Source organism: Rhinatrema bivittatum, chromosome 3, assembly GCF_901001135.1.
Source record: "Rhinatrema bivittatum chromosome 3, aRhiBiv1.1, whole genome shotgun sequence".
Classification (NCBI taxonomy): Eukaryota; Metazoa; Chordata; class Amphibia; order Gymnophiona; family Rhinatrematidae; genus Rhinatrema; species Rhinatrema bivittatum.
Window position 1 is genome coordinate 410,306,678 of NC_042617.1, and position 429,034 is coordinate 410,735,711.

The 429,034-nt window shown below is 44.8% G+C and overlaps 1 protein-coding gene across 1 annotated transcript; it reads right to left on the minus strand.

Moving 5' to 3' along the window:
- Positions 1-691: 691 nt before the first annotated feature.
- On the minus strand, positions 692-347,805 carry ZNF451 (zinc finger protein 451). The gene is given in 16 exon segments (XM_029595684.1): positions 692-973; positions 43,337-43,420; positions 65,178-65,267; positions 93,847-94,033; positions 160,331-160,461; positions 178,531-178,692; positions 192,378-193,470; positions 193,472-194,075; positions 214,260-214,407; positions 230,159-230,312; positions 253,900-254,026; positions 258,772-258,919; positions 304,010-304,121; positions 323,645-323,770; positions 335,441-335,521; positions 347,418-347,805. Coding segments are annotated over 16 exon segments (3,336 nt in total). The 5' UTR covers positions 347,460-347,805; the 3' UTR covers positions 692-926.
- Positions 347,806-429,034: the final 81,229 nt, after the last annotated feature.

Sequence of the window (429,034 nt, forward strand, 5' to 3'; positions counted from 1 at the left end):
CAAAGTGAAAAAGACATTGTACACTGTGTTCTTTGAGTGTGTATAAGAACTTTGATGCCTATATGGAGTAGTTGAATGCTCCATTTATATCGTTGTCTTACATTTTGTCCTGCTTAAGTTTGTATAAGATCTCGTCTGCCTTCATTTTGTATTGGAATGTATTATTTACATATGATGGAGTATATGGAAATATTACTTAAAAGTATTTTATGAGGGGTGGGTGTATGAATGTGGGATGTGTGCGCAGTGTTGGGTATTTAAATAATATTGATGTTTTGTACTGCTGCATAATAAAGAAATATTGGCTCTCATTCACATTGTATAGATACAGACACAGATATACATATACTTATTCAGCGTCCATCCCAGATACTAATGAAAATATTTCAGGCTTTTAGACAATCGATATATGACATTGGCTAGGCATCACAGATTAGTGAAAGCTTAAGTTAATAAAAATGTAAGTTTTAAAGTTACAACAAATAACAGATGGATGTATCTAGTCTACCCATTTCAAATGCTAACTGATCTCTGGCTTTACTTATTTCCCCAGCACTAAGGATCCTTTGTGCTTCTCCTATGCTTTCCTGAATTCTGTTATGGTTTTTCCATTACTATACTCATTGGGAGTCTTTTCCATGTATTCACTCCCCTTTTTCTGAAGAAATGGTCAGTCAATTGTGAATAGTAGTGCTTTCAAATATCTTTTATTTTATCACATTTGTACTGTGCTATAACAAATATTCCAAAACGTAATAAAAAGTTGACACTTAAAAGAAAAGACTATATTTAGACGACAAAACAAAAAAGTACATGAATAAAGCAGCATTTCTAAAGCAAATTTTGTCAGAGTTGAAAGGAAGTCAATTGTCTGCCATTATTAGCAGCTTTGATCCCATTCCAATAAAATGAAGACATTCTCCATTCTATATTTCTTTAAGGCTTCTTCTGATGGCTTCTTGTAACTCTGCATCTGTGTAATCAAATTACAATAAAATCAAGAATTATTTTGTAGAAGTATTTCTGGTGACAGAACATAGATACACTTAGGTTCACACTTCATTAATGCTATCCTCTGACATGAAGTAATGGAAAATAAAATCAGCATGAGCAAAGTTAAGAAAGAATTATATTTCCCTGTACGTACCAGGATCAGTCCAGGACACCTGGGTTGTGACTCCGCACCAGTAGATGGAGACAGACTAAAACTTGTGGGCGGAGCCATATATGCCCCTGTGCCAGTCACAGCCCCTCAGTCTTACTCTGTCTCCAGTAGATGGTGCAGGTCCGGTCACAGCTCCTCCCTGCCCTGATTCTGGTACTCCGTCAGGGTTGGTTTTCTTTTCTTTTCTTTTTGGGTTAGGCCAGGTTAGGCTTTCGGTTCTTTTAATTGGAATTTTTGCCAAATTGTCACTGACGTCCGTCTGCCCTGCCTCCCAGGGGGGTTGAGAGGTCCTGAGGGGACTACCCCCCCCGGTTGAGGCCGCTGCTAGGGTCGAGGACCCGGCTTTGCTAAGTGGCAGCGTCAGGGGTGACACCGGGGAGCCCGGTTCACTCACCCCTGCTGGACTAGGGCTCCAGGACCGCGGACAGCGACAGGCCTTGTTTTTGTAAAAAAAAAAAAAAAGTTTTTGTCTGTTTTTGTTCCGGCTCTCTGTTCCTTGCGTCGCCGCTGACAGGGGGGAGGCCGTTCGCGCGAATTTTATTACTTTTATTACTTTTTGATTTTCTGTTGCGGCCCTCTTCGCGCCATTTCGCCGGCATGCCTCGTGGCTCCACTTGCCGAGCCTATGGCTCGGCGCGCGCGCGTCTCTCTCGCGACGGTCTATGCGCTTCCTGCATCCCGGGCGATGAAGGGTCGTCCGGGGCGTCTCGGGGGGCTCGTGTGCGGCCCGCGCGACCACCGCCGAGGGGGGGGGGGGGGGCGCGTTGGAGAAGCCCCAGGATTTGTTCCCGCTCAGCGCGGGAGTGGCGGCCATTTTAGCCACGGGCCGCGAAATGGCACGGGAAGCGGCAGGGCCTGCAGCCTTGCCTCCTGCGCTGTCTCCTCAGCGGGGCCCGGCGGGGGGGAGTCCCTCGGGGGACCCGGGGTCCCCGGGGAGCCCAGCTGAGGCTGATTCGGTTTCCAGCTCGTTTTCGGAGGACTTTGCGCTTTTGCTGCGCAAAGTCCTGAAATGTAGGAAACGTAAGGGCAAGCGCGGCCGGAGGGAGTCCCGCAGGGCTCCACCGCCGAAGAAGTCCAACAGTGGGCCCCCGAGTGCTTCCATGGGGAAACGTCCTCCGCGTGGCGTCCCACAGGAGGCGGACCCGGATTCCTCCACGGGGGCGGACACTGATGCCTCTGAGGAGCCACAAAAAGGGGCCGATGACGTGGCAGGGGACGGATCCGCTCCAGCTGCAGCAGGAAAGGCATCACAGGCAGCGGAGGGCGACGATCCCAAGGTGGTCCGGCTATTCCGTAGGGAAGAATTGCTACCTCTAATTCCAGCCATTCTCCAGGAACTGGGAATAGACCCCCTCCAGCGGTGGTTCGTCAGGAAGCGAACATGGATCCGGTCCTGTTAGGCCTCACGGGTCCGGCAGTTGCTTTTCCGTTCCATTTTTCTTCAACGGACATCATGTTCCGGGAATGGGACACTCCGGAGTTAGGTTTGAAGGTCAGCAAGGCCATGGACAAGCTTTACCCGCTCCCGGAGGATGCGCTGGACCTTCTCAAGCTCCCCAAGGTGGATTCAGCGGTTTCGGCGGTAACGAAGAGATCTACTATTCCAGTTACGGGAGCGACAGCCCTTCGGGACCTTCAGGACAGGAAGCTGGAAGTACAGCTCAAGAAGATTTTTGAGGTTTCAGCGCTAGGAATTCGGGCCGCCATGTGTACAAATTTCGCTTTGAGAGCTAGCTTGCGCTGGGCTCAGGTCCTCCAAGCCAATGCGGATCTTTCGGCAGACGAGGCAGCGCAAGCGGATAAGTTGGAAGCGGCAATAGCATATGGCGCAGATGCACTCCACGATCTGCTGCGCACTTCGTCTAGATCCCTGGTGGCGGCTGTCTCGGCGCGCCGCCTCCTGTGGCTCCGCAACTGGGCGGCGGATGGCTCTTCTAAGGCTCACCTCGGGGCGCTGCCATTCAAGGGTAAGTTACTGTTTGGCAAGGAATTAGATGATTTAATGGCTTCCCTGGGGGAAAATAGGGCTTTCAGGTTGCCCGAAGATAGATCCAGGTCGCGGTCTTCCTTTGCAGCCAGGTCCCGCTTTCGTGGGCCCAGGAAGTCGCGCCCTCAAAGGTCGTCGGGGCAATCGTACAGGTCTTCCTCCTCCCGTACCCCACAGTGGCGGCAGCAGCAGCAGTCTTTTCACCAGCAGTCCTTTCGTGGGAGGCGCTTTGGTAGACCAGGGGGTGCCCTGGCCATAATGGCGCCCAAATCTTCACAATGAAAGGGGGTCGGCCCTTCTCCCGCCGCAGCCTCAGCACGCCGCTCCCAACGTCGGGGCGCGGTTGCTGTCGTTTTACGAGAGATGGGCCGGAATAACGTCGGACCAGTGGGTCCTCACCGTGATAAGACACGGCTACGCGTTAGATTTTGCTCGCACTCCAGTGGACAAGTTCCTTGTGTCACCCTGCAAGGCTCCCGAGAAGAAGGCGGCGGTGCTAGACACCATCCGCCGCTTAGAGGACTTGGGAGCTATCTCCCCCGTTCCGGTCAGCCAACACGGCAAAGGCCGTTACTCCATTTACTTCATCGTACCAAAGAAGGACGGCACGTCCCGACCAATTCTGGATCTCAAAGGGGTGAACCGATGCCTTCGCGTTCCTCGCTTCAAAATGGAGACGATCCGGTCCGTCATCGCCGCGGTCCGGCCAGGCGAGTTCCTGGCCTCCCTGGACCTCACGGAGGCGTATCTTCACATAGGCATTCAGCCGTCGTTCCAATGCTTCCTCAGATTCTGCATCCTGGGACGGCATTACCAGTTTCGGGCGCTCCCGTTTGGGCTCGCAACGGCCCCTCGTACATTCACGAAGGTGATGGTCGTGGTGGTGGCGCAACTGCGCCGAGAAGGTCTCCTGGTCCATCCTTACCTGGACGATTGGTTGATTCGGGCGAAGTCCGAGGATCAGTGTCGGATGGCGGTGGCCAGGGTCCTCCATCTGTTGCAGTCCCTGGGATGGGTGGTCAACTTCAGCAAGAGTCATCTGACACCCACGCAGACCTTGGAATATCTGGGAGCTCTTTTCGACACGAAGCAGGGCAAGGTGTTTCTGTCGCTCGAGCGGAGGGGCAAACTGCAAACTCAGGTGCAACGCTTGTTGTCTCTTCGCCAGCCGCGGGTCTGCGACTACCTTACGGTCCTAGGGTCAATGGCTTCCACGCTGGCGCTGGTTCCCTGGGCGTTCGCTCATCTGTGACCCTTACAGTCATCCTTGCTTTCCCGCTGGAAGCCGGTCTCAGAGGACTTCCATTTACCGCTTCCTCTAGCGGGACACGCGAGGTCCAGCCTGCGGTGGTGGCTGGACCCCGGTCATCTGTCTGCCGGAGTCTCTCTCCTGGTACCCAGTTGGACAGTGGTGACCACGGATGCCAGCCTCTCTGGTTGGGGAGCGGTCTGCCTAGGGAGATCAGTTCAAGGCCTATGGTCAGTGTCGCAAGCCCAGTGGTCTATCAATCGCCTAGAGACCAGAGCGGTCCGTCTGGCCCTGCAGGCTTTTCTACCGTTGCTGCGGGGAAAGGCAGTCCGAGTGTTGTCGGACAATGCGACCACCGTGGCATACATCAACCGTCAGGGGGGGACACGGAGCCCCCAGGTGGCGGAAGAAGCTCAGCGCTTGATGGCCTGGTCGGAAATACATCTCAGCAACCTCGCAGCGTCTCACATTGCGGGAGTCGACAACGTGCAGGCGGACTATCTCAGCCGTCATCATCTGGATCCCGGAGAGTGGGAGCTGGGGGACGAAGCGTTTCTTCTCATTTGCGAAACGTGGGGTGTGCCCCACATGGATCTGATGGCCACGTGGCACAACGCGAAGGCCCCGCGATTTTACAGTCGACGTCGAGAGCGGGGGGCAGAAGGCGTCGATGCGTTGGTGCTTCCCTGGCCGACGGATGTGCTGCTCTACGTGTTTCCCCCGTGGCCGATGATCGGCAAGATTCTACGGCGCATAGAGTTGCATCCGGCCAACGTGATCTTGGTGGCACCGGAGTGGCCTCACCGGCCGTGGTTCGCAGACCTCGTACAACTGGCAGTAGCAGCACCCCTTCGGTTCCAGGAATGGCGGCCCTGCTCCATCAGGGCCCCGTCTGTTTGGAGGATGCGGATCACTTCTGTCTCGCGGCATGGCTTTTGAGAGGAATCGACTGAAGAGAAAAGGTTATTCAGATGCGGTGGTGGCCACGCTACTGCGTTCCAGGAAGCAGTCGACGTCTTTGGCCTACATCCGTGTCTGGGTGGTCTTTGAGAACTGGTGCGTGCAACGTGGGGTGGACCCCACTTCGGCTTCCGTCTCTGATGTTCTGGCGTTCCTCCAGGCGGGTCTGGCCAAAGGTCTGGCGTGCAGTTCCCTACGGGTCCAAGTGGCGGCGCTTGGGTGTTTGCGAGGTAAGGTCCGTGGTACGTCTCTGGCGCTTCACCCGGATATTGCTCGTTTCCTTCGGGGTGCTAAGCACCTTCGCCCCCCGTTACGTCTTCCTTGTCCGGCTTGGAACCTCAATTGGGTTCTCTCCGCTCTATGCACGGCGCCGTTTGAGCCCTTGAAACGCGCAACTCTTAAGGATCTCACTTTAAAAACGGCGTTCTTGGTGGCGATTGCCTCGGCACGGCGTGTTTCCGAGTTACAGGCCCTGTCCTGTAGGGAACCTTTCTTGCGTATCTCCGATTCGGGGGTTTCCTTACGGACGGTTCCTTCCTTCCTTCCGAAAGTGGTCTCGTCGTTTCACGTGAATCAATCGGTGGAGTTGCCCGCTTTTGCGTGCGGAGAGTCCTCGGTTCCAGAAGAGAGGGAGTTACGGAAGCTTGACGTGCGGAGATCCCTTCTCTGATATCTGGAGGTCACTAATCCGTTTCGGGTCACTGATCATCTGTTTGTCCTGTTCTCTGGACCAAAGAAAGGAGCTGCAGCGTCCCGCACAACGATCGCTCGTTGGCTCAAGGAGGCCATTGGTTCGGCGTACTTGGTGCGGGGAAAACCTCTTCCCGTGGGGCTGTGGGCTCACTCGACTCGATCTCAAGCAGCGTCTTGGGCGGAAGCTTCGCAGGTGTCGCCTCAAGAGATTTGTAGGGCGGCCACCTGGAAGTCGTTGCATACTTTTATCCGGCATTACCGGTTGGATGTCCGGGCTACCGATTCCGGGGGTTTTGGAGAGAGGGTACTCCGAGCAGGACTCTCTGCTTCCCACCCTCAGTAGGTTGCTCTGGTACATCCCAGGTGTCCTGGACTGATCCTGGTACGTACAGGGAAAGGAAAATTAGTTTCTTACCTGATAATTTTCGTTCCTGTAGTACCATGGATCAGTCCAGGATCCCGCCCGCAGTGCTGCGCTGAAGTAATGGAGAGTCCGCGCTGTGTTTTGATTTGCTCTGTTCCGCTTGTTCGCTCTCTCGGTTGGAGAGTCCGTTTCCAGAAGGGGTGTTTCTTTCCCCGTTAGTTTAGCGGTATCTAGTTTTGGTTACTTCTCTAGTTGTGTTCTACTTTGACATTCCGTAAGACTGAGGGGCTGTGACTGGCACAGGGGCATATATGGCTCCGCCCACAAGTTTTAGTCTGTCTCCATCTACTGGTGCGGAGTCACAACCCAGGTGTCCTGGACTGATCCATGGTACTACAGGAACGAAAATTATCAGGTAAGAAACTAATTTTCCTTTTGTGGTTTATGCTACCAAGGCAGCCTATGAAAATGCGGAAAATAATTACAAGATTAATAGAGCAGAATAGCTCTGGACTAGCTGTCTTGCAATAACATAACTACCAGGGGATGGCTAGGCAGAACCTATTTAGTTGAAGAGAATGTAATAAAATGCTTTAATTAATGCAAAAGAAACCCCACTTATATGAATAAAAACACATGATTATGTGGTGGGTTGACTGAAATACAGGAAGTCCTCAGACTTAAGACACTATTGGTCCTGAAAACCACCGTCTTAAATCGAAGTCTATTGTCCCATAAGAACAATGTTAAAAATGGGAAATTGGTTCCAGCAGCAGGGCCTAATACTCTATTTTCACTGACATAACCCAGACTTTGGTAACATGGTACACACTTTTTTTTTTGTCTGAAAAGGAAAGTGCCAAGTCATGCCTACAGGACATTACACTGACACTGTTTTGAGGAGAAGTTGTTCCTCGTACTCTTTCTACTGGCCTCACGATCATCAAGACATTAATGTGAGCCTGTGGGGAAATATGCAGGCATCAAAATCAAAACATGGGTATAAGTTGGATACTAAGTGTTAATTTAGAAATGTAATTAGGAATTGCTGTAACTCATAATGTATTAAGATGAGGACTTCCTGTACTGCTCTTGTAAGAGGGATGTGCAACTCCGGTTCTGGAGACCACAAACCATTCTCATTTTCAAGATAAATGCAATATACTTAGGGCCAGATTTTTAAAAAGTACGCAAGCGGGTACTTTTGTTCGCGCACCTGGCGCAAACAAAAGTACGCCGGATTTTAATAGATCCGCGCATATCCGCGCGTATCTTTTAAAATCCGGGGTCGGCACGTGCAAGGCTGCGCAAAATCGGCAGCCTGCGTGCGCCAAGCCACGCAGCCTGCCTCCATTCCCTCCGAGGCCGCTCCGAAATCGGAGCGGCCTCGGAGGGAACTTTCTTTCCGGCGCCCCCCCCACCTTCCCCCTAACTAACTCACCCCCCGGCCCTAAACTAATTCCCCCACCCTTTATTTAAAAAGTTACGCGCGGGCCGGCTGCCGGCGCACCATGTTCCAGTCCGGGGGCTGATCCAGATGCTGCAGCCACCCCCCCAGGAACGCCCCCCGATGACGCGCAGGCTGCGACGCCCCCCCAGGAAAGCCTTGTCAAATATTAATTTAATGTTGTTTAATTTTAAATAACTAATATGGCGACACATATTTGCAAGCTGTCAAAATTTGATATATCAGTTCAGATCGCAAAATTAAGTCATATGAGTTTTATTTTAGTATTGCTACCAATGCACAAAATTTCTTTTGATGTGTACTTTAAATAATTCAGTTATGGTGGATCTTACCGAGTGTAATGCATTTTGTTACTCCACAAATAATAGCAGAAAGTTTTTTCAATATATTTTTTTGTAATATGCTTTTGAAATGTAAGCTGTGTTCTTAATTAATGCTGTGTTCTTAATTAATTGCAATATATGTTCCATTTATTTTACTGTGTGTATGAAATTTCATAAGAGTGTATTTAATTATAGTAATATGTATAATAATATTCTATATGAATGATTGGCTGGTTACTGTATTGGTTAATTTGTGTTGTTTTATCAAATACTACATGAAATCTTTTTTAAGTATATGTAATTAATTATATTTTCGTTAGATATATTTATGTTGCCCATTTTTCATAGTTATAAAGTTAGTTTCTTTCGCTCACTTCATTTTTTCATTTGTTTCATTTATTTCATACAATCATTTCATTTTTCTCATGTATGCTCATATTATTTTCATGCACTTTTTCATTTTTTCAATTTTTTTGTGTACATTCATATATTTTGTTATCACATTATTCACAGACTCTAAGACATTTGAAGTGTTATATAAGAATACGACTGTATTTAGAGAAAATCTGCATACAGGTACAAACCTATCTTTTATTTATACTGCTTCAATTGTTACTTGTTCTGCAATATCCTCTGTGGTTACCTCTCAAATTATTTACATAATTAAAATGATTGGTATGTATGTTTAATTATATGTTATATTTGTTGTTCTAGCCCCTGAGGCAGCCCCAAGCGGGTGAAACTCGGCCTGAGTCGGGCGTTTGTATCAATTTGTCTCCACTCAAATAAAGAACCAGTTTGGACTTTTCCTGGTGTCTAACCCATTTTCTGTTGCCCACACGGCTTTCTTAGACAACCTACCCTCTTGTTTCATCAGTCCTTCACGATCATCAAGACATTAATGTGAGCCTGTGGGGAAATATGCAGGCATCAAAATCAAAACATGGGTATAAGTTGGATACTAAGTGTTAATTTAGAAATGCAATTATGAATTGCTGTAACTCATAATGCATTAAGATGAGGACTTCCTGTACTGCTCTTGTAAGAGGGATGTGCAACTCTGGTTCTGGAGACCACAAACCATTCTCATTTTCAAGATAAATGCAATATACTTAGGGCCAGATTTTTAAAAAGTACGCAAGCGGGTACTTTTGTTCGCACACCCGGCGCAAACAAAAGTACGCCGGATTTTAATAGATCCGCGCATATCCGCGCGTATCTTTTAAAATCCGGGGTCGGCACGTGCAAGGCTGCGCAAAATCGGCAGCCTGCGTGCGCCGAGCCACGCAGCTTGCCTCCATTCCCTCCGAGGCTGCTCCGAAATCGGAGCGGCCTCGGAGGGAACTTTCTTTCCGGCGCCCCCCACCTTCCCCTAACTAACCCGCCCCCAACTAATTCCCCCACCTTTATTTAAAAAGTTACGCGCGGGCCGGCTGCCGGCGCACCATGTTCCGGTCCGGGGGCTGGTCCAGATGCTGCAGCCACCCCCCGATGACGCGCCGGCTGCGACGCCCCCCCAGGAAAGCCTGGGACTTACACGCATCCCGGGGCTTGCGCCTGCTGCCGAGCCTATGCAACATAGGCTCGGCGCTCGCAGGGGATGGAAGGGGCAACTTTTCGGGGGTTACACGCGTACCCCTTTGAAAATCTGCCCCTTATTGTTTATAGACAAATATATGCATATATATAACAAATACTTTTTGTGAAAACTATATCTACTGCTACTTAGCATTTCTAGTTTGCTACTTGGATATCCATATTCAGCCACTGGCCAGCTAACAGGCAGGCCGATACAGTACGGTGCGCTTGGCCGAGTGCACCGTTTAGCATTTGATTGGCCGAGCGTTTGACACGTGTCTATTACTCCTTATACAGTAAGGGGTTTAGTGTGTCGAAAACGTACAGCCAAACCCCCCCAAAAAACTAATAGCGCTCATCACAAGCAAATGCATGTTGAGGAGGCTATTAGTTAGTCCCTGGGATACTGAAAGTAAAATGTGTGGCTAAGCCGCACATTTTATGCTCAGAAATTAACGCCTGCTCTTGAAAAGTGTACAGAAAAGCAGAAAATACTGCTTTTCTGTACAACATCCAACTTAATATCCTAGCCATATTAAGTCAGAGAAACCAAAACTTAAAAAAAAAGTAAAAAAAAAATCTGCCTGCCGGTCAGCGGTTAGCAAAACGGACGCTCAATTTTACCGTCGTCCATTTTCCTAACTCATGGCTTTCAGTGAGTTTGGAAACCGGCACCGGTAAAATAAAGCACCAGTTGTCTGACCCGCTGACAGCCACCTCTCCACTAATAAGGAGGCGCTAGGGACACGCTAGTGCCTTCTTATTAGTGCACCACCTCCTGCATTTCTTTCTGTATCGGCCTGAGGTTCATTATTTTGTGATACCGGCCGCATTGCGGCAGTATTATTCTAATCAGGAGAAGGGGAGGGGTGTGTGGGTGGAGTTACCACCTGGCAGCGCTGAGGGCAATAATGTTTTTCACATTATCGCCGGCAGCTATGGGGGGGCAATAGTGTGCAGTGCAGCTGCACTGCAGTGGGTGAAACTGCATTGCCATGATGCATCCAACTGCCCACTATCGCCACCCCGCCCCTTTTTTTTATTCACACCTCATCATTCTGCTATAAATATAAATCCACCGTGCAGACCCATTGTTTCGGCTAATGGTTCTATCCTGGAACCATTAGCCAAATTTGTTGATTTATTTCTCCAACCAGCTGTCCCGGAAGGCTAAATCTTATATACAAGACACCTCAGATATGTTGAAGAAGCTCACATGTCTAGGTCAAGTACCTAAAGAGGCTTTTTTCAGTCAGCCTTGATATTGAGGCATTGTATACCAATGTACCCCAAAAGGAAGCCTTAGACTTGGTTAAGGATATTTTTTCACAAAGAGATAGACCACAGCATATACCTTCTTCTGAATTTGGCAGCACATAGGGGCAGATTTTCAAAGGTTTACGCGCGTACCCCCCGAAAACCTGCCCCAAGTTCCTCTGCGCGCCGCCGAGCCTATGTTGAATAGGCTCGGCGGCGTGCGCAAGCCCTGGGACTTTCCTGGGGGCGTGTCGGAGGGCGTGTCGTGGCAACGCGTCATCCGGGGCAGGGCCGCGGGCGTGGCCCCCCATAGTGGCCTCAGAGGGAACGGCGCGAGCAGGCTGCCGATTTTGTACAGCCTTCCGAGCGCCGACCCCGGATTTTAAAAGATACGCGCGGCTATGCCGTATCTATTAAAATCCGGCGTACTCTTGTTTGCGCCGGTCGTGCGAGCGTACTTTTTAAAAATCTGCCCTTTACTGAATTGATTTTGTTTAATAATTTTTCTCCTTTGAACAAGCATATTATTTGCAGGTACATGGAGTAGCAATGGGGTCTCCAGCAGCCCCAGACGTGGCTAATCTCTTTGTAACAAAGTTTGAGGAAAATGTGGTTTATAAATCAAATTTCTTTGAACATGTAGTACAGTGGTCACGTTATATTGATGATGTCTTCTTTATATGGACTGACACAGAAGAACAACTGCAGTCGTTTCACACATAGATCCAATCCATATCTTCGATTCACGTTGACATACCATCAGGAGCACTTATTTCTTGATATCAAAATCAGCAAAAATATACAAGGTATACAAACCACCCTCTACAGGAAGACTGCGGACAGAAACAATTTTTTGTGCTTTGAGAGCCATCATCCTCGCCGTTTTAAAGGATTGCCTGTGGGTCAATTTTTTCGAATTTGCAGGATTTGCACAGATAAAAAAGAGTTTTATGAACAAGCATCATTGTTAAGGGAACTTTTTCGGGAAAGAGGCTACCCTAATGATATCATTCATCGTGCATATAGAAGAGCAATGTTTTCAGACCAAGAACAATTACTACAATACAGAGATAAACCCCCAGTACAAAATTTAATTTGTGTTTTGCAGCACACTGAATTGACCCAACAAATAAGAAAAGTGATTCTCAAAAACTGGCATGTTTTAAGTCCACATTCCATTTTTCAGGATCCACCTATGTTTGCTTATAAAACGGGTACAAACATTAAACAACATGTGGTTAGAGCAGCTCCTTCAGTAAAGTCATCTCACACTGTACAAGGACAAATCCAATGTGGCAAATGTACCTTTTGTGCACAGGCACACATAGGTACGGAATGGCAGGATCCATTCCGTGGCATAAAAGTAATCAGCAAACATGATGTCTACTGTAACACAGATCATGTGATTTACGCCCTTCAATGTCCTCGTCCAAAAATATACATTGGATGTACAAAGCGTAAAATCCACATACGCCTTACAGAACACAGAAGTCGTATTAACAATAAAGATTTAAAAGCACCAACAGTACAACATTGTATTAATGAAAAATACAGTTTGAGGATTTTAAATGGATAATCATAGAACATGTTCCTCCTTCTTGGTGAGGAGGTGACAGGATATTTATTTTGAACTTTAAAGAGAATCAATGGATCTATCGCCTTCATTCCATCGAACCAACTGGTCTTAATGACAAAATTGAGTGGTATGACAGATAGGGTTTCCCTGTGGCTGTGTTTAATTTCAAGATGGCTTCCATGGCATGAGTCATATACCCTTAATAGGTACATTACATCACTTCCGGCTGCCAATCTCTTCAGCTGGGGGAATCTCCTTTAAAAATGGTGGTCAGACAGCGGCCGCTTGTCAGTGACAGGTACGCCATCTTTGTTATAGCAGGTAGACCAGTGCACCGCGTATGTAAGTAAAGGAAATCTTTTACATATTTGACTTTTTAAGAATCTGCAAAAGTTTTCATATATATTTCCTGAACGGTTCATGCTTGCAGCATTAAGAAGATGCTTAGACCCAGCAGTCAAGTGACTGCAGTACTAGAATTCAGTAAGTTCTCTTTCCACTGTCAGTACTGTCATAAATAAGTAATGACAGCTTTTAAAGGGCATTCTTTTATTTTATTGCACATTACAGATTAGCCCATTACAGTCGATACATATAGATGCCGAGTTTCCCTGAAGAAGGAGTAGGCACTCCGAAACATTGCAGTGTCGGACAGACAACGGATTATAAGAGAAGTTATAGTATCATGGACTGTTTTTCAGATAAGTGCATTTGATAGCTTTGATACAAAGAATCTGTGAATCCTATATATAGTGACCGGTGACCAATGATTATAAAGCCCTAGTGCTATTCAGGGCTTATTTTGCAAGAAGCAGGAAAAGCCATAATAATTCTACAGCACTATATGATGGTCACTGTATAAAGAAAAGTCCCTTTTGATAGCAAGATTTTTCAATTCTAGTGATTCAAAACTTTTTTCATGCTATTTATGGGTATTATTTAATAAATATAGCAGAATGATGAATATAGGGGAAAGTTAGCCAGATAAACTTATTGGCTAACTTTGCAGGGATATTCCACAGTACGAGTTTGCTGCCAAATATTTGCTATCAAAGTTATTCAGATAAGTTTATCTGGCTAACTTTAGACAGGCTCTTCAGCTGTCCTAAATTTATCCAGATAAAGCTCAAAATTAGTATTTATCTCACTAACTTAGCCAGATAGCTGACTCTGCCCCAGAATGCCCCCATCCTTCCTCTTAATTAGCTGGATAACATTTAGTGTGGCAGGATTTTCAAATCCTGCAATTTGTCCAGCTAAGTCTGAACTTAGCCTGTCAAATGATTCTGAATATTGACCTCTAGATGTTTGTTTGCAGCAGTTGAATCTTGTACACTGCAGAATGTCACCCCCCCCCCAAAAAAAAAAAACCTTCCCATGAAAAAAACCCATTCTAAAAAAACTATACCACCCTCCCCTTGAACTTTTTTACCACTAACTCCCACCCTACCCCCTCCAATCACTCCCACTTATCCAATGGTATATTCTGGCTCCCCCCCCCATTCCACAGACTATACCTCGTAACAGGTAATGAACTCCCCCAGAAATCTGACCAAAGTCTGGAGGCCATTACCTCGGGCCAGAAACAAATCTTAATCTACTAAGCTAAACTCCCCCCTCCTTACGCGCTCCAAAAGATCTACCCCCCCGGGCATGCTCAATGTAAAAAAGAGGTTTTCCTTTCTCAAAAAAGCACTAGCAAAGAATTGGATATGCCTCAATTGAAGAATATGGCTAGGTAAACTGCATCCTGAAAAGAAAGAACAGTTATCCATATTTTCGCAGACTAAAAAATGACAATCAGGTTTAACCCTGAAGTAAAGTCACCAAATCCTCATGACAGTCTCTTTTGAGAAGGTGGAGCAGTCAGCGTTTCTGTGCAGTTTGTGACCTCCTTTGCCCATTCATTGCCATTTAGTGGTTTCCTCACGCAGCACAGGGCTGGATGACGGAACCAAATACCGGCCGCTCTCAAATAACTTCCGCCTCTGCATGAGTTTTAACCCTTGATGCGACTCCTTCAATGGCAAAGGATAGTCTAAAGGGGAATAACCACAAATACTTGATTTCTTCTTTGTGCAGAATAGCTGTAATCTCACGTATTCCAGGCTTTTTTTTAAGTGTGCTGTATATATATAGCGATAGGGTGACCATTCCACATCCACACTGGCTGTTTCCGGGTAAGATCGTAATTGCACTCCTTTAGCCAGTATGCGTGGAAACATGCAATATCATCTCTGGATTTATTTAACACCCAGGGGCTGCGTGCCCGGTGTGCCAGTTCCAGCTGTATGGTAGGCTCAGCTTCTTCACCGTCCTGAGACTGCAGAAACAACTCTGCAGATGCTGACAGTAAGGGCTTTACAGTCCTAATCTTTTAAGGTCTCTGGTACCCCCTGAAAGCGCATGTTACATCTTCTGGTGCGGTTTTCTAAGTTCTCCAATTTATCTTTCTAAAACAACTACAATTTTCCATCTAGCTGTGCTATAGACTCAGCCTGGGCATCTACTCTGGGCATCAGCTGCAGTAATTCTTGCTTATATTGTGGCATATCTGCATGGAGGTCACAAAACCAACCTCTGAATTCCTCCTGTGTAGGCAGTTCGCTTCCCACCTGTAAATTTCCATCAGGCATGCTGTCACCGCTTTGCTCCAGTGTATCACAGCCATTTTGAATTTCTTCCTCTGCTGGTTCGCTGTGCCCTTCGCTGTTTATTTCAGAGAGAACTCCCCAGCAAGAAATTTTTGAAGGTAGGAGGATGCACTCATAAATGGGCTACCACTCCAGTATGTGCTATGATGCCACTAAATCATCTTATTCCTTCAACCAACCAGTTTATATTTTTATTTTTTTGTATTTTCCCTTAATATTAATGTTGCTCAGTGAAACAGTAATAATGATTTTAAATGAACAGCATGTTTGTACAGAAAAGTCCCGACATGAGATGCGTTTAGATTTAAATCTTCATTAGGGGTAAGTAATTCATCACAAAGCTGCTCTTCAAAACTTCTGGTTGGAAAATACAGTGAGACAGACTGACCGATATAACACATGCCTTTTATTTATATATATATATTTTTTTCTGAAATCTTAGCCTTCAAATAAATTTGATTCATTTAGACTGCATCAAATGATCTGCCTGTATCTTACATGTAATGGTATGTGTCCCTGCAGCAGGATCAGACAAAGTGATGCCACTGACATCATGAGCAAGCAACCAATGACAACTTGAATTCCTAGCACAGCTGGCATGGTCAACTTTGGCTTTCTTCACCTCTCTGAGCTACATATATAGCCAGCACTAAAGAAAAGAAAGATTAGAAATACTTTGCATTGTTTTATTAAAAATGCAATTCTATTTCCATGTTTCAGAGGAGGGAAAATACAAGCAAGAGCAGCAACCTAACTGGAGGCAGGAAGCCCAGTAAAGTTTCCTAAATGGAATACAGACTGATTTGGTCTTGTAACAGGAATCTCGGACTACAAGAGGCAATATTCCCCTATCTATTACTACTCCCTATCTCCAGTTCTTAGCTTCTCACCAAAAAGCTCAAAACTATTCCTCTTTCCACTGGACAGAGATAGGAAGGGTTGCAGAAGATGAGGAAGAACAGGATGCTGTGAATGATGGATCTTCAATTATGTTAACTGGTAAGAAAGAAGACTGCGAAAGGATTTGCTGGAATAAACAAGCATTCTGCCAACACAGGTTACCTTCCACATACATCTGAATATGGTCAACAATGGAACATTCTGATGCAGAATGGATGCAGTTATAAAGACTCTAATTACCTCATATTTATCTCCTCATTCCTTTACACAGAGTCTCTCGTCAATGCCAATAATAAAATAATAATAAGAAAATATTAAACACTGAAATATTCTCTTGGATTTTTTGTTTTAATGAGAATGTAAACTTTGCTGATTGATGGGATACATTTCTTATGATAGAGGGGTGATCTGTGCATACTGTATATTTTTTAATTAGGAACTTACTTGAAGTGGTCCATTGAGTTTTCATTAACCTTAGGGTCAAGAAAGAGAAACAGAGAAACAGTATGAACTGGAAATACTCCTTTTGCCCATCTCCTATAAAGCAGATATCAGGAAAAATGTTGGATAAAGCTACTGCAGAAAGAATAAGGATTACTTTCTGGGATCAAATATGGAAGTTACATTTTAAACAGAAAAGCTGCCATGCGCTTGAGAGATCTTGGTATTGTACAAGAGGGAATGAACCCTGAAAGAACTCTGCTTGGTTTTCTCCAACTATAGCCAATTCTTTATTATTTTACAGGAGTACAAAAGACAGGGTAGTCATGTCCTTTTAAATCAGAGAAAGTTCATAAATGTTCCATAAAATGTTAGCGCCCTTTTCTATTTCTAAAGACTTCCAAAAATTAATCAGCCATGTCTCAGGATTAAATCTAATAATCAGAGTTCTATCTATAAACCAAACTTGGTAACTGAAGAAAGGAGGTGAATACTTTCAAAGCCACACTTTTCAGTTTGCTCAAAGGTGTTTTCGGTTAAGTTAAACATTCCACATTTGCCACAGCGAAACTGCAGCTGCCTGAGATACAGCTAAAGGAAGCCTGTAAAGCTCGTTATCTGGATCAAATAAAAGCTTTAAAACCTCATTTGGCAATAGGTCACAAAGTAATCAACTTGAATTAATGCTTACATTCTTAGAGGTATCTTCACATTTTTAGATAGTATTTTTTTGGGAACTTGCCAGGTTCTTATGGCCTGGATTGGCCACTGTTGGAAACAGGATGCTGGGCTTGATGGACCCTTGGTCTGACCCAGTATGGGTCAGACCAAAGTAGTTTTTACAGTAATATTAAACACTGAAATGAAATAATTTAAAAGGGGAACATATCAAAAATATAGAATGACACTTCTCAGGTTTTAGAAGCATGAGGTAGGGGCATGTCCAAGATAGTGGAGGACAAGCAGGCAGTGTAGTACTCAAGCTCGAAGATCTTGCATAGATGGTCCTGTAACTACCCTGCGGTTGTGGTGCTGTGTCATCATGCTCACGTTGGCAGACTGGACCAGTCCTTGGAGCCCACACTGGCTTGGAGAGGAGAATGAGCAGTGGAGACTTCAGGCAATGAGGTTTCTCTTGGCCTGGAGATGCAAGAATTCCTTGCCATTCCGGTCTCAGATAGGAGCTCCATCAGGGACCTAGCAGTGGCACTGACTCAATGTCAGACACCGTGAGTCTGCAGGGGAGGAAAGCTGCTGGAGCTGCTGAGGTTTTGCAAGCTGTGCCGGAACTCAGCTGGGGTGACTGTCAAGTCAGGAAGGAGTCCCCGGAAGGTTCACAAGGTGATTCCCCTGGGAAACGAAACCAGGAGCTGGATGTGATGTCTTCACCATTGATAAGACTCCAAACAGTAATTCTTGAAAGTCTATGGGAGGTGATTTTGAAGATGGAAAATCCTCAACTGGCCAGATACATGCTTTTTCCTTACAATTTTAGGAAATTCCTGGTAAAATTAAAGAAATGGAATCTGAATTGAAATATCATAATTGTCATTTGGAAACTATTGAGACTAAAGTTGGGAAAACAAGAAGTAGAGTACTCTTTTGTTACTTTTGTTATTACTGCATAATAAAAGTTGGAATGTTTAGAGAATATGATTAGGAATCGGACATTATATTTCCTGAACTTTCCCAAGAAAGCTACTTCTTTATTATTGTTAAAACATTACTTTCTAGAAATTCTGAAGATTCCAGAAAATGCTTGTCCTTTTGCTTCTAAGGCTAATTATTATTTCCATGTTTAAGCGAGAAGGTTCTGGGAATTCTCAACTTTCTTTTGATTTTTCAGATCTTTCTAAAATCTTGGAGCAGGAAAAAAAAAAGAGGCGGCTGAGTTTTCAATTCTTACTGTAAAATTTGTACTGGAGCCAGACAAAGAATGGATCCTAAAATTATTCTTTTCCTATAAAGATACTTTATTCTCAATTTTAAAAGTTGTATATTTTCTGATGTAGCATGAACTATTCAGAGGAAGAGGAAAACGTTTTTGCTGAAGGAGTGGACCCATTCCCATAAAGGGGTGGGGAGGCCCCAAGCAGGGTGAGGCTCTGCCTCCAGAGGTGTTGGAGGCTGGGGATGAACTGGCGACCACAATATAAGTGCAGGCAGACTCACTCACCAGCCTCTTCTTTCGGTGGCTTTTGAGCTTACCCCATAGCTCCATATTTCTGTTTCCCTACTTCCCCCTCGCTGAGGGACAGCTGTCATGGCTTTTGAAGCTATGATTTTTACTCCTCTTATGGAGCTCTTGTTATGTTTTGGATTTCTGTGGCCTGAGAGATGGGGGGATATGCAGTGTCCCCTTTTCCCACCACATGTGGGCAGGGGCACTAGGCAAAGTAAATAAAAAAATATATATTGTCAGCTTCAATTGCCTCTATGGTTCAAAGGCCGCAATAAGGGTGTTCTTTTGGTGTGGCACCGTCAGCATACCATCGGCAGGGTCCTGTGGACAGAATGGAGGCCCTCAATAAGGGCAGCCATGTGAGGAGCAGCGCTCTTTTTGGCTCCAAAGTTTGCCCCTCCACACATTTTGCATGAGCACACCACTGCTTTGGAGGCCTGCTGCCTCTTCAAAGCATGCAGGCCCTCCAGCGGAGTGCGGAAGCAGATGGGTATGAGTCACAACCCTCTCGAACACTGCAGCTGTAGCTTTGTGGTTCATTTCCTCTTTCCTTCAGCATTTATTCCTGTGGATGAACTCAGGTATAGTTAGTTTGCATTCCTGGTTTAGGCTAGTTCAGGTGAGCAAGCTTTAGAGGATTCTGTTAAACCAACACAAATATGGGTCATCTTCTCTCGGGTCTTCCATCAAACATTCCAATTTCTCTGCGTTTAATATTGCTGTAATATCTTCCTGCAGTTCCTGTGCTTATTTCATCATTAACTCATTCCTGCAGGCTATTTCATGTTTGGTCAGTTCACAATCAGTCTCGTCTCTAGTGCAGGTAGGCAAGCTTTAGAGGAACCCTGAAAAGCAACACAGTAATAATGTAGACGCATCACCATCTCTCAGGTCTTCTACCATGCATTTCATCTCATTGAGTTTGCTATACGGCCTTAATATCTTCCCTCTGTTCCCACTGCCCTTACAACCTATGCACTATATAATAGTAATTATAATTATTATTGCAGGACACTGGAAAAAATGCTCTTTTTTCGGCAGTCCTATTCTGGCATACCACAGTATTGCAACTGTTGAACTTTGCGGGCACAAACTTTTGTAATTCATTACTGTTAGGTGTACCTGCATCTACCCTTCGGTCTCTCAAGCTCCTACAAAATGCTGAAGCCTGGCTTTTCAGGTAAAAAAAAGTTTGATCATATTATCTCAACTTTTGATCTCAACTCTCCCACTCTGTAGACCCCCTGTTCATTGTAACTTTATCTTCCTAGTTAATTGGTTACCCCTTGTTTCAATGTAAACCGGTACAATAAGACACTAGACTTGAGCATCAGTATATCAAAATAATTTTAAATAAAATAAATAAATCCAAGTTCTCGCCAGCCTGCATGGGACTCCGATTCATGCTTGGATTCAATACAAAATCTTGATGTTGATATAATAAAGTAATCAACACCACAATTATGCCATGGATAGGTTCAACCCAGCAGACCTATACTCCATTTAGCATATTAAGACTGCAGAACGAGGGTTTCCTTGAGATCCCAGTGATGAGATATGCACACACTGGGAAAATTATGGCACTATGTACCATACATAAACTAATACATGATGAAAAAGTGGACTGGCTAAACACTGCACTACGGATACACATCCCACACAGGAACCTTCGTTCAGCAAACGAAGCTCTCTTAACCATTCCCTCAGTCAAGACAGCACGACTAACCCAGGTAAGAGAAAGGGCATTATCTTTAGCAGGACCCACACTCTGGAACACAATGCCTATAGAGACCAGATTACAGAGAGACCCCAAAAGATTCAAGAGAAGTCTAAAGACATGGCTTTTTAAACAAGCCTTTTATAAAGAGACCGGAGAATAGAAAATATACTGGAATAAACAGAAGAGCACCGGCACACAGCACTATTCTCAAAAATGTGCATTACAATATTTTATCAAATTTAGCACACAAAGAACGTAATAATAAAACACAGGAAATGAGATTTTTTACCTGTAAAGTACCTTCCAGGTAACCTGGCCAGAACCTACATCACTGAACATTTATGCGTATTTTGATGATTTAATGTAACCAAAACTTAATGGCACCTGTTAGAATGTATTATAGTACGCTTACTCCAACATTACTTATGTGCCTACATGTAAACTGTTGCGATGGTATATATCTTAGCAACGGTATAGAAAAGACTTTAAATAAATAAATAAATAAATAAATAAATAAATAAATAAATAAATAAAAAAAAATTAGAGACAGGGCTTTCTCAGTGGCTGGCCCTGTGTTGTGAAATACCCTACCGGAAAAATTGAGAATGCTAACAGATGTAAAAATGTTTAAGAAAGTCTTGAAAACCTGGTTGTACACACAAGAATTTGCAGCTGACAATGCAGCTCAACAATGAACTATGATATTGAGTTTGAACTGATAATCTACCAACTTTTTAGTTATGTTTTTATGTTATCTTATTTTATATCTCCTCTTATATCTCCTCTTCATGCTCTCCTGATGTACCCTCCTTTTTAACCCCTCCCTGCTCTCTCACTTGATTCATTAAGTTCATTGAAAATGTTCTCCTCACTATTCTGTTATTCAACTACTAAGAAAAAATGTTTACTGTTCACAATACTCTACTGTTCCCAACTACCATGTTAACTCCATTTGATTGTATGCTAATTGCATATTTTGTATGCTAATTGCATATTTTGTAAACCGTTATGATGGCTCTACCGAATAACGGTATATAAAACTCTACAAATAAATATTGCTATTGTCTGTACATACAGATAGATTCTGAGTATGTATGCTGTTTCTGTACCCTGCTGTAATTTATTAAATAGTAGTATAGGAGCTTTCTTTAGATACATTTTATCATGATCATTTCCAACTTGCGTAGCTGACGAGAGTTTGCCTCTGATACATGCAATAGGCCAGGCTGTCTGGGTTAATTGGATTCTTCTGTTCTATTGGTCAAAGGTGGGGTTGGTTTACAAAAACATGCTCTTGCTTTTTCTCCCCAATAAGGTGATCTTACATTTGGTTATGCAATGCTGACTGGGTACTTTCTTTCTGAAACACAAGGCTAGTTTCCCTATAGCATTTTTCTGCTCATTCTCTGTATTGCCTTGATTTCACCAGATATCTCAGAGTTGTAAGTCCTGGGTACAGCTCTAGCCCATGCAGAACAGTGTCATTCCGCTAAAGAAATTTGCACCATTTAAGGGAATAGCCTCATTTGAACACTCTAGAGAAGTTTCCTTGGGGAAGAGAGGGACAGTGGCCCAGATCTGGACTTTGGCTAGATTGGGACTATGTTTTGTTAGGCTTCATTCAGTATGGATTACCAAGTGTGAGGTACAGGCCTGTTACTTGACAGTCAGATACAGTACAATTACAGCAATATACATTACCAGATTTAAGATGTTATGTTATGTTATTTTTATTTATATGCCGTTTATGTAAAAAACAACAACCCTAAACAGTTAACAAGATACATACGAAAATTGTGACATACAATTAAAATTGAAATTTAAGATAATAAAATTAAAATTTGGATTCAGTGGTCACTAATAATCTCTGTTTAGATATTAATATTGGGGCATAAATTTGCTGAGAGGGTTCATTTAAAGCAAAGGACAAAAACTTCTAGAAAGAATCCTGATCTAACCAGCTTCGGGGCTGCTTGACTCACAGAGCCAGTAGGAGTCAATCAATCAGATCCTTGTGGGCTGTGCTCTGCCAGGAGACAGGAAGGACTAATGCTTCTTGTGTCCAGCTAAGTAAAAGTTTAACTTAGTAAACCAATCAGGGGAGGGTCTTTTCAAACTCAAATTGCAGATACAGAGTCCTGAGTACAACTTTGACCAAGGGTTAACTGTTTAATTGGCAACAAGATAAATTTAGTAAATCGGTATTTCCTTAGGTGTTACCCATCAAATATATTTACCAAAATGAGGACTATCCAATGTAACTATTGTGGAGCTTTATTCTGAGGGAAATCATCTGGAAACTTAGGGCTTGCCCCATTTACTCAGAACTCTCTTCCTTGAAAAAGGAGCTGGCTGAGGTTAAAGCTGAATTAGCTGCAATAAAGAAAGTTTCACCCATATTACTCCATTTAGCAGACTCAAAAAAAGAGGAGGAGGGCTACTCCTTGCAGCCAAAAAAGGGCTAGGCCTGACCCTGCAGGTTACCAACAGCCTAGCCAACATCGAATTTGCTCTATTCAACTCAAAACATCTGGCAATCGGATTAATTTACGCCCCCCCAGGATTACTGGAGGCAGACCCATCCCCTATCATTGAACTAGCCGCAAAACACCTCAATACCGGAAAACCAGCCATTCTGATGGGAGACTTCAACCTTCATGTGGATGTCCAACCTCGCTCTACCAACTGCGAAACACTACTCTCCTCGCTCAGCCATATGGGTTTTAGACAAATTGTTAACGAGCCCACCCACAAAGCAGGTCATACGTTAGACCTTATCTTCATAAACGAAGGAATAGCGCCCCACACCAACCCAACCTGCCTACCGGTACCGTGGACAGACCACAGAATCATCTCTTCTGTGCTAGAGATCAAGGAGCACCCTCCACAAACAACACACTCAATCTCAGTATCCGTCAGGAAACCTTGCACCGGAGAACTCCTCAGCTCACATCTTTCCAAGGAACTAGTTCATCTGGACCTATCGGACGCCAACACTGCTACGTCATCATGGATCAACATCACCAACAAGGTTGCAGATCAAGTGTGCCCCATGAAGAAAAAAATTCTTAATCCGGACAAAGACAACAGGAAACCTTGGTTCACCCCTGAGCTGAAGTCGCGCAAACAGGAGCTCAGAGGCAAGGAACACAAATGGCGGAAAAACCCATCTACAACAACTCTCCTAACCTATAAATCTTACCTAAACTCATACAGAAACGACATCAACAAAACCAAGAAAGAATTCTTCTCCAAAAAGATCCACCACTTCATCTTCGACTCTTGTTCTCTTATGTATCAGCCCTCACTAAACCAGCTATGCCCATCATACCAGACGAATAAGCTTTCAACAAAGCCAACGAACTGGCGGACTTCTTTGACAAAAAAATCACCACACTCGTCGCCCCCCTCAAGGGGCCCTCTCTGCATCCGAATTACTCATTCACCTCCAGTTCTCAACCATCGCACCCAACCCCCCAACAACATAACGCAACCACAGCGGCTCTCGATACCTTCGAGCCAACGTCCACCTTAGAAATAGAGAACATCCTTAAGAAGATAAAACCATCGTCCCATCCTTTAGATCACATTCCTTCCAATCTGCTGAGCTCCATCCCTAATATCATTGCTAAACCTGTTGCAGACATCATAAACTGCTCTCTCTCTCAAGGCCAAGTCCCTAACCAACTCAAGCTGGCAATGCTCAAGCCTCTCCTCAAAAAACCCAACCTTCCCACCGTAGACCCAGCCAATTTCAGACCCATAGTTAACCTACCAATGATTGCCAAAATCATGGAGAAAATTGTAAACAGACAACTTTCAGAATTCTTAGACGAAAACAACATCCTCACCACAAACCAATTCGGTTTCCGTAAGACCAGGAACACCGAATCGCTATTAGCCTCACTATCAGACACAATTCTCCTTAATCTGGAAAAAGGTCAACCGTGCCTTCTCGCACTTCTGGATCTCTCATCAGCGTTTGATACCATGAATCACTCGTGCCTCCTCCAGCGTCTAGCCGACATTGGCATCACAGGATCAGCGTTTGATTGGTTCAAATCGTTTCTTGAAAACAGGTTTTACAAGGTCAAGATAAATAACAAAGAGTCTCACCCTACTGAATCCAAGATGGGGGTACCTCAAGGATCATCCCTTTCACCCACACTTTTCAATATCTATCTTCTCCCACTCTGTCACCTACTAACCAACCTCAAGCTAAGACATTTCCTATATGCGGATGACATACAAATACTCATCCCTATAGCGGAATCTCTCCACAAAACTTTGTCTTATTGGAACAACTGCCTCTCAGCAATCAACAACCTACTCGCCAGCCTCAACCTGGTACTAAACACCAACAAAACTGAAATCCTCCTTATAGCTCCAGAAAATTACGTCCCGCTCATCCCTCCAACTGCTAGCCAATGTCCTATCACCTCAATTGACCTCACTTCTTCACAAGTAAGAGACCTGGGTGTGCTACTAGACAACAGACTCAGTCTCAGCAAGTTCGTAAACACCACCACAAAAGAATGCGTCTTTAAATTGCAAGTATTAAAAAAATTAAAACCACTCCTACTCTACAGAGACTTCCGCCTGGTACTACTCGCCATCATCCTCCCGAAACTGGATTACTGCAACTCACTCCTTCTGGGCCTTCCCGCCAGCACCATCAAACCACTTCAGATGGTCCTGAATGCTACGGCCAGAATTCTCACAAACACCAACAAAAGGGATCATATCACCCCCATCCTCCAGCACCTTAATTGGCTGCCGATTAAATACAGGATTCACTTTAAAACCCTTATGATGATACACAAGGCCCTACACAACATCTCTCCTCTCAACCTAACTTTTCAACTCCAGCAGCACATCACCAAGAGACCGACTAGAAGTGTATACAAGAACATGCTACTCACCCAGCTGGCAAAAACCTCCCTGAGGAAACGCGCACTTTCCACGGCGGGTCCTCCACTCTGGAATTCGCTCCCTCCGGACCTTCGCCTAGAACCTTGCCATATTGCATTCAAAAAGAAGCTAAAGACTTGGTTTTTCGCCCAAGCATTCCCGGAGAACTAAGACCCGAAGAATACAATGTCATTATGGACATTGATCCCCTATCTCCTTCTGTACATAGATTTCTGATTAGTCCTATATTGCAGTTCAATTAGACATGATTGTTCTCTGTAAGTTCCTTTAAGTTCCTGTTTGTTATTTGTTTCAATGTAAACTGCCCACGAGGCAATAGTTTTATTTCCCTGTAAACCGGTGTGATATGTATATTATACAGGAACATCGGTATATAAAAATGAAAAATTAAAAAAAAATAAATTACATTATTCAGGAATTCCCCATTACCACAGAAAAACCAAAAGTCAAGGAAAAAGGAATTTACAGTGGGCTCAGGTAGGATAAGACCTGTGAACTCACAGACACCCATTTTTGACAGCTGTGCAGCCCACAAGTCTACCCCCCCCCACTCAAACAGGGCATTAAGGATCTCAAAAAACAACGGGATTACAGTGGCCTCTGGTAGAATTAGACCTGTGATGCAGAGACACACGCTGTATCAAGTGACACAAGTACAAAACGCCTTCTCTGTACTAAATACTGAAGAAGATTTTGAGAAAGAGATTGAATTGTTATCTGAAAAGAAAGAAGAAACCCAATGCATACAGAAATTCCATAATACAATCAGTAACCAAAGGAAAAAGCTCATTGTGCTGGGTGACTCAGTCATCAGAGGCACTATTTTGGGAACTCTTCTAAGAGGGAAACACTACAGTTAAATGCCTCGCAGGATCATCGGCCGGCAGAAATGCTATTCAGATAGTCAAAATGATCAAAGAAGAAAGCAAAGATTCTAAAGCTGATATTATCATCCATCTGGGAACCAACGACCTTGCTAGTAACAGCATCCAAGCGGTACAGAGAGATTTCCAGTCTCTAGCAATGCAGATTAGTCACATGGCGACAACAATTACCTTTTCAGAAGTGTTACCTGTTCATGGAAAGGGGAAGGAAAGGCTAAGCCGTATTGATAACTTCAATGTATGGCTCAAATCCTGGTGTAAAGAAAAATGTTTTGGATATGGCCTTTGTCAAAGATGGCGTACATCTGTCTGTGGAGGGAAAAAGGATCCTAAGAGACAAATTCAAATCTTATGTCATAAGGCATTTAAACTAGTTGACGGGGGTGACGGTAGGATATTAGAATGTCACACCCAAATACAAATGCAATGAAAAAGGGCAAAGTGGATAACAAAAGTCAGCTAAATAAGTCACAAAGAGAGTCCAAGAAAAGCATTAACCTGTACCAGAATAGCTGGAAAGCTATGAGCACCAATGCTCGTAGTTTGGGCAATAAAATCCCAGACCTGCAAGCCCTAATGATGGAGGCGGACTTGGACATTGTTGCTGTCATGGAGACATGGTTCACGGATTCACATGATTGGGATACTATCATACCGGGATATAACTTATTAAGGAAGGACAGAGAGAAAAGAAAAGAGGGAGGAGTGGCTCTTTATGTCAAAAACAGTATCCAAGCATCCGAGCTGCAAGGAAGATGGGGCAAAGAAGAAGTTTTATGGGCCGTCCTAAAAAAAGATGGGGCATCCGTTTTTATTGGCGTGGTTTACAGGCCTCCAAATCAAATGGCAGTACGAGACAGAGATCTGGTTGAAGACATCCAAAAGATGGGTAAGAAGGGAGAAGTAGTGATTGTTGGAGATTTTAATCTGCCGGATGTAAACTGGAGAATCCCTTCTGCAGAATCTAACAGCAATAGAGAGATAATGGATGCCCTGCAAGGGGCTCTGTTCAAACAAATGGTAATGGAGCCTACGAGGGAGGAAGCTATACTAGATTTAATGCTAATAGAGATAATGTATCTAATGTCCGGGTGGGTGCCCACCTCAGCACCAGCGATCAAACGGTATGGTTTCATATCACTAATACGATACAGAGAAGTCACACAAAGACCCGGGTTTTGAGTTTCAAAAACACAGACTTTGTTGAAATGGGGAAATACCTGGAGGAAGAACTAGAAGGCTGGGAGAAAACGAGAGATGTGGAACAACGTGGGCCAAACTAAAAGGAGCAATTACTGAAGCGACTAATATATATGTTAGAAAAGTAAAGAAAAGCAAGAAAAGAATGAAACCTATCTGGTTCACAAAGGAGGTGACTGATAAAATAAAAGATAAAAGAACAGCATTTAAGAAATATAAAAGATCCAAAAGGGAAGATCACAAGGAAGAATATCTGGTAAAACTGAGGGAGACAAAAAGAAATCAAGAAAGCCAAAAGTCTAGCAGAAGAAAGGATTGCCAAAGAGGTAAAGCGAGGTGACAAAACATTTTTCAGATACATCAGTGAAAGGAGAAAAGCCCAAAGTAGTATAGTGAAATTGAAAGGTGAAAAGGATCAATGGGTGGAAACCGATGAAGAAATGGCAGAAATATTAAATATTTCAGTTCACTAAAGAAGACCCCGGAGAAGGACCGTCACTAGTTAAGAAAATGGAGGGGAATGGAATGGATGAAACTCCGTTTACGGAAGAGAAAATTTATGGGAAGAGCTAGGAAAACTGAAAGTGGACAAAGCCATGGGGTCTGAGGAGGTTCATCCCAGGATACTGAGGGAGCGCAGAGATGTGCTGGCAGCTCCGCTGCGTGACCTGTTCAATAGATCCCTGGAAACGGGAGTGGTGCCGAGTGACTGGAGAAGAGCGTCGGTGGTCCCTCTTCACAAGAGTGGGAACAGAGAGGAGGCTGGAAACTACAGGCCGGTTAGCCTCACCTCGGTGGTGGGAAAAGTATTGGAGTCGCTGCTGAAGGAAAGAATAGTGAACTATCTACAAGCAGCAGAATTGCTGGACCAGAGGCAGCATGGTTTTATCAAGGGAAGGTCCTGTCAGATGAATCTAATTGACCTTTTTGATTGGGTGACTAAGGAATGGATCGAGGAAGAGCGTTCGATGTCATCTACTTGGATTTTAGCAAAGCTTTTGATACGGTCCGCACAGGAGGCTTGTGAATAAAATGAGAAGCTTGGGAGTAAGTGCCAAGGTGGTGGCCTGGATAGCAAACTGGTTGAAGGACAGAAGACAATGTGTGATGGTAAATGGAACTTACTCGGAAGAAAGAGCGGTGATGTGGAGAGTGCCGCAAGGGTTGGTGTTGGGACCGGTCCTGTTCAATATCTATGTGAGCGACATCGCGGACGGGATAGAAGGTAAGGTTTGTCTATTTGCGGATGATACTAAGATCTGCAACAGAGTGGACACCCCGGAAGGAGTGGAGAGAATGAGACGAGATTTAAGGAAGCTGGAAGAGTGGTCGAAGATATGGCAACTGAGATTCAATGCCAAGAAGTGCAGAGTCATGCATATGGGGTGTGGAAATCATAAAGAAATGTATTCGATGGGGGGGGGGGGTGAGAAGGGCTGATGTGCACGGAGCAGGAGAGAGACCTTGGGGTGATAGTGTCTAATGATCTGAAGTCGGCGAAACAATCTGACAAGGGGATAGCTAATGCCAGAAGAGACAGGAATATTGGGTAAGAAAAGGGAAGTGATTATCCCCTTGTACAGATCCCTGGTGAGGCCTCACCTAGAGTACTGTACTCAGTTCTGGAGACTGTATCTCCGAAGGGACAGAGATAGGATGGAGGCGGTCCAGAGAAGGATAACCAAAAAGGTGGGATGGTCTTCATCGAATGCCTTATGAGAGACTGAAGAATCTAAATATGTATACCCTGGAGGAAAGGAGGAACAGGGTGATATGATACAGACTTTCAGATACCTCAAAAATTTTAATGATCCAAAGTCAATGACAAACCTTTTCCGTTGGAAAAATATCAGCAGAACCAGGGGTCACAATTTAAAACTCCAGGGAGGAAGTCTCAGAATCAATGTCAGGAAGTATTTCTTCATGGAGAGGGTGGTGGATGCCTGGAATGCCCTTCCGGAGGAAGTGGTGAAGACTAAAACTGTGAAGGATTTCAAAGGGGCGTGGGATAAACAATGCGGATCCATAAAGTCTAGAGGATGTGAATGAAGTGAAGAGGCATGGGGGTGGCTTGCGGGAATGACGGCTACTACCTGGTGATTAATACCCTTATTCAACAAACATACACACAGTTAATGCGACTCCAACATTGCTCTATGCTTCAACGGCAAGAGGACATGTGGAAAAAGGATTTGCCATTCACAAATAAGTGGGGGAGTAGCTTGCTTGTTGTGGCGGTTACTACCCCAAACCAAATAAGCCTGATAGTCCACTTTCAATGCATATCCAGTGTAGCTCTCTGCTTCAATGGCAGGGGGGAATAAAGACAAGAGGATTTACATCCAGACAACAACCAACAAGGACTGAATTGCATTGTCTGATTAAACAAATAAGCGTGGGAGCAGCTTGCTTGTTGCGGCAGTTACTACCCCAAATCAATTAAGCCTGAAAATCACAAGCAGACTGTGATACATTGCAGGAGGACCTTGCAAGACTTGAAGATTGGGCATCCAAATGGCAGATGAAATTTAATGTGGACAAGTGCAAGGTGTTGCATATAGGGAAAAATAACAGTTGCTGTAGTTATTCGATGTTAGGTTCCATATTAGGAGCTACCACCCAGGAAAAAGATCTAGGCAACGTCAGCTCAGTGTGCTGCAGCAGTCAAAAAAGCAAATAGAATGTTAGGAATTATTAGGAAGGGAATGGTTAATAAAACAGAAAATGTCATAATGCCTCTATATCGCTCCATGGTGAGACCACACCTTGAATACTGTGTACAATTCTGGTCGCCGCATCTCAAAAAAGATATAGTTGCGATGGAGAAGGTACAGAGAAGGGCAACCAAAATGATAAAGGGGATGGAACAGCTTCCCTATGAGGAAAGGCTGAAGAGGTTAGGGCTGTTCAGCTTGGAGAAGAGACGGCTGAGGGGGGATATGATAGAGGTCTTTAAGATCATGAGAGGTCTTGAACGAGTAGATGTGACTCGGTTATTTTCACTTTCGAATAATAGAAGGACTAGGGGGCATTCCATGAAGTTAGCAAGTAGCAAATTTAAGACTAATCGGAGAAAATTCTTTTTCACTCAACGCACAATAAAGCTCTGGAATTTGTTGCCAGAGGATGTGGTTAGTGCAATTAGTGTAGCTGGGTTCAAAAAAGGTTTGGATAAGTTCTTGGAGGAGAAGTCCATTAATGGCTATTAATCAATTTTACTTAGGGAATAGCCACTGCTATTAATTGCATCAGTAGCATGGGACCTTCTTAGTGTTTGGGTAATTGCCAGGTTCTTGTGGCCTGGTTTTGGCCTCTGTTGGAAACAGGATGCTGGGCTTGATGGACCCTTGGTCTGACCCAGCATGGCAATTTCTTATGTTCTTACTTCACTTTGAAAACATATCCAGCGCAGGGAGTAGCTTGCTTGTTGTGGCGGTTACTACCCCAAATCAATTAAGCCTGATACTTCACTTTGAATACATATCCAGTGCAGCTCACTGCTTTAACGGCAGGAGGGAAGGAAGAATAGAGGATTTTTATTCAGACAACAACTAACAAGGACTGAATTGCACAGGCTGGGTAAACAAATAAGGTGGGAGTAGCTTGCTTATTGTGGCTAACCAATTAAACTTGATACTTCACTTTAATGCAGATCCAGCACTGCTCTCTATATCAATGATGGGGGTGGAATGAAATTAGAACCATAAAGTTACCAATAGGGCCCTGAACTCAGCGGTCAGAGTAATAGATAAGTATGAGAAAAATAAGTGTGAAAGCTTGCTGGGCAGACTGGATGGGCCGTTTGGTCTTCTTCTGCCGTCATTTCTGTTTCTATGTATGTTTCTATGTTTCTATAAAATCATATTAAAAACAAAATTAAAACCAGAAAAAGATAAGATCAAAATATGGAAGATTAGAATAAGTATAGGCCTTAGTAAAAAGGAAAGTTTTAAATTGCTTTTTAAAGAATTTTTGACATTAAATCAACCGTAAATCATCAGATAGGCAGTTCCAATATTCAACTGCAGCAACAGAAAAAGCATGTTTGCGGGATTCCATTAGTTGAACCTACCGGAAGGATGGAGCTTCAAATAGAAATTATTGTGAGGATCGTAGGGCTCTTGTAGGACAGTAAGGTTTTAACACAGAAGAAATCCACAGAATCGATAGACAATTGCGTAAATTATGTATCAGACTAGCAATTTTATAGCTAATCCTAGATCGAATAGGGAGATAGTGAAGGTTGGCCAATGCAGAGGATATATTTTCATGAATGGAAAGTTCTGATATAAGGCAAGCTGCTGCATTTTTCAATAGGTGTAATGGCTTAATCACAGACAACGGCAGGCCTAGATATAAACTATTACAATAATCTAAATTAGGCATGGTCAACAATGGACCTCAATCTAAAAATCACCTGGGAGAAGCAGAGGTTTGAGAGGACATAGCAGTCTGAGCTTATAGAAGCCAGATTTTACAACATCTTTAATTTGGGGGATGAAAGACAAGGAAGAACCGATAATAATACCCAGATTCCAAGCCTGAAGATTAACTTTCATTGACTCTCCATGAATTAAAATAGATGATTGCCTTGGAATGGCATTTTAAGGCTGAAGAAATATAAATTCAATCTTAGACAAGTTAAGAGCCAATTTGTTTTCACTAAGCCAAATTTTAATCAATGCCATGCAGGACGACACTCTTTTTTCTGTTTCACTCCAGGAATTTTCAATGGGTAACAGGAATTGAATGTCAACCGCATAGATCCAAAAGTCAACACAAAGATCAGCTAAGTGATTACAAATTGGAGCAAGATAAATGTTAAAGAGTAGGGCAGATAAAGCAGATCCTTGAGGAACTCCTGATTTCATGGCATACCAATCTGATCTTTTCTCGTTGCACTGAGCGCTTTTGCTGATCAAGAAAGTAAATTGTTAGTTGGTCCCCCTTCAGATTCTATGTGGGCAGCACAGCCTATTTGATAACCCCTGGCAGTGCTGAGCAATTTCTTGCCTCTCCCTCCACATAAGGAACAGCTCACATGAAACATTGAAGAGGTAGCAGTGGGAATTATTGGATGAGGTCCTGATAGGTTTGTGGTAGCATACAATAGGCATTACCAAATGACAGATATTGGCAATGATATGTATGTAGCAATATGCAGTATTGTTTTATAGTTTAGTCAGTCACAAAATAAAAATTAGATCAACATAATATAATGGCAACAAATTTCCCCAAGAGTAGGGGGTGTGTAGGGTAGGGAACAACACATGGCAGAGTATGTATTCAGAGAAAGAGCTCTGCCTGACTTTGATGGCTTTAGGTCAGTTTATTTCATCTCACGCCTTCTTTTTTTCCCCATTTATGAATAGACTTGGTTTTGAAACAACAAGTATCAAGGAATGTAAGGAACATCAAATTAACTTATATACCAATGATACTACTTCTGAACATAGGCCCAAATAGGTTTGCATCTTTACTGAGTATTGCATAACCTTTGTCTCCCCCCCCCCCCCCAAGCACCCCATTGGATTATCCCACTAATATAATATAATTTTTGTACCATTTTGTAGGACATTCAATTTGGAATTTAACAGTACCTACACATTACTTAAATGTATTATTTAAGGCCAGAAAGTACAATAACAAAAAAGCATCAGATTGACTGTATTAAGTGTATTACATTTCTTGAGGCGCATGATGCTGGAGTAACCTTTATTACAAAAAAGTGGACTGATGAAAATTAGGTCGAAGCAAAAACTGGGTTCAGAGGTCATGCGGCAAGATTGCCAATGAGGGTTTTTTTTCACAGAATTTGGTGTTAGTCAACCGCTAAAACTGTCTCAAGAAAGCCAACAAATTATTGAAAATTCCAGCAACAAGCAGAAAAAAAGCTGTTACCTTGCTCATTTTAAAGCTGAGCACAACAACTATTAATTACATTGTTAATTCCGTTTTGAATGCCGATTAAAATGGTATATTGCATGTTTCTATCAAATTTCTGGTTGCCGCTGCAATGGCGTAGACATAGGTTATGCAACACCTGGTACACAGCATGGCTGAGTTTGGGATATGATATGGTTGCGGCTAGGTTGGTAGGGGAGCCCTTGACAAGTGAGGTTTTGTTGCCATGGACTGTGATGGGCTTAAGCACATCCCAAGGACGCAAAGTAAGTATTGTGTCTAAAGCTGGTTGAATAGGGTCTGCCAAGAAACCATTTCTCCTGCACCTACATTGCATGAGTGAGTGACAGAAGAGATGAGTTGTCTGTTGAGTTTGCAGCTTTGACAGCTAGGACTTGCCCAACCACTACACAATAAATTATGTTGCATATTCATATGTGACTGGGACGTTGCTGCACTGCAGAGAATTTTGCTTGGTAACGAAAGATAAAGTTTTAGGATAACTTGAGGGGCAAGGCTTTGATGGCACTATGTCTCAGAGAGTGGTATGTGTAAAAAAGGTTGGCTTCTATGGCTAACTCTGTGGCAGGATGATGCTTATTGAATGTTACTGAAATGTTTGCAAACAAATTCAACAGCATAGGCTTGGTCATCCTATAGGTGTATGAGAAGCTAGATAGCATATTTGTATTCAGTGATTAATTAGTTTTATGCAATTTAATAAAAATATCTTCTTTCTCAAATAACTGTGGGATATAGATTATTTGCACAGATCCAGTAGAAAAATGGGAGGTGAGGGTGGGATACTGCTGTGGAGATACTACAGGGTGCTAGATAAATTTATCAAGCCCATCACAGCTATCATCAGGTTTAATCCAATTATACAATTTTATCACTGATTTTTTTTTAAAGCAGCCTATCAACCACGCCGATTCTTCGTGTGGGTACGCAGCATTAAAATATAACACTACAAAACCTCAGAAAGAGAAAATAGCTTTGAGCATTTTTGCCTTTAAAATTCCAGACTTAGCATGCTACAGAAGAGCATCCAGTTCTTTACCGGTGTTGCTCTAGCACCCTGTAGTATCTCCACAGCAGTTTCTTGACCAGCCCAGCAAAAGGGACCAGAGGGCAGCTAGTAAGCTACTTCAGAAGCAGGTCAGCAAATCTCAGAGACATGACCTTTGGTCTAAATGTTATTTTCTGGTTTCTGCATGTGTCGAGTATCATATTTGAGAACTATGCACCAAATCGCCCTGACCAAACCTCCCTTCGGGGCCGATGCTATAAAAGACATGCAGAGAAACTGCGTTCATTAGGAGTGCATGCGGTTTAAACGTGCGTGCAATTTTTCTCCGGCACCACGGATGCAATATTTTAATTAATCTGAAATAAAAAGCACGCGAAAAAGGTGCACGTAGTTTGAAACGAAGCATCCGTAGCACCATCGTTCTTATTGCATCGGACGTTCAATATTGCATCGCGCGTGCAATCAGTCTGCGTCTATGAAAAAAAGGTTTGACAACTGTAATACAATTGCTGAAGTACAAAAAAAGATATTTTAAGTAGAAAAACATATTTGAAATCGGTTTTGCTCCCCCACTGTGACTGTGACATCAGCAAGCGGGTCATAATCCTATCTGCAAGCACGTCATAATCCTATCAGCAGCAGGGTATATAAATCGCTGCCATGAGGCAAACTTTCCTTTTGTGCCGAGTTCGATTGTACCTGTACTGGCTACAGACTGGTGGTAATTGGTTCCTTGAATTCACGTGATTTCAGCTTTATTTAATCTCTTCATTTCCCAAAGGTAAGAACTGGTTGCTTTCTACTTAAATAAACATTTATTATATATATATATTTTTTATTTTTTTTTTTTGTGACATATAGCAAATGTACATCCTTGAATACAACGTTTGATAGAGCTTGTCAAAGATCAACGTCCAAAAATGGGGCATTGCAAAATCAATTATAATGGGCCGGCGATGCAAGGATATTGAAAAAGCAGATAGGAAATTTTAAGTGTCCTGGGCCTATCTAACTTTTTTCAATGTCTTTCCATTACTGTTTCTGGAAACCGCTCATTTAAATTTTTTTTTCATTTTTCTTGGCGCATAGTAACGGTTTTTATCGACGTCTGATTCCTGTGTGCCAGGCTCACCCAGTAATTGAACATCCATAAAACTGCGTTCTTCCAATCGACGGCTCATGCTTGAACATTTATAATACTTGACCGGGGGCTGGGATGCAGGGACGTTCCAATTTTGGAAATGATTTATAAATAGTGGGCGGCTGCCCCCCAGCACCAACATCCTTATCCACTTTTCGACTTGCATTCCGGGCCCCTGGAAATCGATATTGTGACGTGGTTAATTAAGAACGTCTGTTAACAAGCTTCTTAAAGGACACTCAATCCTTGTACGCCAGTGATTCATTTTTTGGTGCCATTAAAGCCCACCTTTTTTTCTTCTTCTAGGAGAGCAATCTGGGAGGCCTTTCTCTCTCTGTCCATGCTCTCTGGAAGGCCTGTGTTTCTTTGTCCTTCCTATTGTCTGTTTTCCTATCTGTCCATGCTCTCTCAGAGGCCTTTCTCTCTCTGTAGTCTTTTTTCCTATCTGTCCTGTTTTCTCATGTGTCACTGCTGTTCTTGAAATCGCCAATAACTGGTGTACAATACTTTTGTTTCCTGTCTCTGTTTCGGCAGCAAGTGAAATGAAGAACAATGGTCGAAATGCTGGTGGTCAACTGGATGACAGCTGAATGGAAGAAAATGAATCTTGCATCTGGATGAAAGACAAGGAACTGTGCAAGAAGAGCAGGTAGGCCCCAGTGATGTCCAACCTCCACAGAATCGTGAATGTAATGTGCGCTTCTCTGATACGGAGAAGGAGCAGCTCTGCCAGAGCGTCTGCGAGAACTACAAGGCGCTCTTCAAATCAAAGTGTTTGCAATCTACCAGAAAGTAAATCTGGGAGCGGATTGCATGAGAGGTCAGTCTCCAGGGGGGTCAAGACTAGGGATGTCAAGCACATTCAGCACCGCTAGCGTGACACCTGCAGGGAGGTGAATGAGAAATCTGGAAAAATTGCAGCATCATGAAAACGGATGGGTGGTGGATCTGCTTGAACTCTGAGACTGACTCCTCTGGAGGAGCTGATCCTCTCAACACTGCACCCAGAGACGATGGATGGAGTGACTGCACTCAATGGATGACTCAGGGCGACCAGAAGGTACAATTTTCGAAATGACTAGCAAGTTTGCATTGTTTTTTTTCTTTGTCTGTGCTTGGGTGACCAACATAACTAATTATTGACTGTTTTATCCATTCCTGCAGCTGCAGTGGCAAACAACGGGAGCACTCACAATATGGATGAGGGTGTGGAAGGAGATTCAGACTCTCCTTCCACGCCCTGAATTCATGTTCCCTGACATAACAGATGAGAACCCTTCCACTGAGAGCGAACTGGTCGAGGAGTCGCAGCCTGTGGAACATTGGACACTCATCCTGCAGGAGAACACCCCTCAAACACAGCTGATGGAGACTACAGGGCTCCAGTAGAGCAGCAGGAGGAAGTGGTTGGCATGCCCATCATCTGCCTGGATGAACTTGCCAACAACATGGTGACCAACCTGATTGAACGGCAGCAAGGTCACAACATTGCTGTTGTGGAGGGGTGGACCGGATTCCAATCAGTCCTCCAGCAGATGCAGCGGGAGAATGCCGAATTCCAGAACATCACCACCACATTGGTGGGCCGACTGGTTGTGGCTGAGGAGGCCTTAATCAAAGCCTTCACATCATCGAGCCCACAGAGACAGTTAAATATACATTTTGTTTTTGCAATAAAATAATACCGTGTTTTTTTAAAGGCTGCGATGTTTCATTTTTCCAGTGTTTTCAAGTTGTCTATTTTATACCTTCCTATGCTTTATTCAACTATGATTGTTTCCCCAAATGTGGGAAGCCTGCTAATAAAAACACAGGAGATAATGGCACAACCTCAGATTTTCTTCTCTTTTCTTACCTCTTCCCGTAACCCCTAGACATCACCACCTAGACACCCCTACCCCTTGCCTGGTATCTTCATCTACCCTTTCCCCAGTTCCCACCTGACTGTTGCAATACCCTTATCATCCTCTCCCCTAACGTCTTCCCACTCTATCACATATTTGCCCTTGCACATTACAGGGACAGCACTGGAGGCCGGTACTGGAGAGCCAATAGGACAAGCATCAAATTTCTAAATCTTAATTATTATTAATATATAAAAAATAAAACTATTTACAATGTGTATATATATATATATATATATACACACAAATATACAGGATGGGGGTTGGGATCGGGGGGGGACGAGAAGAGTCACTGGTGGGGCAGCGGGGGCCGGGACAGGATCATCAGTGATCCAGCTCCTGCTATGGTTGACAGAAGCTTGATCATCTGCTGCTAGCCTTGTACCTGCTCTGCCAAACTGGCCCCCATATACACCAGGAGCCCTTGTTTTGTGTCCATCCTGCAGTCCAGCCGACTGAGCAGTGCGAGCACAGCAGACGTGCCTCGATTGAAGGCAGTCTTCCTTCCTCACCAGGCACATCTTCAGATGCTGCCTCTTGCTCCTGCCGATCGTAGGCCATAGATGGAGCATCAATGGAGGGCTCCTCATCATCAATGGCGACTACCTCCTCATCCCTCCGGGACACAGGGCAGGAAATGGGCAGGTGGGTGGGGTCTTGGGCCATGGTGGTGTTGAGGATGGAGGTGTTGGGGGCAAGGGCCAAGCATCTGGTGGTGTTGGGGGTGTTGGCCAAACATCTGGTGGTATTTGGGGTGGCGGTGACGGGTGAGGTTCATCTACTTCTTCCATCTCTTCTTCCACCTCCTCCTCCTCTGAGCTCAAAGTGTCTGAAATAGGAAATAGCAAAAAGTGTTGGGGAAAAGGAAGATGGAAGGATGGATGGATGGAAGGTGGTGTTCAAGATGCATTGATTTTACACAACAGATATAAACCTTATTATTTCTACTCACAATAATAATTGTTTTGACAGAAAGAGAAGTCAATGGACAAGAGAGCGCATCAATTGCCATTTTATCAATTTAGGGGGTAGAATAATCGTCTGTAATTCCTAATATACTCACCATCCAGCTGCCCACATCTGGTGCGGAGGACCAGGAGCCACTGCTTCTCCTCCCATCGCAGACGCCTGGCCTGCTTTTTCAACGCCTCCACCTGGCAGCAGGAATTGAAAATGCAAACATTACTATATACAGTAAATAATGCAGGGCCTAAACCTCCCACCCAATCTACAATTCAAGCTATAATTCAAGGCCTCACCTATACTTGCCTCTCTTGTTGGGTATGGATTAAAATGCAAACATTACTATATAGAGAAAATGATGCAGAGCCTGCAACTCTCACCCATTCTACAATTCAAGGTCTCACCCATACTCGCCTCTCTTGTTGGGTAGGAATTAAAATGCAAACATTGGAGAGGGACCAAGATGGCGGCGAGAGCAGTCGCTCTGTAAGACGCTCTCAACAATTTTGTTTCCTCGATTAAGATGCCAGCGAAAAGAAAGGGCAAAATGCGGGTTTTTCCCACTGACCCACCTTTGTCCGAGGTACAGAAGCAAATTACTGAATACACTGCTCCATTGATGGTGAAAACGGGAGACGTTGTCCCTGCTGCGGCGTTTGAAGAGGGAGCTTCAGCGCTGCCTGGGGAGGTCAGTCTCAGTCCCCCGGATTGCCGACCTCCACCGGCGCCTGGGCAACAGGCGGTTCTCCCGCAGCAGGCGCTTTTGGATGACATCATCCACTCGACGGAGGGAAGACGCCGAGATGGTGCCGAAGCAGCAAGCTCCAGACTCTCCTCGAGTCTGCTGGAAACAGCAGCTATGCCGGGTTCGGAAGATCGTGAGCCGTCTGTGTCTCCAATATACCCGGGTGAGGAGATTAAGAGACTGTCGGAGATCACAACGGGGAGAATTCCAGAGCCATTGAGGGAACAGGGAAGGGGTAAGGAGTTTGTTATCCCCCCTAAACCCCCTACAGTAACTCTGGATTTATTGTGGGAACTAATGGCTAACATTGGGCAATTTGTTAAAGAAGCGGATGCCAGATATAATAAAATGGATATTGAAATGCAAAACCTGAAACTAAGACGGAGGATCAAATGAAAGATTATGGAAACAGGCTGAAAGAGGTGGAGAAAAAAACTTTACAAACTCAAATGGTCGATGTTAAAATGATAAAAGATCTGGGCTACCAGTCAAAAAGATTGGAGGCATTGGAGAACTTTAACAGACATTTGAATTTACGATTCTTAAATTTTCCTTCTGCTCTGGGAGAAGAAACCCATAGCACATTAAAAAAAATTTTCCTGGAAAATCTGAAATTTGAAGAATCAAAATTGCCCATCATTAATAAAGCCTATTTCCTGACGAAGATTGAAAGGAAAATTGCAGGAAACCAATTGGCAATTCTTGAGAATCTTACTCAATTTATTGAAAGCTCTGCGGTAGAGATATTGGGCAGGGGTACTTTATTAGTATCATTTGTCACAGAAAAGGATGTTAGCAATGTAATGAAGGCATTCTTTCTGCATACATCTGAAAATTTCTATGGCCAACAGGTTAAGATTTTCCCAGACTTTGCCAGACCCACCCAATTAAGGAGACAGGAATTTATAAAGTTAAGGCCACAGGTAGTAGCCCTTGGCTACACTTTCTTACTAAGATATCCATGCAGATGTCTTATTAAGGGCAAAGGTGAAAATTTTGCATTTACTGTTATTGAACAACTTAAGTCATTCCTAAATGCAAGAACAGTGTCTATAGCCCCTCAATAAATAATAATCGGCAATCAGTAAAGAAAAGAAACCATTAATATCGTTAGGCCAGTTTCATGATGTAATGTTTTCTTGTTTTTCTCCCATTTGATTTCTGGTCTCTCTTACTTATGTTTCTTAAAGAGGACATAAAGCGGTTGAGTTGCTTTGAGTGTGATTTTCTTTTTTAAGTTAAATAACTTTATGTATGCTATGTCACTCTGTAAATTTATTTACCTGAAAAGTATAAATTCTGTATACTTCTTGAAAAACTTAATAAATTGCAAATTAAAAAAAAATAAAAAAATGCAAACATTACTGAATAGAGAAAATGATGCAGGGCCCACAACTCCCACCCATTCTACAATTCAAGCTACAATTCAAGGCCTCACCCATACTCACCTCTCTTGGATAGGACGCTTGGCCATTAAATGTCGCCCTGAGCGCCAGCCAGGCAGCATCTGCTCTTTCTTGGTTCCGCTGGTGCCCAGGGCGAAAGAAGAGGTGCTTCTCATCCTCTACTATCGGGCAGGCTAGCAGCAGCACATCCCCATCAGAAAAATTAGGCCTCATGGCATGCTGACATTTTGACAGCATGCCTCATGGCATGCTGTCAAAATGGACGTTTTGGGTATGGCCGTGGGGGATAGACGTAAGACATGCGCACAAGAAACCACATGCAATGAAGAAAAAAGGACATCCAAGCCTTTAAGGAACACCCCAGACTAAAGCGTCTATTCATGAGGCCCCTCATGGACGTCAACTACGGCGACCCTTAAAAGGGTCGTTTTGGGGGGCATCCGAAGGGCATGTTCATGCGGCCCCTCATGGACATCGATGACTATGGCGTCCCTTAAAGGCCCCAAATTTGGGCTTCAAAACAATCTGAGATCAGTGGCCCAAGTTCGGCCCATTCAAGGGATGCTTTGGACGTACGTCAGTAAGGATATTAAGGAACCACATTAAACCACAGAAACACTCTGTAGAAACATTATTTATTAACTCATAATCATAAAACAAAGATTACATTAGAAAATCTTGGAACATCCTTCAGTGCCTCTCAGAATCCAATTACAACTCCTGAAATGGAAAACACAAAAAAATGGATTTAGATTATTGGAAATATCTTAGACAGTGGAGAGGGGTTATTTGTAAGACCTCTATGAACCTACATGAGAAAACTCCTCAATGACCCTTCAGTGAACCTCCGAGCCTTGCACGGTGTTGTCTGCTTCTGCAGCTGGTTGTACAGGTGGGATCTGGGGGCAAGTTTTCGGGACCTCCACTTCCAGCCCAAAGCGAGGTTATGTAGTATGCAGCAGGCCATAATAATGCAAGCGACTTTTTCGGGACTGTACTGGAGGGCACCACCTGACCGGTCCAAGCACCTGAATCGTCCTTTCAGCACACCAAATGTTTGCTTGATGACAGACCTAGTGCTGGTATGTGCCTCATTGTACCGTCTTTCTGCCGCAGTGCGCGGGGCCAGCATCACCTATGACACTGACAAAACACCAGGAAAACTTATATACACAATAGTACCAAAATACTTTAGGATAAAGCAATTAACTTGTACTTGTGCATTCCTCCTTGCCACCTGGTTCTCTATCAAGACTATGGTTACCTACTGTTACTTACAGAGCAACCAGCCATCACCATATTTCCCTTCGGGAAAATCGGTTCCAAGCGAGGAACGAGCAAGGATGTAGGAATCGTGGCAGCTCTCTGGAAACCTCGAGCCTACATTCAGGATCTGTTGACAGGCATCACATACCACCTTGCACATTCATCGAATGGAATGACTTCCGACTGTGGAATACACTCTCCTGTTCCGAGCTGGGGGTAAGTGAGATGTGGTTGCAGTCTATTGCTCCCAATACATTGGGCATCCCAGCTAAGTCAAAGAATCCATGCTGGATCTCCTGCAGTTGCACTAGGTCCACCGGGAAATAAATATCCTGCCGCATACGTTTTATCATAGCCCTCCAGACTCGTCCAAAGTGCCGCAAGACTGAGGACTGATTCATCCCGCAAACCAGTCCGACTATATTCTGGAAACTTCCTGTCACAAAAAAATGCAAGGCACACAGAAGTTTTGCCAGACCCGGGACCGCATGGTTGCGAGAGGCGATGGGATCTATATCATTGCTCAGGTCCTGGTATAGGGTCTCAATTGCTCTAGAGCTGAGACGGTATCTTCGCACCACTTCAGACTCAGGTAATCCTAGGAGAGTTGTGCGTGGCCGAATAACACGCTGCCTGCAGGGTCTACGGATGGCTCTGGGCTGCATCTGGAAACATAAGGAACATAAGACATGCCATACTGGGTCAGACCAAGGGTCCATCAGGTGTTTTTCCAATAGTTAGACCAACTACGTCCTCAGCTTATCACAGCTGTGTGGCTGAAGGGAATCAAAAGAACACATTGCAAACAGACCCAGAACTAAAGGGCTATAGGATTATTTAAAGACAGCAAATTAATGAATGTTCAACTGTAATAAGTCGATGTCACCGACGTCCAACCCCTGGGTATCTTAATGGCCCAAAAACTGGACCTGAATTAGACAGCTTTCAATAAAAATTTGAAAGGAATAGAGTCATTTCCTAACCTGTCTCTGCTCTGCGTAGTCTGCATGGTCCTCCATTCTTCTGTTGTTGGCAGGATTATTTGCTATTGCCCACATAGTTGCCCTAATTCTTGTTCGCAGACACAATAAAAAGGTCAACATGACAAGGAAATAAACAGTATCCATTAGAGAAACAAAAAAGCAGGAAACCCTCAGGAACCACCAGCTACCAGCACAATACCAGGCACAAAATTTTGAACGCTAAAACAATCGCTAAAGACGCACAAAATTTTGGCACGCGTTACTGCATCGGGTTCTAATACCTAATTGGTGCATTTAAATAAGATTTGCATCCCATTGACGCTATTCCCTACTCGCAGATTTTGCACATGCATAAAAAGGGATATTGCATACGTGTTCCCTCTGCGCTCGCCGTTGCGCTAAGCCAAACGCCCCATATTGCATTAGCCCCTTTATTTTTTGAAAAGAAAATTAAAAAGCACCTTCATTTTGCTGATTTTCTTCTATTTCCATTTTGTTTTCTTGTATACTCCTGTCTATTGTCATAATAAGATCCTCGTCATCATCTGTAACCCATGAGAAAAAGAAAAATACAGAGATTAATTTACATGTATCATACAGGCGTTTATATAACTGGCTTTTCACATTTCATGTGTTTATAGTGATTCCACAATTTATGCTGGATTCCTGGCTGTGAACAGAGCCCAAGGCAATAGACAGCACCACCTGAGTATCAGGGTTGACTGTGTTTGTACCCGTTGCTTTGGAGGTTTCAGGTGGTGGACCTGTAACGGAGCTGCAGAGGCTGCTGGCTCTCCAGGAAGTCCTAGCATTTTTACCCTCTATACTGTGGAGACCTAGATACACCTCTGCAGCAGTCCAATTGGACCAGCACTGAGTGTGCCCCAAACTGACACCAATATATAAGGCATGCTCAGAAGGCACACAGTGCTGATCCAACCAACCTTCTTGACATACACTCTGTGGAAGAACTATCAGTATGGCCTCTAACCCTGACCCTGTTTCCAATGTTCCTGCCTAGTAATCTTGTTTCCAATATTTCTGTTCTTCCATCTAGCTCCTGTGCTCATTTCATTGCTCCACCATCCTGATAAGCGGACACTGTGTAGGAAGCACAGGAATTAAAACAGAGAAATGGTTCAGCTTTGAACAATTAAATGCTAATGCTGGGGCCCATATCATGTCCATAGAATTGCAAGTGTAGCAATCAGCCCCAAAACAAAGAAAAGAGCCAGAACAAGTTCATAGTCTAATCTACAACCAGAGAAGGCATTTCCCAGCAGTTAATGCCGTAATGGGAGGAGCAAACAATCGGGGTTTTAACACTGAGAAATACCTGTTCCTGGAAGTTATAATTGCTTTTGTAATGCCACAAGTTGCAGCCAGTTTTATGTTGATCCCCTTTTAAACCTTTTTGGGGGGATATTTTTGAGGATTTGAATTCAGATTTTATTGTTGAATTATGTTTTGATTGTTATTCTGTCTTTGGGTTCATGTAATTATATCTATATTTATTGTATAAACTGCCTTATAGCTTTTATGGCAGATAGACAAATTTGAAAAATAAATGTGAAATTAAATTAAAATCATAATTTACTGGTGCCAAGTTAATGGTCCAACAGCAGCGCTGTGTGCTGCAATGTCAGACATCCAATTTCAATTCCTGACTCAGCTCCTGCTCCTTAGGCCACCTGGTGATAAGAATACTGCATATATAGTATTCATAGACCCTGGACGAGAGAAATCATGGCTAGTGCTCAACACCACCACCTACCAGTTGGGATAAAGCACACTTATACTGTGTTCCAGAAGGAATCAGTCCATGTCTCTTAGCCAAGGACCACTGACGTTGACAGCCAGATGGAAAGAGGACACAAAGAGGATAAAAATTCCTACAGCCTGTGAATGGAGGTTCACAATAGCCCAACAAGAATTAAGAAACATTTAAAAAGAGAATCTTTCAAAAAGAAAAACACATTTTTATATTAAAGTGGTCCTACTATGCTAAAATCATCTACAATGGCAAATCTCAGGATGATTCTTTCAGGAATGGACATCAGATGACTGTCTAATATGTTCATTTCCTTAAAAAAATAAAATCAATCATCCTAATTTCTAACATTTTTAATGCTGAACAGCGAGGAAAACAAAGATGATCGGTGTCAAAGGGATTCTTTATTAGAACTGTGCCCGACTCTGGCCGAGTTTCGCTCACGTATGAGCTGCCTCAGGGGCTACTGTACAAATGGGTTCCTTTTGGGTCAATCAACTTCAATGTGACAACATCGCAAACTGCTGAAAATGATTTGTGTAATGCCTTCACTTTTAGTAACATTTTTAATGTGCAGTTGCTGATATATACAAGGAAAGCCATTTCTAATCAATATACAGAGCTGATTATGCACAGCGATTAAAAGCTGATAATAGCAGATTTCCCATTATGTAAGAGTTATTTTTTGTTGCTGTCTTAGTATTATTGTCACAAAATAATGAATATTTTATGTTCCCAGCCTTGGAACTGTGAAAAAGTGGGAATTTTTTTTAAAATAAAATAAATATTGTCAGGTGTTAACTACATTTAAAGCCAAAAGTCACTTGAAAACTAGCCAAAAATCAGCTGAAATTCAAAACTAGCGTACAATTAGTCAAAATTTTTTAAAATGACCCAAAAAAAATTTACTAGCCCTTGCTTTGAGTTCCTATAAAGCATTACCCATAATTGTGTATTAGTTTTAATTTATATATTTTTTCCACATTAAAATAGAAAACAAATATAAATCAGGCAACATTGCAACACTAACTCCCACCTGCAAAAAATACACACAAAGCCTATATAGAAGATCTGTCCCTAACATATTAATAGCCAAACTCAAAAAAGCAACAATCCTACCTCAGACAAAGGCAGCACTGTAAACATTACACTAAGCCTTAGAACAGCATTTCCCAATTGGAGTGCCCTGGCTGAAGCCACAAAATTTTCTAACAGCTGCTAGCCAGGGCCCAATAAGAAGAGATGGAAGTGCCACAGCAGTTTTCTTTTTTTTTTCCTGCTCCAACTCCTGGCCTGAAGGATGTCCTCCATTCTCCTCCCTCCTTCCTCATATCAAAAGGCCATGTGTGATTTTTTTCAACGGAATGTGTGGAGGTAGAAGTAGCATGAAGCCTGGGTCTAAGAGGCCCTGGAGGTCCAAAATGTGCTCCAACCATTGTGCTACAAGCCGCCACAGTGGAGATACTTTATCGCATAACCACCAAGTATGGAAAAAGGTGCCAACTTGACCACAGCCTCTCCAACATTGATCGCTGATATGAGGGTATCGTTTGTGTAAAGTACTTGGGGTGAGGTACCAGCGAGTAATAAGCTTATAACAATTCTCCTGCAGTGTGGCAGAAACTGAGCATTTGCGTGTGTGAGCGTATATTTGGGTCCAAGAGTCAGGACTAATAGTATAACCCAGGTCCGTTTCCCATTTCAGCATATAAGGAAAAATTTGAGTAGCCAGCCCCCGAAGTAAATTATACAATTTTGAGATCATCCCTCTATGTTTGTCTACATGCTCACAAAAATGTTCAAAAAGGGTTTTGCCTAACGCCAAGTCCTTAGATATGGTAGGAGTCCTCATAAAGTGAAGAATCTGGCTACCCGCTAAAAAGTCTTGCCAAGAAAGATTATACCTAGATTGTAGGTCTGCCCAGGACATAAGGGTGCCCCCACTGAGTAAGTTCTCCATCTTAACAATGCCTTGTCTATGCCAGTTCTGAAAGGCTCTATTACTTTGTCCTGCAGGGAAGAGGGAGTTATAATAGAGGCGAGTGGAGTAAAAGTACGTCCTGTTGCCTACAAGACGCACTTTCCATTTGTTCCAAATTTTAATAGTGGTACCCAAGGCCATAGGTAATGCCCGAAAAGGCGGCCAAGTATCACGAGGTTGCCAGAAAAGTGCTTTAAGTGGGTATCCACCTATTAGGAATTCTTCAAACTTAACCCATTGCTTTACATATGTCTTCCTATAGATATCCATAATGGCAACGAGTTGCGCAGCTATATAATATTGCTCTATATTGGGAACGCCTAAGCCGCCCCTTAACCCATGGTTGGTGTAATATCCGGCTGGCCACCCTTGGGGGGCGTCTCCTCCAAATGAAATCAAATAAAATCTTTTGCCAGGATCTTAAAATGGCGCTACTTATAAAAATAGGTAGTGTATTAAACAGATACAAGAATTTAGGTAGAATATTCATCTTTACAATTGCTACTCGTCCTAGCCAAGAGAAAAAGTCTCTATCCCATTTTTGTAAATCAGTTTTCACTCTGTCCACTAAGGGTTTGTAATTAAGGTGGAACAGTTGTTGAATGTCAGGGCCAATTTGGACCCCGAGATATTTAAGGGATTTTTGTGCAATCTTGAATGGGTATGTCTGTTTTATAGTCGAGATGATAGCGGGATCTGCCAACACATTTAGGAGTTCAGTTTTATCTAAGTTAATTTTGAAACCTGATACTGCGCTAAAAGCTGTGATCTCGTCCACAACACCATGTAAGGAATCTAGAGGGTTGGTAAGTGTCAAGAGTATGTCATCTGCAAATAAGGACATTTTCAAACTGTTATTGTCAACAGTAACACCCTCAATTTGTTTAGAGGCTCGGATGCGTGTGGTAAACGGTTCCAGGAAGAGGGCAAACAGTAAAGGCGACAAGGGTCACCCCTGCCTCGTACCCCTCTGCACAGGAAAGAGATCGCCATAACGCCCGTTGACTTTTATCCTGGCCCCTGGGTTGTGGTATAAACATTTTATCCAGCCTAAAAATCTCTCCCCAAAACGCATTTTAGTTAAGGTAGCAAATAAAAAATCCCAATGTACAAGATCAAAAGCCTTTTCGGCGTCAACGGCTAGTAGAATTAAGGGCGTTTATTCATGTTTAGCCCACCATAAAATGTCAATCACTTTGCGTACATTATCTGCAGCTGTCCTTTGAGGTATAAAACCCACCTGATCTTTATGTACTAACTGCGCAAGAATGTTGAGATTACTACATGATAATCTCCTTTTCCTTAGTGTAGACAGATGGACTCAGTACAAATGGGATAGTATCCGCGTGCTAGCAGTTGGAGACGGATCTGACGTCAGCACAGGGTATATAGCCCCACAGGAAGCATAGCTATTCAGTAATCTTCCTTGCAAAAGCTGTTATAGATGTGTGTACTGACGCTCAGTGAAAAAGTGAAAACAGGATTCCCCTTACCGATTGATAGTAGCTGGAGACCGCCAGCAGTCCGAACCGAAGGCGTTGACACCTGGTATAGTGTACTCTCGTATAGCAAGAGATGACATGGCTTACCTTGCATCGGGGAAACCCATGTACGCAGGCAGCTGGGCGGGATGCTGAGTCCATCTGTCTACACTAAGGAAAAGGAGATTATCAGGTAGTAATCTCAACATTTCCTGGCGTGTAGCCAGAAGGACTCAGTACAAATGGGATGTACCAAAGCTTTACTCCCCACCTGGGCGGGAGGCTTCCTGAGGACCATGTAATACCGCCCTGGCAAATGCGGAGTCCTCCCTGGCCTGGACATCCAGACGGTAGAATCTGGAAAAGGTATGGAGGGAGGACCATGTCGCCGCTCTACATATTTCTGCAGGCGAAAGCATCCTGGATTCCGCCCAGGATGCCGCTTGAGCTCTGGTAGAATGAGCCTTGACTTGTAGAGGCGGAGACTTCCCAGCCTCTATGTAAGCTGCTCGGATAACTTCTTTAATCCAGCGGGCGATGGTGGGCTGAGAGGCCGCTTCACCTTGTCTCTTACCGCTGTGCAAGACGAACAGATGGTCCGTCTTTCGTACCTCTTGTGTCACTTCTAGATATCTGGGCAGCAATCTGCCAATGTCGAGATGGCGTAATAAACGCCCTTCTTCAGATTTCTTCAAACCCGCCATGGTAGGCAAGGAAATGGGTTGGTTAAGATGAAACTGCGAAACCACCTTAGGTAGAAAGGAGGGAACCATACGGAGATGGATAGCCTCCGGAGTGATTCTGAGAAAGGGATCACGGCAGGACAGTGCTTGTAGCTCTGAAACACGGCGTGCTGAACAGATAGCCAGCAAGAACGCCAGCTTCAATGTTAGTGACTGGAGAGATAGACCCCGAAGGGGTCGGAAGGCGGATCCCGCGAGGAAATCCAATACGAGGTTGAGGTTCCATAAGGGCACAGGCCACTTCAGTGGCGGCCGAATATGCTTGACTCCTTGCAGGAAGCGAGCCACATCTGGGTGCCTGGCAATGGTCTTGCCATCCCTCCTGGGACCATAGCACGACAGTGCAGCCACCTGAACCTTAATGGAGCTGAGGGAGAGACCCTTCTGAAGTCCCTCTTGCAGGAAATCCAACACCATAGGGATTGTAGGCGTATGTGGATTGGTGCCATGAGTGTCGCACCATGCTTCAAATACTCTCCAGATCTGGATGTACGTGAGGGATGTGGAAAACTTGCGAGCTCGGAGGAGGGTATCAATCACGGGCTCCGAGTAACCCCTTTTCTTCAACCTAGCCCTTTCAAGGGCCATACCGTAAGAGAGAATTGAGCTGGATCCTCGTGAAGAATGGGACCTTGACGTAGAAGGTCCCGGAGAGGAGGCAGGGGAAGAGGCTCCCCTGCCAGTAGTCTTCTCAGGTCCGCGTACCAGGGTCTTCTTGGCCAGTCTGGCACCACTAGAAGAACTAGGCCCCGGTGTCTCTGAATCCTGCGGATGATAGCGCCTAGCAGAGGCCACGGAGGAAAGGCGTACAGTAGAGTCCCTGGAGGCCATGGCTGAACCAGGGCATCGAGTCCGTGTGAGAACGGGTCGCGCTTGCAGCTGAAGTATCTGGGTACTTGAGCATTGGATTTGTCCGCCAGTAAATCCATGACCGGAACCCCCCAATGATCCACAATCATCTGGAAGGCTGTGGGTGACAGCTGCCACTCTCCCGGATCTAGGCTTTCTCTGCTGAGGAAGTCTGCTGTGGTATTGTCCTTCCCGGCAATGTGGACGGCGGAGATGTCGTGAAGAGTCGCCTCTGCCCAAGTCATCAGTGGGGCGATCTCCAGAGATACCTGTCGACTTCTGGTTCCGCCCTGACGATTGATGTAGGCCACCGTGGTGGCGTTGTCGGACATCACTCTGACGGCTCTATTCTTCAGTCTGTGAGCAAATCGAAGGCATGCCAATCGAACTGCCCGGGCCTCGAGACGGTTGATGTTCCACGTGGACTCCTCTCTGTTCCACCGCCCTTGCGCGGTGAGATCTTCGCAGTGAGCTCCCCAGCCGCTCAGGCTGGCATCCGTGGTGAGCAAGGTCCACGTAGGTGAGGACATCTTTGACCCCCTGTTCATGTGGTTGGACTGCAACCACCACCGCAACTGGATCCGCACCCTGGCTGATAGAGGAAGGCGCGTGGAATAGGGCCGAAGCCGGGGGCTCCAGCGAGAGAGCAGGGAATGTTGTAGAGGTCTCATATGGGCCCTTGCCCAAGGTACCACTTCCAGGGTGGATGCCATGAGACCAAGAACCTGCAGATAATCCCAGGCCATGGGCCGACTGGCTCCCATCAGATACTGGATACGCTGCCGGAGTTTCAACTGTCTCTTGGTAGTGAGACTGACCGTGTCTGCCCAGGTGTCGAACTGTACTCCCAGGTATTCCAGTGACTGGGAAGGCTATAGGCAGCTCTTGCTGAGGTTGATTACCCAGCCCAAGCTTTCCAGAAGGGCGATCACTCTGTCGGTTGTCCGAAGGCTCTCCTCTCGAGATAAGAAAAGAGAAAAATTAAAGTAGTCTTGGAAAGCACGCTCAACTAGCGTGCAGGCACTCCAAACTGCTTTGGAGACGGAAATTACTGAATAGCTACGCTTCCTGTGGGGCTATATACCCCATGCTGACGTCAGATCCGTCTCCAACTGCTAGCATGCGGATACTATCCCATTTGTACTGAGTCCATCTGGCTACACGCCAGGAAATTACATTTAAACGGTTAGCTAAAACCTTAGCAAACAATTTAAGATCAATGTTCAATAAAGAGATAGGGCGGTAGGAGCCGCATTGAGTAGGATCCCTTCCCAGCTTCGCTATGACAGTGATTCCGGAGACATTAGAATGAAGGGGGAGATGATCATTGTCCGATAGACTATTGAAGAAATCCACTAATGGTTCCAGTAATTGCGCTTGACATTGTTTATAATAGACTCCCGTGAAGCCATCGAGACCCGGTGATTTCCCACTTTTCAAGTCCTTAATAGCAGTCTGAACTTCTATCATGGTGATCGGGGCGTCTAAATAGGATTGTTGATCATCCGACATAACTGGTAACGTGAGAGGTAAAAGGTAGTTTTGAATGTCCCCCTGTGTGATGTTGGTAGCTTTGCTGTACAGCGTAGAATAAAATTTCATAAAACAGCTTCTGATATCATTGCTGGTGGTCTGTATGTTTCCTTGTCTGTCCTTAATTTTTGCGATGTTATTCAATAGCTGGCGTTGCTTGAGCTTTCTAGCTAAGACCCGTCCCGCCTTATTGTTGCCCTCAAAGTGTTGCTGCTTTAGTCTGTCCAGATCATTTGCGATTTGTGTAGAATCGATGATATGTAATTCGGAACGAGCTGCCTGAATTTGTTTAAGGATCGAAAGAGCCTTAGATCTAGCATGTTGACATGTCAAGGAGGAGATCAATTGAAGTAGGTCCGAGCGTCTTCTTTCTCGTTGTTTCTTTAACGCCGCAGCCAGGGAGATAAGGCGCCCTCAAATAACCAGTTTGGAACATTCCCAGATGGAGCTGGCCTTCGTTACCGAACCTTGGTTGAGGGCAAAATAGTCTCGTAGAGCCTCCTGTATGGTATGTAGGTGATCTTCCCTGAGGCGCCAGAAATGTAGACCGGAGTCAGAATCAGTAACATCTAATATAACCCAGACCGGTGCGTGGTCAGACCACGTAATTGTACCTATGTCTGCTTCGACCACCAAATTTTGCACATGTTTGTCAATTAGCAAGTAGTCCAATCTAGAGTACATATGGTGGGGGTTGGAGTAGAATGTGTACGTCCGTTCAGTAGGATGGCGTTGCCTCCAGATGTCAACAAGACTCCAAGTGTGCATCAATTGGGATAGGTGAGAAGAGGCTTTCCATCCCACCGACGATTGCCTGTTAGAGGTATCCAATCTCGGGTTGCGTACTAGGTTATGATCTCCTCCCCAGATGATATGTCCTTCAGCAAAAGTCATCAGTTTCTCGTGTACAGACTTTAAGAAAAGGTCTTGTCCCACGTTTGGTGCATAGATATTGACAATGGTTAGAGTTGTTTTATCACATATTATTTTTAAAAACTGAAAACGTCCCAAGTGATCGGCAAGATGGTCTTTTAAGGTAAAAGTCACTTTGTTGGATATCAGGATACCCACTCCGGCATACTTGGAGTTTAGAGTGCTAGCTGCAAGAAATACGGTCGAAAAGTTGGGAAATCGTAAAAGGTTTTCATGCCGTTTACGAATATGGATTTCCTGAATAAGAGCGATGTCGACATGATGGGTGAGCAGATCTCGGGCTAAGTATTGCCGCTTTGGAGATGAGTTGAGCCCCTTAACGTTTAGGGACCATACCTTCATAGCCATGACTCAACTGATAGTATTCTCCCGAGTATCCTCAATTAGCAGTAAGGGATTAAATATCCCCAAAAAGGTTTCACATATTGATCTGAGTTCCTCAAATAGTGGCCCATGGATTAAATTCCCCCCTCCCAGCCCAATCCCAGATCTCTTATATCCTCCCACCAGGATACCTCCCATCTCAGGGGTCTTAGCCACCTTCGGGGAAGCCGCCTTCCCTGCGACTTGCAAGTACAAAAGAAAAATATAGGCAAAGCCTCAGGTTGCAAAAAAGTCTAATAAACACCCAGCAACTGATCAGCACTCAGTGCATGTGGAATATAGTCTTAGAGAATAGCTACCTCATTAGTCAGTGTACTGGTGGTGCTTGTGAGGATCTAGTAGAGCCTCTTTGGCGTTCCAGCCATTTAGAATTACCAGCTCGCTGCCATCTTGGTATAGTAGGTAGTCTGCTGATTTTGGATTGTGAAGGAGCTGCCGTTATCGGTAGAGACAGATTAGCTTTGCCAAAGGCTGCAGACGCCTCTTCCATATCCCTAACCCTGTATGTGGCACCATCAACCGTAAATAATAAACTAAATGGAAACGTCCATCGATAGCGGATATTTTTGTCCTGCAGTACAGTAGTAGCCGGACGCAGGTCAAACCTTTTGAGCATAGTCGAGGCTGCCAAATCGTTAAAGATATTCAATTTATGATTTTCCCATATCTACTCTTTTTCTTTCCTGGAGGCAGTATAGATAAGAGTTTTTTCTTGAAAAGTCTGAAGGCACGTTAATATATCCCTGGGTTTTTCAGTGTTGCGGGGCCCCTGTACCCGATGAGCCCGTTTTATATGAAAAACTTCTGCTCTCGGTGCCGGCTCTATCTCTCCTCCATCCTCGATCAGTAGTATAGCGTTAAATATTGTCGTAACTACATCCGTACAGTTAATGTATTCGGGGAGCTCGGGGACTCCTCTGATGCGAATGTTATTGCGGCGGGATCTGTTTCTAAATCCTCTACTTTTTCATGTAAGGACTTAAGATTGGCCTGAACTTGCTTCGAGTCGTCCGCCATTTTATGTAAATCCTCCTCGTGCTGTTCAACGCGGATCTAAATCATCAACGCGGTGCCCCACTGCCGCTAACTCCTCTCTTACCTCGGATATAGAGGTCAGCAAATCTTGCTTGTGCTGTTTGAGGTCGCGTCTGAGGTCTATAAACCACTCTCTGAGTTCCGTACGGGTAGTAAGCTCAGAAAGTGACTCAGGGGCGGCGTGTTCAGAATCGAGCTCCGAGGTCTCGTTTGGGGCCTGCTCCGCTGTCGTGTCCGCTGAGTTATCAAGCGATTTAATATAAGAAAATTGTGTAAGGTCCGGATTTTTGCGCTTCGACGTCATCTCTTCTATTCAGGGCGGAAGCCTAGGGTGTTATTAGCTGATAAATTGGGAAATTTCGTGCTTTTCGGGCTTTGTAAAAGAAACGCCGCAGGGAGCTATCGCTTCAGGCAGCCATTCCCGTCTGTGACGTCAGCGCGCCCCCCACTGCAGGTGCATTTTAAAGGGTACTTTGCTGCTGCCCCAAAATTTTGCTGCCTGTGGCAATTGCCTCACTCTACTTAATGAAAAGAACTGCCCCTGAGCGGGAAGATGAGGGAAAGGAAGGTGATAATGCCAAGGAGTAGAAGGGGAGGGAAGGTGATGATGTCAGGGAGGTGGAGAAATAGATAAGGATATTACCAGGGGGATAGAGGGAGAGGTAAGGGAGGAAAAGACGATGATGCCATGGGGTGGAGAGTGAGGGAAGAAAAAGAAGGTGATAACGCTAGAGGATGGGGGGACAAGTGAGGAATGATGATGCCACTTGGAAGGAGAGAAAGGAAGGAAGGGTGATGATGCCAGGGGTGTGGAGGGAGAGGGAAGGGTAGAGGTGATAATGATGTTGCCGGGCAGGTGTAAGTAGGAAGGAACAGAAGGTGATGATACCGGGGGGGGGGGGGGAGGAAGAGAAAGACGTGAAAGTGATTGTGAGCCATGATTAAGTGAACCACAAGTTACATGTGTGGCGACACAAAAAAGATTAGGGACCACTGCTCTTGAATACCAATACATCTCCTATTGGAAAAACAAAACACGTTTGACTGCTACAGATCCTGACAAACTACACACTAGCAGAATACCTCACTTCAGTCATACATACAGAACATGGACAGATCCTTATCAAATACTGAATAAGTGACCACAAATTTGAAACATACCAATGAAAAGGTATGAGCTAGATTTATTTATTTATTTAACAACTTTTAATATACCGACGTTCGAATGGCACATCACGCCGGTTTACAAGTAACTCAAATAAAGGAGGAATTACAATTAACAGGGAGCAGGGGATGGTAGCAGGCCAGAAAGAGGAGAGGGGTAAGGGAGACAGGAGAAGAGAGGGAAAAAATAGGTAGCATGAAATAGAGAATAAAAAACAACCGTCGAAATAGAAGGAACTTATTTACAGAAGGATCTATTTACAATAGTTGCAACTAAAATAAGATTGTTTACCTCAGTTTAACTGAACAATTTTGTAATATTGCAGTACGATAAAATGAAAGGGCGGTCGGGGGATGGCAATGAAATATTGCCTTAGGATAAGGGGGAGGGCGGGCGGGGGGGGGGAGTAGACTAGGAGAGGGGGACTGGGTGGGTGCGTCTAGGTTTGGTTGGTTTCAGGATAGGCCTTTCTGAAAAGCCAAGTTTTGATACCTTTTTTGAAGGTGGCCAGGCAGGGTTCAAGGCGGAGAAAGGTGGGAAGGGAGTTCCAGAGTGTAGGGCCCGCTATGGTAAAGGCCCTTTCTCTCGTGGAGGAGAGATGAGCAATTTTAAGGGAGGGAGTATGTAGGGTACCTGCGAGGGAGGATCTGGTTGGACGGTTGGTTATACGGAAGAGAGGCGAGTCCTTGAGCCAGGGATTGGTTTTGTAGAGCAGATTGTAAAGGATGGTAAGAGTTTTATACTGTATACGAAAGGAGATGGGTAACCAGTGGAGGTCCTTAAGTATGGGGGTGATGTGGTCTCTTTTTCGGGTGTTAGTTAAGATTCTCGCCATGGCGTTCTGTAGGATTTGTAGGGGTTTGATGGTCGACTCTGGGAGGCCAAGGAGGAGGGAATTGCAGTAGTCCACTTTGGAGAGGATAGTGGTCTGCAGGACTAGTCGGAAATCTTGTGTGTGGAGCAGTGGTTTAAGCTTTTTCAGGATGTGGAGTTTGTAAAAGCCCCCCTTTAGAAGGGATTTAATATGAGCTTTGAAATCGAGGCGCTGGTCTAGTTCAATACCAAGGTCTCTAACAGTCGGTGATGAAGCGGGGGGAAAGGATATGTTATTGGGGGGTGAGAGTTCAGGTTGATTAGATATAATGAGTATCTCAGTTTTAGAAGCATTAAGGGCAAGGTGGAGGTTGGATAGTAGTGAGTTGATGGATGTAAGATATGAGTCCCAGAGTTGGAGGGTTTCTTTTAGTGTATTTTGGATGGGGATGAGGATTTGAACGTCGTCGGCATATAGGAAAAAGTTCAATCCTAGGTCGGAGAGCAGGTGGCACAGGGGCAGTATATAAATATTGAAGAGGGTAGAAGAGAGTGAGGACCCCTGGGGAACTCCTTGTGTGAGAGAAATGTGAGAAGATTCAGCTTTGTCAATTTTTACTATGTATTCTCTGTGGGAGAGGTATGAGGAGAACCAAGATAATGCAGTGCCTGCGATACCTATTTCTGCTAGGAGGGAAAGTAGGATTTGATGATTGACCGTGTCGAAGGCAGCTGAGATATCAAGGATGGCGAGGAGCAAAGATGTCCCTTGGCCCATACCTGAGGATGGTGTTGGTGATTGCTAGCAGGAGATTTTCAGTGTTACGCTCCTTACGGAATCCAAATTGGGATGGATGTAAGATGTGGTGGTCCTCGAGGAAGTCAGATACTTGAGAATTGACTACCTTCTCGAGTACTTTGGCAATGAGAGGCAGGTTGGAAATAGGCCGATAGTTTGCTGGGTCAGAGGGGTTGAGGGATCTAAAATAATAGATCTAAAATAATAGATCTAAAATAAGCAAACATACAGACAAAACTGCAATGGAAACTCAGAGCCAAACTCTGCATGCCCTACACGACCAGAGAAATAGAAGGCGAAATGCATCTCTTCCTATAATGAACAAAATACCGCCCCTAAAAGTGACATATTCCCATCATTAAACCAAAATTAAAATGCTCGTCTATCTTTCTTGTCTGGACATTTTATTTTTCTAATCGCGTTGGTCCCAGTCTAACTTTTCAATTTTCCAGTGTGTCCTCATTTCATGGCTTCTCTCTTCTCCTGTCTTCATTTCCTCCCCGTCTCCAACACTGGCCTTTCCCAATCTCTCTTCTCTATTTCTCTTTTCACTGCCATTTTATCAACCACTCACAGCTAGATTTCACCCATCCTTCTCCCCCTTTTCATATCCCGCTTACCTACCAACCCATCAATTTTCCATCTCCCATTTCCCCAGACCCTCCTTCCCTCAACCTGTTTCCCCCTTTTTCTGCCAGGACTGCATTTTCAAAGTCAACTCCCCTCCCAATAAACCCCATCTTGTCCCCAGTCTTCTTCTCAACCTCCCACCAGTCTTCTCACCCTGCTCCCACTAGACCAGTGATTTCCCCTGTTCTCAGGTTTGCTCGCTTGTCCTTGTTTGGGTAATAGGATCCCTCTCTGTGGTGATGGAACAGAAAGAAGTCAGATAGCAGGGACCAGGGATCCTGTGCTGTGAAAGTTCTTCTACTTTCACAGCACAGGATCAGTGGGCAGAGAGACAAAAATATGAAATATAAAGACATTAAAATTAAGAAAAATACTAACAAATCAAAATAAAGAGCAAGAATAAATTCATATCAGCTTTACAATTGTAAATAATTAAATAAAACTTAAAATCAGCCACCACTTCTTGTGCTGGTTTGTATACCTTGCAGTTGCTCCTCCTTTCCTACGCCCTCCCTTACTCCTCACTGATTCACCCCCCCCTCCCAATCCCTGACAATCTGATCTGTCTCTTCCCCCCATCCCATCCCCCCATATGACCTGGTTCCTCCCACCCCTTTCTTCCTCCCAGTATGATCTGATCCTGTTTTCTTTATTCATCCCATGCAGCCCAATCCTCCAGAGCTGACCAGCAGGAGAATAGCACTATCTCCGCATCTCCTTCGGCAGTAACTGTGGTCTCCTTGGATCCATTTCCTCCAGCACATGTTAGAGACAGATAGAAATCCTGGGAAGGAAGGAAGGAGCTGTGCCAACAGCGTCAGCAGAGCCATGCTTAGCCACTTACAGCAGTAGCGGGGGCCAGCAGTACTGAGCTCTGAGGGACCACAGGAGGAATCAGAACCAGCAGAGCTCTTCACTTTGTTCAACCACCACACAAACACTGTCTCTATCTTCCTTCGCTCATGCAGGCCATTGACGCCGCTCTGTCTTCTCCTTTCTTTGCCTAAAGAGGCTAACAAGATCATGCTAGCATTTTTGTCCATACAAAAAACAAAATCCTGCAGCTGATTTAACCCCCCCCCCAAAAAAAACCCCACAAAACAACACACAACTACATCTTAAAAGCAGCTTCATTTGGCAGAAAAAGCATAGACTTGGCAAAACTGCAGAGCTGTTAGAGAGTCTAAGGCATTCACTTTACATAAGAACATAAAAACATGCCATACTGGGTCAGACCAAGGATCCATCAAGCCTAGCATCCTGTTTCCAACAGTGGCCAATCCAGGCCATAAGAACCTGGCAGGTACCCAAAAACTAAGTTTATTTCATGTTATCATTGCTAGTAATATAGCAGTGGCTATTTTCTAAGTCAACTTAATTAATAGCAGATAATGGACTTCTCCTCCAAGAACTTATCCAATCCTTTTTTAAACACAGCTATACTAATTGAACTAACCACATCCTCTGGCAACAAATTCCAGAGTTTAATTGTGCGTTGAGTGAAGAAGAACTTTCTCCGATTAGTTTTAAATGTGCCACACGCTAACTTCATGGAGTGCCCCCTAGTCTTCCTATTATCCGAAAGAGTAAATAGCCGATTCACATCTACCCGTTCTAGACCTCTCATGATTTTAAACATCTCTATCATATCCCCCTTCAGCCGTCTCTTCTCCAAGCTGAAAAGTCCTAACCTCTTTAGTCTTTCCTCATAGGGGAGCTGTTCCATTCCCCTTATCATTTTGGTAGCCCTTCTCTGTACCTTCTCCATCGCAATTATATCTTTTTTGAGATGCGGCAACCAGAATTGTACACAGTATTCAAGGTGCGGTCTCACCATGGAGCGATACAGAGGCATTATGGTATTTTCTGTTTTATTCACCATGCCCTTTCTAATAATTCCCAACATTCTGTTTGCTTTTTTGACTGCTGCAGCACACTGAACCGACGATTTCAATGTGTTATCCACTATGACGCCTAGATCTCTTTCTTGGGTTGTAGCACCTAATATGGAACCCAACATTGTGTAATTAGAGCATGGGTTATTTTTCCCTATATGCATCACCTTGCACTTATCCATATTAAATTTCATCTGCCATTTGGATGCCCAATTTTCCAGTCTCACAAGGTCTTCCTGCAATGTATCACAATCTGCTTGTGATTTAACTACTCTGAACAATTTTGTGTCATCTGCAAATTTGATTATCTCACTCGTCGTATTTCTTTCCAGATCATTTATAAATATATTGAAAAGTAAGGGTCCCAATACAGATCCCTGAGGCACTCCACTGGCCACTCCCTTCCACTGAGAAAATTGTCCATTTAATCCTACTCTCTGTTTCCTGTCTTTTAGCCAGTTTGCAATCCACAAAAGGACATCGCCACCTATTCCATGACTTTTTACTTTTCCTAGAAGCCTCTCATGAGGAACTTTGTCAAACGCCTTCTGAAAATCCAAGTATACTACATCTACCAGTTCACATTTATCCACATGTTTATTAACTCCTTCAAAAAAGTGAAGCAGATTTGTGAGGCAAGACTTGCCTTGGGTAAAACCATGCTGACTTTGTTCCATTAAACCATGTCTTTCTATATGTTCTGTGATTTTGATGTTTAGAACACTTTCCACTATTTTTCCTGGCACTGAAGTCAGGCTAACCGGTCTGTAGTTTCCCGGATCGCCCCTGGAGCCCTTTTTAAATATTGGGGTTACATTTGCTATCCTCCAGTCTTCAGGTACAATGGATGATTTTAATGATAGGTTACAAATTTTTACTAATAAGTCTGAAATTTCATTTTTTATTTCCTTCAGAACTCTGGGGTGTATACCATCCGGTCCAGGTGATTTACTACTCTTCAGTTTGTCAATCAGGTCTACCACATCTTCTAGGTTCACCATGATTTGATTCAGTCCATCTGAATCATTACCCATGAAACCTTCTCCATTACGGGTTCCTCCCCAACATCCTCTTCAGTAAACACCGAAGCAAAGAAATCATTTAATCTTTCCGCGATGGCCTTATCTTCTCTAAGTGCCCTTTTAACCCCTCGATCATCTAACGGTCCAACTGACACCCTCACAGGCTTTCTGCTGAACATTCTGCTTACATCCCAGGTCAATTATGCCATAGAAGGGCCCAGAGAAATAAAAGAAAAACTTGGGCAACCAATTATAAAAAAGGGTTCCCATATTAGCATCTCAGACCATTGCTCCATGCGATATATGTACATGGATAGTAACACAAAGGTCTAATTCATTTTATAAAATAGGGGAGAAAAAAAAATCCCTGTGTGGTTTTAAATGACTTCTGGCACCTGATCCCAAGCCTGCTTCTGACTGTACATCTAGCTCAGAATCAAAACCCTCCACATGCATCCCAGCACCCTAAATGCTAGGATTCTTTACCTTTCTTTTACATCCATTTTTTTCTTAAATACCATCCACTTACTTTATATTTGGTCAGTTTCCTGTGAGCTTCCAGCTAAGTCAGAGCCAGCTTCTACTGGACTTATAATGTTATGAGCCTTCAGATGCAACTACGTGGGATTTTTTCCCCATTTCATCTTCTTTTCCAATCCACTCGGCTAAATCACTATAGTGATAATCCCGGACCAGGAGCTATTAATCAGGACTCTGTCCAGAGCCCTGCAATCCTGGGTCCTAAGTCTGACCACTAGGCCATCACATCTGTACAATGACTGAGACTCGCTTCCCTCAGGGATTGTAACTGTTGCCTCTGCATCATTCCCAGGTACAGTCTGGAAACAGAAGACCTGAGCTGGGAATTGAACCCAGGTCCTCTATACGGCAGTGCGCAACACTGCCATTAAGCTGGTCCTTTCTTTACATTTTGTATCAAAGGTGAGTAAGATGTATCTCAAAATGAGAACAAAAGAGATGGCACTCCAACTTGGAAGGAACTACAGGATTTATAGGATCCTTCACTTTCAGCCCAAAACTGATCTTCAGCCTTATTTTATGTGAATTGAAAAGCTGGGGATGCAGTATTTCAAGATCTTCCTTCCCTCACTGTTGGAAGGCAGTGCAAGCTGAAGAGTCTGCTGCATTTAAGTCCCACCCTCTCTCCCCCCCAACCAACCAAAATGCCTCAAATCTCTTCCCGGTGGCTAAGTCTTCCTACAGGAGCCAAGAGGAGCCACGCAAGCTCAGTTCAGTGTGACTTCATCGCTGTGCATCAGGGATCTAACTCACACACAAAGTTTTGACCTAAGTGGTTGCTTTCCCAGCGTACGGAGATGAGGTCACATTAAAACTGAGCCTGCATGACTCCTTTTGGCTTATGTAAGAAAGCACGGAAGCTGTCAGAAGGGTCGGGCTGCTGTGAAGCTGAAACACTGGCCAGAGTGCAGCTCCACTGTCACACACCCAAACACATATAAGCGGCAGCCCAAAGCAAGGTTAAAAGCCAGGCCTCCCTTCCAGAAGAACTTCCTGGCAGGGTCCCTGCAGAGGCACTGTAGAGCATGGGAGCCACAACATGAACATGCTGCCAAAAATGGGAGGAAGAAGAGCCTGAGCCACCACAGCCAGTAAGGATGAATGCTGTTTTGGGGGGGAAAGATTCTTGGGGAGAAGGGGATTTTTGGAAGAAGGTGCAGGAGATTAGGGAAAGGGAGGAGGAAATGCTGGGGAGAGGGGGAAAGGTATCACTTAAAGAATCATTTGAGAGGGAAGTCACATAAGGTGGGTTTGGACAGTGGAAGGAAGACCCAAGTATGATCTGTCCTGGCTCCTGTCCACCAAAATAAACTCCAATATGCACCCAGAAAACCTATGAGTAATTCTTTTCCACTGAATTTCTCCCATTTTTATTCTTGTCATAATTAACCCTAATAAATTCCCAGGAAAAATAATAAAACTCAAAAATGAAGGTCCCTAAAGATTTAGATCATCAAACTGGAGACAAGTTGGGATTATAACAAACACCAGTTTTCTTTTAAAGTTGAGAGCCACTCTTGGATAATTTGCAGCACTATGCTTCAGACTGAAGAAGTATTTTGGTAAGGAGTTTCTGGGAGTACTCCCAGTGTTAGGTAGGACACAATTGCCTTTACTATGTCCTGTTCTCAAGCAGGTAATTTAAGATTCATCTTGCCTTCACTGTTTACCTTAATGCCAATGAACAAAAATGTTTCAGTGGAGATTAAAAAAAAACAAAACAAAGCTGTATTTCAACCTCAGGAAAGTCAATTGGGCTGGAAAAAACCCCTAAGGGGCCAATTTACTATGCTGCAGCAAAATCAGATGTTAACACATATTAAAAACAAATTTTATCATAAGTGTTTTCTGCTGCAAAACACTGCATTAAACCCAGTGTTTAGTGGCAAAAAGCTGATGTGTTATTGCCATTGGTAACTGAAGACTCAATGTAGGCTGCAATACCCCATCCCTTCACCCGAGTGAGAGGAAAAGGACCTCTGATCAGTTGAAGGTATGGTCCCTTCTTGGCTGAACCAATGCACCCTGGTCTCAAGACTCCATGGCCCAAAGGAAACCTCACCAGTGCTCCTCTCTTCCCACTGGAAAAACACTCCCGCCTACCCCCATCTGATGGTGTGCAATAAATAACAGGGTAGGAGAGTGCCCCCAGAGGCAAATGCAAAAAATTAGCTACACTTCAGGGAAATATAAAGTTTTTGGAAGGTGGGGGTACAAGGGGCTTAATGTAGATCACAATGCTTAACTTGATTTGCATTAACCTATTTTAATATTGGGTGACTTACATCCATTTGCATGCAATTCAGCTCATAGAGAGGTAACTTTCAAACTGGCGCATGGGTGCGCATTAGCCCATGCGCAGATACACGGCCATTTTATAACTTGCACACACATATGCGTGCATGTTATAAAATAGCCTGGTTGCGCAAAAATGTGTGCCCGATATTAAGTGGGCATGCAAATCCCGATTCTACCGTGTAAGTCAGGGTATTTTATAACAGAAGCATGTCCATGCCATTGTCAGTTTCACCTGTTCATTCACCAGTTCCCTTGTTAAGAGCTAGAACCTCCAAACCCCCTTGGTTTGATAGACTGCACCCCCCCCCCCCCAAGTTACCCCAGATCCTTTAAACCCGGCAGAAAGCAGAGCTGCTTACCTGTAATAGGTGTTCTCAAAGGATAGCAGGATGTTAGTCTTCACACACATGGGTGACATCATCAGATGGAGCCTGGCATGGAAAACTTTTGTCAAAGTTTCTAGAAACTTTGACTGGCACACTGAGCATGCCACTAACCACGGGAGAGGGGTGTCCCTGTTCAGTCTAATAACAGAGTTCGTGAAAAAAGAAAATAAACTGAGAGAAACTGAACTCTGCAGAGTGGCGAGCAGGATTCGTGAAGACTTACATCCTGCTGTCCTTGGAGAACACCTTTTACAGGTAAGCAACACTGCTTTCTCAAAGGAACAAGCAGGATGGTAGTCCTCACACATGGGTGACTAAGTAGCTCCAGGCTGCTCCCAACAAGTGCAGCATAGAACAGGTGCCAAAATGCACAACAACTAGAGCTGCAAGAACAAGGGTTGCAGGCCTGCACCCACAGCTGGGGCCTATGGAGGAAGAGTTGGGATCTTATGGCTGAAAGAGATTTTGGAGGACTAACTGTCCGAACCGACTTTCTCGCCAGCCATCCTTATCCAGACAATAAATGCGAGGCGAACGTGTGGAGAGAACTCTAAGTCGCCGCTCTGCAAATCTCATGAATAGGAACTACACACAAGTGAGCCACCGAGACCAACATGGCTCGCATGGAGTGAGCCTTGACATGGCCTTCAAGTCTTAAACCCGCTTGAGCATAGCAGAAGGAAATACAGTCCATAAGCCAATGGGACAAGGTCTGTTTGGATATCGCGACTCCCAATCTGTTTTTGTCAAAGCAGACAAAAAGTTGAGTGGATAGGCCCAGAGCCTGTACAGTCATCAGATCAACATCCAAGCCGTGAAAGCAAGGGCTTGGAGGTTGGGTGGTGGAGCCTGCCCTGGTCCTGAGAGATTAGGTCTCGAACAGTCCCCAACCGAATCGGGGGGCATGAGGCCAGCTCCCGAAGGGTCGGAAACCAGACCTGATGGGGCCAAAAGGGGAAGATCAGGATCATGGTGCCCTGGAGCGTTTCTGAGATGAGTGGAAGAGGAGGATAAGATATGAGTCCTGTGCCCCATTGAATCGAAAAGGCATCCATCGATCTGCTGTTCCTCCGGCCTAGGGAGCAGAAGCAGTCCACCTTTCTGTTCTCCAAGGAAGCAAAGATGTCTATGTCCAGGTTCCCCCACGAGTGAAAGATCCAGTTCTCTACTTCTCAACTGAAGGACCACTCGTGAGGTTGGAAGGCATGGCTCAAGGAGTCTGCCAGGGCATTGTCCACTCCTGGGAGGTACGCAGCCCTGAGGAGGATGCCATTCTTGATGGCTCACGACCAGATGTGGACTGCCTCCTGATAGAGGGCAAAGGACCTGTTCCCCCTTGATTGTTAAGATACCACATAACTACCTAATTGTCGGTATGAACAAGGTCAGCCTTGTTCAGGAGCTCTTCCCTGAATACCTGCAGGGTGTACACATTCGCTCGCAACTCCAGGAAGTTGATTTGGAACTGTGATGTGACTTCCAGTCACATCACAACAAGGTTTGGTTATTCTTGCAAAGAACGAATGCATTGCTGACAGGATCCAAAATCAACAAGACTGATGCCTGCTGTTTCTAAGGGCGAATGAATCCTGCCACTCAACAATTAAATTAAACATACTCTATTACCAGTGTTGAAGGTAGCCATGAAGAAGTTGAAATGAAATGCATGCCAGAATGTCAGAGCGTTCTGCCAAGCAAGGCTGTTACAATTACAATAAATTTTCAATAATATTTGCACTTTTTTGTTTTGTTCTCTCTATTGCTATTTAAGTGTGTACTCCAAGTGGATATAGCACCTCCCATTCAAACCAAACGCCCATGACAAAACCAATATGTTTCTCAGGAATTGTTGGAGTATATTTTTTGAATGACTGTTCACTTATGTAAACCACATTATGCTATCCTCTGTTTATATGTATCACAAAAATGTGAACAAAACATATAAGCAGATGATGGCTGCCTATTTTCCTTCCAGCTGCAGTATTACAGACCTCACTTTATAACTTGTGATATTCTTGCTTCCTCATTAATCCTATGTGCTTACCCCAAACCTTCTTGAATTCAAATACTGTTACAGCCTCAAATGCCTCCATCACCTCCATTGGGCAGCTGTCTCCTATATTCATCACCCTTCCTGTGAAAAAATATTTTCGTACATTACTCCTGAAACTACCCCTATTTAAGCCTCGTACCATAACCCTTTATTCTAAAACTTTTACACTAAGAAAATGCTTATTTCTTATGCTTAATATATATGTGAGGTAATTTATTTTATTTATTTGTTGAGTTTTATATACCGTCATTCGGTGAAGCCATCACAACGGTTTACAAGATTCAAAAGGTAGTATCTTAACATATGCTAATTAAGGGTATAACAGGATACATATTATATTCTAAGATGAGCGGATAAGGGGAAATGGAAAGGGAAAAGATTAGGGGGGGATGGAAGGTGGGTGGAGATGCTGTGGGGGGTGAAAGGAAAGAGTGGGGAAAAGGAGGGTTACAGGGGTGGGGAAATTAGTTAAACAGAAAGTTATTCATCTTTAAAGTCCGACAAAAAAATCATATTTGATTGAGTCGGGTTTGCTTGGTGCTGGTCTATTTCTTGTTTTTGCGTGGTTTCGGTTGGTAATTCTGTTGGGTGTTTGGATGTTTGATACTTGATTGTCAATGTAGACTTTGTAAAACAGCCATGTTTTTGGATCCTTTTTGAATGTTTTGAGGTTAGGTTGGGTTCTCAAGTCTTCTGGGAGGGAGTTCCATATTTTAGGGCAGGCGATGAAAAATGCTCTCTCTCTGGTTGCTGTCAAGTGAGCATCTCTGATTTGGGGGGGGGGGGGGGGAGACTGTTAAAAGGCCTGTGTTGTTTAAACGTAAGTTTCTTTGGGGATTCTGGGGAGTTATGTTTAATCCAGTTTGACCTTGATGTTCATTGTGTAGTAATTTGTGTATGATGGTCATGGATTTGTCTTCAATTCGGGATTTGATTGGAAGCCAGTGTAGTGAAATCAGTATTGGTGTTATGTGATCATTCCTCTTTGTTCCAGTCAGAATTCTGGCTGCTGAGTTTTTCAGAATCTGGAGAGGTTTGATGTTGGAGTATGGTAGTCCGATCAGTATGGAGTTGCAGTAGTTGATAGTTGAGAACATGAGTAGCTGTAGTACAGTTCTGAAGTCATAAGGGTTAAGAAATGGTTTCAGATGTCTTAGGGTTAGTAGTTTGAGATATCCTTCTTTGATTTTGTTTGATATATGGTTCTTGTAGGAAAGATCTTTGTCAATAATTATAATAATTGTTATATTATTATAATAATTATTATAATTGAAAGTTTTACATACCTTTGCCCCTCTATTAGGGTATACATACATATCGGTCCGCAAGTCTTTTCTCATAGGTCTTATATTGTCCTCCATCGGACTCTCAACCCTGTCTATATCCTTTTGATGATATGGCCTTCAGGATTGGAGAAAACACTTCAGATGAGGTCTCAACAATGATATGTACAGAAATATCCCCTCTTTTTTCTGCTGCTCATGCCTCTTCCTATCCACCCTAGCATTCCTGTCACCTCTGTGTTGTCAAACCCAATAGCATAACTAACACTGTACCAAGACACAGCTACGCTGGATCCTATTTTGGGATTTATTTGTGGTTACCTGTCCTACATAATCCCTTCTTTTGCTCTCCATTTTATCTAGAATTCTTGATAAACCATGTGCATGCGTTTAAGAGAGTACATATCAAGAATATTAAAAACAAAATAAATACTACTAGTTTTCCTGCCGCCCTAGCAGCACTCTGCAAAACAGATGCTGTATCAAATGTAAATTAACTACTGAAGCCTATTGGGCAGTCATATTGTAGATACATAATTTTATATATGTTAGAAATAGTAACATTCCTTGTTATAGACTTGTAGATCAGCTTGGATTCTGGGTGGTTTTAACCACCTTTCTAGATGGAATCTGAATTTCTGATACTCTTTTCAGCTTGGATCTCCCTTATTTTCAGACTGATGTAATACTGATGCGCTAAAAACATGCGTCCAATCTGGACGCATTTTTTATTATTTTTTTTAACACATGCAAAATTACCTCTCCTGGGCACTCGATGCAATAGGCAAATGAGCCGCTGCACGAAAAAGGATGCGCTAGGGATAAATTGTGCTGCTCTAGTGCGTCCATGGCATCGGACGCCCAGGAGAAGTGGCTGTGCACGGGTTAGGAAAATCGACACTCATCAACTGAACAACTGTTTTCCTAACCTTAACACCAGCAAATTTTTTTTTTTCACATTGCTGCTTTCTGTGGTTCTTCCGACTTAATATCGGGGCACCTCAAGACTGAACGTTAGCTCCGGTACTGGCGTTAACTTTTTAGGGTAAAAATGTGCACATCAGGCACACATTTATTTTTTACATTTAGGGGTACTGGCTAATAACCTCATCAATATGGCATTTTCATGTGATGAGCACTATTAGCTAAGTTGTGGTTTGGACGTGCGTTTTGGATGCACGAATCCCTTTACTGCATAAGGGAATATGGACACGCGTCCAACTGTGGGTTAACCTATGCGCTAGCCTGAGCGCACAGTATTGCATCGGCCTGTTTAAGAGGGAGATCCAAACTGAAAGTCCTATTTATGTAAGGACTATGTAGCAGATGAAAAGAGATTTCTCAAGTACTTTATTTTTGTGTTCTCTTTGTATTTTGTTGGTTTAATATAGTCTTCTCTCATGTATAAAAATAAAATCTTTCAATAAAATTATTTTAAAAAAAGCATATATTTTACACACATATATGTGTGTATGTGAAATTTAAAGCAATTAATTTATAACAAAATAATGTGGAAGTCAATGTATTTGTTATAAAGATGGTTTCTTGTACCAATTAGTGTCACAAAAAAAATAATCCCCCTTACCCTAAGGCATTTAATAAATACAGCAACAACTTGTAACAACTATGCAAAACAGGCCAAACTTTGCTCAAACAACTGTATCGGGTCTTGGTGGGGGAAATGTTACTCTTTATATTCTACACTTAAGAGTTTTCTATGCAAATGAAAAACTTAATAAAACAAAAGTAATAAGACCATGAGAGTTAAGATTACATTAGGCATTTAGTGTTTGCCTTAACTGATAAAGCCTGTTTATGATGTTCCACTTTACTTTTCTGACAATCTAGTTGTACAAAGTTTAGAGTGGTTTTCCTGGGAATTACAAGTTACTGCTGTAACAATTATGGTGTCTGATTTTCTATGGGGATAAAACTGCAGTTTTGTTCCAAAGTTCTCAACTACTGAATAGAGCAGGGGTGGCCAACTCTAGTCCTCAAGAGCCTCAAAGAGAACTTGTTTTCAGGATATCTGCAATGAATATCCATGACAGATTTGCATGCAGTGCCTCCACTGTATACAAATCCATCTCATGCAAATTCATTGTGCATATCCTGAAAACCAGGCCTGTTTGTGGCTCCTGAGGACTGGAGTTGGCCACTCCCAAGATAGAGCAAAGCCAATTTTCAGTTTAAATTACTGTCTACGTCTCACTAGCTGTGTGAAGATCTTGCTGCTGTTCGCAATTGCCACTTTAAAACATCCAAAAACTGACTGCCTTCCTAAGTCTCTTCCAAGGTTTCATATTTGATGGTGTTAAGCAACAACCACCAAACAAGAAACATGCTGTTTTGTATTTAACAAGGGAACCAAAGGAAAATAGGGCAGAGGCCAAATGGCTTATAAGTATTTATGTTGCAACCTGCATTACTAATTTAGAATCCTGGCCTCAATCTTCCCCTGGGTGGGGAGGGAATAAAACACTCAGCATGTGATGAAGGGTTTATAGTCACAAATATATTAAGTTACTCCAACAGATAAGTACCAACTGCAATCCATTTTTGACCTTTATTTCTATGTATCCCAGTGGACAAACATGGCAACCACTCTACTTTCTGAAGTAAAAGATAGAATGTGATGGCAGATAAGGCCCATTTAATATGCCCTATTTACTTTCTGGTTTGATATCATAGACCCACGTTATCTCTAGTTTTCTCCGTTTTTGCAAATTGGGATCTTTTGTGCTTTCTTGAATTCTATTATTGTTGTTCTCCACTACCTCTACCGGGCGGTTGTTCCATGAAGTTTTTTGGGGTTTTTTTTTTTTTACTCAGCTGTTTCTTCCTCTCCTTTGGACTTCCAGCTCAACTGGAACCAGAGTGGGAATCTGGCACCAAAAGACTTCATTTGCAACTTGGATTTTCCCCATTTTATATGTCTGTGCCCAACTTAATTAGTCTAGTTATTGCAATGACAGTCCTTGGCCAGGGGCCATGCACCATGCATTATTTACCAAGGCTCCTTCCAGAACCCTGAAATTATGGACTCTAAAACGGACAACTAGGTGTTGCCATTACATAACAATTGACACTCACAGCTTTCAGGACTTGCAAATGCTGCCTCCACAGCATTCACAGTCACAGCTGGTCCAAGAAACAGAAGACCTGTGCCAAGTATCAAAGCCAGATCCTGTATTGCCACTGAGCTCTCCCCAAAAAATATTTTCTGATGCAGCTCCTGAGTCTCCCTTGGAGCCTCATACCATGCATGACCTTGTATTCTAGAATGCCCTTTCTATTGGAAAAAAAAAAGTTTGCATCTTAAGAATTTATACTCAAGGGTTTTTTTCTGCAGCATCTCCAGCCCCACCAGACCAGGAAGCAAAATCCAAGCCTGAGAATCAAACCTGAGTCTATACAGCAGTGGCTTGACCACCACTGCATAAAGTTAATCTCTGGAGGAGTTTGAACATCTCCATCATAAATCCTTGTCTCTCCTCTTTTTCTAAGACATACATATTTAGGTCCTTAAGTTCCAGGCCCTGCACCATTTTGGTGACCCTTTTTTGGGATGCCTCTACACTATCCTTTCAGAAGTATGGTCTCCAGAATTGGAGACAATATTCCAGATGACCTGTTCAAATGCTTTATCACCTCATTTCTCTCTATGCACCCCAATATTCCTCTGACTCTGGCCTTGTTGCACTGTTTCATCATCTTGAGATCATCAGATATGAGCAACCAGAGGACACTCTCCTGCTTGCATAGAAACATGATGGTAGAAAGACCATATGAACTATTTAGTCTGCCCATCCATATACAACTGCTCAGTTCTACAATCCCAACCATTTCCTCAGAGATCCCTTGTGCTTGTCCCATTCTTTCTTGAATTCATGCATTCATTTGCATGCATAAAATTAACTAAGGCATGCAGAGCAGTTAGTTACTAGTCAATCTAATGGAAATACAATAACGTAGCTGGTGTAAAACAAAACCAGCTGTGTTATTGTATTGCATTTGAAGGTGTAGGTTTTTTTTCTCCAGGGACCTTGGAATGCTAATGTGCATCCTGAGGTACACGGGATGCCACTTAAAGGGCCTGTTGACCCCAAAATAACTACCCTTTCTCCATGAAGAAATCCCCCTAGGGGTCTGGTAACAACCCTATCCCTCTCCACCGTCTTTGGAGGCTGCATGGGCCCAAAAAGTAAAAAAAAGAAAAAAAAACTTAAGAACATGTCATACTGGGTCAGACCAAGGGTTCATCAAGCCCAGCATCCTGTTTCCAACAGTGGCCAATCCAGGCCATAAGAACCTGGCAAGTACCCAAAAACTAAGTCTATTCCATGTTACCATTGCTAGTAATAGCAGTGGCTATTTTCTAAGTCAACTTAATTAATAGCAGGTAATGGACTTCTCCTCCAAGAACTTATCCAATCCTTTTTTAAACCCAGCTACACTAACTGCACTAACCACATCTTCTGGCAACAAATTCCAGAGTTTAATTGTGCGCTGAGTGAAAAAGAACTTGCTTGGTGACAGCCGCCCCCCCCCCCCCCCCCCCCCCCCCCCCCTTAACCTCTCCCATTAGATGCAAAATTACCCCTTACCTCCCTGGTATCATGACACTCCAGTTGCTACCCCCAACAAAAGCCATAATCTCTGGGGTCTAGTGGACTCCCCTCATCCCTCATTCCCAAGAAAAAAAAGCCCTGTCTAGGGGGCCCCGGATCCTGCCCCTCAAAGATGCGTTGGTGGGCTAGAGGGGGCCCGGAACTCTCCTAGCTCCAATTGACACCATTTTCCAAAATGATGCTGACCGGCCATTGCCCTTCTCTAATTATGGGGCAACGGTTGGTTAGCACCATATTGGAAAATGGTGTTGACCAGGCTCTGCCGTTTCATGGAGATATGTTATCATCAGATGTTTTTCCACGTTAAACATAGCTGCAAAACTGCTGCAGGGAGGGGTGAAATACTGTATCATGGGAACACCCTCCTCCCCCACGATATTTCACCTCCTGCGATAAAATATCATGGTCTGATAAATTACCCCTTTAGATTGCTCCTCATTTTGGATGCTCCTTTAGGATTGTCCACTCTGTTGCAGATCTTAATGATATCTGCAAAAAGATAAACATATCCTATTATCTCCTCTGCAATCTTACTAACGAAGCTACTGAATGTCAGGACAGATCCCTAAGGCATTCCACTCGGCACCCCTCTTTCCTCAGCATGACCACCCATTTACTACTATCTTCTACTGTCTATCATGCGGCCAGTTTCAAATCCACCTTGTGGCCCATTCAGAAACTGCTCAGTTTATGAGCTTCCTATGTGCAGGACAGTGTCAAAAGCTCTGCTGAAATCCAAGTATACCACATCCAATGCACCCTGCTGATCTAGTTTTCAAGTGACTGAATCAAAGAAATTGATCAGATTTGTTTGATAATTTCCTGCCACCCACTGGATTCAAGACACCTTTCTATCCCTTTCCTTTAGCAAAGTTTCCATTAATTTTCCCACCAAGATTAGAATAATTGACCTGTTGATTCCAACTTCTTATTACTTTTCTCTGGGGATAAGCAGGACAAATACATCCACACAAATGGGCGATATCATCAGATGGCACCAACAGAGATGTTCTCTTCTAGCAAAGAAAAATGAAGACTATCTAAGCACATGCAGGGATTCTACATAGCCCATGAGCCCCCTCAGTCTTTTTTGTCTGCTGAAGTAAACGGAAGTATTGCTCTCCCTCTCTTCAGCTGCCAACAGGTTTGTTTTATTTTTAGCATTTTTAATTTTAGTGAGCTTTCACCTTGTTTATATTTTGTGTTCTCCTTTCAATTGTCTCTTTATTCTTTTTGAGCCTTCAAAAAATTATTCTAGATTTTCTTGAATCTTTCCGTATGTCAGACAAAGGATCTCACTCAGGTAAAATGCCTTTCAAATTATGTTCTCATTGTCATCATAAGATGTCTAGCCAGGACCTCCATGACTTGTCTGATGTTTGGGGACTTCACTTGATATATCTGCCTGCTCAGCAAGTGGAAGACTGTTCCCATGAACTCAAATTAATAGAGCTCAAGGTTAAATATTTTTCTTCCCCATCAGATAAGGAGAAAGGGATTTCCTCATATAGACCAGAACTTAACTTGAAAAGGTCATACTCAGATTGCTGAGTTCCTGCGCAGAGCAAAAGGCATCCAGGGAAAATTTTCCATCAGTGACATCGTCTTCCAAAAGACACCAGAACTGAAGTCTTCAAAGCTGAAAACCACAGGGATCAGATTGGAGCTGAAAACATAGGCACCGTCTGCACCATCAACCTCAGTGCTGATATCATCTGCACCAATCCATCACTTTGGAGCCATAAATCATTCCAGTCAATTTTATTCTACAATACACCGTTCAGCCTCTACTGAACATCATATCCCTTTGTTCAGAGATTGTCGATGGATTTTGTTCATTCTTACATTCCTACAACTCCACAACAGTGTAAGAAACTGATTTAGAAAAGTTTGTAATGAAACTGCAAACAACTCTCCATAACACCTCTTTAGTGACCTCCACTATTAGTATATAACCCATTTAGTGGTTCATCATCAAAAGAAAGGGAGCCTTCTAAGAATCCATTATTAGTTATCTCAGATTCCGATGACACTGCCCTCTTATGGATCTCGCTCTTTTATCTACTGCAAACTCCACAGATTTTCTATCTGATCCATCTCCAGAAATAAAGAAGAGTGTAACACCACTGGATAGCATGACATATCCTTTTATTCAAAAGATGGCTACTGCCATTCTTTTAATTTAGAAGACAAACAAAGCTGTCACTGAAGAATTTCCTAGATTTTTTAAGTTCATTCAGCCTCCAAAGCTGTGTATGGCCATTCAAATACATAAAAAGCTTCAGATCTCCAACTTAAGATCTGGCAGAAATCCTTAAACTTGCCCCAGCAAACAAAAAAAAAAAAGGGGGGGGGGAGAGACTTCAGGTATAAAGTCCAACAGTGTCCAGGACACAAGAGGGATCAGCTTTCTCATGATTCTGTGGTTGTGCAAGCAGCTCTAAAAAGAGTAAAGAAGTCTAACTTTGCCTGCTCCATGGAAAAAATGCCAAGCAATTAAACATGGCGAGCAGAAAAGTCTTTCAATCAGCAATGCTTCAAGCAAGAATATCTGTGCACTAATTTAAAATGGTGAATATTTATACAACACATTTCACTTTATCAAGCAAACTACAATCTCTCTAAGTCCAAAGTTGATACTGATTTCCATTTCAATGCTATCAAAAAACGTGCAGCATGCAACAGCTGTTGTATCAACAGTCTCTGGAACTAGTCAAGTGACTGGTTTCCCTACAATCCCAAAAGATACAACCCTGGTGTTAAAGAAAAGGAACATTTTACAATTTGTTCAGTTATTCACTCCACCCTCATCCAGAAGGCATGAATATGGGGGCACCCCCACATACATGCATATAGGAGCCCTCCTGCCCACACCCACGCCAACATAAGGGAGAAGCTGTATTCGAAAATTTACAGAAGAGCATGGGGTATCTAACTGCACATAAGTCTTACCATTATTTCAGCTCTTTTCTCACATAAAAAGGACCTATGTGCTTTATGCCAGATTGTCCTCCACATCTTCAGTTCCAACTGGAACCCCAAGTCCTCGGCCCATATCCTTTCCACCTTCAGAGTAGGATCTCAGTCTAGATAAGTCTGCGTGATTGCCCTATACAATACTGAGCATACTTTTCGCTTAGTAAAATCCTTTGCAAAGGCTAATTCTACTGGTGTAGGACCAGTCCATCGCCAACCCTCTCCCTGCATTTTCCTCAATACTTCAACTCAAATGATCATAGTATGACTGGGATTGATCTGAAATCTCAAATTCACTTTGGAGTTCTTAAAAAGATTTAACTCTGCTCTCTTCATACAGATCATTCAAACAGCACAACTCTACCTCCCACCATTGTTTTGCCCCATGACTATATGTGTGGAACGACAGTGACGGGTTTTTCCAGAGAGGAGAGAAAGCCAATGGACCCACATCACTGATGCCCAGCCCTCTGCATAACGCCCTCCAGGATTTGATTGTACAGGCTATAGCAGGGCAGTTCCGTCAAGTCTTCCCACCCCCAATGACAACGATGTTGACATAATTAATGAAATAAGGTCTACCGCCTCAGCTAAGTTTCCCTTGATGGCAAACCACTGAGAAGAACTATTCCTATACAGCTAGTAAAAAATTCCACTTAAATGAACAGCCCAAAAATATGCCCATAAGTCTGGGAATGCCATACCCCACCATTCCTTAAGTCTGCACAGTGCATGCAACCTTACCCTCACAAGTTTTCCCTCCCATAAAAATTCTAATAGCATACTGTTTACTGCCACAAAAAAACTTTTCAGAAGAAAACAGGGTAAATGCTAGAACAGGTAAAACAAACGAGAGTGATTCACTGCTCTCTTGATTATCAAATGTTGGTACCTAATCAAACCAAATCAAACTACCTCAACACCTTTCCAAGTCGAGTAACTGAACTGAACTTTTCAACCTTTTTACTTAGGTATACACTGCTCCTAGCTTATTTCTAGCTTCTGGCTACTTTTTTTTTTTAAATACAAACACTCAGTTCTGCTTACTAGTTGCCTTACAGACTTTTAAAAATAAACACACTAACTACTGCTTACTAGCTGCCTTACTGACTGACCATTTAAAAAAATACAGTCTAACTTGTTTATTCGCTGCCTTACTGACTATTAAAAGCACAGACACACAAACACACTAAATAATATTCCCAAATTATTAACTTTGCCCCAATATGTTTGAAAAAGACAATGTCCCAGCAAAAACTTACTGCTTCCTTTCAGCCACCAGCAAGGTGATCCTCTCTTCTCAGTGCTCCCACTGGAATGTTTTAATATTAAGGTGGGGATGTAGTAGAGATGGATCCCTCGGGACCCAAATCCTCAAATATTTAAATTGGTTGGTGGCCCAGCTCAAAGGGAATTCTCTCTGCTAGGAAGTCCCAAATAGCCGTAGCCTCAAATTTGGTAAAATTAATTCTTAAACCTGCGAACTCTCCAAAAATTCTAAATAATCTAAGATGTGATAAAGACAGATGTGGGTTACCCAAAAACAGTTGCATGTTATCTGCAAACAGGCGTATAGAAAATTCAGATGACTCCTACTTGAAACCTCTAATTATTAGAGATGTCTTAATTTTAAATGCAAAAGGCTCCACTGTCACTAAGTACAATAAAGGGGAAAGGGGACAATCCTGCCTAGTGCCACAGTATAAAGGAAAGGGTTGCGAAAGCGTACCATTTACCCTAAGTTTAGCCTATGGTGCAGCATACAATAATTGAATCCAATTTAGAAAGGACCCCATAATTCCAAATTGTCCCAGTACTCAAAACATATAGTGCCATTGCACTTTATAAAACGCTTTTTCAACATCAAGGCTCACTACCATTCCATCTCGATTTTCAGGACATGCACCATATATATGCTGTCGAATATTACAGACTCCATATCGTCCTTTGACAAAGCCAGTCTGATCTTTAACAATTAGGAAAGATAAGACTACACGTATCGCTTTGCCAAAATGGATGCCAAAATCTTTATACCAACATTAATTAAAGAGATTGATCTATAAGAGCCAGGAGAAACAGACTCCTTCCCAGGTTTAAAAATATAGTAATAAGAGAATGATTAGCACGAAAGGAAAAATCCCCCCTTTCCAAGCAAGAAACATACATATCCAATAAAGGTTTGGAAACAGAGGAGATATTTAAAAATTCTGAGCCTAGCCCATCCAATCCCAGAGAATTAGCTAATTTCAAAGACTTGATAGTGTCTTGTTTCCAGAAGAGTAAGAGAGTCAATTCAATCTCTGGAGTTGTTCAGTAGACAGAGTTGGCAAAGAAAGGCCCTCAAAAAAGGCTATTCATGCCTTTTCTGAACTAGGACAAGCCAAATATAAATTCTTGTAAAACTCCAATAGGGTATCTATTAGCTGTGTAGTGGATATGACAATGTTGCCATTTGCATTCCTTAGGGCACACATAAATTGATTAGATTGAGCACCATGTAACATGCTAACAGCTTGCTAGGTTTATTCCCATGCCTGAATAATTTACTTCAAAACCAATATTATTTCCAAATAGCTCTCTGATGCAATATAAGAACATAAGAACATAAGAAATTGCCATGCTGGGTCAGACCAAGGGTCCAACAAGCTCAGCATCCTGTTTCCAACACAGGCCAAACCAGGCCACAAGAACCTGGCAATTACCCAAACACTAAGAAGATCCCATGCTACTGATGCAATTAATAGCAGCGGCTATTCCCTAAGTAAACTTGATTAATAGCCGTTAATGGACTTCTCCTCCAAGAACATATCCAAACCTTTTTTGAACCCAGCTACAATAACTGCACTAACCACATCCTCTGGCAACAAATTCCAGAGCTTTATTGTGCATTGAGTGAAAAAGAATTTTCTCTGATCAGTCTCAAATGTGGTATATATCTGGTTTAATGTTCACCAGACATCCACCAATTGAGACTTTATCCCCAAATTATAAGAGTCTATATGTGCTGCCTTAAGTGTGGTAAGCTCCTTTGTCAAGCATAACATTTCAGCATCAGAGGCTTTACAACTTCTTGCTTCATAGGCAATGATTTCTCCCCTCATTATTGCCTTGCCAACTTCCCATAAGAGACCCGGAGAAATATTAGGTTTAGATATCAAAAATAATCCAATCGGGAGTAACAAATATGAACATCTGAGAAGAACAAAAAAATCTCGCTCCCAGGGTGTAACATTTGCCAGATATCTAGGAGATGTAATTCCCATACCAGGAAAGGAATCCCAATCGTATGTGGAAATTGCCTAATCAGATAGGAGGCTTGGTATCAATAAGATGATCAGCAACAATATTGAAATTCCCCCCAGCAAGATCATATGCTCAGGAAATTGACAACATCAAAGCCAACCCAGTAAAGAAAGAATGGTTATAAACATTAGGAACTTTTATATTACACAGTACCAACTTCTTGTGAAAAAGAGGCCCACTAACCAAAATGAACCTTCTTTCTGGATCCACAATTTGCTGTTCCATCTGAAAGGAAATATCTTTATGAATAAAAAGGGCTAATCCCCTCTATTATCTATTAAAAAATGAAAAATAAACTTGTCTCACCCATTGTAATTTAAGCTTATGTTCAAAAGCAGTCAAATGAGCCTCCTGCAAAAATATCAATGTGTGCTTTAGCCTTATAGAAAAAAAGTTAATAACTTTTTCCTCTTAATGGGGGAATGTATGCCATCAACATGAAAGAGGTAAAAACGTAGTATCACCCTTTAGAGAGAGAAAAAAAATTTGCAAAAAATAAAATACAATATCTTAATTTGCCCAGTCATCTCCCAGCATAGATGTTCCAGCAAACACTGATGGATCCAAGGAGGAAACGCCCCACCTACAACAGCATTCAAGATACCAGCAACAAATGTCATTGTAAGATTTTATAAAAAAGTATACACACCCAATTCATGCCACAAACTCAGACACAAGACAGACAAACAAACAAACAAACAAAAAGAGAAAGCCCATAGCTCCAAGGTACCACATCTTCATTATCAACATCTGCAGTGAAGATACGCCCTAGAGCAGTATTGTCCAACCTTTTGGTTTGGGAGGCCACATGAACAATTGTTGAACAGCTCACGGGCTGGACTAACAATATCGCTATTATTAAAAACACCAAATTACAACTTGAGAAAGTTTTTAGACCAGTCTAGTCCAACAGTCTACTCTAAAATTTAGATTCTAAAAAGTTAACCAAAGTCTTTCATGTCATAAGGACGCATCTTCATAACCTAATCACATTCAGTGGGAAATCTGACACTGCTTTTGTTTACACAAGTAGTCTATGTCAGCTCCAACTGTAGAGCTTGCAATGCACAATGATGCTGTTAAAAGTTCATCTGTAAGCAGAGACCGTGACTTTGTTTTTGCGTTTTTCATTCTTGAAAACAACTGTTTGCAGCAGTAGGTGCTACCAAACAAAGCAATGAACTTCTTGGCATCTTGTGACAGATCGGGGAACATGTGCGGTGAAACATAAGAACAGTAGAATCTCAGAAGATTATGTTCAGTAAAAGCTCTCTTCAAGTCATTGTCATTCTTAATGTCAATGAGTTCCATCTGGTATTTATCAGAACAGTCTTTCGGATCAATATGAAATGGATTACTTACTAGCTTCATGATGTCAGTATGTTTTCTGAAATCCTCAAACCTTTGTTTGAAGTCATCAATCAGTATGACAACTAATTCTGAGTACTTCTCATGTTGCACTGTGTCCGTAGGTCTCGTGGAAAGGACTGTCAAGTGTACAACATTCTTTAGAATCAACTGTGAATGAATAAGCTCCAATTTCTCAATGAATATAACGACATGTTCGTACAATTTATGCGCCAGCTGATTTTTTCCTTGAAGTTTCACATTCAAGTCTGCCATATAATTGGTAATATCAACCAGAAACGCCAAGTCACTCACCCATGAATTATCACCTAGGAAACTTATATCCTTCCCTTTGTTGGCCATGAATGTCTTTATTTCATCACATAAACTCCAGAATCTGGATAGCGTACCTGACCTGCTGAGCCATTGAACTTGGCTGAAGTAAATCACATCATTATGATCTGAGCCCACTTCCTCCAGAAAAGATTTAAACTCCCTGTGATTCAGACCTCTGGATCGTATGAAGTTGACACTTGATACCTTTTTTCCATCACATTCTTCATTTCCAGTTTGATGGCGCACAAGTTTTCCTGGTGAATGATGCAGTGGTGTATGACGACTTCCTGTGGCACTGATTTCTCCAACAAGGTCGCAAATCTGTTCCGCTTCCTGCCATGGCTGGCGCTCCATCTGTTATGCCAATCAGCTTGTTCTCACACAGATTGAACTTCTCCATTACTGCTTGACTTCATCAAAGATCTCCTTCCTTGTGGTCGTGTCCTTCATAGGACAGATATCAAGCAGTTCCTCGATGACAGAAAATGTTTCTGTAACTTCTCTTACAAATATTGCCAGTTGAGCTGTGTCACTTATGTCTGTGCTCTCATCAACTGCTAAGCTGTAAAACTCGCAAGCATCAAGTCTCTTGATCAAAGTCTCTTGAATGTTTGTCGCTAGGTCATCAACTCTTCTAGCAACAGTCTGATGAGAAAGGTTGACATTTTTCACCACAGACTTATCTGGGCAAACCACATCCGTAAACAGTTCCAAGCATTCCTTAACCAAATTCCCATCTGCAAACGTTTTTCCTCTCTTGGCTATGGTTTCTTCTATTAAAATGTTGTCCTTTGTTGCTGCTTTGGAACTCTGATTGGCTACTTAAAGACTGTTGGCCGACGATATTTTGTTTCAACAAGTTGATGCAATCAGTTCATGGTAGACCAACGAGGCTATCAAATTTACTTGCATGCTTTGTAGTGAAATGGCGCTTTATGTTGTACTCCTTTTGAACAGCAATTGTTTTTTTGGCAAATCAAGCACAAAACTTTACCTACATGTTCCACCACGAAAGAATCATCCATCCACAAACTTTTGAATACGCAGTTTTCAACATCAGCTTTGTTTTTACTCATCCTACTTCCACTCGCAGATGCCACCAATTTTGCTGTCAATATTTATAACGGGTGTCTATAAAAGCTGGAATGGATCAAAACAGACTCTCTCCCTCTGCCCCCCTTCTCAGGCAACTTCTCTGTGCCCCTCCTTATGCAACTCCTCTAGTTTCTCCTGTCTCTCTCACTGCCCCCCTCCCTCTAGCTTCTCTCTCTCTCTCCTTCCTCCATAAAGCAGCTTGTGTGTGTGCACGCCTCTCCCTCCTCAGGTTTCTTCTCTCTCTCTCCTCCAGCTTTTTTTCCCTTTTGCAGCAGTTTCTCTGTCTCTCTCACTGTTCATCTGATCTTGTGGCATCTGATTCTCTCAAGCAGTTTCTGCTCTCTCTCTGTCCCCCTCCTTATGTAGCTGCTGCATGTGTGTCTCTCTCTCCTCAGGTAGCTTCTCTCTGTGTACCCCTCCCTCCAGCTTCTCTTTCCCTTTTGCAGCAGTTTCTCTCTCTCTCTCACTATTCACCTGATCATGCACTTTATTTTTTCTGAATCCCTCCTCAAGCAGCTTCTGCTCTCTCTATGTTCTCCACCTTATGCTGCTGCTTCTTGTGTGTGGTGTGTGTGTCCTCCTCAGGTCCAACACATCCCTCCCCCTCAGGATCAGCACATCTACAGCTCTCCCACACATCTCCCCCTCAGGTCCAGCACATCTACAGCTTGCTCACACATACACACTGTCCTCTCCCTTTGTACTTCCCACCCTCAGATCCCCGATTCTACCACCTCACCTCCTGCCTACTAGGTCCCAAGTCGATCGACACCGGCAGCACGGCAGCAAAGGCGATTAAAGGTTTCCTTCGCCTTCCTCTGCCAGCGTCGGGGCCTTTTCTACTACACAGCATTCTGCTCACGTGACAACAGGAAGTTGCATCAGAGGGGCGGAACACAGTGTAGCAGAAAGGCCCTGGTGCTGGGGGAGGAAGGCAAAGGAAACCTTTAATTGCCTTTGCCAGAGTTCAACCCAGGTCCTGGCGGGTGGGAGGTGAGGGGGTAGTGTGGGACATGGGAGGATGAGATGTTGCCTGAGTGGTCCGTCCCCCCCTGCTGCAGCACGTGACTCAGAATGCACGGGCTTGTTTTTCTGGAAACTTTTTTTTTTTTTTTTTTAAATCAGAGGGTCCCCCCCCATCAAAAGGCAGCTACAACCCCAAATGTGAATTCTGCGATCCCATTTGGGGTCGCAACCCACCATTAGGGAACTGCTACTTTAACGGCTGCTAGATATGGAAGGGAATTTTCCCTCGCACCCAAACCTCTTCCCAATAGTCCCTGCACCCTCTCTCGCACCCTATCCGCGGACTGGATAGAAAGGCTTGGTGGGCTACATTCTGGTCCGAGGCCATACATTGGACAACCCTGCCCTAGAGGGTCTACCATAGTATAAGAATAGAAAAAGAAATAAAACTGACCAGCATTCCTGTTATTGGTTAATGAGTATATATAAAAGGGGAAAAATTTAAATAAACAAGAAATAGGAGTACAGTTATGTAACCCCCCCCAACCAAAATTCAACCTTCTGGACTCAGTATATTTTGACATAGGCAGATGATCAAACGAGTGAACAGATACAGTACACAGCCAAAGCTAAAGTACCAACAATATCAGTGTCACTCATGCAAAACATCAAACACACTGCGCTCCATTCAATGTAGGAAAAATTGCAAAAAATCAGAGTGCGTCATTGGCCTCACAGTCCAGAGCAATGTCCAAAAGAAAGAAAAATATACAAGAGTTTCAAATAAAAAAAAATAATCCTAGTATCTACTATACTAGCTATACCAACTCCAAAAAAGACATCCAAAAAGAAAAAACATAAAAATAAAAATATAGGCCGAATATGCATTGTTCAGAAAAAAAATCAATAAAATCTAAAGCATAATCCAAGTAGAGATTTACTTGAATGGAAGGCCCATCATTAAAATTAAGGTCAAGCAGCCATATTTCCAGCATGATGCAGAAGTCTAAACTAAGAGCTTACAGCCCCCATAGAGAATACGTTCAAAAAGAAAAACACCAGCAAAGGCAGAGTGCCCGATATATTACTTGAAACGAACAGTTATTTCTCAAAAAGTAATAGAGAAATCTGTCAAGAAAACGGTAGTGCAACCGAAACAGCTGGCAAACTCGACATCACAAGTACTTACCGGATAGCAAACATACTATAGATTCTTGCTGAGTAAAATCATAAAGAGTCCAAGTAACGCTGTGCTTGTTCTTTAGTGTGAAGCACAATATTTTTGCCATCCGCAAACACCCAAATTTCACATCTTTACGATATAAGGCCGTGCAGATGGGTGTCATTTTGTGACATTCTTCCTAGACTTTCGCTGAGAAATCACCAAAGAGTACAACTTCACTCCATCTCATTCCAAAGAATTATTGCGCTTTCTGTAGGCTTTCATGATTTTAACCTAATCAACGTAGTTCAAAATATGTAAAATGACAGGCCTGGGCCTCGAATCCTCCTCTCTGCACACCCCTATGTTCTACCACAACATGCTCCGTTTCAAGGGAGAGCCCCAAGGCCTCAGGTAGCCATATTTGAAAGCACTGTAGAAGATCCTGTTCTTTCATAGTTTCTGAGAGTCCGATACTGTGAATATTATTCTTTCATGCTCGATTTTCTTGATCTTCAGTTCCTTCTTGTAAAGCCATATTCTCCTTTTTAAAATCAGCCAGCTGCGTAGTTAGGTGATCTGCTACGTCATGAGCTGTTATTCAGTTATCAAACCGCTCCTATTCCATTATGATTTTAGATCTGTCCTCCAAGCCATTCTGTTTTCCAAAATCGACTACTGTAATTCCATCTTACAAGGACTCCCGGCCTCTACTGTAAAACCCCTCCAGTTACTCCAAAATGCAACGGCAAGAATTTTGACAAATACCAATCGGAGAGCGCATATCTCTCCCATTCTAAAAGATCTTCACTGGCTTCCAGTACACTTCAGGATTCTTCATAAATCACTTACAATTATCCACAAATATATTCACCATCAGACCCCCCCCTTGATCTGCTACACCCCCTCAAACTGCACTCGACGGCTAGACCTTTAAGGGATGCCTACAAGGGATCCTTACATGTACCTCCTATTAAAGTTGTACAACACTCAAACATCAGAGACCGGACATTCTCCATCACAGGTCCCTCCATCTGGAACGCCATGCCTCCGGACCTCAGGCAGGAATCTTGTCTACTAACTTTTAAAAAGAAACTAAAGACATGGCTGTTCTGCCGAGCCTTCCCCGCCACTAGTCCAACAGCCTGACTTAGTATTGTTCCAGCAATCATGTAAATAAACAAGCGCTAAATCATGCATATAAATTATTCTAAGGACGGCTCCTTGCCTCCCTCATATACTCCCGTGTATTTTATACTCTATCTTCATTCCCCTTCTTACTTCCTACTCCAAGTTAACACATCCTTGTTATAATGTAACTTTATACTCCTTCAAACTGTCTCCTGTTATTGGTTGGTTATAGTTACTGCTTGTTCGATGTAAACCGAGTTGATTTGATTTGTATCAAGAAAGTCGGTATATAAAAGCCTTTAATAAATAATAAATAAATAAATAAATAATCTTTATAGCTTGACCACTCATTCTGTCACTTCCATTGCCGACTGTAGTTTATTTAATCGATCGGACAAGGCAGCAGTAACATTTTTAGATAGATCTCGAACAATATCTTTCAAGTCTGCCAGCGATTGTTCCGGGGCAGTCACCATCTTTATTTCAGCTTGTACTGTTTTTTTGGCTTCTTTCCCTTTATCCTTATTAGTACAGGAGGCTTGTGTCAACATTTCAAAGTTTCCGGAGTATAATACAGCTACTTATGCTGAAGCTGTAATATAAATCACCCCATTCAAGTCAAGAAAAAACACAATAGATGCAGGAAAGAGGCAGACCCTCCGTGATTGCCTTCACTCAGTTAGATGGCATAACCAGAAGTGAAAAAAAAAATTTTTAAGACCCTTATCTGAGGAATGGGTACATCATGTGACCCCCTGCACTGTATGTTTGAGATCTTCCCACATATTTTCAATAACATTCAGGTCTAGGGATTGTGAAGGGCATTCCAAAATCTTCATCTTCCTTTCCTGTAAGGACTTTGTGTTACTGTACGAGTAATCTTTGGGCTTGCCAGAGTACAATGTAGTCTGAACTCCTGTTTTTTTTCCACGGAATCAGCTTTATTTACAATATAACAGACAGGCAGGCAGAAAAGTTCTGCTTGTCTCAGCAGTGCTAAATCAAAAGGTTACAGCAATAGGTCAGTCTTTTAGTAGGAACTGCTTTCTCCTCGCCCCCAGGGCCTGTCCACTCTTCCCTGTGTCTAAGCCTTTATTTTTTTCCCCAGGAGAAACGCCCTGCAACCAGGATTCCCTTGTGGGCTGTCTTAAGGTAGTCTATACTCACTTACAAAAAAACAATACAAAAATAATTTATACTAAACAAATATACACAGAACACCTCTCATTCACACCACAATCGCACTTTAAGAGTGTCCTTTATACAACTGGACTAAAACAGCTTTCTTGTATATCAATATCACTGGAGTCACACAAAAAATGAATTAAATCATTAAAGATATCAATGTGCAGCTTACAATATTACACATTGATATCTTTAATGATTTAATTCATTTTTTGTATGATTCCAGTGATATTGTTATACAAGAAAGTTGTTTTAGTCAGCTGTGTAAAGGACTCTTAAGGTGTGAATGTGGTGTGAATAAGTGGTGTTCTGTGTATATTTGTTTTGGATAAATAAAGTATTTTTGTATTGTTTTTTTGTGAGTATAGACTCTCATTCAATTCATTGATGATTTGTTCATTATTTGAGAGTCATGTGTAATTTCACCCATATTAGTTTACCTGTCTTTAAGGGAGACAAGGCTAAATGCCTGGTCCCGGTCTTTTAGGGAGTCATAATATACACTCCTTTACAGACTTCATGATTCATTTAGAGGTATATTTTGGATCATTGTCTTGCTGAAATATTCAACTTCTTTTCAGCTTCAGTTTCTTCACTGATCGTGGGACATTAGTTTCAAGGATATGTCAATATTCAGTTGAATCCATTCTTCATTTTCCCACACAATATTTCCTGTGCTACAGGCTGCCATACAAACAAAGCATAATAGATCTACCCCCCATGCTTAATGGTTGGTAAAGCATTCTTTTCTTCAAATGCTTCACCCTTTTTCTTTCTTCAAAGTACCTTGCGTGGTTGTGTCTGAACAGTTCAATTTTAGTTTCATCAGTTCAAAGCAATATTTTCCAAAAATATTCAGGCTTATCAAGGTTTTGTTTTGCATAATTTATAATTTATATAATTTATAATGAAGGTGTAGAAAACGCTCTGACAACTCTCCCATGCAGATCACTATTGTGTAAGCAATGCTGTACTGTGGACAACTACTCCAGTGCCAGCTAAAGTTTTCAGGAGGTCATTTGCAGGAATCTGTGGTTTCTGTTTTGCCAATCTGACCACTTTTCAGCAATTCTATCAGATTTTTCTTGGTCTTCCAGATCCTGCCCTGCTCTAAACATGTAACTTCCATTTCTCAATGTTTTTGACAGTTGAAATTGCTAGCTGGAATTATTTCGAGAACTTGTTATAGGCTTCCCCTCCTTTGTAAGAGTGAAATGTATTCATTTTCAAATGCTCAGGCAGCTGCTTAGTGGAGCCCATGGTTGTTGAAAATAGACAGAACAATCACAATCAGAGTATTTGTTAAACTGAGGAACTGAAGGTCTAAAGAAGTCAATCAACATTTTGGGCCTTATTAACTTTTTGAAAAAAAATAATGAACTGAAAAGATGTTCAAATATTTGCATATGCCATATTCACTCTTTTAAAATTATTTTCAATCCATTACAATCAGAAAATAAATAGTAATTTTGCATTAAACATTGTAGAAAGATGTGTAACTTGGTGCCATGTAGAGGTTGTGTCAAAGGAAAATTGGTTCTTACCTGATAATTTTCGTTCCTGTAGTACCATGGATCAGTCCAAACTTCTGGGTTTTGCCTCCCCTCCAGCAGATGGAGACAGAGAAATTTTGATGGACTCTGCCATAAATACCAGGATGCCACCTACAGTCCGACAGTATTGCTCAGTCACAAAGCAGAATGGTACGAAACCAAACTAACTATATACAGTAACCTAACAACTTAAACTGGTTCACTAATCCCCAAGTGGGAACAGAACCCATGAGACACGATAAACAAAAATCTGCCGATTAAAACTAAGAACAGCTGAATGAGCGGACTCTCGATTACCTGCGCGCTCCAAATGGGCGGGACTCTGGACTGATCCGTGGTACTACAGGAATGAAAATTATCAGGTAAGAGTCAATTTTCCTTTCCCTGTACGTACTCGGATCAATCCAGACTCTTGGGATGTACCAGAGATCTCTTACCTGGGCTAGGATCCGGAGAGACCCGCTCTCAGCACACCTGCTCCAAATCCTCCCGCACCTGGGTCCTGGACATCCAGGTGGTAGTGTCTGGTGAACATATGTAACGATTTCCAGGTAATCGCTCGACAAAATCTCCTGTGGCGAAATATGGTGACATTCCGCCCACGATGCAGCCTGAGCCAGAGTAGAATGCGCTCGAAGCCCTTGAGGCAAGGACCTGTTTTTCAGAAAGTAAGCCGAATTGATAGCCTTCTTCAACCGTTGGGCGATAGTGGTCTTGGATGCCAAATTACCTCGTTTAGGACCACCCCAGAGCACAAAGATGATCCGACACCCGAAAACCATTGGTAACCTCAAGATAACGCAGCACCGCTCTAGGGACATCCAGTTTCCGTAAATCTCGAGCAAGAGGATCAGAAAGGTCCAAATCTGAAAATGAAGGAAGCTCCACCGATTGATTCAAATGAAAGGAGGAGACTACCTTCAGAAGGAAGGAAGGAACTATCCGCAAGGATATCCCCAAATCCGAAATCCTCAGGAATGGCTCTCTGCACGACACAGCCTGAAGTTCAGAAACTCGCTGAGCAGAGGAGATTGCCACCAAGAACACCACTTTCAACGTGAGATCCTTCAATGTTTCTCTCTTCAACTGTTCAAACGGTGCAGAACACAAGGCCGAAAGCACTAAATTTAGATTCCAAGATGGGCAAGGATGGCACATCGGAGGCCTAGATGCTTTGCTCCATGAAGGAAACGACACACATCCGGGTGCGTTGCTAATGGGACTCCCTGAACGGCACTGCGTAAACAACCAAGTGCTGCGACCTGTACCCTCAAGGAACTACACGACAGTCCCTTCGCCAAACCAGCTTAAAGAAAGCCCAAAATGTCTGGCACGGACGCTCGAGTAGGCAGAATCCCCCTGTCTACACATCACATCTCAAACACCTTCCATACACGAACATAAGACAGGGACGTGGAAGACTTACGCGATTGCAACAACGTAGAGACTACCGCATCTGAATAACCTTTGCTCTTCAACCGCTGCCTCTCAAAAGCTATGCCGCTAGACAAAAGTGATCGACCTGGTCGAAACATACAGGTCCTTGATGGTTCTTGGGAGATCCGGGAACCACAGAGGACCTTGCACCGTGAGATTGACTAGATCCACAAACCATGGGCGCCGTGGCCACTCGGGAGCCACTAGGATCACTTCGGACAGGTGAAGCTCTATTCTCTGGAGCATCTTTCCGATTAGGGGCCGAGGTGGGAAGACATACAGTAACACATTTGTCGGCCATGGAAGCGCCAGAGTGTCTACACCTTCTGCCCCCGGTTCCCTGTGGCGAGCAAAGAAGCACGGGGCCTTGGAGTTCCGGAATGTTGCCATTAGATCCATGCAGGGTTTGCCCCATCTGTCACAAAGGAGTTGAAAGGCTTCCCCGGCCAGCTCTCACTCACCGGGATCGAGACGATGTCGGCTGAGAAAGTCCGCATGAACGTTGTTGACCCCTGCAATGTGGGATGCTGCAATATTGACCAGGTATTGCTCCGCCCAGCTGATCAGCAGTCGAGCTTCCAACGAAACCGGCTGACTCTTGGTTCCGCCCTGGCAATTGATGTAGACCACCGTGGTCGCATTGTCAGAAAGAACCGGACTGATTTCCCCTTGACAAGTGGGAGAAAGGCCCGCAACGCCAGGCGAACTGCCCTGGTTTCCAGGCGGTTGATGGACCATTGGGACTCCTCCTGGGACCACTGCCCCTGCACCGACTGTTCCAGACAAACCGCTCCCCATCCGGAGAGGCTGGTGTCCGTAGTCATGACCATCCATTCCGGGACAATCAAAGGAACCCCCCCCCTGCTCAGGTTGTCTGAAAGCAGCCACCAGTCCAAACTGGCTCGTGCTGTGTCCGGTAAAGGTAACCGCAGGTGGAATTGCTCTGAAACCGGACTCCAACGAGAAAGCAAAGCTGATTGCAAGGGCCGCTTGTGGGCGAAGGCCCAAGGATCAAGCTCCAGGGTCGAGGCCATAGACCCCAGAACCTGCAAGTAATCCCAGACCGTTGGCGGACTTTTCGACAAAAATGTTCTCACCTGTCCCTGCAATTTGACAATGCGGTCCGACGTGAGAAAAACTCTGCCTATATGAGTGTCGAACAAAACTCCCAAAAATTCCAGGGACTGGGAGGGAACCAGGTGGCTCTAGGATAGGTTGACAACCCACCCGAGGGCATGCAGTAGCTGAAGTACCCTGTTGATCGCCTCCTGGCAAAGGACTTCTGACTTCGCCCGAATCAGCCAATCGTCCAGATATGGATGCACCAATAATCCTTCCCTGCACAGTTGTGCAGCTACTACCACCATGATCTTTGTAAACATTCTGGGAGCGGTGGCCAGACCAAAAGGCAAAGCCTGAAATTGTTAATGTTGCCCCAGAACGGAGAACCACAGAAACGTCTGGTGATCGGCCCTGATCCCGATGTGCAGATACGCCTCTGTCAGATCCAGGGATGCTAGAAATTCCCCCTTGCCGCATGGAAGCAATCACCGATTGTAATGTCTCCATGCGAAAACGGGGAATCTGGAGACATCTATTGACCATCTTTAAATTGATAATGGGCCGGAAGGATCCCTCCTTTTTGGGAACCATAAAGTAAATGGAGTAGCGACCTTGCTGCAGTTCCGCTGGAGGAACGGGAATAATTGCCCCGAGATCTAGAGGGCACTGAAGAGTCTCCCTGACCGCCCTGCGCTTGGTGGCATACCCGCAGGGAGAGACTAGAAACTGATTGTGGGGCCACTGTGCAAAATCTAAAGCATAACCGTTTCTTATCACTGAAAGGACCCATTCCTGACGTGAGCCTGACCCATTCCTCGTAAAATAGAGACAGCCTGCCTCTGACCACCGGCACCGAGGAGCGGGCCAGCCACCCATCATTGTGAAGGCATGCCCCCCAGAGCGGTCTGGGTATTACCGGGTCTACCAAAACGCCGCCCTCGAAAGGACTGAGACCAAGACTGCTGATGGTTAGAGTTTTGGTGAAAGGATGAAGCAGGCGGCCGGGATGTCCGAGGTTTTTGGACCCCACGGAACTGAGATCTGGATCCAAAGGACCCTCTAGACTTCAGTCTGTCCTCAGGCAAACGGTGTACCTTATTCTCACCGAGGAACTGAATCAGGTCCTCCAGCTCCTTGCCAAAAAGCAGTTTGCCCTTACAGGGCAGAGATCCCAACTGAGACTTGGAGGAAATGTCTGCCGCCCAGTTTCGCAACCATAGCAGACGACGAGCCGACAGTGGAAACCATGGACCTGGCTGAAGTGCGGAGTAAGTCATGGAAAGCATCAACACTATAGGCAATGACTGACTCCAGACGCCCCGCCTGGAGGGCTTCTTCCTCCGACAATGCCTCGTTGGCTAGTAACTGCTGAACCCAGCGAAGACCTGCCCGCAAGGCAAAATTGCTACATATAGCCACGCGGACCCCCAAGTGCTGAGACTTCGAAAATTTTCTTGAGCTGAATTTCCAGCTTTCGATCCTGCAAGTCCTTAAGGACCGTTGCCCCCGTAACCGGAATGGTGGTCCTTTTCGTGACCGCCGAAACTGCTGAATCCACTTTGGGAAGTCTGAGAAGGTCCAAGGCCGCCTCCGATAGAGGATACCGCTTATCCATAGCTTTGGCTACCTTCAGCCCTAAATCGAGGCATCCCACTCTCGAAAGAGTAAATCAGACGCTGAAAAATGAAAAGGAAAGGAGGAAGGCAGCCCCCTTAAACCCAACACAATAGGATCCGTGGTCCCCAGCCGAGACTCTGCGTGAGGGGTCTCAATCCCCAGTTCTTGTAATATGACTGGGATGAGAGGGCCCAACTCATCTCGACGAAAAAGCCTAACGACTTTAGGATCGTCATCCATTCCATGAGCTCCGCGCAGACCCCCTAGCGCGGGGTCCGCCTCACCCTTCAAAGTCCCTCAGAGGTTGGGAAGGTAACTGCGGATCCTCCTGATCCTCAGACTCCGAGGAAGTAGACGAGACCTCCTGAGGGGCCTCGAACCGCAGAGGTCTCTGCCCCTGTGGGCGCCCCGTCTCCTCCACCTGCTTTGCCTTCTTGTGCGGTCTGGGCGTAGGTTCCGAAGATTCCGTGGCCTCTCTTCCCCTCTTTTTGGCTGACCGTCTGGCTTTAAAAGCTTTGTGCATCAGGAGCACAAAGTCAGAATTAAATGACGAATCAGAGGAAGAATCCTCAGCCTAACCTGCTGGGACCTCCCCTGGGGGGATAAATGCGGCGGGGGATTCCCTTCCCCCACCGCTGCAAATGCTGCTGCGCTCGCCGACGCGAGCAAAGCCAAGATGGCGCCCATTCCCACGCTCAGCGGAAATGGGCCAAACTTCGGGGCCGGTAGGGTCCCAAACACGCCGGAGATAGTCTGGACCCACATGACGACCCTTGGTAGGGTCGCGGAGGCTCCCTCTCCTCCGGAGAGGCAAGAGGTACAGAGGCAGTCAGAAGAAATCCGAGTGCGCGCGGCACTGCACGTCTTACACACAGCCCTCCGTGGCATGACTGGAAATCCAACCCCCAACTTTCCTGCAGCACCACCGGAAAAAAACGGCACGCCGAAATAGCGCAAAGGAAGCCCGAGGAGAACAGATGGAAAGGAGAGCCCACAAGTGACCACAAGACCAAAAAAAAACTTTTTTTTTTTTTTTTTTTTACACTTGCCGCAGAACCTTCGGGTCCCAATCCTACTGGGGAGAGTGAGCCGGGCTCCCCGGTATCACCCCCAGTATAGTGAGTGGCTGGAAATAGGGTCCTCAACCCTGTACATCAGTGGCCTCGAAAACCAGAGGGGATGGTCCCCTCAGGACCTGACAACTCTCTGGGAGGTGGAAGACTGTCTCCTGCTCTGAATTTTTTTTTTTTTTTAAACACTGAAATTTAAATACGCCAAAAAAAAAAAAAAAAAAGAACTATGCTAGCACTAAATCTAATGCCAACCCTAAATCACTTCACAGACTGCAGGTTTTGCATCCGCCATCTGCTGGAGACAGAGTAATACTGACGGACTATAGGTGGCATCCTGGTATTTATGGCAGAGTCCATGAAAATTTCTGTCTCCATCTGCTGGAGGGGAGGCAAAACCCAGGAGTCTGGACTGATCCGGGTACGTACAGGGAACGTCTGTTCAGTAAAAGATTCATTGAAACATATAATTTGACCAGAGCTGCCTAAACTTTTGTATACAACTATAACCTGAAGAGATTCACCTTGTTTACTATCCTCTCTCTAGTAACACTTTAGCTGTCCTGAGATCTCAAAACATTTAGAAAGCGTTTAAAAACCTGGCTTTTTAAACAAGACTATCACAAAGAGAATGGAAAATAGAGAATAGAGAATAGAAAATAGAAGGGAGCAGGAGGTAGAACACCCGCGCACAACACTTAACTCGATATGTGCGCTTTTATTATTTTATCACACTGTTAAAATAAGAAATAGTTAACTTATAAACTAAACCTGTAATCTAGAATGAAACCTGTACGAAAGGACATGATTTATCACTTCAACAAATAATATTGATCACAAAATTATGTTACTGAATCCTTATGGCACCTATGTAGAATGTATATTCCAATACATTAACCAACCTTAATTTATGAGCCTTCCTGTAAACCGTTGTGATGGTATTTAACTTAACTACAGTATAAAAAAGATTTTAAATAAATAAACATTCTCTGTTTCTCTGAACTTTTCCAGATATTCTTCCCTGTGCTCCACTTTGAGGTTTTATACCTTTTGACTGCAAATCTTTTTGGCCTTACTTTTTTAGTCACTTGTTTTGAAAGCTATACTAATCTCGTCTTCTTAGTTTTATTTACTTTCATAACAAAGATTTGTTGCCCTTACTACAGCTAATTTTTGTTTAGCCCTCTATTCTATTTCATAATGAATTTTCCACTTTATCAAAGATTCAAGGTAGTCCTTGAAGCTTTGGTAAGGTGGAAAATTACCAAAGTGGAATTTTACCATAGTTGTTACCCTTGAAGTCCAGGACTCTGGACTTGAAGGTGCTCCCTTTCTGTCTTTGCTTATAAATGAATACACACCATCTAATGATCACTTGAGCTTAAGTGACCAGCTACCAGGTCATTAGAAACATTTGTTCATTTGTAAGTACCAGCCCCAGAATCACCTCCTAACTAGTTGGTTCTGTCACCACTGACCTGAAGCATGCTCACTGAATGGAATCCAGGATCTCTACTTCTGACACTATAGGTGGGATGTCCCAGTCAACACCTGGCAGATTAAAATTTCCTCCTTCATGCAGAATTATACATGTCTCACTAGCCTATGCTATTATACATGTCTTTTGCCTATGCTTGAGCTCTATAGATCAAGCTGGTGTAGACAAAGTGTTATTTCCCATTTCCAAGATAATCCATAGTATCATCTTATTTTCTCATTATTCCCTGCATTTTAATTGCTTTAATATATTACTTAAATGTCTCCTTCTCCCCTTTTTCTGCCTATTCTGACCTTCCTGTATAGATGATAGGCCAGTAATACTGTTTCCTAGTCATGAGACTCATTGAAACACGAATCTAACAGCAACTGCCTCTGCCATTAAAATTTGGCAAGTCAGGAATTTTATTACATAAACTCTGCACATTTGTATTTATAGTCTTCCCGTTATTTCTCCATTCTTTTGTAGAACCTCATACCACCCCCCCATATGTTATCTCTTTTTACATGTAGTCTCATGAGGTGCACACTTTTGTGTGTTTCCTCATAACAGTTCAATTCAATTAGCTTCCAACTGCCACTCGCCTCATCTAGATTAAATTCCTGTTGATGTATAAGAATTGTTCACCTAGGATTATAGTAAATGCCATCAGATAAAGACCCAAATAGTTCATCCAGTCTGCTCAGGAAGTTGCTTGGGTGGTAACTTGTGCTCTGTGCAGGTTCACCCTCAACCTGTGCCTTCTGTTAAGGGAAGTAACTGCCAATCTGTGCAGGTTAGCCCATTCAGAAATGGTTCCCTTCAAAGGCAACTGTAGGCCATCTATACAGTACAATCTTTTATTCCTCTGTGTATTAAGATCCCCAAGTTCATTTTTTTTAAACACTAAAGACATACCCATGAACCAGAGAGACCACATTTACTAGGGTAGAGATTTATTTGCTGCACACAGCGCTGCCATTTCTCTTCTGTTTTCTGAATTCTGCCCACTGTCTCACACCTGCATACCTTTGGTTGTATCTGCTATGCTGTTCAGTAACGCACACATCATCTCTTCTTCAATGTTATGAGGGTTTAAGATATGCGCTGGCCGCTGCGTTTTCTTAAATTGACTCTCCAGCTCCAAAAAGCCCTTGTCTCCCGAAAGGATGGTGAAAGGAATTTGTTTCGGCAGCTGCTCATCCATGCGACCTGCCTACACAAGAAAAAACCAAAAGTATATTAGAAAAGGGAAAACTAGTAAAATTTCAACCCTAAATAATGTACTTAAAATAGTCAAACATGTATCAAATATAGGGTTGTATACTAGAACAACTTTCAGTCGATTTAAATTTCCTGAACAGAGAATATATGGGCACAATGCTGCTTTCAAGGGTTGATTCACCCCTCATCTTTTTGATTGTTATAGGGCAAACATCTCTGGATATTCAGTTTAGCCAAATAACAACTGGCTATTCATGAAATATGGGGGTGATTAAAAAATATTCAGCACAATTTAAACAAAAAAACAAAGCAAACAGAATTTGTAGCATGGAGAAGGCATTACTTAGTGCCTTGAGCTCTGCTTCCAGACGAGCTCATAAAAGATTAATCATTCACACACACATGCCATTTTTATTCAAAATTGCCTCCTAAAATTTTCAAACCTCAGTCCTAAATATAGGACTGCAGCTGTGCACCTCTCATTTTAGTTTATGAAAGCTGTTTTCTTTTCATGGGGAAAATTGGAAACCTAGCTGAAATGAGCCATAGTACATTAGATTATTGCATATGATGAGAAGGAAAGGGGAAACAATTTATTTTATCCAAAACTTACTTGTGTTTCTCTTACGGCAAGACAGACTTTTTAAATGTTCATTAAACACAAACACATCGTACAAGCTAATAAAACAAATGACACATGCCATGTAGCCCTTGCTTTGGGGTTTTAGCTGAAATGTGCAGGGGGGGGGTCACACTCAGTAGTGGGTCTAAATCCTCATACAATCTAAGACTACCAGCCCCAGGGTGGAGAAGGGGAAGCTGAACCTCCAGGCCCCAAGGCACAAGAGTGGAAAACTCTTCTCTAGGTGTGTTTACTAAGATGTAGGTGTAGATTAAAATAGCTAGACACACTGGCTGGGTGCTTACAGAAGGGCTTTCAATTTAATCATTTGGCACTATACTCATTTAGTTCTTGTGATATCCATTTCCATAAATACATTCCAACACTATTCCTCTTCTTCTCTATGCCTGTATCCCTCAGACTGGGTCCTGAGATGGGCTTACCCTCCAGGGCCTGGAAGGTGGGCAGAGGGGTCCTAGCCATAGGGTAACCCTTTCCCCAATAGTACTTGAGATCCAGGGGCATAATAGTCCACTTCCAACTTACACATTCCTCTTATTCTCTTAGGGTGGAGATTCTGCTGGGGGTCTACAGATACTCCTCAGCTCTTATTCCATATTTTCCTCTCCAACTGGCCAGCAAAGAGGTAGGGCAAAAAATCTTCCTCCCAAAACCAGGGAAAAACAAAAATCTCTCACAAAAATACCTCCCAAAAAGGAATCTTCCTGTTGTGAGTCATCACTGAGCCACCAGCCACAGCTTGTGAGATGGTCCTAGAGGGTCTTCTCTAGGGATGTGAATCGTTTTAGGACGATTAAAATTATCGTCCGATAATTTTAATATCGTCTTAAACCGTTATGGAACACAATACAATACAGATTCTAACGATTTATCGTTATAAATCGTTAGAATCGTGAGCCGGCACACTAAAACCCCCTAAAACCCACCCCCGACCCTTTAAATTAAATCCCCCACCCTCCCGAACCCCCCCCAAATAACTTAAATAACCTGCGGGTCCAGCGGCGGTCCGGAACGGCAGCGGTCCGGAACGGGCTCCTGCTCCTGCATCTTGTCGTCTTCGGCCGGCGCCATTTTCCAAAATGGCGCCGAAAAATGGCGGCGGCCATAGACGAAAAAGATTGGACGGCAGGAGGTCCTTCCGGACCCCCGCTGGACTTTTGGCAAGTCTCGTGGGGGTCAGGAGGCCCCCCACAAGCTGGCCAAAAGTTCCTGGAGGTCCAGCGGGGGTCAGGGAGCGATTTCCCGCCGCGAATCGTTTTCGTACGGAAAATGGCGCCGGCAGGAGATCGACTGCAGGAGGTCGTTCAGCGAGGCGCCGGAACCCTCGCTGAACGACCTCCTGCAGTCGATCTCCTGCCGGCGCCATTTTCCGTACGAAAACGATTCGCGGCGGGAAATCGCTCCCTGACCCCCGCTGGACCTCCAGGAACTTTTGGCCAGCTTGTGGGGGGCCTCCTGACCCCCACGAGACTTGCCAAAAGTCCAGCGGGGGTCCGGAAGGACCTCCTGCCGTCCAATCTTTTTCGTCTATGGCCGCCGCCATTTTTCGGCGCCATTTTGGAAAATGGCGCCGGCCGAAGACGACAAGATGCAGGAGCAGGAGCCCGTTCCGGACCGCTGCCGTTCCGGACCGCCGCTGGACCCGCAGGTTATTTAAGTTATTTGGGGGTGGGGGATTTAATTTAAAGGGTCGGGGGTGGGTTTTAGGGGGTTTTAATGTGCCGGTTTTTCGATTTTTCGATTTTTTAACGATTTTCACGATTTTTCACGATATTTTACCCCCCCAAACGGCAACAATACGATTCCCTCCCCCTCCCAGCCGAAATCGATCGTTAAGACGATCGAGGACACGATTCACATCCCTAGTCTTCTCTACTCCTAGCCCTGCCAGGGAAAGGCTCTCCCAAAAGTTCTCTCTCAGCCAGGAACTAGGTATCTCATAGGTAACTCCAACAGTCTAAAAAATCACTGGGAGAAAGCTCAAAGCTGGAGACAATCCAACTAGACAGATGGTGTACTGGAAGGGAGTAAGTCTCACACCTATCCAGGGAATATAAACTGTGAATCCTGGTACTGGAAAAAGGCAAACAGAAACCCAGTCAGCACTTTCTCTCTTCTAAAATGCAAATTAAAACTGCCACACTGCTTTCCCATTTTTATACAAGATACGTGTCCAATCCAGCAGCCTCATTGGAAATGCTATTAGGATTGGTATGCTCCACACCTGTGTCTTAACTTAGGGCCATCTAGTGGAGATCCCAGGGGTCTCTACAGTCATATTAGAACTACAAACAACAAAGTCAATCAACAAACCGGATTTCATGCCACATATCTGAGTGTTAATTTGAAAATTAGGACCACGATAAGTTACTGTCTATCTTTGTTTGGCCTGGGTGCAGCTGCCAGAAAATCACAGTGAAACATGGGCCTAAGAAAAGACACACTGGAGCCAGGCAATTAGATGCTCTCCTGCTTTAATCCAGAAGGAAGGCAGCATTGTAACAGTAATCAGACTGTCTTGGCACACAGGTAACAGTCCTGGAGATTGATTTGAGCAGAGCCTATTTGCAAATTAAGATGCGGCAGCACTTGCTGACAATGTTCCAGAAAGTTTTCTAAGACAAAACAGCAGCTGGTGGAGCAGTGAATACTTAATGAACTGCTGAGTACATAGTTGTGCCTGCTACAAGCTGAATCAACAAAAAACTTGCCCTAAAGCAATTTGGGTACTTGCATAGAGAGCAGCCAAAGTTTCCACCTGATTACTTACATATTGGAGAAATTACTCACTTGATAATTTTGTTTTCCTTAGTATAGACAGATGGACTCAGGACCAGTGGATTATGCTCCCCTGCCAGCAGATGGAGACGGAGCAAGCTGACGTCACAGTATATATACTCTTGCAGTGACCCCAGCCTGCCAGTATTCTCTTCAAAAGAAACTTTGAACCGACTGGTAAAAAACTTGATTAAAAACAGTCAACCATAACCGTACTCAACTAACAATAAACACTGAACTCAAGTAAGAACATAGATACCCCAAGCTAGGAACTGGATGAACACTTACCAGTTATCCCTTGGGATCCGTATCTCCACAAGAGGACTACTGATACAATCAGTTGGCAGCCAAGGGCTGGAAGCTGAGTCCATCTGTCTACACTAAGGAAAACGAAATTATCAAATAAGTAATTTCTCCATTTCCTAGGAACAGTGGGATGTACCAAAGCTATTCCCGAACAGGGTGGGAGGCTGCCCGCTGTCCAGTCAACACCGCACATACAATGGCTGCGTCCTTATGAGCCTGCACATCTAGATGATAAAACCTGGAAAAGGTGTATAAGGAGGACCACGTCACAGCTCGGAAAAAGTCGACAGGAGACAACAACCTAACCTCCACCCATGACACTGCCTGAGCTCTAGTGGAATGAGCCCTAACCTGAGTAGGCAATGGATTTTCAGCATCCACATATGCAGCCGTGCCCATCTCCTTATGCCAGCGAGCTATCGTAGCCTGCGAAGCTGGTTCGCCCTGCTTTCTTCCATCATAAGGTCAAACAGACGATCCGATTTTCGGAAAGGTTCAGAAACCTCCAGATGTCTCTTGACATCCAAGGAATGCAGGAGGCGATGCTCCTCTGTGTCCCTGATGTTAACCAGGAACAACAAAGTAACGGGCTGATTCAAATGGAACTCTGAGACCGCCTTAGGCAAGAAGGAGAGAACAGTACACAACTGCAACACCCCTGGAGCCACCAGAAGGAATGACTCCTGGCAAGACAGGACCTGCAACTCGGAAATGTGACATGCAGAACTCATAGCCACCAGGAGCACTGTCTTCAGGATCAATAAGGAAAGGCTAAGCAATGGTCGAAATGTGGGGCCCACTAAAAAATCCAGGTTAAGACTCTACAAAGAACCGGCAACCACAAGGGAGGTTAAAAGGTGCTTCACTCCCTTCATGAAAAGGGCCACATCAGGATGGGACGATAGGGAGACTACTTACCGTGCCTCAGAAACATGTAAGAGTAGCAACCTGAACCTTCAAGGAATTAAGGGTCAATCCCTTATTCAACCCATCCTGCAAAAAATCCAGAATAAGCAGGATCTTACCCTAACTAGGAAGAATATTGCACTCCTCACACCAGGCCTCAAACACTCTCCAAATCCGCACATATGCTAGTGAGAAGTATGCCTGAACAGAAAACCAACATGGAGAAGGAAATCCCCAGAAGCCTCTGCTTTTCTTTAGCCTGCCTAGGCTGAATGGACTCTGAGTGACTTTCTGAGCATGACTTACAGAATGTCCCTGGATATCTGTAGAGGCAGGCAAGCTGGCACCAGACAGGTGATGCCTATTCATAGGGTCACAAAGAAGAAACCACGGGGGAGCTTCAGGCACTATTCTTTTTTTTTGTAATTTAGTTTTTATTAAGTTTTCACCAACCAGGTAACAAAGACAATAGATCATATGGAATGACACATAACAACATGAACCATGGTCAGAAAATTCAAGAAACTGCCCTCTTCCCCAACCCTCCCTAATGGTGGAGTATCAGCGGAACACAAGAATGTCAAGAGAGTCCATAAAGTCTAAAAAAGGCCAGAATGGGGTTTGTGATGAGATTGGAAAGTACAGCATTCCAACAATCCCTCAATACACCTCCGCTGCATTGCGTCTGGAGAACTGTCCATGAGTGGGAACCCTCCTGTAGGTCACACCGCCTCCACACTCTCCTCCAGACCGGAAGAAGTCTCACCGGGATTCATAGTCTATAAAGGGTTGCCAAGTCTTAAGATAAGACGCCAGTTTGTTATGTTTAGTAGCAGTCAATGAGGCCATCTGCTGGTATTTATGTAATAAGTCCACAATAGTTTGAAGTCTCGGAGTCTGTGGTGATTTCCAATGTAAGGCAATCTGACTGCGTGTGGCAATAAACATTTGCATACAAAATCTTTGCGTCGGTTTGTCAATGGTGTTAGGGAAAATGTGTAACAAAGCAGTTTCAACAGTAGCCAATAAGTTAATCCCCAACACCGTAGACAGCCATGAAAAAACCGCCTGCCATAACGGAGTGAGAATAGGGCAACCCCACCAAATATGCAGGAATGTTCCCCTATTCCCACAAGCTCTCCAACATAAATCAGACACAGATGGGGAAAAGCGATGGAGGCAAACTGGGGTAAGGTACCACCTATAGATAATTTTGTAACAGTTTTCCTGCATTCGAGCAGAGATAGAGCACCTCCTGGCGTTATTAAATACTTCTTCCCAAGCATGTTTCCCCAATTGCCTTCCCAGGTCAGCCTCCCAATTAGCTATAAAAGAGCGGCGCTCTGGCAATGGTGGGAATAGCAACAGATAAAGTTTAGATATTGTTCCCTTGAGCTTGTTGCTGTACCGACAGTAAGTCTCCAGGAGAGTCCGCACAACCCGCAGGGTCCCATTCCTCTGCAAACCTCGAATGTAATGAGTAACTTGGGCATGCGCTAAGAAATCATGATGATCAAGGTGGTACACCTCGAAAAACTGGTCCCTGGGGGAGATTACACCTTGTGAAAATAGATGCCCAATTGTGGTGATCCCATTCTCCTGCCAGTGGTTGAACCGTAAAGATTGGAAACCACTCGGGAAGTGGATATTATGCATCAAAGAGGATTGATAAAAAAAAAAACTTAGAATCCCCAAGAAGGCCTCTACGGCTATGGGACCAAATGGTGATAGTTACTTGCAACGCCCGAGGTATAACTTTAATGGGCCTCCAAGTGTGTCGGGGTTGCCATGGCATCGCAGATAAAGCCATCGGGCCCACCATTGCTTGCTCCACTTGTACCCATTGTTTCGGAGTGGCCTGACGATGGAAATCAATAATCGCCCTTAATTGAGCGGCATAGTAATATCTCGCAAGAATGGGGACCCCCAGACCCCCTTGTGATTTTGGAAGGTATAACACCTGTCTTGCCAATCGCGGCGGCCTCCGTCGCCAGATAAAATCAAAGATTTTTTTCTGCCAGTTACGGAGTATGGGAGATGGGATATACACCGGCAGAGACGTGAAGAGGTAAAGCAGCTTGGGCAGTATGGACATTTTAACGATTGCGAGCCTGCCCAGCCAGGAAAAACTTCCCTTATTCCACCTGCTCATATCAAATGTGATTTTGCGAACCAGCGGGGTATAGTTCAGGGCATATAGGTCGGGTAAGTTGGGAGTAATCTGGACCCCCAGGTATTTAATGGAGGATTTAGCCCATCTAAAGGGGAATCTGTCCCGTAGCATCTGCACATTAGGGGGATCAAGATTAATATTCAACAGCTCTGATTTGTCAACATTCACCTTTAGGCCTGAAACCCTGCTAAAGGCCGCAAGTTCCTGCATCACACCCTGTAGGGACCTTTCTGGGTCAGTTAGCGTCAGTAAAACGTCATTAGCGAATAGTGAAAGGGTGTATTGAGACGAGCCTAGCTGTACCCCCTGAATATCCGGGGATGCCCGGATTTTGGTGGTCAGGGGCTCCATATACAGGGCAAACAATAGCGGGGACAGCGGGCACCCCTGTCTAGTGCCTCTGCCAATGTTGAACGCCATACCATAGCCATTGTTAACCTTAACCTTAGCCTGAGGCTGGTTGTACAGCTTTTGAATCCACTTAATGTAGGAGGGGCCAAATGAGAATTTTTGTAATGTGTGGAATAGAAATGGCCAGTGCACGAGATCAAATGCTTTTTCAGCATCTAATGAGAGTAACACTGCCAGGATGCGCTCTCTCCGCACCCACCACACAAGGTCAATGACCTTACGTTTATTGTCGGCCGCTATGCGCTGAGGAACAAATCCTACTTGGTCCGTATGCACCAAGCCCGGTAGAAATTGGTTGAGGCGGACTGCCAAAATTTGGGCAAGGATTTTTAAGTCTACGTTAATAAGTGATATAGGGCGATATGAGCTGCACAACAGGGGATCCCGCCCAGGCTTAGCCAAAATAGTGACCCCTGCAGTGTTAGAGTGTGGTTAAATATGTCCCTCATCTCTAAGACTGTTAAAATATTCGGTCAGAGGTCCCACTAAAGTACCAGCACATTTTTTATAGTATGCCCCTGAGAATCCGTCTAGACCGGGCGATTTTCCTAACTTGAGCGACTTAATCACTAAAGCCACTTCTCCCTCAGTAATAGGGGCGTCTAATGCTTGGCTCTGTTCCAAAGTCAGGACCGGTAGTGTCACACTGCTCAGGTAGTCTACAATGTCCGAGTTAAGTATAGAGGACTGGGCCGCGTACAGAGAGCTGTAAAATTCCGAAAAAGTCTTCCGGAGTTCAGTGGAGGAGGTCAGAACGTCCCCCGACTCGTTTTTAATTTTAGAGATGTTATTCTGGACCATTCTAGAGCGCAATTGCCGGGCCAAAAGGCGGCCCGCTTTATCACCCCCTTCATAATATACTTGCTTTGTAAGTTCTAGGGCATGTAGGATATTAGAATTGTTAAGTTGGGCTAGTTTATCCTTCAATGCCAGCAGTTTTCGATAGCATCGTGAGGATTGGGTTCTCATGTGTTCCCTCGTCAGCACCGTAATCTGTGACTGCAAATCCTGCCTGGCCTGGGCTCTGATTCTTTTACAGGCCGCCGCTCTGGAAATCAATAAACCCCTAGCTACAGCCTTAGAGCATTCCCACATAGTACCCGCTCTGAGAGATATTTGACCGTTAATTTGAAAATATTCCTGAAGAGACGTGTTAAGGTCTTTAGCAAAGTTAGCATCCTGCAGTACGGATTCATTTAATTTCCAATATCTGTCCCCAGTATCACCACTTCCCATAGTGACTGTGAGCCGGATAGTGGCATGGTCGGACCATGTGATAGCCTCAAGATCCACTGCGCGGACCTGATTGCTCAGCCCCCTGTCCACTAGGAAGTAGTCTAAGCGAGAATAGCTCTGGTGTGGTGCCGAGAAATAGGTGTACACACGGGACTTGGGATTACGGTTCCGCCAGACATCCACCAACTACCAGTCGTCTATAATCCCCCTTAAACATTTTCTATCGGATGCTTTGACGGGTAAAGAAGTCGCGGAACTATCCAGCTCCTGACAAAGTAAGATTAAAATCCCCGCCTTTAATAATAGCGCCTTCAGCATGGGTAAGCAGAAGCTCCTGTATGGTCTGCCAGAATGCACCCTGGTCTTTATTTGGGGCATAAATATTTAATAACGTGTAGACCACAGTGCCCATACGCATTTTTAAAAGCACATACCTCCCTCCGGGATCTACCGTATGAAGTAAATGTTCAAACACCATATGTGCGGAAATCAATATGCCGGTGCCAGTATATTTTGCATGGGGGCTGCAGGATGCCAAATAAGCATGAGGGTAATCCCTGAACGACACTAAATGGTCATGTCGCCTTTTTAAAGGAATTTAAACCCTTTACATTCAGTGAGATTATGTTAACCATAAGAGCCAAAGATCAAAAGGAATTCCCCACTGAGAAGCCCATCCAGAACTATGTATAGCCATGAAAAAATCCTCCCGAGACATTTGGAAATGAGACGTGAACCCCCACAATCTGATTGTTCTCCCTAAGGCGAAGAATTCCACCCCAAATTGCATACTCTGCTGTTGCTGATACCCAACCCCCACCCCCCTACCTCTTTGATTCGCGAAACCAAGGCAAATCTAATGTGGGATACGCATAGGAAACAGCGCCTGTAGTCCCCCCACCCCCAGACCTCCCCTAGAAACATAACATGAGCCACTTGAGACTAACTCAATGAGTGTAACACTGGAAGCACTCACATAATACAGAGAAACCTGAAACAGTAATGCACGTGTAAAATACATTCTCACTAGCAATCATAGCGTGGGAACTCAAAAATCACTAACCAGCCCGTTCACGCTATTGCTTTGCAACAAGAAGAAACAGATAATGAAAAATAGGGAAAGTCAGCCCTTCTCAGCCGGGAGGTCCCCCTTCCAGGACTGCTGCCGCCGCAGTCGTCCACGTCCCGGTCGCTGCCACCGTGGGGTTGGATCCGCCGGACGAGCGCGCTGCAAAGGTGTGGCATGCTGAAATGGTACTTCCAGACCTGCCTTTTGGAAGCTCTCGACTGCTTCATCCAGGGACCTGATACGATAGGTGATGCCCCGACGTTGAAAAATAAGGGCAAAGGGGAATCCCCACCGGTAGCGAATCTCCTCGTTGCGCAGCGCCAGAGCCACCTCCCGAAGCTTGAATCTTTCTTGCAGAGTAACAGGGGCTAGATCGTTGTAGATAGATATAGAATGACCCTGCCAAGTCCACTGTTGTTTGGCTCGTGCTCTTTGGAGAACTTCCTCCTTGACCCGGAACTTATGAAATTTTATTATGTCCCGCGGCTGATTGTCCCGTCGCGGGCCCAGGGCTCTATGGGCCCGATCCAAATCTACCTCTCAAGCTTCATTTTGATCGCCAGTATTGGAGGGCCCCTGTGCTAACATGAATTTACAGATGGCCTCCGCGGTTTGCATACAGTCCTGATACTGCTCAATTTCCGGGACTCCCCGCAGGCGGAGGTTCGCCCTCCTCGAGCGATTTTCGAGATCTTCAAGTTTATCTTGAACTAGCTCCAATTCATTGGAAATCTCCTTGTTTTGTGTAGTGAGAATCTCAATGGCTAAGCTATGTGTGTCAGCCCGCAGATCGATATCGTCCACTCTATGTCCTAACGGGTTTAGGTCTTCCCTCATGTCGGCCATTGACACTAGCAGCTCAGCTTTGTGAGCCTTAAGATCGGCGCACAGCTCCACGAACCAAGTTCGCATCTCGGTCCGAGTAGGGAAGTCCAAATTAGATACTGCAGATTCAGGCGCAGCAGATCGTGTCGCGCTACTCTCTGCGTCCATGTTTTCGACGGTTTCGCCGTCCTCGTGCGAGTTCGCGGCCTGTGCCTCTTCGGTGTCCAACAGCTCCCCCGCACATTTGGAGAACGAGAACTGCTTTAAGTCGACAGTACGCTTACGCGCTGCCATCCTGAGGTATTCTCCTGCACGAAAAACCCTGCTAATCGTCAGAATGGAAGGGAGAGCTGCGTGATAAAGCCTCTTGTAATTTTTAGGGAGCGGAGCTCGCGGTTCAGGCGGCCATCTTACAGCGCTGCCCTCTAGCGCCCCTCCAGGCACTATTCTTAGGAGTTTGTAATCAACACAGCTACAGACGTGTTGATTGTCTTGACCAGTAAGATTTTAACAGAACAAAGAAAGCCATGGTAAATGAACTACAAGTCCTGGGTAAACTAATCAGGGGTAGTTAGGGATGATGTTATCATGCAGTTGACATTACAACTTATGCAAATGATCCTTTGGGCAGTCACGCAAATCTCTGGAACCTTCTCCAGTATTGAATGTTATGTATAAAAGAAGGGTCACTTCCTGTATACAGTGAGATGTTGGTCAGTTTGTCAGACAAAGGGCATCCAGTACCCAGCATCTCCCGAGAATACTTATACTGATTAATAAAAAATAAATTATACTTTCTACTGAGTCTAAGTGTTCTTGTGTCCCTGGCCATAAGCATAGAGTGCGATTTACTTTACACTAGAGAAATGGAGAACTTCCTAGCACAGAGTAAGAAAGCAATCGCTACAGAAGAATATCAATACTTCAATAGGCGAGCCCTCTCAAGGGCCAAACCGTAAGCAGAAGCAAGCCAGATCCTTGTGAAGAACCGGAAACAGATCCATGCGTGGCAGAAGACAAAGGGCGTCCTCCACCAGGAGTCTCCGCAAATCCACATACCGTGGACGCCTGGGCCAGTCCGGAGCCACCAGGAGTACTACCCCCCCTGTGGATTTCGATTCTGCAAATGACCCTTCAGCAAGGGCCAAGGAAGAAAGGCATAAAGCAACTCGTCTTTCGGCCAGACCTGTACGAGAGCATTGATGCCCAGGGTCCACAGATCTCTCCCATGTCTGAAGAATTGAGGAACCTTAGCACTGTGAGAAGTTGCAAACAGGTCTAGGGTCGGAAGGCCCCAGTGATCCACTATCAGCTGAAATGCTTCAGTGGACAACACCCATTCTCCGAAGTCCAGACTCTCCCTGCTGAGAAAGGCTGCTCATATGTTGTCTTTTCCTGCGAAGTGAGAGGTCGAGATCATCTGAAGATGTCCTTCCACGCATTCCATAAGTTGGTCTACTTCCTGCAACACTTGCCAGTTCCTGGTTCCTCCCCGGCGACTGATGTAGCCCACCGTCGTTATGTTGTCCGACATCACATGGACTGCTCAACCCAGTAGTCTGTGGCTGAACTGCAAGCATGCCAACCTGCCCACCTGGACTTCCAGGCGACTGATGTTCCAGATGGTTTCTTCGGCTGTCCAACATCCCTGGGCCCTCAGTTCCTGACAGTGAGCTCCCCAACCATGGAGACTCGCATCTTTCGTGAGCACCAACCAGTTCAGGGAGGACAAGGAAATTTCCTTTTGCAGATGAGCCTCCTGCAACCACCATTGGAGGCGAGAGCAGATTTCCATTGGCAAGTGGAGCCAAACCAAATAGTCCTGAGACTGTGGGTTCCAACGAGACAGCAGTGAGTGCTGAAAAGGACGCATATGCACCCTCGCCCAAGATACCACTTCCAGGGTTGATGCCATCAAACCAAGAACCTGTAGATAGCGCCATACTGTCGAGCGGATAGTGCTCACCAACTGATGCACCTAAGACATCAACTTTTGGATCCATGTGTCTGGTAGAAAAACCTTGCCCACCCTCGTGTCAAAGTGAACTCCTAGATATTCCAATGACTGAGCAGGCCAGAGACTGCTCTTAGCTGCTTCAGCACCCAACTAAGCTCCTGCAGCAAGGAAATCACTTTGTTGGTCACCAGTCTGCTCTCTGCCAAAGACCTGGCCCGAATCAGCCAGTCGTCCAAGTATGGGTGTACCAAGATCCCATACTTTCTCAAGCCACTGCCACGACCACCATGACCTTGGAAAATGTTCTGAGGGCGGTGGCCAGACCAAAGGACAGTGCCTTAAACTGATAATGGTGACGCAGCACTACAAAGCGTTGAAAATTTTGCTGCTCCAAACGGATGGGAATATGAAGGTAAGCCTTGGACAGATCCTGGGAGGTTAGAAACTCCGATTGTATGGCCATTATCACAGATTGTAAGGTTTCCATGTGAAAATGAGTCACCCCTAGATGACGGTTGACACTCGAGGTCCAGGATAGGACGAAAGGCAACTTCCTCCTTGGGTACAACAAAATAAAAGGAATAGTGCCCTGTATTTTCCTGAGAAATAGGCACAGGAACTACAACCCTCAGCCAGAGAAGCCACAGAAGTGTAGACTCCACTACCTGCTTCTTCTGCGGGAAGTGGCAAGGAGACACCATGAACACATCCCGAGGAATGCTGTGAAACACCAGCACATATCCTTCCCATATCATTTCCAGGGCCCATTGATCCAAAGTGATCTTGACTCACCTCTGATAAAAAAAAAAAAGAGATAGGCATCCCCCTATCTCCTCCTCCTGAAGGTGGGTTGACAAACCTTCATTGGGAAGCTCGGGACGGTCCACCATCCGAGCCTGCTCCTCTCTTGGACTGTCGGGGACGAAAGGACTGAGACCTACCAAAGTCTGAGTGCCCTGAGAGGTTGAGTTTCTGTAGAGACGAAAATGTTTGGAACAACTGAGATGACCCCTCATAGAAAAAGGGAGCTGCAATTGCTTCTTATCCTCCGGTAATTGGGGAACTGGAGATTTTCCCGACTTACTGGTCAGCTTTTCCAACTCGCTCCCAAACAAGAGTAAGCCTTTAAAGGGCACTTCTGTAAGATTAGCATTGGAGGCTGCGTCAGCTGACCAATTCTGCAACCACAGCTGACATCTGGCCGCCACTACCGAAACCACTCCTCTGGTAGAGGTACGGACAAAAATCACAGCCTAAGTCTGCCAAAAAGGCAGCATGGGTTCCATAACTGCTCTGGAATTTACCCTGGAATTATCCACCTCCTGAGAGAGCAGCAGACAAGTATGTGCCACTAAAGTGCAACAGGAAGCAATCTGCAAGATCATTGCCACTGCCTCAAATGCCTGCTTAAGGATAGATTCAATCCATCTATCATGCACATCCTTCAAAGCCGCTCCTTCCTCCATGGGGATAGTCGACCATTTAGATACAGCGCAGACAAATGCATCCACTTTGGGAAAATGCAAATGCTCTCTCACAGCTGGATTCATCCAGTGCTTAACACCCTTTGAAATTTGCCTCCGGGTATCCCATTCAAGATCAATCAATTCTTGAATGGCTTCCATAACAGGAAAAAACCAAGAGACTTTACCCAAGGAGACCAAAATGGGATTTTTCTTTGGCTTTGACAAAATCTGTCCCAGGCCTCCCAGCATCTTCAGTGTCTGGGAAGTCAGGGCAGGTAGTTCATCTCTATGAAAGAACAGTAAGATGGTTTGATACGGTTCCAAACCAGGATGAATGTCACCATCTTCCAAGGAATCAGGATCCGCCATCATCCGTGCCACCGAGGTCCCCACCAGGGATACCCATGGCAAACCGAGGCATGTTGCGGCATTTAACCAAGGGAGTGGAAGAGGGAGGGGCCATCGGCTGAGGGGCCGACCTGACTGGAGTGGGCAAAGTGGAGGAATGCTTCTGAACAAAGGCTTGTAAACCTTAAAAAAAAAACAAAAACAAACAAACAAAAAAACCTCCACCCAAGAAAAAGCAGTCGGATTCAGACCAAGCCAAGAAGGTACTAAAGTGGGCCCAACTGAATTGCCATTTCCTGTGAAGGAGTCAGTCAAGGAAATACCAAGATCTGGTGCACCTCCAGGCAAAACCGTAACCAGAACATCATCAGATCTGAGAAAGACAACTCTCCCTGAGCAACCAAACAGCTCTTACACGTCAGGCTGAGAAACCCAAATATGACAGGCAACACAAAGAGAAAGGCGCTTATGCTTCTTGTTTATTGGTGCCATGAGCGGCGATAACTTTCACACATAAAAAATTTGTGCGCACAAATTATAGGCTCCCCAGCAATAAGTGCGACAAAGCACACGCACAACTAGTGTGCCCCGCTGGAGCGTATCAATACAGAACACCTTGAAACTGTGGGAAATCTAAACTCTCTTAAGCAACTTTTGACTCAAATGTCTTTGGTCCTTAATGATTCTAAAACAGAAATTCTGATCATAAGCAATAAAAACACAGAAAAAATCACTTATGCTATTTCTTCATGTCTTCCTTCCTACAGAATAAATTATGAAGCCAGAAATTTAGGCTATATTCTAGATTGCGAGCTTAATCTTAGAGCCTTTATAAGAGCCACAGTTAAAGATGGCCTCTATAAACTTCAAATATTGAAGAAATTGAAACCCCTACTTCACATGAATGATTTTAAGTCGGTACTGCAGGCTTTAATATTGTCAAAACTTGACTACTGTAATGCGCTCCTTTTAGGATTGCCAGCAATAGCCATCCACCCATTGCAACTTCTGCAAAATGCAGCGGCTCGCCTTCTTACCAACTTAAGGAAATTCGATCACATTACCCCTGTTCTGGCGGAGTTACATTGGCTATCTATCCATGCCCGAATCCATTATAAGTGTTTAGCATTAGTTCAAAAAACTGTTCATGGAGAAAATACTGATTGGTTAAATGCATCCTTAAGAATACATACACCTGCATGTAATCTAAGATCTTCTGGCAAGGCACTTCTTTCTATACCCTCACCAAAATCCGCCCATCTGAATTCAGTCAGGGAAAGAGCTCTGTCACTAGCCGGACCAACACTCTGGAACTCACTTCCACTAGATATCAGTCAAGAAACAACTATACATTCTTTCAAAAAAATGTTAAAAACATGGTTATTTGAGCAGGCCTACTCTTCAACTGGTTAATCCTTTGTTTTGCTGACTCTCCCTCTATTTAATTGTTTTTTTTAGTTTTATTAGAAGGTTAGTATTTTAGTTACTGGCCCAATGCGGGTTTTATAAAAAATGTTTGTATTTTATTATTTTGTAATCTTATTTAATTAGGTAATTTTAGTTAATATAACATTTTTATTGGGCTTTCTATTCTATTTTATGTTGTTTTAAGTTCTTTTACATCTTAAAAGATTTATTTACTGCTAGTTTTATTTTTAATTTTAATTTTATAGTTAAGTTTTATTTGTTGTATTTGGACCAGGATTAACACCTGGCCCTATTATATTGTGAACCGATATAAAGTGATAAACAATTGTTCGGTATATAAAAATGTTAAATAAATAAATAAATAAAATACTACACACAGTTTATCTAACTGATATTCCCATTTATATCTTGTATTACACTCAAAGGCCTATGTTTTGCCTATTACAAGGCTTCATCAAGGGAATATTATATATATTTTTTGCTTTTCTTTTTTTTAGCCTGTTCTTATGTTTTTAATATTAACTTTAGCTCTATTTTTAATAGTTGATTTTAAGTGATATTGTATTCTTCTATTTTCTTTTTTATCATGTTCTTAAAATGTGATTAATGTAAACCGTAGAGATGGAACTTGTTTCTGTGTAACGGTATATAAGAGCTGTACAAATAAATAAATAAATAAAATATATTTATAGCAATTGTATTGTGGGAAATAAATATAAATAAGGATATTTATATATACACATTCAATTTTGCCATCTAGTACTGTTTAAGAATTTCATATTCTTAAATAAGGGAAAAAATATATATAAATATATATATTGTACATAAAGTGGCACTTTTAACTAAGAGATATTTATATATATATATATATATATATATATATATATATACACACACATACACACACACAATTATATTCTCTCTAATAGCTCCTTTATTTAATTTTCATATCAAGTATCACAAATTCAAACTGTCATAAAATGACACATCTCATCTCTACCTCTCTAAAATCAACATTCATTCATACTCATCCACACCATTCTCACTTTGTGCAAAATTTTCAAAGATAGAAATTACATATTTGCTTTAAATATTATAATGATAAAAACTAATGTAATATTATACAACTTGATATAACTCAACTTTATATTTGCAAATCTCAGTAAAAATACATGGTACCACTATTTCTATTTAACAGCTCTAGATGTTCACAATGGGGTAGATCTTAAAAAAATACGCGCGCGCGTACTTTTGTTCGCGCAACCGTCGCAAACAAAAGTACGCCAGATTTTAAAAGATACGCGCGTTGCCGCGCATATCTTTTAAAATCCAGGGTCGGCGTGCGCAAGGCTGTGCAAAATCGGCAGCCTGCGCGCGCCGAGCCACGCAGCCTGCCTCCGTTCCCTCCAAGGCCGCTCCGAAATCGGAGCGGCCTCGGAGGGAACTTTCCTTCCACATCCCCCCACCTTCCCCTATCTAACCCACCCCCCAGCCCTACCTAAATCCCCCCCCCTACCTTTGTTGTACAAGTTACGCCTGCTTGAAGCAGGCGTAACTTGTGCGCGCCGCCTCGTCATCCCCCGGCACTGCGGCTTGTGCCGGGGGACTCGGGACCGCCCTCCCGGCCCGCCCCCGAAGCCTTGCCATGCCTCGGACCGCCCCCTGACCCAGGGCACCCCCCCAGGACACGCCCCCTCTCACCCCTTTTATGAAACCCCGGGACTTACGCGCACAGGGCATTTAAAATCCGCCCCAATATACATAGCACTGGTGTTTTCATTGTGCTATGTATATTGTGAACATCTAGAGCTGTTAAATAGAAATATTGGTACCATGTATTTTTACTGAAATTTGCAAATATAAAGTTGAGTTATATCAAGTTGTATAATATTACATTAGTGTTTATCATTATAATATTTAAAGCAAATATCATGTAATTTCTATCTTTGAAAATTTTGCACAAAGTGAGAATGGTGTGGATGAGTATGAATGAATGTTGATTTTAGAGAGGTAGAGATGAGATATGTGTCATTTTATGACAGTCTGAATTTGTGATATTTGTTGATATGAAAATTAAAGGAGATATTAGAGAGAATATAATTGTGCTTTTACTCCACTCTGAAATGAGTGTTTGTGGTTGTTAATATTTAATAGGCACAAGAAGAGAAAGTAGTATTGCCTAATATTAGGATTGCTATATATATACATACATATGTATATAAAGGTTTAACCTATTAGATTACATCTATCGATATAAATGGGCTGAACCACAAATGTCATATATACTGTATGCAACCCTTCTTTCACCAGAGTCACTTTTGTAGGCTGCAGAGGTGATTAGCTACCCTGCTGCAGCCCAGGGAGCAGTCACGTTCCTCCAGGGATCACCGGATGGGGACCACAGAATTCTCTGGGAGGCCCAAGGAAAGACTTACCAAGTTCTAACAAAGTCCACACCTGAGTTTGGTTCCAAATAGAAGTTTATTATAAATCTAAAACAAGCAGACAAACTTTAGGCAAAAATCTTCAATTATATAACAAGATACAGTCCAAAAAGAAACACTCAGCAATCCTCATTCTTCAAATCAGCTTCTTTGAGAATGAGATCTAACAAATCAACAATCAGCCCCAAGGCCTTAAGGGCAGCATGTTCCAAAAGTCATTCTTTTCCTGGAGCTTCCCTAGCAGGTATTTACACTCTTTTTCTCTCATGGTTTCCTCCCTCTGGTTGGCTTGTAGGAATCTTTATCCAACTATTTGATTTAAGCTACTACTTCTCTTTAATTCCTCTTATGCCTCAGGGGTCTTCAGACTCTTAAGACTTCCAAGACTCACTCTCTCTAAGATGCCTGTGTAAGCATCTTAAATAGATTCTACTCAAACTCATCCCCTTTTGTGAGAATGAACCTCTTATCATCACAACCCTATCTACCTCAATCCATCACTCAAACCTCAGATGACATTAACCAAATCCCCCTTCACCCCTCTGAAACAGAAAGGATGCTTGCAGATTGCAAGAGCTCTGTAAACAGATCTCAATGACCTCTGGATGAATCTAGAGAGCAGGAACCCTCTCTACTAAAGAAAATTTAGTGACCCTTGGTAGGATTACATATAATATAGAACCTTTATTTATCCTTTAACATCCATGTTCCTCTATAAAGAATAATCATACTTAGTTGCTGCCAGTTTGATGTTAAAGAGAATTAATGCTGCCCAGATGCTAACAGAGGATGTATAAAATAGCAATGGTTGAGTGGAGCATGTATTCAGTTTAAGATGATCAGTAACAGTTTATAGTAGGAAAAACCACAAGGAAGATCCCCTGAAGCCTCTTTAGGTGAAACAAGTGCCTTTATAGGGACCTACCTGAGTTGGACCAGTGTTTGGTTTTGTGTTCCGTGGATATTTTTTGAAAGATCGTGGCAGTGTGCATTTCAATATCAAGTTTATGTTGTCAAAGTTTCAAGTTGTCAAACAGGAGTCAGCATGTTATATCATGTCATATTTAAGGACTGTTAACGGCTGTGGGCCCGGCTGGGCTGGTGAATCCCCACAGGGGCAGGCCAGGTCTTCAGGATAGATGCAGACAGGACTAAAGATCTTCGGTCTATACCAGCTACCTCCCCCGCAGGTTGAGCCCTTAGGTTCTGGTGGCCGGCAGGACTTAAGACTGGCTGAAGAAGAAGTAAAGGCAGTGCAGGACTGGAGACTTGAGACAAGGCGAGACTGGAATCAGGCAGGCATGGGACTGGAATCTGGAGCCAGGCACAAGTAAGCATGGAACTCTGAAACAGACTGGGACAGACAGACCAGGACAAGGACAGGACAAAACAGAACAGAACAAGGAACACAAAAGCCCGAAGGCAACAGACTAGAAAGCAGGTCACAAAACAAGGCAAAGCAGAAGGCCAGAGAAGGCCAAGGACAAGGAAGAAGGCCTCAGAAGGCCAAAGCGTAGTCCAATGCAAGACAGGGCCAAGCAGAGAGCTAGTGAGACTCAATGACAAGGCAGTAAGCAAGGCCAGAAGCAGGGTTAAAGAGGCAGAGTCCTTGCTGAGTCATGGGATCACGAAGGCTGTGACTGGAGTGAAAGCAGGAGCCCTCGGGTGGTTGGGAGGCTGCATAACAGGCAGGATCACAAGGACTTTATCATGAATAATGAAAATTTGTGGATTATTACAACAAACCGATATTTTAAGGATTTTATTGTGCGTGAACAGTGGTACAATTGTATAACTATACATGTTTTGTTAGGTAGATGAGTGTTAGGCATATGATTATTCTTTATAGATTAACTTGGATGTTAAAGGATAAAGATTCTATATTATATAGAAGACATTTGTGGTTCAACCCAGCTTTATATATCTATCTAGCTATATATATATATATATATATGCGCACAAAAGAGAAGTTTTTCCCATTAACATCCTTTCCATGAATCCTGCTAGACCAGTCCATACAAGTGGATTTTATCCCCTACCAGCAGATGGTGACAGAGCACATAATTTTTCTGTGACACGACCACCACTATTTAGAGGTAGTGCAGCAAGGAGAAATCTAGACTTACTCTGACAAAGCACTGTAAAAAAACAAACAAACCAAAAAACCCTAATAAAAAACAAAAAACTACAAGAAGCCCAGAGAATAAAATCTTCCAGCATGGAAATGGAGAAATCCTCCTATCTCGAACAAAAGTCCAAGAAACTGTAACAAAGGAAAGAAACAATAAAAGGACAGAAAGTTAACACTGCAGGCTGAAAGAAGCCTCATTCCACTGTAAAACATTTATACAATAGTGTGGGAAATATGCGCTTGCCAGCAAGCCATTTCAGGGTTTAAACACTAACTTCCCTTCTCCCTGACATTTGCCTGAATAAAAGCATCACTTGTGCTTAAGTCTCTGCCTGGGAAAGGATACCTGTTGGCCCTGAATTCCTGGGGGAGGGGCTGGTTGTTCCCTAGTCAGAGGCAGGACAAAGTCAGGAGGTATAGATTTCAGCAGCCAATGAAATGATCCGTGCACACCCCCTGAGCCAAAGCCAATAGTGTAAGGACTCGTCTGTTGCTATGGGAAAGTAGCCAATCATGTAATGACACATCATCTGCCTTTGTATGAATGTACAATAAAAGAGAGTGCTACACTGTGCTCAAGTCCTTTTGCTGCCTGCCATGAGAGCTGCCTCAAGTGTGTTCTTTGCCTCCACACGCTACACAATAGAAGGCCATTGATGCATATGTCTGTGAAGGTGAAGATCCTATTCCCTGGGAGGGCACTGAACTGGTGTACTAGGACTTATGGAAAGGAAATTACCAGGTAAACATTTCTCCTTCCATTTCATTCTGCTACACCAGTCTAGGCCAATCTAAGCCAGTCCATATAAGTGGCAACTACGAAAGCCCAACTACTTAAGAAGGAAGAAAAGGAGGGCTATAAGAACCCAATTCCATAAGCTGTGTACTCCTTAGTCAAGACATCCAAACGATAATGCTTTGAAAACAAATGCAAACATGACCAAGCCGTTACCTTGCAAATGCCTGCTGGAGCGTCTACAACCGCTTCTGCCAAAGAAAATTGCCCCCAAGTAGAATAAGCATGAATAACTCCTGGGCCAATCCACCCTTGAGTAGATAGGCTGATATAATGGTGTCCTTAATCCATCAAGCCAGAGTTGCACTGGAGGCTGATTCCCCTTAATGCAGCCCTCCAAAAACAAAAAAAAAAGCTGTCTTGTGGAAAAAAATTTGGCTACTTCATGATACCTGATGACCATCTGACATACATCCAGGAACCACAAAGACCTGTTAATGATTTGGCTCTCCTTCTTAGAAAAGATGGGCAGAAAGAAGGAAGAGGAAGAAAGGACACTGTATTCAATGAGATAACCAGAAAAGGGTCCCTGCATAAAACAGCCTGCAACTCAGAACTGCAGCAACCTGAACAGATGGCTATCAGAAATACTGAGTTCAAGGATAGATCCTTGAGCAACGCTCATTTCACATGCTCAAAAGGAGGCAAGACCAAGGCCGATAGAACGGCCCAAGATCCTACTGCAGAACCAAACGTCTAAACAGAGGTCCTAACCTGTTAATCCCCCAAAGATGCAGGAAAACATCCATATGGGCCACTACTGAAACACCATGAAGCTTGCCCTGTAGCAAGATATCACTGCCATCTGAACCTTATGGGAATTCTCAAGGTCAAACCCTTCCAGAGATGCAAGGAATATCAGCACACCATAGGGAAACTTGCCAATCAGGGCAGAATGATTTAAAACAAATACACCAAACCCAACTATAAGCCCCTGAAGTAGAGGCCTTACGAGCCTTAAGAAGGGTAGAAATAACAGAAGCAGAGTAACTCTTCTTCTTCAATCGTATCCTCTCAAGAGCCAAGCCATAAGAGAGAATGGAGGTGGATCTTCCTTGAGAATCGGACTTTGTATCAAGTAGCCAGCAGATGTTGGGGACCACTGACCTGAAGCCTCATCAGATCTGCATACCACAATCTGCAAGGCCAATCCAGGGTTTTCAGAATCACCTGATTTCTATCTTGATTCTATGAAAAATTCAGCCAATCAACAGCCAAAGGAGGGGACGATAAAGAAACTCCCCCTTCAGCCAAATCTGAACTAGATCTATACCTTCTGCTCTGAGCTCTGTGACGGCTGAAGAATCAAGGAACCCTGGCATTCCTACAAGATGCCATGGGATCCATGCAATGCATGCCCCATCTGAGAACTAACAATAGAAAATCAATATTACCCACGGGTGCAGCTGAAAAACAGAACACTTCAAATCATAAATATTCAGCTGGAAAAGAGCTCGATAGATATATCTTGCAACCATCATAAATAGCCTCAATATATTTGTGGCTTATTGATAAAGCCTATGATACTTAAGGTTAGTATAATCATAGGTTGCAGATATATTTGTTTATGCACCAACCGGTGCGATAGGGCTGAGGCACAGTCACTGTACGATTTGAGTAACTAGTGTGTGCACTTGTCACTTATCTTGAATGCCACGTAGAGAGAGCTGGCTTGCACAGTCCTGAAGTTTACCTCCGACACTATATTGTTTCGGAGTCTTATACTCCTTCCTCAGGGATCTCCAGGTGAAAACAAGCCATCTACATGAATCTGCGTGGAAGACAATGCACCAAAATGCTTTGCCATCTAATTCCCATTCTCTGGGATCCAGAAGATTGTCCAGAAGATATTGTCCTGCCCTGCAGTGCAAGCCACTGACAATAGCTGCAGGATTTCTTCTGCCCAAGGAAAAGGAGATTCATCTCCTCCGACACTTCCAGGCTCCTGGTGCCGCCTTGTCTATTCATATATGTAACTGCTGTTGCATTGTCAGAAAGCACACAGACTATTTTTCCCCTGGGGACGGGAAGGAAATTACTCAGGGCCATCCTTATTACTCTGGTTTCCAGTCTGTTGATGGACCAGGTCGCTTCCTCCAGTGACCAATGCCCCTGGATCACCTGGTCCAGAAAGTTAGCTCTCCAACCAGAGAGATTTGCATCTGTTGTCACCAGAATCCAGGAGGGAATTTCTAGGCTAATGCCCCACAACAAGTTCTGATGAACAGGCTACAAGAGAAGACTGTCCCTTACTTGGAGGGATAAGGGAAGACTAATTTTGTAATCCTGAGTCTGAGGCAACTAGTGAGATAGATGAGTGGATTGAAAGGGGACTCCTATGAGCCTTGGCCCATGTGACTAAACCCAGAGATGCAGCCATAAACCAAAGAAGTTGCAGATAATCCCAAGCTCTGAGAGCTGCCAAGGAGATAATTCTCCTGAGCTGAATGATTAGTTTGACCATTCTGTCTGTAGTTAAACAGACCTGTCCCAAACATGTGTCGACGTGCACCCTCATGTATTCCAGGGATAGGGAAGGAACAAGCTTGCTCTTTGAATAACTGATCACTCAGCCCAAGCTTTCTAAAACCTGGATCACTATTTTGGAATCGCGAACTCCTTCCTGGTAAGATTTGGCTCTGATTAATCAATCGTCTAGAGAAGGATAAACCATGATACCTACTTGCTTTAAAAATGTCACCACTACAACCATGACTTTGGTGAACGTGTGCAGTGCTGTAGCCAACCCGAAAGGAAGCACATTGAACTGAAAAGATTCTCGTAGGATGCAAAACCGGAGATACTTTTGATCTTCCCTCCTGATGAGGCTATGAATATAAGCTTCTGACAGGTCTAGAGAGGACAGATATTCTCTTTTCTGCACTGCCATAAGCACCGATCAAAGAGACTCCATCCTAAAATGAGAGATTTGGAGGGAGCTGTTCATTCCCTTGAGATCAAGTATCGGCCTGTAGGACCCATCCTTTTTGGGAACTACAAAACATATTGAATAATGGCAGAGGCCTTGCTTGGACAAAGTAACTGGCACAATGGTCTGGAACAAAAATCTGCTTATGGTTTCTTTGGGAGTTGAAGAACAGGGAAAAACCAGAAAGGTTTCGGGAATAGGAGCAGTGAACTTTAAGAGGTAACCGTGGATGACATCTAACAACCACTGGTGCAAAGTTATTAGAGTCCACTCCTGGTAAAACCCCTTCAGGCGTCTGCAAACCAGGAGAACCAAAGAGTGGACTAACTGCAATTTAATAGATCCTGATGAGACAGGCACACCCAACCTAGCCTTTCAGAAGCCACAAAAGAACTGACCTTTTCCTTGTACCCTTAGAGAACTCCAATAGGAGTAAGACCTCATTGTTTACCCAGTCTCCCTCAACTGCCTGAATTGATCATGGCCCCTGACAGGCCCATAAAAGAACCAGAAGCTCTAGCCTTCATGGAGTCTTTGTAGCTTGGGATCTCCTGGATTCTTCACTAGTTGCTACAGATCCTCCCCAAAGAAGAGCCTACCCTTGAAAATGAGCTTGCTCAGATGAAACTTGGACCAAGAATCTACTGCCCAGTTGCAAATCCAGATAAGCCATCTGGTCGCCAAAGCAGACATCGCCATCTAGATGAAATTCAGAGAAGATTTTACACTGCATCCACCAGAAAGACAGCAGCCGATTCCATCCTAGCCGCTTCTTCATTTTCTGGGAGTTGCTGGTTCCAACTTAGAAGTGCCTGGACTATGAAACCACTATAAATAGATATCTGAACTGCAAATGCCCTGGAAGTAAAAAGATGTTTAAAGGAAGCTCAATTTTCCTATTCTGATGATTCTTAAGGGAGGTATTTCCTTCCACTGGTATCGTAGTTTGCCTAATAACTACAGCAACCAGAGCATCTACTCACAGAACTTAAAGCAAACGCTAGAGCGCTTCAAGGGAAAAGGGATACAACCTCAAGATATTTTTAGCCCCAGGATTTAATTTCTGAGGGATCGGCCTTGCTTTTTAGTAGTTGCAGTGATATGACTTTGTAATTTAGATTCTTGATTGTAATTTGTTTTTAAATTTTAGTTTTATGTTTTCATTTTAATGCTTTTTATATTGGTTTTTAACTAATGAATGTTTACTTCTGTTAACCGCCGTGATTGTATTTTTCCCGTCGATAGCAGGGCTGAATTAGCCATGCTGTCATGGGATCTGTCAATCAGGCCCGGGAGGCGGAGCTTGTCAAAGCAGAGAACAGAGCTTTGCTTTCTGCGGCTGCGCGTATGTTCCCGCGCAGGAAAGTAACGGACTCTCCTCAGTCTGTTTTTTCCGCGAGCGGGAACGCACGCGGAGCTGTTATTCTCCTCAGTTTTTAAAAAACAGAAATAAAATGTCTAAACCCGGGTTTAAACCCTGTGGCTGTGGAAAACGGATGTCGGTAACGGATGGACATGATCGCTGTTATCAATGTCTCGGGCCGCATCACCATACAGAAAAATGTGAGTTTTGTTCAAAAATGTCACCACGAGCATTAAAACAGAGGGCCTATAGGCTTCAGGAACTTTTTGCCTCCCGCGATCCGTCAGAGGCTCATTCTTCGCCTGGCCCGTTCACTTCATCGGCTCCGTCAAAGAAGAAATCTTTGCCGTTTAAACCTAAGTCCTCCACTATAGGAGGTAAGAGGAAAGCAAAAAATCAAAGGCCAGTGGGTCCTACTAAATCCCCAGTGCCTGTAGAGCCGCAACGTACCTCATCAGAGGAGGATTCCTCCGCGCCGAAGACTTCTGTGCCTATGGCGCCAAATGCGCATATACCGGCGCCAAAGTCAGAGTCTGCGCACAACTTAGCGATTCCGGTGCGCACGGCGCAGAGAAAACTACCGCGCCGACTAAATATGCGCACGGCGCCAGAAACACCTGTACGCACGGCGCCGAAGACATTTGAGCGCATGGCGCCGGAAACACTTACGCGCATGACGCCGGAAAATCCTGTACGCTTGGAATCAAAGAAACATGCGCATAAAACTACAACCGCGCACAGACATGCAAGTGCGCATGAGTCTACAGTCGCGCATACGCGCATACCTGCGCATACCTCTACATCTGCGCGTAAACACATATCCGCGCATAAATCTAATTCAGCGCATACATCAAGATCTGGGCGTAGAGACCACAATTACTCGCCTCAAAAATTAAAGAGGAAGTTGAAGCGAAAACGATACCCTTCACACACCTCTTCTTCCGAGACGGAAGTCACAGATACGGAGTCTGCATCTGAGGACTATCATAAGTACTCACATCACTCCCATTCTAAAAGATTAAAAAAGAGGAGTGCGACATGTGAAGAATAGGCTGAGCAGACAACCAAGAATTCCCAGACACCTCTGCTGTACTTTGGCTTGTCAAGAGGTGAATGAACTTTGAGTGCTTTTCTGAGCATGACTTGCAGAAAATCTCTGAGACAGATTTGCTGGCTACAACAGGAAAAAGGCTTATTTTAATGGCCACATTTACTTCACAATGCAGAGAAACTGAGTCCTGGATGCAAGCTTTTATCTTGCAGATGCATGGTGTCAATGAACAGAAACCAATTTGAAAAGAAAATCCTGTGAGGTGACAGTTTTGAATGAATCCTGGTGCCAACCTACAGAATTCAAGTTCAGCTTCTATTCAAAACCCAGACTGCGAGTTGTTTACATAAACAAAGAAGAATAAAAGAAGAACAGAAGAGAATACATTGCATCAAAGCCAGAGTGATACAGGAACTTGTATCATGGGAGGATGGGGTCAGGAAAGACTAGTAAATGAATGATTTTTACAACTGAATGGAGTATGACCTCACAAGCATTTCCTATACAGGATAGATTGTCATGACAACAGAATCATGTGTTTGTGGGCGGATACACCTTTCTGGAAGCTTCGGGAATGTTGTATTTTGATTATATAAGTCAGGGCATGGCAGAGATTCACTGAGATGCTACTTATTACAGATAGAGGGCATATTGCATCTCACAAGAACACTTGTCTTTGCCTCTTCTTTAAAAAGCCAAATAAACTAAATTTTAAAACCTCTTGCTGAATCGCAGTGTTCTTGTGCCCTAAGCTTTAAGTCCAGAAAAAATTAGACACATGGGACATGAGTCCTTCGACTTCTAAATCATCTCATAAAGTTCCGTCTACTACCGGCTCATTAAGAAAACCGGTACAAATTCTCTCCTCTAACACTTCTTCAGATTCAGAAGTTCTCAAAAATGCTCCAGACGAAAAGACACGGAGAGATAGAGAGGTTCCTACAACGTCACCTCCAACAATTATTCCAAAACAACAAGACAATCGTATGATAATGCCCTCTCATACAAGAGAAGCATTTTTTCAATTGTCGCAGTCTCTAGAAGGATTCTACGAGACGCTTCAATCATCTTTTAAAATATATAATACTTCTGAGGACAATGCTATAAAACATAAAGCACAGTCTAATGAAGAGCAGTCGGCGGAACCACCAACATCTCCCAGGACAAACCAACCAACTTCACCTACTCATCTACAGGATACATATTTTGATTCTCCTTCAATACAAACATCCCCATCATCATCGGTGGGATGTCTGTCAGACACACAGGACCAAATACAGGAGCCACATTCGCCTCCTGAAGACCTTACATACCCAAAATTCATAGAAAAAATGGGTACAATTCTACACCTAGAGGTACAAAAAGAAGCAGACCCTAGAGCGGAAACTCTCGGACTTCTAAAGATATTTGATACTCAGGTGGAACCAACATCTCTTCCACCTCAAGAAATTCTACATTCTGTATTACAAAAGTCCTGGGAAACGCCTTATACAACTGCAGCTGTTTCTAAGAAAACAGACATGAAATTTCGTATGAAGAAAGCATCACTATACACTCTACCACAATTGCCTCACGCATCAGTCGTAGTAGAGTCGGCGTTGCAAAGATTCAAGAAAACAAAACTACACACTACTTTCCCCCCAGGGAAAGACAACAAATATTTGGATGAATTTGGTAGGAAAATATACCATAATTCAATGTTAACGGCAAGAATTATGCAACATCAGTTCTATATGGTGCAATATCTGTATGAGTGTATGCAAGCTATGAAAGGTATACATTCCTCAGTAGCGGAACAAATACCTCAACCTCTTCATGATATGGAAGAATGTTCTCGACATCTATTGAGATCAATCTATGAAGCACATGAAACGTCATCCAGAGCGTCTGCAGCAGCTATTGCAGCCCGCAGACTAGCATGGTTACGTTCAAGTTCCATAAGAGATGACTTGCATGTGAAACTAACGAACCTCCCATGCACGGGAGATAACTTGTTCGGAGAAAAGTTCCAGGACGCAGTAAGTAAATTAAAAGAGGAAGCTCTAGCAGTACAATCTCTAACATCAAATCCCATTTACTCGACTACCCGTCGTTATGTGGGGTCTACCCGTAGACAATCATATGGCAGAAGGCCCTATAGATCTTATCAATCTTTTCGTACGCAGCCATACCCTGCCTACCAACGTCCTGCTCCACAAAATAATACCTCAAATCAACGAAGAGGTAAACCACGCAACCAAAGGCAACAGGCACAACAGCCGACTACTGCTGTAAAGCCAACCTCATCTTTTTAGTGATTCAGCCGCCACCACAACATCAAGCTCCTCCAGGCAGAATTTGTGCTTGCCTGAAAGCCTGGGAAATAATAACATCAGATCAATGGGTTCTGGAAATAGTACGTCAAGGCTACCAACTCCAATTTGTAACAAAACCCATCTTGCCTCATCTTTCCACACTCAAGATTTACAATTCCCATCCACAACTGGGGGAGGAAATTGCTTTACTTCGCAAACAACAAGCAATTCGACAAATCCACCCACACCCCAAACTAGCAGCATTTTATTCCCCGTACTTCCTCATACCCAAGAAGTCTGGAGGCCTTCGCCCCATACTAGACCTAAGGGAGTTGAACAAATTTCTCACCAAGGAGAAATTCAAAATGGTATCGTTGAAGTCAATTCTTCCTCTCATTCAAACCAACGATTGGATGTGCTCCATCGATCTGAAGGATGCTTACACGCACATTCCAATCCATCCATCCTCGTGGCGTTACCTGTGCTTTCGCTACAGACATCAACACTACCAGTACAAAGTTCTTCCCTTTGGACTATCGGCTGCACCCAGAGTTTTCACCAAATGCATGATAGTGGTGGTGGCTCATCTCAGGAAACAAGGTATAACCATCTTTCCATACCTGGACGATTGGCTAATAATAGCCTCAACTCCGAATATCTTACAAGATCACCTCAATCGTGTGATACTTTGCTTACAACAACTAGGGTTGGTGATAAATTTTCAGAAATCACATCTACAACCAACACAGCAGTTACAGTTCATAGGCGCATGCCTGGACACTACGTGCAACAGGGCATACCTCCCAGACGACAGAATATCACATTTCCGTCAACTTCTGCACAACTTGAAACATACTCAGAGGCCGTCAGCAAGACAAGTCCTGGTAATTTTGGGCCACATGGCAGCGGCGAATTTCATGGTGCCCAACACCAGGCTACACATGAGACGCCTACAATGGGGTCTGAAACGACAGTGGAAACAGCATTCACAACCATTGACGCAAAAAGTATTGCTGACTGCAGAAATGAAAAAAGATATAGCATGGTGGCTCCTAGACTCCACCATGTCCAAGGGAGCACTGTTCAGCCCCCCTCCTCACAATGCAGTCCTAACCACAGATGCATCTCGCAAGGGATGGGGTGCACACCTCGAGACTTACGAAACCCAAGGGTTATGGACACTCTCAGAACAGAATCTACAAATAAATCTACTGGAACTCAGAGCGATTCGCAATGCATTGCGAGTCTTCCAAGACCACCTGAAGGGACGCAGGGTCATGATCTACACAGACAACCAAGTAGCGATGTTTTACATCAACAAACAAGGAGGGTCCAGTTCATGGCCCCTCTGCAAAGAGACCCTGACAATCTTCGAACATGCTCACAAAAATTGCATACACCTACAAGCAACTTACCTACCAGGAGTTGCAAACACAAGAGCGGACAGGCTAAGCCGCATCTTTCATCCCCACGAATGGACACTCAACTCAGAAGTAGTCCAGGACATATTTCTACAGTGGGGGACACCTTCCATAGATCTCTTTGCAACAGAGATCAATTCTCAAGTTTCCCAATTCTGCTCGATAAGGCCAAGCCAATTCAGGATTGCTCAAGATGCCTTCCTCATTCCGTGGACGACAGGCCTTCTGTATGCCTTTCCTCCCATACCTCTCATAACAAGAACAATTCAGAAGTGCATAGCGGACAAAGCTCAACTGATACTCATAGCCCCAGCATGGCCGAGGCAACCATGGTACAGTTTCCTACTTCGACTATCCATCAAGGATCCAATTCTATTACCGAATCGTCAAGATCTTCTCAGCCAAGATCAAGGAACACTTCTACACCCGCTACACTCATCTCTACACTTAACAGCTTGGAGATTGAGAGGCTCCTCCTGACAGAACAAGGAGTTTCCACTTCAGCACAATTCATCTTGTTACAATCAAGAAAATTCTCAACCAGGAAAAATTATAGCTATAAATGGAAACACTACTCTACCTGGTGCACTTCCAAAGGTGTACCGCCATTGGACTGCTCCCCGGAATTGCTCATTGATTATCTTCATTCTCTATATGTAATTGGACTAGCAACATCATCCATCAGAGTTCATCTCAGCGCCATAGGCGCCTATCATAGACCAATCAATGACATTCCTATATCCAATCACCCATTATTGACTCGTTTCATAAAGGGGTTAACACACATTCGTCCTCCGGTATCCAAACCTCCAGTCCCTTGGAACCTCAACATAGTTCTGGAACAGCTCATGCTTTCTCCATTTGAACCTATGGACTCAGTACACATGAAATACCTCACTTGGAAGGTGGTATTCCTGGTTGCAGTAACATCAGCACGAAGAGTTAGTGAGTTACAAGCTTTGGTCCACTATCCTCCATACTTACAATTTCATCAACAAAAGGTAGTTCTACGAACTCACCCATCCTTCCTACCAAAGGTAGTTACCCCATTCCATCTCAATCAGTCAATGGAATTACCAATATTTTTCCCTAAACCTCATGCAAACGATAGGGAAAAGCTACTGCACACATTGGATTGTAAAAGAGCTTTAACACACTACAAAGAAAGGACGAACTCGGACTCCCGTGTTTCTCAACTCTTTGTTTCCTACGACCCGAAGGCTCCTGGACAGCCAGTAGCCAAACGCACCATCTCCAGTTGGATAGCGCAATGCATCAAATTCTGCTATGACAAGCAGAATTTACATTTACAATCTACTCCTAAAGCTCACCAAGTCAGAGCAGTAGCAACATCCTTAGCACACCTGAAGAATGTGCAACCCATTGACATTTGTAAGGCAGCTACATGGTCATCACTGCATACCTTCACATCTCATTACTGCCTTGACCAGCAAGCAACCACGGATGCGAAGATAGGGCAAGCAATACTGCACTCTCTATCCTCCTGTCCACAGTGACTGCCACACTGTCAATGATCACGTCCAACCACATGTCATATATGACGTGATCGGGAGCTTTGGACTCCCATGACAGCATGGCTAATTCAGCCCTGCTATCGACGGGAAAAAGCAAGTTTGCTTACCGTAAACGATGTTTCCGTAGATAGCAGGATGAATTAGCCATGCTGACCCACCCTCCTCCCTGGCAGTCACCTAGTCTTCGACTACACTACAGCTTAATTACAGACTGAGGAGAGTCCGTTACTTTCCTGCGCGGGAACATACGCGCAGCCGCAGAGAGCAAAGCTCTGTTCTCTGCTTTGACAAGCTCCGCCTCCCGGGCCTGATTGACAGATCCCATGACAGCATGGCTAATTCATCCTGCTATCTACGGAAACATCGTTTACGGTAAGCAAACTTGCTTTTATAGAATGCTGGTATACAAATAAATAAATAAACAGAATGCAGATCCGTCGCTTATTTTCTGATTTAAGATGCAGAATAGTATGGGTGTTCTGCTTCAGCCTCTCCCCTTCAGGAACCCTACAGAGGGAAAGAGGTAAGCCAGAAACAGACAGACACTGCCATTCTGCTCCTTAATCCAGCCCCTTCCCTCCTATTGTTCTCTCTACCCTCCTCTTTTACACATAACAGGAGGGGCTATGTGATCCTGAGATATACCCAAGGAGATAGTGTAGGGTTGTCAGTACAAATCAGTTCTAGCTCCCCCAGAGAAAGAGCAAAGTTAGTTGTGTAAATCAGTTCCAACGCCCTGCAAAATCAGAGTAGACACAATGGTAGTATAGATTATTTCTACTCCCCACCCCCATCAGAGAAAGCAGAACAAAGAGTTTTGGAGCTGCTAATCCTGAGATAGCAGGGGCCACATGGCCTTGATTTTTGAGCAATTTCCTGGCACAATAAAGGACTCCATGAGGGATGGTAGCAAACATTGAAGACACTTCTGCTGCTACATGTGGCCTTGGCAGCTCCCCCCCACCGGTCATATCTGGTCCTGGTCATGCTCCATCTTCCCTTCTCAGTCCCCACTCCACAGTTCCACTTTCTTTTTGTCTATAAATTAAGCCCTGCTTAGCCCCCGTGAGACTGGTCTCCGGAGAATCCTATTCTGCCAGGACCATATCCTCCACTCCTGAGTACAGAGGAAAGGCTCTGGTTGATTTTCAGACACTTTTGATAATAGGTTCCCAAATAGGAGTATTCTCCACTGTGGGGTGGCTCCATCCTAAGGCAGGGAACCACCTGATCAATCACATCTGCGATTTCATCTCCCTTAAACAGCCTAATCACAGAATCAACCAGTCAGTCAGAAGGCAGCTCGCCTTCCTCTAAGGACACACAACTAACAGACAGAATCCAGCTGCACCTCAGCATCCTCTGGGGCTCCTCCCAGTCCAAGGGAGAGGACTCTGCAGATCCTCTCAGATGTCTTACAGGAAGTAAAACCCCAGAAGGAGAAGTGCTCACACCTGTAGGAATCCAGTGCTTATCTTCAAGGCTGCTGAATAGCACAGGCAGCCTGATGGAGAAACTGGAAAAACTCCCTCCTTAAAATCCTGGGCCTAACCCTGGGGAGCCCTAGAAAGAGAATTCTTCATGGGAATTAAGATTGGGGGCTGTTCAAATTGAGGCCAAGGCTGCTGCAAATCTCCCATGGGAAAAGATGACAAAATGACATGCCCAAAGTCTCCTCCAACCCAGGGCCTAGCTGAGAATTAGCCGTGGGAGCCTTTACCAATGCTGGAGCATTCCTCCGGGACCTTACCCGCTTGCTCACAGGAAGAACAGAGCAAATCCATGGTGGTAGCAGGCTGCCCACACTCAGCCCTCTCCATGCTAAGCGATCATCAGATGTGATCCAACTCCAACCCCCCTCCCCTGCATATGATTTACTCAATCTCCTCCTGTCCAGAACTAGCCTCAGACATGCAGTGCCGAGCCTCCAAATCCTGCCTTCTGGATCTCTCACGTTTATTATTTTATCCTTTTATTTGGGGGGAGGGAGGGGGTCTCTGGGCAGGCACGGGAGGGGTGTGTGAGGAGGGAGAATTCTCTCTCACTGGCTGGAAGCAGAAGCACAGCTACTTGCCAGTCTCTTTATAGAGTTTTTGGTTTTTTTTAAATTAAGGGTGCACCAGTATCCTAGCCCTCAATCTGTGACAATGCCTTCCAAAATCCTCCTGCACCATCTGCTGGAGTCAGAGAATATTGGATTTCTTTGTGCTCTACCACCTCTAAATAACAGCGATGATGTTACAGAACAATTTGGTATGCTCTGCCTCCATCTGCTGGTAGGGGGAAAAACCCAAGGCCTGGACTGGTGTAGCAGGATGAAATTGAAGGTATAGGACTGTCTCATGGAACATGAATAGAATTAACAATCCTATGAAATAAACACAAATTTTGACACAGTTAAAATTATTTGATAATACATATGTTGCTTTCCAGGAAATGCATTTAATATTCCTAGAACATTAATTGAGGTGTCAGTGGGTGATGCAGGTGTATAAGCAGCTCTTTTACAGGGAAGAAAAGAGGTTTTGCAACATTAATTAGGCATGGTGTGATTTCCTTTCAATCTCAGCAAATATATATTTATAAATGTTTTTGGGTTTTTTTTAATGGATTCAGATGGAAAGTGGGTAGCCATTTTGGGACATTGTTTGAGAAAATTATATGGACCAACTTGGATTATGTAATCTCTCTGAGAAACCTGATTAGGATGCCCAAAAATATTAGCTGCAAGAACATTATCATCAAAGGGGACATTAACCTAATGCTGAACCCTTTTGTTGACAAATATTGTCAGGTTACAGTGACACATCATATTTCAAAGGGTAATACAAGAGGAAATGACCATGTTAAGTTTGAATGATATATTTATTTTATTTATTTATTTAATGTTTCTTATATACCGATGTCCGTTTGCACATCGCATCGGTTCACAGTAAAACATGAAATTTATGGGCGAAGCCCTTACAAAGAACAGATAAATAGAGTTAACTTTAGGGCGTAGCCCTTAACAAAAACCAGGGAAGCAATACACTGGAGGGGGGTATTGATTTACATACTATAACCTATATATATATATATATATATATATATATATATATATATATAAATAACTATAAACATAAAATTATAACAGTTCAAAGTACCAAAATCAGAGGCATATCGTAATCCATATTCAGGCCGAGTTCACAATTGTGGATTGGGGTTATCCATTTCAGAAGAAGTTTATGTGATGGGGGGTGACGTAGGGTAGGCTTGCTGGAAGAGCCAGGTCTTTAGTTTTTTTTTGAAAGTGGGTGTATATGTCTCCAAGCGGATGTCATGAGGCAAGGAGTTCCAAATAGTGGGACCGACTAGAGAGAAGGCTCTGCTTATGGTGGAGGAGAGTTTGAAAGCTTTAATGGGTTGGGAACGTAGAGTTCCTTGTAGAGCTGTGCGGGTGGGTCTGTTGGAGGTGCGAGGGATGAGTGGAGGGTTGATCCAATTTAGGTTGGAGTGTAGCAGACTTTTGTGGATGATGGAGAGTGCTTTATAAAGAATTCGGGAGTGTATAGGGAGCCAGTGGAAAGAGATGAGTATGGGAGTGATATGGTCCTTTTTTTTGGAATTTGATAGTATACGAGCGGCAGCATTTTGTAAAAGTTGTAAAGGCTTGGTGTGTGAAGCGGGGATGCCAAGGAGAAGTGCGTTACAATAGTCTATTTTGGATAGAATAATAGCCTGAAGTACAGTGCGGAAATCCATGAAATGGAGAAGAGGTCTGAGTTTTTTTATCGTTTGAAGCTTGTAATAACATTCCTTAATGATAGAGTTAATGAATGATTTAAAAGTCAGGTGATTATCTATAAGTACACCTAAATTGCGAACCTGTGTGGGGAAAGAGGAGGATGAATGTGTAGGTGGAATGTCTGGAAGAGGTTGCTTGTTAGATATGATTAAAAGTTCAGTTTTTTTGGGATTTAAAGCTAGGTGCATGTCATTAAGAAGTTGGGTGATGGAGGAAAGGCAGGATTCCCATTTATGTAGGGCAGTTTGGAGGGAGTCGGAAAATGGGAAAATGATTTGCACATCGTCAGCATAAATGAAATGCTTGATGTGCAGGTTGGTCAGCAGGGTGGTGAGAGGAAGCATGTATATATTGAAGAGGGTAGAAGAGAGGGAGGAGCCTTGGGGAACACCCTGGGGCAGACTAATAGGGTCGGATTCATTATTATCCACAAAGACAGTGAAGAAGCGATTTTGGAGATATGATTGTATCCAGGAGAGGGCATTGCCGGAGATCCCAATACTCCTGAGGATGTTGAGGAGGACATCGTGGTTGACTGTGTCGAACGCAGCCGAGATGTCAAGCATGGCAATCAGATAAGAGGAACCTGAGTCAGTGCCTCTGATGAGAGTATCATGAAGGGAGAGCAGTAAGGTTTCAGTACTGAGATGTTTCCTGAAACCATGTTGGGTGGGTGGGAGGATATTGTTTAGTTCAAGGTGCTCAGAAAGACGAGAGTTGACTAGTTTCTCAAGAATTTTAGCTAGGAAGGGGAGGTTAGAGACAGGTCTATAGTTAGACAAGGTGGCAGGGTCGAGATTGGGTTTTTTGAGTAGTGGTTTCACTACTGCTTGTTTTAGGAAATTTGGGACTGTGCCATGTTCTAGGGAGCAGTTCAGGATATTCGATAGAGGTTTGGCAATCACTTTGGGTATTGAAAGCAGAAGTTTCGAAGGAATAGTTTCAGAGGGATGCGATGAGGGTTTCATCCTTTTAAGGATGTTTTCTACTTCAAGGGAGGAGGAAGTGTCGAATGAGGAGAGGGAGACTGAAGCGCTAAGAGTTGGTAGGCAGATATTTAAGTTATTATTAGAGAATTGAGTTGTGATGGCGGAGACTTTATTTTTAAAGAATTGGGCTAATTCATTGCAGCGATTTTTTGAAGAGTTAGAAGTTTGTTGTGTGTGGGAGGGAGAAGTGAGTTCAGCTACCATAGAGAAAAGGGCCTTGGGATTGTGTTGCAAGCCATGTATTTTTTTGGCGTAGTATTCACGTTTGGTGTGCATGATGGAATTTCTATATTCATGCATGCGTTGGTAGTAGATTGTTTTATTAGAGGGGGATTGTTGTTTGCGCCAGGATCTTTCAGCAGCTCTGAGTTGTGTTTTAAGATTTCTGAGGTACGGATTGTACCAGGGTTTTCTATTTCTGTGGTTCGGGTTTACAGTTTTTGTTATTTGTGGGCAATGTTCATTGGCAATGGAGAGAGTAATGTTGACCCATGTGGAGAAAGCGTTTTCTGGGGAAGAGAGGTCAATTTTTTTTTCTAAGTCAGCGCATGCTTGTGAGATGGTATCAGTGGTGCAGTATTTACGAAATTTAAAAGATAATGGCTGTCGTGGCAAGGTGGGAGAACCTTGAGGAAGAATAAGTTTAGTCTGGATCAAGTAATGATCTGACCAGGGAACTGCTGTGCAAGAGGGTGGATTGCTGATGTTGATGGGGGAGTTAATAAAAATCAGATCAAGTGTGTGGCCAGCTTTGTGTGTGGGGGAGTTCACAATTTGATGGAAACCCATAGCTTCAAGGGATGATAGGAAAGCTTCGCAGGCCGGGGATTGTGGGGAGGTATCAACGTGTAAATTAAAGTCACCTAGGAGAATCGTAGGTATATCAAGGGATAGTGAGTTTGCAATAAATTCAATGAGTGGGGATGAGTCTTTCTCTAGAAGCCCTGGGGGGGTATAAATGAGACAGAGCTGGAGTGATTTTGATTTGAAAAATCCAATTTCGTATTGAATTGGAAGATCGCATTTTTGGGCCAATAGTTGTAAGTCCTTTTTAACAGCTAAAAGGATGCCGCCTCCTCTCTTCTTTTTCCTAGGGATTGAGAACACATCATAAGAATCTAAGGGTAATTGGTTGATGAGTGGTGTGTCATGCTGTTTGAACCAGGTTTCAGTGACAGCGCATATTTCTGGTTTTGAATCAGTTAGAAAGTCATGTAGTATATGAGTTTTCTTTTGTAGTGATTGTGCGTTGAAAAGGATAATGGAGATAATATATGGAGATTGTACCACTTGACAGAAGGAATATACTTTTTTTCAGGAAGGCATATATCTTTTTCAAACATGTTTAAGGTATCTGATTCTGTTCTGGGGAGTGTAGAAGGAATTAAAAATTGAAGTGGGAGTGAGGAGGAACATCAGATTATACTCAGTCTATGTAATGTTCACATCTTCCAACCCCTACCACCAGAAGATTGTGCCTGAATACCAGCCTATTACAAATATTAAGTGTGAATTATGCAGTGATTCATACTCTGGATAATTATTTTAAAGAAAATGATACAAAACACTAATATACAGACCATTTGGAAAGCAGGTAAGGCTTCACGGGGCATTAATATCTAAAGCTTTAGCTATATTGAAAAAGATAAAAGGGATACTTAAAACTTGAAAAACAAAATAAAGTAAACATGAAATATGAACTCAATATAAATTTATAAAGAATGTGTGCTGTGTTAACTATATGGGTAATTTTAAACTCAAAGGGTCAGATTTTAAAAGCCCCGTGCGCGTAAATCCAGCTGGATTTATGCGTGCCGAGCCTATTTTGCATAGGCCCAGTGACACGCGCAAGCCCCGGGACGCACGTATGTCCCGTGGCTTTGAAAAAGGGGCGGGAAGGGGGCGAGGGGACGTGGTGCCTGTCCAGGGGCGGGACCAAGGCCTCCGGCTCAGCAGCCATGCCAGGGGATCGCGCGTCGGCAGCTGGCCAGCGTGCGCAAGCTATGCCTGCCAGAGGCAGGCGTAAAAAACAAAATAAAGGTGGGGGGGATTTATGTAGGGTTGGGGGGGGCAGGTTAGATAGGGGAAGGGAGGGGAAGGTGGGGGGGAGCGGAAGGAAAGTTCCCTCAGAGGCCTTGGAGGAAACGAGGAAAGCCATCAGGGCTCCCCTAGGGCTCGGCGCGCGCAAGGTTGCGTCGGGTTGCGCGCACAAATCTATGCCCACACGTAGCTTTTAATATCTGCCCCAAAATATCTTAAGAGAAGTTGAACTTATTGTGACAAAAAAAACCCAAAAACAACTGCATGAACAAACAGGCTTGCAATTTTATAACTTCAAGCACACGATTCAGTCTTCTAAAACAAAGGCGGTATATGGATTTAGTTGGAGCGTTGAGTCTCTTTGTTTAGTTCCTGGCATTAATATTTTATGCTTGCAAAGACATCTCAGATAAGGCTGTATCCAGCAAGGAACTTTAAGGGAGCAAAGAATTCTGATGCAACATGGATTACTTTAATATGTTTATTTATTTATAAGCTTTTCCTACACCACCTATACAAACTGTAGCAGATCTAAATGGTTTACAAAAATAAAACATACACAGTCATTAAAAACATTAAAATACATTATTCTAAACAGATTGAAGTGAGAAAAATGAGAGACTGCATAGGAGAAATAGGTGAAGTTTTATGTCTAGGCGTCAGGAAAAGCTATTGAAAATAGGAAGGTTTTAATGATAAGTTTTGGTGAACTGTGTTAACTTGTGACACCAAGCATATTGCAATATCTCCTAAAGAAGTGTAAACCCTTAGGGTAATCTCTTGCGGTTCTAGACATTTTTTTAAAAAATTTGTTAGTGCTTTTTTTTCCAGGAGGAGGCGGGACCGGACTTGGACTTTAAATTACAGCACTGCTGGCTACAGCCCCGAGTCAGGAGGAGAGTCGCAGCGTTTTCATATTGCCTGAAGCGAATCCCGGGGGTAAGCGGTGGCTTGCCCCGATGGTTTTTACAACTTTTTGCTAGTATTTCCTGTCTAAGGGGGGCGTTTCCAGGAGGAGGCGGGACCCGGACTTGGACTTTAAATTACAGCACTGCTGCGGCGCGCAGCAGAGCCGGCATGCTGCTAAAGCAGCGTGCTTAAGGGGCGCGCGACTAAGCAGGGCTTTGCCGGGCTTCGCTGGGCCTTCGCTGGGATTTAAATTTCTTTTGTATTATATTTATTAAGTATTTTTTCTTTCTCTCGACCCCTTAGAAGTGATAATGTGGAGATTACTTACCTGATAATCTCGTTTTCCTTAGTGTATGCAGATGGACTCAAAACAAGTGGGTATAGTGTGCTCGTGCTAGCAGTTGGAGACGGATCTGACGTCAGCACGGGTACATATACCCCCACAGGAAGTGCAGCAACTCAGTAATCTTCCTTGCAAAAGCTTTATGGATATATGTGTGTGTGACTGACCGATCGATTAAATGAACAGGATTACCCTGACCGATTGATAGTAGCTGGAGACTGCCAGTGTTCTCAACCGGAAGGCGTCGACACCCGGCAGGGTGGATGCCCTATATAAGAAAGCATGGCTTACCGTGAATCCTCATGTATATCGGCAGCCGGGCGGGATGCTGAGTCCATCTGCATACACTAAGGAAAACGAGATTATCAGGTAAGTAATCTCTACATTTCCTTGCGTGTAGCAGATGGACTCAAAACAAGTGGGATGTACAAAAGCTACTCCCGGACTGGGCGGGAGGCTGCTCGAGGTCCGTTCAGGACTGCCCTAGCGAATGCCGTGTCCTCCCTGGCCTGGACGTCCAGACAGTAGAATCTGGAGAAGGTATGGAGGGAGGACCATGTCGCTGCTTTACATATCTCTGCCGGCGACAACATCCTAGTTTCTGCCCAGGAGGCCGCTTGCGCTCTGGTAGAATGAGCCTTGACCCGTAGAGGTGGTGGTTTTCCCGCTTCTACGTAGGCCGCCTTGATAACTTCTTTGATCCAGCAGGCGATGGTTGACCGTGAGGCTGCTTCCCCTTGCTTCTTCCCGCTATGAAGGACGAACAGGTGGTCCGTCTTTCTTAGCGCTTCTGACATTTCCAGGTATCTGGACAGCAGCCTGCCGATGTCAAGATGGCGCAGTATTCGACCTTCTTCCGATTTCTTCAAACCTTCCGTGGTTGGCAAGGAAATGGTTTGGTTGAGGTGGAAGTGTGAGACTACCTTGGGTAAGAAGGAAGGAACCGTGCGAAAATGGATAGCCTCTGGAGTGATCCTGAGGAACGGATCACGGCAGGACAGTGCTTGTAGCTCTGAGATGCGGTGTGCTGAGCATACGGCCAGCAGGAACACCATCTTCAAGGTTAACAATCGGAGGACAGGCCTCGAAGGGGTCTGAAGGCGGGTCCCGCTAGAAATTCCAAAACTAGGTTGAGGTTCCACAGGGGCACTGGCCACTTCAGTGGCAGGCGAATGTGTTTGACTCCTTTCAGGAAACGTGAAACGTCTGGGTGTGTGGCAATGCTGCGGCCTTCACTCCTGGGACCGTAGCAGGATAGCGCTGCCACCTGAACCTTGATGGAATTGAGGGACAGGCCCTTCTGAAGTCCCTCTTGCAGGAAATCCAAAATGATAGGGATCTTAGCGGCATGTGGATTGGTGCTGTGAGTGTCGCACCAGGCTTCAAATACTCTCCAGATCCTGATATAAGTTAGTGATGTGGAGAACTTGCGTGCTCGGAGGAGTGTATCTATTACCGGCCCCAAGTATCCTCTTTTCTTCAGTCTAGCCCTCTCAATGGCCAGACCGTAAGAGAGAATTGAGCTGGATCCTCGTGGAGGATGGGACCTTGCCTCAGCAGGTCCCTGTGTGGAGGCAGGGGTAATGGATTCCCTGCCAGTAGTCTTCTCATGTCTGCGTACCAGGGTCTTCTTGGCCAGTCCGGGGCCACTAGAAGAACTAGGCCTCTGTGCCGCTGAATCTTGTGAATAATGTCGCCCAGCAGGGGCCATGGAGGAAAGGCATATAGCAGGATCCCCTGAGGCCATGGCTGTACCAGGGCATCGATCCCCTGGGAGAGAGGATCCCGACTGCGGCTGAAATATCTGGGTACTCGAGTGTTGGACCTGTCCGCTAGTAGGCCATGCCCGGGGTCCCCCACTGATCCCCAATAATCTGAAAAGCTGTGGGCGACAGCTGCCATTCCCCCAGGTTTAGACTTTCTCTGCTGAGGAAGTCCGCCGTGGTGTTGTCCTTCCCGGCGATGTGGACAGCGGAGATGTCCTGGAGATTTGCTTCCGCCCAAGACATCAGGGGGGCTATTTCTAGGGATACCTGACGGCTTCTGGTTCCGCCTTGTCGGTTGATGTATGCCACTGTGGTGGCGTTGTCCGACATCACTCTGACCGCTCTGTTTCGGAGTCTGTGGGCAAACCGCAGGCATGCTAACCTGACTGCCCGTGCCTCTAGTCGGTTGATGTTCCACCCTGACTCGTCTCTGTTCCACCGCCCCTGGGCGGAGAGTTCCTCGCAGTGTGCTCCCCATCCGTTCAGGCTAGCATCCGTAGTGAGCAAGGTCCAGGTTGGGGAGGACATTCTCGACCCCCGGCTCATGTGGCTGGGCTGCAACCACCACCGTATCTGAGCCCGCAGTCTGGCTGGTAGAGGTAGGTGTACGGTGTAGTTCTGTGATCGTGGGCTCCACCGAGATAGGAGGGCGCATTGTAATGGTCTCATATGAGCCCGCGCCCATGGTATCACCTCCAGAGTGGATGCCATAAGGCCGAGGACCTGTAGGTAATCCCACGCTGTGGGCCGGGTGGTGCTCAGCAGGGCCTGCAGATGATTCCGGAGCTTTGCTCTCCTCTTGGCGGTCAGACTGACCATGTCTTCCTGGGTGTCGAATCGGACTCCTAGGTATTCCAGTGACTGAGAAGGCTGTAGAGAACTCTTGTTCATGTTTACTACCCATTCTAGGCTTTCCAGAAGAGCTATAACTCTGTTGGTTGCCTGGTGGCTCTCCTCCGGTGACTTCGCCCTGATCAGTCAATCGTCCAGGTAGGGATGGACGAGGATTCCTTCCTTCCTGAGGGACGCCGCCACTACTACTATGACCTTGGTGAAGGTCCACGGCGCGGTGGCTAACCCAAAGGGTAATGCTCTGAACTGGAAGTGTTGGTTCAGGACTTTGAAGAGTAAATAACGCTGGTGATCCCGATGGATTGGGATATGTAGATAGGCTTCTGACAGATCTAGGGATGTGAGGAACTCCCCTGGCTGTACTGCATTTTTGACAGACCGCAGAGTTTCCATGCGAAAGCTGGGGACCCGTAGGTGTCGGTTGACTGACTTGAGGTCCAGGACGGGCCTGAAAGTGCCCTCCTTCTTGGGCACTATGAAATAAATAGAATAATGCCCAGAACTGATCTCCCCTGCAGGCACTGGGATTGTGGCTTTTAGGGACAGAAGTCTCCGCAAGGTAACCTCTAGTGCCGTCCTCTTGAGGGGTGAACAAGGAGATTCCACAAACTTGTCCGGCGGGAGCCGAAGAAAGTCCAGGTAATACCCTTCTCGGATGATGGCGAGGACCCACTGATCCGAAGTAATCTCGACCCACCTGCGGTAGAAGAGGGTCAGCCTGCCCCCTATGGATGGGTCGGCTGATTGTCATTGGGGAATGCGGCCGGGACCGGAATCCGAGCCGGTTCTCTTCTTGTTGTTTCTGGTCCGAAAGGACTGGTTCCTGGTCTGAAAACGAGGTGCCTGATAGCGAGTCCTGTAGGGGTTGAAGCGTTGAGAGCCTCCACCTCTGGATGGCCTAGGCAGAGGGCGCTGGGTCCTTCCTTGGCCTGTCCTCTGGCAGACGGGGCAATGGAGAGGCGCCCCACTTGGTAGCCCAGTTCTCAAGGTCGCTGCCGAACAGAAGAGACCCCTTAAAAGGCATTCTGGTAAGGCGTGCCTTAGAAGAGGAGTCGGCCGACCAATTTCGTAGCCAGAGCTGCCTCCTGGCTGCCACTGATGAGGACACTCCCTTGGCTGCCGTACGAACTAAGTCGGAGGCAGCATCAGTGAGGAATGAGAGAGCTGATTCCATTTCTTCCCCTGGGGTGTTGTTCCTGGCTTGCGACAAACAGGAACGCGTCACTACGGTGCAGAAGTTCGCGATTCGTAGGGACATAGCTGCCACCTCAAAAGCTTACCTCAGGATGGCGTCCAGGCACCGGTCGTGCGCATCCTTGAGGGCCGCCCCTCCCTCAACTGGAATGGCCGTGCGCTTCACCATTGCGCAGATTATGGCGTCTACCTAGGGGCACGCCAGCAGCTCCTTTGTTGCCGGGTCCAGGGGGTACATGCCTGATAAGGCCCGCCCCCCTTTGAATGAGGCCTCTGGCGCATTCCACTCCAGATCGATCAACTGCTGTGCTGCTTGGAGGAGGGGAAAATGATGGGTCGTCTGACGAAGGCCCTCTAGCAGGGGGTTTATTCTAGGTTCCCCTGGGGTGCCCTGGCCCGGGATAGCCAACTCCGACAGGCATTGAGAGATCAGGTCCGGGAGATCCTCCTTAACGAAGAAGCGTCTCATGGTTCAATACGGCTCGGTTTCTGAGGGAGGTTCACCGTGCTCGGGAAGCTCACCTTCTTCCTCAGAGCAATCTGAATCCCTATAAATGGGGCTCCCGGGTGGCGAGTGGCCACCTCTAGGCCTCGAAGGTCCAGGGGCAGGGTCATCAGGTACATATGGGGCCGGTCGAGGAGCAGCCTGCATTTGGACAAAGGCATGAATTCCCTTGAATAAGTCCACCCAGGAGAGGGAAGCAGAGTCTGGTCTCAGGGGCACCAGGTCCCTAGGATTCCCCGGCTGCTCACTTCGGCCTGCGAGGTCTGGGGTGTTTCCTGAGGAGCTGGCACTTAATAAGGGCTGGGATCGTCCCTGCCCTGGAACTCCCAAGGCTTCCTCACATTGGGCACATAGGGAGTCTGCTTCCTCGCTCTGTGTGGCTCTGAGATGGCATGCTGAGCAGAGGCCTAGAGCTCTAATGCCAGATTCTGGAGGTACCAACTCCGTGGACGCCTGGGCTCTCATACGCTCCATTACGTATCGTATCGCTATGCGTGAAAGCTGTGCGCCTGTCAGCGAGCGCCTATCCTAGCGGCATGCGCGTAGTAACGCTAGTAACGTGCGCCCAACTTTGTGCGTATAGCAACGTGCGCGTAACAACGTGCGAGTAACAGCGTGCGCATAACAACGTGCGCGTTAACTATGTGCGCTCTACGGCCTGCGCCTAACCAAACGTTGTGCGTAACAATGTGCGCGCAACAGCATGCGTGTAACTATGTGCGTGTAACACGGAAGTGAACAGGCAGGCAAAAATGGCGGGCCGCCACGGAGGCCGACCCCGCTAATCCTCGTTCTCCAGAGACCAAACCAAGATGTACGCCTTACCTGATCTTCGGCGCTTCCCGGTTGTGACCCGGGCGGTCTCCGGCCGCGGGGGGAGAGGGTAAGTACCTTCACCGCCGCGCTCGAGGAAGTGCACCCGCTGCCTATAAGCCGTACCCGAGCCCTTCTCACTCGGGGGCTAAGTCCTCACCGCGCACGGGTTGGGACCGAGGCCGCCTCTACGCCGCACCCGAGCCCTTCTCACTCGGGGGCTAGGTCCCTGCCGCGATTCGGCCACCGGACCGAGGCTCTCACCTCCGAGGGACCAAGGAAATCGCCTCGGGAAACTCAACTGGGGAAGGGACTGTAGGGTATCACCGCAGGAGTGCGGGGCTCGATCTTCAAGTAGAAGTCTTCCAGAATTTAGTCGAGTAGAATTTGGATGAACGCTCAGCGAGCGTTAGGAAGCTCCAAACTGCTTTGGAGACGGAAATTACTGAGTTGCTGCACTTCCTGTGGGGGTATATGTACCCGTGCTGACGTCAGATCCGTCTCCAACTGCTAGCACGAGCACACTATACCCACTTGTTTTGAGTCCATCTGCTACACGCAAGGAAATTCTTTTTTATTTTACTATCTTTTGAAAGTAATAGTATTATAATCTTATTACTGGTCTTGCATATAGATTTCCTGGAATTCCACACACAAAAAGGAAGGCCAAAGTTAGGCCTCCTAGTGAAGTGGCACTAGCAGAAGCTAAACAAAAAACAGTATTAGATTGGCTAGAACCCCAAAATTCCCCTATAGTGCTGACCGCAGCAGGAGAGTCACTAGAACGAGGTCCCTCTCCTCAGGTCCATGAAATATCTTTGAGCCCTGGGGCACTGGCTCCACCAGCTCCCCCTGGGAAAGAGGGTCTTGAGCCCCAAGGAAAACTAGGGGTAAGTCAGGAAGGTGAATGCAGTCTTTTGGAGATACAGGGAGAAATAGGAAGTCATCTTAATGATTTGCATTTAATAGATTATAAACCGAATGAGCGTTTGAGCTTACTTCAAACTTCAATAGTGACCCCCATTGAGTCAAGTACACCAAAAATGAGTAATTAATCAAAAGATAATCAACGGAACATAGAAGTGATTATAAAATCCAATAATTTAATGCCTAAACCAAATGATATAACTATGGAAAGTTTATGGAATGGCTTGGTGAAATTAGAATAAATCTGAATACGTCAGGTTATAAAGAATTTATCATTTTATATAAGTAGTACCGATTCTGAAGTATAATCTTAGGCATGTGACTCTCATACCATCCCGCAAGCTCATTGGCATATCTGCTCTTAAGCCGCATCTGGGATCATCTTTAATCACTGGTCACAACTTTGCCCATATATTTATGTTACTGATTTTTTACTTTTTGTTCGTTTTTTCCTTTTTAAATAAAAATTTGTACTTTCCTTGTGAAGCTCACGGAGGGTGATACCCTTCCGAATTATATTAGATGCAGTCCAGAGTTCAGTTCGACGTGCACGTTTCGCGTCCTGTGCTGCTTCAGGAACCTGTCTGGCTGTATTCCGCGTGTGTTAATTTTCCTTCGGTTACACTTTGGTATTGTGTCGCGAGCATGAATTTCGCTTCATCGCGGTCTGGGAGAGATTTCTCCTGACAGGAGAGAGATTTCTCCTGACAGGAGTGTAACCGAAGGAAAATTAACACACGCGGAATACAGCCAGACAGGTTCCTGAAGCAGCACAGGACGCGAAACGTGCACGTCGAACTGAACTCTGGACTGCATCTAATATAATTCGGAAGGGTATCACCCTCCGTGAGCTTCACAAGGAAAGTACAAATTTTTATTTAAAAAGGAAAAAACGAACAAAAAGTAAAAAATCAGTAACATAAATATATGGGCAAAGTTGTGACCAGTGATTAAAGATGATCCCAGATGCGGCTTAAGAGCAGATATGCCAATGAGCTTGCGGGATGGTATGAGAGTCACATGCCTAAGATTATACTTCAGAATCGGTACTACTTATATAAAATGATAAATTCTTTATAACCTGACGTATTCAGATTTATTCTACAGTGGACTCGTTGGTTAATCGATTGAGTACAATTGATATATATTGGTGAAATTAGATTCATCTATAAATAAATTGACTGAGGTAGTAATGAGATCTTCTAATTCCTTGGTAATAAATGCAGCTGAATTAGAAAAACAAAAAGAGGTGGTAGATAAAGTAGAAAAGAAAGTCATTCAGGTAGAAAAAATTCAAAGTGAACAGATTCTTGAGGGTGTAGAAGTAAGTAAGAGATTGGAAAAGTTGGAAAATATGGTGAGATCATTAAACATCAGAGTTAATAATTTTCCAATCATAAAGAAAATAAATCCCATTGAGTTATTTAGGAATTATTTACTACAAATATTAAAAATGTCAGAGAAATGTCTCCCTGTCATAGTGAGGGCATTCTATTTAGGGGATAAGAAATATGAGAAAGAATGGGTACAAAAAGAATTAAGTGATAAAGAACTGGAGAATGTTACTAGATCTATAGATATATCAGAATTACTCCAGAAATCTCAAGATGAGATAGGTGTGAAAAAAAGGGGAACACTATTGGTACAATTAGCCTTCTCAACGGATAAAGACAACATCATGAGGTCCTTTTCCCGGAATAGAACAAGCACTTTCTATGGCCAGAAAGTCTGGATTTTTCCGGAGCTTATTAAAATTACACAGGTTCGTAGAAAAAATTTCCTTCGATACAGAGAGAAAGTGCTAGAAAAAGGAGGTAGTTTTAAATTGATGTATCCATGTAAATGCAGTATAAGAATGAATGGTTGTAACTATTCTTTTCTAGATCCAATTGATTTGAAGAACCTTCTTGAAAATTAATGACGGGTATAGAAAAGTATTTAAGAGGATCTAGATAATGCTATTTTACCTGTATATTTCGTTCAACTTTATAAGAAAGCTCACTTCTTTTTCCTTATGATATATAATTGAAGATAGGAAGGTATCTGTGTATGTAATTGTCTTGGTACGATTTGACACAGTTAATCCTAATAATCTTGTGTTAATTTGTTGTAATTATTTGAAACAATAAATAAAGAATTAAAAAAGCACAGATGGCAAATTAATCTTGACAGTAAGCGTTCAAACCCAGAAGAAATAAAGGTGCTTACTAACAGTGTTTTGTTGGCTATTAAAATTAATAGTTCCATGCTTTCTGTCCTGGATATTAATAAACATAATGAAATATATGTGCACATTCCAGAAAGCTGAAGTAAAAATTATGCCTTTGAATTTCTTCAAATTACTGGCAACATTGTCCAAAATGATACCATACAAGAAATAGAATCCTCATTTTTTCACACTTTAGCCATTAATGAAAGCAGATATATCTATTAACAAATACTTGATCCTTTAAACATGGGCTCAATTTCTTCAGATTATAAAACCTCATTTGGTGGACTGTTAAGATTGCAATAGTGTGATGCTGTTTCAGTAACTGTTTCTGCAATCAAAGAATTCTATTAAAAAATTCAACTTGATTTTAATTAAAATGATAATGTTGATATCTGGGCAGACTCAATGGTGTGACAGTATAGCTGAAATGTGATATTCCACACTTAGTCCAGCAACATTGCATTGCACACAGAGAAGACTCAGGGATTTCAGGTGCATGAAAAGAGGTCAAGTTTATAAAAGGACATTTAAATTTTAATGAGAACTGTTGACGCAGTTAAAAAAAAAAAAAAAAAAAAAAAGCAAATTTCAAGAAAGCAAATGTTGCTTACCTGTAACAGGTGTTCTCACAGGACAGCAGGATGTTAGTCCTCACATATGGGTGACATCACAGGATGGAGCCCAATCACGGAAAACTTCTGTCAAAGTTTCCAGAACTTTGACTGGCCCCTACTGGGCATGCCCAGCATGGCACTAACCCTGCAGCCAGCAGGGGTCCCCCCTTCAGTCTTGTTTTGAAAGCTACAGGCAGTGCCGAAAAATAAAATAAGAAAACGAACCCAACACCGCGGGGCAGCGGGAGGGTTTCATGAGGACTAACATCCTGCTGTCCTGTGAGAACACCTGTTACAGGTAAGCAACATTTGCTTTCTCACTGGACAAGCAGGGTGGTAGTCCTCACATATGGGTGAGTACCGAGCTGAGGATGTCCGAACATGCACCAAATGTACCCAATGGCGTGCAACAGGCACAACAACTGGGGTGGAATTTGGTAGAGGGCATCCTGAACCCTAACGGGCAGGCGGAAAGGTGTGGGTACGTCACGTTGGAAATATGTTATGCAGGACAGACCGGCCGAAGATGGAATCCTGTCTTCCGGCTTTGTCCAAGCAATAGTGGGCTGCAAAGTGTTAAAAGAGTGGCTTCTCCTCTATCTAATTACAGAATGAATACCAGCTTCAGACGGTAATAAAGAGAGAGGTTTATTAATACAGATAAGTAAATAGAGGAAGGCGGATAATTCCTCTAGGAGCAGAAAAATACAGAAAGAATTTAGTACAAGCAAAGGTGTACAAGGTCTGTTTAAAATCTGCTCAGAGATCTTAACATGTGCATCAGCTTATAAAGGGTCTGGGGTCTGCTATTATCAGTCATCTGCATAATCCACACCCATTACCTTTAATAACCAATCAATATATGTTTTAACATGTGTACTTTAGCTTGCTCTTACTTATAGGCCACAGGCCTCTTCTTATCAGTTAGAATAACAAACTTAGTTCCATCCTTCCAGGAATGATGTCATCTGTGCTGGATGATTCTCTGGCAAGTTCAGTGATCAGTGCTTCATAGTGCTATAACTACATATGTGCAGGATATATGCAGTGCACTATTCTACAAAAGGTATGGAGAGAGCTCCAGGTTGCAGCCCTGCAAATGTCAGGAAGCGGCACCGATTGTAGGTGTGCTACTGAAGTCGCCATGGCTCTCAAAGAGTGTGCCTTAACACGGTCTTGAAAAGGAATGCCTGCTTGCTGGTAGCAAAGAGATATGCAGTCCGCCAACCAGGAGGAGAGAGTCTGCTTACCCACAGGTTGCCCTAATTTGTTGGGGTAGAAAGAGACGAATAACCGAATGCTCTTCCTGTGGGCAAGTGTACGGTCTACATAGAAAGCTAGAGCCCGTTTACAGTCAAGGGTATGCAGAGCCTGTTCCCCTGGATTGGAATGGGGCCTGGGAAAGAAGGTAGGTAGTATGATGGATTGATTAATGTGAAACTCAAACTACCTTAGGTAAAAATTTAGGGTGAGTGCGGAGTACCGCCCGGTCTTGCAGGAGATTAGTGTAAGGCGGATAGGTAACTAGGGCCTGTAATTCACTAACTCTGCGAGCTGAAGTAATAGCTAAAAGGAAAATCACTTTCCATGTGAGATATTTTAGGTCAAAGGAGTGAAGAGGTTCGAATGGAGGTTTCAATGAGCCAACCGAGAACCAGATTAAGGTCACAAGAAAGGGCCGGAGGACATAAAGGTGGCTTGAAATGGAGCAAGCCCTTCAAAAAGCGTGTTACGAGGGGTTGTACTGATATAGGGACATCCCCGACACCTTTATGGAAGGCGGCTACCACACTGACATGCATTCTGATGGAAGAGGTCTTTAGACCTGACTCTGACAAATGCCAGAGATAGTCCAAAAACCTTGGGATTAGACAGGAAAAGGGATCAAGGGATTGCGAAGTGCACTGTGATGTGTACCTTTTCCATTTATAGGAATAAGATTTTCTCGTGGAAGGCTTCCGTGAGGCAATCAGGACACGAGAAACCGAATCTGAGAGGTTAAGAGGTTGAAGGATTAACATTTCAACATCCATGCAGTCAGGGACAAGGCGTGAAGATTGGAATGGGCTAGGCATCCATTGTTTTGAGTGATCAGATGCGGGTCCGTTCCCAGGGGAATGTGCCTGTGGATGGAGAGATCCTGGAGTATGGGAAACCACACTTGGCGTGGCCAGTGAGGTGCTATCAGGATCATGGTTCCCTTGTCCTGACATAGCTTCACGAGAGTCTTTGAGAGAAGAGGAAGTGGAGGGAATGCATAGAGCAGACCGGTTGCCCAAGAGAGGGAGAATGCATCTCTGGGCTGAGAGCGCTTGCTCCGAATGAGGGAGCAGTAATTGTCCACTTTGTGGTTCTGAGGGAACGCAAAGAGGTCTATCTGGGGGTATCCCCATTGGTGAAAGATTGAGGTCGCCACCGAGGGGTTGAGAGACCACTCATGTGGCTGGAACGCGCGACTCAGTTTGTCTGCCAAGACATTGTCCACTCCCGGCAAATAGGTGGCCCTGAGGTACATCGAGTGGGAGAGTGCTTCCGCCCAAATCTGCACAGCTTCCTGACACAGGAGGAAGGAGCCTGGGCCTCTCTGTTTGTTGATGTACCACATAGCCATCTGGTTGTCCGTCTGAATCAGGATGACGTGATTTGATAGGTGTTCCTGAAAAGCCCTGAGAGCATATCGCATAGCTCGAAGTTTTAGGAAGTTTATCTGATGTTTGGCTTCCTCTGGAGACCAAGAACCTTGTGTCTGTAGATTGTCCACGTGGGCTCCCCACCCGAGGTTGGAGGCGTCGGTGGTGAGAATGAGTTGAGGATCTGGCACTTGAAAGGGCAGTCCCTGGAGGAGATTGGTCTGATCTTTCCACCAGGCGAGAGACAGACGGAGAGAGTTGGTGATGTGGACAATGGTCGACAGAGGCTGAATAGCTTGAATCCATTGTGACCTCAGAGTCCAATGTATGAGTCTCATGGCCAGACGGACCATTGGTGTAACATGTACGGAGGATGCCATGTGTCCCAGCAGGACGAGGAATTGGCGAGCTGTTGCTGTATGTTGAGACTGCAACTCGTGAGCGAGAGACGCGAGTGTTAGCGCTAGTTGTCGAGGTAGAAAGGCTTTTGCTTGTAAAGTGTGCAAGTCTGCCCCAATGAACGACAAGTTTTGAGATGGGATTAAATAGGATTTCCTGTAATTGACGAGAAATCCTAGAGAAGTTAGAGTGTGTAGGTTCAAAACAAGGGACGACCGAGCGGCTTGCTGGGTTGGAGCCCTGATTAACCAGTCATCCAGATAGGGGTAGACGTGGACACCTTCTTTCCTGAGGAAAGCTGTTACAACTACGAGGCATTTAGTGAAGATTCGTGGTGCAGACGCTAGGCCGAAGGGAAGCACTCGATATTGATAGTGCTTTGGGCCTACTAAAAACCTGAGGTACTTGCGATGAGTTGGAGTGATCGCAATGTGTGTGTATGCATCTTGGAGGTCGAGAGAGCAGAGCCAGTCTCCTCTTTGTAGAAGAGGTAGAAGCGAGCCCAAGGTCACCATCTTGAACTTTTCCCGCTGGAGGAACTTGTTGAGAGCACTTAGGTCCAGAATTAGCAAAGCCCCCCACATTTTTTGGGGATCAGAAAGTACCGGAAATAGAACCCTAGGCCTTGCTGCGAGAGTGGGACGGGTTCTATTGCTCTCAACTGGAGAAGAAGGGAAACCTCCTGCTCCAGAAGGACAGAGTGATCGGATACTCTCCACACCTGCAGCGGTGGCGAGTCCGGTGGTAGAGCAAGAAAGTTTAGGTGGTAACCTTGAGCAATGATTGCTAGCACCCATTGGTCAGTTGTGATTGACCGCCACATGTTGTGAAAGTGGCACAATCGACCTACCAACTGGTATGCTTGGCAGAGGAATCAGGCTGCTGCTCTCCAAGTAAAAGTCAAAAACCTGAAGCAGGCCCCGGCTGGGGAGCTGCTTGTGGCTTTTGCTTTCGGGCCTGGCGAGGCTGAGGTTTTTGATAAGGCCTCGTAGTTCGGGATCTTGCTGGTGGAGGATAGTACTTCCTTGGATGGAAGACTGACTTCTTAGAGTCCTTCCTAAAGGGCTGTCTTGAGGGGAAGTCGGAAGGTATCGATGAGAGCTGTTTAAGGGTCTCATGATGGTCCTTTAATTCAGCCACCATTTGCTGGATCTGCTCACCGAACAGATTGTCACCTACACATGGCAGGTCAGATAGCCTATCTTGTACTTCTGGGCGAAGGTCAGAAGATTTGAGCCAGGCCCATCATCGTGCCGAAATGGCAGCTGCAGACACTCTAGTAGAGGTGTCGAAGATATCGTAAGCTGTTCTTATCTTATGCTTTCCTGCCTCAAACCCTTTGTTGACAAGGATTTGAAGCTGGTCTTGGAACTGTTCAGGCAGGGTTTCAGAGAAGTCCTGTATCTGAAGATGACCCTGTTGTATTGGGTCATATACAGCTGGTACGCAGCAATTCTGGAGATGAGCATGGCCCCTTGGAACACTCGTTGACCAATATTGTCTAGGAACTTGTGTTCCTTAACAGGAGGGGTAGATGAGTGAGGCTTCGTCCTTTCTGCTTTCTTTTGAGCCAATTCTACCACAACTGAGTGGTGGTCGAGCTGAGATTTTTGAAAGCCAGGGGCTGACTGTACTAAATAGGTAGTGTCAGCTTTTCTATGGACTGGGGCAATGGATCCAGGGTTTTCCCCAGTTCTTTTTGAGGAGGTCAAGAAGAACTTGATGAATGGGAATAGAAGTGATCATTTTAGGTGCATCCAGGAATTGAAGTAACTCCATCATCTGGTGCCTATCATCTTGCTCCATCCGAAGCTGAAAAGGGACCAACTCAGACATTTCCTTTACAAAATTAATGAAAGAAAGGTCCTCTGGAGGAGAACGCTTTCTACTTTCAACAGGAGAGGGAGGTTAAGGTAAGTCATCGGTGTCTGAAGAAGTATCATCACCCCAGGTGTCATAAGGATCAGCAGACTGACCTGTAGGACGAGAAGGGGGTTGGATACCCGAAGGCCCCGGCCGAGGCTCCGAGAAAATCGAAGGAATCGCCGGATGGCCTGGAGGGCATCGGTGCCGGCATCGAAGGCGCCGAAGTACGTATCGCCCCCGATGAATGGATCGGTGGCAAGGGACGAATTGGCATCGATGGCAGAGGCAAAACTCCCGAAGGAGGAATGCGGAACAGTGTTTCTCCTCCCGATGAAGCTGTCAACGGGGAGCCATCGGAGACCCGGGAATCACCGGTGGAAGGGCAGTTATGAGCACCTCCATCCGACTGTGGAACGGGTCGATGACCGGTTCCACAATCGGTGCCAGTGTCGAAGGGACCCGGAGTCGTTGCATCGCCTTGTCGATGGCCTGCTGGACCAGTCAGTCCAGTTCTTCCCGGAGACCTGGAGCAAGCAGCCCCGGCTCCGTGACGGAAGAGGGAGGCGGAGGGCACAGTCGGAGGGACCACCTTTACAGGCGGAATCGCGACTCCCAAACCCCGATCGGGTGAGGGTGGCCTCGATGCCCCGGTCGCAGGAATGGTCGGTGCCATTCCTGGACGGGGTTTCTTCGATGGTGGCTCGGACGGTGGCTCGGTTGATGATTTCACTCCCTCGACGGTCCTAGTCTTATGATGCCAATGGCGATGTTTCTCCCTACGATCCCCTCGATCCTGAGGGGAAGTAACGGGTGGCGATGGCCGTGAAGACGTCGATGGCGGACAGTCACCAGACGGTGGTCGATACTGGTGCGACGTCGACGATGCCGGTTCTGATGACGTCGATGCGATTGATGGCGTCGGGGTGTGAGCACGGAAAAGGAGTCCCATCTTCTCTTTTCTCGCCTTGCGACCTTTGTGTGTCATGAGGGCACATTTGGTGCAAGTCAGGACATCATGCTCACGGCCTAAACACATTACACAGACGCCATGAGGGTCTGTGATAGACATGGTGCGAGTACAGTCTGGGCACCGGCAGAACCCCGACGCCATGGCCATAGAAAAAAAAAAATCGAGCCGCGGGACGCACGATCAAACTTGACGCACAAGGGTCAAACTTGACGGTAATCGACGGAAGACGGTCCAAAAACTTACCAGAGTACCGCTGCTTGAGAAAAGTTAGAGGAGGGATCCCTGTGGGGCAATTTAAGTTTAATTTATTCCGTGAGGAAAATTCCTGTCAGGAATCTTCACAGAGCTCCTAAACCGTGAGGCTACTGCAGCACGGAAAAAAGAAGACTGAAGGGGGATCCCTGCTGGCTGCAGGGTTGGTGCCATGCTGGGCATGCCCAGTAGGGGCCAGTCAAAGTTCTGGAAACTTTGACAGAAGTTTTCCGTGATTGGGCTCCATCCTGTGATGTCACCCATATGTGAGGACTACCATCCTGCTTGTCCTGTGAGAAATAGTGGATGCATCTGAATGTGAGTCTGTGGCTTTCAGGTCTCTCCATGAGGTGTATTAATTATCTAGGCACGTTGCACTTCAAGCAATTGCTGCAACTATAATTCTTTTATGGAATATTTTTAGCAGGATAATAATGGTCCAGTTTTTACATACGGACATAAAAGGCTGAAACAAAAGGTGTACAGAATAGCATTGGAAGTTTTCAATGTTGTTGGAGCTGGCTTCATTACCCATGCTATAATAGACACAAGGCCTAACACCTCGAAGCATTTCATCTAGCACAAGGTAAACTAAACAAGATCAGAGGACAATACTTGGGAGAATCGGTTTTATGGAGTGATTAAGGCTCTTCTAAGAAATGAACTCTCAATAAAACATTGAAACAAATACTAGCTCCATAATAAATTTCATAAACATCTTATGTGCACACTCGGGAGTGGTCTGTTTTTGATTTTACAACAGCAGTAAAGTGTTTCTTCAATTTTGGAATTGATGAGATCAAACTATGTTCAAAATATAAAAAATTTCTTGTGGAAGATGCTGTTGTAGTCAGTCAGTACAATGACTTCAATTTTGCAGTGACAAGAAAAAAATTAGAGGGAACATTGCTTCGGGAGGTCAGTTATCATGCATCTTTCCGCTAGCACCTCGGATGCCCCTGCCTCAGCCAAGCCCTACTATGGGGTTTTGACTGGCGGAGAGGGAGCACAAGTCCACTTACCATACCCTCGGAGCCGGATCCACCAGTAGGAGGCTGCCTGTGCCTCTTTCTGAATCGCTGGTTAGCGATCACGTCGGATTGGTCGGTCCTATCCATTGATCGCTGAGGGTATTATTTGAACTTGGTGAATGTGTCTGGGGACGCTCCCCTGTGCCCCTCTTGGGGTCAATCTCCCAATCAGGAGATCCTGTTTGAACTCTCCACTCTCATTCATTCCAGGGCGGTCGAGCCAGTTCCTCTGCGGCAATATTTCCTGATCCCCTGAGGGCTCTAACTCATTTTCTCAAGCAAGAGAAGTTCAAGATCGTCTCCCTCGGCACTTTCCACCTTGCTGTACCATATGCTTAGAATAGATTTCCTGAGTTGGTGTGTCATGGTCTCTCTCTAGCTATATTCAAATCCAGTTTAAAAATTCACCTTTTTCGAAGCTGCTTTTAAATCCTAAACACATTTCAATAATAAATATACTTCCTGTAGCCTTGTCCATGGGAGCAGGGACCACCTCCTTTTTAATTCATATTTAATTAAAGATTTCAAGATTTGCCAATCACAACATTCATAAAGAATTAGTGTAACAGACATAGCAACAAGAAAAAAAAAATTTCCCCGTGAAATCTCCACCTTCTCCCAAGGCAAGGACTATCTCTTATATGTATTTGTATAGCACTGCATATGTCTAGTAGTGCTTTAAAAATAATTAACAGTAGTAGCAGTAAAAACATATTTCCTCACAGAAAGAATGATGCATGGAATGGCCTCCATGAAGGTGGAAGCACAGACAGTAATAGAAAACAAGAAAGTAAATGGGATAAGCATAGAGAACATAAGAACATAAGAAAATGCCATACTGGGTCAGACCAAGGGTCCATCAAGCCCAGCATCCTGTTTCCAACAGTGGCCAATCCAGGCCATAAGAACCTGGCAAGTACCCAAAAACTAAGTCTATTCCATGTAACCATTGCTAATGGCAGTGGCTATTCTCTAAGTGAACTTAATAACAGGTAATGGACTTCTCCTCCAAGAACTTATCCAATCCTTTTTTAAACACAGCTATACTAACTGCACTAACCACATCCTCTGGCAACAAATTCCAGAGTTTAATTGTGCGTTGAGTAAAAAAGAACTTTCTCCGATTAGTTTTAAATGTGCCCCATGCTAACTTCATGCAGTGACCCCTAGTCTTTCTACTATCCGAAAGAGTAAAAAACAGATTCACATCTACCCGTTCTAGACCTCTCATGATTTTAAACACCTCTATCATATCCCCCCTCAGTCGTCTCTTCTCCAAGCTGAAAAGTCCTAACCTCTTTAGTCTTTCCTCATAGGGGAGTTGTTCCATTCCCCTTATCATTTTGGTAACCCTTCTCTGTACCTTCTCCATCGCAATTATATCTTTTTTGAGATGCGGCAACCAGAATTGTACACAATATTCAAGGTGTGGTCTCACCATGGAGCGATACAGAGGCATTATGACATTTTCCGTTTTATTCACCATTCCCTTTCTAATAATTCCCAACATTCTGTTTGCTTTTTTGACTGCCGCAGCACACTGTACCGACGATTTCAATGTGTTATCCACTATGACACCTAGATCTCTTTCTTGGGTTGTGGCACCTAATATGGAACCCAACATTGTGTCAAACTGTAATCCCTAAGGGACACAAACAAGTCTCATTTTCAGGATATATCCAATATGTAGGAGATATTGTTAAATACCACTGACATATTAAACCAATCTTATTATCCTTCTTTTACTAGTTTCATTAAAATCCTAAACAAAGTGAGGGTCCTCCCTACTGCTTAAGTTAAAACAAAAATTATATTATAAAATTACTAGGGCTTCAGGTAATCATTTTGTCGTGCCTGCACCTACGCAATGCAATGACCTCACCCAGAGTAGAGGAAAGGGCTGCAGGCAGCGAGGGCAGAGCGCCGATGTCCATAACGCGGGGGCCAGTGAGAACAATGGTGATGCTGGCAAGGGAGAGGTGTCTGGGGTTTCCCAGGCTTCAGCAGCAAAAGGGGATCAGCTGTGCAGGCAGCAGAACAGCTGGAGGGGTTTCCTGGCTCCACCAGCAAAATGAAACAAACAAAAAAAAAAAGACTCACTGGCAGAAGAGGAGCTGGGATGCGTGTGGGGGGCTATAGTGCCTGGATACTTGTGTGGGGGTGATTGTAGAGTAGGGGATGTATGCATGCTCCACCGGCGCAGCACAAAAAGAGGAATGCAGCAGAAGGGCTGCTGGGTGCTCCCAAGCTCCAGCAACTGCTGATGATGTTAAAGACCAGATAGGAGGTGGACTAGGAAAGGGGTAGGCCACCGTTGGTGGAGAAGGGTAAAGGGGGAAGTAGTGGGAGAAGCAATGGGAGAGGGAAGAAGGGAGGTGGCGGGGGAGGGGGAGAGAGAAGGGGGGAGTGGAAGAGGGAAAGGGGATGGGGATACTGGAGAGCAAGGCCAGGGAGAGGAGAAGAGCAAGAACAAGGGAAAGGAGGAGGAGGAGGAAGGCCAGGAGGGGAGAAAGAGGGATGAAGAGTGAGAGGGATGAAGGGGGAAGGGGTTGAAAGAGGGATGAGGAGGGGGAGAAGGCCAGGAGGAAAGGGGGGAGGAGGAAAAGGCCAGGAGGAGAGGGGGAGGGAGGAGGAAAAGGCCAGGGGGAGAGGGAGGAGGAGGGAGGAGGAGGACAAGGTCAGGGGGAGAGGGGGAAGGAGGAAGACCAGGGGGAGAGGGGGAAGGAGGAAGACCAGGGGAGAGGGGGAAGGAGGAAGACCGGGGGGGGGAGGAGAGGAAGGGCAGGGGGGGGGGGAAGGAAGACTGTGGAGGAAAGGGAGGAACAGGAAGGCCAGGCAGGGTGGGGGAGTGAGGAGGACAGCCAGGGAGGATGAGGGAGGACGGCCGGGGGGGGGGGGGGAAGGAAGGGGAGTGAGGGGCAAGAAGAGTGCACATCCCATCCATAACATCTCTACCTTCTCCCATGCATACATCCCCTACTCTCCAATCACCCCCACACAAGTATCCATGCACTATAGCCCCCCACACGCATCCAAGCACCTATATGTCTTCCCACCATACACACTTGCATCTGTGCACCTATACCTCTCCCCCACACCAACACACTCCAATCCAAACCTGCCTACCCCCCCACCGACATACCCACCCCTCACTCCTCACACATTTCCCCACCCCACACATGCATATCCCACCCTATACCCATATATGCATGTACCTGCACTTCCACCCCAACACACACAACCCCCCCACTTCCCAACTTCCCTCATCCCCACCCACATGACCATGACACACACACCCATATGCCCAGCCACTCCCTGACATGCACACACAGCTTCAGTTATTCCCTGACACACATCACTCACTCAAATCAACCCCATAACACATATGTACAACCCACCCCCTACATATCTGGGGGGTGGGGGGGGGGGAGGAGAGGGATGGTGGGGGAAAATTGTGAGGGGGAGTGTGCACACACCCACCCAGCTCCATGCACTCCCAGACGTGCACGCACATCCTCATACAGCCCCATAAAAAAAAAAAAAACCATATACGTACTACACCCCCCACATCAACGCAACACATACCACCTTCAATAAAACTTGCTTTTTGAAAATACCATGCAATTATCAATTTCTCTATTTTGGGGGTTCTCTTAACACCCATACATTCTTGGTCGGGGGGGAGGGGGGAAGGAGAGTTAGGGTGGAGAATTCTATAGTTCTCTCTCCGCTCTTCTTTTCATTAAAGTCAATTGCCTTACCCAGCTTGCATTTTCTACCTAGGCCCAAGCACGGAAACTAGAGCAGGGAGCCCAGTGGCAGGGTTGGCGAGTGAAGTGAGCCGTGGCACAGCCCCTAGTAATTAAAAAACTTTAGATCTAATCTGACACTGGGTTTGAGACATCACCGTTTCTGTTTCTTATAACTAGTAAGAAAATGAACTTCTGAAGTAGAAGGAATGTTGGATGTCAGATAGCCAGAACATAGAGGTTCTCTCTCTGCATTGTGGGGTTACATTTTTAAAGGCTTAGCTATCTTTTCTGTGGGTTAAAATAGAGTCAACCCACCTAACTCAGCCAAGTCTGGCTAAGTGGATTATTAGGCTCTAGAAAGTACTTGCATATTTGTAATGCATGCCCTCTGGGGACAAGGAAAACCCTATCATACCTGAATGTAATTTGCTCTGAAGTGGCTGATAGTCATGAAAAGCAGAATATGAATCAAAAAATTAAATTAATGTTGAGATTACTTACCTGATAATCTCCTTTTCCTTAGTGTAGACAGATGGACTCAGAACGAATGGGTATAGTATCCACGTGCTAGCAGTTGGAGACGGATCTGACGTCAGCACGGGGTATATATACCCCCACAGGAAGCGTAGCAACTTAGTAATCTTCCTTGCAAAAGCTGTTATGGATGTGTGTACTGACGCTCAGTGAAAAGTGAAACAGGATTCCCCTGACCGATTGATAGTAGCTGGAGACCGCCAGCATTCCCAACCGGAAGGCGTTGACACCTGGTAGAGTGTACGCTCTTATGGAAACAGATGACATGGCTTACCTTGAATCGGTGAAACCCATGTACACAGGCAGCTGGGCGGGATGCTGAGTCCATCTGTCTACACTAAGGAAAAGGAGATTATCAGGTAAGTAATCTCAACATTTCCTGGCGTGTAGCCAGATGGACTCAGAACGAATGGGATGTACAAAAGCTTTACTTCCAGCCTGGGCGGGAAGCTGCCTGAGGACCATGTAGTACCGCCCTCGCAAATGCTGAGTCCTCCCTAGCCTGGACATCCAGACGGTAGAACCTGGAGAAGGTATGGAGGGAGGACCAAGTTGCCGCTTTACATATTTCCGCAGGCGACAGCATCCTGGATTCCGCCCAGGATGCCGCTTGTGCTCTGGTAGAATGAGCCTTGACTTGTAGAGGCGGAGCCTTCCCAGCCTCCACATAAGCTGCTCTGATAACTTCTTTAATCCAGTGGGTGATGGTGGGCCGCAAGGCCGCTTCACCTTGCTTCTTCCCGCTGTGCAGGACGAACAGATGGTCTGCCTTTCGTAGTTCTTGTGTCACTTCCAGATATCTGGGCAGTAATCTGCCAATGTCGAGATGGCGCAATAAACGCTCTTCTTCAGATTTCTTCAAACCCGCCGTTGTAGGCAAGGATATGGTTTGGTTAAGATGAAACTGTGAAACCACTTTCGGTAGAAAGGAGGGAACCGTGCGAAGATGGATAGCCTCAGGAGTGATTCTCAGAAAGGGATCATGGCAGGACAGTGCTTGTAGCTCTGAGACGCGGCGTGCGGAACACACCGCCAATAAGAACACCATCTTTAAGGTTAGAGAACGGAGAGGCAAGCCCCGAAGGGGTCTGAAGGTGGATCCCGCGAGGAAATCCAAAACAAGGTTGAGGTTCCATAAGGGCACAGGCCACTTCAGTGGTGGACGAATATGCTTGACTCCTTGCAGGAAGCGAGAAACATCTGGGTGCTTGGCGACGGTCTTGCCAACCCTCCTGGGGCCATAGCAAGACAGCGCAGCCACCTGAACCTTGATGGAGCTGAGGGAGAGACCCTTCTGAAGTCCATCTTGCAGGAAATCCAACACAACAGGGATTGTGGTCGAATGTGGATTGGTGCCATGAGTGTCGCACCATGCTTCAAATATCCTCCAGATCCTTACATAGGTAAGGGATGTGGAAAACTTGCGAGCTCGGAGAAGTGTATCTATCACGGGCTCCGAGTAACCTTGTTTCTTCAGTCTAGCCCTCTCAATGGCCAGACCGTAAGAGAGAATTGAGCTGGATCCTCGTGGAGGATGGGACCTTGACGTAGAAGGTCCCGGAGAGGAGGCAGGGGAAGGGGCTCCCCTGCCAGTAGTCTTCTCATGTCCGCGTACCAGGGTCTTCTTGGCCAGTCTGGTGCCACTAGAAGAACTAGGCCCCGGTGTTTCTGAATCTTGTGGATGATGGCGCCCAGCAGAGGCCACGGAGGGAAGGCGTATAGCAGAGTCCCTGGAGGCCACGGCTGAACCAGGGCATCGATTCTGTGGGAGAACGGGTCGCGCTTGCGGCTGAAGTATCTGGGTACTTGAGCATTGGACTTGTCCGCCAGTAAATCTATGTCCAGAATCCCCCAGTGATCCACAATCATCTGGAAGGCTGTGGGTGACAGCTGCCACTCTCCCGGATTTAGACGTTCTCTGCTGAGGAAGTCTGCCGAGTTGTTGTCCTTCCCGGCAATGTGGACGGCGGAGATGTCCCGAAGATTCGCCTCTGCCCAAACCATCAGTGGGGCGATCTCCAGAGATACTTGTCGGCTTCTGGTTCCGCCCTGATGGTTGATGTATGCCACCGTGGTGGCGTTGTCGGACATCACTCTGACTGCTCTGTTCTTCAGTCTGTGAGCAAATCGAAGGCATGCCAATCGGACTGCCCGAGCCTCTAGACGGTTGATGTTCCACGGTGACTCTTCTCCGCGCCACCGCCCTTGTGCGGTGAGTCCTTCGCAGTGTGCTCCCCAGCCGCTCAGGCTGGCATCTGTGGTGAGCAGAGTCCACGTGGGGGAGGACATCCTCGACCCCTTGCTCATGTGGTCGGACTGCAGCCACCACCGTAACTGTGTCCGGACTCTGGCAGGCAGAGGTAGGTGCGTGGAATAGTTCCGTAGACGAGGGCTCCAGCGAGAGAGCAGGGAGTGTTGTAGAGGTCTCATATGGGCCCTTGCCCAAGGTACCACTTCCAGGGTGGATGCCATGAGGCCAAGAACCTGCAGATAATCCCAAGCTATGGGCCGACTGGCTCCCATCAAGTACTGGATACGCGTCTGACGTTTCAACCTTCTCTTGGCAGTGAGACTGACTGTGTCTGCCTGGGTGTCGAATTGTACCCCCAGGTATTCCAGCGACTGAGAAGGCCGTAGGCAACTCTTGCTGAGGTTGATTACCCAGCCCAGGCTTTCCAGAAGGGCGATCACTCTGGCGGTTGTCCGAAGGCTCTCCTCTCGTGATTTCGCCCTGATCAGCCAATCGTCTAGGTAGGGATGGACCAGAATTCCTTCCCGCCTGAGGGCTGCTGCTACCACGACAACCACCTTGGTGAAGGTCCGCGGTGACGTGGCCAATCCGAAGGGCAGAGCCCGGAATTGGAAGTGGCGACCCAGAACCTTGAAGCGTAGGTAGCGCTGATGATCCGGATGGATCGGGATATGCAGGTATGCCTCTGACAGGTCTAATGCCGTGAGGAATTCTCCTGGCTGTACTGCGGCCTTGACGGAGCGCAGAGTCTCCATGCGAAACCACGGGACCCGTAAGTATCAACTGACTGACTTGAGGTCCAGCACAGGCCGAAAGGTGCCCCCTTTCTTGGGTACCATGAAATAAATGGAATAGTGTCCAGAATTCACTTCCCAGGCAGGTACTGGGATGATGGCTTTCAAGGACAGAAGCCTTGCCAGGGTAGCTTCCAATGCCGCCTTCTTGTGTATGGGACATGCAGATTCCACAAACTGGTCCGGAGGGAGATGATAAAAGTCCAGATAATATCCCTCCCAGATAATGGCGAGGACCCACTGGTCCGACATGATCTCGACCCATCTGGGGTAGAAGAGGGTTAACCTGCCCCCTATGGCTCCGTCCCCCAGATGAATCGGCGGATTCTCATTGGGAGGTGCGGCCGGGACCTGAGCCCGGGCCCGCTCCCCTCTTGCGCTGCTTGGTCCGAAAGGACTGATTCCTGGCCTGAGGCCGTGGTGCCTGGTAGCGACCCCTATAAGGAATGAAGCGCTGTGAACTCCTGCCCCTGGAGGGCCTGGGAAAGGTGCGCTGGCCCCTTCTGAACCGATCTTCCGGCAGTCTAGGCACTGGAGAGGCACCCCATGTACTGGCCAGTTTATCAAGGTCGCTGCCAAAGAGGAAAGAGCCCTTAAAGGGCAATCTGGTGAGGCGGGTCTTTGAAGGCGCATCAGCTGACCATCTCCGGATCCAGAGCTGCCTCCTGGCGGCTACGGAGGATGAGATCCCCTTAGCTGTTGTCCGGACCAGGTCTGATGCAGCATCCGTGAGGAACGAAAGAGCTGACTCCATGTCAGCTGCTGGAGCGTTGTTCCTAACCTGTGACAAACAGGCACGCGTCACCACTGTGCAGCAGGTCGCAATCCGCAAAGATAGAGCTGCCACCTCAAAGGTCTGTTTCAGAATGGCGTCCAGTCGCCGGTCATGAGGCTCCTTGAGGGCCGTCCCCCCTTCAACTGGAATGGTAGTGCGCTTGACCACAGCGCTAATCAAGGCGTACACCTGAGGGCACGCCAGCAGGTCCTGGTTAGCCGGTGCCAATGGGTACATGCCCGTCAGGGCCCGGCCCCCTTTAAAGGAAGCCGCTGGTGCCACCCATTCTAAATCTATCAGTTGTTGTGCCGCTTGCAAGAATGGAAAATGGCGGGCTGTAGGACGAAGACCTTCCAGCAGGGGGTTCTGCGCAGAGGGTACCGTAGCGCTGGGACCTGTAATATCCAACTCCGCCAGACACTGAGACACTAGGTCGGAGAGATCCTCCTTAGGGAAGAACCGCCTCATGGTTCTATATGGCTCAATCCCTGGGGGAAGTTCCCCCTCGTCCGGGAGTTCGGACTCATCAGGTGAAACTTCCTCGTCTGACTGATCTGGACTGTCCAGCGGCGGGAGGACCCGCTCACGATAAGGGCGTGAGGGTCCAGGAACAGGATCCGCGGGAGCCGCCACTGCAGCAGCAGCTGCAGCAGCCGCCGCAGGCGCAGCCACTGCAGGAACCGCAGCAACCGCAGGAACAACAGGAACAGCAGGAACCGCAGGGCCTGGACGGGAAGCCGCCTGCATCTGTACAAAGGCATGAATCCCCTTAAAAAGATCCACCCAGGAAATGGAAGCAGCCTCTAATCACCGGGGTACAAGATCCCCCGGAATTCCCGATTGGTCGAGACTGCCCGCTAAATCCGGGGTAGCCCCTGGGGAACTGTCAGCAAATCGTGGCTGAGACTGGTCCTGGCCCGAGGGTCCCACGGCCTCCTCACATTGGGCACATAGGGAGTCTGGCTCTTCACTGTGCGTGGCTCTAAGCTGGCATGCAGAGCAGAGGCCAAGGGCTCTAATGCCTGAGGCAGGCGGCACCGCCGCTGAAGACGCTGAGGCGTTCTGTTCCATGGAAAAATATGCGCTGAATGAGAAGCGGCAATAATATATGCTTAATAGAACAGGGGCACAATAAGAATAATATGCGGCAGCAATATGCACCTAATACAACAGGCGCACAATAATAATAATATACGACAGCAATAAGCGCTTAATACAACAGGCGCACAATAATAATAATATGCGGCAGCAATATGCGCTTAATACAACAGGCACACAATAATAATAATATGCGGCAGCAATATGTGCGTAATACAACAGGTGCACAATAATAATAATATGCGGCAGCTGTATGCGCTCAAAAGGATGCAATACACGCTAAATGGCATTCAATAGGCTCCCAGCAATAAGCGGTTAGCAATACACGCTCAGTGGCATTCAATACGCTCTCAGCAATAAGGCAATATACGCACAAGGAGGAATAGAGCCACACCTATTACGGGCGCTCAATACCTGAACAAGGCCCACAAAATGGCGCCCTCCACGGCGTGCCACGCCACCAATCCTCTGTACCTCGGAGACCAGAAATAAGAGATGTACGCCTTACCTGATCCTCGGCGCTTCCCGGCTAGAACCCGGGCGGTATCCGGCTGCGAGGGGAGAGGGCCAATACCTTCACCGCCGCGTTTGAGGATATGCACCCGCTGCCTCGTCCACGCCGGGACTGAGGCGCCTCGTATGCCTCACCCGAACCTCGCCCGGGGGCTATGTCCCTGCCGCGATTCGGCCACCGGACCGAGGACTTAGACCTCCGGGTGATCACGGAAATCACCCCGGGAAACTCTACTGGGGGAGGGACCTTAGGGTATCACCGCAGGAGTGCGGGGCTCGATGTGGTAGAAGTTGAAAGAAAGAAGAAAGTAGATTTGGAAATCACGCTCAGCGAGCATGCAGGCTCTCCCAAACTGCTTTGGAGACTGAAATTACTAAGTTGCTACGCTTCCTGTGGGGGTATATATACCCCGTGCTGACGTCAGATCCGTCTCCAACTGCTAGCACGCGGATACTATACCCATTCGTTCTGAGTCCATCTGGCTACACGCCAGGAAAATTTACTTTAGGCTAAATATTAAGGGGGGGGGGAAGAGGAGGATGTGCATTTGAAAACTACATAGATACATTTCCAAAAATGTACATACAGTAGGCATGCAGCTAATACTACTGTTTAACATCCTGTTAAGTGTACACTTGTATGTTTACCCGTACAAGCTATTTGGGTACCTCATATTTGAAAATAAACTGGGTTTGTGTAGGCTGAAAAGTATGCCCATATATTGCCCTACTGAAAATTTACCATTCCACTGGTGTTTAGGACTTCATATACAGAGCCAGGACATTTTGAAAGTGACAATTCTTACTAAAGTGTTTCTGCGCTTTAAAAGTAAAACTAAATAATGTTTGCTTCAAATTAGAAACTGGTAGTAACTTCTGATATTCTCTAAGCCTTAAAGAAGCCATTGTTAAAAGTAACTAAAAATAAATCTAAAACAAGTTACGTGCAGTTTCGGTCCAACTTACATGCATACAAATTGCAAAGTCAGCAGCATCTTTCCTGTCACTGCATTGTGGATGGAGGAAGAAGGAGCCAATGTTAACAAGATGTTTAAATACTGGGCAGTTCACTGGAGGTTTCCAGCCAGTTTTTCCACCTGTGAGTTCAATTGAAGAGAGATGAAGAAATTCATTACATGGATTTTGCAGTTTTGCCAAGGAAACTTCTGAAACCACAAGTAAACAATGTAGGGGGAGTCACCTAATGAATAAAATTGAACAGTTGGTTTGCATTCACTTTATTTTGAAAAAGTAAAAATAGAATTATCAGTGGGCAAGACTGTTAGAAAAAAGTATTCAGAGCTATAGTCAAACTTTCTAAAAGTTACAATTTTAAAATAGCATTATTGATTGAAGTCTTATTAAATGAAGTTTTTAAAAAAAGCCACTTTATGAACTGGTGTAAACATATAATCACAATTCAGTTACTGTCAGATTAGACTGAATTTTGACTAAACTTGTACGAATAGAAATAAAAATAATTAGATGAGCTAGCGGAGCTTCCTAAAATAACCACCATAGCTTTAATTAAAAATAATCATAAATTGGAGTTTACAAATAAATCCTAACACTCATAGTTATAACTACTTATAGGATTCCATACTGTGAACTAAATTAAACAGACAAAAAAAATTACTTTATCATGATTTACATATCCAGAAAAAATATCAAAAATCACATATCAATAATACATATTTATATACCTTTGTAAAAATACAAAAATATACAAAAAAGGTTTTTATTAACAATGGTGATAATCACAAACACCCATTCTCATTACCACTCACAACCATCCATACACATTTATAAAAGAATATCCAATCTGTGACTCTGCTACGCACCAAACAAATATCTTCATAATAAAAAATTCTTCCTATATATCCCTTTCTAGATACCCCAACAACGGGCCCTGCTGTTTCACCAGATTGGCTTCCTCCGGGGGATTGATATATTTCTCCCTCCAACACGAAAACTGTCATTGTTCACAGATTTTAAATTGCAAATAAATCTTAATTTTTCTCCAGAGTACATACTCGGTTACTTGATTGAAGGACCAGTGCAGTTAGTGTAGCTGGGTTCAAAAAAGGTTTGGATAAGTTCTTGGAGGAGAAGTCCATTAACAGCTATTAATCAAGTTTACTTAGGGAATAGCCACTGCTATTAATTGCATCAGTAGCATGGGATCTTCTTAGTGTTTGGGTAATTACCAGGTTCTTGTGGCCTGGTTTGGCCTCTGTTGGAAACAGGATGCTGGGCTTGATGGACCCTTGGTCTGACCCAGCATGGCAATTTCTTATGTTCTTAAATATCATAACTTTACATTTATACTGTACATGCTGTATAACTATTTCCTTGTCACAGGTTGGATATCCTTTTATAAATGAATATGGTTGGCTGTGAGTAATAGTGAGAATAGGTGTCTGTGATTATCACTGTTAAAATATTTTTTGTATATTTTTGTAATTTTACATAGGTGTATATATGTATTATTGATATATGTGATTTTTTATATTTTTTCTGGATATGTAAATCTTAATAAAGTAATTTTGTCTGTTTAACTTAACTAAAAATAAGCCAAATGATTAACTCCTAATGTCAGGGCTATAAGGAAACGAATGCTAATTTTAAACAACTCAGTGCCAGCCAAATTATTCCAGAAACCTGCACTGGCAGTTAGCAAATTAGCTATCTGTAATCACATGCAACTCTCAGGAATTCAAATCCTGCACTGTAGATCAAAGAGGCTAACAGCGTGTCCTTTTCATTTCAAACCAGCAGTCTGAAGAGCACTAAGCAGATGTAGTGTAGAGTACCAGAAGCACAGATATTAAGCTTATACTGCAGAGGATGCATGTGTACATACACTAAAGATAAAGAATGTAAGGGATTTATTTATTTATTTATTTAACAGTCTTTTATATACCGGGGCACGTTAAAAACATCACCCCGGTTCACAATGTAACGTAACGTAACAACAGGCTTTACAATAATTTAGGATAGATAAACATAAAACATTATTTAGCTTTACAATAAATTAAAATATATAAACATTATGACAACTGACTCAACTTGAGACAGGTGGTTTATCAGGTGGTTACATGAAAAACTCTTGCGGGAAGTAAAAGGGAATAGGTTCATTAACTATTCACAAGATAAGAGGGTATATGGGCGGTGATGGACAGGTAGAAGGAATGTAAAGGTAGTAACAGGGTATATGGCGGTAATGGAAAGGTAGAAGGAAGATGGGGCTGGCGAGAGGGGAGGAGGATGAGGGGAGGGTGGAAGGAAGGGAACAGGGATGTTGGAGAGGGCGGGCATGAGGGGGGGTCGTCAAGTTTAGTAGAGGTTTGTCAGTCGGAAGGTGTAAGAGGGGTGGGTATGTATCTTTAGGCGTGGTTGGTTAGTCGGGGTATGCTAATTTGAAGAGCCAGGTTTTCAGATTCTGTTTGAATTTTTTATGGCAAGGTTCCTGGCGTAGGTGGGGTTGCATTTTGTTCCAGTGGGAAGTGCCTGCTATAATGAATGATCTTTCTCTGATCGTGGCATGTTTGATGAATTTAGGGGAGGGTGTCAGGAGTTTGGCTCGGTGCTGTTTTCTAGTTGGTCTGGTTGTGTTGTGGAGGTGGAGATATTCAGGGAACCAGTGCATGTTTTGGTTGTGAATGGCTTTGTGTATGAGGGTGAGGGATTTGTAGATTATCCTGGAGTTTACTGGGAGCCAGTGTAGGGATTGAAGAACTGGGGTGATGTGGTCATGACGGTGAGTATTTGTGAGAATACGGGCGGCAGCATTCTTTTTTTTTGTGTAAACATTTTTATTGGTGTCAAATATAAACAACATTCAACATCATCGAAAAGAAAATGCCAGGGTATGGCACCATTTCGTTAGAGACCCACCGTCCCACCCACCCCCCTACCCTCCCCCCTCCCCCCTAGCATACAGTACACAATACAAATGCGGAGGATAAAGTAAAAAGAACAATAAAATAACAACCATTATAACTACTGGAGGATAAGGATTGACCAGAAGCCTGGTCAGGCTATTTGTAGCAGTAAGGTAAGTCTACTTAGCACCTGGAGGCAATCTGCCCAGAGCTTGGCAAAAAGGAGACATAGGCAGGTGAAAAACCAGACTGGCAGCGTCATACAGATTAAGATGGTATTGTACAATAAGCCAGGGACCGACCGGGCGGCCCCGACTCAAGCCAATCACATCTCATAGGTAAAGGCCGGTACAAGGAGAAAAATATTGAAAGGGATATTGGTGAGACTTCAACAAGGATTCATACCTGCCCTTTAAATGGGACTCTTGTATAAAGACTATATCTGCTCTTAGGGTGGTCAACTCCTTAAATAGAGAATGTCGTTTAAATGGAGAATTAAGTCCCTTAACATTAAGGGACACCGCCCGAAAGGAAGACATGTGCCTGGAAAGAAGTTCCCAGATTACCTAGAAAGCTCTCCCATAGTGCCGGGCTGTGCCTCCGCGCCAAGGGGCACTGCCCTGAGACACCTGGCGCACTGTGCACTCCAGTAAACCCGCTAAAGTTCTGCCCTCCTCCGTGGTCCCTCCAAACCGCTTGTACTGAAAAATATAAAAGTGTATGCAGTACCCCTAGAAAACAGACATCCCCCCCCATCCCTCCCCATTCCCCATGATCTGCAAGAACCATAAGCAGATCAAAATAGCTATTAAGCTAGGAGGAAACAATAGAGATTAACATCATCGTGTGAGCCCCAATCAGCCTTCTTCATCCAACTCAGTTGGAGACAAGAGGGGCCCTCTATAAGCATAAAAGAAAAAAAAACAAAAAAAACAAACCTTCATTAGACGAATAGATAACAGGAGAACTCTGAACAGATGAAAACATAGTACTGAGGTAAGAGAATACGTCGCAAGAGCGCGGCATCTGCGAGACTGTTCAGGGTGGTGCTGCCGGTGCTCTTTGAGAGTCAGATTGACGTTTCAGCCTGCTATTTCTGGCCCCTACTCTCTGCCACTTCGGCCTGGCATCTTTGGAAGGGAGAAGCAGTGGATAAGATGGTATTTGCGCCTGAGTAGTGAAGCCATGCTTGCCAAGTTGTTGGGCTGCGTCAACAATGTTGAAGATACGAGCTGAGACCCCCTCCCTCGAATACGTAAACCCGAAGGGATGGAGCCAGCGATATTTAATCCCTTCCTTGCGCAGGAAGGCCGTGGCCTCCTTCAGGTCTTGCCGATTTTGTAATGTAGCTTGGGAAAGATCCGCATATACAGAGATCTCCTGACTTTCCCAGGTCCAGCGCATCTGTTTGCGAGCTAGATTGGCTATCTTATCCTTGAGCGTGTAATCATTAAAACATACAATAATGTCCCGAGCTTGATTGGAGCTGGGCGCTCTCAAGGCCCTGTGCGCTCTGTCAAACTTTATCTCGGGCATTTGCTCCCCCGTGGAAATCTCGCTTTGCTGCAGGAGGAACAGGCAGAATCTCTGTATCAGAGCAGCGCAATCGCTATTCTCAGGAGACTCAAGAAACCCGCGAAAACGGAGGTTACTCCTGCGAGCCCGATTCTCTAGGTCAGCTAATTTGGTTTTAATAGTATAATTGTCCTCCTGTAGCGCCGAATAGGCTTCTCGAAGTTGCTTTGTAGTTTCCGCATGTGCTTCCGTTCTGTTATCGATATCGTCTACCCGACGTCCAAGCGTAGCCATTTCTTCACGAAACTCACCCAGCACCTCCTGCACCTCTTTTTTATAAGATTTGAGGTCTTTTCGGAGAACCCCAAACCATTCTCTGAACTCTGAGCGAGTCGGAGTGGCGTCCATTTGGCAAAGAGGCTCGTCATCCGAATCCGACCCGCCATCTTGAGCAGTCAAGCCTGCAGATTTCTCTGCGGGGTCGCGGTTGCGATCCTCCGCTTTTTTGTACGAATAACTTTGGAAATCCACCGATTTCCGTTTGGTCGTCATGCTGCAGGATTCCGCCAGAGTTTATCACCCTTTTCAAATAAATTCAGGCTTGTACAGTCTCCCAAAGAAGCAATTAAGTGCGGCTGATGGAGGAGCTCACAGTTTAAGCGGCCATTCAGCCCGATGACGTCACTTCCCCTCCCGGGCGGCAGCATTCTGTAGGAGCTGTAACGGTTGAAGGGTATTTTTTGGGAGGCCTAGTAGGATAGCGTTGCAGTAGTCCAGTTTGGATAGGATCATGGCCTGCAGTACTGTTCGGAAATCAGAAGTGTGTAAGAGTGGTTTGATTCTCTTCAATGTGTGTAGTTTGAAGAATCCGCTCTTTATAGTGTTAGATATGAATTTTTTTAGGTTAAAGTGGTTGTCTATCCATATGCCTAGGCTGCGGACAAATTGGGTGGGAGGGCAGCCTGGTGGCGAGGGGGAGGAAATGCTGAGTGTGGGAATGTTAGGGGGAGAGAGGATGAGTAGTTCGGTTTTGTTGGTGTTGAGTGCCAGAAAGTTCTCAGTGTTGTCAGAGTACAGGATTCTACTGGCTCTCATTCTGCTGGATCACTCTTGCAACTGGTCTGTGTCATAAGAAAGCAAATGTTGCTTACCTGTAACAGGTGTTCTCACAGGACAGCAGGATGTTAGTCCTCACATATGGGTGACATCATCAGGATGGAGCCCAATCATGGAAAACTTCTGTCAAAGTTTCCAGAACTTTGACTGGCCCCTACTGGGCATGCCCAGCATGGCACTAACCCTGCAGCCACCAGGGGTCCCCCTTCAGTCTTGTTTTGAAAGCTACAGGCAGTGCCGAAAAATAAAATAAGAAAACGAACCCAACACCGCGGGGCGGCGGGCGGGTTTCGTGAGGACTAACATCCTGCTGTCCTGTGAGAACACCTGTTACAGGTAAGCAACATTTGCTTTCTCACAGGACAAGCAGGATGGTAGTCCTCACATATGGGTGAGAACCGAGCTGAGGATGTCCGAACATGCACCAAATGCACCCAACGGCGTGCAACAGGCACAACAACTGGGGTGGAATTTGGTAGAGGGCATCCTGAACCCCACCGGGCAGGTGGAAGGGTGTTGGTAAGTCACTTTGGAAATAGGTTACGCAGGACAGATTGGCCGAAGATGGAATCCTGTCTTCCGGCTTTGTCCAAGCAATAGTGGGCTGCGAAACTGTGGAGAGAGCTCCAGGTGGCAGCCCTGCAAATGTCAGGAAGTGGCACCGATCATAGGTGTCCTACTGAAGTCGCCATGGCCATCACAGAGTATGCTTTAACACGGTCTTGGAAAGGAATGCCTGCTTGCTGATAGCAAAAAGATATGCAGTCCGCCAACCAGGAGGAGAGAATCTGCTTACCCACAGGTTGCCCTAATTTGTTGGGATGGAAAGAGACGAATAACTGAGTGCTTTTCCTGTGGGCAACTGTATGGTCTAGGTAGAACACTAGAGCCCGTTTACAGTCGAGGGTATGCAGAGCCTGTTCCCCTGGGTTGGAGTGGGGCCTGGGAAAGAAGATAGGTAGTATGATGGATTGATTAATGTGAAACTCCGAAACTACTTTAGGCAAAAACTTAGGGTGAGTGCGGAGTACCGCCCAGTCCTGCAGGAGTTTAGTGTAAGGCGGATAGGTAACTAGGGCCTGTAACTCACTAACCCTGCAAGCTGAAGTGATAGCTAAAAGGAAAATCACTTTCCATGTGAGATACTTTAGGTCACAGGAGTGAAGAGGCTCGAATGGAGGTTTCATGAGCCGACCGAGAACCAGATTAAGGTCCCAAGAAGGGGCCGGAGAACGTAAAGGTGGCTTGATATGGAGCAAGCCTTTAAGAAAGCGTGTTACGAGGGGTTGTACCGATATAGGGACATCCCCAACACCTTTATGGAAGGCGGCTACCACACTGACATGCATTCTGATTGAAGAGGTCTTTAGACCTGATTCCGATAAATGCCAGAGATAGTTCAAGAATCTTGGGATTGGACAGGAAAAGGGATCAAGGGACTGTGAAGAACACCATGATGTATACCTTTTCCATTTATAGGAATAAGATTTTCTCGTGGAAGGCTTCCGTGAAGCAATCAGGACACGAGAAACCGAATCTGAAAGGTTAAGCGGCTGAAGGATTAACCTTTCGACATCCATGCTGTCAGGGACAAGGCTTGAAGATTGGGATGGCGTAGACATCCATCGTTCTGAGTGATCAGAAGCGGGTCCTTTCCCAAGGGAATGTGCGGATGGAGAGATCCTGAAGTATGGGAAACCACACTTGGCGTGGCCAGTAAGGTGCTATCAGGAACATGGTTCCCTTGTCCTGACGTAACTTCACGAGAGTCTTCGAGAGAAGAGGAAGTGGAGGGAATGCATAAAGCAGACCGGCTGTCCATGAGAGGGAGAATGCATCTCTGGGCTGATAGCGCTCTCTCCGAATGAGGGAGCAGTAATTGTCCACTTTGTGGTTCTGAGGGGACGCAAAGTGGTCCATTTGGGGATAACCCCATTGCTGGAAGAGGGAGGTCGCTACCGAGGGATTGAGCGACCACTCGTGCGGTTGGAAGACACGACTCAGTTTGTCTGCCAAGACATTGTGCACTCCCAGCAAGTAGGTGGCCCTGAGGTACATCGAGCGGGAGAGCGCTTCCGCCCAAATCTGCGCAGCTTCCTGACACAGAAGGAAGGAGCCTGTGCCTCCCTGTCTGTTGATGTACCACATGGCCACCCGATTGTCCGTCTGAATCAGGATGACGTGATTTGATAGGCAATCTTGAAAAGCTCTGAGAGCATATCGCATTGCTCGAAGCTCCAGGAAATTTATCTGGTGTTTGGCTTCCTCTGGAGACCAAGATCCTTGTATCTGTAGATCGTTCACATGAGCTCCCCAGCCGAGGTTGGAAGCATCAGCGGTGAGAATGAGTTGAGGATCTGGTAGATGAAAAGGCAGTCCCTGGAGGAGATTGTTCTGATCTTTCTACCAGGTGAGAGACAGACGGAGTGCTTCGGTGATGAGAACAATGGTTGACAGAGGCTGAGTCGCTTGAATCCATTGTGACCTCAGAGTCCAATGCATAACTCTCATGGCCAGGCGGGCCATCGGTGTGAGATGGACTGAGGATGCCATGTGTCCGAGAAGGACAAGGAATTGCCGAGCTGTTGTTGTATACTGAGACTGCAACTGGTGGGCAAGAGACACGAGGGTTTGCACTCGTTGAGGTAGAAAGGCTTTTGCCTGTAAGGTGTCCAAGTCTGCCCCAATGAAAGACAAGGTTTGAGATGGGACTAAATAGGATTTCTCGTAATTGACAAGAAATCCTAGAGAAATTAGAGTGTGTAGGGTCAAATCCAGGGACGATCGAGCGGCTTGCTGGGTTGGGGCCCTGATTAACCAGTCGTCTAAATAGGGGTAGACGTGAACACCACCTTTCCTGAGAAAGGCTGCGACAACTACGAGACATTTGGTAAAGACTCATGGTGCCAATGCTAGGCCGAATGGAAGCACCCGGTATTGATAGTGCCTTGGGCCTACTAAAAACCGGAGGTACTTGCGATGAGCTGGAGCTATCGCAATGTGGGTGTATGCGTCCTGGAGGTCCAGAGAGCAGAGTCAGTCTCCTCTTTGCAGAAGAGGTAGAAGCGAGCCTAAGGTTACCATCTTGAACTTTTCCCGCTGGAGGTACTTGTTGAGGGCACACAGGTCCAGAATTGGGCAAAGCCCCCTGGATTTTTTGGGGATCAAAAAGTACCGGGAATAGAACCCTAGGCCTTGTTGTGAAAGAGGAACCGGTTCTATTGCCCTTGACTGGAGAAGAAGGGAAACCTCCTGTTCCAGAAGGACAGAGTGGTCTGTTACTCTCCACGCTTGTAGAGGTGGGGAGTCCGGTGGAAGAGCCAGAAAGTTCAGGTGGTAACCCTGAGCAATGATTGCTAGCACCCATTGGTTGGTTGTGATTGATTGCCACAGTCCATGAAAGTGGCATAACCGACCTCCCACTGGTATGCGTGGCAGAGGGATCAGGCTGCTGCTCTCCAAGTGAAAGTCAAAAACCTGAAGCAGGCCCCGGCTGGGGAGCTGCTTGTGGCTTTTGCTTCCGGGGCTGGCGAGGCTGAGATTTTTGATAAGGCCTCGTAACTCGGGATCTTGTTGGTGGGGGATAGTACATCCTTGGGCGGAAGAATGACTTCTTAGAGTCCTTCTTGAAGGGCTGTCTAGAAGGGAAGTCAGAAGGTATCGATGAGAGCTGTTTGAGGGTCTCATGATGGTCCTTTAACTCAGCCACTATTTGCTGAATCTGTTCACTGAATAGATTATCTCCTATACAGGGCAGGTCAGAGAGCCTGTCTTGTACTTCTGGGCGAAGGTCAGAAGACTTGAGCCAGGCCCAGCGTCTTGCAGAAATGGCAGCTGCAGACACTCTAGTGGAGGTGTTGAAGATATCGTAAGCTGTTCGTATCTCATGCTTTCCTGCCTCAAACCCTTTGTTGACTAGGGTTTGAAGATGTTCTTGGAATTGGTCAGGCAGGGTTTCAGAGAAGTCCTGTATTTGCTTGAAAATGACCCTATTGTATTGGGTCATGTACAGCTGGTAAGAAGCAATTCTGGAGATGAGCATGGCCCCTTGGAACACTCGTCGGCCAATATTGTCTAGGAACTTGTGTTCCTTGACAGGAGGGGTAGAGGAGTGTGGCTTCGTCCTTTTTGCTTTCTTTTGAGCTGATTCTACCACAACTGAGTGGTGGTCAAGCTGAGATTTTTGAAAGCCAGGGGCTGACTGTACTAGATAAGTAGTGTCAGCTTTTCTGTGTACTGGGGCAATGGATCCAGGGTTTTCCCACTTCTTTTTGAGGAGGTTAAGAAGAACTTGATGAATGGGAATAGAAGTGATCACTTTAGGGGCATTCAGGAATTGGAGAAGCTCCATCATCTGGTGCCTATCATCTTGCTCCGTCTGAAGTTGAAAAGGAACCAATTCCGACATTTCCTTCACAAAATTTATGAAAGAGAGGTCCTCTGGAGGAGAATGCTTTCTACTTTCCGTAGGAGAAGGAGGTGAAGGTAAATCATTGGTGTCTGTGGAAGTATCATCACCCCAGGTGTCATAAGGGTCAGCAGGCTGACCTATAGGACGAGAAGGGGGTTGGATACCCAAAGGGCCTGGCTGAGGCTCCGAGAAAATCGAAGGAATCACTGGGGGCACCGAGGACGCCCTAAGGGGCATCATTGCCGGCATCGAAGGCATCGATGGCGCCGATGTGCGTATCGCCCCCAATAAATGAATTGGTGGCAAGGGACGACATGGCATCGATGGCTGAGGCAATACCCCCGAAGGAGGAATGCGGAACGGTGTTTCTCCTCCCGATGAAGCTGTCATCGGGGAGTGCACCGGAGCCATCGGAGACCCAGGAATCACCGGTGGAAGGGCAGTTATGAGCGCCTCTATCTGGGATAGCAGCGGTGCCAGCGCTGCTGGAATCGGGTCGGTGACTGGTTCCACTCTCGGTGCCGGTGCCGGAGGAACCTGGAGTCGTTGCATCGCCTTGTAGATGGCCTCCTGGACCAGCCGGTCCAGTTCTTCCCGGAGACCTGGGGCAATCAGCCCCGGCTCCATGACGGAAGAGGGAGGCTGAGGCACAGTCGGAGGGACCACCTTTACAGGCGGAATCGCGACTCCCAAACCCCGATCGGGTAAGGGTGGCCTCGATGTCCCGGTCGCAGGAGTGGTCGGTGCCGTTCCTGGACGGGGCTTCTTCGATGGTGGCTCGGACGGTGACGAGGTCGATGATTTCGCTCCCTCGATGGTCCGAGACTTACGATGCCGATGGCGATGTTTCTCCCTATGATCCCCTCGATCTTGAGGGGGAGAAATCGGAGTCGATGGCCGTGGAGACGTCGATGGCGGGCAGTCACCGTACGATTGTCGATGGTGGTGCGACTTCGACGGTGCCGGTTCTGATGACGTCGATGCGATGGACGGCGTCAGGATGTGAGCATGGAAAAGGAGTCCCATCTTCTCCATTCTGGCTTTGCGACTTTTTGGTGTCATAAGGGCACATTTGGTGCAAGTCAGGACATCATGCTCACGGCCTAAACACATTACACAGATTCCATGAGGGTCTGTGATAGACATGGTGTGAGTACAGTCCGGGCACCGACAAAAACCCGATGCCATGGCCATAGAAAAAAATCGAGCCGCGGTACGGTTGAAGGCCAGTAGGCCGTAAGGGCCAAACTCGACGGTAATCGACGAAAAATGGTGAAAAACTTAACCGAGGCCTGAGAAAGTTAGAGGAGGGACCCCTGTGGGGCAATTTAATTTTAATTAAGTCCGTGAGGAAAATTCCTGTCAGGAATCTCTTCAGAGCTCCTAAACCGCAAGGCTACTGCTGTGCGGAAAAAAGAAGACTGAAAGGGGACCCCTGCTGGCTGCAGGGTTAGTGCCATGTTGGGCATGCCCAGTAGGGGCCAGTCAAAGTTCTGGAAACTTTGACAGAAGTTTTCCGTGATTGGGCTCCATCCTGATGATGTCACCCATTTGTGAGGACTACCATCCTGCTTGTCCTGTGAGAAAGTAACTATCCAGTTTAAGAAAATTTCCTAAAAATAAAAGTTACTCTTATTTAAATAAAATAATTCTCCTTCCTCTCCCTCTACTTACTTCTTCCAGATAGTCAACAGTATTGTATTCAGAAAATAAAAAGTGAGAGAGCCAAATCCAAGATGGCTGTCTAATCCGTTTGTCTCCTGGGATAAAAGCCTTTATTGTTTGATTTTTTTTTCATACCTTTTTCAGGTTATTTCTGCACTCTCTGACATGTCACTTCCTACCGGATGTTCCCTGTGGCATATTTTTGCTGATTTTTAACACTAAATTTATAAATAACTAGAACTAAAAAGTGGTAGGAGTATAACAATCAAATCATATAATAAACCACGTTTTGATACAAAAGCCAATGATTATTCAAGCACTAAAGTGGTTGCAACAACCACCCTCATATACAACCCACAATGTATGCGTTCTTCAATGGGTCAATATTTCTTCTCTTAAATGACTGTGGGATTAAACGCCCAAAAAATTCACTTTAAGGTGGGCGTTTAATCCCACAGTCTAATCCCACAGTCGTTTAATCCCACAGTCATCTCTTCTCTAAACTGACAAGCCCTAACCTCTGTATTGACCCATTGAAGAACGCATACATTGTGGGTTGTATATGAGGGTTGTTGTTGCAACCACTTTAGTGCTTGAATAATCATTGGCCTTTGTATCAAAACGTGGGTTTATTATATGATTTGATATTTTTGCTGATGACTTGATGGGCCCGATATCGAGGGCGAGAACCATTATGCAGATGGGAAGGCCTGATCATGGCATCGCTTGTGCAGCTAGTGCTTGAGTGAGGCATGTTGGGGCAGTGGCACGGTTTGAAAAAGGATTGACAGATCTTTAATTTGGTTGCTGGAGGAGGCCCAATTACTGCTCATGGATTTTTGGCTATTGGTTGTTTCACTGTTGCACAGAAGGGATCTTTGGGATGCTGAAGGGTGGGGCTATAATCTGCCTATTTGATTTATATTCCACTTTTCGGCACTTCAAAGCGGATTACATTCAGGTATTGCAGGTATTTCCTTATCCCCAGATCACATACAAGCTATGGCCTTGTCGCGCTAAAAAAAAAAAGGGGCAGAGCGAATTGTGCAGCTGGCTGCATCGTGGCGGTGCATTTTTGCCTGCTGTGCTTGCGGCTAGGCCGCAAATTTTCGCACCCATAGTGCCACGGGAAAAGGTGTAATTATTTCCCGCAGTGCTGCCGGCGATAATGTGCAAATCATTATCGCCCGCAGTGCTGCCAGGACATAACCCCATGCAAACCCCGCCCACACTCCTCCCCCTTCTCCTAATCTGAATTGTACTGCACGCAATAAGGCCCTAATGCACACAATAAGGCCATAAAATGGTTTGATGAATGACCCTGTAAGTTTGTACTTGAGGCAATGGAGGATAAGGTGACATGCCCAAGCTTACAAGGAGCGGCAATGAGATTTGAACTCTGGTTTCCCTGGGTTGTAGCACTCTGCTATATAGCTGCACTGGAGAAAGTGCAGAGAAGTCTAGCATCCTGTCTCCAACAGTAACCAATTAAGGTCACTCGGAAATACCTGGAAGACCTTAATGGGAAAATCTCTTCCATGTTGCTCATTCCCCAGTTATAACCCACATCTACCTGACTAATAATTATTAATGGACCTATTCTTCACCAGCTTGCCCACCTTTTGAAATCTTGCTATATTATTAACTTTGACACCTCCTAAAGCAACAAATTCCACACCAATTCTTATATCAGTTAGCGTCAAGGAGTGCTCCCTAGTGCTAATCCTATCTGAAAGCTTCAACACCTACTCCTTATTAATCTGTACATACCTCTCATAATTTTATAAACTTCTATTACATCTCCTCAGTCATCTCTTCTCTAAGCTGACAAGCCCTAACCTCTTTAGCGTTTCCTCATAAGGGAGCCATTTCATCCCCTTTATCATTTTGGTCTCTCTTCTCTGTACCTTTTCTACTTCTGCTATATCTTTTGTTGAGATGGGGGGAATCAGAACTGGAAATAATATTGAAGGTGCTGTTGCATCATATATCTATAGATAGGCATTATGATAGTCTCACTTTTATTTTTATTCCTTTCCAAATAATTCCTAATATTGTTTTTTTCTGACTGCAGCTGTACACTCATACTGTAAGTTCTCTGGGGGAAAAGATTTTTAACACTTGTATGTAATTTGTTGTAAAGCTCTGAAATAATTATGTTAATAAGAACATAAGAACATGCCATACTGGGTCAGACCAAGGGTCCATCAAGCCCAGCATCCTGTTTCCAACAGTGGCCAATCCAGGCTATAAGAACCTGGCAAGTATGTTGTCATTACTGGGCCATCCACAAAAGGAGTCCCATTGAGGGTGGGGGAAGCACCATCTGCAGGGAGTTGCTGAAGCTGACTTGGCGGCATTTTGCCATCTAGGTCCCCTCATGTGATGACAACACCCATCCTTGGCTGGGAACATTGTCCTGTTGGTTACTGTTTGAGCCTTGGCCTTGCACTCCCCCACCCCCTGCTATCGTCATTGCCAAGCCCTCTGTGAGGGGCTGGGCTGCTCCTGAAGGGGCAAAACAAACATAGTAGCATAGTAATGACGGCAGAAAAAGACCAAAATGGTCCATCTAGTCTGCCCAGCAAGCTTCCCAAGGTAGTAACTGCCGCTCCGTGCAGGTTACTCCTAAGCTTTTTTATTTCTTCTCATCCTCTAGCCTTTGGGAACTCCTTTGATAGCAACTAGGAGAGACTGGGAACTTGCACCATTTCCATTCTGGCAAGATATATGTTGAGGATATTAGGGGATAGGGCAACTTCTTCCCATCTGCATTCTCTTCCTTTCCTTCTCCCCCACTCCTCCCCGGGTGCTGTTGTCAATATTTGTTATTTTGGCCATTCCTACTCCATTTGGTCCTGCACTTTCATTAATGTCAGGAGGGCTAGGATTGTTTTTTAGGGAGTGGTGTAGTGGTAATGATATTGGCTTAGTTGTTCCTGTGAGAGAGAGTGAGGACGTGATAGATTATTATCTTGCACACTTTGCTGTTATTAAATATTACTGCATTTTTATGAATTGATTATGCCAATCTTATTATGCTGTTAGCTGTCCTGGGTCCCTATGGAGGAGGATAGTATATACATTGAAAACATATTGTAATATAATAAGTAAATGTAACCTTGAAGGAAGACTGAATTAGCTGTAGAGCTTTAGTTTTGCAGCTACTTCAAACAGGTCTGGTTTTCAGTATTTCAACAACTAATATGCATATCTGTAAGCATCTGGTCCAAGAACCAGGTTTATTTGCATAATTTACATAAATTGAATCTTTATGGGTAGAAATCCCTTGTGTGTCAGGGAAGACTACAGTGATAGGGGTATACTACCGTCCACCTGGTCAAGATGGTGAGATGGACAGTGAAATGCTAAGAGAAATTAGGGAAGCTAACCAAATTGGTAGTGCAGTAATAATGGGAGACTTCAATTACCCCAATATAGACTGGGTAAATGTATCATCGGGTCATGCTAGAGAGATAACGTTCCTGGATGGAATAAATGATAGCTTTATGGAGCAATTGGTTCAGGAACCGACGAGAGAGGGAGCAATTTTAGATCTAATTCTCAGTGGAGCACAGGACCTGGTGAGAGAGGTAACAGTGGTGGGGCTGCTTGGCAATAGTGATCATAATATGATCAAATTTGATTTAATGACTGGAAAAGGAACAGTGTGCAAATCCAAGGCTCTCGTGCTAAACTTTCAAAAGGGAAACTTTGATAAAATGAGAAAAATTGTTAGAAAAAAACTGAAAGGAGCAGCTACAAAAGTAAAAAATGTCCAAGAGGCGTGGTCATTGTTAAAAAATACCATTCTAGAAGCACAGTCCAGATGTATTCCACACATTAAGAAAGGTGGAAAGAAGGCAAAACGATTACCGGCATGGTTAAAAGGGGAGGTGAAAGAAGCTATTTTAGCCAAAAGATCTTCATTCAAAAATTGGAAGAAGGATCCAACAGAAGAAAATAGGATAAAGCATAAACATTGGCAAGTTAAATGTAAGACATTGATAAGACAGGCTAAGAGAGAATTTGAAAAGAAGTTGGCTGTAGAGGCAAAAACTCACAGTAAAAACTTTTTAAAATATATCCGAAGCAGAAAGCCTGTGAGGGAGTCAGTTGGACCGTTAGATGATTGAGGGGTTAAAGGGGCACTTAGAGAAGATAAGGCCATCGCGGAAAGATTAAATGATTTCTTTGCTTCGGTGTTTACTGAAGAGGATGTTGGGGAGGTATCCGTAATGGAGAAGGTTTTCATGGGTAATGATTCAAATGGACTGAATCAAATCACAGTGAACCTAGAAGATGTGGTAGACCTGATTGACAAACTGAAGAGTAGTAAATCACCCGGACCGGATGGTATACACCCCAGAGTTCTGAAGGAACTAAAAAATGAAATTTCAGACCTATTAGTAAAAATTTGTAACTTATCATTAAAATCATCCATTGTACCTGAAGACTGGAGGATAGCAAATGTAACCCCAATATTTAAAAAGGGCTCCAGGGGCGATCCGGGAAACTACAGACCGGTTAGCTTGACTTCAGTGCCAGGAAAAATAGTGGAAAGTGTTCTAAACATCAAAATCACAGAACATATAGAAAGACATGGTTTAATGGAACAAAGTCAGCATGGCTTTACCCAAGGCAAGTCTTGCCTCACAAATCTGCTTCACTTTTTTGAAGGAGTTAATAAACATGTGGATAAAGGTGAACCGGTAGATATAGTATACTTGGATTTTCAGAAGGCTTTTGACAAAGTTCCTCATGAGAGGCTTCTAGGAAAAGTAAAAAGTCAAGGGATAGGTGGCGATGTCCTTTCGTGGATTGCAAACTGGCTAAAAGACAGGAAACAGAGAGTAGGATTAAATGGGCAATTTTCTCAGTGGAAGGGAGTGGACAGTGGAGTGCCTCAGGGATCTGTATTGGGACCCTTACTTTTCAATATATTTATAAATGATTTGGAAAGAAATACGACGAGTGAGAAAATCAAATTTGCAGATGACACATAATTGTTCAGAGTAGTTAAATCACAAGCAGATTGTGATAAATTGCAGGAAGACCTTGTGAGACTGGAAAATTGGGCATCCAAATGGCAGATGAAATTTAATGTGGATAAGTGCAAGGTGATGCATATAGGAAAAAATAACCCATGCTATAATTACACAATGTTGGGTTCCATATTAGGTGCTACAACCCAAGAAAGAGATCTAGGTGTCATAGTGGATAACACATTGAAATCGTCGGTACAGTGTGCTGCAGCAGTCAAAAAAGCAAACAGAATGTTGGGAATTATTAGAAAAGGAATGGTGAATAAAACGGAAAATGTCATAATGCCTCTGTACCGCTCCATGGTGAGACCACACCTTGAATACTGTGTACAATTCTGGTCGCCGCATCTCAAAAAAGATATAATTGCAATGGAGAAGGTACAGAGAAGGGCTACCAAAATGATAAGGGGAATGGAACAACTCCCCTATGAGGAAAGACTAAAGAGGTTAGGACTTTTCAGCTTGGAGAAGAGACGACTGAGGGGGGATAAGATAGAGGTGTTTAAAATCATGAGAGGTCTAGAACGGGTAGATGTGAATCGGTTATTTACTCTTTCGGATAGTAGAAAGACTAGGGGGCACTCCATGAAGTTAGCATGGGGCACATTTAAAACTAATCGGAGAAAGTTCTTTTTTACTCAACGCACAATTAAACTCTGGAATTTGTTGCCAGAGAATGTGGTTAGTGCAGTTAGTATAGCTGTGTTTAAAAAAGGATTGGATAAGTTCTTGGAAGAGAAGTCCATTACCTGCTATTAAGTTCACTTAGAGAATAGCCACTGCCGTTAGCAATGGTAACATGGAATAGACTTAGTTTTTGGATACTTGCCAGGTTCTTATGGCCTGGATTGGCCACTGTTGGAAACAGGATGCTGGGCTTGATGGACCCTTGGGTCTGACCCAATATGGCATTTTCTTATGTTCTTATTACTCTATTCTGAAAACCACACCTGTTTGCAGCACTCGCAGATCAGAAATCCTCATCTCTGCTTCATAGAAATGGTCATCTTCTGGGCCCATTAATGTCAGTGACTGTGTAACTAATCCTAAATCTCCAGATCAAACTGTGTCCAAAAGTATATGCCACTAAATCTACTATTACTACTACTTAATCTCCTTTTCTTCATACTCATTTTAGTTTACAATAGCAGTATTATCCTCTGGTGTTGGCAGCTGCTGGATTTATTGACCTCGTGGAAGGAAAATTTCCCAATAAATGCTCCACATCATTAACAAACTGCTTGAAATCTCCTAATGAATAAGCATCTAACATCTAACACAGGGCTTCCCAATTCTTTCCTAGAGACTCTACAGCCAATTGGGTTTTGAGGATATCCACAATGAATAAGCATGAGATAAGTTTGCACTTAGGAGTCTCAAGTGTATTTTTTTTATCACATGTCCATTCATTGTCCTCAAAATCCAACTAACTGTGGAGTCAGGACAGGTTTGGGAAAGTCTGATCTAACATGTTTGGAGAAGCGAGATGGAATATACATTATCACTGTGATTTGCCTTTCTGAACCTTACCTTTAAAGCCCCAAACAAATGTTCCTTGGTTCAGATGTCCTGGCAGGCGAGTGAAAAAATTTGCCCAGTTGTCCAAATCTACAAACACAATGTGGGTCATGGTACGGAGGAGGTCCAAATCTGGAAGCTCACTGTTTTCTTTCGATTCATCCTCCATTTCGTCTGGGGTATACAAAGGCAACATTAAAAAAAGCACTTTGCATGTCAAATTTTTTATATCTCCTAGCATAGCTTACTAGAAACTCTGGTACAAATTTACTATCTTAAGTCTATTACCTTGATGCGTGGAACAATTTGTTATTCAGTATCTGACAAATGTGCATCCATTTTTGGAAGAAAATTGCTGCCTTAAAAGGTATCACAGCTATTTAAGTTAATATGTTAGTAAAAGCAGGCAATAAAAAGTTAAACTGTCTCAAGTTCAGCAGAATACTTTTCCTCCTATGGATAACAATTTCCTTCCTATTTCCTGTAATGAATATTTTAATGTGCTGTACTACTTCCTTGCTTTCATGTTCTTTTAAAAATAGTAGTAAGGAACTCCAAAAAATGTAATATTTTCTAAATTTATTTATTTATTTATTTAATAGTGTTTCTATACCGTCTTTACAAATGATGTTTGGTCAAAACGGTTTACATAATTGAATAAAATAAACATAAACAGAGAAAAAATTAAGAATTAAGAAAATTAAAAAAGCATAAAAAATTATAAAAAACATAAGGTTACAAAAATTTCATCAATATAAAATAATAATTATTTAAAATAAAATTGATTAATATAAAACAAATCAGTAAGTAAAAGCTAAAACAAGGTGCCAAACTAATTCATGATAGTGGGAAAAGTGGAATGTATTATTTGGTAAGTGATATATGGAATGCAGTTTGAAATAGGTGTGTTTTTAAGGACTTTTTGAAATGCTTGGAATTGGATATGGATCTGATGGAGTCTGGTAATGCGTTCCACAGAATGGGACCTATGACTGAGAATGCTCTTTTTCTGGTGATGTCAAGGCAGGCCTGTCGAGGTGAAGGAATGTCTAGAAGATTTTTGTCCATTGATCTTAAATGTCTATTCTATTCTTAAATTCTATTTCTGGAACCTTAGTTAGAGGTTCAGTGGTACAGAAAATAAAGAATTACAACACAACTATAGTGTTGTTTCTTTAATTACAAAAAAATCGTTATAACTTCCAACTCCCTATAAAAAAAGCAAGACCACAGCTCCTCTTAGGCATGTACGCAAAATCATAATTAAAAGGTCTTCCTTCTCCCTAGAAGCCACTTTCGATTAATTTTTCCCCATTTTAAATTTGATTTTTTTTTACTCTGGCTGTTACTCTTAATCCTTTGTGCTTCCAGCTCAACTGGAATTGGTCTCTCCTGGACTATCATGTCATAAGACTTCCTTGGCATCTACCCAGGGATTATTCCCCCCTATTTTTATATCCCCCTTGATACTTGCTCCAATCATTGTAGGAAGAGACTTCGGCGAGGGGCCACACACTGCATTCCCTGTGCAACCCAACTAATGTGGCCCTAAATCTTGCAAGCACGGATTTATGCACAGGCAACTTAAGCTGTTGCACCAGTGCCAAATTCTGAAGGCACTATCTGATCCCCATTCATGGGAGCCTTCTGTTTAGTGCAGGGAACAGGAGGGGAGGGTCTGGAGAAGGAAGTAGAGCAATTGTTTTCTGCTCTGCTAGGTCCACTCCTGTTTTACATCTCCTTTCCTGTGTCAACAGGCAGCATATGTGGAGAAAAAGGAGGAGAGGGGCTGGAGTGGACACGGCTCAGCCCGCCTCTGAGATCCCAGGACTTGGGACTCAATTAAGGGCAAAGTGAGGGAGAAGAGGAAGCTGCGATTAATACCCGGGAAATGGTGAGAAGGAGAATGCTGGCGTCACTCCTGGCTTTGAAAAAGGAGGGGGAGAGAGAGCGAGATTGAGTGTGGATTAGCAGAGGGGATTAGGAACAGAGAAAAAAAACTGATATACATTCCCCTCCCCACCACTACCCTGCTAATCCATCTCAACCTCAGGTTGGTCACATCTCAAAAGTTCCTAGGTTTGCTGATCCTGTCTCCAGCACTGTCCCAGAGCTTAAAGCATGCCAGCAGGGATCCAGATAGTGGCATACCCTTCCCTTCCCTTCCCCAACTTTCAGACCCAGTCCATGGCAGCAACAAAAAGTTAGCAAGGGCCTGAGAGCAGGTGCATGCTCATAGGACCTGCAAAATTACTCTCCCCTCACATGGGTTTCTTAGAAATGGAAGTACTTGCGGTGGAGGGTCAGGTCTGCCAGAGGACCTGCAAGTGCGCATTTGTTCACTGGCCCCATATTAACTTATTTCCATTGCTGCCACAGGCAGAAGGTATGTGGGTGGAAGGTGTCTGGGCAGGGGCACTCCTAAGCCCTCCTCCTGTTTCAAGGCTCCCTATAACTGCCTGTGTCTGTCCAAGTGCCAAATCTACTCCTGGCTTCTAGCTGTCAATTTTGAGTAATGGCTGAGCTTCCACTTTCACCCAAAGAGCTGTGAATGCTGCCTCCAGAATATTCTCAGTCAGCCCAGTGGAAGGAAGATGAGCGTGCCCCACATGGTAGTGCACATTACCACCATTGAGCCACCATGCTAGCACTATTTCTTTTATACAGAGCCAATAATGTGTGAGTATGGGGGAGGGGAGGGGGAGAATGGGGTGGAGGGAGATACAACCAAGGCAGCTGCCAAAAGCCCTCAAGTGACAAGGAGCAGCTCGAGCCTACCCAAAGGAGAAAGAAACACAGTCTGGTCTATGGACCAGCCTACTCACTCCTGGCAAAGGTCTTCAGGGATTGGCAATATGAAGAAAAACAGAATGGGGCCTATGAGTCAACATGTGTTTACAGGTCCCGTAGTGGTTCTGCCCCCTCCTCCCAAACAAGCATGCTGTTACTTGGGGAATTTAGGCAAAGAGTGGGACCACCAAAAGGTCTACGAGCACTTGCCAGCTCACAGGCCCCATGCTGATTGTCCTCCCTATTGCCACAACACTGCATGGTGATCTTTGCTGGACCTGGGTACCAGCTAGTCAAATAAGGTCAGTTAAAGGGGGAGGGAGATAGGAGGGAGAGAAATCAAGAAGGGGCCATGTGGGAGCAGAGAGGTATAGGAGGGAAAGGAGATGGGTAGGTGGAGAGAGTGAGGGCTAGTAAGGATAGGAACATGAGAAGGGCCACAGGGGAAAAGGGAAATAAGAGAGGACCCAAGATCAGGGGACCTCTCCGAAATGTTTGCCCTGGTCCTCAGCAGGTCTGACATAAGTCTGCTTTGTACAGGTCAGACACACTTCTATCTGGGGCTGCTAAGCTTATTTATTTTAGTCCCAGCATTAGCAATATCCCTAGACCCTTTTGTGTGTCAGCGCATTGCACAGACACATAAAGGGGTCTCATAACTGAGTGCTTGATGTACCAGGGTCAATATTAAATTACACTGGATCCCCATAAAATGGAGGGTCCATTTTAAGACATTCCATCAGCACACCTCGTCTGCCTGGATGAAACTAGGAAGAGAATGTTTTATGTAGCAGGACCAACTACATGGAATAGTCTACCTGATCAAATTCACAGCTTTTCATGCTATGGCACTTTTAGGAAACAGCTAAAAACATTCTATTCTCACAAGCATTTGCTACACTGACAACTAGATTCTATCCTTATGCTGCTACTGAACGCGAGAAAGCGCAGTTGCTTACCTGTAACAGGTGTTCTCCTAGGACAGCAGGATGTTAGTCCTCACATATTGGTGACATCATCCAATGGAGCCCGACATGGAAAACTTTTGTCAAAGTTTCTAGAAATTTTGACTGACACACTGAGCATGCCCAGCATGCCACTATCCGCATATCCATACAAGGTCCCCCTTCAGTCTCGTAACATAGAGAAAAAATATGATCAAAAAATAAAACAAAACGGAAGGAGAACCCAACTCCGCAGGGTGGTGGGCGGGATTCCTGAGGACTAACATCCTGCTGTCCTAGGAGAACACCCGTTACAGGTAAGCAACTGCGCTTTCTCCTAAGACAAGCAGGATTGTTAATCCTCACATATGGGTGAATGCCAAGCTTCAGGCTGTCCCCGTCAACCAGATGCGGCCAACAGGAGCTGAAACAAATAGCCAACGGTCACAACAACAACAATGGTACTGTTGGCCAGCAGAGGATGGCCTGGTTCTGACCAGGGGTTCTAGGTAGAGAGAGTTGGGTTAAAGTCTGAAAGAGATTGTGCAGGACAGACTGGCCGAAGGCTCTGTCCTGTCAATCATCTTTGTCCAAGCAGTAGTGGGCTGCGAATGTGAGAAGAGAACTCCACATTGCTGTGCGGCAAATTTTGGCGATGGGAACCGCTCGCAGATGAGCCACCGACATCGCCATGGCACACAAAGAGTGAGCCTTGATTCGGCCTTTCAGCTGAAGGCCCGCTTGCCCTTAGCAGAAGGCGATGCAATCCGACAGCCAGTTGGATAGAGTCTGTTTACCTAGCACCACTTCCAATCTATTGGTATTGAAGGACACAAAGAGCTGAATGGACTGCCTGTGACCAGCAGTGCATTCTAAACAGAAAGCCAAGGCCCTCTTACAGTCCAAAGTATGAAGAGCCCATTCCCCTGGATGGGAATCAGGCCTGGGAAAGAAGGTGGGTAAAACAATGGACTGATTAATGTGGAAATGAGTAATGACCTTAGGTAGCAACTTAGGGTGCGTTTGCAAGCCCACACGATCATGAAAAAACCTCATGTATGGCGGGTACGTAACCAAGGCCTGAAGCTCGCCGACTCTACGAGCCGAAGTAATCACAACTAGGAATATAATTCTCTAGGTGAAAAACTTCAGGTCGCAGGAGCACAACAGCTTGAAGGGAGGACGCATGAGCCGCGCCAGGACAATGTTGAGGACACAGGACTCAACATGAGGCCGAAGAGGGAGCTTCAATTGAAGCAGACCCCTCATAAAGCGACCCACTAAGGCTGCACTAATATGGGTGTGCCAGCAACACCTCGATGGTACGCACTAACAGCACTAAGATGAACCTTGACTGAGCTGGTTTGAAATCCAGACTTGGAAAGGTAACACAAGTAGTCCAAAAACTTGGGAAGGGGGCATGTGAATGGATCCAAGCCATGCCCCACATACTAGGTGGAGAATCTTCCCCATTTCGAGCTATAAGACTTCCTGGTGGAAGGCTTTCTAGAAGCCACCAGCACCTGGGAGATACTTTCCGAGAGGGCCAGGGGCTGAAGAACTAGGCGCTCAACATCCATGCCATTAGAGCTTACACCTGGAGGTTTAGATGGCACAGGGTGCCCTGGTTCTGAGTTATCAGATTGGGTGTGGTCCCTAGCCGAATGGGATCCCTGATCGACAGATCCTGAAGGAGAGGGAACCAGATATGTCGGGGCCAATAAGATGCCATGAGTATCATGGTCCCTCTGTCCTGTTGAAGCTTCAGTAGGATCTTCAAGAGGAGCGGGAGAGGAGGGTACGTGTACAGAAGACCCTTCCCCCAGTGAAGAGAAAAGGGAAGGACAGATGCCTGTCCCTTGGCAACAGGGAGCAGAAATTGCTCATCTTGCAGTTGTATGGGGAGACGAAGTGGTCCACATCTGGGGTTCCCCACCAAAGAAAAATTATGGCCGCTATCTCCAGATTTAGGGACCACTCGTGCGGTTGAAAGGAGCGGTTCAGCTGGTCCACCAGTACATTCAGAGTCCCAGGCAGGTACGTCGCTCACAGCGACATCCCTGTGACAGGGCCCAGGACCACACCTGCACCACCTCGTTTCAGAGGAGGAATGATCCCGTGCCTCCCTGTTTGTTGATATACCATATCACAACTTGGTTGTCCGTCCGAATCAGGACTTCCTTGTATGACAACCGGTCCCAGAACACCCAGAGGATGTAACGGATCGCCCAAAGCTCTAAAAGGTTTATCTGACCGAGGGTTTCTTGAGCGGTCCAGAGACCCTGCATTTGGAGGCCGTCTGCATGGGCTCCCCAGCCCTGAGGAGAGGCATTGGTGGAGGGGATCACTTGAGGCGGGCAGCATGGAAGGGGATTCCCTGCTCCAAATTGGAGGGGTTTCCCCACTAGGAGAGAGATGCCTTCAGAGGTTCCGTGATGGAGAGGCAGGTTTCGAGGTCCTGGGAGGCTTGTTGCCACTAAGACTGCAAGGTCCATTGCGCCCTTCGCATGCACAAGTGGGCGAGGGGGGGTAACATGGATTGAAGCCATCATGTGGCCCAACAAATGGAGCAGAAGGTGGGCAATCACATGCCGGCTACTGCGCACGAAGGTTGTCAACAAGGTGACTGCAAGAGCCTGATTTCAGGGCAGAAATGCTTTCCCCCTGTGTCCAGCCTGGCTCCTATAAAGTCCAGTTGGGGAGACGGGCAGAGGTGAGACTTTGGGTAGTTGATAAACCCCAAGGATTGCAGTGTCTGCACGGTTAGGGCTAAAGCATTCAGTGCCTCTGTGCGGGAGTTGCTCTTGATCAGTCAGTTGTCCAGGTATGGGAAGACATGCACCACATGGTGCTGAGGTATGCAGCTATCACCACTAGGCATTTCGTGAAAACATGAAGGGCGGAGGCCAACCCAAAAGGCAGCACCTTGTACTGGTAGTGAGCGAGGTATTTTCTGTGGCCGAGAAAGATAGCTATGTGAGCGTAAGCTTCCCTGAGATCGAGAGGGCAGAGCCAGTCTCCTCTTTTGAGGAGGGAGATCAGAGTGCCCAGAGAAATCATCTTGAACTTTTCTTTTAAGAGAAAGTTGTTTAACGCCCTAAGGTTGAGAATGGGGCGCAAGCTTCCGTTTCTCTTCGGTATGAGGAAATACCTAGAATAGAATCCTCGGCCCTACTGAGGGCAAAGAACAGGCTCTTCTGCTCCTTCTGTAAGAAGGGCAGAGAGTTTGGTCTAAAGTATGACCTGCTGGGGGGACGAACCCCAAGATGGACATGGAGGAGAGTTCTCTGGGAGCCATCTGAAATTGAGCCAGTACCCCTGGCAGACTATGGTAACGACCCATTGGTCCGAAGTGATGGTCCTCCAGTGGTGGACGAAGCCGATAAGCCTGCCTCCTACTGGGGGATCCATTGTCGGGGGTATATTTTGCGGACTCGTGCTCCCTCACTACCAGTCAAAAACCCGTAGCCGGGGGTTGCTGAGATGCTGGCTGGGGCCTAGGTGTCCACGGTTGGTGGGAACGGCCCCTGGACCGCTGCCTATAAAAGGATTTGCTGGAGCTCGGCCTGGAAGATTTCCTGGCAGAGGAGGGAGCATTTGAAGCGCTAGTGGAGAGCTGTTTGAGGGTTTCGTGGTGGTCCTTCAACTGAGCTATTGCATCACTCTGATACTTCAATCATTACATTGGTTACCAATTAAATACAGAATACAATTCAAGATCCTGTCCATTATACACTCTCTCATCTACACTCCTAATTCAATTACCTTATGTTCCATTCTCCGGATTTACAAACCCACCAGACATCTAAGATCACTGGACAAAAACCTCTTAGACATCCCATCACCACGACAGGCCCGTCTTGACATCACCAGAAAAAGATCATTCTCTGTCATTGGACCAGTCTTATGGAACGCATTACCAGACTCTTTAAGATCCATATCCAACTCCAAACACTTCAAAAAATCCCTAAAAACACATTTATTTCAATCTGCTTTCCATATATCACACACTAAATATCATAACTACTTCTCCATCACACAGGGCACAACATTATTATATATTGATTTATTTTTTATGTAAATTATTCATTGTTTTTAGATTTTTATTTTTATTGTATATTTTTGTAATTTTAAGCTTTTATAATTTGATAATCTTTATGTTCTTTTAAATTTAAATCTTTATTTACATTTGTTTTTTTATTTAGTTATGTAAACCGTTTTGATTAAACACTGTTTGTAAAGACTGTATACAAACACTTTTAAATAAATAAATAAATCTTGGACGGCCCTTGTCCCCCAAAAGGTTGTCACCTGTGCATGGGAGGTCAGCCAGCTTCTCCTGCACCTCTGGACGAAGGCCGGTCGCCTGGAGCCAGGCCATTCTACGGGTACCAATGCCCAAGGTGGCAACTCGGGCCGCTGTCTCAAACACATCATAGGTGGATCTCACCTCTTGTTTGCCAGCCTCCAGACCCTGCAGGACAATGGCAAAGAGTGACTCCTGCTGCGGAAAGCTCTCTGTGAGCTCCTGGACCCGCATCCACAGGTTTCGGTTATATTCGGTGATATACAACTGATAGGTGGTGATACGGGCGATGAGCATAGTGCCCTGAAAGACCTTTCTATCAGAGCATTTAGCTCCCTATGTTCTCGCCCTGGAGGGCAGAGGCATGGGTGAGGGAGTGTTTGGCCTTCTTGAGGGTGGACTCCACAACCACTGACTGGTGAGGGAGGCGACGCCTCTTAAATCCCAAGGCCTGCTGTACCAAATAGGTGGCATCCACCTTCCTATTGACTAGAGATATGGATATCGGGTGTTCCCACATCCAAAGAAGATCCTTAAAGATGTCATGGATGGGAACCGCCATGATTTCCTTCGAAGCGTCGACAAATTGGAGTACTTCCATCATCTTATGTCACACATCCTCCTCCATGAGAAGTTGGAAGAGAATAGCTTCGGCCATGGCCCTGACGAATCCTGCAAAGGAGAGGTCCTCTGATGGGGAAGGCTCAGAGAGAGGGTTGTCTGAGAATTCAGATGAAGACTCCGAGGAATCATCTCCCCACGGGTCAAAAGGGCCTTCTTCTTCACTAAGGCCATCACTGGTCTGGTGCGAGTGAGGCCTGTAGAGAACCTTAACTCTGGGCTCCGAAGGTTACAAAGGCACAGAGGGCACTGTGGGAATCGAAGGTCCTTCCGGTAACGGGAGGGACCGGAGGCCGCAGGAGGCCATAGAGCCCGGACAAAGGCTCGGGAAACCGAGGCCTCAGAAACGCGGCACCAGATGCATCTTCCTCATCGGAGGATCCAATAATGGGGATTGCTCCCAAGGGGGGCATCAGTGATCACTGGGGAACCGAAGGTCCCTCAGGCACCTGTTGCATTGGAAGGGCACCGAGAAGGATGTCCAGATACTAGAGCAGAAGCGCCAGAAGAGACGGCAGAGGCTCCGGCACCGTCTTGGGGACCAGTGGCGGAGGTGGCTCAACACTTTGCACAGCTCGGAGCACCGTGCTCTGCACCCTGCGGTCCAACTCCTCCTGGAAGTCCGGTGAAGCCAGGACTGAGGGAGGGGGATGAGGCGTCACCAGCGCTTCCTCAGTATTCCAAGGAGGCACGGTGCCCAGCACTGATATCAGTGGGGAACATCTAGGACTCCTGGATATATCAGAGGATAGGGCCTCCGAGCCACGGGGTTGCTTTGGTGGCGGTATGGCAGCCACCAATACTGCACCAGAACTGGAGCCGCTCACCAATGGCAACCGGTGTCAATGCAGGATCTCCCACGGTACTCAGCCCGGTCTTTCCTTAGTGCCGAGGAAGCGGAGGAACTCGATGTCCTGGAAACCGGTGAGATCATGGAAGGCCGATCACTGTTCCCTCGGTCTTTTGAAGATATAGTTGGAGTAGCGAGAGGGAGCATATCAAGTGGGTTCCCCTTGACCCTCGGGGGTTAAGGACTCCGATGCAGGTGTGGATGAAGTGGACATTTTGGGACCGAAAAGTTTCTCCATCTTGTCAAGGCGCGCGCGATGGCCCTTGGGGGTCATATGGTCACACAGCTGACACCCTCGACGTCGTGCGAGGTCCTCAGGCAGAGGATACAGAACTCATGCGGATCCGTGATGGACATGGTCCACGGGCGCTGGGGGCACCATCGAAAGTTGGACACCATGAAAAATAACTGGCGCACGGTTGATGACCGAGAACTGGGTTGCCAGGAATCGACTGCAAAAAAGAAAAAATGTTTTCTACCTACTGCACCGAGGAGAGATACCAACCGCGAAGGGGGACCCGATGAAACGGGAAAATATCCATATTTAGACACAAAAAAATGAGAAAGAAGCAGAGCTCCAAGAATCGCGAGGCAACTGCTCTGCGGAAAAAGAGAGTGAAAGGGGACCTTGCACGGATGCGTGGATAGTGGCATGCTGGGCATGCTCAATGTGCCAGTCTAAGTTTCTAGAAACTTTGACAAAAGTTTTCCATACTGGGCTCCATTGGATGATGACACCTATATGTGAGGACTAACATCCTGCTTGTCCTAGGAGAAATCCCTATGTTAATCTGTTTTATTATACATTTTATTTTTATGATTATTTTTATATTTTATTGTATTTATCTTTTATTTTATTGTATGTATCATGTTATATTAAGTTATGTATGTTGTGTGTAATCCGTCGAGTACCTTGGATCGTGGGAATATAAATCCACTAAATAAAGTAAATGTTAATGGAGGAGTTGGGAAATACTCACAAGAATGTGTTTAATCGACTTCCCTGCCCCAACAATCTCTTAATGGGACAAGTAAGTTCATACAATGTTTTATGAAACTTTAAATTAACTGGACTGAGTAATGTGGAGTTTTCAGATAATTTGTTAACTAGAATTTGACCCAGGCAGCATCTAATGCCAGAGCATCTTTTGAATACTTTGGGAGATTTAATGAAGGCAGCATTGCTACTCTGGTTAGTATACGGGATGTGCTTAACTATTTACCAGATAGCTCCTGTTAAATGGCATCCTCTCCCTAGCCATAACCCTGCCCCCCTTGCTTTACTGACAGTCTGGGGCATTTGAAACAATGGGGTTATCACCTAGAGAGTCAATGGTGCTAATCTCAGAATCTGACTAGTAAAAAACAGTGTTCAGATCTAAAAGTATATAAAAAGGCAGTTTTAACTGCAAAAAGGTTATATTGCCAATTCATTATCATCTAAAAATCATCTGAAGCAATTTCCCACTATGTGAACAGTTTAATTAAACAACCTTCCTTTCAACTGCAAGCATAGTTTTATTTAACACTAGAATGTGAAAACTGCAGATCATTTGGATGACAAAATTCGGATAATTCAAGCTGGTCTCTCACTTTTAACTTTAGATATGGTCATAAATGAGTTAGTGCCATTTTGACAGGGAAGTATTCAGTTCTTTCTATAAACTTAATTATGAAATCTTGTTAATTGTAAGGTTTCTAACTACTACTGCTTGTTCATTGGACACATGCATCCACTTAAATAGTTAATAACTCCTTAAAAGGAGGGGATATTTTCATCCAGTCCTAAGTGCTGTGATACGTCAGATACTTTAAAAAGTCTCGCTTTATAAGAAAGAATTGAGTATCTAATCTTCCACTCCTCAATAAGGTTATAGAATGAGCTGTGGCTTTCCATATTAGTTTCCCCCCCACCCCAGAAAATAATCTGTTAGATCTATGGTTTCCAATCTGGGGTCCACAAGAAGGGAGGCAACCAATGTACAAGTGATTAGAAATACAGCAGACTGATTCACCTCTCAAGAGCTCTACTTTAAGGCTCCTGCTGCCTAATCCTACTGCTGATCCCATGCTGAGGAGAGGACGACCACAGCTTCCAGAAGCTCAAATTGGCATGAAGAGGAGGCAGGAAAGAGTGCAGCTATTTGCTGCCAAGAGGTGTCTGAAGCTACGCAGAGAGGAGGAGGGGAAGCAGTTTCAGCAGCCACTGCACTTCACAACCCGAAGCAGCCATAAGCCTGGCCCTCAGCAGCATTTCTGCCCACTGCCACATGTGCGCTGGCTGTGCCTGCTAGCCTGACAGTGAAGGGAAAAAAAGCTGCACTGAGGGAACAGTATGGCCATGCTGGGGGGTCAGAGGGAAGGGGTCATAGTTGGTTCAGCACTCAGAAAGGGGCAGAGGATGGTCACAGGGAGGAGAGGGCAAAAGGGAGAAAGTAGGAGTGAAAACATTTGGAAAGGGCTTTAAGAGGGAAGACAGCAGGACAATGTACTATAAACTGCTTGGAACTTTATGGGGGGGGGGGCCTTAAACATGCTGCTGCAACCTGTTTTACAGAAATGTTTGTATTTATAAGAGTGCCTTTAAAATGCTGCTACAATCTATTGCTGTGCTGAGATGTTTATATTCTTATCTGATTAGTATTATAGTGATTTTATTGAGATGTGTTGTATTCTTAGTCCTGTTCTATATTTTGTCTAGTTTAGTTCTGTTACTGATGAATATCAAGTTTAGTCCTTATTGAAGGACTAAATATAAATAAATAAATAAATGTTGTACCCCACCTTGGGATAATTTTATTCAAAAAGATAGGTAAAAAATATAAACAAACATGCTTGGGATGGGGCTGTGGGGCGATAGGAGGAGGGAGGGAGAGTACCAGGGAAGGGGTCACAAGGGGAAGAGGACAAGAGGCAAGGCACTCAGGAAGGGGGTCTTGGGGAAGAGGTGCAGCATTTAGAAAGAGGCCATGGAGGAAGGGCAGCAGGCAAAGCACTCAGGAAGGGGCCTTGATAGGGAGGACCAGGGAAGGGACGCAGGAGGGAAGGCATTAGGGACTGGTCGTGGGAGGCAGGGCAGGAAGGTGAGCACTCAGGAAGGAGTAACATGAGGAAGGCCGGAGGGACAGAACCAGAGAAGAATCTTAAGAGAAAAGAGGAGGGGGAGTACTCAAAGGATTTGTTTATTTCTTATTTATTTTTTTATATACTGACATTCATCTGAGATATCACATCGGTTTACTTTCAGGTACTGTAAGTATTTTCCCTATCCCCAGAGGGCTTACAATCTAAGTTTTTGTACCTGAGGCAATGGAGGGTAAAGTGACTTGCCCAAGGTCACAAGGAACGACTGCGGGACTTGAACCCTGGTCTCCTGGTTCGGGAAGCAGGGCAGGAGGGAAGACATTTGGGAAGGGGCTATGATGGAGGTGGGGAATAGCACTCCTATCTATGCCCTTCTCTACCACCAATTCCCAACTCCATGCTTTCCACCTGGCTGCACCATATATTTGGAACAGGCTTCCTGAGCTGGTGCACCATACTCCCCTCTCTCTTGCCTTTATTTAAATCCTGCCTAAAAACATACCTTTTTGAGGCTACTTTTAAATCTTAATCCCTGATTTTCCCATTTACAGTTTCATTAAATTTTTCACCATTTTCTTAATAAATGAAATTCCCAAAGTCTCTTTTGCCCTATAAGTCTGTCTTGATTAGATTGTAAGCTCTGAGCAGAGTCTCTCTCTTATCTGTTTTTGTACAGTGCTGTGTATGTCTTTGTAGTGTTACAGAAGTTTTTGTAGTGTTATAGAAGTAGTAGTAGTAGTAGTAGCAGCAGCAAATGCAGGGAACTCAGGGATGCCAATAGAATTACTTGGATATAAAGGACACATGACATTTATGTGGTGTCATATTTACTCTGTACTGTTCTTACCAGCATGTTAATTACTGATAGAAAATCCTTTTAATAAAATGGTTTTAGAACATGAAAATAATCCTACCAGCTACTAAAACTCAAGCTAGGAATATACATTTTTATTTCCTGCAAAACTGAACTTGACATTATTCCCATAAACCAACCACCTTCATTTTTACACATGGTATCTGTCTTCTGGACGACAAGAAAATAATTCCATTTCACGGATCTTATAAGCAAAAGCATGTGAACTTTGCACACTATCAACTATATTATTATTGTATTTATTTTAATTCTATTTTAACTCACTTTGTGCTATTGGAAAGGCATATAACCAAACTCAAACATTAAATTTAACATATACTCCTATTCAAATTTCTATATAAACCATTCATAATATATGCTACAATTCCCATATTTAACAAATTGCTGTACCTGTGTCCATGGGAAGGCTGGTTTTGTTCTCATTTTCTTTTGTGATGTCAGTTGCTGACCTTGAATGAGGTTCCAAGATATTGTTAGAGACACAGAGGTCATTTACTTGGGCTTTAGAGGTTGTTTTAAGTGTTGTTTTTGTACTACGCTTCTTGCTTACACATGCACCACTGGCAGTGAACTTAAAGACACTGGTGCTAGGTTCTGATGTCCCAAAATGATTAGTCACACTGGGTTTCTGCAAGAAGCAGTGTTTCCCATGATAGTGCTGCTGAGCAGCTTCAATGTCGGAGAAAGCTCTACCACAGGTCCCACACTTTACTACATATTCTTCTGGGTTAGATCCATTTTCCCTGTGCTTTTTGGAAAGATGGTCTTCCATGTCTTCTATTTTCTGGGTTGTTGCTGGACAAGAACAGCACCGATACCACAGGTTCCCCTTGTTCAACAGGTTTTGCTGGCACTGGCTATAATCTTCCTTTCGGTTCACTTTGCTGGTATAATTATCCAGGCAGCCACAGCTAAGTCGCATAACATTCTCCAACAATGCTACTGATGAGCCAACTGGATTCTTTATTGATGCTTCTGTCTGTTCTGGCACAAAAACATAATCTTTGCTATGGAACATCTCAAAGTGGTTAGAAAATTCTACCTCCTCATCAAAGACAAGATCATCACAAAGGCCACAGAAATATTTGACCATTATTTCACTGTCGTGATGATCCTGGCAATGCCGGTATAGTGTCTCCACTTTGTGGAATCGCTTCATGCAGCGGCCGCAAGAGTATCTGTGAAACTGATGACTTCCTAAAGATCTGCAATGCTGTTGAATGCTGTCTTCTGAGTCAAACATCTCTTCGCAAACACGGCATTGCCAATGTCCTCGTGCAGAATCATCAAGACTGGGAGGAAGGTCACTAGAATCCATCCATTTGGGGGCATTCTGCTCCAGAGTGACCGAAGATGGAGAAGGCTCATCTTCTAAAACTTCTTGCTCAAAATAAAATGAATGCCCAGCATGACGTTCTGTCACATGTGCCATAATGCTTTCTTTTCTTGGCATCTCTGTGTTGCATGCACGGCACCAAAAAAAAGTAATTAGTCAAATGTGCCCCTCCATGAAACCGGCTCATGTGCAGACGTATGACCCCCAGGTCTTCAGCGAGTTTTCCACATACGACACATTTGTGGCAGATACTATTTGCTATCAAAATGTGCTTTTCAGCAGCTGGCTCTGTGAGAAATTTTTGGCTGCACTCACAGAACCAGGCTGTTTTAGTAGAGTCAGTAGTCAGTTTGCTTTCCTGGCCAACGCAGAGGCCATTTCCTTGCTCTTTAATATCAGAATCCTTTTTGCGCTTCACCACAGTTCTGTTCTGCTGGATGGTACTAGACCCACTAGAACTTGAAGCTCTCTTTAGTGGACTGATTTTCAGTCCTGACTGACCTACAGTCCGGTGAACATCAGGAGGATTCTTGTTCAATTCATTGATGTAGCAGAACATTAAGATGGATTCTTCCATTGTGCTGATAATTCTAACGTTATGTCCATTCACTTGTGCATGCTCGTTCACTTGGTGTTCATCATTAAACAATTGATTGCAATTGGTGCAATACCCTTTCATTTTGAATACTTCAGCAATTTGGGATATGTTCTTTTCAGCTCGTGCTATGGGACCAGCATCACGACAACAAATCCTAAATGAGGTAAAAAATAACAGTTTTACAAATGGCTTGAAATATTTTACTAAAAAGATATAACAAAGTGTTTCAAATGCAACCAAAGTTATTGGCAGATTTCCCAAGCAAGACGGTTCCATTTCAGAATATCTGATAAATAATGATCATTTCAGAATTCATGGGGTTGTCAATGGAGTCTGGTAGCAGTTAGAAACGCTTTTGGATTCAGATGAGGAAGCAATCAGAAAAGCTAATATTAGATTGACCATAAAGGGGCCGATGCAATAAAAGTGCGAAGAAAGTGGGCGCTGAAAAGTCAGCGCCCGCTTTCTTAACGAGCCCCAGGTGCTCCCAAGGGCGGGGCCATGCAATATTTAAAATAGGGGGTCGCTTTAGCAAGGAGGCGCGCCCCTAGCGCCTCCTTGCTAACATGACCCCGGTTTTCTTAACTGAGCTGTCTGCCAGTTAGGGAAACTGCCGCCGACTTTAAGGATGTTAGATTTCCTAACTCGGTCGTCTTTTTAAGTACAGTTTCTTTAAGCATTTAAAACAACTTGTTTTAAATGTGCTCAGCTATTAACGCCTGCTCCAGGCAGGCGTTAACTGCTGAGCGCTAAATGTTCGTCCTAGACACACATTTTGTTTTTTGCATCTGGAGTGAATGCTAATAGCCTCAATCACATGCATTTGCATGTGATTAGTGCTATTAGACTCACTCCGTGTGAGACGCATGTTGAATAGGCGCTAATCCCCTTATTGCATTAGGGGATTCATTAGCGCCTATTCAGCCCGCGTCCGACTGCGAGTTATACAGTGTGCTCGGCTGAGCGCACTGTATTGCCTCGGCCCCAAAGCATGGAAAGAAGGCATTTTTCACAGCCTTGGTATAGTGGTAGCATCCCAGACTGTGAAAGGCACCTTATCTGGGGATTCTCAAATATCCCTTATTATAGAATGAACTCAGAACTTTTGGTGTTCATAACAAATCATGGGATACTATGAAATCAAGCTAGCACTATTACTATCCCATACACCCAGTAAGTACCTTGTGCTAGTCAATCACTTAAGTGCTATCCAGTTTTCCCACTTCCATTTAATACAATGTTAGTATTACTGTAACCTAAATAGTCAGTGTTTCCAAATCTTTTCATGCCAAAGGCATACCTATATTAAAAAATAAATCTTATGACATACCAGCCTTCATAAAACAGGCAGTGTGGACATAGAGAAGGTTCATATGGCCAAATGAAGAGCTACAGAAGCACTGAAAGCCTCACCAGTCTCTTTTTCAAATTTTAAAACAAAGGGAGAGATGAGATGAAGACACATGAACCTATTAAGATGTACCAGTTTCCACAGGAGAAGGGACAAGTCAGTGTGGAGCAAGCAAACAGCTCAGTTAGTTACCTTGGCTGCTACATGTGGCTACCAGAGCTCTTTCACTGCTGCTGCTCCCAACACTCACACTGAGACACATTCAGTGCTCAGTGCCCTCTCTCTCCCCCCATCTTACTCTGCCTGAGAATAAGACAGATGCTTGAATGAGGAGGTGCTGCATGCATTGTATGTGCTGCAGAAAGCAGGTCCCACATATTAATGCCCTACATGCTGCTTATTATCACACTCCAGCGCTCATGTTGAAGTTAGGAAGAATCGACATGCATGACTAAATATGTTCTCAGAAAAGAGGTCCTATCAGTTAAAGAACCACCTCTAGTGTCTTGTGTTGCTGCAAGGTGCTGAGAACAGAGCCCAGGTGCTGGCCTGGATCTGAACATGAAGCACTGGTGATATTTCCATGGCACATCTCATCAGACCTGAAGGCACAGTGGTCTGGAAACACTGGTCTAAAGGAAAGCTATCAATAGAGTATAGGATTTTAGTCAGAGTCTGCATAATTAAAAAGACCCTTGCATTCTGATGTTGTGTATGTGCCACCAAGATTAATGTGGTACCAAAATATATCCTGTAAAAGCAAATAAAAACATCCTAATAGAAAAAGAAAATTGAAAAAAGTAAGTTGAGAAAAAGGAAACCTCAAAAGTGTGTTATGTAGTCTTCTATAACCTTCACAAAATTATCAATTCCCCCAAAAACAACTTCATCCACAGGGTCAAGTTTTAAGGCTGGGGGTGTGAGGGTCTCCTCATGCTCTCAAAAACCATTCAGGTAGGGAGTTCCCCTGCCCCAGAAATCATTGCAGGGTAGGAGGTCCCTGCCAAGATCTTCCTATCAGTTTTGCTACATTTGACAGCTTGTGGGATTCTCCTGCAAGCCCCCACACTTACCCTGATGCCGCCAACATCCTTATTTGCTTTTATAGCCTGACTTAGAATTGTTCCATCACTTATGTAAATAAACAAATGCTAAATCACGCGTACAAGTTATCATGAGGTCGGCTCCTTGCCTCCCTCCCATACTCTATTGTATATAGTACTTTATCTTCGTTCTCCCTCTCTTTTTTCCTACTCCCACTTAAGGCATCCTTGTTATAATGTAACTTTATGCTCCTTTTAAATTGTCTCTTGTTGATTGGTTGGTTTATAGTTACTGCTTAGTTCGATGTAAACCGAGTTGATTTGATTTGTATCAAGAAAGTCGGTATATAAAAGCCTTTAATCAATAAATAAATAAATCCTGCTCTGCGCCACATGCCGCCAACCTTCTTGTGCATGGTAGGACACAGTTGGAACCACCACCTCCAGCCCCTGCCTGGATGCATGTACACCTGACACTTCAACATTTAAAGGGCCCATGGCGGGAAAACGCAGAGGCGCCAAAAGATGACTACATTCTCCACAGCCCTATAAAAGGGGCCACCAGACATCCCTACCTTGCCTCAGCAACAGGTCCTCCTATCCAGTGTAATGCGTGTTGCTTCCTTCCAGCCTGTCTTGCCTCTTTCAGCCTGCCTTCCTCAACTCTCCAGCCTGTCCTGCCATATCCTTGTCTTCTCTTCGATTGACTACTGACACTGAATCCTTGTCTGGACACTGACTACCCTTACTGCCACCTGCAACTGACCCCTCACCTGGACATCTGCTTGCTGCCTGCCTCTGGACTACCACCTATCCTGTTCTCTGAGATTCTTGCCTAAGATCTGCCTGCCCCCTGCAGGGAAAGGGGCTGGTAAAGGCGACACCCTAGACTAGTCTCCGACCAGAGAATGTCCACCAGCTGTCAGTGAGGAACTATGGGGCTCGCCCCACAGGCTGCGTCAATCTCACCACAACAGCAAGGGTCCACTTCGCTTACAGATTGCTAAGACCATGGACCCAGCAGACCTTACCCGCTCCAGGCCATTCCAGGTGTGGCCCAATGTGTCCAATGGCAGTTAGGAGTCCTTGATTAAGTCACAGAGCTTCTTGAGAGACTTGCCATCCGCATGGATGCCCTGACGCCAGCACAGGACACCCTTCCAGTGGCTCCACCCTCAAGGCCGGTGCCATAACATTTGCCCTCACCAACCTACCACGGGGATCCCAAGGGGTGCCACATGCACTTCAAACTCCAATCGGCCTCGTTTCCTATCAACCAGACCAAGTTCACTTATATCCTCATGTTGCCGGGCAGTACAGCACTAGCCTGGGCATCTCCAATATGGGAGCAGGATGATCTTCTTCAAAGCCTTCCAGACTTCTTGTGACAATTCCAACTAGTCTTTGAGGAACTAGGCCGTGCTTCCTTCATGGCAGCAAAGCTTCTACGGGTTTGGCAAGGCTCACAGACTGTCGGGGAGTATGCCATTCAATTTTGTACCCTTACATCCGAACTCCAATCTGGAGAGGACAGTCTCACAGCCATTTTTTGGCAAGGCTTCTCCAGCAGGATCAAGGACGAGTTGGGCTGGATGTGATGTCCCCATGATCTTGGATACGCTAATCTCTTTGGCCAATCGCATTAACCGATGTTTCCAGAAGTATGCTCAGGAAACCAAGGCTATACGGCATGTGCCCCAACTGGTCTCTTGTTTTCAGAATTCTACACTGCCTCCAGCTACCCCTGAACCACAGGCTCCCAAAGAGCCAATGCAGCCGGGCCACACCAGGTTATCATCCAAAGAAAAACTCTGCAGGGGACAACTGGGCATATGCCTCTACTGTGCCAGTCAAGGACATCTGGCATCCCACTGGCCTGAGAAGTCGGGAAACTTCTGTGCTTAGGGTTGATTGGGGCAATACCCCTAGGCCAGACCCTCTCCTCCCTGCAATTGCTGGTTCCCATCTCTCTCTCTTCAGAATGCTGCCAGTTGTCCACAGTGGCTTTCTTTGATTCGGGAGCAGGTGGAAATTTTATCCATGAAGCCCTGGTTTGTTTACACCAGATTTCCACAATCCTTTTGTAATACCCTGTAGCCATTTTTTCTGTCTATGGGAACCATCTCCCTGGCCGTCTCACGGAGAAGACTGTACCTCTTACGCTTCAGATCGGTCTCCGTCATAAGGAGACCATATGCCTACATGTAAAACTTGGGCAGTGAACCCGGTTATCCTAAGCTTACCTTGGCTTCAACTACATCAGCCAATAATCAATTGGCAGTCCCTGGAACTCACCCATTGGGGTCCCTCCTGCGCTACCATCTGTCTCTCTACCATTCAGCCTCCATACGTCTTATCGGTGGCCGCTACCATGCCAGGGCTACTGCCCCAATACAAAGCTTATCAAGATGTTTTCTCAAAGCATTGAGCTGAGAACCTGCCCCTGTATCAGTCTTATGACTGTCCTATAGATCTACTACCAGACAAGATGCCTACCCAGAGAACAGTCTACCACCTATCAGTTCCACAGACAGAGGCTACGAGCCAATACATCAAAGAGAATCTGGACAGGGCTTTGTCCAGTCTTTGTCCTCCCTGGCAGGAGCAGGTTTCTTCTTCGTGGGCAAGGACAGCTCTCTCAGACCCTGCACTGACTACAGAGTCCTAAACATCATCACAAGGAAAAATTCAGTACCCATTACTTCTCATCTCTGAGCTATTCGGCTGCCTTCAAGGGGTGAAAAATTTCACTAAATTGGATCTGTGGGGAGCATGCAATCTCATACACATTCACTAAGATGACAAATGGAAAACTGCATTTAACACCAGAGTCGGGCACTATGAATATTTAGCAATGCCTTCTGGCCTGTGTAATGCTCCTGCGGTATTTCAGAACATGAACAAAATATTCAGATACCTCCTGTATTCCCTCATAGTGAAGTACCTCAATGATATTCTTATCTACTCTTAGTCTCTACACCAACACTGCACGCATGTTAAACAGGTGCTGCAGAGGTTATGGGATCATTGCCTCTATGCTAAGTTAGAAAAGTGTCTCTTTGAGCAAGACAACTTCCATTCTTGGGATTCATCATTTCTAGTACTGGGTTCCACATGGATCCCGAAAAACAGAAAGCCATCCTTGACTGGCCCCGGCTGATAAACCTTCAGGTATTACAGCATTTTCTATGCTTTGCTAACTATTACAGATATTGCATAGCCAGATTCTCGACTACTGCAGCTCCACTTACGACCCTAAACAAAAAGGGCATGAACAACAGGAGTTGGTCCACAAAAGCCATTGCCAGCTTCCAGGTCCGCAAGCAAGCATACTCTCAGAGACCCTGCTTATGGCGCTCAAACCCTGATTAACCCTTTGTTTTAGAGGTAGATGCCTGTATCCTTAGAGTAGGGGCTGTCTTCAGTCAACAAAGTGACAAAGGGTCTTCTCCTGCCCTGTTTCTTTGTCTCCAGGAAGTTCTCCCTGGCCGACAGGAATTACACAAGTGGGGACTGGGAGATCACGGAGGTAAAACTGGCACTGGAAGAATGGCGACACCTCTGAGCCAAGCATCAGATCACAACCTATATTGATCTCAAAAACCTGGAGTATCTACAACAAGCGCAGCAGCTTAATCCCAGACAGGCCAGCAACTAAGAACTACTGAGCTGATGCCCTTTCACATTCCTTCCAGACGGAAGATACCCCAGAGACTCCTTGACACATCATAGATCCTCCAAAGATCATTGTTGCTACTGCCACAGCGGTACCCCCTAGGAAGACGGTAGTCCCCAAGGAGCTTTACAAAAGTGTGTTGAAATGGGCTCATGACTCATGCTTAGCAGGACATCTAGGAATCACCTGCACTCTTGAACTTCCCCTGTGTCACTATTGTTGACTCCAAGTGAGATCTGATGTAAAAAGATATGTGGAAGCGTGCCCTGCTTGTGGGCAACATGAGACCACTTGTGCCTAATCTTGGGGGCTATTAGAGTCGATGCCAGCCCCCAAGGAACCATGGACCCCTTGTCCACTGATTTCATTACAGACCTCCCTCTCTGTCAGGTTCCACCATGATATAGGTCATGGTGAATAGTTTCTCCAAGATGGCACATTTTCATCCCTCTTCTGGGCTTGCTTTCGGCTCCTTAAATGGCCCATCTTTTCATACAACACGTCTTTCACCTTTATGGGCTACCCTCTCACATCCTCTCAGACTGAGGTGTCCAGTTTACAGCTAGATACTGGAGGGGGCTATGCAATAAATTTGGGAATACACTGGACCTTACTACAGCTTACCACACCCAAAGAAATAGACAAACAGAGGATTAACCAAGTCCTTAAGACTTTACTCAGACTGTATATCAATGACAGGTAAGATGATTGGGCTCTTCTCCTTCCCTGGGCCAAATTCTTTCATTACAACCATGTAAGCACTTTCACCGGCGCCACTTCATTCCAAGTGGTTTACATTAAACATCCCCAGATGCCACTTCCCCTCCCTCGGGTGGTAACCTGTCCGGCAACTCATCTTACTTCTCAGGAGCTCCATGATCTCTTGCAAAGGACCAATCAGTTGCTCACCCAGGCAGCAGCCCATTCCAAGAGGCAGGCAGACAAGAAATGCAGGCCCACTCTGCAGGTCAACCCAGGTGACTTGGTATGGTTAAATACACAGAATTTGTATCTTCAAATACCCTCTTGTCAGACTGGTACCTTGATTCATTGGTCCATTCCCGGTGCTGCAACAAGTGGACCTTGTGATTTACTGGATCAGGCTACCACCTACATTACATATACATGTCTTCCATAAGTCTTTCCTGAAACCACTGGTTTTCTCCTGGTCTTCTCGGCAACCACCAGGACTCATGTAAACAATCTCCAAAGAGGATACCAGTTATGAGAGACAAGAAATCTGGATGTCCACAGATGTCGAAACAAACTGGAGTATCTCATAGCATGAGAAAATTATGGACCTGAGGAGAACTCCTGCAAGCCTGCAACTAATCTTCAAGCTCTCCCATTGCTTAGAGAATTTCATCACTTTCCCTAAAAGCCAAAGCTCAGGATCTTGAGGAGGGGGGCTTGGGGATGGGGTGGGGGTACTGTTATGTTTGGTGGCTTGCAGGACACCCACACAAGCTGCCGCACTTTCCCCGACACTGCCAGCATCCTTCTTTGTGGCACATGCCGCCAACCTTCTTGTGCATGGCAGAATGCCGCTAGAACCATTGCTTCCAGCCCTTGCCTAAGTGCACGTGTGCTTGACACTTCATCAATTAAAGGGCTCGCAGTGGGAAAATGCTGTGGTGCCCACAGATGATATCCTTTGCAGTACTATAAAAGAGCTCAGTAGACATCCCTACTTTGCCTCAACATCAGGTCCTCCTACCCAGTGTAGCGTGTGTTGCTTCCTTTCAGCCTACCTTGCCTCATCCAGCCTGTCCTGCCCAATCCTTAACTTCTCTTCAGATTGACTACTGGAACAGACCCCTGCATGGACCTGACTACTCTGGATTGCTGCATGCCTCTGACTCCTTCCTTGGACACGGACTACTCTTATTACCATCTGCCATTGACCTCTCACCTGGGCATCAACCTTATTTGCTTGCTTCCTGCCTTTGACCCTTGCCTGGCCCTGGACTACCCATTCATTGAAAGACTCTCACCTAAATCCTGTTGGCCCCCAGAACCCAAGGGTTCAAACTATGGGGAAAGAGGCTGGTAAAGGTGAAGCCCTAGACCAGACTCCCACCAGATAATCTCCTCCAGCTGGCAGTGAGGACCTAAAGGTTTCACTCCATAGGTTGCATCAACCTCATCACAGCAGCAAGGGTCCACGTTGCTTACAAGTTTCTTGCATTTCTCCTGAGGGAGTATTTATTTATTTAAAAAGCATTTATTACACACCCTTCCTACGTTCATTTATTTAAAAAGCATTTATTACACACCGTTCCTACGTTGGCCCAGGGTACATTGTGAACATACATAGATAAGAAAAACAAGATCATATAACATTACATATTCTTGAATAAGGGAAAATAATCTATCATATGACAACAGATTAAAAAAAAAAGGTGTTAATTTCAACAAAACAGAAAAGCTAGTAGGGAGCCTAAAATAGGATATTGAGGATTTGCTGAGGTAAAGGGACGTCGGGGGTTATCCATTATCACTTAGGTTTGGGAATGCTTTTCTGAAGAGGAAAGTTTTTAGTGCTTTTTTAAAGAATATTCTTTCCTGAAGGCATCTTACTTCCTTTGGTAAGCTGTTCCATAGGAGAGGACCTGCAGAGAAGAAAGTATGCTCTCTGGTTTCATCAAGGGGGTGAGATTTGGAGATGGGACATCTAATAGCATTAGGTTTGCCAACCTTAGGGACCGTGAGGGAATGTGGATTTTTAGTATTGAGGAAATCCAGGGGGAGTGTAAGTTGTAAATAGTTGCGTGTATGATCATGGCGAGCTTGTATTGTATCCGGTATGGGACTGGGAGCCAGTGCAATGTTTCAAGGACAGGAGTGATGTGTTCATGAATGGGAGTGCCAGTTAAAAGTCTTGCTGCCGAGTTTTGTATAATCTGCAATGGACAGATAGAATATAGTGGGAGATCTAGTAGGAGACAGTTACAATAATCAATACCACAGAATAATAAAGATTGAAGGACAGACCGAAAATCAGAGTTTTCAAGAAGGGGCTTGAGGTGATGAAGCAGATGTAGCTTGTGAAAGGATGAGTTGGTAATGGTTTGTATATGGTTGCGCAGAGAGAGAGAGAGAGGAGTTGATGGTGACTCCCAAGTTATGTACCGACTGGGAGACAGTGATGGAATGAGTGTCAAATAAGAAACTGTTGGGTGTGTTTTCAATAGGAGAATGTGATAGGACAATGATTTCTGTTTTAGATATATTGAAAGCTAGTTTACTGCAGTGGAGCCATTTTTGGATGTTATGAGACAGTGGGTAAGGAACAATTCTATAATGGCCCATGTATCTTTCAGAGGAAAGAAGAATTGGATATCATCAGCATACATCTTATAGTGAACTCCAAGGCCAGCAAGGCTGTGGCATAATGGTGTTAAATAGATGTTAAATAAAGCAGCAGAGCGAGCAGTCCCTTGGGGTAACCCAGACTTCAAGGATGTCACGGACGAGGTAGAGGAATCAATATGCACTTGTTGGGTCCAATTGTTCAGATATAAAGAGAGAATGTTACTGTTCTGCTCACTAATTTATCAATACATACACCTTATCATATTGATTAAATATCTTTATTTCATAAATTCTATATTCACAATATTTTCACTGTATTCAAACCAACATACACACCTCATTCACACTAAAAATGTACTAGTACATATAAAAACACCACACTTGTTTCATACCCCAAATGTGCACATCCCATAAGTCCAAACGTGAATGCTGACTTCTTATTAACATTTTTTCTTTTTTTCTTTGTTTTCTTCAATGGTTCAGAGCTCAATAACCCATAATCAAAATTCCAACGATTCAAACATCTGAATTCACATAATGTTATTACTCCAACAGCCCAGTTCATAGAACGCAGTGATTTCAACAGCCCATATTTCAATGGATCCACTCAATTCCCATGGTGGAAAGTGAAATATAATTATTTCAAAAGAATTTATGTATATTACATTTTACAGATGATTCGGATGGTGCTTTAAAAATTGTAAGAATGTGAACCGGTTGTAAATCATTTGCAGCGGTTTCTGTCACACGAGATTGAGTGCATCTATGATAAAGGCAGTGGATACAAAGTTGCACATACAGCGGTGTGGCAGTGGAAATTGAACATTTAACAAACAGTTCAGACTGAGAATGAAAATGGCGGTAGTTTGTAAACATGGGATGCAAGGCTCTGGTCTGTGACATTGAATGATAGCCCGTACAAAAGCGACTCTGGACATAGCGATTGGAAATATGTTGATATTCTTGTGAAGTGCTCCTGATGCAGGCGGGACGCCGCCGAAACGCCATGGCGTGGGCTTTTGAAATAATTATATTTCACTTTCCACCATGGGAATTGAGTGGACCCACTGAAATATGGGCTGTTGAAATCACTGCGTTCTATGAACTGGGCTGTTGGAGTAATAACATTATGTGAATTCAGATGTTTGAATGTTTGGAATTTTGATTATGGGTTATTGAGCTCTGAACCATTGAAGAAAACAAAGAAAAAAAGAAAAAACGTTAATAAGAAGTCAGCATTCACGTTTGGACTTATGGGATGTGCACATTTGGGGTATGAAACAAGTGTGGTGTTTTTATATGTACTAGTACATTTTTAGTGTGAATGAGGTGTGTATGTTGGTTTGAATACAGTGAAAATATTGTGAATATAGAATTTATGAAATAAAGATATTTAATCAATATAAGGTGTATGTATTGATAAATTAGTGAGCAGAACAGTAACATTCTCTTGTGATTTTTGAAAAATAAGTATTACTGGACAAGGGATTTTCGGTTTTGGTATTGTTTGTACAGATATAAAGAGAACCAGGACAGTACAGATCCAGTTATACCAAGGGAGCGCAATCTAGAAAGTAAGATGCAATGGTTCACTGTGTCAAATGTTGAGGAGATATCAAAGAGACATAGAAGGAAAGCTGTAACCTGGTCGAAATCCCGTTTCACCATGTTCAAAGCCTGAAAGTAACTGCAGTTCAGTGCTATGATGTTTTCTAAATGCAAACTGATATTAATTAAGAATATTATTAGAATCAATAAAGTTACACAATTTGTGAAGAACTGCTTTTCTATGCTTTTAGCCATGAATGAGAGAGAAGAGATCAGGCGATAGTTGGAGATAAGATTTGGGTGAGCTTATGCTTTTTGATTGTCGGCCGGACTGAGGCTTGTTTTGGTAAGTCGGGAACGACACCAAGTTGTAGGGAAGAATTAATAAAGTTAATGGTAAAAGGAGCGATGTCAAGTTTAATCAGTTTGAGAAGTGGTGAAAAAAGTGCGAAAAGCAAATATAAAAACCTAGATAAATAAATAAATAAATAATGTTGTGTGACATGGGTTAAGGGGATTAAATGATGGTTTCATCTTATTGATCATCTCGGTGGTATCAGATGTTGAGATTTTATTGAAGCGTTCCCAGAGGAAAGGATTATTTTTCTGGTGGCTGAAGGGGATTGGTAAGTATTGCTTGCTAGATAATATTCGGGTCTATCCTGTAAAGTGCGGCCGCGTTTACCCTGCTCCTAAGCCGCTTTTTACTCACTTTCCGGCCGCGTTAGCCTTTCCTGCGATCCCGAATCCCCTTTAACGTACTCCTACCGCGTCCTAAATTCCCCAGGCAACCCCTTCCGCACGCGGTATGTATATTGCATGCAAACGAGCGAATTAGCTATTCCCTAGCATCCCGTATCCCGCGCCCCGACTATCGCTAGTTTTCCCTGCCGTTTTGTCGCGCGTTTAACCTGCAAACTTACCGCCTACCCTGACCCCTGCGGTAGAGGCAGGGGTAAGGGTAGGTGGCAAGCTTTCCCCCAGCCCCCGCTCACCTGCCCCTGCCGCGATCATGGGTGCCGGTCTCCGTGGCAGCCCCAGTCCTCTCCCCTGCTCCCGAAGCCAAAAAAAAAAAGCGAAAAAAACGTTGCAGCCCCCCTCCGATGTCCGGACTGGGGCTGCCACGGAGACTGCAACGGCGAAGCAAAAAAAAACGGCGAAGCAACGGCGAAGCAAAAAAAAAAACCAAAAGCAATTTTGGTTTTTTTTTTTTCCAAAAGCGACAATTTTGGTTTTTTTCCAAAAGCGACTTACTTTTGGGATCTGTCAAGATCCCAAAAGTAAGTCGCTTTTGGACGCCTGCACAACTTACTTTTTTGCAGCCATCAGCAGGAACACGATCGTAGCTCCTCCCGACGAAGACGAAGATGGCCGCCTGCACGGGGGAAAGCGTGCAATTGGCCGCTGAAGACGTGACGTCACGACGTTTGGCGTCACGGGATGTGACGCCACGTCTTGAGCGGCCAATTGTACGCTTTCCCCCGTGCAGGCGGCCATCTTCGTCTTCGTCGGGAGGAGCTACGATCGTGTTCCTGCTGATGGCTGCAAAAGTAAGTTGTGCAGGCGTCCAAAAGCGACTTACTTTTGGGATCTTGACAGATCCCAAAAGTAAGTCGCTTTTGGAAAAAAACCAAAATTGTCGCTTTTGGAAAAAAAAAACCCAAAATTGCTTTTGGTTTTTTTTTGCTTTGCCGTTGCAGACTCCGTTGCAGTCAGTGTCTCCCCTCCTCCTGGAGCAAGGCTGCTTTTCGCGCCCTGCTCCGGGAGTAGGGGAGACACTGACAGCGGCGAAGCAAAAAAAAAAAAAGCGAAAAAACCTAAAGCAAGAAGTAAGTCGCTTCGCCGCTTCCCTCCTCCCGGAGCAAGGCTGCTTTTCGCGCCCTGCTCCGGGAGGAGGGAAGAGTGAAGCGGCGAAGCGACTTACTTTTTGCTTTTGGTTTTTTCGCTTTTTTTTTTGCTTCGCCGCTGTCATCTCTTCTCCCCTCCTCCCTGGTATCTGTCATTTCAAATGACATTTGAAATGACAGATACCAGCGTGGCGTGAAGCCTTAGGCCCGCGCATCCAGGATACTGTATAGGCGCTCTATCCAGTAAAATGGGTTGCGCGGGCCTAAGGCTTCACGGACGCGGTTTACATTTAAATAAAATTCGTGTTCAGGATCGAGCGGTAGGTGAGCTGCACTGTGCGTGCGGCAACTGCGGGTGCCGCAGGCACTAACACAGCTCTTCCTACCGCTCGGTACTGGATAGACCTGATTGGGATTTAAAACATTTGGGGAGAGCTGAAATTTTGGGGTAAACTAATTTTTAGTGTGTACACTCTGATTAAAAGCTGGGAAAGTTAGGTAATTTCTTTTAGCGTCTTTCTTTCCCTCACATCCACCCCTAAAGCTCATTTGATGTATAAACTCTCATGATATATAAAAGAACAAAAAACATTTTCACATAAAAAAATCAGGAATGTATCTAAAACAAAGCAGTGATCTAGCCCTAATCAGTTAGATTAATTGTCCCCTTGCAGGTCATTGCGGGTCATTGCCAAATTCACATTAAATACACAAAGTTAAAGGACTCTGATTTCCACATCTCTACTCCCAAACCAACCTAAATAAATGAACTCAACAATGTTAAAATGTGGACAGCAGTCCAACTGCGAGATTGGGGCCTTCAGTCTTTTGCACTAAGTGTCACATGTTTGATAATTATCAACCAGTTGATGACAACTTGTATGTGTGCGCCCGGTGCAAAGAGGTCCTGGCTCTCAGAAAACAAGTCTGATCTCTGCAGGCTAGAGTGGCAGACATGGAGGAGCTGAGACAGCGGTAAACAGAGGAGAACTTTAGGGACATAGTAACAAAGTACCAACTCCAGTCCGGCAGCCCTAGTGCTGCTTTGGAGGAGCAATGTCCCCTGATTGGACAGCATCACCCTAGTGTAGCAGGAAGTGATCCTGGATCAAGGACCTGCTCTCCAGCAACACGAGATATGCTCTACCTTGACAATTACAATGACAATGTTGGAAAGTACAAAAAATGAGTAACCAATGTATCATCCAAAAAGTGCTTGCAATAAATCAGAAAACAAATAGGTGATGTGTTCCTCCTGGGTAAGGTGTAAATTGCCCCAAGGCCCTTGTTTCACCAAACGCGGCTTCCTCAGGGGGCAACCCCTAGTATAAAGAACACCCGATGGTATATGGGCTAAAACACCCATTGATTTGTTAATTACAGTTGAATTGGCTCATATATTAGACTGGTGTAGAAGTTTCAAACATAATGTGAGTAGAAAGGTCACTCAACATCAAGTGGCCAATTAGTGTGCAGAGAAAACAGAAACAGATTTAACTCAACACGCTGAAGGAATGTGATAGTCAGACAAGGAGAAATGCGCATCTCAATAAGAATCCACTGTGTCTGAAAAAGTGGGCAGACCCATCTTCAGACTGCCTCGCAGTAATGATAATGATTGAAAATGTATTTACTGTGGCTAAGACTTCCTCCCGCTGTGCATTCTCACCAGCTAACAATTACAAAGTATCCTTTCTTGTGGACTGAGATTAAACTGTATTCCCTTTTAAATGAAGGAATCTATCCATGTGACTCATTTGCAATTCATAAACTATTTTTCTTGAAGTCCAGCTCTATTGCAAGAACATAAGAACATGCCATACTGGGTCAGAGCAAGGGTCCATCAAGCCCAGCATCCTGTTTCCAACAGTGGCCAATCCAGGCCATAAGAACCTGGCAAGTACCCAAAAACTAAGTCTATTCCATGTTACCGTTGCTAATAATAGCAGTGGCTATTTTCTAAGTCAACTTAATTAATAGCAGGTAATGGACTTCTCCTCCAAGAACTTATCCAGTCCTTTTTTAAACACAGCTATACTAATTGCACTAACCACATCCTCTGGCAACAAATTCCAGAATTTAATTGTGTGTTGAGTGAAGAAGAACTTTCTCCGATTAGTTTTAAATGTGCCGCATGCTAACTTCATGGAGTGCCCCCCTAGTCTTTCTATTATCGGAAAGATTAAATAATCGATTCACATCTACCCATTCTAGACCTCTCATGATTTTAAACATCTCTATCATATCCCGCTTCGGCCGTCTCTTCTCCAAGCTGAAAAGTCTAACCTCTTTAGTCTTTCCTCATAGGGGAGCTGTTCCATTCCACTTATCATTTTGGTCACCCTTTTCTGTACCTTCTCCATCGCAATTATATCTTTTTTGAGATGCGACCAGAATTGCACACAGTTAAAATTTGTAACCTATCATTAAAATCATCCATTGTACCTGAAGAATGGAGGGTGGCCAATGTAACCCCAATATTTAAAAAAGGCTCCAGGGGCAATCCGGGTAACTATAGACCAGTGAGCCTGACTTCAGTGCCGGGAAAAATAGTGGAAACTATTCTCAAGATCAAAATCGTAGAGCATATAGAAAGACATGGTTTAATGGAACACAGTCAACATGGATTTACCCAAGGGAAGTCTTGCCTAACAAATCTGCTTCATTTTTTTGAAGGGGTTAATAAACATGTGGATAAAGGTGAACCGATAGATGTAGTGTATTTGGATTTTCAGAAGGCGTTTGTCAAAGTCCCTCATGAGAGGCTTCTAAGAAAACTAGAAAGTCATGGGATAGGAGGCGATGTCCTTTCATGGATTACAAACTGGTTAAAAGACAGGAAACAGAGAGAAGGATTAAATGGTCAATTTTCTCAGTGGAAAATGGTAAATAGTGGAGTGCCTCAGGGATCTGTACTTGGACCAGTGCTTTTCAATATATTTATAAATGATCTGGAAAGGAATACGATGAGTGAGGTTATCAAATTTGCGGATGATACAAAATTATTCAGAGTAGTTAAATCACAAGCAGATTGTGATACATTACAGGAGGACCTTGCAAGACTGGAAGATTGGGCATCCAAATGGCAGATGAAATTTAATGTGGACAAGTGCAAGATCTTGCATATAGGGAAAAATAACCCTTGCTGTAGTTACACGATGTTAGGTTCCATACCCAGGAAAAAGATCTAGGCATCTCAGTGTGCTGTGGCAGTCAATAAAGCAAACAGAATGTTAGGAATTATTAGGAACGGAAAATGTCAAAATGCCTCTATATCGCTCCATGGTGAGACCGCACTTGAATACTGTGTATAATTCTGGTCGCCACATCGCAAAAAAGATATAGTTGCGATGGAGAAGGTACAGAGAAGGGCAACCAAAATGATAAAGGGGATGGAACAGCTTCCCTATGAGGAAAGACTGAAGAGATTAGGGCTGTTCAGCTTGGAGAAGAGACAGCTGAGGGGGGATATGATAGAGGTCTTTAAGATCATGAGAGGTCTTGAACTAGTATATGTGAATTGGCTATTTACACTTTCAAATAATAGGACTAGGGGGCATCCCATAAAGTTAGTAAGTAGCACATTTAAGACTAATTGGAGAAAATTCTTTTTCACTCAATGCACAATAAAGCTCTGGAATTTGTTGCCAGAGGATGTGGTTAATGCAGTTAGTGTAGCTGGGTTCAAGAGGGGTTTGGATAAGTTCTTGGAGGAGAAGTCCATTAAGTGCTGTTAATCAAGTTTACTTAGGGAATAGCCACTGCTATTAATTGCATCAGTAGCATGTGATTTTCTTGGTGTTTGGGTACTTGCCAGGTTCTTGTGGCCTGGTTTGGCCTCTGTTGGAAACAGGATGCTGGGCTTGATGGACCCTTGGTCTGACCCAGCATGGCAATGTCTTATGTTCTTAAATACTCTTTGTGCATAAGAAGCGGAGAAAGGGGCTTAAGGAGCTCTAGCCACCAAGAAAGGGGTCAGCAAATCCTCCTGTGGGTCCTGCAATAAGTCCTGAGGGCCCTCAAGTCTGAGAACAGAAGGCGAAAGTGGAGAGGAAAAATCCCCTCCCCCAGCTGCCTGCATTACCGTGGCAGACACTGCATCTAAAATGGCCACAATTCCCGCGCTCAGCGGGAACGGGGCAGGCCGACTCGTATGGGCACCCGACACTGTGGTAGAAGCGTCGGTAGCACGGGATTCTAACTCCCGATTTTCCTGCTACCCTGGAGGTGCCTTCCCTGCCGGGGAGGCACACTGAGCACATGCTGTCGCAGGAGAGATGCACTGCTGACTCCCCGTGGGCAGCACATCGTAATGACCGCTGCATCTTCTTCGGGCCCGGAGAACACCATCTCGCTTCTAAGAAAAAAATTGCCTGGGACACCAGGAAGGGTGAGCGGGAAAGCCAATTGCTAAATAAAAAGGCAAGATGTCTGCTTCTTTTCTTTTTTTTCAATTAACAGACTGCAGAGGCATGGAACATCTCTGAAGTAAAAAGGGGGAGGGACCGGACCACCAGTATTCACCCCAGCCAGGCCACGTCTCCCGAGCACCACAGGCTACCGGGCCTCCAACCCCTAGCTCACCCTACAACCGGGGGAGGGGGGGGGATGTTTTTCCCAGAACCTGCCTACCCCCTGGGAGGAATAGCACCATTGATTTCCCCTTCTTCCTATTTTTTTTTTTTTTTTTTACAAAACTTGCTTGATCTAAAATCTATTGACAATAGAAGGAACCCCTAAATTTGAGAATCCCCCCTTTTTAAATCTTTTTTTTTTAAGCTATAAGAGGACTACAGGTTCTCCCATCTTCATCTGCTGGAGACAGAGAAATACTGACGGGACACAGGCGGCACACAGTGTTAAGAGGGGGTGCCCTTCAAGGTTTTCTCTGTCTCCATCTGCTGGAAGGGAGGCACAACCCATAGTCTGGACTGATCCAGGTACGTACAGGGAACTTTATTATTTTTCTATTTTCCTCATTTTATCAGTTTCCCTTTTGAAAATTTAGTGTTAGAGCTGTAAATTTACATATTGTCCCCCTTCCAGTCATTAGTTCAAATTTGATCATGTTATGATCACTATTGCCAAGTGTCCCCACCACTGTTACTTCTCTCACCAAATCCTGCATTCCACTAAGAATTAAATCTAAAATAGTTCCCTCTCTCATTGGTTCTCGTTTATTCCATCCAGGAATTTTCTCTCTCTAGCATGTCCTGATGTTACATTTACTCAGTCAATATTGGGGAAATTGAAATCTCCCATTATTACTGCACTGCCAAATTGGTTAGCCTCCCTGATCTCTCTGAGCATTTCATCATCTGTCTGATCATTTTGGCCAGGTGAATGATAGTATACACCTATCACTATACTCTTACCCAACACACATGGGATTTCTCCCATATATATTCTACTGAGCTTTTAGTCTCTTGTATGATCTTTATCCTGTTGGACTCTATACCCTCCTGGACATAAAGTGCTACACCCCCACTAAGTTGATCCTCCATATCATTGTAGTATAATTTGTACCCTGCTATAGCACTGTTCCCTTGGTTATCCTCCTTCCACCAGGTCTCTGAGAAGCAAATTATGTCAATCTCATCATTTGCTGCTATGCACTCTAACTCTCCCATCTTATTTCTTAGACTTCTGGCATTGGCATACAGACATTTCAAAGTGCATTTTTTGTTTGTATTAACAACCTTCTTTTCAGTTGATAGGGATAATTTAGAATCCTTTAGCTCAGGTGATTCTTTACTTATAAGCACATGGACTACTTTTGCATTTATTGGAACCTCTCTGTTGGGATGCCCTAATTCTCCTGTTTCATTAGTATCCTTCAAAGATACATTCCTCTGAACCATGCACTGCTGAGTGACTGGTGGCTTTCCCCCTTCTTTTATTAATGCTGGGCTGGAGATTTATTTTTTTTTATACCAAGACTTAACTTCCTAGAATAATAACCAGAGGCAATGGCTCTAGTGCTGAATCACACTGTGTATGGATTCAAATCTGAGGTGGGAGAAGTATTCTTTGGTTACAGAGATGTCACTGTGAATATTTTAATCAGCTGCATCACCCTGCTGGGTCAAAATCAGAGGAAAAGCTTTTTAATCAGAAAAGCCTTAGTGTCATCATGGAAACAATATTTTTTGCTGGTTTCAATCTTTGGGCCCAATTCACTAAGGGGCGGATTTTTAAAGGGTTACGATCGCTGAGCCTATTTTGCATAAGCCCGGCGACGCGCGCAAAGCCCCGCGACGCGCGTATGTCCCGGGGCTTTGTGAAAGGGGTGGAAAGGGGGCGGGGCGCCGGTCCGGGGGCAGGGCAGGGGCGGGACTGAGGCCTCCGGCACAGCAGCCATGCCAAGGGATCGCGCGCAGGCATAACTTACAAAATAAAGGTGGGAGGGGGATTTAGGTAGGGCTGGGGGGTGGGTTAGATAGGGGAAGCGAGGAGAATCCAGAGCGGCCCTATCTAACCCTCGGTTAGATAGGGCCGCTCTGGAATCCCTCCGATTTCAGAGCGGCCTCGGAGGGAACGGGGAAAGCCATCGGGGCTCCCCTAGGGCTCGGCGCGCGCAAGGTGCACCAGTGTGCAACCCCTTGCTCGCGCCGACCCCGGATTTTATAACATGCGCGCATGTTATAAAATCGGGCGTACATTTGTGTGCGCCGGGGAGCGTGCACACAAATGTAGACCGCACGCGTAGGTTTTAAAATCTGCCCCAAGCGCATATTTAAACTCTGGAATTCATTGCCAGGGAATGTGGTTTCAGCAGTTAGTGTTACGAGGTTTAAAACGGTTTGCATAAGTTCCTAGATGTTAAATCCCTAAACTATTATGGTAATTAATAAGCAATAGCAGATTGTGATCTAATGTTTGGGTACTTGCCAGGTACCTGTGACTTGGATTGGCCTCTGTTGGAAACAGGATACTGGGCTTGATGGACCCTTGGTCTGACCAAATATGGTATTTCTTATGTTCTTATCTACTATGGCATTTCCCCATTTTTGTCTATGGAAAAAACCATTAGTGAATCAGGTACTTTGTTTGGGACCCATAAAGGCAATTCTTTATTCTTCCTCAATCCTCTGCTTTTTGGTGAGTGCTTCAATACTTTCCTTTGCTGCTTGGACTTCATTTCCAAGCTCAGTTGGCAATGGGGATTTTCTACCCTTTACCTATAGCATACAATAGAGAAAGCAGCTCATTTTGCAGCATGTAATTTTGAGAAGGGAGGAGACTGCCACAATGTATCACCTTATCTAGAAAGTTATTGGTTTTAGCTGATTATACTAGGCCATTGCAATACTTGCATCCTGCTAAGAAGAAAACCTTCAAAGTAAAACCATGTGTGAACTTAAACTACAAGGAAAGCAGCTCCTTAGATATATCACCTGAAAAGTTCAGTATATAAAGAAAAGATAACTTTCTCTACCACAGAAAAGGCAAGAAGGAAAACAGTCAGATGTTGAACAACGATCAATTAATCTCTGCCCAGTTAAGGCAAACAAACGCTACCATACTTCTATTCATACATTAAATCACACTTACTGACCTGAAATGAGATGTTAGATCTATATGGGAAACCAATATATGGTGGCAGGTGGCACAGTACACTTGATATGAGACTTCTTTGCAGAGCGATATCAAAACCTTCTTTGCATATGATGGAAAAGGCAGAGGAAATGAGGTTCTTTTTTCACCTAGAATATAAAATCAAATAAAACAAGGGTATGATATAGAAAAAAGCTGCAGTTGAAACGAAATCCAGAACACCTGTATGGTACCTGTACACATTTTCTTTACATTCCTAATGTCTCAGCTTTTGTACAGCAATAAGTTAAGATTTTATATTTCTAGTGCATGAAAAACACTTGTGTTTTTGGTTTGTCTAGCTGTCTGACAAATGGCATTACAGGTGGACAAATCAAAAGCATAAGGGGTGGGGCTCCCTAACAGGCTTCAGCTGTTTGCATTACCCAAGCAGGAGGGTGGGAGTAAGAAAAACTGCTGCAAACTACTGCTGCCATGGCCACAGCCATGATCTCTGTCACTGAGAAGAAGAAGAGTGAGTGAATGCATGAATGAGAAAGAAAGAGAGAGAGGGGTTGACATGGGAGAGGATCCTCATCTTTGATTCCAAATTCCCCCCTCCATGTTTAAAGATCCTCTTCTCTCCTGATCACAGATCCGCTTTTCTTTTCCTCCATCCATCCCATGGTGCTGTCTTCTCCCCCATCCCCCCATCACTCATAACAATGCAGCTCTTAAGTAGCCATGCAATTCTAGACTTATTTTGGCTTGGCCTACAGTGCATTCAGAAAGTCTGTGAATGTCCTTGAGTGGCCCAGCCAGAGCCTGGACTTTCAAACATCTCTGGAGAGAGCTGAAAATAGCTGTGCATCGACACTCCCCATCCAACCTGAAAAAGTTTGAGAGGATCAGCAGAGAATGGGAGAAAATCCCAAAACCAGGAGTGCCAAGATTGTAGTGTCATACCCAAGAAAACTTGAGGCCTCAACAAAGTACTGAGTAAAGGAGCTGAATATTTATGTAAATTGTTATTTTTAATTGATTTGCACAAATTTCTACAAACCTGATTTTGGTTTGTTATGGGGTATTGTGTGTAGATTGAGGAGAGAAAAAAATGCATAGTATCCATTTTAGAATAAGGCTGTAATGTAACAAAATGTGGAAAAAGTGAAGGGGCCTGAATACTTTCTGAATGCACGATACCTTTTTAGTGCATGTTAACCTTTGCTAATCCATTGTTACTCAGCTCTTAGGAACTGTTGCAATGGATATCAGTGGATGCCAGATGCCAAACAGAACTATCCTAAAATCATGGTACCACCAGTGTACAGCTAATTACAAACGAGGAAAGGATAAATATTTACAAACTACCACCATACAACTTAATAGTAAAAAGACTAAATGGCAGTGAAATTTGTTAAACAGTTTAAACACTTATCCTAAATGTCTAATTCATACTAAATGGGATTAGTCAAAAACCACTATACATTTTCAAGCTTTACTAGGCACACAGAACCCAAAATCTCAAGGCAGTCATCGATTTCCCCTCTACCAAAGAAGAGTGCCCTATTTTTTTTTATTTTTTATTTATACCAATTTGTAATAATTACAAGAACATTTCTTGAATGGAAAAAATACAAGAGATTTGATTTATACAATATAAATAACAAATAAACATTAAATCAAAAAATCATGTCAATTTCAATCTCTCTATTTTAAAGTCCTTAAAAGGATGGGGATGGATCCTTCACAACCTTAAGAAAGAAAAAGAATATTTTTTCATTTCAGGAAATAGACAGACATATAACAACGATTCTTCTCCATGTTATGAGAGATCAGGGGAATCTATACAGGGTGCTGCAGGAGTTATGGGGGATTTCCCCACTAGGAACTGAGTTAACTGGGGCGGTTCAAAGAAAACATAAGTATTCTGTAAATATTTAACCATGCACTTGCATGGAAATTTGAGGAAATATTTCCCCCCCAACTAACAAGACCTGAGGTCTCAGCAAGAGGAATACTTTTCTCATCTTCTGGGTCTCACGAGAGATATCTGGGAAAGCTCTTGTAATACATCCCATAAATCTCTCATTCCTATATTTCAAACATAATTTTAATAGCCATTCTCTGTCAAGTCTCTAGTGCCATAGTCACTATTTATTTATTTATTTAAGGGACTTTTATACCGATATTAGTCGAAACATCATATTGGTTTACATCGAAACTAAAGGAATGAAATTACAATAAACAGGGGAGGGGGAAAGGGGGGTACAACGAACCAAAAGGATAGCAAAGAAAGCGCAGGAACAAATCAAACAGGTGAACTTGAGAGCCTAAATGACAAAGGAGAGCAGGTATTGCTAATTCAGAATCTGATGCTTCCAAAATTGCCGAAAATCAAGAGACTGCTCCCGAACTGGTCTTAATGGTTCCATGTCTCCTTCTTGGTCAGTGGCTACTCTTCTGGACTTAGATATATAATATATCTTTGTTATCGGTGGTATCATTGTCTCTGAAACCTTGAGTATCTCTATTAGATACTTCTTAAAAACCTCTCTCGGGAATCTTAATGGTATCTGAGGAAAGTTTATAAACCTCATATTCTTGCTTTTTACCATGTTCTCAAGGTTTTCTAATTTCAACGCTGTATTATTTTTATCTTTCATCATCATTACTTGCGACTGTTGAATCATTTTAATTTCAGTCCAGATAGAGGAAACCTGCTGCTCCAATTCCACATTTGTATTAGCAATAACTTCTATTTTTTCACATTTCGTCTACTTTGCTCCATAGCTGGAGTTAATTGCTGTAATATGGACAGTCTCATTTCATTTATGGCTTCCCACAGCGTCTCAAATGAGAAAACTTGCGGTCTTTCCATTGCTGACTTTTCTTTAGTGGGGATTCCTTCAACCGCAACTGCAGCTTCTTCCCTTGATTCTCCTGCCTCCATACCGGTTTGCCCTAGTGTTTTCCTCGGGCTTGAAGTTGCCACCAACACTCCTCCCAACCCCGCAGGGCTGAACTCCTCCACACTTCGGTCTAAGAGTTCCTCCCGCGGTTGTGGAACTGTTCTTGTGGCAGCTGGATTAACCGGAGGGGTCCTCTCTATGGGATTCAATGGTGATAGTGAGCCTGGGAGAGAGGGGAGCTCATATTCCCCTCCACCTCTCTCCAGCGGCTACGGTCCCGTTCCTCTTCCGTTGCGCATTACATGTGCGTCCATCGGGGCCGGTCAGATGAGTTGCCGAAGTTGCCGCGGGGTACAGGGTCCTTTGCTTTCTCTTCCTCCCCATAAGGTAAAAAACGCCACAAGAAACTAAAACAAACTGTACTCAGCCGAGAACGCTCACGCTTTGCTAAAATGTCTGGCAGCCATCTTGGTTCTACCCCCGAGTGCCCTTATTTAAGCACTTAGAAACTTTGCCATATGGCTTGATGTAGACATGTTACATGATTGACCATACAGAGATGATTTTCAAAAATACTGAAAAACTTATGATATAATACCAGATTAACAATGGTTTCTTAATAAAATATTTAGGATATAGTCTAATCTTCATAAGAACATAAGAAAATGCCATACTGGGTCAGACCAAGGGTCCATCAAGCCCAGCATCCTGTTTCCAACAGTGGCCAATCCAGGCCATAAGAACCTGGCAAGTACCCAAAAACTAAGTCATTCCATGTAACCATTGCTAATGGCAGTGGCTATTCTCTAAGTGAACTTAATAGCAGGTAATGGACTTCTCCTCCAAGAACCTATCCAATCCTGTTTTAAACACAGCTATACTAACTGCACTAACCACATCCTCTGGTAACAAATTCCAGAGTTTAATTGTGCGTTGAGTAAAAAAGAACTTTCTCCGATTAGTTTTAAATGTGCCCCATGCTAACTTCTTGGAGTGCCCCCTAGTCTTTCTACTATCCGAAAGAGTAAATAACCGATTCACATCTACCCGTTCTAGACCTCTCATGACCTCTTCAGATGCTTGCCTCAGCCTGTCAAATTTTAGGGACAGATATTCAAAAGAAGTTAGCTCCTAAATTTAGGCATCAATGTTAGATACCTAAATGTGACTCCTATTTTCAGTCAAACTTGGGGCCTAAGTTTTCAGCTGAAAATTTACACAGGTCCCTAAAACTTAGGTTCTTAAATTTAGGTCTGCTATTCATTTGCCTAGATTTAGGCTCCAAAGTTAGGTGTTTAGCTATGAAAATCAGTGCTAAGCTCCTAACTTTGTTTCTCTGCCCTAACCAGCACTCCTGTTGCCATCTAAATTTAAGCACTCAGCCCTAGTAAATTTTCAAAATAGCTAATTTAGGTTTCTATCTTTAAAAATTAGGAGACCAAACCCTTTGAAAATTGACCCCTTAATGTACAAATATAAATACAACTTATCTGGCTGCCAATAACTACTCAATTTTCTTATCCTCTCAAAATTCACCTGGAGCTGATCTCTTCTCTATAATATTAAAGCATGTTGAACTATTTTGAAGAGAACCTTTCTTTAATTCAGTTGTTAATCCTGTAATGAGCAAGTAAGGTAATAGGCGAGGGTCCAACCATCAAAAATGAAAGACCAGGGAGACCGGTGACGTCACCTGCTAAGATGGCCGCTTAAGACCTCGGCTCCCCTCTCCTCCACCGGTTATCCACCCCCATCGGCGCCTAGCTAGAGCGGCGAACTCTGAATTTGGGTGTATCGGGGTCCCTGCACATCATTCATGGCCACTCCACGGAAAAAGCCCGATTTAAATCGCTTCTCCTTTGCGGCGGCGAGCACAGTGGCAGCACTCGAGGAAGCAGGCAAGATGGCGACGATTCCGGAGCCGGAGGGGGAGGCGGAGACGGCGATCGCACCCGCGGATGCGGAGATCCCTAACCGGGGAGAATTTCGCGCCTGGTTTCAAGAATTGCGGGGGGACATGGCCCGCTTCCGTCAGGAGCTTGGAGATATGCTAGAGAGCACAAAAACAGATGTCCGTGAACTGGAAAGGAGAGCGGCCGAAAATGAGCAGGGCCTGCAGGACACGCAAGCAGAGCTGGACTCGGTCCGGGAGGAGCTGGGACAGCTTCGGGACGCCCACGAGGAGCTCCATTCCCATGTTGAAGATCTAGAAAACAGAACCAGGTGAGTAAATCTCAGATTCCGTGGGGTGCCAGAAGGGGACGCCTTTAAAGATTGCACACAAGTGGTGCAGGACATTTGTGCTTATTTGTTGGATCCAGAGGGTATCCAGGAGAAGCCGCGGGAAGTGGTGTTAGAGAGAGCACATAGAGCTTTTGGTAACCCGAGGAACAAGCAGACGAAGGACATAATAGCCTGCTTTCATAGCTTTCTTGTTAAGGAAGCGGTAGCACGAGCAGCGCGAGCCCAGGGTTCTATAACTTGGAAAGACTGTAAAATTGAGGTGTTCCAAGACCTGGCAATTTCCACTATCCGGAAAAGGCGTGAATTTAAGGATGTCATCAACATACTTCGCGCCCAAAATATTAAGTACAGATGGCTTTTCCCATTTGGTCTACTCTTCTCGATAAACGGCGTACAGTCCCGTGTACAGCGAGTGATGGAAGCGGAAGACATACTGCGGGGCGCCGGCTTACCAGCCGTGGGTGCCGAGGGGCCCTCTGCATCTTCTGCAGGGAGTAATAGCGGAAAACACGATCGCCCACGTTGGAAGAGAGTGGACAATGGGGGAAGAAGATTACGCCGCAGATCCGCGGGCACCTCGGGACTCGAGGAACCAGGATGAGCTAGTCTGGACTGTGACATGGCGGCCTGGTGAGCTGGCGGTAACTGCCAGGGTATGGAGGACATAGACTGAGTTTGAGTTCTGCCGATATTATTGGACCTGTGGTATGCAGTGGATTAACAGGGGGTCTGCTTAAATCACAAGGGACCATGATTTAGCACCCATGATTATCACAGGGGGTTAACTGTTTATGATGTTAAACTTGCTTTTGTGTTTATTGATAGGGAGAGGGGATCCTGTTCAGGTCCTGCGGTGACGTTAGGTCTCTACTGGAGGGGATTCACTCTGTACAGAGTGGTTGGCAGTGGGGAAGGGGGGGAGGGTTGGGGGGAAGGGGGGGGGAGGGGGGAACACGGGGAGGAGTAATTGTGGGAGTAGACTAACTCCATGGGGCGAGAGGCGAACAGTTATGAGGGGAAGTTTTGGAGGGCCAAGTCTCGGCGGTTATGCAGTGACTTTATTGTGGCTTTGGCTGCCCTTTAACACAGCACCATGAAGCCTTTAAAAATACTTTCCATTAATGTCAAGGGTCTGAACACGTATCACAAACGGCAAATGTTTACACGTGATATGGCCCATCACAAGGCGGATATTATTTTCTGCCAGGAAACCCACATTAGAAAACGCTACGAGCGTTTGTTGGTTTCTAAAGGTTACCCACAAGTTTTCCATGCTGCAGCTACTGTTCAGAATAAATACACAGGGGTTGGGATATTGTTTGCTAATATGGTAGTGGCGGATGTTTTTTCTGAGATCCGGGATGTGGAGGGTCGCTATATACTAGTAAAAGCAACTATTAATGAAGAAACGTATACTTTCCTGAATGTATATGCCCCCAACGTAGATCAAGTTGCGTTTTATACGAAACTATCGGCTGTCATTAGCGACTGGGCCGAAGGGCGCCTCATTGTGGGGGGAGATTTTAATCTCACGAGATACCCTTATCTGGATAATTCCCACAGTGGTGGAGTGGGGGGAAAACTTGCACGGAAAACCCTTAAACATCTTGTGGGAGATCGTGGTCTCCTGGATATATGGGGGTTGCGCAATCCCACATCCAGGAACTATACATTTTTCTCCCACCCCCATCAATCCTATTCCAGGATTGATTACTTTCTGGTGGATAAGGACTTAGTGGGGAAGGTCCTGGAAGCGGAGGTGGGCACTATAACATGGTCCGACCATGCCCCAGTATGGCTCACTCTACAGACCAAAGACTCCCGGGCTGGCACTAAATTTTGGAGACTGAACGATAGATTGCTTGAAGATAAGGTGTTTGTGGCACAGCTTAAGCAGCACATTAGCGATTATTTGGATATTAATGGGAACGGCGAAGTGTCACCAGGGACTGTCTGGGATAGCTTAAAGGCCTATGTGAGGGGTTTGTGTATAGCCAGAGCGGCATATGTTAAGAAGGAGAGGGACCGGGAGAGACTCTCTCTATTGGAGAGAGTGGCTAGTCTAGAATTGAGGCATAAGCGTACTCTCGACCCTGGTCTATTACAACCCCTATTGGCCGCTCGGCAGGCGCTTCAGGTTTTAGATGGGGATCGGATAGCGTACCAACTTCAGCTGCTGAAACAGCACCATTTTGAATGGGGTAATCGGGCTGGAAGACAGCTTGCCCGTAAATTAAAAGAAAAGACAGCGCAATCCCAAATTACTAAGCTTAAGGGAGATCAGGGGCAATATGTGTATTCTCAGCATGAAATTGGGCAATGTTTCAATCAATTTTACCGAAAACTATACGACTCGGAGCCCCTCTGCTCGGAGGAGGAGATAGACCAATCGTTACAAGCTATCGATCTACCGGTACTATCTCCAGAGCAGTGTTCTGCGCTCAATGAGGAATTGAGGGAAGGGGAGATATCCCTTATTATTAAGGGCCTCAAATTGGGGAAGGCTCCTGGGCTGGACGGGTTCTCTGGAAAGTTTTATAAAGTTTTTAGTGCAGAATTGTTACCTCCGCTAGTGGATATGTATAATGATCTTCGGGGGGGAGGAATAATATCTAAGGAATCCAATACCGCAGGAATCACAGTGCTGGCCAAGCCCGGAAGAGACCACACCCTCTGCAGGTCATACAGGCCAATATCCCTGATAAACATTGACCTGAAAATTTTGGCGAGGGCGCTGGCACTTCGCCTTGGTAGAGTAGCTCCTAGGTTGGTGGCTAGGGACCAGTCGGGATTTATTCCTGGCCGGCTCGCCTCGGACAATGTTCGCAGGGTAGTGGAACTGATGTGGTGGGCACAGTCTAAGGAAATCCCGTCGGTGCTGTTGACGGTGGATGCTGAAAAAGCGTTCGACTGGGTGCATTGGCCGTATTTATTTAAGGTTATGGAAGTTATGGGTATAGGGGAATTTTTTATTAATTGGGTTAGAAAACTTTACAGTGGTCCGCATGCTCGAATCAAAATCAATGGGGCGTACTCAGACCCTTTCGCAGTTAAGAGGGGCACGCGACAGGGTTGCCCACTGTCGCCCTTGTTGTTTGCCCTCTCGTTAGAACCACTGGCCGAGAAAGTAAGACGGCATGCGGGCATACACGGCATATCGGTTCAGGATTTAGATTTCAAGATCTCGCTCTTTGCAGACGATCTATTATTTACTCTCAGCAAGCCAGAGCTCTCCTTACCAGTCTTATTAGAGGAGATTCGGGAGTTTGGGAGACTGTCAGGCTTTAAGATCAATGCTGACAAGTCTGAGCTGCTAAATGTTTCCATGACAGAGGCTCAGTATGTGTCCGTGGGGAAAGCACTGCCTTTTCGCCAAGCTAAGGACTCTATAAAATACCTGGGGGTTAAACTGGGGGCCCATCTGGAGTCTCTATATCAACTCAATTATGATTCCTTGTGGTCTCAGATACAACAAGACTTGGACAGGTGGGACAGGACTGATCTATCTTGGCTAGGCAGGATAGCGGCCATTAAGATGAACATCCTACCCCGGCTTTGCTATGTCTTTCAGACGTTGCCGGTGGCAGTGCCGGATGGGGCTATCAGGATATGGCAGAGAAAATTGTTCCGCTTTATATGGAAGCATAAACCGCCTAGGGTTTCTAGGACCATTTTATATAGGGACCGAACGAGGGGAGGTTTTAATGTCCCTAATATTGGTTGGTACTATACTGCAATCCTATTGGGTGTGATTGTCAGTTGGCACGCGACGGGCGCACTTAAATCCTGGATTGCAATCGAGCAGGCAGCATCTGGTGACTTTCCATTGGCAACCAGGGTGTGGAGTAAGGATGTCGAGAAAGTCAACGTATCTTCTCTGACGCCGTTCACCCAGGCGGTGTTGCGACTTTGGGCAGTGTGGAGGCCTAGGGTGGCGGGGTCCAAGAGGATTTACCACTTAACCTCCTTTTTGCGCAACACTGGGTTTCCCCCGGGATTGGAAAAAGCTTTCTCAGATAGATGGACCTGCATGGGGCTCACGAAGGCTGGACAAATGTTCCAGGGGTCAGCTGAGTTGGGTTTGGCGGAGATCCAGGAAAAGTACGGGGGAACACGAAGGGATTGGTACGCATACATGCAAGTCACTCACTTTTTACGATCGGAGGGGGCGCCAGGGGAGCTTTCCAGAGGTAAATCCCTATTTGAATCCTTTTGTGATCAGCGCAGTCCTTTATCTAAACCGATATCTAGGATCTACTTACTTCTTAACAGTCCGGATAAAACCAAAGGATCCTATCAATTACAGTGGGAATCCGATTTGGGTCAACAGTTAGAGGACCACGAGTGGGACCGGTGTCATATGCTAGTGGGTAGGAGCTCTGTATCCGCAAACATCAAAGAAAACGGATATAAATTAATGTATCGATGGTGTATGTCCCCGGACAAATTAACCGTATGAACCCCCGAGTCAGTGGTACTTGCTGGAGATCATGCGGCGGTAAGGGGACCTTCTATCACATGTGGTGGGGGTGTCCCAAGATACAAGCTTTTTGGGATATAATTACGGGGTTTGCAACCCAAGTCCTGGGAGTTACGATACGACTGGATCCCAAGGGGTGTCTCCTAAGCCTGGTGAACGGGGATCTCAGCGACAAGCATGCCACGCTGCTAATACAGATATATATCGCTGCTAGAAGTGAAATAGCGTTCAGATGGAAATCTGATGGTGCCCCTACATTGTCGCAGGTCCAGACACGATTGGGAAGGATCTATCAGATGGGTTACTTAACCGCACTTCGGCATGATAGGGTGGGTAAATTTCAGGCTGTGTGGGCACCTTACCTGACATGGCTACAACAGTAGGCTGGTTGTTGGCTCTACTCGTCTATGGAGATTACTTAAGGGAAATCTGGGGAGGGGGGAGAGGGGGATGGGAATTAGAGGGAGGGGAGCGGGTTAGGGGGGAAAAAATTATTGAGAGGCTATTGTCTGCGACTGGGTATGATAATGTAATCTGGCTTCAAAACTGAGCCGAGACATTGGTTGTTTATGGTTGTTTTATTGTTCACAAATTCAGTTTGTACTTTTACATGTTAATAATCTGGATATCATGTTCTTCTGTCTGATATGCCTTTCATGCATAAATAAAAACTTGCAAAAAAAAAAAAAAATGAAAGACCAATAAAGAAAGGAAGGACGTGGAAAGTTCAACCAATCTCCAAAAAGTTCAAAGTTTTATTTGTAATTTAAGCAAGCGAAACATTCAGGTTGTCAGCATCCAGCCAAAAATATACATATCAAACATTTCAACGTCCCCCCGCCAAGGGCCGTGTTTCGAAAAAAATACGTCAAGAGGGAGCATAACGAAAACAAAAAAATTTTTTGTTTTTTTTAAAAAGAAAATTTCTGTTTTAGTTAGGTTCCCTCCCGACGCAGTTTTTTTTTGTTTTTTTTTAGAACATAGCCTGTGTCGGGGGACCGTAAAATTTCTGATATGTATATTTTTGGCTGGAAGTTCACAACCTGAATGTTTCACTTGCTTAAATTACAAATAAAGCTTTGAACTTTTTGGAGATTGGTTGAACTTTCCATGTCTTTCCTTTCTTTATTAATCCTATAATGCGGCCAAGCCAGGCCATTTGATAAGCTTTAAGTGCTTATATAGATGTACTTTCTGTTGGGAAAGAGCAAACCAATTTCTTGACCGGGGGGGGGGGGGAGGGGGGCAAGAGCACAGAAAGAAGGAAAAAGACACCAACCTTTTAGAACCCTAAAATGTGCAACATCCTTGTTGAGCACTTTTACTATTTGTTTCTTTTTTTGGGAGCTATTTACCATGCTGATGGGAAGACAATCCAAAAAACTGAAAGTGTGCTCTATCACAGCGATTCTCAACCAGTGTGTCACAACACACCACTATGTGTCGCTGCCTCCTGGTCTGCTGCTGATTCAGCTAATCTTCCCTCTGCTCCAGTGGAATGTGGAGATCTCTTCCTCAGCCCAGGCGGTCAGCATTTTCAAGCCCAGGCGGAATGCTAGCAGCAGAGCCGACTGCAACACTAAGCGGCCATCTGGAAAGAACATGCGGGCGCTTTGGCCTCCTTATCGGCACGGCCCGGAAGAGGAAGTGAGGTGGACCCATGCAGGAACAAGAGAAGGAGCAGTGCAAGCCAAATCTGAAGAGGCACAACCGTCAGCCCCCGAGGCCCCAAGAAAGAGAATGAGTCCCTACTGTGACAGCCACTCTCTACCCTCCTCGAAGCAATCCTTCGCAGTTTGCAGGCCTCCTCCTCTTAATCATCCCCCCCCCACACACTGCCCACCTGCTGGAAAGAGGAAAAAAGCGGATTTGTTACCTACAGCTGCTTGCTTCTTCCTCTATTGATTAACTGTTATATTTGAGCTGTATGAGGTCCTGTAGTCTTGCGAGACCTGCTAGGCCTGCACAGGTCAAACTTCATATTGAGCCAGCATAGGAGGAAGCAGGCAATTGCATGTAAGAATTGCTGCTTCTGTTTTTTTCCTATCATGTGGAGTATCGCAAAGGGAGGATTAGAAGGGTGGGCCAAAAAGTGAACGGGGCCAGAATGAGCAAAGGGAAAAATAATGGATGGGGGGGGGGGGGGGGGGAAGCAAAAAATAAAGGGGAAGAGAGTGGGGGAAGGGAGAGTGAGCAAGGGAAGCTGGTGGGATGTTAAGAGTGAGTAATGGTGGCTGGGAGTTGAGCAAGTGACCAAGAGGGGCTGGGGGGTGAAAGCAAGGGAGCTAGGGATGAGAGAGCGTGCAAGGGAGGTTTAAGGTGTGAAAGCACAAACAAGGGGTTCAGGGAATGAGTGAGCACTTAACAAGAAAAAGGGAGAAAATGGACAGAATACATCTGTTATTGTGGGGAGGAGGAATTAATCTTTTGATTCAGATTGGAAAATCAGTACTAGGCAAGCCTACCCACCCCATTAAATGTAAGTGAAATATCCATTTTTTTTAACTATATTTAATATAATTTTGGGATTTTTAGCCTGTCTTTTCAACTAATGCTCAACGTGGCATACAAGATTTTCTTTTTGAATTCAAGTGCAATTAGTCCCTGTTCCAAAGAGCTTACAATCTAAGCAGTAACCTTTAAACAGGCTGCTGATAGTTGTGCTTCTGGAAGAAGAGAGACAGCCAATGTGTGCGTGTCTGTCTGAGACTGAGCGTGTGAGAGTAAGAGACTCCCTGTGGGTGTGTTTGTGTGAAACTGAGCACGTGGGTGAGAGCCTGTGAGTTGAGAGTCAGTCAATATGTGTGTGTGCCTGTGAGAGACTGAGCACAAGTGAGAAACAGCCTGGATGTGTGTCTGTGTTAGACTGAGATTGTGAGGGTGAGAGAGCCTGTATGTGTCTGTGTTAGACTGAGCATGTGAGAGAGGCTGTGTGTGTTTTTACATGTGTGAGGCTGAGCATGTGAGTGAGAGACAGCGAGTGTGTGTGTGCGCACCTGTGAGACTGAGAACAAGTGAGAGGCAACCTGTGTGTGTGTCTGTGTGAGACTGAGCACGAGAGAATAAGAGACTGCCTGTGTATGTGTGTGTGCCTGTGTGAGGTTGAGCATGAGAGTGAGAGACAGCTATTGTGTGTGTGCCTGTGTGATGCTGAGCATGTGAAAGTGAGAGATCGCCTGCGTGTGTGTGTGTGCACCCGCAAGCCTGAGCAAGAGTGAGTGAGAGACAGCCTGTGTGTTTGTGAGAGACTTGAGCATGCGAGTGAGGCAGAAAGTATGGGGTGGATTTACGCGCGTGGGGGGGGGGGGGGGGGGGGTGTTACGCGCACCGAGCCTATTTTGCATAGGCCCAGCGACGCATGTAAGTCCCGGGGCTTGAAAAATGGGTGGGGCGTGGCCGTGGCCAGAGACCTCTCCACTGCCGCTGGGCCTGGGGATCGTGTGCCAGCACTCGGCCAGTGCAAGCAGGAGTAAATAAAAAAAATAAAGGTAGGGGGGTTTAGGTAGGGCTGGGGGGCAGGTTAGATAGGGGCTCCCCTAGGGCTCGGCACCCCCTTGTGCGCACCGACCCCGGATTTTATAACATGTGCGGGGCTGCGCGCACATGTTATAAAAATCGGTCGTAGATTTGTGCGCGCCAGGTTGCGCGCACAAATCTACGCCTGCGCGTAGGTATGAAAATCTGGCCCTATGTGCAAATATGAAAGAAAGAGAGAGGAGAAAGTTTGAGCAACAACCCCCCTCCTCTTCCTCTTGCTAATCCAAAACAATCTCAGAGCACTGTGAAATCAAAAGTTCTCAGCTATGGAGAACAGAGACTTTTTTTTTTTTTAAATGGATGTTTGTCTGCTGTTTTGAAATGTTTTATTGGTGTTTGGAACATTTTCATAAGTTTTTACTTGCTTTTCAGCCATTTATGAAGTATGATTTTATTACTATTGATTATATATATATATATATATTTTTATTTTTTTTTGAGGAATGGTGAGTCTTTTTCCATTGTTCTACTGATGTGGTTTCCAGCAGTTTGTCTGCAAAATTTCTATTCGTACTTACAGTATGCTCTTTTTAATCTGTATTTGGTGAGGGTCTGTCTGTATTCTGCATGTATGAATGAGGTGAGGTATTCTGCCAGCGTGTAGTTTCTGTGTAGGAATCTATAGCAGAATGGCTTGTTCTATTTTCCTAATATGAGGTGTATTGATATTTTAGGGCCTGATGTAATAGTAGCATGTCTACCTTTTTTATAAGTAGGATTGTTACTGTTTGTGTGCTGGCAGTTAGTGTTGTTTTAGTATGGAGGTTTTACTATATTGTTGTTTTAATTCTTTTACTTGTGACTTTCTGAGTGCTAAGACCATACTGGACACGTTACAGTAGACCTAATGCCATATGGGTTCCAAGTGTTTTTTTTAATGTCATTTTTCATACAAAATCTATTATAAATGCATAATTTTTAATTGTGTGGGGAGGGGAGGGTATGCAGTTCACAAGGCAGACTTCTTTACCCACTGGGCCCAGTAGGACACAGCTCTTGTCCGCCATTCCTGCTGGAGCCCAGCGAGAAATACAATTCTCTTTCTCTTTTGTGCTAGTGATAACAGATTCTATATTCCCTTGCTGGGCCTGAAAGTGAAAGCAGAAGAAAAAAGGTTGGTGGCCCCCATGGGGGACAGAGAATGCAGCTTGTACAAAAATTTATTTCTGTTCAGAGAGAATACTCTTATCTTTCCCTTGTGTCATTCTTAACAATAAAAGTAATACTGAGACTGTTTTTTAGTTTAGCTGTGGATTGTGAGCGGTGTCACACATGGGAGCATTGTCCATCAGGTGTGTCACAATGGGAAAAGGTAGAGAACCACTGCTCTATCATACACTTCTGCCTCTATAAGTTGTTTAAAAACTTTTTTATGCAGGCATCAAACTAGTTTACATAATCAAATAATCAACACTGCACATAACAATGTTTCTTATACAACTCAAGTAATGGAGAAATGTGCAAAACCATAAAATTATGTTAGCAATTATATACTACCTTCCCTAAACTAAGGTTTAATCCAAAGTGGTATACAAAATAATCAGCACATAAAAATACAACAAAATACAATAATGCATCAATAATCTATAATTATATCAGTTAAATACAATTATCAGAACATAATCATATTTCAATCCTTTATTTCAAAATATTAAACAATATCCTAAAACCCAATCAAGTGTCATGCCCTACCCTCACAAAGAAAAGTATTAACTGAGCTTAAAATACAATTTATTGCAATTGAAATACAAAAAATATTTGAGTACCAACATACCAACCTACTAGCTAAAGTCACACAATTATACTGATCAATTCCTAGCATAATTAGAAAGTCTCGTGACTAGCATGTATCCCAGATCAGGTTATATCTAGTCACCTCACCATTAGTGAATACGTATATTTTTCGACAGGCTATGTCAGGTCAAGTTTTGGCTTGCTTTTCCAAAGGAATACAGTCATGAATCTGGCTGCTTAAAACAATTGTTTTTTTATGAAACATGACCACTTATCAAACATTTCTATAGCTGCACTTCAATTTAGTCATATGGAGATCCATATTCAAAAGTTATCTAGCTAAATAAATATTTTGGTACTTATTCGGCTAAATTCTAGCTGGATAACTTTTTATCTGGCTAAAATTTTGGCTGGATAAGTCAGGAGCATTCTGGAGGCGTAACTGAGAGGAATTCAGAGATTCAGAGTTAGCCAGATAACTTATCCAGCTAACTCTGGTTAGCTTATACATCTGTCCTAAAGTTAGCCAGAAGCAGCCACACCACTACATATATAGGCCAAGTTAGCCACATAGGTTTATCTGACTAATAAGCTGAGCTGCACAGCGGCTAAATATGGAATTTTAATAAACTTCTGATTAATAGCCCTTTCAAAAGTATAAATCAAGCTTGATATTAAGACTGCATTCCTTTGAAAGTTAAAAAAATAATAATACAATTAAGGCTTAACAGATCTGAAACCATCACAATTCCCTCCACCTCTTATACTATTTAAAAAAAAAATTAAAAATCACCTAGTCTGTAAATTCAAGGCAATTTATATAATAAAAACATTCACAATAATTAAAATCTGATTACTAAAAAACATAAAAACAATACTAAAATGAACTATCATCATCTATAATCTCTTACCAGACATATGAGAGTACAGTTTGGATACAATTGGATACCTGGAAAGCCAGCTTAAATAAGTGGGATTTGAGTAATAAACCACAAAATTTATGTATCAACATACCATTTAAATTAAAATGCTGAAGAAAATGGTTCTCTATGGACATATGTTGCAGGCAGTCGTCTTGAATATTAAAAAGAAGGAAACAATTGGGACAAGCAAAACACTGAATGATTTGGGGAGCGAGATTCCTTTGGTGCCCATCAGCTAACCCAACCTGAAAAATAAAACAAGGTATTCAGACTTCCTAATTTTATTTTTTATTGTCATTTTTCATACAAAATCTATTATAAATGCATAATTTTTAATTGTGTGGGGAGGGTGTGCAGTTCACAAGGCAGACTTCTTTACCCACTGGGCCCAGTAGGACACAGCTCTTGTCCGCCATTCCTGCTGGAGCCCAGCGAATGCTATGCAGCATTCAGTAAGTCAACATCCACTTAATGGTATATAGCAAAACAGAACTAACTACACTTAACAGAATTTGACTGCTATGAGTAACATTATATGACAGTGGTTGCCAAACCTGCTTGGAGGACCATCCCCAGCTAGTCAGGTTGTCTGGATGTCCACAATGCACATGCATGAAATAAATTTGCATGCATTGGAGGAAGTACATTGCAAATTTATCTCATGCATATTCACTGTGGATAAACTAAAATCCTGACTGGCTGGGAGTCCCCCAGGACAGGTTTGAGAATCACTGTTATATGAGAAATACTATGTGGGACAAAAGTTAAATTGATGTAGAGAGATTTTTCAATAAAAACAGACAGCTAATGTAAAGTCCTAATGCAACCACAAAGAGCGAAGCAAAAAAAAAAAAAAAAAAGACAAAGCAAATCTGAATAAAGGCAAAGTTGCTTACCTGTAACACATGTTCTCTGCAGACAGTAGGATAAATCAGCTACATGTTGTTGAGCCAGAAAAGTTCTCTCAGAACTAAGAGAAACCTGGAAGGTTTTTACGACTATTTGTAGATGTTCCTGCACAACTGATTTTACGCAAGTCTACTCGGTCTTTGTGGCAAGCTAACTTTCAAGTTTAAGGGGAGTTAAATGGGACTGTGCGGCTGATTTGTCCTGCTATCTATGGCGAACAACTGTTAGAGGTAAACAACTTTGCTTTCTTCATGAACAAGCAGGATAATAATCATCCACAAATGTAGGGACTCCCAAGCGGAGGGTTGCATGAACATTGTTGTTATGCTTTTATATTAATAGAGAAAAACATGAAACCCATAAGGTGAAGAGGTTGGCAGGAGAGTTGAAGCAATTAAACTTTTGAAAAGTACTTGATCAAACTGCTGTCTTGGCATGAAGCACTGTCTCAGCAGTAATGAGTAGACCAGGTGGCAGTCTTGCAAATATCTTTTATGAAAACAGAGTGAACATAGGCTAAGGAAGATGCGGTAACTCTAGACTTTATGACCTTTCACCTCACTTTGAAGTTGTTGCTCTGATTGAGTATGGCAATAAGAGATACACTCAGAAATCTAAGTGAAAAGATCTTTCTGTAACTAAAAATCATTTGACTGGTTTGAAGGAGATGGAACAGCTATAAGGACTTCTATAGTATCTGTTCCTTTCCAGACAGAACAGTAAAGCTCTTCTGCAATTCAGTGTATGAAGAGCCTGTTTGCATTTATCCTGTGTAGTTTCAGGAAAAATGTTGGTAGAACAATGAACGGATTTAAATGAAATGAAGAGATCATTTTTGGTAAAAATTTAGGACACGTTTTCAAACCTATCCTGTTGTGGAAAAGTTGAGTGCATGGATAATATGAGACGAATAATAGTATAGCAACCAAGAAATTCCTGAATGAGGTAGTTATCAGGACAGAGCCGAGGCGGGAGAAGAGGGAAAGTAGACAGGATGGAGGATCAATCAAGGTGAAGCTGCCCTGCTTGATGATACACCCGGGGACCCTGCTACCACTCAGTCTTGCTGCTGTACCCCAGACTCTACACATTAGGGTTTTGATGATATGCTGCCTTTCAGCTCTATCCATTATGCTACACTTGGGGGGGTCTCGCTGCTACTCTACCTAGTTGCTATGCCCAGTGTTACGTTGGGGGAGGGGTCTTGCTGCCAATCTGCCTTGCTGCTATACCCCTTATGTTACTCTATGTTGGTCTTGCTGTCATGATTCCTTTCCGCTATACTTTAGAGTCTACATCTTGGGGGTCTTGCTGCCATTTTGCCCTGCTCATGTTGCTTCACCTTTCACCTTGGGGAGTCTTGCTTCTATTCTGCTTTGCTACCGTCCATTCCCCTGATACACTTTGGGAACCTTGCTGCTATATTTATTTTTATTTTTATTTATTTATTTCTTTTGTATACCGACATTCGATCGAGATATCACATCGGTTTCCAGAAAACAGGTTGAATAGAGCCGGAACTGCCCTATTTTACATTGTAACAAGAGAACAGTTGATTAAACAATAAATATAAGGAACATTGTAACATATGAATAAAATTAAAATTAAATATTAGATGTGGGTATATAGAAATGGCATATAGCCTATATACAATATGTACAATATGACTTGGTTATGAGTTGTACAATATGACTTGGTTATGAGTTACACCTTCGGGGTTTGCTGTCATTCTCCTGACTGTACACTTTTGGGTGCTCTTGCCACTGTGTGTGGCTTTGTACCTCTCATGGTGCTTTTGGGGGTCTTCATTCCCAATATTTGTGTTGTTTTTTCAGAGCCTGGGATTCTTTTCTGCACTTCTGCTGCCTTGTTCTCCCTTCATGGTGCCTTAGGATGTCTATACCACTACTGGTACCACTTTGGCACTTTGGGGGTTTATGCCAATTATCAGTGCTCTATTTTAAACCCTTGGAGTATTCTTGACACTCCAGCTGCTTTCCTCCTCTGATGGTGCCTTAGAAAACACCAGATACTACTGGTGACCTTTTACCCCTTTACAGTGCCTTAGGCTATTCATGTGACTTTTGGCATCACTTTCCCAAAGTCTTGGTGCCTTAGCATTCTCTTCCTCCGATGTCTACCAACAAATTTCATTAGAACTGATTAGAAAATGCCAATTTTGAAGCTCAAAATAGGTTGCATTGCTTCCCTCATTAACTTTGTTATTTTTTGTGATAGTTGTGGGTGGATCCTTGGGCCGGTGGCAGATGACCACGCCCACGGGGGAAGATCCTGAGAGGGACCACCGGTCAGGCTCAGAGTTGGGAGACAGACACACACAAGTTCTTTTATTAAACTGTTTTAGAGAACCATCAGAGGTGGCAGTAGTGAGCTGGAAGAGCCCGGCTGGGCTGTAGTCCCTCAGGCACTGGAACAGCGATCCCAGGATGGCTGAGCTGTAGAGAAATTGAGACAGGAGTAGGCAGAGTATGCAGAGTTCATGAACAGAACCTTGATGGTATCACTCACACAATAGTCTCTTAGAACAGCCCAGGAGCTGGAATGAAGTAGGCCCTCGAGGAGCGAGTACCTGGTTCCAGGGAAAGCTCTGAGAGAGAGATGGTAACTCACTGGTGTTGTAGGCAGAGGTGACTTCCTGGAAGAAGTTATATTCGGTAGCAGGTCCGGGAACGTGGGCCCTCGAGAAGTGAGTACCAGTTCCAGAGTGTGATCTGAAAAGCAAGAGAGAGAGCGAGACCTCCGAGGAGCGGGTACCCCTGGTAAAGTCCGAGGAGGCAGAGTAGCAAGGTAAGCAGAGAGCGAATCCCATCCGCAGCGATACCTGGAGGCAGCTAGGTATGAAACCCTTTGCTAACTCGATTAGCTAGCAAAACAAGAGACCTTAAATATCTGGTGATGATGATGTCATCTCAGGGGGATGCCCCTGAGGTTCGCGCCACAACTGGTACTTGAGTCGGGGCTGCGCCGCGCGCACACCCTTAGGCCTCAGGAGAACATGGCGGAAGGCAGTGTCTAGCTGGTCCGGGGATGCCGGAGGAGGTCAGCAAGATGACGCCGCGGCAGCCAAACTTCCATCAACCAAAGACCTCTGAGCAGATCTGAAGGTTCTAGCCACCATGCAAGACAGTGGATGAGAGGAATGGATATATTCACCAAACACCAATCTTCAAGTATACAACATACCCTTACATATAGCAAGGACAGAGGTCTTCCTAGAATGCAAGCGTGAATCCACAACCTCCTGAGAGTAACTTCTCAATTGAGATCTCTCAAGGGCAAGGCAGTAAAACAAAATCAAGCTGGATCTCCATGTTCCACTGGATTCTGGGACTATAGATACACACTAAGAACTCCCAATCAACAACCTGATCAGATTTGCATACCAAGGATACCTGGGCCAATACTCTGCCATTAAGTGGCCAATGGGGAAAAACACAGAAGGTGTTGTATTGGCTAATAATGAATCAGGGTATCCAACCCAGACGACGTTGGGTTTCTTCTCCTGAAGATCTTTGCCATTTTGGTGTTTTCTGGTCATCATCAGATCTTTTACGGGTTCCTCCCATCGATTCACTAAGCAAGGAAAAACCTTTACTGAGAGCTCCCATTCCCCCAATCTAGAGCATTTAGGTTGAGGAAGTCCACTTTAATATTCTCCACTCCCACTATGTGAGATGCTGAAATCAAACTTAGGTGCTTCTCCGCCCAAGCCAATAGAGGATCTGCTTCTGCCAACACCTGAGCACTCTTGGTGTCCAACAACATCCTGACTTCCTAACCCTAGAGAATTTGTGCACACAGAAGAGCCAACCAAATTGCTCTGCTCCAACAGTTGATTGACCAATGGGATTCTTTTGCCAATCAACTGCCCTGAGTCACCTGACCTTGTCAATGAACTCCCCCATCCCAACAGATTTGCATCGGTCATTACTATGATCCAAGAGTGGGATTCCAGATCCATTCTCTTCATCAGATTCTCTGTTATCAGCCACCATTCCAAACTCACTTTTGCCTGAAGTAAAACAGAGAACCTGATCCTGGAAGCCTGAGAATGAGGATTCTATCTGGACAGCAACACTTTCTATAAAGGTCTCATATGTGCCCTCACCCACGGCACCAGGTTCAACACTGCAAAACTCTTGCCCTTCTGGTATCCATCAAGGATCACACTTGAGTCTATAGATTTTATGCTCTGAATCCACCCATCAACAACACAATCATTCTTCCTGAAGTGAGGTACTTTTAGATCTTTGATTTACTTCAGATCCAAAATAGACTGGAAAGTTCCCTCAATGTTGGGAACCACGAAGAATATAGAATACCAAGTTTGACACCATGTGCCTGCGACACCGGAATTACCACCCCTAAACTTAGAACATAAGAACATAAGGTATGCCATACTAGGTCAGACCAAGGGTCTATCAAGCCCAGCATCCTGTTTCTAACAGTGACCAGTCCAAGTCACAAGTACATGGCAAGTACCCAACATTAGATAATTCACAAGCTACTACTGCTTATTAATTACCATAATAGCAGTTTATGGATTTTTCCACTAGGAACTTATCTAAACCTTTTTTAAACCCAGTTACACTAACTGCTGTAATCACATCCTCTGCAATGAATTCCAAAGCTTAACTATGTGCTGAGTGAAAAAATTGTATTTGATTTGTTTTAAATGAGCTACTTTCTAATTTCATGGAGTGCCCCCTGGTTCTTCTATTATCTAAGAGAGTGAATAACCGATTTACATTAACTTGTTCAAATCCTTTCATGATTTTGTAGACTTCTATCATATCCCCCCCTCAGTCGTCGCTTCACCTAACTTCTTTAGCCTTTCATCATAGGGCAGCCATTCCATGCCCCTTATTTTGGTCGCCCTTCCTACACCCTCTCCAGTGAAACTATATCCTTTTCCAAGATGCGGTGAACAGAATTGCACACAGTATCCAAGGTGCGGTTTCACCATGGAGCGATACAAAGGCATTATGACATCTTCCGTTTTGTCATTCCCTTCCTAATAATTCCTAACATTGTTTGCTTGTTTGATCACCACAGCACACAAAGCCAACAATTTCAATGTATTATCCACTATGACGCCTACATCTCTTTCTTGGGTGGTAACTCCTAAGATGGAACCTAACATTGTGTAACTACAGCAAGGGTTATTTTTCCCTATATGCATCACTTTGCACTTGTCCACGTTAAATTTTATCTGCCCTTTGGAAGCCCAATCTTCTAGTCTCGCAAGGTCCTCCTGTAATTCATCACAATCCGCTTGAGATTTTACTACTCCGCATAATTTTGTATGATCTGCAAATTTGATCATCTCACTCATCATACGTCTTTCCAGATCATTTATAAATATATTAAATAGCACTGGTCCAAGTACAGATCCCTGAGGTACTCCACTGTTTACCCTTTTCCACTGTGAAAACTGACCATTTAATCCTACTCTGTTTCCTGTATTTTAACCAGCTTGCAACCCATAAAAGGGCATTGCCTCCTATCCCATGACTTTCTAATTTTCTTAAAAGCCTCTCATGTGGGACTTTGTCAAATACTTTTGAAAATCTAAATACACCACATCTACTGGTTCACCTTTGTCCACATGTTTATTTACCCCTTCAAAAAAACATAGGAGATTTGTGAGGCAAGCCTTCTCTTGGCTAAATCCATGTTGGCTGTGTCCTATCAAATCATGTGTATCTAAATGTTTTGTGATTTTATTATTTATAACAGTCTCCACAATTTTTCCTGGCACTGAAACAGGCTAATCAGTCTATAGTTTCCTGCATCACCTCTGGGTCCCTTTTTAAATATAGGGGGTTACATTGGCTATCTTCCAGTCTTCAGGTACATCAGATGATTTTAATGATACGTTACAAATTAATTGAAATAGGTCTGAAATTTCATTTTTTAGGTCTTTCAGAAACCTGACATGTATACCATTCAGTCCAGGTGATTTACTACTCTTCAGTTTGTCAATCAGGTCTACCACATCTTCCAGGTTCACCATGATTTGGTTCAGTTGATTGAATCATCACCCATGAAAACCTTCGTAACTGGTATCTCTCCAACATCCTCTTCAGTAAACACTGAAGCAAAGAAATCATGTAATCTTTCCACGATGGCCTTATCTTCTCTAAGTGCCCCTTTAATCCCTTGATCATCCAACGGTCCAACTGACTCCTTCACAAGCTTTCTGCTTCGGATATTTTTTAAAAAGTTTTTATAGTGAGTTTTGCCTCTATGGCCAACTTCTTTTCAAACTCTCTCTTAGCCCATTATGTCTTACATTTAACTTGCCAATACTTATGCTTTATCCTATTTTTTTCAGATGGATCCTTCTTCTAATTTTTGAATGAAGATCTTTTGGCTAAAATAGCCTCTTGCACCTCACCTTTTAACCATGCCAGTAATCGTTTTGCCTTTCTTCTACCTTTCTTAATGCGTGGAATTCATCTGGACTGTGCTTCTAGGATAGTTTTTTTTTTTTATTATTAAACAATGTCCATGCCTGTTGCACACTTTTTACCTTTATAGCTGCAACATTCAGTTTTTTTTCTAATTATTTTTCTCATTTTATCAAAGTTTCTCTTTTGAAAGTTTAGCGCTACAGCCATGGATTTACTTACCGTCCCCCTTCCAGTCATTAATTCAAATTTGATCATATTATGATCACTATTGCCAAGCAGACCCGCCATCGTTACCTCTCTCACCAAATACTGCACTCCACTGAGAATTAGATCTAAAATTGCTCTCTCTCATTGATTCCTGAACCAATTGCTCCATAAAGCTGTCATTTATTCCATCCAGGAACTTTATCTCTCTAGCATGCCCCAATGTTATATTTACCCAGTAGATATTAGGGTAACTGAAATCTCCCATTATTACTGCACTGTCACTTTGGATAGCTTCCCTAATTTCTCTTAGCATTTTACTGTCCATCTCATCATTTTGGCCAGGTGGAGAGTAGTATACTATTACTATACTCTTTCCCAACACACAAGGGATTTCTATACATAAAGTGCATTTAGTCTATGCCATCCTGGACTTAAAGCGCTACCTCGCCACCAAGATGCTCCTCTCTTGTCACCCATTAGTTATCCTCTCTGAAATGCCAATTAAGTCTATGCCATCATTCACTGCTAGATACTCTAATTCTCCCATCTTACTTCTTAGATTTCTGGCATTAGCATACAAACATTTCAAAGTATGATTTTTGTTTGTATTTACATTCTGCTTTTCAGTTGACAGGAATACGTTACAATCTCTTAGCTCAGGTGAGTTTTTAATTATAGCCACTTGGACTACTTTTCTTATTATTGGAACCTCTCTGTTGGGATGCCCTAACTCTAATGCTTCATTAGTATCCTTTGAAGATACCTCCCTCCGAACCATGTGCAGCTTTGTCTTTGTTTTAGTGTAAAAGCTGATCTTGCTCCTTTTTAAAGGTTAGCACCAGCAGCCTGATTCCACCCTGGTTAAGGTGGAGCCCATTCTTTTGGAAAAGACCCTCCCTTCTCCAAAGGTTCCCCAGTTCCTTATAAAACTGAATCCCTATTCCTTGCACCATTGTCTCACCACGCATCGAGATTCCACATCTCTGCCTGCCTCTGGGGACCTGCACATGGAACAGGGAGCATTTCAGAGAATGCTACCCTGGAGGTTCTAGATTTCAGCTTTCTACCTAAGAGCCTAAATTTGGCTTCCAGAACCTCCCTCCCACATTTTCCTATGTCGCTGATGCTCCTCTCCAGCACTGTCTAAAATCCTATCTAGGTGCCGCGTGAGATCTGCCACCTTTGCTCCAGATAGGCATGTTTCCAGGAAATTCTCATGCCCACCAGTCACCCAACTGTCTACATTCCTAATAATCAAATCCTCCTGGGCAGTAGTCCTGGGCGAGACATCCTCAGTGTGAAAGGACAATGTACCACCTGGAAAGCAGGTCCTTGCTACAGAATCAGTTCCTGCTGCACCAGGTTGATGCCTTCTGATCATGAGACATTCCTTCTCCAAGGCAGCACCAGGGCTGCCAGACTGGAGTTGGGACTTGACTACTATGTCCCTTAAGGTATCATCACTATTCCTCTCTGTCTGCCTCAGTTCCTCCAGGCCTGCCACTCTAGCCTCCAGAGATCAGACTCGTTCTCTGAGAGTCAGAAGCTCTTTGCATCAGATACACACGTGCAATTTCTCACCAGCGGGTAAAAAATCATACATGTGACACTCTATGCAAAAGACTGGGAGGCCCCCCCTCTTGCAGCTGGACTGCTGCCTTCATCTTAAATTTGTTCAGTTCCTAGTTAAGTTTTAGGTTGCAATGGGAGTAGGAATGTGTACAATTAGAGTCCTTTAAATGTAGTGTATTCACTATATATCTGGTAGTGACCTACAACGAACGATCAAACTCTTGATAAGGTGTGGGGAATTTCTGAATTTAAGTTAAAAGGCTGATTTTTTTTTTTTTTTTTTAATATGAAAGTGACACCTGCCTATAAATTAAACGATGAGCTAGGGGTGGCTGGGAGATTTGAGAAATACAAACACAAACTTCTGTTTGTTACCTGCCTTCTGACTACCTATATAAAACAAAAGACACAAACTTCTGTTTGTTGCCTGAATTTCTGACTACCTATTTAAAAACAAAAACACATGAACACACTAACAGGTCGATACAGCAAGGCCGCGTTAGAAAGAGTGCGGCAGTGCCGGGCGCACCCTCGTTCCCCGCACGCACAGTCCTGCTCACATACCACTCGATACTCTATTTAAATTGCTTGCAAATGCAAGCCGCGTCTGCGAAGCGTTAGGCGAAGGGTTAGGCCCGCGCAACCCATTTTACTGTATAGGCGCTTAATACAGCGCCTATACAGTATCCTGGGTGCGCTGGTTGTCAGCCCTCTCCCCTCCTCCCGAAGCAAGGCGCAAAAGCAGCCTTGCTCCGATAGGAGGAGAGACAGGACTGGCAGTGTAAAGCCAAAAAAAGAAGCAAGAGCGAGGGGAGAGAGGACGGGCAATCCTACGCTCGGGATGGCCAGTCCCTCTCCCCTCCTCCTGAGGCAAGGCTTTTGTTGCTTCGGGAGGAGGGGAGAGGACTGGGGCTGCCCCGGAGACCAGCACCCATGGACACAGCCAGGGCAGGAGAGCGGGGGCTGGGGGAAAGTTTGCCGCCTACCCTTACCCCTGCCTCTAACACAGGGGTAGGGGTAGGCGGTAAGTTAGCAGGTTAAACGCGCGGCAAAACGGCAGGGTAAAAAAAGGGATAGTCGGGGCGCGCGTTACTGGATGGTAGGGAATAGCTAATTCGATCGTTTGCATGCAATATACATGCCGCGTGCGGAAGGGGTTGCCCAGGGATTTTAGGACGCGGTAGGAGTAGGTTAAAGGGGATAGTGTATCGCAGGAAGGGCTAACGCGGCCGGAAAGTGAGTAGAACGCGAGTTAGGAGCGGGGTAAACGCGGCCACACTTTACTGGATCGATCTGTAAATAAGATAATAGTTTACTTCTCCCCAATACTTTTAAGTTTTAAGAATTTCTCCAAGCAGTACTTATTGATTCTTTCTAGCCACCAGCAGGTGATCCTCTCCTCTCAGTATTATATGAACTGCTTCCCAATTTAGGTGGAATGACAAGGAGAAACCATAAAAGAATCTGAAACCTGCCATGCAAACTCAAGGTTAACCATTTTGAATGATCTCCAAAACCTACTGGTCTGAAGTAATCTAGACCCAGTTCCAATATAAGCTTACTAAATGACCACCTACCCTCAATCAGCCTGGGCCCTAAAATCTTAATTGGGAGTTTCTGGAAGTTCCTGCACTTCCAAAATCTCCCTCCTTAGCTCTTCTTTTTGAACTCCAAAAGAACTGGAATTTGCAAAAAGGCTTAGACCTTTGACTTGCCAAAGACCTGTCTGGTTTGTACCTCCTCAAATTCCTATAACGATTCCTGGAAGGTAAATGGGAAGAACTCTTCTGCTTGTCTTCTGGAAGCCAGAGGATTCTGAAATCTTCCCAAAGTTTTGAATTCTTCTCAAGGGGCTTCAACAGCCAGTTTTCCTTTAAAAGGAAGCTTGATTAGCTGACACTTTGAAACTGCTTCGCTCACTAATTTTGAAGTCACAATAAGAACATAAGAATTGTCATACTGGGTTAAACAAAGGGTCCATCAAGTTCACTATCCTGTTTCCAACTGTGGCCAATCCAGGTCACAAGTACCTGGCAGGATCCCAAATAGCAGATAAATCTCGTGTCGCTAATGCCCAGGAATAAGTCATGATTTCCCCAAGTCTAACTGGTTAATAACAGTTTATGGATTTTTTTCCACAGAAACTTACACAAACCTTTATGATTTGTTTTAAATGTGCTTCTGCCTAGTGGTCAGAGCAGTGGGCTATGAATCAGAAGACCAGGGTTCGAGTCCCACTGTCGCTCCTTGTGACCTTGGGCAAGTCACTTTACCCTCCATTGCCTCAGGTACATACATAAATTGTAAGCCCTCTGGGGATAGGGAAATACCTACATTACCGGACTGTAATCCACTTTGAAGTGCTGAAAAAAGTGCGAAAAGCGGAATATAAACCTAAAAAAAATATATACACTAACTTCATGGAGTGTCCCCTAGTTTGTATTTTTTAAAAGAGTAAACAACCAGGCTTGGGCAAGGGAAAGTAGGGAATGGATGCTGGGGACTGGACTGGGCAGGACACTACACAAGAACAGGCAAGGACAGGACTAAACAAGGCAGACATTCAGGCCGATACAGTACAGTGCGCTCTGGTGGAGCACACTGTTAACCCGCGATTGGACGCGCGTTTTTGACGCGCTAGCGTTACCCCTTATTCAGTAAGGGGTCAAAAATGCGCGTCCAACCCCTCCAAACCTAATAGCGCCCGCAACATGCAAATGCATGTTGATGGCCCCTATTAGGTATTCCCCGCGCGATTCAGAAAGGAAAATGTGCAGCCAAGCCGCACATTTTACTTTCAGAAATTAGCGCCTACCCAAAGGTAGGCGCTAATTTCTCCGGGCACCGGGAAAGTGTACAGAAAAGCAGCAAAGACTGCTTTTCTGTGCACCTCCTACTTAATATCATGGCGATATTAAGTCGGAGGTCCGGAAAGTTACAAAAAGTAAAAAAAAATAAATAAATAAAATTTGAAGTCGGCCCGTGGCTTGAAAACTGGATGCTCAATTTTGCTGGCATCCGGTTTCCGAACCCGTGGCTGGCAGCGGGTTTGAGAACCGACACCAGAAAAATTGAGCGTCAGCTGTCAAACCCGCTGACAGCCGCCGCTCCTGTCCAAAAAGAGGCGCTAGGGACGCGCGCTAGTGTCCCTAGTGCCTCTTTTTACCGCCGGGCCTAATTTGAATACTGAATCGCGCGCACAGCAGAGTGGCTTGGCGCGCGCCCGCTCTTCCGCGGACTTTACTGTATTGGCCCGTAGGTTAGAAACAGACAAGAACAACAAAGAAGAGGGAACACTGAGGTCTAAAGGCAGCAACACAGTAGTCTCAAAGGCCACTAAGGAGGAGGTCCAGAGGCCACTAAGCAAGGAAAGGCCTAAGTAAGCCACAGAGCAAGGTGCAAGGAGACAGAAGGCCCGGAAGCCAGAAGGCAAGGTAAGGCCTGAGTAGACCACAAGGCAAGGCACAAAATACAGGAAGGCCCGGAGAACACAAGGAATTGAGCAAGGTAGGAGTGGCCAGGTTAGAAAGCCAAGAATGACTCCATGAAATGGCATCTAGGTTCTGACAAGGCAGGGCTAAATGTGGCTGGAGCTTGGGTGCTGAGCAAGTAGCGAGGTGGAGCTTGGCAAAGCTGGAGGTGAAGCTCATTGAGGACCCCTGATGGAAGACAGGCTGAGTCAGATGGCCAATGAGGACAAGGCCTGGTTAGCTCAGAAGAGAGCTCACTGGAGGCCTCTGCTGGTGGGGAGCTATCATAGCAGATTGGATCACAGCAGGCAAAACTATGACAAAAACAATGTAGCAGATTGGTGAGGCAAGTCTTTCCTTGGGTAAATCCATTTCATTTATTAAAATTTTATATTCCTTCTGTAAAAACATGTTATCCATGTTGGCTGTGTCCCATTATATCATGTCTTTCTATAAGCTATGTGATTTATGTTCTTCAGAATAGTTTCTATGACTTTTCCTGGCACTGAAATCAGGCTCACTGGTCTATAGTTTCCCAGATCACCCCGAAGCCCTTTTTAATAATTGTTGTTACATTGGCCACCCTCCAATCTGCAAGTATAACAGATGATTTTAAGGATAGGTTTCAAATAACTAGTAGTAGATGTGCAGTTTCATTTTTTTTTTAGTTCTTTCAGAAATCTGGGGTGTATACCATCTGCTCCAGGTGATTTGCTACCCTTTAGTTTGACAATCTGACCTATTATATCTTCCAGATTCACCATTATTTGCTTCAGTTCCTCCAAATCATCACCGTTAAATACTGTTTTAGGCATGAGTATCTCTCCAACATTATCCTCAGTAAACACCAAAGCAAAGAATTCGTTTTTTTCTGCTATGGCCTTGACTTCTCTAAGTACCCCTTTTACCCAAAATCATCTAACAGCCCAAAAGACTCACTTACAGTTTTCTAACTTCAGATGTATTTGAACAAGATTGAGTTTTTGCCTCTAAGACCATCTTCTTTTCAAATTCTCTTTTTGCCTGCCCATCACAATGTTTTGCATCTAACTTGACAGGGCTTATGCTTTTTCCTAATTTCTTCAGTTGGATCCTCTATTTTTTTAAAGTTCTTTTCATTAAAGTAACTTTCATCTCACCTTTTAACCATGCTGGCCATTTGGCTTTGCTTCCATCATTTTTAAAGTGTGGAATACATCTGGTCTGGGCTTCTAAGATGGTATTTTCAAACAATGTCTACCTCTGATGTAAACTCTTAACCTTTCTAGCTGCATTTTTTAGTTTTTTTTCTATTTTCCTCATTTTGCCAAAATCTCTTTTGAAAGTTAAAAGCTAAAGCAGTAGTTTTACTTAATGTCCTCCCTCCAGTTAAATCAAATTTGATTGCATTCTGATCTGTGTTGCCCAGCAGCCCCACTACTGTTACCTCTTGCACCAAATCCTGGGATCCACTAAGAATTATATCTAAAATAGCTCTCTATCTCATTGGTTCACGAACCAGCTGCTCCATGAAACAGTCATTTATTTCATCTAGAAGCTTTACACCCCTATTAGGTCTTGATGTAACATTTTCACAGTCAGATTGGGGTAACTGAAATCTCCTATTATTACTATGTTGCCAAATTTGTTAACTTTCTTACTTCCATTAGCATATCATTGTCCATCCGTTCATTCTGGACAGGCAGACAATAGTAAAGCCCCACTGTTATACTTCCCCCATGATATATGGAATTTCTATCCATAAAGATTTTACATTGCATTTATTCTCCTGAGGAATCTTTATCCTGTTTGACTCTATGCCATCCCTAACACATAGCACCCCTTCCCCCACAAAGTTGATCCACCCTATCATTTAGTTATTTAAAATCTTTTCTATACCGTCGTTAAGCTAGTTGCCATCACAACGGTTCACAATAAGGCACATAATTTCAAACTTAAATGTGTTGAGTTATATTAACTAAACAGGTGCCATCAAATACTGTAACAGTTTCATATTAAATATTATTTAGTGGTTGTGATAAGTCATGTCTACTTTAAGTATATCAGCTTTAAGTATCATTGTGGTATAATTTATACCCTGGTATAGCACTGTCCCATTGGTTATTCTCATTCCATCATGTGTCTGAGAAGCCAATTATGTATACCTCTTCATTCAATGCTCTACATTCTAACTAACCCATCTTATTTTTTAGACTTCTGGCATTTGCATACAGACATTTCAAGGTGTGCTTTTTTATTTCTTTATACAACTTTCTTAGTGGCTGACAAGGATAATGTTGAATCTTAACTCAATTTGTTGTACACTTAAAGGCACCTGGGCTACTTTTCCCTTTATTGGAAACTCTCTATTGGGATGCTACAACTCCCTTGTTTTGTTAGTATCCTTTGAAGATACCTCCCTCTGAATCATGTGCTGCTGTATGATTTTTGGCTTTCCCCCATATTCTAGCTTAAAAGCACCAGCAGCCTGGTCCCACTCTTGTTAAGGCAGAGCCCAACCTTTAGAATAGGCTTCCCCTTCACTAAAATGCTGCCTAGATCTTAACAAAACTAAAGCCCTCTTCCTTGAACCATCATCTCATCCACCTATCCCTTACTATGTCAGAGGGGCCGACCAATATTCACTCCATAAGACGCACAGACATTTTTGGGGAAAAAAGTGCGTCTTATGGAGCGAAAACTACGGTACATGTCATTAGAACTTATAACTGTGTGAACACATTTATATTGCAAATTTACACACTTCATAGGTCAGTCCATAATTGTCTATCTTTTTTTCGAATTTTGCATATAAGATTTCAAACATGTACAATCCAATAAAAATATGAAATCCAAAGAAAACTTAATAAGGCTTTCTTAGAATTGCATTGTTCATGCAAAGACAAAAAACGTTTACTTATCTTAAAGGCATCGCAAACTGTAAACACCACAATTCAAAGCTGTATTCAGGGACTTTGAATTGTGGAGTTTACAATTAGCGATACTTTTATTAAGATAAATACATTTGTCCTTGCAAGAACAATGCAGTTCTAAGAGAGCGTCTAAGTATTTTTTGGGGACTTCATCTTTTTATATGCAAAATAAAAAAAAATTACAACTATGGACTGAAATTGGAGAAATTACTTACCTGATAATTTCGTTTTCCTTAGTGTAGACAGATGGACTCAGGACCAATGGGTATAGTGTACTCCTGATAGCAGTTGGGAGACGGAGTCAGATTTCAACCTGACATCAGCCTACATATACCTGTGCAGGAAGCTTAGCTCTTTAGTATTCTCCTTGAAAAGCAATTGTGGATACATGTGTGTTTTAGTAACTTGATTAACTTAGCTAACTTGATTAACTTGATTAACTAGGACTGGATAAACTGATTTCCAATTGGAGACCTCCAGTGCACTCAACCGAAAAAACACCGACACCCAGCAACTAAGGGTGTCTTGAACTAGGGGTAAAACCTGGCTTACCCGTGCTTGTCTTACTCTCGGGGATTGTCATCCGAGGTTTCCGAATTTTGGAGCAGCTGTGGGCGGGATGCTGAGTCCATCTGTCTACACTAAGGAAAACGAACAGCTGCTGTAGCAGATGGACTCAGGACCAATGGGATGTAGAAAAGCTATTCCCGAACCGGGTGGGAAGCTTCCCGTAGCCCACTTAGTACTGCCCTTGCAATTGATGTGTCTTCCCAGACCTGGACATCCAGGCGGTAGAACCTCGAGAAGGTGTATATGGAGGACCATGTCGCCGCCAGACAGATCTCAGCGGGTGACAGCATCTTGATTTCTGCTCAGGACACTGCCTGGGCCCTTATAGAATGGGCCTTGACTTGTAGAGTTGGAGGCTTCCCTGCCTCTATGTAGGCCGCCTTAATTACTTCTTTGATCCAGCGGGCTGTGGTTGCCCGCGAGGCCGCTTCCCCTTGTTTCTTCCTGCTGTGAAGGACGAATAGATGGTCCGTCTTTCGTACGGATTCCGATCTTTCCAGGTAGTGGACTAGGAGTCTGCCGACATTAAGATGGCGAAGAAGGCATGAGTCTTCCGAGTCCTTATATTCATCTGGAAATGGCAGCGAGATGGTTTGTTTTAGATGGAAATGAGAAACCACCTTCGGAAGGAAGGAGGGGACAGTGCGAAGCTGTATGGATCCCGGTGTGAATCTGAGGAATGGTTCCCGACAGGATAGTGCTTGAAGCTTGGCGATGCGACGAGCTGAACATCTTGCCACTAGGAATGCAGTCTTTAAGGTCAGGAGCTGTAGTGACAGACCGCGTGTAGGTCTGAAGGAAGCTCCCGCTAGGAAGTCTAGTACTAGATTGAGATTCCATAGGGGCACCGGCCACTTTAGAGGTGGTCGGATTTGCTTGACCCCTCTCAGGAAGCGGGGAAACATCTGGATGGGTTGATAGACTGACAGGTTGATAGACTGATGGGTTGATAGACTGACGCTTCCGAACAGGAGAAGTTAGCCAACAAGGGGATCCTTTAAATGGCATTCTCCTGAGTTTCGTCTTGGAGGTCACGTCGGCTGACCAATTTCGGAGCCATAGTTGCCTTCTGGTTGCTATTATGGATGAGACGCCCCTGGCTGAGGTGCGCACTAGATCAGAGGTCACATCCATGAGGAAAGATATCGCCGGGTTCTAATGTTTTGACGGAAGTGGATGCATCCCTGGAGAGAAGCAAGCAGGCACGTGTCACAACGGCGCAGCAGGACGCGATCTGCAGGGACATTGCTGAGACATCAAATGAATGTTTAAGGATGGATTCCTGACGTCTGTCCTGGGAATCCTTGAGTGCAGCTCCTCCTTCGACTGGGATGGTAGTGTGCTTTGAAACAGCGCAGATCATGGCGTCCACTTTTGGGAACCCTAGGTTCCAGGGGATATAGGGCTTTTAGGGCCTGTCCTCCTTTTAAGCTGGCCTCCGGGACATTCCATTCCAGGTCAATCAGTTGTTGTACGGCCTGCAGCATTGGAAAATAGCATGAGGCCTGGCGGAGACCAACCAAAACTGGGTTTGCCTTTGGCTCCGCTGTGGTACTTGAGCCAGGGATGGCCAGCGTCTTGAGGCTTAGAGACATGAGATCTGGTAACTCGTCTTTGGAAAAGAATCGCATCATGGTTTGGTATGGATCCATCCCTAGAGGGATTTCCCCATCCTCTAGGGGTTCTGGTCCTTCCCCCGAGGTGTCTGTATCCCTTAAGGGGAGGATTTTGCCCGGAAGGGGTGCGTCTCAGAGGATCCGAGAGGAGCATGGAAGATCTTGCTCTTCTGGTGGAGACAGTGGCTGTGTCACAGGCGGTACCGATTGCGCTTGGACAAAGGTTTGCAGCCCTTTTGAAGGATTCCACCCAGGAAAAAGTCCCTAGGTCCATATTGAATCCAGCGGAGTTCCCCGAGGCGCCCATCTGAGAAGGGGCCGAGCAGGAACTACAGAGGTCCGGGGTACTATCATTGGTGGACCCAGATTCCTCTACTGGCTGAGGGGGGCCATGCTTCGGTTCCCCCTGAGTCTCTTCACACTGCAGGCATAGGGCAGATGCCACTTCGGGTTGCGCAGCTCTCAGGTGGCAGGCTGGGCAGAGGGCTTGTCCCTTGGCTTTCTTGGCCGGCGGTGCCATGGTTTGTGCACGTGGAGTGGCTCAAAACTCGTCTGTGTGCGTAGGTGCGACTTAGTTGTGCGCTCTGGGTGCACCGACGATGCACGTGCAGGATTCGTAAGATGTGCATGCAGGCTGCTATTTGCGCGTTTAGCGGAGATGCACGTGCCGCTGTGCACACAGGCCTGTCTGTGCACGCCGCTGTGCGCCCGGCACCTTTGTGTGCGTCGCTGTGCACACGGCACAGATGTGCGCGCCGCTGTGCACAAAAGTTGTTTGTGCGCCCGGCTCATCGCTGTTCGCATGGCTCAGTTGTGCAGACATTACGGCGATCAAGGGGGGGAAATGGCGCCGATGACCACTCGGGCAAGATGGCAACCCCCTCCCCCCCCGGAGGTCTCCATGAGTGAGGACCCTCGCACCGGATCGGGGTCTAGCCCGGACGGGGCTGCTGAACCCGATATAACAGATGCCGGACGGTCGATCTGTGCGGCTAACCGAGCCTCGGAGATCGGAGACTTTAAGAAAGTTTTCTACCTTACCTTGTCTCGGCATTTCCCGATCTCATGCCGGGCGGTCTCCAGCTGCGGGGGTGGAGGAAAAATACCTTCACCGCCGCACTCAGTATTGCACCCGTTGCCTCTCAGCCACCCTGGGGCTAAGTCCACACCGGGAATCGGCTACTGGACCGAGGCTTACCTCTGAGGCAGGAGTGGGCAGTTCCGGTCCTCGAGGGCCACAAACCAGCCTGGTTTTCAGGATATCCCTAATGAATATGCATGAGAGAGATTTGCATGCACTCTGCCTCAGTTGTATGCAAATCTATGTCATGCATATTCATTAGGATATCCTAAAACCTCGACAGGTTTGTGGCCCTCGAGGACTGGAATTGCCCACCCCTGCTCTGAGGGATCTCGGAAATCACCTCAGGAATTCTCGACTGGGGGAGGGACCGTTAGGTATCACCGCAGGAGAGCGGGGCTCGCCTTGTAGAGGTAAGATTTTCTTTCTTCTTTAGTTTGGATTTTCTAACACTGTGCAAGTGTGTGTAGTGTCCCTAACTGCTTAGGAGACAGAGAAATACTGAAGAGCTAAGCTTCCTGCACGGGTATATGTAGGCTGACGTCAGATTGAAATCTGACTCTGTCTCCCAACTGCTATCAGGATTAAACTATACCCATTGGTCCTGAGTTCATCTGCTACATGCTAGGAAAGATTAAACTAGTAAATATACAATGCAAATGTGTTTACACCATTATGAGGTCTGAGCATGTAATTACTGGCACCCCAATATGATAGGTAGTACATAAATAATAAAATTTTTATATTTTGTGGTTTTTTTCCTTTAAATCTTAGCTCATCTTATTTTGTATTGCACTGGAAAGTACGTTATTTGACAGCAAGCAAAATATTGATATAAGAATATTGATAGTCTGAATTTATCATCTTTCTTCCCTTTTTTGATTGTTTCCCAATTGTTTCCTGGAGGCAAACCTAACCAGTTGAGTTTGAAGGATATCCATAATGAATATGCATGAGATTGATTTGCATGCATTGGAGATCCAGTATATATAAATCTGGTGCTATCCCTCCATACACCTTCCTCCATCACCCCCACTCCTCCCTTCGGTTCTTCCTATACATCTGCCTGGCACCTACTCTTCACCTCACCATGCCCCCTCAAGTCGACTCCCCCCACAACTCCTACCCTATCCCCCGCATTCAACACCTTTCGCACATACCTCCTCTTTTCCTCCACATGAATTCTCCAACCCAGCGCAAATCCCTCCTCCCCATCCTCATCTCCCCCTTAACCCAATTACTTGGCCTCACCACACTATTCATCATGCTACTCAACTCCCAATCCCTCGCCAAAAAAGTCACATCCTCAATGACCTACTACATGACCAAAAACCTGACATATTTGCAATAACCGAAACCTGGCTCAAGGACACAGATACTGTGATCCTAAACAAACTCCCATTACACACCTATGACATTTTCTCCCAACCCAGACCGAAAAAAAGAGGTGGAGGACTACTTCTAATAGCCAAAAAAACCCTCAACCTCAGGCCCATCAAGACCTGCCCCCACCCCAAGCTTGAAGTTGGCCTATTCAGATCCACTGACCTTCAAATATGCATTGTTTACGCCCCCCCCCAGGCCTACTAGAACACAATCCCTCCCCCCTCATCGAAATCGTATCTAACAATATCAACAACGAAAAATCAGCCATTATACTGGGAGATTTCAATCTCCACGTTGACTCCTCTCCCCTCTCACCATCCTGTGAAACCATACTATCTGCCCTACAGGCCTTAGGCTTCTTCCAAATTATAACCACCCCCACACACAAAGCAGGGCACACCCTAGACCTCGTATTTATCAACTCTAACATTCAGACCCCCTCACCACCCACATGTACCCCTGTACCATGGTCTGACCACTCCCTTATTGAATCCCATCTCACCATAAATACCACTTCCACCTGCAATCAGCCCCAAAACAACTCATTCTCTTTCCGCAAACCCTGCTCATCCGAAGAGCTCACCGCTGCCCTCACTGACTCCTCAAATAAACTTGACTGCACATCCCCTGATACTGCACTCAACTCATGGAGTAAACTCTCCCAGGACATAGCTAACACCTTATGCCCTCTCATTAACCACAAACACACACCTTCTTCCAACAGCAAGCCCTGGTACAACACAGAACTACACCAAATGAAACTCACCCTCAGACAAAAAGAGAGAGCCTGGCGCAAAGACCCTACCTCGCAGCACTCCGCATCCTACAAAACATATCTACACACATATCGCCTTACCATTCAAAAAACTAAACGTGACTATTACGCCACCAAGATTCACCAATACACATTTAATCCCAAGGTCCTATTCTCCTACGTTGCAGCCCTCACCAAACCCATCATCCCCACTATCACCGATGAGGAAGCCAGCTCCAAATGTCAAGAACTAGCCCTGTACTTCCACAACAAAATAGCCAACCTCCTCCTCAGATTCCCCCAAACCACCACCCACCTTTCAAACACTCCCTCTCACAATCAAACCCCGCAAACCCATAAAAGTTCGCTTCACTCCATTGATCTCACCTCCTCCAAGGAAATAGAGTCCATCCTCAAAAAAATCAAACCAGCATCCCACCCATCCGATACCATACCTACCAAATCCCTACTCTCCATTCCCAACACCATAGCAAAATCCTTAGCAGATATCATCAACTGCTCCCTAGCGTCCGGCTCCGTTCCTGATTCCCTAAAACATGCTATTGTCAAACCCCTTATCAAGAAACCTACACTTGACCCCAAAGACCCAAACTACCGTCCCATCTCGAATCTCCCATTCATTGCAAAAGTCTTGGAGAAAGTAGTAAACACACAACTGATGGACTATCTCGAAGATAACAACATCCTTCACTCCTCCCAATTTGGCTTTCGAAAAAACCTGAACACCGAAACCCTCCTACTATCACTCACTGACTCCCTCCTCACCGGTCTTGACCACGGACACAACTATCTCATTGCCTTTCTTGATATATCTGCGGCCTTTGACACTATAAGCCACAATCTACTCATCTCCCGCCTAGCAGATATAGGTATCTCCAGCATAGCCCTCCTCTGGTTCAAATCATACCTGACAAACAGACGTTTCTCTGTTAAAATCGGAAATCACGAATCCTCACACTTCACCCTCTCCCAGGGTGTCCCCCAAGGTTCCTCCCTCTCCTCTACCCTCTTCAACATTTACCTCCTCCCCCTCTGTCATCACCTCACTGAACTTGGCCTCAAATTTTACAACTATGCGGATGATGTTCAGATCATCATCCCACTACGTGAATCCCTGGCTGCCACGATAAGCTACTGGGAGGACTGCCTCACCTCCATTAACTCCCTCCTCACATCCCTACAACTTGCCCTCAATTCTTCCAAAACTGAGCTCATACTTATCCATAACCACCAGACCCTCAAATCCATTCCCACCAATGACCCAATGGCCCTCTCTCTCACATCACAACCCGCAGTTCAGAACCTTGGCGTCCTAATCGACCCATTACTGAACCTAAAAAAACACATTAGCTCTGTACTGAAAGGTGGCTTTTATAAACTCAACATCATAAAAAAGCTCAAGCCACTGCTCCACATGCATGACCTCAAAACAGTCATCCAAGCCACTATGTCATCCAAGCTAGACTACTGCAACTCGCTATACTTTGGTCTCCCCTACTCCACCATTAAACCCTTACAGATTCTCCAAAATGCTACTGCAAGGATAATTAGCAACGCTAGAAAAACAGACCACATAACCCCTATCCTAAAAGACCTGCATTGGCTTCCCATCCCATCACAAATACTCTTCAAATCACTCACCATCATATATAAAGCTATATACAAAGATAACTCCAACTGGCTCAATGAACCGTTCCATCTCACACATTCCACCCGCCCCACCAGAGCAAACCACAAACTTACCCTTCAAGTCCCACCCCTTAAGAGTGCCAGACTAACTTCAACAAGAGACCGTGCCCTCTCAATTGCAGGCCCAACCCAATGGAATGCTCTGCCATCAAATCTCCGCCTGGAGTCAGGCCCAAATAAATTCCGCAAAATGCTAAAAACCTGGCTATTCCACCAAGCCTTTCCGGACTAGCTTTGCTACAATCCACCCTCTCCCACCGCCCATGTAAATATCTGCTCCCCCTCCTTCTACCCCTTCCTTGTATTTTAGCCCCAAATTTTTCTCCCCCCCAACTCTCCCTTTGTAAATAGCTCCCTCCTCCTCCCCCTTTCTATTTTAACTATTGCCACGGGCTCCCCGTTAAAGCCCCTCTAACTCTTGTTCCTGTCGGTTCTCCATCCCCATCTCCCCGTTCGATGTAATTTCTACCTGCTGTTATAATGTAAACCGATATGATGTGTATTTTAATGCCAGTATAGAAAACTGTTAAATAAATAAATAAATAAATAAATAAATAAAAAAAACCTCATGCATATTCATTATGACAATTTTGAAAACCTAACTGGATAGGTGTGCTTCCAGGAGAGGGTTGGGGAAACACTGCTGTAAGATATCAGTGTTCAAAATCAGTTAAAATTAACAGAGAAGGACAACTTAATTCACTACACCAGAACTCTACATTCTGGTACAATTAGAAAAGCATCAATACAGAAACTTTTCATAAAGTCACTGTCACTATGCGCACCCATACAGATGCAAAAAACAGATAGAAATAATATAGGAAGATGTGCCCTTTAAGGGAAATCATTTTCCTTATTTTTCACCTCCCTTTTCTCTCCGAGGCAAGTCTCAAAGCCTAAATCCTTCAGAGTTGTTCTTGAGCCAGTAAGAATTTGCTCCACAACAGCAATTAACCTCCTTATATCAGAAAGGTCACATCATCTCGTCAAGATGCTCATACCTTGCCAACAGACTTCCACATGAGTTTTCTGTACCACAGTGCTGCAGCTGAGCCAAAAAAACAAGTGGAATAGGACATCTATTTCACATTATATTTACCTGCAAAACCATCCTGACCCAGCATAGTTTGTGCAAACACAGCAGCAATTAAGCATGAAAAACTCTTAGGTTGTTTAAATGACTACCTATTGTTATATGTAAGTCTTGCCTTAGTTAAGAGGTGATTATTGTATTGCTGCTGAGATACAAATGTGTTGAAGCACACAGCACAGGCATAGCCGTTAGAGGGAGGTCCATGAAGTGTTACTGTTGGATCACATGGAGAATGGTCAAACCTACAAAGATATAAATGGTACAAGATGGAACAATTTTAAGGACAAATAAAAACAGGTTGGTGGTATGATCAATGTAAACATTAGCACTAATCTGTTTAAACCTTTGGAAACAAATGTATTTGATCACCTTAGACGATTTCTTAGCTGGATGGATATTTAAAAGCATCATGTTTGTTTTATTTATTTATTTATTTATTTATTTATTTAAGTGTTTTTATATACCGGGATACGTTGGGAACAACATCCCGGTTCACAGATAACTGAACATAGCAACAAGCTTTACACAGAACGAGTTACAAGGTGAACGTTAATAAAGGTAACCATGATAAACATGAGCAAGTAAAACAATAGGCAATACAGAGAACTAGTTACAAAGTAAGCGTTGGTATAAGGCAGTCATGAATAATTAGGTTATTAACAGTTTAAGTTTTACAGAGAATAAAATTTTGACAGGAGAGTTAAAAGTGGGTAACATTGTGTGAAGTGACTGGTGATATAGGTAGGGCTTAAGCCGGGAGAGGGAGGCAAAGTGCACAGGAGAACGCCTGGCATAAAAGGTGGCTGGGAATAAAGGGGGAGAGGAGGGGTGAACTAGCTGGGGTATACTGGATAATTCGACAGAGTTTCAACGGAGCGAAGAGGAAACAATGAAATTATGAGGGGGGTTAGGAGAAGGCCTGTTTGAAGAGCCAGGTCTTGAGGTTCTGTTTGAATCTTTTATGACAAGATTCTAAGCGAAGGGTTGGAGGCATTTTGTTCCAGAGGGCGGGTCCGGCTAGGGAGAGAGCACGTGCCCTGGTGGATTTAAGTTTGGACATTTTAGGAGAGGGAGTATGCATTGTGGCAAGGTGTTGCGCTCTGGTAGGTCTGTTGTGAACGTGGATTCGGAGGTGATCTTGGAACCAGGACATGTCGCGATTGTGAGTGGTTTTGTGGATGAGGGTGAGTGCTTTGTAAATGATCCTGGAGTTGAGTGGCAGCCAATGTAGGTGCTTGAGGACGGGGGTGATGTGATCCTCTCGGTGGGCATTGGTGAGAATGTGCGCTGCTGAGTTTTGGAGCATCTGTAAGGGCCGTAGGGCGTTTTTTGGGAGGCCGAGGAGGATGGCATTACAGTAGTCGAGCTTGGCAAGAATGGTGGCTTGCAGGACTGTGCGGAAATCATTGATGTGAAGCAGGGGTTTCAGTTTTTTGAGTGTGTGAAGTTTGAAGAAACCCTCTTTCAAAGTTGAGTTAATGAATTTTTTCAAGTTGTGGTGGTTATCAAGGATGACACCAAGGCTTCGCACTTGTTGAATGAATGTGGAGGGGGGAAGAGGTGTGTGGAGGGTGGAGTATTGGTTGCTGTAGGGGGGGTGAGATGAAGAGGAGCTCCGTTTTGGAGGCATTGAGAGCGAAATAATTATTTGCGAGCAGGGTGCTGATGGCTGCAAGGGCGGTTTCCCAAGTTTTTAGGGCCATGGGTATGATATCGGTTACAGGAATCAGGATTTGAACATCATCGGCATATATGAAATGTGGGAGGCCGAGACTTGAAAGCAGTTGGCAGAGAGGTAAGAGGTATATATTGAACATGGTGGAGGAGACCGCTTTTTACTTGGTATTGCCTGTTGGAAAGGTATGATTTGAACCAGGAGAGAGCGGCATCAGTTATAACAATTTCTCTTAGTCGCTCAATTAGTAGGGTGTGATGGACAGTGTCAAAGGCTGCAGAGATATCCAGAAGGGCAAGGATATATGATTGACCTTTGTCAAGGGCTTTTAGAATGTGGTCAGAGAGGGAGGTGAGTAGGGTTTCAGTGCTATGGTGCCGGCGAAATCCGAATTGCGATGGGAATAGAATGTGGTGGTCATCAAGATAGGTTGTAAGTTGCCTGTTGATGACTTTTTCTAGTATTTTCGAGATAAAGGGTAGATTGGAGATTGGGCGGTAGTTGGCTGGGTCTGTTGGATCCAGAGTAGGTTTTTTAAGGATTGGTTTAATTATGGCTTGTTTGAGTAGACTGGGTACTGTGCCAGAGGAAATTGAGCAATTAATAATGTCTGTGATAGGTTTAGAGATGATGTTGGGGATTGAGAGAAGGGTTTTGGTGGGGATGGTATCTGTAGGGTGGGTTGCAGGGTTGATTTTTTTAAGAATGGTTTCTATTTCCGTGTATGTTATAGTATCAAAAGAACTGAGGGTGGCAGGTGTGTTGCTTAGTTGTGTGGTAGTGGGGCTGTGTGAGGGGACTAAGGGGCTACTCGGTGTACTAATGGGAAGAGTTGTGTGTGGGGGGAAGCGTGACATGATTATGTCAATTCTTTTGTGAAAGTATTGTGCGAGTTCTTCGCATTTAGCGGGGTGATTTGTGTCGGGAGGGAGGGTGGAATTGGTTTTGGTGAGGGAGGCAGCAAAATTGAAGAGGGCCTTAGCGTTGAATTGGAGGTGATGGATCTTCTGGGCATAGTAGTCCCTCTTGGCTTTGTCAGTGGCCTCTTTATAGGAATGGAGGTAGGATCTAAAGGCAGATTGGTGGGATGTGGACTGCTCCTTGCGCCATTTTTTTTCAAGTTTTCTGAGATGGCGCTTCATGGCTTGGAGCTCGAGGGAGTACCATGGTTTCTTTCCGGTATTAGCGGGGTTGATTTCTCGTGTTTGTTCAGGGCAGAGGGTGTTGGCTATGTCGCTAGTTATCGGATGCCATGAGGAGAGTGCGGATTCTGCATCAGAGAGATCTAGGTTGGATAGCTCGTCGGTGAGGGCAGAGATGAGCTCTTCCGTTGAGCTGGATTTTCGGAAATGAATGGTTTCCTTGGGTGGTGTGAAGGAGGAAGGAGATTGATGGAGCATGTGGTTTCGATGCGGAAATGGTCAGACCAGGGAATAGGTTGATAGGAGGGGGGTTCAGATTGAATCTTGTCGTTGGTAAAGAGGAGGTCTAGGGTGTGGCCTGCCTTGTGGGTGGGGTTAGATATAATTTGTTTGAAGCCTAGGGCTAGTAGTGAGGTGAGAAGGGAGTGGCATGCTGGAGAGTGGGGGGTCTTGTCAACATGGAGGTTTAGATCGCCGAGGATGATGGTAGGGGTACGTAAGTCCAAGTTCTTGGATATATATTCAATTAGAGGGGATAGGTCGTTTTCAAGGAGCCCAGGTGGGGCATAGATTAGACAGATTTGTAGGGTTGGTGATTTAAATAGGGAGATTTCGAGATGGCGGGGGGGGGGGGGAGGAAATGGGCTGGAGGGTTAGGTTGAGTGTTTTTTTGGCAGCGAGCAGGAGTCCTCCTCCTCTTTTTTTTATTCTGGGAATGGAGAATATGCAGTATTGGTCTGTAGGAAGTTGGTTGGACTGGTTGGTTTAACATTCATCTCATTTTCTGAAATGATACCTAATTGACTATAAACTGGGACCTCCCCTCTACCTCCAAAAACATAAAACCACCATTGCTTCCTCACTAAAATTGTCTGTTATTTAACTTGGAAGCTGAATAAAAACAGTTCCTCTGTATTCTCTTCAGATAGGGCTTACTTCTACTCAGGTGAACAGGAGAAGTCAGAATAAATATTACAGAACGTCCAACAACTACTGAAATAAAAATATAAAACTTTAAATAGAAAAAGGGTGATTTGTCAAGGAGAAGTCAAAGCATATCAGAAAGTAGGATAAAAATGCTACAACAAGATGATAAATAAAGAAGTCACGCATTTTTAACTCCCTTCTTCAAAAAGGTTAGAGAGACTAAAAACCAAACTTTATAATTTGTCCTGCCAATGAGAGTTATCAGATTTGTGTCTGACTCAATAATTAAAGCTTATGGGAAGGTGAATAAAGATACAAAAAAAAAAAAACACTCTAGTACTATCCATCAATGGCTTGTGGTCTATATTTGGCTCTCTCGTCCATCAGGGTTTGGTCAGTTCATGGAGATGATATGCTCAGGCCCCAAAAGAGGAAAGACAACAATATGCTCCAATAAAGAGCACGGATGCTAAACAAACTTTAAAAGAGGATTCTCCTTTAGCCCTTAGAGAGCCAGAGTGTTAAAATATTCAGAGGAACTTCTCCAGAAATGGAGATGTGCATCTGTGTTTTGGGAAAGGATGGATGAAGAAGAAAGGACTACGAGAAAACAGTACAAAGCTATAAAAAACAAAGTGGTTGCAAATTGAAATGATTACAAAGTATACTATAATAATGAAATGCTTTCATTTGAATACTAAAGAAGTGATAGAAAAATTAGAGCTGTACCTATTAGCTAGTCAAACTTCACAAATTATTTTACATAAACATGGGTGTGAAGAAAGAAATTGGACTTGGTTAGTTTTTTCCTACCTATCATTCATCCTCCCTTACCTCATTACAGAAGCTTAGTTTTTTTTTATTAGATGGATACAAAAAGGTCTTCCTAGGCTGGATAAGTTAGAGATACTAGTGGAGCAAGTAAGAACAATACTCATGCTTTGTACTGTTTTTGTTTGTTGCTCATTGCTGTATTTTATGATTTTATGTTGTACCCCGCTATGGTTAATACTGTGGATTAACAGGTAATAAATAAACTAAATAAATACATTTAAGTACCATAGCAGCACCTAAAATCTTAACACCTGTCCAGAAGCCAACAGCACCATCTTGGATTAAAATAATATAAAGTGAAAACCACTGGCATGTAACATAAGCGCTGAATATGGTGATATAAAATCTATTGCAGCAAAAAGGCAATTTTTTTTTTAAGAGTTTAGAAACAGTAAAAATAAGAACTCACCTCTGCAGATGACCTAGTAAAAGTGATTTATTGTCGAACTTCCTATTGCAATGCATGACAGGACAAAGGATGGGACTGTTTACTGGCCACTGCTGTCTTCTTTTAAATAACACACTGCGCCCTGGATTAACTGTGCCCAATTTGAGAGCTAGAGGGGAAAAACAGGAAGAAGAGATTTTCTTTAAAATTTATTCAGTAAATATTTTCAGCATTTGAGTGGATATGTATGCTGTGACAACAGGTTTCATTAGTTTTGAACTAGGCTTCAGAAAAATGTTGTACCCTTGATGAAGGGAACACAAGTCTTGAAAGACAGTCACAAATGGATTAAAATACATAGTCTTGGAAAGTATGGCAATAAAAACAAGACATGCCATGCTGTGTCAGACCAATGGTATATTGAGCTCAGCATCCTGTCCGGCAGTGGCCAATTCGGGTCTCCTGGAACACCCAGAAGCGCCAAGAAAGGGAAGAGTCATTCACTGCTGTGATACCCAAGTCTACCGTGTTTCCCCGAAAATAAGACAGGGTCTTATACTAATTTTTGCTCTAAAAGATGCATTAGGGCTTATTTTCAGGGGATGTCTTATTTTTCCATGAACAACAATCTACATTTATTCTTGAACAAAAAAAATCAACATTTATTCAAATATAATCATGTCATCACATTCTGGAACATCATCATAACTCTCCAAGCCCTGACCCTTCACCAAGAAAAGCAGACACCCCCAAAAGAATCGCACTCAAAAGAGCCCACGAGACTCAAAACTAAGGATTAGCAGGTGCCGGGCTCTCACACACAGATCGGGTAGGCCTGCTGGCATCACTCCCGTCACAGGCATGCCTGTCAGGTCCCTTGGCGTTCCAGCTGCTCTCTTCCGTGTTCCACTGCAGCCACTTGTAGCAGTTGGCTCCCCCTGGTAACTGGAAGCAGCCACAACGCTCTAATATAATGGGCTCGGGAGTAGAGTGACGCCAGAGGAGCACGTGCTAATCCTTATTGTTTTGGGTCTCGTGGGGTCTTTTGAGTGCGATTCTTTTGGGGTGCCTGCTTTCCTTGGTGAAGGATCTATCTGTCCTGCTGCATTCTATTGCCAATTGATTTAATTTTTTACATATATAGCTGCCTGGACACTATTTAAATTTACTTTTTTTATGAACTGTAACTAGGGCTTATTTTTGGAATAGGGCGTATATTTCGAGCATTCTCAAAAATCCTGAAAAATCATGCTATGGCTTATTTTCTGGGTAGGGCTTATTTTCAGGGAAAAACGGTACTAGGCTAATATTTTTTTTTTTATTGTACTTGTCCTTCAGAGACTCGTCCAAACCGTTTTTGTTGGTTTTTTTTTTTAAAGTCAGCTTTACTACTAGACGACCATATTTTCTGGCAACAAATTCCAGTTTGGGCATTGACTGAAAATACACCTTCTTAAATTGCTTTAAATCTACCACAGTTTGAAAGAGTAAATAACTGTTCTCTATTTACTTGCTCATAAGAACATAAGATATGCCATACTGGGTCAGACCAGGGGTCCATTAGGCTCAGCATCCTGTTTCCAAAGGTGGCCAATCCAAGTCAAGAACCCAAACATTAAAAAGATCTCAAGCTACTATTCCTTATTGATTAATAGCATTTATGGATTTTTTTCCTTTCAGAACTTATCCAAACATTTTTTAAACTCAGTTACACTAACTGCTGCAACCACATCCTCTGGCAATGAATTCCGGAGCTTAACTATGCACTGAGTGAAAAATAATTTCCTTCGATTTGTTTTAAATGAGTTATTTGCTACCTTCATGGAGTGCCCCCTAGTCCTTCTATTATCTGAGAGAGTAAATAACCGATTTACATTAACTTTTTCAAGTCCTTTCATAATTTTGTAGACCTCTATCATATCCCACATCAATCATTTCTTCGCCAAACTGAATAGCCCTATACTCTAGCTTTTTCTCATTTGGGAGCCATTCCATGCCCCTTATATTTTGGTCACCCTTCTCTGCACGTTCTCCAGTACAGCTATATCCATTTTGAGATGCGGTGACCAGAATTGAACACAGTATTCAAGGTGCAGTCTCACCATGGAGCTATACAGAGGCATTATGACATCAAGCGTTCTATTTGACATTCCTTTCCTAATAATTCCTAACATTGTTTGCTTTTTGGACCACCATAGCACATTGAGCTAACAATTTCAATGTATTATCCACTATGACACCTAAATGTCTTTCCTGAGTGGCATCTCCTAAGACAGAATCTAACATTATGTAACTACAGTTAGGGTTATTTTTCCCTTTATGCATCACCTTGCACTTGTCCACATTAAATTTCATCTGCCATTTGGAAGCCTAGTCTTCTAGTCTCACAAGATTCTCCTGCAATTTATCACAATCCGCTTGAGATTTAACTAAACTGCACAATTTTGTGTCATCTGCAAATTTGATCACCTCACTTGTCGTCCCCCTTCCAGTCATGATTTCATATTGTTTTTCAGATCTCTCCATGCTGAAGAGCCCTAGCCTATTTAGTCTTTCTTCATAAGGGAGCTAATCTATCATCTTTATCATTTTTTGTTGACCTTCTCTGTACACCTTTTCTAATTCTCCTAAAACTTTTTTTTAGAGATTTTGTTTTTAGTTTTTATTTTAGTTTTCCTCTGAATTTATCAGTGTTCATTGCAAGAAGAACAAAAATTATATTTACCTGTAAAACTGAAGAGTCATATTTTTTCACTAGTTTCTCCTATTTTTGTTCTTCTTGCAATGAACATGGATATATTTTCTGGGAAAAATCACATGAAAGGATAAAATGATTCTTATTTGATAATTTCCTTTCCTTGAATAGAGCCAGATTACTCCAGTCATATGGGTTATGTCCACCAACTAGCAGATGGAGAGAGACCAAAAAGATTTCTGACAGACTCCCATGTTGACCTCAGGCTGCCAGTAACTTCTATAACAAGTTAAGAATAAAAAAAAAATCATATCTCTCCTTCCCCCCACCAAAGGACTTTCAGAAGAAGAAACACAGTTAAACAACAAACAGCTGAACATTTCAAAACTTTATAATAAAACTTTACCTGTTAAAACCAAATATGATTATTTCCTCCTGCATATAAGGCCTTGAAGTATATAAATGTTTGGCAGCATAGGGAGTGTCCTGGACTGGTCTGGCTGGATTCAAGGAAAGGAAATTTTTATCAGTTAAGAACAAATGTATTCTTCTTCATCCATCCAGAGCAATCCAGAGCAATCCAGATGCATGGGATGTGCCCAAGCTCCCTCTGAACTGGGCAGGATCCTGCCAAACCCACTCTCAAGACCTCCAAGCCTGAGGAAGCCTCCTCTGTGAGTCAAACATCTAGACAATAATTCTTCAAAAATGAATGTAAACAAGACCAAGTCATTGCTTTTCAAGTATCTACTGGTACACCAACCAGCTCCCAGCTAATTGAAACATCTCCTCACTACCTTCCTCACTTGGCAGTTCCTGAACTACTGAAGCCTGCCTTGTCATTAGCTATTTTCCTCTTCATGGGAGTCACCTTTGGCTCTCTGACCTGGCCATGCTTTCCTTATTCCATGCCTTGTGACCTCCAGTCCTGCTCTTACCTTGTACCTTACTCTGTGGCCTACTCAGACCTTTCCTTTCCTTGAGACCTTTCCAGGTCTGCTCTTACCTTGTACCTTGCTCTGTGGCCTTCTCTCACCTTGTGCCTTGCCTGGCAAGCCTATCCAGGGCTCTTCTTGCCTAGTGACTTTTGGGCCTTATTCCTAGCAGCCTACCAAACTTCTGTTTTGCTGCTTTCGGACCTCAGTGTTCTTGGCTGTTTGGTCTTGTACTGCCTAATCCAGTTCCCAGTATCCATTCCCTGCCTTGCCATTGTCTTGTCTTGCCCCAGTCTGTACCTACTCCCAGTCTGTGCTCATTATCCTACCCAGCCTGAGTCTGTGTCCAGTCCTAACCCCTGCTTCCAGCCTATTTTTGCCACAACCTCCAGACTGTGCCCTACCTCAGGTCCTGCCTGCGCTTGCCCTGCTTGTCCAGCCTCTCTCCAGCTTGTCCAGACTACACATCATGATGTTCTGCCACCGAAGCCAAGCCCTACTGGCCCCCAGAACCCAAGGACTCAACCTGCTGGGGAGGGGGTTGGCTAGGCAAGAGATAAACCCAAGCCTTGCCCTGCGGTCCTGTATCACATCTGAGGGGGTGTTCCCTGACCCCAGCCTGTACCACCATGACATCCTCGCCATTTCCTTAGTAAAGAACAAAAAAAGTGCTCTGCGCATAATAGCTGTTGCAATTCGGAAATTTACCTAGTTGAAGAGATTTCTACCAAGAACACGATACTGAAAGTGAGAAGTCTGAGATTTTTTTCAAAGGGTCAAAAGAAGACCATACCAACAGATTCAAATTTCAGAACAGGACCAGATCTCTCACTGGAGATCTAATATGCTTTAATACTCTTAAGAAATGTGATGCATCTGGGTAAGAAGATAAAAATCTGCCCAGAACCCAGTCTATGTAGCAGACAATAGCTGCAATCTGGACCTTTGAGAAATTCAAGGCCAAAACGATATCCAAGCCCTCCTGCAAAAACTGCAAAATGCCTGAGACGGAAGCTTTTCTAGCTGGAATTTCCTTAGTTAAGTGCCAATGCTCAAAAACCCACCAGATCTATATGTACATCAAGGATATAGAGGTATTTCTAGCTCGCAAAAGTGTATCCATCACTTTATGGGAATAACTGCTCTCATTTAAATGAGCTCTCTCAAGGGCCAAATCACAAGACAAAATCAATCCATGTCCTTGTGCTCCGCTTGCCCCTGCCCTGAAATAACCTTAATCTACATTCAGAAATCTGAATCCACATACCACAGGCATCTCAGCCAATTGGCAGCCACTAGGATAACCAGTCGATGCCTCAAGATCTTTTGTAGGATTCTGCCTACCAGTGGCCATGGGGGAGACACAAAGTAGGCCTTCTAAAGGGCTATTCCTGGACCAATGCATCCAACCTGGACAACCATTTTTCCCTTCTTTCTGAACCACCTTTCTACATTTGCTGGCCACTATCAGATCCATCAGTAGCCTCCTAAAACAAAACACAATGTGAGTAAAAGCTTTCTGTGACAACATCCATTCTCCGGGATCCAGCATGTTGTGAATGAGAAAACCCATTTGAACATTCTCAATTCCTGCGATATGAGAGGCCAAGATGACACTTGAGAAACTTTCATCCCTACCATGGTGATTTATATATGCTACCGCTGTTGAATTGCCAAACAAAATTCTGACAGCTTGTCCCTGGAGAACTGGCAAAAACTGGAGATGAGCTAAATGTATCATTCTGGACTCTAAACAGTTGATAGTTCACCTGGCCTCTTCTGCCATACAAGTCTCCTGCTTTACCAGAGCTTGTTATTATGCTCCCCAACTGAACAGACTGGCATCCACCGACCCCATGATCCAAGAGGGAGATTCCAAATCCATTGTTTTCTCCAGATTCTCATTAACTAGCCACCTCTAATCTACTCTGGAACAGCAAATCTTATCATATAATCTTGTGACCAAGTTTCCCACCTGAATAACAAGGTCTTGTGTAAGGGCCTCATATGCACCCTTGCCCAAGGAACCAGATCCAGGGCCACTGCCATAGAACCCAACACTTGAAGTAGCTCCACGTCTAGGGTCTCTTTGTGTCTAACAAAGAACATACCTGACCTTGCAACTTCTGAATTCTCTTCACCATTATTTATTTATTATTATTTATGCAATTCTTATATACCGTTATTCAGAACACAAGGTTCTATCTTTACGGTTTTACATGATACAAACTAATAAATATTAACTGGATGCTACATTGCTTCATGTCAAAACAAGCCCCAGATACCCTGGAGAATGAGAAGGGTGCAACTTGCTCTTTGCGAAGTTCATCACACAAACCAGCTCCTGTAGTAACTGGACTACCCCGAAGCCGCTTTATTGACTAGGGCAACTTTGTCCAGATCAACCAATTGTTCAAATAAGGATAAACTAAAATTCCTTTTTAACATAAGTTGCCACCACCACGCTTGGAAAAGGTCCTTGGAGCAGTGGCCAAACTAAAGGAAACATCCAAATTGAAAATGACCTCCCATCACTTAAAAAAACCCACCAAAAAAACAAAAAAAAAAACCTTCAGATGACTTTCCTTAATAGGAATGTGCAGATACGCTTCCATCAGATCCAATGATATTAGGAATCATCTGGTTGCACCTCGACTATAACTGACTGCAAAGTCTCCATCTGTAAGTGGAGAACTTTTAGGGCTCTGTTGACTTGCTTCAATTCTAAGATAGGATGAAAAGCACCTTCCTACTTGGGGCCACAAAGTAAATTGAATATCACACTGACCCAAATGTAGAACCAGGACCAGAACTACTGCTCCCATGCATAACAGCCAATTGAGTGTGTATCATACCTTCAACTTCTGATCAGTGTGACAAGGGGGAAACCATAAATACATGTGAAATAGGTTGAGAAAATTTGAAAACAATCATCCCAGATGACACCTAAGACCAACTAATCTGAAGTGATTTGGGTCCATTTCCGCATTCTATCTTGAGTTCTGGATACTGGGCCCCAAGACCTTCATTGGGAGCTTCAAGGTTTTGCACCTCTTGAAACCCCAATCCTTAGCACATCTTTTGGAGTTCTGAAAGGACTGGAACCTACTGAAGGGCCTAGATCTCCAATTTGCTGAAAACCTTCTTGATTTATCTCTGAGTCTTTAAAACAATTTCTGGATTCAAACTGACATGCTGACCCTTTAGGCTTGTCTTCTGGAAATCTGGGAATCTTAGTCAATCCAAGACAACATTTTGAGATCTTCTTCAAAGAGCAGTCTCCCCTTATAAGAAAGCTTGGTGAGATTACTTTTAGAAATTGAATCTGCAGACCAGTTCCAATGCCAGAGTAAATGCCTGATGACTACAATAGAAGCCATGCTTTTGGCTACAGTGCAAACTAAATCAAAGGATGCATCCACCAAGATGGCTGCTCCCGGCTCCAACTGAGCCGCCTTCTTCAGAAAGGAACCACTGCCTTCCAGTGAGATCTCCTGAAAACACTAAGACAAAAACAGACCTGCCCTTGCAATAATATAATTACAATCTGCTGTCTGAAAAGCCAAACTAGAAGCTTCAAAGGCTTGTTTAAGTACTGTCTTCATTTCTCTGTCCTGTGCATGTTTAAGATTTGCATCGCCCTTCATTGGAATAGTGATTCTCTTAGTGACTCTACAAATAAGAGCATCCACCTTAAGATGTCATAGCTTCTCCTTCCCTTGGGAGAAGGAAGGTTACATCTTCACTAGAGTTCTCCTGCCCTTAAAACTGGCTTCAGAATAGTCCCATTCCAAATAAATCACGTTCTTGATCAATCTATGTAATGTGAATGACCTTGAGGGCTTCCAAACACTAGTCATGGTGGGAACTTTGTAAAACTGGGACCTTCCTCTGCCTTCTCTTTAAAAATGTTCAGTGCTCACAGTAACTGAGCAATCAAAGCAGAAAGTTCTTCCTGGGTCTGACCATCAGCCCATCCTTTAATTCCCCTTCACTGCTACTCTTCTTTAGAACCCTAAAGTCTATGAGATAACCATTTGACCTGGAAGAATTCCCATCCCCCAAATCTCCCTATTACTCCATATTTTGCTCTTTTGAGCCCCAGAAATGGTATCCTGGGAAGCAGGTATCACTGGAGGGGGCTCAAAAGCAGAACTCTCTCTCTCATGGAAAAGAATAAAGAAATTTCAAAAACTCAGCTGAGACAGATACTCAAGTAGAAGGAATTGTTATGGTTATTGATAGTTGAGTGGATCCTTGGATACTGTGGCAGCTGACCACGCCCACGGGGGGCAGTCCCGTGAGGGACCACAGCGTCAGGCTAGACTCTGGACACACAAACAGAGATTTGAATCTTTTATTAAACAGTTTTGGAAGCCACCAGAGGTGGCAGTATTGAGTAGTGGATGTTGAGCCCGGCTGGGCAAGTCTCCCACAGAACACTGGAACAGCGAGTCCTCTGCTAGGCAGTGCTGTAGTGGAAAGAGACAGAGTTATGAGTACACAATAAGAAGCATTTAGAGTCCCAGGTAGAATTAGGAGAAGCTCTGAGACAGGGCAGCAGGCCCTCGAGGAGCGAGTACCTGATCCCTTAGAGCAGGGAGACTCAGTTGTATTGTACTCACGTAGCAGTAACAGAGATTGCACTAGACGAGAGGTCTGGCACCGGAACGAGTACTCGAGGAGCGAGTACCTGGTTCCAGTGAAGCAGTACTGTGGAAAAGATGGTAGTTGTACTCACAGATGGAAACTGTTAGTGAAGTCTTCCAAGTAGAAAGGTTTGAAGATGCAGGCAGTGACTCAGGGAACATGGGCCCTTGAGGAGCGAGTACCGGTTTCCTGATAGCACCTGAAAGAAGCAGAAGAGGCTCCCGAGGAGAGGGTACCCAGTTAGCAACCCCGAAGGGTGTAAGAGTTCCAGATAGCACTGGAGAGGCAGAGCAACTTCAGTACGGAGAGCGAATCCCTTCCGTAGAGTTACCGTTGCTAACTCAAAGAGCTAGCAAATACTGTAGGCTTAAATATCCGGGCAGCGTGACGTCATATCAGGGGGCGCCCCTGAGGTTCGCGCCAACGTGGAAATAAAGATGAGGGCGGCATCCGCGTGTGTGCCCTAAGGTACCTTGGAGGAGCATGGTGGGAGGCAGCACCAAAGCCAGTCCGGGAATGCCGGAGAGGATAGCAAACAGACGCCGTGGCAGCCAGTAGTCAGAGGTGAACGGGAGGAGCCACAAGTAGTGAGAAGTAGGCGGGGCAAGACCGTTGAAGACCGACAGTCGCAACAGGAATGAAGTCTATACATTAAGACATTGTCCCTTTAAATGCAGTAGCAATTGCAGCCCCAAAGGGATTAACCACATGTGTGGCAAAGATTATCTCCTCCTCCAACAGTGGGCTTTTTTCTGCGCTCCAGGACTTCTGCTATAGATGATCTTTCCTCCTGCAAAGCAGAATGTGCCACATCACAAGGCCTAAATCAGTCCTTTTACTCACCAAGGCCCCTGCACTGCTGACCATTGGTCAAACAAAGTTTCATTGTTCTTTTTTTTTTTTAAACTTCATGAGGCTGCCAAAAAGGAACACGGTCAGGCAGAGAAATAACAGAGCGAAAAATACCATTCCAAACTCCTTTTTTCTCTCTAATATTTTTTTTATTAAATAGAGAGGAAGTGCCTTGTGGAGACAGGAGACGAAGGTCCACCACAGACTAAATCTGAAGTCCTAATCCATCAAGCTGGAAGCCCCTTGGTCTAGGACAATACTCAACCAACAAATAGAGTGCAAAATTTTCACTTAAGGAGCCATCCTTCCAAAAACCTAAGGTTCTTCTAAATTGGTCAAACAGGCCTCAGTTCACAACATGGTATGCACTCCTATCATCTGCTGGAGACAGAATACTGGTATGATGAGGCCAGTACAGGAACCTATATAGGGTGATGTCAGCATGCCTTTTAGTCTCTGTCTTTATCTGCTGGTTGGTGGACATAATCCATTCATCTGGACTGGTCTGGCTAGCTGAAAATGAAGGTCCCTAAGATTTGGCGACCAAGAATGTACACAATATTCACGGTATGGTCACACAAGGATTATTACAGAGGCATTATTATATTCCCTGTTTTATTTTCTACTCCTTTTCAAATAATGCCTAATATTCTATTTGCTTTCTTGGCTGCTGCTAAACACTGAGCTGAGAATTTCAATATAATATCTACAAACATTCCTTTTCCTGGAAGGTATCTCCTAATGAAGAATCCAGTACTGTGTACATATATTTAGGATTGTTTTTCTTTATGCTAATCACTTGGCACGGTCCACATCAAATTTCATCACCCATTTAGATGCCCAGTTTTCTAGTATTATAAAGGTCCTCCAGCAGCTCCTCAATCAGCTTGTGTTTTAACTACTCTGAATAATCTTATGCCATATGCAACATTGATAACATCACCCTCTAATGTTTTAACATATTCATTAATATATATTTATGAATATGTTAAACACTGGCACTAGTAGAGATGCCTGGGCCATACCACTATACAACTCTCTCCACTGAAGAAACTGCCTTTATACTTTGTTTCTTGTCCTTCAACCAATTACCACATTCAAAAGAGCACACAGCATCCTATCCCATGAATTTTTCATTTCTTGAAGCGCTGCACGAGGAACTTTGTCAAATGCCTTTTGAAAATCTAGACACATTATACTGACCGGCTCACCTTTATTTGTTTATTTACACCTTCAAAGATTTCTAATAGATTAGCATGGCATGACTTCCCTTTGCTAAATGCATGCTGGCTCATCCCCATTAAGTCATGTCTATCCATATGGCCAGTAATTCTAATTTTACTAGCAGCTTCTACCTTTTTTCCTGGCACAGACATCAGGCTCACTATTCTGTAGTTTCCTGGATAATCCTGGAGCAGCTTTTAAAAACTAGTGTTACCTGAGTACTGTATGCCAGCCAGTGTAAGGTGGCAGATTTGAACTGTTGGCTACAGATCGCCAACAGCAGATCTGAAAGTCTATATCTGAGTTCTTTCAGGACTCCAGCTTGTTTATAGACCTTTATTTCTATGTACCCAAGTGAGCTAATATGACAACCAAACTATATAATTCAATATAAATTGCACTAAGCAACTGCAGATTGTGATGCATTAGAATTAGGGCATCCCGACAGTGAGGTTCTAATAATAAGAAAAGTAGTCCAAGTGCCGGTAACTAAAAACTCACCTGAGCTACAAAATTCTAACTTATCCCTATCAATTAAAAAGCAGAATGAAAATACAAACAAAAAACAAACTTTGAAATGTTTGTATGCTAATGCCAGAAGTCTAAGAAGTAAGATGAGAGAATTAGAATATATAGCAGTGAATGATGACAGACTTAATTGGCATCTCAGAGACATAGTGGAAGGAGGATAACCAATGGGACAGTGCTATACCGGGGTACAAATTATATCGCAATGACAGAGAGGAGAACTCGGGAGGCGGCGTGGCACTTCATGTCCGGGATGACAGAGTCCAAAAGGATAAACATCCTGCATGAGACTAAATGCACAATTGAATCTTTATGGGTAGAAATCTCTTGTGTGTTGGGGAAGACTATAGTGATAGGAGTATACTACCGTCCACCTGGTCAAGATGATGAGACGGACAGTGAAATGCTAAGAGAAATTAGGGAAGCTAACCAAATTGGTAGTGCGGTAATAATGGGAGATTTCAATTATCCCAATATTGACTGAGTAAATGTATGATCGGGACATGCTAGAGAGATAAAGTTCCTGGATGGAATAAATGACAGCTTTATGGAGCAATTGGTTCAGGAACAGACAAGAGAAGTAGCAATTTTAGATCTAATTCTCAGTGGAGCACAGATTTGGTGAGAGAGGTAACGGTGGTGGGGCCGCTTGGCAATAGTGATCATAATATGATCAAATCTGAATTAATGACTGGAAGGGGGACAGTAAGCAAATCCACAACTCTCGTGCTAAACTTTCAAAATGGAAAGTTCAGTGTGCTGCGGCAGTCAAAAAAGCAAACAGAATGTTGGGAATTATTAGAAAGGGAATGGTGAATAAAACGGAAAATGTCATAATGCCTCTGTATCGCTTCATGGTGAGACCGCACCTTGAATACTGTGTACAATTCTGGTCGCCACATCTAAAAAAAAATATAGTTGTGATGGAGAAAGTACAGAGAAGGGTGACCAAAATGATAAAGGGAATGGAACAGCTCCCCTATGAGGAAAGACTAAAGAGGTTAGGATTTTTCAGCTTGGAGAAGAGAAGGCTGAGGGGGGATAGGATAGAGGTGTTTAAAATCATGAGAGGTCTAGAACGGGTTAATGTGAATCAGCTACTTACTCTTTCAGATAACAGAAAGACTTGGGGGCACTCCATGAAGTTAGCATGTGGCAGATTTAAAACTAATCCGAGAAAGTTCTTTTTCACTCAACACACAATTAAACTCTGGAATTTGTTGCCAGAGGATGTGGTTAGTGAAGTTAGCGTAGCTCTGTTTAAAAAAGGATTGGATAAGTTCTTGGAGGAGAAGTCCATTACCTGCTATTAATTAATGGTGTTCTCCATAGACAGCAGGATGAATTATCCATGACATGTGGGTGTCATCATTCGGAGGCACTGAATACATCTCTCTCTTTTAAACTAGTAGAGCTTTTACTCCTTTCAGTATGTGCAGAAATTCCCACTCAGGAGTTACTTTGTAAGCCTCCTCAGTCAATTTAAGAGCTGATTCTAACTAAGTAGTAAACTCTTCAGGGAGGCAGGCACATATTGAACATGATTAATTCAGCCCGTCTAAGGAGAACACTGTTTATGGTAAGCAAACTTGCTTTCCCCATCAACAAGCAAGGCTGAATTAGCCGTGACATGTGGAGAGTCCCAAGCTGAGGGCTGTAATGGAGTGTTTACTAAATAAGCAACCTGGACTCTACTGTGGAGAATAAACTACTGGGTGAACAAGTTATTAAAAAATGCTTGTCCGATTCTACTGCCATTCTTTGAGAGATTGTCCAGACAGTGTTGCGACAAAAAGATGTGTTCAGATGACCATTTTGCAGCTTTCCAGATTTCTTCAAGAGGTATAGCTCGTAGATGAGCCACTGACGCAGCCAAGGCTATATCTTGATGGAATCTGATACCTGTAGGTCTGCTAGCATATAGCAGTATGCAATGCAGTCTACTAGCCTGTTGGACAAGGTATGTTTGGCCACTGCTATGCCCAAATCTGTTAGGGTCATAAGAAACGAAAAGTTGCGAGGCATGACTAGGTAGCAGAATTCTTTTGTAAAAAAACAATGCTCTTTTGCAGTCAAAGGTATGAAGGGCTTTTTCACCTTCATGTACGTGTAAGCCTTGGGAAGAATGTAGATAAGATGGCTTAACATGGAAAGCTGATACTATTTTTGGTAGAAACTTTGGGTGGATGCAGAGTACCACCCTATTGAAGATGAACTGCATATAAGTGGATAATGAACTAAAGCCTGAAGTTTGCAGACTCATCTTTCTGACATGATTGCTACAAGGAATATTACTTTCTGTGTTATGAATTTGCATGAAGCCAGCTCCCGTGGTTCAAATGGTGGCTTCATTAGTTGTGCTAGAACACATTTAGGTCCCATGAAACAGGAGGCTTGACAGATGGAGGCTTTGTATGCCATAAGACTCTCGAATTTGGAGGCTAAGGGATGAGTGGAGATTGGCTTACCCTCAATTTGAGAATGGTAAGCAGCTATGGCACTGAGATATACTCTTACTGAGAAGGCAGAGAGAGATCATAAATAGCTCAGTAACTCTTTAAGTCTGCATGCGAAGGGATCCAAAGTAATGTGTTGACATCATGTGGATAACCTTTTCTATTTATAAGCATAGGCTCTTCTAATTGATGGTTTTCTGACACACACAATTCTGTTGTGGCATTGTCTGACATGACTGACAGATTTGCCCCGGAGTCTGTGACTGAAGCGTAGGCAGGCTAGTCTGACTGCTCGGGCTTCCAGACGGTTGATGTTCCATCCCGACCCTTCCTTGTCCCATTGTCCCTGGGCCGTCAGTTCCTGACAGTGGGCTCCGTACCCTCGTAGGCTAGCATCCATGGTGAGCAAGACCCAGGTCGGTGGGGATAGACTTACTCCCTTGCTCAGGTGGTCTTCTTGTAGTCACCATAGGAGATGGAATCGTACCTCCGCCGTTAACTGGAGGCAGACGGTGTAGTCCTGGGACATCGAATTTCATCGTGATAGTAGGGAACGTTGTAGTGATTGCATGTGGGCCCTTGCCCATGGTACGACTTCTAGGGTTGATGTCATGAGTCCGAGGACTTGGAGGTAGTCCCATATCGTTGGGCGAGCACCGTTCAATAGTTTTCTCAACTGGTCCATCAATTTCCTTCTCCTTGTAGGGGGAAGAATGACCTTGTCCTGTTGGGTGTCGAACCAGACTCCCAGGTATTCCAGAGATTGGGAGGGCTGCAGACAGCTCTTGGTTGCGTTGATGACCCATCCAAGGTTCTCCAGGAGATTCTTGACTCTAGTGGTTGTCTGATGACTTTCCTCTCAAGATTTTGCCCTGATCAGCCAATCATCCAGATATGGGTGAACGAGGATTCCTTCTTTCCTCAGTGTCGCCGCCACTACGACCATGATTTTGGTGAACGTCTAAGGGGCTGTAGCTAGCCCGAAGGGTGGCGCTCGGAACTGGTAGTGATAGTCCAGGATCGTGAAGCGTAGGAAGCGCTGATGATCTTGATGGACCGAGATGTTGCAGATAGGCTTCTGACAGGTCCAGGGAGGTCAGAAATTCTCCCAGCTGTACTGCCCTTATGACTGAGCGTAGGGTTTCCATGCGGAAGTGTGGTACCCTCAGGTAGCGGTTGACCGACTTGAGGTCCAGTATGGGCTGGTACGTTCCCTCTTTCTTAGGAACGATGTTATAACCTTTAAGGCGAGCAATTTGGTTAGTGTGGTTTCCACCGCCATCCTTTTGGAGGGGGAATGGCAGGGAGATTTCACAAATTTGTCTGGAGGGACGCTATGGAAGTCCAGAAAGTATCCCTCTCGAATGATGGTTAGGACCCACTTGTCTGACTTTATCTCGACCCATCTTTGGTAGAATCGGGCAAGCCTGCCCCTTACGGCTTCTTCCTGTGGATGGGTCTGTTGATTCTCATTGTGGGGTGCGGCTGGGGCCTGGGTCTGAGCTGGCTCCCCTCTTGTTGTGTTTGTTCCGAAAGGACTGGCCCCTGCATGGGGGGAGAGGTGCTTGGTATGTATTCTTGTACGGTCTGAAACGCTGTGATCCTCTGCCCCTGGATGTTTGGGGAGAGGGGCGTTGGCTTCTCTTGATCTTGTCCTCTGGTAACCAAGGTACTGGAGATTCACTCCATTTGTCGGCTAACTTCTCCAGTTCGCTTCCGAACAGGAGGGTTCCTTTAAATGGCATTCTTGTGAGTTTCATCTTAGAAGTCACGTCGGCTGACCAGCTTCAGATCCAGAATTGCCTTCTGACTGCTACAATGGATGAGACGCCCCTGGCTGAAATGCGCACCAGGTCGGAGGTCGCATTCATAAGGAAGGATATTGCTGGTTCTAATGTTTCGACGGGCATGGTTGTGGTCCTGGTCCGTAACAAGCATGCGAGTGTCACCACGGTACAGCAGGCAGCGATCTGCAATGACATAGCTGCTGCCTCAAATGACTGTTTAAGGATGGACTCCTGATGTCTATCTTGGGCATCCTTGAGTGCCGTTCCTCCTTCGATTGGAATGGTGTTGCGCTTTGTGACTGCGCGAACCATGGCGTCCACTTTGGGAAACACCAGGAGTTCTTTAGCTGAAGGTTCCAGTGGATATAGGGCTTCTAGGGCCCGTCCTCCCTTGAAACTGGTCTCCGGGGCATTCCATTCCAGGTCGATCAGCTGTTGTACAGCTTACAGCAATGGGAAATGGCGTGAGGCCTTATGGAGTCCGACCAGAAGAGGGCTAGTCTTTGGTTCCGCTGAGGCGTTTGTGTCTGGGATGGCCAGCTCCCTCAGGCTCCCGGACACGAGGTTTGGTAGTTTGTCTTTGGAGAAGAAACGCATCATGGTTCGGTATGGTTCCGTTCCTGGAGGGATTTCCCCTTCCACCAGGGAGTCTTGGTCTTCCTCCGAGGTGTCCGTGTCCCCTAAGGTTAGGCTTTTGTCCGGGGGAGGCACGTCTCTGGGAGGCCTAGAAGGGCCTGGGAGGTCTGGGTCCTCTAGTAGAGGCTGTGGCATCGGTGGCGCCGACTGCGCCTGGACGAAGGTTTGCAGACCTTTAAAGAATTCCATCCAGGAAAAAGGTTCCTGGGTCTATATTGAACCCAGCGGCGTTCCCCAAGGGCCCCATCTGGAGGGCCGAGCTGGGGATGGAGAGGTCCGGGGTACTATCAGTGGATCCGGATTCCTGTACTGGCTGGGGGGGGGGACCTTGCCCTGGTTCTCCCAGAGCCGTCTCACACTATAGGCACAAGGCAGTAGCCTCTTCATGCTGTGCAGCTCTTATTTGGCAGGCTGGGCAGAGGGCGTGTGCTTTGGCTTTCTTGGCCGGTGGTGCCATGTTTGTGTGCGTAGGGGTGTTCAAACCCGGTCTGTGCGTTTAAATGCGTGCGCCAGGAGGCTTAGATATGTGCTCCGGGTACGCCGAGGGTGTGCGTGCAGGCCGGGATGCGCGCGCCGCTGTGAGCACACGTATGTTATGCGCCCGGCTCGCCGCTGTGCGCATGGCTCAGTTAGGTGGACAGTATGATGATCAAGAGGGGAAACGGCGCCGGCGACCACGCGATTAAGATGGTGACCCCCCCCCAAGGGTCTCCACGTGGGAGGACCCTTGAGCCGGATCAGGGTCTAGCCTGGACGGGGCTGCTCAACCCGATGGGACAGACGCTGATGGGCGATCTGTGCGGCTAACTGAGCCTCGGAGACCGGAGACTTAAGAAAGTTTTCTACCTTACCTTGTCTCGGCGTTTCCTGGTCTCGTGCCGGGCGGTCTCCGGCTATGGGGGGAGAGGGAAATACCTTCACCTCCGCGCTCGGTCTTGCACCCGCTGCCTCTCAGCCGCTCCCTCCTGGGAGCTAAGTCCACGCCGGGAACCAGCTGCTGGACCGAGGCTTACCTCTGAGAGATCTCAGAAATCACCTCAGGAATTCTCGACTTGGGGAGGGACCCTAGGGTATCACCACAGGAGAGCGGGGCTCGTCTTGTAGAGGTAAGATTTTTAATTTCCTTTCTTATTTTGGTTTGGATTTCCTAACACTGAGCAAGCGTGTGTAGAGTCCCAAACTGTTAAGGAGACGGAGAAATACTGAAGAGCAGAGCTTCATGCAGGGGTATATGTAGTGCTGACGTCAGATTGAAATCTGACTCAGTCTCCAACTGCTATCAGGAGCACACTATACCCATTGGTCCTGAGTCCATCTGCTACACGCTAGGAAATAGCTCCTTTTAACTTGGTCCACTGTCGAACCACTTCATCGATTTTCTCCCAGTTCTTCCTCCAGGTATGTCCCAATTTTGACAAAGTCCGTATTTTTGAAATTCAAAACTCGGGTATTCGTGTGACTTCTCTGTTTTCTATTCGCAAAATCAAACCATACCATCTGATGATCACTGGTGCTCAGGTGAGCCCCTACTCGATCATAGACATTATCACCATTTGTGAGCACTAGATTGAGTATTACACCCTATCTCATAGGTTCCATTACTATTTGCTTGAGCAGAGCCCCTTGAAGGGCATCCACTATCTCTCTACTTCTCGTAGATTCCGCAGAAGGGGAACTGCAATCCAAAGGCGACATATTAAAATCTCCAATGAGCAACACTTCACCCTTCTTTCCCACCTTTTGGGTATCTTCAATAAGTTCTCTGTCCAGTTCTTCTGTTTGAGTTAGTGGTCTGTAGATCACAGTAGTAAAAAATGGAAGCACAGTCTTTTTTTTAGGACAGGCCACAATGCTTCTTCTCTTCCTCCCGTCCCTTGTAATTCAGTTGCTTGATATTTTTTTTGACATAAAGAACTACTCCTCCCCCTTTTCTGTCCTCTCTGTCCTTTATTAACATGTTATAGCCTGGGATGGCTGTATCCATGAACCAGGTCTCCATAACAGCAACAAATGTCCAAGTCTGCCTCCTCCACCATTAAGGCTTGCAGGTCTGGGATTTTGCTGCTCAGACTACGAGCATTTGTAGTCATAGCTTTTCAGCTGCTCTTCGTATTCACCTTTTCAGCTTTTTTGAACTGATTGATTTTATTTTCTCTTCCCTTTTCCTGTTTTGCTTGGGGGCGACATGCCAAATTCACTGGCCACCTCCTGCCACTCCCACTCCCTAGTTTAAATGCCTGATATTGTAAGAAATGTTGTGAGAGTCTAAGGGATCAACTTGTACTTTTTTTTTTTTTTTTACCACAGCCACTACCTATTATAACTCAGTGCTTTGTCAGGAGGTTTCTAACAATGATGGATGTATGACTTGTCCACAAGCCTTAGTTGGTCCTACCATACAATTTAAAAATCGTAATCCCATTCATGTGAAATCAGAGTCGCATTTTAGTATGACCCACGTATTCTATATGTTGTTGTGTCCATGTGAACTCCTGCACATTGGTAAAACCTGGAGGGAGTTATGGGTTAGAATGATGGATCAGTGTAGTTGTACCACCACACAAAAAAGCAAGGCTCCAATGATGGATCATTGTAGGGAGAAATGCGATGCTGTGCTATAGATTATGTAAAACAATCTTTACAGGGAGGAGATATTGATACTAAGTTTGTGTGACAACTGATTTTTAAGTTAGACTGTTGACACTATGAATTTGAACATGGAGACTGATTGGTTAGCCTGTTTATAGTGAAAATATGTTTTTTATAATTTGTTTGACAGAATATAGCAATAGTAACAATACTAATACTTCATATCACACACCAATAAAGCCATGAAGTCAATAATGAATCTTAAAGTTGGATTCTGTGCTTTCTTTCCTGCCTCCTCCCCTTGAAGCGAACAACCCTCACAATGTTAATTGCAATATTAATAACAAGAATGACAATAGTAATGCCAACACATATTGGCTCTAAATCCTTTACCAGTTATAACAAATGTTATTAATATAACCCCCATTCCTCTACCGCCTCCTTCAAATCCCTTTCCCATGAACACTGACAAGAAGGTTGTGGTTTTAACTCAGATTGATCACAATTTTCAAATAAAGTTTTATCTTTCTGCAAATCCTGACTTTTTTTCTTAGTAAAGAAATGCGCCAACTGATTATAGGAGAATCTATCCTTTTCTATCAAACCATATTTCTACTGCAGCTTATCAAAAGGAATCATGCCTTGACCTTCCTAGATCTGATCCAATTTAGTGATATCCTTCTCCTTCCAGTGTGTTATCACAGACACTTCAGTACCCAATGAAAATTCTTTGTTGTACAAAAATGATGTACAATGGTGAAAGGATCTCTCCCCTACCAATTTTGATTTCCACTTATTCCAAATACCCAATATTGCCCTAGAAAAATGTGATAACCCATCTACAAAGCCTTCCTCTCATCCAAGCCCTCATTTCCAACGTGAGTCCTCCCGCAGCTATCTGAGTTGAAGTAGCCCAAGGTTTTAACTTTTCTTTCTTGCGCCATCGAATTAATACCCATAATTGAGAAGCTACATAATACTACCTCAGATTGGGAACACCCAACTCTCCATGCAATTTGGTTTGAAAATTGGTCTGCTACCCTCGGCAGTTTCCTTTTCCAGATAAACCCAAACACTTTTTTGTTGCCACGATGTTATTATCTTATTTGGAATACCCACCGGAAGAGTTTGAAAAAAGTAACAGAATGAAGGTAGGATATTCATCTTGATTATCACCACTTTCCCTAGCCAGGAAAAATCTGATCTATCCCATCTGTACAGGTATCCTTGCACCTTTTTTGTTAATGAATCATAGTTGAGTTTAAATAACTGGTCTTCCTTTTTGACATATTTTGACCTCAAAATATTTCATCCAAACTTTGGAAATTTTAAATGCAAGTTGCCCTCCCAATGATTCAAACTGCCCTAATGGCATTGCTAAATTTAGTATCTCTGATTTGTCCTCATTAACCTTAAAACCCAATACTTTCCCAAACCTTCTCATCTCTACCAATATTTTAAGGAAATTCTCCGAGTCTGAGAACGTAAATAAAAGATCAGCAGTAAATAATGACATCTTATAATCAGTCTCGCCCACTATTCCCTGAACACATTGATTCCCCATGACCTTCCAAGCAAAGGGTTCCAAAGACAATGCAAACAATAGTGGAGGATAAAGGGAAGTCTCGAATACCCCAAACACGGATGGCCAATGAACTCTGTCAAATGCCTTTTTGGCATCTACCGTCAGTAGCACTGACGACAGGTTCTCTCCTTGTGCCCTCCAAATCAATTCTAAAACTCATCATAAGTTGTCTGAGGCCACTTTTCCTGGCACAAACCCGGACTAATTGTTATGAATTAGTAATGGAGCTGCTGCACCCAGCCTTAATGCCAAAACTTTTGTTAAAATTTTCAGACCTATGTTAATCAGTGATATGGGCCTGTATGATCTACAAAGAGTGGGATCTCATCCTCCTTTTCTCTTAATGCTAATATGGCTGGAATAACTGTTTTGGCAAAAGGGGCCACCAGACCTTAGGGAATTAAACATATCTACTAATGGTATTAGAACAACTGGATGAAATGTCCTATAAAACTTGGCCATAAAGCCATCTAAACCCAGGGATTTGCCTGTTTTTAGATCTGGAATGACCTGTAGAACTTCCCCAGCCGTAATCTCTTGAAGAGCCTCACTAAACTGAGCTGGAAGAGCAGGGAGTTCAACTTCGCTCAGATATTGATCAATACCATATTTCGGGACCTTTTTATTAGAATCATACAGTTCTGCAAATAACTGTTTGAAACGTCTTAATTTCTCCTATATCGTATATGAACTTGCCTATCTGAGCTTTTATTTTTATAATGTGATTTTGAGTTTGCTTCTCCTTCAAACATCTGGCCAACTTGTTGTCCGCCTTATTACTAAATTCATAATGATGCTGTTTCACTCTATCCACTCTTGCTGAGTCTAGGGACTGCAATTCTTTCTTCGCTTTTTCCAACTTCTTTAAACTCCTAGTGTCTGGGAACCTCTCATGGCGCAATTCTAATTTTGCTTTTTTTTTTGCTATTTGTAGACTTGCTCCTGCCTCTTATTTTTTGAGGAAGGAGGCACATGAAAGTAATTTGTCACATAGCACCACCTTTAGACATTCCCACAGAGTTACTGCAGATATGCCCTCTGTACTGTTGATACTGAAGTATTTTCATATCTTTTCCATGAGCTCCATATTAAAGGCTTTGTCACTCACTAGGTTATCATTCAGTCACCAATTGCGCTTATCCTTGTTGCTATACTTACCGTTTCTATAGACAGTCAAACTGGAGCATGATCTGACCATGTGACATTACCCAAATTTGCCTCCACCACAAGTGTCCCACCCATGTTTTGTCGATCAAAAAATAATCCAATCAGGAAGAAGATATATGAGCTTTTGAAAATATTGTATAATTCCGAAGTCAGATTATGTAACCTCCCAATGTCTACCAAGCCACAATGAGATCAACTTCTTGAGAACTATCCTATGTTGTTATCTCGTTCCCACAGCTCCGATTCCTGTATTATCAAGATAAGGGATTCTAGTAAAATTGAAATCTCCCCCCAAAATTATATGCCCTTCTGCCCATTCAGCTAAGGCCCCTGAGATATGATCAAAAAAGGCCCCTTTTTCATTAATGGGCACATAAATGTTGGCCAATGTGAAGAATTCATTATCCACTAACACCTTCATCATAATATATCTGCCCTCTGTGTCTCTTATAACTGCTCTCACATCCACTACCATATGTTGGGAAAACAATGTTCCCACCCCAAAATATTTACTCTTATCTGCTGAAGAGGACAAATATTGCTGGGGCTATGACTTTACCCATAGCAATCGTTCTTTATATTTAGTCAGATGTGATTTTTGACAAAACATTACATTCATTTTTAAACTCACTGCTTCTTAAAACAGCAACCTTTTTGACTGATGAGTTTAAATCTTTTGCATTTAATGAAACTATCAGTCTACCCATCCCTGTTTCAGTATGTTCTCCATCATCAGTTTTTTTCCCTTGCTTGCATCCCCCTCCCCCCCTAAATTTACTAAAATCCATTCTCAACACATTCAATAGGATCCATCCTGACAGAACTATCTAACCAGCCCCTCTTACTATCCCCTCCCTCCACATGCCATATCCCCAACCCTCCCCTCCCCGCTATGTCCAACTTCCATACCTGTACGAGGAATAAAGCCATCCTACTGAACCATCGGCTTCCCAACCTCCTAGCCCAAATATAACCTTATATGTAAAGCATAAAGATTCTCTCCTGCTCCTCTCATATCACTTTCTCTCCTGTAAACTGATCATTCATCTCATGTCCAATCATATAGTGTTAATGCATACTGATCCTTCTTGGCTCATGTTCCACTGTTTCCAATCTATGTCTCCTTGGAAAATGTAGATGTTCCAGAGTGCTGACGCAGCTGCTTTCCACACGCTATTTAGGGAGCAAATCTCTCCCTCGATCCACTGCTTGTTCTCACCTTGCCACCTTCTCCTGAAGCTCTCATTATCTCTGCCGCCTCGACAACATTCTTTACTCATGTCACTTCACTTATGTTAAAACTCAGTCCAAAAGGGAATAGCTGTCTGTTTTTAATGTTGTTTTCCCTCATCTGTGTTACAATATCCTGGAACTCTCTCCGTTTGAACATGATGGTTGCAGCAAGAACCTGAAATATTTCTATCTTATGTCCCTTCTAGGTTATTAAACCTAGTTTCCTGGCTTGGTTAGCAACTTTTTGTTTTGTAATAAAACTATGGAAACAGGCTATTACATCCTGCAGCAAGTTGTTTCTCGAGGCCTCCAGAGCGCAATGCACCCTCTCCAGAGTAATCTTAGGGTTAGACTTTTCTTCTTCTCTTGACCCCAGTACCGTGGTGCAAAAGCTGTTTACCACTTGAAAACACTCCATATGGAGCCTCTTCCGGGACTCCCCGGAAACGAAGAGTGGACCTTCAGCACCTGTTTTCAATATCCTCGATACAGTCACTTTAACTCCTCTTTCTCTCACACCAATTTGTCATGTGCATCCCACCATGTGTTAATGTCTGATGCTTGCTCTTTTAATCATGACTCGGCTTCTTCCACCTGCCTCCCTAAGTCCATGATTTCAGTGCGCATCATGCCATTTCCATAATTACGTGATATGAGTTCGCCATATCCAATCACAACTCTTTAAATCAGTTTTTAAATAAAGCACGAGTTGGCGCCCCATCTGCGAGTTGCATGGACTGTTCTTAGCCTACCTCCATCGCAACCGCTTACATGTCCACTCCCTTTGCCAGGCCTGTTGCACTTGTAGCTGCCGCCCCATAAACGAGAAGTGTTTCAGATCTATTTTTTTCTTTTGCGACATAATCCGCCCTCAAAGACATCCACTGCCAGCCAAACATTGCCAGTTAAGTATCTGATGGTACAGAAGAGCGGGAATGTTTATCAATTTGGGCCAGGAGCTACAGATTCAGGCAGCTATCCCATCCAATGAGATCACATCTTCCAAAATGATATACTTCTGAGATACATTATAATACAATTTTTTTTTTTTTATAAATTTTAAACATTTTTTAAGGGTTAAGCAATTTTTTAAGCAATTGATGACAGTATCTACATCTGTAGAAATGTTTCAAATATTAACCACGTTTATGATATGATCAACAGTTTTGCTGCTAAGAGATAGCTCATGTGTGCGCTCTTCTGGTCAAAGATTGGAAGTTTATGTTTTTTTGAATAAGAACACCGACAGTGTTTCTTTTTGCAGGTCCCCTAATGTAGCTCCAGTTGAAACAGATGTTTAGCAACAATTGAAAACATTGTTGTTGGGATTTTTAAGTATTCTACTTTGAATCACATAAAAATCATAATTAGAATATAAGTTGTATAAATTGTATGCCGTGACAGCTCTTTTGCAAACCAGCGTAAGGAGTCTTTTCCTTACAGCATATGGCTTAGGGAAGAATGTAGGTAGGATAAATAAATGATTAAGATGGAAGATGAACATTCTCTTAGGCAAGAACTCGAGAATCATGCAAAGAACTAACCCTATATAATGAAATTTAATGTAGGGTGAATAAATTACCAGACCCTACAAGGCACCAACTCAGAGTTAAAGTGACTGTCATAAAAAAAAAGCTATCTGCCAGCTCAAGCCTTTGAGTTCACAAGAGTTTAGGATACGCCAAGGGGGACATTCTTCAGCTGGGTCACAACCAAGTTTATGTTCCAAATAAGCGTGGGAGTAGCTTGCTTAATGAGACAGTTACTACCCCTAACCAATTAAGTTAGATACTTCACTTAGATGCAGTTCCAGCACTGCTCTCTACATTAATGGCGGGGGTGGAAGGGAATTGAAACCAAAAGGTTACTAAGGGACAAGAGTAACAGATAAGTATGAGAAAAAAAACAAGTGTGAAAGCTTGCTGGGCAGACTGGATGGGCCGTTTGGTCTTCTTCTGTCTTCATTTCTATATTTCAATATGATAGAGCAATATGCTTCAATTACAACAAGTTTCCCATGAATATGACAACTAAAGGCCCTACAGAAAGAGCTTCCTTTTTCAGGTTGGTGATAAGTACCAATCACTCTCAGGTGAACCCTGAGAGTTGGCTTTGAGGCCAAAGATATAGAAGGCATTAGAATAATTTTTGCGTGGAAAAGGAGATGCAATCCTAGGTGCTACCCTCACACCAGATGTCCAGGAGGAGCAGCAGTAGCCCGGGTTGAGGTCAGGAGGTGTAGCAGAAGCAGCAGCACAGGGCAGGGCTAAGCTGGAGCCAGGAAGAGCAACAGTGGGCCAGGGCAGAAAGTAGCCACTAAGCTGCAGAAGGAGAAAGGGAGTGGGTGAGAAAGGCTGAAGGGAGGGAAAAAAGTAAAAAAATTAAGAAAAAGCAGCAAATAATTAGATTACAAATGACTAAAAAAGGCAAAAATTATCTAACCTTTTTTCCTTATCTTTTTTAGAAAACTATAGCAGCCTCTTTTTCCTCTATTTCTTTTACTTTCCTAACCAAAAAAATGTTGGTTGCCCTTAATATTTCCTTTTAATTTTGCTCACTGCTCTTCTGCTTCCCATAGTTGTTCCCATCCAGCTAATGACTCCTTGCTGTACTCCTCTTTTTAACAAGTTTAGTTTTCCTGAAGTCTAGAACCCTTGCCTTTGAATGAAGCTTTATTGCCAGAGACTTAATACAGAACCTCACCATCTGGTTTTGTTCAATGTTTTCATGGGCTATATTGAGGAGGGATTAGTGCAGAGGCAGAAAATGTTTCAGAAAACTTAAGTGCCAGAAAAAGGAAGACTGGCAACAATATCTGGAAAGGCAGTCATGAATGCAAAGATGCAAATGGAAGAAAAAAAAATAGCAAATACAGTAAAACAGGCACAAGACTTTTTTTTTTTTGTAGATGTGTTAGTGATAGGAGGAAATGCAAAAGTGTCATTGAGACAGTCGGGGGAAGGGGTAGAATATGGAGAGGCTGATAAGGAAAACGTAACATTGCTTAACAAATATTTCTATTTGGTGTGCACTGTGGAAAGGTGAGGAGCAGGACCACATAAAATGAACACAAATGGGCTTGGAAATGAGGTAAACACCAAATGATTTTCAGAAAGTTGTGTTTGTGAGGAGTTAGCTACACAAAGTAGATAAAGCGATGGTCTGGATGGGATATTTGGGGGACTTAGAAAAGCTCTGGAGTTCCACCAGCTCACCTTTTTCAATGCTTCTTTAGAGTAAGGAGTAGTTCCAAAGAACTGGAGATAAGTGGATGCAGTTCCCATTCACAAAAATGGCAATAAGGAGGAGGCTGGGAAGTACAGGTCACTTACCTCTGTGGCGTGCAAATTAATGGAATCACCGCTAAAACAGAGGGCAGTGTAGTTTCTGGAATCCAATGGATTGAAAGATCTGAGGCAGCATGGTTTTACCAGAGGTAGGTCTTGTCATTCAAACCTGATCAATGACTGATTGGGTGACCAGAGAGTTGGATCAGGAAGAGTACTAGATGTAGTATACTTGGATTTCATTAAAGTCTTTGATACATTTTCACATAAGGAGCTTATAAATAAACTGAACACCCTTGGAATGGGCCCTAAAGTAACTGACTGGGTTGAAACTGGTTGAGTGGGAGACAGCAGAGGATAGAGGTTAATGGCATTCACTCCGAGGAGAGGGGCATTACACTAGTGGTGTCCTGCAGGAAACAGCCCTTCTCAAGATTTTCATGAACAACACTGCAGAAGGATTGTCAGGAAAGGTTTGTCTTTTTACAAATGATACTAAAATCTGCAGCAAGGCAGACAGCCAGGAAGATGTGGAAAGCATGAGGAGGGTAATCTAGCAAAGCTCAAGGAATGGTCTAGATTCTGGCAGCTTATATGGCTGTCTCTGATGGCTGATTTCATATATGACGGTGTGAGGCACAGAGTGCAGTATAGCTAAGATTTAATACCAAAAAATGCAGAGTTAAGCATTTGGGCTGCAAAAGCCCAAGGGAGCGATACAGTATAGGGGTGAAATTCATCTAAGCACAAAGGTGATTGTATCAGATTATCTTAATATGACCAAACAGATGGATAAGATGATGACAAAAGCCAGAAGGATGCTTGGCTACATAGAGAGAGGCATGGTAAACAGAAAAAAGGATGTGATATTGCCCCTGTATAAGTCCCTGATGAGACTGCATTTGGAAAGGAAAATTGGTACTTACCTGCTAATTTTTGTTCCTGTAATACCACAGATCAGTCCAGATAAGCAGTTTTATTCATCCCTACCAGCAGATGGAGGTAGAGAACAAAACTTTGGGCACTGCCACATATACGAGAGAACCACCTGCAGTCCATCAGTATTAATCGATACCAAAGCCAAGATAAGTAAAATTAATGGGCGAACAAGGCTCCCGAAATGGATACCCCTGACCAACTGGAAACCCAATTTATAACAGCCAAAAACTGAAAATTAGCCAAATTCGGCCACTCTGCTTATGCAAACAAATACTGCAGTCTTTCGGCAAAATCCTCAGGGCGGGCCTCTGGACTGATCTATGGTATTACAGGAATGAAAATTAGCAGGTAAGTACCAATTTTCCTTTCCTGATCATACCCAGATCAGTCCAGACAAGCAGGATGTACCAAAGTCCTCTTATACTGGGCGGGAACCCGAAAGACCCACTTGAAGAACACTCTCCCCAAAAGGGGCCGTCTCCAGAGCTCGCACATCCAAATGGTAATGCTTGGTAAAAGTGTGCAAAGATGACCGCACTGCGGCTCTGGAGACACCAGCTGACACTCAGCCGAAGACATCGCCTGAGCCCGCGTCAAATGCGCTCTAAGTCCCACTGGAACCACTCTTCCTTTGGAGATATAAGCTGCAGAAATCATCTCCTTCAACCAACGAGACAAAGAAGCCTTAGACGCCTTTTCTCCTTTCTTTGTTCCTCCGAACAGGACAAACAAATGATCAGAACGATGGAAAGCATTAGTGACTTTCAAGTAACGCAAAACCATTCTTCTCACATCCAAAAGATGAAGCTCACACCGCATCGAGGGATCCCGAGCCCAATCCGGAAACCCGGGCAACTCCACTGATTGGTTCACATGAAAAACCGACACCACCTTAGGAAGAAACTAAGGTACCGTTTGCAAAGACACCTTATCCGAAGATATTCATAGGAACGGATCACTGCACGAAAGCGCCTGCAATTCTGAAATCCTTCTAGCCGAACAGATAGCTACCAAAAAGACAGTCTTCAGAGTAAGGGTCTTCAAAGACATCTGGTTCAGAGGCTCGAAAGGCTCTTCGCAAAGGGCCCACAACACGAGATTGAGATTCCATTCCGGATGGATGGAGATGTTTGACTCCCGCAGAAAACGCACCACATCTGGTTGGGAGGCCAAGGCCTTCCCTTGTACTCTCCCTCTGAGACAACCCAAGGCAGAAACCTGGACTCAAAGGGAACTATGGGCTAATCCTTTGGACAAACCCTCCTGCAAAAAAGACAAAATATGAGACACCGAAACCTGAAGAGGGTCCAATCCCTGTTGTCCACACCAAATCTCAAACACTTTCCATACCCTGGAATAGGATAATGAGGTAGAAGGGCGTCGCACTTGGAGAAGCGTGGTAATTACGGGTTCCGAATATCCTATCATGCACAATCGTCTCCTCTCAAAAGCCAGGCCACGAGACAGATGAGATCCTCCCGATTGGAAAATGTAGGACTTTGACGAAGGAGATCCGGTAGATGGGTCAGACATAGCGGACCGTCCACTGCGAGATGCACCAGATCCGCGAACCACGGGCGACGAGGCCACTCTGGAGCCATCATTATTACTGTCTCCGCGAGTCCCTCTACTCGCCTGAGCACCTTCGCTATCAGCGGCCACGGAGGGAAGACATACAGGAGGACCCCGGTCAGCCACGGACATACCAGGGCATCGAGCCCCACCGCCCCGGACTCCTTCCGGCAGCTGAAGAGCCTTTGTATCTTTGTATTGAGACTCATTGCCATGAGATCGAACTGCAGGGTCCCCCACCATTCGCAGAGGAGTTCCCACTCCCCCGGATCCAACTGTTGCTGGCTGAGGTAATCTGCTTGGACGTTGTCGACTCCCGCGACGTGGGAGGCAGCGATTCCCTCGAGATGAAGCTGTGCCCACTCGAACAGCAGCTGAGCCTCCTGCGCTATTGCCGGACTCTTGGTTCCCCCCTGGAGACTGATGTAAGCTACCGTGGTCGAGTTGTCTGAGACTACTCGCATCATTTGATCATGGACCAAGGGTAGAAACTGCTCCAGAGCTCTGTGTACCGCTCTAGTCTCCAGGCGACTGATGTACCACGCCTGCTCTGATGTCGACCAAAGACCCTGAGCCGACTTGCCCAGACAAACCGCTCCCCAGCCCCAAAGACTGGCATCTGTGGTGACCACCACCCAATCCGGAACCTCAAGAGGCATTCCCTTCTCCAGATTGCTCCGCAACATCCACCAGGCCAGACTGGACCTGGCCAGTTCCGTCAGAGCCAGAGGCAGAAAATATTGTTGCGACAAAGGATTCCAACAGGACAACAATGCTCTCTGCAGAGGCCGCAAGTGGGCAAACGCTCAGGGCACCAGTTCCAACGTGGATGCCATGGATCCCAGGACCTGTAAATAATCCCAGACCTTCGGCATGTGTAGACGAAGCAGACGCGCTACCTATCCCTGAATCATGTTCACCCTGTCGTCTGTGAGAAACACTCTGCTCTGCTGGTTGTCGAAACGGGCTCCCAAGTATCCGAGGGAACGAGAGGAGACCAGATGACTCTTCTGCACATTTATGACCCAGCCTAGAGATTCCAGGAGAGAGCAAACTCGATCCATGGACCACACACACTCCTCTAGTGACTTTGCCCATATCAGCCAGTCATCCAAGTACCAGAAATCCCTCCTGTCTCACAGCCGCCCCCAATACTACCATCACCTTGGTAAATGTTTGCGGGGCAGTGGCCAGGCCGAAGGGAAGTGCTTGAAACTGATAGTGCTGTCCCAGCACCATGAATCTGAGAAATTTCTGGTGCTCTTGATGGATGGGGATATGCAGATAAGCCTTGGAAAGATCCAGGGATGCCAAAAACTCTCCTCCCCGAACCGCCGCAATTACGGTGCGCAACGTTTCCATCTGAAAACATGGCACCTTCAAACTCTGGTTGACTTTCTTCAAGTCCAAGATAGGGCGAAACTTGCCTTCTTTCTTGGGTACCACGAAGTAGATGGAATATCTGCCTTGCCCCTGTTCGGACATTGGTACCGGTACCACCACCTCCAGACTTAACAATTGCTGAAGTGTTTCCTGGACCACTGCCCGCTTGCTTTGGGAAAGACAACACGACTCCAGAAATACCGACCGTAGAGGGCGAGAAAATTCTAAGGTGTAGCAGTCTCTCACCACGCTCAATACCCATCGGTCGGAGGTGATCTTGGCCCACTCCCCATAGAACCAGGCCAGCCTGCCCCCGATTACCAGCAACGAGGAGTGGGCCTGCCGGATCTCATTGTGAGCACTTATTGCCACCCACTCCCTGGATGGCTCCGCCTCTAGATGTCCTTCCAGATCCCGGAAAGGACTGCTGCCTGTGTGAGGACTGCCTTGTGACCGAGGACTCCGAGGATCTCGGTGGACGAAAATGCCTTGACTCCCGAAAGCGAGGCTGAGAGAAGAAAGGCTTCCGGCCAGACTTTCGATCTTCTGGTAGTCTATTCCCTTTCGTCTCTCCCAGCGACTTCAGACGATCGAGATCATCACCAAACAGCAGCTTCCCCTGAAAGGGCAGATTACAGAGCTGCGATTTTGATGATAGGTCCGCTCCCCAGTTATGCAGCCATAAGTGTTGTCTGGCAGCCACCATCGACACCACAGCTTAGGCCGCGGTTTTCACCAGGTCATACAAGGCATCTGCGCCATAGGCAATATCCGCCTCCAGGCGGGCCACCTGGACTGGTGAAAGAATCCCGGAGGCAGACTGCTCCTGCGGTTTTTGGATCCAACACAAACAGGCCCGCTGCATCAGACTTGCACAGACCGCCACTCGCAGGTCAAGCCCCAGGACCTCAAATGCTCGTTTGAGATGCACTTCCAACTTTCTATCCTGGACATCCTTCAGGGCGGAAGCCCCCTGCAACTGGGATAGTGGTTTTCTTAGTGACTACCGAAACTGCCGCATCCACCTTCGGGACCTTAAGAACATCCAAATGGTCCTGCAGAAGAGGATAGAGCTTGGACATCGCTCTGCCCACTCGCAGACCGAAGTCGGGAGAATTCCACTCCCAGCTGATCAACATCTGGATTTTCTTTGGAATTGGGAAAGCACTGGAGGGTCTCCGCAGGCCATCCAGAACCGGATTAACCCCTTCAGCATCTGAATCCTCCAGGGTGAGCTTAATACCCAACTCCTCCAACACCTGAGGTATGAGCGGACGAAGCTCTTACCTTTTGAAGATACGGATCACCTGTGGATCATCTCCTTTAGCCTTTGGACCCTCCGAAGTCCCCTGCTCCATTTTAGAGTCTCCTGTGTCCAGAGAAGGACCCCCACACGAATCCCCATTGTGATAGTCGTCCGAGGACACCTCATCCTCCTCCTTAGACTCATCCAAGGCTGATTCCAAGCGCGCCAGACAACCCTGGGGGGGGGGGGGGGGGGGAGGGGGGGGGCGGAATTTGCATACTTTTTGCGCCTGTAGCGGAATCCTTCTTCCGTGTTCCCGAGACCGCTGGGTTTTCCGTGACGCCACACTTACCCACCTGCCTAGCCAGGAAGGCCTCAAGCAGCAAAAGAACAAACTCTGAAGAAAACCCCCTCGGGGCTTCTGAAGGGCGTTTGGGGCTGCTAGGACCCAAGACCCCCGGGTTTTTGTCCCTCGGTCAAACCATGGGAGACAGGAGCGGCGGGGATCCCCCCCGGAACCCCGGGGATCCATCTTCCCATCTGTCTCTGCCTCCGCGGCCATTGCTACTCCCTCGTGCTCCCCGAGCACCACCGCCAAGGACAGTGAATGGCTCCGTGGCCTAGCTTGCCTATCTGAGCCCCCCTCCCCCCCTCCAGCACATCCCGTGCAGAGGAGGAGGTCAGTGAGACAGACCGACAGGCTTCCGCAGGCCCTACAGGCCTCCTTGAGCTGCCTGTCTGTCATGGAACTCAGAAATCGAAATAAATGCAAGAAAACAAGCAATTACCTATTTGACCATGTTGCCACACGGTCTGGGACACATGGGGGGGGGGGCGCACCACTCAGCAGCTGATACACACTGAGGGGGGCGCACTGCTCTAAGTGCTTCCCACCGGCGCGCAAAAAACAGGCCGCTGCCGCGGCTGAAAAATCACACAGCCCGATTGGGAGTGCAGTCAGCTGTTAACAGAGGAAATTTGACCCGGCCGGGACCACCCACCTCCAAAAAACTCACCTGATCCGCCCAACTATGCCTGAGGCCTGCCCCGACGATCCCGCCGAGGGAACTGGCTGTCCAACAGCAGAGCTTGCCTGCTAGCAGCTGCTTACGCGAAGCAGAGGGCTGCCATATTTTTTTTTTTTTACAAAGCTCTTTAAGGAGCAGGCATACAGGAAAGCAAACCCCAAAAAGTAAAAAATTAAGGGTACTTCCCTGTTCCTGCTTGGCGGAGGGGCTTCCGGTCTACCGAGGGAACCAGTGGTCCCTGGTCCCGGGGTCGCAGGCAAAAGCTGGTCAGGAGCATCCAACCCCCCATTTGCCCGGCTCAACCCAAGGGACGACCCTTCTCCAGGACCCTGCCAACTCGGGGAGCAATCTTCCTGAAAATATCCAGTCAGTCAGGACTGCAGGGTTAGTACCTCTACCATCTGCTGGAGGTAGAGAAATACTAAGGGAATGCAGGTGGCAGTGCCCAAAGTTTTGTTCTCTACCTCCATCTGCTGGTAGGTATGAATAAAACCCGCTTGTCTGGACTGATCTGGGTATGTTCAGGAATACTGTGTAAAGTTCTGGAGATACCTACAAAAGGATATAGAACAGTTGAAGTTGGTCTAGAGGGTGATTACCAAAAAATCTCTATATACTTTAGACCGAAAACCACTTCCCAGACAAAGATCTAATCGTATATACCAGTGATGGCTAACCTATGACACGCGTGTCAGAGGTGACACGCCGAGACGTTTTTGCTGACACGTGCAGCGTTTCAAGGACTATCGGGATTTTTTTTTTTTTTTTTTTTTTTTTTTAATCGGCTGTGCCGAGCCTTTTCTTTTTCAGCTGCGCCGACCCTTTAAAATTTGTTTTTTTAGTATCCCCCTACCCTCCGGACCCCTCCACCAATGCCCCCGGACGCAGGGAGGCTCATGCGGCGCAGCGATAAGGCTCAAGACAAAGATCGCGTTTAAATGCGCTGATGCTCCTCCTCCTTCCTGCCTGTGCGTCCCCGGAAGTAAACGTTGCCGGAGCCGCGTGGGCAGGAAGGATGTGAAGCATCAGCGCGTGCAGAAGAGGAGCAGCATTTGCGTTTACGGGCCGCCGCAAATTCCAAGTTGCAGCGGCCCGAGAAGAGGAAGAGGCCCGGTAGCAGGGCCGCCACGGCCCGAGAAGATCAGGGCTGCTGCAGAGCCGGCCCAGAGGTGAGAGAGAGGCTGAGGGTCTGTAGAGTGTGCATGTGTGCGTGTATGAGATGAATTGAGAGATTGTGTGTGAGAGTGAGGACCTGAATGTTTGCAGAGACAGCATGTGAGAGCCTGTGTGTGTTTGTGTTTGTGAGAGAGAGAGAGAGAGAGAGAGAGCGCATGTGCCAGTGAGAGCCTGTGTGTATGAATGATTGTATGAGAGCGCGCATGTGCCAGTGAGAGCCTGTGTGTGTTTGTGAGAGAGAGAGAGAGAGAGAGCGCATGTGCCAGTGAGAGCCTGTGTGTATGAATGATTGTATGAGAGAGAGCATATGCCAGTGAGAGCCTGTGTGTGTGTGAAAAAGAGAAATGCATGTGAGAATGAGAACCTGACTGTGTGTTTGAGGGAAGAAGATGGAGAGAAAAGAAACAGAAAAAAGACAATATAAAAGGAATTGGCAAAAAAATAAGAAAGGGAAGGTGGAAAAAAAAAAGCCTGTGACCAACCAATTAGAAAACTAAGATCAGACAGCAAAAGTAAAAAATAAATTACTTTTTAGTGATTGGCACATGTAATCTTTGGGAATGTGCAAGAATAGCACTTTCTCTACGGATCTCACAATGTATGAGATCAGCATGGAGAAAGTGGAACCCAACGGAGCCTGCACAGAGGAGGCAGCAGAATGGGCTTCAGTGTCAGTAGCAGCAATCGGCGCCTCCCCAATAGCCATGCGGCAGCAGTGACAGTGGCAGCAGAGGAATGAGAGAGGTTCCGAGATTGCTGGCAAAAGAAAGAGAGGGGGTCTGCCTTTAGTGTGTGCATGTATATGAATGGGACTCTGCCTGGGGGTGTATGTGTGTGAATGCATGGGTGCCTGCCTGGGGGTCTGTGTGTGTGAGAATGAATGTGTGCATGCCTGGGGGATGGGGAGGGAGTGGTGTGAAAATGAATGGGAGCCAATAAAAGAAACCGACTGACAGATGAAGTTTGTAACGCTTGCTTGGACTTGAAGTGTGCGAAATACCAACCTTCAATTGAAGATTTAGCCAATGAAATTCAGCAACAAAAAAGTCACTAAGCAGGTAAGGTAAAGAATTATTTGTTTTTGCTTTATTAATAAATACAGTACATATTAAAATTATAACTTTTTGTTATTGATTAGAGCTACAAATATCACAAAATTATGGATTTTTCTAGAAGTGACACACCACCCGAGTTATGCTTGGGTTTTTTATGAATTTTGACACACTGAGCTCAAAAGGTTGGCCATCACTGGTATATACCCTAGAGAAAAGTTGGGGTAGGGAAGATAAGATAGATATATTTATATACCTCCAAGACTTCCATACACAGGAGGCAAGCGTTTTCCAAAGGAATGAAGGCTCTAGAATGAAGGGTCTTGGGATGAAGGTGAAAGGGGGTGGGCTCAAGAGCATCTAGGAAATATTTCTTTACATAGAGGATAATAGATGCATAAAAGTGCCTCCCTGTGGAAGCTATAGAGACAAGGACAGTATCTGAATTCAAGAAAGCATGTGATAAATACAGAGGATCACTGAAGGAACGATAAGGATTGTAAAATTGAAGGGTTAGTGTGGATGGACAAACTAGAAAGGCTGTATGGTTATTTTTCTGCTGTAACTTTTCTATATTTCTAACTGGCCCCAAGATAGATACTTGAAGAACTCCACTCCTTAACCCTCTTTACCAGCAAATTAAAACTTTACACCTCCATGTTTTATATACAGATAGATATCTGACTAGATCTCTATCCAGCTCTTCCATTTGTTAGAGAAATCTGTAGATCACTTCAACATAGATGGAAGTTCTATGTCCCCTTTCCAACATAATGTGGTGCTTCCTCTCCTTTCCCTATAACCCATGCATTTTTGTTGCCTAATATTATATATTTTAAGTGCTACTTCTCCCTTTTTTCTGTATACCTTGTCCTTCCTGAAAAATTAGTCTAAAAAAGGCTATATTCAAGTCATGAACTGTTTCTATAACAGCACCTATATCTAGATCTGACTCTGCCATAAGGATTTGCAAGCCTGGAATTTTATTACTGTGATTCATTGATCATAAATTAAACTAGTCCCTGTGCAAAAGTCACTTCTTCCTTAAAGCCATAAAGGTAGAATTTAACTGGTTTCTAAATGAAATAAACTAAGATGGCGGCAAAGGAGAACTATATTTTCCAGCTTCCCTGAAAGCTCAGTCACAAATACTCAGCACAATCACCCTGCTTGGCCTACTATTGCCATAAAACAGGGAGAAAACACCCAGAAGAGAGAGCCAGAGGGAGGTTCCAGGACTAAGAGAGAGCACTCAGGCAGCAGGCAATCCAGTCTAGAAATCAATGTAAGCTAAGAAGGATGACAAGGCGGCAGAAGGAGAACTATGCCTAGGCATGTGTTTATTTATTTATTTTCTATGCCATAGACGTTTGGCTTAAAGCTAAGACATCCCTAATATCTTTTTCTTACTGCCACCTCTTGAGTAGTAGCCTGCAAGAGAAAGGGCAAGGGTGCCTGCTTAGAGCCTATAGCATTGTTCTGGATTAATTAGAATTGCTATACCTATTATTGAATAAGGGGAGCTATGAAGTTCTCTTTTTGAATCCTGCCATTTGTTTGTTTCAGCATATCTGAAGTCAGTGGGAACTACCATTAAAAAGGATTTTGAGGGTGATTAGCAGTACCTGGAGTTGGGAACTGTGAGAAAGGTTTAAAATTAACAGTACTGCCTGGGGGGGGGGGGGGGGTGAGTCAGAGAATGCTTAGATAACTTTAGATGCCCCTGTTAAACTTGAAGCACTGGGAAGTCCTGTATTCTAAGTGGGAATTAGCAATTAGGATTGTGTTCTCAGAAGCTGGGCTAGCTGTTGGTTAAGGACAAGCAGGAGTTAAGAAAACTTGTCACTATAACTTTAGGGGATTGAGAATGTTACACCTGAACAGTTAAGAACCTTAAAATGTTAACTTTTTTAGTTTTGGGATATTCTGCCCTGGTTATGAATCCTGCTGGGAGACTTTGAAAAGGGTTACTGGTTCTAAACAATTAGAACTGTTAAGGAAAATCAGAAAATGTTTAGAAATCTCCTGGTGCCATTTACTACTACCTTGGTAAAATTCAAAGCACTGAGAAAGTTGTTCTTTGATTAGAGTTGTTAATTATATTGGCACTCTTGGCAGCTTAACTCGCAGCCAGTAAATTGGATATAGAAGCAGCCTTTGCTTTTATTTTTGTTTCAATGCGAATATGAAGATAGGTTGCTACAGCTCTGATGCTCTATCAGTGGTTTTTCTTTTTTATTACTGCTGGGACAACTCAAAGTATATGTGCAAGGATTAATAAAAATGCTACTGTAAGCTTTAGGGGATTGTGACATGTCCCACATGCAGAATTAGTGGGGCTGGTTAATATAGCTTGGGAAGTTAAATTAAATTTTGGAATATTTTACAATGGCCATGGGGCTGCTGGCTTGAGGGAGGGGGTAGACTTTAAAAAGGGTTGTTGTTACTAAAGAATTAAAGCTGTTAAGAACAGGTAATTGAGACTAGGAAGTTGGATGATACCAACATTTCTTTGCAATCGGGAACATAAAAAAAAGACACCACCCGTTTAAAGTCACATTACCTATATGCCTATATGTGAAGAAGATAGTGAGCATAGGAAAAGAAGATTTCTGTTTTGATTTAATGAATGTAGGCTTGTTAACACTGAGTTAAAAGATAGCAAGCCAAAGCTCATATCAAGGGACTACAATGGTGGCTTTGATTGTACTTTTATATTATGCAAGACCTTTTTCCTCCTTTTGTTTTGAAGATAATTTCATTCAGTTGCGAAGTGTTATATTAAGCTGCTGTCTGGTATGAAATCTGTCTTTTCAGTTCATAAGAGACACCACTTTAGTTATGTCAAAGGGGAAGAGGTTAAAAGTGGGGAATCTTACTCTGGGTTATTATGGGGAATCTGCTAGAGAGGGAACAGGTTAGCCCTGCCTTAGCCACTTCTCTTGCTGAGAGCATCTCAGTCCAAGTAACTCTATCCTATAGCCTTCTTACCTAGAATCCAGTTGATCCACAGCCTCACCAACTGAGGAAGCAGCAGTGTTGTCAAGACTCGCTACAAATTAACGTGCTACAATGCTACAATTCCCTATACTATGAATCAGGCAAAGATGCTCAGCAAAAAGTTCATCCTTTAAGCCAGGAAGGAAAGGTTTTATAAACAACAAAAAAAAAAGATAAAGAAGTGAACAGAGAGATCACGTGATGTGATGAGCTAGACGGACGCGCAAGGTCTAGCTCTGGGTGAAGTAGCCCCGAATCTGCCTCCTTCCAATTACCAGCGCACCTTTAAGGCTACAAACTAATCGGCTGAAGCATTGCCTATGTTGATAGTAACCTACATGAACAAATCGCCTACAGCTATGCCGCCGAAGTCCACTAAAAAGGACAAGACGCGACCGCCAGAAGGCAAAATGGCGGCGCCAAGCAGAGCCGGCAGCGGGGACGCCGTGAGTACTAACTCACTGGTTCACCCCGCAACACAAGAAATTAAGGATGCAGTCGAAGCGGCTCTGGAGTGAAAATTTACGGACTTGTCTGAGCAAATAGAGGCACTACAAAATACATTGTCCGTCTTTGCTCCTTGGATGGATCAGGTTGAAAACGGAACAGCCATCTTAGAAGATGACGTGCTCGCCCTGACTCAGCAATAATCTTGAAAAAACAGTAAAAGAGCGTGTCGAGAAAATAGATGACCTCGAGAATAGGTCTCGGCGGTCAAACTTAAGGATCACTGGCATACCGGAGTCCACGGAGGATGTTCAGCTGCGAAAGCTGCTAATGGATTGGATTCCAGACGCGCTAGGCCTTCCAGACCTGAAAGACACGTTGGAGATCGAAAGAGCACATCGGGTTGGTGCTCACATGGCACGCACGGGTGGAGACACGCGGCCAAGAATTATAATTGTAAAATTCCTGCATTTTCAACATAAACAGGCAGGGAGAAAACAATCAAACCTGCAACTATCGGGGGCCCGCATCCGCATGGCACCTGACTATTCTGCGCATGTGACAACTGAGATGGGTCTTTTCGCCAGTCTTCAGCTTATTGATCGAGAAGAAAGTCAGATTTATATTACAATTTCCGGCGAAACTGCAAGTATATCGAGACAGAATATGGACGATATGAAATTGCTAGAGGAGGAACTACAGAAATGATATGGACAGGCTAGAGCTGGCAGATGATTAAATCTAGGTAACAGGAGGTAGAGGGGGGCTACTAATCCTTAACACATTTAACAAAATCTCGTATATGGGCTCTAGACGTCCTTGGGGCAGTATCAGGGAAGGGGGGGTAGGGGAGGGCTAGGGGGGCTGAGGTACTCCAGTATCAATACAAGATCTATTGAGAAAACCCTGTCAGTATGGGAACGGCTACAACATGTGAACGCTTTAGGCGAAAGGGAAGTATATGGGACTTATGTGTTACACCAGAGGGGGAGGCGAGGCTAGGGGTCTCTCCCTTTTTGTTGTGAGAGTATGACAAGATTTCACACTGCACTGACCAGGGCACAGCATGGGGACTGAGTATAGAATTGTGTCAGGGAATGTAGATGGTTTGGGTAGTCCCATTAAAAGGAAAAAAATATTTCAGCATCTAGCACGTATTAAAGCCAATGTGGCATGTATACAGGAAACCCACTTAAACCCAGAAGAGAATAAAAAATTGTGCAGAGAATGGGTAATAGCCTGCCACTTTGCTCCGGCTTTAGGGAGAAAATGGGGAGTGGCGATCCTGATAAATAAAAATACTCCGCTTACAATATCTAAAGAACTAAGTGACCCTGAAGGAAGATATGTTATAATTATTGGGCAGTTAGAAGGAAAACCAATTACTATATGCAACATATATGCTCCCAATATGCCTGATAGAACATTCTTTACAAAGCTACCGTATTTTTCGCTCCATAAGACGCACCTGACCATAAGACGCACCTAGGATTCAGAGCGGGAAAATAAAAAAAAAAAAATAAAAAAATGGTGTGCTAAACCGGCTCTGTTCCTGGGCATCTGTGCATCTTACGGAGCAAATTAGGGTAGGGCATAAAATGTTTTTTTTTGTCCCCATTCCAACCCTTTAAATTTAATTAACTACAACCCCCCACCCTCCTGACCACCCCCACCCCCCCCAAGACTTGCAAAAAGTCCCTGGTGGCCCAGCAGGGGTCCGGAGCAATCTCCTGCACGTGGGCCGTCGGCTACCAGTATTCAAAATGGCGCCGATAGCCTTTGCCCTTACTATGTCACAGGGGCTACCGGTGCCATAGGAGCACAAGATGGCCCAAAACCGGGCAAGGATCCCATGCAGGCGGCCTCATATCGACCGAACTCCCTTTTAAATTGCGACCTAAAATTTTTTGCCTGTATATTAGCCCAGAGATTGAGCCCCGTTATCCCATTCTTTATTTCTTCCTATCAGACTGGATTTGTAAAAAACCGTAACCCAGGGGCTACTATCATTCGGCTTATCTCAGCCACAGAAGCAATGCGAGTCACAGGATCCCAATCGGTAGCAATCGGATTCAACTCCGAAAAGGTGTTTGATAGAGTATCATGGGACTACAGGTTCTCAGTATTACAAAGGTTTGGGTTTAAGGGTAAAATCCTTAAAAATATAAATATGTTATATAAATCCCCGGTATCCTGTTTGCTAATGATGCTATTTCAAAAGTTATAAATATCCAACATGGTGTGCAACAAGGCTGTCCCCTCTCCCCTATACTTTATATACTATCACTAGATCCCTTGCTACGAAAATTGGGGAGATCTGAGCGGATACATGGACAAATGCAAAAGAATCAATCCTTTACTGTGGCAGCATTTACAGATGATATGATAATATTTTTAAGTAATCCAACCATGTCGTTACCTGAAGTGCTAAGGATTCAAGCAGAATTTGGGCGGTTTGCAGAATTTAAGGTAAATAAGGAAAAATCTGAGGCATTGGATATTACTGGAAAGTTAACGGGTAATTGGCCTGGCAAGTTTCCCTTAAAGTGGGTCACATCAGATTTTAAATACCTGGGCGTACACTAATCCAACACAAATTTCTCTCTTAACATAGGGCCCATCAAACAGAAATTAGTAACATATCTTCAGTCGTGGCGCAACTTACCCTTGTCTTTAACAGGTAACATTCTGGAAATCTCTAAGTGGATATACATATTCCAAATGCTGCCAGTGTGGCTTACTCAAAGACATTCAGGACATTAACAGGGAAATGAGGAGGTTTACCTAGGGAGGTAAACGATCCCCAAACCCTGGGCACATTACACCAACCAAACTAGAAGGGAGGACTTATTTGTCCAGATCTAGCTCACTACAATCGAGCGTGCCTGATGCGCCATATTAGGGATTGGGTTTTCAACTTTACACCTCTGGAGTACTACAAGGACTGGGCGTCACCATGGTCTCTCAGCTCCATTTTAAATCTGCACAGCAAGTGGTTACCGACACACATAGTTACTAGCTTTGTGGTATCTTCAATGCGGAAAGCCTGGAAGTATGTCTGTCAAATGCTGGGTACTAATCCAGAATGCACCGCCTGTTTGCAGATCAAAGGCTGCCCTTTATTCAGGCCGGGACAAAATCAGGTCATCTTTTCACAGTGGGAGGAGCAGAGATTAAAACGGTTATCACAATTGTTCAGCAATGGAGAAGGGTCCGGTCACATACTGAGTTTTCAGGAGCTGAAAGCCCATTCCTTGCTCCCAAATAAAGACCATTACAGGTTTTTACAGTTGAAGCATTTTATACAAGGCCTGTTAGAACGGAATCTGGTTTTGTCAAAATTTCAAGGATTGCACCATCTACTGATGGGGAAAGATGGTAAGAGGTTCCGTGCACCCAATTTTACAAAGCTCTAATGGATTTACAACCTAATCCACGGTTTTCAGCTCTACTCATGAAATGGAACACTGGACTTAACACCTCCTTAACATGCGAGGATCTCGTATCGAGCTTTGAGAGAATCCCGGCTGTCGTGGAGAACGTAGGTTTACAAGATAAGCAATACAAAATTTTACACCTAGCTTACTATGCACAACAGCAAGCTTACTATATGGGACTGGCACCATCTCTTAGCTGTGTCAGATGCTCGCATCCAAAACCAGATGTGATTCATAGCATTTGAACATTACAAACTAGGATAACGACTCTGTGGAACCACAGTATCTCACTGGATCCTGAAATATGGATTTTTGGAATATAAGACAATCAGATGTCATGGAGTACCTCCTGTCAGGGACGGTGGAAGCACTAGGTGAACTAGGCCTAGGGCGCCGAGCCACTGAAGGCAGACATGAAGGCTCATGTGGCCACCGGTGGAACTCATCACACTGGCAGCTGAGCAGTGAACTACTGCTGTGCTGTGTGCCCGATACACACAACAAGAAGATCGGCAGGGCCATGGTGGAGCTCACGTCACCACGGCCCGAAAAAAAAGGTTGCGTCTAAACATGCAGGTGCTCCTTCTCCTTCCTGCCCGCATGGGCAGGAAGGAGGAAGAGCATCAGCCGCGTGCAGAAAAGGAGCAGCGCTTACAGGCCGCCGTGAATCCCAAGTCGCAGCGGCCTAACAAGAGGAGGAGACCCGGTAGCAGGGCCACCGCCACAGATCCCACATTGTGGGCGGCCAGAGAAGATCAGGGCCGCTGCAGAGCGAGGAGGCCCAGAGGTGAGAGAGAGGCTGAGGGCCTGTAGAGTGTGTATGTGTGCGTGTATGAGTTGAGTTGAGAGATTGTGTGAGAGTGAGTTGAGAGGCTGTGTATGGGAGTGAGGACCTGAATGTTTGCAGAGAAAGCATGTGAGAGCCTCTGGGTGGGTGAGAGAGAAACAGCATGTGACAGTGAAAGCCTGTGCTTGAGCAAGACAGCATGTGGGAGTGAGAGAGAGCCTGTGCATGTGAGAGTCAGACAGCATGTGCCAGTGAGAGACCTTGTGTATGGATGATTGCATGAGAGAGAGCATGTGAGAGTGAGAGCCTGTGTGTGTGAGAGAGAGAGAGAAAGCATGTGAGAATGAGAATCTGACTGTGTGTTTGAGGGAAGATGACAGATGGAGAGAAAAGAAATAGAAAAAAAGACAATATAAAAGGAAATGGCAAAAAAATAAAGGGAAGGTGGAAAAAAAAGCCTGTGACCAACCGATTAGAAAACAAAGATCAGACAGCAAATGTAAAAAAAAACAAAAAAACTTTTTACTGATTGGCACATGTAATCTTTGGGAATGTGCAAGAGTAGCACTTTCTCTATGCGGATCTCACAATGTACGAGATCAGCATGGAGGAAGTGGAAGCCCTCGGGTCTGCACAGAGGAGGCAGCAGAATGGGCTTCAGTGCCAGTAGCAGGAATCAGCACCTCCCCAATAGCCATGCGGCAGCAGTGACAGTGGCAGCAGAGGAATGAGAGAGGCTCTGAGGTTGCTGGCAAAAGAAAGAGAGGGGGTCTGCCTTTAGTGTATGCATGTGTATGTATGGGAGTCTGCCTGGGAGTGTATGTGTGTGAATGCATGGGTGCCTGCCTGAGGGTGTGTGTGTATGAGAATGAATGGGTGTCTTCCTGGGGTTTGTATGTGTGAGAATAGGTGCCTGCCTGTGTGTGGTGGTGTATGAGTGTGTGAGAATGAATTGGTGCCTGCCTGGGGGTCTGTGTGTGTGAGAATGACTGGGAGTTTGCCTGTTTGTGTGTGTGTTTGTGTGTATGTGAGGGAGCCAGTGAGAGTATGAGTGTGTATAAGAAAATCCAGGGGGGTAAGAGTGTGTGGGGGGAGGGGTGTGGAGGGGAGAGAGTGTCTTACAGCCTGAGAGTGTGTCAGTGTCTGTGAGAGCGAGAGGTTATGGTGGGTATAAGAGCATGAATGTGTATGTATGTGACAGTGTTTGTGTGAGAGAGAATGGACATGCGAGTATGTGTGAGAGAGAGGATAACCTCCTAATCCTCGACAATATCAGGGTGACTGGAAATCAAGAGCTCCCATGTATGGACAGCAGGGGCTTTTTAAAATCCTTATGAGTTTTAATTATTGGGTGTTATTTGATATATGTGATGTTTTGAAATATTTTATTGGTGTTTGGGAAATTGTAAAAAATGTATATGATTTTAATTAATAGAAATTCTATTTATCAGTAGTTTTAAAATATTCTTTTATTAGTATGGTTTACTATTATAACTGATGCTTTATGTTTCTCGATTTTATTGTTTTATGATGAATGATGCTTCTGTTTTTCCATTGTTAATATACAGAGTCTGGCTTCTTGGGCTTTCCATTTCAGTTTTTTCTAATTTGTGCTCCTTTATTTTGTATTTGGTGAGGGCCTGTCTCTGCTCTGCGTGTGTGACCATGATGAGAGATTCTGCTAGCATGTAGTGTCTGTATAGGGATCTTTAGCAATCGGGTTTGTTTTGTTTCCTCAGTAGGTGGTGTATTAGTATTCTAGGACCCAGTGTAATATTTACCCTTGCTTATTCACAGGTAGGGTTATTGTTGTTTGAGTCCTTGGTGTTATTACTGTTATGTTATGATGGGACTGCAGTATAGATTTTGAGTGTCTTTTTTTGTGGGGTTTTGTGTTAGTTCACAATGTGTCTGGCAATGGAAGGTGTTTGTGCTGCTGTTACTGTGAGGTGACACCAGAATTTGAAAATATTTTTTAGTATGATGAGCTGTAAGGGAAACATCCAAGCGCCATTGTTTGGGGGAATTTCAGTGGATGCACAGAGTTACAGAACTGGAAGTGCAGGATTTGTATTGACATTCTGGCCCTTCCTATATATTCCAGACTTCACTCTCATAGCGATATAGAATTAGTTGAATGAGGCTATCAAATAATTTTATAGTAGTTTTACTAGAAGTGTGAAACTGGCCAGCTTTTTTAAATTACGTAGAAGACCCTTTGGACTTTTTTATTAACACTTTTTTTATAACCAATTTTAAAGCAGGATCCATGCTATAAAGGTGGTGTGATAAAGAAATGTCATTTTGGCTCCCCCCCCAAATTCTTCTGTCAAGAGATGCCACTGATTTTCTGTGACCTTAAGCATTAGTACAAGAAGGATTACCGGGGGGATGCTGGAGAGGCACACAAAGGCATTGGCCCTCGGGCGCCGGAGACCCTTGGTGCGCCACTGGGTGCGAGCCATATGGGGCCGCAAGTGGCGGCAAAGAGGAGTGGAGATTTGGCGGGCCGCGAGCAGTGCCCAACCTGCTTGCAACCCAAAAAATCCACACAGTCAGCAGGCGTGATCGAGAATGAGGTAGCCTAGGGCGCCTAATCCCCTTGCACCGGCCCTGCCTCCTGTCAAAGGTTGTTTCTGGAGAAAGCATCCCTTATAGCTAAATCGACTATCCTCCTGCTATGGACTGAACAATCACCGATTCTATGGCCAACCTGGATACAACAATTTCATAAACTGTTGCAAATGGAATACCTTATGGCTAAGACTCTGGCTTCCAAGAGATTACCACAGATGCTCATAGTTTGGGGAGAGTACCTGAACTCGCTGGCCAAGGAAACCCAACACCACTTAACAGAGGGCCTTTAAGAGCCATGTAAGGCACCGGCTTCAAGTGAAGGATACAACTTCCATGTTGCTGGACTTCCTACGTTGATATTTGTTCTTAGGTAAATGTACAGCAAAATGTATAGCGAATGTATAGCAAAGGGATAGCTACATATATGTTGTTTCATGCAAAGTTCCTGATAACATTTAACTGGAGTACCTCGGGGAGGGGGAGGGAGTGAAAATCTGAAAACTATGAGGGTAACAAGGTAACAGACCTACCTGGGCTTAGTTGCAAAGATACTTAAGCAGATTAAATGTTGGGGTTAAAGGACAAAATGACTATTACATAACAGGTGTTTCGTGCACTTGCGTTCATATCTACAGTGTCACAGTTTACTGTTTTAAGTTCCATGATCCATGGATCTTGTTCCATGTTTTTCTATTCTGGACCGAGGAGATTCTGATATTGTTATAACGTACTGAATCTCAAGTGTGAGCCTAGGTTTAATCTGGTTCCTATCTGTTTAATACAATGTTCAATGACCCCGTTGAGGGTTTATCTCTGTATGGACTCTGTTAAACCCAATAAAAATCATAATTAAAAAAAAAAAGTGAACAGAAAATGTAAGATGTCTCCTGAAATATTCTGTGTTGTGATATAATCATGCAGCTCAATAATATTCACTTTAAAGTCAGATGTTATGGGAATTCTAGGAAGCTTCATGCCCTTCATGAGATACCTGGCTTGTTTGCCCAATGGTTCACGCACTGTCTCGCCTCCTCTGTGGAGGTGCGTCCCTTGATGAACTCCAACTCCTGTAAACCATGAGCTTGCTGCAAATCCACTTTTTCCTGCAGATTGGAAGCATTAGAAGGTCAGGCAAGAGTTAATGTCTATCACAGTGCAATTACAATCCTGAGAACTTATCACCCACATACATTTACATGTAAGATCCTAGTCCTAAGAAAAGCCTAGAATATTGGCACTTACTAGTACTTGGAAACACAAATGTCTGGAATATAATTGCTTAAAAATTATGCTTTTGTTGGCACAGCAATTTTCTGCTGGTACATCAGGCTTCCATTTCAATCAGAACCAGCTTCTATTGGCAAACGGCAACATAAGCCTTCATTTGCTACCACCTGGAGTTTCTTCCCTCCCCCATTTTGTAATCTAACCCCTCCTATCTAGCCCAGCTATCAATGTGACAAATCCTTGCCCAAAGGAAACAGACCACGGCTCTCTCCAGAACCTGGTACACAAGGATTTGGATTTATTATTTAACTACTCACCTTTTCAATTCATTTCAAGGTACCCAAGGTCACAAGGAGTATCAGGTGGGAGAAGCAAGATTTAAACCTTGCCTTCCCTGGTTCTTCAGCTGACTAATCTATTAGGCTGCTACACTCTAAAATCTGGCCATTAAGTGTCACCATCATGTGAGATGGTTCAGACTCCCCACCTCCACTGGCCTAAGTTGAGGCTAGAGTCAGGAATCAAATTTTTCCCATGGCAGCTGTCAGTACTACCAATGAAACAGCAATAGAAGACATTGCTTAACATTTTTCTTATAAACTATCAGCAAAGGTAGTATTCACATCCCCTGGCTGGGAGCTGACTGGGGCAAGAGAGAGAGAGAGGGGGGGAGGAGGAGGAGTAGATTGAGAGAGGAGACAACAGGTGGGGACTCAGATCTTGGTAATAGCTACAAAAAAAGAGGTAAGTGTATCAGGAAGTTGTCAAGGGAGCAACAGCATGCTTGTGGAGGAGGGGGAGCACTGGCCACGTGCTCGTCAGTGCTGCATAACAACACATTAAGGACCAGATTTAGAAAAGTTTTCCTCCCCCTATAGAAACAGAATGGGAAAACAGCCTTAGTAAAATCAGGTCCTATAGGACTGACTGCAGACCGCCACCCACTTCAGTTTCAGTGGGGACAATGGGAAGGCCAAGCATGTTATATATAGTAACACAGTAAATTACAGCAGAAAACGACTCAAGTGGTCCATCTAGTCTGCCCAGAAATTATTATTTTTATTTATTTATTTAAAGGGTAATTATTCCCAAGCCTTCTGTTAAGGGTAGTAACTGCCACTCTGTGCAGGTTACCCCTTATTGCCAGTTCCATCTCTAGCTATTAGGGATCCTCCTGGTTTATCCCATACCCTTTCGAATTCCATGACTGTTCTGGTATTTACTATCTCTTCTGGGAGGGCATTCCATGCATCCACCAACCTTTCTGTGAAGAAATATTTCCTGATGTTATTCGAGTCTACCCCCATGGAGCTTCATATTATGACCCATAGTCTTACAGCTTTCTTTCCACTGGAAAAGGTGTGATCCTTGTGCATCATTAATACCTTTTAAATATTTAAAATTCTGTATCATCTTCTCTGTCCTCTCTCTCTTCCAGGGTATACCACTTAGGTTCTTCAGTCTCATCTCATAAGTCTTCTGCTGCAGACCCCACATCATTTTGGTTGCTTTTCTTTGAGATATAGTCTCCAGAACTGAATACAGAACTCCAGGTGAGGCCTCACCAAAGATCTGTACAGGGCATTATCACCTTTTCCTGCTGGTTATTTCCTTGTTCTATGCAGCCCAGCATTCTTCTGGCCTTAGCTACTGCCTTGTCACATTGCTTTGCTGCTTTCAGTCTGTCAGACACTCTTTCCCGGTCCATTCACATCAGTCTTTTCGTCCTCCCCCCCCCCCCCCCCCCCCCCCCCAAATCATACACAGTTCCTTTGGATTTGTGCAGCATAATTCTACACTACGTTTTTGAGCAGGCTTCTAGATCCAAAGAAAATTTGTCAAGGCCTGGTTTATTCCAATTTTTTTTTTTAAACAGAAACTTTACGGCAGAAAAAGACTATACGTTTGCCCATGCACACAACAGCTTAGTTCTATAACCCCTACCACTCCCCTCAGACATCCCCATGCTTTCTTGAATTCAAATACTGTCCTTTTCTCCACCACAGTCTATTCCATGCATCCACCACCTCCTCTGTAAAGAAATATTTCCTTAGATTACTCCTCAGTATAGCTCCTTTTACTCTCATTCCATGGCATCTTGTTCAGAGTCTCCTTTCCATTGAAAGAGACCCATCTCCTAGATTTTGCTATCTGAGATATTTAAATGTCTCTGCCAAATCTCCCCATATCGCTTTTCCTCTAGGGCAGACATGAACCACTCCAGTTCTCAAGAACCACAAACATGTTTGGTTTTCAGGATATCCACAATGAATATACATGAGAAAGATTTGCATGCACTGCCTCTATTATGGGCTATAAATAAACACAACAGCAGAAGCAAAAAAAGAGAAAGATATTTATTGAGATAAATGGGATATACCAGGAGAGTGTGATTACCAGCAAGACAATTCAGAAGCAGTCTCCAAGAATGCTACTGATACAATAAGTTAAATAGGTCACCACCTCTAATTTAAACACCAATGAGTTTGTTTGTTTACATAACATTTTCCTTATTGGTTGACAATTTTCTCTCATATATGCTAATGACATTGAATTCTTGCAAGTCATTTGTTTTCTTTTAAATTATGGCAGAAGGCAAAAACAAAACAGTGTTGAACCTTATTTATTTACAATTTTTTTTTTTTTTTAAATATCACCTTCCTGATACATACCTCTCAAGGCGATTTACACTTTTCATAAATCAAATAACTAACATACTTTTTAACCATTCCAACAAATTCTAGCATTTCGGCAGCTTTGGATATTTTGAAAGTCTGATCAGTGCAATGATCTTAATTTCTTCACTGTTACTAAACTAGTTTAGCTTCGATAGGAAAACTTTTTCAAAGCACCCATATACCTCCACTCTCATGCATATTCATTTGGATATTTGAAAACCAGGCCTGTTTGTGGCTCATAAGGACTAGAGTTGGCCACCCCTGTTCTAGGATATAATTGTTTAGATCTTTAAGTCTGTCCCCATATGCTTTACAATGAAGATCACCGACTATTTTAGTAGCCACACTCTGGATTGACTCCATCCTGTTTTATATCATTCTGAAGGTACAGACTCCAGAACTGTACACGATATTCTAAATGACGTCTAAACAGACTTATACAGGGGCAATAGCATTATCTTTTTTCTAATGACCACCTCACTTCCTGTGGCCCAAAGCATCATTCTGGCATTTTCTATCACCTTATCCACCTGGTTAGCCACCTTGAGTTTAACAGATATGATCATCCACAGATCCCAGTCTTGCTTCATACAAAGAAGAATTTCACCCCTTAAGGTTTACCACTCTCCCTTGGATTTTATTTTATTTTTTTTTTTTTACTTACTCAGGAATTTATATTTTGCCTCTTACAGATCTGTTCTAGGCAGATCACAAAAATTACATAAACATTAGAACCACATAATCAAATACATAATTAAACATATAAACATACATAAAATATTCAAAACAAAATTTGAAAACAATATCGGATATATAAATGTTTAAAAAAACTTCTAACAAATGGGCCTTTAAGAATTAACACCCCCCCCTCAAAAAAAAACAAACAAACGATATAATCTTGGAATAGACGTAAACATTTTGAGAGATTGTCCCATAGGATAGAGGCTATTCAGAAAAAAACTGTTTACAAATCTTTTAACCATACTCCCTTATTGCTTGGGATATCCAAAAGTTGAGAATTGGAAGATCGCTAAGAGTGAGGTGCCATCTAAGCAAATTTTTAAGATATAGAGGGCCATTATCATGGAACAAATGGTAAGTTAGTGTCAGGATCTAAAAAATGACTGCATTTTTTTGCATTAAATCGTAACTATCATATTCTAGACCATTCCTCAAGCTTCTTTCAATACTTCATGTTTTCCACACTCTCCTGGATGTCACCCTGTTGCAGATTTTGTCATCATTCACAAAAGAAACCTTCCACAATATCATTTATGAAAATGTTGAAAAGAACCAGTCCAAGGACAGAGCTCTGCGGCACACTGCTAGCAATGCTCCTCTCCTCAGAGTGAACTCCATTTACCACTACTTGTTGTCATCTCCCATTTAACCAGTTTCTAATCAGTCAGTCACTTAGGGACCATACAAAAGGTGATCAGTTATAAAGTTACCTATGTGAAACAATGTCAAATGTCCTATTGAAATCCAAGTACAGTACATCTAATGCTCTCTCTGATCAACTCTCTGGTCACACAATCAAAAAAGTTGATCAGATTTGACTATCAAGACCTACCTCTGGTAAAACAGTGCTGCATCTAATCTTGTAAGCCATTGGATTCCAGAAACTGCACTATCCTGTTTTAACAGTGATTCCATCAATTTACTCACCATGGGAGGTCTAACTAACTGGCCCTATAGTTCTCGGCCTCCTTCTTACTTCCACTTTTTGAAAAGGAACCAATTCCGCCTGTCTCCAATCCTCCAGAACTACTCCCAATTCTAAAGAAGAATTGAAGAGATCAACCAATAGAATTGCCCTTAAAACCCTCAGAAGTATCTGGTCCAGTCCCATCGCTTTATCTACTTTTTAGTTAGCTAGCTCCTCGTGAACATGTTTTTCTGAAAATCGTTTGAGGTTTACTTCTCTTAAAATCCAGTATGCACCCATTTTCTCTGTTCTTATTCCTGGTCCTTCCTTCTGTGAACATCAAATAGAAATGTTGAAGCAATTTTGCTTTTTGTCAGCCTCTACATATTTTTCCCCTTTACCTCAGTCTCACAATATAACTTTTGCACTTCCTCCTATATTTATCATATCGTAAAAAAAAGTTGTGTCCCCATGCCCGTTTTACTGTATTTGCTACTTTGTCTTTCATTTACATATTTTTTTCTCCTGACTTGTTTCCCAGCTTCTCTTAGCTTTTCTAAATATTGTCACCTATCTTCGTTTTTGCAACCTCTTGTAGTTTATGAATCCTAACCTGTTATCCCTTACCTAATTCAGCTCCTTCATTAGAAAATTACAGTGGCCTATTCCTCTTACTTTATTTACATTCCTAACCAAAAAATATATTTGCTTTACAGTAATTCCTTTTAGTGTTGCTCTCTGCTTTTCTACTTCCCTTAGCTTTACCCACCTAGTTAAGGACTCCTTAAGGTACTCTCCCATCTTAAAGTTAGTTTTCTTGAAGTCTAGGACACTTGGCTTAGAGTGAACCATCACTACCTGCACTCCAATACTCAACCACACCATCTAGTGATTACCGATGATCATCCACTTCAGTATCATAAATACTGTCCCCATTGAAAGCACCAGATCCATTATTGCCCCCTCCCTTGTGGGTTCCATTACAAGCTGACGGAACAGATCTCATTGCAGAGAATCCAAGACCTCCCTCCTTCTAGAAGACACCATAACCAGGATGTCCCAATCATCATCCAGCAGTCTGAAATTACCTAGCAATAGCAATCCCTTTAATAGCTATTTTCAAGGTAATTTTAAAAGGAACACAATTGCGCCCATAAACGCGCATATCGGCACACAAGCAGAGATACGCTGCAATTTTAAATTGTATGCCCAGCTACACACATATCATTTAAAATAGCCCTCCAACGCGCGCGTGTGTCTGATCTTAAGAGTTTGCTCGAGTAAATGTGCCGCACGTATTTCCACTAGGGCAAATCCATTGCTACTGTCTATCCTGTGCGTCTGTGAATGCGTGCTGTATTCCAGTTTTGATTTGTACTTTTCTGAAGTTCCATATTGCATGCAAAGGAAAAACACATGTCTATGTAGTACGTGTCAACATGGCTCCACCTATTCAAATTTTCATTTTTTGCGCAGAATTTGGAGAGAGATCCTGTGAGCTGCAAGTGGATTCCATCCTGCTCGCAGCTGAAGATTAGCCCAGTGAGCTGCAGGCAGAGACCATCCAGTCTGCAGCCAAAGGCACAGAGGAGAGAGACCTGGGAAAGGGAGGGAACCTATGTGTGTGTGTGTGTGTGTGTGGGGGGGGGGTACGTAAGAGAGAGAGGAGGAGGAAACCTATGTGATGGAGTATGTGCATGCGAGAGGAACAAAGGGAGCCTGTGTGAGGAGCTCTATGAGAGAGGGGTCAAACTCTGAGAATGGAGGGCTGAAGGGTGCAGATAGAATGGAAGGGGTTGAGGCTGGACAGGGAGAGGAGAGATAATGGACAGCGGAGGAGTTGGGGCCTGAGAAAGCAGAATGAAAGGGGTCTGGCCATGGGAGTAGGAAGAAATGGTGGAAGGGACATTCACAGTGTACTTCTAGGAGAATTCTGCTCAAAATATACATGCTGCATCTTTGAGTAATAACTTTTATATTAATTACTCAAAGACTGATGTATATTGTGTTATTTTGATCAATATAAAGTATGCAGAATTTAGTTAAAATTTTAAAATTTTGTGCATAGAATTCCCCCAGAAATAAGGTGAAATTTATATTTACCAGATAATTTCCTTTCCTTTAGTCTTAGCAGACCAGGCCACACCTGCAGGATTCCCCTGCTTGCCACTAGGTGGAGATAGAGAACTTTTTAAACTTTTTTTTTTTTTTTTGCTTATATCACTCACATTATATATCCTGGGATAGCTGGGCAGTTCCTCTGTAACCTCTTGCCCTAGCCTATTAGGTTGATGGTCTGCATTTTTTTTAAACCCCCCTTTTTATTTCCCCTTTGGAAGGGTACTTGGACTGGTCTGCTAGGACTAAAGGAAAGGACATTATCTAGTAAGGATAAATGTTACCTTCCTTTTCGTCCTATAGACCAGTCCATACCTTCGGAATGTACCTAATTCGGGTGGGCTAAGGCCTTAGAGGTCCCCAACAATATTTTGTTAAACTTCAGATTATCTTCTACCTGGTCTAGCCTGTAATGATTTGTAAAAGTACCCAGGAGGACCATGTGGCTACCCTACAAATGTTCTGAGACGATGCAGCCCTACTTTCCACCCACAAGGTTGCCTGAGCTCTAGTACATGGACACACAAGGCCCTTGGGATCTGCTTCCCCTGCACAACATATGCTGCCACTATCGCTTCCCTAATCCAGCGTGCAATTGAGGGCTTAGAAGCTGCCTGGCCTCTTCTTTGGCCCTCCAACAGGAAAAACAGTGTCTGTATTCTGAATTCATTGATCTTTAAGTAATGTAGCAGCATCCTTTGGACATCTAGCAGGTGAAGGCTGCCCCCTATCTGTCCTCATCAGAGCTGGTAAAACAACCTCCAAATTTGTGTGAAATTCTGACACCATCTTAGGTAAGAAAGATGGGACAGGACAAATAACTATTCTGTCCTTGTGAATCAACAAGTAGAGCTCCCTACTGGACAAAACCTGGATCTCAGAGACCCTTCGGGCTGAGCATATTGCCACTAGAATGACTGCCTTTAAAGTGAGGTCCTTTAATGTCGCCTCTGTAAGTGGTTCAAAGAGTGCCTTGAACAAGGCCCTAAGGACCACATTAAGGTCCCACGCGGATATTACCTGGCACTTCGGAGTTTTACAGTCCTCAAGAAACGTGCTATGTCAGGTTAAGCTCCCTTAGGGAGATTCCTTGCACCTGGCCCCTAAAACAGGCTAATGTTGCCATCTGCACTTTGAGAGAGTTTAGGGCTAGCCCTTTCTCTAGGCCATCCTGCTGGAACTGCAAGATTTACCTAGTTTTCACTGTTTCTGGGGAGACTCTTCTTCCCTTGCAATACTCTACATAAACCTTCCAGACCCTACCATACGCCCAGAAGATAAATGTCTCCTTGCCTGTTTATATAGGACTCTGCTGTCGTGCGCTCGGAAAGGACATCTACTGGCTTCGCTCTGACCTTGGGGCTTAGGTATTTGAGCGCCTACCTGAGCCTTTCTCCATATCTTCACGTGCTGGGTTTCCATCTTAAGAGCAACGCTCTCTGTAGCGAGCGCACATGAGCCTTTGCCCATGGGACCACATTTATGGTTGCTGCCATCGACCCCAACACCTACTGGTAATCTCTTGCTGCTGGTTTCCTGGCCACTGTAAGCTTCCTTACCTGGTAACTCAATTTGTCTGCCATTTTCTGCATCAAAAACACCTTTGCCTGCCTGGTGTCGAACTGGGCTCCCAGGTAAACTAACCTTTGGAAAAGTTGTAATCTGCTTTTAGCCTTGTTTAATACCCAACCTAACTCCTCAAGGAGTGCCCTTAATTTCCTTGTAAAGCTGCTGCTCTCCTCCTCTGACCTGGCTCAACCAACCAATCATCCAGATATGGGTGCACTGGTATACCTTCCTTCCTTAAGTCCTGCTGCCATTACTACCATCGCCTTCATAAAGGCTCTTGGTGCTGTGGCTAGCCCAAATGGCAGTGGCTTTGAACTGATAATGGTTCCCCAATACTGCAAACCTCAGGTATCTGCAATGTGATTCTTTGATGGGGATATGTAAATATTCCTCCTGACTGTCCCAATGACCGACCTCAATGTTTCCATCCTAAACCCTCTCACCCCGAGGGCTATATTCACCCTTTTCAAGTCTATGGCCAAGCGGATTGCCCCTTCTTTTTTGGGTACTACAAAATATAGGGAGTAACAACCTGTCCCCCTCTCTAGGACTGGAACCAGTACTATCGCTTCTAGTGCCACCAGTTTGTCTAGTGTCGTTCTGATTGCCTTGCTTTTCTCCTGCGATCTGCAAGGAGACTCCAAAAAAATTTCTGGCACTGTGGTAGCCAATTCCAGGGAGTACCCCAGCAGATAACCTCCAGGACCCACCTGTCTCTGGTGACTTGGGCCCACTCCTTGAAAAACAGTGTTAGGTGGCCACCCACTGGAGGAGGTTCGGGGTGGGCCCCCCAACCATCATTTAAACCCTCTGGGAACTCTGAGGGCTTTATCTCTAACCCAGCCTTGTGCTGCTCGAAAGGGCTCTCTCAGCTGGGGTCTAAATCTCTGACTACCCGAGATTCTCTCTTGCCTAAACCTTATAAATTCTTGATTTTTTTTTTTTAAAGGGCCTTAAGGGACCTTTGGGCCTATCCTCCAGGAGTCTCCGTAGCTTAGAATCTTCTAGGCTCTTCATTAGGACATCTAATTCTTCCCCAAAGAGGAGACACCCTTTGCAGGACAGGATGCTTAAAGGAAAATTAGTTTCTTACCTGATAACTTTCATTCCTGTAGTACCATGGATCAGTCCAGACTCCTGGGTTTGGCCCCCCCTCTAGCAGATGGAGACAGAGCAGTTACCATAACAATGCTCCACCTATAAATAGAATGGTGCCACCTACAGTCCGGCAGTATTACTCAATGTCAAAGCAGAAAATCTCATCAAAACCTCTTGAACTATGTACAATAACCCTTTAACAAGAAAAAGGAATAATTGGTCCACTTAACCCTCTTGGGAACTGAACCTGTAGAACCACTTGAGGACAGACAATCACAAATTTCTTCAGACCTAAAAATTAATTACTTAATAACCGAGCGGACTCTCCCTTACTTCCATGCCTCTGACGAGCGGGACTCTGGACTGATCCGTGGTACCACAGGAACGAAAATTATCAGGTAAGAAACTAATTTTCCTTTCCCTGTTCATACCCAGATCAGTCCAGACTCCTGGGATGTACCAGAGCTACCTTACCTGGGATGGGATCCGGAGAGGCCTGCTCGAAGCACATCTTCTCCAAAACCACGAGAACCTGGTGCTTGGACATCCAATCTGTAATGTCACGCAAACGTAATCAAGGACTTCCACTTAGCCGCCCTGCAAATTTCCTGTGGAGAAACCATCTGGCACTCTGCCCAAGATGCCGCATGCGAACAAGTAGAGTGAGCCCTTAGACCAACAGAAAGAGATCTACCACGAAGAAGATAGGCCAAGCTAATAGTCTCCTTCAGCCAGCGAGCTATGGTAGTCTTGGAGGCCATCTGACCCCGCTTGGAGCCACTCCAGAGCACAAAAAGATGGTCGGAAACACGAAAGTCATTTGTAACCTCCAGATAACGGAGCAATGCTCTGAAAACGTCCAGCTTCCACAAATCCCTTGTCAAGGGATCCGAATGGTCTAATTCCACGAAAGCCAGAAGCTCCACCGATGGGTTGATATGAAAGGAAGAAAGCACTTTCGGGAGAAAGGAAAGCACTGTCCGTAATGAAACCCCCGACTCCGAAATCCATAAAAAAGGTTCTCTACAGGAAAGAGCTTGGAGTTCAGACACTCTACGTGCCGATTTAATGGCCATCTGAAAGACGACCTTCAAGGTAAGATCCTTCATAGTCGCCCTCTTCAAAGGCTCAAAGGGTGCCAAGCATAGAGCTGTGAGAACTAAATTTAGACTCCAAGATGGACAAGGATGCCTCAACAGAGGACGCAAGTGCTTTGCTCCCCTTAAGAAACTAGCCACATCTGGATGTGCCGCTAACGCTACACCTTGCACAGAGCCACGCAAACAACCAAGAGCCAGCACCTGCACACAGAGGGAACTGCACAACAAGCCCTTGGTCAGACCAGCCTGAAGAAAAACACAGAATATCCGACACCAAGTCCTGGGTAGGAGAAACATCTCGGTCTAAACACCAAGCCTCAAAAATCTTCCATACTCTAACATATGCAAGGTTGGTGGATGTCTTACGTGATCGCAGGAGCGTAGCCACTACGGCTGGAGAATAGCCTTTGCCTCGTAACCGTCATCTTTCAAAAACCATGTTGCTAGACAAAAGCGATAGACTTCCTCCAAACAGACAGGCCCTTGATGTAGCCGATCTGGACTGTCTGGAAACTGCAGCACACCCATCAGCACTAGATTGAGGAAGTCTGCAAACCATGGGAGTCTGGGCCATTCCGGGGCTATGAGAATGACCTCCGCTGGATGGAGCTCTATTCGTCTGAGTACTTTGCCGATCAACGGACAAGGTGGAAAGACGTACAGTAGAACTTCGGTGGGCCAGGGCAGGACTAGGGCATCCACGCCCTCTGCTCCCGTCTCTCTGTGATGAGCATAGAAACACGGAGTCTTGGCATTCCGAAACATCGCCATGAGATCCACACTGGGCAAACCCCAGGTGTCGCATATTAGTTGAAAAGCTGCGTCCACTAACTCCCATTCCCCGGGATCTAGGCGATTTCAGCTAAGAAAGTCTGCCTGCATGTTGTCCATGCCAGCAATATGAGACGCTGCTATGCTGACTAAGTGCTGTTCCGCCCAGCTGATCAATTGACGAGCCTCTACTGCCACTGGCTGACTTCTGGTCCCTCCTTGACGACTGATGTATACTACTGTGATTGCATTGTCTGAGAGAACTCTGATGGACCTCCCCTGAAGGAGAGGACGAAACACTTGTAACGCTAACCACACTGCTCAGGTCTCCAGATGATTGATCGACCACTGTGACTCCTCTGGAGACCAAAATCCCTGTACAGATTTCCTCCGCCATACTGTTCCCCCAACCAGAGAGACTGGCATCCATGGTAACCACTGTCCAGTCGGGCACCTCCAGGGGAATTCCACGAGTCAGATTGTCTGTTACCAGCCACCAATCGAGACTGGACCTCGCTGCATCCGTCAGTGGGAGAGGAAGAAGAAACAGTTTGGAGACGGGATTCCAGCGGGAAAGCAACACGGTCTGTAAAGGCCGTATATGAGCAAAGGCCCAGGGAACCAGTTCCAAGGTTGAAGTCATCGAGCCGAGAACTTGCAAGTAATCCCGGACCATGGGAGGATGCTTGAGTAACAAGGCTATTACTCGAGCCTGCAATTTGGAAATGCATTCTGTGGAAAGAAATACTCTGTCCTGCTGTGTGTCGAATAGAGCCCCCAAATACTCGAAGTACTGAGAGGGCACGAGCCTACTCTTAGATAAATTGACCATCCAGCCCAGCGACTGAAGTAGCTGGAGTACCTTGTGAACCACCAACTGGGCCAGTGGTTCCAACTTCGCTCGAATCATCCAGTCGTCCAGGTAGGGATGTACCAGCAGCCCTTCCTTCCGAAAATGGGCCTCCATGACTACCATTACCTTGGTGAATGTCCTGGGTGCGGTGGCCACCCCAAAGGACAGAGCTTGAAACTGAAAATGCTGACCCAGTATCGCAAAATGAAGGAACTTCTGGTGATCCGACCGGATGCCTATATGAAGGTACGCCTCCATAAGATCCAGGGACGCCAGAAACGCTCCCTTTCGCACCGAGGCAATGACTGACCGGAGCGTTTCCATGTGAAAACGTGGCACCCTGAGGCATCTGTTCACTCGTTTGAGATCCAGAATGGGCCGAAAGGATCCCTCTTTCTTTGGCACCATGAAGTAAATGGAATAACGGCCCTTCCTTCTTGCCTCTGGAGGTACTGGGATGATGGCTCCTAACTGCTGTGGCGCTGCAAAGTTTCCTGGATCGCTCTTCGCTTGGTTGCATAACCGCAGGGAGATGAGAAACCTAACCAGAGGACGCCATGCAAAATCTAAAGCGTAGCCTTGTCTTATCACGGCCACCACCCACTGGTCCGTTACCTTGGCCCATTCCTCAAAAAATAGGGATAGTCTGCCCCCCACCGCAGGCACCGAGGAATGGAGCGGCGCCCCTTCATTGTGAAGACTTAGCCCCCGAAGTAGACGGAATTCCCGCTCTGCCGAATTTTCTGCCACGAAAGGACCGGGACCAGGACTGCTATCTAGTTGGTGCCTGACGAAAAGCAGAACTGGGCGCTCTAGCTGGCCGGAAACGGCGATTCCCTCTGAATCTGGCCCGAGACGAGAAAGTTCTTCGTGACTTAGGTCTGTCCTCCGCCAGCCTATGGACCTTATTCTCTCCCAGAGATTGAATCAGATCTTCCAAGTCCTTTCCGAAAAGCAATTTACCCTTGAAAGGCAAAGAACCCAGCTGCGCCTTGGAGGACACGTCTGCCGACCAGTTTCTTAACCACAGGAGTCTCCGGAGCAGAGACCACGGATACCATGGACCTTGCCGACGTCCACAACAGATCGTGAAGCACATCAGCACTGTAGGCCATTGAAGCTCTAGCCGTCCTGCTTGGGCGGCCTCATCGTAGAAACCCGCATTAGCCTGTAACTGTTGAACCCAGCACCCCCCGCTCACAAGGCAAAATTGCTGCACATGGCCGCCTGCACTCCTGGTGCAGACACCTCAAAAATCTTTTTAAACTGCACCTCGAACTTCCTGTCTTGCAGGTCCTTGAGTGCTGTAGCCCCTGTGACCGGGATCGTGGTCTGCTTGGTAACCGCGGACACCGCCGCGTCCACCCTGGGCACTCGTAGCAGCTCTAAAGCATCCTCCAGCAGAGGATATAGCTTATCCATGGCTTTACTCACCTTCAAACCGAGATCCGGGGTATCCCACTCCCGGAAGAGCAAGTCTGTAGCCAAAAAATGAAAAGGGAAGGAAGTAGCAGGATCTCTCAGGCCCAGCAAAACCGGATACATCGCTCCCAGTTTGGATTCCTCAGGTGGCCCCCTCAATGCCCAACTCAAGCAAAATAAAAGGGATAAGAGGACCCAGCTTCTCCCTTCTAAAGAGACGGACCACCTTAGGGTCATCCCCTTCCGTCACATGCGAGCCTCTCGCTGAATCCTGCGGCTGCACATCAGCATCCACCCCTCTGCGGGTGCTTGATCAAGATACTGACCCTGGGGACCCAGACCCTCAGTCCAAGCCCCCGCGGGGACCCTTGTTCGGAGAAGGCACTTAGGTCTCAATGGGTCAGCAGCCCCCTGAGACCTTGAGCGTTTTTTGGAAATAGGTTTGGACCCCAGAGAAATGGATTTTAAGCCAGACTGCTGCTTCCCTGATTTTTTTGCTTATGGAGCAGTAAAACAAAGTCCGACGAGAAAGAGGAAGAGGAGGAGTCAGAAACCCCCTTGGGGCTATCCTCCGTTGCTGGCAAATCATGATGCAAAAGTTCCCTTTCACCTGGGAACCTCTGCTGAGGAGAAAAAGGAGGCGGTAAAAACCCCTCCCCCATCGCAGCACAAGTGGCAGCTCTGAAAGACTGCAAAATGGCATCCGTTCCTGTGCTAAGCGAGAACGGGTCAGCACCAGCTTGACCTGCAGTATCTGAGCCCGCAGTCACTCAGGTAGATTTAGTTTTCACTATTTTAACAGTATTACCAGCCCCGGAGGACCCCTCCCCCCCCAGCAAACATGCAGAGCAGAGGTCCTCCCGTGAAAGGCGCGCACGGGCCGAGCCGCATGCGCGGCATGAAGAAGATTGCGGCATCAAGAGAAAACAGAAATTTATACTGACAAGAAAAAATTTCAAAAATAACTCACCCCCCGCTCCAGGAAGGAGAGAGCCGCCGCGATACTGCCAGCCGAATGAAAAGTTAAACTTTTTTTTTTTTTTATTTAGAAACTTGCCCAGCAGTGGTCCAAGGTGCTGATTCTAGTAGGGTGGAGTGAACCGGGCTCCCCGGTGTCACACCCAAAGCTGCCCAAGAAAGAGTCCTCGACCCTCTTATGTAGCTGCCTCACGACCAGCGGGGGATGGCCCTCTCAGGACCTCACAACCCCTGGGAGGCTGAAGACAACACTGCTACGACTAAGGTTTTTGTTTTTAAGCCAAATTGACTAAGAAATAAGAAAAGAAACCAAAAAACCACCTAACTGACTAACTCCCAAAACAAACTACCACACAGACCAGACTTTAGATTTGGCACCCCCACATCTGCTGGAGTCAGAGGAATACTGCAGGACTGTAGGTGGCACCATTCTATTTATAAGAAGAGCGTTGTTATGGAAACTGCTCTGTCTCCATCTGCTAAGGGGGGGGGGGGGGGGGCAAACCCAGGAGTCTGGACTGATCCGGGTACGTACAGGGAACCTTGCTTTCAAGGGTGCATCTACCACCCAATGTCTGAGCCAGAAAAAACCTCCTTGCCACCACTACCGATGCCATCTGATTGGCTGAGGTTCTGATGAGTTCATATAGCGTGTCTGCCAGAAAGGCCGTCCCTGATTCTATTCTGGCCATATTATCTCCTGGGCTTTCTCCTATCCCTAGCATTCCTTCCTCGAGTTGCTGGAACCATTTGACCAATGCCCTGGCTACATAGCCCCCACATACCACTGCTTGTAAAGACAAACTAGCTACCGTATTTTCTGGCGTATAAGACGACCCCCCCTTTTTATACACATTTTTAAGAAAAAAAATAATTTTACACTCAAACAGGAGCAACCCTATCTATGAAAGGGCAACACTACAAATACCGTGTATCAGGCCCTAAAAACCAATACACCTCTTATTAGGAAAACAGAACTAGCAAGCAGCTAGAGATCTCCACACAGAAATAATTGTAAAACAATACTAATAAGCAGAATAAATGTTTCAAAACAGCTATGAACAGAATAACATCCAACAATTAAAAACTCATAAAAACTATTAAACATTCTCCAAACACCAATAAAATATTTCAAAAAAGCAGACACATCACATAATATTAAATAATTAAAATGGCAGTCAATCAAGAAAAATAAACTTAAAAAGCCACCTTTACTTACCCCCTCCAGCAGCTCTCCTACTCCTCTTCCTCTGGGCCCATGTCTCTCACACACACACACCATACCAGTCATGTCCCCATGACCAGTTTCTGTCTCTCACACACCAATCATTTTCCAAACAGTCTTTGACACACACACCAGACACCTTCCTGAACAGTTTCTCTCATGCCATACACACACACAGGCTTCCCACTCCCGTGTTCTGCTTACCGTACATATACGGGCTTCTCACTCTCATAATCACTTTCTCTGTCTCACACACACACACCAGTCTCTCTCTCATTTCCATGCTCGCTCTCCACGTGCACAGGCTTCTCATTCCCTGAATCACATTCTTTCTCTCACATTCACACACACCAGTCTCTCTCTCACACACACCGTCACCTTATCAACCAGTCTCTCTCTCATGCACGCACACACAGCCCTCCCACTCCCATGCTCTCTCTCACATAATCAGGCTTCTTACTCCCATGCTTTCTCACATACCCAGATTTCTCACTTCCATGCTTTTTCTCTCTCTCACACTCACATACACATCAGTCATTTCTCTGAGCAGTCACTTTCATTGTCTCTCACATACACACACACATGAGCTCTCTGACCAGTTTCTCTCAATCACACACATGCTCTCAATCAAATGCATTCTCTCACTTACACACAGGCTGGCTGGCTGCTTCTCTCTCTCTCTCTCACTCACTTCCTCTCCCCTCCCCCGCCCCCGAGCACAAATAGCCTCCTCCTCCAGCCCCCGCAGGCCAAGAAAGAAGAATCCCATCGGCCGCGGGAGGCTCACGCTGCTCTCTCCTTTCCCTATTATCAGCTGCTTCGATTGCTCAGGGGCCGATGCTGCTGTTGCCGCTGCTATTTTTTCATGCGGCACGGCTCTTTCTCCTTCCCGCACACCGCGTATCACTTCCTGTTCCGGGTCGGGGGGGGGGGGGGCGGGAAGAAGAAAAGGCCCAGCCGCGGATGCCACAGCTTTTTTTTTTTGCTTTTTTGCACCGCTGCCGTTCCCGCTGGGCTTGAACGTGCTGATAGCCCAGCGGGAACGGCAGCAGGGAAGGAAGAGCAGCGGGAGAGACCGGGAGAACGCGACACACCTGCCGGTGCTTGGCAACACACCGGTGAGAAGCGCTGCCCTATAAGACGATACCCAGCGTATAAGACGACCCCCGACTTCTGAGAAGATTTTCAGGGGTTAAAAAGTCGTCTTATATGCCGGAAAATACAGTATCTCAAATGCTTTCTTCAAAAAGGCTTCTACCTTTCTATCCTGTGCATCTCTTAATGAGGTGCCCCCTTCTACCGGTATACTCTTTTTCTTTTTTATACTGCTGCCACTGAAGTGTTTACCTTTGGGACTTTTAGTAACCTATCTACCTCCCCCTGTTGTAGTGGGTAGAGGGAAGTCATTAAGAATCTTGCTTTCAGGGCTGAATTGGGTGTGACCCATTCTCCTTCAATCATCTCCTCTACAGCAGAGTGGAGCGGAAAGGCTTTTGCTGGTCTCCTTTTACCTCTCAGGATTGAGTCCCCTTGCACGTTCTCCTCCTCCTCATTTCCCTTGCCGGACCCCTGCAGGCTTAAGGCTTGCATAACCTTCACTATGAGGAGGCTCAATTCTTCCTTCCTAAACAGTCTCACTTCTACGTCTCCTCCTTCACGGGAGCTTCATCTGGACGGTCTAAATCCCCTGCATCACTCTCCGAACCACCAGGGAAGGGTGGGGCGGAGGGGGGCAGGGGAGTTTCCTCTGTCCTAGGTTTCTTTAAACCTGGCGTATGTTATGAGCCCAGTGGGGAACTGCTCCCCCTGGAGGACCTTCTAATGCAGCCCCCTTTAGCTTTCATTTCTTTATAGGCCTGGTGCATTAGCAAAATTAATTCTATGGAAAACAGTTTCCTGTACTGTGCCTCACCTTCTTCCTCCTAGGGCTTCTCTCTCTATCGCAGGGATTGGCTGCACTTCAGAAGCATCCCCCCCATGATGGGCCCTCTGCCCGATCAAGCTGCTCTCGTGGCTCCCTCTGAGCCGGCATTGGCAGGTCATCTGTTTGCAGCCCGCCCCTCCCCACCTGCTCTCTGCTGCCTTTTTTCCAGTGATTCACAGCCATCACACAGCAGGGGCAAAAGGAGCCCGCGATGCAGCTCCTCCTTGTCCCACATTGCGTGCATTTCTGGCCCCTCTCGGCCATGCATCTTGCCACTGGAAGGGGAGACGTCTGTGTTCCCACCGCTGTGGCTAAGGACGCTGAACCGCTCCCTATGAGCGCGTGCTTCCCCCTCCTAGAACTGTCCTCTACAAACTGCAGCGTGCTTACAACTACTCCAGGGTGCTTTTTTGTTGGTTTTTTTTTTGGGGGGGGGGGGTTATAAGGTGAAGAGGGGATCTTCCCGGAGTCTAACTACCTTGCCCTGTTACCACTCCTCTCTTTTTTTTTTTTTTTTTAATAGTTCCTAGCTATCCCAGTATCCACCCCCACCTAACCGGAGGTAAAGAACTACTGAGGAACTGTCCAGCAATCCCAGAATATATAATGCGAGTAACATAAGCAAAAAAAAAAAGAAAAAAATGTGGAAAGTTCTCTGCCTCCACCTACTGGCCTGCAGGGGAATCTCGCAGGTATGGCCTGGTCTGCAGGATGAAAAGGAAACAATCACTGGTCAACAAAGTGGTGTATTTTCTGATGTAATCCACTAGCACAGCTGCTCTGCTAAAGGCAGGATATAAATATTTTAAATAAATAAATATTTCCCTAGAAGGGATGCAAAAAGTTGTCTGAAAAAGGTCTCTTGAGATCTATGTCCAGATAATTCTTTTATATGCTATATGAATGGAAAATAAGAGAGTAAAAAGGATACAAAGTAGTATAGCTTGGCTCACATGATTTTCAATGGTAGGAAAAAAATTTCCTCCCATACAGGCCGCTTCAGTAAACCGCACGGGAGAGCCAGCGGTCCGAGGCGAGCGCCCAGTCTCCCAACACATGCCCAGGCCCCTCTCCTGGGCGTGCGATTCAGTATGCAAATAAGGGCCCGTGCTAATAAGGAGGCGCTAGAGACACTAGTGCATCCCTAGCACCTCCTTATTGGCGGAAGCGGCAGCTGTCAGCAGGTTTCACAGCCGGCACTTAATTTTACCGGCGTCTGTTGTCAAACCTGCTGACAGCCACGGGTTTGGAACACAGACGCAGCAAAATTGAGCGTCCGTTTTCCAACCCGTGGGCAGATTTTTTTTTTTTTTTTTTTAATTTTTGGGGCCTCCAACTTAATATCACTATGATATTAAGTCGGAGGGTGTACAGAAAAGCAGTTTTTTCTGCTTTTCTGTACACTTTCCCGGTGCCTGCCGAAATTAAAATGTGCGACTTGGCTTCACATTTTACTTTTTATATCAAGCGGGATTAACTAATAGGCTCATCAACATGCATTTGCATGTTAAGCGCACTATTAGTTTCGGGGGGGGGGGGGGGGGGGGGGGTTGGACGCGTGTTTTCCACGTGCTATTACCCCTTACTGTATAAGGGGTAATAATAGCGCGTCAAAAACGCGTGTCCAAACAGGGGCTAACGGTGCGCTCGGCCTGAGCGCACCGTACTGAATCGGCCTGACAGAAAATAATGGAGCTATATGAAAAAAAGGGAAGGCAGTTGAAGCGTACTCTTCTGTAGCATGAAATTAAATATATTTTGGATAAAGATCTTGAAAGGTAAAGAAAAGCCTCATGTTTGCAAAGTAAACAACTTGTGCGCAAATTTGGAAGTGGTCCAGAGGGCATTTTGAGAGTGTGTGTTGGCTCCAACTCCTGAGTGCCTTGAATATCCTTTTCAGAAACTGTTTCCAAATACAGGCTTGTCTGCCCCAAATATCCCCTAAATATCTAGGGCTATACGTCAAAGGGATGGTCAAAATGGCAGGACTGATCAACCACAGAAGTTTGACTTACCTGGAAAGCTTTGTTCTTCTCTTCTTTCTGCTGTTTCTGTAGTTCTACATGACGCGCTAGACGATCCAGTGTAGATTTAGCCCTCTCTTTCTGATAATCAACGTAATCTTTTGGCTTAACGTTACCCTGCAATGAAAACAGACGATTTTGTATCATAGCCCAACGAAAGATATACACAATATGCAAGTATTATTTTCTCTGAGTAGTACAGCTCATTAAAAAAAAATCAGATTCTTTGCCAATCATGATACATATTAGATCAAAATAAACATTTTCAACACTTTGGAGTTTGAAATCATACAAGTTTCTTTTACAGACAAGATGTTCCTCAATTATGGTCTTGAAAACTCATGTACACCAGCTTCGAGTAATTTTATGCAGGAAGTCAAAATCTGCCCAGGACTATTCTGCATTAAAAGAAACACAACTGAGGAGATGATATCTTTTCTACTTTTTACTAATAGCAGAAAGAGAACAGGTAAATTCCTTTCATTAAAACAAATCATTAGAAGGCTCTTCTACTCCAGTCAGTGCCATCAAGGGTTCTATAAATTAAAATCTTATCAAATGGGTAGCAGTGGAAGCGAATGAATGCCACAACTTTGTTATGCAATATTCTACAGTGTTACAAAAACGAAACAGTCATGTCAGCCAACGAGTTTATTTGCAGAAGATTCTACCTGGCAAGAGAAACACAATGGAATATCACAGCTGAATAAAAGAATTAAAAAGATTTAAAATGCTGTGTTGTTTTCAATCTTTTCTCCAACTTGGATTTTTAAAAAAGAAAAAAAGTTTCCTGATAGAAAACGTATGAGGTCATTACTCTTCACCTCAACCTGCACGTGACGCGACACCTCACAGGAAGCCTTTATCCAACGAAGGTGCTCAACAAGCAGCATATAGCCTATGCTCCAATAACTACTACTGCACTTATACAAATATAAACCAAGGACTACTGATTTACGAAAAATGTGTTATCAAAAACAGTAGAACACGATTTCTCACATGCCTGCTTGCAGTATAAAGTAACGCCTGTATAAACTATCAATAATACTCCTATACTAAACCAAAAATAATTAATGTGGCATCTTTCAAACAGAATCAGAGTGCTCTTTACAAAGAGTACATCAAACCTGCACATGGTAGCTTCCTCTGAGGTGGAAAGCAGGGCAGTACATTTCTGAACTTCAGAGACTTTTCTAAAGAGGTTAAGGAAGGAGGCGCAACATTATTTGCTTCTCTCTTTGTAGCAATTAAGGCTCTCAGCACTCGCCAATAAACATTTAACATCAGTGTGTGTGTATTTATATTTTGTTTTATGGTAGTAGCAACTGCTGCCCTGTGCAGGTCACCCCCAAGCCTTCTGTTAAGCGTAGTAGCAAATGCCGCTCCGTGCAGGCCACCTCCAAGCCTAAATGTAATCTATAGGTGTAGCAGAAAAGTGACCCCCATTTCTTCATTTCCATTCTCAAGCCAGCAAGGATCCTCTGTGTTCGTGACCTTTTGAATTCCATTACTGTTCTCATGTTCGCCACCTTTTCCAGGAGGGCATTCCATGCATTCACCACCCTTTCCATGAAGAAATATTTCCTGATATTGTTCCTGAGTCTTCCCACTTGGAGATTCATATCATGACTTCTAGTTTTGCAGCTTCCTTTCCATTGGAAAAGATTTGATTTTTGCAGATCATTAATGCCTTTCAGGTATTTCAAGGTCTGTATCATATCTCCCCAGTCTCTCTTTTCTTCCAGGATATACCTATTAAGATCCATCAATCTCATCTCATAAGGCTTTCCATACAGACGCCACACAATTTGGTTCCCTTTCTTTGGACCACTTCCATTCTGACCTTATCCTTTGTGAAATGAGGTCTCTAGAACTGAACACAGTACTTGGTGAGGCCAAAACAATGAATTGTATAGGGGCATTATTCTTGTTGGTTATGCCTCTCTCTATATAGCCCAGCATCCCTCTGACCTTAGCCACCACCTTGTCACATTGCTGCTCCACTATCAAATCAGACACTATCACCCCAAGATTTCTCTCCCAGCTTTTTCCCATTTAATACATATGGCTTCTTTGGATTGTCATCCCCCCAAATGCATAACTTTGTACTTCATGGCATTAAATCCCAATTGCCAGACTTTTGATCACTTCTCGAGCTTTCCTAGTCACTTCTCATTCTCTCTACTCATTTCTACTCCTTCAGGTGTGTCCACTCTGTTGCAGATCTTAGTGTCATGTGCAATAATACAAATATACCTTCTAATCCCTCCACAATATCACTCGCAAAGATATTAAACAGAAGTGGTCCCAGAAGAGATCCTTGAGAACTCCACTTATCACTCTTCTTTCTTCAGAATAGATTCCATTTACCACTACATGCTGGCTTCTGTCAATCAGACAATTTGTAATCCATTCCACCACCTTAGTACCCACTCCTAGTTTTCGCATTTTATTTATGAGCCTTCTATGTGGGACCATAGGTCCAAACCTTTTCTGAAGTAGAGGATCTGGAGAGAATCAGGCTGGGTTTGTGGCTATAGGCCTTCTTCCTTCAGCCCCATGAAAGAGCTGCAAGGGCTACTGCACTCATTCCTTCTCTCTAAAACAGGCCACTCCTGATCAACCAGGAAATACTAGCAGAGAAATCCTGATTGTCCTGTAGAAGGAAGAAGCCCTTAGGATGACTGTCATCCTTGGAGGATCCCCCAACACAGTCCTGACCAAGCCTGAGGAAATCGACCTTATGGAAGGCCATTGTCCCAGAACCACATTTCCTTCCAACTGTTGGCCCAGTTGACTCCTACCAGGGCAACATCTGCAAGAAGTGTAGCAGTCTGTTCATGCTTCCTAATAGCCCTCGAGCCCTGAAACTTCATGGCTCCTTAGTAGCGCTGACATCATTGCATTAGAGTTACTTCTCCCGGTCGGCAGCAGTGCGCAGCCACCAGTGCACACTGCCAAAGCCATGCGCCAAAGGGGCGCACCCCTTAGGAAGAATTTCTGGAAGCTATGGGCAAGAAACTCAAGGCAAGGATAAGTGCTGTCCCTGCAAATTCTGTCCCAATCAGAGGCCCTTTAAAGACCATCTTGTGCGGGTAAGCAGAGGCATTACCAGCAACACAAGCGAGGAAGCCACTGAAACGTCTGAGTCCTACAGGTAGAACCATCCCACTGCCATTTTCATCCATCATGGAAGGGATGAGTCTATGTGCCGGAGGCCCACAGTTGGGAGTAGGGGCTTCTCCAGTACAATTGCAAGAGTCTGTGACTTTTTCCCCTTTAAACCGAATCAAGACCTGCCTATGACAATGATTGTATCAGTTAGAGGTTCTGATTCGAACAGAACTGCAATACCAGCAGTGGTTAGCCCACTTTCAGATATTGGCAGAGGTGATGCAAGATCTGGTTGATGCCTGGCGGGTGTTGCACCCTTTAGAGAAAGAGTTGACATGTCTCAAGGGTGCATGACACCCAATCTAGAATAGATTATTTATTAGTTTAATTTATTAGATTTAGATTTATTTATTTTAATTATTTAGATTAATGTAATTAGATTAAATTATTTAGATTAAAAACTACTTTTAATTTATTTTATATCAATTTTATGTAATTTTTCTTCTATTTTTATTTTTATGTTTTTACATTTATATTTTTTTTCCTATTTTGTAAACCGTTTTGACCAACTTGCTTGTAAAGGCAGTATATAAACATTTTTAAATAAATAAAATAAATTAGTGGACAGGAGAACTTTCTCCAGGGTCACGTTGGCACACATTGGCCCTCTGATCATCTTGGATCATGCGCCAGTCTGGTTTGATCTGGAAGTGTTTTGTCCCGATGGGGTAAAACAAGCTTGGTGCGTCCCCAAATTTTTATATCATGAGCGGGTATATTTGCACAAAAAATGGGAAGATTAAGTGCAGTTCAATCAGGGTTATTTAGATGCTTCAATTGTGTTTTGGGAACAGCTAAAGTGGTCTTGAGAGGGGATATCATTTCCTATATGGCCATGAAACGTAAAGTGTTCACAGTGGAAATTTTGTCTTTGTAAAAGTGTCTCCAAACGGCTAAAAAATGGTTAGATCAGAATCCAACTGCAAATACATGACGCCAGTTTTTTGAACTACAAGCAGCCTTAAACACACTGCTTCACCAAAGGGCAAAGAACAGGTTAATGTACTATACAAGGGTACATTTTTTCAGCATGGAAACAAGATTGGAAGGACATTGGCTAATCTGACAAAGCACTGGGGAGGGTCAAAATATATAGCTATGCTAAGAGATAAGGCTTAGTGATTTGGGGAAGGCAATAAACATTATCTTTAGAGACTTCCATCAGGAACTTTACATGGCATCCCTGGAGTCTGCACCGGAGATTTCAGACTATCTCCACTCTACGGGATTACCCTACTTAATGGGGGAGCAGCTGGAGCAGTTTAATAGGCCAATTCAGTTGCAAGAAATAGCACAGGAAATTCAGGAGGCCAAACTTCTCAAAGCGCCAGGGCCTGATGATTTTCCAGCTGAATTTTGTAAGCTGCTGGTGGGCAAACTTGTGGTTCCGCTGGGAAATATGCTTTCACATTTGGTTGATTCCCAAAGGTTTCCTTTTGCAGCAAATAGCGCCATGTTAACTGTGCTGCCCAAGACAGGACATGACTTGACAACCCCTGACTCTTATCGGCCCATTTCTTTCATCAACTTTGATGTGAAACTTTTAGCAAAGATCATGGTGAATAGATTGGTAAAATTTCTCCCAGGGCTTATACGGTCCAAGCAGGTGGGCTTTGTTCCAGGCCAGTATATTACTACCAATATACGCAGAATTCTCACATCTCTGATTATATAGAAACATATATAGAAATGACGGCAGAAGAAGACCAAACGGCCCATCCAGTCTGCCCAGCAAGCCTCACACGTTTTTTTTCTCTCATACTTATCTGTTTCTCTTAGCTCTTGGTTCTATTTCCCTTCCACCCCCACCATTGAAATATCTAGCTTGATTAGTTAGGGGTAGTAGGGGTAGTAACCGCCGCAATAAGCAAGCTACACCCATGCTTATTTGTTTTACCCAGACTATGTTATACAGTCCTTATTGGTTGTTTTTCTTCTCCCCTGCTGTTGAAGCAGGGAGCTATGCTGGAAATGCGTGATGTATCAGTCTTCTCCCATGCTGTTGAAGCAGAGAGCCATGCTGGATATGCATCGAAAGTGAAGTATCGGACACAATTGGTTTGGGGTAGTAACCGCCGTAACAAGCCAGCTACTCCCCACTTTGTGAGTGCGAACCCTTTTTTCTTCTCCCCTGCAGTTGAAGCAGAGAACTATGCTGTATATGCATTGAAGGTGAAGCATCAGGCTTATTTGGTTTGGGGTAGTAACCGCCGTAACAAGCCAGCTACTCCCCTCTTTGTGAGTGTAAATCCATTTTTCCACATTTCCTCTTGCTGTTGAAGCTTAGAGCGATGTTGGAGTCACAGTAAGCATGTGTATGTTTATTGAATAAGGGTATTGTCTCCAGGCAGTAGCCGTCATTCTGGCGAGTCACCCACTCTTCATTGGCGGCCTCTTGACTTTATGGATCCACAGTGTTTATCCCATGCCCCTTTGAAGTCCTTCACAGTTCTGGTCTTCACCACATCCTCCGGAAGGGCATTCCAGGCGTCCACCACCCTCTCCGTGAAGAAATACTTCCTGACATTAGTTCTGAATCTTCCTCCCTGGAGCTTCAAATCGTGACCCCATGGTTCTGCTGATTTTTTTCCTACGGAACAGGTTTGTCGTTGTCTTTGGATCATTAAAACCTTTCAAGTATCTGAAAGTCTGTATCATATCACCTCTGCTCCTCCTTTCCTCCAGGGTGTACATATTTAGATTCTTCAATCTCTCCTCGTACGTCATGCGATGAAGATCCTCCACCTTCTTGGTCGCCCTTCTCTGTACCGCTTCCATCTTGTCTTTGTCTTTTTGTAGATACGGTCTCCAGAACTGAACACAGTACTCCAGGTGAGGCCTCACCAAGGACCTGTACAAGGGAATAATCACTTCCCTTTTCTTACTCAATATTCCTCTCTCTATGCAGCCCAGCATTCGTCTGGCTTTTGCTATCGCCTTGTCGCATTGTTTCGCAGACTTCATATCATTAGACACTATCACCCCAAGGTCCCTCTCCTGCTCCGTGCACATCAGCTTTTCCCCCCCCATCGAATACAGTTCATTCGGATTTCCACTCCCCATATGCATGACTTTGCACTTCTTGGCATTGAATCTGAGCTGCCATATCTTCGACCACTCTTCCAGTTTCCTTAGATCCCGTCTCATTCTCTCCACTCCTTCCGGCGTGTCCACTCTGTTGCTGATCTTTGTGTCATCCGCAAAAAGACAAACCTTACCTTCTATCCCGTCCGCAATGTCGCTCACAAAGATATTGAACAGGACCGGTCCCAACACCGATCCTTGCGGTACACCACTTAAAACCGCTCTCTCTTCAGAGAAGGTTCCATTTACCATCACACATTGTCTTCTGTCCGTCAGCCAATTTGCAATCCAGGTCACCACCTCGGCCCTCACTCCTAAGCTTCTCGTTTTATTCACCAGTCTCCTGTGCGGAACCGTATCAAAAGCTTTGCTGAAATCCAAGTATATGATATCAAGCGCTCTTCCTCGATCCAATTCCTTGGTTACCCAGTCAAAAAAGTTAATCAGATTTGTCTGACAGGATCTTCCCCTGGTGAATCCATGTTGCCTCTGGTCCATCAATTCTCCGGACTGTAGATAGTTCACTATTCTCTCTTTCAGCAGTGACTCCATTAGTTGTAGACGCTTCCGCCTCCCTCTATGCTTTTAAGCCTGGATGCAGAGAAGGCATTCAAATGGTTAGAGTGGAGCTTTATGTTTAAATCCTTGGAATATTTTGGGATTTCGGGATACTTTCTTCAGGTAATTCATACCCTTTATTGTGACCCCCACGCTTATGGGTCGGGAAATGTCTATGCCTCAGAAGACTTTTCTTTAAGTTGGGGGGGGCATGGCAGGGGTGTCCCCTATCTCCCCTGTTATTTATCCTTTCTCTGAAGCCTTTTTTACGTAGGATTCAAGATCATGGTGGGATTGTGGGGATTCCCATAGGAGATTGTGCTGGAGGCCCACTTCAAAATGTCGCTCTTTGCAGATGATAGTCTTCTACATATAGCTGACTCCCAAGCGTCTCTATCCGCTTTTCTGAGGTGGAAATTTATGGAAAGCTTGCGGGTTTCAAATTAAACTGATAAATGTGAAGTTCTCCAGACTGATAAGAGATGTGTGCTACAATTGGGAGAGACAGTTCCCAATGCGATGGGTCACCGATTCCTTCACATATTTGGGTATTATTTTGACCACTGACCTGCCCAATCTCTATAAAGTCAATTTTCAGAAATGGCTCCAATCTACCCAGTCGACATTCCGGGATTGGCATGATTTCCCACTTTCTATACCGGGGAGAATAAATGTGTTCCAAATGATTCTTCTACCTCACACGGTTATATTTGCTCCAAACTATTCCCTGTTATCTTTCTAAGTGGGAGGTCTCTCAGTTGGATGGTTTGATTCACCGCTTATTTTAGGAAGAATAAGAAGCCTCATATTCCTTGAGTTAAACTGCGCCATAAGCAAGACCAAGGGGGCTTAGGCTTAGCTGATATAAAGCTATATAACATGGCCTACAACCTCCGTCACATGGCAGATTGGCTGTTGGGTATGAGTTTTTATACTCCGATGAACTCAAGAGAGAACTGTTTTTCTCATGCAATGATTTGGGCTACCATTTATTTTTGTCTTTGATGGATATTCTAAAACATTTAACAGTGGGTTTTCTAGCTACTCCTTTGATTTTATCATGGTGCTATTTTTGTGCTTCCCTAAAATTAAAAAGTAATGTTTCCCAGTTTCTACCCTTGGTAGGCAATACAGGCTCCTTACCAGGGAACTCTCAAAGGACTTTTAAATTATGGGCATCCAAGGGACTTTATCTGATTGCTCAGTTCTTGAAGAGGGGAGGGGGCTTTAAATCGTTCCCAACTTTAGTGGAGGAATATGGCTAGAAAACAAACATTATTTTGACCACTTGCAGGGCGTACTTGCAGTACGCCCTTTGTTTTAAACGTATAGCATCATTTACTTGTAACGTAGACATGCAGTAGGTTCAATATAAGTTTCCCATGCGGTACTATTACCCGCAAACAGTGGCTTTCCGAATAAATCTCGGGACCTCACCCTTATGTCAAAAATGCACCCAGTCACCTGGCAATTTAGGGCATCAATTCTGGGGATGCTCAAATATTACTACTTTCTGGAAATCAGTGACCCAGCACATTCAAGTCACAGGGGCAGCAGTACCTTTGCAAACTAATGTGCTGCTTTGTGATAACTTGCGGGGCGTGGCCTTGGGGCAGCGGTTCAAGAGACTCTGGATAAGGAAGGTATTATTGCTTGCGAAGAAATCTATTTTGTGCTATTAGGTGGGCAAGGATCCCCGAACCTCACACATTGGAGGAATTTAATGCACCTTATGTGCCTTAATGAGAAATATGTTGATAAAGTTAATGTGACTAAGAAACATAAAACTTTCCTTCCTATTTGGGAGGCATATTTACAATCCCTGCTGCACCGGGCAAGGAGCTTAGTTCTCAATGATGGTTAATATTTTTATATCTTACTTGTTTTGATTGTGTTCTAGTCTGTAAATTGTTGGGCCGGGATAAGTAAAGATGAGTGGGGGTGGAAGGGAGAGAGGGCTTCGCTGGGATATTTGGTCTGGGTGTATGCACTCATGGGGGGGCCACTGGGAAGAGTCAACCAGCGTTTCCTTGCCTTGTTCTGCTTCTTCTTCAAACATGTTCTTGTGCCCAACTGTATAAAGTTGTTCAATAAATGTATTTAAATATATACATATGTATGTATATATATATTGATCATATATTTTATAGTGAGCTACAAAGCCTTGGTTCATTATAGTGCCTGACTGTATAAAGTTGTTCAATATGGGGCGGATTTTAAGAGCCCTGCTCGCCTAAATCCGCCCAAAACCGGGCGGATTTAGGCGAGCAGGGCCCTGCGCGCCGGTAAGCCTATTTTACATAGGCCTACCGGCGTGCGCAGAGCCCCGGGACTCGCGTAAGTCCCGGGGTTTTCGGAGGGGGCGTGTCGGGGGGCGGGCCCGAACTGTGCGGCGTTTTCAGGGCGTGTCGGGAGCGTTCCGGGAGCGGGCCCGGGGGCGTGGCTACGGCCCGGGGCGGCCCGGGGTGTGGCCGCGCCCTCCGGACCCGCCCCCAGATCGCGTCCCGGCACGCTAGTGGCCCGCTGGCGCGCGGGGATTTACTTCTCCCTCCGGGAGGCGTAAATCCCCGGAGAAAGGTAAGGGGGGGTGTAGACAGGGCCGGGCGGGTGGGTTAGGTAGAGGAAGGGAGGGGAAGGTGAGGGGAGGGCGTTAGAGGATTCCCTCCAAGGCCGCTCCGATTTCGGAGCGGCCTTGGAGGGAACGGGGGTAGGCTGCGCGGCTCGGCGCGCGCCGGCTATACAGAATTCATAGCCTTGCGCGCGCCGATCCAGGATTTTAGTGGATACGCGCGGCTCCGCGCATATCTACTAAAATCCAGCGTACTTTTGCTTGCGCCTGATGCGCCAGCAAAAGTATGCCTATTCGCGTTTTTTGAAAATCTACCCCTATATATATATCAACCTAATAAACGAAGCTTGACTGACATGCCGCAAATGCGCAGTAGAGAGCAGCTCTACTGCGCATGTGCGGGCAAGCACGTCGGTCTCAGCGAGCTTCAGCTGGATATCAACATGGCGGCATCAAATGGCAGCAGCGGCGACGAGGAGCGGTGGCCAGTAGCGAGGAAGGAGAGAGTGAGAGGGAGGGAGGTGAGACAGTGAGAGGGAGGGAATGAGTGGGAGGGAGGGAGGAGAGAGTGAGTGGGAGGGAGGTGAGAGGGAGGGAGGGGAGAGAGATGGAGAGGAGTGAGGGGAGAGGGAGAATGAGGGGGAGAATGAGGGGGAGGTGAGAGACAGAGGGATGTGAGTAAGTGAAAGGGTAAGAAGTTGTGGAGCAGAGAAAAAGGGAGTGGAGGAGGGCTGAGGGAGAGGGGATGGGATTGAGAGAGGGTGAAGAGTGACTGAGGGAAGGAGAGGGAGGTGAGAGTGAGGGGAGGGAGGCAGTGGGAGACAGAGGGTGAGTAAGACTGAGTGGAGGGAAGGGGGTGAGTGAACGAGGGGAAGGGGGAGTGAGGGAGAAAAAGTGTAGAAGGATGCTGTGTTCGAAAATGGACTGAAAAAAAAATTTAATGTAGCCCGTTTTAACGGGCTTAACGGCTTGTATATATATATATTGATCATATATTTTATATATGTTTAAATATATTTATTGAACAACTTTATACAGTCGGGCTCAAGAACATCTTTGAAGAAGAAGCAGAACAAGGCAAGGAAATGCTGGTTGACTCTTCCCCAGTGCCCCCCCCCCATGAGTGCACACACCCAGACCAAATATCCCAACGAAGCCCTGTCTCCCTTCCACCCCCCACCCATCTTTACTTATCCTGGCCCAGCAATGTACAGACTAGAACACAATCAAAACAAGTGTATTTATTAACCAATTTTTAACATCTATTTTAAAAGTGGGCTCTAGGACTGACAAAAGTAATTGCAAGATAAACATTACCTAATGGGGAAGAACAAGCAAGGATTCAGAAAATCGGAAGCCAGTGTATTGATATCAAAGTAGGTGTTATATGATCATATTTTCGAATGCCTGTTAAAATTCTTGCAGCCGCATTTTGAAGGACCTAGAGAGGCCTGATAGTTGATACTGGTAATCCTAACAACAGTGAATTACAATAGTCTATGTTTGCAAAAAGTAAGGCTCGTAATATTGTCGTCCAATATTAAATCAGGGATGGTTTGTTAAGGACATTTTCTCTCGAGTAGAACTATTTCTGTTTTATCCATATTCAAGATTAATTTCAAATGCTGTAATAATTTTTTCAAGGCAGATATATAAACTTTAATAATTTTGAGAGTTTGCTCTACTGACTTTTCTATGGGGACTAAAAATTGTATGTCGTCCACATAAATATAAAATTTTAGGCCTAGTCCATTTAAAAAATGACAAATTGGTAATACATAAATGTTAAAAAGGGTTGCAGACAGGGTTGAACCCTGTGGCACTCCAGTTTGCAATGATATCTTATCAGATATAGAGTTCTTAATTTTAACTTGAAAGAAGCGATTATTCAAAAAGGACCTGAACCAATTTAAGATTGTATCATTAATACCTATTTCTGTTAAAAGAGTAAATAAAATATTATGGTCAATAGTCTCGAAAGCAGATGACAAATCTAAAAGCACTAAAAAATAACTATGTCCAGTATCAAAGCCTCTAAAAACTGTATCCATGAGAGCAATTAAGAGTTTCTGTATTAAAATTTTTTCTAAAACCGAACTGATTCAGAAATAAAATGTTATTGGTTTCTAAAAAAAAGAGTCAAGTTGTTTTTGAATCACTTTCTCCAAAATATTTGCTAAAAATGAAAGATTAGAGACAGGCCTAAAATTCTTTAGTTGGGCTCCGTCTAAACATGGCTGTTATGTTTTACTTTATTCTATGTATTTTTAGTTTTTCTAATCCATCTCAAACTTTTGATTATGATGAAACAGACACATTTTAATAAATTCAAATTCAATTCAATATTTACAAATCCTCAGTTAACAGCAAAAGGTTACTGAACAAATATACAATGTACTTACACCACCAGGAGGGCTGCTTGGATGTTCCTCATCGCTACTGACCAGATTGATGTAGTCCGTGACAGGCCTCGACAGCTCCTCCTAAAAACGATTCAAACTAGAATTACCAAGAGTTTGCATTGCACCTTCTGCTCTATAGAACTTACACGCACCTGTACTGTATAATCGAGGCACCACTAACAGCACCAATAAGTAGTCATGGAAAAGGTTAATAAGAAACCTAAAACACTGGGACAATTTCTGCCTGCCAAAGCAGCACTGTAATAAATGTAGATTTTGTTTAACATGTTTGTCTTGTTTGATTACACTGTTACTTGTTTTATTGTGTATTGGTATTTTAAGAATGTTATGTATATTATGAATGCGAATTTTGTGATCCACTTGTAAGAATGTACAAATTCTATTAAAGCTGCAGTGACACCTTGACTCTCTTCCTACTTTGATCTTATTCCAATGTCTCCTTTCTGTTTTGTTAATAGAAAGTTTTACATGGTTTTAATTTGTGAAATTTAAAAAAAAAGTTAACTTGTTATTGCAGGTAGGTACCCTTTAAAAAAATTTTTAAAACAAAAGCAGTCCTCCTGAAGACAACCAGTAGCCTATTCATTGGTAAGATGTATTAGAGTGATAACACATATATAATCACCATCAGCAGAGAATGGGTTAAGTATGAGGTTTTGCAAAAGTTAACACTTATTTTTTATGACAAATTAAATAAACATTTCGAAATAAAGACTAATCATTCCTTTTCTTCCCTCAACTTTTTCCTGTTCTTTATTTTTTCTGTTATAAAATAAATGTTAGAAAGACTTAAAAGACTAAAAGTTGATTATATGAAAGTTTCTTAGGAACTTAAACCCACTACTGAGTTTGCAAATGTAGACCAATAGCTTTTCTGATATTTAAACATGATATAAAAATGGCACTTTTTCCCAATATGCATGTGTAGCTTCTCTTGTGTATCATTACAGATATTTTAACAGTCTGCAAGTTTTCTCTCAAAGAAATTTTACAAAATATTCTCCTTTCTACCTGTGACCATCCACCCTCTGCACCAGACTTGCTAATATGAACATGGGCATTGACAAATGGCATGTTTGTACACAATCCCTCCATCCCTGAGTCTCCTCCTAACCTCATCCCCGGATTGAGTAAGGTAGGGACACAGCAGCACCTGGAGGCAGTTCATTCTGACTGAGTGAGAGCAGCAAAGCGAGACCCGACAGAATCTTGAACCAGGATCAACCCCAGAGTTCAGGATGAGAGTCCTAACCTTCAGACCAGTTGAGAACATGAAGTGGAAGCAGCAAAAAAATAAGACTACTTCAGAGAGCCAATATTGCCATACCCCTGGTCATCAGGAATTTGATGAAGATAAGTCAAATCAGATCGCTGGGAAGGAAGACGTAGTTCAAAACAACCCAAAGGCGGACCTTCCCCTTCAGCTACTGAAGTTCTTACAAGTAGAAACCTTCTTACCAAGTTTCTCTGATGCAAGCCTCCAGTTCTGACTTATTACTAGTTCCTACCTCCAGATTGTGACCTGTTTTCTAACTCTGGTGTCTGGCTTGAAATTCCAGTTCATAACATGCCTGCTTCAGTTTGTGACTTGCTGTGTTTCCTGGCCTGCCACTCTAGTTCAATGCCAGCTACTATTCCTGCTCTGCAATCTGCCAATTTTTCAAACAGTTTCTAGCCTGTCACAGGCTTAGCTGGAGCTTCATTTTGCCCCTAGCCCCATAAGTACCTAAATGATGGGAAACTGATGAGTAGGAGACTTGCTGTACTGTCATTCTGAAGGGGTGAGAGACTTGGGAGTCTCAGGCAAGGCAAGGCAATCCAAGCAATGATGGTCAAATGATTGGACCCTCTTCTGCATGCCATGTGGATGTGGCCCAGCTTTGGCTGACTGGCCTGTCTGTCCTGGATCCTGATTTATACCTGCCATGAGTGAAGTACATACCAAGCCCTGAATGCCAGACAAGAGTTGGAGGGCATGGCTGAGGTAAATGCAAGCGCCAAGGGACAGCTTGTCACTCAGACTTCAGTCCATTACCACTGAAGCTGATCTTCCAGAGGAAGAGAGAGATATTGGACCCTTTATCACCTCACAGCAGTGCCTACTAGAAGTAGAACCTCTGAGGGGGCAAGAAAAGGAGGAGAAAAGGAGAAAGCATATGGAAAGAAGCAAGGTAGAGAAAAACAAGTTTGCTTACCGTAAACGGTGTTTCCGTAGATAGCAGGATGAATTAGCCATGCTGTCATGGGAGCTGTCTTCAGGTCCCGGGAGGCGAAGCTTCCCCAAGCAGAGGTTAGAGTTTTGCCCTCTGTGGCTGCGTGTGGGTTCCCGCGCAGGAAAGTAACAGATTCTCCTCAGTCTGTAATTAAGCTGTATTGTGTTAGAATTGAAAAAGTTGAGTAACCAGAGACGAGGGTGGGTCAGCATGGCTAATTCATCCTATCTACGGAAACACCGTTTACGGTAAGCAAACTTGCTTTTTCCCATCGATAGCAGGGCTGAATTAGCCATGCTGTTATGGGAGTCCCAAGCTCCCGATCACGCTCTGTTAGTAGCCTGTCGGCTATGCGTGATCTGAACGTGGCGGCTGTCGACCTAGTTCTGTCGTTAATGATGTTAGGACTGCTCTGCCTAGTTTGGCGCCCTCATTAGACTGTTGGTCTAGACAGTAATAGGATGCGAAAGTGTGTAATGAGAACCAAGTAGCTGCCTTGCAAATGTCCACAGGTTGAACATGACGCAAATGCGCAATCGAGGTAGCCACAGCTCTCACTTGGTGAGCGTTTGGATGTGAAGTTAGTGTTAAGTTTCGCTTTCTGTAGCAAAATTGAATACATTGGTTAATCCAGCTGGATATAGTCCTTTTAGTTACCGGAAGACCCGGGAAATTTGGATTGAAAGATAGAAACAATTGTGAAGCACGGGTATCTGACCATGTTCTCTCCTTATAGCAGGCGAGAGCTCTCTTGCAGTCCAATGTGTGAAGTAAGCGTTCCCTGTCATTGCGATGTGGCTTGGGAAAGTATGTGGGCAGTTCTAGTGACTGGTTCAAGTGGAACTGTGACACTGCCTTTGGGAGGAAGGCTGGAAGTGTGCAGAGGACTGCTTTGTGGTGGTAAAACTGCAGATAAGGAGGATAATGAACCAAGGCTTGTAGCTCACTAACTCTGCGAGCTGATGTTACTGCCACCAGGAAAACTACCTTCCATGTGACATACTTTAGGCGAGGAGTCCATATGTTCGAAGGGAGAATGCATGAGCTGTTCCAAAACTGCGTTTAGGTTCCATGGCACTGGCGGTTTGGAGGCCTAATATGAGCAAGTCCTTTAAGGAAACGAGATAGTAAAGGGTGCATGGAAATCGATTGACCGCTATGCGGTCTGTGGTATGCCGCTATGGCACTAAGATGCTCCCTAATCGATGACGTTGCTAACCCTGATGTATAGAGGGTATGGAGATAATCCAAGAGCAAGTCCAGTGAACAGTCTATAGGTGAAATATCCTTGGACATGCACCAGGATGAGTAACACTTCCACTTAAAACTGTAATTCTTTCTGGTTGATGGTTTCCTGGATTCTAATATTACATCCTAGGCTGCAACTGAGATTCCTTGTTCTAATAGAAGGAACCGTTCAATCTCCAAGCTGTTAAATGAAGGGACAAATGAAGAGGGTGGAGGAGCGTTCCCTCTTGCTGTAAGAGAAGATCCGGTCGGTCCGGCAAGGTTATTGGGTCTTCGATCGAGAGTTGCAAAAGGTAGCTGTACCATGGTTGCCTGGGCCAGGCTGAAGCTACTAGTATGAGCTGAGCTGAGTCAGCAATAAATTGCTGTATTGTCCTTGTGATGAGAGGAATGGGTGGAAAAGCATACATCAAGTCTTCTGTCCAATTTATCAAAAAAGTGTTTTGTGCTATTCTTTTTTGGCTAGGCCATATTGAGCAGAAGCGTGGAACCTGCGTGTTTGCTTCTGTGGCAAATAGATCCATGGTTGGAACTCCCCATTTGTTGAACATGCTCTGACCTACTTGCTGATTGAGCGACCACTCGTGGGGGTGGAATATTCGACTCAGTCTGTCTGCCCTGGTGTTCATCACTCCAGGAAGTAAGTTGCCTGCAGTTGAATCAAATGTTGATGTGCGTGTTGAAATATCTGAAGTTTCCTTACAGAGGGACCATGAACCAGACCCTTCTTGTTTGTTTATGTAATATATGGCTACTTGATTGTCCGTGTAGATAATCAGACGTCAGTCCCCTAGGTGACTTTGAAAGGTTTTCAGAGCAAGTTGGATCGCTCTGAGTTCTAGTAAGTTTTGCTCTTGTGGAGACCACAGTCCCTGTGTTTCCAAGAGGTCCAGATGCACCCCCCAACCCTTGCGAGAGGCATCTGTGGTGAGGACCGCATTGTGTGGGGGAAGACTGAACAACATTCCTCTGGATAGAATGGAGTCGATGAGCTACCAATTGACATCTTTTATCATCTCGGAGGTGAGCAAGAGGAGTGTTGTTAATGGTTGCAAACGTTGCTTCCATTGCCGTTTTAGTCCCCATTGCTGTCGACCCATGTGTAGTCTGGTATTGGGAACGGTAAAGATGGCCGCGGCCATATGACCCAAAATTCTGAGTATCTGAAGAAGTTAGGGCTGTTCAGCTTGGAGAAGAGACAGCTGAGGGGGGATATGATAGAGGTCTTTAAGATCATGAGAGGTCTTGATCGAGTAGATGTGAATCGGTTATTTATACTTTCGAATAATAGAAGAACTAGGGGACATTTCATGAAGTTAGCAAGTAGCACTTTTAAGACTAATTGGAGAAAATTCTTTTTCACTCAACGCTCTGGAACTTGTTGCCAGAGGATGTGGTTAGTTCAGTTATTGTAGCTGGGTTCAAAAAAGGTTTGGATAAGTTCTTGGACAAGAAGTCCATTAATGGCTATTAATCAAATTTACTTAGGGAATAGCCACTGCTATTAATTGCATCAGTGGCATGGGATCTTCTTAGTGTTTGGGTGATTGCCAGGTTCTTGTGGCCTGGTTTGACCTGATGGACCCTTGGTCTGACCCAGCATGGCAATTTCTTATGTTCTTATGTTCAGCATGTGCATAATTTTCAGGTCGCGAAGAAGCTTTTGCATCTCTTGCTTCCTATCTTCTGGAAGGAATGCTCTGCAGCGAATAGTGTCCAACCGTGCTCCTATGAATTGTAGAATCTGTGTCGGATTTAACATTGACTTCTGAAGATTTATTACTAGGCCCAACTTGTCCAAGCAGTCGATTAACTGATGGAGGTGATCTATTAGTGTAGCAGGGGTCGAGGCTATTATAAACCAGTCGTCCAGGTACGGAAAGATACGCATGCCTTTCTTTCTGAGATATGCCATCACCACCACCATGCATTTGGTGAAAACTCTCAGGGCTGCCGATAGGCCGAAACGAAGAACCTGGTATTGATATCCCTGTTTCTTGTACTGGAAGCATAGGTATCGCCACAAAGATGGATAGGAATGCGTGTGTGGGCATCCCTCAAATCTATTGAGCACATCCAGTCATTTCGTTGAAGGAGTGGCAGGATTGATTTGAGGGATACCATTTTGAACTTTTCTTTGCTGAGACATTTGTTGAGCTCACGAATATCTAAGATCAAGCGAAGGCCACCAGATTTCTTTGTAATGAGGAAATATGGAGAGTAGAAGCCCTTGTTGTGGGCTCTTTTTGAAATATGATGGATCGCTCCCTGTTGTTTGAGCGAGAGGATCTCTTGTTCGAGTTGGGGATGAGATTTTTATTGTCTGTTCCGGTGGGTGAGGCAGTGAGGGGGTAGTTATGAACTATAATTGGTACCCTCTTTGTACAATGTCCAGGACCCAGTGATCTGATGTTATTTCTGTCCATGCCTGAAAACGAGCTGTGATTCTTCCTGGGGGCACTTGATACGGAGGTGGCAGCAAAAAACTTAAAAAGATTGTGAAGTTTTTGCTGTTGTTGACTGTTGAGATTGCGGGCATTGAGCCCTTGGTTTTCCCCATCTGTTCAACTGTTGCTGTTGAGGGTGTTGGTACGGTTGGTAATTAGTGGTTCAGTACGATTGATAGGATCTGTATGGTTGGCGTGGGTATTGGAGCCGATGCGAGGGCCTGAAATTGCGCCTTGAGGCTAAGTATTGACATGGGCCCATAAGAGATTGAGCAGCAACCGCCTATCCTTTTAATTTTGTTACTGTTTCTTGAAAATGTTTGCCAAAAAGGCTGTCGTCCGTGCATGGCAGATTGGCTAGTTTCTCATGAAGATGTTCTCGTATGGCACTGGCTCTGAGCCATGCCATACGTCGGGCTGCAATCGCCGTAGCTGAGGCCCTCGATGCTGTTTCGAACCCTTCGTAAATGGAACGAAGCAAATGTCTGGTACATTCCTCCATGTCTTGAAGAGGGTGTGGAACGGAGTCTGCTGCGGACACCAGCATGCCCTTGGTTGCTTGGATGCACTCATAAAGGTATTGCACCATATAAAACTGGTGGTGCTGTACTCGACAAGTGAGCATGGCATTCTGATATATCTTTTTTGTGAAGTCATCTAAGCACTGATTGTCGCAACCAGGTGGGGCAGATGCATGTAGTTTGGACTTCTTAGCCCGTTGCATCGCCGACTCTACAAAGATAGATGTGTGTGGTAGTTGTGGTGTAGAATAACAAGATGTTTTCTGCATTTTGTATTTGAGATCTGTTTCCCTGGCCACCGCTGGTATAGAAAAAGGTGTCTCCCAAGATTTCTCCCGCACTTTGTCAAGTACTGCCTGCGAAGGAAGTGATGTTGGTTCGCTTGGAATGTCAAAAATGTTTAGGAGACCCAAAGTCTCCGCTCTGGGATCAGGGATTTTTTGGGTCTTTAACTGTAGAATTGCTCCCATTTTAACCAAAAACCTGGGGTATGATAGATCTTCAGGTGGTGAGTACGGCTCCTGAGGTTGATCCGGCGAGTCAAGATGGAAAACCCGTAGAGGAAGACAGTGAGGAAGATGGTGAGTCTGTCCCCTGTGGTGAATTGGGTTCATCGACAAGTATAGGAGAGTAACGTGAAACAGGAGACCCTGAAGGGGGTCAGAGATGATTCTTTGGTAGGCTGCGGGGATTCTGGAGAAGTGGAGGGCGATTCAGGTGGTAACGAGAAAGTTGTCTGCAGGGTATCAAAAAATCCCGATAGCGCTTGAGACAGTTGAAAAAAGGCTTCCCTTGTCGGAGGTGGCATGGCCGGGCGACTAGGAGGAAGAATTGGTTCCTGTGAGGGTGCTATGTCTGCCTGCAGGTGAGATGGTCTTTTGTCCCTTTTTGCTACTTATCTCATTTTTCTAGAGAGACTGGTCGCTGGCCTCGTACAGAACGTGAGTGAGATCTTAATGAACTGTCGGATAGAATTCGGGAGGATGTAGGAGAGGTTGGCAATTGAATCACGTCTGCCTCTGAAGATGAGCTGGAAGTGTCAGTTTGTCTTGCTCCTGATGAAATGGGACTGTGTGAGTAAGGAGGACGAGCCCGTACATTAGCTATAGACTCCGTTGAATCTCTGTGTCTGTGGGAAATGTGAGCCCTTATACGCTTGGGACACGGTTCTGAAGGTAATAATGGACTCTGTAGAGTAGTAGGACCCACCTGCGTCAGAGATAATTTTGTTTGCCGAGGTTGTGGAGATGAAGACCCCTGATGCATCATATGTTTTCTTTTATGAGTCGAGTGTTTTGGCTGCGGCATTGAAAGAGTCGACCTAGGTGTCCGGTGTGCCTCTTCCGACATACATTGCGTTGGCTTCGATGTCAAATGTGTTGGTCTCGACGCAAGATGTGTCGGTGTCAAGGCCGAATGAGTCGATCTTGACTCCGTATGCGTCTGTCTCGGTTCATGCGTTGATCTCGACCCTTTCTGAGTCGAATGCGTCGTTATCGACGCTTTGTGTGCCGGCTTCGAAGCATATGCGTCGTCTTCGACTTGTGCGTCGGAGTCGAGGATTTTGGCTTCGGCGCCGAGTGCGTCCAATCCCCTTGATTCTGCGTTGTCGTCAGTGTTAGTGTCGATACTCTTGACGCTGCTTCGACAGCCTTTGAATTTGAAAGCCGCAGCGCAAGTATGGGGATTGATTTGTCTCCGCTCTGTGTCGAGGGGGCCGGATGTACGTCTCGCCCCCGTCCTGAGGTTTTAAAGTGGGTTTCCTCTAATTCTTTTGAGGACCTCACCTTTTCTCTAGGCCTGGAGAGTCTGGGTTCCACCGAGGTCGCTCTTCATCGATGGGGCCTATTTTTTCGCCAGTCCTGGCGAGGAATGTGTATCTGATGGGGGGGGGCATAACAGCCCTCATTTCCCGACTTTAAATCTTGAATCTTCTGGGCCCGCTGCTGCTGGGCCCTCGGCGACATCCTTCCACAATGTGGGCAGTCGCTTTGTTTATGATCCGGACCTAGGCACCTGTAGCACAAATCATGTCCATCCATAATGGACATGATTTTGCCATATATGCAGGGTTTGAATCCCGGCTGCCTACTCTGTTTTTTAGATATCGTCTTCTTTAGACAAAAAGTTTTCTGAGGAGAAAAGAAGCTCCACATGCGATCTCACGCGCGGAAAAAACAGACTGAGGAGAATCTGTTACTTTCCTGTGCAGGAACCCATGCAGAGCCGCAGAGGGCAAAACACTAACCTCTGCTTGGGGAAGCTCTGCCTCCCAGGACCTGAAGACAGCTCCCATAACAGCATAGCTAATTCAGCCCTGCTATCGATGGGAAAAAGAGTATGCAGGCAGAAGGAGCAGAGGAGAAATAACAGCCAAAAGAAATGGGTGGGGGCACAATTATGCAAATGAACTGTTAGGGGTAAGAAAGATCTCTTCCCTGGTGAGAGTCTTGGAGGAATTTTCAAATCCCTAATGCTTACCAAGAGGCACCTGGCATATCCGTTATGTCCTTTTGAGCCTATTTTCCTACGCAAAAGGCAGCTTATGGAGGACTGATCCTAGAGGAGAGCAGGACCCAGGGCAAATTGGACAGAGTGGAGCCCCCCTGAGTTTGAAATTTTTGGGCAGGGGAGTGCCCCCTCTATATCTGAGGTTTATAGGACCTCCTAGCCCACTGGAAGTGATATCAGGGACAGCTGCATCAATTCCATGCCCCCCCTCCACAAAAATCAGCTCTGCTTCCAAATCCCTTCAATACTCAGTGTTTCATCAGCAATCCCCCTGTATCTCCCAGCTTCATCCCTCAGTCCCCATTCCCATGATCTATCAGCTAGAAGGCTGTTTCTCCAGCCTCCAGGGGCCTCTCTCTCTTTTCCTTCCTTTGCGACCTAACTAGCAAGAGAATGGAGCAACAGACAAGTGCCTCTAGCTGCTCCTGCTGCCTTGGGTTTCTATTTGTCCCCTGCAGATTAGATCAGTGATTTGACCAGCACAGGAGAGGTGGAAGAGAAGTGTCAGACCTGCTCTTCTGCTGGCCAGGCTGCAGATTGACCAAATATCACAAGGGAACTGGAATGCTTCAGTAGTGTGGGGAGACCCCCCCAAAGTACAGGACCAGGCATTTGCCCGTTTGCCCCCAAGAATGGCTCTGGCCTTATAAGATCATTGTGTCTGTGTGTTTTACTCCCAATAACCTTTTTTCAATGTTCTATCTACACCATATTTTCAGGACATGGTAGGGGTGAGAATGAGGAGGCCATAAGGTCTGACAGGGGAGTTATTTCTTAGATCCATGTATTCTGAAAAATAGGCTTGTTCAATTCTAGGAGGTACTTCTTGTTTATAACTACCGCCCTACCCCAAACTACATAACAGAAACATTCAGATATTTCAGAGTTATAAATAATGCAGAATAGGCAAGCATTTTGGGGGGTAAAAAGCAAGTTTTAGAACAAGAGGTCATGGGCAAGTATCAGGAAGGGCTTAAACACGTGGATAACATAAGTCTTTTTTTCTTCACAGAACGGATAGAGGATGCTGAAGTCTCCCATTGGAGCATAAGGGGGAAAAATAATGAAGCTCAAGAAAGTTCTATTTAAAGTTGGTAAAACTAAGTAGGGTTACAGCTAAGAAGTGGCCAGCCAAAGTGGTCCTCACCCAATGAAATAGAACATCCCAAGAGGTCACATAAGAACAGACTTTAAACTTATAAACTGGGCAGTGTCATTTTAAAGTGTGGGTAAGGAGGTCTATTTCCCTGGGCACCAAGCTGGTGAGGGCACCACACCATCCAGGGCCAGTTTTGGCGGTGGAAGAGCTGGGCAGTCACCCAGGGCACCATCAGCTAAGGAGCATCCTAAGCACCACAGCAACAGAAAAGAGGCCCAGCCCAGCTACAGCACATCCCATCTCACTATGGCTAAAAAAAGGAATGGCATTGTTGTGGTGGATCTTAACCCCCTGCAGGCAAAGAAAGGACAGGACGATGCAATCAGTTGGGAAGGGCAGCACTTTTCGCCCAGGACTCCATTTGCCCTAAATCCAGCCTGACACCACTTAGCCAGTCTATGAGTATCAACACACCAGCCTGAAAGGGAAGGGGATGCCAAAAGTAACCCTAGCTTGGGGTGTCATTTTGTTTAGCAAATGCCCAGAAGCCAGGTTTACATCTGGCTTCACTGACAATTTCTAGGAGAGAAGCAGGCACATTAACCTTGGTGAGTGCATTTTTGGATATTCTTGCTTGCCCAAGGCACAACTCTAAGGCTCATGGAAAGCTTGAATGCCTCACTGCTTCCAGAGTCTTGTAGTTAGGCTTGCCCATCGCCCAGGGAGCTCAAGAAAGCATGTAACAAGCACAGAGGAGACTCTTTAGTGTGAAAGGTGAGGAAAAGAGTAGAGTTGACTCTGCAGTATTAATCGATGGGGAAACTAAGAAGGGTAGCTTCATCTTGCAGCCTTCATCTGCTTGCTCTGATGCACCAATCCAGAATTCTAGTAAGAATTATAGACTTTAAGTTGATGTATTCTCATAACATTACTGAAATGTATTAACTTTTTTTTTTAATGCAGTTAAACCACAAAATCCTAATAAGAGGACAGGCTATTATGATGATGCAGTTATTGTACCTATACAATTCAAAAAACCGAGATAGGATTTGTACATGTTTGTCTAGTGATTATCATATTTTGGCTGCATGATTTGTACCTGCAAAGTTTTCTCTTTAGACTGATGTTGCATTTTCTTTTTAGAGTAGTGTTCCCTGTTCTCTCTTCCCAGACCCTCCACTGGTGCGCTTGGATCTCTTCCTTGCTCTACTTGTCACCGCGGACGTCATTCGTTTGCTGTCACAGGGGCCCGTAACGGAAAACTCCCTTCAACATTTATATCTCAACTTGACAACGAATCAATAGATTTCCTAAACATTCACTGTAACTAAATCGACATAACTGATCACAAAAATGCTCTATTTTGCTTGCTGCTGTTCCACGTAACTAGTTAATAGAGCAGTAGTAAAGATTACACAAAATATTATGCTGCTCTTTTGAGTTTATTCCTAGTCCTTTTATTTTTGTCCTACCAAATTATTTTAGAAGGGTTTGTTCTGTTCGTTAGAGTTACACACCCATTTGTGCCCCCACCCCTAGATTGTACTGGGCGGGTGGTGCCTTTATGGAGGCTCCATAATTTCCGTATTCCCTTATTCCCACTGCTAGAAAGGGTTAATTAAGTAGGAGATGCTGTAAACATTCAACTCTCCTCCAACCGGACAGAAAGGAAACGGCTGAGTCTACGATTTTTATTTTACTGGTTGACAAATTCTGTGACTCTGTGGCCTGCACGCGTAAATGGGTGAATATCTAAATCAGGCGAGCTTCCTGGAACTTAAAGCAAAGGATTCCTAAAGAGGAAAAAGCAGAGGCTGCCCAGCTGAACCCTCCACCATAGCCACGACCTGCACAGCTTTCACCATAAAGGACCACGAAAGGCGGAAACTGTGACGGTACAAGTTACACGGTACTCACACGGACAAACTGCACCTCTTCCCCAGCCTCCATAAACTCCATGGCCTGAAGGGAAGCAACAGCCTAAAAGCTAAGTTCAGTGCGAGGGGCAGTGGGGCCGGAGATAGCACGACTCCGAGTCTGCAGGGAAGAGGCTAAACGTAGTTGACCGAAGCAACCAGATTTCCCGCGTGATTACTTCCGTCTACTCGCTTCCGTTGTAGGCATTACGGGAATTGTAGTTCTTCCGGGAACCTGCTGAAGACGTACTTTGGGGGCGTAGACTGACAGCCACCATCGTAGTATATGAGGGGCTTACAGGCCGCAGACACTCTCTCCTGGGGCATTTATTAGGAAGTGGTAGGGTCTTGCCTTTGGTGAGCGTGATGAGAGGAGGCGTGATGAGAGGAGCGTGATAGGGGAGGTAAAGCTTCCTGCTTTTCTTTTATGTAGGAAAGAAACTTGAAAAATCTTATGCTAGCCAGTTGTGCTTCCTGCGTGTCCGATAAAAGCCTTACTTTTAATGTTTAACTGGTTCCTTCCTCCTTGACGCTCATGTCCCCAGTATCATCTTAGGAGCTGTCAAAGACAGCGGGTCCCACGGCGGCCACAGTGTACCTTGTAAGTGTGGAGCACCACGCCCCCTCCTCCTGCATGAGCTTCCTGTTACCATGGAAACTCCTGTGAGGGGAGAGTCACCTCAGGGTCATTCAATGCATCAGGGCTGCTGAAGGGCCTGCGCTGATTTATTTTTTTTTTTATTCATCTTCAGTCACCTCGAGGAGAAAAGTTGCGCCACAACTGGAAGGTGAGGAGGGAGGGGGATTTGGGCTGAAGGGATCGTCCCCAATGCCTCCCCCATGCCCGCGCAGGAGAAGGATAAGTCCCTGCCCCACTTTTCCTATGGGTGCCTTCCCCCTTAATCCGGCCTTTAATGGAGCTGTCCTCCACCAACATAGCGAAATCTTTTTTCAGAAACTAACAATTCTAATTCTACTAGCCTTCCTCTAGTAATAAATACATATATTTCCCTCTATTCCCAGATAGCCCAGGAAAGGAAGAATATACAGACTGTTCGGGGTGGAGGTTTGCCTTTATTCTTTTTTTGATAAAGATGTCTCTTTTAAGCTACTCCAGGGGAACTCAGGAGGTAGCTTGGGCAAGAGTCTACTACCAACTTCCCCTCCTGTACCAGACTATATAGGCAAGTCAGTACAAAGTTTTCATTCTCTTGTACTAGGAGAGGGAGACAAAGACAAATGCACCTATTAATTCCTCAAAAACTTTGCTCTTGGGAGATTTCCATGTGCATGTTAATAGCATTGCTCAATCCTCAGTGAAGTATTCTTAGAGCTACCTGCAGCTGGAGGTTGCGAATAAATCATTTCTACGCCTTTACACAGAGCAGAGAACACCTTTGATCTGATTTTTGCAAACCCAGATATGTCCACCTGGAATTCCAAATAAATATCTTGGTCAGATCACTACCTTATTAAAGCTGTTTTTTCCTTAATCAAGTTCTAATCACTTTCAGAAAACCATATATAAATGTCCACATATTGACTCTGATACATTCAGAGACTAACTTTCAAATACTTTCTCCAACTTCCAGACCACCCCATGGAAGATATAATTAATACCTTGTTCAACTCAATTCAAAAGGCAAAAAAATAGAGGGAACCCATTAAGCAATTCTTAAAGGTTGATCAGCAGAATTCTTATAGATACATGAAATTGACAGCAAGCCTGACAGTGTGTCCTGATAGTCTAGGACCGCCTAGACTGATCAATCATTCACCTTCTTAAAAGAAAAAACTGAAAAAAATAATTTTAACAGTTTTTTGAAAAGCAGATAAAAACAGTCCCAAAAATTATTTAAACAAAAAGCCAAACACAGCCAATCTTTCACTAGAAAGCTTCTTCGGGGTAAGTAAACAATACAAATCCACTGAGAAAACTGTTGTCGTTTCCACAGGACTCAGAGTCTCACAACAGTGTCTCAGAGCGGACCAACTCAATTCAAGCCATTACAGACCAATTAGCTCCTCTAAAGCCACATTTCATTAAGTAAAATTCCAGCTTCTAGTGGTACACTCATTCTGTGACCATTTAGAAACAAGCTGTTTGCAGAGCAAAAGCCAAATGAAGAAGAAACCCTTCTCTGATCAATTACAATAATTACAAACTAGTAGTAAATCAATACAGAGATCTCAGAAATATTGCAAAGAAAGCATATTTCAAAAATTGAATTAAGACCTCAATCCATAAACCTGTGACGAGTAGCAGGTGTGTGAATCCTTGCTGCTGCAGCGTAATTGAGGGTGAACCCATAAGGCTTACGCCAGCAGCTGGCGAATGTGCCCTGTAGCGGCACAGTCTGGAGCCTCACCTTTACCAGCCGCCTCACCTGCAGGTTGAGCCCTTAAGTTCTGGCAGCCGGCAGGACTTAGGCGGGTTCCTATGGCAGTGGAGATAACCAAAGTCCAAGAGTACACTGGAGTCAGGGCAAGGCCAAGGTTAGGGCAGGTAGTTAGCAAGAGTGTTCAGGTCTAGGCAAAGGGTCAGATCCAGGCAGCAGGCAATCCTGGAGAGGTCCAAGCAAGAGGTCAAGATCCAAAGGCAGGATGAAGACACTGAATAAGAGAGAAAGGAGAGTCTGGGACAAGATGGGTTGGAAGACAAGACTGGAGAAGACAAAGCTAGATGAGGCAAGGCTGGAGAAAACAAGGCAGGAAGGCAAGGCAAGGCTAAATGGCAAGGCTGGACAAAGCACAGGAATGGTAAGCAACACACACTGTAAGGCAAAAGACTCATTGCTGAGGCAAGGCAATGCTGCGAGGCTCTTGGTTAAATAGGCCAGTTGGCCTGATGTCATCGGAGGGCGCCGCTCAGTGTTTCCCACCACAGGACCTTTATTATTAATTATGCACATATGCATGCGCCTAAGTGAAGGCACGACCTGGCAGCATCAGTGGCGGTCAGCAGCTTGCATGTCACGGTTTCGCCTGCCAGGCAGCCTCTTCCTTGCCCTGGTCCTGCCTGTTATAACTCCTCCTCACCTGCAGAGGCCTTTAACAAGCCTCATCACCAGCCTTGCTAATAGGGATGTGAAACGTTTTAGGACGATTAAAATTATCGTCCGATAATTTTAATATCGTCTTAAACCGTTATGGAACACAATACAATAGAGATTCTAACGATTTATCGTTATAAATCGTTAGAATCGTGAGCCGGCACACTAAAACCCCCTAAAACCCACCCCCGACCCTTTAAATTAAATCCCCCACCCTCCCGAACCCCCCCCCAAATGACTTAAATAACCTGGGGGTCCAGCGGCGGTCCGGAACGGCAGCGGTCCGGAACGGGCTCCTGCTACTGAATCTTGTTGTCTTCAGCCGGCGCCATTTTCCAAAATGGCGCCGAAAAATGGCGGCGGCCATAGACGAACACGATTGGACGGCAGGAGGTCCTTCCGGACCCCCGCTGGACTTTTGGCAAGTCTTGTGGGGGTCAGGAGGCCCCCCCCAAGCTGGCCAAAAGTTCCTGGAGGTCCAGCGGGGGTCAGGGAGCGATTTCCCGCCGCGAATCGTTTTCCGTACGGAAAATGGCGCCGGCAGGAGATCGACTGCAGGAGGTCGTTCAGCGAGGGTTCCGGCGCCTCGCTGAACGACCTCCTGCAGTCGATCTCCTGCCGGCGCCATTTTCCGTACGGAAAACGATTCGCGGCGGGAAATCGCTCCCTGACCCCCGCTGGACCTCCAGGAACTTTTGGCCAGCTTGGGGGGGGCCTCCTGACCCCCACAAGACTTGCCAAAAGTCCAGCGGGGGTCCGGAAGGACCTCCTGCCGTCCAATCGTGTTCGTCTATGGCCGCCGCCATTTTTCGGCGCCATTTTGGAAAATGGCGCCGGCTGAAGACAAGATTCAGTAGCAGGAGCCCGTTCCGGACCGCCGCTGGACCCCCAGGTTATTTAAGTCATTGGGGGTGGGGGATTTAATTTAAAGGGTCGGGGGTGGGTTTTAGGGGGTTTTAATGTGCCGGTTTTGCGATTTTACGATTTTTCGATTTTTCACGATTTTTCACGATATTTTACCCCCCCAAACGGCAACAATACGATTCCCTCCCCCTCCCAGCCGAAATCGATCGTTAAGACGATCGAGGACACGATTCACATCTCTACTTGCTAAGCTCCTCCTTCCTGCTCTTGCCATGCCCAAGTCTCAGCACTATGTAACAGCCTTGCCAGAATCACCTTGTCTCTTCATGGAGTCACCCTTGGCTCTCTCACTTGGTTACTCCTTACTGCTCACAGCGTGCCTTTATAAGCTCTTGAAAGCACAGACTGCTGAGAAAACCTCCAGCAAAGATCTCTTGAAAACCACAGATTGCTAAGTTAACACAGTTAATATAGCCATAGCATGTCCAGTTGATTTTTATTTTATTGAATTTCAAAAACACGACAAGACAAATCTTGCAAAGTAAATCTGAATAGGCAAAGAAAATACATAATACAAAAGAAGTTCCAATAATCCCAAACAATATACCTTAAATAAGCCTGTTACAAATCAAGTCCTCAATCCGGTGGGGACCTTTACACCATTTAAAGAAAAATTATTACAAATATTAAACATCAAGTTCAAAAGGCAAAGAAGCAAACATGGGTTATAAGCATGTCCTTAGGAGATACTGAAGAACATTTTGGAAAGTTTATAAATCTCAAATTATGATTTCTCATGACATTTTCTAAATTCTCTATATTTAAGGCCAACTGAGTATTTTCCTTTATATTCAAAGATTGAATTGTTTTAATCGATCAAACCTCAATCTTATTTTCATCACAAGATTTTTCTAACTGCGATTTAGCTGTTTCCAACACTGTAATTTTAATATCCAAATCTTTGATTTTTCTTTCCATTGGATTTAATTGTGAATAAATCATTTTACTCAGGCCTTCAATAGCACTCCATATAAATTCTAAAGTTATATGAGTTGGCCTTTCCAGAAAAATTGAGCTTCTAGGGCTGGGAATCTTGACTTCAGGTATAGAGGAAATACCACTTGCCTCTATAACAACCACGCTGTCTCCAAGTTCAGCTCCCGCTGCTAGTTGTTCCGGAAGCTTGCTCCCCAGAGGACGCCAGCGGGGTACTTCGAACACCGGTCGATGAAACGTTTGATGAATCAGAGGATAGAGCAAGTAACTCTTTTTTTCTCGCTCTTCTCCCAGCGATTCCTCCAGCAGTTTTGGTCCACATTATATATGGGTGTCCATCGGACCTCTCAGAGGTAAACTGGAGAGGGCTTCAGCTGTAGCCCTATCTTTGATCCGTCTCTTCCGAGTCGAATGTGGCATCGCAACGAGGAAATGAATGGTAATGCGCACAGCAGCAGTGTTACTCTGCCATCTTTCTTATGTTTCTTATGTTCTTATGTTCTTATCTTACTCAGGCTCCTCCCTTTGTCCAGTTGATTTAAATTCTTTACCTGGAAAGGTAACATTTTTCTCTGTTTCTGGCCCAGATAATCAGGGACAAATTCATGCCCTGGATAGCTCTGCTCTTCCCTATCAGTAGAAACTCTTGAGTCAAGCAAAGCTAATTAATTCTTCTTCTAGATCTCAAAGTATCACAGTTGATTGCAGCAACTTGTTAATGAGATCTGCTTAGCTTAACAGAAAAGCAGCACATACCTTGTTCAAGCTTGCCTGTTTTGGATCCCCTCTTGAATGTTCACAGCCCAGAGACCAACATCAACCCAGCTGCATTAACTCCAGGTCAGATTACTCTCCATCCCTAGTTTTGCCTCCTGCTGAACTCAAACTCTTGACACAGTCCTTATGCAAGGAGAAAACTTCAGTGATGCCAGCTAATCTACTCCTAGAAGATCTGCTTGGGAAGAACAGTTCAGGGCAACAGACCCGCTTCAGTAGGTACATCCCATTCTAGCTGAGCAATGCCAGGAAGAGCTTGCAGCCACAGTCTTGTTCCAGTGGGAGCCTGTCTTGTCCAGCCCGCTGCCCTAACTCCGAGGGACTCCAATCCTGTAATCCTGTGGAGAAGTGAACATCCAGAGACGAGGGCTGTTCTTGACATCTAGCACCCAGAAGGGGGTGCAGGGGCGCAGTTCCTGACATCAAGTGCCCAGAAGGGGGTGCAGTTCCTGACAAGTGCTCAGAAGGGGGCGCTGTTCATGATGTCCAGTTCTCCACCAACCCAAGCCAGCAGTCCAGTTTTCAAGCAACCCTGAGCCAGGGATCCAGTCTTCTGCTAATCCTGTGTCATCAGCCCAGCCTTGGAGAGGCCATAAGCCTTCAAGCCAGTCTTGGAAGCACCCTGAGTTGTCAGTCTAGTTCTGAAGAAACACCAGTCTAGCATTTCTGAATCAAGTTCCTGCTTGCCATAGTCCCCATAGAAAATGGGACCCTGGAGGAGAGGGTTAATGGGACCCTGGAGATGGGGGGTACTGTCATGGTTTCGCCTGCCATGCAGCCTCTCCATGCTTTGGTCCTGCCTAATATGACTCCTCCTCACCTGCAGAGGCCTTCAGCAAGCCTCACCACCAGTCTTGCTTAGCTCCTCCTCACTGCTCTTACCATGTCCAAGTCTCAGCCCTATGTAACCCAGCCTTTCCAGAACTACCTTGACTCTTCATGGAGGCATCCTTGGCTCTCTCACTTGGCCACTCTGTCTTGTACCTTGCCTTGTGGCCTCCAAGCCTTCTGCTTTCTTGCTCCATGTTTTGCAGCCTATCAAGGCCTTACCTTGCCTTAAGGCCTCTGGGCCTTCTGTCTCCTAGAACCTTGCTCTGTGGCCTATCTAGGCCTTGCCTTGTGCCCTCTGGGTCTTCTACCTTCTTGTATCTTGCCTTGTGGTTTATCCAGGTCTCTCTTTACCTAAGCGCCTCCATGCCTTTAGCCTAACGGCCTATGGGCCTCTAGTATCTCTACCTTTGAGCCTTTTATGTTTTCTGTTCAGTGCTTTCTTGCCTAGTCCTTGACCAGTCCTGTTCTAGTCTGTATAATTCAGTGCTGTCTTTGTATAGTCTCTTTTGTGCCCTGCTCAGCCTACTATCCTATTGCATCCCTGCCTTGCCTTACCCCAACCCCAGTTCATGCCCAGTATCCTTATCCTGTCTCTGTACTAAGCTCCAGTCCTTGTGTGTCCAGCTCTAGTATCCAGTCCTCAAGCTCCAGTCTGCTCACTCCAGACACCAGCTTTGTGTCACACCAGCTTTGCGCCACCTCGTCCAGCCTTGCCTCATCCAGCCTTTTTCCAGCCTGCCCAGACATACCATGATATACTGTTGCTGCAGCAAAGACCTGCTGGCCCCCAGAACCCAAGGGCTCAACCTGCAGGGAGGGGTTGGTTAGTCAGAAGACCAGCCCTCGTCTAGCCTAGTGTCCTGCCTTCCAGTCCTGCACAGCTCCTGGGGTGTATCTAGATCCCAGCAACCCTGACAGTGCAGTGACAATGACATTCTGCCCCAGCGGGAGGTCCTCGGCAGTGTGGATCAGTGATAGGAGTGAGTGCGACAAAGCCCTTCCCCCATCTTCTGGGCTTTGGTTTCCAGGGGTATGTATCTCTTGTGAACTTCAGATATGAGTTGAGCTTCCAAGTTGGAGGCCTACTCCCAAGAATTCTCCGTGGGTCCATAGTTCTTCCAGGAGATAAGATATTGTAGTTGGTTTTGGACTCTTTGGGAATCTAAAATCTCCTGGACCTTGAACTGAGTATCCTTTTCGGTAGCCACTTCAGGGTCTGGAGGGAGGGGTCTGCCCGGCCAGGAGAGTATAGCAGACTTCAGTAGTGAGATGCGGAAAACATTATGAAGTCATAAAGATGCCAAAGTTTGAGCTTGTAAGCCACAGGGCCCAGTTGTTGCTCAGTGGGAAATTGACCCACAAATTGCGGTGTGAAATTCAGAGATGGCATCTTCAGTTATAAATTTTTAGGGCTGTGCCAAAATAGGTTTCCTGGGCAAAATTGAGGCGCAGGGCGGCGTTTATCAGCGTGTCTTTTAAAATTCTCAGTCACTTGCTCTAGAAGATGGTATGTTTTCTGCCACAGTTCCTGTTCCATCAGGTTAACTGCTGAACAAGAGTCCATGACCAAGACAAGTCTGAATGTATAGGGTTAGCGTCTGAGTACAATGTAGAAAGGTGATGACCCTGTGGAACTGTTCACGTGGTTATTATGTGAGAATTCAACCCATGGGAGGAGGGAGGCCCAGTTATCCTGCCATTGGTTCATGTAAATTCATAGAAAGGCCTTGAGGCTTTGATTTACCCACTCGATTTGTCCATTGCTCTGGAAGTGGTAAACTGAGGTGAAATCCAATTAATTCCAAACTTCTTGCACAAAGCCTTTCCATTAACGGGCTTTGAATTGAACTCCCTGGTCTGAGAGGATGTGAAGAGGAAGCCCATGCAGCTGGAAGATGTGTTGGGCAAAGTGTTTAGCCAGTTCAGGCGTGGATCGGAGACCCAGGAGGGGCATGAAATGAGCCATCTTAGAAAATGTATCCACTACCACCCATATGGTAGTGTTGGCGCCAGCGAGGAGAAAGTCAGTGAGAAAAGCAGTGGCCAAATGGATCCAGGGTTCCTTGGAGCAGGCAGTGGCTGTAACAACCCCCAAGGTTGTGCTCTCGCACATTTATTCATGGCACAGGTGGAGCAAGACTCTACATAATGCTTCATGTCAGTCTTTATCTGTGTTATTGATCTGATGCCTGATGGGAGGAGCAATCAGAGAGTTGAGGGTGGATCCATGGACCAGTGGCAGATGACCACGCCCCTGGGAAATGATCCCGAGAGGGACCACCGGTCAGGCTCAGAGTTAGGAGACAAACACACACTAGTTCTTTATTAGACAGTATACTGAGCCACCAGAGATGGCAGTAGTGAGCTGGCAAGCCCGGCTGGGCTGTAGTCCCTCAGATACTGGAACAGTGATCCCTGGAGGCTGAGCTGAAGAGAGACTGAGATATAGTGAGTAGGCAGGTTATGCAGACGTAATACTCACACAATGTCCCAATGAAGCCCAGGAGCTGGAAAGAAGTAGGCCCTCGAGGAGCGAGTACCTGGTTCCAGGGAAAGCTCTGAGAGAGCGATGGTAACTCACAGATGTAGCTGAGATAGTTGGTAGTGAAGACTTCCAGGCAGAAGAGTATACGAAGTAAGTCTGGGGTGAGGGCCCTCGAGGAGCGAGTACTGGTTCCAGACTGTCACCTGAAAAAATAAAAAGAGAGCGAGGCCCCTGAAGAGTGGGTACCTCTGGTAAGTCCGAGGAGGCAGAGTAGCTTAGACCAGTGGTCCCCAACCTTTTTTGCACCAGGGACCGGCTTCAAGCAAGACCATTTTTCCATGGCCCGGCGGGGTGGGGGTGGGGCAGGGGCGGGGCTTTGGTCATATGGGGCGGGGTTATGGAGGGGGTTAGATTTTAGTGCACACTTATTTAATTATGATATTTATAACGTGAATGTGACTCAACTCACCATAGGTTCTCACATGCATGACACACTGACCCATGATCATCACGGGGCTAGATGTAAAAGTACAGTTTGCATCCACGGGAACCCCCCTGACCCACAATAATGGATGTAAAGCAGAATTATGACATTCCCCATACAACTCACCCTACAAAAAAGATATTCTGGTTCTGGTGTCATCTCAGTAACAGCAACTCAAACTCCTTCTACTTCCAGGCTCAATAGCCCTACTTATGAAAAGACAGCAGTTTACCACCAATGCATGTCCTCTTGAGAAAACACAACAAATAAGACTGATACAAACGCTTACATACTAGTAAAATATCTCATCTCGGTAACAGACACAGAACCGACCTAACATACTCCCAGGATCTGTAGTAATGCACATAAACTAATCCGCACACAGTTACACCTGTATTATGGAATACACTCAAACAGGAGCAACCCTATCTATGAAAAGGCAACACTACAAATATTAAATCAGGTCCTAAAAACCAATACATCTCTTATTAGGAAAACAGAACAAGCAAGCAGCTATAGATCCCCACTCAGAAATAATTGTAAAACTATTAGGGATGTGAATCGTTTTAGGACGATTAAAATTATCGTCCAATAATTTTAATATCGTCTTAAACCGTTATGGAACACAATACAATACAGATTCTAATGATTTATCGTTATAAATCGTTAGAATCGTGAGCCGGCACACTAAAACCCCCTAAAACCCACCCCCGACCCTTTAAATTAAATCCCCCACCCTCCCGAACCCCCCCCAAATAACTTAAATAACCTGCGGGTCCAGCGGCGGTCCGGAACGGCAGCGGTCCGGAACGGGCTCCTGCTCCTGCATCTTGTCGTCTTCGGCCGGCGCCATTTTCCAAAATGGCGCCGAAAAATGGCGGCGGCCATAGACGAAAAAGATTGGACGGCAGGAGGTCCTTCCGGACCCCCGCTGGACTTTTGGCAAGTCTCGTGGGGGTCAGGAGGCCCCCCACAAGCTGGCCAAAAGTTCCTGGAGGTCCAGCGGGGGTCAGGGAGCGATTTCCCGCCGCGAATCGTTTTCGTACGGAAAATGGCGCCGGCGTATGGCGTATGGCCGGCGCCGGCGCCATTTTCCGTACGAAAACGATTCGCGGCGGGAAATCGCTCCCTGACCCCCGCTGGACCTCCAGGAACTTTTGGCCAGCTTGTGGGGGGCCTCCTGACCCCCACGAGACTTGCCAAAAGTCCAGCGGGGGTCCGGAAGGACCTCCTGCCGTCCAATCTTTTTCGTCTATGGCCGCCGCCATTTTTCGGCGCCATTTTGGAAAATGGCGCCGGCCGAAGATGACAAGATGCAGGAGCAGGAGCCCGTTCCGGACCGCTGCCGTTCCGGACCGCCGCTGGACCCGCAGGTTATTTAAGTTATTTGGGGGTGGGGGATTTAATTTAAAGGGTCGGGGGTGGGTTTTAGGGGGTTTTAATGTGCCGGTTTTTCGATTTTTCGATTTTTCGATTTTTTAACGATTTTCACGATTTTTTACCCCCCCAAACGGCAACAATACGATTCCCTCCCCCTCCCAGCCGAAATCGATCGTTAAGACGATCGAGGACACGATTCACATCCCTAAAAACTATACTAATAAGCAGAATAAATGTTTCAAAACAGCTATGAACAGAATAACATCCAACAATTAAAAACTCATAAAAACTATTAAACATTCTCCAAACACCAATAAAATATTTCAAAAAAGCAGACATTACACAATTAAAATGGCAGTCAAGAAAAATAAACTTAAAAAGCCACCTTTACTTACCTCCTCCAGCAGCTCTCCTACTCCCCTTCCCTGCAGGCCGTGGCACACACCAGAAGCAGCAGTAGAAGCTAAGCTCTATACTTATGTCCTCTTCCTTAGTGCCCATGTCTCTCACACACACACCATACCAGTCATGCCCCCATGATCAGTTTCTGTCTCTCACACACCAATCATCTCCCAGTCTTTAGCACACGCACACCAGTCACCTTCCTGAACAGTTTCTCTCGTGCCATACACACACACAGGCTTCCCACTCCCGTGTTCTACTTACATATAAGGGCTTCTCACTCTCATAATCACTTTCTCTCTCTCTCTCTCACACACACACACACACACACTCACCAGTCTCTCACTCCCATGCTTGTTCTCTCCACATGCACAGGCTTCTCATTCCCATAATCACTTTCTTTCTCTCTCTCACACACACACACTCACCAGTCTCTCACTCCCATGTTCTCTTTCAGATATACAGGCTTCTCACTCCCATGCTGTGTCTCACACACACCCAGGTTTCTCACTCCCATGCTCACTCTCTTCACATGCACAGGCTTCTCATTCCCAGAATCACTTTCTCTCTGTTACACACACACCAGTCTCTCTCATTTCCATGCTCACTCTCCACGTGCACAGGCTTCTCATTCCCTGAATCACATTCTCTCACATTCACACACACCAGTCTTTTTCTCTCACACACACCGTCACCTTACCAACCAGTCTCTCTCTCTCATGCATGCACACTCACCCAGGTTTCTCACTCCCATGCTTTCTTTCACCCCCCCTCCCCCCCCAACACCAGGCTTCTTACGCCCATGCTTTCCCACATACCCAGACTTCTCACTTCCATGCTTTTTCTCTCTCTCTCACACACACACACACACACACACACACACACACACATCAGTCACCTCCCTGATTAATGTCTTTCACATACACATCAGTCATCTCCCTGAGCAATCACTTTCATTGTCTCTCACATACACACACAAACACACACACACATCAGCTCTTTGACCAGTCAATCACACACTGGCTGGCTGGCTGCTTCTCTCTCTTTCTCTCACTCACTTCCTCTCCCACCCCCCGAGCACAAATGGGAGCTGCAGCAGCCCCCGCAGGCCAAGAAAGAAGACTCCCATCGGCTGCGGGAGGCTTATGCTGCTGACTCCTTTCTCGATTACCGGCTCTTTCTCCTTCCCGCGCACCCCTTTTCACTTCCTGTTCCGGGTCACGGGGGGGGGGGGGGCGTGGGAAGAAGAAAAGGCCAGCCACTGGTGCCACAGCTTCCTCTAACACCACTGCCATTCCCACTGGGCTTGAACGTGCTGATAGCCCGGCGGCAACGGCAGCAGGGAAGGAAGTGCAGCAGGAGAGACCGGGAGCACGCGACACACCTGCCGGTGCTTGGCGGCGCCGCGGACCGGCAAAAATCCCCAATGCCCGATCCCGGTCTGCGGACTGGTGGTTGGGGACCCCTGGCTTAGACAGACAAGGTGAGTCCGTTGTCAATCAGTGTCCTTGCTAACTTGATGTGCTAGCAAATTACAAGACCTTAAATATCCGTTGCAGGTGACGTCATCTTCGGGGGATGCCCCCGTGTTTTGTGCCAATGCCGATACTTCAATCGGGGCCATGCCGTGCACGCGCCCCTAGGCCTCCAGGAAACATGGCGGTTGCAGCATTGAGCCAGTTCGGGAACACCCAAGGACAAGTGGCAGGAGACCGCCTTAGCAGCCAATCTTCCCGCTGATGGAGAGGGAGGCGCCAGAGAGGTAAGGAGGGCGGAGAGAGGGCGTCGGGCACCAACGGACACAACAATCGGAGGCCACCAGTAGTGTTGAATGAGAAATTCCAAGGTTCACGTGATGCCTGGGTGTCCCACCAAGCAGGAATCATGAGCCCACTGAAGAACCTTCTGTCGTAGGTGCCAGGGAACCACAGTGTTCCCAGGAGGAACTGTGAATGTAGCAGCAACCACAATTTTCGCTGAGTCAATGATATGCCGTGAAGATTCCAGAGAGCCCTCAGTATCAAAGGAACATGAGAAGGCATTGGCTCATCAGTTCTTTTCAGCAGGACAGCACCGCAGCTTAAGTCAAACCAAGGGGAGGTGAGAGAGTGAAAGAGAGAGGTAGAAGGAAGCACTACCTCAGACCGTGTCCAATTTTAAAATTGTGCCGACGGAACCCCAATGCCAATCCCTGACCCCGCCTTGTGACATCATCTGCTGGGGACATCAGAGGGTCTTTTAAATTGGCTCTACTGCGGCGCATTAGATGCCGCTGGCGCATCACCCAAGCCGGGCGAGCAGCTTTGACTGAAAAATATGGAAAAAGATCTTCAGAGACCATCAACAAAGAAAGGAGATAAGGCTGATGTTCTCCTAACTAACTCTTTCACTCCCTGAGGGAAAAAGTAGACTTTGGAAGCTACGTACAAGCTGAGACTGCTCTGCCCTGGGTAAGCTTCTTTCTTTATTTTCCTCATAAGTTATGCCCTAAAAAAGAAAAGGGAAAGTCAGAGTTTATCCCTCCACTCCAACGATTCTTCCAGGGCAGCGGACAATCCCGCAGTACACAGCAACCCACTTACAAATGGAGGGGGCAAATATCCCCATTGATGTGGCTGGAGAAGGAGCCTACGTCTCATCCGAGGAGGTCACCTTGAGCCCCCAGTCCTGAGGAAATATTTGTCAGCAAACCTCCAGGAATCCCCAGAAGTTGCTTTGCTAATCATTGAGCCTGTGAGCTCTTCTAGCAAAGTGGAGGGAACAACAGGGGAACGTGGAAGTTTAAGTTCCGCAACGAATTTGGAGAACGAGGTCCCTACTGCACAGGAACTCTTATCTCAAATCAGTCGTAATGCAGAATCCCTATATTAAACCATGAATAGTGACTCTAGACTCCATTTGGGAGCTTGTAGTATGGCTAGGATCAGATGTACAAAAGTGTTCCCTTCAAATATCTGCTTGTGTACAAAAAGTGGATAATCTTACTCAAGACTGTAATACCAAACTAGAAGAGCAACAAAAGCGTATTCAAGGGCTTGAAGATGGAGCAAAAAGGGGGTTGGAAGTACAATCCACAATAATACAAGAACAATTGGTATTAAATAAAAAAATTGAATTCATGGAAAATCGTCTGAGATGTCTTAATTTCAGACTTCTTAATTTTCCTAAAGTTATTGGTGAGCAGCCCAGGGTGACATTAAGGAGGTATTTAACTGAGGTCTTAAAAATACCACTAGATAAATTGCAATCATTTAATAGGTTGTATTTTCTTCCCTTTAGAAATGTGAGAGGAGGAGATGTTCAATATTCTCAATTGAATTTACAAAATTTAACTCAGTTTCTAGAATCCTCCACAATGGAAATTGTGGAAAGAGCAACCCTATTAGTTACATTTGTGTATGAACCAGACCTCAGTTCTGTAATGCGTAGCTATTTTCAGAATTTAGGGGTCAATTTTCATGGGCAATTTTATACAGATTTTCCTTGACCTAGCCAGACCAACACAGGAGAGGAGGAAAGGCTTCCTGTCTTTACGACAGGAAGCCCAAGCATTGGGAGCAACTTTCCAACTGAAGTTTCCATGTAAGTGCATTTTGAAACTAAATAATGAAATGTATGTTTATTTTCTTCCCGAACAATTAAAAATGTTCATAGATTCATGCAAAAGGATGCTCTCTGCCTCCTCTCCTCAAGTGAGTCCCATTAATCAGGTATAAGTCAATTTAGGTAGGTGTACATTAATGCTATTTCACTGTTTAGTTTTTTTTCCTTTTTCTTTTATGCTCCTTTATATTATTGGTCTCCTAGTTCCTACTCCCACAAATAGTGGTCTAGGTAAAAAATGATTTGTTTTTATAGAAATTAATGTATTTTTGTTAATAATTTTCTTTGTTTCTGTGCAAAGTAAATGATTTTGTAATAATTTGAGAAAATTTAATAAACAATACATAAAAAAAAATCAAACCAATTAAAAAACAATGACCAATGGCTTGCCTAGGGTTCAGTCTCTGTGCTTGCGCTATGTGCTCTTGGTTCTTGTGATCTGATTAGATAGTTACTGGGTGCTTGGCTCCTTCTAGCAGGTGTCACCATTCTTCCAAGGCTGGCTTGACTGCTAGTAGCTCATGATCTCCAATGGTATAATTCTTCTTTGCCAAAGACAGTTTCTTTGAAAAGTAGGAGCAGGTTACGAGTATACCATTATGGTTATGCTGAAGGAGGACAGCGCCTACCCCAAGAATTGACACATCTTCCTCCAAGATGAATAGCTTGGATGGATCTGGATGGTGTAGGCATGGATCACAGGTGGACTCTTCTTTGAGATGCTCGAAAGCTTGGATAGCATCCATGTCCAGTTCTTGGTGTCTGAGCCCTTTTTAGTTAATGCTGTGAGTAGGGCTGCAAAGGAGGAATAATTATGGATAAATTGTTTATAGTAATTTGCGAACCCCAGGAAGCACTGTAGCGCTTTAAGGCCCACTGGCTGGGGCCAATCTAGTATGGCTTTTAATTTATCTGAGTCCATAATGAGGCCTTGATGAGAGATAATATATCCCAAGAAGGAAAGTTCTTCCTGTTCTAAGGTACACTTCTCTAACTTGGTGTGCTCACTGAGTCTCTGGAGGACCTGTTTCGCATGATGATGGTGCTCTGACAGTGATTTTGAGAAAACTAGAATGTCATCCGAGTAAACTACCATATGGGAATAGAGAAGATCTCGGAAGATCTCGTTTATCATAAATTGAAGACTGTGAGGGCATTGCACAACCTGAAGGGCATCACTAGGTATTCATAGTGTCCGTCATGGTCTTCCATTTGTCATGGTCTTCAATTTGTCACCCTCTTGAATTGTGATCAGATTGTATGCTCCCCCCCCTGAAGGTCCAGCTTGGTAAATATTTGCGACCTCAAAGGCAGTCAAAGAGCTCTGAGATCAAGTGAAGAGGGTAGCGATTCTTCTTAATAATAGAGGTAAGACCATGATAATCAATGCAGGGATATAATGACCCGTCCTTCTACCCTACGAAAAAGAATCCAGCCCCTGCAGGTGAGGAAGAGGGGTGTGTGAAGCCTCTGTTCAAGTTCTTTTTAATATATTTGGTCATAGCCTCTGTTTCAGGAGCAGAAAGCTGGCATACTCTGCCTGTGGGTGGAACCTTGCTGGGGACCAAGTCTATGGCACAGTCATAGGAACAATGAGGCCGGAGAACCTCTGCCTTCTGTTTACTTAAAACATCTGAGAATTCAGTATATTCTGTTGGCAGACCCCAAAGCTCTGAGGTAACTGTTCAAACCACAGGCAGTTCAGGGAAAACTTTGGTAAGGTATTGCTCATGACAGCTAGGACCCCGTTGAGTGATTTGTAACATGGTCCAATCAATATGGGGCTGATGTAGCATGAATCACTGTGACGGGGTCTATGTCCCAAACCTGAGAGGTCAGTTAAAACCTCCGGAACCAAAGATCCAGGAGAGGGGGGGGGGGGGGGGGGGGAAGGAAAACACAGCAACACCAAACTAGGGATGTCCCCTGGTTCCTTTTCCCGGATGTTACAAAGACAGAAGAACCACAGGTGTGGGAGGTTAAGGGTGGGACTTCCCCGGAGCCAATCAGCTGGCAGAGTAGGAGGAGTTTACATAGAAACATAGAAATGACGGCAGAAGACGACCAATCGGCCCATCCAGTCTGCCCAGCAAGCTTCACACTTCTTTTTTTCTCATACTTATCTGTTTCTCTTGGCTCTTAGTAACCTTTGGTTCTATTTCCCTTTCACCCCCACCATTAATGTAGAGAGCAGTGATGGAGCTGCATCCAAGTGAAATATCAAGCTTGATTAGTTAGGGGTAGTAACCGCCGCAATAAGCAAGCTACACCCATACTTATTTGTTTACCCAGACTATGTTATTCAGCCATTATTGGTTGTTTTTCTTCTCCCCTGCCGTTGAAGCAGAGAGCTATGCTGGATATGCATTGAAAGTGAAGTATGCATTGAAAGCCACATTAACTATCAACAAATATTGAATAAGCCTAATAATTGGTAATACCTATAGCCTTTGAACTCTCCGTTAATTTTACATACTCTTACCCTCCCCTGGGTTTTGTTTTTTTTAAATTTGGAGATGGCAGCCCTCCATCCTTCCGCTCCGTGAAGGTGGAACACCAACCACTGGCCACTGGCATCCCGCTCCGTGAATGCCTCTGTGGCTACTGCCGCTCCGTGCAGTGTTTATACACGTCCTCTAGACCTGATGGACCTTATCTGTTGCTCTTGGCTCTTAGTAACCTTTTGATTCTATTTCCCTTCTACCCCCACCATTAATGTAGAGAGCAGTGTTGGAACTGCCTCTAAGTGAAATATCTAGCTTAATTAGTTAGGGGTAGTAACCGCCGCAATAAGCAAGCTATACCCATGTTTATTTGTTTACCAAGTCTAAATAATTCAGACCTTGTTGGTTTTTTTTGTATATAGATCTACTTTTCTTCATTCCCCCTGCCGTTGAAGCAGAGAGTTATGCTGGATATGCATTGAAAGTGAAGTATCTGACTTTCTCCCCTGCCGTTGAAGCAGAGCGTTATGCTGAATATGCATTGAAAGTTAACTATGAGACTTTCTCCCTGCCGTTGAAGCAGAGAGCTATGCTGGATATGCGTGATGTATCAGTCTTTCTCCCATGCCGTTGAAGCAGAGAGCTATGCTGCATATGCACTGAAAGTGAAGTATCTGATTTTCTCCCCTGCCGTTGAAGCAGAGAGTTATGCTGAATATGCATTGAAAGTTAACTATGAGACTTCCTCCCCTGCTGTTGAATCAGAGAGCTATGCTGGATATGCGTGATGTATCAGTCTTTCTCTCATGCCGTTGAAGCAGAGAGCTATGCTGGATATGCATTGAACGTGAAGTACCAGGCTTATTTGGTTTGGGGCAGTAACCGCCGTAACAAGCAAGCTACTCCCCGCTTTTTTTGTGAATGCAAATCTTTTTCCACGTTTCCTCTTGCCGTTGAAGCTTAGAGCAATGTTGGAGTCGCATTAACCGTATGTATGTTTATTGAATAAGGGTATTATCTCTAGGCAGTAGCCGTCATTCCCGCGAGCCACCCACTCTTCATTCACGTCCTCCAGACTTTATGGATCCACAGTGTTTATCCCACGCCCCTTTGAAGTCCTTCACAGATCTGGTCTTCACCACTTCTTCTGGAAGGGCATTCCAGGCATCCACCACCCTCTCTGTGAAGAAATACTTCCTTACATTGGTTCTGAGTCTTCCTCCCTGGAGCTTCGAATCGTGACCCCTGGTTCTGCTGATTTTTTTCGGATGGAAAAGGTTTGTCGCTGTCTTTGGATCATTAAAACCTTTCAAGTATCTGAAAGTCTGTATCATGTCACCTCTGCTCCTCCTTTCCTCCAGGGTGTACATATTTAGATTCTTCAATCTCTCCTCATAAGTCATTTGATGAAGACCATTCACCCTTTTGGTCACCCTTCTCTGGACCACCTCCATCTTGTCTCTGTCTCTTTGGAGATACGGTCTCCAGAACTGAACACAGTACTCCAGGTGAGGCCTCACCAAGGACCTGTACAAGGGGATAATCACTTCTCTTTTCTTACTCGATATCCCTCTCTCTATGCAGCCCAGCATTCTTCTGGCTTTAGCTATCGCCTTGTCACATTGTTTCGTCGACTTACAGAGTATAAAAGAGACTCCCTAACCCAGCAGTTTCAGTCTCCTGCTGGGGACTGAAGGAGAAGGACCATGCTACCTGTTGCTCTGCAAGACTGGAACTTTGGTGCTCCTGCTTAGATGGAAGATGGACGGCTGGCGTGACTTCCAGGAAGGTGAGCCGGGAGATACAGACTGTTTTACTATCCGGATGTGCCTACTTAATGATATTGTTTGAGAGACTGTCAGCGGGTTGTTGTATCTGAAGGGACAAGGAAGATATCCCGAGAGATACTGTGGGAGGTGGCAGTTAGGCCCATTGGGCCAGACTTTTGAACTTTGGACTTGATGTTGTTTGGTTACTTGTGAATGACCTAGAGGAAAGAAAGCAAAGGTTAGAGACTTAAGAGGAACTTTTGAAGCCAGCCTTTGCAGGGTGAGTCGCTGGCTCACTGGGGAGGGCATCTGTCTTCCAGCCAGGCTGGGAGGGTTCAAACCCTGCCTGGAGACTTGTGAAGATAAATTACAAAGAACTTCTATTTGAGTTTTCAAGGGACCAGGAAAGCTCTCTCAGGGGCTGGACCCTGGAAACGACAGAATTGGGAGTACACGTACCGGTGGAACTATGACAATCATGGAAGACCCAAGATAACTGCTGATTGCCTTGGGCAACATATAGAGACTGATTTGCTCTCTATGTAGGATTCCTGTTGCATGGTGAGAGCTACTGAGGCTCTTGTGAGGTGTCCAAGTAAATGTTCTCCATAAATGGAAGAGATTGAGAGCGGGGTATCCAAGGAAATTGTCGATATGGACCAGAGCGTTATGGATAAAGCTGCCCTCAGCACTGGTATCCAGAAAGGCAAGAGCATCAGCAAAAATGTCCCCAAGGGATAGACCTATTGGTACTAACAGTTGCGGAGAGGTGCAAGGATATCCTAGGGTGGCCTCTCCCACCAAACCTAGGTGCTTTGGATTTCCTGGCTTATTCAGGCATCAACTTGCAAAATGCACAGATGCAGAGTAGGATAAACACAGGTTCAGGTTATGGCGTATCTGCTTCTCTTCTGCTGATAGCTTGCAGTGATCCACCTGCATGGCTTCCACTGGTGCAGGTCCCATTTCCGGAGGGGAGCAGGAAATTAAAAGACATTGGAAATTTGGGGTCAGGTGAATGGAGCAGTGAGCCTTGCCTCTCTTTTTGGCATGTTCCTGGATTCTCAGGTAAAGCTGTATGGCTAAGTTAATCAAGCCTTCCAAGGTGTCTGCCAGCTCGTCTTTAATGTGCTTCAAGAATCCTTGTCAGAAAATCACAATCAGGCTGTCTGCTCTATTGAAATTCAGAGGCCAGGGTGCAGAAATGCACTGTGTACTTTCCCAAAAACCGGGAGCCTTGCCTAACCTGTAGGAGCTCAGATGCATTGGAAGCCGTGCGACCAGGCTCATCAAATGTTTGCCAGAATTCTTGCAGTAATCACGCCAGGTCCCCCAAGAGCAGCTCATCCCTTTCCCAAAGGGGTGAGGCCCAAGCCAGCATGGTGCCTCCCAACAATGAGAGAATATAAGTCACTTTGTCTCAGTCTGTGGGAAACAAGGATGCTTGCAGTTCAAATTGTATGCAACGTTGATTGTGGATGCCTCATTTTAGTGGATCTCCACTATGTCTTTGAGGTGGAGGCAGGCCGCAAGACGGGTGCTGGAGCAGGCTGGGCCATAATGTCCTGAAGATATCCAGCCATGGTATTAAGCTGATCCTGCTGCTGCTAGAGCTGGTATGCTAAGCCAATGATAGAGGCCAGAGGTGAGTTTGCCATGCCTTAGCAAATTGTGAAGGGTAGCGGGTGTGTGAGCCCTTTGTGCTGCAGCATATTTTACACAACCTCGAGGGCGAATTCACAAGGCTTACACCGGCAGTTGGCGAATGTACCCTATAGCAGGACAGTTTGGTGGTTCAACTTTAACAGCCACCTCCCCCGCAGGTTGAGCCCTTGGGTTCCGTCGGCCGGTAGGACTTAGGTAGGACCTTAGAGCAGTGGAGATAATGGAAGTTGAAGGGCACCCAGGGATCAGGGAAAGGCAGCAGACTAACAGACACATCAAAATAAGAGAACTCATGGATTCATATACATTCAATTACTACAATATTATTGTTTATTCATAAGATCACATATAAAAACAATCCTATCTAGACATTAAATGCTCTCTAGCACAAACATCCATTCATACCCCAACCATTCACTCATATACATTAAAATTTCACACCATATAATGCACCATCCCCACATGATAATATGAATTATGTTGAAAATACAAAGTATATAATCCACTTTAACATTTAAATATGTTTTTAGAACACCACAAACATTTTCAGCTCTTTAGAATCTTGTCATAACATATTCCCACAATGAATGCTTTTTCATTCCGATATTCACAATCAAAAGTCAGCATCATCCACTGGACCTATCCGACAAGGACTCCTTGTTTCACCCGTGCCATCCGGGCTTCATCAGGGAAACTCTCGCCAACAATCTGTTTCTAATTCATTACACATGAGAAAAAGAACACCATTAATAGTAGTTCTAAACCCACAAATTTACTTTCTTTAACCCATAAAATTACAGATTATACCTTTCTGCGCTATACGCTTTTCACAGCCTGGTAACTTCAACCACCATTTTTTTAACACATCATCTTTAATTCAACCAATATTTCAAATTGCTGGAAAAGACAACTTCACATCCAATACATCATTCCGCTATTCCCGGTAGCCAACACTGCAACCAAAGAATCAGAATTAAATACACTGTAATAACAACTTCTGCTTACCTGAACAAACACTCAACTGGCTCGATACTCACGCTTCACCCGGAAATGACGACACCACATTCAAAATGATTATGTAAACCCGTAAATGTTTCTAACCCTTATATCGCTCAAAAAATCAACACTTTAGTAATTATCCAATACTGCATTCCTCCATGTTACCAAACCTTCAATGACTTCCTCATTTAATCCCCATTTAGTAAATCCTCTCATTACCTCACAAATTCATCTACTCACAAAAAGGCTTGCCATTCAATTGGACCATTAAGACCATACGGTGAACTAGTTCGCCAATCAAAAATAAATCTTTGTTCCGCTCTTCTTAAAATCGCAGATATATCACCTCCCCACTGCAACACCACTCTTTTTATTACAAAAAACCGTAACTGTTCTATCTCATGATTCGCTTCCATCCAATGTTTGACCAATGGGGCGTTTTCTCTACCATTAGAATGGAATTACATGCGGCATTTTCTCTTCTATTAGAATGGAATTACATGCTGATACGTTGGCAGAATATTGCCACATAAAGCGTATACCACGTGGGCTAAGGCTTAATAAGGAACCTTCTTTATTCTCGGATGATGAATACTTTATTCATAGATGGAATGCCATCTTGAATAAGTGTTCACATGACTTAATGGTGTTAATTGTAGAGACCACGAAACAAAATATAGAGATTCTTAAAAAAGATATTGATATGGAATTATCTAAGATGCAAGAGAATGTCTCAAGTGATATGGTAGAAAGCCAATTGATGATATTCAAAATCAATTGGATGAATTTAGACAAGAAACCAGACAATTGAAGATTGACAAGTTTAATAGAGATGAGAAAGATTATACAGTAGGGTACGTTTACCCATGGATGAATGTGAATAGAAAACGTGGATTTAAAAAACATGGTGATTTTTCATCATCTGACGACTCTACTGAGGAAGTTGGAGATAATGGGGCGGATTTTCAGAGCCCTGCTCGCCTAAATCCGCCCAAAACCGGGCGGACTTAGGCGAGCAGGGCCCTGCGCGCCGGTGAGCCTATTTTACATAGGGCTACCGGCGCGCGCAGAGCCCCGGGACTCGCGTAAGTCCCGGGGTTCTCCGAGGGGGGCGTGTCGGGGGCGTGTCGGGGGCCGGCCCGGTCGTCGCGGCGTGTCGGGGGCGTGTCGGCAGCGTTTTGGGGCGGGTACGGGGGCATGGCTACGGCCCGGGGCGGTCCGGGGACGTGGCCGCACCCTCCGTACCCGCCCCCAGGTCGCGGCCCGGCGCACAAGAGGCCCGCTGGCGCGTGGGGATTTACGTCTCCCTCCGGGAAGCGTAAATCCCCGGAGAAAGGTAAGGGGGGGTGTAGACAGGGCCGGGCGGGTGGGTTAGATAGAGGAAGGGAGGGGAAGGTGAGGGGAGGGCGTTAGAGGATTCCCTCCAAGGCCGCTCCAATTTCGGAGCGGCCTTGGAGGGAACGGGGGTAGGCAGCGCGGCTTGGCGCGCGCCGGCTATACAGAATTCATAGCCTTGCGCGCGCCGATCCAGGATTTTAGTGGATACGCGCTGCTCCGTGCGTATCTACTAAAATCCAGCGTACTTTTGCTGGCGCCTGATGCGCCAGCAAAAGTACGCCTATTCGCGTTTTTTGAAAATCTACCCCAATGTGAATAAAAATAGAAGTGATAATAGACGGGTTGGATTTCAAGAACCATTGGTAGAACACTCTGATGTTCGTCAGTCTTCCTTGTCTGTGTCTTCTTAGTCTTCTTTTTTATGTCCTCGGGTTCGAGGAAGCAGAAATTTCAGGGGCTCAAGACCCCAAAGATTTCAACAAACACAAACCAGTTACAACCTACGCAGGTGACATTGAATAATTCAGTAGTGTTTAATCTATCTACTAAATCATTGACAGATTCTATGATTTCCTTGCTGGATAAAGGTTTTTCGTTTGTACCCTTTGGGGCTTATGATGCTTTTCAAACTTGGGTGGAATTACAAAAATTTTTTAGAAGATTGCAGATTAGGGAATTTTTTGGTGGCACACAAATTAATACTGATGATAATAAGCTGTACAAGCCATCTCGATGGATGCCGCCTACTCCTCCGAGTGCCTTGTTGCAAGCGTTTCAAACCCTAGTTTTGAGTGATCTTTCTACATTAGAACAAGTTGTTGAGTTCCCTTCTTATAATCTTACTAAGGATGAATGGCAAGCCATGAAACTTTTGCGTGATGATAGTACCATCATGATTACTTCTGCAGACAAGGGGGGAGGAGTAGTAGTAATGGATGAAATTGATTACAACATTGAAGTAATGAGACAGTTAAGTGATGATCAATTCTATCTGGAATTAAATAGTAACCCTACTTTACAATTACATGAAAGAGTTAACAAGCTTTTACAAGAAGAATATGATATCAAACTTATTTCTAGGAAAGAATTTAATTTTTTGTCAGTGACGCACCCTGTTACACCTCACTTCTTTATCCTCCCCAAAGTACATAAATCTTTATCGTCCCCTCCAGGAAGACCTATCGTGTCCGGCATCGGTTTGATTTTAGAACCTTTAGCGAAATATTTGGACAAGATATTACAACCTAAATTGGCATCTATACCTTCATATATTAAGGATTCTATTGATTTTCTTAATCGTATAGAGCAATTTCCATTTTTTTTAGGGGAGATATTGTTATCTACAGCAGACATCACAGCACTTTATACAAATGTACCCCAATGTGCAGCATTGGAAATTATAAAGGTAGAATTAACAGCAATGGAGTTTTCTGAAAGGAAGTTACAGTTTTTGATGGACATTGCTGAGGTGGTATTAACTTGTAACTTTTTTTCTTATAAAGCACGTTTTTTCCTACAGATCTCAGGAATTCCTATGGGTTCTCCCATAGCACCGACGGTAGCTTGTTTATACGTCGCTGGTTTTGAAGATAAAGTAGTATATGCGTCCCCGTGGTGGAATAAAGTGGTTTGGTGGGCTAGGTACATCGATGACATTTTTTTGATTTGGAGGGGTACTGTGAATGATTTGAGTTCTTTTTGGCAGGAGATTAATAGTGGGAATCCGCAATTAAAATTCACTTTCACTATAGGTCCACGGTTGGTATCTTTTTTAGATATGAAGGTATACTTTGTTGAAAATAAAATCATTACCACTGTACACAGGAAACCCACTGACAAAAACAATTTATTACACTCTCGGAGTTTCCATTCTAGACAATTGAAGGATAATATTCCTATTGGGCAATTTTTAAGATACAGACGGCTATGTTCATCTATTGAAGACTTTAAGCAGCAGTCTCTAGTTTTGAGTGAAAAATTTCTGGCTCGAGGCTATTCAAGATCCACAGTGAAGAAAACTTATAAAAGAGCATTGTTTTCTAATAGAGATAACTTATTAATTAAAGCCCAAAAAGATATCCCTTTCAGGACAATTTGTTCTATTCCATATTCATCTAAGTCTTCAAAAATTAAAGATCTGGTAAAAAAACATTGGAACATTCTTTCCCCTTTGAAAATCTTTAATGAGTGCCCCATTTTCGCAAATAAAAAGCGGAGAAATCTATGGGATAACTTAAAAAAATCTAATAAGCAACTTAGAAGTGATGGTGGTATTGTTGGACAACACAAATGTGGGATTTGCTGTTTGTTGCCATGTTTTGAGTATACAGACATTTGAACATCCGAATTTGAAGCGTCCTTATACTCTCCCTGAGTTGTTTACCTGTGAATCTGTGGGGGTGATATATGCAATTTTGTGTCCTTGCTCTTTAATTTACATTGGTCAAACTTCAAGATCAGTAAGATTGCGCATTATAGAGCACAAAAGTAGAATTAGGATGGGTAGAGAAAATGCCCCATTGGTCAAACATTGGATGGAAGCGAATCATGAGATAGAACAGTTACAGTTTTTTGTAATAAAAAGAGTGGTGTTGCAGTGGGGAGGTGATATATCTGCGATTTTAAGAAGAGCGGAACAAAGATTTATTTTTGATTGGCGAACTAGTTCACCGTATGGTCTTAATGGTCCAATTGAATGGCAAGCCTTTTTGTGAGTAGATGAATTTGTGAGGTAATGAGAGGATTTACTAAATGGGGATTAAATGAGGAAGTCATTGAAGGTTTGGTAACATGGAGGAATGCAGTATTGGATAATTACTAAAGTGTTGATTTTTTGAGCGATATAAGGGTTGGAAACATTTACGGGTTTACAACATCATTTTGAACGTGGTGTCGTCATTTCCGGGTGAAGTGTGAGTATCGAGCCAGTTGAGTGTTTGTTCAGGTAAGCAGAAGTTGTTATTACATTGTATTTAATTCTGATTCTTTGGTTGCAGTGTTGGCTACCGGGAATAGCGGAATGATGTATTGGATGTGAAGTTGTCTTTTCCAGCAATTTGAAATATTGGTTGAATTAAAGATGATGTGTTAAAAAAATGGTGGTTGAAGTTACCAGGCTGTGAAAAGCGTATAGCGCAGAAAGGTATAATCTGTAATTTTATGGGTTAAAGAAAGTAAATTTGTGGGTTTAGAACTACTATTAATGGTGTTCTTTTTCTCATGTGTAATGAATTAGAAACAGATTGTTGGCGAGAGTTTCCCTGATGAAGCCCGGATGGCACGGGTGAAACAAGGAGTCCTTGTCGGATAGGTCCAGTGGATGATGCCGACTTTTGATTGTGAATATCGGAATGAAAAAGCATTCATTGTGGGAATATGTTATGACAAGATTTTAAAGAGCTGAAAATGTTTGTGGTGTTCTAAAAACATATTTAAATGTTAAAGTGGATTATATACTTTGTATTTTCAACATAATTCATATTATCACGTGGGGATGGTGCATTATATGGTGTGAAATTTTAATGTGTATGAGTGAATGGTTGGGGTATGAATGGATGTTTGTGCTAGAGAGCATTTAATGTCTAGATAGGATTGTTTTTATATGTGATCTTATGAATAAACAATAATATTGTAGTAATTGAATGTATATGAATCCATGAGTTCTCTTATTTTGATGTGACTAAATATAGAGAGAACTTAGTGTATACTTTACCCTCAGTGTATTGTACCTAGCAGACTAACAGAGTCAGAGACAGGCCAAGGCCGGGGCAGGCAGCTAGCAAGAGTGGTCAGGACCAGGCAAGGGGTAAGATCCAGGCAGGCAGTTGTAGTCATATTCAGGCAAGGGGTCAGGTCCAGACAGCAGGCAATCATGGTTAGGTCAAAGGAAGAAATTAGGATCTGAAGAGTCAGGGTAAAGGAAGACTAAGATACACGGAAGACACTGGACAAGATGGAAAGGAGAAGGTGAGGCTGGACAAGGCAAGGCTGGAAGACCAGGCTGGACAAGACAAGGATGGAAGGCAATGTTGATAAAGCTGGAGAAGATAAGACTGGACAAGGCACAGAACACAGGAACACTAGGCAACACATACTGCAAGGCAGAAGTCCCATTTCTTAGATGAGGCAATGCTGCAAGGCCCTTGCTTAAATATGCCAGCCTGACGTCATTGGAGGGCACCGCTCAGCATTTCCAACTACAGGGCTTTTATTATGCGTGCACATGCAGCCTGGCAGCATCAGCAGCAGTTGTCAGCGTGCAGTGACAGTGTAATTCCGCCATCGAGGGAGGTCCTCAGCAGCATGGGTCAGCAGTGGGGGTGAAGACAGTGGCTCAGGAGCTGTCCTGTGAGCCACCAAACATAACAAAACAAAAAAGGAAGTATTCCATATTGTGAAGACATGCACCAATTCTTCCTCAAGCATCACTCTTAACCTGTACACTGGTCTTTCCATCGAAACATGCCAATCCTTTGCAATTTTCTTCTTCAACACAAATACCCACATAAATGCATCCTTTCCATTTTATTTTCCCCCTTCAAATGCACAAACTCCTGTACTCTGGTCTGCTTTTGAACCTTCGTCTCAATCCAAGCTTCTGGACATCATCAACAAACTTAGCTCTTCCACACCCCCATTAGACCCTTCCTCAACACCACTCTTAAAAGTCTTGAGACTTGAGCTCATAACTTCCATCTCTAAAATAGCAAATGAATCATTATCTTCAGGCATTTTATCCACAATCTTTAAACGGGCCACTATTCGTCCAATACCAAAGAAATCCATTGCAGATTCCTTTGACCTTTCCAATTTTCGCCCCATCTCTTCTTTCCTTTTCCTTACTAAAATAATTGAAGCTGTCATTCTTAATCAACTCTCTATCTTTTTAGACTCCCACACAGTCCTTGATCAATATCAATTTGGTTTTAGGCTCTTCCATAGCACAGATGGGTTGCTCCATCAAGTTTACAATTCCAGACAATTTTCCTTTTGATAACTATACCATCAGTGTTTCCAAGAAGATTAGCAATCTAGGAGTCACAATTGATCCACAATTATCCTTGAAACCACACATCTCCTTGTACACTCAAACCATTTTTGCCAAGTTAAAGCTCCTTAGACACATCAAGCCTTTTTAAAATATTGCCGACTTCAGAAAAGTCCTACAGGCCATTTATATTTCTATCCATCAACAATTGTAACTCTCTTTTTGTTGATTTATCACAAAATATATGATGATCCTTACAAATTATGTAAAACTTAGCCGCGAGACTGCTCACTGGTACAAGTAACAGAGAACATAACACCAGTCTTATTTTTACTACATTGGCTACCCATATAGTTGTGTATCCAATACAAAGTAGCTGTAATGATCTATAACTTACTACATAATTTAACTTTTCCTTGGGTCAGCGCAATCTTACAGATTTAAACCCCTTCGCTCTCCTGATCAGCAACTACTAGACATTCCCACAACTCGGCAAGCCAGATTTAAGTCTACAAAAGAGAGCCTTTTCCATAGCTGGCCTAGTGCTCTGAAACACTCTACTCTTGGAGCTGCACAACATTTACAATCCAAAAGAATTTAAAAAGTCCCTGAAGACCTACTTGTTTAAGATTGCTTTTAAAGACCTTACAGAGCACTGAATCCTTATTATGCCCTAAGCTATTGTTTTATTATAAGCCATTCTTATTACATGCTATAAATTTGCTTAGCTGTTTTTGTTTTATTGTCTCATTGTATGTCATTTTATTATGTACTGTATGTGCCTTGTAACTTGACCCAAACATTGGAGGGTGAGGGCTATAAGTAATTTTAAACAAAAAGTCTCACAAGTTTAGACTGATCTGGTAGAACTCAAGGAAAAGACGTTAGCAGGTAAGATTTGATTTTTGCTATTAAGCTGTGAAATAACTAAATTAGATATAGATATAGATAGATAGATATTCTAAATGGAGCCTCCTTCCATTCTTTCTTGTACTTTACTTTTTTTTTTAATGCTTCCTTCTTCAAGTATTCCTTCTTCCCATTATACTCAGGGTGGGCACTGAACTGGTTCAGTAAGTCTCAAGGAAAGGAAATTAGCTATTCAGGGTGGGAATAGGCCAAAGCGGCTTTAAGAACCCCTGTTCTGAAGACCGTGTCACCTTTTGCCTGCATGTCTATCCTGTAGTGCTTAGTGAACCAGTGCAAAGAGGCCCACGTTGCAGTCACACTTGTGTCTACCGGAGAGACCAGTCTGCAATCTAGTAGAGTGAGCCTGTGCCTTAGTAGAGTGAGCTCTCATTCCCTCTTTAACTGGCTTCCCTTTAGCTGTATTGTCCGAAGCAATTACCTACTTAATCCATCTAGCAGTGGGTGACTTTAATGCTGCTTCTCCCTTCCTTGCTCTGCCAAACAGAATAAAAAGTCAGTCTGACTTGCAAAATGAGTTTGTGGCATTTAGGTAATACAACAGTGCCCTTCATACATCATGAAATGCAGGCCTTCTTTTTATATACATAATCTGACTTGCTGAAGCAGGGTAGCGAGATCTCCTTGTTTAGATGAAGCCCAGACATCATCTTAGACAAAAAGGGATGGCATCTGCCTAAAGGTGACCTTCTCTTTTGAAAATGTTAAGTTGGGATCCCAGCAGGACAGTGCTTGGAGCTCAGAGGTTCTCCTTGCTGAACAGATTGCTACCAAAAACAATGTCTTGTGAGGCTCTTTTCAGTGGCTCAAACAGGGCTTCCATCAAGGCTTTCAATACAAGGTTCAGGTCTCAAGGTAGTGTTAATAGTCGTAATGGCAAACATATGTGCTTCATTCTCCTAAAGAAGCAAACCATTTCTGGGTGTTCCACCAGGGAGCCATGTCTAACTTATCTCCTATAAAAGGCTATAGCTGCCACTTTCACCCTCAATGAGTTGAGGTCTAGTTCTTTGTCTAGTCTCTCTTGTAGAATTTGCAGAATTCTAGTCGGTTGCATCTTAAACAGTGACATCTCTTTCCTCTTACACTAAGCTTCAAAAGTTCTCTAAATCCTGGTATAAGCAAGGATGTTTATTTCTTCCTTGCTTTCAACAGAGTTGCTGTCACCTGTCCTGAATATCCTCCTTTGCGCAATCGCGCCTCTCAAGAGCCAGGCCGTAAAACAGAATGGAGCAGGATTTTCCATGGTGAATTGGCCCATGGTGTAGCAGTTCCCCTTCCCTGAGTCTGACCAGGTCCTCATACTATGGATGCATTGCCCAATCTGAGGCTACGAAAATGACCTTTCAAGGATGGTCAGTGATCCTCTGGATTACTCTTCCCACAACTGGCCATGGTGGAAATACATACAGGAAACTGTCCTGGAACTACTATTGTACCAGTGCATCTAGCCCCCTGGCTCCTGGTTCACTTCTTTGACTGAAGAAATCTTTTGCCTTTCCGTTCTCGCTAGTTACCATTAGATCCCACTAAGAATGGCCCCATTTGACCAGTATGTCATCAAACACTTCCTTCATTAGTTCCAATACTCTTTGAAAGGCAGTTAATTTAATCTGGTCTTAGACTTAGTCCAGTGACCAGCTTCACAAACATAAGATGTTTGGCCATTTCTGCTGTCAGTACCTGCTTAGATGGTGTTCTAATTAGATCATATAATGTATCAGCTAAAAATGCTTTTCCTAACTCCAGGAGAACTATCTCCTTGCAACCTATTTGCATCATCTACTTCTCCATTTCCGATCGAGATTGTTGGATTCAGTGAATCATTGCTTGGGTCACATACCCCGACATACTGCTACTTGAAATGATAGGCTGGCTAGCTCAAATGTCTTCTTGAGCAGGGATTCCACCTTTCTGTCCTGAAGGTCTTTCAACACTTTGCCTCACTCACTCAGAGTAGTAGTCTTCAGCGTAACAGCTGCTACCGAGGCATCCACCTTTTGTATTCTAAATAAGCATTCTCATTCTGTTGGAGCAGATACAAAGCATCCATAGGCTTTTTAAACCTTAGTACCGAGTCTGGGTTGTCCACTCGGCCCCAATCATATTCTGAATAGCCGGATGTATGGGAAGTGCCCTGGTAGGCTTCTTTATCTGTTACGTTTGGCCAGCCACGGGGTAGGCCCACAGCCGGCTGCACTTACCAATGGGCCTTGGCTGTCCACGCAGCTTCAACGCTGCCATCATATCCCTACTGGAGTCCTTAGGTGCACGTGCATGTATGTGCATGATATAGGCCCCACAGTGGGAAAATAAATGTGGCGCATGCAGATATCAGCCTCCTCAGATTATTTAAACCTACAGAGTCCTGCACTCCTTGCCTCAGCAATGGATCTCCTGCCCAGTGCAGTACATGTTACTCTACGTTGCAGTGCTCCTCTGTCCAAGCCTTGCCTTGCCCAGTCTGCCTCATCCAATCTTGCCTTGCCCACCCTTCCTCATCTAGCCTCATCTTCCCAGTTCATCTTATCCAATGTGTCCTCATGTGCTCTCATCTATCCTTTGACCTGATCTTCTGGTACTGACCTCCTGCTTTGGAACTGATTATACCTGCCTGCCTCCTGGACCTGACCATAGCCTTGGGCTCAACTACATTTGCTTGCCACCTGTTGCGACTATTGGCCTGTTCCTGGTACCTCCAGTCTACTGCCTTTTCTTACCCCATTGTGTTCTGGACTCTTACTCATCCTACCATCCTAAAGACTCACCTAAGTCCTGCCAGCTGCCAGAGACCAAGGGCTCAATCTGCAGGGGAGGAGGCTGATATAGGGGAAGGTCTAATCTGTCCCGCTTCAGGGCCCATTTGCCAGCTATTGGCATAGGCCTCGTAGGTTCACCTACAGGGCTGTGTCAACTACACCACAGCATCAAGGGCTCACACCTATGCCATACATCACATTATCCCTGCCAGGGTAGGATCCCCTTTAGGTGTCACATCCTTTGGCTAGTCAGCCTTAAAGCCTGTGAAACTCTTGCAATGAGAGCTACTAGCTCCTCTGTTCTAACTAACTGTAAGAATAGTGGATCCTTGTGCTGTAGCATGGTTGATGCAGCCTAGTAGGCAAGCCTACTAGTCCAGCACCAACAGCTGGTGAACACACCCTGGTCTGGGACAAGACTGGAGCTTCATCTATACTAGCCCCGTTCTCAGCAGGTTGAGGCTTTGGGTTCCAGGGGCCGGCAGGACTTAAGAGGAGGGTCCTCACAGGGCATATAGGGTAAAAGAGTCCGGGACTGGGAGCACTGAGAGGAGAGCATCACCTTGCTGGTAGCTGAAAGGAATCAGTAAGTTTTTGCTTGGGACATTGTCTTTTTCAAAAGTATTGGGGCAAAGTTAACTATTTGGGAATATTATTTAGTGTGTTTGTGATTTTAATAGTCAGTAAGGCAGCGAATAAACAAGTTAGACTGTTTATATTTTTAAATAGTCAGTAAGGTAGCTAGTAAGCAGTACTTAGTGTATTTATTTTTAAAAGTCTGTAAGGCAGCTAGTAAGCAGAACTGAGTGTTTGTATTAAAAAAAAAAAAAAAAAAAAGTAGCAATAAGTTAGGAGCAATGTATACCTAAGTAAAAAGGTTGAAAAGTTCAGTTCAGTTATTCACCTTGGAAAGGTGTTGAGGTAGTGTGATTTGGTTTGATTAGGTACCAACATTTGTTAATCAAGAGAGCAGTGAGTCACTCTGGCTGACTAACTGAAGTTAGACTGTTTGTATTTCCCAACCCTCCCACCCCTCCACCCCTAGCTCATCCTTTAATTTATAGGCAGGTGCCACTTTCACAAAAAAAACAACAACAACAAAAACTTTAGTGAGAGTTTGATCAGTCCCTTGTAGGCCACTACCAGACATATTGGGGTAGATTTTAAAAGCCCTGCCAGATTTATGCGCGCAGGGCACTTGCGCGCCGGCACGCCTATTTTGCATAGACCGCCGGCACGCGCAAAGCCCCAGGATGCGCGTAAGTCCCGGGCCTTTGCTTGGTGGGCATCTCGGGGGCGGCACAGCCATCGGGGACGTGTCCAGGGGCGTGACGGCAGTCCATGGGCGGGGCTGGAGGCATGATGGCGGTCTGGGGGCGGGGCTGAGTGCTCCAGCACAGTGGCCTGTGCCGGGGCAGGGAGCCGGCGACAGGCGTAACTCAACGAAATAAGGTAGGGGAGGGGGATTTAATTAGGGCTGGGGAGTGGGTTAGATAGGGGAAGGGAGGGAAAGGTGGGGGGGACGACAAAAAAAAGGTTCCCTCCGAGGCTGCTCCAATTTTGGAGTGGCCTCGGAGGGAACGGAGGCAGGCTGCCGATTTTGTACAGCCTTGCGCGCGCCGACCCCGGATTTTTGTTTGCGCTGGTTGCGCGAACAAAAGTATGCGCGCACGTGTACTTTTTTAAAATTGGCCCCATAGTGAATACACTAATACATTTAAAGGACATCAATTAGACACATTCCTAACTCCCATAGCAACCTAAAACGTAACTAGGAACTGAACAAAATTGAGATGAAGGCAGCAGCCCAGCAGCAAGAGGGAGGCTCCCATCAAGTGTCACATGTATGATTTTTTTACCCGCCAGTGAGAAGTTGTACATGTGCATGAGATGCAAAGAGTTCCTGGCTCTCAGAGAACGAGTCAGATCTCTGGAGGCTAGAGTGGCAGACCTGGAAGAGCTGAGGCAGACAGAGAGGTATATAGAACATAAGAACATAAGAAAATGCCATACTGGGTCAGACCAAGGGTCCATCAAGCCCAGCATCCTGTTTCCAACAGTGGCCAATCCAGGCCATAAGAACCTGGCAAGTACCCAAAAACTAAGTCTATTCCATGTAACCATTGCTAATGGCAGTGGCTATTCTCTAAGTGAACTTAATAGCAGGTAATGGACTTCTCCACCAAGAACTTATCCAATCCTTTTTTAAACACAGCTATACTAACTGCACTAACCACATTCTCTGGCAACAAATTCCAGAGTTTAATTGTGCGTTGAGTAAAAAAGAACTTTCTCCGATTAGTTTTAAATGTGCCCCATGCTAACTTCATGGAGTGCCCCCTAGTCTTTCTACTATCCGAAAGAGTAAATAACCGATTCACATCTACCCGTTCTAGTCCTCTCATGATTTTAAACACCTCTATCATATCCCCCCTCAGTCGTCTCTTCTCCAAGCTGAAAAGTCCTAACCTCTTTAGTCTTTCCTCATAGGAGAGTTGTTCCATTCCCCTTATCATTTTGGTAGCCCTTCTCTGTACCTTCTCCATTGCAATTATATCTTTTTTTAGATGCGGCGACCAGAATTGTACACAGTATTCAAGGTGCGGTCTCACCACGGAGCGATACAGAGGCATTATGACATTTTCCGTTTTATTCACCATTCCTTTTCTAATAATTCCCAACATTCTGTTTGCTTTTTTGACTGCCGCAGCACACTGCACTGACGATTTCAATGTGTTATCCACTATGACACCTAGATCTCTTTCTTGGGTTGTAGCACCTAATATGGAACCCAACATTGTGTAATTATAGCATGGGTTATTTTTCCCTATATGCATCACCTTGCACTTATCTGGGTGTTCGGTTTGATACGATCTGGGTGTTCGGTTTGATATGAAAAGGACAATATTTCCTGCTGGAAGCTCATATTCAGAGGTTGCTGGCACAGGTGCATCTCTTGATGAACACTATACCCCCACATGTTGCTCAGGGGGTGGACCCTTGGGGTGGGGTTGACGCTACCCGCAGGGCAAGCCCTATGGGTCCCCACCGTCGGCAGGTGGAGCTGGCCGACTGATGGAGGCTGGCTGGAGCTTCGCCAATACCAGCCCTCGTTCCCCGCAGGTTGAGCCCTTGGGTAGCGGGGCTGGCTGGACTTAGGTGGGCATCCGTCCGAAGTCTTCTCAAGGATGACGAGGTGGTCAGCCAAGGGCCAGCAGCGGTAGGAGTAGGTGGTCTGATCTGGACGAGGTGGAGTCCTGGAGAACCGGGAGCCAATGAGAACAGGCCGAAGCCCGAGAGGCCAAGTCCAGAGTGAATTCAAGAGAAGCATCATAGAGCAGGCTGAAGTCAGGGCAGGCAAGGAAGAGTGGCAAGACAAGTGTGGGTCAAAACCAGAAGTCAGCTAGAGAATGGTCAGGCAAGGCAAAGGTCAAACCAGGAGACAATCAGTAGTGTAGTCAGATGAAGCAGTGGTCAAATCCAGGAGACAATCAGTAGTGTAGTCAGATGAAGCAGTGGTCAAATCCAGGAGACATTCAGTAGCAACAAGCAGGGTAGACATGGAACACAGGAGAAGGAACGAGTACCAAGATCAGGAACAGGAATGCAGTCTAATTAGGAACATGGAGGAATCACAGGAAGAAGCAACTAAGCACACGACTAGCATGGAGACCTGTTGCCAAGGCTAGGAAGCACTGGCTGGGCCCAGCCTTAAGTACTGGGACCCAGTGATGTCATCATCTGGGGCCGTGGGTTGGATTCCCGCCACGGCCCCTTTAAAAGGAGAACTGATGCACGAACGCACCTAGGGAGGGGCATAGCGTGAGACGGTGGTGTCTCCCTATGGACCACGCGGGGAGGCCCGCCGTGGAGCTGAGACATCCGCTGCAGAGCAGCCTGGAGTCGGAGGCGGCGGCCCATGGCTGCAAAAGAGGCAGAACCAGGTGCTACAGCATATGAGTTGGGGTAAGAGGGCCTGGCCGCGGGCCTGCCGCGGCCGGCACACGCAACAGTACCCCCCTCTTACACCCCTCTCTTGGAGGTCTGGGTTTGCCTGGATGGGCAAGATGAAACTGCAGAAGGAGGCTTTTGTCCAAGATGTTGTGTGCTGGTTCCCAAGAGTTTTCTTCTGGGCCGTAACCCTCCCAAGAAAGAGGTGCCCCTACGGCGGACATCAAGGACGTCTCGGACCTTGAAGGTACTATCGGACTCAGCAACCAGATGAGATGGTTGAGGTGCCTTACGAGAAGGCCAAGAGAGAATCACCGGTTTCAGCAAGGACACATGAACGTGTCATGGTTGCCAAGGGTCGATGGCAACCGGAGCTGATAACTGACAGGTCCGATACGACGGGTGACCGGAAAAGGTCCAATATATCTAGGTGCAAATCTTTGGGAAGATACTTTGAGGCGAATGTATCGCGTACTCAGCCAGACCTTCTATCCAGGTTGAAATTCAGGAGCAGGACGTCGATGGGCGTCCGTGGACTTCTTAGCCTGAGCCGCTGCCTGTCGCAAATGGAGGTTTGTCTGGTTCCAAAGGGCTTTAAGGGTGTCAGCTTTAAGGGTGTCAGCAGTGGTCTGAGCAGCTGGCGAGGGCACAGTCAGCGGGATAGGTAACGGAGGCCGCTGCTGCCTGCCATAGACAATGGTGAAGGCGATACCCCAGTAGCAGTGGCGATGTGGGAGATGTGGGAAAACTCTGCCCACGGGAGTTCTGCCCATTTGTCCTATCGATCATTAATGTAGGTGCATAGGAAGGCTTTCAAGAAACGGTTCAGCTTGACAGTTGGCCTGTGGGTGGTAAGCTGTGGTTCAAAGAAGCGAGACAGGGCATCCACCCGGAGGTTCTTCTCTGCAGGGCAATATCGGAGTTCAAAGTTGAACCTGATGTTAATGCCAAACTTGCTGCACAGGGTGTGCCAATAACGGGCAACAACTGGGGACCTCTGTCTGAAGCTATATCCTTGGGTAAGCTATGCAGACGGAACACATGAAGTAAAAAGAGACGTGCTAGTTCTGGAACTGAAGGTAGGCCAGGCAGTGGAACAAAATGGGCCATTTTGGAGAACTTATTGATGATGACCCAAATGACCGTGTTTCCTTTTGACAGAGGCAAATCCATGGAGAGGTGTGTCCATGACTCCTCTGGAGCAGGAAGTAGCTGGAGAAGGCCCCAGGGTCGACCGACTGGGGGCTTCTGCTGGGCACATGTGTTGCAGGAATCGACATAGGCTTTGGTATCGGTGACCATGGTGGGCCACCAGAAGAATCACTGGAGAAGAGCATGAGTTCACACCCATCCTGGGTGACCAGTGAACTTCGAATCATGTGCCCAATGGAGAACTCTCTCACGAAGCCAGCGAGGTACGACGGTTTTCCCAACTGATACTGGAAAGGTCGCTGATAAGCAGATAAATGCGGGATCGATGATGTGGCTAGGCTCTTTGGGGACATCTTCGGGTTCAAAGGAGCGAGACAGGGCATCCGCCCGGAGGTTCTTCTCTGCAGGGCAATACCAGAGCTCGAAGTTGAACCTGGAAAAGAGTAACGCCCAGCAGGCCTGGCGAGCGTTAAGGCGCTGGGCATGACTCAGGTGCTCAAGGTTTTTGTGGTTCGTAAAAATTATGAACTTGTGTTGCTCACCCTCTAGCCAAGGGCGCCACTCCTCTAAGGCAAGCTTGACTGCAAGTAACTCCCGATCGCCGATACTATAATTCTGTTCTGTGGGGGAGAACTTGCAGGAGAAAAAGGAACATGGAGTTAAGGTTCCCGATGTTGACTGCTGGTTCAAGACCGCCCCAGCCCCTACTGAGGAGGCTTCTATTTCGACTATGAAGGGACGATTTGGGTCCGGGTGTCGCAAACATGGTCCAGCAAGGAAGGCATCTTTGAGACGTTGAAAAGCAGTGAGGGCCTCAGGAGACCAGTTCCGGGTGACACGGCCCTTACGAGTCATAGCCATGAGGGGAGCTGCCAGAGTCAAGTAATTAGCAATAGGGATGTGAATCGTTTTTCAACGATTAAAATTATCGTCCGATAATGTTAATATCGTCTTAAATCGTTATAGAACACGATACAATAGAAATTCTAACGATTTATCGTTAAAAATCGTTAAATCGTGTTAGTGCGCACTAAATCGAGTTAGTGCGCACTAACTGAAAATGATACAAATAAACACTTTCCAGGTCACTGAAGGTCAGTTAGGAATGAATATGTGTTCCTATTGGCTGGCTGCCCTCTTATCTATTGATGTTACCAAGGTTACCACTGAGGTGATGGTTGGGGGGATGGGAAATGGAACTGGAAACTAACGAACACCAACAGAAAATGAAACAAAGTGTTCACACTTCCCAGGTCAGTAAAGGTCACTTAGGAATGAATATGTATGTATGTATTCCTATTGGCTGGCTGTGCTCTTATCTATTGATGTTACCAAGGCTAACACTGAGGTAATGGTTGGGGGGATGTGAAATGGAAACAGTTGGAAGCTTGACAAAAAAAGTAATGTAATGATCAGCACTCAAGTGACTAGAACTTGTTTGTTTATTATTTTTGTTAGCAGGCACCTGAAATGCTAGTGCATGTTGAATTTGCCAATCACTGTGCATTTTAGAAAGGTGGTCCTGGCTGGAACTGTACACAGTTCAAATATATGTAATTGATTGTTGGTAAGTGTATTTTTTAAGTAGCCACACTGGCACAAGTATGTTTACTTTTCCTCCTACTTAACTCACTAGCTCAGCTTTGTAAGAAGGGCTTCTCTGCTTGTGTGTTGTTTTTGTTTGGTGTGAGGAGAGCAGAAACATCAGATCTTTATTCAATCTACTACAGTCATCTCTTACAGTGCCCTATCCCTATTAATACCAGGAGTGTTGTGATCTTCCTGCACACAGTGCCCAAACCCTGATACCAGTCTGAGACAGCTCCCTCCCTGCATTACTAGTGAGAGGCTGGCTTCACAGACAGGGGGGAGCTGCCTGACCCTCACTCCTGACTTCCCCCATGTCCCAGCTAGTGAATGGTGTGTGGGTGAGGGGGGGGGGGGAGGATGGTGAAGTCTGAGACAGCTCCCTCCCTGCATTACTAGTGAGAGGCTGGCTTCACAGACAGGGGGGAGCTGCCTGACCCTCACTCCTGACTTCCCCCATGTCCCAGCTAGTGAATGGTGTGTGGGTGAGGGGGGGGGGGGGAGGATGGTGAAGTCTGAGACAGCTCCCTCCCTGCATTACTAGTGAGAGGCTGGCTTCACAGACAGGGGGGAGCTGCCTGACCCTCACTCCTGACTTCCCCCATGTCCCAGCTAGTGAATGGTGTGTGGGTGAGGGGGGGGGAGGAGGATGGTGAAGTCTGAGACAGCTCCCTCCCTGCATTACTAGTGAGAGGCTGGCTTCACAGACAGGGGGGAGCTGCCTGACCCTCACTCCTGACTTCCCCCATGTCCCAGCTAGTGAATGGTGTGTGGGTGAGGGGGGGGGGAGGATGGTGAAGTCTGAGACAGCTCCCTCCCTGCATTACTAGTGAGAGGCTGGCTTCACAGACAGGGGGGAGCTGCCTGCCCCTCACTCCTGACTTCCCCCATGTCCCAGCTAGTGAATGGTGTGTGGGGGAGGGGGGGGGGGGAGGATGGTGAAGTCTGAGACAGCTCCCTCCCTGCATTACTAGTGAGAGGCTGGCTTCACAGACAGGGGGGAGCTGCCTGACCCTCACTCCTGACTTTCCCCATGTCCCAGCTAGTGAATGGTGTGTGGGTGAGGGGGGGGGGGGGGAGGAGGATGGTGAAGTCTGAGACAGCTCCCTCCCTGCATTACTAGTGAGAGGCTGGCTTCACAGACAGGGGGGAGCTGCCTGACCCTCACTCCTGACTTCCCCCATGTCCCAGCTAGTGAATGGTGTGTGGGTGAGGGGGGGGGGGGAGGATGGTGAAGTCTGAGACAGCTCCCTCCCTGCATTACTAGTGAGAGGCTGGCTTCACAGACAGGGGGGAGCTGCCTGACCCTCACTCCTGACTTTCCCCATGTCCCAGCTAGTGAATGGTGTGTGGGTGAGGGGGGGGTGGGGGAGGATGGTGAAGTCTGAGACAGCTCCCTCCCTGCATTACTAGTGAGAGGCTGGCTTCACAGACAGGGGGGAGCTGCCTGACCCTCACTCAAGCAGAGAAGCCCTTCTTACAAAGCTGAGCTAGTGAGTTAAGTAGGAGGAAAAGTAAACATACTTGTGCCAGTGTGGCTACTTAAAAAATACACTTACCAACAATCAATTACATATATTTGAACTGTGTACAGTTCCAGCCAGGACCACCTTTCTAAAATGCACAGTGATTGGCAAATTCAACATGCACGTGTCTGCTAACAAAAATAATAAACAAAGAAGTTCTAGTCACGTGAGTGCTGATCATCACATGTAAAGCTTCCAACTGTTTCCATTTCACATCCCCCCAACCATTACCTCAGTGGTAACCTTGGTAACATCAATAGATAAGAGCACAGCCAGCCAATAGGAATACATATTCATTCCTAAGTGACCTTTACTGACCTGGGAAGTGTGAACACTTTGTTTCATTTTCTGTTGGTGTTCATGAGTTTCCAGTTCCATTTCCCATCCCCCCAACCATCACCTCAGTGGTAACCTTGGTAACATCAATAGATAAGAGGGCTGCCAGCCAATAGGAACACATATTCATTCCTAACTGACCTTCAGTGACCTGGAAAGTGTCTATTTGTATCATTTTGAGTTAGTGCGCACTAACTCAAGTTAGTGCGCACTAATCGGAAAAAACGATTTTTAACGATTTTTCAACGAAATAATCGTGCCAAACACGATTTTCTTCTCCTGCCACACGATTTCTATCGTTAAGACGATATGGAAAACGATTCACATCTCTAATTAGCAATGAAATGGCAGTAATAATTTGTGAATCCTAGGAATCGCTGTAGAGCCCGAAGGCCCACTGGTTGGGGCCAATCTTGTATTCCTTTAAGTTTATCTGGGTCCATGAAAAAGCCTCGTTGTGAAATGATATATCCTAGAAAGGGTAAACTGGATTGTTCAAAGAAACATTTGTCCAACTTGGCAAAGAGATGGTTCTCACGAAGACGGAGGCCCGTGCAAACATCAGCATGGTGGGTAGCTATGTCCTTGGAAAAGACAAGGATGTCATCAAGGCATGCGACGACTTTGATGTACAGGAAGGCCCAGAAGATCTCATTGATCATTCGCTGGAATACAGCAGGGGCACTACAGAGGCCGAAAGGCATTACCAGGTATTCGTAATGCCCAAGCCTGGTATTAAAGGCCGTCTTCCAGATGTCCTCAGGGCGTATGCGCACCAAGTTACAGGCTTCTCGTAAGTCCAGTTTAGTAAAGATGGAAGCCCCCTGGAGGCGATTGAAGAACTCAGAGATCAGAGGCAGAGGATACTTGTCTTTGTGAAATATGGCATTCAGGCTGCGATAGTCAATACACGGCCTCAAGGACCCATCCTTCATGACAAAGAAAAATCCCGCTCCAGCGGGAGAAGTCAAAGATCGAATGAACCCTTTGACCAGGTTCTCTCGAATAGAATCCGTCATGGCACGGGTCTCAGGTTGTGACAACAGGTAGGTCCAGGCTCGAGGAGGTGTGGTACCTGGTAGAAGTTTGATTGGGCAATCAAACTTATGGAGAGGCAGAAGGATATCAGCCTTCTGTTTTGAGAAAATGTCCTCAAAATTTGCGTACGGAGCAGAGATGCCAGAGGTAGCGGTCGCAAGAGAGACTGTAGGAGGTGGTACCACCTTTTTCAGACAGGTCTGATGGCAAGCTGGGCTACATTCCGTGAGCTGGAGCGTTCCCCAATCAAACTGGGGGGAGTGACGCTGGAGCTAAGGTAATCCTAGAACCACCGGGTGAATAGATTTTTCTAAAACAAGGAGTTCCACCTCTTCTTCATGGAGAGCACCAGTGAGAAGGCGAACTGGCTCAGTTACCAAGGAAATTTGGCCGGGCAATGGCTCACTGTAAATGGAGGCAATACACAAGGAAGTTTCCAGGGGACAGGTAGAAATACCCAGGAGTTGAACTAGGTCCTTGAGAATAAAGTTCCCCCCTATTCCGGAGGCTATCAGAGCAAGGACAGGGAAGGAATGGGAGTCCCAGGTTAAAGTAACTGGGAGTCCCAGGTTAAAGTAACTGGTAGAGACAACTGCGGGGCCGGTGAAGTAGTGCCCATGTTCAGGACCCCTACTGAACTTAGGCCTGGAAGTTTCCCGGACGGACTGGACAAGTCTGGAGACGGTGACCAGGAGCTCCACAATATAGACATAGGCCCGACTGCCTCCGCTGGAGGCGCTCCTCCGGGGACAAATGCCCATGGCCCAACTGCATGGGCTCTTCCGCTTTAGAGATAGGTGGGGGTTCTGCCAGCAGCGGGACCCAAGGTAGGTGGTGAGCGGGAACACTCCAAGGTGGGTCTTCTGGGTGTCTGAGTCTCACGATGGTGCTCTTGGAGGCGATGGTCGATACGGCCTATCAAGTCGATAAGGTCCTCAAGAGAGGACGGGAGCTCGCGGGCTGCTAGTTCATCTTTGAGCTGGGAAGATAGCTCGTCCAGGTAAATAGCTTGGAGGCAATCTTCTTGCCAGGATAACTTTGTAGCAAGAGTCCGGAATTCTATAGAGTAAGCATACAGGGCCCGTTAACCTTGCTGCAGATGAAGAAGATTGGTGCTTGCCACAGCTGCCATCCAGAATCATCGAAGGTCCGACGGAAGACAAACACAAAGTGAGATAGCTCTTGTAGGAGCGAGTACGAACGCTCCCACAGAGGCAAAGCCCATGCCAATGCCTTACCCGCCATTTGAGACAGGATGAAGGTAACCTTCGTGAGTTCATCTTGGAAGATGGACGGCTGCAAATTGCATGTAGCATTGGTTGATAAACCCTCTGCAGAGCTTAGATTCCCCATTGAAACGAGACAGAGCTGGTAGGGCCAGCAGAGCCCTGGAAGGTGAGGGAGACGGCTGTTGGCTGGCTGGAGCTGGGACTGGAACTGGGTGATCTGACTGGGCATCAAGCCGGGCGTGGAGACACTCGTTGGAGGAGGCCAGTGCCTCGAGAAACCGCTGTTGCTCTTGCACCTTGGAAGCCAGTCTGGAGATGGCCTGGAGGGTGGACAGCTCTGCTGAGTCCATGGCCTTGGCAACCTGTTGCGCAGGAGATTATTTATTTATTTATTTTTAATTTTTATATACCGGAATTCCTGTATGCAATACAAATCATTCCGGTTTACAAGTAACGAAAAGGTTGCCCTGGTCTGGGAGGTTAGACCGGGGTTTTGTACATAGAACATTAAACATTGAACAATAACAATCAACCATTAAACATTATTACAAGGAACATTGAAGGTAAAAATAACATTTAGCAAATGATGGACCCTTGGGCTGAGGTGGGGTTGACGCTACCTGCAGGGCAAGCCCTACGGGTCCCCACCGTCAGCAGGCAGAACTGGCTGACTGACTGATGGAGACCTGCTGGAGCTTCGCCAATATTAGCCCTCGTTCCCCACCGGTTGAGCCCTTGGGTACCGGGGCCAGCTGGACTTAGGTGGGCATCCGTCCAAAGTCTTCTTAGGGACGACGAGGTAGTCATCCAGGGGCCAGCAGCGGTAGGAGTAGGTGGTCTGATCTGGATGAGGCGGAGTCCCGGAGACCTGGGCGCCAATGAGAACAGAAGGCAGACGGAGCCCGAGTAAGAACAGGCCAAAGCCTGAGAGGCCAAGTCCATAGTGAATTCAAGAGGAGCATCATAGATCAGGCTGAAGCCAGGGCAGGCAAGGAAGAGTAGCAAGACAAGTGTTGGTCAAAACCAGAAGTCTGCTAGAGAATGGTCAGGCAAGGCAAAGGTCAAAGCCAGGAGACAATCAGTAGCATAGTCAGACGAAGCAGTGGTCAAAGCCAGGAGACAATCAGTAGCAACAAGCAGGCCGGCACACGCAACACGACAGTGTGGTCCTGTCTACAAGTACTCAGTTTGATGGCGGCAACCTTGGAAGTGGATATGCATCCTCTTCAGCGCTCCCTGCTGTCTTGTTGGAGCCTGCAGTCTCAGGACTATTCGATTTGGCTCCACCTGCCAATGGAAGTCTGCTCACACCTCCAGTGGTGGTTGCAAGTCAATTATCTAAGAAATGGAGTTTCCCTGAAATTGCCGGACTGGTTAGAATTCATGACAGATGCGACCTCCAGGGTTAGGGAGCTCACTATCAGGAACTAACAGCACAAGGGTGCTGGAGTTTGGAAGAGTCTTTCTGAAACATCAATTGGCTAGAAGATCGGGCAGTCCGTTTGGCATGCTTGCAGTTCAGTGACTGGTTGCAGGGTTGAGCGGTCCGGGTAATGTCGGACAATGCAACGAAAGTGGCTTATATCAATCAGCAGGGAGGAACCAAGAGCCAGCAAATATTGCAGAAGATACACCAATTTATGGAATAGGGGGAAGTGCATCTTCAGGATATCTCGGCCTTGCACACTGCAGGAAAAGACAGTGTTAGAGCAGACTTTCTCAGCAGGAAGAGTCTGGACCCCGGAGAATGGGTATTGTCGGATGAGGCATTTCAGCCGATAGTGGATCGCTGGAGCCTTCCATTTCTAAGAACATAAGAACAAAAGAAATTGCCATGCTGGGTCAGACCAAGGGTCCATCAAGCCCAGCATCCTGTTTCCAACAGAGGCCAAACCAGGCCACAAGAACCTGGCAATTATCCAAACACTAAGAAGATCCCATGCTACTGATGCAATTAATAGCAGTGGCTATTCCCTAACTAAACTTGATTAATAGCCATTAATGGACTTCTCCAAGATTTTATCCAAACCTTTTTTGAACCCAGCTACACTAACTGCACTAACCACATTTGTTGCCACATCTTCTGGCAACAGATTCCAGAGCTTTATTGTGCTTTGAGTGAAAAAGAATTTTCTCCGATTAGTCTTAAATGTGCTACTTGCTAACTTCATGGAATGCCCCCTAGTCCTTCTATTATTCGGAAGTGTAAATAACCGAGTCACATCTACTCATTCAAGACCTCTCATGATCTTAAAGACTCTATCATATCTAGACCTCTATCATATCTAGACCTGTTGGTTACTTCTCGCAATGCAAAGGTTCCTCAATTCTTCAGTCAAGGAGAGATCTGAAGTCCTTGAATATTGATGCTCTCATGTAGGACTGGCCAGAGGACAAGCTGCTGTATGCCTTTCCCCTGTGGCCCATGTTGGGCAGAATAGTTTGGAGGATCGAGGGCCACAGAGGGATGGTGCTTTTGGTGGCACCAGATTGGCCCAGGAGACCATCTGCAAAAGCTCCTAGTAGACTCCCCCTCCGGTTTCTGGTGCACAGGAATCTATTGCAGCAGGGACCTGTTCTTCATAAAGATACAACTTGTTTTTGACTTACAGTATGGCCCTTGAGAAGGCTCAGTTGCTGAAACATGGATAGTCTACTACGGTGATTGTCATCTTATTACAAACAAGAAAGTGCTCCACTTCTTTAGTCTCTGTGCGGGTTTGGTGAGTATTTGAGGCTTGGTGTGAAGATCGAGGGTTGCTTCCTCGTTCAGTTAAGATCCCACTCATTTTGGAATGTTTGTAGGATGGATTGAATAAAGGTTTGGCCCTTAATTCCTTGAAGGTACAGGTAGCAGTTCTTGCCTGTTTCAGGGGTCAGGTGAATGGTGAATCCTTATCGGCTCATCCAGATGTGGCCCTTTTCTTGAGAGGAGTGAAATGTCTTCGTCCTCCCTTGCGGTTACTGGTATCCTTGTGGAGTTGTAATCTGGTTTTGGATTTCTTGGTGGGCCCTACGTTTCAACCGATTCGCCTTTCGTTGCGGTTATTGACCTTGAAAATGTTGTTTCTGGTGGAGATATATTCTGTGCGTCGAATTTCCAAGCTGCAGACCTTGTCTTGCCGGGAGCCATACCTTTGTGTGACTCCAGGGTGATACAGCTGCGTACTGTTCCTTATTTTTTGCCAAAAGTGGTCTCAGATTTTCACTTGAATCAGTCCATTTCCCTACTATCTCTGGATAGGGGAAGAGATGCAGAGGAATATCACCTGTTGCGGCCCTTGGATGTCAAGAGACATGTTGTGAGGTATCTGGAGTTTTCTAAATCTTTCTGAAAGACAGATCGCCTGTTGGTCCTTCATGGTGGAGGTAAACAGGGCAAGTTAGCTTTGTGGGCTACAATAGCTCACTGGATTAAGGAGGTAGTCACGGCTGTATATGTGGATGCTGAAAAGCCGTTGCCTACTCAGGTTAGGGCTCATTCCACTAGGGCTCAGGCAGTGTCATTTGCTGAGCTGTGATGGGGTCCTCTTTACACATCTTTTCCAGGTCTTATCATCTGATGTGCAAGCCCGGTAGGATGCAGCCTTTGCACGTGCAGTTTAGACAGGACAGCAGACAGCCTCCCGCCCTATTCGGGAGTAGCTAGGATACATCCTATTGGTCCTGAATTCATCTGTCTGGGTGCTAGGAAATGAGAATTACTACTTACCACATAATTTCCTTTTCCTTAAACCAGACAGATTAATTCAGCTTCCTGCCCTTAGCTGCCGAATGATTGTGCTATGGTCCTCCTGCGAGGTTACATGTTCCAGGGGTTACAGGTAAGTGTTAATCCAGTCCCTAGACTAGTGTTAATACATCCTTTGTCTGAGCTCAGTTTTTCCTGTTGGCTGAGTGCTAAAATGGTTATCTGTTATTAATCAAGTTTTTGCTAGTCTGTATAGAGTTGGCTGTTGAAGAGAATACAGGCAGGCTGATGTCACTGCAAGAGTATATATACTGTGACTTCAGTTTTGTTGCGTTCGTGCCTCCTCTTGCCCTCGCTCCACCCTCTCTACCTCTGAGGCGACTCCCTTCGGGTCTGATGGACAGTTGCTGCCACGGCTTCTCCTCGCCGTTTCTTCCCGGAGTCCCCGAGCTGGCCTGATGCTGCGGATCCGCCATGTTCCTGATGACGTAGGGCGCACGCTCCGTAGTTTGTACCAGCAAGGGTGCGAACTTCGGGGATGTCCCCCCGTAGTGACATCATCCGCTTCCAACATAAAAGGTCTTTGCTTATGCTCTCGAATTAAGCTTGCATGGGATTCATTGCGGGGGATCATCTCGACCTGCTTCATTCTCTGCTGCTCTGCCTCCTTGAACGTACCAGGGTTACCCGCTCCTCGGGGGCCCCGCTCCCTCCTCTTGTTTTCAGATTGCTAAGACGGGATCCAGTACTCGCTCTTCGGGGGCTTTTGTCCCTGAACGCTCAGAAGACTCCCTATTGCCTGGAAGCGATCGCAGACATGAACATTGTGAGTTTCTATTCCATTTGCATATAGGAACCGGTACTCGCTCCTCAAGGGCCCATGTTCCTAGAACTCTGAAGATTCTCGTCTGTCTAAGACGCTAACGCAGGTACAGAGATCGTGAGTTATTATTACAGATTGCAGATAGGAACCGGTACTTGCTCCTCGAGGGCCCATGTTCCTAAAACCCTCCGAAGACTCTCTTCTATTTCAGAAGCTATTTCATATACAGATATTGTGAGCTCTTATTTCAGTTTGCATATATAAACCAGTACTCGCCTAGAGACTCCTGTTCCTGAATATACTAACTATTCTCTATTGCCTAGAAACCATTACAGAGCTAGATAACTGTGAGTTACCATCGCTCTCTCAGAGCTGTCCCTGGAACCAGGTACTCGCTCCTCAAAGGCCTAACTCTCTCCAGCTATTGAGCCTTCTTATTAATCTATGTGAGTGTATCATCTACTTCTGGTTATGTATCCAGTATACCCTGTCTACTCACTATCTATGAGTCTCTCTCTACAGCTCAGCAAACCTGGAGATAGCAGTTCCAGGATCTGAGGGACTTCAGCCCTGCTGGCCACATCAGCTCACTACTGCCACCGCTGGTGGTTCTACTACCTGTCTAATAAAGAACTATCTGTGTCTGTCTCCTACTCCAGCCTAGTTGGTGGTCCCTCTCATGATATCCTCCTGAGGGCGCTGTCATCTGCCATCGGCTCAAGGATTCACCATTCTACATTAGAGTGCTTATCTCTCACACTTCAAGAGCTGAGTACAACAAATTGCTACCTTGCAGTCTAGCCTCAACTGTTGCTAACATCTCCTTCCTCAGGAACTGTATCATAACCAGTTGCTACTTCTTAGCAGGAACCATACAGATGGCCAACACCTCCCTTCAGGGGAACTCTTGTATATCAGGTTGCCACTCTGTGTGGAGATCCATAATAGATACTAACTCCTCCCCTCTGGAAGAACAGATCTTATATGGTTGCTGACCTCTCCCCTCTGGGGAGCAACTCCATAACAGTTTGCCAACAGATTGCTAACCCTAGCAGAGTCGCTAACAGATTGCTAGCTCCTCCCCTCTGGGGGAGCAAAGCTCAACAGGATTGCTAAACTCCTCCCCTTGGGAGGAGCAAACTCTAACAGACTGCTAATTCCTAGCAGCTCCTACAACAGATTGCTACTCTGCAATCTAACCTATAACAAGTTTTCTCTATCTGCTGATAGAGGTGAACAACCCACTGGTCCTGAATTCATCTGTCTGGTTTAAGGGAAAGGAAATTAATCAGGTAAGTAGTAATTTCTCATTCTGAAAATCCAAATACAGCACATCTACTGGCTCACTTTTATCCACATATTTATTAACCCTGTCAAAAAAAGTAGCAAATTTGTGAGGCAAGACTTCCCTTGGGTAGATCCATACTGGCTGTGTCCCATTAAATCACGTCTGTTTATATGTTCTGTGATTTTGTTTTTTTTTTAGAAAGTTTCCACAATTTTTCCTGGCATTGAAGTCAGGCTCACTGCTCTATAGTTTCCTGGAACCTTTTTTAAGGGGATACATTGGCTACCTTTCCAGTCCTTGGGTACAATGGACAATTTTAATGATAGGTTACAAATTACTAGTAATAGATCTGAAATTTCATTTTTGAGCTCTTTCATAATTCTACTCTTCAGTTTGTCAATCTGGCCTACCTCATCTTTCAGGTTCACCGTGATTTGGTTCAGTTCATCTGAATTATCACTTTTGAAAACTGTCTCCGGAAAGTGTATCTCCCCTACATCTTCAAGGGTAAACACCAGAGCAAAAAATTAATTTAGTCTTTCCATGATGGCCTTATCATCCCTAAGTGCCCCTTTAACCTCTCGATCATCTAATGGCCCAACCTTCCCAACTTAACTTGCCGAGCTTTCTAGCAGTAGACAATATTAGTTCCTTCACAGGAAAATCATGAAAGCAGGTGATAATATCCTGTGATTTGTTCCTCTATGGAGCACCCAGAGATCGGTGTGTGCTTTCTTTCAGAATCTCCAGATCTTTTTTTAGAGGGGTTAGCCAATTCAAGTATAGCTTTACAGATTGCAACCACCACCTGCTTGCAATCCACGGAATTTGGGTCCTCGGGAATTCCTCTAATCATGTATCTCCAAGTTAATTTTTTCCATGGATTCAACAGATTTTTGTTGCTACATCATCATGGAAGCTTGGCCCTTGATCCTCACTTCAGCCTCATTAGCCCTGTGCCCGATAGCCACCAAGTCCACTGTATCCAAAATATTGGAACCATTGCTTGAATTTGGCCCAAGATGGAATTTCACCTCCGCTCCCTCTTAGTGCAACATTACCTGCTGCTCCGACCATGTCTGAATTTTCACCCACCATGTTGCAGCTCTCTGGCACAGACTTGAGGCCAGATGCATAATAAAACTGCTTCAGGTCAATCGCTTTTTTCCTAACAAACATCGCTTGACTATGAGGCTCACCTCCAGAGATGTTTTGGTACATGAAGTACACGGATCTCCTACTAAAAGTCGAGAATATTAATATAATAGTGGAGAGCATCCCTCTTCACACTCTTCTAATAGATATACAGTATTTTGCATTTCAGATGGGGACTCTTAAGTGGTCAGAAGTTTGTATTATGAAATGAATTTTGAATATCTTAAAATTCTTATGAAGAAACTTTAGAATTCTGTGAATTCAATGAATTCTGAAACTTGTAATTATTCCAAAAATGGAGAGATGTAATTGGATTGACATGCACAAAAGCTATGCACAAAAGCTATTTGCCAAAATAGACTACTGCACAAAAGACATGCACAAAAGCTATGTACAAAAGCTATTTGCCAAAATAGACTACTGCAGCGCCCTCTTCCTAGGACTCCCCAGCTCTACCACCAAACTGCTACAGATGATACAGAATGCCGCAGCTAGAATTTTGACCATCACCAACCGCGGAGACCACATTTCACCCATCCTCCGAAACTTACACTGGTTGCCAGTTAACTACAGAATCTTACACAAATCACTCACCATAATACACAAATCCATCCACAATCATCTTCAGCTCGAACTCGAAATCCCCTTCAAACTCCACACCTCCACCAGACCGATTAGAGAAGTCTATAAAGGAACGCTGCAAGCCCCTCCAACCAAAGCCACTCGTCTCACCACGACCAAAGACCGAGCTTTCTCGACAGCAGGCCCAGCTATTTATTACTTATTTATTTTTGGTTTTTTATATACCGATCTTCTTGCATTGGATGCAAATCAAACCGGTTTACAGTGAAACAGTTCAACTTGCCTAAGAGCATTACATGAAACAAAGAACAAAAAGAACATAGAACAATGGAGTGCTTGTGAGCACAACATAAAAAACGAGGAACATTTAAACATTAAAACAGATGGAAACCTTTGGTAACAATTCTTATACACAATGTGAATAAATGAGCCATCAATGGTAAAAACGAAAAACAGACCGGATTGACTCGATTGAGAAGGAATACTGGGGCGGGAGAAAGAAAGGTGGACACGGGGCATGGAAGAAGAGTGGAAGGGTGAGATGGAGAGAGGGTGTAGGAAAGGAGAGGAATTAAGGGTGAACTTAAGAAATGGAACCGATCAAATTTGTCATGGGTAGTCCATTGTGGGCTTTCAAGGAAATGCAAGGCTAAATAGCCAAGTTTTCAGTTTTTTTTTTAACGCAATCTGGCAGGAGTCTTGTCTGAGTTCTGGTGGGAGTGTGTTCCAGTGGGTAGGACCTGCTGTGGATAGTGCCCTGTTACTTAGCGAAGTTTTGCCTTGAGGGACGAAAAGGGTGCCTTGGTACGCTTTTCTGATCGGTCTCGTGGATTTGTTAATGCGTAGCTGAAATGTGAGATCCATTGGGGCTAAGTTGTATAAGGATTTATGCATGATGGTCAGCACTTTGTACAGAATCCTGTATTTGATTGGTAACCAATGGAGGTTGTAAAGGATAGGTGTGATGTGGTCTCTCTTATTGGAGTTGGTCAAGATCCTAGCTGCGGAGTTCTGTAACATCTGTAGGGGCTTAATGGTGGTAGCTGGTAGACCAAGTAGCAAAGAGTTACAGTAATCGATTTTGGTGAGGATGATAGATTGTAGAACCAGACGGAAATCTTGAAAGTGCAGGAGCGGTTTTAGCTTTTTCAGAACTTGTAGTTTAAAGAAGCAATCTTTTGTCGTGTTGTTTACAAATCTTTTCAGGTTGAGCTGATTGTCGAGGAGCACTCCTAGGTCTCTTACGAAGGCTGAGTTTTTGAGGTTGTTCAGGGTAGTTGATGTGAGGTTGGAGGGAGAGTTGAGAACTATTTGTGGTTGACCATTTAAGGGTGAGGTTGTTTCTCTAGTTAAGGGGTTGACTTCCTGTGAGATGATGAGGTATTCCGTCTTGTTTTTGTTGATTACTAAATTGAGTTTAGTGAGGAGGGCGTTGATTTCCTGAAAGCAATTCTCCAAGAAGATTAAAGTATTTTGTAGGGATTTCTTAATCGGGATGAGAATTTGGATGTCGTCCGCGTAGATGAAGTGTTTGATTTTCAGCTTAGAAAGGAGGAGGCAGAGCGGTAGCAGATAGATGTTAAAAAGGGTAGGGGAGAGGGAAGATCCTTGAGGGACTCGGGACTCCCAGGTTAGAGCTGATTGATTGTGATTCTTTGTTGTTGATTTTTACCTTGAATGATCTGTTGCTGAGAAATGAGCGGAACCAGTCGAGGGCAGCGCCTGCGATATCAATGTCAGCAAGTTGGTGGAGAAGGATTGCGTGGTTGACCGTATCAAAGGCCGCCGAGAGGTCTAGGAGAATAAGTAGGTGAGGTTGTCTTTTTTCTGAGTTCAAGAGAGCGGAGTCCATGAGAGAAATCAGAAGGGTTTTTGTGTTTCGGGATTTACGAAATCCGTATTGCGATGGAGCCAGAATGGTGTGATCTTCTAGGTAGTCTGTGAGTTGTTTATTTACTATTTTTTCAATGATCTTGGCTATAAAGGGTAAGTTGGCTATGGGACGGAAGCTGGATGGATCATCTGTTGACAAATTGGGGTTTTTTAGTATTGGCTTCAGTATGGCTTGCTTGAGAGAGTCGGGTACTTGACCTTGGGTTAGTGAGCAGTTGATGATTTCTGCGATGGGTTTCGCTATGGTATTTGGAATAGAGATGAGGAGGTTTGATGGGATGGTGTCTAGCGGATGAGAAGAGGGTTTGAGTTTCTTTAGGATATTCATAACTTCGAGAGAGGAGGTAGTCTCGAAGGATTCTAGTCTATAGTTCTGATGTGATCTTGTGGTTTGCGAGATGAGGGTAAGTGGATTGGGGGTGGAGAATTGATTGGTGAGATTGATAATTTTTTTCTCGAAGTAGGCGGCTAGTTCTGTGGCTTTGGAGAGAGCTTGCTCGTCTGGAATGAAAGGAGGAGAGGGTTTGGTGAGGGCGGAGACGTATGAAAAAAGAGCTTTAGTCAAAGCTAAAGTGGTGAATTTTTTTAGCGAAGAAGTCTCTCTTTGTTTTGAAGATGGTGTTCCTGTATTTGTTGAGTGTAGACTTGTAGCTTGCAAGAGTTGTGGTAGAAGGATTTCTGCGCCAGATATGTTCTTTGTTTCTGAGCTCAGCTTTGATAGCCTTCAGTTCAGGGGAGAACCAAGGTTTTCTGTTGTCCTTGGCCTTGTGAAGTACCTTGCTAGTTAGTGGGCATGTTTGGTCTGCGACTTTGTTAGTAATCGCGTGCCAAGAAGTGATGGCTGAGTTCACATCGGAGAGGTCGAGCTGTGGAAGTTCCTTGTCAAGATGGTTGGTTATAACTTCCGTGGCACAGGGTTTCCTGAACTGAATTGTGATTTTAGGGAATAGGGGGGGGGCAATGTATCTGCTGTTTTTAGGACCGATGTGATGATTAGGTGGTCCGACCAGGGTACTGGTGTGCAGGTAGGAGGCGATGAGAGAGAGATGCTTTCATTCATGAAAATCAGATCCAAAGTATGACCTGCTTTGTGGGTTGGGTTGTCAATGATCTGTTTGAAACCCAAGTGTTTGAGTGAGGATAGGAAGGATTTGCAGTTATTGGTACATTTGTTCAGGTCTACATGTAGACTAAAGTCTCCTAAGATTAGAGCAGGGGAGTCATAGTTGATGTGTTTGGCTATATATTCTATCAAGGGAGATGGGTCTGTTTCTAAGTTTCCTGGTGGGGCATAGATCAGGCATATTTGAAGGTGCTTGGATTTGAAATAAGCACATTCTAAGTTTGAGATTGAGTGGGAATGTTGTAAGGATATCTTCAAGTGTTTCTTCGCTGCGAGGAGTAGTCCGCCTCCTCTTTTTTTGGGTCTGGGGATTGAAAAAATATCGTAGGTTTGAATGGGGAGTTGATTAATGAGTACTGAGTCTGTATGTTTTAACCAGGTTTCTGTGATGGCACAGATGTCTGGGTTGGCCTCAGAGAGATAATCATTTAGAATGTGGGATTTTTTAGATAGTGATTGTGCGTTGAAGAGAGTCAAAGTGAATAGAGAGAGGCCTAGTAGTTGTGTAAGTGGAGAAATGATGATAGGGATTAGTCTCTTCTGTTGGATGAGATGAATCTGTGGAGGTTTCTCTTTGTATCTAAGTTGATTGCTGATGATGGGGATGGAGAAGGAGAGCATTTTGAGAGTGAAGTGAAGTTCTTTAAGGCCTTAGACCACCAGCTAGACAGTGAGTCTGAGTCTAGGGGGGGGGTCAAAGGGGAGGTAGGGATAGCAAGGAGAGGGGCTGCCCTACTGGGCTGCACTAAGGGGCGCACAAAGGGGCAGGCCCCTTTGTCGCGCTCCTTTGGTGCGCTACGCCAGGCATGCCTGGCGTCTGTTATTTGGCGCCTGGCGCCTGTTATTTGGAACAACATCCCCACAGACTCAGACTGGAACCCTGCCATCTAACATTTAGGGAAAAACTCAAGACTTGGCTTTTCTGCCAAGCCTTCTCATATACTCCTGATTCATACTGATTGGCCTAGCCACTCTCCTTGAGCTATGGAACTTTGTACCTCTTCTAAGTACCTAATAAGCACAATCCCTTAATCCTCAATTGTATTATGTTCTTAGTTAACTGCCCTCTCCGGCCTTATCTTTCCTGCTGCCTAAGCTTCCAAGTTTACCCTCCTTGTTGAATGTAACTTTGCTTCTTCTGTTAAATGATTGTTCTTTGTTACAGTTTACCCCTTTCTGTGTAAACCGATCTGATATGGTTCTTTAACCATGAAGGTCGGTATAGAAAAGAGTTAAATAAATAAATAAATATCTGTGCTACATTCATCAAGCATGACTCCCCATTTTTCACTTGTATTTCTCTTTGCTGATATAATTGATTGGAGTTTATAGTGATTTAGCAGATTATGTACATTCCATGGAATTTTTCCATTTTGGATAGGATTAATGAGGGGCAGAGTTTCTCTCTGGGGGGATTTATTAAGGCAGGGTCTGATTCTGGGGATTGTGACACTTTACTATTAGTAGGACCTTTTTTCTTTTTCTGCTCTGTACACCCATAAACGACTTTTGTTCTGTGTTCTTCATGCTGTCAAATCACTATCCCTGAAAAACAGACAAGTCAGTGATTGGTGAACACTGCTTAGTGCCTCCTGCAATTTAGGGGTACCAGTTAGCTACAGAAAGTAAAACCAGGACTGGATCAACCTCTGGAAAAATTGGAGTCACTTGCCAACTATATGTGTAGCAGCAGTAATGCTGCAAAAAGTCAGTGTTATACTGAAAAAAAATTCATAGAAATGTGAAAAACGTTTTTTTTATTTTTATATATAGAATTTTTGTTTTGTGAAGTCCAAATGGCTTTTGTTTAGTTATAATAATAAGTTCAATGTTTATATGACACTTTACAACAAATACACAATATAGAATAAACACTACATAAATTAATGGAAGTGCATCAAAAGTAACAAATTAAATAAAATAAAGAAGCTGATATAATGGGGCTACTTTGCTGTAACTCTGGCAGGGTGTGTTCACCCTTCCCCAAAGCCTGACTCCCAAGACCTAGTAGAGAGCCAAAACATCTTACTGGTTGTAGTCAAAAGGGAACAAAAGAGAAATATGGGGAAGAAGGAATAACGATGTCCCTGGGAGATGGAGAAAAAGAGATCATGAGATAAGAATGGGATAGAAGAAGAAGAGAGGCAGAGGGTGGAAAAAATGAACAGGGGGCCAAGGGAACATAAAAAACAAACAGTAAAGTTTCTGGGGGAAAAAAACATCACTGGAAGCAATGCAGAATAAACAAAGTCTATAATGTCAGGCATCTAAAGGTTTGGTGGGATTTTGTGAAGTCTAAATTTAATTTCCTTTCCAGATAGTAGGAACGTGCACATTTTAAGGTTCTCAAAAAATGTGGGGAAATTCCCATGGACCCAATAATCCGTTTTCTTCTTATTATTTTGATTTTTACCAAAGCTATTAAATGCTGAACTCTGTAAACATAAATAAATAAATAAATAGGCACCTACAAGCTTAATGCTTCTGGTGGACTGGATAAACCATCTCCCCCACTTCACCCCACCCCACCAACATAAGAACATAAGAAAATGCCATACTGGGTCAGACCAAGGGTCCATCAAGCCCAGCATCCTGTTTCCAACAGTGGCCAATCCAGGCCATAAGAACCTGGCAAGTACCCAAAAACTAAGTCTATTCCATGTAACCTACACACAAAAGAAATCCTTTGACCATATTGTGAATGAATTAGGATTACAAACCCTGTCCCAATGTGAAATGGACATTGCGAGAGGCACATATTCAGATTTGTCTACGGCAGAAAATAGTTTAGGGCTGGCCCTGCCATCTTATTTCATCTGTAATGTTTCCAACCTAACTCCATGCCATTGTGAAATGTTTGTTCTGATTTTTTTCTTTTTTCAGTCCCAGTTCACTTCTCTGTTACTGTGCATAGAAAAACTCTCATAGTGACATGAAGTTAGGTTGGCTTGGCAGCTTCCCTCTTATGCTGGAGATAACATTACTTATTTTTTGGTCCAGCATTCTCTTTCTGCTCCTTTGGGCCTCTGATTCCATCAGATTTGTCCTTTTGCTGGAGTAAGGGTGTCATGATCCTTCATTTGCAACTACCCAGAGTTTCTACATCATACTCCCCCTTCCATCTGGTGCAATCATCCTCAGTCCAGGGATGCAGAGCACATTTTGCTTTAAAACCTGGTAAGTGTGCAACCCTGCTTCTAGCCTGTAGGTTTGCAATTGTGCAATGGCTGTGAACACTGCCCGTGCAAACTTCCCTGTTCCCAGTCAACCCAGAAAGCAAAAGATAGCAGGGCTTAATTTGTAGGCAAAAAGGAAGTGGAACTGTGGAGGGGGTGAGATGGGCGGGCCAGGGCCAGGGCTGAAGTCTCACACACACATACCCGGACACACTTTTCATACTCTTAGCATGCTTGATGAGCACTGGTAGGTGAGGGATGGCTAGGAGTTGGGGATGCAGAATCATTGGGTTAAGAAGGAGCAGGCAGATAGAATGAGGATCTTTCTTGCTAACCCCCTCCTCCATTTTTGCCTTGGTGATGCTGAGCCTCCATCCTCAGCTCCCCCATAAATTCCCCATTAGTTCTCCCCCCCCCCCCCCCCTACACACACAGAGATCCTAAAGCCCCCAAATCTAATCCCTATCCATGGTGATCCTTGAGCCCTTCTTCTCCCTGAAAAATCATCCTCTCCAACAATTCTCCTCCTGTTCTTTCTCGGCTAGTAAAATGCACGTCTCCTCTTCAAGCCAAAATCAGCTGACTCACCTCTGCCTTGGGGTGGGGGTGGGGGTGGGGGGTGGAAGCAGACTGGTGTGCACTGTCTGCTATCCTCAGTTTCCTTAGACAGGGTGGTGGGAGCTGCTCTTTGCCTCCTTGGAAGTGGAAGGAAGGGAGCAATATCATGTGTTCTTTGTCATAGCTTGAGCAGGAGGTGCCTTGATAACAGCCAGAGAAAACAGGAGGCAGACTCTGGCCGTTCCTTAATTGCACTTTATTTATGGTAAAAACCAACTCAAAAACAAATAGAGCTGCACACCTTCACTTAAGGAGACAAAACAAATACAGCTCACCTTACTTCAGGTATTGCACAATCCTTTAAACATAGCAGGTCCTTGCATACAGTAGCTCTCCCTCTGCTCCCCTTAGCCTCGCTAACCCTTCTGGGCCCTGCCAATTTATCTTAAGCTGAAGGAATCCTCCCTGGGCCCAGAATCTCTTGTGGGGCTGATCCTTAAGGAAGACCCAGCTAGATCTCTGTGGCTGGTCCCTGAAGGTAGTTTGAGGGAGTTTCTGGTATACTCCCTCATACTCTCCTCATTCACTCTCTTCTCTCTCCCTCCCCACCAAACCCAGTCCTGTTCTCTCCCCTCCTTCACACTTTCTTCACCTCCTCTGATCATTTTACTCACATACTGGCCCCTCACTTAGATCATCTCACATCTCAATGTCCCGTCCCCCCCCCTATTCCCTCACCCCTCGCAGCATCTTTAATCCCCAATCACTTTACTCCCATATCCCATTACTCACTTTCCTTCCCCTCCTACATCCCATATCTCACTCTCCTTTCTCCTCCCTCTGATCCCTTCACTCACTTCCCCTGCCCATCCCCTCATTCGCTGTCTTGGCCCTTTCACCCTCACAAGTGTGGTCACCAGCAGTAGAGACAGCAAGGCCCGGGGTGACGGCATGATAAGCAGGAAGCTATTACACACAGGAGAAGCAGAAGCAGTGGGGCAGAAAGAGGGGGGCTGACCAGCATTTACTCCATTTCTTATTTACTTTGGCTGCTGTCCCTCACAACCTTCTAGATTGTGCTGGAAAATTGCACAAAAATCAAAATCATGCAGCTGCTAATATCTCAGGGTAAGCAGCTCAAACACTCTCTGTTCTCTGCTTCTTCCCAGGGGGGGGGGAATGATCTATGTAACTTCTGGCTCTGTTCTGTTTCTGCAGGGGAGCCAAAATTGATATACATTGCTAGTTTTGCTCCACTTTCTCGGATCCCAGAAAAAAGGTGGCAGAACACCAAGGTTGTTGTGACAGAAATTAAGCCCTCGGTAATGGAAACAAAACATGGTTGAACTATCACAGATTGGAAAGTTGTGAGCAGAAGTGCCATTCATCAAGGCCAGGATTGAAGCCTTGACAATTGGCACTCCAGCTCATAAGTTTCAAACTTGTACTAATTCAAACCTTGTTTGTGTCTGCTCTGCAGTGTCTGCTTCAGTATCACCCCTTCCCCTTCTGTTCTCTACAGTACAGAAGGAGAAGAAGGGGGAGGAGGAACAAGCAGGGAAGGCCTTGATTAAGGAGCAGGGTAGCTGATCTTCTTCTGTGTGTGCTCGAAGCTTACCTCCCTCCTCTTCTCTTCCCTGCAGGCTGCCTAAAGTGGAGGGACTGGAAAAGAACACCCCTACAGCTCAGCCTCTTAAGCCTGAAAAGTGCCAGAACTGCATTCCTGGCCATTCCCTCACAAATTAAGCCCTAGAAGATAGAATCGGGAGTTGGACGTGAATATACCACATGGCAGTTCTGTTCACTGAACACTGAGTCATTAGGACAGCCCTGTGAAGATCACTGATCACAGTAAGGCATTTCCGTTCTTCTTAACCACACCATTCATCTCCACAACCTTTACCCCCGTCACTCGCTTAAAATAAGTATTACTCCATTACAACTAGTGGCAATCCCAATATTACTTATGACTCAGCACATACCTTCCAGTCTTCTGCATTTTTAACACTGGCATTCATCTTGCAGAATTGTAATACTTGAGTCCATAAAACGTGTCCAGCTAAATCAGCAGATCTTCAAAAAAAAAAATTCCCACAGTCTCACACAGAGCTCTCAAATCTCTTGAAAAAAAATGCGTCAGCTGGTTGTTTCAGTGATTCCAAGGGTGGGTAATTCTGGATTACATCTAATGAAAAATGTGCAGCATATATCCTGGTTTAGAGAATAAGATGGAGAATGAGAGAATAAAACTGAAGTATTTCGCCCTACTTTTTCTTCCTCGTATCTATGGGAGTCTCATTCTACGTCGATTGTTGTCATTACATTCGATGGCTCCTTGAGATTTCAATTAGTGCGTTGTAATGGTGTGTCTTGATTGGGCATCAGTTCATATCTTGATGTGAATATAAAAAGCCCTCTCATAGTATCTGATTTTTTTAAAAAACCCAAACTTGAGAGGTCCTGGTTTCATCACTACAAATTGCTAAACTGTACCTCAGTGATTTTGTGATGTAAGAATGGGCCTATGGCCTTTACAGGGTGCAGGCTGCTTAAATGCCCAGGGGTGAGTATTGGTGGTGGAGATATAGTTAAGGCAGTGTATGTAAGTTTTTATGAGGTGACTGACTTCTGAACTGCTTTTCTACTTTGGGTGAACATACTAGAACTCCAAATTACTTAGCTTTATGTAGGTTGATGTAAGGGACTATTCAAAATAAATTAAAATGTATAGGGCATAGTTTAAAAGTGATCAAGCACATATTTACTTGGAAATTAGTGAAAACATTCTAGTGATAAGGCTCTGGGATAGTCTACCATTAGATCTAATTAAGATATTGAAAAATAAACTATCCTTGTCTGTTAATTAGTCTAGGGTATGATATAGGGGATCTAGAGTCAAATCGACACTGAATGCTTAGGAACTTTAAAAAAAAGACTAAACATTTTGTAAACCCACAAAGAGATTTTTTAAAAATTTTCTTTGCACAGAATGTTCTCTTCTCGCAGGTGGGAATCTCCCAGCAGACTCTTCCCGCCAGATTTCTGGGTAGGGGATCCTAGCCTTGCAGTCACTGTTTCTCTTCCCTTGAGGCTCAGAGAAGTCAATGCTCACTGTCTCCCTCTTCCTGGGCCTGAAGAGAAAATTCCCAGACCAGTGCATAAGTTGAGTGAACTTGTACCATTGCCATTTTGACAATAGCCAGACCGCTTTAAGATCCACCAAATAGATCTTTTTGTTTTGGTTCATTTTTAGACCACATCATTCTTTTCTTAAAAACACTATTTTCCCACAAATTTATGTCTTTAAGTTCAACCATGTACTAAGGGCAAGAAGAGGTGCCCCCAACAGAGTATCTGTGCAGACAGGATGAGTTCCAGGTTATTTGGATTTTGATTTATTTTCCATTTTTCAAGTACTTCAAAGTGGATTACAATCGGGCTTACAACAAGGGTGGCCAATTCCGGTCCTCGAGAGCCACAAACAGGCCAGGTTTTCAGGATATCCACAATGAATATGCATGAGATAGATTTGCAGAAAATGGAGGCATGGCATGCTTAGTAACGCAGAAAAGGACCAAAATGGTCCATGCAAATCTTTCTCATGCATATTCATTGTGGATATCTTGAAAACCTGGTCTGTTTGTGGCTCTTGAGAGTTGGCCACCCTGGTTTATAATCCAAAGGCCTAATTTACTAAGGATTTTTTCCCATTTTGTGGCTATGAGAAAAAAGCTTAGTAAATCAGGCCCTAAATTGGTACCCGAGGCTACTATAATGATATTTATCAGTATTCAGCTCAATCGAAAATGCTTGGTCAATACATATCTTCTGACTCCCTCCCTCCCTTCCCCCTCAAAAAAAAATCTCTCTCTTTTAAAGTTCACCTGTTAAAGCATTCATGTTATTCATCTTACAAATGTAAAAGAATCGGAAGATTTATGAGGAGAGGCTGAAGGATCTGAATTTGTATATCCTGGAAGAGAGGAAGTGCAGGGGAGATATGATACAGACCTTCCGATACCCGAAAAGTTTTAATGATGCACGATCCTCAAAGCTTTTCTGTTGGAAAGCAAACAGTAGAACTAGAGGTCATGATATGAAACTCCAGGGGGGACGACTCAGAACCAACATCAGGAAATATTTCTTCACGGAGAGGGTGGTAGATACCTGGAATTCCTTACCGGATGAAAAGGGATGAAAACAGCAAATGAATTAAAAAAGGCAGGAGATAAACACTGTGGATCCCTGAAGGCTAGAGGAGGAATGAAGAAAAGGGGGGCAATGGGGTAACCTGCAATGAGTGGCAGCTACTACCCCTAAAAAAAAAAAAAGGCATGGGGATTACTACCCTTAACCAATTAGCTTACATGATTTTCACAGAACTGTAACATCGCTCTCTGCTTCAATGGCGTGGGGGGGGGGGGGGGGCAGGGGAGAATTGGATTCGGGCGACAACCAATGCTGACTTTTATGGTCTGGGGTTCTGAATCACAGCCATTAGGGGAAAAGCGCAGGACTGCTTCTACGGCCAAGTCCAAAAGCAAAGCATTTTCAAACAGCATTGTCTAAATTGTCAAGAAGGCTGCTCATCCTGTAAAAATGTTGCTAGCAATAATTTTGTTATGGGTTTGACAGTTGCATGGTTCTGATTGTTAATATTACTACCCTTAACAGAAAGCTTGAGGATAACCTGCATGGAACAGCAGTTACTACCATAAGAAACTTGCTGGGCAGACTGGATGGACCAGTTGATCTTTTTCTGCTGTCATTACTATGTTACTTCTTAGTTCATTTTGTACTGATCTGATGAATAGAGTATACCTAGGGAAAGCTAGTCACAGATGTAGTAAATTAATGCAGTAAATAGGTACTGAGTTTATATTTCTACATTTTTTTGAATGTAACAAATGTGCATATTTCTTCAAGCCTGAGAACAAATACAGTAAAAGAATTACTTTGAGCAAACAGGTTTAACTTTGTTATATAAAAGTTTTGTTAGAAAGGTTTTTAGTGTAATTCAGGCCACTATATTTGCAGAGGTCGCTTGATTATTTCATTTTTTTTGTTTTTCACAGCTGAACACTTTCCCTATGTTATCTTCACTCTTGGCTCTGAATAAAGGTAATTTATGAGAGAAAATTGTGAAAAGGAGAGGGATTCTCTTTACTAACTGCCAGCTGTCATCCATTCATTCTGTGGGCAGATACATTTAGCAGCCACAGTATAAGGCTGAATAAGAGTGTAAAAAAATGTAATCTGCATGCATTGCATTTCAGTGTGAATTTAGGTTGTGCTGTGGTTCTTTATTGTTCCATTTTGTGAGTGAATGTGTAACTAGAGATGAATCATATTACAAGGCATCATTATTTAAAATGTTATATACTTAGGGTCCTTTGTTTTCAGTTTCAAATGATTATCACCCATAAATTCTCAGATTTTTCCAAAGGTGACAATCTGTTTAAACTAATATTCACCCTAATTTTAGGCTGATTAAAAAGCTGTTGCAGACCTGCAGCGTTTCAAGGCCTCCAGACACTGGAAACCAGAGTGGGTCAAAGCTCATGCTGTGTTTCAAGCAGCCAAAGTGCCTACTATCTGGTACTGTGAATGCATTTGAAACAGGCCCTGTCCACTAGAAGTACTTTCTGGCAGGCTCCCTGGCCCTGCCCAAAAAGCAGAAGTACAGTGCTGCAGAGCAGGGGACCCTCAGTAAGCATACTGCCGAAGGAAAGAGGAGAAGCCTGGAGCCACCACTGGTAAGGATGAATGTTGTTGCAGTGCAGGGAGGGATGGAAGGCAGGAGAGGGAGATGATTCTTGGTGGTGGGGGGGCAGTGAGAAGGACATTTTAGGCAGGGGATGGGGGTAGAGATAGGGATGCTGCTGAATGGGTGAGTGGGAGAATCTGCTTAATATTGTTTTATTGTCCTGGCTTCTGTCCACCAAAATAAACTCTGATATTTATCCAGACAAATCAGTCATTTTTTTCAACTGAGTTTCTCCTGTTTTTGTTCTTTTCATAATAAACCCCTATAAATTCCTGGGAAAAATAAAGAACAATAAAAACCAAAAATGAAGGTCCCTATATATACTGAAGAATATAACCTTACTGTTGCACTTGGAGGTGGAGCCTTGTCCTGGAGCAGTGGAGAACGGCTCTCTGGTAGGGACCAGGAAGCTCCTGCCCCCAGGGGGCGGAGCACAGGAGGAGACAGGCTAGGATGAGCTTCACTACTGGAAGCCCACAGTCCCCCTGGTGGAGCCCGTAGGGACCCGGGCCGCTTGGACTTAGGTGGGCCTTGCAGGGTCTCCCGGAGAGGTAGTAGAGAGGCTTTCCCACGAGCAGCAAGGGAGCGCGGTTGGTCACTAGGCTGTAGTCTGGAGGTCAAGGAAGGCCAGAACAGCGTAGGCGATGACAAGCAAGGGACAAAGCCAGAATCAGGAGATGTGGTCAATGGCAGCCGGGGTCAGAATCCGAGGATCAGTCCAAGACATAGTCAACGAAGCAGGGGTCAGGTTCCAGAGGTCAGACGAGGTCACAAGGCAGGCAGAGGTCAAGATCCAGGCAGCGAGCAGAATAGTCAAGGAGCAGGCCGAGGTCAGTACCAGAGAGACAGGCCGAGGATACTATCTGGGGAGACAGGACAGACAGATGCTGGAACAGAAGGACGCTGGACAAGGCTGGAACAGAAGGATGCTGGAACAAGGCTTACAGTGCCGACCCGATTGCCAAGGCAAGGAAGTGCAGGCAGGGACTTCCTTATATCGTACGTTCAATCAGGGTGCAGACCGCCCTGGCCCTACAAGAGGCTGGGCGGTCTGCGCGCGTAGGGGCATGGCCAACGCCACTGAGGATGCCGAACTCCAGCGTGAGGCCTGGTGCCCAGTGGAAGGCCCGGCAACCGCCGCCGTGGGACGCAGAGGCCTGGAGGTGCTCGAGGCTGCCGCTGGGGAGGCCGACCCGTGACCTGCAGAGGAGCTACTGAGGTGAGCAGGCCCATGTGTGGGCCAGGTGTGGACGGGGCGCGCAACACTTACTTAGAACAAATTGCATTTGTATTAGACTGGATGCTAATTTAATTATTCAGTTAACACTTTTTGTGGCTTCAGTAATACTTGCATTATCATTCTGTTATTGACAATGTAATGCTTTTCATTAACTGTTTTTTTATTTTAAACTAAAAAATGTTTTGAACTGGCCCAATGGCAGTTTTGCGTTGCCTTGCATGAGCAGGGCTGGTTGTAAGGCAAATGCTGCCTTGTTGATGACACCACCATCCTTCCAGTCATGCTCTGCCTCCTTCCTCCGGGCATTCTCTCTCCCTCTAGGTAGTCTTCCACCTTTTCCTCTCTCCCAACATTTTTGCCCCCCCTCCTGGCATTCTCTCTCTTCTCCAGATATTGTCTTCCCCCTCCAGATATCTCTTCTCCTACTCTTTGCCCTCCTGGCATTCCCATCCCCTCCCCCCTTTTTCTCTATCCAGTCTCTCCCCATCTTCCTCTCTCTAGGCACTCTCTTTCCTTCCACCTCCCATCCCTCCAGGAATTCCTTTCCTTTCAGGGATTCTTTCCCTCTTCTCTTCTTCTAGGCATTCTCTCAATATACAGAACCCAGTAATTCTGAAGTCACCTCAGTAAAGACAATACAACATTGTCAATGTAGTTTCATTTTGTTTTTGAAATGAAATGATAGAAAAAAAACCATTACATTTTGTGTTTTTTTTCTATTGTTTTTGTGTGCACTATTTACATTTAAGTGCACACAGTTACCTAAGACAAAACGGCACAACCTGGGGGTTCCCAGAGATCCCTGTCCCACCCCTCCCCTGCCACCCCTGGAGGCTGCTGTTTCCTGAGGAAAGGTAATTTTTGAAAATAAAACCCTTGTCACAGGCCCTTCCCCCTGACCCTTCACTTTTGTTAAAAAAAAAAAAAAATACCCCCTTCCCGGAGCTCACCCACCCAGACTCACCAAATTGTTCCTGATGGTCTAGTGGGGGCCCAGGAGTGACCCCCCTCCACTCCCAGTGGCCATCCTTGGGGTTTAAGACTCAGGTTTTGGGTTTCAGAAAACAGTGTGTGCTATTTGCAAATAGCATGCCCTATTTTCCAAAGCTAAAACTGAAAAAAAAAAAAAAAAAAGACAAAGCTCTCCAATGAAACATGATAAACTAAACAAACATTTTGCTGTGCTTACCCCTAGAAATAACACATACCCCAATATAAAAAAAAAATTCAAACCTATCTAGCAAAGTTATCATACCAAAACTTTACTAACTCAGGATTCAAACAGCAAAAATCCTATCTATTAAAGGCAGCACTACAAAACAGTACACTGAGCTCTAGAACACCCATATACTCCCTATTGGATGAACAGAATAAGTCAGACTTCTACAGATCCCTACAGAGAAACTAAAACAATATTAATGTATTCATTTCACCCATCCCTGATTGGTCCCTTCACTGGCAGCTGTCACTGAAAGGAAAAATCCCCATTCAGAAGTGAGCTCGGGATGAGGATTGATCCTTTCAGTGACAGCTGTGAATGAAGGAACCAATCAGCTATGAGTTAGGTGTACAAATTAATATTCAGTGCTGGTACAGCTCTCAGCATTGACAGCAACCTAGCCAGAGATGCTAAAGAGTAATTCCATTTGTAGGTTATTAGCATGCAGGGTGCATTAAAATTATCTCACGCCTTTACTTCCTCTTAAGTGAACATTTGTATGCACTAAAACCTTTACTATACTGGAAGTAAAGATAGTGCACAAAAAATGTGCGCTACAGCCAAAGTAATCAGCTGCACTAAGCTTCGTGCAATTTATTATATTGGCCCCTAAATGAGGGACAGGGCTATTTATTTATTTATAGCTTTTTATATACCAACGTTCGTTTGCACATCACATCAGTATACATTGAAACAATGGTGGAAACAGGAAAGGAAATTTCATCTGAAAACCTTTTAAAATTCCCAATATTTCCGGGCAGAAGGGTTGCAGTTAAGTAATAGAAGTAGTATGGAGAATTGTAGTAGGCAGTGAATAGGAACAGGTAACAGTAGCTCAAACAGTAACTCAAACACATATAGAGTAATAACAATGGTTAAGAAAAGAGAAAACTTTATATAAGGGCTTTTGAAGAGGTATTAGGGCTTGTGGGAGTGGGTGCGAGTGTGTGCAGGTGTCATGAGAAGGCTTGTTTAAACAGCCAGGTCTTCAATTTTTTTTTTTAAGTTTAGTTTGTTTGGTTCTAGCCTTAGTTCTTGCGGCATTGAGTTCCATATTGAAGGACCCGCGAGTGATAGTGCTCGTTCACATTATAAAAGTAAGGGTAAAATACCCAAGGTAGCTGCAAACAAAACCATATGGCACTGATTCCAAGTCCCAGTTCCAACTGAGCTAGAAGAATAAAGGGAAAAACTATTGAGATAAAAATCAGTTTAATTTTGATAAAGAATACTTTAGTGTTTTAATATTTTCTAATTATAATATGCTTACAAAGCATATTAATTTATGTTCAAGATTAATATAAAAAATATTATAGATAATTTAAAAGGAGTTTTGTATTGGACAATCCAAACTGCTTTGAGAAAACAAATCTAGAATAGCTTGGAATAATTGGCACAGTTTAAAAAGTACCCTGTTAACATCTAAATGGTGATTAGCCTGCTAGTTTGCTCAAGCTAGTTCTTGTTTCTTTCTGTTCTCTAGTTATTCTGGTTGCTACTATGGTAAATCTTTGTCATCTTCCTTTTCAGGTCTTCCGGATTTCTGTTGCTTTGTTTGTAAACTAGTAGGTCCTTTAAGTGTGATGTGCTAATTAATGTTGCTTTTTTTCAACTACATGACCTCTACACGCCAAAAAAAATTTAGGGGACTCTAGTTTCACATGAATATATTTAGCATTCGCATACAGAATAAAGTCAGTATTTTCAAGGAAAGAAATTGTGGAACCTGCTGTTCAATTATCAATTTAGGGGCCAATAGAAATTATAAAAATGATGGTACCACCCAAAATAAATTACATATGAGGTTTGATGCCTCTACCAGTACCAAAATAAAATAAATCTCCAGATTAAGTTATTTATTTGGAGCAAGCAATAGTCTTTAATCAGTATACAAAGATTACATACAGCCATGCAAGAGGGATGCATCCTGAATCTAGCCAACGCCTTGTCACACGTTATGCTACTCTGAGATCATCAGACATGATCATCTCGAGGTCTCTCTTCAGGTCCATGCACATTAGTCCCTTTTCTCCATCATCTACAGATTTTTATGGATTTCTGCATATTTTTGCATTGAATCTTAACTGCTAAGCATTCAACTACTCCTCAAGCTTTCTTAGATAATTTTTCATTCTGTCTACTCTCTCAGGGGTGTCCACTCTTCCCCCCAATTCACCCCCCATTGTATTATTATTGTATATATTATTATTGTATATAATCTATAATTTTGTATTTTATTATGTTTTGCGTTTACTGATTGTACAGCAAAGACCCTGGTTTCCTCCCTCCCGCTACCCTCCCCCCGCCCCTCCCCCTCCCCCCCAGTTCTTATATCAGTTTCACTGTAAAGCCCTGTTGGCTACATTTTTGTTCCATGGAAACCGATGTGATGTTTTCTTAACGAATGTCGGTATACAAAAACTTTAAATAAATAAATAAATAAATAAATAAATAAATAAAGTCATCTGCAAAAAATCAAGCTTTTCCTTTTAACCCCTTCACAATATCACTCATAAACAACTGAACAGAATCTGGCCTCAGGACCAAACCCTGAGGCACTCCACTAATCACCTTTCTCTCCTCAGAATAAATTCCATTTACCACTGCCCTCTGTCATCACTCAACTAATTACTAATCTAGTTCACTACCTTGGGACCCACCCCCAGGATGCTGAGTATATTTATGAGGCTCTAATGTGGGACAGTAACAAAAGCTTTGCTAAACTCCAAGTAAACCACATCCCATGCATTTCCTTGATTTAATTCTCTAGTCAACAAATCAAAAATTTAAAAAAACTATCATAGTCATCTGACATGTTCTACCTGCGCCACTTGTAAAATCCATGCTGCCTCAGATCCTTATATCCACTGGATTGAAGATAGTTCATTGTCCTTCCCTTTAGTAGAGTCTCCATTAATTTTCCAACAATCGAGGTAAGGCAAACTGGTCTGTAGCTTCCAACCTCCCCTATGTTACTACTTTTGTGAAGAGGAACCACAACTGCTTTTCTCCAATCCCATGGAACTATTCCAATCTCCAAAGGTCTATTGAACAGTTCCTTCAGCAGAATAGCCAGAACTCCTCTGAGTTCCCTCAGTATCCTAGAATGTATCTTATCTGGTTCCATGGCTTTGTCTATTTCATCTGTTTATTTATTTATTTAAACATCTTGTTTGCCGCAAACTTCCGTTCAAAACTGTGTTCAATTTTGCTATTTCCACACATGCACTCTAGTCCCTAAATGGTGTGATATCTATCCCTTTCCCATACGTACCCTTGCCAACAATTAGTGGTCCTTCTCAAAGGTCACTTTCAGTGAACAGAAGTATGTGTTTAGCGTTTCTGATTTTTTCATTGTCACCCTCCACACATTGCTTCTTGTCACTGTTGCGTCGGAGGTGGACCCTTGGACCGAGGTGGGGGTTGACGCTACCCGTAGGAGGGATCCTACGGGTCCCCACCATTGGCAGGTGGAGTGGGCTGACGGACGGAGCCTGGTTGGAGCTTCACCAATTCCAGCCCTCGTTCTCCGTGGGTTGAGCCTTTGGGTACCGGGGCTGGCTGGGCTTAGGTGGGCCTCCGTATGTCGTTGTCAATGGAAGGGTAGAGAGGTCAGCCCAGAGGCAGCAACAGCAAAGCAGAGAAGTCTGTACTGGATGAGGCGGAGTCCCAGAGACCCGGGCACCAATAGAACCAAACTCAGACAGGGGGTGCCCGAGCAAGAACATGCCGAAGCCTGAATAGGCCAAGTCCGGGATGTAACTGTAGAGGCGTCATAGAACAAGCTGGAGTCAGGGCCAGCAGCAACCAAGGAGCGGTGGCAAGGCAAAGCTGAGGTCTGAGCTAGGAGAAGATCAGTAGCATAGTCAGGCGAAGCAGAGGTCGGTTCCAAGAGAAGATCGATGGCATGGTCAGACGAAGCAGAGGTTGGGTCCAGGAGAAGATCAATGGCGTGGTCAGATGAAACAGAGGTCATGTCCAGGAAATCAATCCGAAGGAAGGCAAGGAATTATGAACGTAGGAACGAAGGGAAACAGGAACAGGAACTCGCAGTGATCAGGAACCAGGAATGCAGGAGAATCACCAAGAGGCAACAAAGTACACGACCAACATGGAGACCTTTTGCAAAGGCAACTATCAGGAGCTGAGCCCGGCCTTATATACCGGAACTTCAGCGACGTCATCATCCAGGGCAGCAGCCAAGTTCCTGCCGCGGGCCCTTCATAAGCAGCAGTGATGGGAAGGGCGCGGCGCTGAACGGCACCGTCTCTCCACGGGCCACGCGGAGAGACCTTCGCGGAGCACAGAGGCCTTTTGCAGTAGCTGGAGCACCTGGGGTGGCCTGAGGACGGAGCCGGGGGCCCACCGCTGCCAGAGACGTGGAACTAGATGTTGGATTTGGCAACGGAAGGTGAGAGGGCCGGGCCACCTTTCAATGTTACAGTTCTTCCTCTGGCCTTACTTCTTTCTCTGACATACTTGAAAAAAGTTGTGTCACCTCACTTTACCTGTTTAATAATCATATCTTGCACTCGCACTTTTGCCGTCTTGATGTATTTCTGGTCTCTTTTAGCTTTACCAAGTGTTCTTCCTTGCGTTTCTCTTTTTGAGTTCTTTTGTACTTTTTGAATACTAATCTTTTTGTCTTTATTTTTTCAACAGTCTCTTTGGAGAAACATATCAGTTGTTTCTTAACATTCGGATCTACCAGCATATGGAGATGGAGCAAAGTTGATGTCATGGCATATGTACCCCTGCACAGATATCAGTCTCCAGCAGATGGTGGACATATATCTCCCTACTGGGGATTACCTTAAAAGTTTTTTATAGAAGGAGAAAAGAAGAAAGAAGTTTATTGCCCTGCTCTACTGTGGTGATACCTTATGGTCCCTCCCTCACCTGAGAAATTTCCTGAGGTAATTTCTTCAAATTCTTCCCTCAGATGAGTGCCTTGATCCAGAGGCTTTTTTTTTGCTGGCATGAACTTAGCTGTAAAAAAAAAACCAAAAAAAAAAAAACCCCAATAGCTGAAAGGCAAGCGAGTCAGGAAGCTGAGCATGGCAGTGAGGGTATATGTCCTCTCCCCCTGCAGCCAAAGACTGACTCTGTACTTGACTGGTACGGGCTGAGCTCAGTTAAAGAGTATTAAAAAAATGAAATAAAAAGAGGGGAAGTTGATTTTAGGGATTCCTCTTCCCTCCAGTCTCTGTGCTCGGCACGCCAATCCGACATCCGTTCCCACCTCTGGGGAAGCTTGGGGGACTCGGGCAGCTTGGCGAGTTGAGAGCCTTCTGTTCTCAGGCTTAGATTTCTCAGCACGTGGTAGACCGCAGTGATGTTTGTGCGCTTTTTCTCTACGCATAAAGCTGCCCTGTTCAGGTATGTCGGCTTTCACGTGCATGCCCGGCTGTGCATCTAGTTGTGCACCTAGCTGGGCGCTCATTTGGGGCATAAGGATGCCTACCTGGGTGCTCAGTTTTGCGCGTAAGATGGGCACTCAAGTTGGGCGCCTATCTGAATATTACATATGGTGTCTTAATTTTTCGGCACCTAATTTTTGAGCATCTAATTTCTACAAGTGCCTATTGCAAGCATAGCTGAGCGCACACTTCTCAGACGCCTGTTCAGAGCATGCTGTTAAATTATTATGGTGCCTATAGCAAAGCCTAAGCGCCTTTCTCTTTGTGCTGCTTGCCATATTCAGGCATCTCAGCCTGGCATCCCCTCTAACTTGTGTCAGCACTGTTTGGAGGCTCAGGGAGACTTGTCTCCATCTGATTTTGCTAAGCCCGGTCCTTCCCAGCACGATGTGGGAATGGAAAAAGAGTTTCCAGAGGTTTCGCCTGGAATTGGGGCTCCCCTAACTGGTTTGTCAGCGGGGGAATGTAATTCAGTGGGCACAGGACTGATACCCCCTGGTTTTGGCAAGGACTCCTGCCTTTTCTTGGGTGTAATTTTTTCAAAGGCTGCAGTCCTTTCTTAAGGCACAGTCATTGGCCACAGCCAATCTTAGCAGATCAGGCTCACAGGCTGCGGATTCCCATGTGCCTGGTGCTGCGGGTAAGTGTTGGAGTATGTCTAGACCTGCTGCGGGTCACGCCGATAGGGACCTGGATGGCACGGTTGATGAAGCCAATCCTTACTCCCTGGAGGATGGACAAATTCCTCCGGGGCTGGAGCCTTATAGAACTATGTTGCGTTTTTTTCATAGAGATGAGTTATCGGCTCTGATTTCCCCAGACATTGAAGATGCTGGGGGTATCGGGGGCTGATTCCATGACTTGGCCAAAGAAAGATCCCATTTTGATTCTTTGCGTAAAGCTTCAGGTTTCTTCCCTATTATGTAGGATATTCAAGAATTGATTGATCTTGAATGGGGTGCTCCAGAAGTTAATTTTAAAGGGGGACAAACCTTGGAAGGGCTGTATCCCCTGGATCCTGCTGCGAGTGCGCAATTGCGCTTTCTAAAAGCGGATGTGCTTGTGTATGCTGTCACCAAGCAGACGACTATTCCGTAGAAGGGGGAGCAGCATTGAAGAATGCACAAGATAGAAAAATTGAGGCCATCCTTAAACAGGCCTTTGAAGTGATGGCAATGAATTTACAGATAGCTTCTTGTTGCTCACTGGTGGCTTGCTATTGTTTACCTCTCTCTCAGGAAGTCGATGAATCTGGTGTGAATTCCAAGGCAGTGATGCGGGCTGCAACTTGGTCCGCACTTTGGTCTGAGGGGTGGCTTCAGTAATAGCGGCCAGGCATCAGCTATGGCTAAGGAATTGGTTGGCTAATACAATTTCAAAGTCTAATCTTTTGAAATTGCCCTTTAAAGGATCACTCTTGTTTGGGAGTGAGCTAGAAAAATGGCCAATAAGTGGGGTGAGGCCCAGGTTCCTCGGTTACGAGAGGATAAGAAGCAGATGCCATACTCCTTCGGCACGAGAGGTCGTGCTAGGGGTTTCAGATGCTTTTGAACCTACAGAGGAGCAGCTTCCCAGAGGACTCAGCCTTTGGGGAAGTCTGTCTTTTTGTCCCAGGCAACCCAGAATTGGGCGCAGGCTCAGGTAGTGGTGCCCCTCATGCCTCTCAATGAAGGTGTTGCAACCCATCCCCGGGAACAGGAGATAGGAGTCGCCTCTCTCTCTCTTTTTTTTTTTTTTTTTTTTAATCGGAAGTGGGTCGAGATCACGTCAGAGCAGTGGGCTCTGGAGGTGATAAGAGATGGTTACTGTGAATGTCCCCAGGCTGAGAACCAAAGAATCAATTGGGGAAAACTCAAGAGGGAGGGTGAAGAGAACCAGCCTCTCTCAGAGATAGTGGTTTTTTTCACCAAGAGAGCCCATAAAGCAATTGCAGCTATGGGAAGGGGCAGGCAGGATGACTGGGCCAATCAGGATAGTTCAAGGGAGGGGCCTAGGGCCTATAAAAAGAGATCCTTGGGAGACCTACTTCGGTCTCCCTCAAGATGCTCAGAAAGAGAAAAGGGCTCCCTGTGGAAAGAACTCTTGGAGCAGTAAAGACTGGCAGGATCAGGAATTTCGTCCCTCTAAAGAAAAGATCAAGGTTTGCTGACATTTATTTTCCTTTCATATTGGTTCTTCCCTTTTCTGTTTGGATTCACTGAAAGTGTCGATTGAGACTAAAAGACTTATAAATTCGCTACTGTGTTAAGCCACAGGTTTCCGGTGGCTCCACAGATAAGGGGCTGACTATGGAGACCAGGTGGAAAGGGGATGCAAAACCCCAGTCAGGAGGACACTTGAGACTTGCCCCGGACAAATAAATTATCCGTGATCACAACGAGGGCTCCAAAAGCTGTTAGGTGTGCTTCCAGAAGAGACAGGCATCGAACCCTGGGACTGCATCACAGTTGCACTCTGGAGTTTCTCAGGATGCCCCCAGATGTTTTCATTGGTGTCTCCCTGCAACTGTCCCAAGAAGAGACAAGTAATGTAATGTACATTGTTAAGGCTCCTCAGTCTATGGGCTATAGTTCTGGTGGCCAGGTCTCAAGAATATACAGGCCGATATTCCATTCATTTTGTTGTGGGTGGGAGGAAGCCAGGGCTGTTCTAATTTCACCTGCCCCAAAGACTGCAACCTCCTTGACTTGAACATCTAGTTTATAGACTGGAAAAAGAATGTAATGATGACTAGGAAGTTGCTTTATAAATATCCTCCAGAGTAAAAGACATAGTCTGTGCCCAAGAGGAGATTTGACCCTTCATAAAGAGAACACAAAGGGCCTGCAAAACCTGCCTCCTTAATCCACCTGAACAAAAAAGATTTGGAGGCCATCTCACATTTACAAAATCCCTCAAAAAGGACAAACAACCTGTCTGTTTTCCAAACAGAAGTGGTAACCTTCATAAGAACATGCCATACTGGGTCAGACCAAGGGTCCATCAAGGCCAGCATCCTGTCTCCAACAGTGGCCAATCCAGGCCATAAGAACCTGGAAAGTACCCAAAAACTAAGTCTATTCAAATATCTAAGGAGAAAATCTAAAAAGCTAAAGGGACCTATCCCACTTACTCCTAAAATCCTGCCTCAGCAGCCATTGCTTAAAGGAAGCTGCTCTGACTTCCTCTTGTAGTCTCTCTTTTTTACATTTTAAAACTTTAAATCAGCAGAGCACAGAGAGAGGGGAGAAGAAGAGAACAAACTCAGAGGATCCTTGAAGGACTAGCTCTCTAAGCTTCCACCAGGGAGTCTGGGAGCTGGCTAAAAGGGCACACTTAAGCTGCAGAGCCCAGAAACTTGGCCTGATGTTTGCTCAACTAGGGAGTCTCCAAGGTTAGCTTCAGAGACTCAGGGAATAGTGCAAAACTGACTTAGGAGCAGAAACTGCTAAGAACATTACACCAAGCAAAGCTACAAGCCAAAATCCGGGAGCTGTAAATGCTACTGCACTAATTCAGACTTGCCATCATCTGCTGGAAACAGAGAATACTAGTCTCTCTCTGCATTGCAGTATTCTACATACTGGTGATGTCACAAAACAAGTATATCCTCTGACTCCATCTGCTATTAGGCAGTGATAACACACATCTGGACTGGTGTAGCAGGTTGATAAAGAATGACTGTTTTACCCAGCTGAGATTCAGATGGTCACCTTCAAAAGGAACATTAAGCAAATAAGATTTTGATGAAAAATCAGCTGACCAATTTTGTTTTTGCTAGCCAAGGGCCATTGCTTGTTTCTATGTCACATGTCATAGCCTTTGAAGAGAGAATGCATCAGTTACAGATCTGGCTAAAAGAGATAAAGAAGCCATTGCAGAGGAGCACATATATTATCTTTGCCTTTAACTTTAGACAATTTTCTTTTTAAAGTTTGTGCCCATCCCACCATTACCCTGGATATATGAACATTAGAAACTATTTGCAAAATTCTGCCATTAAGTTCATAAATGTTTTATATATGTGGCCATTCCTTTTATCTAAGTTGTTTTATAAAGCTGAGCCCTCAGCTGCTGTAGTGATCTTTTCAAAATACTTAAAAAGGACTAATCCAGGTCTTACCAGCAGGTGGTGCTGTTGCAGAATCTTTTGTCTTCCTGGGAAACATCCCATTAGCAATAGATGCTCCTGGAAAGATAAGATGGCTCAGAAGCCCTGAAAGCACCATTATTGTTTGCATTTTATTGACCAGTGATCCTCAGTTATTTGTATGGATATGGAGATTCATATTCAGTAGGCTGGTGAATAGCAAGTTAACCAAGTAACCTTAGCTGGTATATTCAACAGGACACATTTCCTGAATAAACATAGCTAAAATTATCTGGATAAATTTTCCTGGATAATTCATAAACCTAACCTGCTTTATTCAAATGCTGCAATGCTGGATACAGCCTGAGCTCTATGTCTCTACTGCTCCAGGTGGTCTTGGGATGTGGTGGAGAGAGTTGTCAAGTTTGGGGATGTTTTTTATTTATTTGATTTATATTTTGCCTTTTAGGCACTTCAGAGTAGATTACATTTGGGTTCTGTAGATCATTTCCCTGTCCCCAAGGGGTTCACAGTAAATTTGTTCCTGAGGCAAAGAAAGGTGAAGTGACTCTCTGTCACAAGGTGTGACAGAGAGATTTGAACCCTAGCTTCCCTGGTTCATTGCTTGCTTCTCTAACTACTAGGCTAATCTCTCACCTTTGGGGGTGATTTGGAGGGTGATGGCAAGGTTTGTCAAGTTATCAGGAGGGTAGGGCCTGGGATCTGGTTTTAATTGAACTATGTGAGGGGAGGGGGTATTTTAGGCCACTACTTTTTTCCTTAAATTGGAGGGAAATCAGGTGCTAGTCTCAATATTGTACTTACTGGGGATTGCCCTGGTTGCTGGCTTTTTTATTTCTTTTACTGTCATGTGCTGCTTTTCAGGGACTGGTGCAGTCTCCCAGGTCTGCTCTTTATGGGGGAAAAAAACCCTCTTAAAATACTTCCATTTGGCACAGCCTGGGCTTCCTTTCCTAGTGTTTCCTAGTCTTTGTAAATCAAAGGCACACCTACATTTAAAAAAAATGGTGTGTCAGTGCCACACATTAGTCTGACACAAGAAGAGCAATGGAAGCACTGAAAGCTTCACCAATATCTCTTCCAAATTTTAATACAAAGGAAGGGGTGGCAGAGACACACATGAACTCATCGCAATGGATCAGATCCCTCTATATACAAGTACAGGAGAAGGGAGAAGTTGGGGAACTGGCTCAGTTAGTTACCTTGGCTGCTGCATGAGGCCACCAGAGCTCTTCCACTGCTGCTGCTCCTAACATTCAGAATGAGTCATCCAGTGCTCAGATGTGTTTTTCCCCATCTGGCTCAGTGTGGTGATAGGACAGAGGCTGGAAGGACTCAAAGGACAAGGCTCAAGAAGGGAAAGATGAGGAGGTGCTATGGGTAACGTGTGTGCTGCACAAATTGGGGCCCAATTATCTGTGCCCTGCATGTTGCCCATTAATTACCACACTCTGGAGTTAATGCTTTAGCTAGGAAGAGGCATGAACGAATACACGAGCTGCCAGACAGGATCTCCTACATGCTTAGGGGCCACTGCTGGAGTCTCTTGTTGCTGCAAAGTGCTAAGAGCAGAGCTCAAGTGCTGGTCTAGATCTGAGCATCAAATAGTGGTGACTTTTCCATGGCACACCTGATCAGGTCTAAGACTCACTGGTTGGTAAACACTGGATTAATTTCACATAATTAGAAAGAAAGATTTATATTTTACAGCTTCCAGAGTATATGCGCATATCTTAGGCTGTATAGTCTCTACTCCAGGGGTGGTTCTATAATGAGGCAGGGTGAGGCGGCTGCTTCAGATGATAGAATTTTGAAGAGGCAAAAAATGCCTCTCTCAGAATGCCACTGTGTCATCTGCCTCACACGGCTGCTGACAAAGGTCGGCGGCGGCTGAAGAGAGGAATGATGCTGTGGGCCGTTGCCGGAGGCCAGGCTGGCAGTGGCTGAAGAGAGGAGGGATGCCTCTACGGCCGCCGGCGGAGGCCAGGCCAGTGGTGGCTAAAGAGAGGAGGGCCCTTGTTGCTGGCTGCTGCCGGAGGCCAGGCCAGCGACAACTGAAGAGAGGAGGGACGCTGCTGCGGGCCGCCACCAGAGTCCAGGCCGTCGGTGGCTGAAGAGAGGAGGGATGCTGCAGAGGCCAGGCTTACTGGGCCAAAGACTGCGTAGAGGCTCCACGTGAGAGAGGAAACTTGTGTATGTGTGGCAGGGGGGTGGGGATGCAGCTTGTGAGTGTGTATGAGAAGTGTGTGTGTGTGTATGGAAGAGGGAGAGAAGTGAGTGTATACGTGTGTATGCATGGAAGGGTGTGTGTGAAAAAGGGAGAGGGGTGGGGCAAAGAGGGGGAGTCATCTCATCCCTCGCCTCAGGCAGCAGATTGCCTTGAGCAGCATTAGCCAAACCCCAGCAGTATTCCTTCCTCTTACCAGTGCAACAGCAAATAAAGTCCTCTTTAAGAATCCTTAGCTTAGTTTCATATAATCAAATGATTGTGGAATACTTCCTTTCCTTTCAAATGGATTTATTAGCGTACATTCTCTGATCCTCCAAAGTTTTTCCAAACGTTGAATAACCACTTCCCAGAATGACATACAAACCAGAGTTGTTTCATTCTGTCTTCTTGATATCATCCTGTTTCCAGCAGTACTTTAAACTGAGCCTTCTGCTGAAAACACCACCTCCCTTGCTAGCACAACAGTAAACCACTGCTACCAACAGCCCAATGGTGACTAAGCAGAAATGCCCTGTTTAAAGCTGCAATATTACAAACAAGTTGTTGCATCCGTCGGTGCTAGACGGCTTCGCCCCGTTTGCCTCACCTTGTTCACGGCTCCTCCCACATCCTTAGGGATAATGGCTGCTGCTGCGTCTACAAGCCAATCTCTCCGGAGTCCCCGGAACGGCTATGGTGCTGCCTCCCGCCATGCTCCTTCCAAGGGCCTACTAGGGTGCGCGCGTGCACCCCACCCACGTCTTTATTCCAGCTATGGCGCGAACCTCGGGGGCGTTCCCCTCTACTGACATCATACCATCCGGGTATTTAGCCTGTACTTTGTTGCTAGCTCGTGGACGGGCCGATACAGTAAAGCGCGGCCGCAGTTACCCCGTTTCTAACACGCTGTTTACTCACAATTTGGCCGCGTAAGTCCAACCGCGATTCACTATCCCTTTTAACCCATCCTTACCGCTTCTTTAAATCAACAGGTAACCCCTTTCCGCCTGCGGCATGTATGATATGTAAACGATCGGATTAGCTATTCCCTCCCATTCAGTAACGTGCGCCCCGACTATCGCCTTTTTAACCTGCAGTTTAGCCGCGTCTTTAACCTGCTAAATTACCGCCTACCCTTACCCCTGCGTTAGAGGCAGGGGTAAGGGTAGGTGGCAAACTTTCCCCCAGCCCCCGCTCACCTTCCCTGGCCGCCGGACTCTGGGGCAGCCCCAGTCCTCTCTCCCCTCCTCGCGAAGCAAGGCGCAGGGCGAAAAGCGACTCGACATGCTATTAAATATTGTAAATAAAGTGTAACAAAAGTTAACTTACTTTTTCTTACAGTCCTCTCTGCCCTCCTCTGGAGGCGCGCACCGCGGCTCCCCTGCCTCCCAGGGGCAGCTGGCGGTGAAAGCGGCTTCCAGCGGCCCCCGCCAGCGAAGATGAATGCACACCCATAGTGCATGGGCGCTCGTCAGCAAAGGCGCTACGACGCACTCTGATACATCTAAAAAACACTTGATGCACATGATGCATAAAAGTAAAAAATCTTCCATTGTCGACACTGCGTCTCAAAAACCAACGCATAAGCTAAAAGATACAACTCGCAAGTCTTCTACCAAGACAAAGCACCTATTACCAGCTTCTGGAGTAACCTCCTTAGCACACTTGGATACTCCACACCCCACCTCTCCCCAAGGAGGCTACCAGTCTCCTATATCTGTATTATAACTCTCTGATATAGACCTAGAGGAATCAACAGGAAGCTGGGATACATCACCAGACATTGCATGCCCGCCAAAAGATCTACCATCCACTCCAGGAAAAGACCAACTTCACAGCATGAGGGCTCACAACAAGATTTAATTAGAACTCCAAACAAAAAAAACACTCAAGGAGGATAACGCTAGAGTCCTATCTCAAAGAATATGTCTCAGATCACAAATCTGCTGAAGAAGTTTTTCCACAATTTGCCATCATATCATTCCACTCACACTTCCCCGTCACATTCTGGGAAATTTACATCAATACATAGTTCTCTTTCTTCACCATTGAAGGAGCCATCCCCACAGAACTCTGTTTCACCTCCAGCCTCTCCGCATCATGAAACTCCACCAGGGAATTCTCCCTTATCATCCCCAAACAGTTTTACTAGAATTCCGTCAGACCCTCCAGAAGATCAGCCACAACCATCTTCACCACCAGAAGATCTCACTTATTCCAAATTTGGGCAAAGTTGGGCTTAGACTTAAAAATAGAAACCTGAAAATTTTCTGACCCCAGATCTGAAGTTTTGGGAATCTTACAGATTTTAAATGTTCCAGTTGAACTAACTGCTCTTCCTTCTCATCAGATTTTAGAAACTCTTATGGATAAAACCTGGGACACCCCATATCTTATACCTCCAGCTTCCAGAAAGCTGGATCTCAAATACAGAATGCAGAAAACTTACTATACTAATGTTCAAATTCCGCACAACTCAATTGTTATGGAATTAGTGATGACAAAAGCTAAGAAAAACAGGCCATATTCCAACTCTACATCCGGGAAAGATAAAATCTTGGACAAGTTTGGAAGCAAAATCTACCAAAACTCCATGCTCACTTCCTGTATCCATCAACATAAGTTCAATATAGCCCAATACTTATATAAATGTACCCAATTGAAACCATTCTTCATAACGTCACAAGGGGATGCACCTCTCCCGCAACCCTTTCAGGACTTGCAGAAAGGTTTGCGGCATCTTCTAAGAACAGCGTATGAAACCTTTGATACATCTGCCAGATCTTCAGTTATTTCCATATCAGCTAGAAGACTGGCTTGGCTACATGCAAGCAGCATATGAGAAGATGTCCATGACAAGCTAACTAATTTACCATGTAAACTGGATAACTTCTTTGGAGAAAAACTCTTTGGAGAAAATCTGACAGTTTCCCAAATAAAAGAACAAAATCTGGTAGTCCAATCGTTGACATCTCCTTCGGAAGCGCAAAGCACATCCAGGTGTTATTACAGCCAATACAAGAGAGGATATTACTATAGAAGGCTGTACCGTTATTATCAACCATATTATCAAAGTTATAGACAACTGCCTTACCAACAGCCAAAACTTCAAGCTCAGCAGCAGGCACAAAGACCTCAACCAGCTCAGCCTCAACCCAAACAGACCTTTTAAAACCACTTGCCGCATATTACAATGCTACTCGCAGAGCCCATCCGGCAAGCAGCCTCTCACCTTGTCCCGGTCTGATGCCACCACTGCTGCCGCCGGACCTTGCTCTTGCGTGGCCTGGCTCGCCACGCCGCTGTCACTCCGAACTGCTGCTGCCTCACTAACGCGGCCTGGCCACTGCTGATGCCATGCTACGTGGCAGGAAGGGCTCCTTCTCAGCCTGGGACGCTGCAGACTCTAAGACCTTGCTCTTCGCAGCACAAAGCCACCGCTGAGATGCCTCTCATTCACTGCATGAAGCTGTCACCATCGGTCCTCTCTTTGCAGCCCTGATGCTGCCACAGCTGTCAATCTCCATGTGACAGGGACGCCGCTGACTGCTCCTGCCTCATCACCTTATTTAAAGGGCCAGCTGCAGGAAAAGCCCATGGCCCCACTGGATGACCTCATCAGTCTGCTCCTTCACCAGCCCTATAAAAGGGTCCTCTTCCACTTCCTCTGGGCCTTCGAATCGGATCTATGGTCGTCCATGCTCCTCTTCTCCGGTCAAGGTCCTTCTTAGTCTTCTCTTGTCTAGATGGCTCTTCATCTGATGTTCCTGGTCTTGTTCCTCATTGGAGCTCCTTCATAGCCTGTTCCATGTTCCTGATGTTCCTTGCTCTGGTGTTCCTTGTTCCCGATGTTCCAGTACTCCAGTTCCTGTGTCCTGATGTCTTGGTTCCCCCAGTTCCTGGCTCCAGATATTCCTGTCTAGCCTCGCATGTCAGATTCCACATCCAGATTACCATCCTGAGGGTAAATCCGTATTTGATCTGGTTCCTGTTCCCGGTCATTGGAGCCCCACTCCGGCTGGATCATTTTCCAGCGCTGCCCAGATTCCCTTCCGTCCTGAGCTTCAGTCCTGCGCTTGTCTTGCTCTCTGTGTGGTCCGCGACCAGCCTCTTCAGGTTGTATAGGGCACGCAGTGGGACAGGGTGGTCCGTGACCAGCCCAAGAGGGCTGGTCACGTGCATGTAGGGTGCCCTGAGGGGCAGTGCCTGTCTGAATCTTCCAAGTGTCCTGAAATCTTGTCTGAGTTTTCCAAGTTCCTCGATCCCTCGTCCGAGTCTTCCAAGTTCCTGCATTCCATGTCTCATCCTGTTCCTGCCCTCAGCCTCAGTCTGGCCTTCTTGCACTCGTTCCCAAGCAGCAGGTCTGGAAGGGCTACTCTTGAGACCAGCACTGCGTTGCTGGGTCTCACTGGTGTGTGTGTTCCAGTTCCTGATGTTCCATATCTTGATGTTCCATAGCCTTGTTCCTGCTCCAGCCCGTGCCTGAACACTCTCACCTCCCACGGTGAGGCTCCTCCCTGAGCTGCATCATGGCCCAAGGACTCACAATCCCTCTTGAGCAAGCAACCACACCGCCACGCTCGCAACACCGCAACAACAATTCATCATACAGGGGGCAAACTTTCCTTATTCCATCAAGAATGGTCCGCAATTACCATGGATGAGTGGGTGATAGATATAATCTCACAGGGTTACAAACTGCAGTTCAAATATTCCCCAAAACTACCGCAACCTGTTTAACCCAGAACATACCATTTCAAAACCCCTTACTTCTTCAGGAAGTAAGATTGCTTCTGCAACAA